The sequence below is a fragment of the Eumetopias jubatus genome, unplaced genomic scaffold (genome assembly GCF_037043125.1).
Source record: "Eumetopias jubatus isolate StellerSeaLion01/CBP00866 unplaced genomic scaffold, mEumJub1_p1.0 scaffold_6, whole genome shotgun sequence".
Taxonomy (NCBI): Eukaryota; Metazoa; Chordata; class Mammalia; order Carnivora; family Otariidae; genus Eumetopias; species Eumetopias jubatus.
In genome coordinates, this window is record NW_028274812.1 from 53,451,118 (window position 1) to 54,027,833 (window position 576,716).

Sequence of the window (576,716 nt, forward strand, 5' to 3'; positions counted from 1 at the left end):
GAGGCCAGGAAGGAAGATTTCAGTGCAGGGTGTGGGTCTGGGGGTGCTGGGGGTATGAAATAAAAAGGGTGCTGTTGCTTTATAAAACTCTTTCTACCTGTCGTTGTTTCCGTTGTTTTTATTTTGTGATAATCTTTCCCTTTTGTGTAAATAAACCTAGAAAGAAGGGGGAAAAAATCACCACATCGTCTAAAGGTTCTGGCTAAATATGCTTCACCCTCCCTTTCATTACCAGGGTCAAAGGGCAGGCCTTCAGAGCTCACTCACACACAGGTGCCTCTCTTTCTTTCTTTCTTTCTTCTTTCTTTCTTTCTTTTAAAGATTTTATTTATTTATTTGATAGAGCATGAGCGAGTGGGGTGAGGGGCAAAGGGAGAAGCAGGCTTCCCGCTGAGCAGGGAGCCCGATGCAGGGCTCGATCCCAGGACCCTGGGATCATTACCTGAGCCGAAGGCAGATGCTTAACAACTGAGCCACCCAGGCGCCCCTCTTTTTTTTTTCCAAGGTTTATTTATTTGAGAGAGAGTAGGGGCAGGGGCAGAGGGAGAGGGAGAGAGAATCTCAAGCAGACTCCCGGCTGAGCACAGAGCCCCACATGGGGCTCGATCTCACGACCCTGAGATCCCAACCTGAGCTGAAAGCAAGAGTCAGACAGTCAACGACTGCACCACCCAAGCGCCCCTCCCGTGAGCCTTTCCGGCACAAATCTTTTTTCAAGTGTTTCAAATATCAGAAATTATCTTCTATGGGACGTTTAAACGGAACGTGACGAGCTTGCGTGAGGAGTAGCAGAGGGGAAATGACTGAGGGCTTTCCTTGTTGTCCTCAGGACCAGGTGCCTTCCAGCTGAGACAGCATGCTCCTCTGCCCCAGCAGCCGCGGCCACACAGCTGGGGAGGTGGTGGCCCCTCACCTGCTGCTCAGACCTCAGGGCTTCCCAACAGCCTCACCTGCAGAAGCTCTGGAGGGAAGCCCAGAGCAGGAAATGGGAAAGGGGACACAGAGGGTGTGGAGGAGATCGCAGGGACTCAACTAATGCAGTTACCACAGTGGATGATGGAAGATCTACACAGCTAACCCTCAGTCCTTCCTCCCTGAGTGCTGAGTGCTGAGTGCTGGGTGCACCTAGGGGATGCAAAGATAAAGGAGCCCTGGTCCCTGCTCCCGGGCTGGTAGAGCAAAGCAGATGAGTGGGAGCAAAAGCAGTGGCGTGAATCCCCTTGAGCATGCCTATGTGTTGGATTAGGAGGCTGGCAGGGTTTGTAAACAAGAGTTATCATTTGGAACAGGAATCCACTGGAGGTTAGGTAAAGAAGATGTGGACAGTTGACTTTTTCTGTAACTCAAGAGATCGGAGCTACTTTTGGGCTCCTCTATGTCACTTCCAGGGTTGATCTCAAAGATGAGATGACATACGTGAAAGGGACTGGTGTAAAATCGGGCCACACATTCATCAATTAAATACTCTTTTATTCACGCATGCAGGCATCTATCCATCCACAAGAGGGAGGCTAACATGGGAGTGTGTGGGTTAAATGTGGGCTCTGGTATCAGACTGACCAAATGCACTTTCAGGCTTCGCCTTTACTTAGCCTCTGCGTGCGCCATTTCCTCATCTATAAAATGGGGATAATATCAGCATCCTTCTCACCGGGTTGTTGTGAGGCATAAATAAAATGATGCAACTAAATGGCATTTTGTACGCACTGGACACATGTCCATGAAAATTAGCGGTGGATTTCATTCCCTCTTGGAGGGGTTCGCTGTCTGCTGGTTTGGCCCAACCCTGCATGTGAGGAACGGGTGAGGAAAGAGCATGATATGTTCCCAGAGGTCTGGAAGCAGGCTGCAATGACATCACCAGGCATGTGTTCCGTTGGCCAATTCAGATTCAGACTGAGTTATGACCTGAGTTGACGCTGGTATTTCTGCAGCTGAGGTGTCATCAAAAGAGTATGCACGAGGGAGCAGAAGGTCCAGATGTGGGCTCTAGCACTCACTAGCTCAGTGACCCAAGCCCATCACTTCGTCTTCCTGGACGGTGCCTTCCTGACCCACAAATGGGGCTTACCCATAGAACATGCGGTTTTGTGACAGTTGCCTGAGATCGTCTGAGTGACTGCCCCTGTCATGGCATCTGGCATGGGAAGGCTGTCCGTGTTTCTGTCCATTTGTTCAGTTGGCTTAGTCAACCAGGGATCCAGTGGGCCAGCCCAGAAGTGACTGTGGGGCTTGGATTCAGCCCCCTACAGTCTGTGCGGAGTGACGCAGCCTCGTGTGGCCCCGGCAGCTCTGCCACTGCTCTGGTGAGACACCCCGTGGCCCATCTAAACAAGGAGCAGGGGAGAAAGCCCAGCTTGAGGCTCCAAGTATCAGCACCCTGGGGAATGGAAAACAGCCTCTGGCCCGGCGTCCCCTTTCTCCCTGCCCCAGGAATCTAACGCGGCTGCCCAAGTGCCATGTCCTCTCCCTCTCCCCCTCTCTGAGCTACTGGCACAGCCCCCATCTCCCTCAAACTTTACTACAGACACACTGACAGTTGTATTTTTGATGTTATTCAAAACCAGGTGTCAGGAAAAGTAGGAGGAGGTATTTTCCCCTCTCCTAACAGAAAGGTCAACGATGTCTCAATCTCGTGGTGTAGGCACCCAGCGACCTGGACTCTGCCCTCCGGGCAGCAGAGCCCTCGGGCGTCCTGGGCCCTGGTGAGGCGGCTGGACAGCGCAGTGGGTGCTGTGGACACCGGAGCCCGCAGCTGGGCCCTGCCTCTTACTGTGTGTAGCGCCTGGACAGGAAGCCTCCTCATCTTCATGCCTCAGTTTCCCCGGCTATGCAAGGGGAATGATGAGAACCGCAGTGCCGTCCTCACGAGGCTGTCGTAAGAATCAGACAAGTGAAGGCGTGGAAAGCCCGCCCCGGGCTGTGCCCAGAGGGACACCTGTCTCAGTGGCGGGCCCCTTTCACTAGAAGAATGACATAGACTGGTGGCAGCTGTTCATCCCAGCCACGGTCAGCATGATGGACCAGGAGGCCCTTCCTGGGCACTGTTGCCTAGCTTCTCATCCACTCTGGAGAGTGTCCAGAGGTCCACACTTAGAGGTTATGTCGCCTCCAAGGCTCTCTGGGGTAAAAAATGTGCTAGTTCCACGAACCTGGAATCCCTGCCCAGGAACCCCGGGGCCGTGGCGGAGTCGTATTCTCTTGTGTAGCTCCTTGCACTCAGAAGCAGCCAGAGGTGTGCTGCCCCACGGGCTGAAGCAGGGGGGGATGCCAGCGCCCCCCTCCCGTGAGCACCAGAAACAAAATGGGGCTCTGCAGGCTTCCTGAGTTCGCTGCGCAACAGCTCTGACCGTCAGGTTTGTCCTGCCCTCTTCCATCATCAGGCTGGACTCGTGCCCCAACTCAGCCCCCATTTTCTCTTCCAAGGGTGGACAATCGTTCTTCAACGATGCAGAGTTAGGAGGGCCATGGGGGCCTACGTGCGTGGAGCCCAGAGGACACGGGAAGAGCAGTATGAGCAATGGCCTCTTCCATTTAAACAAGAGCCCTGAGAGCCCAAGGGAGGAGCAGTGAATTGCGCCTCAGGGAGATCAGGCTGGCTTCACGGAGGGGTGGCATGTAAACTGAGCTTTGAGGGGGTGGTTTATTAATTGCAGTAATCATCATCATCATCATCATCATCATCATCAGGGTTTCCCCTGTGCTGGGCCTAGGAGATCCAAGGCAAGTAAGATAGGATCTGCACCCTCAAGGACGTTGCAGACCAGCAAAGGGTACAAACAGGCGAGCAGCTGGACAAGCAGAGTGTGAGGAGCACCAGGACGGAGTGGGGCGTGGAAGGGCTCTTGGCCCAGCAGGGCGGCGGCGGGGAGCCAGTGGTTCCTGCAGGCTCCCCAGACAGCATCACCCAAGCGGTTGGCTGAGTCCTGATGAGTTGTAGAAGTTGCCCAGGGCAGATGAGGGAAAGACATTTGAGGCAGAGGTACCCCGATGTGCAAAGACGGAGGACGGGCGAAGAGCAGCGGCATCTGGAAACAGTGCCTGCCACGCTGGCGGAGAGCAGGGCCCTGGCTAGGCCAGCAGGGGCCAAGCCCGAGGGCTCCGCTTGTCCTGCTAGGCCCTTGGCTTTGCTTCTGTAGGGAACCGCTAAGGACTTGTGAGCAGGGTGTGACATGTCCCAGGGTGAGGCCCTGTTGTAGCTGGTCAAGGAAGCTAGGACTTGGGCTCCTGGGGTGGAGGAGAAGCCAAGGAGGGGAGGAAGCAGTATCAGTCTGGAATGCCTTTGTACCCGGGCCTGGGCTCTGGCCTTCGGCCACGTCATGTAGGCAGCATGAGCACTTATCCAGGCCTGCTTATGGCTCAAGCCATCCTCCCATTGTCAAGGGAATGCCTACACGGCAAGGGGAGGGCAGCTTTGCAAAGCTGTGAATCTAGGCTCCAGATGTGCAACTGCATAGACCTTGGAAAATACCCAAGGGGATTCCTAGTGAGACCAAGAAGTGGTCCATCTTTTCCATGGCCCCATCTTCCCATTACCTGTAAGCTACGAGGGCAAGGGCTGTGAACTTCATTCTTCTTCCTGTCTCCCCTTAGCATCAGACATGGGGCCCCAGGTTGCGGGGGGGTTTGATAACCAACAAGGAAGACACTGCCTGACTCGTTTCTGAGAAAGCGGAGTGGCCTCAGCACTTGCCCACACTGGATAAGGTGTGGCGGGCAGGAACCACGAACACTCAACACTCTGGCTTAGTTTAAAATTGAGGGCCACCTTGGAACAAAACCGAATCACTGCCAAACTTACAGGAAGTCAAACTGACTCTTCATGACAATGTCATCCGGTTTTCAACAGATTGAACGTGCGGCCTGGGCTCTGGTCCCAAACCTCAGGGATTTGAATCCCATTCTGCAACTCACTGGCTGTGTGATCTTGGGCAATTATTAAACTCACAGAGCTTCTCATTCTTCTTTTATAATAAAGGGGAAATAGCAAGACCTTCCTCATAGGGTTACTCTGAGGATCAAATGAGGCCAATGTACATACACTCAATAGATGCTAGTATTGTTGACATTATGATTTCTATTTCTCTTTATAGATAGTTTTGATAGTACTTAGGGAACACCGAGATTGGGAGAAGGAAAGGAAGGGAAAAGGTGTGCTTATGTCTACTGAGATGCCACGAAGTCCTTTCATGTTGGAACAAAGGTATCTTTTGTTTCTAGAAGGGTCAAAATGTTTGCTCAACAATCATGGACTAGGACAAAAGCAAGATCAGCATCCTGGATGATTGTCTCTATGACCAAGTCCAGATGAATAATCCTACCTGGGACTCTGCACCAGACAACCACAGCTGGGTGTCCGGGCCCCGGGCACGTCCTCAGCGGGGCCTACGGAGCTCTGACAGAGTTGTTGTCATAAACATAACCCCACACCAGGAACCTGCGAGAGTCCCTGTTTCCACGAGAGAAAGAAACTCGGTCTTCAGAATCCACTCCCAGGAAGGTCTCTTAGAAGAAACTGCTGATAATGCCAACGTTTTTTTGATAAGTTAAACCACGCCCGTGTGGGACTCAGCAAATCAATTCACCTTTCTCGGCTTCAGCTTTTGTCACGGGCAGAACAAGAGGATGAGACGGGTCGACACCAGCTAGAACTAGGTACTAATGTACTATCCACCTTAGACATTTTCTGATGTCTAATTCAGGTACCAAGGAGAAACCAGATGGACCCACCCATTCACATAAAGTTAAAACGAAAACACCTCCCAGCCCAGGGAGTTGAGAGGGTGTCCTGGTGAGAATGAAACCCGCTGGGGAGGTTTTAACCACTGGATGGATCTCCTTGGAGCCAAAAAAAAACCCCCAACCCTGATCAGGACTGGGAGGGCAGTTGGGAGGGACACAGAGTCTACAGACCCAGGACCTCAATGCGCATGAACCTTCGTGTTGTCAGCAAAGGGCATGCAGGGGAAGCAGACTCTCGAACAGGCCAGTGGGCTCTTGTTTGTACACAAGCATGACATACCTCAGGTTGGCAAGGCCAACATCACCCCTATATCTCAGCATCCTTTAAAACGTACTAACTTTATTTTTAAAAGATTTTTTTCCCCCTGGGGGGAAAAATGAGCGCCTTCTGTAACAAGGAAAATAACAACAATAGTTATAATAATGAGAAAAGCAAAATAAGCACATGTAAGTGCATTTTTTTTCTTAGAGATTTATTTTTGTTTGATGATGCTGACACCAGTCAGGGAGAGAGGAGAATGTTGGGAGTCCCGCAGGGAAGTGAGCACCCAGAGGAGGGGCTGCTGCTTCCTGTGGGGGGAGGGGTGGGGTGTGGGAGTTGGGGGGGGTTTGGTGTTGGGGTTTGTTTAATTTGTTGCTGGAAGTTTTCCTTTTGTTCTCTTTTATAAATCTCTCCCTGGGCTTTCGAGCTTCCCCCCCTCCCACCTCCCTTCCCCTGCCCCCCAATTTCATTTTTAAAAAGCGAGCTCGCTCGCCAGGTGTGTCCCCCAAGCTCTCACAGCTCTAATAAATAAGGAGCACCTGTAAAACAGTAGCTTGACTTGTTAAGTGACTCTGTACAAAGGAGAATATAGAAATACAGTATGTACACGGCATCCACGGGCCCGTGGTGCTTCAAGGCCGGCGCAACACTGTCCCGGCCTCACCTGCCCACTGCCTCCCGCTCGGCGGCCCTGGGCGGGGGGCACCTGGACCCCTCAAGAGGGAACAATTGCTTTATCTGAGTTAGTAAACAGATACACTGAATCACAAGGTGATTTGATTTTTTTTTTTTTTTAGTTTTCTTCTTTTTTTGGATTTTTTTTCTTATTTTTTCTCTCTTTTTTTTTTTTTTTTTCTGTACTCATCAGAACGGGATACTCCACGACTGTCTCACCAACTCAGTGTCAGTACACATGCTCTAGAGGACTTCTGGACTCGCAGCTACAACTGTACAAGTGCACACAAGAAAATCTACCCTGTTATCCTCCACCCACTGATTGAGGATCGAATTGCACATTTCTCTTAACCATGACAGGAGAAAGCAAACAGTGAAACAGAATCATGGGCGATCTTTCTCACTTTCCCTCTTGTTTTCACTGGTTCGTCCATACCATTCTAATTATCATGAAAGGACTCTGCGTATAGAGAGATTGCTTCACTGACTTCCTGGATCACCGAAAACCATCAGGGTTGAAATTTCATCCAAGTCTTTCGTGACGCCCAGCAAATAGTCCCCCTCGGATTATTTTACACCTTGAGGGCATTTTGGTCTTCAGTTCAACACTCTTGCTCTGTTCCCAAATGGGGCGCTATTTAGGAGAATTTAAAGAGAAAGCTGAGAAGAATAAACATTTACCGAGTTCTCTTGGCATTCAGTCTCTGAAAAACCACAGTATAAACTATTCATGCTGCTTCTTACATCTGTCAAATCGAAAATTAAAAGCCATAAAAGTGTAACACTGAAAATATGGCATTAAAAAGGATAAAGGTGGCCTTTGTAAAAATAACAAGAAAAGTATATTAGCCAATAAAATATTCTAACTCTTCATTTAAAAGTGCATCCTGGGCAGGACAGAGATGACGCTGAAGTGTTGGGACTCCAGTATGATCCCTCTCCGCCTTCAAAACGTGAACAGTATAGGTCCAAAACCGTACAATGCAAATCACAATTCTTAGTGTAGCAGCAAAACCACAGCAGTTTTTAAAATGACTAAAAAAAGATTTTTTGTTTTCAAATTCGTATCATCTTCCAGCCTCACCCTCCGAGCCTTGAAGATGGAGCGGGGAGAATACCTACATTGGTCCTTGTGGCTTGTCAGGGTTTTGTTTTTCTAAAAACCAGGGGCGAAATCCCTACGTTCCTCTGGGGAGAAGCAGAGATGGTGGCCGCAAGAAGGCTGGGCCCGCTTGGTGGGTCCAAGACGCGCCGGCTTCTCTGGGCTGGAGGCCACCGAAGGAGGGCTGCTTCCTCCGAGATGCTTAATGACAGGAAGCGGCTTTATTTGTTTGAGTTTTAGCCAGAGGGGGTGGTGAGCTGACCAGCTGGTATCATTGGATGGCGTGACATGGTTTGCTCTGTGCCCTCTCTCCACGCAAGCTACCCTGTGAGTGAGCGTTCCTGGAAAAAGAGAAGAAGGGGCCCGTCAGAATCCACGGGATCACACCACACCCCTACCCCGAGTCGGGGGAACCCAGGCAGGAGTCAGAGGTGGCCGCTCTGGCCGGCAGGCCCGACCTACGACGGATCCCCAGAACGAGAGCAGCACAGCATGATTCTGACGTGTCTTTAATTCACGGTTCTGCTCAGGGTCGGCCCTGCCAGCTTTGTGTGAGGAAACGAAACACAGTATGCTTCTTGGCATACCAAAATGAGCACGGTGCACCACGCCCTCCCCCGAAGACCACAACAGCATCGCTTTGCCACCGGGCGACCTTTGCCCGCCACCGTACCGCACGCTTAACTGACAGCTCTTCTGAATTGCCCAAGGTCACCCCAAAGCAAGGCAAGGTCACCAGGGGGCCCTGGAGCTCCAGACCTCAGCCCTGTACTCCATGTCACAGCCCTGGTGTTCGCTGTAGAGGAGGAAAGCCGAGAGATGCACTTTTTAGCACATGAACGATTACTGCAGACACAGAGACCTCTCTTCAGGGGTTTCCTGCAGAGACAACTGAGCCGGGAGAAATACTCCTCTCCGTGGGTCTGGCCTGACAAAGGTGAGCCATTCCCATCTCTTGATATCCAAACCAAACAGTAGCATGAGACTGGAAGACAATAAACCAACAGGGCCTCGGGGTCCCAGGGCGGAGGCTCATGAATGGGATTGTTCACCAGGAAAGTCAATTTCTGGAGAATGCCCACCCCAGCTTTTGCCGCAGATGTTAGGCTCTGCCTCTCCATCCCTACTGGCTTATTTCATTGGCTACCAGTCCCTTGGTTTGAAATACAACCTCCTGAGGACACTCAGTGACTCCTAGTAAACAGCCACCTAGAAGTCTGCCAAGCAAACTGTAAAGTCCCTGAGGTTTGGGGCCGTGTCTGTTTGGCCCACATCTCCACACCCAGCCCGCAGTTCAGCTAGACACACGTATGTCAAGTGAATGAGGGTCAAGCAGCTCCCGTCCCTCATCCCCTCAAAACAATTCCTTTTCTTTCCTGCTGCTATGTGTGGATGTCAGAAATGTGAAAGGGTAAAATCTGACTAAACGTGAAGGTGGTGACAGAGGACTCGTAAACATCTTTACAGTGGTTGAGATTATTCCTAGAACAACGAACACATAATTTCAGAGAGGTGATAGAATTGGAAAACTTGAAGGGACCCCAGAGATAATATAATTTCGGCATTTTATAGATGAAGAAAAAGAGGCCACAAAGAGACGTGCAAACTTGCTCAGGGTGTCTGTAGCATGAATTTAGCGCAAGTATGAGGAGGTCAAAATGCCCGTTGGGAGGACTAAGTACAAGCTTGTGCTTTAAACCCTGCTCTCCAAGTCATGGTGTTAATGGTAACGATAATAATGATCAGCCAAAAACAAGGTCTGAAAATCTGAATGTGCATGACAGGAAATGCCTGAGTTCCCCAAATCACATTAAATCACCAGATCCGTGTGTATTTAATATGTATATTAAATAACCAAAGTGAAAATGCAAAACACCACAAATATGCAATGGGTGTGGAATTACAAGGCCATGGAAATCTTTTCATTTGGCATGGTCAGATTTGGAAATGTGGGTATTTATCTCTGAATAAAGAGCTCATTTTTATTTCTTCCTTGTCTCTCTCTCCTTTCCTTCCTTTTTTTTCTTTCTTTCTCTTTTCTTTTTTTGAGAATGAAACAATGGCAAGAAGGGTTACAGAAATAAAAATGCCAAGAGGCACTATCAAATGAGAGGCCATAAAGAATTGGAAAGGAGCTTCAGAAATCATGAATGGATCCAAAGACACAAGTGTAGCTTCTTCTGGGGCAGTTCTTTTCCATCTAGGGAGCAGAGCCTGGAGCTTGCTGTGGAGGGAGGAAAACCATCCCCACCTCTGGGCTTGGGGCCAAGAGTGACCAAATCTTCTAGTCAGAGGGGGCCTCTGAATCCTTTCTTTAAAAAGGAAAAGAAAGAAAGAAGAAAAAAAAGCATTTAACGCTTTCTTCCAGTCACTGGGAAACACCGCCATTTTGAATGACTTACTTGAGAACGCCTTAAGTGCTTTTTCAAGGATGTGGATTTTTTTCCCTGTAATGTAATCATGACCTCAAAAAGAGGAATATTTCTCAGATGAGTTTCTTTATATTCAAATCACCTTTGGACAAAGGCCAAACATGGACAGCATCAGCCTACTTGGAGAAAATTTCAAGGCTTTCATAAGGGACTGGGAAAACGGGATTATAATGAGAGCCATTCTGGAACCTTAACTACAGCGTTTGCCATCCCAAACACTATAATAATCATTATTATTCTCTGGTATCTATTATTGTCTGGTAAATAATATGTGTTTTCCCCCCAAGTTCTAAAGGGTGCAGCTGCTCCACACTCTATTTTTTGCAGCCCCATTCCTGCCGCTCTGAAAGCCTCCTCACACCGAGCTTATTTTAAGAGAATGGCGAAGTAGACAATTCGTGCTGTTTCCTTCCCTCTCGCCACATACTTGCCAGGTCTGGGACACCCACAGAGGCCAGATGGTGGCAGTACAAGTCCCTGTCTGCTGGTAACATTTGAGGAGGGGGTGGGACGGAGGTTATCCTCATTTGTTCCCATGACTCTGGCTGGTCAGAGCAGCCCCCTTATTGGGGACACCGGAATAGACTCTGGAATCAATGACAATGAAGAACCAAGCTTGGGCTTCACCTTCTCCAAGGGATTGGTGTGCAAAGTATGACACTCAAGAGTGGGAAGGAAACAAGCTTGCAGTTTTAGAAAGTGATCATGAGGAAGCTCCGGAGCCGAGCCACTTCCTACATTGCCCTTGCCCAGCAAAGGGGTCTTATGGAAAATCCACCCACTTTAAATTTCTTGATCTGAACGAAGGAGAAATTACTATGATAAGTGGAGAGAGACACAAGTTACAGTCCAGCGTGTCCCCTTCCTTAACCTCCCCAAGCCTTGATTCTTCTTCTGTGAAATGGGTGCCTCAGGGAGATTTTTCTATTATATCTTCCATCTCTCAAGTTCTGTGACTGTAGGATTTTTGGACCAAAACCAGTGTCAATTATGCAGGATTATAAACGTGAGCATAACATAAGGGAGGCTATAAATTTCTGAACTCCAAAGCCCAAAGTTCCAGAGACTTTTTCTATTAATCTCTCTCTCTCTCTCTCTCTCACACACACACACACACACACACACACACAGACACACACACACACACACACACACATCCCTCTCTGGCAGAGAATTTTGGAGTGTCCCTATAATGTAAGGAATTCTGGGAAAGTGGCTATACTTGTGCCTCACATTTGGGTTTTCCTGTGAGTCAGGGGTCCATCCCAAGGTAGGACAACCCAGGGTCCTATTACATGGAATATCACAAGTATACCACGCATGTACCGTATTGAAGACTGGCTCCACAATGCATGGTCTCCAGCAGGCTCGTATGGCCAGATGCCTTCAGGATTCCAGGCACCGTTGTCCCTTCAGGCCAGAAGAATGAAGTACCTTCCTTAGGGAATGCATAACCAAGTCCACTGAGAGAGCCTCCGCCTGCCTAGCACTTTTCTTTCTTTTTCTTTCTTTCTTTCTTTCTTTCTTTCTTTCTTTCTTTCTTTCTTTCTTTCTTTCTTTCTTTCTTTCTTTCTTTCTTTCTTTCTTTTTCTTTCTTTCTTTTCTTTCTTTGTTCCTTCCTTCCTTCCTTCCCTTTCTCTTTTTTAAGTAGGCTCCACGCTGAGTGTGGAGCCCAATGTAGGGCTTGACCTCACGACCCTGAGATCAAGACCTGAGCTGAGATCAAGAGTTGGATGCTTAACCAACTGAGACACCTAGGCGCCCCGCTTTTCCTTTTTTACATCAGGAAAGCATTGCTAAGAATGTGACTGAGTAACTCATCCTCCTTTACCACACAAGAATTTTCAGAGAACTACAGAGAACAAAAAAATGTGCCTGAGTACTAATAAATTTTTTCAATGTTGATACTGTCAAAATACCACCATTCTCACCTTCTCTTCTTTGGCCTTTACAGTCTAAGACTTATGCTGGTTGCATTCAAAAGGAAATTTTATAATTTCTACACAACAATTCCCAAAAGTAAATGTGTGCCCAGAGAAAAATGTCTGCCTTATCCTACATCCCAACATTTGCAAGCTGGTCCCTCTATGGTGCAAGAGTCCACCTCTGCCGGGAAGCCTGCCTCGATTTATCTAATCAATTTTCCAAACTTTTATTCTTCTTTCCTTCCTCAAATACCTTTGTCATTAGCATAATCGAACTCCTGGATGTCGGTCGTGTCCTACCTGTTTAGAAGGCAAGCTCCCCACGTCTGTCATATTTACTCCCGGAGTCTACAACCCTGTGGCATCAACTCTATGATGTGCTAGAGATGCCCACTGCTGAGCCACTGGCCTCTGTCCGTGTACCTGAGCCCTGCAGTGATGCGGCTCACCCAGGCACGTCAGCCCATCACTTACCACGGTTAAACACAGCCATTACGTGCTGGCTTCGGCCATGCTGTTGCTCTGGGACAATAATGAGCCCCTGAGGACTGAAATGCTCTCAGGTAACTGTAGCTATTCTGGGACACTCACAAGAGTAGAGCCCTGCGGTCAGTGAGCAGAGTCACCTGCGTTAGCTGAGAAACCCAAGTGTGACGCCAGATAGTGGTCTCCACGAAGAGCCCTTCCTAGAAAAGGCTGCAGCGTGGTGAGTTTTTGCCAAAAAACGGTTCCTTCTCTCCCCCATCAACCATTGTTTCGCGAAGTTTTGAAATGGCTTTTACCAAGACAGAAAGAGTTTTCATTTATGAAGTGGGTGGCACCTCTTTTCTTATGGCTCATTAGTTGGCGAAAGTCATTGAAAAACATCCCTTCTCCTTCCTAGTGTGATTGTTATGGGACGTAACGAGGGGTGGGAAGCCGAGGGTGAGCTTCAGTTAGCTCAGGGCTGAGCTCTGGTCTGAACTACAACCCCATTGCCACAGTGCTGCTCTCCCCACAGCTCTGATAAGCCAAGGCTCATGTATATTTAACAAAAAAAAAATTAAGCCAAGCATCAGGTCTTGCTTTTCTTTTTTATAAATAAGTTTCTCCCTTAGCAATATCTCCTATTTTACTCTTTAATCAATAAAAATCACAACCATATAAGACCACCTACTGGGATAACTCCATCTTTAATTCTTTGTTTGAAAAATTAAAATTTTGGTTTTCTTTGCCTGGCCGGTTCTATGAGTTAAGTGGGTAAGAGGCCTGTTTATTCTCCTAAGTGGTCACTGCTATTTCTTGCTGACCTCTAAAAGTTCCTAGGGGAATGAGCCCTCAGCCATGGAACCCCAACTTGTGCACTCATACAAGTTCTTTTCTTCATCCTGTACAACTGATCTTCTTTAAATACCTCAACTCCTTTCTGGAACCTGGGAGTTTGAGCAAAACAAACGACCCTGTCTGGCCCCTTCCTAAAAGCATGTGGGGATTCATGAGTACGTTTTCATCAACATACAGGAGCTTGTGGCTACATCCATTCACAAAAGAGAAAAATAAAAAAAGGAGAATTACATAATATAGCTAATGTTCTGCAGGAAATTTTGACGATGAGCCAAGAGCTCTATGCCCTGGCTTTTAGGACTGAGCACTTCCACGATGGTTTGGGAAAGCTGCATTTTTTTCTCAAATTTTAGTGAGCACTTACTTTATATTAAATACCGTACTAGGCACTTTTATATACTTATTTCACTTGAAAACAAGCCCATTGTATATACTTGTTTCACTTATACACTTCCTTCATTGAAACAACAATGTTACTTAAGTATTTATTATTGTCCCCATTTTGCAGATGAGGAAACTTTCCTAGGAAGGTTAAGGAGCTTACTTGGTCAAGGTCGCTAGCTAGAAAGGGGCAGAGTGGGTTGAGTCCAGCTCCTGTGACCCCAAGCTCCATGGTTCCATCCAATGAGTGCTTCCCCCAGTCTGGGGTTTCATCTCTCCCCTTCCTTCCTGACAAGTGGGGGTCATAGTCCAGGTCCTTTGCTTTACAAACAAGAACTCTGAGAAGTTATTTGATAAGAAGTTATAATTACATTTTCAATCAAGTTCCATCCAATACACAAACTAGCTAATGCTAGTTCATGTGCCTTCTAAAAATTCTGCCTTGGACAAAAAACAGTAGATGTTTATTGTGTTAAGACTGAGTTTGTTATTTCTCTATATATTATCTGGACATAGGCATTCTAGGTTTAAAAAAGAAAAAGAAAAAGATCCTAGAGCAAAAAGCAGCTTTCTGCAGCAAGTAGCTATGGTCTACGGAGCAACAGTAAATTTTAGGATTTCAGGCGGGATCTGGAAAGGTGGTCTTTCTGGCACTTTATCCCTTCTTTACAACCAGTCGTGAGTAGAGGAGGGTAGGAAGGAGAGCGGGAGATACTGGGAGACAGAGGGAGTAGCTTCATATTCATGGAAACTAACTTCCCTGTACAGAATGAGAGCAAGCATACTGACTCCCCACCACCCCAACCGCCCACCCCCACCCCCCCACAGCCAAGGAGATGGAGAATGTGGTTAATAATTGCTTCCCTGCAACCCTTCACCCTCCCAATCCCAGATGTTGAGGTACAGCTTATTTCCTCTCTGAGATCAGCTGTCCAACGTGAGGAAGCGATTCCATGGGTGGCAAAAATATGCCTCTGGTTCTTGGCATGGGGCGTGTAACTCAAGCAGCTTTGGTCGTATCTTGTGTCCCACTGAGAGGAAAGGCAGATGAGAACTCAGGTTCTAATCCTGGCTATGCCACTCTGACCTTGAGCATTTGCTCCGTTTGTCCCAGTCTCTACTTGTTTTTACAAGTTGAACCAGACATCTTAGAATTTCTGGAATGGTTTTCCTAACTTCCACGGTTGACAGCACGGAAGTGTTTCTTTACCTTCCATTACACATCCAAGGGAAGCAAGTTCTGGGCTACAGGGGCTACCATGACAATTCTTTTAGCAAGCACCTACTATATGCCAGGTATTACCTGGGCATTTTCACCCAGGTTATCTACACTGGAACCTGATGGCTCTATGAGCTAGGGGCTTTTATTTTCATTTTCCTCCTACGTGAGACGTGCTCAGTGATTTTGCATGGGGACTCTGGAGCCAGGCTGCTGGTCAGATCCCAGCACTGTCGCAGACTGACCAATGACCCTGGGTAGGAGACTTATCCCCTTTGTGCCTCAGTTATTTCATCCGTAAAATGGATTTACTAATGGTATCCCATAGCACTGTTGTGGGCATGTAACATTTGAACACTGCCTACATATAGAGTGTGCTTGATAAATATTAGCTGACACCATTATTTAATGAGAGTACAGGCACCAAGACACTGTAAAGTGTATCCAAACTCTCACAGCTGGTAAGAGATACAGCCAGTTTTCAAATCCAAGCAGGTCTCACTCCAGCCTTTCTACTAGGGACAGTAGCTGCCGGCTCTTGGGCACCTGTGATGTGCCCCACTGTCCGTGCTCTCTTACTGATCCCTCACAGCAACGGCATCGCTGCTCGTGACCGAGAGGAGACAAAGCGCTTCCTTCCTCACCTACGAAATGGCTCTGCCGGGATCGGGACCCAGGCTGGCTCAACTCCAAAGCAGAGGTCCTTTGCCACGAAACCACAGCACTGCCTACCTGCACCACCGGAAGCCCCCTGTCACCACGTGTCAGCGCTTCAGAAGAAGGTCTTTGGCATGGAAGGTTAAAAAAGATGAAGGACAACATCCCCAAAAGCTGTCCCCCTCCCCTGACAGTACCTGCAGGCCCCGGGGAGGGTGGGATTCAGCTGCTGTGGACATCTCAGAAGCTGTCTGAGGTAGAGCCCGCCACCCAAGCATGATGGCTGCTCCTTGGGCCAAGATCTGAGCGTCTGGGTGTCCCTGCGGCCACCGCCCGGGCTCTGTGCCCATCAGCGGGTAGGTCCTCTGCCAGGAGCACACGGCCTGCCCCCGTGTGCCCGAGAGCCACGGCCCCCAGCCCGCACCACGCCTGGCCAGCTGGCCGGGCACAAAGGCCGAGCCCTGCATCTGCAGCACCCTGGGGCCCGGCCAGCGCCCCCCGACTGCACGTGGACATGCTCTGTCAGTGGTGAGGTTCCTTCCCGCACGTGCTGGGAAGCCGCTCTAGGCCCATGCCAGACACAAAGTTCCTCCTCCCGCCGCACCGCCGCCGCGCTGTACACACTTACAGTACACATGGGGCAGCCTCCGCCCCTCGCACGGTAGCGATAACAGCCCGCAATGTTTAGCATCCACCCCTGGTAATTAGCCTGTCATCAGAATGCAGCGATCAGCTTTAGTGATGCCAGTCTTTCTCTTGCTTCCTTTCAGTCTGCGAACAGCTGCTAAAGTAATTTTCCCCCAACACAGATTTCATGCTGTCACTCCTCCGCTCGAGGTCGGGGTGACGTTGTCTAACGCATGGAGTACCCACCCCACAACCTCCCGCTCCCGCACTGACTGCCCTCCTCCAGCCTCCGGGGCCCCCCCTCCCTCCGCGTAGGGCTTTGCTCCAGCCGGGCAAGGGAGGGGGGCGGCTCATCCCTCACGGGGCTCACTCCTCTCTGCCGCTGTGCCTTTTCACATCCTATTGCACTCCTTAGCCTTACACTCCGACTGCCAGTCCGTGACGCTCCCCAGACTCAGGACCTAACTCGCAACTCGCATGCTTTACGTAACCCTCTCAGGTAACTCCATTCGCTGTTGCTCTCCCGGGACTCTTCTCCTTCATTTATTCAGCGAATACCTGCATGCCCACTCGGCCAGCCCTGCGCTAGAAACCCGGTTACGGCAGCGAGCGAACCGCGCCGGGCGGGCCTCGCCGAAGCACACTGTCCGTGGTACCATAGCGTCGGCAGCTCTGCGTGGCACTTGGAGAAGCTGCCTTGGCTATTTCTTGTCTCTCTCAGCAGCTTGTTAGCTCCTCAAAACAAGTCAAGGACACCTGCCACTCCCTCTCTCATTTTTTTTTCTTTTCCCTTCCTTCCTTCTCCTTCCCTCCCTCCCTCCTTCCTTCCCCCTTCCTTCCTCTTTCCCTCCCTCCCACCTACACTCCCTTCCTTCCCTCCTTCCTTCCTTCCTTCCTTCCTTCCTTCCTTCCTTCCTTCCTTCCTTCCCTGTATCTCTTGACAACAGTGTCCCTGCACAAAGTCTGTGTTAGATATCATGAGTTAAAAATGGATATGTCTTTTAAAAAAATAGATATGTTTTATTCTTTAGGGAAATACATGAAGACCATCTCCATCAATAAGTGAAAGGGGACTGCCTCTCTCTGTTTGGATATGATTGGGAATTTATTAAATTTGTGGACCGTAAAATATGAATTAAGTATAAATTAAGAACTCCAAATACAGAATTTTTTTAAAAGCTATTGTTCCTCTTCATAGGCCGCACACACGCACACACATACACAGCTGAGACAAAGAACAAGTTGATCAGATGATCAGACAGTGAGGAGTGCTGTCAAAATCAGAACTCTGAACCCGTGGCCCCTCATCTTCATTTGCAAAGCCACAATGTTTTTCCAACATTTTTCACAGTTTTTCAATTAACCTTTAGGATTCATGTTGCTCAAACCTTGGTGGATATGAAAATAGACATTAAGTCCCATGTTTATGATGCCATCATATTAAATGAGAGGAATGGAGGGTCCTGGATGTAATTTTGGTTTGGCAAATTGTAAAAATATTTTTTTCAAACATTTGGGGTTTGGCTAAAACCAAAACTTATTTTGCCAAGCACTTTGGCCTTAATTTTTAAACCCATGTGTATTTTAAAAGAAATTCAATCTATATGTTTCTGACTCATTTACACTTAACTCATGAGAATGCTGTTTGGTAGGAGCTATTAGATGTCCGAGCAAGTTTATGAGCCTTTTTAAGCCTCTTCTCCCTGTTCTTATCAGAAAGTTGTATTTTGCCAGCCATAAAAGAGTGTGAGCCCCAGAGGCCTGTGGTCAGTTTGAAATTTATAACCTCTGAAGCTTAAATGGATTCTGAGTGTGGAAAAAGTTTTTTTTTTTTCCTCTCCTCTTTTTAATATGAAGTGCACAGACAGACGACCTCTGATAAAGACGGGATCCTAGGTCTTAGTTTCCAAGACGGCTAAAGGCGAATAATAAAGAGTTCAATCTAACCACCAATAAATTGCCCCTAAAACACTTCAGAGGAATGATATGACACTTTAAACTCATGTGGCCACAGATCCAGATCCAATGCTCTCACGGAAAGTCTCACTAATTACTTCCAGGACAAGACAGAGCGGTGAGACACAACACGATTCAAGTTGAACATTTTACCTTCAGGACAACTGGGTAATTTTTTTTAAATCACAGACAACCAACCCTGTTTATGACTTTTTATACATTTTTTAAATAGGAGGAATCTACTAAAAATAGCATTTGAATTAAAACCAGAAAAGCAGGAAGAATGTGCATGCATGCTGCAGTGACTTCACCCCATATCTTCTCTATATAATGATGCTCGGACACCACTCAATTATAGTATTCCAAGGGGAGAGAGCTCTTGGATAAAGTACTTAAAAATGGCTTATAAATATTTAAAGTATAAGCATCTAACAAATCATAAGGACAAAGTTTTACATTTAACCACATGTGCTCCAAATATCTTGAAATTACTCTAAATATGGGTTTAAAATATCAAAAGAGCTTGTTGATGGGATGCAGAACTTTGCAGAGAAACTTAAACCTGATCGTTCTTGCTCCCACAACACCCAATCTGCACAATTTTTAAAGTGTGCATGTGTAGATTTCCTCAGAAAAAGATCATGTTACAGTCTGAATTTCCAAAACAAGAGTCGAAGGATGAAATATAGGGTTTCCCTTTCTCTCACCAAATGCAGTTTAGCCACTTTGCTTCTAGATAATTTGTTAGTGTAGGTTGGCTCAAATTTAAGACAGTAACATTTTAGAAACACTTCGAGAACTCAGCCAGCTGCGAGGAGGATATCATTACAAATTGAGACACATGTTGTATGGGAATACCATTCATTTTCAATACCAAAAACATGTCTGGGGAAATAGGCCATGCAAATGAGAGAGAGATATACTTTTTAATTGCATTTTTGGGATGTTAGGTCAATGGTTCATATCAAATGAGTCCATAAAGTGTGTCTCTCCCTCCTGTTCCGTAAATGCTATCGGTCACATTCTTACCTCCCTTTTCACCCGCAAGAAAGCACAGCTTGCTATCAAAAAGAGACAACACACCAAAGGTTCAAAGGGAGAAATGATGAGATATCCAGCAGCACAGCCAAAGAACTGGGTGGAATGAGGCTGGGAGCGCTGGGCAGCTTTGATTTGTCACAGTCTGGACCTCGAGGCTCTGTGGAAAGGCCCCTTCTCCCTATTCAGAGAAGGCACTGGGGAAACTTGGTAAAACTGCACACGCAAGCTGTTGCTTATGCGCATAGCTCAGGATGAGGAGTGAAGAGTTAAAAGATCTTGGGGGCAACTTGACTGGTTTCCAATCTAAGAATGTGTCGTGCACTCAGGAGCTATTCTAAAGCATGAGAGGCAGATTGCGAGTTTTGGTTGTTCTTGTCATTTGCTTTTGCTCCAGTCACTGTCACTAGAATCTTTTAAATGACCCCTGAAATAATCTGCATGTGTGTGTGTGTGTTCTCCCTCTTTGTGGATGGCCCCACGTTCTCAGTCCGGACCCCAAACCACTTGTTTGTCAGGCAGAATGCTGTGGAAATCCACAGATTTGGAGAAGAGCTCTACACGGTTAACATTTAGAGATGGCACTGGGGATGGCACTTACCCCTTTTCCGTGAGAATGGGACCCTTTAAATGATGCCAGCATTACATCATTTATCCTTTCAAGCTAATTTATTTGTTTCTCTGAAATGGATTCCTTTTATGCATTTGAGGCATTAAACACAAAAAAGTTTACACATGCAGCGTGCATGACCTTAACATGCATTCACGTATGAAGTGCCACCCGTTTAGATCGGCAACTGAAGAATACACAATAATTCTGTGCAGGACGGGGTGAAGGGAAATAGAACGGCCCCCTCTGTCCCTTTGGCACAATCTCTCCGACAAGAGAATCTGGAAAAGGCAGCATGCTGGGGGTGGAGGTGTTTCACTACATGAGGTAAGTGTCCCGTGCTGGAGTGTATTTTGGTCCTCAAACACCTCTGCCCCTCCTCAGTGCTTGTCTGCACGAAGGCAGGTGTAAATGATTGGACCATGATGCCCAGGCCGCCGCTCAGGCTGGCAAGGGAATGATTCGTTGGAAATGAGACAGGGAATTTATTTCCAGTGACTTTCTGAGCAATGGCTTGTTCACAGGTGATCGAATGCTTTCCTCTCTCCAAGCCCGCTCTCTCCAGCTGAAGAAGCATGCTAGGGAGCTAGGGAAAATGGGCAGTGCTTCCAGACACAGCTCCATCGATGCCTTGATATTTACTGAGCCATCCACTTCCCGGGCGCTAGCCATTCTGCTCCCTCGGCCTCAAAAGCAGGGCAGAAGCTTGTCCACTGAAGGACAGCATCTCCCTCTACAGTAGAAACTTCAGAAGTCTGGGGGCTGGGGAAGTATCTAGCTTGTTTCTTTTCTTGCTTACTTTTTCTTGCACTCTCAGGATATGAAGGGTCTACAGCCTTTTGCCTTTTATCACTAAGGCCATGTTCTGGAAGCAAGTGCTACGTTACATAGCAGCAACAGTGGTTCTGCAATATTAGGTCCACGGCGAAAACCGCTATGAATAATTCTGTTTTAAAGGAACCTTTACCATTAAATCAGCTTCCTCAGAGAGACAAGAAAAATTCCAGCTTAGATATGGCTTTGTGACAATATAAAATAATCCTTTAGAGACGTCAGGCATACTTCTTCAGAAGCCAAGATCTACAGACCTCTCCTCCCAGGAAAATGCCTTGGTGCACAGATATATAAAACTTGCCCTGGAATTCCAGGGGGAGCCGCTGAAGGCCATCCATGGACTAGTCCAGGGAGCAGGTCAGCAGCTTGAGGGAGCGACCACATCAGCCGGCAGGCCTGGAAGCCAGGCCAGGATTAGCACAGCATCTGCACACCCCTGAGACTGAGTTCTTTAAAGTTGGCGCACTAAGCACTCTCTCACCGCACCCAAGTCCCACCCCTGCTGAAGACGGAGGGTTACGGCTATATCTGAAAGAAGCAAATACCCGGTCACATACGTCATTTCCTATTCCACCATTATCTGATTGAAATAACATCCAAAAGCCAAATGCTTGCACATTAAAACCCTCCTTCCACCCTCTGTTGCAAGGGTTAAAATAGAGTCAGTGGCACTGACCGACATGTGGCTAAGGCCGATCTTGACCCTGTGCATTCCAGAAAAATCTCCTCTGCGCGTCTGAAATGATCACAGAAAGCTCCTCCCCGCTCGCACATGTCCATGATGCGGACCTGGTGGTTTCCCTCTGGCTCTGTGAATTACCCCTACCTAGAACTGGACAGCCCTCTGCATCCCGACAGACAGCCGAAACTTGAACATCAGGGATTATGTGGCTGGTTCATACATCCCATAACCAAATACCAGGACATTAAGGATCTCCAGTCTGGCAGAGGATCTGAGCACACCCCGTTGGGATCGATTTCCTCTCCTTGCTCTCAGGTTTTCTTCTTTTTCCTTGCTTCCTTAGGAGGCACTCAGAGTAGTATTTCCAATGTATGGACCTGACTTCCCAGGCAGCTGACTTTCTCAAACTTCTCAGCTGGAAAAACTAAACTGGCAAACAGTTACCTGTCAACCTCCACCCTTCGGCCTTTCCCAATGAGGTCAGCAACCCCCCCACCCCACCCCTGAGATCATCTTTCCTGGGACTGTGGCTCCATAACCAGACTAATAATGAAACTCCAAGAAGCCACAACTCCGGCTGCCTCCTCCAGCTCTCCTGGAGAAAACAAAAAGTGGGAGGCGCCCCTGCTGCTGAGGCTGAGGGAGCAGTGTGGAATTAGGGCCAGGGAAAAGAGTCCCAGATTTTCTTCCTGTTTTAGAAACATGTACGAAATCTGGAAGCCACAAAGGTGGGACGTTGTATGGACTTGTTGCTCCAGGGGGATAGAAAAAGTGAGGTTACTCATGGTACACAGTTTTTCCATTATTTTACTTAGAATATGTCATTTCCCTGGAAAATCGAGGAGGGGGGATATTTTCTTTTGAATAGCTTCAAACATTTGCAAATGGTTACTGTGAACTCCCCAATGTACCATAAACAAGTGTAAACTGTAGAAATTCAGAAAATGTACAAATACAAACAGTGATCCCCCAAGCTCCCAGGCAAAGACAAAGAAGGGAGTGTTCCATTTACAAATGGAATTCTTTGTGGATAGAATAGTTTGGAAAATGTTTATACATTGTTTTTCTTATTATTTGGGGGAATATTTTTTCCAGCCTACGGAAGCTGCAGAACTGGTATTTGGAGGCTTGAAAGTCGAAGATTAAAGGACGATTACAATCTTTCAAAATCTTCTACTAAAACTTAATTAGTTCTGCATCTAAGACAATATCTGCCCATTGAAATCATCTGTAATCATATCAACAAAGAAGAATGCATAAAGTCAGGTAACCAGGAACAGAATCACTTCAAAATGGAAACACCACCACCAAAAAAACAAAAAACAAAAAACACCAAACCTAGTATTTGCCAAGAACTAGCAAATACGATGGCTTCTTTGAAGAAAACTGTAGCCGCCTGGATTACTGATTTCAAGATACTGATTTCAGATTCTGCTTTGAATCTGTTTAAATGATAAACAAACAAACCAGTAATAGAGTATGAGAATGGCAGGCAGAGGGGAAAAGTATGAAGAACCCCGACAAGTTACCGACAGACTTTCCAAGAGAAATAACGTGTGAGTCACCAACAAGCACATGGAGAAATCACTCAGCTGTGCCTCATCCGCCACAACTCAGTCCAGTTTAATGCTTTCCACTTTGGCTTTAACTCGTCACCAACAGTGTTCCCTGTCAGGGCACAAAAGCCATGCCGACCTTTATTTAACGGATGCATTTCCAATTTCCACAACCATATGAATGGGCTGGGTTTCTGAAGGCACCGAAGAAAAACAGCACCACATGTGCACAGAGAATCAGGAAGGGTCAGAGAATGTGAGTGATTTACGGCGGGTTGAGACTGCACTTTGAGGTGACGTGCAACTCCAGAGGGCAAGAGGAAATGTGATTTAGTGAAGGGGAGGCAGTTCTCCCCCATCTTAAATCACTTGCCTTGTCACCCTGCTGGAGCTGGCCAAGACTGAGTGTCTCTGACTTTAGAGAAAAGCTGTAATTTCTTGGGGGACCCATCATAAAAAGAACTCTCCAATTTCAAGGGGCTATGGGCAATTTTATCACTGCATCTTCTGAAATTGGCTGAAGCCAGGTTAATATTTTTAGTAACGACTCTGGTCTGCATACAAGACCCTAGCCGGATTCTTTATTCAGCAACATATATCATCCAAATAGCCACCATATATTTCATGCTTTTATGTTCTTTGGGCCCCATGCTACTCATGGACCAGTGGCACTATTCTTGACCTGGTCACTTCTCACTCCAGTAATGGTAGTAAAATCGTTCACCCTCCCGTTCCTCCCGTAAGTAATGTCATCAGAATGAGTGATATTAGAATATATTTAAAATTCCAATTCCCAAGCTTTTTGGCTTTCTAGAGGTCAACGCTTCTTCATCCCATACCTTCCTGTTGCTCACCGCTTTATTAGCCAGATTAAATTACTCTGGTGGAGACCAGAGTAATTGAGGTGCCTACGAGAAGGCCAGTCCATCTGTCTCCGGAAAACAGAACTTGTAGATGTAAAACCAAGAAAGGATGGTGAGCTGATTTTTAGTATTCTGCTCCTACTGGCAAAGCCAGCAATGGAAAAGGAAACCTCATACTATGGTGACTGGGAAAGCCTTCTTGCACCACCCAACAAGCCCCCTAGTGCTGGCTCTCTGCTTCCCAAACAAACCTCCGGCTGTTAAGTAGGTAGGTTCCCCCATAAATATGCCAACTTAGAGACAATGGTCTGGACATGCCACATCAACTGTTCTGGCCCACATTTATATTTCCCACTGTGGAGTAATGGGCTGGTATTCTAGGTTTGTTGTTGCTGGAAAAACAAGAATTGAACATTGACCAAAAAAAAAAAAAAAAAAAAAATTGAATACTGTCTCAACACTTAGAGAAGTTGGTAGGTATGCTTGGTTTTTATCTAGAAACCTTGTCCAAGACAACTAAGGTGAATAAAAGAATTCCATCAAGTAGGGTAATAAAGGGACCATTTAGCCTATTCTCTTACAGTGGTTTAAAGAAAATGCAGCTCTGGGGTCAAACAGCCTGGATTTGAATCTTGACTGCTTACTAACTTGGTCTTTTTGGGCAAATTACTTCATTTCTATGTCTCAGTTTCCTCGTCAGTAGAATGAAGACAACAATAACTATCATATAGATCCAGATCCAAATAAATACTACTGAAAAACACTTAGAAGAGAGCCTGCACATACAAATGTGAGCAACTGTTCTTATACGGTCCACTTCTACCCAGGCTTCCTTCCTCTCTGGGTTTATATCCCTACCAGACTTTAAGTGTCTTGAGGGCAGGCACTGCATCATATCCACCTTAGTATCTCCCCAGCTCCTGGAAGGAGCTGTGCACAAGTTAGGTGCTCAGTAAGTGTTCATTTCTCTTCCTTTTCTCTCCACAAACCGCTGATAAGCCTCAACTGAACATTAGCCCCTTTGCTGTCCTCTGGGATAGTGGGCCTGGGTCTGGCAGGCCTGAGTTAAATACTGCTTCCCCCACTTGCTAGCTCTCATTTGGACACCTCCATGCCTTACCTTCCTCCTTGCTGAGGCAGAGATGATGCTGATCATGCCAGTTGGTGGGAGGATCAGAAGAGGCCACATCTGGCTCTGGTGGGCATGCTACACATGCTAATCCTTCTCCCCCTTACTGAAACTCTGGACTCATTACCAATAGCTCATTTGGCATGAAGCAGGATTCCCTTCCTGAGGTCAGACATATGTACTCTCAGCCACTTTGGCAGCGTGGCCCTTTGTCCTGTCAAATCTTCCCACTGTCTGCAGAGGTGAGCAACCCACCAGCTGAGCCACTGGGCCCCAAAAAGAAGAGAATGCAGAGCTGGTCAACAATGCCAGAGGCCTACCCTAGGGAATGCTTCATGACAACATGAAGGAAGAGACTCCCTCAACAGGAGCTATGGGCCACTTTTCCAAAACTCTTCCAGGGAAATGCGGCTTAGTGGCCCGGGGTTCAGTTGGCATAAGCACATAAGAAAGTTAGTTTTTATTCTCATCTTGCAAATGAGATGAGCAAATGAGTTGTTATGCGTCTGCCTTTGGCTCAGGTCATGATCCTAGCGTCCTGGGATGGAGCCCTGCATCGGGCTCCCTGCTTGGCAGGAAGCCTGCTTCTCCCTCTCCCGCTCCCCTTGCTTGTGTTCCCTCTCTCTCTCTGTCAAATAAATAAATAAAATCTTAAAAAAAAAAAGAATAGTAGGTAGTGTTTCAAGTCAGGTGCAAGACTGGGCTTCACCATTAAATAAGTCACCTTTGGCATGGCATCTACATGCTGTGACTCAGTTTCCTCAGCTGTAAAATGGGAATGATGTTGGATCAAAATGATGACAGCGTGGGACCACACTAGGTGAACTATAAAACATGTACGGTAAAATCATGATGATCAATATAACTCTCGCGCGCCTCTGCCTTGTAAGGAGTAGTAGGGAGAGGTGCACTGGCTCTTGCGGGGTAGCACCCCGGTGGACATACAAACCTTTTACTTATTCTGATTTCTAATTCGGAGGCACCTCCTTTTGAGCGGAGGCTCCAGGTCCTCCGGCCCGGCGCTGAGCATGGGCGAGGAGATGATGCACGGCGCCATGGCAGTCTTCTCCGCGGGTTTTGGCACAGGCTGGATCACGCAGCCCGTCTTGGGCAGCATTCGCAGAGCATACGCGTGGTCCTCGTCCGCGGGGTTATTAAGGTTCGGGTCTGACTTGTCGCCCCCCGCCAGGGCCTCCTCCCCCATCAGCTTTTTGGCCGCCTCCCCGTCCAGGTGACAGTTGGAAGCACAGTTGTTCTCCTTGACCGACTCCAGTTCGCTCACCGCCGGCTCCTCGGGCGACAGCAGCTTCTTGGGGGGCGCGGGCGGCGGCGGCGGCGGGGGCTGCTCCGGCGGCGGCTCCGCGCTCTTGGCGCCCTCGGCGGCGGCGGCGGCGCCGCGCGTGCCGTTCACGATGACGTTGCAGGCCGCGGCGGCCTCGGGGCCCGCGGGGGCGCCCGGGCCCGGATCGCCAGCGGCTGGCGGGCTGCAGTGGCCGTCCCTGCAGCCGCCGCAGGTCCTACGCTCCGCGGCTCCCGGCTCGCGCTCCGCCTTGACGTGCGCGTGCAGAGCGCGGTGGATCACGTTGTGCAGCCGGGCTCGGTGGCCCACCGTCAGGTCGATGACGCCGTCCTGCGGGCCCTGCAACACGCCGGGGAAGCCGAGCTGGCCGCCCGCGCCCGGGGGGCTGCCGGCGCGCCGCGTCAGGTCCACCACCTCGCTCCGGCCGTGGTCCGCGGGCGCGGGCGCTAGGCTCAGGGCTTGGCCGGAGCAGCCGGGCGGCGAGTCCGCAGACTTGGACGAGCCCTGCTTGGAGTCCCTGGGGGACAGGGAGTGTCCGCCTGGCTTGCCTCCAGCCGCTGAGGAGTCGCCAGGGGCGCTCGGAATGAAGTTCTCCCCGTTGCTGGAGAATCCGTTGGGGGGCTTGGAATCATTGACGTGAGGGATGGGAATAGGGATGGGGATGGGCACGGGCAGGGGCACGATCACGGGGTATGGCACGAGCAAGGTGGGGGGCGGCACCAGCGGGGCGAGCGACGGCAGCCCGAAATTCATCATCTGGGGCACGGGCATCGGGCCATTTGGCATCATGCTCACCGGCGGGAAGGGGAGACTGGGCAAGGGCGCGCCCGGGGGCGGTGGGGGCAGCAGGCCCGGGGGGTTCCCAGGCATGGTCGGGGTGCTGGGGGGATGGATGTGGGGCGACAGCATGGGCCGGTGCATGGGACTGGAAGTGGGGCCCAGGTTCCTGGGGCCGCCAGGCGGGGGCCCGATGCCGGGGAGCATGGGGTTGGACAGAGGGCTGTTGGGGTTGGAGGCGTGGTGCGGCGGCCCGCGAATAAAGGGCGGGCGGATCTGCTGCATGATCTGTTGTTCCATGAAGATGGGCAGCGGCACCGGGCCGCGGTTGGTCATCACCATGGGAGGGCTGCGAGGCGGGACACCGAGGGGAGGCCCGATGCTAGCAGGTGGCTGGACGGAGACAGGAGGGATGTTTGGAGTCTCGCTGATGGGCATGGACTTGGGCACTGGCGTGGGGATTTTAGTGACAGAGCAGTTGGCAGTGTCAGATGGAGAGACGGTGGTGGACGACGATGGGCCAGGGCCCTGGCTTTGGCCAGCTGCAGCCACCGGGGAGGGGGCCTTCCTCCGAGCATCTGTTAGAGGGATATTCCAAGAGTCTGGAGTGAGCAGCTGCACCCCGGTGCCTTCTGCTTTATTTTCCATGGGAGGGTGTAATGTGCTGCACAGCCCAGCTGGAAGATTGGCCTGTGTCTCTTTGTAGAAAATGTCCATTTTGTATTGATTGAGACATTTTGCACTGCAGAACTGAAGCCTTCTTTCCCCGTCCCCAAAATCCAGGTATTCTTTTGTGTGTCTTATGTGCTTACACCAGTCACATACCTACAACACAGTAATAAAAAGAAAACAAGATAAGCAATTTCCTCTGGTAGATCGTGTTTCATGTTTCACAGAGAGGTTCTTTCAAACTTTATCACAATTTTTCGAACAGGCTGAAGTGTTCCTTTCTGAAAGGTAAGATTCTTAAATGTTCATGAAATGATTTCTCCTTGGAAGTCAGACTTGCTTTTTAAATAGTAACTCTTTGGAATAGCAATTATCACCATCTTCCATTAAAAACAATTCAACAACAACCCAAAACCCTGTTGTGCCCGTTAAGCTCAATGTAAAGGTGGATCTGACAGAAAGGCGTACATCTACCTGCCCACATATTTTCACCTGTCAAAGAGGCTCGTTGTCAATGTAAATGTGAACAGTTGTGGAGAGGAGGATCCTCCAGGAAGGTCGGTGGCCTTTGAAATAGAGCCCCGTAAAATTCTCCTCACGCAAAGTACTTTACACTATTGACTGTGTTCAATAATGCAGTTGGAAAGGTTGTGCTGTGTTAACCAATAACACAAAGCGCGGAACATCATTATGTCTGGCTTCCAAAGGGAAACTTGGAATTAGTCATGAAGTCTGTGTGAGGTTTAGCTATTCGCAACCTGTGATGTTGCAGCAAGCTAGAATTATTTTTTGAGCTGTTTGCCCACTCTCTCTCAGTAGTCAGAATTTTTGGTGACATTTCTTGGCAGGCAGTCTTATTTAACAACTTTTCAAACACCAGAGAACGTTTTCCAAAAGTTGTTATGGCTTCTTCCCCCCTTCAAATCTACTCCTGGCAAAAGAAAGATATCACCAAATTTATTTTAAAGTTGGGCTGCAGAACTAATTAAAGGCTGAGAGCTTTTCCCAATTGGAAATCACTAGACATCAAAGTTCAAAAAATAGTCATTCTCGGCTTCAGAACCCATTACTTTGGAGAAATTATTGTGATTTCATTAACACATTAATTTTGCAACACCATCAGCTCTCACAGATGGTGAAGACATGATCTACAATTCAAATATGACTCTTGTTTGCACAAATGTCTTTCCTTCATATGGCATTTTAAACAAGAATTAATATGAGTAATCTTGCCATAGCTATAAACAGATAAACAGATGTCAAAATTTTCAGTAGTTCTTTCAGTGCCTTACTTTTTTGACTGAAAATTACACACATGATTTTTTTCTTTTTCTTTTTTCTTTCTCTCTCTCTTTTTTTTTCCGTCATTTTCTTAGCACTCAATCCATACAGCAGCAGAGGAAGAATTCTGAAATGCAGTGAAATGGTGAGTTCACTGAATTCAAGGCTCTCCTCCATAAAGCATTGGTTCCAATATTGCTCTAAATGGGACCTTGTTTTTGTTAAGGAGGGTGTGTGTTGTTCCGTTGTTGGTGCATGTTTTTTTTTTTTAACTATGGTAAACTGATAGCATTAAAAGATGATAACTTTTAATCATGATTGGTCACATCAACAATGCAAAAACAACATATGCTGGGCATTTGATTACTCATCTCATTTAATGCTCAGCTTTCCTTGACTGTAAACAGTGGTGGTATGCTAGTCTGTGACTGGGGGTGCATACACTTGTGGCAGATGTGGGTCTGTATGTGTAAATCCACTCTCTTCCTTCTCTTTTTTTTTTTCCCACTGATACTTGCAGGTAATACACCGCAAGGCATGAGACTGAACTACAGATACTTACTGGCAAACATTTGTTTTTTGTGTAGTCTCATATGAAATTACCCTTTCAAAAATCCTTGTTGCAAGAGGAATAATTTCAATGCTAATATACTTCTGGGTTTCGGTACAGTATTTTCAGGTTTCTTTAGAATTAACGGGATTTTTTTTTTTTTTGAATCATAGTTGAGATGTCTACAAGTTTACAAGTAAGTGCAGAATTGTCTCTGATGAAAAGAAACACAGAAAATCCATCAGGCCCTCAAAATTCTTATCTAGATAAAGGTTAATAAACTAATAGTTAAACCTTGAGGCAAGTAAGTTATTATTTTTAAAACCTGATCATTTTTATAAAGTTAATATGTAATGATGTGACATTTAAATCCCTGTATGAAACAAGGCCACCTGATTCTGTTTCAATATTAGGCATCCATAGAAAGCCTAAAATGTAAACTTATAAGCTTGAAGGAAAGGATCAAATATAGCTTCTTTAATCATGAACTAAAAAATATTATCAATGAATTAAACTAATTAAAATAATATGCCAAATTTTCTGGCATATTTCTTTTGGATCTTATTTTTTAACCATAAGGGGAAAGAGTTTTCTGAAATCCTTAGTTGGTTTTTAAATTGCCAGATTGAATTATTTGCCTCCAGAGGATTCCTCTGTTTCCTCAAGCTAAATAAATATTTTCAAGTGGAGTCACAAAAAATAATCTAAATATAACTGAAATGTTCTCCCTTCCTTTGCTTCCTTCACTTTTAATAATTCAGTGATGAATAAGGAATGCTCGTAGATCCATCCCAATGATCAAATGAGAATTCTCTACCACATTTTATCTATTTCCACATAAAAAGAAATTCAGACATCAAAGTTTTAAAGCAAAATTCTATCAAACTTTCCGGTTAAAGCAAAGGCCTCATGTTTACAACTTCATTTCCTACAACATCCTAAAGCATTTAGGTGATAGTGTGAAAATTTTATGACTGTCTCGTTTTGGGTAATGTGAGTGTGAATGTCTGTGTATCTTTGCCCTATTATATTTCAATTCAGAACACTGACCTAAAAATACAGAAAAGCAATGCTTCTGATGAAGCAAAAAATTATTAGAGGAAAAAAAAACCTGTCACTTAAGAAATAATGAATCAAGTCTGTCTTACAGGACACATCATTTAAGATGAGGTCAATGAATTTATGGCACAAATGGCTATATCATGTGAGGCAATAAAACAGTTCCATCATTCATTCCACATCTAACTAATGACACACTTCTGGTAATTAAAGATTTCATCATAGGAGCCTGAGCTGACTACTTAAGATGTGATAGATGAAAAATATACTATAGAGCTCTCTCTTTAATAAAATAACATTTGCATATCCCTGAAATACACAGCATGTGTCTCATAAACTATGGTTTTCTGAATTGCGTGTTATGGGGTATTCTTCCTTTCTTTTTCCACAGGCGGCTTTAATTTTTTTTTTTTTTAACTTTTTGAGGCATTAGTTTTTTTCCTATTATGCCAAGAAGTACCAGAATTCCTTCAGATATTTTCAAAGATAAAGATTAAGAAGTGCAGAGCTCGACTCACTGGGCTCTGGAATGATTTCCCCCTAATTCCACCCCAGCTTTGTTTCTGTTGGAATCTGGCCTCTTTGGTCCCACTTCTCTCCCTAACAGGTCCCAGATTGGACAGAGCTGAAGCCGTTTAACGATGGCAATCTGGGGACTGAACAATCAGCTAAGGCAAGGCCATTGAGCAAGACAGCTGAAATGCTTCGTATCACAAATACATAATGTATCACCAGAAAGACAAAAAAGATCACAAAGGAGATAAACACATGCGTATTCCATTCAACCCTATAACAGCAGTCCTCAAAAAGATTAAATTTACCTTCCTGGGATGTGTCCAATTCTAAACAACAGAATGAACATTTCCTTTAGTCCATTTAGAGTATTTATATTTTGGTGGCTGACTGCCAGGGTAGTACTTATAAGCTCAGTGGCCTGATGGATTCACTCCTTTCCTGTGAAATAAATAAATGTGTGGCAACCTACACGGCTAAACTACTCAAGAGACACTGCCTCAGCAGAAATATCACTTGTTCTTGATAGAAGAAAACTGGAAGGCAGGACTTCTGGTTCCTATAACTCTTTCCATCTTGTATTTCCCCTGGAAAGAAAGAAAGCTATTCATGTTGGCAACTGAGCCTTTATTTTTATATAAACGTCCAAAGTCAAAGCCAAAGTATGCCATGAGGTTACCCACATGGGCATAATATATACATTCTGCTGGGCTTAAGAGAAGATTCGGGTGACCGGGGAGGGGGTCAGGGTTCCTAATTAACACATTAATCAGCTGTTGACTGTGGGAGTGAAGTTCACCCTTTAATGGAACCCACAGCCGCCTTCTGAGTGGCAATCTGGCATGAGGCACTATTTAATTAAGAAATCCTTTTGCTGAAATCTTTCTTACCTGGGCAAAGATATTTGTCGCAACGGAACAATAAAAAGATATTAGCAATCCCCTGAATGCCATCAACATTTTGAAAAACAAAACAAAATCTTCATGTGCTCCTAACTTTCCACAAATACAGCACCAAGGTAATTGCTTAGAAGTTATAGCTCCTTAAGCGAAATTGTAGCTTGCCCTAAGAGGCCAGTTCTCTGGGTCTCGGCCTGTTAAATGTGGCACTGATCTTGCAGTCCACATTAGCTCAAAAGGAAAAAAAAGAAAATCATGAGCTCACCCAAGAGTGAAGCAAAGGAGGACAGATAGACAAGGGTGGGGGCGATCAGTGTTTTTAAAGAGTCTGTGGTCTGCCCGTCACCTCACCACATGAGTTGAGGGCCTCAAACTGACCCCACCTGACAACCTGCTTCCAGCCTCACCTGGCAGTCCCATGGCCCCAGCAACTGGTTTTTGGGGTTAGACACTGCCTGCATCAGGGCCCTAATTCAGTGCCCTGGGGCAGCAAAGGATGGAAATCCTTTGGAAAAGGAATCCTATGGAAATCACCCGGGATTTGGAATCAGAAGATGTGGGTTTGAGTCTAGGCTCTGTTGTTTACTAGCAGGGCAGTCTTTTCCTCTGTGAAGTGGGCCTAATAGTAGTAAGGAGTAATGCCTGTGTGCCAAGGCAGATCCCTCCGCTTGCTGCACAGTGCATTTTTTTTTCAGTCCCTAGCCCGCCTCCCTCATGGTTGTTGATGTCCCAGGAACATCCCATATGTTTAAGTTCATTTTAACTAATGGGAGGATGTTTCTATGGCAATGTGAGTAAGGAACGGGTAATTGTCATGCACAGCCTTCCTATGAGCCTGTGTGTCTTAGAGACAGAAGGGAGTGCATTTCTCTCTGGGCAAATGCCTGCAGCACCTCACAGACACCAACCCCCGACCCAGCTTCCTAGGAGACTGTCCCAGGGTAACAGAGGGGTTATCTGCAGGGAACCGAGCTGATGGTTCTATGCGCAGCCCAGCTGACCACCAGCCTGAGAAGACCCTAGTCAACTCCTCCTGCCAGAGCCCTTCTTTTCCAAGGCCAGTCATTCTCTAATTTAAGCAAAAGCTTGACAAAGCAGCATGGCTGCTTGGAAAAGAGTGTTCGAACCATTAAAAGGAATAATTCCTCTCCGGCTCAACTGCTGTTTGGATAGTGGAAGCCATAAACTGTACTATTCATGTTTTATTAAAAAACAGAGCTGATGAGAGATCTGCTTGACTCATTACATGGAAGGGCCAAAAGCCACAGTAGCACCGGCCTCGCAGACAGGATGACCCAGGCCCTGCATGGGAGAATGCATGTGAGGACGAGCCCCCATGGAGTGGGGAGGGGTGCACCAAAACCTGATTCGGGGACCAAGCTCACCATTCCAAGTTTCCTTGCAAAGCTGGATTAGAGAGTGAAGGACAGAAAAAGATGGCCTAGCCATAGATTTTTTGCAAAGTCATCCAGAAATCAGAAGAGGGATTTAGAACAAGCTATTTTTTTTTTAAAGCAAATTCATGGAGAAGTTCATTTTCAAAACAAACTTTCTGCAGGTTTGGGTTTCAACATGATGATGTTTGCTGCATAGTTCTTTTTATTTATGGATCTTATTTGTTTTTTTGTTTTGCTTTGTAGTTTGGTCTCTCTCTCTCCCCTCTCCTTTCTCATTTCTCTAATAGGATCTGGAACTCAAGGAGAGGCAACGAGCATCTTTGTTAGAATTTAAAAATCTCATTAGAAAACCGCCCTGTAGGAACCTTATACCATGACTCAAACTTTTCATATACATTTGAAGCTGGATTTCAGAAGTCTTGGCCCAGGTGACCAGGGCAAGACCCTTCTTTTGCACATGTACCATGAACTCTGTCTAGCAGAGAAGAGATGGGCTTGGTTTGAGGATCTCAATGAGCGTTGACAAATGGCTCATTACTGACCCAAGTCTGTTTCTACAGCCAAAGCAAGATATGGAATCCTGGCCTGTATTCAGTGACCACGGGTCCTCCTCACAGCCAAACACATGACTGAGAAGAAGGTCCCTTTGGTCTGACGTGTTAGCTTGCCTAAGAGTATTAGCATATCATCACAAAACTCTCGGCTTCATTTATGCTGAATAAATACAACTTACATCTTCCTAACACAAGTCATCCAGAAGGAAACTAAAAAATTCAAACATTGGAAAATCTGGTCTACCTGGTGCCAAATGTCTGCCTCTCTGTTTTCCAGTTATTGGCCCTGAGAGGACACAGAAATAGCCCAAGAGATCTCAGAGCAATGAAATTTAGCCCTGAAAAGAATCTTAGAGATCAGCAGGTCCACTCCTCCAGCCTCCAGCTCCTGGTGGGGTCAGGCTCCTAATCACTCTGAGCCTCAAGTGCTCAGCTGTGAGATGAGCTCATCAATAGTAACAGCGCTCCCTGAGAAACATGCCAGGAAGAAAGAACCAGCCCATTCTCTGGCTGCTTCTTGGAGGCTCGTAGCTGCTCCTGGTAAACTCTCATTCACTTACCAACTCTATACTGATTACTTGGAACCTGTCAGACACCCGGCTAAGAGCTTTACTTGCAGAGTCTCATTCAATCCTCTTTTAACAGTCTTGCGCACATTTCTTGGCTCCCTGGTTTACAAACTGAACCAGCTGCTACCTGTGGATGCTCAGGATTGTCCCCACTTAAGCCCCTGGTGTCCATCTCTGCCCAGTCCTCAAATCTCTCCAAGATACCCCATCAAAAATTGTGACTTTTATTATAGTGCCTGCTGGAAGCCCCGATTTGATGTAATAAGAATTTAATACTAACGATAGCTAGCATTATTTAAGCATTAGTAACCATGCTAACCCTGTTACATGGATTACCTCGTTTAATCTCCACAAGTCCCTTATCACCTGGATAACTGGGGTTTAGGTAGGTTAAATACCGTGCCCAAGATTATCTGTGCAGGTAATAGATGGCAGACCCAGATTCTAACTTAGATCTGTCTGACTTCAAAGGCCATATTGCCCCCCCCAACTATCTCAAGGATTTTTGCATTTCCTTTTAAAGTTACAGGATTAAGATGGTTGACTAATATTTGACAATAACCTCATTTTGAAATTCCAGAAGTTAGTCCTCTAAGGAACTTCACAGGTCAAGCTCAACCTGACTCCCCCAGCAAGCTTGGGTTCCCTTCTACACATACACAGACGGTCTTCCAGGTAGCACTCAGACTTCCTGTGACAGGGAGAACCATCCAGATACATCCACACAGCCAGGGATTCACATCATAGCGATCTGTCTCCTTTGCACTGATTTTTCTGGTGGCCTTTTAAAGACGACTGCGATACAATTGCAGAGCCCTATGCAGCTTAATTTAAGGCAGCCCGTTCTGTTGACGGACAGTTCTGATTATCAAAAAGCTTAACCACTTCATGTCCCTGTTACTTCCACCCACTGCTAGCAGTTCTGTTCACCAGGGTCTCCTAGCACAGGCCCACTCCTCTTCTCAATCTCAGCCTATCAAATACTTAAAAAGAGCCATCATAGTTTCCCCAGAATGTTATTTTTAAACATCCCCTGTTCCTGTGCCCGTTCTCCAGGAGGACAAATTCCTAGAGCCTCCTGTCCTGTCTGTTCTGCTGTGCCTCGTACCGGGGCATATACTTCACCTTGGTAATGCCCCTCTTAAAGGGTGGTGCCCAGAATGGAATGCAGCAGCCCGACTGGCAGAGAGTCCAGGGAACTCTCCTCTCCCTCTACTAATACCTCCACTAATAACCTCCACGAATATACCTCCACTAATACCACCCAAGAATGTATGTGCTTTTTTTTTTTTAGGAGTCATATCCCGCTATAAGGTCTTTGCTTTTTAAAAACAAACATGTATTGAGTAACTGTTATGTACCAAGCTTGAAGCTTTCACTTATCTCCTTTAATTCTGACAACAAACTTATAAAGAAGCTACTGCTTTTTCCATTTCACTTGAAAATGAGGAAACAAAGGTTCAAAGAGATGATGTGGTTTCCCGAAGCACTCACAGCCTACAAATGGTGGAGCCAGGATCCAGATCCAGAACTTGCACCCCATCCTCTTTCTCTCTGCCACACTGCTTGCTTCATTCTGAGCTTCTGGTCAACCAAAACCTTTTTCTCCTAAGTGCTCATCAATCATTTGTTTAATGATATATTCAAGGACTTTTGAGGGTAAGCCATCCAGCCTATTGGGTCTAGAGTTTCAGAAATGAGAAACTCTCTCCCAGTTTTGAAAATCTGGTCAACATTTGTCCTTTTTCTGTCCTTTTAAAGCCTCTCCCATCTAACATGATAGAGCAAAGATTATACAAAAGTAGATAGAAAATTATCTACAAGTTCCCTCATAGGGGCTCAGAGATCTAAATTTGCTTAGCATAGCAGGTGCTTTCTGCCTATCTCTTTGCCCACAATGTGGAATTCATAGCCTTTTTTATGGTATCTGTCCTACCCAGTCTCGAGAACATTCTCTTTATGGAGACAATGGAAAGAAACCAAAGAAGAGTTGCCCAGCCCTGCCTTCTCACCTGTTTTTGTTAAATATTAACCATTTGCTCTAAACATGGATCTATCCAACTCTCCTTCTGGTTCCTTTCATGAGCATAGCCCTAAGAGCTCCCTTTATTATCTTGGGCAGTTCCCCAAGGGTTTAGCCCCTCATGCATCCTAGCCTTTTTGACACATAATTCATTTTTGGAATTTCCCACCCCTCATGTTGCTCCTCCATCACTAAGACTATACTGAGTCTCCCTCTCCTTGGAACTTAAGCAAAATCTGCTTTTCTAAATTCTAGGGAATGTGGCTGGTCACATCCCAGCATTCTCTCCCTCTCCGCTGCACAGTCCAAGATAGTTGGGTTACTTCCTCTCTCCATCCACATACTAAGCAGCGCTCCTCCCTATTAACCAAATGGCAGTCAAAGTAAGATTCTCCTCACTGTTTCTCTGCCTTCTCAGAACTATCAACAAGGCATGGGAAGAGAGGTCAATTACTCCGTTTTTTAAGAGAATGACGTTCTTAGCAGATATTTAGGTAAGCTGTCCCATGTCTTGCTTCTTTGCTAAATAATCTATTTTTAATGTTTGTTTCAGATTTTGTACTCAATACCCCAAAATAATTCTTTTGGTGTTTCTTTTTTTTTTTTTTTTTTCCTAAAATTCCCATCTTACATTTCCTCTGAAGTGCATGGATTGCCATACAGGGATATATTTTCCTGAATTTTACCCACCTATTAGATACATGGGTGGGGGGGTGTTGTTTTATATTTTAGTTCTTCATGTTAGCTCTAGTCTAGGCACAAAAAAACCCAAAAAACAAAAAACCTCCAAATATCAGTGGTATCTCTGAGATTATTTTTATCTTTTCATGCCCCCAATCCGGGGTCCTTCCCACTCCCTGCCTTGGTAGAGAGATGTCAGAAGCCATTTGTATATTCCTGCTCATGACTTTGTTTACTTCTTCACTATCCCATCTCTTCCCGTCACACCTGCTGACTTCAGTGTGGCCAGTTTTACAGGTTTACTGAAGTTTTGCCTCTCTTCCCTACCTCATAATTTAAATTTTTCTTGATGAGAACCTTAAATCTCTAAATACATCCTTCCCAATCCTCATTCAATGCCCCAGGCTTTTACTCTTCACTTGGGAAGCAGCATGGTTTGGTGAGGAAAGTGGTGAGCTAAGAATCATAAGACCCATGTCCTGCCCACCCTGTAACTTTGGGTCATATTTCTGCACCCTTGGGCCCTCTATCTCCCTTCAAGTTCTGCTGTGAGGATCAAAACAAATAGTGCAAATGGAAGCATTCTGAAAAACATAAAGTGTCATATAAGTATAGATATTTTAATTTCATGATTATAGATATATAAGAACCACACTTAGATGTATAAAACAAATCACAGAGCCAACTGGTCTACCTACACTCTACGCTCATTTACCCGTATTTTTCTATTAAACCTCAGTTATAAAAACAAAGAGAAAATCCACCACTATGAATTTTCCTGTGATGTGTACTTCAAAGTAAAAAAGCACACCACAAAAATAAAGCCCAGAAACCGAAATCAACAAAACACTTGACCCCCAAATCCTCCACTCTTTCCAATGGCTTGTGGAGTGTTTGACAGAAACGTAATTGCAGTAATGAGGAGGTTTGCGGGCCAGGTTGTGGTCTTAGGCTCACTGCGGATGTTTTAGCCCTAGGCTCAGCTTCAGGCCAGCACCAGTCGCCTGGGCCAGAGTCACCGATGGAATCCCTTATGCTTAGTCACACACAAATGTGATATTTATGGCATCTGGTGCACAATGCTGCAAATTCAAAAGGCCTAGGACACTGGGCTTACAAACTTGGGGAAAAGAAATAATTTAGGTTGCCTATTGTCTTGTCTTTTTAGTTAATTAAAACCTGTGAGAACACCCACTTGGTGGCAGTTTCTTAAGTATCTAAGAGGCATGCGCTGAGCTGCTTCTGATTCTGGATCTACATGTTGGTTCCTTTGTCTCTAAAAAGCTTCCTGGATGTTTGTGGACGGTTGTTTTGCCTGGTTCTCTTCCATCTTTGTTCCATGAATTTAGCCATCCTGCCTCACCACCCACCTGGCTGAAAGCCAAAACTCCACCAAAGCCAGATTCTCCACTGACAATCCCTCGTATAACTCCGTTCTCATAAGCAAATCCTGGGTTAGGCCAACCCAATCCTCTCATCCAGGTTTAACACCTGAAGTGCTAAATGGTATGAAGCAGGACAGCCTGGGACAAAGATATGTGTTCCTATATGTTGAAACATACCTGTTATTCATATAAGTCCTTTCTCCCAGTAAATTCAACTGACTCAATAGACACTACCACAATATCATTCACTAGAAGTCTGCAAAGAGACAAGCAGCCAGGGGCGCCTGGGTGGTGCAGCTGGTTAAGCATCCAACTCTTGGTTTTGGCTCAGGTCCTCATGACAGGGTTGTGAGATCGAGCCTCGCATTGGGCTGTGCTCAGTGTGAATCTGCTGGGGACTCTCTCCCTGCCCCTCCCACTTGTGCTCTCTCTCGAATAAATAAATAAATCTTAAAGAAAAAAGAGAGAGAGACAAGTGGCCAGATAATATGTTTTATTTTAGAGATAAATTAAGACTAGCAACAATTATGTATCAATTGTCAGTGTTTCGATATCTCATAATGCCTGCATAACTAACTACATCATTCTTTGGTTTACTCTGACGAAGAAAATGAAATAGGGAGGAATACTTCCATTTTGAGCCGTTGTACAACTGGACTCTTGGCTCCTGGGTGAAGAGAAATGAGCATGACAGAGCTACCTAATTCAAACAGCCTGTGCAATGGGCCTCTGATCTGGTAAGATACAAAAGATAGGCATATTTGGGGGGTAATCTGAATGCATGAGGCCAGGCCTCTCTTCTAGTACTTAGTATGTCAGAGTGAAATAAAAGGCATTACTGAGTATATTCTGCCACATCAAGGCTTGCACGTGGTACCGACTAGCACGTGCAGAAATTGGGAAAAACAGGAAAGGAAAGAAGGAGGAGGAAGAAAAGAACTGTGTATTAACTAGCCTTGTATCAGAATGGAACCCACAAGATGCCAAGGGCCTGCTATGGCCATAGTCCTGCTGCTTCCTTGGCCACAACTCACTGGCCCCAAGGACACCTCAAGACCTTGGTCTGGCTCTGCCTAACAGGGACAGAGTAATCCAACAAACCAATTAGGTATTCCTTCCTCGGGAAGGCAGGAATTAAAATAACTCCAAGAGGCTAAGTAGTGGTGGGGAGAATGCTTATGCGAATAAAGCCAGAGGACTACCGAGGATGGGTAGTAAGCAGAAGCCAAGGAACAGGAGAGGTCACAAGGTGGAGTGGGGAAAAGAGGGCTGACGTGGCAGGAGAAGTCAAGTGTCCAGGAGTTGCAAGTCCTTAAAGGCCAAGTGCTAAAGCAGGAAGCAATGATGCTTGCACCCGGGGGGCAGTAAGGCAGCCCATCTGCCCACTTATTACTACTGTGGGGTGGTCTTTGCTTCCAGAACAACTGCCCAGGCTCCATGAGGATAAGCAGCAGTGGCTACCCCCGTCTCGCCTATTTCCTTGGGCTTCTTTATAGTGAGGCTCTATGACTTTAAGGAGACCAAGGATCTAGCGCAGCTTTATATACTTTCTCTGATTTAATCCTTACTACAACTCGGTCAAGTATCACTCTCTATGGAAGGATGAGGAAAACCTAGGAAGGGGTAGTGACTTCAGAGTCCTTGAATGATCCGCATGATACTTACCCCTGTGATGAAGAAGCTCTCTGCAGTACATTACCACTGGGTACCCTGCTGTGGGTGTGGGCTGCCCAGGGGCAGCCTCAGCCCACGGAAGCAGGAAGCTGACCCCAGGGCATGCCTCTTACATATGACTCTGGACACCAGCACTATATCAGAGGGTCACCACAGGAAGGAATTGTGACTGTCACATCAGGTCCTTGCTTGTTCCTAAGCCCACTGCAACTGCCCCCTTCTCACTGACCATTCCTACCCCAACTTTCTATTGCCTATAGGGTATTCTGGGAAACTCTAGTCCCATCCATGTCCTGCTCCTGAAAAAGGATTCTATGGCCAAGTGAGTTTGAGAAATGCTGCATACTCTGTGCTCCTTTTGGAGAGTCTTAATGCATATTGCCATATTTAAGCCTCCTCTGAGAAGTTCTGCAGAAAAGAAACATGTTTAACTTCATTAATCCAGAGTTTCCTCAACTTTGCAAAAATAGAACTCTTTTTTTTTCTAGTAGAATCCTATAGAAAAACACTTTGGAAAATGCTACTTTAATGAATTGGCCCCATATAAGACAGGCAGGAAACCTAGGCCTTACCACTGAAGTCTCTGTGGTGCTGGGTCTGAGTCTCATGGAACTTTCGTGCCCCCAGTGTACTGTCCTGCACATGGGGAGGGTTCCCACGCAACTGCTGGTTGTCAACCAAACCATACAAGGGAAAGGTGATTTCCCACGCCTGCGCCCTTCTGCCTGTCAGAAGGCTCCGTCCTGCCAGGAGTCAAAGTTATGCAGCCCCTTGTTGCACTTTTCTCAGGCCTCATCAGCTTCCTGTGCTCCCCCAGGCCTAGATGCTATTACATTTCAGCCTGTGGTTTCAGCTTCTGCAGTCACTACAAACTCAATTTCTGTCCTCTCAGTTCAGCTACCCCACAGAGCCCACAAGCCCGGCAGGATGTCATGAATACCGTTACCTGCCATGTGACCCTTCCAAACCCCGAGGCTCCACCCAAGAGCGATCTGGGTCACACCACTGCCTTTTCTGCATGACAGATGAACGCATGAGCATCTCATGGACAAGCCACCACAGTCGAGGTGGCCAACTCTTCAAGCACAACAACAAACAGCATGTCAGTATTTTCATACGTACACACAAAAGAGGGTCTTACCAGTCATGCTGAACACAAATATAAAACCAGGATATACTCCCCCCTCCACCAGCCTGGCTGGCACACTGATTTTGAAGTAAATGCGATTGGTCCATAAGCATTTATTCTACTCCAAGTCCTATCAGTCAGTTTATCTCTTCCTTGGGCCATTCTCTGCCACAGGCCTCCGGGCAAAGTCACCCTTACCATGAGTGAGTGACACAAGTGTCCCAAAGGGCCTTAAGAACCGCAGTCTCCAAGGGAAAAATGAGTGATTAACTATCCCTGGCCTAAGTAGATTCTTCTAATCAGACACCTGCCTCCTGTAACACATATTTCACAGCCTGATAAACCCAACGGCAGCATTGGATGGCCTGATACCATGGTTTCTAACAGGTAACCCAACTCTCTCAAGTTCCACCAGTTGGAAGCAAGGCGAATTCTTTTCTAAGTCCTCTTGACAGTATACAGTCATGTTAACCACCCATGTGACTAAAAAGGGTTGTGACAATTATCTAAGGAGAAAGCATGCCGCTACCTAAGCCTCCATATCCCTGTTGCTAGAGACTTTAAGAGAACACAGGCCTGGCCCTGTGATAGTCACAGTGAGCCGTGGAGTGAGCAGGCTAATTGAGCTTTTTGCTGAGCACCAGTGAGACGTGAGACATGAGTTTGGATTGGAATTCCATTATGAGTTTTTAATAATTAAACGCTACATGTTTGGAACCTCATTCTTCTGTATTACTTTTTAAATATTAATCTATTTACATCAGCTGGACTTCCTGCATCTTGACACGCAGTACCCGGGAATCACACTGAGACAGACAAGTGCATTCCTAGCTTAAACCACCTCTGCTGCTCAGTAACAGTAAATGTGGCACTGGCCCCATCCTCTACCATAATTATCCCACCTTTTAGAAGGTGGCTTCCTCCGTCTTTCAGCACACTCACAATTTCCTCAGCATTACAATGACTTTTTAAACTAGCAAGAATCCAAATTAATCTTCTTTGGAGAGTTTTAGAACACCCCCCCGCCCCGAGCTCTCCAGAAGGAGGGAGCCTGCCCTCCTCAGAATCAGGGTTAGGATATGGATGCGGAAGGTGTGTGAGCATTTCCTTGGATGTGACCCCACACTGTGATGAGACTCCAGCATAAAAATGCAAAAACAGGAGCACACATGAAAACCTCATTAAGGGCTAACCTTGCTTTACACAGTACCCTCAAGCCGACAAGGCTTCTCTCCAGGTGCCCGGCAGCCACTCTCCTTCTGGGCAAACACTCCCGGGGCTTTGGCTGTGTCCCCCTCTCCTCCCATTTCATCATCTCTGTCAGCAACTCCCAGGGGTGCCCCTCTCTCTGCTGCTGGGAGTCTCTGGCTCGGGTTTTGCTGCTCGTCCATCCTCTTCTAGCTCAAACCAGAACCTCCTGCACACAGAGATGGGGCCTTCTCAACTGCCTGATTGCAACGGTGGACGGCCTGAGGTCAGACTTCAGTGGAAGTGGGATTCTAAGCCAGGCAGGACAATTAAGGACCATCTACATCCAAGGATGGGAGAACTGACACAGCAAGTGTCCACTGCTCTGGAGATTACGGACCCCACTGTTTCTGCAGTCAAGGCGATCATTGTCTGTACTCGGCCCCTTGCAGTGCATGCCATAGAACAGTCTCCAATTTGGTTTCGATTTGAGAATTTTATTCCCTTTTAAGACAAAGCCAGCAGCACAGAGCAGCCATGGACTATTTTAAAGAGTAAAACACCATTTCGCTTAATACAAAAGGATGGAGGATTCAAAGCAGCAAATTACATGGGAGATACCTTAACTACAGAACGAGGGCCCTCCCAGCTGCCCAGCTCTATGACCACAAAGTGCCTTCATACAGACATTCCCAGGAGATTAAACATAAAAATCTCTACCAGATGTCAGTATATTGTTTTACCTGTCAGTACTACTGAACGGCTCATGCAAAATACCTAAATGCAAATGTCCCTAATTAGTCTCACAAGGAAGCCTGGGTCCTGTGCACCCTCCAGACAAGGCATGGTACCAGCACGGCTGGTCCAGGAAGGCTGCAAGACCTACACAGTGACTGGTGGGCCCCGGAAGCTGGGAGCACCTTGGGAGAGCTGTCCATCCTAGAATGTGGAGGACAAGTCGGTTCCCAGTGTGCAGGGGAAATGCTCCAGAGGAAAAGAAGCGCTCCAGGCTTATTGAGGGTTCTGCCATGGCTGAGGCTGCCATCCCCCTCAACCAGCAGTGTTCAATTCTCCCTGGGGCAGGAGGCTCCTTTTCACCCAGAGTTTCAAGATCCATTCCCACCAGTCCCAGGAACGGACCTCGCCTCCTCTTCCCTCTCGAGGCAGGGCTAAAAGTGAGTGGAGAAATGGGAGAAATTGGGCACCTTACCCAACCCCGCATTCTCTCCAGAGCTGTCCTCTGATTGTCGTGTGCGGATTTCTCCTTTGGGAACACACCATCCCCTGAATAACTCCTGGTTTTAGGGGAAGCAAGCGCTTGTTATAGGTGGACAGAAGGTGTTCAGAAGGGGATCGCCCACTGAGCTTTTTGTGTTGTAAGACCAGAGGAAAGCAAAGGAAGTGAAGCTCTCTCCATTTCCCTGATCCCCAGAGGCCATGGTGCCCTCTACATTCTCTCGGCCCCTTTCACTCTGATTCTCAAGTGACTTGGAAAACAAAGCATAGCATTCCCTAGAGAATATCTAAAAGCTTCATAAACCCATTAATATTCGGTCTAAATCTTTCTCTGCTTAATTTCATTCCATGAGTCCTACTGTAATTATACCCTTGTCTTGATTAATAAATGGATGCCTTCCTTCTTTGGTGCTGACATCCTTCAGATACCTGAAGACCACGATCGTGCCAACCACCCAAATCCTCAGACCTCACTAGTGTGAGCCAAATACAGTAGGAAGATTGATAACACAGTCCCTGTGTGTACCTCAGACTCCGGCTGAATCTTTCCTGCTTTGTTAGCTCCCAAATCCTTATCTGTGGAGCAGCACCATTTTGAGTTTCCGAATTATCAGCCAAAAGGGGAAATGCCACTAGGTCAGAGCAGTACACAGTTATTAGAAGATATTCAAACTAATGCTCCCACTGAATCTGTAAACAGGAGACAAAAAATCCCCAAAGAGTAATTAAGTCTAAATATGTCAAAATTTTGATCAATGATGCTGCGTGACTTTTTTCTTTTTTTTTTTTTTAAAAAGGAGAAGCATACTTTAAACAGTGAAAATGACAGATCACTATCAAATTCCCTTTAGATATTGGTTTTGTAATGCAGCGTTTAACAATTCAGCAACTTTTGGAAGTTCAAAGTCATGACACCTAGGAGTTGAACTGGCCCCAGAAAGTCATTTCATCGCACCTCCCAAGCAGTGCAGGGAGCCCTACTACAATATGCTCGGCTGGTCATCATCCGACTCAACGGTGACGAAGCTGACAATGGGGAGCTCACTACTTCACAAGGGTGCCCATCCTACTCTTGCTAGCAAACTGAGAAGAGGTCTGCCTTCCTGCAACTCCTCCCCATAGGTCTGGCCATCCCCCTCAGGTCCACTCAGCATGGCTGCATCCTGTCCACACAGCTGCCCTTCATATACCTGGCAATGGGGGTATGTGCTCCTTTGGCCTTTTCATCCCAGGAGGGACGTCCTCAGTCACTTCTATTGTCCTTAAGGCAACCTGACTTCCAGACCATCACAGCCCAGAGTGCCTTCATCTCATCTCCGTTTCATTCTCAATATATGACACCCAGGGGAAGCACGACACCCTCCAAGGCCACCCTCCACGGATGGGCAGAGCTGAGATTCCAGGAGACTACATGACGTCATTTTGTGGCTGCTGGAAAGATCTGCCTTCTTCTTCCTCAGCCATGACATTCTATCTTTAAAGATTTCTTTCGTTGGGTTTAAATATTCCATATCTAGGACTCCTCTGTTAAAAATCCAAATACCCCAGAAGGGGTAATATTTTATACCACCAGCAGCCAGTAGGAATTGATTTATTCAGCATCTTTGGACTGAGACCTGGATTCTAACCACGACTTTGTCATTTTCCAGCTGCAAAACCACAAGCAAGTCACATAAGCTCTCTGAATAGGGAGGAGTTAATCAGCTGAGAATAAGGTATCGGGGCCTGTAAATTCTTTTTTTTTTTTTTTTTTTTTAAGATTTTATTTACTCATTTGACAGAGAGAGCGAGGGAGCACAAGCAGGGGGAGCGGCAGACAGAGGGAGAAGGAGAAGCAGGCTCCCCACTGAGCAGGGAGCCCGATGCAGGGCTCAATCCCAGGACCCTGGGATCATGACCTGAGCTGAAGGCAGACACTTAACTGACTGAGCCACCCAGGCACCCGGGGCCCATACATTCTTAAGACAACAGTCATCAAACATTAGCCGAGTATCTGTGAACTTAGAGCAAACACATTCTTTCTTCTCTCTTTTCTTCCCACTTACTACCTCTACAACTGTCAGGAAAAGAGACCTGATTTCTGCAGACAGGAATAGAGTGGGTCCTTGTTATCGCTAATATCAAGGCAGTTAAGGAGTGGCATAAGATACCTGCGTGAAACTTCAATCAACAACAACCCAATGGTTATGCATTTTTAATAAATGTTTTTCTGCCATCCCTCTGAAATATTTTGAGGTATCACCCTTGAAGCAAAGTCAAAGAGAATCCATAACCTGGACAGGTATTTTTCACCTGGGGTCAGTCCTAGAAGGACCCTTGAGAAGCTCTAAATATTGATCTCTGCAGGAGAAACAGCATGAGATGGATGAAGCTTGTGGTAGGGCACCCCCCACCCCAAGTGTCCTGAGCTCCTGCATGCAGACAGCTCTGGGGCTCTCGGTCAGGGTTTCTCCAACTTGAGTATACATCAGAATCACCTGGAGGGCTTATTATAACACAGATTCCAGATATCCGTACACCAACGTTCACTGCAGCATTATTCACAACAGCCAAAGGGTAGAAACAACCCAGTGTCCATCAACAGATGAGTGGATAAATAAAACGTGGCATATACATACAATGAAAAATTATTCGGCCATAAAAAGGAATGAAGTACTGATATATGCTACAACATGAATGAACCCCGGAAATGTCATGCAGATTGAAAGATGCCAGACACAAAAGGCCACATATTGTATGATTTCTTTTGTATGAAATATCTAGAATGGGCAAATCCATAAAGACAGAAAGTAGGTAGGAGGCTATCAGGGGATGGTAGGAGAGGGGAGTCAGGGGTTATTGTTTAACGATGAAAAGTTTCTGTTTGGAGTGATGTAAAAGTTTTGGAAACAGATAGTGGTGACGGTTGTACGACACTGAGAGCGACACGGAATCATACACCTAAAATAGTTAAAATGGCAAATGTTATGTATATTTTACCACAATATAGAAAAAAAATTTAACCCCCCAAATTCCTGGGGGTGCACCCAGGTCTGGGATGGGGTCCGGGAATTGCATTTCCAACAAGTTCCCAGGGGATGCTGATGTTGCTGGCCTGGGGACCACATCTTGAAACCACTACTGCAAGCCCAGAGAAGCGACACCAACCCTTCAGACTCTCTTCTCATCCTGCTTTGCTTTGTGGATTATCTAGAGAAACTCGAACTTCTGTGCATGCACAGCAATGTCAACACAGGCTAGAAATCATAAAACCAGCAGCGTCCAGGGCGACTTGAGGCTGTCAGTTCTGCCCTGTGGTTTTCTCCCTCTGTTTCCTCTCACTCAGTTTTGAGCCACCACTGACCAGTAGGAATGCCAATAATTAACACCAACTTCAGCGGGGTAGATGCAAGTCAGAAGGGGCTAGTGGGTGAGTGAAGAAGTTTATCTTCTGGGCCTTGTCCTCGGGAACCTTGCCCCACCCTGCAATCCACACTCGCCAATTTAGCAGTCAAGTGTTTTCAGATAGGACTTAGAAAAGTGCTTGCTTCTTAAAGTTTCAAAAGAACTTGAGTGCCAGCCTCTGCGATATTGATCTGGGCAAGATATTCATATGGGGCTCGGAGGATGTAATGCATATGTCTCATTTGGGGTCGAGTAAATGGCTGAAGAGCTCACATTTCTGGGATTCTCTTTTTTGACATTCTTGGGTTCACCTTGAGTTCACTGGTTTTCCCGATGGTATTACTTAACTTCTCCAAATTTAATATATTTTTATTCCTGCTCATTTGAGTGTTGTATTTCCACACAGGCATGCTTAATTGAGCAAAGTGTGCTGGACATTTTCCCTACAGAGGTAACACGGCACGGCTTTTTCACCCGGAAAGAACAGCATCCCCATCACTACCGTGGAATGGCCTGCCATCAGTGGCGGACATGTGAATATCCACAGCGACACAGGTGAACCTCAGGCCTGGCTGGGCAAGACCACACATGGTGCGGGTCCTCCCACTGGGCTGAGCGAAGCCGACTGCTTTCACTCAGCAAGCCGATAGAATGTTGGTTCCTTTCAATTTGCAGGGCTGTCATGTTTAAATATGGAAACGTTGCTTATAGCCAAATGTTAGGGACAACGGCCCGTGGCGCCGATCACCTTTGCTCTCTTACTCCTGCTAAAAATAAGTCTGCTTTCTCTGGATTCCTTCAAACTCCACATCTGCAGGAAGTTTTTGTTGCTCTTGCTGGCCCTTCTCTTTCTTTCCCCGAAGATTACAGTTCTTTGGCCCCACCAGGGACCCCCCTTCTCTCCCCTTCCTGGGAGAACGGCATTCTGAACAATAATAAACACGCTGGGCTCAGACAATCCCACAAAGGCATCTCATCGGGTCTCAGTTGTTATCACAGGCCCCTGCCTCCTAAGTCTTTAGTGAAGAGAGAACTGGGGTAGCTACAAGGGGCAGAATCATTTGACCAGAAGTGAAAGACGAGCCCAATGGGATTAGCTGGGCAGGATGAAGACGCAAAACCCGAGGGCGAGCCTTCTGTGTTTGGGACACACTTGGCAGCCACATCTGCACCAGCCAAGCAGATAGCCTGCTCCCTCCCGGGCTGGAATAATTTTGTTTTCCAGGTATGAAATGCACACCTAGCACATGGTAACCACAGTGATGATGCATTCTGAGCACATGTTCAACTCCTCTTAAGGCAAGTATTCAATTGCCTTTATTATTCTCTCTTCCTTTGCCCATGGTGTGAGCGAGCAAGCGAGTGGGGGGCAGGGAGGCAGAGGGAGCAGAGAGGGAGATGGGGGAGGCGTTGAAACAAATGGCATAGGTGCTTTAGGTGTTCTCAGAATCAGCCGGAAGATCTTGTTTGGAACAGGACCTGAACGCCTGGAATCACTCAAGGAGCTTTCTTGCTAGCCCGACTCTCAGGGATGCTGATTCAGGTTATCTACAGCGAGCGGAGCCTCCCTGAGCACTGTGTGCAGCCGTGTGGCACCTGTCGGAGCCTCCTGAGCAAAGGCCACGGGTTGGCTCCCGGGTCTCCTGGCTGCTCAGGTAGGCTGTGTCCTTCTTCCCCAGTCCACTCTTCCTCACTCCCAGCTGCCTCTGCGGGCCAGTCACCTCTGATGCACCCTCCTCTTCAGGAGCTATCAAGGATTCTAGCTATGAAACGTCTGACAAGAGACAGTCTGGAGAAGTGTTATGGCTCCTTCTCCCCCAGAAAGGAAGATGGGCCAGCTCTGCAGTCCTGGCCCCGCTGTCATGCTCCAAAGGGCCCCAGGCAGCTTTCCCCCTTCTGTGGGAAGGGAAGCCTTTGTCTCATTCTCCTTCTGCCCCCAGCTTTGGCTAAGTGCCTGACACATGGTAGGTGCTTGATAGAGGTTTGCCAGAGTATCGAGTGCTTTCTCGGTTTTCCCCGGAGCTCACAGCCTATGTGGCAGGACAGGTGAACTCCATTTGGGAGAGGAAATGTGACTAAGAAGCGATGTCTGTCAATGAATTCCTATGAAGTGAGCCTCTGTGAGCCCCAGCTTGGCTTATGGAAACTGGAGATTTGTGTCTATGGCGGGGTCCTCATAGAACTGGAAACCCTTGGCCAGGAATGGCTCAAAGAGTGCCAGATGATCGAGACCTGGAACACTGGGCAGCATTTTAAGATCATGACCGCAGTGGCAAGTCCTGACTTAGTGTTTCCCTCCCAATTTAATCCTCTCTAGGAATGGTGATGATGTGCGGGGTTCAAGGCTTCCCCACCAGGCCTTCCCAGAATCCATGTCCTCCTCCTCTTTCTACCTGTGATTCTTAATGCCTAATGGAGCCAGGTGGCACCAGGGTTGCTGATGCCATGCACTACTCCAACCTGAAAACTCCTCAGGATCAAGGACAGAGGTCCCGGGGAATATATCATCTACCTTTGTGTTAAATACAGATTCCATACTAAAGTGGATCTATGACAAGGCATCTCCGCCTTGTGCTCCACAGTTGTTCCGTAATTTCTCTCTACCATCCATACACACTAATGTACTCATAATATTTGCTCAGGAAGAGGATGTGTAGCCTAACAGTCTACATCTTGGGGCTTTTCTTATCTATAAGAGCTATTACTATAAAATCCAGTTTCCTTTAACAGCCTAGGCACACAGCTCTAGAGTGGTGACCTTCAACGTGGAGTGGGGTACCCCAGCAGGTACAAACATGATCCACTGATATCATGGAAGAAAATCTTAGGACATCTATTGTTTTTTAATTTGGGGGTTTTTTTTTGTTTGTGTGTTTACTGGTAAGATGTGTAATCAATAACCTGCTGAAATCACAGGTCTAAGCGACACAGTCAGCCTTCACTTTTCATGAAACTGAATAGCTGGGGGAGGGGAGGGCAGGAAGGAGTGGGGTAAGGAACATGTTTGAGGATACTCCCTAGGTTTCTCTTTGGAAAAGGAGATGAAGACCAGATCAAAGGTGATGGATACCCCTTGTTTCTGTGTCTGCCTTGAGAGCTCTCTGACGTCAAATCTCAAAGACCCACCTGATTCCCTCTCCCGCGTCAGATGTGATCTGTTCTTCTCTGGGACCCCTCTTTGCCACTTCTTCCCTTGCTCAAAGCTCACTGTAATTTCCGATGTCACTTCAGTTTTTGTCCTGTCCGTTCCAGGCTCTCAGCTCTTTGAGGACAGCACTTATCTCTTAAGCTATCTCCCGAAGACCTTGCACCTTCGTACCTGATGGAGAACTCTTGGAAACATAATAAAGCTTTCATTTAAAAAAAGATGACCTTGTCTACAATGAGGTCACTGGGCACTAGTCAGTGTTTTCCTGGCTTTGAATTCTATAGTCAGTGAAAGCTCAAAAACAGATTTTAGGCTTGCCACCTTATGTCAGTCCCCTGAATTATTTCTGCCTAAAGACTTTTTAAAAATTACTATTTATTGTCACTGCCATTTCATTTATAAAAAAAGGAAAGAAAAAGGACATTTTAATACCACACAGCTAGAAATGATATAGTCTCAGCAAGAAAAGATCATCCTTCCCGAGAAAGGACTCTGGGACCTTATGCTGCCACATAAAATATTTTTATAACGTCCTTACTCATCATGCCCTAGTCCACAGTTCACCACTTAGGAACCTCTGAGGAGAAGGGAGGCAACAACGCAAAAACTCCAATCAAATCACTGACGGCATTTTGCTCCCCACCTGGGTGGTCAAGGGAGAGATAAGCCCCTTGTCTGAATGGAACCACGATGTGGAAGGTGTAAGATGTTTGCGCCACCTTGTCTTCATCCGTCTGTCTGCCCATTGGTTATATCTTTCAGGGCCCAGAGCCCCAGCAAACAAAACCCAAAACGTCAATCCAAGGCTTTTACCTTCGATAACAGCAAAACCCAAAGAAAATAACACCTAATGGAATTTCAAGTGAGCATGTGGCCTAACCTTTCTACTTGAGTAGCCCCTCAAGTCACAGCATATATAAGAGACACAGGGTCTCTTACACCTGGTCAGGGGGCAAAGCTCCCTATAGATCCCCATGAAATATTGATACGGTTAATTCTAACATTTGGACTAAAAACAATGTATACCCAGAAAATGACTATGTTGATGGTACTACATATAGGTAATCAAGAAAACCCCACCTCCAGCCACAGACTGCCCACATGCACACAAAGGGCTTGAACCACACATGATCAGCTCTTCCTAAGTTCTTCAGTATTTATTTGTTTTTGCCTATTGTTTCTTCACTTTGTCAGGTGTTAGCACATGCTGCCACAATAGGTACCAGACACCAAAGGCTTAAGAAAAATTAGGACGGAAACTCTGAAATGGAAAAAAATTATATTCATTAACTTAATGTTTTTCTGCAATAATGCCAGTATTTGACACGAACAGCAGAACATGAGGGTCCAGCTGGAGGTACATCAGTGTTCCTTGGGAGCATAATGATAACAGGCCAGAATAGTTTACATTGGGTCTGTCCCAGAAATTCCAGGTGGCCACAGACATGATCTTTTAAATGAACTGTCCATTTCCTATTGTGCAATAAATTGTCGCCAATTGCCTGAAAAATATCAGGACACTTGATCTGACCAATATTTATTCTGCCATGTGTAGGGAGTATAAGACAGACTGGGAAGTACAGCTGGAGCCCCAAGTCATCTTGATGATTTATAATGACAACTGGCAGAACATCTGAAGCCAGGTATCCTGCAGGATGTACAGTAGCCATATCAATAGCATCATCCAGAGCACATCCCTGGGGCCGGACTTAAGGTCAAATGCTCGCTCGCCCCAATCCCTTGCCATATACAGGGACTTCTCCCCAGTCCCCTTTCTTGGTGTAGACAATAGACTCTGTCCCCACACTGTGAGAAACCCAAGGCCTCCCCACCTGCCATGTGCTAAGCTCCCTCACTTGTTCAATGCACATGGTGGGAGGGGTGGGAGGAACGAGGGTAGTGATCAGCCCCAAGCTGGGCGCCACTGTAGGCAGCTGCTCTGAAGTCATGGCGCTGGGGTTGCCCTGGCCACCCTTCCCATCGTGCATGGTCATCTGCCTGAGCAAAGAGAGGCCAGCCAAGTCCAGCCTCTTCTGGTCCTGCAGGCAGAAAGCAAGGGGGGGTGGATCCTGGTGCAAAGGCCGGACCCCCATCCTTTACCCGACCCAGCCTGTGGACCCCACCCCACCCCGCCACCACCTCCGCCACCTCCGCCACCTCCCCTAAGGCAAGCTGTGAGGTAAGGACCCTCTCCTTTTGTTCTAGGGATTAATCAATGAAGCCCAAATTCCAAGCACCAGGAGGCAATTTGGGATTTAGTATCACTTCAGCTGCCTCACATTTTCTTTCTAAATTGGAGCTCTAATAAGACTCAGACTTCAAATACACAGAGGCGGTAAAGCAGCAGGCTGCACTTCCTGAGGAGCTTCGTTCGCTTGTGGCTGCGGCCCCCATGGTCTCCATGGCACACCCACCTTCACTGTCCCCAGCCTGCTCCTGCTGGATACTCCCAGCAACATTCTCTCTTAGCTGTGGGTAAGAATTCTACCTGTTGTAAACTTCTTGATGGCTGTGAGAGAGATTCTTGCGGCATGGGGGAGGAGCCTGGAGTGTGCATGTGCTGAGCATGTCACGGGCATGTGTCCTATAATGATGAGGAGCCTGCTGAAGCAGACACAAATTTACAGGATAAAAATCCAGCATCATACTCTAACCCAGAGCTTCTTCAATTTCAGTGTGCACATGAATCCCCTGGGGATCTTTTTAAAATGCAGGGTTTAATTCAGTATGGCTTCATTCCTACCAGGGGCCCAGGTGGGGTCCCCACTGATGGAGGGTGGGCCACATTTTAAGTAGTGACGGGCCATAGGCAAGTTGGGGTTGGAGGGTCAGCCCAAAGTCTAGGGGACCATATCTTCTGAACCCCAAGCCAGGGCACACGGCCTGAGGAAAGATTTGGGTTTGCTTCCTGGAACCAGGGGCAGTCTGGGAACCATACCAGGATGCTGAAGCTTTGCACTTCCAAGAATATTCTCAGGGATTGGGGCTAGTGGTTCATCTCCCGAGGACACACTGTCTATAAGCTGGACCCAATAAAGCTGCTATTGCAATCAGATCACTTTTGTTTTCTCCCAGACCACTGGAGAGAAATGTTAATGCACTGATTTTGCAAAGTTACGGTTTTGTCCTATATATTTTCCTCAGCTTTAATGAGAAGCCTTCGAGATTGAGCCATGGCGGGATAATCTCTGGTAGGAGAAAGGCAGCTAATGGAGCAAAGAGGCAGTGACTCCTGAGCTTCACCACCTCTGGGGTTCCCCTGCAGCCCACTGGCCCCACATGGCTCTGCAGCTGCCTAGTGTTTAACACTCCGGGACAAGCGTCAGCCCTCCTTTGACTTGCTGTATTCCCACTGGGACTTCAAAAAAGTTATTGTAGTATATAACATATGAGATCGAAAGGGAGATGTACCCAGAGAATACAGGGAGCCTAAAGCTTGCCTGGCGGATGGCTGGACTGTTCAGGAGAAAAAGTTGAGGGAAACTGAGCAGGTGGGCGTGAGCCAGCAGAGAGGTGAGAGAAGGAAGTGGGAAAAGGGGAGGATGGCTCTGAGCGGGCTGACAGACGACTAGAACCTGCATGGAAATTCGGCCAGAGAGAAATTCCTGGTGACCTAAGAACTTTTATGAACTGGAATGTCATTTTTAAGCTTTTCACAGTACTGTGATTTAAAAGCCCTTTACTAACTTGAACCTTCAGGAAAAGTTGCTGTATTCACCCATACATGCATGCAAGGAAACACACACACCCCCCCCCACACACACACACCCACCCACACCCACACACACACACACACACACACACACACTGGAGTCTGGCTCGAGAATCTAAAACATCAAACTGACGGGCCCCAAAATGTTGGCACAATCTGCAGGCCTGGATCCAGACACAGGACCCAACTTCAAGGCCAACTTGGAGGGAGTTATTAGACCACATATCGCTAGGTGTCGCCCTCCTAGGCACACTGTGGTGAAAGCAGAGAGAACAAGTCTATCCCCTGCCCACATCCTTCTGGATTCTGGAGGACAGGAGGTGAGGTGGGAAGGGGAGACAGGGGGCAACTGGGGCTTGGGTTTGAGTCGGGGTGGAGATGTGGGGTTGAGTTTAGAAATCTGAGATGCCACTCCCTTCATAAGCGGAGTGGCCAGGTCTCCAGAACAGGATGAACAGGGAAATAAACATATCATAAAACAATCACTGCAGCATGCATAAATAAGAATTACCCAAATTCAGTAGGAAAGGACTCAGTTCACAGGCCAAGGCTGCTGTATTTGCTAACAAGCACCCAAAAACAACAAAATCAGCAAGCAAACGGCAAAGGGCTTCTTATGGAAATCCAGAAACTGTCAATCCCGCTTAGACAGCTCGATTATTTGTGAACCTGTTTATGACTTTATATTTCATATGTGTATTTATAGATAGCAAAAACTACTCCCAGCTCATACAATGGGGATTAAATAGGTCAATAATTCGTGGTGTTTTAAAACGAGTGACACTATTTCCAAAAGCTGGGCACCTGAACCCATTTGTAGACCAGTGATTTATGAAAACTGACAAGTGTGAAATTGGGAAGATGGTGCAAATCCTGGGACATGTGGTCATCACTCTGATGGCTAAGGTGCCTATGTCTGCCTATGTGTATGATGCTCCTAACAAAGGACGTCCTCAAATACAGTCCTGAATCCCAGCCCAGCAAATAAGGAAACTTTCCTGTGGCAATTCAATTTGCTCAATCCAAAACTTATCTCCTTACCCTCCAGTTTTCAAGAAATTATTACAGGGGTGGGGGGGGGTTACTCTAGACCCCCAAAGCATGAGAGCCACAGGCCTCCTCTTCCTTCTGGCCCTGCTTTCCCAGAAACTCGCAATGAGACCACACGGCATCTCACAGCTCTGGGTGAAGGGGACCGGGGTGGACATACCAGCTTGGGACATCTCCCTGGGCACAGAGGTTTCCTTCATGCTCCCAAAGCACTTTTTTCAGGCTTCTATTACGTGGTACTCAAGTTGCTTTTGAGACAGTTTTCCACTGTGTTTTAAAAGCCAGCCCTGGCATGTCTATAAACATCAGTTCATATTCCTGGAATAAATCTTTTTTGTGTTCCGTCCTACTACCCACAGGGGTACAGATGGCATGTTTTATGTGGTGGCCACTATTTACAGTTCAACTCCATGGAGGCCCATGAGATGCCACAAATGGAGCCCACACAGGAAGACAGCCCTTTGGGCAGAGACATTTGTCCCGACAGGCCAGGAATGCCAGGAAGGGACACACCCTGAAAGTACACGGGGAGCCCCTGTCGCTAACATACATTCTCCATTCAGGGTCAGGGGCGGGGTCCGGGGCATCCCCGGGAGACACACAGAGACGCAGGCTTTGCCCAAGTGACTGCAGGGTGTGCTCGGCCAATGGCTGTAAGGGTGGTGGTGGGGGGGGAACAGCACACACAAAATGCCCAAAATTAGCCGTAGAGTTAAAAACATCAACAAAGCAAATCCTTCCCTACCAAGAAGGCTCGCCACGATCATTTGCATGTTCATGAGCATCTGCTAGCTGAGTATCAAAGTATCCTTCTTTCTATTCTGATGGACAGCCATTAATCACAGTAGATGTGACCTTGTCAGCACCTCAATGACTGAATAATAGAAGCAGGGTTTTTGCGTGGGGGAGGAGAGGGGGAAAGGGAGAGGAAGCACTTCACTCCGAAGAATCCTCTGAAGAAGCCACTGCTGTCTCTGTCTCAGACTAAGATAGCATTTGCCGAAAATGTCAACAGATTGCTTCTTGAGTTGGAGTTGTGCAGACATCAAAAGCTTATTTTAACAGGGCATTTTGCTTAAAATCACTTGGTTAGTTTAGGCATTTAGAATGCCTCTTAGTATATAATTTGGATCAAGAAGTTCTTGTTGAGTTTGACTGATTTAGCATAAATCAGAAGGACATACTGGAATAGACTCTTCACATAACCAGAGCCTTTAGGCCATTAATGTAGTAAAATTTGCTCTTTGTGGCGAATTTTTAATGGGGTCTTTCTTTTTCTTTCTTTCTTTCTTTCTTTTTTTTTTTTTTAACGCAGATTAGTTGTTATGCAGAGACTTAGTGCTCCTGCACGGGGATCAGTTCCAGACTTTGGTTTGATTTGAAACAAGCCTAGCAAATTTGCCTGAATGTAATTTCAAAAGGTTTTCCTATTTCTCTCATCAGGAGATTGAAGGAAGGTGAAAAGCAAGTCACTATTTGAGTTCAAATGATGCTGCTCTGATTTTTCACAAGTATTTGGAATGACTGAGTGGACGACCACTACCCCTCCAAAACGCTGCAATAGCTCGCGAGGACCGGGTCTCGGGGAGCTAATTTCAAAATGCAGATTACTTATACTTGCAGATAAAGTCTCTTTCTTCCATTTTTACTTTTCATTCAGTCTTTCTCTTTCACGTTCTCTCTCCATATCACGTTGAATAGATGTGACTCAAAAAGTTAATGGCAATTGTGCTCATCTTAATTTAGCAAAGAGAGAGAAAGAGCAAGAGAGAAATGAGTATAATTTGCAGATCTGAGCGCAGGTCATTACAGGTGTGTTATATTAGTGTATTCATGAGCCTCCCGGGACAGGCATGCTGAGATATCCAATAACTTTCTTAATGTGTAATTACACACCATCGGACTATAATTGATTAATTGAAAAGAGAATGTAGGCAGATGTGAGGGCAAGACTTCTGCTGCTCATTAAATGAATATGTCCTTGCTTCTCTTTAATAAGTGGAACTACTCAAAAGCAATTAAGTCAGTAGTGAAATTCATTAAATTTTAAGTAATTATTGGTATTACATTCTGTAATAAAATCCAAGACTTTGCATAGTTCTATTTCAAAAAGAAGTATGACAATTCTGTGGGACCAATGCAGCAGAATGAGGGTTCCAGAGAAAACTACACCTTGGACCCACTGACATTTTGTGTGAAAATCACCTGAGAGAAAAAGAGAAAGAAGTGGGGGTTGTGGGTGGGGAAAGGCATTCTGGAACCTCTGCTGACTCTCCTGGACTAGCCAGAATGAGTGTGTCCCTTAACCCTAGGAATGTAGTGGTGTTTCTGAAGTCATTCTTTCACTTAAAATCTTAATCTACAGAGTTCTAAGGGAATGGAAAAAAATACCTGTTTTTCACTCTAATGCCTTCAGTACTCCATTTGCTATCTTCTCTAGTAGTTAAATTCAAACATAAACATGAATTATAGGGAGTTAAATGTGATTTGGAGAAAATTCTTTCCAGGCTCTACTCTTTCATTTGCGAAACAAACCTGAGCTTTTGGGGTTGGAGGGAGAGGTTGAGGTATGCCATAGCTTAGGGAGTGGCCACAGATAGTCCTCAGAACCTGTAAGTGGCTTCCACACCTTCTGCCCCTGTTCATTCTGCCCAGGCAACTGGACAACTCAGAAATGTGTCAGACAGGAACTCAACTCAGCCAATGCACGGCATTCCAGACATTCCTGACAACTCCCCAGACACAGGGGAGAACTTGGCGTCTGGGCCGGCTGTGGAAAAGTGCCAAGTGGGAGCCACACTAGTACGGTTTGTTCATTCATTCCTACATTTAGTATTTCTTGAGCACCTAGTCAAAAAGATGACTTTATAGCAGTCTCTATCAGTATCGTATATACATAATATAAAGTAAACGTAGAAAGATCTTGTAAAGTGAGGGGTGGAATCCTGTAAAAATGTAGTCCATTTCGTACCCATGCAGTGATCTGGTGCCCTGCACATAGTAGGCACTCAACACAAGCTTGCTGACCGAACGATGGAAGAAATCCACGATGTGGGCCGTGAAGAAAGCATGCTAGTGTGTGGCACTTGCATACAATTCTCTATTTAATTTTTGGAAACAAAGACTATAATTTCAGGGATCATTTCTATAGTTCATTAATTTTTGGAAACAGTTCACATCAGGCATGTTAACGCTTAGCCAGGATAAGCCAAAGAGATGGTGATGATGGCTACTGAGAGTGAAGGAGAACTGATTCCAGAACCTTCATCTACTCCCAGGCTTCTGCTCTAACCATCAGCATCCTTAATAGTCCTGTCCAATTCTTTCTTGCAATAGAAAACTGAAAATGTAAACCTACGTATTGTGGTCATTTTTTTAGGAGAACTGATTCCAGAACCTTCATCTACTCCCAGGCTTCTGCTCTAACCATCAGCATCCTTAATAGTCCTGTCCAATTCTTTCTTGCAATAGAAAACTGAAAATGTAAACCTACGTATTGTGGTCATTTTTTTAAAAAACGGTAGATTCAACCACATTTTTTTAAAACTTGTACTTCCAAATCTAAATATAACTGTGTGTGGTTAGTTGCACAATTTAAAAAGATGGGACTGTACTTTTATTGTCTGCTGGGGCTGACACTTTGAGGATGTTGAGAACCAGTCTCCTACATACAAGGCTGCAAGGCTGCAAGGCTGCCGGTCCCCATCATGGACCCTGTGAGAATCATCTCCACAGCCGACTGACTAGACGCAGAGAGAGAGAGAGAGAGCAGGGAGATATGTGACTCACCATTCCCAGCGGGAGGGAGAAAAGCATTTTATGTATACCCTCATTTCTGTTGGAAGAAAAAAATTCCAATCCTCACACACACTGTAATTTTAGAAAGCAAAACTCAAACTAAAACTAAATGGGACTAACTAGGTATATTAGGCTCAGAAAGAAAAAAAAAACCAGGGGACAAGGAAAAACATTAGGTCTCATTTTCTGTTTGCATGTTTTTCTGTTGTAACGGGCAATTTATTGTCCCACAGCTCATTTTAATCTTGAACGTGACCTTGATAATCTGTGTAGGGGCAGCCCAACTATTTCAAAGAGAAGTTCTAGCCCAGGGAACATGCTCTCCAGCTTTCTTGTGTTCACGAAATGAGGTTTTCCTCACACTGTGTTGGAACTTCGTTTCTTTGTTTTCCATTTTTACAACTGTAACAGGTCCCAAATATATTCCAGACAGCTAAATCAGACCAAAGGAAAACTGATTTATCAAATCAATAATTATGTGCCTAATTTGATATATTCTGAAACTTACAAGCATATGAGCAAAGAAGATGGCCAAAGAAGCGGGTGATGGTGTTCATTTCCAAAAGAAAAGTGGAGTTTTAAATGGTCAGGTAATTAGAATAACTAGGAATGTAGGATTATAAAAATTTTAATTTGAGGGGTTAAATAGCATATCCTTTTTATATGAGACTGTCCCCCAAAGCCATTTGATATTCATTTCATGTTCTATCTTAGTAAACTCAATATATTTAATAAATTGTTTTTTATTTGATGAAGATATTTAAAATTTTTAGGGTCATTCCTGAATAAATACCAGTTCTCCTTCTAGAATCCTGAACATGCAAGGTATGAAGAATAAGCCAGGTCCATACAATCAAAAGCTATGTATAAGATTTTTGTCTTCATTAAAAAAAAAAGGATTCTACACTTGTGGTTGAGCATAGCATACTGCAGAGTTGTCCAACCACACTATGTTATAGACCTGAAACTCATGTAACATTGCGTCAACTATACTCAAATAAATAAATAAATAAAAGGATTCTGAAGAGTCATGTGGATTTTATTTATTGGCATTTCCTTCCTTCTCTTAAAAGTTGAGTACCAAAGAGGGATTTTATTCCCTTTATTAGTCACCTTTTATTGACTGCTTATTATATGCCAGGCATTTTATAAGTATTATCTCATTTAAATTTGACATCAACCCTAAACAGCTATTATTTCTGTTTTACAGATGCAGAAACTGACTTTCCCAAGACTACAAAGCTAGTAACCACATAGCCAGGAAGTGGACCAAGTCAATGTGAGTCCAGGGCACAGACACCACATTGCCTCTGTGCTGTTCTCTAAGGGAAGGGATTATTACATTCTTGTTAATGGAGGTTCTACCCTTCTTTAAATAATCCAAAATTAAGAACCTCCCATTTGTATTTTTACAGTTCCAATCACACTGATCCCTGAATCATCCTGGATCACAAATATTTGAATCACAATATTTGAAATGTCAGGGTCTTGCTTCTACTTTGATCTTGTTTTTGCCACTGACCACAACTAGCTACTTACTCAATTAAGACTGTTATCCAAAATCTAAATTTATAAGAAAATTGGCGTGAGATGAAATCTTTGCCCGTTATTTATATTAGCATGGTCATAAGAACTTGGTGACCAATATTTTTGGCCAGCCATTTGCAGTCTCTTGCCTTTCCAGCTGTGAGAAGCCTTTGTCCTCATCACCGTGTGCCTGGACCGTACTAACCACCTTCCAGAAGTCTCCCCATTCCCGTCCTCCAACCTATGAAAGCACTGCTTTCATAATAGTACTTCCTAGCTCAGGTACCTATGACAGACCCCCACATCCTAAAACACCAAATGTGAAATTAGCTGTTTCTCACTGTTTTTATTATCTGACCACAACCTAACAAGTTAACTCCTCTCACCCGGCATGTCCGGCAACCTCTCAACTGGCCCCCGCAAAGTTCTCGCTGCTCACCTCCTTCATCATCATTCCCCACACAGTCTTCTCTTCCTCTGGGATACCTTTATATTGCACACTCACCCTCCAAGGACCAGCCCAGGCCCCACCTCCTCTGAGCATCCACTCTTGATGATGCTTTCTTCCTACCATCTCTTCCCATTCCTTTACTTCCCTATTGCATACAGAATACTTTAATATGTATTTCTATTCTCTAATCAGCAAACCACCCATCTGGCACTTTGCTATTCACTGGAAGTTCATTGTTCATATAAGGACAGTTTGTTTATAAAGTTATGAAAAGGATCCACGTTTTATATGTAGTTTGCACTGCAACACATGACTTTTAAGCACAGCGCTGGAGAAACTGAAAGATAGCTGTCTTCAAAATCTTGGTCACACACACACATACCATAACCTCCTACTCTCATACTCATTCCCCTTTTTCAGATGCTTGTCCATGACACTAAATACCCAGATTTTTAAAAAAGGTTTTAAATCTTTATAGACATTGCACTACATTATTGACGTTGTCTTCATGCAGTGTATACAAAAGAAGAAATTAGAGATATAAGAAACTATTCAGACCAAAATAACCAGGAAGAATATATCCCTTGAGAAAAGGTCTTTTGGGTTTGAATTATCAGGACCGGCTGTCTCCACTGCTACAGCTCAATTTCCAACCTGGCTGATTGGACAACAGTCAGAACACTGTCTAAAAATCAAAATGCTAAGGAAAAATGAAAATAAATATTTCATTACAACTTTATTTTTCTATGTTATTTATTTTATGTATTCAAATGTACATCAAATTATTATAGAAAAAATACTACATAAATGAGATACATTAAATGCCACAGGCTGATAAGCACTTTTGTAATGCTCTAGTTTATTTTCATTTTCCCTTATACATGTATCCACATTTCCACATAGGACATAAAAATCTGCCTTCATATAGCATATTTTATACATATATATGCAACAATGTCACATATTTTCAAAATTCAAGATATCTGGCAAATATATAAATATTTCTTTAAGCCAAAAATTCCTCACACATTTATCAGACAATTTAGAAGTTAAAAGCACCACTGATTGAAATGGATATGTAATAGAGGCTCTCCAAGTATTTTACATATTTTAATAATCTGGACACTTTTCATGTAAAGCTAATTATCCTAGCACAGTGAATAATATTTAAATATTGCCGTCTTCCCACCTCAGGCTTTGACACTTAAAAATGTTTGTATGGGTTTCCCCTCTTTGTTCACACAAAGAAGTGTGTAACAGATCCTGCTGCCATATCAAAATCAGATTCAAAATTTCCATGAAAATGAAACCAAACCATAGTGAGATCTGACCACTATAAAACAGCAGAGTATTTCACATAATGAAGTTAAGGGTATAACGTTACCTATACAAGTTGATATCCTGGATGTGGATTATGAAACTTGAAGTGTAGGAAATGCACCCATGTGTACTTGTCTCTTCAGTAGGTTGGGAACTTCTCTAGGAGATGTTGGTGATGGTGACGATGATGGGTAAAGGCCTCCTGATTTATAAAAAACATACTTTATCCTAATGTAACCTACAGCATGTTTTATCAGGAAAAAGAAAGAAATCATCGCTCTTCTACCAATGTACCTTCATGAATTTTCAAGAGAAATATTGGTGGATGTGCAATCCATGGTAGAACATTAAGCAATTTTATGGATAATTAAGGGGAAAGTTGTGCTTATTATTTTAAACCTGGCTTATCTAGGGTCTGTCTTAACTGGTTCAACATTTTGCTTGAGAAAATGAACAAAGCCATCTGTCAGCTCCACTGAAGGGAAAGTATACAGCAGTAACGTGCTCAGCCACGACGACCACAAGCCAGCTCCCCACTTGAACTTGTCAGTGGCTGATGCACAATCCAGAGCCAACCATAAGCATTTTGCTTTTACCTGAACTAGAGCCAGGGGGATATGTTACTACATGCATTTATTAAACAAATAATCATCGAGCACCGACCTCCACAGTTCATGGAATCTACATCATCGTTGGTTGTTAAGATACCATTATTTTATACCACTCCTACCTAGGGAAAAACACCGCCAATTAAAAAAATGACAGGTCACCAACTATAATCTGCAATCCCATTTCTGAGATGTTAAACTGGTAGGGGGACAAAGTGCATTTTACAATCCATGAAATGTGCTGTGGGCAAGCACCTGCTCAGGGATACAGTGAGGGAAGAGAAAGGTCCTCCCCCACAGAGCTCTCAGCCAAAGGGAGCCTCACCTGGACTTAAATAGAGGCTCCTCTCCTGGTTGTATGTTGTCATGCAGTAGGAGAAGAGAGCCCTCCAGGAAGGCCTGACATCTCAGACCAGAAGACTGGGAAGTGTACAAAATACATGATTATGAAAGAGACTTCAAGCCAAATGCCGTGAGAAAATACTTTCTTTTAATGATTCTTGTTTGCCTGAATCTGTCCGTTTGCAGCTTAATAATGGGCTTTTATCTTCCTTCTTTCCTTTCAAAATTCCCTCTCACCAGTCCCCTACCACCCCCACATCACCATCTCCAATTTCTTGCCTCCCTTATTACTCACATATGTCAGTCTTCTCAACTCCAAATATTTTTCATACCCTTTCCCTTTTTCTCCCAAGAGAATTTGGTTAGCTTGTTCTTCTAGCCATAAACCAAACACATGGCTGAATATGATGAATTTTAGTTCTGGCTGGTTACTTGTGTGCTTTTATATTGATAATTGATATCCAATCTTATTTTCTGGATTTGCTTGATATATGACCTAGAGTTTCTGTGAAGCTACCAGAGGTGACTTTTCTTTGGTATTTTAGGTAATTGTTCAGTTCTAGGAATTAAAGCAATGAGGGAGGATATGACTGACATATCCTCTGACTCTGGGTAATGGTCAGAAATCTCAAAGGATATAGATCAGCTCACTCTGAGGAATACAACAGTACTAAATCAAAAGAGGTCAGCTCTTTTTTAAATGGCCTTACTGATCACAAAAAGAATCCAAATCTTCAAAAGAAGACATAGCACTTATCATACATAATCTATTGATGTCAGATTTTTGAAAAATAATATACTCAAATGCTTATATCATATTGAAAAATATATTTTCTACAGTCTACCAAACTAAAAAACATATACTTCGGTTTCTTTCCCACAATTTTTTATACAGTTGGGAATTCTCCAACATTACAGGCCTTTCTGAATAAATTCCCCTTCCTGACATTCTCACAGGTGTTCTTTCTGGCTTCAGAACTCTCCCAAAGAATTGTTACTATAAAGAAGCTAGAAAGAGTGATTCTGAATTAATTTCTTAATTCCTTCATTCCACCAATATAGATTGAATACACTCTCTAGCCCTGGAACGGAAGGGTGTATCACACCTGGTCCCTACCCTGAGAAGGCAGCAGTGACTCTTGGCGTGAGCACAGGTCAGAGAGATATGGGTCAAACCTTGACTCTGCACCTGCTCATTGGATCCCCTTTCCACCCCCAGTGCAAGGAACATAACACCTCTGAATTTTAACTTCCCTACCTGTAAAGTGGAAATAACAATTGCTGTTTAGCAAAGTTACGGAGAATGAAGGGTCTAAAGGAAAGTGTATGAAGACCGAGCACAGTGCTGGCATATAGGAGGCTCCCCACAAAGGATGATTTCTTGTCTCCTTTCCTTAACAGTCACAGCCATTTGCTACTGTAGATATTCCCAAGTGTAAATTAAATTTTTTCCTTTGCTTTGCACTTAATTTCTTAGTTGCATACTTCCAAGATTAACAATTTTACTACTAAATGGTAGGGCAAGATGAAGTGGTCTTGGATCATGTAGAGAGTCTTCCTGAGGGTTATATTTAAAAAAAAAAAAAAAAAGCTTAGCTCTAAGAATTATCTGCAAATATATCTTGTCCTCCTCATTGTTCACAAGGAAATGTTGTGGCTTTTGCATGCAAATGTGCACATCCAAGACTTTCAGATAATCTATTGCTAGAGAATGTGGCCAAGTATGGTATCCTATGATGTGTTTGAAAAGAAGCAGGCTTGAAAGAAATAATCATAATCATAATCACAACAACACTGATTGAGTACCAACTGTTTGCCAAATACTGTTCTAAGAACCTTATGGGTGTTCATTCATTTGGACCTCATACCAATCCCACTGGACAGATATTGTCCTCATTTTACAGACGAGGATATGGACATTCTGTGACTTGCCCAAGGTCACACAGCCAATGGGTGGAGTGGTGGAGATTCCTGAATCCGAACCAAACAGTCTAGCTCAAGAGTCCAAGCTCTTGAGTACAACACCATACTATATTTTGAAAGTTCTCTTTTCTTCAAAAAAGTATTCCAATATTGCAGTAACTCACAAAGTAGCAATATCTGCTATGCAGCCAACAGGCATCTCTAGTGTCTTCAGCATAAATAGGCAAGCGGGTAGGGCACCTGGGTGGCTCAGTCATTAAGCGTCTGCCTTCAGCTCAGGTCATGATCCCAGGGCCCTGGGATCGAGCCCCGCGTCAGGCTCCCTGCTCCACGGGAAGCCTGCTTCTCCCTCTCCCACTCCCCCTGCTTGTGTTCCTGCTCTCGCTATCTCTCTCTCTGTCAAATAAATAAATAAAATCTTAAAAAAAAAAATAGGCAAGTGGGTAGATGTTCAAGGGTTTCTCTGAAGCTAAAGTATTACATATGGGCTTCTATGCAAACCAACTGGGAAGAGACTCTAGTGAGAAAATAAGGGCAGGTACTCCCAGCATCTGCATTAAGATTTCGTTTAAACTAATGCCACCTTCTAGTTCCATTTTATTAGTCATAAGGCTAACATTTATTGAATTTTTACTGTAAGATGCACACTTTTATGGGATTATACATAATCCCATTTAATCCTCAAACCAACCCTATCAGGTACATACTGTGTTTATTCTCATTTTGTTGATAGCAACACTGAAGCTCAGGGCAGATAGGGGCTTGCCCCGGCTGCACAGCCGGGAGTGTGCAGAGCAGGCACTGGGACACCCACTCTTATCCACCACACCAACGCTGTCTCCCTTGGAGTACACAGGGCCCTCCGCACCTCTCTCTGGCTCTAAGAACCACTGTGATGTACTGTGTGGGAAGTCAGCATGAAAACCAAACCATCATGCCTCTGACCTTCCCGTGCAATGGCCCAGAAACCAGAAAGGCAAAGATCTCCATGGCTTGGGAAAGGGAGCTTGCCGAGGACCAAGGGTCTCCGATCAAATCGAGGGTCCCTGATCAAATCAAGGGTCCCTAACCCCAAGAAATGTCCTTATACGAGTGCAGAAGCTGGGGAACTCTAGCCCTTACCCAAGTGGCTTCTCCCCCAAATAAAGAAACTAAAAAGAGAGAGTTGAAATGGGTTTGCCTAGTTGGGGAGTGAAGGGAGATGGTCTACCGTGGTGCAGAGGGTCTTTGTACCGGAGAAGAAGAAGGCTCCGAACCATAAGTGTAAGGCAGCAAGGGAACCAAGAGGCTGGCGAGAAAGGGAAGCAGCAAACCAGAGCCTGTGAAACACTCGCACCTATGGAAACAGAGGGCTGTGTGGGTGGAACACGACAGCCCGAGCAGAACACACCCCTTCTGCCTCTGCCCAAGAAAAGAGGTCTTGCTGCAGGGCGTCACTGTGCCACCTCCTTTGGAACTGCCCTTTGCTTAGTCTAACGTTGGTCCTTCTCTTTCTAAAAAGTTCTATTTTTCTAAAACATATTTCAAAAATTGTAGGAGCCCAGTTTGGGGCAAAACAGCCCCAGACTAAAGGGATCTGGAGGGTGGGTGTGAAAATGGTGGGAGAGACCCACTCTCTCTAGACAGCAACTGGTCCCTGGGGTTTTCTGGGTCATTGATGTGTTTGGGGCTGTTACAATGACTATTTCGGGAAACTGGTACACAGCATACTACATACACAAATGTCATATGATATTTTATTTGATGTGACGGAAGTCCAAGTGTGTCACCACGAATTTACATTCTCAGTGCTTTGTGCTACTCAGCTGTAACATCAAAGCAACTGCGTAACTTCAAACTGAGCGGGGGCATGAATCTAGCTTTCTGTTAAACCAAGTGTTAAGCGGAGGGTCTTTGGTTAATTACACCTATTTTGAAGAGCCCATTAAATTTCAAGTGAAATGTGGCCGTTTCTATCACCTTTTCAGGGCGGAGGGGGGGTAGGTGGTTCTCATTAAGTCTTCATGATCTAGCAAGAAAGTTCTAGCAGTAACTAATATGTGACCACAGCCCCAGAATTACCCCTCGCTGATGTTGTGAGGCCAACATATACTCATGAGCTGGGCTGAGTTGCAAAGAGATCTGATTTTATTTTTAAACAAATACATTTAGAACCAGGGCCCTCACTGGCCAAGTCGCCAAGTCACTACTGACATTGTGGTGTGTGTTTTTTTTTTACCTTCAGGGCTTTTTAAACTAGATCTGATTGTCCAAGACTTGCAAGGTTGTACTGAGGAGGGAGGCAAGAGCACACTGCATAACCAAGAGTCATTTGTTTTATGCGTACTTAGTCCCATAGGTCCAATTCCCAATTTAACCAGTGTCAACAGATTCCTTCTACCCAGAAAAGTGGGGGAGCTAAAGTCTTTACCAAAAAAGAAGGAAAAAAGCTTCTTTGTTTAAATTCCTTCAGCATAACAGAAGGGGAGGGGGTGGGTACGGGACAAAGTGACAAATGAAGCAAGATTAATAGTTGATCATTGTTGAAGCTAGGTGATAGGTACCGGGGAGTCCATGACATCATCTCTCTACTCTTGTGCATGCTAGTGATTTTCCATAATAATTTTTTTAAATCCACAGAAGTACTAGGAATTTCCATGAAGTAGAGCTACTGAAGTCCAAACCTGATAGGGATGGCGTCCTGTGCAAATAAACCAGCTTGCCAGCTCAACCCCTTCTCCTTCAGGTACTCTATACTCCGGTCAACTTAGGTGCCACCTGCCGGTGGCTCACCTAGTCTATACTCTCCCACCTCCTTGCCTTTGCCACACTATTTCCCTCGGCTTAGAATGCCCCCTTTCCTTCCACCTCGGCTCCAACTATCAAAATCCAACCATGGAAGGCCTAGATCAAAGGTATCCTCCTCCTTGTTAAGTCTCTAATTACTACATTTGGAAATAATTTCTTCCTCCTTTGTACTCCAGAATTTTGCTGGTGCTCTCTTGGGCACAGCCAACTGTGTAACGATAACAATCATGGCAATAAGAAGAATCATAATAGCAGCTAATTCATACTGTGTATGAGGCATTTTAAATATGTCATCGCTTTCAAGCCTTACAATATCTTTTGAGGTTATTACCTTTTATTATCACACTCTACAGATGAAGATCTGAGGTTCAGAGAAGTCTAAGAGGATCCACTGTGATGTAATGCCAGATGTGTCACCATAAATTTTAAGCCTTTGTGCTTATGATCCTTAGTGATACCACCAGAGTAATATAGCTTAAGTTAAAGTCTGGCTGGGGCAAAATTCTAACTTTCAGGAAGACCTGAGAGCCCACATTCCTGATGACTACAATACTGTATATGCCTATTCCTCTTATTGAATTGTAAGCTCCTTCAGGGAAGGGACTGTGCCTCTTTCCATTTCGTGTCCCCCAAAAGCACTGTGTAGTACAATTCCATGTATACAGAAGATGCTCAATAATGTCTTGCTAATTGAACAATGTATTAATACAAAGCAGTTCTGCCTAAGGACCATGCCCGGCGCTTATAATCTAACTTTTGTCTACCTTCACATGGAAATGAGATGGACAGATCAGCCCATAGAAGATCTGCCTAAGTATCTCTCTTCCCCACCACCTCTGCTCACAGGCCACAAAACTAAAATGGTTTTCATCTTCTCCCTACACTGGCATTCTCAGTGACCAGAAAGAATTCGTCCCTCATGCTATTTTTTATGGAGCCGCCCAGCTGTGGACTCCTTCCCCCACCCTCTGTAAAACTCCCACCCCTGACAGCCCTAGGAAAAGCCAAAGGGAGTCAGACTTTGTCTCGGTGATGGCTCGGGAATCTGGAACTGAGGAAAAACAGGCTGATTTCCCCCTTGAGTTTCCTTCCTCTTATTGTTCCTTTCAGACTTCCTAACTCTACTTTCTTCCCAACCCGGTCACACAAGGCTGTTGTTGCTGCTCTTTGATTATATTTTTGACCTTCTTCCTGAATGCAGTGATGTTCTCTGGACTGGCCTTGAGAACACCTGGGGGGTAGGCTTGGGTGCCTTCAGTTCCTTCCCCCAAACCCTCTCAACACTCCTCTTCTTTTAGCTACAGGTCTTCTCCCTCCAAGGACCCAGCTTCTGCTGTATTTCTGCAAGGTCTTACTCCCGGCTGGCTTTTAAGACCTGAGAAGGTCCTGCATGATGAAGTGTGAGCTCATAATATGATAAAGGTCCGCCTTTCACTATAGCTCATATATCAATATGAGCATTGTAACTGAGGAAAAGAAGAGGAGAGAAGGCCTTCTAGTCCCCAAAGAATGAGGCAATAATGGTAAAGGGACCAGCAATGGAGGTGAAGTTGGGGGCAGAGGCTAGTCACCTGTGGCTGGCTCTAAATGTTCCCTCTTCTGGACTCCCACAAGCTGTGTTCCTGGAGTGTTAATGTGATGTGAATTTCTACAGCTTCTTTTATTGAAAGTTATTTGCCTTGGTCATAAATTTAGCTATGCCAGCAAAATACCCTGGGTGTGTGTGTGTGTGTGTGTGTGTGTGTGTGTGTGTGTGTGTGCGCGTGTGCGCGCATGTGTACCTATCTATGAAGAGGTAGATGGGGCTACACTGAATTGTGTTGTATCAAAACAGTACTCAAGCTTTATCTAATGTCACTCATCTTGACAGCCTTGCATTTTCAAAGTTAATAAAAAGCATAAGGAAGCTGCTGCACAATCACCAACCAAAGAATCTTGGCCACCAAGCTAAATATCTAGTCATCTGTGTTGTGCATTAAGTGTGAAGGCACATATCACAGTTTGGGATTTAAATGGAAAAATCAATACCCTACAGGAGTCTCCAGTTGCACAGCAGATTTTTCTATCAGCCAATGCTTTGTTTGTCAGTGCCTTCTGATTACACATCCTTGTGCATTCCAGGCATGGATTTTGCTTTGCTTCTGTTTAGGTTACTTAACTCTCTTCCAAGAAGCAGAGGCTGGGGGTGCGGGGGAGAGGGTGGAGACAATAAACAGTCACTAATAAAGTCTGAGGCAAGGTCCAAGCTACCTGGCCAGGGCACTTTCTGTCAGCCCCTGTGGTCCAGAGGGTTAGCTGTGTAGCCCTGTGTCCTGATTGCTGGGAGCCTAGAAGCAACCTGGGGCCCCAGTGTTTTCTCCCAAGGGCCATCGGCATCATCCCCCACGGGGCTCCTCCACTTTCTAAACGCACCACTGCTCTTGCTGCAGGGAATTATGCAAGATGGCTCTTAAGCTAAGAAAGCACTTTGGAGCGGGACTTGCAATCTTTTTTCATGAAGTCTTTAAAAATTTGATCTAAGCTGCACTAAGAAAACTCCAAGGACTTCCTATTTCTCTCTTAAGAATGTACAAGTCTCTCTCATATAGAAACATAACTTCTCGGGGCTTCATAACCAGCCAAACACCACTGCTTCAGCTGCAGTTGAAAAAATTAAATTTCTCCTTGGAGAAATAAGCTTACTTGTTTTTTCTCTTTATTCTCCTTTTTCCTTTATCACAGAAAAGTATGCTGATGAAAATAAAGCATTTCTAACAGTGACAAGAAGGACAAAGATTATACCAATCTCTCAAAACTGCTGCTAACACAATATTGTGTTTAAGCATAGCAATGATTAAACATACATTTTCTCTAAAGATAGCTGGAAAAGATGTTCACATGTATGTCTTACTTTCTCCTATATAAACTGACCACAACCAGGACTCAAGCATGTTCATTTTACCAATAAATATTTTTTAAAAAATCAAATATGGCATATTACTTTTAACAATTTCTCTAAGAAGAAACAAGATACTCCCCAATGCGTTTTGATGCCAAAACATAGTATAAATGGCCCATAGCCTAGGGTCTTCTGCTGGATAACCACAGTTATAGAGTGCAATATTAAAACAGAAATGAATGAAAAAAGTTTCCCCCAACATAGGTCATGCTAGCAGGCCTGGAAGTTTAAGAGTTGAATTTTCAGAAAAAAAAAAAAAAATTGCATTTATAAGCAGCAAACCGGCCTGCGGATTGGTGGGTCAAGGGGCAGGACACACAGAGTGAGTGGCGCTACTGTAACCATGCAGTTTGTGGAGCCGGGAAAGGCGTTTCTCCCTGGCAACATCTAGCTGCTGCGGCTAGGATGGGTAAGAATGGCATTTTTCTCTCTTCTCCTGCTCTTTGGACACCTTGTTTCTAATGAACAGTTGGTATCAGAGCTAAGTCCAAAGACTGTTACATGTGGGCTTTCCTAATGCGGAGACCTGGCAGAGCTGAACTGTGTTCGGCCAAAAAACGAAATATAAATGAGACTACCTCAGAATGTAACAACTGAGCACCCTCATTCTCTTTCAGTGTTTTCATTTAGTTGGAGCAAATGTTTTTGCTTTAATGCAACTGAAGAGAAAAGAACATTTAGGGACAACATAGCTAGATCCCTCATAAAGCTTTTCAAAAGCAGTGTTTAAGTCTCTAAATAAATGACAATTCATTCTCCGTTTACTTTAGGTAAACAGAAAATGCATTGCGGAGCACTCATTTTCAAAAGCTAATCAAGAACATTAGGTCCCAACAGATTCATTTAATAGAAATATAATAGGCATTCCTGCTTGCTTTTCATCTTGTCTTGCTGTAAATGCTAAAATGAACAGCAAATTAACCCTACATTGGAACAGAGTCCCTGTCACAGCTGATACCCTCTCTCTCACGACTTGTAAACATCCCCGCATCCTGTCGCTGCTTTGACTTCTCCTACATAGAAAAGCCGAAAGTGCCTGATTGAGTTTGGCAAGAGAGTGTAGGAATACTTGAATTCTAAAGGGAGTACTGCGTGTCAACTCTGCTATCTTTCCTAGCAGAACAAAATATTACCATGTTGTCTCCTAAAATAGTGTACAATTAGGAAGGAGGAGGAGGGGTGGAGGTGGGATTGTTTTTTTCCAAGCTACATATATCAACTGTCTTTCTCTGTATTTTTGACTTTAGTAGCCATTCTCCAAATGGCTGGTTATAAACTACGATACAAAACAAGCTAATAAAGACAGGGCCATCCAAGCTCTATAATCAGATATAAAAGATTTGCAAACAATTTGAGATCTTATAATTAATATTCAGTGATATCAGAATTAGCATTTAGAACTCTATACAGAAAAACTATAATACTTCATAAATTATGTAATAATGAACAAACCCTTTCAAAAACTGTTTTCACTGTGCTAAAGTAACATTCTAGACTTGTTGTAAGTATGTTATTCTTACAAGTAGTTCGCAGTTATTCTTGAAGGCAAGCCTTGGAGTTTCCTTAGCATAGTGCTGCTGGGGAAAATTTTCAGCATGTCCATCTTCATCTCTAGCCTGAAGGGAAATATAATGGCCTATTTAGGGACTTACAAATAATGGAAGAAAAAAAAGCTAAAAGCATAACAGCTCAGATCATTAAACAAACGGGAATCCAGAAATAACAACATTATTAAGAAGTTTGTTTAAATACGCAGTACGCCTTTTAGATATCAAAATTTGGGATTTATTTTTCTTTACATAGTTTGGTTTGAACATGCAAATTCATAGTGGTGTAATATTTTTAAATGATATGAAGCAAACCAAAATCAAGTAATTTTGTTGGAAATTACCACCACTTGGATCTTCCAGTGACTTTTCGTTGCACATTTAGGATCATATGACATACGTACGTGTTTAAACTTTTTGGCATGCTTAAGCAATCTCTAGATAATGCACTTTAAAAAAATTCTAATAGCAAGGCCATAAGAAAAGCAATTTGCATCGTTATATTTTGCATTGTAATACTATTAGAGATAAAAACTGATTCCCCTTGATTTTTAAATAAAGATCTGAAAGGAGCAATGATCTAGTAAGAACAATGATTCTTCAATTGAATGCAGTAAAAAAATAGATTTAATTAAGAAGCTGCATTAAAAGTTACTGGTTATTTTGATCTACACTGTTAATTAAGAAAGCTGAAGTTTAAATGGAGACATTAACAGAACCCATTAGCAATACCGCTTGCATACAGTCTTCTCTTCCTAATCTCCATCAGTCTCTGGTTTGGAGTTGGAGAGAGGGAGAGGTAGGTGAGAGGAGGCGTGTCTGCAACACACTCATTAAACCATTCATTTGGGTGACACTTGCACCCCGCTCTGCTCTCATCTCATCTTAGCCCTAACTGCTCTCCCTTTCCTGGCCTCCTGAAATTCACAGCTGAGCTGTCTCCCTCACATATGGCTTGCATATAATTATGCATATTCCATTTTGCACTGCATTAAAATGATGAGCTCCTGGCTCCCTGCCAGCTGATTTTAAAAAGCCCAAGTGAAGTAGGAAAAAGGAGAGAAACACAGGGAGAGCCGCACAGGAAGCAGCAGGTAGTTCTGTCTGCTGTCTCTTTAGATAAAATGTATGTCTGGCACCAAGGGAACAGCTGAGAACTACCTGTTGTGATGTATGGATGGAGGGGGGAGAAACAATGTGTCTACGTCTGTGGCACAGTGATGACAGCCCTTGTGTATTGTTTCTCCTTTCATGGAGTGAAATTTGCCCGCTGACAAGTATCACTCAGAGCTCCTCCGCTAGACTGGGGACTGTCATTTTAGAAATGGATCCAGATTTTGTCCATTTTAGGAGGTATAGCTTGTCTTTAATAAAGGCTTCTGCCACTTAATACAGGGAGGGAACTGGATGGAATTTGGAAATGGAATGTCATGGGCAGGGATATCTGGGTTATAAGAAGTCGGAGGGAGAAGTCTGTTTTGGTTTCATTTTTAAAATTTATGAACACCTCTGGGATTAGGTGCCTTTTCCTGACACCTTTTTTCCCCCCTGCCAAATCAGAGTAACTTAAAAAATGCCGTTACAGGATTGGACTACATGTGACAGAAAGTGTAAGCATCATTCGCGTCTGGTGGTTATGCAGGCACTGAAACCAATGATGTTCCTTCTCACAGTGTCAAGCTCTAGGCTGCAGCTACATCGGGGTCTAAGCCAATAGAGTCTTAAATGGGGCCCACTTTAAAGTGGAGTGTATATAAAACAGGCAGCTGGAGGAAAAACATTAAGATGTCAGTGGGTAGGAACAATGTTACATTCTTCGATTCTTTGTAAATGCATTTTAAGCCACTCTGCAAGGTCTCTTGAGGGCAGGGACCTCATCTACTTCATGTTTCTTAATTCTGCCATGCCCAGCGCCTTACTTTTAGTTAGTACTTAAACACTGAAGTAATGGGAAAAAAAATACATGGATAGTAACTAGACCCTACCATAAACAACTCTGCAGAAAATGCCACCTCAAAATATGCTAAACTTGGTGGTAGGTTTATTATATTCCTGATGCACTATGATACATATGCTTGGAAACACACTTAGCATATAGTTTACAAGGGCTACTATTTACATATATATGTCTATATTCAATATATATGTATCTTGTGTATAAATATTCATAAGGTGGAATATGTTTATTATGCATGTACTATGTGTACACATTCATACACACCAGATGCCTGGGGATATTTTCAACATTGGTGGCAAAAATACATCCATCCCACTTACATGTAAGGTGATCACAATCCTTTTTATGTTTTTAAGGGACAAAAAAAAAAAATCCCATTGTCTAAGATTTGAAAGTGCTTCCTCAAGGGAGCTAAAGACTTCATACAAAGCCTATTAATTTATGAGGTTGAATAAAGCAGCAGTGGAAGAGAAAGGAGAGGGAGTCTGGGAGAATTGGAAGTGAAGACAGAAAGCCAGAAATCTGCTTCTTTATTGAGCCGTATATTTGCCTCTGCCTCAAACTCCATGGCCCTTGGAACAGTCTGCCTCTCACAATCAACCTGATTCCAGAGTCTAAGACAGTTCATCCTACGTTTCTACCACATGCCACCGAGATGGAAAGCACACAACATGCACGGAGACCGAGCGCCACCCCCCTCACGTGTATGTGCAGACACAAGCACTCACCCACCTCTTGCCAAAGTAATTCCTTTTGTATTCTGAAGTTCTTTTTTAGAGTAAAATTTAAAATTACTCTTCCTAGACCAAGTGAAATCAAGTGCATTCATCGAAGGCAGTAGTTCTCTCCTCCAACCGCATGCCAGAGTCATCTGGTGTGGCTTTTTAACATTGGAGCATGTCCTCCCCCTTCCACCCGACTTTTCCAAGACTCGGATTTAATTGGGCCAGGGTGGGGCCTGGACATGGGTGTTTTTTTAAAAGGCTCTCAGGGGACTGTAATGTACAAGCAGGGCTGAGAACCACTGATCTAAGGAGCATACCCAGAGGAGGGGAATAGAGCGGAGGCCCTTGGCGGAGTGTTGGCAGAATGTTCTCTAACCATGTCCCAACCTCACTGGACTGAACCACTCTGCAACAACTAAGAGGATGTAGGATATGGCCCTTGAGATGGTTCTTACTCCAAAGATTTGAGAGAGGACATGACTAGCTGCTTGCAGGCAAAAAATTCCTTATTTTAGTCCCAGGCATGACAACTAATCTTGGAAGGACTACTAGACCAGTTCCTCAAAAGGTCTTTCTGAATCTCTCTAACCAAGTCAAAAATCCCCACCTGTCCTCTCTTAGACTGGACACAGGTGTACCTTTATGCCGATTGGTGTGATTTTTGTCCCCCCACCACCACCACCCAAGGACCGCACACTTCCTAAGGGCAGGGATGGTGCCTGGTTCCTCACCATTGGACCATCAGCCCCTGCCACTGCCCGGTGCACAGTAATTATTCTGTGGGAATGAGCTCTATTTTCATTTCCAGCAACTCGATGGTGATGTTAGACAAAATCCTAGGAGCTTCCTTACCCTACGTGTAGAATCATTTTAGAACGTTTTATAATCTGTTATATATTGAAACCAGTGCCTTCTTCTGCCTCTGCCCCATCTGGGATGGCCGACAATGGCGTAGTGAGGCAGGCAGGGAGGGGTGTGCAAACCCTGCAGATACTCAACATCTCCAGCCACAGTAATAACATGAAGCAGAATGACTTTTAGCTGGTTTTATTATTGTTCTTAAATTCTCCGCAGACAATGAGTTCTCTAACTGCCTGTCTTGGGGCAGACCACCCCACCACTGGCTCTTGGCATTTCCTGGGGCCAGGAGACCTGTGTTGATGTCTGACTTTGTTCTGGAGTGACCAGTTCTGACAGAAGGAATGCCAAGATACATGAAGAACTAACTCTCTCCATGTGTCTTATTCTCAACAGCTTTATTCTGACTAATATGCTGGCTATTTATGCCAACTATGGGGAAAAGCAAATGGGGAGCTATTTTTTTTCTTACATTTTACTATAAATGTGATTGTCAGACCAAAGGTACATTTTTTATCTATTATTCTAAGAAGGCTCCACTTCTTGCCATAAAATAGAAATAAAAATCCTTCATTTAAACTGCAAGGGGATTTCCCCATCTTGCTGATAGTCATGCATCCATTTTCATGTTCTGCCTACCATTTGAATAAATATTAGATTGTGCGAGAAATTTAGACTAATTGCCTCTCTACTTCTAAAATCTCTGGCTTAAACAAACTTTGGATTCATGTCTTTCCCTGTGGATCATCACTAATTCACTTTTTTATTTTGGTTCTTACATACAGCAATCTTTAGTTCTCTTTCAAAGAATTCACTTCTTCCTTTGGGCCAAAGCTGTGGTGTCATGTGCCTATGTAAGCAAGCTCAGCATTTTTTTTCTCCTCTGGAGGACTCCCTTAGAAAATGTGGAACATTCTAAAAACAGCTCCACAGGCCTACCCCAGAAAAGTGAGATATTTCTGACTCAACAAAAAGGTTAACACTGTTGCCATTTAAGTGGAAAGCTAACTAGGCTTCCCAGTTAATAACTCCCTGTGATGAATGGGAGTTTACACCTCTGTGTCACTGTGATTTCAAAATTTCTTCGGAAAACAAGAGAAGATTCTGCCTGGAGCCAGAGCTGGGGAGGGTGCAGCCGAGCCTCCAGGCTCAGCCTTCCAGGGCCCCAGCAGATGTAGAACCTGTCAGCTCGCACATGTGGTGTCGCTACCAGACTTGAGGATGTCAAAAATAGTGCATCTCAAACTTGTGGGAGTAAGTTTAGAGATGAATAGTTGCAGGGAAAAACTTTTGATATTTTAGAACTCATTTTGCAAACCAAAAGTAATAGAATTTATTTTCAAAAGTCAAGATAAAACCACAGGGACACCACTTCTGAAAACTCTTAGAATTTCATTTTCTAATGTCCTGTGTCTGGTCTCTCCCTCCTGAGTCAAATGACTATATGCGTTTCTCTTGAGGAAGCTCAGAGAGGAATAAACTGCAACCATCCCATGTGGCCTGCCTTTCAGTGTGCTGTGAATATCTTTGTGAACTTGACATAAAGGTCAGCCCGGTTTCTGGGCCCCTCGGTGAAGTTCAGCCCGTGCTGGCCCTGGGCTAGAATAATGCAGGGAGGCCCACGGAGTAGCTCTGGCTTCCACTGAGTTACGACCCAGTTATGCTCATCTCGGTGGCCCAGCTCCTCGTGACTGAATGCCCAGTTCCCCTCAACTGGATTCCTGTCTTTTACCTCCATTTCTGCTTGTAAAACTGGATTTCATCTGTCCTCCTGACTTCTCCTGGAAAATTCTGATACAGCATTCATTCAGACTGTAGCTCCTTTAGGAAGCCATTCCAGACCTCTTCCTCCTGGTCCCAACCTGGGCTCTGTACCCCTCTGTGCAGACGCGTGCAGGTGCGCACGCGTGTGTGGTGCATGTGTGTATCCATTCCACCCACTGCGCTGCATTATGACCATCTACGTGTTTGTCTTCCCCACTAATCTGTGAGGGCCTTGAGTGCAGAAACTGTGTTCTATTCAGCTGTAAATCTCGAGAGCCTCATCTACTGTCTGGCATATTATAAAGGCTCCATAAGAGGTGAGTGAATTAGTGAGTGTGTGAATGAACTCCAATCCTTCCAACATTCTGCCTTGCACTCCAGTCCCCAGAGATGGGTGTCCTGCCGCTGAACCCCAGAAGTCATCTCCTTACCTGAGTCTCAGCAGGCCTCTGCCAGAGCTCTCTGATCACTCCTGCCTCCCACCTGGACCTTCACTGGCTATTCCATGCACTTCTGCCCAACACCTGCCCCTCCCACCCGGTTAGACACTAGAGTCTTAGCCTCACTGCAGATCTTGTACTCAATTTGGACTTTGGCCAATAATCATTTTGTCCACATGTTTCTCTCCTCTGCCTCCCACTCTAACCTCTGGTCATTGTCTAACAAATTCTTATCCCCAAATTCCATTCCAGACTAACCCACCCGGTGCCTTGCTCCCTATTTCTGACACCTCACCTAGTCCTAGTGCCCCAAGTCAGTCTGGGACTCCTTGGTGTAATGCATCTTGGTTATGACTCATGTCTTATCTTCCCTACCAGACTGGAAACTGCTTAACGGAAAATGTATGAAGCCCCCCATGCTCAGCAGAGTACCTTGTACAACAAAGAAACATGTACGTATATGTTGGATGGATTCTTAAGCTAAGACCCAGAAATGTTGTTTTTCTCCACCCTGAATTACCTGCCTCTCTGAATGGATCCCCTTAAGTATGAGTTGTTTCTATGCAAATATGCAAGTCAGTGAACATCAGATTGCAGAGAATTGCACAGCTCGTGGAACAGGATTGTGTGTGCATGCAGCTTGGGTAGAGAGCTTTCTCTCGCACAGAGGACTCCCGCCTGGCATCAGGCTCCCTGCTCTGGAGACACCGCAGGCACCCAGAAACATCAATCTCTGGACCCAGGCATCTGCTCAATTCACGTTAGTACTAATTTTTGCATCAGGATCCTTTGCCCTCCCTTTCATTAGCTTGTCATCAAAGATTGACTATGGGATTCCTGCAGTGGTGCTGTTTTACTTTGTTCTTTTAACAAAATGTATTTAAATTCCCATTTAGCTAGTAGGCCAAGGGAGAAGCTGTTTCCCCAGTGAAGTTCCTCCTAATTCTCCAAGCTCCATACCTGCAGGCTCCTCTGACAGCTCCCACATCTCTGATGGATGAGATGGACTTATTTGCTGCAGCTCTGTTTTTCACTCCATGCAAACCTTTATATATATCATAAATTTTTAATATCCAATTTGGAGTCTTCAAAGAATAACGGTTACAAATATGCAACATGAAGATAATGGGAATCGAATCATGTTTATGGCCTCCATGAGCATCTCCTTAAACGATGTCAGGTCAGAGCCACTCAGAGCAGTGAGTGTGTGAGGCTAGCAGGCTGATCTCATGCCTGATTAATGGCTGCCCTTACTCAGGGGCCCTAATGGATTGCATGACAGTTACGGCAACAGATTCCACATCAGCCTGAAATACAGCTACCACCGAGCTAAAATATATCATGCTCGTCCCAGCACATTACAGCTGTGTCCGGAATAATCACAGCAGTTGCTAAGTGGTTCTGAAAATCCCTGTTTTTGCTTTTCATTTTTTTAAATCTATTTTTCCTCTATAGGACACAACTGCTGGATTTATCTTGCACTGCTTTTTGTCAGGTCACCTGAGAGTCTTTGGTAAGGATTGTTTTATCGAAGTGGTCCACAGGTAAGGCCCAGCAGCTGGGGCATGCAGCCCCCTTTTATATTCTCTGAGAAAGCCATGCCACCACATCCCAAGCAGCTTCTGATTATCTCAGGACCCTTGATCCATGGTGGATTATCCGGGCTCCTTGACGGCTCCCCAACCCCCCACCTCCTGCATCTGCCCACCAACTGCCTTTTGGCTTTTTCACTCACTATTCATCTGTATTTATTTCCCAGGGTTGTGCAAGGGGAAACAAAAGGCAGGCAATTCTACTTTGCTACCCACTGGCACCTATAAAATACTTAAATAATTGGCCTCATCTTGGCATTTCAGGTGGTCCTTTTATTCCTTTTCTCTGAAATCACTAGGCAGAAGGGGCCGGACTCTAGTCTTTATTTACAGACCTCAGGATGGACCTAAGAAATTAGAGGAAATGCGGAGCAGGCAAGGACCCCCATCTGTAAGACTAGGAAAGGATCCAGACGTAATGGAGGAGATTTACTACCCGCAGGAAGTCTCCCTCAAAATAACCTGGCCTCAGATGGGAATAGGAAACACACCAGAACCAGATGAAGATACCGCTCTGGATATTATCAAAGATTCATAGTAATGGCTCACATCCCCACAGCTGTTACGTATGCAGCAGACCCCATTCTGAGTGCCTTATGTGTATTAACCCATTTAACACACACGCCCATACATATACCAAAACCAAACAACAACTTATGAGTAGGCGCTATCCCTGTCTCCATCTTACATTACGGGAACCAAGAGCACAGAGAGATGATGGAGTGCACGCAAAGTCGCACAGCCAACAAGGGCTGGAACCTGGATTCGAACCCAGGCAATCTGCCTCCACAGCCCCTACTCTGTACTTGATAATCTGCTACCTCTCTGCTAGCGGTTTAAAAAAAAAATCAGTGTGAAATAACTTGAAAATACTGACGTCATGAAGCTAAAAATATTTATTATTAATTAAGGGAGGTTTTCGTAATTCTTTGGTTTTCTTGGGTTTTCAAGATTGAATACACCAAGGAACCTAGGAAAGGAGAGTGTTTAAGAACAAACATTACTGAAGGGGGTGGGGTGGTCTGCAAAGAGCCTAGGAAAAAAGCAACAGAGCAAACATGAGTCAGTAAGTCTCTGGCACAGCCTGAGGGAGATGCTACTTCAAAATTTATAAAACTAATCCCTAAAACAAACCAACGTCTTTGACCTGATTGTTATTAAATAACCTTTGGATCATTGATTATGACACCTAAGCCCATCAATTCCAGAAGGAGGTGTCCTACAGAGCTCACTCAACTATTCAGATCCTTTAGCAATTTCCTTTGTGAATTTCTAAAAGCATTATTAGTATTATCATATTACTCTTTATTAATCCCATAAATGGTGCTGTGCAGACTCTAAAGGACATTGTGCATCTTATCTCATTCAGTCCTGGCCCTCCAGCATATAAATGCAGACTGTGGCTTTGGTTAACATGAGTCAGCTCATCAAAGCAGTGGAGACTCTTGGATGAACTGGCGAAATTAAGTCACGGGACTTGCCTAGCTGAGAAACAGGCCTAGACTGTGTGTAATTCTTCAAGGGTGGGGTTGTGGGGAGCCAAAGGCCAGTTCACCAGCCTCTGTTCAATACCACAACACCCTCCACTACTGGGAAAAATTGAGACAGAGCAGCAGTAATGCAGCTCCTGTCAGGTTGGTGGCTAATTATCTCAGCAGGTGAGAAGATAATGCAAGAGGCTTAGAGTCACATCCTGGGAGAGTTAGCTTGCTCTCTGTTCCCGCCACAGAATGTACCCTTCATCGTGACCTGCCACATCACATGTATATGGGTCTTAGCAAAGGGGAGATGGACCTCGGGAAACATGAGAGAGCATGTGAATGAATCAGTGCATATCTCTCACTACTTTTAGAGGAAACAACTTAAAGGGCATACCCCAGTGATGGTGGTCATGGATAGCCATGAGTCACGAACTGAAACAACTACATCCTTGAATTAGTTTCCAATTCTGGGCCAAGGACTATAAATTCTAAATTAGCAATACTTGTCAAAGACCATGATGTCACAATTGTTATCTGTAATAAAGTTCAGTGCTCAAATCAACCTTTTTTTTTTCTCCTACCAGCAACCACAGAAATGCCAAAATGAGGGTCCAGATACAACAGGGATGCCTACATCTTCTCTGCATGGTTCACATGGGCCTCAGTCTACCCCATCCCCAGGGTGCCCACCAATCTGCAAAGTGGGCCTGTAGATGCCCCATAGTGTTCTGCACTCTCGTCACTGGTTCCCTACCAGCTCCAACTTCGAGGCCATTTCCATACCACTTTCTGTTCTCAACCCTCACCCTTGACTCTGCACCTGCCTTGGATGCTCTGACCTGTGCACTTGGCCTGGTTGGAGCTGTCTCCATAGACACTAGCCTTGAAATGGCCATTCTGGTCCTCCACTCTGGACAGCCACAGAAAAGTATCTCAACCTGGTCACTCCTCTGACCTGGGACAGTGTTATACTCAGCATCCTAAATGGAGCCCAAAATATAAGGTGTCCTAAAGATAAGAGTTCTTGGGGCACCTGGGTGGCTCAGTCATTAAGCGTCTGCCTTCAGCTCTGATCATGATCCCAGGGTCCGGGGATCGAGCCCCACATGGGGCTCCCTGCTCCCCAGGAAGCCTGCTTCTCCCTCTCCCACTCCCCCTGCTTGTGTTCCCTCTCTCGCTGTGTCTCTCTCTCTGTCAAATAAATAAATAAAATCTTTTTTAAAAAAAGATAAGATTTCTTTAGTAAGAAATAGAAGTGAGAATTATGCAATGGTCTTAAAGATCTAAAATTGGCCTGATATAAAGAAGAAAGACCAAGACTAGGAGAAAAATCCTGGCTCTTACTGCGCACTGTCCACACAAATGTTCTGACCAACATGAAGCGATGCGGTGGTTTGTGCCTGTGGAAGCAGGCAAGGGAGAAAGACAAGGTGACACATCTACTCAGTCTGCCCCCGGGTCTTGCAGGGTGTGAAGTCAGGATGTGATTCCGCACTGGATGGTCCTCCTGACAGCTTCAACTACCAGCCACATACCACTTGAACTTTAACAGAGGCACCATCAGGCTTAGAAGAACCAAGTCCAAATACCTTGTTTCCAAACACAGGGCTGAGGAGCGCCTGGGTGGCTCAACTGGTTAAGTGTCCAGCTCTTGGATTTGGCTCAGGTCATGATCCCCGGGTGGTGAAATCGAGCCCCACAATGGGCTCCATGCTGGGTGTGGAGCCTGCTTAAGATTCTCTCTCTCTCTCTCTCTGCCCCCCTCCACAGCACACGCTCTCTCTCTCTCTAATAATAATAACAACAATATCAATAATAATAATAACAAACCCAGGACTGATCAGCCTCTCTGAGGAGACAAATGTAAAGATGGCAACAAAGGAGCTTCTGCTCAAATGGCATTCTCTGGAGTGTTCATTTTAAAGCCTAGCCATTCTGCAGATAATGAATGGAAGTAATAAAAGGTGGGACTGTGACATGTTTAAATAGGGGACAATCTTTCCAGCAGAATTTGGCTTGTGTTGAGGGCAGGGCCTGTTGAAGCCAACAGCTGAGTATCAGGTTAAGGTCCATTTTTAGAAGATAACTTCAGTTAACACTTGTTCCCCTGTCACCCCTTTTTAAAGGTATTATTATTATTATTATTATTATTATTATTATTATTACATTTCCAAGAGTTATATTTTAGAATCAAAGCATAGGTGACAAAAGACAATAAGTGTCCTGGGTTTCCACATCCTCTCTCTTTATGGTATAATTGAGAACAAGAGAGGGTAGTTTTCCCCTGCACAGCGAGCAGCCTTGCCCCTCTCATTTGTTCCATTCCATCTCTCACCTAACCTTTCTGGTTACCAAAATTCCCAAACGATTCCAGTTCCTCTGTACCCTGGTATCTCAGTTGCCCAGTGTGGCTCTAGATATGAGATGACTGGAGGCCCCAACAGAAGAAGGCTCCCAGACTGCAGACTGGACCCCACTAGAGAGAACATCACAGCTTCTAGAAACTTCCAACTCAATGACTGCTTCACAGAACTGTCACCACAAAGGAAGAAAACTCAGTATAGAAGTCATTTTGACAGTAAAATTAAGATTAAAGTTTGTTCTGTGCCAGCCACCATGCTAAACAATTGCATACTTTGGCTCATTAAAGCTCCTCAAACCCTTGTAAGGTCTATATTACCAATCACCTCCATTTTGCCAGTAAGGAGTCTGAAATGTAGAGAAATTCAGTAACTTATCCAAAGCTAAAGAGCTGACAAAGGCCAAGCTGGGGTCCAAATGCAGATGTTGCCACACCATGTGCAGGCTCTTGACACCCACGCCACCCTGGCTCTCCCACAGCAGCTCAGTCAGCAGAGGATGTTGGCTGACAGTGAGCAACAGAAACTGTAGATATTACTAGAAGGCAGAGAAGTCATGGTTCAAATGTTCCCATGGATCCTTGCAGGAGAGAACTTTGCCCTCTGATCTCCCTTCTTTGTGGTGAAGCACCAATGCCCACTGCAGCTCAAATGGAGGTGTTCAAGGGAGCCAGCACCTCCCTGAGGGTCAAGGCCTGGGGGTCAGTCTACTTGGCCAAAGGCAACATAGGCAACAAGAACACAGCCAAAGTTTGAGCAGATCCAAACTCTAAGCCCACCAGGATGGAGGGCAATGGCCTTTTCAAGTATTCTGCACTTGAGGTATGGGGAAAAAAGAGGGAAGGATGGAAGGAACAGGGGTGAGGAGTACACATGGAAATGGGAGTTTGCCAGGGGAGTCCTATAGGTCAGCAGGAGAAACTCTGCATGGAGATGAGGGAGGACACACCCCTGAAGTTGACAGACTTCTCATAGGGGGCCTGCTTGTTTTGAAATCCCTCTTATATTTTATTTGCAAATCCTATAGATTTAAGATGATAGGGTTCCAAGGGAGGCTAAATCTTCTCTTGGGAATCAACATAGGCTGAGCTGTGTTTTCAAGGACAAAGGATTCTATATTCATAAAACTTTCCTTGTGGTTCTTACCTAATCACAGAACAGAAAACTGTTATGGTTTGATGTGGAAAATGGTAAAAGGGGAACAAGAATGACCATTTGATATAATTATTACTAACATTAGCCTTCCCTTATTACTAAAAATAAGCAGAGTTTACATGCAATCAATTATCCTTATGTGTAAAATAAAGAAATTTCATTCATACCTTTGCCTTAAGGAATGACAGACCTTTGCCTTTGAATGATAAAAATGATTTGTCTAATTCTATAAACAGAGGTTGTACTACTCTGTATTTATACCAAACCATTTTATGTGGCATTGTGATCCCATAGAAAGCAGACAGCAATGACAAGGGCACTTATATAACTTTTCCTTATGTCCCATTCATTCATTCATTCATTGAGCATCTACCACGTGTTTGGCAGTTGTAGACAACTGAATAACTAAGCATCTAAAATGAATGGTATTCAGCCCACATGTCCAACACATTTTAATTTTTTAAGTTCAATGATAACAATAAAACAAATGATCCTTCGCCAACGTCTAAGCATACACAATTTGGAGTGTCAAATATCACACATTTATAGCCTATTTAAAATTTAGATTTTTAAATAGTTATAATTTTAAAAAGTAAATAAAAGTAAACCACAAAAGGCAAGAAGTAGAAAATATTCTCGTAGGCAGACAAGAATTATGAGGAAATAAAAAGCAAGAAAAAATGAGAGCAAATTCTCCAAGGCCGAGCGCCCCATGTGCCATTTGGTTGAGGATGTTCATACAGAAAGGGGTGAGGAGGGCCATTTGGTGCCAATACTGAGCTGAGTTTCATTTCTTGCACCAGCAGTAAAACAGGGGACCTAACATCCAGCTCAGAAATTCAATGCAAAGATTAAACGAAACAATTCATCACATGTCCTACACAATGCCTGGAACACAGTAAGCGTTCAATATATGACAGTTACTTAAATTTCAAAGACCCACTTTCTTCTCTGGAGAGAAAAACTCGGCTGTCAGGAAGGCAATGGGACTCACTCTCTCTTCTTATCATTGAAGTCTTGATTAAAATTGTGTGCAACTGGGTGGCTCAGTTGGTTAAACGACTGCCTTCGGCTCAGGTCACGATCCTGGAGTCCCAGGATTAAGTCCCGCATTGGGCTCCCTGCTCAGCAGGGAGTCTGCTTCTCCCTCTGACCCTCCCCCCTCTCATGTGCTCTCTCTCTCTCATTCTCTCTCTTAAATAAATAAAATCTTTTTTAAAAAATTAAAAAAATAAAATAAAATTGTGTGCAACTATGGAGCATGCTCAATTCCTTAAATGATACAAACAAGCCAAAGACAAATGTCAATCAGAAGACACTGGTGAAGACTTGAGGACTGTTAGAAATGCATAAATACACCCACTAATCAGGATCCTAACCCTCTACACATCGATATTAATGACCACTTATCTCTCTTCTGCCATCTGACTACCCATTCCGCTCCCTGCAAGTAAAGCATTGTTTTGTTTTCTTTTTTATTTCTCCATCTCCTCTTACATTTCATGAGCGGTATCTCCATCAAGCAACTTTCTATGTAGGCTGAGCAGCTCGCATCCACGTGAGCTGCCGGGGATTCACTGTATGTTGAATTCCACGCCCATCACCACCCCTGTGGAAGAACTCAATCAAGGTTTTACTGTGGGTCCCTCCTAACCATCCATATCATCTCCCTTTATTCCATATTTTCCAGCTACTAACTTCACCCTGTATCAACTTTGTTTCTGACTCAGTGACAGGGGACAGCTGCACCATTTGCTGATTTAAAACCTAGCAGAGGTTGGGCACACATACACTGGAACCCACACACTCTTTCCAAGATGAATGGCCTCACTAAAGATAGAGAGGAGCAGACAAAATAGAGGGGAGAATTTCTAAACAATCCAATAGGTGGTTCAGCATTTGCAGAAAACGTGCAAACAAGAAGATAGAATTTTCTCATTCAAAAGGCTAGGGTTTTTTTTTTTTTTTCTTGAAATGCTTCATCATCTATTAGGTCCTTATTCATTTTAGAATTCAGCACAAAATTGTTGTCTTTGAGTTTTGTTGTTTATGTGTTTGTCCTCATCTTTCTGACACATCGTCTCTTCTTCACACCCGTTAGACAGGACCCTGAACCACCTGGCAATCTGTCCTCCACAAGTGAGAACCCCCTCTCCTAGCTACCTGTGCAGTCACAAACAGCTTTCTTTTATCTTACAGATTTACTTCATCTTGAAGTAAAATGTCCTCCTTGTATGAAACATTTTCATTTCCGTTTCTCCCCGCCTCCCGCCCTGCCACAGGAAGCTGCTACTCAGGTACCATACAATGTTTACGTTCATTTGTTTCTTTATATGACATCCTGCCCTCCTGTGCTCTATGATCGGATGTGTACCAAGATATAATCAAAATGAAATTGTATCAGTTTAGATCAGCATCTGTGGCAGCAATTCCTTAAATGATACAAACAAGGCAGTAGCTATAACGTCCGTCTTGTTTCAAGGTGAAAATGAAAAATGACATCTTTGATGGAGAAGACTCCACAGAGACCAGGGAGAACCGCAGCCTCTTCCCCTGCTCACCGACAGCTCTCTTTCCCATCATATGGCTGACAGGTGTGTAATCATGTTCCTGAGTCACAGTTTGTGTTAAAATAACCAATTACCAAATGAATGAGAATGGAGCTCCAGTGTGACTGGAGGCCCTGTTGTAAAGTGATGATGCGCATCCAAAGCACAGCTTTAAAGAGAGGCTCCTCCCTGGAAGAGACTCTCCAAGGCTAGAAGCCTCTCCCACTGTACAGTGAATTTGCTCAAATACAGGACGTTTTTCCTCTGGCCCTATCCCTAAGGAATGAAGAGTCCAACAGGGCCAGGTTGGATGATCAGGCCAATTTCCCTGGCACCTGAAGGTCCCTACCATTTCCTGTCTTTGATCTTTCCAGGACACATCACCGTCACCTCTCACGCTCACCCAGATTTCCACATGAACAGGGCAGTAACTACCATCAGCCTAGTCTTATCTCGGTGGTGTACATCACCTTCCACCAGGCCCCATAGGACAAAAGACAATGCTGAAGCCCAAGAGCCCTGACATTCCAGGTATATCTTCACCAGGCAAGGAATTCCCCAGATCTACTGCCCAAGAAAGGTCGAGTCCCAAGCAGGTAGCCTATGAAGCCACATGTTGTTCTATGTCATGGATATAGTCAAGAGAAGCAAATCCTTTAGCATTCATGAAAAATGTAAGCCCCAAAATCGCTTTCTATTGGCCCAAAGGTTATTAACATGTTGCGGGGAGTAAGTTTGCAAACGACTCAAATCAAGTCAATGTAGAATGTTGAGATAATGACTTACCTACAACAGATTGATTATAATAGTGTGGTTATTACATTCTAGGTGACCTTCACCAGGAACTCCTCCTGTCTGTCAGACATGCCCCATCGCTGTGCCCATGGGCGGAGGAGCCCTACTTCCCAGATCAGTGGCTGAAGAAGCTGAAGAAGAGGTGAAAGAAAGTTTCTGCCCTGTAGCTTCCCATCCGTGAAGCAGAGCTAGTGCTTCTTACCAACACTTGGTGGAATGAGAGAGTGGTTGTAACCACCATGCAACACCAACAGTGCAGCTCAAGAAAAGATTTTTGAGTTGCATGTCCACTGATACCTTTTGATGAGAAAGACTGTATGCTTTCAAACATGAAGTTTTCAGTGAAGCCAAAGGAGGTGCTGTTTCAAATTTTAGGCAGCAAGTATCAAAGTAAAAAAGTGAATCCCCAAAATCTCTGGGTGGGTCTATTTAGGCTAAAGGATACAAGGAGATTCAAGAGAGATTCAAGGAAGTGAGAGAAAAGTACCCTTCTTTAATATCTCTCAATCCTTTTTTTCTCTTATCACAAAAGATGTTCCACTGGAAGATTTACCTACAAAAACCAGACCAAAGTTACTTTCCTGTAAAAGGGCTTGGTAAGCTACGCTTTGCAGGATATGGAAAGTAATAAATATTTGAGAGGAAGAAGAAAAAAAAAAATCAGCTGGTTTTCCCCTTCTGTGTTCTTCTGTATCGGATGGGTTTTTAACCTCAGTCTTGTTATCCTCATTAGCATAAGTGCTAATTACCACCTCTCCTCTCCTACTGGAAGGGCAACCAGGACACCACACGGGCTTGAACAATGGTTGACATCCCAGGTCAAGGCTGCAGGTGAGGAATGAGAATAGGGCTGTGTAAAGGTAAGTGGAAACCGGTGTGACAGGTGCGCTAGACAAGGGACAAAAGGGCAGGGGGCTGCTGGAATCAAGGGTCTCCTTTCCAAGGAGGGGCGAGGCCCACTGCTGCATTGCGTCTGATGTTCTCTCCTCCACTTATGCATGTGCTCCTGGCAAGTTTGGCAGTGGCACCTTGAGTGAAAAGCACACTATTTTGCACATATGGTGGAAAGAGTCTTGTGCATCAGTTGAATGCATACTGTACTACGTACACATTCTGTTTTATCTCCGGGCCCAGCCGTGCTGCAAACGCTTGCAAATTGGGAAGCCTTCTGTGCAGTAAAAATACGGACAAGAGAAGCTAGACTGTGACTTGTAAGATGCGACACAAGCCAAAAAAGCCAAAGTAACTAAAAGTTAAGGCGTGTGCTTCACGCTCGTTGCAACAAAGGCAGTGGCTCTGCAAAGGGGCAGACTCCCCACCAGCACTGGTTTCATTCCCCTCCAAGGGGCAGACTCCCCACCAGCACTGGTTTCATTCCCCTCCTCCTGTGGTTCCAGGCCCAGCGCACGGGCTTCTCTTCCGCACACACAATGCCCTCTGGAAACCTCTGCCAGTAGCCATTGCTGTTTTCTTTTATGGAAAGTTTGAGATTTATGTGGGAAAAAAAAAATGTCAGTGAAATTTCTCATTTACTTTGGTGGGAGACCATGACGAAATTGCTATTTTTGTCCTGAGGTCTTCAGCCTACCATCCTGCAATGGGATGCCACTGCCCTTAGAGAGTCACCGGCATCATTTTCACTTCCTAAGTGTTTCTGAAAGCAAAATCCGATACTGCTCGGGATTCAGAACTCCCCGTATATTTGGGATATGAAAGGGGCAAAGTGCTGGGTTTTTCTGACCTTCCTTCTTCCCACTCTTCCTTTACCTGGTGCCCAAATAAAGTCATGATTTTTGTAAATAACTCCTTTAAAAGAGCTATGGAGATTGATATAAAAATCCTTTCTTGATTCAAATTACAGATCTTCCTTTCTTTTCTATTAGCCTTGTATAGGAAGAAGAAAACAGTGTGAGGGTGTAAAGATTTCTTTAACAAATGAAGACAATGTTTACAGGAGTCAATGCATTAAGACTTCTGTCACTCTTTCTCAGCCTGCTGAGCACGGTAAGTTCTTGTCTCAAAAATGAAGAAAGCAAGATGTAACCAGGTATCTGGGGCACCTGAGTGCTTCAGTCAGTTAAGCGTCTGCCTTCAGCTCAGGTCATGATCCCGGGGTCCTGGGATGGAGCCCCACATCGGACTCCCTGCTCAGTGGGAAGCCTGCTTCTCCCTCTGCTGCTCCCCCTGCTTGTGCTCTCTCGCTCTCTCTCAAATAAATAACTAAAATCTTAAAAAAAAAAAAAGACGTAAGGAGGTATCCAATAGAAGGCATAGAGGAATTACAATCAGGGGTTCTTGGCAAAATACTGACTGGTTCAAGTATACAAAAGGGAAAGAGCAGAGAGTACCCAGAGTGATGCCCCATGCTGCCCCCACTATCTGAGGCAAGCTCCTTCTTAATCCCAGGACACATCTCTCCCCTCCTAACCCTTCCGTCTGTGCAGCATCAGAGGTTGTAAAGCAGCAGCCAGCTCACTAATGCTGACGTGAGTGCCTTCCCTAATTCTGCGTGCAGAATTCATGATTTCGTTTCCATGTTATTTAGAATCACCCTCTCACAAATGTTAGGAGTGACGGGAGTTAACCCCAAACGGGTGGGAAGCTTTCAGTTGCCTGAGGCATGCTTTGGCTCACTGCAGTCAGTTGTTCATTTTCAATATGCTTTTAGTTTGTTGAGCTGCTAGAAACAATAAAATACATATTTAAAAGATTGTGTTTTAGAAGGACTCCTCCACAGGCAACTTTATACTGCACTTTCCACTATTCAGCACTTTGTCCAGCTTTCTTTTTCTTTGTCAGGTTTTTGCGGCCGTTTTTTAAAATAAGTTGAAATATACAGAAAACATAATAAAGTCAATAATTGGAAATAGCTCCCATCATTTGATTCTATTAATAATAGTTATTATGGATATACCCGAAGTTCTCAATGGAGATTTCTGAGTATAGATAGGGGAAGAGAAAGAAATATTACATACTCCAATAAAGCCCAGGTTCTTAAAAATGGACGTTCTAACAAAGTTATAAGAGAACCAGCCAGTTGTGTTTAAATACTGTTCATCCTTCCACATAGCCACTCTAGAGCTGGAAAAGTCAGAGCTGGGGGAGATTCTCTGGGCTACTTTCAGAGTCTCTTTACTAGTTTTCTCTTTGAAAAAATAAAAAAAGGATTTATTTGCAACACATCCCAGTCCCCATCACTTCAGTACAACACAGGAGTAGAAAAGAGTTGTACTGCAGGCATCACTTCGTCCAAGGCACAGCTCTGTGCCCCCCAAGGCAGCAAGCCCATCTCCCCCAGAGACCCATGCCCAGAGCCAAACTGAACACACAAACAGACCAGCCAAGAATGGAGTTGGCCCTAAGCCCCAGCACATCCCGCCCTCCCTACAGCCCTTCAAGCTCCCTGACGGCAGTCACGGGCACCCCCAACCAGGCCAACTCCTAGCCTCTTATCTAGCAGGATACATATTTAAACAAGAATTGGCCACTTTTTTTCTCCCTTTCATGGGCATATGTCCAATCTTCTAAGCCAAGCAGAAAACTCCTTGAGAGAAGGGACCAGATCTTATGTGTCTCTTTCCCATAATCCCCAGAGTTGACGTTCTGTGAGATGAAGTAAAAGGAGTCCAGAACACTGGAAGTTCCTCTAGGAAGAGCCTTGGTTAATGATTGAATACACTCTGTATTAAAATGCAATCCAATCTCAGAACTGGACTAGTAAAATACGTAGGTATTTTGATGATATAAAATCAAGTATCAGTACTTGAAATGCCCAAGAATACAGACTTTGAGGAGGTAATTTCTTGACTTTACTCAGTCAAGAACACGGTGTAGAAAGTGACTTCTCATTCCAGGAGGAGCTGATGCTGAACGCGTCTTTGTCCGGGGATGCCTGGCTCACAAGGGAGGCTTGAGAGACATTGTCTTGGGCTGGGGTGATCAGGCGGGGAGGGGATTTTAGGTGAGCAATACCAGGTAGGTTTTCAACAGGAGTCTTAGTTATTTTCCAGGCCCTGTCTGACTTTCAATTTCACACTCAAGGAACAAGGCTGAGGAGGAAGAAAGTGTATTCTGGATTTTGGGGTCAGAACCACAAGTCTGGTTATGTATAATTAAGCCCTAAACTTCTACCATTGGTCCCATATACTCCCTGCTATTGCTTACCTACTTCTAGTTTGGTCATTGTTTCCTTTCCCCCTTCCTACATATGTAGGAAATGAATGAAAGACTCCTGATACCCTGGATGCCTAGCACAGTGCTTGACACAAGTGAATGCTCAGTAAATGTGGGGCTGTGGACCTGGGAGAGAAATCAAGTTGTCCACCCACCACATCTCCTTCCAAGGGACTGTGCACCATGTTTTGTGCCATGTGACCAGCCTCGGCTGACTGGACCAAGGATATGCACGTGACCCAAGAGCAGTCACTAGATGAGGTGTCCAGCAGCCCATGACATGGCCTGTTGCAAAAAGATGAGCTCATTCAATCAGATTTCCTGTCTCAGGGACGAGAACAAGCACATACCAAGAGGCTGCAACACATAGTGACAGGCGCTGAACTGAAAGGTCATAATAGTGAGAGGAGCCGGAGAGGCCGTGAGGGTGTCAGACCTGCTGAACGGTGAGGACCAGATACTATGCGGAAGATAGAAAGAAAAACATGGAGTAGACAGCCAAGGAAAATCAGAGATACCATGACAGAGGAGATGGAGAGAAGCCAAGCCCAAAGCTGCCTCAGTTCTCACTGCTTTCTGCTTCCAAATCCTGCCCCCTTTCCTGAAGAGCCGGGCTAAAATAGACAGTAACATCTTCTGTCTTCAATTTAACTCCACTCTCTTCCTTTTCGAAAGTCCAGATGCTTGTTTTTCTTTCTCTCCCACGGTGGAGAGGGGAAGCAGCTACTGCACATGAAAGGAGGCTCGAAGGGTGAACAAACACGAGGATTTCAAAACCACCAAGCATCTCATCACAAACCTCTACCGCCCGCTGAGTCTGATGGACTGGGCACTGCATTAAATCTTAGAAAGGGAAGGCATGAGTGAGAACGGTCCTGTTTTGTTTTGCAGGAGAAGACAGCAGTGCTAACAAGCAGAACCAGGGGTGCAATTTCCTTCATCACTGAAAATCACCACTAAAGGTGTGGATTCGACAATGCTTTCTGTTTGGTGAATCCTGGAGTCTGAGTGGATTCTATTTTTTATGGCAAATCAACCACGGCCTTTTACCCTTCAGGGCATTTGTCATTTCTAATTTCTGAGAGTGGCAGATGTCAGCTCCCTTAGCAAGGAACAATTTTTTAAAATCTGTTTGTACACATCAGCTGACACAAACTGAGCTGAAACCCACTGGGGGAGAGTACAAGATTATGCTTGAAGCAACTAGAAAACAAGGCTTCCACTGCCTTCTCTGCACAGTGGGGGTGGGATGGGCCAGAGTATATTCTCACCCCCATTTCCTTTATTTCCATTCTGCATATAGTTCTGGAAGGTGCAGAGGCTGGTCAATTAATCTGAATACTCAGATCAAGTTCACTTTTAGGTTCACTTTAATTTTCTATGCTCTGGCTTAGAGATTAGGTGTATGTTATACAATTTAACAGAATCTCGTTTTTATTTTGTTTTTGTTTTTTTCAGTTAATATTATTTACTCACTCTACTTCTCTCCAGATACCCCCGGTTACAGTCAAAGTCCAAGAAAGTGCCAAGGATTGGGGAGTTATTCCCTTAACTCTGCCTCTGCTCCTTGGGCTCCACTCATCCTATCCCATGCCCATCTAGTTCCACTGTCAGCCCAGGAGCCCTGGGAACCTGGACTAGGCCCAAGTCATCTCCTACCCAGATGACCATATGCAAATTGAGTTAGCTTTAGGCCCCTCCTTGCCTCCCCCCGCACTCCCCCCACAACACACACACACTCATATAGTCTGAGTCAGACACTTTGCACCTGTCCGTACTGGATTCAGAGAACCCAGCATGAGAAGAATGTATAGGTGGTTCAGGGGGAGGCAGAACTTTCCACTATGGTAGAGACTGAGACAAGCTGGCCCCAATCAGACTGAACCTACAAGGGCAGCCTTGTATAGTCTACAGCAGATTGAGACAGAGAGGAGCTCCACGGGACCTCACAGAGACTCCGGAACCCATAGACAGCTGGGTCCTATTTCTGATGGTCTATGTCACTTCCTTTGCTTCATTAAATATCACTGAGCCCTGAGGAAAAGACTTCTTAGGGTCTCTTGACCCTTCAAATGATGAGGGGACTTCATTTCAGCAAGAGTTGAAATACCACAGATTAATCTGTCATATAATCCAAACCAAAGAAAACACCTGGACAATCCCAAAATCCGTGTTGCAGTCACCCCATCTCTCCGTTCTCTCTTGCCCTCTTTATTTTGATCTGCTGCCCTTTCAGGCAGTGATCCTGTTTTCTTTAGCAGACCAAAGGCAGTTTGTTTCTGAGTTAAATGTCACTTCAATATTTCCCCAAGTGAGATGTTTGAACCAGTTTGTGAGTTTCCTAAGCAACAGAGAAATGCTGGAAAAATATTTGGTATCTCAGGTCTGAAAGTTGCCTTAAACTTTGGCTCCTCGAGACAAATGAAACAGATAGATGGAATACTCCAGCCTCACTAACGTTTCAAGCTGAAAACTAACGTATTGGCCTGAAAGCATAGAGCTCTAAAAGTCAGCCTCCCAAAGCCAGGCCACTCAGGATGGTGCCCCCAAAGAATTTTAATGCTGAAATATTGTAGTGACGGTAAGAGAAACAATCACGGCACAAATCCAGGATCATGGAGCCATGGTCAACAACTAATGTGTGAGGAGGGAAGTAAGCTTCCCTAGCCAAACACAGAATTCTGCAGGAAAATTCCTGTGGGAACCCAGATTATGCCCTGAAGGCTGAGATTTGATTAACCTTCTTGTAGCATGTGTAACGACAAATGTTATTGGTCATAAAATTATCCAGCCCTTATTAAAACACAGCTGCAGCTCTGGGCTCAGTGACCTCCTGGGGGAGAGATTTCCATAAGATAGTGATAGACTTTATGGAAGGAGAGCGCCTTCCTAGCGTTGAAACTACAGGAGAGTGTTTTCCACTTTAATGAGGAGTTCCTGAGAGAGACCAGGCTCCTTAGTATTAAAAGCTTTAAGAAATGGAAGGACCAGATCACATTCAGTCTGCTACTTGGTGGGCAGCCAGCCTACAGCTCACAATACGGATCCATCTTCCTTTACAGAGAACATGCAGAGTCAACATTCTCACAGACATACCTATCTTGCATCCAACTATTATTGCTGAGGATGTTTCCATTTCTCTTTGTCTTACATAATCATAGAATCCCAGAATTTGAAGGAAATTTAGAGACCCTCTGGTCCAACAACCCATCCAATTCTCCCACTAAGTAGAACTGTATGAAAATGAGAACCTATCTTTGAACGTGTTCCAGAGGGGCTATGCAACTCTAGGGCATATTATCAAGGGCTACCACAGGCAATGGAATGTACTCTTCCCAAGAGCTAGTGCTAGTCAGCTCTCCACCTCAAATCGTGGGGGCCTCCCTTGCTTTCCTGAGCCTCCACATTCATGGGGAGGGCAGCTATGAGGCTCCATCCCCTACAAGCCAAACACCATTGTGAGAAGAGGATCCTCTACTTTTCTGGCATACTGGCGAATCTTTGAGCAATGCCCTTTTGTCTATTACAAGTTTTTAAATAGCTAAAGGCAAAATAAGAACAATGAAAATGCTTATTCTTTTCTGTAGTCTGTTCCTCACTATTTATATCCTACTTTCTTTTCCTTCACATGAGCCACTAAACTGATTTTTATTAATAGTGCTTCCTTTGTGGGATTTAAATCTGCTCCTAGGAATCCTTCCCCAAAATACAGAGTATTTCCCCTGTTTAATTTCTCCTAACTTGATCATTTATCTCTTGAAAAAAATCAACACTTGAAGGATTGCAGAGTTGTGTCTCATTAATTTTTTTCTCAATGATAAAAATTTCCCAGTGATATAATTCTTCCTCAAATGATGTGAAAGATTTCCTTTGGAATTATTTTGAGCTATCAAATTCCTACAACCCATGGTTCTTATTTTTCTCTCTCTTATATATCATGTATCCAATTAACATTTTATCACTTTTTAAATTTTTATTATGGATTTTAAAAACATACACAAAAATAAAGATAATAGAATGGTGAATCTCCAAATTCCTACCACTCAGCTTCAATAACTATCAAATTTTACCCCCCTTCTTCATCCATCCCTTTTTATGCCTTCTTTGCAGGAGTATTTAAAGTAATCCTGAGTCATGTCATCCTTACATACATCACTATTCATTTCATTCTACGAGTTTTTACATAATGTTGATATTATTTTATTTCCCTCTTTGAGACTTTCCATATTTGGCCCTCGGGTAAACCATCTCAGAATGTTGCAGGGGGTCTCAGCATCTCAACACGTTGCATTCACTGTCCCTACTTTGTAGAGGGGGAAGTGGGGAAAAGGTTTCCCTCACAAATAAGAACATGCTATCACGAAATACAAAATTGTGGCCATGAATTTAAAGTCTCTTTTATTATGCCAAATTGGCATATAAAAACTATTTGGGAAAGACAAGTGAATGTGCATAACTGTATAACTCAGTAACCAGAAGATAAAATACACTGCTGCCTGTATTCTCATCAAGATATCATGGTACCATGTACCAAATGACCTACCAATGTCTAAAGACAATCTTTCTTTAAAAAATTTCTTTTATTAATCTCTAAAAAGCTTCTTTTTAATATACCATCATTAAGTGAAATTCAGTATTTAAGAACCAGGGAGCCATTAAGAAGCAAGCGTGTGATGATTTAGTAATATTTTAGTTCAAAGAATACATGATTTTAATGATCTCTTTTGAACACCACAGAATCCCAGACGCTAGGAAGAAACAGAAACGTATGACACACCATTCAAGGGATCTATTTCTCTCTGTTGTTCTTACTTCTTTTTAACTATCAAGCTGTAATAATTATTCAGTCTAAGCAGCCCCCGGTAAATGAAACAGCCCTTAGACAGCTGTCAAGGCTCAGTCTTCCGGAAGCTTTGATTTTAATGAAACTCATTAAGGAAAGAAATTAACAGAAAATATCATAATTTGTCTTGTTTCAGAAAACTAAACAGAAACAAAGGCCTTCTTAACCTGACAAGGAATCTGACCAGCCAAGCTCCTTTATTATATTCAGAGCTCCACACCAGGCAGCTCTGCACATGCATCGCACTAGGTTAGAAAAAGAATCTCTTCCCAGAGGAATGGCCCAGCCCAGAGACTTGTCTCAACCCCATGGACAAGCCTCCTCAGCCAGGGCAGGCATTTTTAGAGCCATAGTATGCAAGCACAGAATATTCAAAGAAAAGAAAGGCTATGAACAATGTAATTCTCATTAAAGGGCTACGACTAGAGAAACTATCCACACATTTGGCTGCGTTAAGTCCAACTTCTCTCCAGACAATGATGACATTTCCTTCTTTCCTTCCTTCCCTCCTTCCTTCCTTCCTTCCTAACTTAAAGAAACCCCATGAAGTATATGCTCCTTAGTTTCCTTTCCATAATGTCTGCCAGCTTAAATTAGGCTGGAATGTTTCAAAGACAGGAAGAAACATTCACCTAAATTTCTATCTACTAGCTAGGACACTCTCAAGGAAGACGTTGATGATGCCCACAGACTTTACACCCATAGGTTCAGCACAGGCCTGATTGGGATACATTTAGATTGCATGTAGATCTAATTGGCATCTTACCCTGATAGGTCAGGTAACGCTAGAGACAGACCTTTCCAGATAGAAGGCCTCAATGAAACTGAGAGCAAGTATACGATTGACAGTGGTCTCACTGCTGTAAGCACACATTTTTTAGTCCCTCAGAAAAAAAGCCTGCAAAGGTGGTTGGACTTTTCCAGGGATTTAGGCTGTGTCAGTAGGAGGCAAGATAAGGAACAGGCCAGAGCAGAGAGCGTGTACATGGCACGGCTGTACCCCTGTCCGTGCACACCCACTTTCAGCCTGATGCAGGGACAGTCCAAAGTACAGTCTGGTGGGGAAAGAGACTGGAGTCCGTTCCCAGCCTGGTCACTTGTGGGTTGTCTGACCTGGGTAAGTTATTTAACTCCTCTGAGTCTCAGTTTACCTCCCATGTAAGATGGGGTCAAAATACCTTTTTTATCACGTTGCTGTGAGGATTAAACAACACAAAGTGCTCAGCCCCCAAAGTCTGATACAGTGAGAACTTTAAGAATAGGAGGAACTGTGTGTATCCACGAGTGTATGGAAATGGTGCTAACGTGATAACCCTTGGGGGTCAGGAAGGCTCTGGGGAAAGGGAGAGGATCCTGGGAGCCAAGTCCTAGAAGGAGAGGAGCCAGGGAGGAGCCAGGGTGTGGGTAGAGGGGAGACCCTGGAGGGGAAGCAGGAAGAGTTCCTGCACTTGGCTGAGTTTTCCTCCTGGTGTTGCACTGTCTTGTCCAGGAAAACTCTCAAATCCTTGCCGGGCGAGTCCTATCCTTACCATCTCCATCTATACAAGAGACCCAGGAGAGGGCTACATAAAGCTTATCTGAGGGCGCCTGGGTGGCTCAGTCGTTAAGCGTCCGCCTTAGGCTCAGGTCATGATCCCAGGGTCCTGGGATCGAGCCCCGCATCGGGCTCCCTGCTCAGCAGGAAGCCTGCTTCTCCCTCTCCCACTCCTTCTGCTAGTGTTCCCTCTCTCGCTGTGTCTCTCTCTATCAAATAAATAAATAAAATCTTTAAAAAAATTTAAAAAATTTAAAAAAAAGCTTATCTGAGCATTCCTTGGAATGGGGAAGGTTAGGTAAGACTACTGAAATCCTCTTTTAAAAAAGATGGTTGGTAAGATGAAGGCAGGAAGCTGCTAAGAAAGTAAGAGCCACCAGACAGACAAGAGGGGATAAAAGAAAGGTTCTTCTATGGCACACAGCATTATTTCAACTGTTGAAAAAGTAATTTTGAACTAGTTATTTTCTACCTTTTTCTGGCCTCCATTTGATACACAGAGGGGTATCAGACTACCCCACTAATTGCTGTCCCCCTCACTAAGGTAATAAATCAGTTCAATGCAATACATTGAACACTGTTCTTTTTCAAAGAAGAAAGAAATTGACATGTATATTGCAAACCAGTAAGTGACCATGACTGAGATTTCTACATTAGATTAGGAGTCGGTGGTTGCATGCAAGGTACACACTACATGTGGATAGTAATAAGGGAAAATAAGCAGACCTATGTGTCACCGAAACTTCATACAAACCCACACTCTCTCACACAATACAAAATAAGTTTCATATGGAGATACCACAGAATGGGAGAGAATAAGATAATTATTCCTACTACTACAAACCTGAGAAGACAGATTAGTTAATCTGCAAAGATTTTATATAGCCCAACGACTTGGGAACAAAGCCATCTGGTTGGGTGATCAGGAGATTAAGGACCCCCTAACTCGGGGTCCATTTACCCCAGACAGGATTACACATACATTGTGGCTCTCAGTCTTTTTACAGTATCTCCTCTTGTTCTTGTTTCATGCCTGTTTTTATTGTTTTCTTAGTTAACATAAATGTCATCTGAATGTTTTTATCTCTAATCCATTTGGATTCTTTGTGCTAAAGGATTTGCATATCGAAAGAAGAAAAAAATCTGGTTATCAACTAGTGTAATTTGTGTAGCCTCCACCTCCTCTGTAACAGTTCCCAGTTTAAAAAAATGCACCCAAAGCTTGAGGGTAAAAATGAGGTTATCTACTAGCCTACAAACTAGCTCTTTGAACATCTAATTAATCTAATTTGGTAAACAAATTAACGTTCTTTTCAATGTTCCTTATTTCAAAAAGTCAGGCTTAGTTTATTGAGTCCATCATTTAGTACAAACCCAGTTCATTCAATCGTTTGATGAATATTTGAGAATTTTTAACATAGCTGACATGGTTTTCAACATTGGGGCTATGCCAGTAAGCAAGATAGACATTATCGTGATCTTCATGGGGTTTTATTATAATGGGAAGTACAGACAATACACAAATAAATATCTATAAAAAATGTATGATATCCAGGAGTATTACATGCTATGAAAAGAATAGCAGTTGTAAGAAGTTAAAGAATGATGGGGCTGCTGATCTACGTAGATATTTGTTGAATAAAATAAAGTGCTCAATTTGTAATACCAGTAGGGCAACTTACATTTTTTTTTCTAATCTCCTGAGTGTGATATGAATTAGCATGTTGGAACAAACACATAGCTATGGTTTCTGCAGTTTTATGTATTAATTCAGTTTTATTTATTAATTTGTACTCTGCCTCATTCCTGAAAGGATTTATGATAGAGCTACTCTACAGTTGCACAAACTGCCCTGCCCCTTTGCTATTAAAGAACTAGATCTTTATGAAAATAGAGACACAAAGTCATTTCCAAAGTATTTCATTTTCTCTCAATCTCAAGTTGATTTCCTTGACAATTTAAGTGTGTCAGTAAGTACTCAGAACCAAGATCTTCCAGGAAGGTCAGACGAAAAGGCTGAAAAATCAATACAGGCAGCAACTACTTCTTATAATCACAATTCTCATAGAAACTTAACTTTGTAATTTTTTTTCACAATGTGTCAGTCTCCAAGCTTATGAGGATTGATCTTGTCTGTAGCCAGCATCCTAACTCTAAAATGTTCAAATTTTGCATTCTAGTTGACATACAATAAATGTCAACATGACATGTGAAGGTGGAGGCAGAATGAAGGGGGAAATTATTCATAAATCATGCAGCCATCTTTTGCTGATCCTCCTTGGTAGAATGGAGGTGGTCTAAATGACACAAAACAAAGAATAACCTAAAAATGCAATGGAAAGCACGCAACCAGTCCCCTACTGATAACCAATCCCAGCCCCTCAAAGTTCCCAGCAGCCAGAATTTAGAATGATGATGACAGGCAACCCTCTGCATTGCTATTAAAACTCAATTCATGAATAATTAAGTGTAGTCTACACAAAATGTGAGCAAATAAAGTGAAATCGCTGTTGCAAATCCACTACTTGGCACTCAGTGTCCATCTGTTGAAACATTTTATAGTAACTTTCCAAAAGTTTGACTTATTTTGACCAAGCCTGACATACAACTAAAGGATATGAGATACGCTTTGATTTATAGTTCCTTTTGTCATTCCCAAAAGAGTAGCCATTCTGTTTTTAGATGGCTATATTTCTAGAATTTTTAATAGTTTGAGAAAAATTTTATATGGATATAGCAAAAACAGAATTCTGCTTCTGAAACCAAGCCTATAGTTCACAAAAGCAGAAATATTTATTTAATAATTTTTTAAAATTTTTATTCAATAATTTAAAAGTTGAAAATATATATTTTACTTTTCAAATCTACCAAAGTTATCCATTAGTCACTTATGCCAAGACAGTTTATGTTTTCATTTTTCTGTTGATTTCAAAGGAAAAAAAACCTCTAAAATGTGAAATATACTTTCCATACCTTAATTTTAGCTCTGCTTTGCATTTATTCTGTTTATCTTTTTTTTAAGAGAGGAAGAGAGGGTGGGGGAGGGGCAGAGGGAGAGGAGAAAGAGAATATTAAGGAGGCTCCATGCCATGACACAGGGCTCCATCTCACAACCCTGAAATCATGACCTGAGCAGAAATCAAGAGTTGGACGCTCAACCGACTGAGCCACCCAGGCGCTCCTATTCTTTGTTTATCTTATCACAAAACAATCCTTGTATCAATAACAAAATGAGAGTACCAAGTACACACAAGATCTATGTACATTTAATAAAAGTATTAGTAAAGTCAGAGACTAAGTCAAAGCCTGGAGGTATGTGAATACTTTATAAATCATAAAATGTGATATAAATGTATATTCTTCTTACTAGTATTGCTACTTATGACATCATATCAGTTCATTTCCTTTCATTATATAATACCTTAGGCCACAACTTTTTAAATTATCACATGGCTCTCTTTTATCAGGCACCTGATTTTCAGAATTGCCAGATAGACAGACACATGCGTCCTGAGGTCTGACTAGATTCTGATTCACCCAAAAAGAAAGAAGATTCAGACTAGCCCAGTGCCTACAACGGCTGAAAGATCCGTCCCAGCTGATTATTTACATGCTACCTCTTCTTCCTGTGGAACTATGACTCGTGTCCTCACAGTCAAGGTTTGTACATGAGATTGTGCCACTTGCTTTGTCAGGCACACATTAATGCAGTCGAACTGTATAATTAATTCATGCCCTTTTGTCAAGCCAAGTTACAAAGAAAGAACATTGGGAAACCACACCATTACCTCCTTTGATATCTCTACACTGTGTTCGGGCATTTGCTCTCAGGTGCAATGGATCCAAATGGTCTCCAGAAAATGTCTGAAGTAATGGAGTTATGCCGCTGTGAGCACCATGAGATTTCAGGGAAGCTGATTTGTGTGTGTGTGTGTGTGTGTGTGTGTGTGTGTGTGTGTGTGTGTGTGTGTGTGTGTGTGTGTGTTTTCCTAGAAGCATGGCACTGGTGTAATAGAAAACTTTTGACTACATGGAGATTTTGGGAAGGCCATTATGAGGTCATTCAGCATATCAAGGACAAAGCACTGATTTACTGAGTTAGCTTCAGAGTGTGCATTTGGGCCTTTTACAAATGACAAGCCAGTGATGGGGATCATTAGACGCCACCCTTGACTCAGGACCATCTCAGAACACCGGCTGCCTGTGCCCCACTATAACATCTCTATTATTTTAACAAGCAAAACCAAGGTCTGGTTTCCGCGACTTGCCACAAAATTCTCAGGTCAAGTGTAAATGCATATTACAGAGCACCCTCTGGCATGCGTTGTTAGAGTCCTCATTAAAAAACCTCCAAAAGTCTTCAACTGTGCAATTGGAAATGTTTCCAAATCCTCTTATCCCCAACATAACAAATCCCATTGTTTATTAAATCTGATGTTTTGTAAATTGGATACGGCCTGGCTTATGGGGAAGGAATATCTTCCAAAACAACCCAAGAGAGTTCTTAGGGAAAGACAAGCAAATCAGGAGAGCCCCCTTCCATGGTAAGAAGACAATTCTAGGACTAGGAGACACAACAGCACTGCTAACCAATTATGGTTCTGTCTGGGTCATGCGCTATCTGTAGCAAAAAGAGGCAAGATGGCAGATGCCCTGGGTTATTTTAATTAATTTAATCATGTGACTAATTGGTCTCTGCTGGGTTTCTGTGGTAACTGCTTCCTAAGTGCTGATGGGCAATTGTGTTAAATGTAGCTTGGAATCCGCACGTAGGGCGCAGTGCCTTTGGTGAGCTCGGGAGCCGAGCCCTGCAGCTGCGCTCGCTCAGAAGGTGCCCTGCTGGGTCTCTGATTGTCTGACGGCGGAGCGCTTCCAGCTGCAGCATCCTCTGGAAACAGGCACTGCCTCCCTTTCCTCAAAGCCACTGCTCACCTACCTACGTGGGCGCCAACTCACTGTGGACGCAGGAAAACGAACTGTGATCAAAAAATACCCAGGTTCGGCAAGGGTTTGGGAATTAGACGGAGAAAGGTATCTGTAATAAAGGGACACTGGAATAGGGAAGAGGAGGGAGGGGAAATTAAGGCTACTCTTCTGTGAATAATATGCAGCCCCAGAAGCTATCATGTGTTATTCATAGCTGTCCAAATGATACTAATAAGCCATCCTTTTTAAATGCCTTGCGGGGTTTATCTTTTTTTTTCCCCTCATTCTCTTACAATGCCATCTCCTTGTCACGGAGAAGGTGCGTGGGAGAATGGGTGGGTGGATGGCCAGTTTTAGAGCGCAGTCTACTTCAGACAGATGGGAGGAAAATGACTTCCAAATTTTCTCATGAAGTGGGATATGTTTGTATTTGCGCAATGCATTCTAGCACCTGTGCAGAGAAAAAAATGTAATCACAGATTTCCCTCAGAAGGGGATTTAAAAAAAAAAAAGTAAAACCATTAACTGCAGCACAAAGATGCTGCTCTTCTTGATCAAGCCCTTCCATCTGCAGTCCCAGGCAAGACTCTGAGAACAATAGTTTCTTCCCACCCCACCTGCACCCTGAAGAACAGGTCAATGTCTGGACTATTCTAGAAACTCAAGAGAAACTGCTTTCTGAGATCATTCTTGTGTCTATTGGAATGGCGGTGTGAGTGATATTTTTTTCCCAGAGCAGGAGTGGGAAGGCAGTAGCAAGGTGACGTTGCTTTTCCTTAACAAATGTCACAGTGACCCAAAGACACTATTCTGTGTCCTGTGTGTTCCAGACTTCTGCAAAGGGGCAGCTCCAATGGACTCCAGCCCTTCCTCTTCCCCCCTCCCCCTCACTTGCAGACATGAAGCAACATCTCAGTAAATTAAGCTAAATTGGCTTCATCTAAAAATTTCACATTAGAGATGAACCTTAAATGGGCTGACAGTCTAAATTCCTTTAAGAGGTGGCGAGGAGTTCTGTTAAGTATTACAATGCATCTGACAGGACATCCAGGCAGCAAGCATTATTTAATCCAACATCTTGCTAAGACCGGTAGCTTCCCCACATCTGTTATGTCTCTGTAATGCAAATGGCAGAATCTGTTCATAACATCACCAGTTTTGTGACTTTAAGGACATCCATTTTGAGAAGTACCTGTCTGTTCTAAGTATTGAACAAATTACTGAAAAAATTGTGTCGTTTGATTCTCAAGGTCTATATCCTGGAATAAGCATCATTTCTGGCACTGAGGCAGAACTGCCCTCTCTCCTAATACTGTAAAGTTGATTATTGCGTGCTTATTCTAAAAACCGGCCTGGGATGCTGAGCAGCACCAGTCAATCCCCAGTCTTCTTGTGCTGTCCTTACACTGACAGATTTACAACACACCTCTCCCTGTCCCACACCTCCATTCCAGGTGCACACGTCAGAATGCCATCCATCCTGTATGTCTGGCTTAAGGAAAGAACTCTAGTTTTCAGAACAGCAGATGAGAAGCTGAGTTTTCCCACAACCAATCACTCTTAGTTAGGATTCTAAATCTGAATTCAAGAGGTCAATGAATGAATTTCAGAAAGCCCATGAACCCATGAAACAATCTGTAAAATTCTGTGTGTCTGTTTATTTCCTAGAGAAACAGTCCACTCTGAACTTACAAGAGGTTAAGAACCCCCTGCTCCAGTTCCCCAGGTTTTTCTGCTGGTTTCTGCCCCATTCTCCTCCTACCCTGTCTCTAAGCTAGCTGACCGAATTATTGAAATGGGAAAGCCTTAGCTATCATTTCTTTATCAGCCTACTTTAAAACAGATTCAACCATCTATCGCTAGATGAATGGATAAAGAAGATACGGTCTATATATACAATGGAATATTACTCAGCCATAAAAAATGCAATCTTGCCATTTGCAACAACATGGATGGAGCTAGAGGGTATAATGCTAAGTGAAATATGAGAAAATAAATATATGATTTCACTCCCATGGGATTTAAGAAATTAAATAAACTGAGAAAAAAAGACAAAAAAAACAGACTCTTAAATACAGAGAACAAACTGGTGGCTGCCAGAGGAAAGGTGGGTGGAGGGATGGATGAAATAGGCATCGAGGATTAAGAGCACACTTATCATGATGAGCACTGAGTAATGTATAGAATCTTTGAGCCACTATACTGTACAGCTGAAACTAATAAAACAATGTACATTAAATACACAGAAATTAAAAATAAAATAAAAATAAAAATAAATAAATTCAACCATTCTTTTCCCTTGATAGTCAACCTGTCCCCCCAGACAAGTCCCCTGACATGGGCCAGTCCTTGTAAAGGATAAGCCTCGTGCCATGAATAGCAACACAGTCCTACAGGACAGGCCTGAGCATCATCTCCTTGTGCCATGGACACCAGACCAAACATGGCAACAGTCTATGTCTCCATTTAACTCATCACCTTTGGCCCAAGGCTGAGAACTATCATGGAAAGCTGCGTGGGAAGCTGCTTCTCCTCCTTCACTTCACTCCTTAGGCCCGTCCTCTGTGTCTGGTCTTCTTACCATGGCTCCTTCCCCACCAAGTCACCTCTGCCTTCCTTTCCTTCATTTTCACCTGATACAAGAGCTTGACAGAGCACATTTTAAATGTTGAGCATTCCCTTTTACTGTCTGATCAAGATCCTCATCACCCCCAGTTCTCCATCAAGACAAATGCATACTTAAAAGCAAATTATAAATGGGGCAGCCATTGGCCATTTTTAAGAGATAAATAAGACTCCATTAACAGAGTCCACAATTAAAGTTTAGAAAAACTAACAGAAATACCTCCATTTAACTTGGTGAAATTGCAGTCAAAATCAAGGAGAATCCAATGGTAAGACCTTGAAGGCCCCCCATCCTGCCATAATAATTACATTTAATACATATCTATCTATTCATCCAGTATTTTCGAGCTGGGTTCTCAGTCCATTAATGAGTCCCAACCAGCAACTTCTTAATGAAATAGAACAGAACAAAACAGAAAATACCAGAGCACATCACATAAAAAAAAAAATAAGTATTATTTCAGGAAACCTTTGGTTCAGTTATTTCTTTGTTTTTTAGAGAGAGAGTAAGAGTGTGAGCACCAATTCGGGGGAGGGGTAGAGGAAGAGGGAGAGAGAGAATCTCAAGCAGACTCCCTGCTTGGGCGCAGAGCCTGTCATGGGGCTTAATTTCACGACCCTGAGATCATGACCTGAGCCAAAATCAAGAGTCAGAAGCTCAACCAATTGAGCCACCCAGGCACCTCACTTTTGGTTCAGTTTTAAATGAATATACCCTCTTTTGCATATTCTAAAGCCTAAGCATTTTTCATATTTTAATACTTCTGAAATCAAGATGCATTTTATAATTGTTGTCATCCCGGTTGCAGATGTGATATAACTGCATGAAAATCTTTTGTTGACACTTCCTGGCAGAATCAAGAAAATGCCAGCCTCAAAGTGACTCAGGTAATATGAAGTAGGGTAGGAGTCGGGGGTGTGTGTGTGTGTGTGTGTGTGTGTGTGTGTGTGTGTGTGTGTGTGTGTGTGTGTGTGTGTGTGTGTATGCATGTGTATGAAATTACAAAGCAAGATGCATTTCTTACTACAAGTTCACAGTAAATAAAACTTTGAAAACTAGCATACTAAGCCCTTTTATAAAGGGTATATGCACACTTACTAAATACTGATATTCTAATGAAAAAGAAGAGCAGTTTCTATTACTCTTCAGGCAACTGCCTTTACAATTCTCCTCTTGCTGATTTCAGAGAACTCACGCTGATCATAGCACCGATCGTATCCACCCCTCACTAGCTGTGTGGCCCCAGCAAGTCACTTTTCTTCTCAGGGCCACACTTTTCTCATCTGTAAAAGGAGGATGTTGGAGAAACTTTCTCCCATTGCTTTCAGCTTGAACAGTCTGGGAAGTGTGCAGATATGCATTCAACTCTTTATATATCTGTCATGAACCCTGCCTATATTATCTCCTTCTCTGCCTCCTTTATTTTTTTTTAAGATTTTATTTATTTATTTGACAGAGAGAGAGAGCGAGAGGGGGAACACAAGCAGGGGGAGTGGGAGAGGGAGAAGCAGGCTTCCCGCCGAGCAGGGAGCCGGATGCAGGGCTCAATCCCAGGACCCTGGGATCATGACCTGAGCCGAAGGCAGATGCTTAACGAGTGAGCCACCCAGGCGCCCCCCTCTGCCTCCTTTAATCTCCTGTAAACGTTTTCCTAAATACAACCTGAAGACAAAAGGATGTCCAAAATCAATTTTTTAAGTCATAGGATATGGTTTTCAGCATCCCTAGAAAGTCTGTGATATTTTAAAATGTTAAAACATACTCTGGGAACTACAATAAGGCCTATACATTTGTTTTTTAACGTGTGACAAGTAGAGCTGCCATTGCTGACTCAGATCCTTTAAACTGCCCTGCCTCCCTTTGCTTTTCTCCTATCTGTCCCATTTTCTGTCCCAATCTGCATTTCAGTCTGCATCCTGGCATATGCTCACTCATGCAGAGAGCCTGGCCCATGAGCTGGGGAAGTCACTCTTCGGTCCCCAGTTCTCCTCACCCACATCCGTTCCAGCACACCTCATACTGTATCATTTGTTTACTTGTCTGTCTTCCCCATTCCACTGTGAGAGCCTCCTTAGAGGCAGAGACGTCGCCTTTATTTATCTTGGTCTCCCCAGCCACAGAATAATGCCCAGCATGCTGTGGAGGCTGAAGAAATGGGTAAGTGAATAAATGTGTGGCATGAAATTTCCATACAAGTACAGGAAAACTCACACACTCAGGCAGACATTCCTCTCAGCAGAAACCACATCTCCGATTTCTGTGCTCCATGGCACCCAGCCCTGAGACAGGTCTCAGCCTCCGAGGACCTATCAGAGTTGCCGGTTCATTCGCTGGATGAGCAGGACACAGATCTCTGCCCAAATATGCATTTCTGTGCTTCTCTCCTGCCTTTCACTTCCTCAGTCTATTCCAGTGTCCTGACCCAAGCCAAAAGTGATGGGTGCAAATGTCCCTGATCTGCTAGCAGTAACTCCTGAAAGGGAGCTGAGTGACAGAAGGGGTTATTTCAGCGTCAGGACCCAAGAGCAAGATGGACACAGCCAACTTCCTTCCCATCTTCCCTAAGAGCAAGCTGGGCATTCCAGGTGGGTGCCGGGCTGCCCAGGAGTGAGTGAGGCCTATCTCTCCACGTCTCCTCCCATGCACAGCTGGTTTAGAGTAACACAGTGATGGCTACCTCTTGCTGGGCCCCTGTACGGCCCTGGAGAATACAGATGACAAGGGCTAACTGTAATAACCACTTTGATGTAGGTTTTATTCAATATGTCATCCACGTCCCTATATATATATATACGGAGAAAGAAATTGAGGTACAAATCATCATTACCAACCCCTGACCACATATTGAGCCAAATATCTAGGCCCCAGGGACATCTTGCTGAATTACATGGTCATAAAGAATTACATTTAACTGATATTTATTAAGTGCTAAATGGTTGCATCAGCAATGTAAAGGAAGTGAACAAAGGGGAATGAAGGAGAAAGGGAGGTCTGCTGGTTGGGGATCGGAAGTGCTAACTGAAGCTCACTTCTTAAGTTTACTTTTGTGCACTTTAATTTTCCTCTCTCATCACATTCACTATGACACACTGTGTAAGACATCTAAACTTTTCATCCAACTCTTCCTGAATTTCTAGTTAATTCCAGTTGTCTTGATTTAGGCTTCAATAAATATAGATAATTTCTCTGAGCTCCATCCCTGGTATAGGGCTTGGGACTATACATCTTCATAATTAATTCTCTGGGGTTTATCTGCTTTTAATTCAGTGTTTAAGTCAAGCTCAATGCTCTGGAATTTGGGAAGCCAACATTCGTTTCTACTTATTAAGCAATTCAGGATACAGGAAAAAGAAAAAGATATCCCCGGCACAGGCTTTCTCTGGTGCCAACGGGCCATAAGATGGGGGATTTTTTCTTTCTTTTTCAATCAGTATTGACTTGAATATCAGGTTTGAAGTTCTATGAGGTTTACAGTGGTGGGGTCTGCTGCCTTCCTATTTGATTCACAAAGTCCTCGTACTATATGATGTCCTCTCCACGGTGCCACTTTAACCAGAAGTAGGAAGTCGTCAAACTAAATCATGGACCTGGGATGTGAGTCTACATTCTCTCTCTTGCCTTTACCTGATGTAGCCTGCATCACCCCTTCCCGGGAGCATGCCTCATCAGCTGTGCAGTGCACTACAGAGGGGGAAATGCCTTCCCAGCCCAGAAACTCATCAACTTGAACCCTGAAGCATGACATCTGAATTCCTTCCTGCAAGAGTGGGAGCAGCTCACAACTGCTGTACACGATCATTAACAACCTGCTTGCATTTCCAGGGCTGCCTCTGTGGATTAATATATGCACTATGTATTGAACCATCTGCCACGGAGTCTGACCCGGTCTTTCTCCATGGTGGCCAACTGCAAAGGTTACCCCTGAGTGTTAAGAGGCAGGGTACACTTTCATTATACTTATCTTTCCCAATTCTTTAGTTTTATTATTGGTTCTTTTGTCCCCCTCAGTATACCTTTTCAGGCTCTTGTATCCCATCTTTCTATAGCCTGGAGCCTAATGAAAATATACTTAATCCTCTATGTCAACTCTTTCAAAGTTCAGCATTAGCCTTTTATAAAAATCAGGTTAAAGAAGGATGAACTACACATTTCCTGTGAAGGTGGGACAAAGCTTATTGTTTGACATACTTTTGTCTACTTTAAAAAACTCTCTTTAAAGCAAACATCTAAACGCTATTTTTTTTTTTTTTTAGTCTAGGCAAGGAACACAATTGAGGCCCCTTCACACCAAACCAAGTTCCCCTCTCTGAGGATGCTGAGAGGCAGCCTGTATCAGGGTGTATGAGGATTGAAAGTTTTTGTCCCCTTGTGCTAGCTGACAGCTCAGTGAATGGAATTGCATCTGATGTCAGGTTACCTCATTATATTCATATATTTGTAGAGCAGGGTTTGGTGTTTTGAGGGGGAGGGGGGCAGCTGGGAGTAGGTAATCCCCTGCGGTTTTTCAAATGAAAGCAACTTAGAAAAAGTAGCAAACTTCCCTTCCTTCCTGTCATCTACTTCCAAATAAGCAATCAGTATATTAAGTGACACTACTCCTAATATAAACCCCTGGGACAGTATGCTATTAATTTATGTGTACTCTGAGGAATATCATCCACTCCTTACCCAGGTTCTTAATCCAAGACAAGGCTTTATTCCTTGCCTTCAGTTATTTATCTTCCTCAAGGGTCTCCTTGGAGGGAGTCAGCCAAACTCTAAGTGAATTATTTGGATTTTTGAAAATCCAAACAACCTACCTTACTTTTTGCAAGGCTATATTTGGTCATTTTTTTAAGGTTTATATTGAATGCTAACTCAAGACACAAGTACTGTTTTGTTTTGTTTTGTTTTCTCCTCAGAGGAAGGTTCTCAAACGGCGACACTGCAAACTGTTCACTGTTGTGTTATTTTTCGGAATCTGAGTTTTCTCCCAGTTATGATACTGGAAGCTCAGCAATCTAAAATCTGGAGACTTTTCTATGTAAGTGTACATGTGTGCCCTTGCACGCGTACAGGAACACACGTGAAGTTGTGCACCGGAAGCACTGAGGGCTACCCTCAGAAGAGGCTGGAGGCCCTCCCACCACAATGATTTCCCACTTTCAGGGATGCTTGCAATTATTTAGTAATACCGGCAGCAACATCATACTGGACTTCCTTCACGTGCTTCGCGCCTTCTGGTTGAGGGCACTTAAGCTTCTCAGATTTGCTCCAGCTCCTTTTCCTTAGAGACTCAACTCACAATTTAAGTTGCCTCAAATCCCTATAAACGCTGCTGTACCTCAGGACAGGGAAGGCACAGGGACAGGACAGGGAAGCCACACCCACCCCTCCACATATCCCCATCTTTGTCTTCCACGGCTTTCTAATCTCCTTAGAGCACAGAACCTGAAACCCAACGTACAGAAGCACACTGTGTGTTTTCCCTCTCTCTGGTTGCTTTTCGAGATGTCATCTGTGCGTCCTCTCCATTTCCCATTGGTCTTTAACATGTCTTCCGAGTTGCCAAAGACAGATTTTTCACTTTTCTAAAGGATGCCTTTTTCGTACTAATAAAACTTTCATACTTGTCTGCTTAATCACGCCAGCTTTACTGTCCCCTTTTTACTTTTTTGTTTTTGGCTCAGAGGTATATGAACCATCTGTGCCTCTAAAACAGTTTGCTTAAATAGCCTCCAGGCAGATTTTATGGTTTTTAAGTTTTTTACTTTAACCTTCAGCCTGCTGTTAGCCATTTTCATCACAGTTTTAAAATCAGCCTCTTTTGGAAACGACTGTCACTATATGTGGTCTTCAGAAGTTACTGGAACTGGAGAGGGGACCACTGACCCCAGCTGAATTGCACTGTGGTTCCCATCCCCAGTCTGAGGCAGGTGCAGGTACAGTTAGCCTCGGGAAGGGTCATCTCCTCTATCTGGCATCCTGAAGAGTGATGCAGAGACCTTTCGTTCTGAATATCCGTGTCCACATCATCTAGTTAAGACCCAGAAAGATAAAATCTGAACTGCTTACCGCCTATTTAGTCATCACCACATTTCTACAGGGTTGTCATTGTCATCCCAGGCACTAAATGAGATACCAGGCTGAAACAAAGAATACAAAGAAAGGGAGGAGCATTCCTTCCTTCCCGCCACACCATTGTGCCAGTGGACCTGCTGTTCTGTTCCCATGTGATCACAGTTGTCTAGTCTGGGGACCTGCGAGTCAATAAGCATTTCTCTATCCTGAGATTTATCACCCAAACTTCCTGTCTACCCCCGAATTAATGTTAACATAGGTCTATAGTTCTCTCTACATACAATAAAACCACATCTCTTCCCACACCCAGAGGGAGGTAGGGGGAAGGATCTGCCCTTTCTCTGGCTCTTTCTATCAAAAAAATGACTTACCCCACTTATTTTCAGTCATCCAACCATATTTGTCAGACACTAATTATTCTCCTCTCTCAAATCAGTGCATTTTCACCCAACCTTTTCTCTGCTATTATTGTTGTTTTTCTGATAAATTTGATAATAAAAACATTTAGGGTCTTAGAGTTATTCTTCTTATTCTTATTATTTATTTACAAAATGCTGCTACCTTCAGGAGCTACAAGCTGTCAACATACTCCCTGAAATAAATTAGTGATATTGTGCTCACTCCACCATCCATGAAGCAGAGTGAAAAGTCAGGGAAGGCAGAAGCCAGTAGGCAAGCAACCAATCCCCAAGGATTGGTAGAAATGAATGAATGAATGAATGAACAAATACACAAACAAATGGATTAATGGGATTATTGTTCCAGAGAATATCTGTTTGTTTTCTTGTTTATAGGTAACGTTCCATTCCCTCACAAAGAACTTGAAATTAGCAAAGAAGTAGCAGATCGGGGCTGGGATTCCAGATCATGGTGCTGTATCCTCATCGCAATAAGCTCTTCCTTCCCTCTTTGCCCCTCCTTCACATTTCTTCATCTTTCAGATTTCAATGCAAGCCCTACTTCCTCAGGGAAGCTTCCGGGTCTCCTGACTAATCACACCTCCCTGTTAGGGGCTCTCACAGCACTGTGCCCACACTATCACAGCACCTGACACAGTGACAAGTTCACGTTTGTGCTATTATGTAAATAAACATCTGTCTTCCACTGGCCTATACATTTCACGAGGGCAGGAGCCATTCTCATTGTCTGCTGGAATGCCAATGACTAGCGCAGTGCCTGGCACATAGGAGCTGCTCAAGAGGTATTGTTTAATAGATAAATTAATAACTTGAAAGTTGCAGCCTTCAAGGTCTCTCCTCCTTCAGCTACCTGAACTTGATGCATTCAGCCTCAGACTAAATCCCAATTTGTGTGAACACTCTCCACTCCCTTCTGCTCAGCAGGCACAGTTTCCATCCACAGAGAAAGCCTATATATATGGGGGGCAGGCTCACTCTTGATGAGTAACAGTCACCTTATCCAGTACCAGATATCTGTCTCCCCGTATCCAGGATGATCCTTGGCCAGCAATTCCCAGGCCACTCACACTGATGAAACTATTTATTGTGCTATCTGCTATTCTAACTGCACCTTTGCTCCTCTTCATAAATAAGCATATCTAACAGCTAACCACAATCCCTTCATCTTAGTTCCATGCAATCACATCTTCTATGGAGTCCAAAAAGAAGAGAACAAGTCTGCACTTTGGTCCTGGTACTAAAGGGCAACATTCCAATAATCAGGTTTTCAAATTAGCTGGTCCTAGATAGAAGTAGTTCATCTAAGTGTCCTATGATGAATGTTAACCATATTTTTATCTCTCAACCCATATTTGGATTTCAGATCCCTCCTTCCATATGACAAGAGGAGATGGGCATGCCATATGCATCATGTAAAGAATTCAACCTCATGAGATAACCTCATGAGGTCCCTCCTCCTTCTCTCTAGTGGATCTTTGTTGGCACCTACCATCAGCCATCATTCTGACCCTTTCCCTCTTTTAAGAGTTTACAAATTTTCATTCTGGTAGCTGCCCTTCCACATGCAGCCTAACTCTAACATCTGAGGGAAGCCCTGACTGGCTCAAGCTAATCAGAATATCCAGTGCTCTGGTCATAGTCCCAGTTCAGGCATGTGCAACTGACCTAAGCATAAACAATGAATATGAATTTCAAGACTCTTGCTTGGAATGCTAGGACACAGACACTCTGTCTTTTATTGGATATCAACAAGGAAGCATATAGGCCTGATTGCTGCTAGCAGCCTTCCCATGACCTCTGGGGAACTTGCCTTGGAAAACAGCCAACACTCCATATACAAAAGTACAAAGATGGGAAGAAATGAAATCACTGCACTACAGGATCAACCTTTCTGAAGCATACCCTACCCTAGGACTTGAATTCCACCAGATAAAAGATGTCCTTTATTGTCTAAACCAGTTTGAGTTGGGTCTTCTGTTACTTGCATTAAAAATCCTGATACATCCTATAACTATCACCAGATTAAGTCTACTCTTAGAATAAAATAAACATCCAAACACTTCCTTTACCCAAAGATGGTCCCTTCAAGGTTACTATCTCCTTTTCCTCACACCACTTCTAGGGGAGGTGTGGATGCATGTGGATTCCATAGGTCTGTCTCCCAGGCCAAGGTTTGGTTTCTGTGTTGAGCTTACCTTCTGAGGTCTTAACCTCCCCCACTAGACTGGGGGCAAGCCCCACCTGCCATATAGAAAGAAAAATCGCTGTGTCAGAACATTTAACCAACAATATCCATCCTTGGTTCATTTCTTCCCACACTTAAAAAAAAAAAAAAAAGAAAAGAAAAAAAAAAAACCTAAACTAGTTCAACATACTTTTGCTACTGGGAAATGTTTCATAACTACTAGTGAATAATTCAGTGAATATGACACTTTTCATTTTCTATTGCCAGACACACCCAACTTCATGGGAATGCTATTGCCTTTCCTACTCTCTAAATCCTCTCTGCATCCAGGATCTTAAATGTATTACTTCCTTAACAGAGATCCAATCAACAGGGAAGATTAGATCATGTCGCACAACCTGCTCAACACCTCGCAAAAGTTGCCATCAAAGTTACAAGAAAATCCAAACCAGTACCTCTGCGCCCTACGTGAGCTGGTCCCCTAACCACCTTGACCATTCAACTCCAGGCCTCCTGCTGTTCAAAATGCCAAGCTTGTGCTTCTGCCATTCACTTCCTCCCCCTCCCCATGTAAACTCTCTGCTCCTAGTTCTTCCTGTGACGGCTCCATCATCCATTCTGTCCCTACCCACACATCACCTCCTCAAGGATGACTTCTGTAACCACCAGATATGAAACAGCACCCCATCGCTATCCATCCCCTCACCCCCCTTTTTCTTCAGAGCACTTGTCACTCCCTGAAATTGTGTCACATATATACGTACTTTTACTGGTATATTATCTATCTCCCTTCGAGAAAGAATGTAAGGTCCTTTAAGGCAGGGAGTTTTCTCTTGTTTAATAATGTATCCACCAAACCCAAAACAGTGCCTAGCATATTATAGGGACTCAGTTTATCTTTTATTTTATTTGTTTAAATAAATGGATGAATAAATAACAATTTTTCTAATCTTGACTAAAAACAAACAAAAAAGCAGCACAGAGACTTGTCTCCTACTAGGCAAATCCCTCTTATCTTTAAGTATTTGCCTTGCTTTTTCCCCCCCTTTTTTCTTTTTTTAATAGAAGTATAGTTGGCACACAATATTATATTTCAGGTGTGCAACATAGTGATTCAACATTTATATACACTATGAAATGATCACCATAAGTCTAGTTACCACCTGTCACCATACAAAGTTATTACAATATTATTGATATATTCTCTATGCTGTAATTTATGACCCTGTGACTTATTTATTTTATAACTGGAAGTTTGTACTTCTTAATCTCCTTCACCAATTTCGCCCATCCCCCCCCACCCCTCTCCCCTCTGGCAACCACCAGTTTGTTCTCTGTATTTATGAGTCTGTCTCTGCTTTTTGTTTGTGTTTATTTATTCATTTGTTTTTTAGATTCCACAGATAAGTGAAATCATATGGTATCTGTCTTTCTCTGCTGACTTATTTAACTCATGGTAATACCCTCTAGGTCCATCCATGTTGCCACAAATGTCTATTTGCCTGGCTTTATCTCACCTACCCCTTGGTCTCTGTATCCCTAAATCCTTTGACACCAACAGTTTAAATTGCTCCAACTTATAAAACATTTAATCCTACATGTGATCCCAGAAAGTATCAGGGCCGTCAAAGATTGGTCTTTTAACAAAGAGTTGGATGTGCAGTCTTAGAACTGCTCACCCTATTTAAGATAATATGAATTTATTCTATCAAAACAGATCACAAGATAATATATCATTTATTTGGATCCATATAGAAATCACCACTTTACCCTAGAATGTCTGGCAATCGGCCTATGAAGCAGACTAGCAATTGTCATACCTCAAAATTTCTATTACCCACTGAATCCCCAAAATACACTTATTAGGGTAGGACCCAGCTTTCGTAATGCTAATTAGCTAATCAAGAAAGGGAAACACTAAGAAAGCTCAAGTTTGTGTGACAAAAATCGGAGGCAAAGTCTTTGACTTATAAATTCTACTATCTCTGTGGAAAAAAAATAATCATTTCAAAGTCAAAGCAGTTGTTTTTCCACAATCAAAAGTAGTTAAATACTTTTAAATTCATTTGAACGTATTTATGAAGGATTTCTCCTATATGCCTCCAAAGCTCTCTTATAAATCAGTATAATGTTTCCAAGGCACATTTAGAAGTAAAAAATTCCTATCTACTAACTGTATTTTCTTCTATCAGAAGATGAATTAAGCAGAAAATACATTAATGTCTGAATTTATAATAGGAGTGGTTAACCCTTAGCCATAGCAAACTAATGAGGAATATTTTACCATGCAAGGATTAATCAGGGCTCTCCAACACTATGTAATTTGACATTCTGAGGACTTAATCATGAATGGATTTTATTCCCCTATTTACTTTCCATCATGGGGATGCCTTACAAAGACACTACATGTTAGAATAATATAATTCTGGAGCTTAATCTTATTACTTTAAAGAAATGTCATTTAAATAATATTCCATAGCTTTTAAAAAGAGTCCTTACAGGAGCAGCACTCGACGATTATGTTGTCTCTGGGTTAAATGCAGCTCAAACATTGGGGAAAGTATTAATATAGAAGTACTGAGCCTCAGAGCCTGGATCTGTGGAACCCTCTGTTAGCAATGAGACAGCAACACAAATTCTGGGAGGTTGTGATTATCGGACATTGGCTTCCATCCCCGGCCATTGATTATCTCTTTCTTTGTTAAAGACTACAGGAGTTTCATTTAACTAGAGTGCTCAGTAAATTGCAGCAGAGTTCAAGCATCTTTTATGGATTCATTAAACCATTGATCTGCCTTCTTGTGCTTGTAGTAGCGCCCAGCTCTGGCCCACAGCCTGTGTTTACAGAGAATGCAACAGATTGGCGTTTGTAACCTCCAAAGGCAGTCTGTCAGTAGACATTAGATTCCACCGTGTGCACGGCCGCTCTAAGAGTGGATTGTAACGTAAGGAATTTCTCATTCTCCAACTCAACTGCTGTGGCAGGAATTACGCGGCCTTCTACAACAAGCTTCTTTTTATTCCATCCTAATCTGTGATAATATGAACAAAGAGCAAAGAGCCCAAGGAACAAATAAGTGCACATGGCTTGCCCAGTTCACATGTTCACTTCTGTGTGCAGAAGCCAGCCGGCGGTACTGAGACGGGGGAGGACTAAAGACCACAGGTGTGCCTATAGCTTGCATCTCCTGTGTATGGCCACCTTGAGTGTACTAGCTTTTGTGACCAGACATTGCAAAAGTATATGAGAAAAATTCTGGATTCAAACTACTACCTTAAAATATCTCAAGGCAAGCCACCTGGCCTGTCTTGGATACTTCACTTTTTTTTTTTTTTTCAAGATTTTATTTATTTGACAGAGAGAGAGAGACACAGCGAGAGAGGGAACACAAGCAGAGGGAGTGGGAGAGGGAGAAGCAGGCTCCCCACTGAGCAGGGAGCCCAATGCGGGACTTGATCCTAGGACCCCGAGATCATGACCTGAGCCAAAGGCAGACACTTAACAACTGAGCCACCCAGGCGCCCCAAGATACTTCACATTTTTAACAAAGCATTTGAATTAACAGCCTACCTACGGTCCTAGGAAAACGCACAATCCTTCTCTCTTGGTTTCTCTGGACAGGGCATTAAGTACTCTTAGAAACTTCTCCCTCCTGTGGTCTTTATTAATAAGGTCTCATGACACCTTCCCTTCCAAGTTTGGCACAAAGAGGACTGAATGTAGCTCAGGATGGGAGAAGCACATCAGAACGACCCATTAGATAATTCTTTAAATGCCTGTTCTTCTGATAAACCAAGAATACCGCTAGCAGCAAGGTGAGAAAGTTGGCAATGCAAATGACTGGATCAATAAGGAGAAAGCATGTCCCAAATAACTAGAACCGTTCCTGATCATTTGTTTCCTGAACTGCCCACTGCCCCACCAGACAGCCAGACTATGAACTTGAGGCCCACGCATTCATCACTCTGCAGCCACATTCACCAGAACACAATGTAGCTGATGCAATCTGACACTGTGGTTAATGTTAAAAGAGAGCGTGCCTTCGAGATGGATTGGATAATTACCGGCAGTTCAAATGAGAGAAACTTGATTTAAGTGTATAGCATTAGCTATCACTAGAAGGATGTCCAGACACTGACTGTATCTGAAAATCAACATTCGAGAATATATCAATAGCCCTGCACATTGACCCACCCCAGGTGATCAGATTCAGATCTATGAAAAATCCCCCCCCCCACTTCTGTGCACTGAAAAGAAATGTTGAACAAACTGGGGCTTGAAGCTATTTAGAGTTTTAATCATCTCTTCATATTTAGTCTAAAATATCTAATATTATTCAGAAGTTGACATCCATTCTGGATAACAGATTAGAATTATTTCTCTGTTTTCCCCACAACCTCCAAAATGTAGCCCACTAAGAACTAAATGGGGGTGCTATTCCTTTCTTGCAGTAGAAACGCACTTGCCCCATTCTGTTTGTGTTCCAGGTATCCCTTAAACCAGTGCTTCTTAAGTGGTGTTCAAGTGTTCTGATATACATGATCACATGCTTCTCCCCCCAACCCCCCCGAGCTTCGGATGGCTTCCAGGGGCACTGGGTCCTACCCAGCCAGCAGAAGCTCTGCCCTGGAACCGTTTCTGGCTTTCTTCAAGAGCCCAGGCATCACTTTAACCTGACCTATGTCTTACTTCGCTGCTCGGAACTTTCCCGCTGGAACCCCACCCCAAATGTGTTTCAAAGGGCTAACACCTTCCCCTGCCTCTGCTCTTGCTTTTTTCATAGGTTCTCATTTGCAGCTGCTCATCAATATTCTATTCCATATTTCAAAATACCACAGAACAAGAAAACAGTTGGGTTTGTTGTTCTTTCCCTAGAGCTTTCTGAGGACGCCCCTGTTTGCTGTGACTGAGAGGGAACTCAGCCACTGGCCTACAGACTGAAGCCCTATGGGGGGCAGGGGGGCCACTGTCCATGCACCCAGTGGACAGGCTTGCAGCACAGATCCAGCAGACACTGCAGACACGGAGCGATCACACTACAGGCCAGGGGAGGTAGACAGACCCAAAAGGCTCATTGATGCCCCATAAAAACCAGGTGAACCTGCAGGAAGAACTCTGGTGCTTCCCTTGCCACATTTATTTGTCCATCGAGAATATTTGCAAGCACCTGGCAAAAGCAAGTCTGTGACCTGAGATTCAGGCAGTCAGAGAACATTAATTACAAATAATTTCTTAATGTCCTTCCCCAAACTTTCATGAATGATAACTATTTTGCAAATTAAATCTTGCAGGTGTTTCAAGGGAACAAAGAAGAGAGGTTAATCACTAGATTAGCAGGGCAACTGTCACACATTTCTTCTGCGCTACTAGGTTTGATAATGAAGTCTGAAACTGAGAACCTTTTCCAAAATATCTTCACATTTAATAAAAAGACCAATACAGTAGTCCCCCTTATCCATGGTTCACTTTCCACGGTTTCAGTTATTTGTGGTACACTGTGGTCTGGAAGCAGATATCCTCCTGATTTATCATCACGAGGTCAAGAGTAGTCTAACACTACATCACAATGTCTATGTCTCACAGTTTCACAAGAAGAAGGGTCAGTACAGTCAAGGTATTTTGAGGGAGACTCCACATTCATGTAAGTTTTATGATAGTACATTGTTATAACTGTTCTATTTTATTATTAGTTCTTATTGTTAATCTCTGTATTGTGTTTAATTTATGAATTAAACTTTACCATAGGTGTGTATGTATAGGTAAAAATATAGTATCAATAGGGTTTGGTACCATCCGTGGTTTCAAGCATGCACTGGAGGTTTTAGACGGTATCCCCCAGGAATAAGGGAGGACTACTATAGCCTAAATAAAATGTGTCTTCAAATAATACGATACATGCCAATTAGTTATGGGTCTTCCAAAAGAGATCTCTTCTAAAAAGAAATCACTGTGAATGCACAGAAATCATTTGAAAGTGAAATAAATGCTTTATTATACAATATTCCCCTCTTTAAATATTTATTAATATCATGATGGTTAGCGATTTAATGACATGATTTGCAAATGTCCTTTCTGTCTATATAACCTTTTAATCTTTAATCCATCCTTATTGTTATCTCTTATCTACATAGCTTACTTCCCACTATGGTCTGGTGGGGAACAGCAACATGGTATTGAAGAAGTATTTCTCTTTTTCTTGTTTCAAATTACAGAAAAATTAGAACAAGGAAGCAAAACTTTGGTGTTTTTAGGAAATTGTGTCTGTTACTAAAATATCAATGCCACGAACCCATAAAGAACACTAAAATTTAAGATCTTAACAAAGAAAAAAAAACAATCATTCACACTGCCTACATTGACCATTTGTCTTGAGTTTTTATTTCCTCCTTGATTTATGGACATTAATTTAGATAACAAGGTATTTTCCCAAGCAGAAGGAAAAAGACCAAACATGTGATATTTGGAAATGACTCCTACTGTGGTCTTGTTTGTTACTCTTGTTTTTAAAGGGATAATGGTTACAAGGCATACTCCCTTAGGAAAGAATATTTTTAAGTGTTATTGTGCAAAGTAAAACTGGTATTTGTTACACAAAACACTTTAGCATCTCTTGCAAAACCACTAAGGCATCTCTGCAACTTTCCAACTCCTAGGCGAATCAGTAGGCTAGAAATGTTCTCAAGTCCTTCTCTACTTGTGGCCTCAAAAAGGGGCTGGGAAAAGAGCAAGCTCTTGGTTCCCTGTAAAGTCTCCAGTGCATCGAATAATGAGACTGACATACCATTGTTCGGCCAATGCCCATAGATTACAAAAGTATTTTTCTTACCCACTGTTTCAAAAAACTTTTGAGCCAGCAATTGAGCCTGTTGGGGATAAGGATTCTACAAAATATAATTATGAATTAACACTATCACTTCTTAGAGCCAACATCCTGAAATGTATAAGCTAGTAGTTAGGTTCCTTAAGTGAATACAGCTGTGACTCACAGTCCTTTCCTAACAGAAACATCTTGAAAAAAGCCTACATACGTGTAGCGATCCAAACAACTCTTCAAATAAAATTTTAAATTCGGTTTAAAAATATAAACTACATGCCATAAAGGGTTAACTTGGCTTCAGTCTACCCCACCTTACTTTATAGGGCCAGGGTTTGTGAGAGACGGATATGACATTTTTAACCTACTCCATCAAACAGACACAGAGACCCAGAGAAAGGAAGGGCGGAGAAGCAAATGAAATTTAAAAAGCCAATTTTCAGTGGGCCTTCATTTTCAGAGTTAGGCTATTTTTGTCCTTGTTTTTAGCAGCAAATCAATTCCTGCCTCCATACCCAAGCATTTGTGAAGAGGATAGCACAGCTGTCCAATTTACATTCATAAATGCAGGTGTTGCTCAGACACAAAACAGAGGTCAGCTGAATACGGCTCCTAATTAGCTACCTTTTCTACTAGGATTTTTCTTTGTAAAGTTATGCATGCAATTTGGGTTCAACTTAGAGACCATTTTTAGATCCCAGCATGCTATCCACCAAGAAGCGGGCTGTCATTATAAAGCATAATTTACAGCATAGTTAACTTTACATGTTTTTTAAAATCTACATTATACCTAGGGCAAATTTCTCTTCTACACACACATTATTCACTGTTTTCCATCCCCTTCTGAATATCTAAAATTTAGTGCAGAATTTAGCCAGAAAATCTTTTATGACAGAATGGGAAGATTTTTGCCCTTTTCCTAAGATTAAAAAAGTCCACAATTTTAATAATGAGGACTAAAGACTTGGTTAAATGACACAAGAAAAGTAGCTATTTGCAACTGTCTTCAGTGGGGAACACCCTGGGGCTTATTACAGCAGTTCTTAGAAATGGCAGGATGGAGACTGGTATCGAATACAATCCATTAGGAAACCCAAGCCCTAAATGAAATGACCACAAAATCCTATCAGTTAACAGAAATGCAGCAGCTGTACATGTTTATTGTAATACAATAGGATATTGTTGCAGAGATAACACTCTTAAAATTAAAAAAAAAAAAAAAAGAATCCAGCAAGCGATGTGACCAGTTTATTCCCCTATTTGAAAAATGAGAAGGTATAGTGTGGCAGAGCTTTGGAATACATAAATAAGCATGAAGATCACAGAGAAGACAGGTATTGTATGTACACTAATGGGCTGCTGGGATCAGCTGTCAAAGACACTGGCTAAACTTCAAGCCACTGTGACTCCCAGCTTTTGCAGGATGTTCAAAGACCTATCCCAATAACTCCCTGCAGGAAGTGAAAGGTAATGGTCCTCCCCCCACCCCTCCCCGCTGATTTTACTGCCATAAGTACTCCAAATACTAATTCTTATCTTGGCTCCATTTATCCATCTTTTAAAACTGCATGCTATGGATGTTTAAATTCAGTTTGACCTTAAACTTTATAATGATGTAATATTACATGTTATTTATAATGATATAAATTTTTATATATGATATTATATATATAAATATGGTATTCTGGGCTGTTTCAGAGGATTACTCAAGTAAAATCATTTTGCAAAAGATGACATGTATCACCAGGATTCTGACAAATTCATCTTGCTTGATTTTCCTCACTACAGGCCATCCATCAAGATTCAGACCCATAATCCTTCAGAACCATAAAAAGACAAAAACCCCTGTTCTCTGGCCATCTTCTGGGATGGAATGCAAAATATTTTGTTGTGGTAAGTAGGGCTTTGAAGATGAAAGCACTGGGTCCACTCCTGTGATTGTTACCCCAGTGCTCAGCGTTCAAAATGGGAGCCCCAGGGTCTTAGAGATCATTTTAATCCTCCTATATTAAAACAAAACGTGTCTCCCATGCATTGCTCTAACCGCCCTCCTCTGGAGTCTCACTGGCCCCTCCTGAGGGAAAATGAACCCGACTGTTGACTGTCCCAAAAGAATTCCAAACAATTTCCTTACTTGCCTCCCTGTTCAGTGAAGATTATGAGCCTAATTCTTAGAGACTGCTACTAAAATTCCACCCCGCTGAATCCTGCAGCCTAATTCTTTCAGCATTATGTTTTTTGGCAGAATGATGTGACCCAAATTTGCAGGAGATAATTTGCTGCAACAGTGCTTCTTGCAATGCAGTGAACCCGAGATTAGCATTTCAGGATTGCAAATATCAGACTTAAAAAAATAATAATAAAATTGTTTGCTTCAAGAAAAGACAAATTTCGATCTTGTATTAGGAAATGGAAATGCTTAGCAAAATGTGGACAATTTTATGAATTAAGGAAGCTTTACAGATCAATGGAAAATAATCAAGAACTAGCAATTTACTTCAGTAATTGGTGGCAAAATGCTACAGCGGTTCTTTAAAGATTAAGGAACTAGCTGTGCGTGTATGTGTGTGTGTGATGTTAAAAACATCATGCATTCCATTTCTCATCAATGGTGGCTAATACTATTCTAAAAGGACATTTCAGATCTGAGGTGTCTTAAAACAAAACAAAACAAAACAAAAACTGATTAACTATGGCTGTTCCTGTGTTCACCCACCATGCTGCTCACCAACGCCTGGCTGTGTGAGCAATGTTGGTTCAGGTATTCATTATTTCACCTTTTCTCAATATCAGTCAACTTGCACATAAGGCGTCAAGAGAGACTTGACCTTCTTGATTAGAATTTGTGGTTCTTGATTAGAATTTGTGGATCAGGTTGTAAAGAGCCAGAGCAATATTCCCGTTGGGAACAAATATTAAATTGTGTGGACTAAAGCTTTCTGGCCACACTTCCGTGGCTCGCTCCTCGGCCTCTTTAAGAAATCTCTACCACTTATCTTCCGTGGACTCTAGTCTATACACTCTACTGCTGGAGAGACACTGTCACTTTGGATGTCACTCAGCTGTAATCACCGTGTCCCTCCTTATCCGGTTCTCATTCACCCTCTCAGAATTCAAACATCAAGACAGAGAAACGGAAGAACAGGTTACACTTAGAAGGGGATTCCTCATTCCGAAAGGTTAAGTATGACAGAGAAGGAGAACAGACAAAACAGAAAAAATAAAAGTAAAATGTGCACAGTGTTTTCAGCTAGAAGCTAGGAGGCACATGCGCACATGGTCTAGGGAGGCCTGCACAGCCGCCTCTCTCTACGTGCTCTTACCTTATTTCTCTTGAAGTAGGCTCGTCGGCAGGCCGCAAAGCACTTCTCGCTGCAGAAGCTTTTCACCTCACTTCCCATACTCAGGGAATAGCGCTTGATTCCCACTTTCTGGCACCAGGCACACATTATTTGTACATTTGACACATCATCTTCTATAATAAAAGTATAAGAAAAATGTTCATATCAGAAGCAAACATCCCTTCAAACTTAGACACACCCTGAGCCTGACAGAGCTACTTGAGGTCCAATTTTAATTTCTGCACCTCACCACTTTCTGACCTCTGTAGGACAGCCAGCTCCTGAAAGGAAGACTCAATGCTTTCTTTTTTTTTTTTTTCCTTGGTTGGCTCTTAAGTCTCCAAAAAACATCATTTACTTAAAATCCAGAGCATGAATGCACACCCAGGAGGGGTCCCAGGGCTCCTTAGCCTGGTAAAAATGTATATTCTACCTAGTTAAACCAGGCTCGGTACTCATGAAGCTTGTAAAATGACCCATTTCTTCAAAGGTACTACTGAAAGCTTGTGAGATCCACACTAAGTGGGATACCCAAGTGCTAACCCACAAATGTGATGCCCCAATGCCGAAATGGAGGGATGGTAATGGAGGGTTCAGCAGTGAGACCTGAGGTCACACAGCAATAAAGATCATTCTTGGCTAGACTGGTAGTCCTAGCAGCTCCTGTAGGACCCGCTACCCATGTCATGGAGATGTACAGAATGATGTTAAGTGGTATGCAAATAATTTCAATAATTAAAATACTGCATTTCTTTTCCTTTGCAAGAGAAGAAAACAAATTTAACTGGCAAAACAAGCCCATGATATCACAAATATTACTGCTCAAAGCAAAGAGAGGTTTTTAAAGTGAGTCAGTTTATAATAAAATATATTGAGTAAATCATAATGCAGATGATAACAAGTTATGACAAAAATGTGACAGTGATATTCAAACGACTGAAGTCTGGGAAATACTGGTCCATGTAGGGGTGGGGGCAATAAAAGGAGAATTTAATTAGAAATCTACAAAATATTTTCTTGCTGCCTCCTAGGGACTTCTGCTATATCTTGAGTTTTCTGGTCCTCCCAATTGACAATGTGTGTACATCTGACTGATTGCCACTATTAGCCACATTTCTCCTTCCTTTATGGATTTTTTTTTTTTAACTATCCCAGATTCATGCTCCAGACATGAATGGTAATCACAAAATCCCCAATAAGTTCTGGTATAGTGTTGTCTGATTTCTGAATAAAATCCCCCAAAGACTAATTGCTAAGCAAGGCCTGGTCCATGAGTTGTTGACATATTCATGGTTCATAGAGTCTGTCATGCAATCATTCCATTTCCAGGGAAAAGATTTGGTTTGAGGCAGTGCGGTCATCAGCCTGCAAAATTAGAAGCAAACTAATTTGTAGTGCAGTGATACGGCTCTTTTTCCCCTGAGTATCATCACTCAGAACTATGTGCAGCATTTTATTTACCTTAATGGAATAAATATCGTCATTTTAATGACCACTTTTTTCCACAAATTACATAATGTGATCTATTGTTAATTACCAAACGAGACAGTGTAAAAATGACCGTTGATATTAATCAAACATTTTTGGTAACATAACTTTCTTTAAATGGAGTCATAACATGAATTCAAATGTCATACAATTACTGTATTTTATAATTTGTTCTAGTCAAAGAAAGCTTTATTTATATTTTATATGGTTTGTAATATGGCATCTGTCTACATATAGACATTTTACATGAAATGCCTATAGACATGAAATGTTATAGACATGCAAATTGAACCAAACTACAATTACCTCAGAGTATAAAGGAGTTTTTTTTTCTTAATTAGATTAGAAATAGTATATTTTAAAAATAATCATCTGTCATTCCTAAGCTAATTTGAACTATGAGTTTCAATTCTTCCCAATTGATTAGCTGCTTTAAAATCTTAAAGTCCTAAAAAAGAAGATGATACAGCAGAACTCTCCCAAATGATCCGGTGGCAATATGTTCTGGTGAAATCTGTAAGGAAAAGAAATTTTTATGGGGGAAATTATTTGGCCTGAGAGTTCAAAAAGGAGACCCCCCCCTTCCTAAGGAGCCACTTTAGAACAACCATTAGGTTCCCCTTGTTCCTTCCCTTAAATTGTCTCATTTGGGAAACAAAACCTAAAATTTTTCTTTCTAGATCTTTAATGGATATAAATAAGATAAAATAAAATAATCCACTATAATGGGCTAAAATTGAGATGAAAAGGGGTAGAGAACAAAGCACTAAGGAGGCGGGCACATGGCCTGGCAGGAAAGAAGGAGGCTGGGTAGAGGCCCCTCACAATCTCCCTCACGCTCCCCTCCATCAGCATAGGCTGACTGGCTGGTCAGTTTTTTAAGAGGAGGCAAGGATACTTTCTTACAATAGACTTAACAGAGAAACAAAAAGTAGAATTCTAAGGGAGATTATTTTTATAAATCATTTATACTATAAAGTAACAATGTGGGAAGATGAGACAAAAGAAATTGTGCACTTTTGTTTTGTATGTGGCAGTTGGAAAACTCTTAGAATGGTGGTTAGCATCTGTCTTGTTAAATAATTCAGTATTTCCATCCGTTTCTCATAAAATTCTGTTTCATAAAGGCAAACACTTTGGAAAAATTCCATCGGATTTCTCCTTTTCTGTCATCGAACTGTTACAAATAGCTAGTGCTCCAAAGATGAGAAAACATTTTCAGATATCTCAGGTACTCCAGTCTTATAAAAGCCATTTTTATTCACATTATATTTAAGAAACTAAGAACTATAATTATCTAAGTTAATTTTTCAGCTAAAACATAGCTCAAAATTCTGGTCCTAGACATGAGATGGTGCCCCATCTTAAATGTGTATGACTGCACCCCTAGCAAAGTGAGTTTTTCTTAAGTGCTTAAAACCAAAGGGATAGGTTCATTTCAACAACCACATTTTTTTTTTATATGAAACCCGGTGATTATGTGCATGCTTTACATTGGCAAAATAGAAGGCCCCAGCATTTTAGCTTTTCTAACTTGATCTGTTGTAAAAAATATATATTTATTTATTTAAAAAAATATTTCTTTGAACTAGGGAGAACCTGATTTCCTATCTTATATTTAGACTAAAGCCTGTGCCATTAGAGACTTGAGATTACCTCAAAGAAGACTGGCATAACAGATTTTTTCCTTACAGCCATTAGCCTGCGTATTTTTCATAATGAACAATGCAACAACAAATGCAAAATATTTACAGCATTAAGTCACATTCCCAAGGTGAATGGTTTGTATAACATGATAAAATTTTCACATGAGAATATCATATAAATATGCATCAGTCAAAATATGCATGTTTCTATTAATCATGAAAAGTTTGTACCACCTCTTTAGGATTTAATTAAGCAAAATGTTTAGGGCATTTTCTTTCCAATCTAATGTTCAAAGAGCTCTAGAACATTACTCCATTTTACATCCCAGAAGGAGAAGTTCAGATTAATTACTCTGAGATGAAATCAAAATTGTATTTATTTATCATCATGCAGAGAAGTATGAGATCAAGCATTTCTGGAATGCCTTGCTGAAGTTGTTTGAGAATTGCCTTATCTGGTGACTTGTCCAAAAATAAGGATGGCCATTGGTCGGTGGCATTCTAGGGGCACTTGAATTGACTGTGAACATGCATACTAGCTTACCTGACCAGAGCACAAAGAAAATCAGCAGGGTCTTAATGGACCCCAAGGGTTTAAACTGTAGATTTACCACCCCTTTGTAAATTTCATAGGAGTCCAAGACTGAGGATAAAATCTGAAAGTATTTGCTGGTGATGTTTCTCTCCTCCAACAGTTGCTGGAATGCACACATCTAGATAATCATTTCAAGATTTGAATTATATTTGAGACAAGTTGCAAGGCAGTCTGAAGTGATTCCTGGGTGTTCTCCACACCATGAAAGGAAAGTGCAGCACGGGTAGCACTCTGTCAATCTATTTGTCAGAGTAGCTATATTTAAGAACACAGATAAAGACATGGCCTGGAAGGCAGGCAAGAAACTAGGGCTAAAGTTTGCTTTCTTTGCAGCCCTTCTTGGAATAATTCAACTCCAAAACTTTTGAGGCAATCCAGTTCAAAAGCCTCTACAGAGTCCTATAGAAGCTTCTGTATAATTCTGTATGTTCTAGAACTAAACATACAAGGAGACCCAGAGGAAATTTGGAACACTGAGCCAAAAGGAAAATAATCATAGCTAGCCATTATTCAGTATTTAATGGTGGCAGGCACAGTGCAAAGTTCTTCAAATCCATCATTTCATCTTAATCACAACCACTGCCCCCCAGGCAAATACTAACTGATCCCCACTGTACAGGTGGGGAAAGTGAAGTTTAGAAGGTAAGCAATTTACTCCAAATCACAGAGCCAGTACACACAAAGCCTAGACTCCAGAGCCCAAGCTCTTGGCTATCACATCTCAGAGACCAGAGCCTTTCTAAAAGCATGAGATTATGTGCCATCCACACAGACTTCCCTCTGCAAAAAGGACTAAAAGCTCTCACAAGATTCTGCTACTTACACAGCTCCATGACATGCTAATAGACAAAGAAAATGAAATCAAAAAGGTCAAAATGTCTTTGAGGAGACAGCTGAAGTGTTATTCAATCAATATTTGTTGACTGATTTTCAAAAAAATTTAAAGGCTCACAATGCAAGCCTTTATTTCTTTATGACTATGAGACTTGGATTTGCTGCAAACATTCTGTCTGAACTTTCACCAGCAAGTGCCACTTAAACATTAAACAGGGAGCCAGAGACAATAATACCTGGATCTCAGGAAACAGTCATTCTACCCACAGGCAAGCAATACTTTTCCCAGTTTTCTCTTAATAAGGAGAGGGATCACAGCAAGACATGGATAAGATTGATTTTCCATGTGGGTGAAGCAGGGAACCACTTACATTTGTAATTCCACAGATGCCACCAAAAATATCCTACCTTCAAAAATTATGCCACAACTCCTCACTAAAATTAAATTCTACCATTAGAGAGTAATTTGTTTGGCCATAATTTTTTTATATCCCATTAAAACACAAATTCCCTAAAAGTGGAAAATTCATATTTGTCAATTATGACTTATGCTTTAAAATGAGTGGTTTTCACAGAGTGGGGAGAAGGGCTAAGGACAAGGTTCCAATGCGAGAGGTGGAGGGCATTTATGGGAGAGGCTATGGTATGGAGAAGCCTCTGGTCACTCACTGCTTTGCTGAAGTCTAGCCCTGGGCAGACAGGTAGAGCAAGCTGAGGGCAGCCAAGCAAAGAGTGGACAGGAAAAAATACTGTCTGAGCATACTGAAGCAACTCTATCTTCAGAGTGCCTTTTAGATGCAAACAGAAAACAGTGGAAGTTGAAGGAGGCGGGGGAATAGCATATAGCCAGGGACCTCTGAAAATGCAAAGCAACGGGCAGATCCATTTATTACCGTCTCAAGGGGGTGACTTTTTTTTTTTTTTGAATGAATGAGGTAACAGATAAATGCTGCTTTGCAAAACTAAGTCGCTATTATTTGAAAGACAACGGGCTGGAGTGCCAGGAAACAGAGGCAGAGGACATCGGTGAAAGTACTAATACTGCCCCTTCTAGTTGTATGGCACTCTGCTTGAGGGACAGTAATGCCCACCCTCACCATAGCTGTGGTGAGGATCAAATGCTAGAAAGCAGCCACATCCTACATGTGAATGAACCTGCCTTAGGATTACCAGCAGTTAGAGCCGCAAGAAAAGGGAGGGGTCAGCTGTAGGCACTCTGGAGAGGCCCGGATGACCAGGCTCCAGTTTCCTGAATCACATCCTCTCCCGTGGATGACATCTGCAGAACCACTATCATTGAACACAAAGAGCAACCCAGTTAATTGGTTAAATTTCACTAACTCAAGACTATTTAAGGGTAAAGCCATTACATTTAATAAAAGCTTCACTTACAGTTATTCTTTTTAAAAATTACTTAACTTGAATTAATAGTTGACAAGGTGTTGCCAAATATATCACTGTACTGCCAGATATTCTGTAATTAATAGATGGGAATTCTTGGTAATTATTACATCAACTAGCTACACATGGGTGGATCTTCCTAAATGCCTGAGAAGTTTGCTCTTTTAAAAAGTATCATAGTGGGGCACCTGGGTGGCTCAGTCGTTAAGTGTCTGCCTTCGGCTCAGGTCATGATCCCAGGGTCCTGGGATCAAGTCCCATGTCAGGCTCCCTGCTCAGGGGGAGGTCTGCTCCTCCCTCTCCCTCTGCCCTTCCCCCAGCTTGTGCTCTCTCTCTCTCACTCACTCTCTCTCAAGTAAATAAATAAAATCTTTAAAATAAAATAAAGTTTAAAAAAAATCAAAATCTCTCTACAAAAACTAAAATTTGGTTCCAGTAATTAAAAGGAATGAGCACATATTACATAAAATGACAGCAAAATTATAGAATTTAAGTAATTTTTAATTCTAATGGAACTTTTCTAGCCAATTTTTAATTTTGTATATATGTGTGATACATATATCTGTGAGCATATGTGTGTGTATATATGTAAAACACGTGACTCCAGGATGAATTAAACATCTGCATGCAGGTCTCTGCACTAGGCAACTGGTCAAGAATGCTCAGTTAAATAAGACATAACCCTGCTCCCAAGAACAGAAAGAAAACTGTGTGCCTCATTATATGACAGGAAGAATGTGGTAAGAGAGGTTCAAAACCTGTTAGAGGCCCAGAAAGCACAGTTTTTGAGTAGGGTCCTGAAGGATTTGGAGGGGGAGCAAGTTCGAGAGGAGGAGGGAAAGGACAGAAGGAAAGCAGGAGCCAGGGTGTGGGGCTCAGTGGTGACAAGGGGTCCTGAGGTTGCCCCATTAACCAAGACTGCAAGAAGAGAAGAGCAGATCAGACGGGGGCCCAGTGGGGCCTGAACAAGGAATCCCTTGAAGGATGTTTGGCAAGGGGATGGAAGGGGCTCACCCTTATTCCACAGGTAATGGGGAGCTCCTGAATGTTTCTTAGTAGAAGATAACAGGATCAGAGACGTGCTAAACAATGTTACTCCAGCAGGATGGATCAGAATTCAGAAAGACTGGAATCTCGTCCTGCATCTAGGAGCCGCAATAAGAAACAGGGGAGCAGGCTCCATGCCTCTTTCGCCTTTGTGTGTTCAGCGCCTAGCACACAGCAGTGCTTAAACTATGTTGAATAAATAAATGGACAGATGGATGGATGGACAGATGGATGGATACAGAGGGAAGGAAATGAAGTTCAGAACCTACGGAGCAACAATAGAAATGAAAAGAAGACTTAACCAATTGCCTTCATCCGTTCATCTCCCTGTGTTTCTAGTCAAAGACAACCAGGGAAAAGTCCAAAGAGTTCTTTGAGAAAATGGACTGTGTAGTCAAAGTCAAACAGTGAATTTGCTTTATTTTCAGGGTCCCTTCCTCATTTATTTTCCCAACATTCAAACAAAGAAGGAAAATGAAACAAGATCCCAAAAAGTCTCAAGATAGTAATTCTCTCTTGAATTCCATACTGAACTTGGATTCTTTAACAAGACACTACTAAGCACACATGTCTACAGTTCCTTGCCATTAACTTGAATTTCTCCCCATAATTTCCCTGATTTGCCAGTGAAGGGACCCCTTCTAAGTCTCCTGGGCAATCTCACCTCCATGTCTCAGTACTCACTGTGGAGAATCTGTCTTTCCTACATACTTACCCTAAGAAAATGGAATAAGAAGGAAGATGGTAGAACTTAAGAGTCAAGAAAACCTCCATGCGACATTTCCCAAAGCACATTCCACAGAATACTAATCCCAGGAGATACTTAAGTGGGTGTTATTTTTAAAAGGACTTCCATGGTCAAATATGTACGAAAACACTGGGCTAAACAAAGTTCAATAATAGACCCTTCCACCAATGTAGAACTAGGAATCCTAAAAGAGGGAGATAGAATGTGCTGTATTTCACCAATTTTTTTTAAAGATTTTATTTATTTATTTGTCAGAGAGAGCGAGAGAGCACAAACGGGGGAGTGGCAGGCAGAGGGAGAAGCAGGCTCCCTGCTGAGTGGGGAGCCCGATGCGGGACTCGATCCCAGGACCCTGGGATCATGACCTGAGCTGAAGGCAGCTGTTTAACCAACTGAGCCACACAGTCATCCCTATATTTCACCAATTTGACCACAGACAGAATCCACAGGAAGTCTCTCCGGGATGTGCTGCTCTACTACCCCATATTAGCACTGACGCATGAGCACTTCCACTGGGTTATTAATTATCAGGCAAATTTCTCTTTTGCCCAGAATCAGGTCCTCCATTGCCAGGAGCTTTGTCTACACTGGGCAGAAAGACAAGGCCTGCAGCCATGTGCCCCCAGGGCTAGGTGTGCTGACCAACACCTACTGATCCTCAATAAACACCACCAGACTGAACAAAGACATCCATGGTCCACAAAGTCCTGTGGTGTCTGCTCCATGCATCCAGTACAGAGAAGGCAACCCTTTTCCTGCAAAGTCCTACAGAAAAAAAATAGCAGAAATGAATAAAAAGGCAATGGGAGAGCAATATTGCTCTTAACACACTGAATAATTCATGTTTACCAAGTGGTTGACACAGACAAGGAGCTCAAGTAAAATCCTGTCCCCCATTCCTGAGCCCTGGATCTGACCCTGTGATCAATCCAGATGCCTTGGGACAATGATACAAAATCATGGGTTTGCTCTCCATTGGACCTTTCTCCTACATGGCTGAAGTCCACTCCCTGAGCCCTAGCACCTAGCCAAAAGATGCACGTGATTAGGGAGCAAGGTCAAACATGTGCGCCAGCAAATCCATCACTGCTGGAAAAGAAATTCCAAGCCCCTGCCCCGCATAGAGGGGCATGATCTCCAAAGAAATACAAATGGCAGCATTGTAGGACTAAAGGGTCAAGCTGCTTTACATAGGAAGCCAGAGCAAGAAAAGCATTCCCATCACCTATTTATCTGAAAGGCTCATTTCCCCTTCTGAAGTCTGGCTATTCCATTAATTACACTTAATGGGCCCCAGAGTGGTTAACAAATCTCCCCAGAGGGGAAATTTTAATTGTAGACAAAGGATTCATTTATTTACTCAACTTTGTGCCAGGCCCTACACTAGAAGCTGGAAATACACCAGCAAACAAGAAAGATAAGATCCCAGTCCTCAAGGAGCTTCCTACGGATGTCCCCAGTGTAAAATGTCAAGGTGCAATAGAAAAGGATCATGGAAAAGCCAGGCCTGCTCCCACAGCTCTATCACCACCCAGAGGCCACAGGAGCCAGGTATTCTTGATGACCACAGAGAGGAATAGAAACAGTGCCACTGAAAAGGAGCATAAGTAGCCCCATCGTGACTGACTAGCCAGCCAAGTCCCACCTCTTGGCATTTGGGGCAGTCCAGACAAGCAGCATACCGTGCCGGGACTGCCATCCTAGGGGAGGTGAATTAACAGGTTAGAGACTGGGAGTCAAAGGGGCACCTGAGTGCAGTAGGTTGAAGAGTAGGTTGAAGTTCAAGTTCAGTAGGTTGAAGAGTAGGAAGAACTTCACTCAAATAAACCTGTTAAGAGAACCAAGATGAACCTGCTGGAATACCGCCAACAGTAATTTACTTCCCACTTCACCTTCCCAACTTGAACTACTCATTGAGATTTCTTGAATGAGAGCAACGAATGGTTGAGGGATTCTCTGAAAGGGTCCCATGATGATCCTCACTCGGAAATGTTTTGGCATGAGAGACATCACATGCCAAAAGTGCCCAGCTATAGGAAAGGTGGAAGAGGGCCACACCAACTGGAAATCTTTCAGAGTCTTCTCTCTACACATTCCCTTTGGTCCATTTCAGCTATGTACTCCTGTGACTCCAGTTACCAACCATAAGGCGAAGGTTTCCAAATCAACATAGCTACCTCTCCTGAGATATTATTTCCAACTGCCTCCCAGCATCTAAACCCATCATGCCCCAAACTGCATACACACCCCTCCCCATAACCTGCCCTTTCCTGTGTTTCCCCTCTCAGTTTCTGCCCCTACCATCCATGCAGCTACCTGCTAGCAGAAATCTAGCATCTTTCCTGCTTCTTCCCTCCTTCCCACCTCCCACATTCTGATTATTCACCAGGTTCTCCCAAATCTTTTTATAATATACCTACATTCATTCAATTCATTCATGCATGCATGCATTCAGTCATTCAATAAATAAATATTTACCAAGTCTAATTATGTACCAGGAACTGTTCTAAGTGCCCATCTTTATGGAGTTTACTGCTGTCCATTCCAATGAAGCCACCAACACCTCTTGCCCAGTCTCCAGGAGGCCTTCTGTCTCATTCCTGTCCAGTTCATTCCCTCCACTCTGGATGTGAGAAAGTCCTCTGAAACACAAGTCTGATCACAGCTCTCACCTGCACAAAACCCTTCAGTGGCATCCGCTGCCCTCAAGAAGTTGGAACTCCTCAGCATGACCTCAATGGCCAGACCAGCCTCTCAGTTTGTCCACTCTCTGGGCTCTGGTTTGTTTTACTTTCCTTGAGGTTCTCTCTCTACTCTGAGCCTTCCCATGTGCTGCATCCTCACCCACAACCTCAAAATCCTTGACTGATTCAGTCCTACTGCCCCTTCATTATCTTACCTTAAACCTCATCCTAGGGAGGACTTTCTTGCCCCCAAACCTGGTCAGATCACACGACACTCTGGACTTGATCATCACCAGACTGGACTGAGATTTCTTTTTAATGTCTGTCTCCTCCAGCAGACTGAGAGCCAGTTAAGGTAGAGACCATGTCTGGTTCACTAGAATGAAATGTCTGACTTTGGACCTCAGCATAAGGAACAGAAAAAGCAGAATCCTTACCAGGTGCACCTTGGGTGGTTGGATGCCCAAGGTGGGGGGGGGGGGGGCGCCTAGGGGAGGAAGCCAAGGATACCATCTTGGGTAATCACTCAGAACAAAGTTGCTTTAGTGGGAAACACCAGTGAAAAGCCCCAGAACAGAATGTGATCGTTATTTCCACTCGCCTTGGCCAAGTCCATGAACTAAGTCTTCTCAATTTAACAGAAACTTTGAGAAGTCAGCATTGGGAATGTCCCTAGAATAACAAGAATTGCCCAACTTCACCATCACTTCTCTCTTAACCAAACTTTATTTATACCTTCAAATAATTAATAGCAAACAGTTCAGTCAGGTCTAGGCTAATCCCAGAAACACAGCCACCCTCTACAAGCAAGGGAAAATACAGGGGACATTTCCTCTTATTTCCTGTTAGCATCTTAGCTCCTTGTTGACCTAGGGACAGGGTTTTCTGGAATCCTAACTAGGTCATACCCCTAGTTCCAGGCTGTGTCACGGATCAAGGGTATGTGACTTAGAATCCATGTTTAGATGGTGTCCCCAGTTCAGAAGTGAGTTCTGGCCCTGGCTCTGCCATTAATGCAACTCGGTGACCTTGAGAAGGTTGTTTAGCTTCTCCAGCCTTATTTCCTCATCTGTAAAAGAAGAAAATTTAACTCTCTGAGGTCCCTTCTAACTAAAATTCTAGGATTCTAAATCTGTCAAAATAACAAGATTCATTTAAAGGAGGGCAGCCAGAGGATATTCTTTTTCCTTTCCTTTTTTTCTTAAAGTCCTGACTTAATTTCTTCCCTTTTTATCCTTCTGTATGGCCACCACTGTTGTCCCTTGCCATTACCACAAGAGGTTTAGAAAATTCTTTGACTGATGGGACAATTTTAGAAATGGCCCTTTCTGAGCTCTCCAATATGTGCACCACCATGAATCTGGTACCCTCTTCTTACTCTTTATTATATATTTATGCTTCACTTTAAAGGGACAAACATGAATGTCCATAAAGTTTTCCATTAATGCCTTATCTTTCACTGCGGACCTCCATATACATGATATTTATCATGAGTTTCCCAGAAAACAGACTCTGAGACAAAGATATGCATGCAGGTGGTTTACTGGGTATGTGATTCCAGCAAGAAGGACTGAAGGGCACAGGAAAAGAACCTGGGGAGGAAGAAGAGCCAATATAATGATGTGTTTCTAAGGGAAAGTGGTGTTCGATCATAAAAAAAAAATTCTTTGGAGTTTATGAAATACATATTCTAGCTATTCACCCAGGGGACAAAAGAAGGAAGAGTTTATTCATCAACTTTCATGCTCCACTGACCCAGTGTGTCAATTCCTCTACACTTCCGGTTTGCACAGGTGTAAGTGCCAAAAGGATTTACATGATGCATATACTGCCACATCAAAGAAGCCTACAGCAAGGAGCTACAGACACATGCCATAAGTGTGAGGCAAGGCCCTTTCAGAATGCACATGCCCAAGCTGTCAAAGGACCACAGCAATCACTGGATTAAGAGGTGTGACCAAAAGGATCCAGAGAGATGGACAAGAGGTGTCCCACACACAGAGCTGTCATCACCGTAGAGCCTGCTTTCTCAACCATGGCACTACTGACATTTTCAGCCAGATAATTCCTTGTTGTGGGGCTGTCCCATGCATTGTAGGATGTTTAGCAGCATGGTTGGCCTCTACTCCCTATATGCCGGTAACTTGCTCTCTCCCAGTTGCAGCAACCAAAATATCTCCAGATATTCTGAATTGTCCCCTGGGAGGCAAAGCAACCACTGTGGTAAAATATTGAATATCCTACTTTTGTCACTCACCTGGTACCACTTCATTTCTCTCTACTTACATCATATCAAAAGCTGCTCTCAAGCAGACCACTCTGGGAGATGTTTATGTCTTATACTGTAACTCAACTTTCAGGTCTCACTGTGATATATTTCATGTAAATAGATGATAATGCCTTAATAATAAAGAATGATGAGATTTTAAATAGTTGATTTAAGTAGTTGATTTTGAATAGTCTATAAACAGACTAGATATGGGGGGATAATGTTAAAATTGTATTTTAGGGTTTAGTTACCTATATCAGGAAGAGTTAAAATTAAAGAAAATTTTTCAAAATCTAGGTCTCCAAGTCAAGGACTCAATATTTTTTGAGACAAGGATCTTTTTCCTCAATAATGCACATGAGGGTAGGGTCCTTATATAATGGGACTAGTGTCCCTCTGGGAAGAGACAGCAGAGAGTTGCTATCTCTCTCCGCCACATGAGAACCCAGAGAAGGTAACCATCAGTAACCCACAGAGAGTTTTTACCAGATACCAAGCCTAATGATGTTGATCTTGGACTTGCATTCTCCAGAATTGTGAGAAAATAAATTTTGGTTGTTCGAGCCACCTAGGCCATGGTGTTTGGTTATGGTAACCCAAGCTGATGAATATATTTGTCATAAATCCAGAATCTGTTTATATTTGTTTCTGAACTCCACTGCAATGATTTATATGCACATCCTTTTATCATTATTTCATTGTCTTTTTTTAATACAACAGAAATCATTTATTATTGCTCATGGGTTCCATGAGTTAGATATTTGGGAGTACTTTAGAGCAATTCTGGCTCAGAGTTGCTCATGAGGTTACAGTCAAATGTCTCTTGGGGCTGAAGTCATCTGAAAGCTTGAGCTGGGCTGGGGGACCCACTTCTAAGGTGGCTCAACCACAAGGCTGGCTGTTGATGGGAGGCCCTGTTCCTGTCCACATGAGGCCCTTCACAGGGCTGCTTGAGTTTCCTCATGCTCCCTCAAAAATGAACAATCCAAGAGAATTGGCAAAAACTGCAATAACCTTTTATGACAGCCTCAGAAGTCAGTCACACAAACCATCCTGATTCGATGTAGAAAGAAACTCCCAGGAGATCAGGATCATTAGGGCCATTTTGGAAGGTGGCTTCTATAATTTCATTTATCTGAAGTCCAAAAATAGGCAATAATAAACTATATTGCCAGTGGGGAGCATCCTGAGGTGTTAAAACTGTAGAAGAAAATAAGGCAATGATTACCATAAAAATGGTTACCTCTTGAATGGAAGTTGTGAGTGGACAAGGATCATTATTTGTGAAAAAATACATGTATATTTCATACACGTTTCCAAAAGGCAATATGTTTCATAACTGCAAGAAGAGGTTCTATAAAAAAAATTAAGCCAAAAGAGAATTGACATGAGAAACACAAAGTGTTCTTTTCTCTCTTATGCCTCAAACATAGATTAGGCTTAAAGTATGTTCAAAAAAAGAATAATAACAACAGTACAATTAACACTGATAATAACATAAAATTATTTAATTATTAATGAATTATTCTAGTCTTACAATGACTGTTGGAGATCTGGTAGTATAAGTCTTCCCCTTTTTTTTTCCTTCAAGATTGTCACGGCTATTCTTTTAGATTTTTTTTTTTTAAGATTTTATTTATTTCTTTGAAAGAGAGAGAGAATGAGAGAGAGCACATGAGAAGGGGGAGGGTCAGAAGGAGAAGCAGACTCCCTGCTGAGCAGGGAGCCCGATGCGGGACTCGATCCCGGGACTCCAGGATCATGACCTGAGTCGGAGGCAGTTGCTTAACCAACTGAGCCACCCAGGCGCCCCCTTTTAGATTTTTTAATTTTTATTTATTTGACAGAGAGAGAGAGACACAGCGAGTGAGGGAACACAAGCAGGGGGAGAGGGAGAGGGAGAAGCAGGCTTCCCACTGAGCAGGGAACCCAATGCGGGGCTCAATCCCAGGACCCTGTGATCATGACCTAAGCCGAAGGCAGACACTTAACCGACTGAGCCACCTAGGCGTCCTGTCACGGCTATTCTTAACCCTTTGCATCTCCATGTAAATTTAAGATGCAGCTTTTTAATTTCCACAAAACTTTATGCTGGGATTTTTATCAGAATTGAATATATAGATCAATTTAGGAAGAATCTGCCTTTTTAGAATATTATTCTTCAGTCCATAAGCATGGTGTGTCCCTCCATTGATTTAGGTCTTCTTTCATTTCTCTCAGAAATATTTATAGTTTCCTATATAACAATCTTGCATATATTTTGTTAGATTTTTTTCCCTGGGTATTTGATGGCTTAATGCTATTTTAATTGGTATTTTTAAATTTTGTTTTTTAATATATTTGTGGCTGGTATATAGGGATATGATGGATTTGGGGGTACTGCCTAGGTTTAGAGACCTTGATAAATGTATTCATTAATTATAATAGTTCACCTGTACATTGATGGAGAAGGGGTGGTTATAAACAAAACACCATTTCTACATTTCAAAACTTATATTTTTTTGTTTCTTTTTCTTGCCTTATTACATTATCTATGAATTCTAGTACAAAATTAAATATAAGTGGTGATAGTGATCATCTTTACCTCATTCTTGATCTCAAGAAAAGCTTTCAGTATTTCACAATTAAGTACGATATTTGCTGTAGGTTTTTGTGGGTATTTTTTGTCATATTATGGACTCTCCATTCTATTCTTACTTTGCCAAGAGTTTTTATTATTGTGTTAAATTTTTATCAAATTATGTTTCTGCATCTATTGAAAATATTGTATGAGGTTTTATTTTATTCTGTTAATGTGGTTAAACATATTGACTGATTTCTTAAACTTAAATCAACCTTGCATTCCTAGAAAAAAACCCAAATTAGTCATGATGTATTATTCTTTTGTCTACATCACTGGATTTTGTTTGCTATGATTTTTTGAGGGTTTTTGAATAAGTTCCATGATGAACAGACGTATTCCATTTTAATGTAATTCAATTACATTAAATTATCATTTTCCTTACTTCTAATGTCCTTGTCATGTCATGGGATCAAAGTCATGCTGGAATCCTGAAATGGAGTGAAAGTGTTTCTTTCTTTTTTTTTTTTTTTCCTATTTTCTAGGAGAGTCTCTCTATGTTTGGTTTCATTTTTTTCCTTAAATTTTTGGTAGAATCTACCACTGAAGCTATCTATGTCCAGAATATTCTTTGTAGAAAGGATCTATTTAATTTCTTTTTTTAAGATTTTACTTATTTAGAGAGAGCACATGAGCAGGGTGGGTAGAGGGAGAGAGGGAGAATCTCAAGCAGACTCCACAGTGAGCATGGAGCCTAACACAGGGCTTGATCTTGGGACCCTGAGATCATGACCTGAACCATAATCAAGAGTCAGATGCTTAACCAACTGAGCCACCCAGGCACCGGTTTAATTTCTTTAATAGATGCAGGACTACTCAAGTTTTCTATTCCTTCTTGTGCCTGTTTTGATAAGTTAAATTGGACATAACATGACTTCTCTTTTGCAGAAATTCTGGGAATTACTTTCAGTAATCATTACTTACGTGTAACATCAAAATTATTAGTTCTAATGACATATGGGTGATATAGTCTTTTCATTTACTCACATTTCATATTTTTTTCTAGCTGTTTTTCTAAAACTTAAATCTATTATTTCAAGTCACTCTTCCAGAGTAAAAAAATTAACAATCACTGATAGTTGTCTAAGAGGCATACATTTTCCATCAGACTTTTGGCTGCCATAATTACACATATAGGTGAGTTTTCTTTAAATATGTTCAATCAACTAACAAATAGATATTACAGCATATTAAAACAGACTCAAATCACAAAATCAGGTGGTAAATTCACTATACAAGTCACAAAATCAGGATTTTATAAATGTAATCACAGACTACCTAAGCTAAATACATCATTATTAAGATAAGGAAACTGAGGCACAGAGACACAAAGTGACTTATCTTTAAAAAAAAAAAAAGATTTTTTATCTATTTATTTGACAGAGACAGACACAGCGAGAGAGGGAACACAAGCAGGAGGCGTGGGAGAGGGAGAAGTAGGCTTCCCGCCAAGCAGGGAGCCCGATGAGGGGCTTGATCCCAGGACCCTGGGATCATGACCCAAACTGAAGGCAGATGCCTAACGAATGAGCCACCCAGGTGCCCCGCAAAGTGACTTGTCTTATTTACACAGCCAGTAAATAGCAGAGCTGGCATTAACAATCCAGGTCTCCTGATTTTTCCTCTGGTAGTCTTTCCACAACATCATGCTACCATTCAAACCACACATTTGAGGGGTGCCTTGGTGGCTCAGTCGATTAAGTGTCTGACTCTTGATTTCAGCTTAGGTCATGATATCATGGTCACAAGATCAAGCCATGTGTCAGGCTCTGTGCTCAGCAGGGAATCTGCTTGAGATTCTTTCTCTCCCTCTCCCTCTGCCCCTTACCGCCCACTCACTCTCTCTCTCTAAAATAAATAAATTTTTAAAAAAACACACTTGAACATACACAATGGAATATTACTCAGCCATAAAAAAGAATGAAACCTTGCCATTCACGACAACATGAGGGTACCATGCTAAGTGAAATAACTCAGACAGAAAAAGATAAATAACAAATGATTTCACTTGTATAAGGAATCTTTAAAAAATGAACAAACAAACAACAACAAAAGAAACAGACTCATGTAGAGAACAGGGGCGCCTGGGTGGCTCAGTTGTTAAGCATCTGCCTTCGGCTCAGGTCATGATCCCAGGGTCCTGGGATCAAGCCCCGCATTGGGCTCCCTGCTCAGTGGGAAGCCTGCTTCTCCCTCTCCCACTCCCCCTGCTTGTGTTTCCTCTCTCGCTGTCTCTCTCTCTGTCAAATAAATAAAATCTTAAAAACCATATATATATAGAGAGAGAGAGAGAGAAAGAGAGAACAAACTAGTGGTTGCCAGAGGGCAGGGGAGTAGGGGATGGGCAAAATAGGTGAAGGGGATTAATAGGTACAAACTTCCAATTATAAAATAAATCAGGGGGTGCCTGGGTGGCTCAGTCGGTTAAGCGTCTGGCTTAGGCTCAGGTCATGATCCCAGGGTCCTGGGATCGAGCCCCAAGTCGGGCTCCCTGCTCAGCAGGGAGTCTGCTTCTCTCTCTGCCCCTGCCCCTGCTCATGCTCTCTCTCTCACAAATAAATAAGTAAAATCTTTAAAGAAAAATTAAAATAAAATAAAATAAATCAATGTGGGGATGAGAACTACAGCACTGGGAATATAGTCAATAATACTGTAATAATTTTGTATGGAGATAGATGGTTACTACAAAAAAAAAAGAATGATTGAACATACTGAAATTTGATTTCCACCTTTTCAAGAACACTCAATTTTATAAAAAAAAAAAAAAAAGATAAAACAGGGCCCATATCATACCAGGTAACATTTTTAGACTTCATTTTGTGTCTTTTGTTAATCACCTTGAATTCTGAATGACTATCTTCTGGCCTACATTATGTTTATTTCTCCTCAACTGTGTAGATATAATAACAGTTCCTGATTATCTCCCTATAGACCTTCTGCTACTCCATTTTACCCTTCTACTGCCACCATGCACCCTCCAAATGCTGCTAAAATTCCTTCCAAAGTCAAACTGGAATGACGTTTTGATTATACCAAGTACACTGTAAATTCCTGGTGGTCAGGGATGATGACATATACATTTGTATTATCTAGCATAATGTGAAGCACATTCAGTAAACACATAATTGACTGACATAGGTTTTTGGATAATCCAGTGGCTACATATATGGGTTAAGGAGACATCACGCCTAAATTCAAATGTCACTTCTACCACTTATTACCTGTGTGACCTCAGGCAAGTTGCTCTGGGTCTCAGTTTCCTCATCTGTAAAACAAGGTTAATAATAGCATCCACACAGAGTTGTTCTGAAAATTAAATGAGATAATAATCTATTAGCACAATGTCTGGCCCATAATAAGTGCTCAAAAAATATTAGCTAGGATGAGACTATATCATTACTATTATTAACTATTCCTATTCCTGCCATTCACCATAATCCCTCCTGTCCTTTTTCTAAGTGAATTGGAAAATTCTCCAAATCTGAGGGTTCAGTGAACATCTTTTTTTAAAGAAATGTATCTGCTACATGAATAGTAAATCATACAAATCCCATTAACTCTAGGTAATTTTATTTAATAATCATATTTTAAAAGTTGGACAAATAAATAAATGGCAGAGCAATTTTGATTAAATCCTGTTTTCTCAATGGCTATTTGGAATATATCATTCATATGCAAGCCCCAAGAATATTGAATAACAGATAAAATAAATAATGATCATAATGCAAACCACATTCTGATTCCCACTTCCCTGCAAGTACAACTCCATGTAAGAGTTTTAGGAGCCAAAAAGTAACATGCTTATTAACTGTGGACTGCTCAGCTATATACATAGGGCTTAGCAGATCACGTGATTGTTTCCATATTCTCAGTTAAGCTAATGGTTCCTTAGAGCCCAGTTCTTATAACCCCTTAAGAATTCTAAGATTTGCCTGAAAAAATATATCATATTTCCATGACTATGACTGAATACAAATGTGGAAAGCTCACTGAGAGCAAACCATCCTGGAAGACAGGAAATGGTCATTGTTTTCAAAGAAAGTCAAGATGCTCCTGCACATAGGGAATCAAGCTCTTAGAAGCTTGATCTCATTTCCCTCCACATAAACCTGTATGTGCTGTGGGGATAGACCCTATCTTTCACTTCTCATATGGGTAGCAGGGAAAAAGAATAAGGTCACTTACCGTTTGAGGTAAAAATTGAAAAAAATATTTTATTCAAAACTGCCATATAAATGCATCCAGAGAAATATATTCCCTCCTTTTTGTACATTTAATTTCATTTTAAAGTATTCAGGGACTTAGAGGGATTCTGGACTTGTAATAGGTGAGTTGTAAGCCTTTGGGAAAGCCTGTCAAAAGACTCAGGTTTAAAATGTCATTTCCTAGATACACGGTGTTTTCTGCCACAGAACTTAGTGCGACTTCCACTAGGAAAAGTTGCTGCATTTCATCTTTTCATCATGAACAAAAATAATTACACCAATAGTTTCATTGATTTTTTTTTTTTTTTTAATTCTTGGGAGTAAAATGTCATGGAGCAAGTCTGAGACTAGGAGATAAAAATTCTGGTTCAAGTCCCAACTGGCTGCTTTAACCAGAAGTAGACAGGGTAGGGAGCACCAAGACTGCCCAACCACTGCAGAGGACTAATATCTGTCAGTGGAGCTCTACATTTGGAAAGCAGTGAACACCAATATAAAGTCTTTGTAAAAAAAAAAAATCTGTATATAAAATCCATTTTGAATGGCTTGACTTCAGTAGTCAAACCAGCGGCGGAGCAGGGTCGGCCTAAGTATTTGGATGGAGACTCACTACAGCACAGCCTTTACAATCCATGCTCAAAGTCCTTTTCTGGCACAACCGTCTTAGAATGAAGTCCTGAAGGGTTGGAGCCTATATTAAAATCTCTAATATGAGAAGAATTAGAGCAAGGTTACAATATAATTAACCTGAGTTATCTTTCAAAACTCTTGCTGATATATATTCTGCCACTTCAGACTAGGCTCATGCTGTGATTTTTAAAATTAGCAGAGAAGGAGGCTTTCATATTCATTCAAACTAAAAGGATAAAGGAACGTTTGCATAAAAAGAAAAAGGTGGTCAGTGCTTTCTATTATTTTCTTATTCTTTTAACAGTTGTTTTGTTTTTTTGTTTTTGTTTTTGTTTTAATGGCGGCTCTATATGGCAAAGCCTTATTCTGTCCACTTCCTAGTCTGCAGAAAAGTCTGTTAGTCTTATTTAAGGGTCATGGTGATTCCCTTCACTGCTTGGAGGGAAAAAAAAAAGCAAAATCGGGGCTATTACCCTGTGTTTATAACAAGTCTATTACCATAGTAACGACTGTGATGTCACAAACCCTACACCAAGGGCCAACTTCCGTTCCTGATGGGGGAAGGGCAGCTTAGCCTTGGAAATCAGACAAAACTGTATATAAACATGTGTGACCAAAGCAGGGACAATGCTTGTGGTAATCACCAAAGCACAGGGAGCTCCCCTTCTCTTCTCTGAAGAGAAGTGGGGGCAGGAACAGAAAAGCAATTCCCCGGGCCCAGAAATAAGCTACACCCACACTTCTGTATGCAGCTGTGCAAAAGGAGAGTAGAAATCCAAGCAAGTGTGGTGTCACCATGTTCCCAATCACAAGTATTCCACTGGGCCCACTGGCTGCCAAACATGGATGGGATCCAGTGCTGAGCCCGCCCAAGCACATGAAACACACTCTGGAACCAGTGCCCAACCAGATGGAGCCCTCTGGTACCTCAGAGGAGCAGCAACTTGCCTCATGATGGTGAGCATTTTAAAACCAGGCTGGGGTTTTACTCCTACTAGGTCATCCCAGTTCACAGAGTCACAGATTCTCAGGTTCAGAGAACTCATCAAGTCTCCCAAAAGATGTGGACTTTAAAAAATAACTGTTTACAGGAACACAGTGTATCCCCTGTCACTGGGGAATCTGAAGTAGCAGACTAACAAGTATTCTTATTCTGATGCAGTCTAAGGAAGTGTTGCACAAATATGCTGAAAAAGCAACTTTATATTAAAAAGGATATTGAGTCAGGAGTCAGAAGACATTGGTACTAGTCTTGGCTCAAGTACTTAGAAGTCACCTGACCTTGAGAAAGCCATTTAACCTATTTGACCTTCAGTTTTTTTATTTAACTATATCTAGCATACTATTTCCCAGGGTCATTGTGAAGATCAAATCAAATCAAATAATAATGTGAATGTATTTCATGAACTATAAAGGATTTAATACAAACATAAGGTATTATTATTGTCACATGACCAGTTTATGGTAGAACAGGAATAATTTAAATGCTAACAGTTATTTTCTTTCTAGGAATCCAAAACATACATATGATCCCTGTCTTCCCCACCCAAGAGGTGGACAGTTGCATGATATAGTCAGTTCTAAATTATTCAGGGGCTGATTAACGAGGGGCCTTTTACTTCTAGCTATTGTACCATTTATTAGTTTCCCTTGGGAATGCCTTGTTAACCTATGTACAGCTATAAAATTGACAGGGAATGTGCCTCAACTCAGTTACCCTGAATAATAACCCTGGTAAAGTTTTAACAAAAGGAGGAATTGAAATGATTAATTAGATGAAAGTTTTTGGGTAATCTGTGGGCCTTACTTATCCATGGATAATTATTCACATCACTGTCATAAAGCTATAGTCAAACTCTGACAGGTTGGGACTAAGCCAGCCAAGATACTAGCATTTTCTCATTGAACAACAGAGTGGCCCGTACCATCTTATGTATGTGCAGTAGGAATTTGAATATCAGCCATTTGTTCAGTTTTCAACAAACATTATTGGAACACCTTCTATGTGCCAAAACTCACACATACCCTGAAAACCCCACCATTTTCCTATCCATGTTGCTGTCCCTTATGATATTACATAGAGCACCATGGCAAAGCTCACGGCCTGACTCTCAGAAACTCTATTCAACTTCTTACTATCGTGAAACTTTTGCCAATCTTACCCTAGTGCAAAAATCAGCAACCTATGCTCTTGGGGCCAAACCTCCCCCTGCTGCCTTTTTTGTAAATGATTTTTTTATTAGAACACAGCCACACCCATTTGTTTATGTACTACCTACAACAGCAGAATTCAGTAGTTCTGATAGACACAGCACAGCCCAGAGCCTAAAACACTATCTGGCCCTTTATAGGAAAAGTCTGCAGACCCCTGCACTAGATAATATGACTAAATCAAAATTCATCTCTCCTGTAAGTGTTTCTGTTTAGGGATTAATGGAAAAAACTCCTTGAAAGTGGAGATCCTTTCTGTATCTTTGTCTTGTCATATAGAACCTTGGAGAAGCACAGAGTCAAGGTTTAGAGCAGATACAGAAAATTAAACACATCCTTCCCTACATTTTGTTTTCAACAGATGAGTGCTTTGGAGTTGCATGAAGACAGCATAAAACCACTGGTGTTCAGTTACTCTGGCTTCTAATTCCTCTGAGTTCCTATGTCTAAGACTTCCAAGGCTCAATTTTTGGCCTGTATCCCTTTGCATATTTATTTCCTGATCTGATGTGGAATTAGAGTTAAATGGGCGCTGTGTGCTTGAATTCCACGTGGCTGGCTCAGCAGGAAACTCCAGGGCAGGTTTTTTGGCATGCCAAAGTCATGTTAGCCTCAGCTATGCTAATTTCTAAAGCTGTTTGCTTTGCTCAAATAAATCTTAGAAGGGAATTTGCATTTGGATGCACACCTTTTTATGCACAAATTATGTGCATGATAATTCTAGGGCAGACTAAAGACTGAAAAAAAAAAGAGGCATGGTGTTTACTGAATGGCTTTAGTGTGGCAAGCACTATGCTAGGTGCTTTACATATATTTTCTGATCTCATGGCCACAATCCTATGAGATGAAACTGTGGTCCCCATTTTACAGATGGAGAAACTGAGAAGAAGAGAGCTTATATAACATGTCCATGTTCACAGAGCTGATAAGTGACAAAGCCTAGATTTGAGCCCAATCTGTCTAAATCTGTCTAAATCTGAGGCCAGTGTTCTTTCCACTTAGACACACTGCCTTACTGATCCCATTTATCATCACCACTCACCCAAGCCACTGGACACACACTGGAATATGAACCCTACATTTACAAAATTAGTCACCCCTCCCCTTCCCAGTGGCCTAGGCAAAGTATGTCTTTGGTCCTTGGGAGATACATCTGGGTCCCTCTGCATCAGAAAACAATCAATCAAAGGAGAATAGGGGCATTAAAAAGGCAAACTTTACGTGGTACACAAATTATATTAGTAATTAGATAAACACAATTTCAAGTGATTTTGACAAGTAAATGAATTTTAACATGTCTGAGGACCTCAATACGAAAGGAAACTTTTACTACTAAAATGTAGTAGGCTAAGCAAGAGAATGTATCCATACTATGAAGAAAAATGTTAGTAACACTTAGAATATGGTGTAAATATATCTATAACATAAGCCCAGGAATTTATATCTATAAATATCTTCACTGTTTATGGAAACATAACCACACACCTATTTCCCCCCACCCCAAAAAATACAAACATTCCCTTCAGTAGTTATAGTAAGTACTGCCATCAAAACTCACTATTTATCATTGTTCAACTCAATATACAGAAAAATAACCAGTGTAGTAATTAAGCATTCTAGCATAATTCTAACATTTCACAGCAAGCCAGATACAATATTATTGAACTTCTTTCTCTGTATGGAACACAGCTGTAACCTAGCTTCTATCACATAATGCTCAGCTTCATACACTGCCATCTGATTTTCTGAAAATATTAAAGAACTGATTACATTTGCATACAAGTGAAATTCAGACATCCATTTTTCTTTAAAGCTCTCAAAGAGAGTTTTCCAGGAATTAGAAAGAACTCTGTGGCAAGATGGATAAAGGCTGTTTCTAAGAAGGGCAGCCCACTCAGGAGACCTGGCCCTCACAACACCACCACATGGTTCAGTCAGTCAGTATATAAAATTATTTCACTCTTTTTTTTTTATTTTTAACAGATGATTTCAGAGAAGGAAAAAGTACTTTTCTGTAGCCAGTGGTAGGAAAAATTCATTCAGTTGAAAGTAGATTGGGGACTTTGCCTGAGTTTGCCTAACAGAGTAATGCTATTTCAAATAACACATGCGCTAACATCTCTTGTCTACAAAGTTCCTAAAACAGTCTTTTCCAAAGGTACTTTGGGCATTCAATAATTACTTATAAGATAATGACAACTTTCTATGAATCGTTCTCATTGGAAACCCCAGTAGTGACTTACCTGCTGGTGGCTTTATGAAAGGTGGAGGAATTAAAGGTACAATAATGGGCACATTGCCATGATCCTTGGACCCTGCAGGTGAGTCACTGAGTCCATTTCCTGTGGCAAGCCCTGAATAGCTTGTGCTTATATTGTATGGTGAAATAACACTGTCCTCAGGTAATTTTGGTTTTGGCAAAGAATTTTCTGTAAAAGAAAAAAAAATCACATTCAATATTATAAAAGGACTTGCTTTCCTTCTGACCACATTTTCTCAAGTAAAATGGCTATGTAACAAAACAAACTTTTCCTTGCAGATCTTTACCAGAACTCCACAGACCATCCTGGACCTTTTTAGTCTTGTCACCATAAATTTCCAGGGGGCTCCTTTACAATTTGCTCTACTATGATAGCTAATATCTCAATTGTATCATGGTGATGAATTTTAGCACTGTGAAAGCCCACAGAAACTTGAGAGGCAATTAACCTCTTCCATGTACAAAGTGATATATAGCAGGCATCACCCTCTGGCTAACAGGGGGGCAAGCTAAAAGCATGCCCCTCCAGTTTTATCACTAGGTCCCACTGTATTAAAAAGTTTGGTCATAATATAATCAAAAGAACCAATGAGAAAGAAGCAGATTATTAGAAAGAAAACTTGTTTCATAGGGTAAACTCTTTAAATCAACCCACTAATATCCATTAAATATTAACAAAAATGAAAATAAAGAAAACTTACAATGATATGAACTTTGTGAATTTTATCCTTGCATGTGAATCATTTAAAAAAAAAATTCAACCATGGAAAACAACTTTTTCCCTCTAGTAGCATATCCTGGCACTCTCTCCATGTTCCCCAGAGGCAAAGATTATTACCTAGACCAAGTATTATACGAGCTATTAGTTTATAGAATATAAACTCATGACTTGCATTTTTCATTTACAGTGAAATTGATGATACTATCTCTGTAACATGATGTGTACAATTTCATAGCAGGCTTAACATGAAATTTGTCACGTACATTTAATTCCACATGCCTGCAGGACAGCTCATTTACATTTTGTTGCTTGGCATATAAGAAGGAAAAGCGCTATCTTAGAGACTGGAAATAAAATGCATGAGCAGGTAGTTTATGCCAACAGATTTTGACTGCAGAGCAAATACTGATCAAATTGCCAATGATGATGCACAATGAATTTTACCCACATTTTATTGAAGTTCACCATACGGATCGCTTCTTTACATCCTCCTTTTCTTTGACAAACAAACTCTCACTCCAAATTTAGGTTCATAAATTCAGCATCCATATCAACACCCACCAATGGTTCTAGGCTTCCCTCATGAGATATCTGACACTGCTATTCGCTGATAGAATCAGTGTTAATTCAACTTGGCCAAGGGTCTAATTTCCACTGTTTAGCTAGGCTTTGATGAAAACTCTTATAAAATAATGTAGGATCCAATCATGCACTACTCTCTTACTCCTCCTACTCTATCCAAGGCTGGGGGCAGGAGGTATTTCAAACACAAAACAGAAATAGGGCTTTCCTTTAGAATTCCCACCCAAAAAAGGAGGAAGAGGGGATTACCAAACTAACCACAATTTTCTCTTAAGGTCTAAAAATCCAAACCCAGTATTTCACTTAATAGAAAGTACCAGTCCCCAACAACTAATATACCAAAGACTCGGGAAATTAGAAGGAGAACTTAGCAAACACTGTCTCTTTCTATAAATCTGTGGGCAGGGCCATAGCCCTTAAAGTCCCTAGCCCTCACTAGCTGGCTCTCCCATCGCTTAGAGATTAAGTTGTGCCTATTTTTGTTTTATGTTGTCCTCTTGTATTCTGTGGAATTCTGCTTATGGGAAAGCACTACTGGGGATGTACATTTAAATCAACCATTGGCATAATCAACAAAATGAGTCCCAAAGCAACTCAGTTCTGGCAGGTTGAGATAGTTAATCCTTCTTTGCATGAACAAAGGGACATTAAATGTCATTACCTTTGAGAACAGAAATGTGCTGCCGGCTCTCTCCATCTGTAGAGTAGCTCCTGAATTCAATATCCTCACCATCTTTCAATTCAACCTTATCATAGCCATACCAGCCGAGGAGTTCATTCATAGTGTTTTCTGCAAAGTTCTGAAAGAGAAGCATAGGCTTCTTTTTTATATAATCAATAACTATTTTGAAAAGAATGCATAAATCGAGTTCTGTTTGCACTACCCATTAACTACCAGACCTGCCCCACCTCCCCTAGAGTCCTGTTCATTTTTCAAATCACGTTCAAAAACTGTAATGCATTTAAATCTCAGGATGATGCATCCAATTATGACAGGCCTTCAGACCTTTGCAATTTAAAGATAATAAGAAGAAAAGGTATTTGTCAGTTTTGCTTACAAATAGGAAGTCATATTTTAGAATATTCTGCAAAGTCTATATCCCACACAAGCACAAAAATATTGAAAGGTAAAGCACAAAAACAGCTAAGAAAATATTTTGAAAAGGAAAACAATTAATTGGCCTTTTTGTGGTTCAGATTGATTTAAATTAGAATTGCTTTCCGATTCAGGTATTATTTTTTAACATAACTCTTATCTCAGATAAAGCAAAATCTCAGCCAAGAAATAATTTCGCAGTTGTCAAGGCTACAAGGGTCTCCCTTTTAATTTTCCATTTTTCAAGTGTATACTTTAAAAATCAATGCACAGGGCGCCTGGGTGGCTCAGTTGGTTAAGTGACTGCCTTCGGCTCAGGTCATGATCCTGGCGTCCCAGGATCGAGTCCCGCATCGGGCTCCCTGCTCGGCAGGGAGTCTGCTTCTCCCTCTGACCCTCTCCCCTCTCATGCTCTCTCTCTCTCTCATTCTCTCTCTCAAATAAAATAAAAAAATAAATAAAATCTTTAAAAAAATAAAAATCAATGCACAATTTGCTTTACAAATTTCACTAGTGACAGATTCTTTCTCCATAAAATGAAAGGTCACTATGATTGTCTTCTGACAAGTAACATAAAAGTACCAAATAACCTTAAGGTTAATAGTCAGCCCAGATTTTAGAGAACACCTGAAAACACTTTATGAACTATAAATCAATATATAAATGTAAGATACTATTATTGTTGTTATTATAGATACCAAACTGTGAAAATAATGGGTATAGTTGGACAGCTTTAAAGCTTTAATATCAGGTGACTATTTTTTTGTGACCTTATCAACTGCTAGATCTGGAAACAAGATGTGAGACTGTATTAATGATCTTAATGCTTGCATGTGCCTTAAAACATCTCTGAGAAATAGAGTAGAGTGGTAGTAACCAGGAGTTTGGGGGGGGTGAGGGAAATGGGGAGATATTGGTCCAAGGGTACAAATTTCCAGTTATTAGATTAACAAGTTTGGAGATAAAATGTACAACATGATGATAGCTAATACTGTATCATATACTCAGATGTTACTAAGAGAGTACATCTTAAATGTTCTCACCACAAAAAAGAAATGGTAACTATGTGACAGGATGGAGGTGGTAGCTAAGGCTACATGGTAATCATTTTGCAATATATAAATACATCAAACCAGCCCATTGTATACCTTAAACTTACACAATGTTATGTGTCAATTATATCTCAATGAAGCTGAGGAAAATTTTTTAAAATAAAAAGAAGGGCTCTACACTGCAGAATAAGGGCTTCATAAATATTCAATGAATTTATTTTTTTTAAAAATCTCTATCTGGCAAGGCATCCTGAGCTTCCCAGACTTGCTAGAAAAACTATATATTCTAACCTTCTCCGTGGCTCAAAGAACCTTTTCTCGTTCTCCCTAGAAGCTGTCATTTCCGAATTACACTGGGATGTATAATTTATATACCTGAAACAAAGCACCCAGGCTAAACCAAGAGTGTGCACAGCCTCGACGTGTGAGTTCCTGTTCTCTTGAATTTCATGACTTTAGATTTCAGCAGGGGTTGCATAAAAAAGAAAAGATATTACACTACTGACTCCACAAAAACAAACTTGGCATTTCAAACCACCCACAGAATGCTAGGTTCTTTGCTTTAGTGCCCACTTAAGCTCAGAGCTCCAACTGGGTCTACGTGACAGAATAGTGCACCGGCAATTTAAAAAAATCTAGCCAGATTGATTCAGTGCTACCATCCACAAGGCCAACAGTCAGCCATATCAAGCTTTAGTGAGGCATTTATTCTCTCTGATGGCTGGTCATGTCCACTTTAAATAGACATTCTTTTCATGAATGCACAAAGATGATACGATCGATATGTATAATAAGCTCTGCAACTTCTGGAATACCACTGAGGAGGACTCAGCTAAATGCTGCTCTACTCAATCAAAAGAGATCCCTTTAATGAGGCGTCAGTCTCCCCTAACACCCAATTCTTTTCACTAAGCTAAGCGCCTGGACCAGAGAATGACAGTCGCTAAGCACACAAATCGAGGCCCTCCATCAGTGGTCTGGCAGCAGAAAGCTCCAAGGATAAGGATTACACCTTACATCAAAACGCCAATTCCCAACAGCATTAAAAGCCAAGTTCAAGCCATCCTATTGGTCTGTGTGCTATTTACCCGAATCTCCAAGAGAACTGTGCCAATGAGAGAGAAAATCTTTTGCATAGTAACTCTCAGCCACCATATCCAATTTTATAGACCATTTGTATCTGGGTGCCTCTCTCTCCGGTTCTGTCTAACCTCTGAAGTGACACAAAGGCTACAGATGCATAATTCATGGAACAACCTCCCAGCCAAGGATATAGATTTGTTTGTTTTAGTCCAGCTGCAAATCCATTCAGCTTTTCAGAACCAATCCCAGGGATGGAATCCAGAAGTTTCAGACATTAGGGTAAAAACTGAAACCTCAACTGGATTATTAACACCAAATTCATATTATTGGGGCATCTTAACTGCATCACTTAGTTTATGGTTTGTGCTGAAAACTCAGAGGCTTCATGGAACAATCAATATGAACTTGATCTATTCCATGATTTTCAAGTTACTATAAATGTCAATGAAAATACACTCTACAACATTTCCTTTCTTGTCAGTGAAAATAAAAATAAACACCTTAATGCTTTGATACATGCCTGCAAAAGCAGAAAACAAAAGGTTTATAAACCTTCAAGCTATAAAACTCAAATCTTTCATGAAAGGAGAAGAAAGATGAAAGAAAGAAAAAAACGAACGCCAAAGTTTCTTGCAGCGTATGAAATAAGACTATTACTTCTGTCTTATACACTACTGTATTAAGAAATCAAAGAACCCCAAGGAATAGATAATTTAAGATTTTTAATTGCTAGGTAGCATTTGATGCTAGATATCATATGGGCTCATTATGGTACTAAACCAAAGGAAATGAAATAGATTTTTGCAGTTATCATCCAAGAAACATAACATACTCTAGAAGAAGTAAATTCAATGTTTATGGCCCATAAGGGCTTTCAAATCCTTCTGGTAGAAAATTCCAGCAGTTGTTTTTTCCACATTTTTTTTGTATTATTACCCTTAAAAAAGGAGTTTTTTATTTAAAAAAATATTCCTTTCCTACAAAAGTTTCTCATGCATGTTATTTTTTTTTAAAAAGGTGATAAACTACAGAGATTTTTGTGGTAAAGATGTTCAATAATAAGACAGGTTACTGTACCAAGGGAGGTACTGAAATTTGTTCCCCCCAAATCTTCACCCAGCAAATGTCCTAGAAACAGAATGGGAAACTGAAGTCCCTCAAGTTCTCTCCCAGCAGTAAGATTCTGCAAAATCAAAGAACTTTTACTTACACAAGAAATTAAGTACCTTTTGCAAAGAAATATCATAATTATCATGATCACACATCATAAACTTTACTGAAGAGTTACTATTTCAAATATTTTATCATTGCTCCCATAAACCATGAAAATTGTGCCAGAAATTTCAATATTCTGGCATCTGAATCGCATTTTGCAGACTGCCTCTCACCCTTGGAAGTGGCACAAAAATCCTCTCTCATACCATGTGGTCCAATTTGGGTTTGGAAAATAGGTCACTATAATTATAATGATAATGTCTAACACTCTTACAGCCCTTTACAGTGTTTCCACATCCTTTAACTCTCTTGTTCCTTTCAATAACCCTGTAAGTTGGGTATTTGATTTCCACAATAAACTTCTGATGAACCTGTATGATACCCTCATTTTACAACAGAAAATTAAGAGCACCCAGAAAGTAAATGACAGGCATGAGACATCACCCAATAAAGTCAAAACAAAAATACAGATCTTCTGATTCTTATACCAGGCCTCTTTCTACGATCAATTCCGTATAGTCCAATGTGTCAGCAATTCCAAAGAAACTACCTCCTTGGACCAATCAAAGAGTTGCAAAGAAATCATACTACAGGATGTCAACATCGCGTATAAAGAGCTTTCCAACTGGGGCGTCTATCTACCTATGTTGAAACTTCACTTAACTTGCTTTCGGAATTGATCATTGGCCTCTATTCTCTTTAATTATTTGTATTGTTGGGGGGGGTGTTCAAAAGTCACTGTTGAAATTTAATCTTCTCATTTTATAATTTTGGGGCATTGGATCTGATTCTAATTGCTTTGTACTTTTTTAAAAAGATTTTATTTATTTATTTATTTATTTAGAGAGCACATGAGCAGGGGGAGGAGCAGAGGGAGAGAGAAAGAGAGAGAGGGACAGAAGAAGACTCCCCACCGAGCAGGGAACTAACACGGGCCTCCAGCTCACAATCCTGAGATCATGACCTGAGCTGAAATCAAGAGTCAGACGCTTAATGGACTGAGTCGACTACTCAGGCACCCCTAATTGCTTTGTACTTTTAATATTTACCCCCCATATTTCTTCCTTACCCTCTCCAATTCCCCTCTCTCAATTCCAGGGGTCCTAAGGAAAAAAGACATTCCTAACATTTAGTCTGAAAGCATGAATTTAAAAAAAATAGGTCACAGAAAGATGATGGAAAGGCTGGAAATTTTACTATTTCCCCATTCCTTCTGAGTTCTTTTGATACTGGCAAAATATATTTTTGTTGAAACTTAATTCCCAGGACATTCATTAGATTCTCTCCTTATTTACCCGGAGGTACTATACAAAAGTCAAAGTTCAGTCTAAATGATTTTTCATTGAACATTTTACCGGTAAATAAAAAGAGTTAACTTCAAGACACTTTGAAAATTGCAGTAATTACAAATTCTCACAATACTTCTGAAATGCAAGTCCTTCAAGGTCTTTGAAAAGGACTAAGGATTTTATTCTGAAAACACCAAAGAGATTTTAAAATATAGGTAGGTACCGGGGCACCTGGGTGGCGCGGTCAGTTAAGCATCCCACTCTTGGTCTTTGCTGGGGTGGTGATCCTGGGGGGGGGTGTGAGATTGAGCCCCCAGGATCCCAGTTGCGCTCAGTGAGGAGTCAGCTTAGGATTCTCTCTCCCTCTCCCTCTGCCCCTCCCACCAAGCACTCATGTGTGCTGTCTCTCTTTCTCTCAAATTAATAAATAAATCTTTAAAATATAGGTACGTATCACTGATTTCTTTCTTACCAGTTCTCATAAAATTGAATGCTGACATGCTTTCAACTTTGTATCCTAACCAAGAGAGCAGAAAGTTTTCAGAGAGCTCCCAATCATTCATTCAAATTAGGGAAAAGCCATGTCCTCTCTCTCCCCACAAACATAATCCCAATTTTCACTCCAAGTCCCAGTTTTGGTAAAATATGTCACCTATCCCAAATACACTGTAAGTTACCCAAAGGGCAGAAACCCTTTATTTCCCCCATGCCTCACCTAGGACAATGCCTAGCATTTAGAATATACTCAAGTCAATGTGCTAGTACATTTGAATACATTCACAAATATTTTCTTAAGTGTATAAATACAGAGAAATGATCAAATAAATTTCAGGGAAACTGATTCTAAAAATAAGTATGTGCAAGTTAAAAGAATTGTAATATCCAGTGTTAATGAGCAGTCTCCTAGTATTGAAAATTTAAGTTGATACAACTTTTAGAAAGGGTTATTTGACCGTATGCAGTAAAAGCCTTTAAAAATGTACATACCCTTTCATTCAGCAATTTTATTTCTCAGCACTGTAGGAACTATTCTAAGGAAATGAGCGCAAAAGTATGCATGTTCAGGAATGTTTATCTCGGTGTTTTTTTCTTAGAAACAAACTATATGCCAAACAATAGGAATCTGGTTAAATAAATTACAGCTTAGTCATGGAATGACTAAAATGGAATACTATTTTGCCAATAAAATATACACTGTAGATAAATTTTTACTGCCTTGAAAAGCTATTAACAATATATTGTTTTTAAAGGAAGGATAGTACACTATAAGACCATTTTTGTTTTAAAAAATACTATATATCACACATAGAAAAGGGCATTAAAAGACATATATCAAATGTTGATAGTTATTGTGTCTGCGTGGGAAAATTACAGGCTTTGTTTTTCTTTTAGCTTATTTGTATTGCTTATTCTACCACTTCTATCATGTCCATGTATTTTTATAAAAATATATCATTTTAATTAAAAACTAATTAACACAGTCTTCTCATAGACAACCATGTCAGTCGCATGCACAGTCCTAATGACAATAAAAAGGATCTGTCAGTTACATGACTTAACTTCAAAACATTCTGACACACATTGTCCATGAAAGTGAAGCCTATGAGAAATACTTTCAAAGGAAAAGGAAACCCCCGATCCTAAACAATGTATAAGGTAGGCGGAAAAAATGCTAGTATCTCTGCTGGTTGAGATTATGAATGATAGAATGATGGTTATTTTTGGAAAATATTTTACCTCCCTTTTCATCTCCATGTGTTCTGAGGTAGATTTCTATTAAGCGTCATTGAACTCATTAATTGAGATTTTAAAGGGGGGTGAGAGAGCAATCTGCAGAAGAGAGCTGATTTCTTTTGCAGACGTAAGAACTGAACTTGATTACAAGTCAGTTTTGAGTTCTATCCCCACATTGGGCCTAAGGTTGGGTCCAAGTCATCTGTCTTAACACAGGCCAACATGTCACCTATCCCAAATAGGTGAATCAGTTTTATTTTAGAGTTCTGCAAGAAAGTCGGAAGGTAAAATTTAAATAATGCAGAAGAAATACTCTAAGAGCCCTTTACAGATTACAAAATACTTCCACATTCATGATCACACCAGATCAGATGGTGTCCTAAGGATGAGCCACTTCCCACAGATGACCCATTAGTGGGCTATCCACATGCATGGAATCATAAGAGCGGTTGGATTTACACAAGAGTACCCATTGAGCCTTGATGGTTTCACCTGAACTACAGCCTTTCATCTTGAGATCCTGTAAAGATGGTCACTGCACTCCATTTGGATCATTTTGTAGCATTGTTCTCGGCCACAACACAACGATTACAATGCAGTTCTAAGGGCAGAAGACCCATCATAACACTAAAATCCAACTCCGGCCTGGAGCAGCCCCATGGAGAAAGTCTCGTTCTCTTATTGATAGATTCTAAATGGGATATCCATATAATTGGAATATGAAACCAAAATTGTGTGTTTCCACATATAAAACCTATATTGCTCTATTGTCTTGTTGTGACATGGAGCGGACAATTATGTCCCCACATTTTAATCTGTGGCCAGGACATCCAATGTCCTCAAAAAGGTCAAGCAAATGCTGTGAAATTGTGGATTCCAGCCCTGAGGCTAACATTGTGGCAAGCAAGGCAGGTGTGCGGCTCTGTGCAGCTGTGTCCAATCACAGCTGCAGAACTGCCCTAAAAATCACCAGGACTTGTTACATTGTCTTTCTGTCCCTGCCAAAGCCACTTGCCTTCAGACAGGACAGAGTTCCACAGCCCTTTGGTTATATAAGAGATATTAACACCCATCAGTCTACAGATCCTAAAATATACATTCAGAAAATCTTACCATATTCTTTCATGTCTATTTACATATTTCAATTGGCACCATCAAAAACAAAGTGCCCTATTTTTTTTCTCATTCTACCTAGTAATATCCCTTCTCTTTTAGGAAAATATTCAATAATCTTATTAGCTTGCGAGTGTAAGGGTGGCTGACTTCCCATTCCACAAGAGGAAGTTTGAGACTTCAGAGCTTTTTAAATATTCTGCCTTCTACTACTTCTAATAATTTTTTTTAAAGAAAGAGAAGTATAAAGACTCTTAATGACAAGGACACTTGCCTAGAAGATAAAAAAAAGTACAGTCACCTTAACAAGACACTCTCTCTCCCTGCAACTCCCCTTTTTTCAGTCACTTGTGCTCACTGATATTTGCCCTTTTCGAGGCCCTGTTTTGGACTTTCCTTTAAAAACTGTTACCTCTTGGTTTCTATGAGTCTGCCTTTCACACAAGGAGAGCAGGGCTTGGCTTCTCAGAGCAGTGCTTGGCAAGCATGGAGGCAGGAAACGGAGAAGGGAATGAGTCTGTCAGACTCATTTTCTTCTAGTTCAAATGTTTATTTCAGATTCGGGAGGAAGTGGAGTGGTTCCTTTCCATTTCCTCGTCTCTGGAACCTGCGAGTTGTATAAGGCTTAGAGAATCTTGCGCTATCACACTCACAGGTTCACAGACAGAGAAAGAGACACTTTTCAGAAAACCCTGGTTTGAACAGAGGAGAATTCATAGCACTCTATGCCCTCCCACAACTATCTTACTGGATTTTGACTGGAGCCTTGAGCAGGACAACGGAGAGCAATGTGGAGGAAAAAGCTGGTGGGCTCAGGAACATCCTTTTCCAGCTTCCAAGCAGTAAGGACCATGTCCCAGCTAACATTAGTCCCCAGCCCTGCCACGTGGCACACCTGAGGCCACTACTACTCAGCAGCGAGGTCTCACATAATTTGTGAATGCCAAGGTGAGATCTGTCCTGAGCCCACTTTCTAGGTTCCTGAGACTGTGTCTGACATTAGGGTGGAGTTTCAGCAGCAAAACTTAAAATATACCTGTTTTAGTAATGAGCTGATTTCAACCCTGAACATGCTGACTTTTCCACATTGTGATTTCTCTCTCTCTTTTTTTTAAATGGAAACCAATTTATCTCACTGCACTCACCAACTTGGCTCTGCAACTTGGTTTATTGTCTATGCTGTTGACACAGGTCATTTTTTAATGCCAAATGTAGACCATCAGAAACCAAATTAGCAAATCTTGTGGTGAGTTTACTACTAAACTCTAACAGATGTGCCTGACTCTAACTGTAGGCATCAGGACTGAAGCATAATTTTAAGTACAAATTACTTACAGGGAATATTTATAGACAAAAAAAATTCTTCAGTAAAGGAGACCCTAAGACATGTAATTCAGAGTATCCTGTAGTTTAACAATTGATAGAGAAATAACATTGTAAATGCATTAATTATGGTTTGTTTAGGAAAGTTTCCAGGGCAGAGTGCTTGATCTAATCACATTGGTTTTGTCAAAGCACTTTAAAAGATAAAAATCTGACTCATTACCTCTACTCATAGTGTGGTTTTTTTGAGTTGCATCGCTGTTCGGTAGCCACTAATCATGTTCATTAAGATCTATGTATGCAAAATGCATACCCTTAAGTACAACTACATTTACACTTAACACGTGTATTTACATTCACACATCCAGTAGTACAAACTACTTTTTATATTATATCTACCATGCTCCAGATGAACTCCTAAAATGAATTAGCCCTTCTATATGTTGGGATTCCCTCCTAAGATCCATTTATTATGATACATATGAGCTAACAGTATATTGAAGACATATATCTTCATTAGATACAAACACAATACTTACTTTAGAAACCAAAAATAGTCAAAATGTAAATTGCATCGCCATCTAATTTTTTAAAATCATCTCTACTGGTCACTAATTAAATTAGGCATACTGATTATAAATACAGTAAAGTAACAAGTCTCTTTAATCAAGAAAAACCAGGATGAAGCGAGGAAGAAGAAAAGGAAAGATAAGGAAACATTGTAAAGGTCATAACAAGGCAAGCATTTCTACTGGAAGATATTTTCACTACACTATAAGCAAGCTATGCCAAGTCATGTACTTTTCACACACAAAATTATATTGTATCAAATTTAAATTTGTTACAACTGCCATGCACATTAAACCAGTGATAACGAAAATGTAACGCAATATCTGATCTAGTGAAACAGCGACCAACATTAGCTCCCAGCCACATGAAGACAATCTCCAATGCCATTACTGGTGTCAGCTAAACCTCAGCCAGTCTGTCTTCTCCGGCCATTTTTAAATAAATATGTAACTATCTCAATTAGGAGATCTTGAAGAAAGCCTCCTGATGAGGTGATTCTGTTGCTCATTCTCAGTGTCCTGCATTTGCTGTACTTAAAATAGACACTTGTACCAATGTCCTTTCTATTACCCGAAGGGGGAAAAAAAAAATCACATACACACCAGTCTTTTTTCTTTCAGCTCACAGAGAAGCAACTTGATCCAACCAGTGTCGAAACCTGAGTAGGTCACTGTACACCATGATAAAATTCCCTAATCCCTGAGCCAAATCTCCCTAAGGGGGGCCTTCTCCTGATCCTCTACTTCCCAGGCTGACTTTTCCATTCGCTCTCTCCTCTTTCCCCCTTTCATTTCCCCTACCTTCAAGCCTTGATATGTGATCCTCGGTGGGGGCTCAGGTTTCCGTTTTTACAGCTTAGGCCGCGCTGGCTGTATACATTCCTTTCTTTCTGCCGGGCAGTGATTACTTACCAGGGTTTAGTTTACACTGGTCCAGATGAAAGCCGTTCAGATGAAGGCAAACACAGCCAGGCCGCTCCAGCAGCGCCGATATGAAGCTGCACAAGGCCACATTGTGTTCTCGGTGACATTTTGTTGCACATATTTTTATACAGGGCAACCAACTTGTTATGTTACTCTACACTGTAGGTTTGCGGACAAGGAGGAGTAATAATATGATGAGGCTAAAGGAGGGGTTTTATTCATGTGGTTATTAATATTAAAAGCAGAAAACATAGTAATGAGTTCAAAATAACCTTTTCACTGTTTGACTCTGAGAAATTACTTTTCAGATGAGGACTTTGGGTGCTCTTCTATTAGAGGAATACCTACAAAACAATTCCACTAGAAACGGGAATTCATGCCTATTGGCATGGTGTGCACTGACATGACTGAAGATTTCCGCCGGGATCTCTCATACATGGGTCCAAACCAGACAGAAAATACCAGTGCTCCAGGCGACTGAATTATTTGCTGCGTAAAACTTCTTATTTAATGCTACTCTGCACAGAAATGAGGAGGACTAAAACTTCAAATAGTAGGTGGTGATTTGGAAGAAAAATAACATTTTAAAAAGAGGAAATTCTGCGCACGAAGGTTAATACCATACTTAGTCCTGAAGCATTGGCTAAAAATTGTGTAATTTTTCCCCTTCACACAATGTTGTTTTTGTTTCTTCCTCACCAGTTCAGACAAACATCTGTTATACTGTAGAAGGACAACTATCTCCCAAACCACGGAGTGCGCCCGCAGCCAAAGTCAACAACTCGAGCCCCAAGCATTGAGCACAGTCAGCCTTTATATCCAGCCGGGATAACATTTCACATGTTTTGATTAAAATTAGCTAATTTGTAATTCTAGAACCTATGAAACTTAAAAGCTGCCATCCATATAGATCACATTAGGCCGTGTTTTAAAGGGCCAGTGCACACTGTGATTTCCTAGTGGCTTCCCTTCTCTCCTCTTCCTCCACCCCCCAATTTAAAATGAAATGGAAAAGTAATCTGGAAATGCAAGACAGGAGGAAAGGGTAAGCGAGAAAGAATGGTTATTGTAGACTGTTTGAATTCCACCCCCATTGTAAGACAACAACTCCTACTGGTCTCTCTTTTTAAAAACTATCATTGAATTCAACGGTGGTTTCCATCGGAAGGAATGGCATTGATTTCCAAGGCAAATCTTCCTTAACTCTCCTTGTACTGATTGATGCTGCCCCTCATGCTTTCAGGCACAAAGTTCCTCACCCAGAAATAAAAACTCTAATCTCCAAATCGAGATTGCTACAGACATTTTCCGGTGGAAAGGAAAGCTAAACACATGCACCTAGGTACTCATATAACAAGTCTTATCCATGTGCTCCTTTCTGAACGGGGGCTTCCCAGAAGGCACCCTCATAGAATATGCTTGTTCTAAGCAAGAAAGCATCAAAAGCGATAAATTTTATTTAGTTGCATGCCATTTTCATCCAGTCTGTCTTTTAAACACAAACTTCCCCAACCTGACCAAGTCAGATGGCAGTGTTTCGAATTCTATGCAGAAGATGGGGAACACCAGGACGGCTGCAGAATGAAAACTAAAGTCCCCCTGAAAACTGCTACTTGTTTGTAATTCACAGAAAGAAAAAAAAATATATTTTTTGAAATCCAGAAAGACTCGTGAAATCAACACAGAATAAAACCCTCGCCAGGCAAAAGCTTCAACTTCATGGAAAAACTCCGATTTGATGGGGGGGGTGGGGGGGGTCCGGAGCTGAGCGGTACTCTTGTGCAATCGCTCCAACGCGAACAGCTGGAGCGCCAGGCTGCTGCGCTCACCACCTCTGGAGCACCGCTGGCCTGGCGGGGAGCCCAGCCTCGCCGAAAGGACTCCGGGCTGGCCTTTCCGAACAATGGGCAGGCGCTCTGGAAGGCCGCCCCTCAGACAGTTATCTCTCAGCCGGGCTAGCCCGGGTCTGCTCAACTGTGAAGTGGAGCACGCCAAGGCGAGAGGGAGGCGGAGGCAGCCGAGGGAGAGGAGCGGACAGGGGCGGGCAGGGCGAGCCGGCGGTCAAAACGGTACCCAGCCCCATACCGCTGGGGCCGCACTTGCCGGGACACTGACAGCCTCTTCACACCATCGCAGCTGGCTAGTTGGGGGGAAGCGGGATCGAGGAGCGGGGAGATGAACTGGAGGGAAGGGTGGAATCGAGCGCTCCCGGGGTTCCGCGGCCCGGCAGCTCCTTAACTTTGGAGGCATCCGAGGAATGGTTCCCGAAGAGAGGGGGAAAAACTACACCGCCGACTAGCAAAGCCTCCTCACCATGTCCACCCGCCACTTGGGCCCCCGGTCCCCTCCCACTGAAACGCGCCTGTGCCAACCTGGGGTTTATAAGGTTAAATAGTATGTGGTTTCCCGGCCGTCCCCCCCCCGCCCCCATCAAATCGGAGGTAGGCAAATCTCGGGGATGCAGCCCGCGAGTTGGCCTCGGTTTTGCACCTGGAGGAGGAGCTGAGGCTTTCTGGGCATCCTACAGAAACTGACAAGCGCTCCCCGTGCCCCCCAAATCCTTACAACGGCCCAAAGGGAGCGGGAGGAAGAAAGAGCTCAGTCTCTCCAGCCCCGAAGTCCAAAAATACCTTCATTTCCTCATTGATCTCTCTTTTCACTGGGTGAGCCGGTTTCCTGCTCCTTTTATTTTCCGGAGGTCTCCCTTCTTTCTCCATTTCTGCCATGTTTTTGTGTCTGGTTTCTGTGGAGATGAAATGGCTGCTGCCGCCGCCGGCAGTGGTGGTGGTGGTGGTGGTGGTGGTGGTGGTGGCGGTGGTGGCGGTGGAGGTGGTGCTGATGGTGGCAATGCTGGCGGAGGTAGCGGTGCTGGCGGGGCTGGGGCTGGGGCTGGGAGGGGGGAGGGCAGGCGGGCGCCGGAGAAGCGGGGTCTCTTCTAGCGGCGGAGAACGTCAGTGGCTGTCAGAGGGAAAGGTAGCTCGAGGAGTCTCGGGGATGCCGCCGCCGCCGCCGCTCCTGCTCCCGCTGCCGCTGCCGCCGCCGCAGCCAACGCCGCCGCCGCCGCCGCTGCCCCTGCCGCCGCCGCTGCTTCTGCCGCTCCCGCCGCCGCCGCCGCCGCCGGGCTGCATCCTCGGTGCCCCGTGGAGTCGTCAGCCATCTTCCGTCGCTCTGTCCGTCTGCATGGGCGAGGGGAACGAGGGCCGGGCGCGGAGAGAGCTGCTCTGGGCGTGCGTGCGTGGATGTGTGTGTGCGCCCGGGAGAGCGCGCCAGCCCCGGCGCCCAGCGCCTCCCGCGAGCCGAGCCGGGGGCGGGCCGGGGGACGGCGCGGGGAGGAGGGGGCGGGGGAGAGCTAGGGCAGGGAGGGGGCGGGAGGGAGGGGGAAAGGTGGGGGGGGCTAGGACGGCCCCCGGCTCCGGAGCGGGCGTGGCTTCCACCGTCACTGAATACGCGGATGCTGCGCGGCTTCGGGGGCTGCTCGCGGCCGCTTGCTCATCCGCGGCGGGCACCGGCGGGACACGGCGCCCCTCGCGGCTGCCACCTCGGCGAGACGGCCCCCCGGGGCCGCCCCGACCCCAGCTGTTCTCCTTAGCTCAGTGATGTGGGCTCGCGTGGGTCTGGAGTTGGCTTTTGAGCCCGTCCTAGAAGCTGCTGAGAGAAAAAAATGAATGGGGGTGAAGGGAGGAGGTTGGGCGGTGGGAGGGCACGGGGACCCGAGGTCGAGTTGCAAGAGGGTCGATTTCCTCCCCAGCCCCCCACCCCCGCCCCGGGGAAAGCAGACTGCGCTCGACGCCTGCGGATCCGAGCTCTGGGGTCTTGCGGGAAGGAAACCACAGCCCTGACCTCCCCCCCCGCCACAGTTGCCAGGACAGTGTTCCCCTCCGGGGGCCACCTAAGGGCGCGTGGAGGCGGGAGGCCCCCTGGAGAGGTCCCTGCGTCCGCTCTGCGGGTCCCCAACGCGGCGAGGGCTACGACTGCGCTGGCAAGACCGCTTTGCCTCTCAATGAACCACTTAGAAGTAGGACATCTCGGCCCTCAGCCCCCTGTTCTTTCTTCTTTCTTTTCCCTCCAGTTCTCTCTCTCTCTCCCTCTCTCTCTCTCTCTCTTTCACACACACACATACACACACAGTGTCTCACTACAAAGTAACAGCTTTACCCTGTGACCCCGTGCGCGCCCTTGTTCCAGTGCCCTGGGCTTAACCTCAAAAGCACTGGGTGCTGCTGGGAGCGCAGGGTCCCGCGTAGGGTTCCATCCTCCGGGAGCTGGCTGCCCTCGCCCCGCCCGACGGGACCCTCCCTACACCGCCCGGCGACACTTCACCGCGACTTCCCTGCGCCAGGCTGCTCTCCCCCAGCCGTGATCGCTCCCCCTGAGCTCTCGCGCCTACGCTTGGGCCCTCTCGGTCCACGCCTGGGGCCAGCCAAGCGCGGATTGCGTTCGTCGCTCTCTGGGTTGGGAGGCACTGGCGTTAGCGGTTTGATGAAGCTTCCGTAAGATACGCAGCCCTGGATGCACGTAAGCGCTGCAGGGGACACATTGACGTTCCCCTCTTCGCTTTCCCGCGCCGCGACACTTCGTAATTACCTGACACAATGCGATATGGGGGTGTCCATTGTTCCACTGCTTGATATTATGGAGTGTTCATTATAACAGTGGTGGAACTTAAAATTACACAATTTTTTTAAGTACTTAAAGATTGAATGAATCGGTTTGGGGAATATGAGTCAGCTTTCCATTAAAATCTGTTTGGCCTGTCAAATGAGGCTCATTCTGGGTATCACATTGCCTAATTTGAATTTTAGCCTTGTTTTGTTTCTTGAACGTCGAATTAGAGATATTTGGGGACGTACTCGGGAGGACTAGGCACCTCCAAGGTGGCTATTTTGCATCTTAGCATTATTTTGTTTCGTAAATGCCAAATTACAAATACTTGGGAGTGTGTCCAAGAAAGCTGAACACCTCCCCTCGCCTCTTTTCTTCCCTGTGTGGAGGGACGGGGAAGGGGGGGAGCCGCACCCTACTCTGCCTGGCTCGCTGGATCCCAGGCGAGCCAGGAGGCCAGAGTGAACGAGGCAGAATCAGACTCTGCTCCTGCAAGAGGTCCAAGCAAAACATTTGCCCGGAAAAAATGTTCAAGATCCTGGGGCGGTTATCTGGGGCAGAAAAAGTCAAGAGAGGAGGATTGCTGAGTTTTTAGGGAGCGCTCTGTGGTACAGGCGTCCCTTTATTCAAGATTTTTCCGGCAACCTCTGGGAATGTACCCAGGTATACACAGGTGTGAACCCAAGTCCTCTGGGAAGTCTTGAAGCCAGTAGTAGCCCACAAATGACCAACAATGACCCTGGCAGCAAGAATGAGGAGAGGAGCCCAGTCCTGTTTGCACTAACACGCTTCCCCCCCTTTCCTAGAACAATAACACAAGATCCCCCAAAGTGTGAAAGTGGGTGTATTTCTCAGTGAAGAATAGCATCCTAATGCTGTTGTCAGTAGGAAGAGATGAAGAGTGGGTCTTTTGGTTTTTCATTCTGAATTTCATCCAAAACATCTGATAATATGTGGGTTGGAGGCAGTTTGTTTTCTGTTTTGTCCTCTTGGTCTTTAATGAGTAGTCAGAAACTTTTTTTTTTTTTACTTTTGAATATTCTAAACCGGTGGAAACATATGTTGTAAAGTATACACAAAGGGAAGCTTTTTGTCTTCTGAAAACATATTTAAGTCCCCTCTGTTTCCTTTGGTGCCAGAAATATTACAGTCGATTCACTGTTGTTCACTGGATATCAAATAACAGGTTATATACCCGAAGTCCTAAGATACAGTTTCACAAGTTAAGAATAAACAGAAAAGGTGAACTGTAGCCCAGAGTTATATTTAGAGGCAGCTATACTTCCTTTAAAGAAAATTTCTTCTTCTGCACTGGCTCGTTTAATAAAAATAGTGATATTAATCAGCCACCTGTCCTTTCACAGTCATATGTCCTCCAGAAAAACTGAGGTGAGAATGTTGTCCTAGAATCCATGATGCATATCTTCAGTGACAGAATGAAAGCCCATATAATATGTGTGAGGGAACTTTTAGTCCAGAATGAACTTCAGAACTAATGATTGTTATACCTTGTTAATGGCAAGTTTTAGGTTTCTTCAAATATGTTATATATGAAGACAATTATAACAAGAGTTGCTGCTTTATGAATTTGGACATATCATGAGTCTAATAATGTTCTGTTGATAATTTTATTTTTTTTCTGTTGATAATTTTATAGTCTGTTGGACTATAACCCTATGTAGGTAGGAACAATCTCCTATATCTCAAAAAAGCCACTCTTTCCTACTATGACTTACCATTATGTTCCAGCCACCAGTTCACACACACATACACACACACACACACACACACACACACACACACACCACCAGTCAAGGCCCTAGACATAGAAATAGTCTTCAATATTCCCTTTACTACCTCTGACAGTCACCAAGAAAAGTATAGGAATGACCTTTTTCATACATTTCTCAGGTGTATTTTTGTGACTTTTACTCTTCAAGGCTTCTCTTGATATTCATTCAAACCAAATTCACCTGGAAAATACAACAGAGAGAAGATAGGAAAACCCCAGGATGGTGTGCTTTGGGCTCTTAACCTCTAGATCTGCTTCTTTGTTGTCTCTAAGAACACCTAACTCAGAGGCCCAGTCTTCATGCCTGGTAAGGAATGAATAAATATTTGCTGATTGATTTGTATGACATAATAACAAACTTACAAAGAGACTTTACTGTATATTGTTTGAAATTAATGCTCATCTTGAATAAGCTCTGTGGTCTAACCAAATATGGGACTAAAATATGTGGGGTAGTTACTATGCTGAACACATTGTAAAAACTACCTCATTTAATATTTACAAAATCTTATGAGGCACCTTTTACTGTTATCCCTATTTCACAAATGAGGAAACTAAGGCTTACACAAGCTAAGTTATTAAGTCACAAGCTACTAAGTATCAGGATTTGAGTCTGTAACTTTCTGTCCAACTCTAGTTACGGAGTTCTTGATACTACGATAACCTGACTTAATGAGCCCCTTTTAATAATCTGAATTTGATCTAATCTAAGCCCCATGGATTTTTTTTACATTTTCACACCTCTGAGATTGTAATATGTCTTACAATGATTTCTTACAATTATGAATGACAGCTTTTTCCACCCCTCAATACTCCATAAAATAATAGCACATTCTCCAATCAGTGGTGTAGTTGGTTATGTTAGGTTATGCTGCAATGGCAAATCAGAAAATCTCAGGACTTAAAGCAACAAACATTTCTACTCCTTGCTCACAAAAGTCTCCTGAAGGTCTGTGTGACTCTCCAGAGCAACTGTCCTCCGTGTGAGGTCTTGGCATCGCACCTCCATGCCACCATGTGTTTCCACAGCCATTGCTCTAGAAGAAGATGGAACCCTGCAGGATCTCTCACCAGCAGTTAAATGCTCCAGCCTGGCAGGGTCATATGTCACTTCTGCCTCCAATCCACTGACTAGAGTTAATCATATGATTCTGCCCAGCCGCTAGGGAAGCTGGGAAATTTAATTCTCCCATGTTCCCCACAGGAAAGGAGAACTGGATATGGGGGAGCATTTAACATATACCACAAGACATCTTCATTGAATGAAATATGGTCATTAGGATCAATTAATGTAAATATCAGGGATCTTTTTTATTCAAAATCAATGAGCAGCAATGGGCCTGTGATTTGTTATATGCCACCTAAAACATGCTTTCAAAGTTCATGCTCATGTTTAATTTCAGAGAATGGAAATTCAAAATCAATTTCAAAAAGAACATTATGAAACAGCTTAACTATAATGCAGGAGCTTTAACCAGGGGTCTACAGGTGAGCTTCCAGAGCTTTGGAAACTCCTAAAATCATATATAAAACATTCAGTTGATTTTTTTCTAGGGAATAGGCACATATGTGTCATCATATTCTCTCTTAGGATTCATGACTTATTCATTCATTTATTCAACAACTATGTATATTGAGGCCCTGCATATTCCAGGCACTGTTCTGGGTGCTTGGGATCTAGCGGCAAACACAACAGGTAATTTTTCAAATTTCAGAAAGCTTATAGCCTGGGGAGGGGACAATAAGCAAGCAAACAAGCAATAGAGAAGGTAATTTTGGATACAGAGAGATGACAAAAGAACAATGTGATAGAGAAACTGGAGTAGGCTACAAGGGTCTGAGGTCTGCTACATCAAGGGTATTGTGAAGGACATCATGCACGACCCGGGCCGCGGTGCACCCCTTACCAAGGTCGTCTTCCAGGATCTGTACAGGTTTAAGACGCAGACGGAGCTGTTCATTACCGCCGAGGGCATCCACACCTGCCAGCTCAACATAGGCAATGTGCTCCGGGTGGGCACTATGCCCGAGGGCACTATTGTGTGCTGTCTGGAAGAGAAGCCTGGTGACTGGGGCAAGCTGGCTTGAGCCTCTGGAAACTATGCCACGGTCATCTCCCACAACCCAGAGACCAAGAAGACCCGAGTGAAGCTGCCCTCAGGCTCAAAGAAGGTCATTTCTTCAGCCAACAGAGCTGTGGTCGGTGTGGTGGCTGGAGGTGGCCACATTGACAAGCCCATTCTGAAGACTGGCCGTGCCTACCACAAGCATAAGGCAAAGAGGAATTGCTGGCCACGTGTGCGGGGTGTGGCCGTGAACTCTGTGGAGCATCCTTTTGGAGGTGGCAACCGCCAGCGCATCGGCAAACCTTCTGTTATCCATGGAGATGCCCCTGCTGGCCACAAAGTGGGTTTTATTGCTGCCGGCCGGACCAGGCGTCTCCGGGGAGCCAAGACTGTGTGGGAGAAAGAGAACTAGGGGCTGAAGGGCTCAATAAAATCTGTCCTGTCACACACACAAAAAAAACAATGTGGACAGATGCACAGGGTCAAGAAACCTTCCTTTGCGTGGGAAGGCCTGAGTTTCTTCCTGGCTCCGTTATTTGTATATAGGGGTCATCTGGCCATCAGTAGCTCTGCCATTAAACACCAGGTTAACACAGCCAGGCACACCCCTGAGTGGGGATCCCCTTCCTCCTTGCTGTTCCAAAAACATTCTTGTCCTCTTTGCCATGGTGTCAAAGGGAAGACCATGACTTTCCCAGAAGAATGAGGGTCTTTTTTCGGTCGCAGGTATATAAGAAGTTCCTCAGCTAGTAGCTTCAAACAGACTCAAGGTTCTTTGCAGGACAATAAGGGGCTTCATTTCTTTAGTGAGGGCTTGAGCAAGTGATTTTACCTTAGTCTTCATTTCCTCATACGTGAAATGAGAATAGTAAGTTACATTTTGAAGTACTGTTGTTGTAACTACATATTATCTATTAAAGTGAACTAAAAATAAAACTGCACAAGTTTCTCTGGACAAATATGTATTATCTGCTCTTTTGAGAATCATTATTGTTTTACAATAGCCTTAGGTTTATATGTACAGACGAACAGAGTTATGTGACAATTTAAGGAAACCTGACACATGAGGAATAATCACCTACATAATAGCAGTGTTCTTCATTTTCAGTATGATGTACACCCGTGTCCATTTTTTTTAAGATTTAATTATTTATTTATTTGACAGACAGAGACACAGCGAGAGAGGGAACACAAGCAGGGGGAGTAGGAGAGGGAGAAGCATGCTTCCCGCCGAGCAGGGAGCCCGATGCGGGGCTCGATCCCAGGACACTGGGATCATGACCTGAGCTGAAGGCAGATGCTTAACCAACTGAGCCACCCAGGCGCCCCTCACCCATGTCCCTTTTAATAGTAATTTGCTAGAATGTTACAATTTTAACTTATAAAAATCAGATTTTTATATACACTTTCAAGAACATTTCAACAGTACCCATTGAGGCAAGCATACCACTACCTATCAATTCAAGGAAAAGATTAATTTGAGTTATAATTTTTAATTTGTATCCACTGAATTAAAATGACATCAAAGCCCCGTATTTATTTACTCCAAGCATCGCTATGCTCAAAAAGAAATGTTAAGCTCCACTATCAATGTGTATGTCTGAATATAACAGCTTTATGTGTAGTAAAGCCGTGGAAATAAATGAAGATCACCCAAAGGAAAACAAGCAAAGCCTGTTTATCTAGGGCCAGAAGTCAGCCACCATCACCTGCATTTGGCAGAGACTCAAAGGCAGGTATGTGGGTGGGAGTGCTTTATAGTGGAAAATAAAAGGCTTCAGGTATATTCTGATTGAAGACTTTTGGCATGGAGAAACTGAGGGCTAACCAGAAGGTGGGGACCAACTGGAAGCAGGACATCCTATGTGATTAATTTGGGGAGCATATTGGGCTTTCTCTAGTTGGTCCCAAGTTGGAAAGGGGAAGTACGGTAAGGAATTGGAGAGCTGGGGGTCATTGTCCAAATCCCAACCATTTTGGGCCGATGGTGGCAGAGGCGATTTGGCTTCTCTGGTTTGTTGCTTCCAGTGTGATGGGTCAGAGTTCTATTGCCATGTGGCCTTCGCCATTGTATATTTGTACAGTCAGTCTCTCAAATTTAAGCCTGGCAACTAAGAAGAAACTAGCTCAAGGTTTAAGGCAGCTTCCATTTGTGGTGAGATAATATTTTGATGTATTAAGAAATGCTTTCTTTTGTTTATACTTGCTACTTCCTTTCTATCCCATGCACTTATTCATTCATTTGGCATCCATTGCTTCAGAGTAAGGATGCTATGAGATAAAGTCACAGAAAAATATGAGTTAGTTATCCATGACTTTTGAGACTTAAAATGGAATTGTGAAATTCAAAGCAGAAAAGAGAGTTTGAGAGAAAACTTTTTCCGAGTTTCAAAAGTCTAGATTTTGAGTGTCAAGACCCAATGACCTGAAGGATTTAGATTAAAAGTTTATGCCATAAAAAGTAGCTTTAGAAAAAAAAAATTGACAAGCCAAGGGAAGTTTTTCCAAATCAGAAAGAGACCACAATTCTGTGTGGTTGGGATAAAGAAGGAGCAAAGACGCTTAGATGATGGAAGGAACCTTACTGTAGATTCCCAACCAGGTCCCAGTGCCCTGGGGAATGGGAGAAACTGGAACACTTGCTAGGTTTGGGGGAATATGAAGGCAGAGGGCTGAAAGCAGAGATGACTCATGTCTCCCTCCCTTCAAGGCAGAGCCTAAAACAGCAGCAAGCCTTATAGAACAAATCAGCCCAACACAGAGCAGGTAAGTGCAGTGAGGATAGGCACAGTGGAATGAAGAAGCCTGAGCAGAAGGTCCTGGGGTAGCCATAAATACTCTCCACTCGCCATAATGTGTGTTTCACGTGAGGCTAAGAATGGAGCAGGTGTGACTCTGAGAGACTGCAGAATCGGAGTAGTCCTGCACCCAAAATGTTGGATGAGAGATTCCATGAAGACTTCCTTCTCAGAGGATGCCAGCTGGAGAAGTGACTATGTCCGAGGAGTAAATGCCACCCACTCCACCCCCACCTGCCATGCAGATGCTAGCCCAGTGAGAAAAGTCCAGGGGGTGGGCACAAGAGAAGACCAAATCAACTTAGATTATCTGGAGGTTTTCTGCCTTCTAGCACAGTAGTTGTATGAAACAGAGACTGAGTTCAATTACACGGAAGTAAAGAAAGTAAAGAAACAAGTAGCAAATACCTTGGGTTTTTACATTGATACTTAAAATTCACATAGATATTTATTCTGTAACTCAAATTTGCTTTTAAGCAATTTCTACAAATGGAGTTTTCTGACTCCTGGAGTAAATTTGGGGCATTATCTGCCCAATTATTTAACATCTAAATAGTATTGTCCAAACAATAATAGTTTCTTTGGGGTTATAGCCTTAATATCATAATAAGACCAACTTAAAAAATTTAAGAACATGTTTTTAAAGATTTATTTATTTATTTATTTATTTATTTATTTGAGAGAAAGAGAGCGAGCACAGAGGGAGAGGGAGAAGCTGACTCCCCTGCTGAGCAGAGAGCCTGATGCAGGACTCGATCCCAGGACCCTGAGATCATGACCTGAGCTGAAGGCAGGCACTTAACCAACTGAGCCCCCCAGGTGCCCCAAAACTTAAGAACATTTTCAATAGTCAAAATTTAGTCAAAATTCTGGTACATATAAAACCTAACTTAGCATCTGAGTTATCTTCAATTGTCATTGCCTTCCTCAATGATATCCACGGATGAAATCAGAACTCTTTATTTGAATTATATAGATAATAACATACACTTATAATACTATATTTCCTTTAGACAAATAATCAAATGCCCTTAAACTTATTAGACCTCTGACAGTCCTGTTGAGTGATATCATCCACTATTGTGTGGTGGATTCCTGCTACGAGCCAAGTATTTTGCAAACAATATGTCATTTATCTCTCCCAACCATGGTTGAGAGTATAATTGTCCCCATTTCACATCTTAGGAGAGTGAGGGTGAGCACAGAGTCACACTAGGAAGTGGCCAATCAAGGATAAATGTCCACGATCCACCGATGCCAGGTCAAGTGAGGTATGCTTTCACCTACACTGCACTCTGCTCCTCTCTGCTCAGCCCTTTTACCCCCTTTTCTTGGGAAAATAGAGCGTGCAGCTAGGTAAATTTTAATTTCATCTTTATTTTAATGTATACATGGCTGTCATAAAAATTAAAACAGCTATACCAAAACACTCAACCTTTCAGAAATAGCATACTACATTTTAATATTCTCAAACCAAATATGGTATTCAGTAAATGGTTACACAGGATTGATATCTGTGTTTTGACCCAACTCCTTTGAGAAACATTACATGTAGTAAAAAACATTTTTCTTTCACAGAAAATTTGTCTGCAATGTGCTGTTTGGCCATAAGTCATCTCTTTATTACATCCCAGAGGGAGGAAGTTGAATGGGAAAGATTCCTCAGTTTAACTATGAGAGGACATTATACATTTCAGTGGAAGAAAAAAAAATTCATCAAAAGCGAAGTCCATAAATTAAGGATTCCATAGTAGGTCTTGGGATGTAGGCTGTGTGTGTGTGTGTGTGTGTGTGTGTGTGTGTGTGTTTTTAAGTAAGTCTGTTAAAGCTACTAAATTTGTATGCCACATGCTAAGAAGGACTGTGTCTTTGACGCCATTTTGCCCTTCCCCATGTAAAGTCGGTGGGTCTTTCGTGCAGCTGGTCTCCTTTTGAAAGCATCGAAGTGAGGACGAGCTGGCAGGGACAGACAGAAGAGAGAAGATCCAGGTACTCCCCAAGAAAGTCCCAGGATGTGCAAGCTGGGCAGGCCCTGAAGTCCTAAACTGGAAAACAAAGCAAAACAAAACAAAAACCCAGCATGGGAAAAAATGAAGTGCATTACTGAACACAGAGTGCACGCTGGGGTGTTCTTTTTATGTGGTGAGCAGTAGAGTTTTGTGGCCTGGACACATGGACAATTGCTAAGAATTTAGTAATACAAGAGCTACTATTTATTGAATGCTTCTTTATTCACTAGGGACTGTGCAAAATACTTTACAGAGATTATTGTGTTCAGTCCTCACACAGTTGACACAATATTTGGGTTGGGTCCTGTTTTACAGATGAGGAAATGGAGGGCCAATGGGCCTGAGTAGGCCAGCAGTCTGACTCCAGAGTCTAGAACTCTCTCTGCCTTGAAACGCCAATGGTACTGGCGAGGATTCTTGCTTTCAAGGAATGAAAATGAACTCTGTCTAAGGAAAAAAAGAATATTGGGGAAAAGGGCATTCATAGAGCCCAAGTGGCTGGGAGAACAAGCTGGGAAAAGCGGCAGGAGCCCAGGGCCTTAGGAGGCCAGGTCATAGGAAGACTATTTAAGACCCCACCATCTCTGCCTCTGCCAGGAGCTGCCCCGGAGGCTCTTCCTTCACCTTGGGGTGCACAGGCCTGGGTGTGAGGGTCTACTGCCAGGTATTGAGGTGCCTGCTTCATATTCCAGGGTGTGGGGAGACTGAGATTCAAACTCTTTGGCTTCCACAGGAAGATAAGGTCCTATATCCCAACATGACATTCTGTGAATTTCCTCAAACCTAAGGCGGATGGATTTTGACAGCCAAAGGAATGTTACAGTGTCCTTCCAGACTACCCACTGTAGCCACTTTGTAGCAAATCATTCTATTAGGAAAATAAATGTAGGTCTGTTAAAATAATTTTGAAAGGTCAGGCATAGGTGAAATTGTGCAAACATTAAATATTGCAAATCAAAACCTGACTGACCTAGAAATTCATTCTAATAGATTTATTTGCAATCTCTAAATGCAAACTTTGAAAAGACAAATTTGGTAACCCATATGCTAAACGTCAATTAATTAGAATGTTTAGGGAATGGAATGTTCTTGTTCATTTCAATTTCTAACTAAATGTGATTAAGCCTCTAAAAAGTCCCACAAACTTTTATATTTCAGACCTTGTCACTGGAATTCTTAATAAAATATTTGGATTGTGAAGATTTTGCAATGCCTTGGAATTATTAATGCAACCAGGTGTGGTTGTAAAGTGCAATGGGTATAGACTGTGCTAAATGTGTACAGATCACAGGGTTGATGTTCCATGTACATTTCATCAACCAAACTTCTGATGCCAGTTTGCCTTTTGTTGTCTCCATTGCATAAGTTGGGTAAAGGGGAGGAAATAAATTCCATCCATGTAAACATTTTCTTTGGAGCCCACTAAGGGCACACACACTACTAGGCACTGTGAGCATAAACATAAATGATAAAGGGGTTTTTTTGTGGGTTTTTGTTGTTGTTGTTAAAGATTTTATCTACTTATTTGACAGAGAGAGACAGCAAGAGAGGGAACAAAAGCAGGGGGAGTAAGAGAGGGAGAAGCAGGCTCCCCACCGAACAGGGAGCCCGATGAGGCGCTTGATCCCAGGACCCTGGGATCATGACCTGAGCCAAAGGCAGACACTTAATGACTGAGCCACCCAGGCGCCCTGATAAAGGGGTTTTAAAAGTGAGACAGAAATTAAGAAAAAGGGACCACGAATTCTGGGTGAGAGAGACAGAGATGGCAACCATCTGAGTTGGGCCTTGAATGATGACCAGCAGGATGTTGTCAGGTGAGGATGGGAGCAAGAGCAGCATGCTAGACAGAAAGAACAATATGAAGCAAGTTGTCAAGACGTGAAAATGAAAGGAGAGGTCAGGGAAGAGTGTATAATTTGGTGTGCCTAGGATGAGTGTGTTAAAGGTAGCTATGAGGTCAATCCAAAGGGAGGATAGGACCAGACTGTCAGTGGTCTCAAATACCATCCTAAAGGAGTGTGGACTTCTTTCTGAGAATCTTAGGAAGCCACTGAGTCTTTTTTAATATGGAGGTGCTAAGATCATAAGTGTAGGGTAGGAAGGCCATCTGGATAACAGGTGAAAGGCAGAAGGAGAGACCAGAGGTAAGAGATTACATAGGATGTATTTTCAGGAGTTCAAGATGAAATAAATGATTTTTGAGGTTGGTGCAGTAGTGGTTGGGAGAAATTCTTTCAAAGAGTTACCTTAGAAACAAGGTGCCTGGGTGGCTCAGTCGTTAAGCGTCTGCCTTTGGCTCAGGTTCCTGGGATCAAGCCCCACATGGAGCTCCCCTTGCTCTTCAGGGAGTCTGCTTCTCCCTCTGCCTCTGTCTGCTGCTCCCCCTGCTTGGGCTCTCTCTCTCTCTCTCTCTCTGTCAAATAAATAAAGAAAATGTAAAGAAAAAAAAGAATTACCTTAGAAACAGAGTCCATAAGAATTAGTACCTGATGAAACAGGAGGAAGGTGTGTATGTGTGAAGAAATGAGTATTTGGATAATAGAGCCCATGGCATAATAACTATCTTTTCAGCAAAACAACAACAAAAATAATAATTACACTTCTAATTAGCTCATTGAGTAAGTGGAACAGTAGATTCCAGTTTTGATTGATCATCTCCCCATCCTAGACCTGTTGAAGTAGGTGGTCGAGAGGTGAAGACCAGTAATTCATATTTTTAAAGCACTTTAGGGATTCAGATGATCAGTCAGTTTGGGAAAGCGCCGTGGTTGAGGATGTGAAGGGGAAGTGACACCCAATAACATTAGATCCGACAATATCTTATCACATCCTATCCGCTCAACCTCTGAAACATATCCTGAATCTCACCACCGCTCTCCAATTCAACTGCACCCATCCTAATCTCGGGCCCGTTTATCAGTTGCCAAAACCAAGTAATTGCCACCTACTTGAGCTCCCTGCTTCCACTCTTGTCCCCGTGTAATCCATTCTCCTCACGACAACCAGACCAACTCTTTAAAAATGTAAAACAGACTTTGCTTAAAAAGTTCCAGTGATTTCCTATCATACTGTGATGGTTTTAAATATGTCCATAAATTCTTTGATGCTTCTCCCTTGAAAAATAAAGCCAGATTCTCCTTCCCTTGATTATGTGCTATACTTAGTGACTTGTTTCTAAGAAATAGAATGTGGCAAAGGGATGGTGTATGATGTCCAAGATTAGAACATAAAAGGCATTGTGGTTTCCTTCTTGCTCTCTTTTCTTGGATCACTTGCTTGGGGGAAGCCAACTACTATGTCATGATGACATTCAAGCAATCCTGTGGAGAGGTCCATATGGAAAAGAACGGAAGCCCCCTGCCAACAGCCAGCAAGGAACTGGGGCTTTCTGCCAGTGGCCATGTAAATGAGCCATGGTGGGAGCAGATCCTCCAGCCTCAGTCAAGCCTTCAGGTTACTGTAGCCCTAGTCAATGTCCTGACTCCAATTACCTGAAAGACAATGAGCCGGAACCACCCAGTTATGTGGCATCCAAATTCCTAACTCACAGAAGCTATGAGATAATAAATGTTGGTTTGAAACTTCTACATTTTGGGAAAAATCTGTAAAGCAACAATAGATATCTAATACACGTATTTATAATATAATCCAAATTCTTTGCTATGGCCGTCAAGCCCCTACATACTCAGGATTCTGCCTATATTACTAACTTTATCTACCATTCACTTTGTAGAAAAGACTATTAGTGGTCCCTTAACAACTATTTGTCTCTCTCTCTCTCTCTCTTTTTTTTTTTTGAAATAAAGTCACCAGGGGCACCTGGGTGGTACAGTCACCTGTACCAACTGACTCTCAGTTTTGGCTCAGGTCATGATCTCAGGGTCATGAGATGGATCCCCGTGTCAGGCCCCATGCTCAGCGGAGAGTCTGCTTGAGATTCTCTCTCTCCCTCTCCCTCTGCCCCTCCCGCTCATGCTCTCTCTCCATCTCTCTCTAAAATAAATAAATTAATTAAAAAAAAAGAAATAGAGTCACCACAGTTTATTCAGTTACATGAATTCAAGCTAACAACCACATCTCCTAGCCTCCCTTAAGCTAGATATGGTCACATGGCAAATCCTGGCCTGGGATGTAAGCAGATTTGGTGTGTGGAACTTTCTGCTGACTGGACATTAGTATGCTGGTAAAAGGGTAGAATCTGGACTAGCCATCTCAAACCCAAGATGGAATCATATGGTGAGCATGGCAAAGCAACAATACAAAAAGGACCTAGACCCCCAAAACTATCAAGCCAGAGCTGTCTGTCTGATCTTTTACACGAACAAGATATAGGCTGTATCTTGTATTTAAGTGATTGTATTTTTCGCTCTTTATTACAACAGTCTAACCTATATCCTAACTGAAACTCAGCTCCTGGGATGCCTGGGTGGCTCAGTCGGTTAAGTGTCTGCCTTCAGCTCAGGTCATGATCTCAGGATCCTGGAATCAAGTCCCGCATCAGGCTCCTTGCTCAGTGAGAAGCCTGCTTCTCCCTCTGCCTGCCACTCCCCCCTGCTGTGCGTGCTCTCTCTCTCTCTCTCTCTCTCTCTGACAAATGAATAAAATCTTTAAAACAAAACAAAAACCTTTAAAAAAAAAATGAAACTCAGCTCCTTGTTCACCACCTTCTAGCTACATTGATCCTCTATCTTCTTTTCTGCTACTCTGAGGTCTTTTATTCTTGCTACTCCTTTTGCTTGGAATGCTTTTCCACCAAGAGTACCCATAGCTGCCTCCTTGCTATTGGGTTGCAATGTTTCATCTAAAATAGCCTCCTCTCACTTATTCTCTATTACATAATCATGAATCCTGTTCTTCATGGCACTCACCCACACCTGAAATTTCCTCATCTCTCTGTTTATTGTCTGTCGCTCTCCACTGGAATACCAACTCCGTAAGATTAAGAACCTTGTCTGCCTTATTCCCTTTTGAATCTCCAGTGCCAAGAAAGTGCCTGCACATAGTAGGTGCCCTATAAATATCTTTTGTGTGACAAATAAACAAATGAATTAATAGTAAATGATGACAAGAACCTAGTCCTTGGGTCAATTTTTTTTTTACAATTTAGCCTCACCTACTGCTGAAATTAGGATAAATCAGGTAACAATAATGGCAAGCCAAGATTAGCAAAAGAATGTCAACAAGTCTCTTCACCTTCATTATCAAGTGTTATGATTTAATGAGGAAAAAGAAAGATAGAAACAGTAAATGAATCTCTGCTTTTGGCCTTTAAAACCCAACCAAAAAAATAAAAAGAAGCTCATAAAAGTATTATCCCTAAAGAACAGATTCTCCTAAATCCTAATATAGGTGATTATATTACATTAACCTTAAGATGCCAGCAATTGTGAGACACACCATTGTTTTATGCACCATGAGAAAAGGAAAAAATCTGCTGTGATAGACTGTGTTATTGCTCTCAATTTTTGTCCCCACTGCTCCTTCCCAGACTCTTGGTGGATGGAATACACTTTCCCTACTCTGTTGTCAGGATTGGCCAGGTGACTTGCTTTGGCCAATTAAATGTGAGTAGACATGACAAAGGCCGTATCCAGGCAGTTTTAATTGTGCTTGTGAAATTAGATTCCACTTTTGCTCCCTCCTCAACCATAACATAGTGGTAGAATAGTCCCAGGTAGTGGCTAGTCCTTCCACCTGAATTCTAGAACAACATGTGTAGCTGTGCAGAACTAAGGCCAGTGGAGCCAAAGCCATCCCTACCTAATATGAACAAGAAATAGATATCCTTGTGAGCCACTGAGATGTTGATAATCATGACAAAAGCTTAGACAATTAAATTGCTACATGCCACCAATTGTAAGCTGCATCTTGATTTCAGAGATGTTAAAATGTGAACAAATGCATGTCTTAGAAGTAATACAATATGGTATGTATTATACATATTATCACATATCAGCACAAGATACACAGCCGGTGCCCAATAAATATTTGTTGACTTGTTATGTACATGATGATGTGGACTTCATATTTTTAGTGAGAATTTTCTTGATAAACATACTTTCTCTTTAGTATAGTGTAGGTAACAGAATAACCTCAGGCATTAACTGTAATGGAAACTAAAATTTATATAGTAAGCAAAGTTGAAAGCTAGGAAAAAGGTAAGTTGTGGCTTTTCATTACCCCTTACCTGTCTCGACTGCCCTGCTACCTCATATAAATTTTTGACTAATATCCCGAAAGACTTTCTCCTCTATCAGTCCTTCTCCATAGACCATACAGCTAGATATTAGTCTTCTATTATTTGGGGGGTAACCAGAGAAATAAGGTAGCAAAAATGGAGTTCAGTAACCACTAGCATAAACATAAAACAAAATATCTAGATGTGGGGCACCTGGGAGGCTCAGTCGTCAAACATCTGCCTTCGGCTCAGGTCATGATCCCAGGGTCCTGGGATCGAGCCCCGCGTCGGGCTCCCTGCTCCTCAGGAAGCCTGCTTCTCCCTCTCCCACCGCCCCCCCGCCTGTATTCCTTCTCTTGCTGTCTCTCTCTCTGTCAAATAAATAAAATCTTTTTAAAGAAATATTTGGATGCATGTTTGTGAAATAAGTTTCTCACAGATGCCCCTAAACTAGATAAGAGGCGGAATAAGCTAAAGGAGGGAAGAGGAAGAAACACATGAGCCACAAGCAGAGTTAGAGAGATGTCAGCGTCTTCCAGATAAAGCACCATCTATAGTTAATACCAGGAGCTGTGCCGAAGCCAACTCAGAGCATTGCTCATTGTATATGGTCTGATACTGTGTTATAAATTAATCACAATATATAACTTGGATATTTTTACCCAGAAAAAAGCAAAATAATAATAATTATGACAATTGTTATAATAATAACAGTAAATATGGAGCACAGCACTGACTATATGCCTAACACCAAGCTAAATGACTTACATAAAGTATCTCATTTGTTCCTCATAATATATGTATTAGTCAGCTATTGCTGCAATAATGCCTTGTAACAGACCATCCCCAAACCCAGTAACTTATAGCAACAGGCATTTATCATCTTTCTCATCAGTCTGCAGTGGTTTGTGTGATCCAGACTGAGCTCTGTTGCATAGCTCCGCTTCAGGCTATGGACTGGGGAGACTTGGCTCCAAGGCATGTGTTAGGTTCAGATTTGCTCCCTATGCCTCTTGTCATTCTGGAAAGAAAGCTAGCTGAGGCATGTTCTTCTCACAGCGATGGGAGGAGTACAAGACAGGAAGTGAAAACACACGATGCCAGGTTTGGAACTGGCACATTGTCACTCTTGCCCATACTTCATGACCAAGACCAACAGTCATAGGGAGGAAAAAATACTCTACCCCAGGAGAGATGGGAGTAAACGTTTCCGAATTATAATCAAATACATTATATAATTAGGTAGGTATACAGGTAGTTTATACCCATTTACAGATGAATAAACCAAACCACAGAAAGGTTAAGTGATTTACCCAAAGCCATACTTAGGAAATGATGAAGCCAAGATTTGAATCCAGCCTGTCTAATTCCAGAGCCTAGAATCTTAACTATCACTCTGTATGGTTTTAACAAACCAGGCTTCAGGAGGTATTACAAAGGGAAATATAGAAGCAGTGGTAATTTTACAATAATAAATGGGACCTGAGGAAAAGAAGCGTGTAAGATCAAAGACTGACTATTTTGAGACCTAATCAATAAAGATGATTTTCTTATTAGCTTTCATAACTGCAGGAGGTTACATCATAGAAATCCACAGAAGGATGTGAGTTCATTTATTTTTAGATCCACCCACCATATAAATATGTTAAAATTGTTAAATACTAAACATTTATCACATTTATTACAAAATACTAGTATTTAACATAAGATATGTTAAATACTAATACCTTTGTCACTTATTTGTTATCCATCTACTTTGAAAGGGAAATCTCATTTATTCTGATAATTCTGAGTAACTATCTATAAAATAGTGATAAAGTGTATCCTTGTAAAAACACTTAGGGATGTCAGTGGCAGTCATATTAAATCAGTATTTTTAAAAAATTAAGTCTAATAAAAACATTAGAGTCAAGCCTTAAGACGTTCAAATATCCTTCATAGAAAGAAAAAAAACTGAGGCATGATTATAAAATATGAGAATTGAGGTACAACTAGCACAAACAAATTCCTTGGAAAAATTTATTAGAAGAGAAGAGAGAGTCTGGGCTAGATGAGAAGCAAGAGGGAGTTCTATACCCAGGGAACTTCAAAGATTGAGATGTCAACCAGTTCATGCAGCTTTAGCGTCTTGCAATGCCCACAGACGGTTTTTGGACTTCACATGCTTCCTATAAAACAAGTACTTTAAAATGATCATTTTTCTTTTTTCTATAGTAGCAAAAGAATCTACTGTCATGAAATAGGACCTAGGTCAGTATTAGAAGTAAACCCCACACCTAGTGTGAGGGCCCCATTTCTCACTCTAGCTTTCTCTATTCTGTTATGATGATTTCACTTTAAATTGCCGCTGTGGTCATTCATTTCCTTTTAGAATAAGTATAAAGCTGAAACATCTTCCAAAATATAAAACCAAACAGGTACAACTTAAACAATGCATTTCACCTTGTTTGGATTTAAGCAAACCAACTGTATAAAAACATTTCTGAGATAATTTGAATATTAAGAATTTTGGAAATTTTCTTAGGTGCAATTGCATTATGGTTACTTTTTTTTAAAAGGAAATTTTTATTTCTTATAAATTTTACAATATTTACAGGCAAAAATATTATGATATCTGAGATTTGCTTCAAAAAAACTTTAGCATTGTTGGGAAGGGGAGTCAAAATGTTGACAATTTCCCAAACTGGATAATATGTACATAGGAGGTCATTATCCTATTTTTTCTATTTTTGTGTTAAGTTTAAACACTATAATAAAAAACAAAAAGAAAATAAAATGTCCATTTAAAAACACCACAAAAAGACCACCAAAAGAAAAGTCTAACTCAGAAGATGTCTTCAACAGTGAATAGGTTTCTAAGATAAAATGATAAGTTCTAAGCCATATAACTTGGAACATCCTTACAACAGCATCGCCACAGTATACACAAGCAATTTAGCATTTCAGTGGTCTTTTGTGTGTATATACATGCTTACCCTAAGTAGGCAAATTGTATAATTTGGTCTGGAATTAAAAACAGTTGTTCTCCTAGAAGTATAAGGAGCAAAAGCACTTTGTATCTGTATTTTTTTTATTGATTTGAAGTTATGAGGACCTACATTTGCATAGTGGAGAATGATGGGAGTTCCCATTGTAAGCTTACTACGAGCCAGACACGGATCTAAGTACTTTACGTTTATGAACTCATTCTAATATTTAAAATTACCCATTGATCCAGGTATTATTGTTCTTCCCATTTTACACATAAGAAAGCCACAGTACTGAGACTAAATTACATAATTTGCCCAGTGTTGCCCTATTGGTTAATAACAAAGCTGGGATACAAATACACGGCATCTGGCTCCTGTGTCTGATCCCGTAATCATCAAGTTTTGTCACTCTCCATGGAAAAAGTGTCTTGTAGAGTTGTTCTTTGTTTAGACTTTGGGGACTGAGACTCTTTAATTCTAAGAAATAACAGGGATTCTTACTCCTTTTGACATCAGCATGTCCCTTTTGTTTTGTCATGCACTTCAAACCTATTACTCCCAATGTAGTCATACCAGCCCTATAATATCCAAACATATTTATTACAGATGCTAGTGGCATAATTTCAAAGAACAGAAAACATCACAACAAGCTCTTCTGATTGATTTAAGCCAGGATAATTTTGAGAAACCACTTTGAGGGAGAAACCACCAACTGTAGTAGTTGACAATGACATCTCTCTTATTTGGGAGTCAGCTTTTGGGAAATGACCTTACAAAATTTTTCCTAATTACCTGATCTTCTCAGATGGTCTTTTGCAAATTCTTTTCAGCCCAGCAAGTTGATATCTCTGCTTCCATATTGCCAAGGTTAATAATGGAATCCTCTCTCTCTTTCTCCCTCAATCTGTCTCTTTCTGTTCAGATCCATTGTCTTTATTTGGCAAAAAAAAAAAAAAAAATAGTTTATAAAAGTTGATTTATCTATGGGCCACATCATAATAGGCTTTCAATACAGTAACTTTAATTTGGGGGACTTTTAATAGTTATTTCTAGAAAGAAATTAGTGTGAGTCTACCTAGGGCTTTAAATTGACTTATTTAGGGGCGCCTGGGTGGCTCAGTCGTTAAGCGTCTGCCTTTGGCTCAGGTCATGATCCCAGGGTCCTGGGATTGAGCCCTACATTGGGCTCCCTGCTCAGCGGGAAGCCTGCTTCTCCCTCTCCCACTCCCCCTGCTTGTGTTCCCTCTCTTGCTGTCTCTCTCTCTCTCTGTCAAATAAATAAATAAAATCTTTAAAAAAAATAAATTGACTTATTTAACTGATTTGGTCATTGAAGTTATGAGAAGAATGGCTTGACAGAGTTTTTATCAGTAAATTTGTGAAAAGTGATTTCTTCGAATTAATACCATGCTGATTTGATTGTTTACCCTTAGATACATCCATCCCTGAATGAAATATTTTCCAATTTCAGGGAAAAAACTGTATTTGGGACAGAGGAAATATTTCCAGGTAGTTTAGGGGTTGTATTTATTACTATAGGGCAGCAGTTACTGACAAAGTGCTTTGCCAGTTCTATAGTCTGAGGTTGTCAATCTTTATATATATAATAAATGCAGTATGTCCTGACTCCCTTTTACCTGATGTTAGCTGTATATGCATTATATGCAACAAAATGAGGGTTTTTCTGCACATACAAGTCTATCAAAATTTCTCTAACTCTGGGGAATGAAGTCTGACCTATAAATTTCTTCTCAAAGAAAGAAAGGAGGAAGGAAGGAAGGAAAGAAAGAAAGAAAAAGAAAGAAAGAAAGAAAGAAAGAAAGAAAGAAAGAAAGGAAGAAAGAAAAAGAAAGAAAAAAGAAAAGAAAGGAAGGAAGGAAGGAAGAAAGAAAGAAAGAAAGAAAGAAAGAAAGAAAGAAAGAAAGAAAGAAAGAAAAAGAAAGAGAAAGAGAGAAAGAGAAAGAAAGAAAGAAAGAAAGAAAGAAAGAAAGAAAGAAAGAAAGAAAAAGAAAGAAAGAGAAAGAGAGAAAGAGAAAGAAAGACAGAAAGAAAGAAAGAAAGAAAGAAAGAAAGAAAGAAAGAAAGAAAGAAAGAAAGAAAGAAAGAAAGAAAAGAAAGAAAGAAAGAAAGGAAGGAAGGAAGGAAGAAAGAAAGGAAGAAAGGGAAGGGAAGAAAGGAAGGGGAGTAAAAGAGACAGAACCAACACAAAATAACAGAAAGACCAGGTTACAATTTTTCTAGAGTAGAAATTCTCAACCCTGGCTGCATATTAGGATCCCCCAAGGAATATTTGAAAAATACTGATACCTCTTCCTCAAGCCCAGAGATTTTGATTGGTTGTGGTGATTTTTGGTCATCATGAGAAATGTTTAAATAGCAATGGACAGCTAGCTGACCTTGTAGTGATGGAGATATTCTTTAGCCTGGGCTTCTTGATCTTCTGACAAACCAAATACAATTCAAATAACTTCTGAATTTGAGTGTGATGGTCAAGTGAACATGGGAATAAAAAGTAAAGACTTAGCACATTCCTTCATTATTCATTCAACTGACCAACAAATGTTTATGTGGTGTCTATTCTTCAGCAGACACTGTATTAAGAATGGGGATGCAATGGCAAACAAAACAATTAAAGAAGAACAATAGGGCCCTCTCTGAAATCTTCCTTGTGGACCTCAAGTTTCAATCTATGTCAAAGCCAAGATCAATCAGGTTGGTTGGATAAAAGAGACAGAGAGAGAGAGAGGATGAAATGACCATAAAATCAGATTAGTCTATTAGTTAATTTTATTCATGGAATAAAAAGATTTTGATACTTAACTGAACACAAAAGATCATCTACTTTTGTTTACAGATGAGTAATTTTAACTTCATATGGGTTAATGACTAGCCTATGCTCATACAGTTATTCAGGACAGAGCTGGAGAATCCAGATTGTTGACCTTTTATAATGTCATCTATGTTCAAGTAAAAACCTTCTCGGCTGATTTTTTTTTTTTTTTTTTTTTTTTTTTTTTTTTTTTTTTTGTCATTCCAAGTTCCTAAAAGAAAACAGTCTCCTGGAAAGAGCCTTTGTAAAAGAAAAAGACCAAGTTCTTCCCCTGTTGGGCTAATCCTAGTGTGAAATTAACTAGCAGCACATTGCTAGTCAATTCCACACTGCTGCCCTGTGGGGAGAGAAACTAGGAAAAAAGGAGAGTAGGTCTTGGTCTATTTCCTCCCTAACTGCAGTTGTTCTAAGGTCAAACACTCAGAAAATCAGAAGGAAACAGCAAGAAAGGACTATTATGTACCTAGGGAGTGAGGATCTAAGAAGGGAAGAAGTAAAAAATTAAACCCAAAAGAAAAATTACAATGAAGAATTACAGTCGTATATACTTTCCCACATCATCTTTGAAGGCTCATCTGTAAGATGGAAAGGGCATTTAGCAATCTTCCTAGTGATGAGGGAAATGCAGATCCATCCTGTAATGAGATTCTCTTTTGTACCTGTTTGTTGGAAATTTTAAGAAGCCTGACAACATCAGGTGTTGAGAGAGTGTGATGAACGGGATCTCTCATAAACAGCTGGTAGAAATGTGAATTGATAAAGCCACTTTAGAAAGCATTATCTATGAAATTCCCATACCCTACAACCCAGTAATTCCAATGCTACATATAAACTCTCAACATATGAACCTGGAGGCATTTGTAAACCTCTTCATGACAACACTGTTGTAATAGAAAAAAATCTGGAGGCAATCCAAATGTCTACTGACAGGAGAATGGATAAAGTGTGTATATATTCACTCAGTGGATATTATACAGCAGTCAAAACAAATAAACTGCCACTATACACACCGATATGGGTGAATCTCAATAAAATAATGTTGAGTAAAGAAAAGAGGTCACAGGAAATTACATTTAGCATGGAATCTCTTTTCAAGATAAAAATAACTAACACACACACACAAATAAAAATAACTAACACATATAAATAATATACTTTTTTAGAAATGCATATATTATTAACTTATGTTTTTTAAATATCATGATAGAGATAACAGATAATAGATAAATAGAGATAATAGAGAAAACGATAAATACAAGATTCCAGATAAAGTTAACTTTGGGTTGTGGAAGGAGCCTGGGATGGAGAAGTCCCACCAGTCTATTGTCAATATTCTAGTTCCTGTATTGGTGGTGGGTTCACAGCTTGTATTGCATTGCACAAAGATCGGCAGATCATTGTATTAGTTATTTATTGCAATATAACAAATTATCCCATAATTTAACACTTAAAACAATAAAGGGTGCCTGGGTGGCTCAGTCATTTAAACGTTTGCCTTCAGTTCAGGTCATGATCCTGGAGTTCAGGGATGGAGCTCCCTGCTCAGTGGGGAGCCTGCTTCTCCCTCTGTCTCTCCCCTTGTTTGTGCTCGCTCTCTCTCTCTCTCTCTGTCAAATAAATAAATAAGATCTTAAAAAAAAACCACAAATAAACATTTGTTATTTCACAAAGTTTTGAGGGTCAGGAATCTGTACACATCCCAGTCTGGTAGTTTTGTCTCAGGGTTTCCCATGAGGTGATAGTCAAGCTATGAGTCAGGGCTGCAGTCTCTGAAGGAGCTGGAGGATCCACTTCCAAGATGGCTCATTCATATGGATGTTGGCATGAGGCTCAGTTCCTTACCACACGGGCCTCTCCATAGAACTACTAATGACATGGCTTCTTTCAGAGCAAGTAATGTGGGGTGGGGGGGAGAGATAGAGAAGGAGCGAGGGAGAGAGCATGAGCAGGAGAGAGCCCAAGAAGGAAGCTGCAATGTCTTTTATAAAACTAATATCAAAAGTGACACACACCGTCACTTCTGCCAGATACTGCTGAGGACACGGGTCAACCATAAGACAATGTGGAAGAGGAAAACACGAGGTGAGACTACCAGGAGGCAGGGATCACTGGGCACCATCCGGAGGCTGTTTACCACCACAGTAAAATAAAAAAGCACAACGCATGGACCAATGATAAAAGTGTGTCAAGAAGTAACTATGTGCACTTGAGGTTGGAAAATAAATGAATCAATAAATAAGCACATTCAGGTCTGAAGACAAGAGGACACGGGGGAAGGAGTGAGATGGGTTTGAGCTTTAATTCTTACCTCTACCACTTTCCAGCTTTATGACTTTGGGCAAGTCATTTGACTTGCTTCCAATTTTAAAAAAGAATGAGAATGTTTACTTGCCTCTTTGAAAATATTTTATTAGGAAAATATTCAAACATATATAAAATAGAATAGTGTAATGAATGCCATATACTCATTATCCAGAATCAGCAACTTTGTAGATTTTAGTGTGCTTGCTTTATCTATTTTTTCTCTCCAGAAGTGTCTTAAAGGAAATTCCTGACACTGTATTGTTTTATCCCTACATATTTTAGTATGCATTACTTAAAAATATGGAAATTTTGGGGGCGCCTGGGTGGCTCAGTCGTTAAGCGTCTGCCTTTGGTTCAGGTCATGATCCCAGGGTCCTGGGATTGAGTCCCGCCTCGGGCTCCCTGCTCCGCGGGGAGCCTGCTTCTCCCTCTCCCACTCCCCCGGCTTGGGTTCCCTCTCTCGCTGTCTCTCTCCATCAAATAAATAAATAAAATCTTTTAAAAAAATATGGAAATTTTCTAATAGACACACACAAAAGGTTAATAATTCCTTTGTAATATCTAATGTACCAAAACTATAATTCAAATTTCTTTAATCGCCTCCTGATTTACTTTTTACAGTTGGTTTGTTAGAATCAACCCAAATAAGGTCCACTCATTACCCTTGCGATGCCTCTCAAAAATCTCCATCTACAGGAGTCCTTTCCACAGCCCGTCTTAGCCCCTTGTCTTGTTGAAGAAACCCAGGCAGCTAGCTGTAGGACATCCGACATGCTGGATTGGTCTGTTTCCTTGGGAAGCTCATCCATTTCTTCCACTTCCTCCTAGTTGGACCTACCAGCTTGATGAGATTTAGATTTAACTATTTTGGCAAAAATAGTTCCTAGACAGCGCCATATACTTCATAATGCACCACATCAGGAGGCACAGCTGTGTGGAAGCCCCGTGCCTAGTGATGCTGACATCAGTTAGTGGTGCATGTTGTGTCTCCATGGCTCTTCCGCTCTTTCCCAGCTACCTCTCATCTTTTTTTTTTTAAAGATTTTTATTTATTTGACAGAGAGAGACACAGTGAGAGAGGGAACACAAGCAGGAGGAGTGGGAGAGGGAGAAGCAGGCTTCCTGCGGAGCAGGGAGCCCGATGCAGGGTTTGATCCCAGGACCCTGGGATCATGACCTGAGCCGAAGGCAGACACTTAACAACTGAGCCACCCAGGGGCCCCTATCTCTCATCTTTTGATGATTGTTGCCTGAATCGATGATTTCATAAGGAATCAAATTTTGGTGATTTCTCAATTCTATCCTTTCTTCCTCTTTTAGTCGATGGAATTATGTTATGAAGAAGAACTTTCCCTCATCAGCCTGGACTGTCGATGAGAAGTGGCTTGTTCTCTGTTTCACATCCTCTCAGCCTGCCTCTCCCCACAGCTATTGCTGATGGTACTTGCTTCCTGCAGGAGTAACCTGACAGCACATCTGCACTGCGTACACATCACATTCTGCCCCCGAGGTCCTCTGACTCCATGACGGTGGGATATCTGCCTGGCACTCACGTGACAGCTTAGAAGTGTGAGGGGGCCAATGCCCCAAGGGGAAAAGTTGGATCACTGGGGGCTGGTTGCTGGTCAAGAACTGCTCCTCTCTTGCATCAAGAAGAGGACGACTATGAAGTATGTTCTACATGGCAACTCAGACTCCCAGCAGGCTCAAGGCCTCATTGCCCACAGTGATAACTAACTCGGAGACACCCTTGTATTAGACCCCTTGTGATTCACTCTCCCTAGTCATCCGCTGCTGCTTCCTGAGATGGCTATCCAAAATAAACTACCTAAAAGTAAGCCCTTGTCTCAGGTTCAGCTTTCAAGGGGGTGAGCCAGACTAAGACACCACTAAATATAATTCCTATGGGAAGGCAGGATAAATGTCCAATTCTTTTTTTTTTTTTTTTAAGATTTTATTTCTTTATTCGACGGAGAGAGAGACGCAGCGAGAGAGGGAACACAAGCAGGGGGAGTGGGAGAGGGAGAAGCAGGCTTCCCGCGGAACAGGGAGCCCGAGGCGGGGCTCGATCCCAGGACCCTGGGATCATGACCTGAGGCGAAGGCAGCCAATTAATGACTGAGCCACCCAGGCGCCCCTAAATGTCCAATTCTTTCATTTCATATTCAGAGTATTGCCCTAGTTATACCTAATAACGAACACACGGATTTATATGTCATCCATGTATCTCGATCAGTTGGAGTTCTTACTCTGTTTTGTTGCTCAGGTTGTCCCCTTTACTGCTAGTGGGAGCTCCTTTATGCTGACCCCTTTACGGCTAGTAGGAGCTCCTTTATGCTGACCCCTTTACAGCTAGTGGGAGCTCCTTTATGCTGACCCCTTTGTCCCTTTGACCTGAAACATTAGACTTTAGACTATAATAGATTTCCTGATTTCTGGCACAACAGGGTGTTCCAGGCTCATCATACACATTTGCTGCCCCAGACCTGAAATCTGCCATTCTTCTAAAGGACTCGCCCCTTTTAACAAGGAATGATGTATTGAAAGTATGAACATGAATACTAAAGGTGCTCATTGCTATAAGATTATCATTATTTCCAGAACTTTTCAAGGGACAAAACAAGTAAATGCTCCTCCACCCCCCAAATGTAAAACTTTTCTTATTGGGACATAAGAAACATTTTTGAAAAGGAAAAATTGTAAATTCATACTATTTCCAATTTAACTTTAATTTTACATGGATTCTACTTCCTCTGTTGTTCCTAACAATTCTAACATTTGTTTTTACCTATAATGTATAAGAATAGTTTGAAGATAATATTTTTATTATTAATAAAATTAATATATTTATTATTATTTTTATTATTATTATTATATTTCTACCAGCAATAAGGCTGCAGACTGAAGTTTAAGATTTCTTTGCAGGTTTATTTATCCTGAGAACATATTCCACTATAAATGGCCTGTAAAAACGCTATTTTCTAAACTCATTTAATTATTTACTTGCCATAGTTATGCCACCCACTTAATATACATTTAGATCATTTGTTTCAACTTGTTTTCAAATTTTAGCAATTACATTTTTCTTTAGAATTTAAAATTATTTTGGATATGTAAAACAGATATGACTTTATTTATTTTTTAAATTTAGATAGCATTTATATAGCAATAACAAAAAATGAAAAACAGAACAACAAAAGAACCAAAAAATAATGAAGTTAAATAACAAATGAGAAATTGGGATATGTAATGGAAACATCTAGGAAAATTGCTTTTTACAAATTGTGTAATAAAAGACTCGAGACTGTGGTCTTTATCAGTTGACCAATACCATAATGCATATACATGACTTCACATTCAAAACTATATAGTCAAGGTATATTCAGGGTAGGCTGTTCCATGCCTGTCCCCTCCAGCTGTTTCTTCCCAACCCAAATATATAGGCTAGTGTATATTTGTAGTTCACCTATCTTACCACAAACACACTGTACTATTCCGTGTCTTGGGGTGTTTTTGGTTGCTGTTGTTGTTCTAAAGTTAACCATATTCTGGAACTCACATTACATCAGTGTAGAGATGGCCCTCATTCTTTTTCAGAGTCACACAGTGTATTTCATTATATGGATCTACTCCCGTTTATTCAACCACTCCCCTACTTGTGGTTGTTTGGTTGGTTTCTAATCTTTTGCAATTACAAATAATATTGCAATAAATAACTGTGTGCATAAGTTATTTTGTATTTTGGAAAGGGTTCCTAGAATTGGGATTTCTGGGTCAAAGTATAAATGCATAGGTAGTTTTTCTAGGGATTATCAAATTCCGTTCCATAGATGCTGTGAACTATTTTACAATCTCCCTGGCGATATGTGTTGTTCCTGATCTCTACAGCCAGCAGCCCAGTAGACGGTCAAACTTTTGGGTTGTTGCTAATCTGATTACTTGCCTCCTTTTATAATTCTGCCCCAAGATATACCACAATGGTTCTCAACTGCTTTTGGAGGAACTCTCTTAGCATAAACAATAGGTGATTGTGTTGAGGGTGGTAGAAGGAGGGTGGCTGCCGTGTCCCTATCTATGTCCACTCACCTAATCATGGAAATCTCAAAGCCCAAAGCATACACCATCCTTGTAAAGACCTTGCACTTCCAAAGGCTGGCTTATGTTTCCAGTCCAAGAAAAGGACATTAAATATAACTTCACTTGTTTCTAAGGTCAGCAGAATGCGGAGAGAACAGTAAGTGAAATCCACCAGTACTGTACCAACTTCAGGATTCTGAGAAAGGTGGAGGAAGAGCCATGACCATCTTTTGTCAGCTTGCTATCTCCCAAACAACCCCAAATCCCAGGAGATGGAGAATTCCCTGTGTATAGCTGGAAGTTTCCACAGATTGTGGAGTGGCCATTTTAACCCACAGGGCTACTCACACACAGGACCTCTTCTTTTGCTGCTTTGTGGGAGTCAGTGTCATCAATGGTCCTTGTTTGTTTGTTTGTTTTCAGCATCTCCCATTTCCCTAGATTCCCATGGATGATTTTGCCCGCAGGGGACATTTGGCAATGTCCTGAGGCATATTGGGTTGTCACAGCCTTGGAGGGGGTTACTGCTGACTTACAGTGAGTAGAAACCAGGGATGATGCTAAACATCCTAGCATGCACAGGACAGCCCTCTGCCATAACAAAGAATTCCATGCCCTCAAACGTCAGTAGTACCAAGGATGAGAAACTGCTGCATTCTTTCTTTTTGCACATATTCACAGACACCTGCAAAATGAGTATTACCAGTGGCAGAGGAATGGCGGAATCACAGATACTTCCTCTCCCTGCCCTTCCAAAAGTCACTATCAATTCAGAAATCTCTTTAGTCAGAAAGGCTCAAAGGAGTTATATATTTATCTGGAAGATTAAAGAATAAATACCATTTTAACCTTCTAAAAATGGATTATCATTAGGTATAATGCAACCTTTTAACTGTAAGTATAAAAGAAAGTGCTGATTATTTAAAGTAAATGGGACCAAAAGTCCCATGAATAATCAAAAACTTGGTTAATAGAGTATGACCAGAGAATAATGCATTTGGCTTCTGTGGAGAAATTAAAGTACATGCTGTGAATTGGTATTAAGGAAATTGCATGAAAAGTTGGTCTTAAGGTTCCATGATTCTGAAGAAACAGCCTCAGGTGCACAATCTATCACAATCAGTCTTTTTATCTCTCTTCATTTTTTCATGACTTCTTTCACCTTGGATAACCCAGAAGCTCAGGCCTTGGAACTTTTTGAAATGGTAAGGTATCTCACTCTCCACGTTTATTTTCATCTAGAACAGAGCTGAATTTTATTGCCAGGAGTTTGTTATCTCTTCCACAGGAATTATTTTGAGCTTCAGCTTGCCTTACTTATTTTGTGGGCAAAGACTGTATTTAACACTTACAAGCTTAATTCATTTCATCTAAAATGTACCCCTGAAAAGTTAAACTTGAAGTGAAAATAAAATCGGATTTTTAAATCACAAGGGAACTTTGCTATTCAAAGGGAGTCTGAGGCTAAACATTTGTAGAGAAAAGCATCTTTCTGCAAAGTGAATAATTACTCTTTAATTCGCCCTTTTTTAAGTCTGGATTTTTATATGTAGCCCGAATCTAGAGGTCCAGTATTGTGCATGATACTAATTTAAAAAAAAATCAATCAGAAATTTGAAAGCATCTTTAAAGTTGAAGAGAGTTTTACAAGCTATTTTTAAAAAAGTGTAAAATTGGGCAATATACCTTTCATTATTAACAAGGGTTTGTTTATTTATTTGAGAGAGAAAGAGCGTGCGCGCAAGCAAGGGAGCAAGGGGGGGGGGGCAGAGGGAGAGGGAGAAGCTCCATGCTCAGCGGGAGCCCAAGGCAGGGCTGGATTCTAGGACTCAGGGATCACGACCTGACCCACTGAGCTACCCAGGCACCCCTAACGAGGGTTTTGTTTTTTTTTTTAACACTTGTTTTGGGTGATGCGAAAGGGGGCAGGATATTAGATGTACCCGAAAAAAGAAAAGGCAACATTGCTTGGATAACCACATTGACTGCTTCCCTTCAGCAATGAAGAGTATAGTGGTTGGTAGGCTGTTACTTAGCGTAATGCTGTGGTTAAGAGCATGGATTCAGAAACCTGATTGCCTGCCATAACATCCCTGTCTAGTGCGGCCTTTGACAATTTACACAACCTGGATGTGCCTCAGTTTTCTCAAACGAAACATGAATACTAACACCATCTACTTAATGGAGTTGTTTTGAGGATAAAATGAGCTAATATGAGCTGTGAGTGAAAAGCACTGCGGTTGCTGATACAGTTTTGAATCCTGGTGAACTGAGCGTCCTTCCGAAGAAAAAGACAAGAAAGGGTGGGCACGGGCCTCTCTGCACCCCCGTGGAGGCACAGCTGCTTCTGCCTGGGCTGTACACGGGGGGAAAAATCGAGGCTCAGCAGGGAGGCTGGTGATTAGACAAGGATCAAGGGCATTCCTTGGGAAAAAGAACCCTTTCCGCGGGGCCACGCCACCTTTCGTCTGGCTGGGAACTGAGGGCAAAGAGGGCTCAGTCCCACGCCTAGACTTTGCGTCCCACTGCTGAGTAGCGGCCTGTAACTCCCTAAGGTCAGCTGCCCTAAGGGCCGCCCTCGCGCCGGTCCACTACCCCTGCCAAAGACTGGTGGACAGCTGTGAGAGGCTTCCCAGAGGTACCGGCACCTCGCCCTGGCGCCCTTCCTTCCGGGCGAGCTGGGAGCTGCGAAGAGACTTGGTAGACACCGACCCTCGTCCAGAACACAAATATTTCTGTCCGGCACTCTGTACTGGGCGTTGGGCATGCCCTGATGAATCAGACTGGGCCCAAGCTCCGGGGTCGAGAGCACCACTCGACAGCCCCTACACCCCACCCCAATCCCGGGAAACCCAGGTCTTCCCAACCTTCGGTGGGAAGGGGGCGTGGGAGGAGCTTAAACTTTCGCCCTACCCCTCGCCTTCCGGGGCTCACCTCCAAAGCCCCGCCCCTTCGGGGGAGTTCACGACTGCGCCGTAAAGGAGGGAATAGTCTTTGCTCCTGAACGGTCCGCCTCTGTCTTTACGACAGACCGTATTCCATCTCGCCAATATGGCGTCCCCCATTTAGGAGGCGGCCGTGGTTTCCACCCAGATGGTCGGGGGCAGTGCTGAGCTCCGGCCGTTGTTTGCGTAACCCGAAGCTCTGAAAGCTGCAGTTAAAGTGCGTTTCTGGTCACGGTTTCAGGAACTTCCCCTTCTCTGAGGGTCGGGAGTTGCCGCTTTCTTCTAGGTCCTGCAAGTTCCTCCTCTGCCCCTGGTTTTTTCCCCGCGCCACCTCCGGACATCCCCAAGTCCCTGACACTCCCAGACTCAAACTATGAGCCTTCGGCAGCTGCTGTTGCGCTTGCCCCGTTATCTCGGGGTGTCGGGTTCCCCGCGTCGCTTGTGGTGGTCCTCGTCCCTCGATACCATCTCCTCGGTGGGCTCCTGGCGTGGTCAGTCCTCCAGGTCCCCGGCCCACTGGAACCAAGTGGTGTCAGAGGCGGAGAAGATCGTGGGCTATCCCACGTCCTTCATGAGCCTCCGCTGCCTGCTGAGCGACGAGCTCAGCAACATCGCTATGCAGGTGCGGAAGCTGGTGGGGACTCAGCACCCTCTGCTTACCACGGCCAGGTGAGCTACTCCTGACACACTCGCACCCACTCGAGTCCTTTTTTCCTGGCCGACACTCCCTTCCTGCTTCGCTCATGCTGGCTCCAGGCTTATTTCTTTTTACGCATTCCTTTTCTTAGCTTTCCTGGACATTTGATGTCTCTTCTCTAGTCCACTTACCTTAACTTTTCTTTCTCCATTTGCTCAGCTGAGCGGATAAGTGGTTTTCTTTTGAGAAACACCTGTACTCTTTTCGCGTTTTTGCTTCTAAATTGTTCAGGGCGAAATCGAGTAGGGATGAAGTTTGAGTCACTTTCTAGAAATGGTCTTTTAAAAATTGGGATAGATTGATTTCGGTTCCGCACTGTTCCAGTGGTCGCCTCCAGAAAAAAAATGGAGAGGGGGAGATAATGCTGAAGGTAGACCGTTCTTTCCAACGAATATCGCAGGCTTAAAGTAGGAATCTATCCAGTCAGTAGTCACTATCCTCTTGGGATTTTTATCACTTATTCTGGACTACTACTGTTGAAACTTGTCGTTAGGATTTTAAGACCACAACTTATGCTTCCAGTAAAAAAAATCAAAAACCTTTATTTGTAAATAATTTCAAGCATACTGAAAAGTTGCAAGAACAAAAATAGTACAAAGAGAACACCTGCATGCCTTTTAATCAGATTCACCTATTGTACACATATATACATACTATTTACATGTATATGTAAAATACACACATTTTTAATGAATCATTTAAGAGTAGATTGCATACGTCATGGTCCTTTATGCCTAAATACTTCATCGTGTATTTCCTAAGCGTAGGAATATTCTTTATACTAATCAGTTAAACACATTTACTATTGATACAATACTCTTATTAATCCACCATTGATATTCCAGTTTTGTTAATTGACCCAGAAATGTCCTTTATAGTATTCTTTCCTCTCTAGTACAGGATCCAGCCTAGGATCACATATTACAGTTAGTTGTCATGTCTCTTTCATCTCCTTCAACTGGGAACATTTCCACAGCTCTTCTTTGCTTTTGTTGAGTAGAGCTGTAGTTCTCAGATGGGGCAGTTTCCCCCCCTAGAGAACATTTGGTACTATATGGAGATGTCATACCTGGGGCATGCTCGAGAGAGGGGATGCTGTTAAACACCCTATAATGCCCAGCACAGCCCCTACAGTGAAGAATTACGGGCCTCCCAATGTCAATAGTACCAAGGTGGAGAAACCCTAGGCAAAAATTATCTTTTTTTCACGTTTTCCTTTAAAAAAAAGATTTTATTTTTTTATTAGCACGAGCAGAGGGAGGGGCAGAATCCCCGCTGAGCAGGAAGCCCGATGTGGGGCTCCATCCCAGGACCCTGGGATCATGACCTGAGCCAAAGGCAGATGCTTAACCCACTGAGCCACCCAGGCGCCCCCTGTTTTCCTTTTTTTAATTAAACTTTTATTTTGAGGTAATTATAGATTCACATGCTGTTGGAAGAAATAATACAGAAGATCCAGTGTACCCTTTACCCAATTTCTCCCAATGGTAACATCTTGCATACCTATAGTACAGTATCACAAGTAGATTACTGACATTGATATAGTCAAGATGCAGAACATTGCTATCACTACAAGGATCCCGTATGTTGTCCTTTTATATAGCCACCCCCACTTCCCTTGCTCTCCCCCTTGCTATAATTTGTTGAGACACCTGTCGTTTTTTATTACTACAGAAGTGACCAAATAGCAATAATAAAGTGATTTTACTTGTTGGCATTGTTTCCAGTATCAGGCATGCCATCTTATGAGTGGGCTAAACTTCTCCTGTAGCTGGAATGTTCTTTTTTGATTTTAGATGATACACGCTCAAAACACGCATGTACTTATATGTTTTAAAGCTTAGTAATGAAACTAAAGAGCTTACCATCCAACTTAAAAACTATAACTACCAATCCTTTTGAAACTCTCTGTACTCCCAAGTCCATGTCCCTGAACCCCAATGTGCTGGATTTTGTGTTTATTTTTCCTTTTTAAAAGTTATGTTGGTGTTTCTCTAAATAATGTGTTAAATTTTGCTCACTTTTGAAATTTATAAATATGGTAGCTTATTGCTTGTAGTCTGCTATGCTTACTTTTTTATCCACAGTTGTTCCTAAGACTCGTCCATGTCGTGTTTAATTGTACTTCATTAGTTTTTCACTGGTGTATGAAATCGTATTGTGCGAATATGCCATAGCCTTCTTTCAATCAGCATTTGGGTGGTTTGCATTTTTGTGTTATGAAAAATGCTGTTGTGAATGTGCTTGCACATGTCTCCAGGTGTACTTGTCTTGAGAGAATAGATGGAGGAGTGTATGCACGTGTTCAGTTTTAGTAAATAATAGCAAATTGTTTTCCAAAGTGATTGTACCGGCTGACACTCTCATGAGCAATGTCTGAGTTCAGATTATTCCATGTTCTCATAGCACTAGAACCTTGAAGTTTCTTAATTTTTGCTAATCAAATAGTGTGTTTCACTGCCTGTGGTGGGGGTTGTAGTAATATGTTGCATTGTGCCTATTATAGTCTTTGTAATAAAACTTTGAAATGAAAAGGGCAGAGCTGGAAAAGGCCTTATTAATGGTATATTCTGAGAATTGTAATTCATCTACTTAGTTCCCAGAGCATCAGATGGGGTGTTGGAGAAGATCACAGTACATGAAAGCTTGTAAGACTAATGGCTCTAAAAATTTCCTGGTTGTAGCCTGCCTTGCCTGCTGCAGTACCATACTACAGTGAAGGAAGTGGAGAGGAGGAAAATAATTAAGTTGCAGCAAAGGTGTTGTGGTAACATATATGAATTGTTTTATTTTGTGAGAAAAGAAAGAGCTAATGTGCATGTAGTTTTATTATACTTTGATGGTGTATCACAAATTATTTACACAGTCTGAACTCGCAGGCAGAACAAAAATCTTTTGGGGAGAAGGTCCTATATTTATCTGTTTTAGCAGTGGAGCAGGCGTTTGATCCAAAGGGTAGTCAGACTGTGATTATTGTCAGTTAAAGCTAAAAGCATGGATTAAGCAACTATATTTTTTGACTGATGTACATCTTACTTTGTTGAAATCTCACCAGCGAAACGTTGATAATTAAGAGGAAGATGCTGTCAGTATGTCAGCCAAGAACAGAAAGACCCCTTGTAGTTGATTTAGTTGGATGTAGGAAACTGGACTTAGTAAATTTTTCTACAGTTTTATTTTATATTTTGGGTTTCTACTATTTACTTAAATCAATATCCTAACCCCTTGGGTCATTTTACTTTTTGTTTAAATCTACATGGTATGTTAGAGATGAATCATGTCTAATGCCCTAAAATTTAGCTGAAGGGTGGCATTTTTGGCAAACAGCAGGAGAAAAAAGAAATCACCATAATTTATTATACACTACCTTCTCTTTCTTTACCTAAGGCATCTTATCAAGAAAAGGAAAAAGAGCCCATTGTACTCTTAACAGATTCAGAAGTGAGATTAAATTTAAAATCTTGTGGCACCTGGGTGGCATAGTTGGTTAAGCACCAGACTCTTGATTTTGGCTTAGGTCAGGATCTCAGGTTCGTGAGATTGAGCCATGTGTGGGCTCCGTGCTCAATGGGGACTCTACTCCATCTCCCTCTCCCTCTGTGCTTTCTCTCTCTCTCTCTCTCTCAAATAAATAAATAAAATCTTAAAAAAAATTACATAGGTAATATTTTAGGGTGGTGGTAGTATATAACATATTGTTTCCTTTGTGATTCTTTTTTTTCCTTTCTTCCCTAGGCTGTCATTCTTCTACTGGGTATAGGGAGGACCTGAAAAGCAAGTGCAGTAAAGTAAAATGAGCAGCAAGAAAGGAACTAAAATAGCTAAAACAAGGTTAGAAAAAAAAAAAGAAAGAAAATAGGAGGAATCATTCTACCTAATGTTAAGTCCTAGGTATAATTTCATTGATCAAGACAGTGTGGTATTGGCAGAGGAATAGACAGATCGATGGAACAGAATAGAGAACCCAGAAATAGATCAACATAAATATGTCCAATTGATTTTTGACAAAGGTGCAAAAGCAATTCAATGGAGGGAGAATAGTCTTTTCAACAAGGTGCTGGAATGATTGGACATCACCGGCAAAAAAATGAACCCTGACCTAAGCCTCACACCTTAAAAAAAAAAAAAAAGGAAAATGGATACCTGTGAGATCAATGTAAAATGAATTTGAATGTGAAATGTAAAACTATGTAACTTTTAGAAGAAAACATAGGAAAACATCTCCAGGATCTGGGGCTAGGTAAACAGTTACTAGACATAACACCAAAACCCCATTTCATAAGAGAAAAAAATCAGGAATTCGACTTCATCAAAATTTGTCTTTGCTCTGTAAAAGACCATCTTAATAGAATGGAAAGATTAGCCAGAGGTTAGGAGAAAATATTTGCAAATCAAATATCTGAAGGACTTATATCCAGAATATGTAAAGAACTCTCTAAACTCAGTGGTAAGAAAGTAAACAATACAATTAGAAAATGAGCAAAAAGAGCCTGTAAAGATGACAAATAAGTATATGAAAAGGTGGCAGGTAAGCATATGTAACATTAGCCATTAGAAAAATGTAAATTAAAACCATGATGAGATAACCGCTACTTACCTACTGGACAGGCTAAAATGTAAAGTACCGACAATCTGAAGTCCTTGTGAAGATGCAGAGAAACAAAACTAGATTTCTTTTAACATTGCTGATGGGAATGTAAAAATGGTACAGCCACACTGAGAAACAGCTTGGCAGTTTCTTATAAAATTAAACATACACTTCCCATACAGCCCAGCAATCGCACTCCAGAGAATTTACTCCCAAGAAGTAAAAACTTATGTCAAAACCTATACACAAATGTTTATAGCAACTGTATGTGTGATAGCCCCAAACTGGAAATAACCCAAATGTCATTTAATGATGAATTGTTGAACAAATGGTGTTGCAGCCATGCAATGAAACCCTGCTCAACAATGAAAATAAGTGAACTATTTATTCGTACAACAATTTGAATGAATCTGGAAAGAATTATGGTGAACGGAATAAGTCAATCCACACTACTGGTGGGAATGTAAAAAGCCACTACAGAATACAGTATGGTGGTTCCTCAGAAAAAATTAAAGAAAAAATTACCTTGTGATCCAACAATTTCACTTTTGGGTATTTAGCCCAAAAAATTGAAAACAGAGTCTGAAAGAGTTATCTGCTCACCCATGTTCATGGCAGCATAATTTGCAGTAGCCTAGAGGTAGAAGCAACTCAGATGTCCATCAGTAGGTGAATGGATAAACAAAATATTGTGTACATATAATGGAATATTATTCAGCCTTAAAAAGGAAATTCTGGGACATTATGTTAAGTCAAATGAGGCAGTCACAAGAAGACAGATATTATATGATTCCATTGATATGAGGTATCTAGAATAGTCACAATCAGAGAAAGTAAAATGGTGGTTGCTAGGGGCTGAAAGGCGGGGGAAATGGGAAGTTGTCATTTAAAGGGTATAGATTTTCAGTTTTGTAAGATGAAAAAGTTGGGGAGATTGGTTGCACAACATTGTGACTATACTGAACTGTACACTTAAAAATGGTTAAGGTGGTAAATTTTATGTGTGTTTTACCGCAAAGAAAAAGTCTCAGAAGTTTATATATTGTTGGAAAGGAAGAATTTCCTTTGCCCTTCAAGGTCCTTCTAGCTGGACTAAGAATCAAAATGACATGAGGCAGATTAACAGGAGAAGATCAAATTTAATAGCATATGGGGTGCCTGGGTGGCTCAGATGGTTAAGCGTCTGCCTTCAGCTCAGGTCATGATCCCAGGGTCCTGGGATCGAGTCCCACATCGGGCTCCCTGCTCCTTGGGAGCCTGCTTCTCCCTCTGCTTCTCTCTCTTTCTCTGTCTCTCATGAATAAATAAATAAAATCTTTTAAAAAAAATTTAATAGCATATGTATGGGGAATCCACATAGACGTGAAATTCCAAAGAATTGAAGCAAGGAGATGGGTATATGAGTAAGGAGAGGGGTAGGCGTCTGGATATTACAAAGGAGGAGAAAGATAATGATTAGCACTAAGGTGAAAGGAGATGTTTAGAAAACAAATGTTACCCTATTATTCAGATAAGTTTCTTAGGTAAAGAGTTCTCTTCCTGGTATGAGCATGCAGTTGAGGGGGAGGTAAAGAGTTTTCCCTTGATCTGCTGGGTTTCATTGCTTTTAACTCAAAATAATGGTCATGCCAAAGTAGCCAATCTTGGGACAGCCTGCCCTTGGCCCCTACAGTACCATATGATTCCATTTATACAACATTCTCAAAGTGACAAAACTATGGAGATGAAGAACAGATTAATGCTTGCTAGAGTCAGGGACACTGTGGGGAGCCGGGAGGGTGTAAATACAAAGAGGTATTTTGTGGTGATGGAACATTTCAGTATCTTGATTTTGATAGCGGTTACATGAATCTATACATAAGATAAAAGTGCTTAGAACTATGTACACCTATACATACAAATGAATACAGGTTAAGAAAAATGCTGAAAATAGAATAAGGCTGTAGTTTGTTTTTTTTTTTTAAGATTTATTTATTTATTTGAGAGAGAGAGAGCCGGGGGGATGGGGCAGAGGGAGAGAATCCAAGCAGACTCCATGCTGAGCGCAGAGCCCGACGTGGGGCTCGATCTCACAATCTATGAGATCATGACCTGAGCCAAAACCAAGAGTCATTCACTTAACCGAGCCACCCAGGCTCCCTCCCAGTCTGTAGTTTTGTTAACACTAATGTACCAGTGTTAATTTTTGGTTTTCATACTGTATTACAGCTGAATACTGAGGAAAGCCAGATGAAGGATACGTAGACTCTATACTATTTTTGAACTTTCTGTGAGTCTGTAATTATTTCATTATTTAAAAAAGTTGAAAAGAGTCACTTTGAATTGAGAGAGAGAATGAATAAGTGAATGAACCAACAGACAGTAGGCCTGGGAGAGAGGAGACCTGCATGTTCTAGTTTTATCTCTGTCAGTAGGTAACATTATGACCCTAGGCAAGTTATTCCATGTTTTCTGGGCTTAGTTTCTTAAGCAATGAAGTAAGGAGTTTGAGTAAATGATTTCCAAAGGTGCTGCCATTTCTAGACTAGTATAGAAATTAGTGTTGTAATTGAATATGGCAGGTAAGGGAGCTAATGTCATTTCTCAAACAGGGAGTGAGCAGATTGGATGCAATGTGGTAAAACAAATCTATAGTCCTTTTCCTACTATTTAAAAATCCTAAAGGCTCAGAAAACAGAATGTTTTTTCAGGCTTATAAATCTGACCTGAGCTGTTGTGAGATTATTTATAGTCTTTCTTTATTCCACTTAATGTGAATATTCATGCATTTTGCTGCAGAAATATTCATGTGTTTGATTACAGGGTGCTGCCCCAGATCCTGCTGGAGTGCTGGGTAAATGCACTTTCCTAAAATTAGAAAAATTTTGAATTGGTTTCAGGGACTTTGGATGAGGGATTGTGGACCTGTCCAAGCTGGACAGTGGGCTGTAGGATGTAGTAGAAGCCCAGGTATGCGATGTAGATTGGTAATGTGGTGGAGGTGGAAAGTAGCAACAGTGCATCAACCCTCACTTCTTCACAACTTGTACCCTATGGTTCATTATTATCTTGCTGATTAAATGTGATTATCCACTTGTGCAAAATATATATTTTTTATTTTTAATCATTTAAATTTCTATATGAATCATTACAGATCTCCCCTACTATCTGAAAGTAGAGCATTCCTATGAAACCTTCCATAAGCCAAAATGGCATCAAGCAAAAGAAGCAATTACCATTAATTTATATGGAAAATTTTTTGAGTATTCCCAGACCCAAATAATCTCCCTTAGGCTTTTTTTGATATCTTATGACACATCTTGCTAACAAATGCACAAAATAAATCGAGATAAAGCACAGATGCTCACAGACACAGTTCAAGGCCATGGCAGCTTGATGCTGAGATGGTGAGTGTAGTTCCAGGGAAGGAGCTTGGCGGTGCCACTCTCACTACTCGGGGTGCACACTGCCTCCATAACGGCTCAATGCCAAACAAACATTGAACACTATTTTTGCTTTTTGCCTTTTTTCGTAAAAGTGAAAATCCTCTTTGTATGTCTTTTGGCTAGTGAAAATGTACTCACATATGTCTTTTGTAAAGCAAAGTGCCTTTAACATGAACTTTTGAAAGGCAGGGGATACCTGTATTATTTTGTTTGAAGTACTTTTAGTTTTCTGTATACCTACTGTCAAGAACTTAAATGCTTTTAATAATCAAATGGAGGATGCTTTATTGTTTCTAAGGTTATGACATACTTTTTTCATATAGAATTAAATTTTTGTTGTTTATACATAGTTGATTTCATTGAGCAATATGGCCTTATTTGTTTTCATTGATTACTGTTGACACATTTGGCTTTTAGGATTAAATTTTTGTTTAAATACTCTCTTGTTACTTTTGTCTTGATCTCTCTTGCACATTTAGATAGATAGGATTAATTTAGTATGCATTTAGTGGAGACAAATTATGACATTTCATCTCTCTCTAAGGGGATGTTGATTCCTTAGCAGAGACTTTTTGTTCCTGACTGAGTTCACTACAGTTACTTGGCTACCTATAAAACCTTACTAGTCTTTTCTGCATGTTAAAATTCTTCAGAGGTCTTTGAATTTATTAGAAATTTAATTTTAGTCTCTTCCATGTTTATAAAAGACCCTTTCTAGATTCAGTTCTGTAATTACTGACTGAAAACTTGCATTACTTATGAAGGACTTTTTTTTTTTGGATAACTAGGAGAAAACTAAAAATTTTAATTCATTCCACAAATATTTGAGGTGCTCTTGGCATGGAATGTACAAACAAGAATAAGACATAGTTGCTTCCCTTCAGGAATTCATCAGAGACGGTATAGTGAGCATGAGCTCTAGAATCAGACTGTTTAGATTTATATCCTGTCTTTACCACTACCAAGCTATGTGATCTCAGGCAATTTCCTTTACTTCTTTGTGTTTTAGTTTCCTCATTTGTAAAATGAGGATAATAATAGTACCTATATCTTAGGGTTTTATGAAGATTAAATGGGTAAAAACAGGTAAAGTGCTTAGAACAGTATCTGGCACATAGAAAGTATCCACATGTTAGCAGTTTTCATTATTGAAATTCATTTTAGTGGGGAGATGTGCTAATATTGAGAGTACCTTGGGACAAATGCTATAGTATGTGTGAACAATATGCTGTAGAGAGAGAGGGATAAAGAAAATCCCTACAGAAAATTGAAGACTTTCACAAAGATGAAATGACCTAAGAGTTGGGTCATGTTGGATGAAAAGGAAATGACCAAGGCAGGAAAATAAATTAAAGCAGAAGAAATTGCTTAGCCAGGGGTAGGGAAGTTGTAGTTTGGTGTGGGCTGACCGTGTGATGGGATGAGACAAAAAGGATAGGTTGAACATATATGTCTGCTTCTGCCAAGACAGAGTAACCAATGCTAAACTTTACCTTCCACTGTAAACAAATAGAAAACTGGACAAAAAATGTGAAACAATTTATTCTTGGAGTACAAGGCAGTACAGGATTGTGATTTCTATGAAAGGGAAAACCAATGAGGTGAAAACTTTAACTCTGGCTTTGTGCTGGGAGGAATTTTCTAAAAAGCAACACAGAAGGGAACTCAAGCAGAAGATGGTGATCTCGATGAGTTTGAGACAGATCAGATTTTGGGGAAGCGAATGCAGCTGGAAATTGTAGGGCAGAATACAGAAGAGGAGGGAGTATATAGAGAAAGGTTCCAGAAATCTGAGGTGCCCACTTGAGTCTATTGTTGAAGTATAAACAGCACACGCATAGGATGAAAATCCATGAGGCTGGGGAGCTATAAGCTGTACAGTCCTCAGAGTTCTCACAGAACTGGGAGGCATTTGAGTTCTAACTGGACATTATGGAAAGACTTTGTTGAACAGCTGGGCACTCAGTGGAGACCCCAGAAAATTATGCCTTAGTAATAGGGATAAACCAATTTTAGAGTGCAGCCTGCTCTAGAACCTCCCTAACAAAGCTAAACAGCAAGTCTCAAAAAGATCAAGCTGTCCCAAAAGTAATTGAACTGCCAGCCAAATCACACCAAAACTCTTAAAAGGAAGACTATAAAATCCAGACACTCAACAGCACAATGTAACAATATCCAATATCCAATTAAAAATTACAGGACATTTGAAGAAGCAGGAAAATATGACATACCAGGAGAAAAATCAGTCACTAGAAACAGATCCATAAGACACAGATGATGGAATCAGCAAAGACTTATTATAAATATGCTCAAGTTTTTATTTTTATTTGTTTTAACTTTAAAAACATCTTTTAATTTAAATTCAATTAACATATAATGTATTATTGGTTTCAGAGGTAGAGGTCTGTGATTCATCAGTCTTATATAATACCCAGTGCTTATTACATCACATGCCCTCTTTAATGTAGATCACCCAGTTACCCCATCCCACCACCCGCCTCCCCTCCAGCAACCCTCAGTTTGTTTCCTGTGATTAAGAATCTCTTATGGTTTCTCTCCATCTCTGGTTTTATCTTGTTTTATTTTTTCCTCTCTTCCCCTATGACCCTCTGTTTTGTTTCTTGAATGCCACATATCAGTGAGATCGTATGATAATTGTCTTTCTCTGGATTGACTTATTTCACTTAGCATAATACCCTCTAGTTCCACCCGCGTCATTGCAGGTGGCAAGATTTCTTTTTTTATGGCTGTGTTAATATTTCATTGTATATATATAACCACATCTTCTTTATCCATCTGTCAATGAACATCTGGGCTCTTTCCATAGTTTGGCAATTGTGGACATTGCTGCTATAAACACTGGGGTGCAGGTGCCTCTTTGAATCACTACATTTGTATCTTTGGGGTAAATACCTATAGTGGAATTGCTGGGTCATAGGGTAGCTCTATTTTCAACTTTTTGAGGAACCTCCATACTGTTTTCCAGAGTGGCTACACCAGCTTGCATTCCCACCAACAGGGTAGGAGGGTTCCTATGCTCAAGTTTTTAAAAGAAAACATGAATAATGTGATAAAAGTGATAGAAAAAATATATACCAAGAGTAATATCTGTAACTGAAAGTTCAATATGTAAAAGGAAAAAAATTATCTGGATTGGCTGAACAGCTGATTAGACCCTGAAGAAGAAAAGATAAGTGAACTGAAGCCATAGCAATAGGTCCCCTTTTCAGTCTGATATAGAGGGGCGCCTTGGTGGCTCAGTCGTTAAGCGTCTGCCTTCGGCTCAGGTCATGATCCCAGGGTGCTGGGATCGAGCCCTGCATCAGACTCCCCGCTCCACGGGAAGCCTGCTTCTCCCTCTCCCACTCCCCCTGCTTGCATTCCCTCTCTGTCAAATAAATAAATAAAATCTTTTAAAAAAATTCTTTAAAAAAATCTGATATAGAGGGTCCATGAAAAATAATACCTAATATTCTTAATAGTGAAAGACTGAATGTTTTCTAGGACAGGACTCAAAGATATTCTCCTTATCGCTTCTGTTTAAAATTTTACCAGAAGTTCTAGCCAGTCAAGAAAAACAATTTAAAGCCATATTGGATTAGAAAAGAAAAGCAAGTCTTAACTACTAAATTACATCACATGCTAGGAAATCCCTAAGAATTTACAAAAAAGCTACTAGAATTGATAAGTGAGTATAGCAAGCATAAAGCACATAATGTCAAAATATACAAACCAATTGTGTTTGCTTCTGTCGGCAATGAACGGTTGGAAAACGGATTTGCAAAATGTTTGCAATAGTATCAAAAACGTGAAATGCTGAGGGATAAATTTTAACAAAATACATACAAAGTCTGTACATTGAGAGCTATAAAACACTGATGAGGAAATCAAAGATGACCTAAATATACCCTCTTCATGGATTGGAAGAATTAATACTATTAAAATGTCAGTTCTTCCCAAATTCATCTGTAGATTTAGGATAATCCCAATCAAAATTTCTACAGATGATTTTTTTGTCAAAATTGATAAGCTGATCCTAAAATTAATCTGTGATTGCAAAGACCCACAATAGCTAAAACAACTTTGAAAAATAACCCTGTAATGCTAGCATTACATGATTTTAAAACTTCCTAGATAGCTATAATAAGCAAGAGTGTGAGGGATTGGTGTACAGACAGACGTATACATCACTATAACTGAATATAGTTCTGAAACGGACCCACACGTATATATGGTAATCCATATTTTGAACATAGCAAGGCAGTTCAGTGGGCAAAGGATAGTATTTCAACAAATGGTGCTGGGGCAAAAACCTCATGCCATAAAGAACAGTGACCCTGAAATGGATCCTATACCTAAACGTGAAAACTAAAATTTGAAAATTCTAAAAGAAAATACAGGAAAAAAATTGTGACTTTGAAGTAAGCAGAGAATTTTTAGAAAGCATGAAGTGTAAAAGAAAAAATTATAAAAGAAAAAAAACACTAGACTTCATCGAAATTTAAAACTGCACTTTTAATAATGCTGTTAAGAAAATAAAATGCCGGGGCGCCTGGGTGGCTCAGTCGTTAGGTGTCTGCCTTCGGCTCAGGTCGTGGTCCCAGGGTCCTGGGATCAAGCCACAACAACGTACAGCTCCCTGCTCCGCGGGAAGCCTGCTTCTCCCTCTCCCACTCCCCCTGCTTGTGTTCCCTCTCCCGCTGTGTCTCTCTCTCTCAAATAAATAAATAAATAAATCTTAAAAAAAAAAAAAGAAAATGCCAGTGGGGCACCTGGGTGGCTTAGTCGGTTGAGCATCCAACTCTTGATTTAGGCTCAAGTCATGATCTCATGGGTTGTGGGCTCGAGCCCCTCATTGGGCTCCATGCTCAGTGGGAAGTCTGCTTGAAGACACTCTCCCTCTGCCCCTCCTCTTGCTCTTGCATGTGCATGCTCTCTCCCTCTCTAATAATAGATAGATAGGTAGGTAGGTAGGTAGGTAGGTAGATAGATAGATAGGTAGGTAGGTAGGTAGGTAGGTAGGTAGATAGATAGATAGATAGATAGATAGATAGAAAAGAAAAGAAAACAGCAAGCCACAGAGTGGGAGAAAATATACACATGTCTGACAAAGGGCTGGAACATACAAAGAAATCTTACAACTCAAGAGGACAACCAGTTCAAAAACTGGAAAAGATTTGGACATTTTACAAAAGAAGTTACCTAGCCAATTAATATGTGAAAACATGCTTAACATCATTAGTCACCTGAAAATGCAAAGTAAAACCAGAATGAGATGTCACTGCATACAAACAAGAACGGCTAACTTTAGGAAGTCTGAGCATAATAAATGGTGAGAATGTGGAACAGCTGGAACTGTCCTGTACTGCTAACGCGACTGTAAAATGGTACAACCACTGTGAAGAACTATTTGGTCTTTTTTTTTAAAAAGTTAAGCATACCCTTGTACCTTATAATTCAGCAATCCCACTCCTGGGTATTGAAATGATAGAGAATGGAAACAAATGTGCAGTCAGAGATTTTAACACAATTATTCAGAACAATTTTATTTACTATAGCCGTAAACCAGAAACAATCTAAATGTCTAAGGTGAATGGAATGTCCTTCAGAAAGAAAAATGAATTGATTAATGATTCACTCAGTAACATGGATGGATCTCAAGAACACTATGCTGAGTGAAAGAAGCCAGGTACAAAGGAGTGCATACTGTATGATTTCATTTCCATGGAAAATCTAGAATAGGTAAAATTACAGTGACAGAAAGCATCTACTTTGGTTGTTTGCTTGGGGCCATAAAGGGGAACAAAGGGAATTTTAGGATGCTAGAAATGTATCATATCTTTATTGTGGTGGTTACGTAGGTGTATACATTTGGCAAAACATTTTACTGTACGCTTAAAATGGATACGTTTTATTGTTAGTGAGTTATCAAATGTGTCATTTTTATTGCTAAAGGGTGTTCCTTTGCATGGATATAAGCAATTTGTTTATCTGTTCACCTTAAATGAACATTTTGATTGTTTCTGGCTTTTGGCTGCTGTGAATAAAGCTGCTGTGAAATAAAGCTGTTTTAAAAATAAAAGAAAGGAAAAGTTGTAGCTAGATTTTGAGGAGCTTCTTTATGTAGTGGTAAGATCTAATGTTATTTTGAGGTCATCGGAGACCACTAAGGTTAAGTAGTAGAGAGACTTGAATAGATGTCTTTTGAAAGCTGGCTTTTGCAGCTGTGAAGGTTGTGGGTTGCAGAAAAGAAAAACTGGAGGCAGGAAGACCTGGGAGAAGGTTGCTATAATCTATTCATTTCTCCCCCTGCCCAGCTTTATTGAGGTGAATGGTCAAGTAAAATTATATATATTGAAAGTGTATGGCATGATTATTTGATATATGTATACATTGTGGAATGATTACCTCACACAGTCACCTTTGTGTGTGCGCCAATGTGTGTGGTGAGAATGCTGAAGATCTGCTCTCATAGATTTCAAGTATACAGCAAAGTGTTATGAACTAGAGTCACCATGCTGTACATTAGATCCTCAGTCCTTATTTCCTTATAACTGAAAGCTTATACCCTTTGCCCAGCATCTCCCCATTTTTCCTACCCCCCAGTACCTGGTAATCATCATTCTGCTGTCTTTTTATGTGGGTTGAGTTTGACCCCCCCCTTTTTTTTCAGATTCCACATCTCATAAGTGAGATCATACAGTATTTGTCTTTCTCTGTCTGGCTTATTTTATTTAGCATAATGTCCTCTGGGTTCATCCATGTTTTTGCAAATGGCAGGATTTCCTTCTTTCTCATGATTGAATAATATTACACTGTGTGTGTGTGTGTGTGTGTGTGTGTATTTGTATATCACATATTCGTTATCATTTATCAGTCGATGAATTGTTGTTCCCATATCTTGGCTTAAGTTGTTCCCCTATCTTGGCTATCATGAATAATGCTGAACATGGGAGTGTAAATATCACTTCAAGACAGTGTTTTCATTTCCTTCAGACAGATACCTAGAAGTGGGATTTCTGGATCTTGTGATAGTTCTATTTTTAATTTTTTCAGGACCCTCCATATTGTTTTCCATAATGGCTATACCAATTTACATTCCCATCAATAAGTGCACAAGAGTTTCCTTTTCTCCTCATTCTCGCCAACACTTATTACCTCTTGTCTTTCAGGAAAAGTCATCCTAACAGGTGTGAAGTGATATCTCATTGTAGTTTTGACTTACATTTCCCTAATGATTAGTGTTGAACACCTTTTCATGTACTTGATTGCCATCTCTGTTTTCTTTGGAAAAATTTCTTTTCAGGTCCTTTGCCCATATTTTGATTGCATTATTATTGTTATTATAATTTTGCTATTGAGATGTATGTTTTGCAAATATTTTCTCCCGTTCTGTAGTTACCTTTTCATTGTGTTGATTGTTTCCTTTGCTGTACAGAAGCTTTCAGTTTGATGTAGTATTACTTGTTTATTTTTTGTTTTGTTGCCTTTGTTTTTAGTGTCATATTCAACAAATCATTCCTAAGACCAGTGTCAAGGAGTTTTTCTTTATTTCCTTTCGGAGTTTTACCGTTTCAGGTGTTACATATAAGTCTTTAATGTGCTTCAAGTTCATTTTTGTGAATGGGGTAAGATAGGGGTCCAGTTTCATTCTTCCATTCATTTCTTCTTTCAGCAGCTGGTCAAGTGTGTCCCCTAGTGGCCAGGTACTGTTCTTATTACCAGGGGATTCAAAGAACACAAGGCACTGAACCGCATCTCCCCTCCCCCTCAACAAAATTTATATTCAAATAAGGGAAATAGATGCATAAAACAATAAGTGTAATAAAATGTTACACATGTTGGACTAAAAGTGTTTTCAAATAAAATGAAGACACAAAGAATAGAGGGGTCCACTAGGCAGGGGGCTAATGAATCAAGAATGTTCAATGAAATGACTTGAATTAAATATTGAAAATTGAGAAGATGTTCTTGGTGATAAAGGAATGATGAGGGTAGGGTATAAACTTGGGCAGTGGTGGTGGAGGTGAATTATAAAAAATGGATTTAAGGTACATTTGCAAAGTGGAGTTGACAGGACTTGGTAAGTTTGAGAGTAAGAGAACAGAGTTGAAGTAAGCTGAATAATTGAGTATGTTGAGATACCATTAATTGGTACCTCCTGGCACCTCCTGGCACACAGAAGGAGAAACATGTTTGGGTACAGAGTATAGGGGGAAATTTTGTAGATTTATTGAACTTGAAGTGTTTGTGGCACGCGGAGATGTCCAAAATGCTTTTAGAATGGATCCAGTGCTCCTAATGGAAGTAGACACGAGCTAGAGTTGGAGGGTAAGGTTTGAAGCCATAGGGATTTATGATCTTTTAGGAAGGGGTATAGAATAATGTTAGTGTTGTTCAGTTGCAAAGAAAGAAATTGATTTTGGATTACTTAAGCAAATATAAGAAATTTATTGGAAGGACACTAGATGGATCACAGTTTCAAAGGGGGAGTTAAAAAAATCAGGACTTAGGAAGAATGGAAACTGGGGGAGCTCTTAAGAGTTATCAGAAGCATGAATTTAGGTACAATTTCTCTGCCCTGTTGCACTGTTCTCTGCATTGACAGCACTGTGGTCAGGAAGTTTTGGCTCTGGCTGCCTTTTATCCTCATATGGCTCCTCAAAGCTCAAATTCCTGTGAGGGAGGATTAATTTGGCCTTTCTTTCATCTTAGAACTATTGTAGATCAGTTCCTTTACTGGCAAACTGTGTACTGTTAGTAGCCCTGCCTGGGTCATTGGCCTCTCCTTTAGTTAGTTAGGGGCTGATTACTGTATTTCAGACCAGCTCAGACCTCATAGAATAAGGGAAAGGAATTTCCTTAAAGGAAAGTGAAGTGTTATGAGACAAAGGGAGAATAGGTTCTGGGCAGGACACCCCCCCTTAATCCTGAGCTTAGTGGCCACATGAAGCCATAGGTGCAGCTTGAGGGGTAGGTGGCATGTAGCAGGGTACAGTTCACTCTTAGGGAGTATAAATGACCTGATAGGCAATGTAATTGTGCCTTCAGATCCCATTTGGGCCTGCACCTGTTTTTCTTTTCTTTTCTAAGATTTTATTTATTTATTTGACAGAGAGAGAGAGAGCGAGAGAGGGAACACAAGCAGGGGGAGTGGGAGAGGGAGAAGCAGGCTTCCCACTGAGCAGGGAGCCTGATGCGGGACTCGATCCCAGGACCCTGGGATCATAACCCGAGCCGAAGGCAGACGCCCAACGACCGAGCCACCCAGGCGCCCTGCACCTGTTTTTCTTGATCATGGCCTGCTGGAATTTAGAATTAAATGCATCCAATAACGATTAATGATGAGATACTAGATTACATGGTCATATTATGTTGTTCTATTCAGTTTTCACCAGTCTACTAGGAAAAAGCCAGGAGCTTTTTCTCAAAAGGAAATAGTTACTTCATTTGCTTGCTTAAAGGGCCATGGCCTTGTTCCAAAACTGTGGGGGGCTGTGGTGTAATAATTGGGGCTTTTTTATTGGTTCAACACAGTGTTATTGTAGGTAGAGGCATCTTTTGACTTGTCTATACAGTCATAAAGTGTTGGGGGTGGAGGGTGGTATGTACACTTGTTATTCAAGCAAGGGGTTCCCCACCCAGAATCTGTTACCCTTTTGTCTTTGTCTCCTATCAACATCTCACCTTTCCTTTAGAAATTTTAGAAATTTCCCCTAGAAATGCAGTGCTTTTGACAAGGAAATCGAATCCATTCAGCTTCTACTTTGTACTTTTTACTGTAATATTCCTTCCTCCTGAGCCAGGGAGCCACTGTGGGAGTCTGTCAGTTTGTGGGAATATCTGAAAAGTAGGATGTGTTTGGGTCTCACAATGACTACTCTGAGAAGAGGCTGAGTTAGACCTCCATCTCTCTGTGTGACTCATAAATCGCCAGTCTGACCCGTGGACCAGTGGTATTGTTAATTCCTAAGAATTAATGTTAGCTCAGAGCTAGTAGGTAATCATCCTCAAGGGCATTGGGTATTTCCCTTTCACCAGCTCATGATTACCTGGGTAAATGGCTAGAGATCCATTTGGGAAAAAAATCTTCCATAAGAGAATTGGCCTCCAATTCATTCAACAACTGTGGGTCTTGGATTTGGGCCAGAGGTCATGACTCTCAAGTGTCTTACATGGGTCTCTGTTCAGTAGCTATAGAGTTGTTTGCTTGTTTGTTTAAATCAAAACAGATCTTAGTGGGATGGCCCTTAATTTGAATTCTTGGGTCTGACTAACGAAATACAGACAGGGATTTCTGCCTATCACAACAGAGCCTGAGATTACCTAATATTACCCTGCCGCCTGTTAGGATCACCATGTCCACTGTGCTTCTGGCAGTTACCAGCTACCAGTCGGACCCACCCAACCTTCCCTGAGCTGCTCCCATCACTTTCTGAGTTTAGGGAGTCCATGTCAGCTGTAGTTCTTCCACCCAAATCCTTAGCCCTAGCAAGAGCCATTCGAGTGGTCAGTAATGATTGTAGTGGGCTCCTCACCAATCCTTTTCTGGTGTCAAGAGTGAAGGGAGAATCTTCCGGGCCCCATTCAGAGACACAGTAAGAGCAGTATGTTATATGAATAAAAGTTCATAGTTTGAATAGAGAAAAGTGGTGAGAGAATAACGTCTTTACACCATGGGCTTTTTCCAAAGAACCTACCAGGACCATCAAGGACCGTTTTCATATTGGGAATTGCAGCTTAGTTTTGGTCAAGAACCATCATCTGTCATAGTAAATTAATGACAGTTTGACTAAGTTTTGTACTCAATTTGTAATTTTATTTATTTTAGTTATATAAGAACTATAACCATACAGTGTTTATAATTTTTATATTTACACATCTATAAATAATATTTTAATACAGATCACTTAAGGCAATAACGGATGAGTGAATTTTTATCCTTTAAAAATGTTCCATGTATTACCAAGGATTGGGCCCAGTTAGTAAGGATGAATTGATCATAGGTTTTGAAGTGCTGTAATACTTAACTCTTTGTGCTTAGATTCTAATGAATTGAGATTCAGATACCCACATCTCTCTCTTCTCATATTGCTCATTACCACTGTATTGCCAACTGCTTTCCATCAATACTGTTGTATTCTATAATTATCCTTTCACAGGAGTCAGAATTTTCGTGTGTGTGTGTTTAACACCTTAGAAGTCCTTTAGTTACCCAAAAATATTCATCTGTGCTTGTGGTTTGAAGAGTTTAGTGAATGTTTTTCTAAAAATAGCTGCCTTGGAGTAGGTTTTTAAAATGGGCACTAGATGTTAACCATTCAGATAGTTGTTTCTGATTTAATACTTATTTGAAGTTCTAGATACAAATCTTTAGTTTATAGAGTGCAGCTGCATTTGCTTTCCTTCCTATGACTCACCAAAGCTTACTCAAAACCTTTCATTTTTTTCTATTTTTGTATACTGAAACTTCATTTTAACAAATATTTAAAAATAGTTTTAAAAATTACCATTCTTTTGGAATCTCCTTGGAAGTTTTTTTCATTTGCTCCAAAGATTTTTTTTTTTTTAAAGATTTTATTTATTTATTTGACAGAGAGAGACACAGCGAGAGCAGGAACACAAGCAGGGGGAGTGGGAGAGGGAGAAGCAGGTCTCCTGCTGAGCAGGGAGCCTGATGTGGGACTTGATCCCAGGACCCTGGGATCATGACCTGAGCCGAAGGCAGACGCTTAACGACTGAGCCACCCAGGCGCCCAGATTTTTTTTTTTTTTTTAAGCAAACTGAATTGGTTTTATTTCCAGAGTTGTGAGGCTGGAGATAGGTCTAGTAAGTATTATACCATACTCTAAAAACTTAACAGTAGTGTTTTGAATTTTTCAAACATTGATAATTTGCATGAACATATTCTGTATAATATTTAATAATTACAGGGGCTTTGTTACAGATGCTTTCTATATCTTAAATTGTTAAATATCAACAAGTAAATGATTTATTTTATACTTAAAAAATAGAAATGGCTTCACAAATCTGCACCATTTCTCTCTAACTTGAGGTTATTTCTTTTTTGTTGCTATATACTTAAAAGTATTGTCATTTATTTTCACAGGACTAATATATACAAAGCTTTTATTAAAAGCATTTTTATGTAGTACTATTATTTTTAAGTATTATATATTTTTCTCACATACTTTTTGTTCTGTAGTACCCATGATTAAACACAAGAGTGACAATAGAGTGTGTAGGATACAATTTTGTGAGTACATAGAAAGGAGCCCCAGAAACGAACACCTAAGAAATTGGTAGTCCCGGCCTTAGAATTTTATATAAAATTATATAAAGCTATTTTATTTTATTTAAAGATTTATTTATTTATTTTAGAGAGAAAGCGTGAGCGGGAAGGGCAGAGGGAGGGAGGGGGAGAGAGAATCTCAAGCAGACGCCATGCTGAGTGCAGAGCCCCACATGGGGCTTGATCCCAGGACCCTGAGCCGAGATCATGACCTCAGCCTCAGTTGGATGCTTAACTGACTGTGCCACCCTGACCTTAGAATTTTAATCTAAATTTAAAAGTACTCCTGCATTTACCTGGTCAACTTAGGAAAAAACTGGGGTGGAGTTTGAAAAAGATGCTGCACCTTAAAAATAAATATAAGGTAGAAGTGGAGTCCTAGGACTGTTATCATGAGAAATAGTAGCAGGTGAAGCTGCGTGGTGTAGTGGAAAAAACAGTTTTGGAAGATGACTGAACTGGATTCAGCCCTGGCTTATGTCATTTACTAGCTGCTGTTTGGGCATGTTAACTACTCAGACCTTCTGTTTTCTCATCAGCAAAATTGGGAAAAATAATAGCTATCTTGTTGTGAGTCTTGAATGAAAGACTTAGGTGACAACATAGTTTTATTTCTCCCTCCTAACTGGAGAATAGGAAATATCCTTGGCAAAAATAAACATCCTTTCTGAAGCAAAATATAGATTAATTTTGCATTGAGTTTATTATATTTCATTAATGAATTGCCAGTAAAATAGGATTGACTAATGGGTTAGGAGTATGAAGGAAATAGTGGTTGCTGATTAACATGTGGCTCTGAATTAGATTTTAGAATTCTTGAAGTTGGTTTAGTATACAGGAGTTCAGAATATGAATATAATTGGCCGCTGTGGATGGGTTACAAACCCAGGCAAAGTAGAAAATAGGGAGCCCAGGGTCTCTTAGATGAGTGAGAATAATATCTGGCAAGAGGTTTTGTAATCTCTAAGTCATCTTAACAATGAATAAGGTACTTTCACTTTTTTTTAAAGATTTTATTTATTTGATAGAGAGAGATAGCAAGAGAGGGAACACAAGTAGGGCAGAGGGAGAAGCAGGCTTCCCTCCGAGCAGGGAGCCCGATGCGGGGCTCGATCCCAGCACCCTGGGATCATGACCTGAGCCAAAGGCAGACATTTAACGACTGAGCCACCCAGGTGTTCTGGTGCTTTCACCCTTTTACTCTTGGCCAAGATTAAAGGAGAAACATCTGGGGGTGGTAGATCTCCCCAAATTCTCTGGTATACTCCTTTCCATGGGTAAATTGGCTGCTGTTTGTTTAAGGAGTCATTGCTGCTACTGGAACCGTGGGAGCACTTAGATGTCCCAGTAGTTAGGGGGCCTAAGACAAATGTTTAGATATGGTGATGCCCAGTCTAGTTTTATGGATTATAAGCAAGGTGCCTGGCTCTTTATATGCCTGTCAGATCTCGAAATCTCACTGAATGGCAGGTTGTTAAGTTTCCTGCAGTTAGATAAATTCTAACCATCCGTGATAATGGAGTCACAGACTCCTTAGTGGCTTCCCATGTTCTGTAGGATACAGTGTGGCCTGTGTGTGGCAAAACACCCCGTCCTTCCTTTCTAGTCACTTTGGCCACTCTCTCCACTTTCCACCCTAAGCTGTAGCCATAGGAAGTAAACCAACCACGTTCATATCTGGTAAACATTGCTTAACTCAGGACTTTACTCAAGTATTAGCCTTTTTGATAAGTATTCTGTGATTTCTCCAGTTTAAATTGCCCATTCCTCCAGCTTCCTGTCTCTTCTAAAAATCAGAAGATATGACATCATTGAGCTTTCATTCTCCATGGTCTTGATCAGCTGGTGTCAAGTGGTGGCTGCTTCCTTTAGACTGGGCATATGTTGTACACTTTAAGTATATATATTAAGTATATATATAAATATCTATAAGTATATTAAGTATATATACAAAAATATATTTAAGTCAATTATTCCTCAGTAAAGCTGGGAGAAAAAAGATTGGGCATATGTTCTTCAGTTTGCCTTTTGAGATGCATCAGTTACAGCTGACAGCTTCCTAGATTAATTGACCTATTTGGATCCCTTATTTGGGCCTCTGATTTCCATATAAGTGTTTCTAAGACTATGATCTTTTTGAAAGAGATGACTTTGTCTTTATATTCCTGTTGCCCAGCATATACTTGACACATAGAAAGCCTTCAATAAGTACTCACAGAATTTAATTGAATGGAGTAAAACCTTTCCCGACCAGAGGACTTTGCCTTTTCCCTCACCTTTGCTTGAGTCATTACTTAAATGCACTTAAATTGTAGCAGGATTGATTAAGATTAGGTGGGGCAAGTTTTCCTAGCTATAACATTTGTTAGTGATGGATTCGAGAGATGCTGTTGAGTCTTTTTATTTTGAAATCTTCACAGGACTGTCCTACACCTTCTTGAAGACACCAAGAAGAATAGTATAAAGTTCCTTATGAGGCTGTGCAATGCACTACTGAGTGATCGGAATGCTTCAGAAGATTTTGACTATATGTGATATATAGTATGAAAATATATTAGCTTTCAGAACTGCCCAGAAACGGAATTCTCGCTCTTTTCCATTCTTGCTTTTTGCCACTTGCCGTGCCAGCTGTGTGCCCCCTGCGCCCCTCGAGGCCATGCCTCACAGAATTGAAGAAATCAAGGACTTTATGGTCAGAGCCAGGTGAACAGAATCTGTCAAGATCAAGAAAAATAAGGATAACATGAAGTTTAAAGTTTGATGCAGCAGATAGCTTTATACCTTGGTCATCACAAAGAGAAGGCAGAGAAACTGAAGCAGTCCCTGCCCCCAGGTTTGGCAGTGAAGGAGCATCAATGAAACTGGCACACTGATTTGAACTGTATTAAAATTTTAAAAATTCTAATATATATGTATATATATTAGCTTTCAGATAGTATAGATTTAGGATTTGAAAACAAATTCTAATCGGCAGGTGTACAACTTCTGCAAAAAATGAAGAATTTGTTATTCCATAATTTGCTCCTCTATCAAAAACAGCTGTCTACAAATAGTGCTTCATACTGTTGGCAAGTTCATTACAAATGCAGGAAGCAATTCCTGTTTCATATGATTGTGCTTTGTAAAAATAATTTAGGTGTAAGCTATCTGCAAACCTTTTTTTTTTTTTAGTAACAATCCTATCTAAATCCTCATATTTTGGCATTACACACGAGTGTCGTAAGTTTAAATTCTGGAACATCAGGCAGAAATATAAGAAAGGACTCATTTAGGATGGAATGGCAAATGTTCTAATTGGGAGGGTCCTCATTTTGATTTCTGCCCTCCTGCCCCACCTCTTAACCAAAAACCAGAGCAAAACATCTGGAGTTATTTAGGCAGTATAAATATTCTTAAAAGAATGGACCCCTAATCATAAAGCCTTTCTGGCACTGAAGGATGTTTTTGGATAGAATTCACATGATTGGTAAAAATATCTTTGAATTTGTAAGGGCTCACGCAAGTCGTGAGTGCAGAGTTTGGGAGTATGGCGGGCTGAGGCTGATGGAATTCATCATAGGCTTTTATCGGAAAGCAATCTGTTAGCGCACAGGGGTTACTCTCAACTTTTCCCTTAGAATAGTCTCCAAGAAAGGTAGCTTATTTCCTGTTAAAATGATGGTTGTTTCACTTTGAAAGAAATGTGCCATAGGTATAAATTTAGTTTTATTCTCTTTTAACATGTTTAAACAAGTTTTGCTGCAGGGAGACAAAGAGAAAACGATTCCCTTTAAAGCCCCTATCTTCAGCCTCTGCTTTGTAGTTCTGTCCATAAGACAGAAAGTAGGCAGGAGGAATAATAGCTAAGCATTGAAAAAACCACACACACATTAGTGTCAATTAAGGAGGGGAATTGAAAGGTATAGTTGTGTTGCAGTTAGTCAACCAATATTTATTGACCATCAACTGTGTATTAAAACACAATGACAGATTTGTTGAGATAAAAAGGGTTTCTATACTCCAAGGACATAGAGTATTCTTGAGGAACCTAGTTGTAAATCTGTGAAGTTCAAGTGATAATGTAAGATAAAAATAATTGCATCATAATTGTTAGTAATGGCCAAATGGAAGATTTAGTTAGGTGTTACAGGAGTTCAGGTCAGGGATAGACCACTGTGGGCTGACTAAACCGAAGGGTTCTGTGGAAGAATTTGAGCAGCTGCTTGAAGAATGGGTAGAATTTGGATTGATGGAAAATAGGAGGAAGATAATTTTGCCCTTCCCTTTCCCTGGAATACCATGTGTGGAATTCAGGAAGAGTAGAGTTAGTATCATGTTAATTTGGGGTAAAAATCAGCAGTTAACCATGTGGGAGAACGTTAATGAACCTGAGAAAACCTCTTGATGATTTCAGCATATTATGTTTCCTTAATTCAGGCCTATAAAACAAAAACAAAACATTTTTAAGACATTGAAAGGCATAGAGAAAGTGATGCCATCCAGAATATTCACTGTGAAAGCATCAGTATTTATATTATTAGACTTGGACATTTCAAGCAGTTTCACTGAGGGAAAGAACACACACAAAGGAGCCATGTGTCTCCACTTGAGAAACCTTGACTTTGAACTGCACAGAAAGCTCTGGTAACTCCAAAGCATCAAATAAGCTTTCACAGATTCTGATCTCCATACAAATTACCAATATAAAGAGGAAACTATTTTCTGTATGTCTTCTTTCTTATCCTCAGAACTAAAGTGATTATATTTTTCTCAAGATCAAGTTAAGGAAGATATTCTTTTCCTTCTATTTTCTTTTTCCTGTCCATTTTTCCTTTACTATATATTTATTGTAGAGTACACTTGTGAGTGCATTTTGATAAATTATCTATTTAAAAATATCTAAATCTGTACTCATTGCTATTTACAGCTAGATATAATGTAGAGGTTATCAAATTTATGGTGAATGGGCATATACAGCCCTTAGGTTGCATGGATTTTTTTTTTCAAAGATTTTATTTATTTATTTGACAGAGACACAGTGAGAGAGGAAACACAAGCAGGGGGAGTGGGAGAGGGAGAAGCGGGCACGGGGCTCTATCCCAGGACCCTGGGATCATGACCTGAGCCGAAGGCAGACGCCTAACGACTGAGCCACCCAGGTGCCTCTGCATGGATTTTTTTTTTTAATCTAAAGATTTTTATTTATTTGACAGAGAGAGACACAGCGAGAGAGGGAACACAAGCAGGGGGAGTGGGAGAGGGAGAAACAGGCTTCCTGCTGAGCAGGGAACCCGACGCGGGGCTCGATCCCAGGACCCCAGGATCGTGACCCGAGCCGAAGGCAGACGCTAACGACTGAGCCACCCAGGCGCCCCTGCATGGATTTTTTTTTTTTTAAAGGAAATCTGGTCAAGTTTTGTTTGTTTTTAGGCTGGAAATGAATGGTGTCTCTTCAGGAACCTGGAGAAATCATAAAGAAAAAGCAAATGTTTCTGTATCAGAGAGGATAGTTTTGTTTTATTTTTTTCTGGGAGACTAAAACAAGTAGGTTTTTAACATTATTGTGTATAAAAATCTCTAGTTGAAAAGAGCCTTCTTTATTCTTTAGTATGTGTTACTTGATTTTAAAAATTTAATCTCATTTTATATAAAACATGTCACTGTTAGCATAGAAATTTATTTAAAAAGTACCCAGAATCTTACCATCTAGAGATAGCTAGATAGCCTGCAAGACTATAAAAATGAGTCTGTCCATGTGTGTATTTTGTTTATATAGCAGTATATAGAGGATTGCTTTCAATGTTCGATGAACATAATTTTTAACAACCACCTTGTATTCCTTGTATATATATATACCTTGTATATATATATATATATATATATATATATATATATATACACCATGATATAATTCACTATCCTGTTTTGTTGGATATTTTTCCTCCTAAATTTGATATAATGTCTTTTCCTAGCCCTAGGTCCCAAAGATGTTCACCTATATATTTTCTTCTAAAAGTTTTAGTGTACATGTTAAATACGTGCAGTTTATTGTGTGCCAATTACACCTCAGTAAAGCTGCTTAAATTAAAAACAAAATTTAAAAATAAAAGTTTTATAGTTTCATGCTTTACATTTAAATCCATGATCATTTTGCATTCATTTTTGTGTATAGCATGAATTCTAAGTCAAAGTTCTTTTTTTCCCCCATCTGTGAATGTCCAGTTATTTCAGCACAATTTGTTGAAAAGACTACCCTAGCTCCACTGAACTGCTATTGCACCTCTGTCAAAATCAGTTGGTGTATTTGTATTGATCCATTTCTGGGTTCTCTGTTTCATTGATCTTTGCTTCTATTCTTCCACCAGTATGACACTGTTTTGATTTTGATGGCTATGTGGTAAGACTTAAAATCAGATAAAGTGATTCCTCCTACTTTAGTCTTCTTTTGCATAATTATTTTAGAATAAACCTATTTATATCTGTCATAGTTGTTGTGATGGTGGCAGGAAAGCCTGGCACCTCTCCATACTGCCTGTGTGTGGGACTAGCTATGGCTGAGGCCAGTAGAAGGTGACAGTACGTGGTTGCGGTGAGCTTCTGAACCCCAACGGAGCACACGGTGGGAGGAAGAATTTTTTAGGGAATAGGAAATTCCTATTCCCTAATTTAACATTAGGCTCCTAATGTTAAACAGACATGACATCATTTAACGTTATTTTTGTAGAAAATATTCCTTTCATGGTATCAATAAGACTATTGTATAGCATTTAAAATGGCATTATCTTGCTTGAAAGCAAAGGAGTAGATGGCTATGGCTAAGTACTCAAGGACCCTTCTGTTGTTGTTCTCATTTTATCCACTGTTGTCAGGGACTTAGGTTTAGGTTTCTACAGCAACCACAGTCTGGACGACATAATACCAACACTTTGTGTGCATGTGGTGGTAACGCCGATGCCTTATACACTACATGTGGCAGAGTTGCAGTTGCTATGGAGATCAATCTTTGGACACACTTGGTTGATAACGATGTCTCTCATTTGTGGATTTTCCTGCTGAAAGAATATGAAGTGGTGCTATGAGTTGACCGAGAGATGCATAAGACTTGATCAGTAATTCCTCTATAGCTGAGAATCTCACATTTGAAAGCCTTAAGTTACACATTTGCTCACAAATATACTAGGGTGTCTGTGTGTGTGTTTATAATAATATATGGTTTGATACCTGGAAAGTGGAGTGAAAATATGGCTTCAAAGAACACATTATCAGAGGAACTTGACTCCTCTTTGCTAGTCAACACCCTTTAAAGAATATACTATAAAAAATTCAAAGACAAGATATCTTATGTTGTTTTAGTAATCATAATAAAGTCAATTGTCAGTAGAAAAGGGAAGGACGCACAATTCTTGTGAACTACTCTAATTTGAATATGGGGCCTTGGGTAGCAGCTAAGAACCTTTTTCTTGGAGCATCGTATCTCTGAAGAGTCCTTTGAACTCCAGAAATGAGAAACACTGAAGAAGTAGAAGAAATGATTTTATTTTTTCTTTTCCTTTGACAGTGCCAGTTAAACAAGGGTTCTGTCCTAGACCTAAATTTAAGCTAAGGCAAACTGTTGTTGAGTGTCCTCAGAATTCTTGAAAGAGATGTAGTTTTGGGTTGATAAACATTTTTGCTTTGGTGCGCCTGGGTGGCTCAGTCGTTAAGCGTCTGCCTTCAGCTCAGGTCATGATCCCAGAATCCTGGGATCGAGCCCCATGTCGGGCTTCCTGCTCTGCGGGAAGCCTGCTTCTCCCTCTCTCGCTCCCCCTGCTTATGTTCCCTCTCTCTCTGTGTCCCTCTCTGTCAAATAAATAAATAAATAAAATCTTTAAAAAATTTTTTTTTTCCTTTGGCTTAGAGAAACTTGTCAGTCATGAGTTGTTATGCCAGAGTAGTGGTTCTCAACCCTGGCTGCACATTAGCATGTGGGGCTTTAAGAGAGTACTGATGTTTGAGCCTAACAAAAACTAAATCAGAATTTTTGGGAATGAAGAGAAACTATGGCATTGGTATTCTTTTCTCTTTTTTTTTTTCTTGAAAGGTGAATACTTGATACTCAAATGCAACCAGGATTGAGAGAGCCACTGCAGCAGAGGCAGTTTTCATCTAGAATCTTAAATTTTAGCTAAATTTATATATTGGAATGCTCAATAAAAGTAATATGAACATTGCAGAAAGTTTAGAAAGGGCAGTCTTACCATCTATGTTAGTTTCCTATCGCTGTTGTAACAAATTACCACAGTTTTATTGGCTTAAAATAACACAAGCTAATTGCCTTACTTTTCTGGAGATCAGAAGTCCTAAATGGGTCTTATGGGGCGAAAATCAAGGTGTCAGCAGAGCTGAGTTCCTTCTGGACATTCAAGGGAGAATCCATTCCTTGCCTTTTGTGACTTCTAGAGGCTGCTCACCTTCCTTGACTTGTGGCCACATCACTCCAACCTCTGCCTCTGTCATCACATCTCCTTTTCTGACTCTGACCCTCCCGACTTCCTCTTATGAGGATCCTTGTGTTTATATTGAGCCCATCTAGGTAATCCAGGATAATCTCCTCATCTCAAGATCTTTAACTTAATCACATCAGTAAAGTCCCTTTGCCAAGTAAAGTAACATTCACAGTTTCCAGGGATTAGGACCTGGACATCTTTTGGCGAAGGAGGGCATTTATTCAGCCTACTATACCAGATTAACACAAAGGTTGTCACTTTGGCATTTTCCTTCCTAGTCTTCTTTAATATGCATATTTTTATTAGAATATAATCATCTTGCCATTACAGTTTTTTATCCTTTTCTGCTTAGTCTTCATAACCATCATTTTGAATAGCTACATAATAGTCTGTCCATGATTATACCATATTTAACATTGTCATTACCCTGTAGTTGGATTTTTATGTTATTTCAGATTCCTATTATTGATAGATCAAGCTGTGAAAAGTATTTTTATCTATTAGATAGATCCTGGGATATGAGAGTACTGAGCTAAATATATTTTTTTAAAGATTTATGTTTTTATTTTAGAGGGAGAGAGAGAGAGAGAGCATGTGCGAGCACGAGTGAGGGGAGGGGCAGAGGGAGGGAATCTTTAAGCAGACTCCCCACTGAGCATGGAGCCAGATCCTAGGACCCATGAGATCATGACTTGAGCTGAAACCAAGAGTTGTCTGCTTAACAGACTGAGCCACCTGGGCACCCCCTGAGCTAAATATTATAAACCTTTTTGTAATTTTTAATTCAAACTCTCAAATTATATTTTTGGGAAAAGTTCTAATTGATTTCCAACACTATCAGCAATGTATGAGAATACCAGTGTCATTATATCTTTGCTAATATTGGTCATTATCATTAAAAAAAAAGACTTTTACTAATTAGGTGAAAGAATGTTATCCTGATTTAAATTTAATCTACTTGAAAATTTTTCCCATGTTTCTGTTTATTTCTCTTTGTGTGTTTTGTTTGTTTCTCCTAGAATGATTTATTTATTCTTTAAAACATCTTTATATGGTGAAATTATTGCCTTATATGCTATAAATTTTTATACACACATTTATAAATTTTAAATTGTTCTCACCTGTTTTTTTCCTTTGTGATTCTTCTTTTTTCTATGCTTAAGATTTTTTCACCTAACAAAAGCTTGTGGTAAATATTCAATTCTATTTTCTTTTACATCTTTCATGATTTAGTCACTGCCCTTAGCAAATTGCTAACAAGCTAAGAAGTTCAGGGACTTAACGAGTCCAGACTTACTGTATGACTTACTGTACCAAGCAAGTACCAAATTAATTTGTTTCTGTTTATAGAATTTATCAAAATTAGAAACAAATTTTTAAAAGGACTAGAGAAGAAATCTAGCAATTTTAGTACAGTCCTAAGATGTTTATTGCCCTTTGCTAGAAGGTTTATTCACGATGCTGTCATGTTGTGTGTTCATGCAGATAATTGAGAATTATAGTAAGCTGTCTTAGTCTATGATAAAGAGACAGAATGCACTTTAATTACTTTCTGATTTATTATCTGGTAAAAGTACCTTGCTAACAAATCAACCCAGATATGACTTATTGGATAGCCTTTGCACTTAGAGGAATAATCAGTCTGTAATCATAAACAACATGAACCGTTCATCTTGTAGATTGCTATTATATTTATTACGCTTAAATGCCTGCATTGGGTTTCTTTCCTGTTTGCTTCCCATTTCATGACTTAGATGCACCTACCGTGCCTGCTGTAAGTTGGTGATATCCTGGGCTTACAAATTCATTCTCTCCGGGATGCCTGGGTGGCTCAGTCAGTTAAGCGTCTGCCTTGGGCTCAGGTTGTGATCTCGGGGTCCTGGGATGAACACCGTATTGGGCTTCCTGCTCAGCAGGGAAGTCTGCTTCTCCCTCACCCTCTGCCCCTCCCCCTTCTCGTTCTCTCTCTCTCTCTTTGGCTCTCTCTCTCTGTCAAATAAATAAATTAAAAAAAAATTCATTCTCTTGCAATATGAGTTAGGCACATGCGTAGGAACAGAGTTCTCTGTTACTTTACCATATGAGTAAAATGCATTTCTCCCCAGTTACAGTAAATAGAATTAACTGTCACCATAATGTATTAATACGTGATTTATTCCTTGCTGCCCCCTGATAAGAATTAGCACAATTCTAATTCTATAAAGAAAAAATTTGCCCCCCAGAATAGCCACCACATCCTTTAATATCCTGTGTTACTTCGCCTGGTCCCAAAAAGGAGGTATGCAAGTTAAGCTGAAAGAAGAGCCAGCCCGTTTGTTTCCTTTGAGACAACCTTGTACAGAGAATTGGTATCGGGGAGTGGGTTTCACGGAGCAAATACAGTTCTCTGGTGCAGTACCTTCTTTAATTCTACCACTTAAGAATGAACAACCTCTGGTACTAGTTCCACAGAATAATGTAGAAGTTTGTAGCATTACATTATCTCAGTTGACCCAGATTTTTTTGAATACCACTATGTTCGGTGGGCTTTGGAGTGGGGCTAAAGTTTGGAAGGTACAAAACAGTGTAGAACCACCTAAAGAAATGTGTAATACACCTCAATGGAGTTACAATCAGGAGTTGTTATTGCAGATACCCTTTTTTCCCCTCTACCTTAATGATTTTAATGGAATCTGCTGATCCAGTATCTTTAGCAAAGAAAGATGATAATCTTTATCTTTTTTTTAAGATTTTATTTATTTATTTCACAGAGAGAGACAGAGCGAGAGAGGGAACACAAGCAGGGGGAGTTGGAGAGGGAGAGGCAGGCTTCCTGCAGAGCAGGGAGCCCAATGCGGAGCTCCATCCCAGGACCCTGGGATCATGACCCGAGCCGAAGGCAGACACTTAACGACTGAGCCACCCGGGCGCCCCTAATAATCCTTATCTGAGAGTAGTATCCTCTTTTTATGAACAAGGATCTTACACCTGGAAGAGACCTCACTAGTGCTTTTGTTCTAGCACTGTGACAACAAATGTGCCTATAATTATACAGCTGATGACCTCGGACTTCTGCATTTCAGTGCTAGGATTTTTTTGTTTCCATTCTTGGTCCAAATTTGTATTAAAAAGGAAGATAAAAAGATATTGGTCTATTTCACTTAGCCTCTTTTTCCATGTTGGAAGTTTGTTTTGGCACACAAATCAGTTTAGGTGGACTTGGAAGTTCTTTCCGTTCTGAAGATTTCTGCAGGAACTATAAATTTTTTATTTTTTACCTAGGAACTGCTCAGTTAATCACTTCCATTTGAGAATCCTAGTTTTATCTGGCTTGAATCTGGTAAAATGGTGGTGTAAAATCACCTTTCTTCTTTCCTTTTTGTTTAAGCATTCTCTCAGAGCCAGGTCACGTCTAAGGTCTTCTGTTAAGATTTTGTGATTATGTCCCTTGAATGCCTTGCCTTAGTCCCTGTATGTTCTTCATCCTCACAGTTCCAGGTTTCTGGAATTTCCCACGGGATATTCCCTTAAGGCCTGTTCAGTCCCACTTTGGATCTGACTGAGGCATTGCTACTATTTTATTGACTCCTCTGCTCCTGGAACCGTTTTGCTATCTCCTCGAAGCTGGATTCTGTGTGCTATCCTGTCTGAATATTAGGAGAGAATTAGTAATAATTTTTACCCTTACTTTTCTACCAAGGAAGCCTTAGATGGATGCTTCTGTTGGAACTAACCCAGAAGAGACCATATTTAGTATTCTGAGATCAGATTGAAGGGAGGGGGGAGAGAGTGAGAGAGAGAGAGTGGTATCTTGACAAGACGCAGAAGGATGTAGTTCTGAGCAGCCAGGGGCTTGTTTTGTGCATCCTATTTAGGCAGCTGCCTATTTCATGTGGCTCTCCGGCTGTGCTTGAGAATGTTCGCGGAGCTAACTCCAAGCAAAATCCTTCTCTGAAGCTATAGCCTCGTTTGCTTTGGAAAAAATTTACTTCGTGTTTGCCATCCTCTTCACTCTATAGCTGTTAACTATATGAATTATTCAAGAACCCCCTTCCATGACTATGTTTGATCTCCAATTGAGGAATAATAACTATGCAGTTATATTCCGAATTTAGTGGCATGTTGACTTTCAGGAAGACCCTTTTAGGATCAAATCAGAGCAAAATAGTTATATTTCACCATACTGCAATGTAAGTCCCCCTTTGGCTTCCAGTCTATAAATTACAGAATACTCCCCAAAATAGATCTTACCAGGATCACTAATGACCTCCATATCACTAAATCTAATGGATTTCTTTTAGTCTTTGTTCTAATTGTATTATTGACAGTTTCTTTTCTCTTGAAAAACACTTTTTACTTGATTTTCTTCTTTCTATTTTTTTTAAAGATTTTATTTATTTATTTGAGAGAGAGAATGAGAGACAGAGAGCACGAGAGGGAAGAGGGTCAGAGGGAGAGGCAGACTCCCTGCCGAGCAGGGAGCTGGATGCGGGACTCAGTCCCGGGACTCCAGGATCATGACCTGAGCCGAAGGCAATCGCTTAACCAACTGAGCCACCCAGGCGCCCTTCTTCTGACTTTCTAGCCATTCCTTCCCTGCCTCTGTGGCACAGGTTTCGCCAGGTGATTAAATGTTGCTCTGCCCTCTTATCACTCTATTCTATCTCTAGTTTATCCCTCTGGATCCTTCAGTTACCAGAAATGGTCTGCATTCGTCTAACTTCACCCACCTGGCCTCCTTCTAGTCTACCTCCTCCATTCCTAAAGAATATAAAAGTGGATGTGAACAGGGACGCCTGGGTGGCTCAGTCAGTTAAGCATCTGCCTTCGGCTCAGGTCATGATCCCGGGGTCCTGGGATCGAGCTCCAAGCTCTGCATCGGGCTCCTTGCTCAGCGGGGAGCCTGCCTCTCCCTCTGCTGCTCCCCCTGCTTGTGCTCTCTCTCTCTCTCTCTGATAAATAAATGAATGAATGAATAAATAAATAAATAAATAAATAAATAAATCTTTATAAAGTTTTGTGTTTTTTTGGTTTTGTTTTTTAAAGATTTTATTTATTTATTTGAGAGAGAGAGAGAGAGAGAGAGAGGATGAGAGGGGGGAGGGTCAGAGGGAGAAGCAGACTCCACCCTGAGCAGGGAGCCCAATGTGGGACTCGATCCCGGGACTCCAGGATCATAACCTGAGCCGAAGGCAGTCGCTTAACCAACTGAGCCACCCAGGCGCCCAATAAAATCTTTTTTTAAAAAGTGGATGTGAATATACTGAATTTCTGAATTTTCAATTCTGCTGTATTAGTCTGTCAATTCATGCACCAGTATGACATTGCTTTAATTGAAGATTTATGGTATATTTTAATATCTGGAAGAGCTAGTCCCCCCTCTTTGCCCTTCTATTTCAAGGTTTTTCAGGGTCCAATATGTACTTTATAATTAGTTTCTCTAGTATTTTCATTTAGATCACTTTAGTTAATAAACTAAGTATGGGAGAATCAGCACTTTATGATGCTGAGACTTCCTATTCGAGAACATGGCATGTTTTTTCAGTATGTTCACATCTACTTTTATATTCTTCAGGAACATATGACAATATAGACATACCAAATTGTTATGTTGTGTTTTATATTTAAAATGAATAGAATGTATTGTATGTTAAAAAAAGAAGATAGCAGGAAGGGAAAAATGAAGGGGGGGAAATTGGAGGGGGAGACGAACCATGAGAGACTATGGACTCTGAGAAACAAACTGAGGGTTCTAGAGGGGAGGGGGGTGGGGAGATGAGTCAGCCTGGTGATGGGTATTAAAGAGGACACGTCCTGAATGGAGCACTGGGTGTTATACACATTGAATCATGGAACACTACATCAAAAATTAATGATGTAATTTATGGTGATTAACATAACATGATAAAAAAATAAAATGAATACAATGTTATATGTTAATTATCTCAAAAACTTTTTTTAATTTAAAAAAGAGAAATACAAGTTGAAAAAATTTTGCCACTAATATTACAGACAAATAGATATATTAAGAGAGTTCATAGAAACACAGTAGAAAAATGGGCTAAGGACATGAACAGATAGTATAGATGGCTCTTAAGCATATGAAAGAATGCTCAATCTTACCTTAAAAGGAGAAATGCAAATTAAAATTTCAGTAAAATACAGTTTTCTTACCTATCACATTGGTAAAAATCCAGAAGTTTGGTAAATCAATCAGTTGTCCAGACATTTTCACACATTGTTGATAGGAGTGTACAACTTAGCAGTGTTTGTCAGAATTATAAATGCATTTATCCTATATTCCAGCAATCCTACTTACAAGATTGTCTGTAATAGCATAATCCAATAGTAGTTGGGCTTTTGCTTCTCATCCCCAAGGGACTGGTTAGATAAACCATGGTACATCCTAACAATGGAATGCTATGAGTTGCAAAAAAAAAAGAATGGATATTATTAAGTGAAAAAAACAAGGTATAGAACAATATGTATAGCATACTACCTTTTGTGTAAGAAAGGAGGGAAGAGTGTGTGTGTGTCCTCATATCAGGATAGACGCACTATGTAAGAAAGACTAAGACTGATTACCTACAGGGGTGGAGAAAATCTAGTAAATAGTGACAGGCTGGGAGTGTGACAGTATACCTTTTTATTTTATATTCTTTTGATTTAAAAATACCCATAAATCTGATCATCTTCTCTCCCCCTTCTCCTAACTTTAGCAGTCTCTGTTGCTCCGAGGATTGAAACTCCTAATGTGAATAGCACAGCCGAAGATAGCTTGTTTCTTCAGCCTTAACACACAGCATGCTTCCCCTTGTTCTCTCTGCTTTGGCCACATTGGCCTTTTTTCTCTACCTCAAATTCATTGTGTTTCCTTCCATCACAGGGCCTTTACTCACACTGTTCCTCTAGCCTGGAGACTTCACCTAGTTAGAATGTGCTTATCCGTTGATCTTGACAGTATGTTACTTCTGCAAAGACGGCTCCTTAGATAAGGTCGAGTTTTCTATGCATTAGTAGCACCTTGTTCATCTCCTTTCTAACTCTGGTTTTAAATGCAGTTGTACATTCTTTGTTAGGATTGTTTAATGTCTGTCTCTCCAGTAGAAAGTAGGCCTCTTGAGAGCAGGGACCATGTCCACTTTGTTCAGAGATAAAAGTACCTATTTCATATGGTAGTGAGCATTAAATGAGGTGACACCTACTATGTGCATAGCATGATGTCTAGCACATAAACACAATGCTAGCTAGATCTCACTATATATTGTTTTGTTTTTAGTAGAAGGAAATGATACTGTTTGTGAATAAATTAGCTGGATCAAATTTAAGGAAGAATTTTGACTCTCCTTGGCAAGAGAAAGGGTTACCTTTGGAAAGGAGTAACTAGTTTGTGATAAGAGAAAGAGTAAATAGCTTTTATTCCTCTACTATTCTTGGTTACTGTATCTAAGTCAAACTCAAGAAAACAGCTTTTTTGCCAAAATTTTTTTTCTCTTTCCAGTTGTATTTCTTTTTTTTTTAAATGAAATAGCAAACAGTTTAAAAAAATAGACAAAACAGAAATTTTCAATTGGAATCTGGGAATTAATATATACAATTGAAGATCTATATTTGTTATATTAACCAAAGTTGTAAAAGTCTGGTAGAATTCAAGACAGTGAGATCCAAGATGATACAACAGACATTTCACATTATGGCATAGGGAAGAGGTTTATTGTGGATCACTAGGGTCATATTCCCTATCATGTCATTTGTAGGGTGTCTTTGAAGAGTTTTAAAAATTATAGCTGCTTAATAATTATAATTAACAGCTGCCACATCTCAGATCTTCACATTTTGAAAGCTGGGAGATTATTTTAACATATACTTTAAGTGCCAGATTTTTACTTTTCGTATATTAAGTAGGTATTAAGAAAATTGCCTTTTTGAAATACAAATTAAAACCACAAGGAGATATCACCTTACACTGTCAGAATGACTAGAATCAAATAGATAAGAAACAACAAATGTTGGTGAGATTGTGAAGAAAAAAGAACCTTCATGCGTTTGTTGGTGGGAATGTAAATTGGTGCAGCCACTATGGAAAACAGTATGGAGGTTCCTCAAAAAGTTACAAATAGAAATACCATATGATCCAGTAATTTCACTACTGGCCATCTTTTGAAAACACTAATTTGAAAAGATAAATGCACCCCTGTGTTGACTGCAGCATTATTTACAATAGCCAAGATACGGAAGCAACCCAAGTGTCCATAGATGATAGATGAGAGATGAATGGATAAAGAAGATTTGGTATATATTTACAATAGAATATTACTCAGCCATAAAACAGAATGAGATCTTGTGATTTACAACAACATGGTTGAGTCAGACAGAGAAAGACAAATACCACATGATTTCATTGAAATGTGAAATTTAAGAAACAAGACAAAAAAAGAGACGAAAAAAAACACCAGACTCTTAAATACAGAGAACAACTGGTGATTGCCGGAGGGGAGGTAGGTGGGAAGATGGGTGAAATAGAGGGTATTAAGAAGTATAAACTCCCAGTTCTAAAGAAGTAAGTCACAGAGATGAAAAGTACCATCAGTAAGATGGTAGTGTTTGGTGAGAGATGGTGACTCCATTTTTTGTGGTGAGCACTGACTAATGTATAGAAGTGTTGAATTTTTATATTGTACACCTGAAACTAATATAATACTGTATGTTAATTTTACTTCAATTAGAAAAATAAATGAAAGTTATTGAAATATAATTTACATACAATAAAATTAAACCCATTTCAAGTAAAAAAAAAAGATAAATCAAGCAGTTGATGCTCTTGTAAAAACAATTGCCTTTTTTACTCTTTTGGTTTCTTTATACTTCTTGAACGTTGTCTGCTCCCTTGCTCTTAGGGAATTGTAGTCCTTAGATCCAAACTGAGATTTGCATAACTCGGAAGTCTTGTTTTCCTTCATAACTTGGTGAAGGATGCACATGGAGCGCAAAACACAAATGGATGTCTGTAGGCTCCTTGGGGTTCTCAGATCTGTTTTGTGCTCAGCTTGTAGGGTAAGTTGAAAAATCAATTTCCAGCCTTTTTTGAAAATTCAGAAGGCACAGCAATAGTGGACTAGCATTACCATGTGGCAGCAATTGGTAGCAGTTGGTCGGTGTGGCAGATGCACTTCAGGCTGCCGTAGCTTTCTGTCTTCCGCCGTCCTTCAAGATTCATCCCTGTTACTGCATTAATTTATATTCCTTGCCTGGCTTCTGGCTTCTTCAGGCAGTTGAGATTGTGACCTCAGGTATGGAGGAGAACACTGTTAGGTTAAGGGTAACAAAGGCTAAAATCAGTGATCTGCTGAGCTAATTCAGTTATACAGTCTCAGAGGTCTTCTGTCCCTATGGCATCCTGATCAAGGGAGTCTTTGGTCTCCTGTCCTGGCAAATGAGATTTTTAAAATGGCAGTGGATGTCTTAATCAGTACCAGACAGTTAAATAACCATTTAATAAGAACTACAGTACTACTCATACAGGGCTGGTTTTACTGTTTTCTGGAGCTTCCTATAATTCCTCTAAGTTTGTTGAAATATGTTACCTGTTGATGGAAGTGTTTGAATTTTTTTTTCAAGAAAAGTTTTTAAGGGAAGATAACCTGTAACTAACAAGTTGACAAGTTGATTAATGGCACAGAAAACCAGAAATTCCTCACACCTCCAAAACTCTAAATTTTTTCCATGTTTTTTATTGTGGTAAAATATACAGAATATAAAACTCAGCACTGTAACAATTTTTGTGTGTACGATTCACTGACATTAAGTATATTACAGTACTGTGCAACCATCACCACTATCCATTTCCAGAACTTTTTCATCATCTCAGATAGAAACTGTGTAATCATTAAACAGTAACTCCTCTTCCCCCCTCCCCAGACCTGGTAAGGTCTGTTCTGCTTTCTGTCTCTATGAATTTACCTATTCTAGATACCTCAGATAAGTGGAATTGTACAATGTTCATCCTTTTGGCTTACTTAGCATAATGTTTTCAAGGTTCATCCACGTTGTAGCGTGTATCAGAACTTCATTCTATTTTATGACTGAATAATACTCCATAGTATGGATATACCATATTTTGTTGATTCATTTATCTGTTGATGGCCCAAAACTCTAATCTTTTGGCTGCACTGTACTTTCCTATTAGTGACTAAATAGGAAGATAGATTCTTTTTGGTTCATCATCCACACTGTCTCTAATCTCCCCTGGAGCCTTGCACATCAGCATGACTTTCAGTCCTTGTGGAGCCAAAGCAACCCTGCTTCACCAGTGAAGCTGTTTATGTGTATGCCTGCCTTATCCTACCCCATTTCTCTGCTTTACTCTAGGAGTATAGTGATTTCCATCTTGGTTCTATCTGACTTTTGGTTTTTCTTCATGAAACTCCATAGATATCTGGAAGGCTTAGATTTCTGGTCTCAGCTGTGTCATTTACTAGCTATGTGACTTTAAGCTATACTTTTCTTAATGATGAAATGAGGAGTTTGGAGTAGTTATTTCAGATTTGTTCTAACTTTTGTATTCTGTCGTTCAAAACATGCTACTTGCTCTCTACATGGGGACAAAAGTAAAATTGTTGGAAATCCATGTAGGAGTTTATAAATCAAATAAGATTATATATCAGAAAATGTTTGGTCAAGGTGGTTTTACCGTGATTAAGACCACAAAAAGATTTCTGTACAAAGCTGTTGGGAATAGAGTAACTTCATTGCTCACTACATACGTAAGTGGACTTGTATAGTGAGAAGGGAGTGAGTTTAGGGACAGTTAACTGGGTCTAAAAGCAATCAAAGTATCTTTTTTTGAGCATGTTGAATAATCTCTATGCCCACCATGGGGCTCAAACTCACAACCCTGAGATCAAGAGTTACATGCTCTTCGGACTGAGCCAGCCAGGTACCCCCTGAGATTTTGAAAAGCCAACTTGTTAAAACTTTGAAACAATTTCAGTACATTTTATAACTTTTTGATATAGTCACAAAAGTTACTAACTTTTATTACTTTTGTTTGGGCCTATCTGGGCAGGATACCTGACTAGTTATATCTTGTTATATTAGAGAAGAGGTGGGAGAGTCAGAGGTGGATCCTGATAAATTGATGAAGCTCGTATATTTCTTGGTTCAGTAAATTTTCAAAATGAATCAACCAGATAACTTTGGGAATCATTATAGTGTTGTCACCTTTTTAGTTTACCAAGAAAGACATTTTAAAAAACTTATTATCTATTATCACTATTTCATAAAAGGAAAAACATTCTAACAGTAAAATGTAGGAATTATATCAGAATTAAGGATGGGTTTTAAATAGACCAGCACATTATATTACTGTTTTTCTGGGCACTGTTGTAAACTTGGCTATGAATCAGTGTTTGCGGATTACTGGCATAGATATAAATGTTTTTGAAATAGAGAGGAAAGGAAAATCATACTTTACTAGATTGGCCAAAGGTGGAAAGGATGGAGGAAGAACCGGTGCCCGTGAAGGGACAAGTTTGGGAAAGGAAGTTTTCAGGGAGTGAAGAAGATGCATTGGTTTTAGATGTGATGAATATTCAGCTTGAGGTTCAGCAAGCAGTTCAGCAGGTTAGACCTAGAGATAAAAATTTAGACATCTTCTGCCTTGAGATGATAATAGTAATCATGAAAATGGGCTGTTTCCTGGGGGAAAAATATGTGGTTGATAAGGCAAAAAGTAACTTTTTAGAGGTTACAGGCATGGACTTTAAAACCAAACTGCCTGAATTTGAATCCTGGCTTCACTAGTTATGAGCTGTGTGATTTTAGTGAGGATGTCTTTTTTTTTTTTTTTTTTAAAGATTTCATTTATTTATTTGGCAGAGAGACAGCGAGAGAGGGAACACAAGCAAGGGGAGTGGGAGAGGGAGAAGCAGGCTTCCCGCGGAGCAGGGAGCCCGATGCGGGGCTCGATCCCAGGACCCTGGGATCATGACCTGAGCCGAAGGCAGACGCTTAACGACTGAGCCACCCAGGTGCCCCAGTGAGGATGTCTTCTTAATGTTGTCTTGAGAATTAAATGAGTTCTAAGCATTCTTAAAATGCTTAGACTATTGCTTGGCAAATAGTAAATGATATGCAAGTGTTAGCTATTGTTATTTGGTAGTGGATTAAAAGATGTCTGGGTAGTATGTAGTAAGTAGTGGCAGGACATAACTCCTTTGTACAAAATGGATAAATTCCAAAAATCTTATTTTGAAAGTTCTGAGAGCTGTGGAAGCAAAGAGGAAGGAGATAAACTCAAATTTTAGAGAGGGAAGAGCCCTTCTCATATGAACTGAGATGGCCAGCTTTTTTTTTTTTTCCTGAGAGCATTTGCCAAGTATGGGCATGTTCCTAGGATTAGGTTTGGTCCAGGCAGAGGGAGTCCACAGGGGAAAAGAGAAATCAGAAGCGCTTTTAACTGGTGTGTGGGCAGGTTTGACAGATGGAAATCTAGGCAAGGCCAAAATGTACAGACTTTTGTTCCCCCACAAGACACTTGCTAAGTATTGGGGCAGTGTAGGAGGCAGGGGGCTAGCTTAGAAAAACTGAGTAAAACCTCTTACAGTCTCATGGTGCTTAGACTTGCTAGGTTCTCAAACTCTTGGTTTTAGGAACCCTTTTCAGTCTTAAAAGTTATTGTGGGGTGCCTGGTGTTAAGCGTCTGCCTTCTCCTCGGGTCATGATCCCAGGGTCCTGGGATCAAGCCCCGCAATTGGACTCCCTGCTCAGTGGGAAGCCTGGTTCTCTCTCTCCCACTCCCCCTGCCTGTGTTCCCTCTCTCACTGTCTCTCTCTCTCAAATTAAAAAAAAAAAATCTTTAGAAGTTATTGGGGGCTACTCGCTGGCTCAGCTGGGGGAGTGTATGACTCGATCTCAGGGTCGTGAGTTCAAGCCCCACAATGGGTATAGAGATTACTTTTTAAAAAAAAAAGTTATTGAAAAAAAAGTTATTTAATACCCCAAGGAGATTTTGTTTCCATGGGTTATATCTGTTGATGTTTACTATATCAGAAATTTGGAAATTAAAGGTAAGAAGTTTTTGAAATATTTATTAATTTTAAAATAATAATAAACTCATTACCTGTTAACATTAATAAGCAATTTTTGGAAAAATAATTACATTTTTCCAAAACAAGAATATATTATTGGGAAGAGTGAATTATTTTATGTTTTTTCAATCTCTGGCTTAATAGCAGACAGTTGAATTTTCGTATCTGCTTCTGCCTTCCATTATTGCAAAGTGTTGGTTTGGTTGAAGTAAAAGAAGAAAATCCGGCCTTACACAGATAAGTAGTTGGAAAAGGGAGGAGTAATTCAATAGCTTTTTTGGATAATTGTGAATATTCTTCTTTGATCCGATGTCAAAACTTGACAGGTGGTAGTTTCTTAAAGGTTAGTTGCAGTGTGGAATCTGAAACCATATCAATGAACTTTTTATACTTATTACATTAAAATCCATTGTTCCATCTTATATTTTGAATGGATCTTTTACCCACACATAGTTGTGTATCACGCATAGGTCATTTGGAAATACTGGTTCACTGAGGTATGCAAATCTTTCAAATATTGACATGTTTCATTATAAAATATGTTAAAAATTCACATCATATTTGTTTAATATCACCACTGATCTCATTAGAAAAGTCATAAGTATTGGAAAGTTGTCAAAGTTGTGGTAGCTGATAAAGTTTTCTGCAATTCTAATTTTTGCCTAGAAGTTCAAATTCTGTTGTTGGCAACAAGTACTGTTATTTTTATACTTTGAAGTAGCAGGCTCACTGCATTCATTTTTGAGAAAAAACACCTACTGAATAGCTAAGTCAAAAGACCATAATTTGTCTATTGGTTGTTCTTTCAAGGAAAATGGTATTTGTGGAAAAAAAACAAACAGCTAACTCAGTTTATGACTCAAAGAATCACGAGTGCTTTTTTTTGAGACAACTACCATACTTTGGTATGCAACAGGATGCTTTATGCTTACTTTCCAATTTGTAACTTGGATTATAAAAAAGATGTATACTCAGGGATAAAGATTTAATAATATTAGCTACTACTGTTTCATCAGGGATTTTTTTTTAAGATTTATTTATTTATTTTAGAGAGAGCGAGAGAACAGGGGGAGGAGGGGCAGAGGGAGAGAGAATCCTGAAGTGGAATCCCCACTGAGCAGGGAGCCCGACATGGGGCTCAATCCCAGGACTCTGAGATCATGACCTGAGGTGAAATCGAGTCAGTCACATAACTGACTGAGCGACCCAGACGCCCCTCATCAAGGGTGTTTTAGTAAACCTGGTATTTCTCTTATTGTGAGTGCATGGTCTGAAGAATATAATTACGTGGTTGCTGTCTGTTGCCTTGATTTGTGCTAAGACTGCAGCAGTTTTACCCACTATTGCTTTTGTACCATCAGTGTCAATGTCAACATAGTGAGAAAGGCAAATAGTATCTTATTCACATAACTAACCTCCCCGCCCCAGAAAAAAACCTCTCAGTGACCTCTGGAGGTCCACAGTGTATACTCTGAGAACCATTAATCTAGAGGAAGGGGCCTGTACCAAATACCTGACAGTTTTCCCTTGAGCCATTTGAAAATAGAGGTGAGTGAGGTCTATCTAAAGCTACATTCCAGTACCTACCAGTTCAGTCCTTTTTGCGTAACAGAGGAAAGGGCAAAACCTCTGTGGAAAATAATACTAACTATAGTCTCTACAGTTATATATAGTCATCAAATATGATGAGAAAGGACTTTTGCTTGTCACCAGGAGAGAATAACAGAATCTGGAATTGCCTTGTCTCTATAAACAATTAGAAAACTAGACAAGATACTTGAAACAACTTTCTTCACATGTTGGGTAACAGGCAACACAGTACAGTCTGTGTTGTTCGGAGGTCAACTGTATTTTGAATGAAAATGAAAGACAGCATGTCAGTTTGTGGGATGCAGCGAAAGCAATGCTTAGCGGGAATTTATCATTTTAAAACAGTGGTCTAATCTATTAGAAAAGAAGAGCAAAGTAAATCCAAAGTAAGTAAAAGAAATGCAATTTAAGAGCTGAAATCAGTGAAATAGAAAATGGACAAACAATAGAAAAAATTTAATTAAACCAAGTGCTGATTTTTGAAAAGATTAACAGCCCTACCAATATCCAAAATGATACTGAGAAGAAACTTAGGTAGAGACATGGACCCAGTGTCCCTTCCTGCCCCTCCCCACTTCAGGTATTAAAACAGTGTATTAGGTATGGGGCAGCAAGAAAGGAGTCAAAACAGAGGCTAAACTCCATGTAGGGGAGTGCCAAGTTTGAGGTCTTGGTGGAATTGTTCTGGGATCAATCCTGGGTGGGCCTGTACTTCTGACATTGGGGCGGGATGGAGAGAAAGTGAAGGGAGGCCAGGATGGAAGTCTGGAGACCCATCTATTGATATTGACATAACTGAGAATGAAAAGGAAGAAGGGGGAAGAGAGTAATGTTTGCTTTTCCCTTGTGGAAAATTCTTTGACTCTATTTCTGCACTAAAAATTCAGATCTGTGAAAGCCTTAAATGTTGTCATTTTTCACATTCACATTTAAGCTAATGAATCACGCTCGTTACTTTAAAATTGTATTTAGTAAGAAAATGCCTGAAAATTTTTCTTTTGAGAATTTTCAAGATGAACATGGAACTGAAAATCAAGAGAAATAGGAAACTCTTGTGTTTCCTCTCTCCCCCTTATAAGGTGATTTTCAACAGTTTTTTTTACTGTTTTGTTTTGTTTAGATTTTATTTATTTATTTGAGAGAGAGTGAGAGAGAGAGAGAACGCACCTGAGCATGAGCAGGGGGAGGGGAAGAGGGAGAGGGAGAAGCAGACTCCACCCTGAGCAGGGATCCTGATATGGGGCTCAATCCCAGGACGCTGGAATCATGACCTGAGCTGAAGGCAGACGCTTAACCTACTGAGCCACCTGGGTGCCCTATTTACTGTTCCTTTTTTTTTTTTTTTTTTAACTGTTCCTTTTTACTGCTGTAGACCATTTTATATACTACAGGCTATGTAGAAATAGGCAGAGAAAAATTCTATTAGGTGTATTTTAGGTGAAGGAAAATCATTAGATTGAATTCTCAGATTATTTTTAATAAGAGGATAGGATTAGTATTGGTATAAAATTCAAACTTCATAGTTGGTTATTACATTTTTTAAGAAGTTTTTCTTATTTGAAAAGTGGCTAAAGTGTTTTATGTAAATATTAATGTGCCTGGCAAAGAGAGATTTTTAGATTCTTTTTCACCAAATGTTAAATTCTGTATGGTAGGTTGTAGGGTGATTCCTCCCCCCGCCCCATCATTTTTGTACGTGTTTGAATTGCTTGAATTTTAAAATAACGAGCATGTATTTTTTTTCAAAACCTATAGAGCTATTCAAAAAAATGCCTAACATAGAAGAAACATGAAGTAAATATTTATTGGATATATAAATGAATAAAATGGAATTTGTGGGGGAAAATAAGGGTAATATGTATTATATTACTGTTAGGTTTAGTTATAATATGCATTGTTACACTGGACATTCTAGAAAATCACTTTGTCCGTATTTCTAGTTTGCTACGCCTCCCTCCCCCAGTGAAATATGTGACTTTATGCCATTTTAGTAGACTAGAAATACCTTTAACTCCCTAAAACACCTACCCCCCTCATACAGCTCCTGAAGGGGGAAAAGCATCAAGAAAAATATTTGCTTCCAAATGATTTCTGTACCCTCTCTGTAATTTCTCCCTCCCTGCCTCCCTGCTTGGAATAGGAACAATTTCTGGCAGTAGGAACTCTCTAAAGAGAATGTTAGCCCTTATTACAGCAGACAGAGTTGTCCAAAGAGTTAATTTAAAAACGTAGTCCATTTGCCACCAGCCAGGATAGCAGACGGTTAGTCAGTTTTTCGTATCTTCCTTTACTCCCTCTTATCCTTATAAGTGGTCTTTTCTTTTTTAACTCTACCAATTTGTTTTTCTTTCCTATCTCTCCTGAGCTGTAGGTAGTTGTGGGCCTCCCAGTTCATCACTGATCTTATGAGTAATGGGATTTCCTTTCCAATAGCCATGTTGTTGTTATCTCTTCCACAAGAGTAAAATATTTAAGCCTTAAATGTAAAACTTGAAGGGTTAGGAAGTTCTACGTTAAAAGCCTTTTTATCATAAATTATCATTTCTTCTGCATTCCCCCCCTCCTTATCAGTTCAAGGAGTCTTGTTTGAAGCATTATTTTGTATTTCGTGCTGCTAGAAATTACAAAAGAAAGTTTTAACAAATTACACTTTTTTTTAGGAGTGATGGAATCCAATTAGATTTTCCATTGATCACTGAATAGCACAAACTCCATTGTTATTCTCTAGATTTTTGGGAAAGAATATTAAGTGTGAAGGTAGCCTTGGATTATACATCAGATGAAAGTAATGTCCTGTGTTTTCCAGGACAGTTCTGGTTTATATCTGTTTTCCTGGCATAATTTTTAAATACACGTTTTATTTTGGAGTAATTTTAGATTTACAAATAAGTTGCAATGCTATTACAGAGTTCCTGTACACTCCTCAGCCAGTTTTCCTCTGTTGTTAATATCTTACATAACCAGGGTACATTTGTCAAAACTAAGAAATCAACAGAAATACATTACTATACTAAACTCCAGATTTTATACAGATTGTGCTAGCTTTTCTACTAATGTTATTTTTCTGTTCTGTGATTCAATCTTAAGAATACTACATTGCATTCAGATGTCATGTCGCCTTAGTCTCCTCTGTTCTGTGACAGTTTATCAGTCTTTAGTTATCTTTCATGACTTTAATGGTTTTGAGGATCACTGGGCAACTGTTTTGTGGAGTGTTCTTCAGTTTGGGTTTGCCTGATGTTTTTCTAAGATAGACTGAGCCTTTTTTTTTTTTTTAGGAATGATACCACAGAGATGAGTTCCCCTTATAATCCCATAATATTAGGGGTATGTTCTGTCAGTATGACTTATCATTTTTGATGTTAACCTTAATCATCTGACCGAGGTAATATTTGCCAGATTTCTCACTGTAAAATTACATGTAGCCCCCATTTTTTGCAAGTCACTAAGTCCAGCCCACTCTCAAAAGGAGCTAACAACATAAATTCTTTGTAATTGTTCTGTAAGAAAGATATCTCCTTTCTCCCTTATTTATTTCTTCAGTTATTTATTTTTATCAGCATGGACTCGTGTATTTATTTTATACTTTTAATTACCTATTACTGTGTTATTTTGTTGCTCAGATGGTTCTAGCTTTGGTCATTGGGAGTTCTCTTTAGGTTGGCTCCTATGTCCCTTTGACACACCCTCATCCTTTTGTATATGTGTATTTTTACACAAAAGAATCCCCTGGTTAGATCACATAAAAAGAGACATAACAAATGTTACAAATTTAAGAAGACTAAAATCATACCAAGTTTATTTTCCAGCCACAGTGGTACCAAAGTAAAGATCAACAATAAAACAAAGCTGGAAAATCTACAATGTAAATATTAAATATTTAATATGTAAATATTGAACAACACTCTATAAGCAATGGGCCAAAGAAGAAATCAAACAGCAAATCAAAATATGTCTCAAAACAGAAGAAAAACATGATAATTCCAAAACTGGGATGCAGCAAAAGCAGATGTTAGAGTGAAATTTATGCTATAAATGCGTGTATTAAGGAAAAATGTTCAAATAAACAATATCACACCACAAGGAACTAGAAAAAGAAGAAACTTAGCTGAAATTTAGTAGAGGAAGGAAATAACAAAGAAAAATCTGAAGTAAATAAAATAGAGACCAGAATAAACAATAACATAATATTGAAAGTAATGACCAGTTTTCAAAAAAAATAAAATAAATAAAATTGGCAGTGCTTTACATAACTAAGAAAAAAGAGAGAAGACTCAAAAACCAAAATGAGAAATGGAAGAGCAAACAATCCACAGAAATACATAGTGTGATAACAGATTGCTATGAACAATTATATACTAACAAATCTAATAACTTAGAAAAAAGAAAAACCAGATAATTCCTAAAAACGTACAAGTTACCAAGATTGAATCATGAATCTTGAATCCAAGAAATGGGAAATCTTCTTAGACCAGTAACAAGAATGAAAAGTTGAATTAGGAATCAAAAATCTCCCAGCACAGAAAAACCCGAGACCACATGTCTACCAAACATTCTACCAAACATTAAAAAAAAATTAATGAGTTTTTTTTTTATTAAAGATTTTATGTATTTGACAGAGACACAGCGAGAGAGGGAACGCAAGCAAGGGGAGTGGGAGAGGGAGAGGGAGAAGCAGGCTTCCCGCCGAGCAGGGAGCCCGATGAGGGGCTCGATCCCAGGACCCTGGGATCATGACCCGAGCTGAAGGCAGACGCTTAACGACTGAGCCACCCAGGCGCCCCTAATGATAGTCTTTATCAAAATCTTATAAGTAATGTAATAGAGGGAACACATTCAAAATTATTCCATGAGGCTGTACTACCTTGATACCAAAGCAGGATAAAAACAATACAAGAACAAAAATGTCTAGTTTGTCCAATATATGTATTGCTACCCCAGTTTCCTTTTGAAGTTCACATCCATTTGCATGATAAATGTTTCTCCACCCCCTCACTTTCAATCTGCAGGTGTCTTAAGGTCTAAAATGAGTCTCTTGTAGGCAGCATGTAGATGGGTCTTGCTTTTTTAATTCATTCTGATACTTTCTGTCTTTTGATTGGAGCGTTTAGTCCATTTACATTCAGAGTTAACTATTGACAGATAGGTATTTATTGCTGTTTTATTACTTGTTTTGTCATTATTTCTGGAGATTTTTTTTCTGATCCTTTTATATTTGTCATTGTCTTTGTCTTTGTCATTTTTGGTCTCTCCTTTGCACTTAAAGGGTCCCCTTTAATATTTCTTGCAGAGCTGGTTTAGTGGTCACTAAATCCTTTAGTTTTTGTTTGGGAACTTTTTTTTTTTTTGAGCACTTCCTTACTTTGTGGTACTACAAAATGCTTTGGGCTCATCTTGTATTTTCTCTAGTCTAGTCCTAGAAGCAGCCATTTTCCCAAGGAGCTCTGGTTCTTTTTATTGGATAATGGCATTTAGAAACCAGTATCTGGGCAGTGAGTGTGCTCATTGCTACAAGAGTGTTCCTGTTTCTAGAACCTTTCAACAGACAGAAAAAGGAAATATATGTATCTCTACTAATCCATATATATACACTTATCTGTCATTATTTCTGTATCTTTCCCCATCTGTGTCTATTTAAACATGAGTTTATACTGATGATGCTGATTCTAACCCGGTACCATAGGATTCTTTCTAGCTTCCCACTTCGTTTATCTGTAACTTCCCTCTCCAACTGTGCATAACCTGGCTTCCACAACCGTCATTCATTGATTTATTTGTTCAACTATCGTATATGTGTAAAGCAGTTTTAGAATTGTTAACTCTAGGGCGCCTGGGTGGCTCCGTCAGTTGAGCTGGTCAGACTCATGATTTCAGCTCAGGTCGTAATCTGAGGGTTGTGGAATGGAGCCCCACGTTGGGCTCCACACTCAATGGAGAGTCTGCTCAAGTTCTCTGTCCCTCCCCCACCGTGTGCTCGTGTGCTGTCTCTCTCCCTCTCTCTCTCAAATAAATAAATATAAATAAATAAATCTTTGAAAAAAAAAAAACTCCTTCTGTGAGAGAGAACTTAACCAACGAGAAAACAGGGTTTATATATAGTTCCTTTTGTCTCTAGCCTTACTGTTTCAAATCTAAACATAATTTTCCAAAATTATTTAGGGCAGCTCCTTTTTTTCCTGCACCCCCTTCAGTGAAATTATGTCATACATTTTATCATACAGGTAGATGCCTTTGCATTCCATCCTGGGACCCCCAGTCTCTCAGTTGATTTTTTTTAAATGTGCATACATTAAAGTTCACTTTTTGTGTTATAAAGTTCTTTAGGTTTTGCCAAATACATAGTGTAATGTATCCACCATCTCAGTACCATACAGAATTATTCCAACACCCTAAAAATCCCCGTGTGTCTCCTTTATAGTAAACCACTCTCCACTGTTCTAACCCCTGGGTAACTGTTTTCTGTCCCTTTAGTTTCACCCTTTCCATAATATCATATGAAAGGAATCATATGTAATCTTTCAGATATGATGTTTTTCACTCAGCAAAATGTTTTTAAGATTCTTTCACCTTGGGTGAATCAGTAACTTGTTCCTTTTTATCACTGAGTAGTATTACATTGTATGAACGTGTCTGTTGATTCATTTCCCTGTTGAACAGTATCTTTGTTGCTTCCAGTTTTTAGTGATTATGAATAAAGCTGCTATAAAAATTCACATATAGGTTTTTGCATAAACATATGTTTTTATTTTTTATAGATTTTATTTATTTCAGAGAGAGAAACAGACAGAGACAAGCAGGGGGAGTGGCAGGCAGAGGGAGAGGGAGAAGCAGGCTTCCCACGGAGCAGGGAGCCCGACACGGGGCTCGATCCCAGGACCCCAAGATCATGACCTGCACTGAAGGCAGATGCTTAACCAACTGAGCCACCCAGGTGCCCCATAAACATATGTTTTTAGTTCATTTGGGTAAATGCCTAGGAGCATTACTGGTAGGTTGTATGGTGAATCTGTGTCTGACTTTGCAAGAAATCATCAAACTGTCTTCTGAAGTGGCTGTTAACATTTTTGTATTTCCATCTGCAATGAATGAGAGTTCTGTTGCTCTGCATCTGTGCCTATTATAATTTTCAGTAGTGCCTCCTTTCACTTTCAGTAGTGTCCGGGTTTGGATGATAAACTGTGCTATTTTGAAGTAAACATTGACATATTCTGTCATCTCTTCTTATGTTTTGTGACTGTTGGTGAGGAAATTGAGTCCAGAATTTTTCTAAGAGGTAAGACTTTCCTCATTAGGAATGTAATTTTAGATCATTTAATTTCAATAATGGTGATTAAGGAAATAAATAGGTAAAGGAAATCAGAGTAAAGTAATTCGATTGATTAAATTGGATTGACATCTTGTAATGAGTGCCAGTCTCTGTGAGTTTACTCATTTTGATACCACTCTTCTAGTTGTCTATCCACTTCCTTCAGTTGCACCACAAGTAATTTTGCACATTTTTTAAACATTTAGTCTCAAACTGTAACTTGGACCTTTCTTAATATATCAGGAGTTGGAGAAAATGAAATCATTGCAGCTTCTAAGGTAGTTCTCTGTTGGACTCACAGTTAAGCCTCTAGGGATGGTCAGTAGGACCAGAAAGCAATATTTATCTCTGGGACTCCTGCAAAATAATTGGGGGTGCTTGTTAGCCTTCAGATCTTTATGCCTCAGTGTTATCTTAATTTTCATATTTATTCTTTGGATTCTAGGGTTTGGTATTTCAGTTATACTAACTTTGGCATGTTTCATATTAGCCTTGGGCAAGTGCCCTTTTACCTTATCTTGAAGCCAAACAGAGCAAATAATGCTTTTATTTCTTAAAAAATTTTCTTCCTTCCTATCTCTGTAATCACTCTTCCTTATTTATATAAAATTAGAGGTGTTGGCAAAAATGAGAGTTAAAGATTTACTGAGAAAAATTTTAAGCAGCTCTTTCATATTAATCTACCTCAGGTTTCTAGAGACGGTTCATTTAAGTGAAAATTGCTAATATTTCTAGAAATGCAGGCTGCTGCTTCACTTAGTCATGCAAGTGAGAATTGTGCTTGCAGGTCAGAGGCCACGGGTGCATCTACAAGCCTGTCATCTCAGCTTCAGGAACAGCCAACCAGCCTTTCTGGTCTTTTTTCACAGGTGGTGGAGAAAAGTGGGTAAAAATGCAGTTTCCAGATGTTAGGGTCTGAGTAGGTCAAGTCAGACCATTTGGGGGAATGTCGAGTCCACAATGGTCAGAATATAGAAGCAGAGTGCAGTGGTTGGCAGAAAATTCACAAACCTGTCAGACTTATTTGAGGGGGCAGTGGCTTGTGAATTAAATTGCTCCACTAGTGATTTTCCTTTTCTTAGATCAAACTCAGATGTAAGATGCTTGCAGGGAGAACCCTACCTTTGCGCTTTCCTGGTTTCTTTTTACATTTTTCATTGCTTTAGATCTTCGGGAAATACTATGAAGATTTGCTTTATTACTGAAAGTGATTGCTGGTTGTTCTTCATGTTCTCTTTCCAACTCAGAGGATCACTTTACCATGAAGGAACAAAACTGATTACACCTTTGAAAGATATTTCTTCCTGGTTGAATGTGATTCAGTTCGCTTTAATGTTAAAATATTATAACTGTGCTGTGCCTTAATCTTGAGATTACCAGGCATTTTGGATGAGTCAGTTAGCTTCCGTTGGCCCTGGTTGGTTCTTTTGTAAAATGAGATTTGGACTGGTGAGCTCTTGGATACCTTCCAGCTTTTGATTTTTTAAAAATCTATATCCCTAATACAATACTCTTTACAATTATAACCTTCCTGCATGTATCCAGTATACCTTTTAATAATAACAATTTAATAAGTCTGAAATTTAAAATCTATTCCTTGGTGTACAAATATCTTTTATAAATTGTTTTGATTCCTGAATATGAGAACCCAGAAAGGTGGATCACTGCGTTCAGTGCCAGTTTCTTTTTCCTATGAATACACATAACTATTTTTTCAATAATTAATACAACTTTAACTTTTTAAAATGTGTTGATTTTTGAGGAGAAAAACTTACAGCTTACTTTTCAGGCTAGAAAATGAAGATGATGGGGAAAAGGGAAGTTAACCTTATTTTCATTTAACATGAAGTTCCAAGGTGGATATTCTATCTAACTAATTTAAGGTGTGAGATCTTTAAATCTTACATATGATTTTCTGTACTTTTCAGGGAATGGTATCCCTTGTTCCACTAAGCAATCCTGTTACATATTTTGGGCTGTGTATTTTTGCTGATGTACAGTAGTGCTTTTTAAAGGTAGAATTAGCAGCACCTGGAAACTTACAGATCTGATGAAAGTTCCAGGCCACATAAAATTGCTGCTCTGTACCTTACCCCTAAAGGAGCATTATTCCTCTGCATCCATGTGTGTTCAGCCTAGTGTAGTTGTCTGCTTCTTGGAATGGACACAGAGAAAGCCATTGAAAGATGCAAAGAGATAAATAGACTTTTCTCTTTTTATGTCTTCCTCAAAACAGCATTTGCAGAGTTCCTTCTGTTCCTCCTCTTTTTCCATCCCACCAAGAATCAAACATTTCATATTTGAAGGGCTGTATGAAACTTCCTTCTTGACCCCTCCCCTCTGTAAGGATCCCCAAATGGTAACATTCCTCTTATTTAAGCTTTTATTCAGCTTTTTCTTTGTTTCCTTTCATGATTTAGTGGTAAATTGCCCATCATTTTCTTTCTTTTATTATTTTTTTAAAGATGTTTCAGCTTGCAGGCTTGAGCTATCAATTTTCTTGGTTTCACTGTCCTGTAATAAAAGTTGGTCTAGCTGGCATTCTTTCAACTGAAACTTCCTTGCTGAATACACATTGCCAACAACACCCCAACGTGGAGAATAATGATAGCTGGTCAAAGCAGTGACCCTAAGGCAGTGCAGGATACCCAAATGTTTTCTCATTTACTCAAGAAAGATAAGACTATGATCACTATTTGTTGTGTATTTTCTTCCATTTCATTTGACAAGTACTAACCTGTATACAGTAAGTTGGTATTAACCAGAATCCCCAGTCCCTCATCCAGCACGGGGTGTTTCTTGTGTTTTGCTTCAACTCTGCTATAGAGCTGTTCTATATGAAGGATGTTTTTAATTAAAACATTCAAGAAGGTAATGATAGTACCCCTTATTAGGGTCATGTGCTGAAGATTTCTTAAATCTCTCCTCCTAAAGAAACTGGCTGATGATTAAATAGGTGAAATTCAGGGGCACCTGGGTGGCTCAGTCACTTAAGCGTCTGCCTTCAGCTCAGGTCATGATCCTGGGGTCCTGGGATCGAGCCCTATGCCTGGCTCCCTGCTCAGAATCTTTAAAAAGAAAATAAAAGAGGTGAAATTCAGAAATTATTGTTCATCTGGAAAGCCTCATTATAGCAGTACTGCTTTGTAATCATTCTGGTTCCCTAGTGTCTTATTTGAAGATTTATTTGAGCAAACATTTATTGAGCACTTACTATGTGTAAGATACTATGATAAGAGATAAATAACAGGGTCAGGAATGAAAAGAATTAGAACTGTGATATTGACTTTTGTGGCCTTCAAGGACTTCACATTCTAACTGTTCCTTACATTAACTTTCAGGCCTATATTTATAAAACTGGAGGTGTTTTGGCATATTTTTGTTTGTGGAGATTGAGCATTAGTCAACTGGAAAGCACAGGGGTGGGGGGGGGATGGGATAATCTATTAAAGTCCACAAGTAATGTGTCTGTGTTTTTGGTAACAGGTTTATTGACATATAATTTCTATATCATAATACCCCTTTAAAGTGTACAATTCAGGGGCACCTGGTTGGCTTAAGTTAAGTGTCCCACTCTTGATTTTGGCTCAGGTCATGATCTCAGGGATGTGAGATCGAGCCCCGTGTAGGGCTCCAGGCTGGGCTTGGAGCCTGCTTAAGATTCTCTCTCCCTCTCCCTCTGCCCCTCCCCCCCACTTGTGCTCTCTCTCTCTCTCTCTCACCCCCTCTAAAAAATATATAAATAAAAATAAAGTGTATAATTCAGTGGGTTTTAGTATATCCCCAGAGTTGTGCAGTGATCACCACTATCTAATTTTAGAACATTTTCATCACCCCAAAAAGAATTATACTTATTAGTGGTCTACCCCTCTCCCCTGCACCTCATCCCCTAGCCCTAGGTAACCACTAATAAGGTTTTGTCTTTATGAATTTCTATATTCTGGACATTTCATATAAATAGAATTATGGAATATTTGTTATTTTGTGTCCATATTCTTTCACTTTGCATGTTTTCAAGGTTCATCTATGTTGTAGCATGTATCAGTACTGCATTTCTATTTATGGCTGAATAATGTTCTATTGTGTCGATTTACCACATTTTGTTTATCTGTTGATCAGTTGATGGGTATTTGAATTGTTTCTACTTTTTGGCTGTTACGAATAATACTGCTGTGTACATTTGTATATAAGTTTTTGTATAGATACATCTATACAAAATTTTTTGTATTTATTTCTCTTGGATATATATCTAGGAGTAGAATTGATGAGTCATATGGTAACTTTGTTTAACCTTTTAAAATTGGTTTTCCAGAGTTGGCTGTATTTTACAATTCTACCATCAGTGAATGAAAGTACCAGTTTCTCCATATCCTTATCAACACTTGCCTGTCTTTTTTATTTTAGCCATCCTAGTGTGTGTGAAGTGGTATGTTATGGTGGCTTCAAGTTGCATTTATCTATTGGCTAATAATATTGAGCATCTTTTCACGTGCTTTTTGGCCATTTTTATATCTTCTTTGGAGAAGTATCTTTTTGAATCCTTTGCCCATTTTAAAATTGCATTATTTGTCTTTTTATTGTTGTAAGAGTTCTTTATATAATCAAGACACAGATCTCTTATCAGCTCTATGATTTGCAAATATCCTCTCCCATTTTGTGGGGTTTTTTTCCTTCACTTTTCTTGATAGTGCCCTTTGAAGCACAAAAGTTTTAATTTTGATTATGTCCATTTTATCGATTTTTTTCTTTTGTTGCTCATATCTAAGAAACCATTGTCTAATCTAAAGTTATACAGATGTGCTCCTATGTTTTCCTCAAAGAATTTATAGTTTTAGTTCTTACATTTCGGTCTGTAATCCATTTTGAGTTAACTTTTGTATATAGTGTAAGGTAAGGGTCCAGCTTCAGTTTTTTGTATATAGCTACCCAGTTGTCTCTGCACATTGATACTATTCTCTACCCCATTGAATGAACTTGGCACCCTTGTTAAAAATCAGTGGATCATATGGGATGCCTGGGTGGCTCAGTCAGTTAAGCGTCTGCCTTCATCTCAGGTCACGTCCTGGGATCAAGTCCCGCATCAGGCTCCTTGCTCTATGGGGAGCCTGCACCTGCTTCTCCCTCTGTCTACCTCTCCCCCTGCTTGTGCTCTCTCTCTCTCTCTCTGACAAATAAAATCTTTTTTAAAAAGTCAACTGACCATAAATATAAGAGTTTATTTCTGGACTCTAGTCTATTCCATTGAGTAAGTTTCTATCTTTATACCGTTACTACACTGTCTTTATAATGGTAGCTTTGTGATTAAGTTTTTAAATTTCATAAATGATTTTTTACTTTTTGCTTTTCTTCATTGTCTAAATGTTTCTGGACACCAGTTTTTAAGTCTCACTTTTTAATATTTCTCAAACTGGTATTTGTGCTCCCCCCAACAATTCATTGGTTTAAGATCTTCACTATTTGTTGTTGCCCAGCTCTACTCCTTTCCCACCACCTCCCCGCCCCCCACCAGAAAAAAAAAGGCATTAGCTTCTTAACTGATTCTTTACATTAATTCATTTAGTCATGTTTGTTTACCTACTGCACCCACGTTATATAGTATTGGGGATATAACAATGAATAAGTCAGGGGCACCTGGGTGATTCAGTTGGTTAAGTGTCTGCCTTCAGCTCAGGTCATGATCGTAGGGTCCTGTAATCAAGCCCAGCATCTGGCTCCCTGCTCAGTGGGGAGTCTTCTTGTCCCACTCTCTCTGCCCCTCTTCCCCACTTGTGATCTCTCTCTCTGTCTCAAATAAGTAAATAATATCTTTAAAAAAAACAATGAATAAATCACATATGACCTGCAGTGTTGTGGGACCTTATATTCCAGTTATGGAAACACAATAAATAAGGAAAAAAAATTAGATGGTGCAATGAAAAGGAATTAAACAAAATAATCTTTATTAAACATAAGTATAATCTGCCTACATTTCTGATTAAAATTCTTCATTAACTCTCCATTACTTTCAGGATGAAATTCAAGTTCCTAATCTAATTATGTTTGAACTTTTTTCAACATTACTTTTTAGTAAGTTCTCTGCTGTCTTCCTTTGTGAATACTACAGATAAACTGTGTAGCTACTATTAAACCTCAAAAATTCATCTGTAACTGTAAAAAATTTGCAGTAGACTCTTTTTATCTTAACATATTGGCTGTATATTGCCAATGTTGGCTTGTATATTGGAATATACTTTAAATGCTGTAATTTTAATGAAATATTTATAAGTAGAATGAGGTATATTAAAAGACTATATTGACATCCTAATATGGAAGTCATGAAGTACAGCTGCAAAAGTTATTTCATAGTAAAAGCATTCTAGTTGCCTTGCATGAAACTAGATCACAGCATATCTAACTAGAATAGTCTAATTGTGGTCTTTAATGTGTCAAATGTTCTAAAATATTAAATTATGCCTTTAACCAGACTGCTGGGCTTGTTTAAACAACACCTAATGAATTTTAATACTTCAATTTTTTGGATACAGTGAGTAAACATAAGCAGCATCATAAGAAAATGGAACATAACCATGAATGAGGTAAACAAAAAAATCTTATTTCCAAAATGACCAAGAGGGTGAGTCAGTTTTTGTTTTTTGGTTTTTTTTTGCCTGTTGTTACTGAGTATTTGATAGTATTTTACATATGCTTAAAAGCTCTTTGCTTTAAAACTGTCTTCTGTCTCGATTGGCGATGAACACAAAAACATGGAAGATAAGGGCTTCAGAGTTAAGAAAAGCACCTTATCTCTTGGTTCATTAATCTAACACATATTTTTTAAATGTCTACTCTGCTTTATACTGTTTTATTCACTGGATATGCTAAGTTAGGCCAAGGGCAGACAAGGCTTCTACTGTCAGGTAGCTTACAAGTTAGGAGTTGAGAAGGTAGACTGAAAGAGAAATGAGGGGGTGGCATATAATACAGTCATGTATTGGGTACTGCTTTTCCCACACAGAAACTGAGAGCTGCAAGACACAGACCATATTTAAGAAGGAGTTTCTAAGGAAACCTAAAGATAACAAGGGAGACCAAAAAAAAAAAAAAAAAAGGACACTGGAGGAAATTAAAGACTGACACCTACAGCTGCAGCAAAAATTAAACACAGCCTAACTCCTAGCCAGTTAGATATCAGACCTGACACTAAAGGTCTCTTTATATAAAGCGCAACAATCATAGAATAGGAAAGATCTTTCTTAAGTATAAAAGAAATTTAACAATTAAAAAAACAAAACAGATACAAAGAAAATATAGTAGATATAAACATAGTACACTTAATAATCATAAAAAATATGGTGCAGTTAAGACCAAACATACGAATTATATTAATAAGTGTGAATAGCCTCAGCTTACCTCGTAACAAAAAAGTATTTTCACTTTGGCCAAAGACCTGACTATATGCTATATACAAAGGACACACCTAGAACAACATGAATCAGAAAAGCTAAAAATAAAGGGATGAGTAAAGGAATACCAGACAAATGGGAAAATGATTAAAAAGCAGGGGCTATAATCCCAATATCAAAGTATAAGTTGGCAAAAAAAAAAAAGCATTAAAAATAACACATTTCAATACAAAAAGTCCCAATTCAAAATGAAGACACAACAGTTACAAGGATCTATACAACAAGTAACACAGTAACCACATTTATAAAGCAAAAAATACAGGGCATACTAGGAGACATAAGCATGCTCTTTATAATGGGAGAGTTGAGCAAACCATTTCTAATATAAGTCAGAAGTAAATATAGGGAAGACCTAAACAACATAACCAAATAAACAACGTGCGTAGGTAAGTATGTGTATATATATCAAACTTTAAGCTCCAGTAATGGAAAATAAATCTTTTTCTCAAGCACACATGGAATATTCACAAAACTTGATCATATTTAGGTCACAAGAGTAAACATCAGATAAGTGTTAAAATAGGGAAATATTACAAGCTATATGCTGTAATCTAAATGCAACGAACCCAGAAATTATTTTGTAAATTTAAAAACCCAAAGTATAAAACACCAATGAAAGAAATTGAAGATGACACAAACAAATGGGAAGATATTCCATGTTCATGGATTGGAAGAACACATATTAAAATGTCCAAACTACCCAAAGCAGTCTACAGATTTAATGCAATTCCTGTCAAAATACCAATAGCATATTTCACAGAACTAGAACAAATAATCCTAAAATTTGTATGGAACCACAAAAGACCCCAAATAGCCAAAGCAATCTTGGAAAAGAAAAACAAAGCTGGAGGTGTACAATTCCAGATTTCAAGGTATACTACAAAGCTGTGGTCATAAAAACAGTATGGTACCAGCACAAAAATAGACACGTAGATCAATGGAACAGAATAGAAAGCCCAGAAATAAACCCACAATTATATGACCAATTAATCTTGACAAAAGAGGCAAGAATATGCAATGAGAAAAAGAGTCATCAGCAATGTTGGGAAAACTGGACCACTTTCTTACAACATACACAAAAATAAACTTAAGGACCTAAATGCGAGACCTGAAACCGTAAAACTCCTAGAAGAAAACAGGCAGTAATTTCTTTGACTTCAGCCCTAGCAACATTTTTCTGTCTATGTCTCCTCAGGCAAGAGAAACAAAAGCCAAAATAAACTGTTGAGACTACACCAAAATAACAAAATCTTTTGCACAGTGAAGGAAACCAGCAACAAGATGAAAAGGCAACCTACTGAATGGGAAAAGATATTTGGAAATGATATAACCAATAAGGGATTAATATCCAAAATATATAAAGAACTAATACAACTTAACACCAAAAAAAAAAAAATCTGACTTAAAAAATGGGCAGAGGACCTGAATAGTTATTTTCCTAAGGAGACATACAGTGGCCAAGAGACACGTGAAAAGATGCTCAACATCACTAATCATCGGGAATGCAAATCAAAACCACAAAGAGATATCACCTTAAACCTGTGAGGATGGCTAAAATAAAAAAGACAAGAAATAATGAGCATTGGTGAGGATGTGGAGAAAAAGATACCCTCACACCCTGTTAGCTGAAATGTAAATTGGTGTAGTCACTGTGGAAAACAGTATGAAAGTTCCTCAAAAAATTAAAAATAAAAATACCCTATGACCTAGTAATTCCACTACTATGTACCCAGAGAAAGTGAAAACACTAATTTGAAAGGATATATGCACCCCTATGTTCATTGTAGCATTATTTCCAATAGCCAAGATATGGAAGCAACCCGTGTCCATTGATAGATGAATAAAGAAGGTGTGGTATATATGTACACACACCATGGAATATTATTCAGCCATAAAAAAGAATGGGATCTTGCCATTTGCGACAACATGGATGGACCTTGAGGTATTATGCAGAGTGAAAGAAGTCAGTCAGAGAAAGACAAATACCTTATGATTTCACTCATGTGGAATCTAAAAAACAAATGCATAAACAAAAAATAGAGGTAGACCCGTAAATACAGAAAATAAACTAATAGTTGCCTGGGGGTGGGGCGGATATGGACAAAATGGGTGAAGAGTAGTAGGGGTACAGGCTTTCAGTTATGGAATGAATAAGTCATGGGGATAGAAGTGCAGCATAGGGAATGTAGTCAGTAGTATTGTAATAGTGTTGGATGGTAACATGGTAGCTACACTTGTGCATAGAGAAGTGGAATCACTATGTTGTACACACGAAACTAATATAACATTGTGTGTCAACTGTACTTCAATTAAATAAGACTAAAGAATTGTTCCACAATAAAGGAGACTAAAGAGATGTGACAACTGAACATGGTGTGTGATTTGGAATTTTCTTTTGCTGTTGACACATTATTGGGACAATTGGTGAAGCCAAATGAGGTCTGTTGATTAGATAATAGTGTATCTGTTAATTTCCTGATATTTATTTTTATACTGTAGTTATATAAGAGAATGTCCTTGTTTTTAGGAAATACACAGTGAAGTATTTAGGGGTAAAAGGGTATCATGTCAGCAACTTGCTCTCAATCGGTTTAGGAAAAAATGAGTATTTTATAGAGAGAAAATAATAGAGCAAATTGGTAAGCTGTTAACATTTGAGGAATCGGGATGAGGAGTATATAGAGATTCTTTGTACTAGTTCTACAACTTTTCTGGAAGCCTAGAATTATGTCAAAATAAAAAACTGAAAAAAAATTATTCAACGAAAGAGGAGTTTTACTCTAAGGCATTTGAAAAATTTTTAATATCTGTCTTCCCTGGGGGACTTTATAAATTTATTTTTTCTTTCTTAGTCTTATTGGAGAAGGAAAGGACAGGCTTTAAAAATAAAAAGTGACACCCTGGATCATCATCTGACAAGGACACAGGGCCATTCAACTGGTCTATTCTATTTCTGACCTGAACAATTTTTTTTCTTCTTGGGCATTTGGTGCTCCTTTTGTTCTCCGGAAAAATGAGGTTTAAATGCCTTTCTTCGTGCACGTGTTGGAATGATACAGCTTCAGTAAAGATGTCTTTCTAACAAAAAATGGAATGTCTTCAAAGACCTGAGACATACGGTTGCCATAGCTGTAGTTTAGATACCTGTATTCAGAGGCTTAAGTTCATTCTCCTGGATTGCTATGCTAGTATGGCCTAAATTCATTCCCCTGGGTTGTTAGGATTAGCTCATACTAGCCACCACACTTGGACTCCTGATGCTATTAATGTCAACTGGATAGTGTTGGGCATGCAGTTTCCTAGAAAAAGAATGGAATCCACAGTGGAATTAGGGTCCTTCCATTTTCCACAATTCCCCTTTGGCAAGGATATCTAACTGCACACCTGTCATCTATGTCAGGATAGTAACCATGTGTCTGAAATTGAATTCTTTGTATGAAACCCATTTCTCCTACATTCCCATTGATCTCTATCCATTTGGTTGTTCAGACTACAAATCTGGAAGATAGCCTAGATTTTTTTTTCTTCCTGATTCTCCAATTCCTATTCATTGTAACTTTTTACATTTCTAATCTCTACACGCTTCTCAGTCATTGCTATTATTTCCATAGTTCAGATCTTCATCTTTGGTCTTTGTTTGTTTGCCCAGAAGATACCCATATGATCTTTCTATTGGCAGACCTCCCCACCACTTCCCCAACCCAATCCATTATCTGTATAATTTGCTGAATGATAGCTTAATACTCTTTGGTAGCTCCCCATTTCCTATAGGAAAGATTCAAGCTCCTTAGCTTATATTACAAAGTGCTTATAATCTAGCAACTGTCTTCTTCTCCATCTTATTTCTTGCCACTCATCACCTCGTATCACCTTTACCCTGTAACAACAGCAGATTTCTAAGAATTCCAGGATATACCGAGTTGTTGTTCAACTCTGAGTCTTTGCAGATGCTATTTCCTCTACATAGAATGTTTTCCTTGTCCCTGCTTGGCTGAGGAACTTGCTGTTCTAGTAACATGGTAGAATAAGATAATATGTAACCCCTATTGCTACAAGTACCCAACAGACCAAATAGTATATAACAATCAACAACACAGTTTAAATATGTAGCTCAGCTCACAAGAAAAAGGGGGACATCTCAAGATTCCAGAAAGGAAAATACATCTCAAAGTCATAGCAGTAAGCATATTATAAGCTAGTGTTGTGATGACCTTTGAGGGAAATAGACCAGAAATAGACCCTCTTGAATAGGGGCTTGAATATTAATGTCCATTTGGGGACAGGAAATGAACGCTTTGGGGATGTGTGCTTTGGGGATATGGAGAGTTGCATATTCCTGCATAAAACCAAAACCTTTGAAAGACTACAGTCACAGAGAAAGGTGATCGAGAGAAACTTTCTGCTCATCTAGGAAGACTATAAGAAATGGTGTATTCTTGAAGAAAACAAAGCCACAGTTTCAGAATTTAAAATAAGACAATTTCAATTGTAAGGACTATATTGCAGGAAGGAGGGAAGACGGAGATTCCTGACCAGAGTCTGGGGACCGCCATACTCTGGTTCCTTCATACATCAAAACAATAGACTTTTTGTCATACACAAATATAATTGAAGACACTCTCCCCACACCCTAAGAATTGTCTTGTGATCAGCAGGGGGGGTAGTGAACCTATGATACTCAGGTGGAGGACATGAGACTTTGCCACATATATGAGGAAAGGGGTAGCCGAAGTTTGTATTCATAAGTTAGCAGTTTCCAAAAGGTAATTTAGCAACGGTGCTGATACCATGCATTTGAAGGAGGTTATATTGTTTGTCCAGTAAAACTTTTCCATTATTTATTGGCATGCCAGTATTGTTTTATTACAGAGGGATATTTTCCCAACAATATCTGCTTGAGACTCAGGGTGAAAAAATTCTCCTATGAAAAGGTAAGATTTTTTTTTTAAGATTTTATTTATTTGAGAGAGATAAAGCATGAGGAGGGGGAAGGGCAGCAGGAGAGGGAGAAACAGACTCCCCACTGAGCAGGGAACAGACACGGGGTTTGATCCCAGGACCCTGGGATCATGACCTGAGCCACCTAAGCACCCCTGAAAAGGTAAGATTTTGTTCCGCTTACCTATCGTGGCATAATAAACCACTCTAAAACTTTGTGATTTAAAATAGCAGTCATTTATTTTGCTCACAAAACTACCAATTTGGCAGGACTCAACAGAGGCAGCACATCTCTGCCCCAGATGGTGTTGGGTTGCTTGAGTGAGGCAGGAAGATTCACTTTTAAGATGGCTCACTCACATGGCTGGCATGTTGCTGCTGGCTGTCAGTGAAGAGCTTGACCAGGCCTCAGTTCCTTTCCACGTGAGCCTCTCCATGGGCTGATTAGGCTTCCCCACAGCATTTGGCTACATTTTAAGAATGAGCATCTTATAGGAGTAAGGAGGACATGTTTGGTATTTTTATGAGCTAGACTTTGGAGTCACAGAGTCACTTCTACCATATTCTCTTTGTTGAGACAATCACAAGGGCCCATCTAGTTCCAAGAGGGAGAGCACATAGATGCTACCACTTCATGGGCAGAATGTCAGGGTCTTACATGAAGAATATTTGAAATGGGAGGTAAATTTGCAGCCAAATTTGAAAAATACAGTCTGCTACCATCCCCAAACTTGGGTCTTACTGTGAGTTTCAAGTCTGATTTTATCCTCCCTGTGTGGTGTGGGATATTCAAGCCCAGAATCAGGAGTGGGGGTTCCATGATAACCATATCACAATTTGGCCTGCTGGGACTGCAGTGTTAACAAATGCAAAACTAGTTTTGTAGTATCACTTTCAGAATCTAGGCCATTTAAGATTACCTCAAAGAGGGGCACTTGGGTGAATCAGCCTTCGGCTCAGGTCATGATCCTAGGGTGCTGGGATTGAGCCCTGTGTCAGACCCCCTGTTCAGCTGGGAGCTGCTTCTCTTTCCTCCCTCTGTCCCTCCCCCAACTCGTGCTCGCTCTCTTTCTTGCTCTCTCTCAAATAAATAAAATCTAAAAAAAAAGAGGGGCACCTGGGTGGCTCAGTTGGTTAAGCATCTGACTCTTGGTTTCAGTCCAGGTCATGATCTTAGGGTAGTGAGCTCATGCCCCATGTTGAGTCAGCTTGAGATTCTTTTCCCCTCCCACTCCCTCAGCCCCTCCCCCTGCTTGTGTGCTCTCTCTCTCAAATAAGTAATTAAATCTTTAAGAAAAAAGATTACCTCAAAGAAAATAAAACTTAGTGGAGAATTCATAACAGAAATGATAAATTTGTGGACATTACCTACCATAAGTAAAAGGAAGCAGGAGGGTTAGCATCTCAAGAATTTGAGACAGAGAAAAATATGAAAGGGGCTATATGTGTTGAAGATGATTGCAGAGAGAAAATAAGGAAATTAAAAAATACGGCGGGGGCAACTGGGTGGCATAGTCGGTTAAGCATCTAATTCTTGATTTCAGCTCAGGTCGTGATCTCATGGTCGTGGGATTAAGCCTCATGTCTGGCTCCAAGCTCAGCGTGGAGTTTGCTTGAGATTCTCTCTCTCTCCCTCTGTCTCTCCTCCTGCTCATGTTCTCTCTCTCTCTCTCTCTCTCTCTCTCTTAAAAAAAAAAAACTATGAAGAAAGCTCAAGTCCAAGCATCATCTGTAGCAGGTATTTCCTGTACTCTGTGATAAGCTGTGCAAATTACTACTGTAGCATTTAACATACTTTGTTAACGTTTTACACACTAGCTGGCTCCCTGCCACCAATCTGAGTCTTGAGCATATGTTTTTTGGTAGCAGCTGGACTTTATTCTTTTAGTTCCAAAGCTTAGCACAGTGCCTGGCACAGAGTAGGTTCTCAGTAATTTTTCAACTAAAGACTGCATAATTCTATGTCACATTATAAAAATCAAAATTAGATCAGTTCAGTTGATCAATTTGGGTAAGGAGAACAAGTTTTTATACCTAACATTCAGCATTAACATTGACAACAGTACTTAAGAGTATTAGATGTCTTAGTTGTTTTAATTGGTGATAATTTATAAGGTGTTCACAGGATCCTCCTTTTTCATTGGTTTTAGAGAGGGAGGGGGGCAGAGGGAGAGAGAGAGAATCTTAAGCAGGTTCCACACCCAGCATGGAGCCAACACAGGACTGATCTCAGGACCCTGAGATCATGACCTGAGCCAAAAGTCAAGAGTTGGCAGCTTAACCGACCGAGCCACTCAGGCGCCCCAGGATCCTCCTTTTTGAAGAGAAACTCTTACTCATTTGCTTAAGGGAAAAGAGGTTTCTCTCTCGTCCTAAGTAGTAATCCAGATATGGAAATGGGGCAGAGAGCCATGTTTAAAACTTCTACTTTAGGGGCACCTGAGTGGCTCTGTCATTTAAGCTGCCAACTCTTGATTTTGGCTCAGGTCATGAAATTGAGCCCCGTGTTGGCTCCGTGCTGTGTGGAGCCTACTTAAGATTCTCTCTCCCTTTCTCTACCCCTCCCCACCAAAACAAAAACCTACTTTATCCATCAACCAGGGTGAGAAAAAGCAGTAGACTTGATCCTTAGAACCAGAATTTCTGTGCTTTAACAAACTATGGTCTCTGGCAGGGAGAAAGTAGGGGATATTCTTTTTAGTTCCTTGTAGAGAGACATTAGATTAGAAGAAGGATTGCTTCTTTCTCCTTTTGTTGGTGGCACTTTTGAAGAAAAAATAGGTAAGCCCAGCTTGAGAATTCCAGGTTGATCATGTGAAAATACAAGGAACACTGGAGAACAAAACAAGACTATAAGCTATCTCTAGATTCAGAATAAGCCCTAAAATATAAATTTAACACGTTGCTTTTTGTTTGTTAATCATAATATTATATAAATATGATAATAATCATAATAGTGTAAAATTATTACAACAAAAAGGTAAAATTATTTCTTTGAGTTAAACTCATTTTCTTGATTTCTAGTTCTTTAAACGTTTTAAGGCCTATTATTTTCACTCGGTCTCATAGACTAAGGGATTACTCAATATACTTGTAAAATGGATTATTGGATTTATTAAGAAAAAAATAGTCAAGTGCATAGGTTTAGCTTTGGAGCTCTTATATATTGGGAGACATGAAAAATTGAGGCATAGAATTTGAAAGTGGTCATTTAAATTCTGCTTTAAGTTTATTACTTATTTGACTGGAACCTAATAATTCAAATTTTTTCACTTGCTAATATAGAAGAATAATGGTTTGGCATGACTTATATGATATTGAAGAAATGCACTTTTATCCAAGAAGAGATTTGTTTGCCCCTTTCACCCCTCGCCTTGTGACAAAATCCAGTTGTTATGAATTTTCCCTAAAAGCAGGCTACCTAGGGGCGCTCGGGTGGCTCAGTCGTTACGCGTCTGTCTTTGACTCAGGTCATGATCCCAGGGTCCTGAGATCGAGCCCCGCATCAGCCTCCCTGCGCAGCGGGAAGCCTGGTTCTCCCTCTCCCACTTCACCTGCTTGTGTTCCCTCTCTTGCTATGTCTCTCTCTGTCAAATAAATAAAATCTTAAAAAAAAAAAAACAGTCTACCTAAGACATTCTTTAGACTAGCTATCCTACCAAGCTTTGTGATTCATTTATTTTTATTGAATATTAAACCATGAGTTTACAAGGAGAGAGAAACCAAGAGCCAGGTTGTAAAAAGGAAAGTACCTGCTGTAACTTTTGCTTGGGTGCCTTGCCTCCAGCTTGTTGATCACCTTCCTGACTGTCCAGTAGAATGTAGGGCGTCTGTAACATCAGGAAATGGTAAATGGCTATTACTTTCTTCTTAATTGGATCTTTTAAAAGAATAGAATCTCTAATATTTTAAATGGGTTGTGGTAAGATGCAAAAGAAAAACTTAGAGCATAGGTCCTTGGTTTGAATTTTGCCTTAGTCCCACTGTAAGCAAGTTACTTAATTCTTCTGAGTATCAGATTGCTTATCTGTAAGTCAAGGGGGAAAAAATGCATGTCGGGGTTGTTATGAAGATTGTGTGAGATAATGTGTATTTCTAGCATGTGCCTGCATCAGAATAGGAACTCAACAGATATTAGGTCCCTTTCCTTCTTGTTAGAGCCTTTAGCAAATCTTTTAATTTGAAAATAGTTCTTTTATAGAATTGGCATCTAAAGTATCCTGGACCCTAAGATGCTTTAAGACCCAGCTGAATTTTTTGGTTCTGGAGTTTCTGTCCTCCTTCATTCTTACTAATTCTTAGTAATGTATAGTTACCAGTTTTACAACCCATGGGAGTATTTTCACTTTAAAATGACCTAAATCAACATGCCAGGCAGCATTTTACATTTACTTTGAAAAAAGAGCTAGAATAATTATTTAGTAGATTACAAGGGTAACTGTCAGTTGAAATAAATGAAAATATGGGAATATGTAAACTGCACATTTTCTTTGCCACTTCAGACTGTCTTTGAGTCTTTCTATATTCAGTTTAATCTCAGCCTTTTTCTTCCCCTTAATAGGGGAGTTAGAAAGAAAATCTAAAATATCCTAAAGCCTTTTCCATTATACTTGAATTTTGGGTACCCTAATCCTATGGTAAAAAGAAGTTGGTCCATTTATTCCAAGTTGAATAACTGTGGTAACTTATAAATAGACCTTCCTTAATTATGTTTTATAGGGGAATCTCGTATTTGCTGTGCTTTTCTTTGGCTTCTGATAGTTGACATTTTCTTAAAGCATTCACTACATCTATATTTAAAGAGGTAAAAAGGAGGATTGCTCTGTTTATGAACTGGAAACTGGAGGCTCAGAGGTACTCAGATTTTCTTAGCATCATAAAGAACTATCTTGCTTTCTGCCACTTGAGAGGAGGCAATAAAATACATTATTCCGGAGTTGTTATCTGTAGGTCTAGAATTGATGTTTGCTAAATCGGGAAAGAACAAAATTGATACTTGGATACCCTGCATTGTAACCAGAAAGGGAGAAATTAAAATTTCATTATTCTTTAATATGTACTCCCTTATCATTGAATACATTCCAGTTTTGCTTAGATGGCAGACTTAAAATTTTCAACATTGTAAACCACACCATGCTATCTTTGGAGATTCTTTAATTTTGCAGATGTTATTGAACGCAAAACTCCCAATGGAAATTGCAGATCAAGAAGCTTTGTTTTACTCATTAATTTCTTTGTGGAAATCAGTCTGGTAGTGATGGTTGTGTTTGCATGGTCATGTTTTCTTCAGATTGGGACCGCTTTTGAAGGTGATTTTGTGTAAATGATCCAATGAAGAGTTGCTGATGCTTTCATTGAAACACATCCCACTGTGATGAATATTCTCTGAATTACCCAAGACCTTGCTAGTCGTCTGTACTGAAAATATCTGGACCTCAGATGATGATTCTGTAAAGTTTTAGCAAACCTGCCACAACGCTTGAGCACAGTCCAGAGCCAACTAACTATGGGATGTTAGATTAGGTGATGTTCTCCAAGGTCTCTTGTTCCTTCCTCTGTCACTTCTTTAGCAGTTCCACAACTCAGTCAGAAGTTCAAAGCTGTGGTTTATTTTTCAGAGTTGAGAAAACAATTTCTCACTGTTGAATGTTTGGGAATGGGTCTGGATTTTAAAAGTACGTATTAAGAACACTGAGTTCTTTAAAATCACTTAATTTTGTAGAAACATGTGTTGTCTCCTTTCTAATAGTTTCTTTTGCTTAGTTAGAAATACTTCCAGAGAAAGATAGGTGCCATATGATTTTACTCATATGTGTCATTTAAGAAACAAAACAGATGAACACAGGGGAAGGAGGAATAAAATGAGATAAAAACAGTGCAATGAGGGGCGCCTGGGTGGCTCAGTTGGTTAAGCCGCTGCCTTCAGCTCAGGCCATGATCCCAGGGTCCTGGGATCGAGCCCCATGTCGGGCCCCCTGCTCATGCAGGAAGCCTGCTTCTCCCTCTGCCTGCCGCTCCCCCTGCTCGTGCTCTCTCCCTCTCTCTCTCTCTCTCTGGATCTCGCTCTCTCTGTGTGTCAAATAAATAAATAAAGTCTTTAAAAAAAAAAACAAACAGTGCAATGAAAAATTAAAGATATCCAGATTAGAAAGGAAGAAGTAAAACTGTTTTATATATATATGGCTATTTAGTTATCCCAGCACCATGAGTTGAAAAGAATCTTTCCCCCATTGAATTATCTTGGCACTTTTGTCAGAAGTAATTAACCATAAATAACAGGATTTAGTTTTTACTCTCAGCTCTGTTCCATTGATCCATGTGCCTGTCCTTAGGGTAATACACATTGCCTCAATCATTGTTGTTCTATAGTTAAGTGCCGGTAGTAAAGTCTCCAACTTTCTTCTTTGTTTTCAGAGTCATTTTGGCTATTCTAAGCACTTCACATTTCCATATAAATTTTAGAATCATCTTACCAAAAAGTTTGCTGGAAATCTGATGGGGATTGTGTTGAATCTATATATCAATTTGGGGAGAATTAACATCTTAACAATTGAGGTTCCCGATTTGTAAAAACAGAATGAGTCTCAATTTATCTAGGTCTTTAATTTTTCTCAGTAAAATTTTATAGTTTCCAGTGTCAAATACTACACTTCTTTTGTTTATTCCTTAGTATTCTTTTTAATGTTACTGTGAATACAATTGTTTTTTAATTTTTATTTCTATATTTTTTGGTAGTATATAAAAATACAACTGATTTTTGTATATTGATAATATACCCTGAGATCTTGTATTTTAATAATAGATTTCCTTAGGATTTTCTACATAGATAATCATCCTTGTATAAAAACATTTTTCTTTTTTCCTTTCAGTCTGAATTTAATTTTTTATTTTAATTTTTAATTGCCCTGACTTGAAACTTCTGTGCAGTGTTGAAAAGAAGTAGCAAAAACTGCCATTCTTACCTTATTCTTCTTAGGTGGGAAGCATTCAGTCTTTAATCATTTTATGATGTTAGCTGTAGGTTTTTCATAGATGCCTTTTATTAGGTGGAGGGTGTTCTCTTATGTTCTTCATGTATTGAAAGTTTTTATCATGAATGGGTTTTGGATTTTGTTAAATGCTTTTTCTGTGTCTATTGAAATGGTTATGGGTTTTTTGTCCTTTATTAATATGTTATATTACATTACTTGATTTTTGGATGTTAAATTTGCATCCCTGGGATAAATCCTACTTGATCATCATGTATGAGCTTTTTTATTTATTTCTGCATTCTGCTTGCTAATATTTTGTTGAGGATTTTTATGTCTGTATTCATTAGTGATATTAATCTGTAGTTTTCTTGTGTTGTCTTTGTCTGGTGCTAGCCTCATAGAATGAATTGTGAAGTTTCTCTCCTCTGTGTTTTGAGGAAGTTTGTGAAGGATTGATCTTTCTTTTTTAATATTTGATATATTTTTCCAGCAAAGCCAGCAGGGCCTAGGGCTTTCCTTGTCAGAAGGTTTTAAATTAATAATTCAATTTATTTACTTGGAGGTCTATTTGTATTTTCTATCTTCTTGATTCAGTTTTGGCAATTTTTTTTCTAGGAATTTGTCCATTTTTTTTCTAAGTTGTCTGATTTTTTCGTATAAAGTTGTTCATAATATTCCCCAATAGTCCTAATGCTTGAAGGGTCAGTAGTGAGGTCTCTTCTTTCATTCCTGTTTTAGGCAATTTGTGTCTTCTCTTTATTAGTTTCGCTAATGGTTTGGCAATTTTATTGATCTTTTAAAATAGCCACTTTTTGGTTTCATTGATTTTTTTTTCCTTTGTTTTTTTTGTTTTATTTCATTGATATTCACTCTGAACTTTATTATTTTCTCTTTTTTTCCTCTTTAGCTTGCCTTTCGTTGTCTAGTTTCTTAAGGTAGAAGCTTATTAGATTATGAATTTGAGACTTTTCTGATTACAAGCTATAAATATCCCTCTAAGATATCTTTAATTATATTCTGTAAATTTTGATACATTGTTTTCATTATCATTCATTTCAAAATATTTAAAAAATTTTTTCTTTATGATTTCATCTTTGACCCTGTGCTGTTTAGAAATATATTGTTTAATTTCTGAATATATTGGTTTTCCCAGATATCTTTCGAGATCTTTGACTTAACTTTGTTGTGGTCATAGAACACATTTTTAATGATTTCAACCTTCTTAAATTTACTGAGACTTATTTTGTGGTCCAACATATGGAGAAATGCCTATGTGTGCTTTGAGAAGAAGGTGAATTCTGCACTCACTGCATTGAGTACTCTATAAATCTCAATTATATCATGTTTGTTGGTAGTGTTGTTAAGATCTTTTACATCCTTGTGGTTTTTCTGTGTAGTTCTATCAATTATTGAAAGTGGAATATTGAAATCTCCAACTATTATTAGTGAATTGCATATTTCCCCTTTCAGTTCACAGTTTTTCCTTCCTTTTATGTCTCTATTGTTATGTCTCTGTACACTTACAATTATTACATCTTCGTGATGTACTGTTGCTTTTGTGATTATGAAATGTCCTTCATTGTCTCCAGTAACATTTCTTGTCTTAAAGTCTGTTTTGTCTGATACTAATATCAGAGAGCAGTTCCAGCTCTCTTATAGTCACTATTTGTATGGCCTATCATTTTCTGTTCTATTACTTGTAACCTGTTTATGTCTTCCTATTTAAAGTGTGTCTTTTAAATGCAGCATACAATTGGCTCTTGCTTTTTAATCTAGTCTGACTATCCCTACATTTTGAGTAGGTTATTTAGTCCACTCATATCTGATCTAATTATTGATATGGTTGGTTTTAAGTCGCTCATTTTTCTATTTGTTTTGTATTTGTCTCATCATTTTTGCCCCTCTGTTCCTCCTTGACTCCTTTCTTTTATGTTAAATAAGCATATTTTAGTACCCTTTTGATTGCTCTTTTGTGTTTTTAACTATATGATTTTGAGTTCTTTTCTTTTTTTAAAGATTTTATTTATCTGACAGAGAGAGACACAGTGAGAGAGGGAACACAAGCAGGGGGAGTGGGAGAGGGAGAAGCAGGCTTCCTCCTGAGCAGGGAGCCCAATGCGGGGCTCGATTCCAGGACCCTGAGACCATGACCTGAGCTGAAGGCAGACACTTAAAAACTGAGCTGCAGAGGTACCCCTGATTTTGAGTTATGTTCTTGGTGGTTGTTCTAGGAATTATAATATGCATATTAATTTATCATAGTCTGTTTTGGAAAAATTGCTAACTTTAATTCCAGTGAAATATAGAAACTTGCTCCGCTATGTCTCCTTTTTCCCCTTTGCTTGTGTGGTCATGTATGTTTTATATCTGTATGTTGTAAATCCATCAATACGGTCTTGTAATTTGTAATTTTTGCTGTATATACTCTTACATCTTTTACAAAATTTAAGAGAAGAAACGAGAAAAAATACTTTATGGAATTTTTTTCATTTATCTATTCACCATTTCTAGTGCTCTTTGTTTCTTAATGTAGATTTGGATTACTATCTGATACCACTTCCATTCAGCATGAAGGACTTCCTTTGGTGTTTTTTTAAGGCAAGTCTGATAACAAATTTTCTCTTTTGTTTATCACAGAATGTCTTTATTTCACTTTATTTTTAAAAGATGATTTTACAGGATACAGAATTCTTAGTTGCAAGCTTTTTTACTTCCAGCACTGTACATACATCATTCCACTGCCTTCTGGCCTCTGTTGTTTCTGGTGAGAAATCAGCCATTAATTTTATTGTAGTTCTTTTGTACATGAGTCATTTTTCTCTTTCTGTTTCCAGTATTATTATTTGCCTTTCAATAGTTTATCTATGTTGTGTCTAGGTATTTTGCATTTGTCCTGCATTGGGTTTCATTCAGGAGCTTGGCTCTATAAGCTAATGTTTTTCTTCAAATTTAGGAAGTTTTTGGTCAATATATCTTCAAGTATTTTTTTTTTCTGCCCTATTGCTTTTCCTCACTTTCGGGACTCTTATACATATATTAGTACACATATATTGTCTCATAGGTCTCTGAAGCTCTGTTTATTTTTCTTTAGTCTTTTACTATGTTCATCAGATTGTATAATTTTTACTGATCTATTTTCAAATTCATGGATTCCTTTTTTGCTATCTCAGATCTGCTGTTGAGGCTCTCTAGTGAGATTTTCATTTTAGTTATTGTACTTTTCATCTCCAGAAAAGTTCAACATTTACTAAGAATCTGTAGTCAGAGTTATTTAATTCTTTAAACATGGCTTCGTCTAGTTCTCTGAGCATGTTTATTATAAAAGCTGGTTTGAAATCTTTGCTAAATACAAGTTCTAGAGACACTTGGAGACGTCTTCTATTGACTGCTTTTTTATGGATCACATTTTCTTGTTTCTTGCATGACTCATAACATTCTGTTGAGTACTGGACATTTTAGATAATATATTGTAGCAACTCTAGTTTGTAGTTTTCCCTCCTCCATTGGAGATACTGGTTGGTTGGTTGATAACTTCCCTGGACTAAACCTTTGAAGTATGTATTCCCCACAGTGTGTAGCTGCTGCTCTCTCTACTCACAATTTTTTCCTTGTTTTTATTTGTCAGCCTGGCTTCTGAGGGATTGCCCTGTGTCCGCATAGCATAGTGATCAGTCAAAGATGAATCAGAAGTCATAATAAAACTCCTTGAGCCAGTAAGGCTTCTAATCTGTCTTGACGGATCTGTGTGTGAGCTGGGAAGCACTTGCACGCTTCAGCCTGCCCTGGCTTTTACTTCCTGTTGGGCCTTCCTATGTCTCACCTGCATATGCCTGCAGCCTCCATTAGCAGGGATACAGGGGTCCTCTCTGTCTCTGCAGCAATGCACATAGCCTCTGGCCAGTCCCAAAAATGTGGGGTCAAGTCTCCTCTGGCTGTCTTACCTGCTGGAACTCCCTGCTAAATCCTGGGCTAGTCCACTAGCTTGCTGCTTGCCCCACACGCCACGGCCATTGCTCATCAGGGGATCCTCTGTGGCAGACGTGACAAAGCTTCTTGGTTTCTCAGCCTGCCCTGCGCTGCCCTGAGTGAACTACTGCATGGACAAAGCCAGAGGTGGAGGTGGGAGCAGCCCCCTGGCAAAGACATCATAGCCTCTCACTGTTTGTCCCTGAAGTTTCATAGATCTCACTAAGTACATGCCTTTGAATTGCAGAGTGCTAAAATTGTGCTTTTGACTGTTTTGTTCAGCTTTATAATTGCCTTTTGAGGGAGGATTTGTCAATCACTTCACTCCATCATAATAAAGTCAGAAGTCTCTATATACATTTTAAAGCACCAGTGATTTTGGTTATGTTACATGTACCATCTTGTATTTTATGTTTGTATTATGTATAAATAATGCCTCATCGGGGGGGGCATTTTCATTAACATTGTGTAGAAATATAGATGATTTGTTACTCAAGTGAAGTAATACTTTAGAGAAAAGACGTTGGTAAGGTCAAGTAGAAAAAAATCAACCCTAAAAGTTTTCCTTGAAACACAAATTGAAAAATGAAATGAATCAGAGATCATCAGTTATTCCAGAGCCCTTTCCTCTTCAGCTGTGGCAGCATGTTGCCTGGTATAATTCGAGAATTGTTGGTTAAATTAATTCTGTACCTGTGTGAAATATCCACAATATTGACTTAAAATGCAGGGTGCTAGTTTATTTATTTTATAGATTGAGAAATTTATTCTCATGTAGTGTTTATCTTCAGTATTTAGGATTATTCAAAGAATATCAAAGGAATCTGAATTTATTAGTAAAAAGGTTTAATATCATTTGTCAGATTGTGTTTATTATTATTTTTTTTTAATGAGAACATTCCTTACAATGTGAAGCATCATTTTGTTAAAATCTAATTTTTTCGGGGCACCTGGGTAGCGCAGTTGGTTAAGCATTAAGACTCTTGGTCTCAGCTCAGGTCGTGATCTCAGGTTTGTAAGATCAAGTCCCACCTCGGGCTCAATGCTTAGTGCAGAGTCTGCTTAAGACCCTTCCTCCCTCTGCCCCCCCCAACCCCCGTGCATACTAGCATGTGCTCTTTCTTTCTCTCTCTCTCTCAAATAAATAAATCTTTTTAAAAAATTCTCTAATTTTTTCATAATGAAGTTTTTTTCATATAGGATTTGGGTATTTATCATGTATCATGAATATTGTAATATATTTAAATCAGCATTAAATGCAAAATACTTTGGCATTGCAGTTTTTTTGCAACTAAAAATAAGTTGTCTTCTATCTAAATCAATTTCTCCTTATCTCTAACATTTGAAATTAAATGTTCGTGTACCATAAAATGCTGTTCCAATTAGACTTTGTTAAAGGAAATACTGCCCAGTATGTAAATTTAGATTTAGCAGATTATGTCCAATTTTATAATGTTGGAGATATCACTGTACATAGAGTCAAAACAAAACAGTATTAACAGAACTTTTCAGCCTGTAGGCATCCCTTTGTGAAAACACAGACCACTCTCTCTTTCACAATGTTGAAGAAATAAAAGTGTGTTGAGTATGAGAAATGGAGACCATTTGGTAACTTTGTAAGTGAAGACAAAACCAAAATGAGCAACACTCTCCTCTTGATGATTATGATTCCTAAATTCATCAGTTGTCCAGATGACTTTTTGTTTGTTTTCAGTACAGAGCCTCTCCCGTAGCAGAGGGGCACCAAAGGCAGGCCTGTCTCATGGACTATCCCTCCAGTGGCCCAAATTCTTCGCAAAATTGATTCTGAGCCAGCTCATGCTTGGTCACTGATTGTCACACATTCCTTTCCATCTTTTTCTCTTGGTGGTCTTCTTGTACTTTCATTGCCCTATGCCCCAGATTTTTAATGAGGTGCTACCCTTACCACACAGTTTTTGAGAGTTTCATACTTAGTAGATGTGAATGCTAGAGCAGAGAGCGAGAGAAGATGCATGAGGCAGAGGAGGTTAGTTCTTCCCCTTCATATACAGGTGACTCTTGAACAGCATGGGTTTGAACTGCTCAGATCTATTTATATGTGGACTTTTTTCAATGAATACAGTACTGTAAATGTATTTTCCCTTCCTTATGATTTTCCAGGCAACAGTAGGCTCTGAAGTTTTAGGGGAGTCAGAAGTTCTACTTAGGTTTTTTGTTTTATACATAGATATTTGATGATGCGGGGGTCAGCATGTATAATCCCTTGTCATTCAAGGGTCAGCTGTGTTAAATCTGACATTTGCTTGCCACCTCAATTATTTGGTTCTTAAACTAACATTTTAGAAATCTGCAATGTGATAAACCTTCAGTATTTTTTATATCTTTGGAAAGTGTGATATTTGGGATTGGTTTCATAACTATTTTTCCCACAGAATTCATATACAGAAAACAAAAGCACATGGTTTTAATGCTCCAAGGCCATTGGATGGGTTACACATGAGCTGGATGGCTTGCTCCTGAACACCAGCCTATCTCTCATTAGGAACATGAACCTATTCGTATTTCTTTGGACTTTTTGACAATTAGTGGCAGAAAACCAAAGAATCAAAACCTAAGCCACATTTTGATACGAAATTTGTGGTTTCATTCTTCTACTCAGTACCCTAATGCTTGGTGCCATAGAGCCAAAACTATCTTTAAAAGAATACTAAAGCTCCAGATTTGCTTTGCGTTTCTCTAGGTGATAGTATGTAGCCTTAACTTGAAAGCAACATAAGGTATATTAGTCTCTCTTATCCAGTGTTTCTCAACCAGGCATGGTTTTGCACCCCTGGGCACATTTGGCAATGACTGGAGACGTTTCTGGTTATTACAATTGGAGGATGCTACTGGCATCTCTTGGGTAGAGGTTAGGGTTGCTCCTAAACAGCCTGCAGGGCACAAACCCTTACAAAATAGAATTCTCCTCCTTAAAGTGCCAAGATTGAGAAACCCTGGTCTTACCAAATTATTTCCATTTAAAATATCACCATATTTTTAAGCAACATGATTCTATCTTTGACTTCCTCATCAATCTCTCAAATTCTTTACCAATCTCTCAATTCTTTATTTCTACAGTGGCTTTTACTAGGTACTTACGGATGTAGATTGTGCTATACCACCTGTATTCTCCATACAGTATGGCACAAAAAGCATAGAGTAATCACTTACTACTTATGGGATAAGTGGAAATAACGTCACTATCAGAAAACATACGAGTGAATAAACCAAAATTTTTTTTTTAAACTAGATGCAGGTAAATGTGACAGTTTGAAATAACATCAACAACAATTACCACATTGAATTTTCACATCATCTTTGGAAGATAGATACTCTTACACTGATTTTACAGTATAATAGTATTTTGACAATTTATGTGGTTGAAATATTGCTATTATGTTTACCTTAGGCAAATTAGCCTTACTGAACCTTATTTTCTTATTCTGTAAAGTAGTATATTGAACTAGGTTGTCCATGCTGCAGTTTCAACTCTAACATTCTAAATACTTTTTAGTTAAGATGTACAGATGATTCCTCTTAAAAGTTCAGATGTTCAGTTTATTAATCAGTATTTATGGATGAGACAGGAAAGTTATCAGAGGATGACCATTGCCACTCATATTTTTCAAAATAAATAATGTAAAATGCACTGAATTTAGAGCCAGGAGTGTGTGTGATTCCCTTCCCCAGTTTTAAAAAGATGGATGTGTGTTTGTTTCATTATTTGTTCAAGTTTAAATAAAAATTTAGTTCCTTGGGGTGCCTGGATGGCTCAGTCGGTTAAGCATCTGCCTTTGGCTCAGGTCTTGATCCCAGAGTCCTGGGATCAAACCCCACATCGGACTCTCTGCTCATCGGGGAGCCTGCTTCTCCTTCTCCCTCTGCCTCTGCTGCTCTTCCTGTTTGTGTGTTCTCTCTCTCCCTCTCTGACAAATAAATAAATAAAATCTCTTTAAAAAAATTTAGTTCCTAGTAAACAAAGCTTATTTGGTCTTGTCAGGTCAAGACAAAAGGCTACTTGCCAATTTTTCACATTCAAATCAGTTTTAATATGAACGTTTTTGTTTTGGGACTTGGGAAATGTTGTATATGGACTTCAGTATCCTCTGTGATCAGGATGATAGAAAAATACCTTTGTATTAAATTAAACTCTGGAAAGCTAGGCATTGCTTTCACATGCTAATAGATGGAATTTAAATTTGTATTTATTTTTAATCAGTTGCCTAGTACTAAAATAAATTTGGATACCAGCAGCTCATAATAGTTAATAGCCTGTATAAATGGGTCCCAAGACACCTGTTCCTTTATTGTTAATGAAGCTCTATTTTATGTGCAGGAAGACTAGAGTTCCTGTTGATTCTCTGTCCTAGCATATCTCTCTGTCTCCTGTGTGCATATTTAAATAACATTAAGAAATGTTGTTTCCTCTTGTTTTCTGTCATCTCTAGAATTCTGCCAGACACAATTATTCTCTTTAATAGGTTGTTTCTTCCCAAATGCATTAGAGTGATATTTTTTCCTGTTTTGTGTGTTTTGAATTTTTTTGGAATTAAACCTCAATCATGTAATGTTATGAGGATTTGATGTAAAATTATGATGAGTTAATAGCACCAGACACACAAATAGCCAAATAAAGTTTCTCAAGAAAAGAATAAATGACTTGTGGAAATTTTAATAGCCTGTGGAAATGTAAGAAAACAAACAAAGAGGTAGAAATCAGTTCCCAGGCCCTAGTATCATCATAGTTTATCCTCTGAGATTATTTAACTGTATATTCTTCTGCCTATTGTCTTTTGCCGACAATTGGGAGACTTTGTAATTATTTTATTTCTACTTGCTGTTTCATATCAAGCAAGAGGTCATTGGTCTTCTTGCAAATAATTTGAAAGGGGAAAACCATATATACAAAGAACTGTTATCACAATCTACCAGACATTTGTGAGTTCCTACGTGGTAGAATTTGCTATGAATAGGTGGCTCAAAATAACTTTTGTGATTTTATGGCATTCATTTCTACTCTCTTGGGGACAGTATATTAACAGGTTTTGAAGAATTGTTTTTATATGTGTGCTCCAGAGAAAGGTAAAAAGCATCCTTACCTCTGCAGCTTTTTCCTTCTCCAAACACCTGAATTTTCACTACTGTTGGTGATAGTTTAAAGGTCATTCTTGAAAAAGAGAATATCATATCATATCATATCATATCTTAGAAAAAAAGAATATCATATCATAAGTGAGAATTACACTGCTGCATTTATTTTGTGACTGCTGAGGGTAGAAAATACGTTGTAACCAGCTCAAACACAGAGTACATCCTAAAAGAAGTGAAAATTCGCTATTCACAAGTCTTGCTGATAATGTTAATCTTTGTAAGAGGTAAACCTTACTATCCAGAATAATTCATAGGGAAATGTGTTTCACACCTCAGTCTTGTATTTTGTTGAATTTCTTTATAGTAAAATTTACTATACCAAATAATTCAGTACAACAATGTCTCTGCTTCAGTTTTGTGCCACTCTGAAATGGAAAAGAAATCTAACACTGAATTGTGTATCCTGAAAAGATAACAGTGGTGATTGGCGATCTCTTTCTCATTAAGGGTGAAGAGAAAAATGAATCACAGTCTCTCTGGTGCACGTTTAGAATCACACCTGAGGAGTATGTTTTATTTAAAATTTTTTTTTAATTGAAGTATAGTTGACATATTTTTTTAAAGAATTAACATTTCTTTTTTTTTAAGATTTTATTTATTTATTTGAGAGAGAGAGAGCACGAGAGGGAAGAGGGTCAGAGGGAGAAGCAGACTCCCCACTGAGCAGGGAGCCCGATGTGGGACTCGATCCAGGGACTCCAGGATCATGACCTGAGCCGAAGGCAGTCACTCAACCAACTGAGCCACCCAGGCGCCCTAGTTGACATATTGAAGAGTATGTGATTTTTGCCTAAATTGGCATATGCCTAGGATGTTCGTATCATTATATTTAAAGCTCTTAGTTGATTCCGTTTTATTGCCAGGGTTGAGAACAACTCTTAGAAGAAAATAAGCAAAGCTGGGAGCTATTGGTTGCTAGGTAGTTTCAGACACATTGAAAACGCTCTGAAAAGGGCTTCTGGTTACATGAGCTCTTAGGTAGTGATCACTCACTGTAGGTAGGCATGTAGGTTTTTTGGGTGGATGAGTTTGGTACCTTATTGGAGACTCTCCAGCCTCATATGAGAAAGGAGGCTCTTTCCTAGTTTCCCCAGGTTTAAATAATTCCCCCAAATTGTATTATGGCAGCAGTTTTAGTAGACTGTGGAGTTCACTGTAGCTCATCCAAGATACATAATTAAAAATTTTTTTCCCAGTGAGTCAAATATAAATCTAGAACAGTCTCTTCTACTTTAAAATGTTTGAAATGAAATTTGTTGTTGTTGTTCTCAGTTAAACCATGATATACTTTACATCATCCAGATCCACTCCTTTCATAAATATGCATACCCTTTTTCTGTATTCTCATCATGGCTTGTTCTGCGGAATGAAATACCTCACTTCCAATGAACTTGCTTTGATGTGAGAAGCAAAGAATTTATAAACGATGGAAGTCAGCAAATTTAGGGATAGATGCATGAGAGGGAGAATACAGGACAGTTACCATTTACTGAATGTTGCTTTATGTAAGTGTAATCAGATAGCTGTTTATATAATTAAAAATAGTAAATATTATCCCAAGTTTTTTAAATTTTTTTATTAGCATTCCTCCCCTCGCTTGGAAAATATGTCAGTGCCTCTAGGATGGGCCTGTTAAGAAAGGTTGCCAATGCTCCTGTGGAGCCCCAGGCTCAGGTCCAGCCCCCTCTGCCTGCCTTCCAGATACAGGGTTACTGCTGCAAATGTGTTGATAATGCATGCACGAATTGGCTGTTCAAACTTTTACTGCCAGACTAATCACATTTCTAGTTTCTTGGTTTATTTAACTTTTTTTAGCAAATAGTACCTAGCAAGTTACCGCAGTTAAACCTGTGGAATTCAGAGCACCTGCATCTCTGAAAGCCACTGCTATGTACCTGGAATGGAATCTGATTTTTAAATAATGATTTTGCCACTTGTTTTTACAACCTGTTGTTTATGGTAAAGAAATTCTCTGTGCTTCTTACTTTCTCATTTGTTCCCGAAGAAAAGATGGCCCAGGAATACATTTACAGACATGGTTCCCCTTTCATTATTTCAATCCATTATTTTCTCCTCTTGAGATTCATATTTGTGGTGATAGGCCCTGCATGGCAAGTGCTGAGAAAACATTTGTGCAGAGTCTTGCCAAGGAAGACTGTTGACTCTGTGGAGTATAGTATAGTGACTTCACTGTTCAAGATCCTCATGTGTTTATTAAAAAGAAAAAAACCTCAGATACTAGTTAATTCTATTTGTCTAAATTACTAGATCTTGTGGTTAGTGTATTAAATTTATTAAATAGTTCAAGTGTATTCAATACAGTATTACAGCAGTTTTATTGATATACTGGCAGAGAAACAAACATGACCACTCTTTACCATCTGTTTATGCTATATAAAGAAGACCATGTTGGTTGCCATGGAAACTACATTTCCAAAACCACTGAGTGTTTGCTTAAAATCTCCAACCTTTTAAAATCATAAGCTTTATTCCTGAGAAAAAAGAATAGAAAAGTACATTTTAAAATTTCCAGTGATTTTCTAAAAGTCATTTTTCTGTAAAATTCATTTATTATTTCTAGGCTGATATTTTACCTCAAGATTCATAAATTAAATTGAGGGACTCTTAATTTGAGAATTTTTGGCATTTTCAAGAACTGGGGAGAAAATGTTAATGCTATCCTATGGTGGGGTGCTACCTATTTTTTATAAGTAAAGGGTTTGCTTCTTCAGAAAAACTTTATTGATGTAACAGTTAAAAGGAGTCTGAAGAGGTAACAAATGTAATAACATGGTATCTGGGGAGGAAAGGCAGTTGTAATGTAATTACTATGGCTAACCATGTTTAGTTACTGCTGTCCTATTAGCTAATATGAGAAAAATTATAGCAGGGAAGTTCTGGCTTTAAACAGAATGGTTCTGACTTTAAAAAGTGTGGGTATTAAAAATTACTCTGTAATAATAAGTGTAAATAGAAGAACTATTTTGCAGTAAAATGAAACAAATGGAGTAATTAAGTTGTACTAAAATTACATATTCATAAAAGATAATTTTTAATAATAGAATTTTAGAATCTTCTAAAGTATCCAAAATGTAATATGTAAAATGTATAATTGAGTTTTACATTTAAAAATGGGAGGACATCCTTATTTCAATGTATGCAGCTATAAATGCCAAACTAAGGTTATTCTGTTTGGTTTTCATATTATTGACTTATTTAGGAATATAATGGTAGAGTTAAGTTTGTGTGACTCTTTTCTGTGATATTGAAAAATTAAGGTAATCATGGCCCATCCTTACAAAGTTTAAGAATCTTTTAAAGATAAACTCATAATAGCAATACTAGCTTAAAAGATTAATTTTCTGCTCTTTTTCAAACACATGACTGTTTTTGCTGCATTTTCTTACATAGGTTTGCTTTAAAACAAAATACATTTCTTAGTAACATTTTTTTAAATTTTACTTATTTTTAAGTTTTTTCTCAAGCCCCGTGTAGAGCCCAACGTGGGGCTTGAACTCATGACCCTGAGATTAAGACCTGAGATCAAGAGTGGGACGCCTTACTGACTGAGCCACCCAGGTGCCTCCTTAGTAACATTTTAAAATTGTGATATGCAAAATCGGACTGAGTAGGCTTCCGAATTGATAAATTTAATCATGTTTCTGTGATTTGGAAAGTTTCTTTACCAAAAAGTCTTAGCTTATTAGCCCATTCTGTTAAAATCTCATAAAAATATGAAAATGTTTTTCTATCACCTGAAAGATTATTTCGGAAATGTATATCAGTAGAAGGCTCTGTTAATGCTGTTTGGGAGGAAAGTACTGGATCCCACTGTAGCTAACTAAAGAACATTCTGGAAGAATGCAGACATAGAGAATAACTGTGTTTCTGAAAAGAATGAAAATATTAGACCTTTTAGTTGAGCTTAAATAATTTTGCTTAAAAACTATAATTTTCACCAATTTTTATGCAGGCAATAGCTTGGAAAGTATTTATATCACATTTGGAGACCAGATTGTATGGGGACCAGAGTATAGTGTGAAGACTGTCAGTGCTTATATAGTATAGATCACTTTCCAGCTCTTGAATACTATGCAACAGTTAGAACCATTCAGTAAGCACAGATCAAAGTACAGAATGTCTGAAGGTGAGGAACACATTCCAAACGGTCAAGCATTTTGATAGGCCTCACTAATCTATTGATATTGATAAGTTTCTAGTTTCAACCTGTGTGTGAATAATAAAACAAAATGGTCCTGAAATATATTGGCCACAGGGTTCACCTGATCCTTAAACCTAGTATTAGTCTGGCTACTTTTGAGGGAAGGGGGAACCTCTTGATATCAGATGATACAAATAATACCATTCTTGTTAACCACACTAGAACTTTATACCAAGGGAAATCAATGCTTACACTCGAGGACCAAATTCATTAGGTTTTTGACACGTGTTGAGAGGCAAGGATTTTATACTTTTATCATTGTCCTCAAATTCATAAGGTTTGGAGCATTATTGACAATGTGGAGAGAGTAATTACTTTTGTCCCATTACTTTTTTCAATTTTATTTTATATTTTACTTTTAATATGGTAAAAAAAATTTTTTTCTCTCTTTAAATTTTTATGTCCTCCCTAGTTTCTCCCTCTCTCCTAAATTTGAGATCATATTTATTTTGCAATATCTTTTTAAAAGCCATTATGTAAAACAAACTCTCTATTTGTGACCTTTTCCTTTACCTTTTACATTATCATTATTACTAAATGTGAAATATTTTTTTTCAGAGACAGGATAATGACTGTGCATCTCAAATATTGAAACTTTCACTGTTCAGTCATTTGCTTATCAATTAAACCTCATAAATTTTCTTTTTTTATTCATTTAAGAAAATTTGTCTGCAGCAATACATTTTTATCTTCCCAATTCTTTTTTTTTTTTAAGATTTATTTATTTATTTGAGAGAGGGAGAGACAGAGTATTAAGCAGGGGGAGAGGCAGAGGGAGAGGAAGAAGCAGACTCCCCACTGAGCCGGGAGCCCGCCGTGGAGATCATGACCTGAGCCAAAGGCAGATGCTTAATCATCTGAGCCAACAAGACGCCCCCTCTCCTTTTTTTTTTTTTTTTTTTTTTTACTTTATTGAGCTAATGACACATATTTGCTCAGGAGAAGCAATGAATATAAGTGTTCACCAATGTCTGGCATGGTCTGATACGTGAGGAATGGGATATTTATATAGTTTCTAAGTACCTCCCCACAAAACTTATTAATTATAAAGAGGAAAAGTGTGTCTTTACTGTGGAAAAGTATGGTCAAAGTGAAAATCTCCTATGAGGAAACAAACTGAAATTGAGGTGGGAAGAACACAAAATCATTTCTGTGATATTCCTGCCAAAGATGCACAACCTGAATCTAATCATGACGAGACGTCTGGCAAGCCCACATTGAGGGAGCTTCTACAAAATAACTGGCATGTAATCTTCAAAATCATCAAGGCCATGAAAGTCAAGGAAAAACTAAGAAACTGTTCTAGATTAAAGGAAACCAGAAACATGGCAACTAAGTACAATGTTAATTCTGAACGGGCTCCTTCTGCTCTAACGAATATGATTGGGATAATTGGCAAAACTTACATGGTGTCTGAGAGTTAGATGGTAGTGATGTATTACTGACTTCTAAATGGTTCAGGAAAAGAAAATTCTTTGTTCTGTACTTAGAACTGTGCTGTGAGTTTGAGATTGGTTTTTAAGAAGGGGCAGGGAGGGTGAGGAAAGATGTAGGCTCTGGAATCCTAATGCCTGGGTTAGAATCATGACCCTACCACTTAATAATTACTTTCCTTGTGTCTCAGTTTGTCATCTGTAAAATTAGAATAAAAAATGGTACTCGACAGCCTTGCGTGAGGTTTAAGTGAGTAAATGCATATAAAGTGCCAAGAGTAGTACATGCAGTAGATATTAGCTATTACTTGGGTTTATTTCTGGGATAGGTGGACACGAATGGGTGTATCAGTGAGCAGTGTTTAGGATCTTGGATTATTTATTGTTTGTGGTGCTAAAGTGACCTTGATACTGATGGAAACATTTCAGCTTAGAAATATGAAGTACACAGTGTGCTACAAGTCTGTACATTGAAATGTAGATACTAATTTTTTTATTTGAGTAATTATAGAGTTTAAAAACCAACAATAGCTCTTTTATTTTAGTATGATATTCCAGTGACTGTTCAAAGGCTCTTCAGCCTTGTACCAACAGGAAACAAAACCTAGCTTGTTTGTTTTACTCCTAAGTTCCATCCGTCCTTTCACTTTGGAGTCCTGTTCTTGCCTCCACATTATTGGTCCCTGGAAACCAAAGAACTTCAACACAGAAGCAGTAATTATGGGAGTATCTTTGGAGTCAAATAGTCCCAATTTTGAATTCTGACTCTCCACTTACTTTTGACCTTGGACAAGAAACTAACCTATCTCCAAGCCTCCGCTTTCTCACCCTGTAAACTGGAGATAACTGTAGTACCTCCTTCACGACGTTGTTGATGGCACGTAAAGTGCGTCACCCACAGTATGTGCTGTAGAACTGGTAGCTTGCTCCCTGTCCCCCACTCCCATTGCTATGCGCTTGCTCCCAGAAAGTCAGTCAAAAGGATGGGCAGATGGACGTCCATAAGTTCCACCATCTTATTTGTGGGGAGGGGAGAATCTATGACTTATCTCATTAGTTTTTTCTCATTTCTAGTGAAATAAGGGCTGTCATTTTCAGCTCATGCCCCATATCTTACAGAAGGAAAACTGGGGGAGGGGGGGAGAGAAATGGCATCCTAATGAGGCAAAGCCTAATCACGACCACAGCAATTTTGACATTTCCCAGTACTTTATAGCTATCATGCTATCCTTCACTCTCTTTTACCTTTTAAAAATGAATTATTTTAGTATTAATTAGAACAAAATACAGCTATTAGGATGGGAACAAAAAGTCTCTAAATATAAATTTCCTGTCTTATTTTAATATATTCCTAGAGTTAAAAACAGAATGTATACAAATTATTCAAGTAATGGTTTTCATGGAGAAATTCACATTCTGTCCAATTTCAAGGAAAAAATCCAAGGTGTTTGGTAAAAAATGGTGAAAAATGTCATCTCTTCCTTCCCTAAAAGTTATAATTTTGTGGACTATTTTAGAGGATCGAGTGTCACAGGCCACCAAAAGGGCACAAGGCCATAAGCCACAAGCTGGGCCCATGCAGATCCTCATTTCAGTGTAAGACTCCTTGGCTGTGGTGTAGACCCTGGCTACTCACTGCAGTCTGTGAGGGTTTTTGTTGTTGTTTAGTTGTGGTTTCTAACCTGGACAGCACTTTCACTGCAGTTTAAACTTTACTCAGCCTCTGTGTGAATGGGCACTATTCAAGGCTTCCCATGGCCTTGTATTTAATGGACCACAAATCCTCTGGCTCGGTGCTGCCTGTGAGTCTTGTGGAACTTGACTATAAGGAGAAGGCTGCACCCAGCTACTTGTCCAGCTCTCAGGGCACCAGACCTGTAATCAAGAGAAATTTTAAAGAGGTGCTTAGGAGAAGTTAACTTTAAAAAAATTTTTCACACCTCTTACCTATAAGGTACTTTCTAAGCCCTGATTCTAAGCCACCATTCATTTTTATTACTGTCTGTATTTTAATGCTGCTGTGATCATCATTTCTCATTGGGTGAATATGGGTTTTGGAGGCAGACACCTGAATTGAGTCCCAGGTCTCTCACATATTGGTTATATAATCTTGGGCAGGTTACCTTATTAATTCATTCAGTAGGTATTTATTGAATGTCTGTGTGTGCCAGGCCTAGGGATATACCAGGGTGGATGAGACAGTGAGTCTACCCAAAGGAAGCTTGGTGGCAATCTAGTAAATTGAGAGGTTTCTTCCCAGAGCCTTGTGACCTCGTAGAGTACAGCAAGTGTTACTGTTATCTGAGGATTAAATTGCCTAGAATGATCTGTGTGTAATTTATCCCAAGCATCCCTCTCTTCATTCAGTAGGTGCTATCCTACCAATTAATATCATGTGAATAAAACTATAAAAAAATTGAATTATGTTTTCCTATTGACACACATAATTTGGGAGATGCCACTATCCTAGTAATCTTTCCCCTCTACTACCTTTGTTAGTGGCTTGCTTATTTATTTATTTATTTATTTATTTATTTATTTATTTATTTTTTAAGTAATCTCTACCCCCAACATGGGCTACAAGTCACTACCAAGAATCTCACACTCCACTGACTGAGCCTGCCAGGCACCTCAGTGATTATTTTAAATATTTGGATGGCAGTATTTGTGATTATGAGAACTAATAGGTTTGAACTTAGGCAGCCAATCATGAGATCTATTCTCTTGTGGAAATCCTGTGAAAGATGAACACAGGCAGTCTGTGTCCCACCACCTGTCACTTCTGATTCTCCCATGGTTTGGTTTCCTGTACCTTGACTTCAGTGTTGATTTTGGAAAAATAAAAGAGATGTTCCTAAAAATTTTGCACTTGATTTCTGAACCATCACGTTGCAACAATATGGTTTTAGATTTTGATTGTTTTTCTCTTCATTTTTTAAAAAACTCATTTCTCCTGCCAAAATCCATGCTGCATTTCACTTTGCTACACCCCAGCCCCCACCCCAATTTGCCCTTAAGGTAGTCTCTGTTTCTCTATAAAGTGTTTTGTCATTTTTTTCCAACTTGCTTATTTTTACTGGCTTCTCCCATCTGCTATCGAATCTTTACTTTTGGCTCACCTCTTAATGTTATGTAAAAGCCAGCTGAATGACCTTTTATCTTTTTATCTTTTCCAACTTATTCTCAGGCAAATATTCTGAATTTTGCACCCATTGGACCACCTTCATTAGCTAATAGGACTTTGATATGCCAAGTACTAAACAAATTGGGTATTTTTTTTTTCCTAAAGAGATTCTTTTTCAATAAAAAATATGCTTATATACTAGCTGAGTAAAACCATAGAAAATTATGGAAGATTAATCTGAGAACAGTTCTTTTTGAGTGGCAAAGTCTATTAAAATCAGGACTGCAAGTTGAGAAAAGCACTGAGCATTAAGGGAACACTCATTCATGTTTGGTTGATTTATTCCCTGCGCAGACTGATGGTGGTAGTAGGAGGTGTAATTCACAGCGCTAACTCTTAGCCAGTGGCACCGCTTGAGTGGTGGTGTGAGTCTCGTGTGTCTGTGGAGTGTAATGATGCCTGTATTCCAGCACTCAATTTTTCTACCCCTTTGCTTCAACATTAAATTGCTTTTTTAAAATGTGAACAAAAGAGGTCTGTGTATAAAAAGTATTGTATGAGATAATTTTAACAGTTTTCAGTGTGATAAAAATATTTTTTTAAATGGCCCTAATTTTCTACATTCATATTTTTAAATCTTCAGTTATCATTTGAGTGCAGAAGTCTTTGTGGGTGTTGTTTTTTTTTTTTCCTGGTGGTATGGTTTAATTCTAAGGTGGCCAGTTTACATCTTGCTGCAGACTTGATCAATTATGGCATTATTTTATACTTCTTTTTTATTTCAATTACATATCATCAAACTACTGGTGTTAGTAATCATTTCTGAAAAGCTCCTGCCGTGATTTTCTCCCCCTCCCCAACAACCCCTATGCCCTACCCCCATTCTACTTTTCTCTTCTCTCTTACTTTCTTTTCTTTTCCCAGCACCTGTCTCCTGCCACATGCCCATCAAACCTAATTGCAGCTTTGGGAGGGCTTTGGTAAGGCAGTTCCTTGGCCCTGATGTCCCTCAGGGATTTAATTTGGGTGGGATGTGCGTGTGGCCTCGAGCCATGTCAGTGACTGCTACAGCTCCCAGATTCTAAGGGCTGGTCACCCCAGGCCCTAAAGTTGTTTCAAGTCTGGGGAAGTTTAGTCTCAGGGTAGATATGGCAGGAATAATACAATTTGGGTCATTTTGTCAATGGAAATTAACCTCCAGTTCTTCTGCTAATTTTATATAAAAATCTGTGACATGTAGACTATTTTTAGTCTCCCTCAAATTATAGTGCTTTAAAACAATTTTCAGGAGTGTTAATTTTTTTCTTTTACAACTGAGTAATATTACTGTCATTGAATTACTAATTATATATATTTTTTAACAGCACTTCTTTGATACCATTTAAACATTGGCCTTGTGTCTAAATCTTAGAGAAATGAAAGGTGAAATATGAGAACCCACAAGGCACCCAACATAGGACTCTGGGGTTCATTAAATGTGGGTTAAATTTTTTTCTTGAAATGAGAAACACAACTATAATGTAGTAAGTCATCTGCCTTCTTAAAATTCTGTTATTCTTAAAATACAGTACTTTTTTTCTCCAGACTTAAAAAGAGATCTGTGCTCTTACGCATTTTAGGAAATAAATCACCCTTAATCTAAAAATCTGTTGATTAACGCTTATTATCATTTAGGGGTATTTGCTTCCTATCTTGTTTCTTTTCATTTTTTAAAATATTTTAAACATACAGAAAAACACAAGGACACTTTGTATATGGAACACCTATATAATGATACCCAGATTTAAAACGTTAATGTTTGCCATATTTTTTCTAGTTTTTGTCCTTGGCCTTGTTTATATGCATATGTATGTGCATATATTGAAACATAATTGAGATATTATGTATACAGTTTTATATTCTATCTTCACTTAACATTTTAAGTATTTTTCCATGTCATTAAAAAAGTTTTAATGCTTTCTTGCAACACTAAATTCGTTCTAGTATATGGACAGATTTTTTATTTTTAAATGGTGATAATTCTATTCCTACTTAATTAATTTTACATTATGCTTCCAGTTCTTTTGACTTTATATATCACATACTTTATGTGACTTAAAACACTATTTTTCAAAAAAACTGCAGGTTGCAGCTCATTAGTGCAAAATCAATTTATCGGGTTGTAGTCAGCATTCAAAAAAATTAGAAAAGATCAGAGTATTTCTAGTGGTTCTTTGGCAAAAACTGTGCACATTGTAGGCAGTCCTTATGTTTCACTTATCTGTATATAAACTTTAAAAAATTGTGTCTAGGAGTTGCAGTCACTGTCCTAAAGTGTTATTAGGAATCTTATCAATCAACCCACCTCTTGTATGTTAGATTTGACATTTATCTTTGATGCTTACATTTTTTTGGATTGATTTATTGGAATTGGATATATTTAAAGTGGGATAATAAAATAGTAAAGCTCTATCCCACTAGGTGTTAGCATCGGAGGGACTTCTTCTCGTGGGGGTCTGAGCAGTACTGATTCTTTCGCATTCAGTTTTATTTCGAGGTGCTTTGAGCGGACTCAAGGGTGATGGTCCCTTCTTTGTTGGTGGTAAAGTCTTTCCTTAATATTTGACTATAAATGTACCAGAAGATTGTGATTTGGCTCATGGCATAAGTTAGAATTCTGAACTCTTGAGCATACATCTCAAAAGTTTTCTCTCGTGCCCCAGTTCTGCCATCCTACCTCAACTCTCCATCTGGAACTAATCCCTACCTTCTGTTCAGAGTGAGGACAGCCTTCTCTCACGGGCACTGATGCAGCAGTGAATTCATTCACTTCTCCTAAATGAGGACACAAAACACATAAAACACTCCAGTATATTGAGTTCTCTCTATTTAAAACTTAAGGAGTAGATCCTTTAATGTGCTATAATTCTCATATACGGTAACTTTCCAGGGTAGCATTAAAATCTGAGCATGTTTTTTAGAGTATGTTGGGGCTTTTCTCCTGTGTGGCTGTCACTTTTAAAGAATATACTCTGATTTAGGAAGAGGGACTCAAGACGCAGAGCTGACTGGCTGAATGTAGCAAATGGAGAACAGAAGAGATGAGGAAAGTCGGGAATAGTAGTGGGGCTCTTTGGGTGGGAAGTGTGAGATGGAGAATCTGCTGTTCTACTTCTTGAAGCTATTTATTCTCTCATCTTGCATTTTTTTTGGAGACCTGTTCTATGTCAGTTACTCTGGGAGGTGCAGGGCATCCAAAGATGACAAGCCTGAGTACCTTCAAGGTTTTCACAGGCTTATGAGGTGTAGTACCTGCAAGCCAGTAATTAAATAGCAAGGCCATAAAGCATGGGCGAGCCTAGATTTGGGGTCCAAATTACGTCTGGATCTTGGCACTTCCATTACTAGTTGACGAGTGTGACTAGTAATTATTTAACTTTTCTCAGCCTTTTTGCTAATTTTCCTCATCTGTAAAGAGATATTACCAATTACCTTGCATGGGTCTTGTGAGATTTCGAGCATATGCGTGGAAGGCATTGCATGTCTGGCATTATATCATGTTGTAGTTGTCATTTTTGTCGTTGCTATCATTTTTATTATTCATTGTTTTAAGTGTGAAACTAGAGGTTTATAGTGAGTACCATAAAAGCCCATGGAAGGATCAGCTACTGGCCTTAGTTTCTGTACACTGCCCTGTTGTAGTTCTCTGCCTCCGTTGTGCATGCATGTTCACGTTTCTTTCTGGGTATCTGCAGAGACCCCTTTTATTTGTTGGTGGACCCACTGTGTTCCTTCCTGTTGGTTACTCATCCTTACTCCGTCCCCTAAGTAAAGGGATTCTCCAAGATTCCTTTTCTCATCCCTGCCCTTCCCTCTCTTCTCTTTTTTTTTTCTTTCCTCAAAAACTCATCCATCAATTCCTACTAATTCAGCCATCACCTCTTTGAAGATGCTTCCCAAATCTGTAGCCACAGCATTTCCAGCTACCTGCTGGGCATCTCCATCTGGAAGTCTTTCTTGCATTCAAAGTTAACATGTCCAAAACTGAGCTCATTAATTCCCCATTAACTCTCTTTTTTCTTCCAGTCCCCATGAATGCTAGCATCATCACCTCCAGGAAGCAGGTTTGAACCTCACATTCAGCCCTTATCTTTCCTTCGCTGCATGAGGGTCTCCCATCATGCAGTCAGCTGGCCAGACTAGCCTGTTCCGCCTCCGTGCTGTGGCCATCATTCAGCTCTTCTTTGTCATCACTGCTGCCACTGCCCTAATTTAGGCCCTCATTATCTCCCACCTGGACTATTGGAAGAAGCTACTCCTAACTAATCTTCCCTGTCCTTTCCTTCGAACCCAATATGCTACTGCCAGAGTAACAATATTAGGCCCAGAGTAACAGTTTTAGTCTTTAGCTCTAATCACATTACTCCCTTGCTGACAAACCATCCCTGCCTTCAGATTGCCTGCAGAATAAAGGCCCACCTCTGAACCTGACTCTCAAGGCCCTTCATTCTTTAAGTTGTCTTTTTTCTGGGCTTGTTCACCTTCACATATTGCCCAGTGGGTAGCTCCCACAGCTCCTGAGCCTGCTCCTCATTCTTGCACCTTGTTATCCTGCATAACCTGTCTCTTTCTCCTCGCATGCCCCTCTTTCCATTCCATTAACCCCATTCCGGGCCTACCTCCATCCTCTGCTCAGGGAAGTCTGACCACCTCTCAGGCTCAGTCTGAATGCTACCTTTACTGTCAGGAGCACCTCTGGCAAGAAGCAGTTTTCTTTCTTTCTCTTTGTACTGATAGCTTTTTGTTACTCTACTACCTTTGGTATGATTCTAATACCAAAGGTATTATATACCAAATATTATTATTTTTGGTATTACCTTTGCTTGTATTATTCAGTTTAAACATATTTGAACCTATTCTTGTAACTCTTTTATTATGTCACTTATTTATTCGTATACCTCTCATGTTTGGTACATATGTGTTAAAGAAATGGAATTTGAGAGGCTATATGGAAAGATGCCAGGGGTACTTGGGTGGCTCAGTGTGTTAAGTGTCTGACTCTTGACTTTGGCTCAGGTCATGATCTCTGGGTCGTGGGATCAAGCCCCACGTCAGGCTCTGTGCTGGGCATGGAGGCTGCTTAAGATTGTCTCTCCCCTCTCCTTCTGCCCCTCTCCCCCTCAAAAAAAAAAACAACAAACCACGGGGGGGTGCATAGCTGTGATTTGAGGATTTGAAATACAGGATTAGAAGGAAGGTAGCAGCTGTGGAAAGATAGGATGATGCCGTGAGAAATGCAGTTAGCCATAAAACCATAATGTGAGAAGGACATAGAGCTGGGTTGCACAAAGTTTCACCTATGCAATCCTTATGTCCATCATGAAATTAGGTAGCTATTAGAATTTTACTGTGTGTTTGCTGTTTCCATCTCTTGTAGATCTTGAGCAGAATTTTGGAAGGGTCCAAGTTCTACCCTGCCCCAAAATTCGACTACAGACTTTTCAGGATGATACTATTTAAAATTAGTGCTATATCCAGATTAGCTAATTTTCCAGGACTATGTAGTATCCACCATCTATTTAAATTGAATTGCAGTATTACTTTAGATTTGGTACCTCTCTAGCTTGTGCACCACGCTACCCCCATATTTCTCATGACTACTGCAAGAGCCTCCTAACACTTCTCCTCATACCCACTTTGTTTTCCTCCTTCCCCTCCATTCAAGTCGTTTTTCCACTGATGACAGGATTTTTTTGTTTTTTGGGTTTTTTGCAACTGTCTGATTATGTCACCAGCTGCTTAATAAAAACTGCAGTAGCTTCACGTTGCTCTTTGGGTAAAGAGCAGAAGTCTTCACATGGCCCGTTCAACCTTTGTGGTCTAGTCCTGTCTGTCTCCAACCTCACTTCGAACAGCGCCCTCAGCCTTAACATTTCTTTGTGATGCTTTCATTATTTCCAGTCTCTTCCACTAGCCTGCAAACTCCACAAGCTCCATGCCTGGTTTTGCTCGCCATTGCATCTGTGCGTGGCACAGTGCCTAATTTATGGAAGGTGTTCAGTCTGAATTCGTTGCATGAAGGAATGATGAAATTTTAGTTGACACGAGCTAAAAGGAACACAATTTCTGTAGAACTTCAGTGAGAAAGATTTCAAGGTACTAATATTACTTTCATTCATGACACTATAATTTTGATGACAATAAAGGCTTCTTCCAATTTTTGGACCTATTAGACATACTGTAGAGCACTAGGTAATTAAATAAGTGAGGCGAGATCCTAAAGAATCACAGAGTAAGAAAAATACTTCAGATGTCAAACAGTCCAGGCTTCTCTGTAATGTGTATGCAGAGGCTATGCAGCTTCCCGAACATCTCTGTTAACAGGGGACTCAGCATCACCAGAGGCTACTTTGTTTTTTAATTTCTTCATGTTAGTCAAAATTGGCATGCTCTATTTTCATACTTTCTATCCAGTTGTGTCAGTTTCTGCAGCAATGCTGTCTCCTACCCAGACGGAGCCCTTCCAGACGAATAGACCGCTCTCGTGCATTCCTCTAGCTTTCGTTCTCCCAACTCTTCCCCTCACACGCAGTGCTCCTGCCATGTTGGTTCTCAAAGTAGCTGTGCCCTCCTCTCTTTCCTCCAAACCTTCACCCATATTGTTTCTTCTTTGGAACACCTCATTTTTCCCTTTACTTCCCCTCCCAGCTTTAGCTCCCCTGGCTACTTCCTCCTCATCCTTAAGGTCTCAGGGAGGTCTCTTTCACCCCTCTTTGCCCCCAGTTATGTTAGTGGCCCCTACTCTGTGCTCCCACAGCCCTTGTTCGTCCCCTAAAGTAGCTCATGCCACATTTTATTAGGATTTTTAATCCAGACTGTATTATCCACAAGAAGGGAGACCACAGCTCACCAGTGCTCATCACCATGTCGTCCACTGTTGTTTACACCATGCCCAATGTGCAGTAAGCATTCACTGCATCTTTGCCTGGATAAATATGAGAACACCAACTGAACTATTCTCAAAGCTAGCATCCAGAGCTTTTTCTACAGGCATGCATGTGACAGTAGAGGATTTCACCAACTTCTAGACATGCTCTGGCTCACCAGTGTCCCTCCTGAAGAGAGGCACTGAGAAGAACTCATGCTGTTTTAGGCAAAGTACGGCCTGGACTAGACGAAACATAATGTCTCTGTAATACAGAATCCTAGGGACTTTTTTACGCTCAGAAGCAAAATATTTTATTCTCTTTTGGTTGTGAGCTAATTTTTGAGCTGTGGACATTATCAGTTTATCTTGGTACTGGGTTTTTTTTTTTTAAGCATGTTAATGAAGTAAATTTGAAGAAGTGATATTTGGAAGCAGTTTTTTAATTTACTTAAGCTGTAAATCTCTTCTCTGTGTTGTAACCACTTTCAGAATTTGGGCTTTTCTGACTGTTCTCTTGGTTTCTGTCAGCTAGTCCACTACGGTTTCTCTTCCTGACCTTTTCAGAATGCGTTCTCAAAGTGGCAAGTGTTTCAGGGATGGATGATGATGTTTGCAGGGAGTGGGAGTGTGTGGGAAGAATTCCTCAACTTTTGTTGTTTTGGGAGGTAGAAAAGGAACTTTATCTCCTTTATAAAGGAGATTATGTATGCTGATACAGTGGGCTAGACTTTGAGAGATAGGAGGAGAAATGGACTAGAAGAAAGAAAACAATATGAGTTGAGAAAAAAGATAGCTGGCAAAAAAGTAATAAGGACAGAGAATGTAATTTTCTGATTATGTGATCACCTACCACGTGCTTCCACAATGTTATATACTTTCCTCTTGTTACGTCTTCCATAAAATGACTATGGAAAGTAGATGTTGTTAACCTCATTTTGTAGCGGAGGTAACAGTCTCCCAAGTCATACAGCTAGTGAATGGGAGAAGGATTTTTTTTAAACCTGTTTCTAAAACTGCACTCTTCTAATTTGACTTATTAGCAAATAGTTTTGTACATAACATGAAGCAGATTGGATAGTCACTATAGCATGATGGTTAAGACTTTTTATAGATTCTAGAGCCAGTTGGCCTGGGTTCAAATCTTGGCTTCGTCAAGGCTCTGCTGCCTACCAGCTGTGAGCAAGTTGCTTAACTTCTCTGTCTGTGTGCCTCGTTCTCTTCATTCGTCTGCATAATCAGGGTAATTGTGGTACCTTCTCTTAGAGTTGTTGTGAATTGATTTAGTTAATATATAGTAAATCCTTAGAACAGTTCCTGGCATATATGAAACACTATATAAGTATTTGTTGCTGTTCTTCTCCTTCTCAGTTTGTGTGTGTGTCTCCTGTGAAAGGTCTCATCTCTGAGAACTTTGAGGAAGGTGTCAAAACTGTTGCCAGAGCTGTTTCATCAGCATGATGTAGTCAGACTTTTCTCGAGTTTCTCTCCCCCTTGGGGTTCTTACTGTGTCATCATATCCTTCATCCCTAGCTGGTCTCAACCCCCCAAAAACAAGCACACGTGCGCACACACACAGCCTCACCTTCCTCTTCATCCTTTCGCAAGTTAAGAGCCAATTCAGACCTTCTCCTTAATATTATTATCTCAAAAGGGAAGAATAAAGATTCACCTTAGGTCATACATTAATAAGGATCTAGCAGCATAAGTTAAAATTTGTAATTCAAAACAGAAAACTTAGAAAGTGCTTCTGCTCCCACTTTACATTTACTTGTTATAAAATAGGGTGCTTCCCAGCCTTCCAGCCATTCAGGTCTACTGGATTTAAGTAGAAAGCTCCATGACAATGATGAGCTTTGGCTATTTCTTTCTTTCTTTCTTTCTTTCTTTCTTTTTTTTTTTAAAGATTTATTTATTTATTTGAGAGAGCAAGAATGAGAGAGAGTACATGAGAGGGGGTTGGGTCAGAGGGAGAAGCAGGCTCCTTGCTGAGCAGGGAGCCTGATGTGGGACTCGATCCCGGAACTCCGGGATCATGACCTGAGCCGAAGGCAGTCGCTTAACCAACTGAGCCACCCAGGCGCCCTAGCTTTGGCTATTTCTGATGATTGTTTGTTTCTGTTGTGATATAACTTAATTACTATAAATTAGCTTCTTTTTCCTAGGAAATTAGAACTTCTTTTTAAAAATACTAACCCCTCAAACTTGCTGACGATCACTTACTGGATTAAGGGGAAAATATAATTAGAGAAAGAGCTATATCTGTTTCTTTGCAGAGAGCCTGAAGATCTGTCTTATTTTGAAACCAGTAAGGGTACAAAGGGGCCCTTTTGAAAATTTCTGTTTGGAGGGATGAGGGGCAAAGATTTTTCTTAAGTAATGAACTAACTCATTAATTTTGGCTGTGTTAACTTAGTTAATTTAAATTAATTCTTTGTTCAAAATTTACCAAGGAGGACTTAATACTTTAATGAAGTATACAATTTTAACACTTTTTTTCACTACATTCAAGAACTATATTTGTGTGTTATTTATGTGTGCATAATGTCTATTTGATTAGTGCTCATGAGCATTGTTCTAATATTTATTATAATATATTGCCCATAGTTTTCTTTCCTCCTTTCTTTCATTCGTTCGTTCATTTGTTCGTCTGTCTGTCCTTCCTCTCTCTCTTTCTTTCTTATGATGCCATTTAGTTCTTATATGACAACCATTTGCAATACTCTGAGGAAAAGAAAAACAATGTATTCCTGGCCTTAGTTATAGTAGAAATTATGAAAATTCAATACTCATCGCAAAAATAAAATGACATGCTAAGTTACAGCCATATTGTTGTCTAGAATGATAATGCTTTCCATAAATAATAGGAAATGGCAAGACTTGCTGATGGCATACATTTCCATTTTACTTATCAAATAAATTTTTAAGTCCTTTGGATTTGTCACTTTAATTCTCTGAGCATCTTCTCTACCTGTGAAGGTAGAAATCATTTTTTACCACTCTCCCTTACCACCATCTTCACCAAATAATATCACTTTATCCAAGCCATACAATCTGTATTTCAGTTGCTGTTAGCGACCACAGAGCAATTTGAAACTGTGGGTTGAGCAAACGGTTGAGAGTGCAAGGTGTAGGGTCGAGGAAAATCCAGAAAGAAGAGGAAGCCAAATCATTAGGCCTCACAATTGGAGACTGTCAACTTTTAAAACCAGCCGTGGGTTTCTCTAGTTGTTTCCAGAACTCATTGCTTTTTCCTGTTAGCTCCTTCTAACCCCCACTTCTGTTTCTTTCCCCAAGTCCCATTCTCTGATTTTGGAAGTCTGGGTGAATAGTAACTTGATGTGGCTGATTCTGGGTGAGCATATTAATCCTTTTCTTTCTTTGTTGGCAGGGGGCTTGTACATGATAGCCGGCATAACCTCCAGTTGAGGGGCTTGGTGGTGCTACTTATTTCTAAAGCAGCTGGGCCCAGCAGCATGAATACTTCATGTCAGAACTATGACATGGTCAGTGGGATCTATTCATGGTAAGAAGAACTTAGTCTTTTGACATCGCTTTCTAAATTGTGTTTCCTTTTACTGAACAATGGTCAGTGGAGATCACTATTTAGTTCTTTGTCATTCTCAGATTCACGGATAGATTAACAAATTTTGTAAGGTTAAAAATGTATTTTTACTGTTTGTTTTTTTTTTAAGTTTACTTATTTATTATTTAGCAATCTCTACACCCAGTGTGGGGCTTGAACTCATGACCCCAAGACCAAGAGTCACACACTCTTCCTACTGAGCCAGCCAGGCACCACCCCCCCCCTTTTATAAATGTATTTTTATTGTTCTTAACAAGTCTAAGACTGAGCAGCTCCATGCATAACTGGTAAATTTCCCTATACATTTGAAAACTTTCATTTCTATTCTGGCCGTTTAAAATTTTCTATTCATGACTACCCCTCCTTCGCCTAGGATTTATGATTTTTAAACCTACTCAGAATGATACCTAACTATAAAATAATGTTGCAACTATCATTTTAGGAGAAGTAGTGCTTCTCCTAAAGTGCTGTATCATTTCATTATGCTTATTTTTATGGTGAAGAAGTTTTTACTAAACTTACGAGAATAAGAAATTTTTTCTCCTACACACTTAGACTAAAAAACAAATGTGTGAGTGTGAGTCATTTTTGCTTCGTATAAAACAAACTTAAAATTTTCAGTTTTTTATTTTTTAAAAAATCACTGCATAAAAAATCACTGCATATTTTTTAGTAATAGTGTATCAGTAACTTTATTTAACTTAGTATTGATTGTACTGGACATTGTGTTAAAAGCCTCTCTAGAGCCTCTGTATAGCCTCTGCAGGTGGACTTTGGCATGTGAAATTAAAACCACTCTAAAAACGTGGGTGATGGGGAAATTTTCCTCACAAAAGGAAACATTTCTAGGAAGTTTGACTGATGGCTACTGTATCTTATGGATTTACTTTAAAAATCAATCCATACCTTAGTTTTTTTTATTCCTACTAGTCTTATCCCTACATTTTTTCTTACATAATATTTAGAGGTGACTGCTGCTTACCAGCTACGAAGTCTAATGATCCTTCCTCATTCACAAGCAAGCAAAATTATTAGTGTAATGGCTACAAATGACCCCTCCTCCAGATTTTTTTCAAGGTGGCACAACTGGCAAATGAGACAAGTTGAGGGTCCAACTACAGTTTTTTTCCTTCCAAATTTCATATGTTTTTTTCTTGATTCCATTCTGCTTTTCTAGTCTGATTCAAGGAATTTATTTCACATAGGTTAGACTATCCATTAAATTAGTATTGCCAAAAAGGGTCTTCTTCTTGGAAGCATGTCTTTGAAAAACTTCTGAGTGGAAAGTAAGTTGGCAAGTCTTTTATACATCTACATCCTTCCCCCAACCGGTTTGAATTAGAGCTCAAAACTGTACCTTATGGTTTTGTAGAGAGCCCTTGATTGAGTTTAGTTGCGTTAACTAGAGAAAATACATAAAGATCTGTAATGAATACCAATAACCTTGTTAATCCCTGGAAAGCAAATGGACCCCATAGCACCTTATATCCGATGTATCTTTGTTTCCTTTAGGAACTCTGTTGATTTTCAGTCTGCTGACTTCGACCCTATTTGATTGGACAGGCCTCTGCTCTTGCAATTGGGTGACCATACATACCTCTAATGAATACCAGCTATGTTTTATTATCTCTCATCCTAAAGTAAAAATAACCCTTGGGAAGTACTATTTGATGCATGGGTGTTCCATAAATATTTGCATAAATGAATTATCCCTATTTTGCAGAAAAAGAAGATAATACTGAGATTAAGAATTGTCTAAAATCTTCTAGATGGAAAGTGATAGAGTAGGTATTTAAATCCCGCTTTTACTTTTTTTTTTTAAAGATTTTATTTATTTATTTGCCAGAGAGAGAGATAGCAAGAGCAGGAATGCAAGCAGGGGGAGTGGGAGAGGGAGAAGCAGTCTTCCCGCCAGCAGGGAGCCCGATGTGGAGCTCAGTCCCGGGACCCTGGGATCATGACCTGAGCCGAAGGGAGACGCTTAATGACTGAGCCACCCAGGCGCCCCATAAATCCCGCTTTTACTTTAAAGTGTTTCCCCTTTCTACTAGGCAGGTGGTGATATCTGTATGTGCACAATGCACTGTGATGTGATCTTGTGTTTTGAATTTCTTATCTGGCCACTAAAAAACATTTGCATCACCTTCTAATCCTTTACAGGACTATAACACATTTGACAGATGATTATTGTAACATGAACAATTGTAAAAGAACTTTACAAAAGAGTAGGTGGTACATTGTGAATATAAAAACTTTATAAATAATATAAATGGGTTTCATACCCAAGTGTATAGAATCCATAATTATGTTTAGCAAATAATCCTGGTGTGTTATGAGAGACGATGGACTCTGAAAAACAAACTGAGGGTTCCAGAGGGGAGGGGGGTGGGGGGGTTGGGTGAGCCTGGTGATGGGTATTAAAGAGGGCACGTTCTGCGTGGAGCACTGGGTGTTATGCACAAACAATGAATCATGGAACACTACATCAAAAACTAATGATGTAATGTATGGTGATTAACATAACAATAAAAAATTTAAAGAAAAAAAATCCTGGTATGTTGTTCCAGGCTATTTTCTATAATCAAACTTAATCTAGTAAGTCATTGGTGATGCTTGGGTGTTTTACACACTTGTTAATGTGAAAATGTAATTTGGCACAGTACTATGAGAAATCATTAATTTCTTTCTCTACCCCTGAAGTCATTTGTTTGGTTCTTGCTTCCTTAATTGTTCAAGTGTAACTTTTGCTAGAGGCTTGTATCTATAATGCCACAGTGAATTATTTAACATTTGAGGGAAGTACTGACTTGGGAGATTTTTAATTCACGTCCAAACTGCTGGGATTTACATTGTTTGTGTTTTTCTCCCATAAACTTGACTTTGAGATCAGATAATGGGACCTGAGTAAATTACCTAAGGGACCAAAAGTGAGTTAGATGACCTCTATTTGTTTGGCCTAAGGATATAACTGATGGATATAACCTGTGGATATGTTTAGGAAACTTACCATTTAATGGCCAAGAGAGGCAGAAGTGAGGCTAAAATGTAATAACTACATTTTGAAAAACAGGAAAGAGAGCTACATTTATAAATTCACTATAAACATCTACCGTAGCCTTTTGCCAACAAGGCTGTGGACTTTAGTTTTATTCCACCAATCCTCACTTTTAAAAAATTGGTTGCAAAAGTGATCAATCAAACAAGTATTACTATAATGTTGTATGGTAACAGATGGTGACTCTACTTATCGTGGTGTGCACTGAGTAATGTATGGAATTGTCACATCACTGTTGTACACCTGAAACTAATATAACATATGTCAACTATACTTCCATAATAAAAAATTAATTTTTAAAACTCTTACTAAATTACCAGGTATCCCTAGCCACTCCTGAGAACATAAATTTATAACTTCCTGTTATCTTAATGATAGAATATTTTTATTTTATGTACCAAAAAATCATTACAATATATAAAACATGACATTACAAAGTACAGACTTCTCTAATGTAACATAATTATTTTTTTTTAAAGATTTTATGTATTTGACAGAGAGAGCACAAGCAGAGGGAGAGAGAGGGAGACGCAGGCTCCCTGCTGAGCAAGGAGCCCGATGTGGCACTTGATCCCAGGACTCTGGGATCATGGCCCCGGGCCAAAGGCAGCTGCTTAACCAACTGAGCCACCCAGGCGTCCCTAATGTAACATAATTACTAAGTTTAAAGAAATTTAGGTGAATTTTCTTTACTAATGCTTCAGCTTTCTCGGTTGTTTTAGCAAGAATTGATCCAATAACTTCTCGTCTACCTGTTACAAACAGACCACATGTTTTCATTCTACCTTCATTGCCTGAAATTTCCCAACATCTTTTGTTAACTCTGGTGGAAGAGATTGAAACAAGTTTGTCAAACACATTTTCTTTTCCCCCTACCTATTCAGCTAGACTACCTTGCTGAGCTTTGTATGTATTTATAGCACACTAGTGCCTTGGACAGAGTATTCTTTTAAATCTTTGCATGACTGAACTTCCATAGAACATAAATGTAGTAGACCAAAATAAATATTAGAATCATACATTTTACAGTATGTGACTTTTAGAGTAGTTTAACATGGACTGTATCCCACAGTGACTGTACCTTATTATGTCCTTTGCAACTTCTAATTCAGGACGTGAGCTGTAAAGCAGACTCTAAAGTATTCTTCATGGAACATGAAAAAGTTTCAAATTTTTAAGTTAGTTATCATGTAAAATAAGATGTAAAGTGACATTTCAAAGAAAAAAAGTATTAATGGAACATCATTTAAAAATACAAAAAATAACACACATAGTGCTGCAGAATACTAATTTTTTCATTTTTTATTTTATCTTATTCTTAGTTTTATTTATTTGAGAGAGAGAGAGAGTGGGGGAGGGGCAGAGGGAGAAGGAGAGAATCCTCAAACAGACTCCCTGCTGAGCGCAGAGCCCGACATGGACCCTCAGCCAGGACTCTGAGATCGTGACCTCAGCCAGAATCATTAGAGCCAGCTGCCTAACTGACTGAGCCACCCAGGCACCCCTAAAATTTTTTAAATCCCATCAAAAGTTTTTTTTTTAAAGATTTTATTTATTTATTAGACAGAGAGAGACACAGAGAGAGAGGGAACACAAGCAGGGGGAGTGGGAGAGGGAGAAGCAGGCTTCCCGCAGAGCTGGAAGCCCGATGTAGGGCTCGATCCCAGGACCCTGGGATCATGACCTGAGCCGAAGGCAGACGCTTAACGACTGAGCCACCCAGGCGCCCCATCATCAAAAGTTTATTTTGTTTTCCCTTCATATTTTGACCTATTCCTTCTTTCACTGCATTTTATTGACTCATCTCTGTTACCCACAGTTTCCATTCTGGCGTCTATATGGCTTGAAGTTTTACTGATAGGTTTTTAGACTCTTCTGAGTTTATGCCTTCAACTCCATTTCCAGAGGGAAGAGAATGAGCTGCTCCTGGGGAACCAGTGTAGTGACGGTATTCCTTCTGGGTGAAGGTGAGCTGATGAATAAGAATAAAATTATGGACTGATCATTTTCTATATTTATTTGTAGTACTGATAACAGAAGACTGTGTACTTTGCTATGAAACATAGTTCAGATGATCTATTTTCTCCATATTACCCCAGCATTCAGTGTATTCCCAACACATAGATGGCAGTCAATGACTCTATGATCATGGCTGATTAATAATAATTTTAAATTATCATTTTTTTAATTTTTATTATTATTTAATCTTCAAGCAAGGAAGACCTTCCTAAAAGGTTCCAAAACTCTGAAACTATAAACAAAAAACACATTTGACTGCAGAAAAGATAATTCTTCAGTGGGAAAAAATTCCATAAAGTCAAAAGAAAATGCCAGAGTTACAAAAATATTTGCAACATACAAGCCAAAGGGCCAATTTTTAATAAACAAATTAGTTGAAGATCTTATAAATCCAGAAGATGATAAAACAACACAAACATGGACTAAAGAAATGAACAGGCTGTTCAGTGAAGAAGAATCATAGATGGTTAGTAAACAGGGGAAAATGCTGGAATTCATCATAATGGACAAATTAAAACAAAATCATTGTTCTCCCCTGTCAGATTGGCAAAGATTAAAAAGTTTGATACCTGGTGTTTGTGAGTGTGTAAGGAAGTAAGCACTTGAATGTTTTGTTAGTAGGGACATTAATTGATATAGTTACTTAGAAAATAATTTGGTACTAGCAGTTATAAACAGACCACATATTTTCATTCTAGCTTTGTTGCCTGAAATTTCCCAACACCTCTTATTTAAATGATAAAATAGATTGGACAAGTTTGCCAACCACATTTTCTTTTCTTCCTGACTATTCAGCTAGACTACATTGCCCAGCTTTGGGGTAGCTATAGCATTTTTAGTTATAAATTTTATTTTAAACCAGCCACCCTTTGATTTAGCAAAATTGCTGATGCGTTAACATAAATGCTCAAAGATGTATGTATAAGAATGCTTTTTGTAGCATAGTTTGAAAGAACAACAGCAACCCCAAAAAAGGGAAACAATCAAAGCATCCACCAATAGAGCCCATGTTGTTACTGATGCAAGGGAGTATCAAATCAATGTTTAAAAGGATTAAGGAGGTCTGTTTGTCTGATCTGGAAAGATCTCAAAAAATCAAGAAAAAAAGCAAGATGCAGAAACATATTACAGTTTGATCCCATTGGGGCTTGAGTGAGTGGACAGTGGATTTTTCTATGCATGGAAAATGCTTTAAAAGAGACACAAAGAGTTAATTGTGGTCACCTCTGGGGAGGGGCAACTGGTGGGGGGACATGGGATGAGAGACTTCATTCATTGTATGTCCTCTTCAGTGGTCTGAATTATTTTTAACTGTATGTATGTTTTACTTACACACTTCATAAAAACTGGTAAAAGCTGGTAGTTAGCTTAGTCCTGCTATTAGAATGAGGACCCTAGAGTCCCTGGGCTGACCTGAACTTTTATCTTTTGCCCTTTTTGACAAGATCAAGTAGCCTATGAAAATGCATAAAGTATAGATTTTTTTTTTTTAATAAAGAAAGCAGGAGTGAAGCAAAATGATTTACTTTCTTAGGTTTACCATCCATGTTAAAATGGACACCTTCGAGGTGCCTAGGTGGCTCAGTTGGTTAAGCATCTGACTCTTGGTTTTGGCTCAGGTCATGTTTTCACGGTCGTGGGATTGAGCTCCGCATTGGGCTCTGCACTCAGCATGGAGTCTGCTTCAGATTCTCTCTCCCTCTTCCTTCCGCTCACTCTCTCTCTCCCTCTGTCTCCCTCTCAAATAAATAAAATCTTAAAATGGACACCATCAATTTCTTGGTACCTATGCTAATTCTTTTTTTAACTCTGTATTATTCAGTTGATTAAGGTTAAATTAATGATTATATCCTAAGGTCATTGTTGGGCTTTAAGAACTAATCACCAAAAAAAGCATTATAAACATAACTATAAGTTAAATCTAGAAAACATTTTGATAAAATGACATATGTTAACAGTGCTTTCTCTAAGAGAAAATTTGTCAGGCTTGGGATGCTGTTACAGAAGAAGTGGTAGCAGAATATTTGGAGGTCTAAATGAGATCTTAATTTAAGGAGAAAGGTGGAAAATTTTTAAATGGTAAAAGAAGTGAGTTTTGTTGTTTATAAATCTTTAAATTTAGGGAATTAATCTTCGTCTCAGCTGAAAATATTGTAGTTCATAATTTATCATTTTAATGTGGTACGAATTAATTTCTGATGACTTCTAAGTCATGGTAACAATAGACTATCAGTCTTCACCTTCTGGCACATTAGAATCTGCCTAGTACTGGCACATTAGAATCTGCCTAGTACTTAAAAGTGCCTAACAAAATTAAGAAACCATGGGCGCCTGGGTGGCTCAGTTGGTTAAGCGACTGCCTTCAGCTCAGGTCATGATCCTGGAGTCCCGGGATTGAGTCCTGCATCGGGCTCCCTGCTCAGCGGGGAGTCTGCTTCTCCCTCTGACCCTACCCCCTCTCATGTTCTCTCTCTCTATCTCATTCTCTCTCTCAAATAAATAAATAAATAAATCTTAAAAAAAAAAAAAAAGAAACCATATTTACCTTGGAGATTGACCAAATCAGAAAATACCTTAAGAAATGAGGCTTGGAGCACCTGGGTAGCTCAGTTGGTTAAGCATCCAATTTGTGATTTCAGCTCAGGTCATGATCTCACGGGTCCTGAGATCGAGCTCCACCTCCGGCTCCTCTCCGGAGGAGTCTGCTTGAGATTCTCTCCCTCTGGCTCTTCCTTCACTCATGCTCGCTCTTTCCTTCTCTCTCTCAAATAAATAAACAAATCTTTAAAAAAAAGAAATGAAAACAAATGATGTAATATATGGTGATTAACATAACAATAAAAAATTTAAAAAAAAAAGAAATGAGGCCTAAGTAGAAACATGTTGATGATATTTCTTTAGGGCTCAATTATATTAATGTAAAATAATTAATATTGAAATATATAGCAGTAAATATAGTTTTTTTTTTAAGATGACGTATATAAATGCTAGAAAAGAGTCTGCAAGAAACCTCACCCTCCTGATGATGACGGTGGTTGGAAGAAGTAGGGAGGGAGTAAGGGAAATCGTCAAAGGGTACTTTATTTGTAACATTTAATTTTTTTTATAAAGAGAATCTATTCATATTGTATGATTAAAATTAACTAGAAAATTAAAAGAAAGTTGTATTTCACACTTATAAAGCAATAAAAACCTATTTAAAATGTATCTTTTTGGAAACAAATAATGCAATATATGTTAAGAAAAAAAAGAAGAAGAAGATAGCAGGAGGGGAAGAATGAAGGGGGGGATATCGGAGGGGGAGACGAACCATGAGAGACGATGGACTCCGAAAAACAAACTGAGGGTTCTAGAGGGGAGGGGGTTGGGGCGATGGGTTAGCCTGGTGATGGGTATTAAAGAGGGCACGTTCTGCATAGAGCACTGGGTGTTATGCACAAACAATGAATCATGGAACACTACATCAAAAACTAATGTATGGTGATTAACTTAACAATAAAAAATTAAAAAAAAATAAAATGTATCTTTGTACTACAAGAACCTTGAAAATGAGAAGTGCTTATTGATAGTGATTTAAGGTGATTATGCCAAATAATTGAATTTAGAGTATGCTTTTGAAGATAATTTCCTAAAGATATCTCAGCTCCCTTTCAGAGAGATTTCAAGAGATGAAAGTATGTGCACTTTGATTACATATTCCTATTGATTGTATTCTACTTACAACAATAAAAATAAGCTCTAGATACAAATCTAGCAATATTACTAATTCATTACAACCAGTACTTATTTTCTTCATTAACTTTTTATTGTTATTTTCAACTTACACAGCATGCACAAATGCAGCAATTATATGTTGAACAAGAAAGGGGAAGGCTCTTTATGTTCAGCATACTGTACATCACAAGTCATTACTTCACCAGAGCTGTTAGAAAAACACAAAATAAGAACAGCCTCTTACAAAACAAGTATAATTAACCACAAAAAGTAGGTGGGCTCAGCTACTAATCTACTCAGCTGAGAGTTCGTTTATTGTATATAAATATCTTGCTATAGATTAGCCTGCCTGACTACATCACAGCAAAAAACACACTGCATAAATTGTTTTGATATTGGTGAAAAAGTTTAAATCTCTTCCTTAAAGAAGGGCTGTGTTGACTAGCAAGAAGCCATAGTCGAAGGCAATGTCCAGTGTCTAATTCTGCAGTTTATTTTTTATTTTTTTTAATATTTTATTTATTTGAGAGAGACACACAGAGAGAGTGCTACTGGGGGGGGAAGGGGGTGCAGAGGGAGAGTTCTGGAGAAGCAGACTCCCCACTGAGTAGGGAGCCCGACTTGGGATTCGATCTCAGGTCCCTGAGATCATGACCTGAGCCAAAGGCAGACACTTAACTGACTGAGCCACGCAGGCTCCCCTAATTCTGCATTTCAAACAGGGCTTAATTCTTGACGTTTGTCATAACAAAATGTTAGCTTTTACATAGAAGACTTGCAGTCACTTAAATTGACAGCGTTTGCTTAATAGCTTCATCCTTCCTGTTGATCCTTTGAACCCAGATTCAGGGCACCCCCACCAGTGGACAGTGTGGTGTAATAGAGACATGGGTCTAAGGGCTAGAGATCTGGGTTCTTGTCACAAATGTATAACTGATTGGCTGTTTCACCTAAGCAAGTCCCTAATCACGCTGTGTGATTACTTATCTATAAGATGGTGATAATAATGGGCTTCAGGTCCAGGAGCTCAACTAGCAGGACACATATTCAGCTAGGTTCAAGTGGCGTGTGGTACAATATAGCACATCCTGACTACCTCCTCTCTGCAAGGCACAGAGCTGAGTATGCGAATATTAATAAGAAATAGTCTCTGGCCTCTAGTGACAAGGTAAAAAAACAATTTATGCATCTAGTAGCCTTTTGACACTGTTGATGCAATTTCATTTCTAGAACTCTGTTTCTGGAACTTAACTTTTAGAGCTATAACCATATTCACTATTGGGTCCACAATCCTTCCATATTTAATTAAATTAAATTTGTTTAATTAAACACCTCTCGCATAAGCTGCTACTAGAGAACGGGCCTGAGGAACTTCCTTCTCCACTATGCTCTTATACTTTTCTCAGTCTTGGATTGTGTAGCTGGGTGATGGTGATAAGAGAGGAAAAGAGAGCAGATCCTCAAGTTGGTTCTCTCTAATCCTGGCATCCTTCCTCCCTGTAGTTACTGGTATCTTGGGTCTTCATTTTCTTGTATTAAGATTTCCCCATTCCCTCCTCCTTTCCTCGAGTTTTTAAGTTTGTAAGTGGAGTAAAATATCCTTAATTCTTTAATGGTGTCTCATTCCCTGAAGGATTAAATACAAATTTCTTACAACAATTCCTAGCAACCCTAGAGTAGAAGTAGAGAAGGTAAAAGCATGATCATGGTTTTTCTTTGTCCACCAAGAAAAGGGCATATGCAAAGTAATGCTTGACCTAATAAACTATTTAGGTGTGGGACTCCTGGCTGGCTCAGTTGGAGGAGCATGTGACTCTTGGTCTCAGGGTTGTGAGTTCAAGCCCTACGGGGATAGAGATTACTCAATAAATAAATAAACTTAAAAAATAAATTATTTAGGTTTGATGAGAAAGTGAGGCTGAGGGAATCCAAAATTAGGGAGAAAATAGTGATCACGGTCTGGAGGTCTTGATGATTCATATTCTGGATTGGAGTAGTAATGCAGTGAGAGAGCTCAGAGGTTAGAGGGTTGCAGATAGAAAGTAAGACATTCGAACTGAACATTTTTGAAGTAGAACAGTTCTGAATGTTAAGTTTCAGTTGTGCCTGAGAGTTAGCTTGATGGAATATAGTGGAGATTGAATTGAGTAGATTGAGAAACTACAGGACAGGCAGTTCATGTGATTGAAGTCAACCAGGAGAACAACAGAACTGAACGAGATGCCAAAGACCCCGATGAAAGCAGCGTAACAGAGGAGAGGAGCGGTGGTGGAAAGTAGTTCAAAGGATCAGTGGGTTTCTCAAGATGATGAAGAAATAATGAGAGCACTAGTCCCACCTCTCAACTCCTCAGCCTGTGGCTTACAGGTAGTGAAGTATATCCACTCACAAAGATACAGGGCTTTCAGTACTCCAGGAAAAGCCATGACTCTATTAAAGTCAGAACCCAGAGGAAATGTTCTGTGAGTTTTTAGAACACTTAACACACTGTTTTGTAATGACTAATTTATGTATATGTTTCCCCCCGGACAGTACCTTCTAGAAGTAATGGCCTATGTTTTAGTCATCTTCCAACCCAGCATGTCTCCCACCACTGAGCCTCCTGTTATATTTTGTATCTTTGAGACACTTCTTGTATGTCTTGCAGTAATTTGTGTACCTATCTTATCCCTCTACTAGATTTGTTCATTCACTCATTGAGTAATTCATTTATTTAACAAGCATTTGTTGAGCACCTGCTATGTGCAGAGTGTGATAAATACAGAAAAATAGTAATTATTACTATAGCTAACACCTATTATGTTTTTTATATGTCTGGTACCAGTTCCATGTGCTTTATATATTAATTTATTTAATCCTTACAACATTAGTTAAGAAAAAATTGCTTTTCTTGGGAAACAGGCTTATAGAAATTTAATAACTTGATCAAGTTTATAATGTAAGTGGATGGCAGAATTAGGATTGAAACCCCGTTTGACCATAGAACCCATGCTCTTTCCATTACTGTACGTGGCCTCTGGATTAGAGTGTCCTAAATATACTTTCTTACCCATCTTGACATCCTCAGCACTAAAAGCAGATTTTTATGTTCTATGTTTGGTGGTACTGAATTGTGTAGTTAGATAGAAACCAGGTTTTCTTTGGCCACCAAAGCCCTAGCATTATGGTAGGCACTCAAATGCTCCAAGAATTAGTGTTGATTTACTGAGACAAAATTTCTTTTTGTTTTAAGGTTTCATGTGGATCATGATAGGGCTCTCTACAATTTAAAAATAAAAACATTTACATTTGCAAGCCATATCTCTTTAACTGTGCATTTCCTTTCAAAATTTATTCTTTATCTATTGGGAAAAACAGATAACTGTGTGTTTTCTTTGATACACGAAACACTTTCTGAAATAGACTTGTGCTCTAAGAAGATGGTCTGTCTAATGAGCTTTTCCTATAGACCAGGAACAAACTCTATTTCATTGGTCATTAATCCTGAAACACTCAGTGCTACAAATTTTGGTATTGCAAACTACTATATTCATACTCATTGGAGGCACTGTTTCAAGGAATACTTGGATAATTATGCACCTACTAGATTTGTTGCTGTCCATGGGTAATTTACATCCTGCAGAAATATAGAGCTTCTATTACTCTACTGTAATTATTTACATATTCATTGCAAATAATGATGTAACGGATTTTTAGAGGCTGTGCATAAGAGAACCAACAAACTGAGACGCAAAACAGGTTTCCACCCCTTCTTTCCAAAGCTATAGTTAATCACTTGAACACTATCCAATATAGCAGAAAGCTGGCAGACTTTTCTTTGAAGCAGGCTATGTAAAAATGTTTATAATTTACAGCTTATTATGCCATGCAAACGACTGTGTTCTCAGTGAAGGAGAGTGAGAAAATACGGCTGTGAAATTAGTGAACTCCCCTTTGTTAGTTGTTTACTGGCAACAGTGGAAGGATTCTTTGCACTTAAAATGAATTTCTGTATTTAATTTTATATCATTCAGTTCAGGATTTTTTTTAAATGGGAATTTACTTTTATCTCTCTTTGTAGATAGACCAGAGCAGTTTTAATGTAACAAAAACAATAAGCTGAAAAATCAGATTTGTCAGGGAATTTCAGTGGAATAGTAATAAATTATTAGGGTTTAGTTCAGTTTATGGTTTAAATTGTGCAAAACCCATTCTTTTTGACACACCTGCAGTGTTTCATAGTCAACTTGTTATTTTCAAAGGTACCTGATGCAAAGTTTGTTTGGCTGGAAGTTCATCTCCTTCAGGAACAATTAGAGGGATAGGGAAGGTAACCTGGACCTCTTTGTAATCCATTGAACATATCCACCCATTTTTAGGTCTTCCTTAGCATTTTCTCATTCTACCGAATCCCCTCTTAGATTCATAAAGCCCTTAAAGTCAGGTACCACATAGTCTTTTGTGGTTTACATTCTCTGTGTGTCTGGTATGCTATTGCAAACTTATCCTCAATGAATATGCCCGAGACCCTGACCTCCATTTTGGTGGAAAGGTAGCTCTTCTGTGAAGGACTAGCTAAGACTCACTTTTAGATGCTACCTACACCTTATAGGGGGACCTTTAGTAAGGGAGTTCCTAAGAGAGACAAGTGAAAACATAGGAACTTATTTAAAAGTCCACAGTCTTTTTCCTTCCAATTCTTCAACTCTAAATGCACGTAGAGCTTTCTATTTAGTTTACACTTCCCTGAAGGTAAAAAGAGAAGAAAAATTTATATTTAAATATTTAAAATGTTCAAAACAGCATGTTTCATTTTCCTGTTCTCCTGTTTGTTTTAGAATCAGTTTAGAAGCTGGGGATTTTCTAGTTCCCATTAATCACATAATCTTTTTTTTTTTCCCATAACACAAATAATCAGATATTGAGTATATTTAAATGGGTTATGTATCTGCAACTCATATGTTTTTGAGAAATAATGGATTATTATCTCAGAGAAAATAGGATTGTTATGCCAGTATCAAGGCATTATCATTTTTATTGTCATTGTCCTCTTCAACTTTTTAGTATAAAAACTTATGTTTTACAACCACACAGAAGAATTTGTTTTCTACTTCTAACTTTTTTTTTTTGAGTTAAACATTACAGCAGCCTTCACGTCATCTGTGATTGTGGCAAAGTAAAAAATTGAGTATAATGATGAATTCTGTTTTCTTAGCTTCTTTTTTGGGAGTTAGAGACCTGAAGTGTGCTGGAGGCCAGCCCTGTGGGTGGGAGGATGGGGTGCCTAACACTACTCTCCACTGACCTCTTCTGGCCTCCTGTTAAATGTGTTGTTGGAGTGGACAGCAGCTCTCTTAGACTGCCTTGGTGAGAGAAAAGGATGGCCAAGGCAAAGTAGAGGGAAATCAGCCAGTGTAGATAGACTTTGTGCTGATAAGCTCCTAACGTCTTTCCTATCCTTTTGCTCTTCTCCTGTAAAAAAGAGTGCTTACCAAACACACTTCATAGGTGAAATAATTATTCAGTTTTTCATTTTATTAGATACCCTTATAACTGACAATCTGAACGTCTGATGACCATAAGATAACTACTACTATCACATCTTATCAATGCGTACAAAGCTAAGGAAAATAGAAATGTTTATTAACAGATGTGCCTTTATCCCAAGGTGAATGAATGACTCCTTAGACATTTTGGAAAGGGGAAAATAACACCTCTGTGAAGAATTCTTTACCTACTATGAAGAATCCTTAAAGATTTAGGAATTTGGGCACCTGGGTGGCTCAGTCGGTTGAGCATCTGCCTTTGGCTCAGGTCATGATCTTGGGGTCCTGGGATCGAGCCCCATGTTGGGCTCCCTGCTCAGCAGGGAGTCTATCTCTCTCTCCCTCTGCCTCTCCCCACAACTCATACTCTCTCTCTTTCTCTCTCAAATAAATAAATAAAATCTTGAAGAAGAAAAAAAAAGATCAAGGAATTCCAGGGGCACCTGGGTGGTGTAGTCCATTAAGAGTCTGACTCTCAGTTTCAGCTCAGGTTTTGATGATCTCAGGGTCCTGGGATTGAGCCCCTGTGCCAGGCTCTGCACCCAGCATGGAGTCTGCTTGGGATTCCCTCTCTCCTCTCCCTCTGCCCCTCCCCCACCTTCTAAAATAAATTAAAAAAAAAAAAAAAGGATCTAGGATCTCCAGACAGGGAGCCGCTGACCTAGATAGTCTCATCAAGCAAAATGTGCTCAGATAGTTTTGCTTCTAGAAACAATGACCATTACTGATTTAGTGCCATTTTCTAACAATAAAAGCTGACCCCCTCTGTTATTGTTATAAATGATGTTTATTGTATCAGAAACTTTTCTTTTTACACATAGACTAAGGAGGTGGAGATGTAACCCAAAGACCTGGTGGTTTCTAACACAGAGTTCCCCTTCTTTCTAAAACTGGGAGGTCAGGCAAAGTTTTAATCTGTGTACTATCTTTGGAGAACGCATGGTCATCAAACCTAATACTCAGACATCTTTACATTTAATATAAAATAGGTCCATCACATGGGGTGCCTGGGTGGCTCAGTCAGTTAAGCGTCTGCCTTTGGCTTAGGTCATGATCCCAGGGTCCTGGGATCGAGCCTGCCATCGGGCTCCCTGCTCAGCAGGGAGTCTGCTTCTCCCTCTCCCTCTCCCTTTGTGCACTCTCTCTCTCTCTCTCTTCCTCAGATAAATAAATCTTTGGAAAAAATGCTTTTGTAGGTATCTGATTACACTGAACTGTACTGGGTACCGTACCAAAAGAATTAAACAGTCTACTCTCTGTCCTTTAAGCGTTTATTATCTCTAACATGTACTTTGAAAATATACATACAGTATATCATAGACACATATATTAGACATATAACACATCATGGTTCATACTTTCATCAGTTTAGGTCAAAAAAGACAAGGATACTTCCCTCATTTGTGGGGGTAAAGATCAATTAGAATAGCCAGTGAAAATCAGATTTTGATCAAGTTATTCAGTCAGACTTACATGTTACATTCGATTAACATTAACATTTATCCACTCTGAAATTTGATTTACCACACATGGACCTGACCAGGCCATGTATTCCCTAAGATACTATTTTTCAAAATTTAAAATATGGTTATCCAGACTGTTCTAGAACATGTTTGCTGACTTTATTTCATAAAGTCCATAATTCCAACTTCAGGATATTTCTTCTAATCTGGACAAGTGTTTTAAGGAGATTCCTTAACGTGATATAGTCAGATGATCTGAGGTAGACAGTCCCACTTCAGCCCGTCATTCTCAGCTTCTCATTCCCAGTGTATCCCTCCCCAGCTGTTCCCTACCGGGTAGAATTACCCTCTAGGTCCGACTTAAGGAGCTGCTTGCTTTGGAACTCCTCTTATTCCATCAAGATTTGGGTGAGGTCCCCTTCCTCTGGGCTGCCTTGGAACTCTGTTAGCAGTTATTGCCCAGGATTAAAATCATTTGGTTTGCTCTCTAAACCCTTCCCTGATCTGGCCATCAGCTTCTTGAGAACTGAGCTATGGTTTTATTCTTTTTTTTGATGACTTCTCAGAGCCTATCACAGAGTTTGACATGTGGCAGGCACTCCATAAATGTCCATTAAAGAGAAGCAAGGGATCCTTGAATATTGACTACAATTGCAGGCTGTTAATAATAACTCATGGAGAAACTGTATTTAAAATATTATCCTTCTAATTGTACTGAATTTTAACAGGTCATTAACAACCAGTCAGGACTTTAGAAATATCTTCAAAAGATCTTTTTGCTACAACTGTTTACCTCAATTCAGATGCTGTTAATCTGATGATTTGACAAAATCTATTAAGTAGCTATTATTTAGCGGTATCTATTTTAATTTTTGTAACTTATTCCAAGGTCTCCCCTCTTGACCACACCTTTCTAGTTGTAATATAGCCAAAATCCCAATTTATTAGATATCAATAAATGTGGGTTTGCTACAAAGATGAGAAACTCGGTTATCTTTTTAAGAAAATAAGTATTTATAGCAATAAGTGAATTTATAACCAAGTTGAGCACAAAAGCAGAGTAAAAAATGTTTAAAAATAAGTTGATGTAAATGAGGCATTTGGAAAATATAGGTTGGTGCTTCATCATTAACTTTAATTTTGTGACTTTTGTCAGTTGATGTCACAACCTTAGTGTTATTTTTAAAACAGTTTTTTTTTTTTTAGGGGTATTTAATTAAGTAATGTGGTGTTTGCTTATTTCAAACAGTCTGTCTTTGTTCCTGTCAAAGCCGTACTGGCAGGGCATTGCTTTTCTTTTCCCTTTTGTTAATATTCTGTGTTAGATAATGGTTTCGCAAATAATAGATTCCAGGGACCTTTGATCCACCATTACTGTAAAATAAAATACAACTTAATTTTTTTCTGGGCATAATGGTTTTAACCTTGTGTACTAATTTGACTGTGCTTGTGGGGGCAGATCCTTAAATGAGACGCAAATGAAGGAAAAATTGCTAATGCTGCCACTGTATATCTAATGAGCACTGTGTAATAAACCATAACCTCTTCGACATTTCTCTGGAAAGCAGCGTGATTATTTTGGATGGCTAGCCCTTTGTGGATGGCTCATTACCGTCTGGCATAATATGTATTGATAGAGACTGTAATTGTCAGCTCCTATTTGACATGCTGCCTCTAATAAATAAGGCTTGCATCACTGGGACCTACTAATGGTTATATGGGAAACTGTAATTAAAGAAAAAAATTATATATATTTTAGGTTTAAAAAATAGTGTATATGTATATAAGATGTCTCTACAGGGGATTGTCTGCTCACCACCCTCCAACCCCCCACCTTTGCAGCTTCTTGTATTAGAGTATTTGAAGCTTCCCCTGAGGACTGGAACTTTTTCATCAGTATAGGGTCAGCATGTGACAAGACCTGTGTGTGTGTGTGTGTGTGTGTGTGTGTGTGTGTGTGTGTGTGTGTGAGAGAGAGAGACAGACAGACAGACAGACAGAGACAGAGGGAAGAGATTTTCCTCCACACTTAAGGAAAGCATTCCCATTGACAAAGAAGTGACAATTTGAAAAGTCCGCTTGTGTATGTAAAAGATCCATAGGACTATAGTTTATACTTCTGGGTTCAACTCATGAAGTTAATGCTTTATATATAGCCAGATAGTCTCATATTATTCACCTTTTCCATGGTTTTCTTTATTTTTTTCTAACTTTATTCTCATTTTGTTACAAGAAATTTATGTTCTTTGGTAGGAAAAAAAATAAGAAGCCAAATTAATATGGACTATGAATCACAAGTATAATAAAGACCCACAGAATACCTTACATAATATTTAGGCTTGAAAAAATGTAAATCAGAGATTAGAGTTGGACCTACCTCATGTTATAGAACAAATGTAGGCCTAGTCATTTTGTATCTGAAAATGTAGAATTGGAATTCTAGAAAATAATATTTTTTTAAAGAATTATTTATTTGAGAGAGAGAGAGACAGACAGAGAGAGCACAAGCAGGGGGGAGAGGCAGAGAGAGAAGCAGATTCCCCAACGCGGGGCTTGATGCCAGGATGCTAAGATCATCACCTTAGCCAAAGGCAGACGCTTAACTGACTGAGCCACCTAGGCGCCCTGAGAATAATACTTTTGTTACATATTGTGTAATTGTAATATACTCTAAACTTCTAGACAAGGTTCTCTTGCTTTATATATGTAGCTCATGATTTTTATGAAATGGAATCTTCAGCATAGCACATTAAATCAGAACATGAACAAATGTTTATATTTACTGGAGTAGGTCTAGAAAACTATATAAAAACATAGGCAACTCAGGTTTCTTCTCAGCAATGTGAAGTTTGATATCATAATTTTCATTCTAAAGAAATGGAGTCCTGGGGCGCCTGGGTGGCTCAGTTGGTTGGGCGACTGCCTTCGGCTTGGGTCGTGGTCCCGGGGCCCTGGGTTCGAGCCCCTCATCGGGCTCCCTGCTCAGCGGGAGGCCTGCTTCTCCCTCTCCCACTTCCTCTGCTTGTGTTCCCTCTCACGCTGTGTCTCTCTCTCTGTCAAATAAATAAATAAATAAAATCTTTAAAAAAAAAAATGGAGTCCTATTTTTACCATTCTGGTGAAGAGAAGTAGGTGTTGGGAAAGCATGGCTGTATTCATCCACCCATGGTTTTAAATCATGGTCCTGTTGGTTTGTTTAGGCAAATTTCTTGACCTTTCTGAGCCCCCATATACTCATGTGTAAAAATAGGGACAATACCACCTACCTACCACAGCTGTTAGAATCATTTGGAAGAACAGGGGCTTCTGGGTGACTCAGTCAGTTGGGCGTCCGACTTTTGATTTCAGCTCAGGTCATGATCTCGGGGTCATGAGATGGAGCCCTGCTTTGGGCTCCATGCTCAGTGGGGAGTCTGCTTGGGATTCTTTCTCTCCCTCCCCCCCCAAGATAAATAAATAAATCTTTAAAAGAATCATTTGAAAGAACATATGAAGCACTTAATGCAGTACTTTTGGTATCAAATAGGTATTCAGTAGACATTATACTTCCTTTTTTGCCCTTTTATTCTTGCTTCTTCCTCCTGCCCCCCACAGATGACCACATTTCTAATCTGGTATATTTCTACTTTCTCCAGGGTGTCCTGTCCATGAAACACAGAGTTTTAATTTTGTTAGGTCATAATTAATAGCTAATACTTAGCACCGAGACCCTGTTCTAATTGTCTTACATGCATTAACTCACTGAATCCTCACAGCACCCTTAGAGATTATCATCCCCATTTCACAGATGGAAAAAACTGTAGCATATGGAGGTGAAGCATCTTGCCCAAAGCGACACAGTGATGAAGCCAGGATTTGAATCCAGGCAGTCTAACTCCAGAGCCTCAACTCTTAGCCACCAGCTACACGGTCTCTGCAGCTCACCTCTTCTCATAGCACTAAGAAAAAGGGAAAGAGCAGGTAGGGTGGTAGAGAGGCCTGGTCTGCCTTCCTTTGTAGGGCTAAATTATAATTAAAAGGACAAAGCCAACATAGCAGTTTCTGGGGAGGATAGATGATAAACCCTGTGGAGGAAGAAGCACCTATGCTGTGGATGCCAAGGAAAGGGGGAACTGAGTCATGACTATTCTTGCACTCAGCGTGCCAGCAAATACCAAGTATTTCCTCAGCGTGGAACAGCAAGTCTATCGCTCTTCGTCTCACTAACTGTTTCCTGTTCCTTAAGACACAGCTGAACCCTCATCATCTCCAGGAAACCTTCCCTGACCCCCAGGCTGAGCTAAGTTGCCCTTTTCTGGGCTCCCATACACACTGCACATAAGTCTACACAAACATCAACAGTCGTAGCAGTAAAAGCTGCCTAGTACTGAGCACAGACCATGTGCCAGGCGCCACACATGTTATCTCATTTGTGTCCCATGACAGTATTCAAGGGTCAGTAGAGATAGCCTCTTTATATAGATGAAGACTATAAAGCTCGGAGATGTTAAATTATTTAGCCAAGATCACATGGCCAGTAAGTGGCAGCTCTGGGATTTAAACCAGGTCTTTCTTATTCCAAACATATTCTTAATAACTGCAGTATATTTACCATACATTGTTGACATTACTGCTTTTGTCTTTCTCCTAATCAGACTATAAACCCTTCAGGGACTGCACTGTGTCTTATTTATTTTTTACCTCAGATTCTGTCAAAATTGTGCTTTAGAGAAAAAGAAACAGACTATTAAAACATGCTTATTTTTGCTAAATGTACTTAATTTTAAATGTGTTTTTAATGAGCAAAGTTTAATGTCATTTTCCTTTCACTTAATATATTATCAAACGGTACAAAACATATATAAATAGCGCTGGGTAGATCTTCTTGCTTTAGGGTTTAAATCAAATATTATATGAAGAAATGTTTGTAATTAATAAATCTCCAACAAAGAGTAATGCCATATAATAATTCAATATATATAATAATATAATTAGAATAATTATAAGTTCTTTGTAGAAATACCAAGAAATCAAACTGCTGGTGTTATCAGGGATTTCAGAATGACATCCTTTAGCTCCCCAAGGAACAACCCAGCATCCTTCCCTTTCTCGAGTGCTAGCACTAAGGCTTCAATCCGTCCTCTCAGGATTCCCGGCTCAGTCCTTTCCTGTGGAGAAGGGCTTATGGTAGGGCAAGACCTTTACAGTGGAAAGCAGTTCAATTATGAACTGTTTAAATTATTACCTAAACTTAAGACCCAGGAAGGCTGAACTGTGGGTACATTTTTATCTTTTAACAGGGCTTGCTAAAAGGACAAGCCAGAGTATCTCTGTATCACCTCCTCTGATAAAATCTTCACTGTATTCTTTTCTTTAGAATGAGAATGAAGACAAAGAGCTAAGTTAGCTTATTCATTTCTCTGCTCTCTTCAAACTGAGCTAATTCTGTCACACCACTCTGATTAATATGTAGGTCTCTGTTTCGGACCACAGCAGGGCACTTGTGTCCAGATGAAAGTATGCTGGTGAAATTAGGTAGTGCAATGATTTGACATTCTGATAATTAACTGGCAGTGAATATTTGACTTAGGTACCTAAGACCCAACTGTTAACTCACATTTCTTCATGTAGGTAACCTAAGTTAAGCAAAATATAAATAGAAGTATGTTAGTTTTCTTTTGTTTCTGTGTGAAAATGACTCTTTGGCAAATAGTAGCAATTCAGTCATTTTGGTCTCCTTAATTTATCCAAGTCATTTGGGGCTGTAGCCAGAAGATGAAGGGTGTTCCTGGACTTCTTTCTTGTATTGTTCTCATTTCTTTTCCTCTCGGTCCTGTCTGAGAGGAGACACCCACGCCTTTGTCCTAAACCTACGCTCCGCCCATATTCCTGTTTCTGTCTGCTGGCTGAAGTCTCTCTCCAGCCATTCCAGGGCTGTCGACTCTGTTCATTGTCTGGCAGGGGCAGTGAGCCCTGTTGGGACCAGTGGCAGCAGCAGCAGCGAGCTAACTGGGGACCCCCCCGCCTCACCCTAGCACTGCTGAGCCAGCCCCGTGGCGCAGCAGTGAGGGCGAGCAGCTGCATCCCTGCCTTCATTGAGCTCGGTGTCCCTCTTCCAAATAAAGCCCAGCTCTCCAGTCACCTCTTCCATGGAGGCTTCCCATTTCTCCCCCAAATATATTCCTAGGGTCTGGCATACAAAAATAATAACACATTAATAATTTTATGGATGTTAATGATAATCAGATAATCCAGGTTGACCATTCTCTCTGTTTTCATTTGTTCTGAATTTTAAGTCACAATCAAAACATTTCATTTGTAAAGATTTTTTCCCATAAATTAACTCAGTGGGTTATTTCACAGTCATGAAATTTTTATATTAAGATGAACATATTTTAGCTTGTGATAGGGCTATATGTAATCTGAATTGAGTGTTTATTAAATGACTCTTTTTTCATCTTTCTTTCTGCTGGTCTTTGACTTCCAATTTGGCTGGTGAACCATTTGGGTAGGCTGAGCAGGGAGCCCAATGCGGGACTCGATCCCAGGACCGTGGGATCATGACCTGAGCTGAAGGCAGATGCTTAACCGACTGAACCACCGAGACGCCCCAGGTATCACAAAGGTTTTTAATGATGGAAGTTGGTGTCTCATACTCAGATATTTTAGGTTTATCTTATCCCTTGCAGCCTACCTAATTTTAAGCTTACTTACAGATAAATTCATTTGCAAAGAAAGGAGTCATCGATATTTTTTAAATAATTACCGTAGGCCTAGAATACTCTTTAAGTGATTGGACTTGATTGGAAGAACGTCTAAGAATGCAGAAGGGTAAAAGGAAGCTGATTTCCTTTAAAGAAACCATAGTGTGGACATAAAAATGAACTAGACCAGTGCATAAGGAAGACAATAATGGTAGCAGAGGGCCAAGATGATTAAATGTGGAAATGTATAAAGGCACGAATGGCAATATAAAACCCACAAGAAGTGGACAAAGATCAGCTTACTTGGGAAATTAGAGGGCCATTGCTCAGTTCATGATCCCAGAGTCCTGGGATCGAGTCCCACATTGGGTTCCTTGCTGAGCAGGAAGCCTGCTTCTCCTTCTGCCCCTCCCCTTGCTCATGCTCTCTCTCTCTCTCTCTCTCCCCCCCCGTCAAATAAATTAATTAAAAAAATAAAATAAACAGTTCTGTTATCAGAAACCTCTGGTTTTAAATTCTGTCGTTATTACGTATGAGCTGCAGAACCTTACAAGTGACTTCATCCCCTCCCACGCCTTAGTCTTGTTTTCCTCTCATTTGCAGCGGGGATAAACAACACTGAGATTACTTGAAATAGGTAGCAAGTGGTTTGGTGTTTTGTTTTGTTTTGTTTTTGAAAAGTTAAGGTGTCAATATGAAAAAAAAGTATTTTCTTTGCTCATAAAATGAATATATTGACTGTAGAAGAAAAAGCCCTGGATGGGAATTAGGGCATCTGGATTTTAGTTCTTCTGTCTACAACCTATGGGTACCAATCTATGGAACCTTACAGAATTCGGTAGACCTTTCTGATCTGCTCTTTCTTCATCTGTTACATAGATGTGTTCATCTAGATCAGTAGAAGATTTATAGAAGAATTTCAAGGGCTGGTCATGGGTAGGGTGGGGGGATGGAACTAGAGGAACAGGAAGAGGATTGCCCATCACTAAGGGAGGCATCTAGAAGTCCAGGGGACTGGGGTCTGTGCCAAGCCTGGGACACCGTCCTAAGAATGCCTTCGGTGGTGTAGTGGGTGACTTTCTGCCACCATGGGTTATTGTCTTGCTGTCCTGTAGGCAGTTCACTCCTGACCTCTGCCAACCAGGTAGTCGGGATGTCAAGTTTCCTCTAGAGATTTATTTAAATAGAAAGGTGAATTGATTTAAAAGCAGTAATAGTTAATATTTATGGAGCACTTACTCTGTAAAGATATCATTCTAAGAACAGCATATACAGTCGTTTACGCCCAGGACACAGACACGTGTGCTGTTGTTACCTCCATTTTACAGATGAAAGCCCTGGTCACTGAGAGTGGTCGAGCAAATTGTTGAAGCTCACACTGCTACTAAGTGGCAGAGCTGGGACGTGGATCCAGGCAGGATGGCTCCAGAATCTGCATTCATTAGCTCTTTGCTGTATGGTGGCTCTAGACAAAATCCTAAAAGAGGATGTAAAGATAAAATTTAAAGAAAAAACAAGTTCATAAGAATACCCATGGTATACGTAGAAATGGCAAAAGTGACACACAGATAACTAAAGTTGATAAATGCTGCTTCGGAGCATTGCCTTTAGCAACTCCCTGATAACCCTGAGTTTCAGATTCCCCAGAGAAAGAAGCTGAGTGCCCCTGAATGGGCCAGGTGCTCAGTGCTGGGTCACTCAGCCAGGGGAGGAGAAACTGAGGGCCACATAGAACAGACGTGAGAGCTGCGACCCGCCATATGATCTCAGGGCGGGGATGGAGAGGCAGCATTTCCAGAGAAAATGGAATCATTATCAGGGCAATCACCCCGGAGGTACCCACCACAATAAGCAGTTGGCTAAGTCTGGGCTGACTTCAGGACATAAGTTAAAATGGTTTGTCTTCACCGAATCCCTGACATGAAGCTTGTATCCTTGTCATTTCAGAGACTGATGGAGAAATGATAGACTGTCACAAACCAGATCATTTATCTTTTTGTTTTAAAAAATAGAATAGCCCAGGGGCGCATGGGTGGCTCAGTCGTTAAGTGTCTGACCCTTGGTTTCAGCTCAGGTCATGATCTCATGTGTTGTGACATTGAGCCCTGCCTTGGGCTCCGTGCTCAGCGGGGAGTCTGCTTGAGATTCTCTCTCTCTTTAAAAAATAAATAAACAAATCTTAAAAAAAATAAAAATAGAATAGCCCATTTAGAAATATATAACACAATTTTAAGTGATATACTCTTTGACCCTGTAATTTCACTTCTAGGGGTATATCCCACAAAAATACTCCCACATAAATACATGTATGAGGATGTTCACTGCAGCATTGTTTATAATAATAGGAAATAGGAAATGACCTAAATATTTATTAATGGGGTCTGGAGAACATTATGGTACATCTATACTATAAATAAATATCCATCATTAAAAAGATTTAGGCAGTCAAAAAAAAAAAGATTCAGGTGGTCCTATATATAGTGACAAAATTCTTCCAACTATCTGAAGTGAATAAAGCAAGTTACAGTACAGTATGTGTAATATGAACTCATTTTTATTGGAAAATGCATAGCATTTGCTCTGTTTGTAAATGCACTTGCTATATGTTTATAAACATATGTTAAAAACATATAGCAAAAGTCTGAAAGAAAATATGCTAAGCTATAAGAAAGATAACTTCTAAGGAAGGAAGCAGGATGGAGGGATAGTGAACCTGGTGGAGCCCCATAGAAATATAATTTTATTTATTTATTTATTTTTGTTTTTAAAGATTTTATCGATTTATTTGACAGAGAGAGAGATAGCAAGATCAGGAATACAAGCAGGGGGAGCGGGAGAGGGAGAAGCAGGCTTCCCACCGAGCAGGAAGCCCGATGCGGTGCTCGATCCCAGGACACTGGGATCATGACCTGAGCCGAAGGCAGACGCTTAATAACTGAGCCACCCAGGCGCCCCTTAAATTTGCTAGTAGCCACACCAAAAATATAAAAAGAAACAAGTGAGTGAAATTAATATTAATAATATATTCTATTTAAATTAATATATCTAAAATATTATTTCAACACGTCATCAATGTAAAGCACTTATTCCTGGGAATTTTTTTTTTTTAATTTTTGGTACAAAGTCTTTAATGGTTGTAGAAATCTCGATTCGGACCAGCAATGTATCAAGTGCTTAATAGCTACATGTGGTTAGTGTCCACCATATCGAACAGCTTAGCTCTATAGACTTTTATATTGTTTTGATTTTTTTTACAGTAAGGGTATGCTTTCATCTGACTTGTATGCTATATTTTTCTAAGTAGACCATTTCATAGTTGTGATGTTTTAAAAAGGTGAGTTTTAGGGGTACCTGGGTGGCTCAGTCGGTTAAGCGACTGCCTTCGGCTCAGGTCATAATCTCAGGGTCCTGGGATCGAGTCCCGCATCGGGCTCCCTTGCTCAGTGGGGAGCCTGCTTCTCCCTCTCCTTCTGCTTCTCCCCTGCTTGTGCTCTCTCACTTTCTCAAATAAATAAATAAAATCTTAAAAAAAAAAAGGTGAGTTTTAATCTTCCTGTATCACTTTTCTGTGAAACAGAAATTTGGATGGCACACTTATTTCACTTGAAATCAATAGTTGTGGATTTCCATCCCAGTGAACACACATTAAGTCCATATTGGAATTAAATAAAGTGTTATAATTTGAAAGAATGAATAGAGATACTTTTTAATAACATCTAAATTGTAACTCACAGACTTCTTTCTTAAGCTTTTTTATTCATCTGAGAGAGAGCACGAGCGAGAGCACGAGCAGGGGGTAGGCTCAAAGGGACAGGGAGAAGCAGACTCCCCGCTGAGCAGGGTGCCTGACATGGGGTTTGATCCTTGCACCCCGGGCTAAAATGTGAAATTTTGGCTCATGACCTGAGCCAAAGGCAGACATTTAACCGAGTCACCCAGACACCCCAACTCCAGACTTTTTTATTACTTAGTATGTATGTATTACTCCTTCCCTTGCAAGGCTGTGGCAGCCTTTGGAACATTTTCTGTTGTTTCTGTGGTTGTAAACAAAACACACTAAAGAAGATATGTGAAGCTTAAGGGTTGCCTGAGGCATGAGGTATAAATATAAATGGTATACATTTGCCTTTCAAATTAATCTGCTTGACAGTTATATGTGGATACCATTTTCTGCACTGATCCCTTGAAATACCTTATAGTCAGTTTCTTAAAAACAAGCATTACTGGGGCACCTGGCTGTCTCAGTTGGTTAAGCGTCTGCCTCTTGGTTTCAGCTCAGGTCATGATCTCAGGGTTTTGAGATCGAGCTCCATGTTGGCTCTCTACTCCGCTGCGTGTCCCTCTCCCTCTCCCTTCCCCTCTGCTCCTCTCCTTGCTCTCTCTCTCTCAAATAAATAAAATCTTTTAAAAAACAAAATAAGCATTACTTTCAGGCACCTAATGGATCTGTCATTTATTTGGCTTTGAAGAATATATATGTCATGTGCACATTATATATTTACCACAGATTGTAATATTCTTTTCAGTAAAAGTATGTTGACATTTCCATTTTATGTTGTTGTTCTTTATAATTAATTTCTTTAAAAATTCCAAATACTCAAAAAATTAAAATGAAAATCAAGACAACTAGCCTAAATAAAGAATGGCTCTAAATGAGCATAAGGTTTATTTTTTTATGGTGATGGAAAAGTTTAAAATTATACTGTAGTGATGTTTGCACAATTTTGTAATATGAAAATGAATTGAATTGTACTCTTAAAACAGGTGAATTTTATGATATGTAAATTATATTTCAATAAAGCTGTTTGGGGGGAAAAAGGTAAAATAACCTTTAGTGACCCTATTAAGAATTTTTATAGCCATATCTGTAGTTTGAAAATAGTTTTATGCATGGTAACAGAGTATTTTGTAGGATCTAATCATTTAAAGAGATTTTTGGAAATATCATTTGAATTTAAATATTCTTTCCATTTAACATTCAGATTGTATGTCTTTGCCTCTCCTGGATAATTATTTTTGGTAGAGACTCGCTGACATTTCTTTCCCCTGTGGAAATCCATTTCCTCATCTATAAAATTGGGTTAATAACTAAACTTGGTGAAGATTAAGTGAGATGCTATATAAAAATTATAATACCTGGGATGTAGTAGGGTATGAACTGTGCATTATCTGCTCGCCTAGTACCTGCCATGGCTTTCTTCTATTGTGTAGAGTATAAACATACTGGGGAGCCACTCTACTTTTATTTATTTATTTAATTTTTTAAAAAGATTTTTATTTATTTATTTGAGAGAGAGAGAGAGAGAATGAGAGAGAGAGAGAGCATGAGAGAGGGGAAGGTCAGAGGGAGAAGCAAATTCCCCGAGGAGCAGGAAGGCCGATGTTGGGACTCGATCCCGGGACTCCAGGATCGTGACCTGAGCCGAAGGCAGTCGCTTAGCCAACTGAGCCACCCAGGTGCCCCACCACTCTACTTTTATACATGAAAAGACCTGGTAAAATATTTTGGGGAACATTTAGGATTTGTTCTTAAGACTCTTGATACCTGGGTCGGTCAGACAGCAGTGTAAGCAATCTAATTTAACATGTATCAGTGGGGCACCCAGGTGGCTCAGTCGGTTAAGCATCTGCCTTCGGCGAAGGTGATGATCCCAGGGTTCTGGGATCGAGCCCCACATCAGGCTTCTTGCTCAGCAGGAGCCTGCTTCTCCTGCTCCCCCCGCTTGTGCTGTCTCTCTGTGTGTCAAATAAATAATAAAATCTTTAAAAAATAATAAATTTTTAAAAATAAAGCATCAGTGTACAGCCTAGGCCTTGACATGGTTGTGTTTTTTTTTTTTTAAAGATTTTATTTATTTATTTGACAGAGACACAGCGAGAGTGGGAACACAAGCAGGGAGAGTGGGAGAGGGAGAAGCAGGCTTCCTGCTGAGCAGGGAGCCCGATGTAGGGCTTGATCCCAGGGCCTTGGGAGTATGACCTGAGCCGAAGGCAGATGCTCAACCGGCTGAGCCACCCAGGCGCCCGACATGATTTTTCAGAGGAAACAGATCTTTGCCCCTTAATACTCACCTCTCCTTCACATTTTCCAGCCTCAGACACATTTGGTGGTCTAAGGGAAGCCAACCAAGGCTCCCTTTCCAGTCCATCACTGCCTTCTGTTACTTAGTTGGAAAGGTCTTTGCAGGATGACATTTCCCTCCTGCAGTGCTTCCTGTGCCCCATTTAACATGCAGCCTTCCCATTTCTCCTAGCCCCTACTTGCTCTCTAAAGAAGAGAAAATTCCAACTTTAGCCTCTCATGAAGCAGTTCAGAGCTCAGAGCTCTGGCAGTAGGCTAAGTAATGATTCAGATTCCCCTTATTTGTAAGCAAGCACCATGATTCACAGGTGAAAACCTGCTTGTCATCTCCTGCCATCATGTATCCTTCCTTTTATCCCTCCCAAAAGTATGTATGCCAACTCCAGTTCACCAAATATTGTTAGTTTTCTCCTATTCTAATTTAGCTCTGAAGCATTTTCTTGTGTACTCTCTGGGTTGTCACTGGACTGTCACTTGGCCTGGTTGGGTTGTGCCTGAAAGCAGTTTTCATAGCTCCATGATGAACCTTGGATGAAAGAGGTTTGTAAGAAAATGGAAATACCAGCATGCTCTTTGTAATCAGTTCTTTAATCCTCCACCTGCCATCACGTGGAGACAGTTGATAATTATCGGAGCAGAGAACTGAAGCCCTGGACTGCAGCAGGAAGAATGAGTGCTGTGGGCGGGCAAGTGACAGAATCCACACTCCCGTTGGGAGGGAGACACATATTTTGGAAAACTTTGACACGGAATCAGATGTATTTGTATAACCTTTTCATGTAGAACTGTGCTGCAGTCAGAGAGGGGGTTTGGGTTTTCTTCATTAAAAACTTATTAAATGAAGAAATAGGACAGTTGCTTTGCTTCAGTAGATGGGGGTCAGGGAGGCGGGTCTGATCTCCTCGGGATATTAATGTCTGCCTTCAGCCAGGGGAAATGAGCCGTCACTTGAGTTAGAGGCAGCTTTATGTGCTCATCACTAGGGATTCCCATATGTCCAGGGAGCTGCAACAGTAAAAAATGGCAGAGCTGTGGTAGAGTGCAGAGGGCTCTCATTGGAATTCCTGTCAGGAAGCTGAGCTCGGTCTGCCCAGGGCAAGTCTGTTTAATGTTGATCAGCTGTCCATCGGATAAACCGAATTGATACGGGCATTCCCTCCAAGGGCTGCCCTAACAGTGACAGCCGCAGCACCCAGATGTCTTGTTAGGCTTTCTTGGTAGTCTCAAGTATTTTTAACCCCTTTTCTGATACCCAAACCAAAAAGTACTTTTCGAGACCTAGATAAGGATGCCTAGCTACTTTCCCTTTGCTTCTCTGGCAGAAAACAACCCAGCTTAAACTATTTTCAGAGACCAGATACTATTTGCTAGCTACCCTTCTCCCACCTCATAATAAACACCTTGTTGACCTGCAGAATAATTATGTGTTGACAGTCAGCTTTGTGTCTAGTTTTTCAAAATGATGTTTTGTTTTGGTTTTTTAAATGTTCTTAAATATAGTAAGTTACCTGGCTTGGTTATGCTTTACTAGTTTATAGGTGTGTTAGTTGATCACTAAGTAGAACCTTATTCTGTTGGTGCATAAAGAAAAAATGTATTACAGATTTTGTTTTGGTTGGCTAATTTCTAGTAATTACTGTGGTGACTCCTTACTGAATCTCAACATCCTCTGCTTTCTCAAGTATGACTGCCACCTCTGAAGGCAGCTCACTTCTTTGTAGATTGGTTGACAGGTATGGAAGGAACTAATTACAGAACACATCAATACTGAGCTTTCTTTTAAAAAAAAGGAAAAACGTAACTGTGAGGAGATGGATATGTTAATTAGCTTGACCCTAGTAATTATTTCAGTGTGTGTATGTTTATCAAAACATTGTGTTGTACACCTTAAATATATACAATTTTTACTTAAAAATCTAAAATATACTAAGCTTTCTTTTTTAGAAGTAAATCAAGAGACAGAATTCTTTGTGTTAAGCTGGGATTATTTTAAAATTAGATTTCTGCAGAACTACCGGTAATTCAGAATTACATATGGGAGAACTTTGTTTTATTTTTATTTTTTAAGTAAGACCCCCACCTAGCATGGAGCCCAACACAGGGCTTGAACTCACGACCCCAAGATCAAGACCTGAGCTAAGATCAAGAGTCAGATGTTCAACTGACTGAGCCACCCAGACATCCTGGGAGAACTTTGTTTTAAAGGTTTCTATTGAGGACACCTGGGTGGCTCCGTCAGTTAAGCGTCTACCTTCGGCTGGGGTCATGATCCCAGAGTCCTGGGATCCGGTCCCGCATCGGGCTCCCTGCTCAGCGGAGAGCCTGCTTTTCCCTCTGCCTGCTGCTCTGCCTACTTGTACTCTATCTCTTTGTCCAATAAATAAATAGAAATCACTTAAAAAAATAAATAAGTAAAGGTTTCTGTTGAAATACTACTTATGGATTTTTGTCTCCCCCCCCCCCCCAACTTCTACACCTTGTATTTTCATGGTATGGCAAGATTTTAACATAAATTCAGATATCGAATCTCCTTGAATGAGACAGGCCTCTTTTCTATGTACTCTAACTTACAGTGTGGGGTAAGCTTTCCTAAAAGAGACACAGAACTGTCAGTACTTTCATTGATTGCTTAGTGTGTGTGGTCAGAGCTGGAAATAAGACCTGGTTATTCTTTACAGCCATTGAACCTCTGATTCAATCTTTGGAGGTCATTGTTACTAGGGCCTACAGCTTTGGCATTTTGCTTTCAGTGGTTGAGATTTCTGGTTTCAGTAGCCTGTTTTTAATCAGATTTCTCATTTCCAAATGTAGGAATGAAACATTTGTTTTGAATGCTGTGATCATGGCAAATTGAAAATTCAAAGTTCCATCTTCACTTAGGTTATCAACATGAATAAATGGCAGACTAAGAAAATCATGTTTTTGTAATTATTGCAGTGAATTGAATGAATTTCCTGGACCTTTGGGTCTGGCCCACTTATCAAAAATCAATATTTGACAGTTATGATTAAAGGTTATCACCAAGATTCTTTTACCTGATATTAAAAGCATATACTTTTCCTTTCTATTATAGTTCATATGCCTTGATATTTTTGATATTTTGGTATTTTTAAAGTATTTTTTAAATATTTATTTATTTTAGAGAGGAAGTGAATGAGCACGAGCAGGAGGGGCAGAGGGAGAGGGAGAGAGAATCTCAAGCAGACTCTGTGCTAAGCACAGAGCCTGATGCAGGGCTCAATCTCACAACCGCGAGACCATGACCTGAGTTGAAACCCAAGAGTTAGATGCTTAACCAACTGCACCACCCAGGCACCCCTAAAGTATATTTTAAGAACTCTTTTGCTCTTACCTGCTTTTCTCCACCAACCCCCATTTGCCCTTATGGGGGCTGTGAAGAGGGAAACAAAACACAGACAAAACAGCATGTCAGAGGATAATAAGTGCAATGGAGAAAAAAAAAGCAGGAAGTAGAGATAGGGACCTCTGGTGGGCATGGGAGGTCTCTTTTATAAGTGGAGTGGTCAGAGAAGGCATTCTTTTTTTTTTTTTTAAGATTTTATTTATTTATTTGACAGAGAGAGAGACAGTGAGAGAGTGAACACAAGCAGGGGGAGTGGGAGAGGGAGAAGCAGGCTTCCCGCCGAGCAGGGAGCCTGATGCGCGGGGCTCAATCCCAGGACCCTGAGATCATGACCTGAGCCGAAGGCAGACGCTTAACGACTGAGCCACCCAGGCGCCCCTCTTTTTTTTTTTTTAAGATTTTATTTATTTATTTGAAAGAGAGAATGAGACAGAGAGAGAGAAAGAGAGAGAGCACACACGTGAGAGGGGGAAGGGTCAGTGGGAGAAGCAGACTCCCTGCTGAGCAGGAAGCCTGATGCGGGACACAATCCCGGGACTCCAGGATCTTGACCTGAGCCGAAAGCAGTCACTTAACCAACTGAGCCACGCAGGCGCCCCAGAGAAGGCATTCTGAGCAGGTATACTTTGCGGGGACCTGAAGGAAGCAAGTGACTAAGTTTTGTTAGACACATGAGGGAAGACTGGTACAGACAGAGTAAAGGGCAAAGGCACTGTGCCAAGAACAGACTTGGCATGTTCAAGGAAAGGCAAGGAGATGTATCCTAGCTGGCGAAGAGTGGGCAAGGAGGAAAGAGGGTAACAGTTGAATTCAGAGAGGGAAGGGGGTAGAGGAACTGGGACAGATTGTTGTGTTGGACCTTGGGAGTCCATTGTAGGGACTTCGGCATCTACCCTGAGTGAGATGGGGAGGCCACTGGCAGGTTTTAAGCAGAGGACCAAAGTGATGGACTACATTTGTCTTCATCTTCCTGCTTGCTCGTTTCTGATCTTTTCTATTTTTGCAAAGCTAATGGACTAAAAATATTATCTCATTTTTATAATACTCCTTTTCCAAATTATTAGCAAGGTTGAGCATCATTTTATATGTTTTCTTTGCCATTTGTATTTCTCCTGAAATTACCTCTTCATATCCTTTCCTATTTTGCACTTGAGCTGTTTATCTGTTTCTTATTAATTTCTTGTCCAGTAAACTCCACACATATTTTGAGTCCAATCTTTTGTCTGCTGTATGTGTTGCAAATACTTCATTTCAAGTCGATATTTGCCCGAGTCTTTTTTTTATGTTTTATTTCACTAATAAACATTTTTGTACATTTTAACTCCTCAGATTTAGCCATTATTTTTCTTTTTTTTATTTCATACTTTTTTCTAAAAGATTTTATTTATTTATTTGAGAGAGAGAGAATGAGAGAGAGCACATGAGAGGGGTTACGGTCAGAGGGAGAAGCAGACTCCCTGCCGAGCAGGGAGCCCGATGCGGGACTTGATCCCAGGACTCCAGATCATGACCTGAGCCAAAAGCAGTCGCTTAACCAACTGAGCCACCCAGGCACCCTAGCCATTATTTTTCTTATGGCTTCCTGACTTCCCATTTTATTTTACAGGACTTTCTCCCCCCAAGACCATAAGAATATTTTCCTAAATTCCTAGTTTTTCACATTTAGATCTTTATCTAGATATATTTTTATTTATGGTACAAAGTAGGGATCTAACTTTACTATTTTTTCCCTGAACTGACAGCCATGTGCCCTAACATCTTCTGTAGGAATAATCCATCTTTTCCCTAACAATTTGAAATGTTACCTTTACCATAAATAATTAGTTTTCTGAATATATTTGGATCTCTTTCTGGATTCCATTCCACTAATCTATTAGTTTTTTCTCATGATATTACTGTGCTTTTTGAAGTTGCAATAACTTAATTATGTTTTAAAATCTAGAATGGCAGGCCTTTTCCAAAAGTTTCTTTGAAATTTTCAAATTTATTCTCACATCATAAAAGTTAATTTTCCAATTAAAAAAAAACTTATGATTTTAAATAAATAACTCTTGCCTACCAGTTTAATACTTTTAGAAAACCCCCAATTTTGTATATTTTGTATTTGGGATTTTTCTTAGTTTTCCACTGATATTCAGAGAGCCTGGGCTTTAGGATCAGAGAGCCCCAGGCTTGTGGCTCTGTAGTTCACTAGCTATATGAACTTGAGCAAGTCAGTTAGCCTGCCAGCCCAACTCCCTTCTGTATGGTAGAGATAATAATGCTTACCTCAGAAGCTGTTGTGAGTTTGACATTATTTTATTTATTAATCTGTTAATTGAATTATTGTTATGCTTGCAAAATTATTTTACATGAAGTACTTAGCATACAGTAATTAATTGGCTCAAAGTAATTAATCATTTAGTAATTAATTTCTGATCTTTTTCACTTTTAGTAATAAATAATTTAGTAAGTGGGAACAATAATCGCTCTTAGGCATTTAAAAAAACAGGATATTTGAAGTATTTTCAGATGAAATGACATGATATCTGGCATTTACCTCAAAATAGTCTGCAAGAAGAGTGAAAAGTACAGCTGAAACAAGATTAGGGGCCACAGAAGTTCGTTATGCCAGATTTTACACTTTGGTATATTTGAGAATTCCCAGAATAAAAAGGTTTTTTAAAAAATGCATCTTTAAAAACTGTTAAAAATGACAAAGTGTAAGCCTTTGTTATTTCTAAATGGAATATTATGTATTTGTTATATTACTTTCTGTACTTTTCTGTGCTATTTTTAAACCGCTCAAAAAGAAGGAAAGCAAGGAGGGAAGGAGGGAAAAAAAATAAAGAAGACTCCATTGTCTTTTATCTGCCTTGCCTGTGTAGTGAAACACAATTGACCCTTCTACTGTTTTAACGCCAACTTAAACATGTAAAACATTTGAAGAGATTTCAAGTTAATATAAAGAACAATTTCTAATAATTAAAACTATTTATCAGCAGACCTGGCTCCTGTGAGGTAGTTATCACTCATCCCTGGATGGGGCTAATTGAGGTTAATTGACCTCTGGGGTCAAGAACTCTGATTCTATGAACCTGACTTTGTAGTCTATATCATCCTTCCCTTTTGAAACTAAGAATCGTAATAATCCCCTATACCTTTATAAAATTGACTGCTAATAAGAGTTATTCATTTAACAAACATTTGTAGGCAGCCTAGAGAAACAGGATAGTATAATTTACAGTGTAGTGAGGGAGAGGGGTAGCAGGTAGACAGATGGCTAAAGAAATAATTACAGGGGGCGCCTGGGTGGCTCAGTTGTTAAGCGCCTGCCTTCGGCTCAGGTCATGATCCCAGGGTCCTGGGATCGAGCCCCGCATTGGGCTCCCTGCTCAGCGGGAAGCCTGCTTCTCCCTCTCCCACTCGCCCTGCTTGTGTTCCCTCTCTTTACTGTGTCTCTCTCTGTCAAATAAATAAATAAAATCTTAAAAAAAAATAATTACAGGATAGTAAGATAAATAACAGCTCTGTTCAAAGACTTTTGAGCACAGAATGGGTTAACTCTAGGAAAGTATGGGACTGAGTTCTAAAAATTCTTTATCACTCACCCTGTAGCAGCAAAAGTTGTATGAAAAAAAAGTTGTATGGTACATCCATACAGTGGACCTCTGTAGAAATGTTAAGTAGAACAGGGAGATTCTGTTTGCAAATGATGTAGAACTATCTCCAAGAGATAATATTTTTTTAAGTTTTTTAAATTTCTTTTTTAAGTAATCTTTACACCCAGTGTGGGGCTCGAACTCATGACCCCAAGATCAAGAGTCACACGTTCCACCAACCAAGCCAGCCAGGTGCCCTCTAAGAAATAATATTAAGTGAATAAAACCAGAGTGCAGAAATATGAACATAAAATATCTTTGCCATCTTTTGTGGTGTAATTTTTATTAACCGTGTCTTTCAGGAAGTTATTTTTGGCTGCATATAATAGGACTCTAACAACAGTAGCTTAAAAGAGTACAGTGTTTATCTCAGCTAAAAAGAAGTCTAGAGGTGGGCACATCAGAACTGGTATATCCCTCAAAGAAGTAAGTCTTTAGGGACCCGAGCTTCTCTGTTCTTCCTGCTCTACCATCCTTAGGTTGGGGGTCCCCTTTAGGATCCTTAAGTCTCTTCTGGGCCATCTTCTAGGCAGAAAAGTAGGTGGGCCATCTTCCAGACAGGAAGAAGGGGTAAGCCCAAATTGCCAAAGGTACACACCAACTGAATCTGTCCCCTAACATCAGAACTCAGGAGATTTCTCAGAAGCTCCACCTGGTAGATTTCTGCTTACATTCTTTGGCCAGACTGTGCTACATGATCACTACTAACCTCAGGGGATCTTGGAGAGGTATTTTTAAGTGAGTACATTATCACTTCATATATAATCAAAGATATATTGGTAGTGAGGAACATAAGAATGGATAGGTATCTAGCAATGTCTGCCATCCTTACGTCTAAAACCTAGGATGCTAAAAAAATTTGGAGAAATGTTGGGAAAAAAATGGATCCGAACAGATGAAGTTGTTTAATGTAACTGAAAGAAAGTGATTTGCTGGAAATTTTTGTAGAAACATTGATTAATCCTCAGTTTCATTCAATGTGGTAATTACTTCCCTACTCTGATTATTTAACATAAGTGGTATTCATTTGTGACTCTTTTCCAATCAAGATTTAGCATGAAAAATACCCAAGAGTACTAAAATATATGTACATAAAATGGCATGAAGACTTTTATTTAAGATAATTTTTAAAATCCAGTATGTTGAAAGTTTACTAGATTGCTTTGGTTGGCTAAAACAGGAATAAGATAATGAGAAGAAAAATTTCCCAGATTCTTTCATACTGTCACTACTTCTCTGCTATACACTAAATTATACTCTTGCATAATGTATCTGGAGTTGTTTATCTGATGATAAAATCTTAGAAATTGAGAGCGCAGTACCAGATAGTGGAATTGCAGGACAGATTTCAAAGATGACAAATCATTTCATTTCTATTTTCTATAGAAAAGTAGTGTTAATGGCAATATTTTTGTCTCTTTGTAACTGTTAACTGCCAGTCTAGGTAATTTTTTTTTTTTTAAATCCCTGAATCTGGAGTGCCTGGGTGGCTCAGTCGGTTAAGCGACTGCCTTCAGCTCAGGTTGTGGTCCCAGGGTCCTGGGATCGAGCCCCCGCATCGGGCTCCTTGCTCAGTAGGGAGCCTGCTTCTCCCTCTCCCTCTGCTGCTCCCCTGCTTGTTCTCTCTCTCTCTCTTTCTGTCAAATAAATAAATAAAATCTTAAAAAAGAAAATTCTCTTCTCTCATGCTTAGAACTAGGGATGAAAATTGGACAAGTTTTGGTGGGCATATACCAGTGTTTTTTACATTGGTGACTTTGGCCTTTTTTCCCTCCTCATCTACTCTTCATTATATAAATAAATATTTTAAATTATCATTGGTCATTATGACAAGGTGGCTCTGAGTTCCAGGTTTGTCCTTTACAAACTGAAAGTTCTTGATCAAGTATTTAACCTCCCCAGATCTGCTGTAATTAGAATCACAAGTAGATAATATAAATGAAAGTTCTTTGTAAATGGTGGGTACTGTACAAATTATGGCTTTTCACTTTTAGTATTACAATTGTTTTTGTTGATTCTGACTGTGTGGCATTTAAAGATTGCTATTTACTTAATGAATGCTGTTTTATGATTATAGATGTCTTTCTTAAAAGCTCACAATTATTTAGTTTCGGCCTTGGAGTAATTCAAAACACCTACAACTTCTTGCATGCCTGGTTATTATGTTCTTTCATAAGCTGACTGAATGAAACATCTGTCCAGTGCTTAACCCTTCCTGAGTTATACATTTGCTGACAATCCCATTGTGTGATTTTTGTGAAATGTGACTTTTTTATGGATTTTTACAGTGATTGGTATTATGGAGAACAGAATACTAATAAAATATGTTTTTATTCCTTTCTTTTAGTTACTTTTTTAAAGGATAATTTTAAATGTTAGCTCCTTTTGTTAGTTTTTAAATATTTTCTCTTAACTTCTCAGTAGTCTTCTAAGGCTCTATCGTTGGTGATTTTCTTTGGGATGTAGTAAGGTTTTCATCTAAATAATGAATTTACTCTTTAACTAAAGAGCTGTTTAACTCACTGGTTCATGTTCTCCTACTCCCCCAATTTGTAATCAAGTACTGTATGTCCACTGGGTCATTTTTACATATTCTTTTACTTGTTTTTAACAAAGGAAATTAAAAATGTGATCTTTCTTTTATAGATGCCAAGTTGTTTGGCTCCTTAATCTTATATAATTGTACCTTTATGTAATTATTGTGTCATAGTTGTTTAAACTAGTACTAAATTTTTCTTGAGAGACAAATTCTTATTCTTTTAGTTACTTTTTTAAAGGATAATTTTAAATGTTAGCTCCTTTTTGTTTTTAAATGTTTTCTGTTAACATCTCAGTAGTCTTTAGGATTAAAAAGTCTCATATTTATTATTTGATTATTTTATATTTATTTGTCTCCGTGTCTAAGGTTGTCCTGGGTCAAATGCTTAAATTTGACCTTTAAGTCAAGCCCTATTGTTACATTTCCCTTGGGCCTTTGTAATAGCTTCTTCCCTCACTGATCTCTCTATTCACCATCTACTTTTTCAGATTTTTCTACATATCACCTTCAGAATATTTTTCCTAAATCATTTTGGGGCGCCTGGGTGGCTCAGTTGTTAAGCGTCTGCCTTTGGCTCAGGTCATGATCCCAGGGTTCTGGGATCGAGCCCCACATCGGGCTCCCTGCTCAGCAGGAAGCCTGCTTCTCCCTCTCCCTCTCCCCCTGCGTGTGTTCCCTCTCTCGCTATGTCTCTCTCTGTTGAATAAATAAATAAAATCTTTAAATATATATATATATATATATATATTTATCATCCCTCCTTCTCAAAAACACTGCCTATGTAACAAAACACAGACCCTTTAACCTGCTATAATCTAGCTCCAGATTCCTACTTCTCACTTACCCACACAGACCCTATACTCTGACCAAACTGACCTCCTCACCCTCTGGTCACGTTTTCTCCTCTCGCTTCACCCAGGCTTGATTCCTGTTCTTCGTTATTCTGGGGTTCCTAATCCCTACTCTTCTGCTATTGTGTGTGCCCCTTCTCTCCAGCTGTAGAAATCATACCTGTCATTCAAGGCCCAGCACAAATTTACCTTCCTCAGAGAAAATTTTAAAATAACTGCAACTGGTGATCTAAGAAGCAGCCTACTACAGTGGAAATAGGTTGGATTTTGAAGTCTCTAACCAGTAATCTGTTGTGTAACAAAACTGCCCCCAAACTTGGTGGCTTTTAAAACAGTAAACATTTTACTTTTCATAGTTCTGTGGATTGGCTGGACTGATCCTCTGCTAGTTTCTCCTGGGTTTATTTATGTGGCTGCATTTACCTGGTAGGTCGGCTAGAGGGTGAGCATGTTTAGGAAAGCTGGGCTTTCTCCTCTCCATGTTGTCTTTCATCTCAAGGAGGCTAGATTGGGTTTCTTCACATGTAGTCTCAGGGCAGCATTCCAAGAGGGTAAGCCCCAGTGCAAAAACACTTACCAAGCTTGTTTGTCCCACATTTGCTGATATCCCACTGGCCAAGCAAGTCATATAATCAACTCAGAGTTAATCAAGGAGGAGACGTGACGTAGATGTCAGGAGGTATGATTGATTCATTGGTGGCCGTTGGTATAACCGTCTGCCACAGTCTACTCTCAGGTCCCCATGATTCACATTCCTTCCTTATGCAAAATATACTTACCACCTCCCAAGACCCCAAAGTCTCATATATTTCATGGTGTCAAGCTCAAGGTCCATGAGCTCATAATTTTTGTTAGGTCCGGTTGTGGATGTGGCTCCAGAGGTGCAGCTCCTCTTAATCCAGGGAACTAAAAGGATGAGTTATTTACCCCTACCACCACTACACACCTAGCATAGAATGGTGAGTTGGGAACAAGATAACCACAGTAGTCACTTCCATTAAAAGAAGGGAGGATTTGGAAGCACATAATAATCAATGGTCCATAGTAATTCTGAAATCCAGCTGGGCACACAGTATCAGAACCTCCTACTCTAGAAGCAAAGAATATTTCTTGACTAGGGCCCAGTCTTTTTCCTGGGAGAGGTTCCCTATTCCACTGTCCTCCAGAATCCTTTGCCCTTGGAACTATTTTCCCTGAACATTTTCAGTAAGAAACGATTCAGAGATAGCTACACTTGTGGTCAGCATAGCATAACACAGACTTATCAAATCCCTGTGTTATACACCTGAAATTAACATAACGCTGTGTATCAACTATAATAAAAAAAAAAGAAGAAGAAGAGGAAGAGATGATTCATACTTATAGCTGAGTAGCTGTCTCAGCCTGATTTCTTGTCCATGGAAAGTTGGTTTAGAAGCTCCTTTTTTTCCTTTGAACTGTCTCTTGTCACTTTTAGTTGAAGCTCATACAACTTCCTTAAAAGCTTTTTGGGATTTCTGTGAATGTCATAAATGTTCATTCCATGCCCTTTTAGGGGACATCCATAGTTCTTTTTTGGGATGAACATCTCTACTTTGAGTGTAAGGCTGCTGTGGGACAGTACCCTTAGAGTTCTTAGAAGATCTTTTGTCTAGCCCAAGGGGTCTGTTGAGCATCACCTTAAATTTTTTAGGTCTTTAGAAAAGTTCTTATAGCCACAGTTTTGATATTATCTTTTTCCTAATACCATTTCTTTCTTTTCTTTTCTTTTTTTTTTAAAGATTTTATTTATTTATTTGACAGAGAGCAAGAGCAGGAACACGAGCAGGGGGAGTGGGAGAGGGAGAAGCAGGCTTCCCGCCGAGCAGGGAGCCCGACACGGGGCTCGATCCCAGGACCCTGGGACCGTGACCCGAGCCGAAGGCAGACGCTTAACGACTGAGCCACCCAGGCATCCCCATTTCTTTCTTTGACAGGCTTTTTTCTGGAGAGACTGGAGATGTGGAAGTTTTATTTTCAACCTAGCAAGTCTTTTCTCCTTTATTGTTCCTCTAAATTGTGCTTCAAAACAACAGGTCTCTCTGTAGCTCATTTCTCTTGTACCTTGTCATACGCAGCTACAGTAATCCAGATGGAATTTCATCATTCTGCCTGAGAATCAGTCCCCTTATCCAGATACATAATTTCATTATATATATTTTCTATCTTTCAAGTTACCATAGGCAACAGTTTTGCCAATTGTTTCACTACCTTCTAACACAGTATGTCCCTTCTCAATCTCCAGTAACAATTGCTTCACTGCCTTTCCAGCTGCCACTAAGAATTTGCCGTTTCTTCAACTTTCCCATTTAGCCCCCATCATTCAGACTCAAAGCCATTGACATATATTTTAGGTTTTTGTTGAGCAGCACACCATACCCAGATATACCAGTTTCTGTATCAGATATCTATTGCTACATAGCAAACTACCCTATATTTAGTAACCTGAAACAGTCATTTTATTTCTTATCATTCTGTGGATTGACCAGGTGGTTCTTCTTGCCTGGGGTCACTCATGTGACTGCTTTGGACAAGTCTTAATACATAACCATTTTTCAGGCTTTGCTTATGTCACATTTTCGAAGGTCCTTTTGGCCAAAGTCAGTCACATGGCTAAGCCCAGAGTTGGTGTGGAGGGGACAACACAGGAGCACAGAAACCAAGTGGTATGATTCACATACAGTCATTTGTAACAGATTCCAACAGATTAACAGCTCTACGTTACTGTATGCCTTTGGGAAAGTCATTTATTGGTGTGGAACAATTTTCTCACCTATAAAAAGGAGTTAATACCTATCATAGGATGGTTATGAAATTTAAATATGCTAGTAATTGTTTGGGTTATTATGATTGTAAAATAATGCTTTTGTCAATAGAAAATGTACAAAGTATAGAAAAGTATAAGAAAAGAAACATTTCAGGCACCTGGGTGGCTCAGTTGGTTAAGCATCTGCCTTCGGCTCAGGTCCTGGGATCCAGGGGTCCTGAGATCAAGCCCCATGTCAGGCTCCCTGCTCAGCTGAGAGTGTACTTCTCCCTCTCCCTCTCCCTCTGCCCCTCCCCCCACCTCCCGCTTGTGGTCTCTCTCTCCTATCTCTCAAATAAGTATATAAAATCTTTAAAAAAAAAATGGAGGGCCCTCTAGGTGGCTCAATCGGTTAAGCGTCTGCCTTCAGCTCGGGTCATGATCTCAGGGTCCTGGGATCAAGTCCCCAAGTTGGGCTCCCTGTTCGGCAGGAGCCTGCTTCTCCCTCTCCCTCTCCCTCTGATGTTCCCCCTGCTTGTGCTCTCTCTCTGTGTCAAATAAATAAATAAAATCTTTAAAAAAATTTTTTAAAAAAAGGAAAGGAAAGAAAAGAAACATTACTTGACATCCCATCTGATACAGTACTATACTATAAACTTCTCCAGGGCTTTCTCTGTTTTATTTACTACTGTAGGTATATATCTTGGTTTTTATTCTGAAATGTAAGGTCTTTGAAGAAAGAGACCGCATTTTATTCATCTCTGTAAATCCCATAGCTTTGCATTGGGATTAAAAAAGATAGCATATTAAAGTGTTTAACTTAATGCTTGACATGGGTTATGGTCCTCCTTAAATTGGAATTTCATTAGGTACTAGTAAGGAATTTCAGAAATCCTAAAATTACAGAGGTGGGAAAGGTATACTGATAACAGAGTATCTAAATGGAACTGTAGAGGGTGGCCCCACTGGCAGCTTCTCTTTGGGGAATCCTGGTTATTCATGGGAGGGAGGGTGAGGAATATTCTAGGGAAGGAACATGTCAAGATCTGCTTATAGATCCCAAACTGCTCATTAGAGAGTCCTCTATTAAAAACGTCACTAAAAAGGAATAGTTTTAAAAAGAGAGAGCGAGAGAGACTAGTAACTGAAATATTTTACTGTTGAAAACTGAAGTCTGACATTACTGATGTGGTGGTATTCTTAACACTCAGACAAGTCTTACCTTCATGTTTCAGTCAAAGAAGTTTGGCAGAGATCACAGAACTTATCCATACTGCTCTCCTCGTACATCGTGGGATAGTAAATTTAAATGAATTGCAATCTTCTGATGGACTATTGAAAGACATGCAATTTGGAAATAAAATAGCTATCCTGAGTGGAGACTTTCTTCTAGCAAATGCCTGCAACGGACTAGCACTGCTACAGAACACCAAGGTAATACCGGGCAGGTTACTCATGTCTGGATGACTTTTAGGGGGCTCTGCTGGAGCTGTGGAGGTCTGTGCACCCTGCTGCCCCAGCTCCCCACATGTAGATGCTCAGTAAAATTGTGATGAAGATGGTGGCAGTGTCAACACCAGTAAAGCTGGTGAATGCTAACAAAGAGTTTTGAAATCAGTTTTTTCTGGTTATAATTATTTGTTAATTATAGAATACTGTTAAATATTTAGCACAGAGAAGATCTGTAAACAGATATTACCTATATTACCTCACCATCCAGAGATAATCACTGTTAGTTAATATTGTGATGGGTTTCCTTTCAAGCTTTTTGTTTGCTTGCTCCTACCTTTATATATGTGAGTTTTTTGTAACATAGGTGAGAACTTACATGTATAAGGTTTTTTTTAGTCCTGCCTATTTTTTCCTACTTCATATTATGATGTGGGTGTTTTCCCATGTTATTAACATTTTTCACAAACTTGTTAATGGTTGCATAATATTCAGTTATTTAGATGTAATATCATTTATTTAACAAATGTCTCATTTTGGGAACTTAAGTTGCTTCTGGTTTTTTATTGTCATAAATAGATCTGCAGTAAACATCTTTACACAGCAGTATCCCTCATTCCAGATTATTTTGTTCAGATAAATACCTAAAAGTGGCTCAAAGGGTTTAAACATTTTTAGCATTCTTTTTTTTTTAATATTTATTTTATTTGAGAGAGAGAGAGAGAGAGAGAGCACATGAGAGGGGGGAGGGTCAGAGGGAGAAGCAGACTCCCCGCCGAGCAGGGAGCCCGATGCAGGACTCGATCCAGGGACTCCAGGATCATGACCTGAGCCGGAGGCAGTCGCTCAACCAACTGAGCCACCCAGGTGCCCCCATTTTTAGCATTCTTGATACATATTGCCAAGCTGCTTTCTAGAAAGATTGTAGAGATATTCCTTATATATGAGTTTGAATTAGGTTTAGTTATAAAATAACAGTGGCCAAAACAAGATAGGATTTATTCTTTTTCATGTAAAAACATCCAGGACTAGGCAGGCTAGTCTAGGATTGATTCTACAAAGTCGGGAGCCAAAGGCATTTTCTGTCATCCTGCTCTGCCATCCTTACCTTACTACTGTATTTCTGGCCCCAAACAGCTGCCATCATGTTCTCACTCCAGTCAATAGGAAAGGAGGAGGAGGAAGACAGAGAAAGGCAGATCTCCTTCACCTGAAGGTCAAGTGAGGGTACATCCTGGTTTGCTAAGGATAGTCTCAGTGTAAGTCCACTGTCCCAGAATCCCATCTGTCTTAACATTTGTCCTGGATTTTTTAACAGAGAATGATTACTAATAATTCCATTAGGATGAGCCAGGATGGGTTTCATAGATGTCTACTTTATACTTCCAACCTCTGACTGAGTTTTTGTCTAGTGTAGGCTGATAGAATATGAGACCCATGTACAGTGGAGAGTGTTCTCATGTTAAGGTGATATTAAATCTGGAGGACAACCAGCAATAACTTACCTCTTTTCCCAACCCTTTCAGACACCTCCCAGTCAAGGACAGAACGCAGGGCAATTGCTGATAAAACAAAGTGCACTGACAGTCTAGGTTAATCGTTAACTTTTTCCTGTATCAGGTGTAGAAGTATTTGACATTGCTGCCATTTGATGTATCACCCAATTGTACTGTGGCCTGTGCATGGCCTTCAAGAGTTACCAAGCCACCAGGTACCAGTCCCAAAGCTCAGTGGGAAACATAGTAAGGTGGAAGTGGGGCATTGGTGAGTATATGTGGGAAATCAAGGCTGATCAGAGAGGGTAGAGAGTAGACTGAGCACACTTGCTTGTGTAATGTAAACCTTTAACTATTTTATTGTTTGGCAACAGTTTGTTTTTGCAATAAAACTTTTTGGCAGCAATAAGCTAAAAACTATATATTTCATTTTTTAAAGTACTGAGAAAGTTGATAAGGAACGTGTAATTTGCACAAAATGTTGACATTTACATCCACTGGGGAGGCCATACTGGTATCACTGACCACATGAAAACTAATCTGCTGAAAAAGTGAAGCCTAACTTTTAGACAGATGTCTGTTTTTCTAAATTAATTTCACTCATTTTTCGACTACAGGTTTTTTATGTGCGCATAGGAAAAAGTAAGCAGTAACTTTATATTTGTTGGCTCCATTGGCAGAAGAACTTTACAGTTAAGTAGTTCCAGTTTTAGTTGAGTGTCAGCTGGTACTTTAATTAAATCATTTTAGTTAATTCAGAAAAAGGTTTTGTTTTTTCCATCCGTTCATAGGATCAAGGTAAAGCTTTTGGAAGTATATTCTATCAAAGGTAAAGCCATTATGAGTGAGTTTGGAAATTCAGTTTAAAGTACAACATGGAAGGGGCACCTGGCTGGCTCAGTCAGTAGAGCATCCGACTCTTGATCTTGGGGTCGTGAGTTCAAGCCTCATGCAGGATGTAGAGATCACTTAAATAAAGTGCAACATGGGAGATAAAATTATTAGTTTACAATAATAATACAAGTACACATTTTGGTGAGGCACACATAGTGTTGTGGTAAAAACAGTGTTCTTACTACATTGTGAAACCTATGGAGTAGTTGGAATTCATTGTGGCATACCCATAATTCATAATCGTATCCAAACAAGTGTTAACATTCTCTAAGTTGAAATAGAAGGTATTGTTATAAAAATTTCAAGTATCTTTAATGTTTAAGTCTTTAAACTATAAGATTTTGAGAATTTTGGTGTTATACTCTGAGTACAAAAATACAGTTCAGCACTGCAGTATGTACCTTCTGTCTTTGTTGCTTATCATTAATCAGATTCTCAAAATCTTTATACCCAACAATGGTATTGAATTTTATATAAATGAGGCATAAAATTTTGGTGAACATCTTGCTCAAAATCCACTCAAAATCTTAAATCAAATGTTCAACAAATAGAACACCAAATGAAGCTTTTAGGAAATTACAATGAAAGCAATTAATGAAAATTCCATTGGAATTTTTCCTTACAAAAGCAAGGGAGGAACAGAACAAAATAAATGGTAAGATCTCAAATGCTACCCAAGATTAAAATTTACAGTTCTATAATTGTGATTTGGAATATCTCACCTTGCAAGAAGAATCTTTTGGTAGTGCTGCTATTTTGAATAAATTATACACACACGAATAAAATGAAATTTAGAAGGCCTAGATTTTGCAGCATCTAATTTTAGTAAAACATTCAAAAGAATCATAGAGGCAATTTATTTGACAAGCTTTGTCTTATAAAAATATTTGTCAAAGAAAGGTACTTTGAAGGAAGCAAAAAGACAGTACCTTGAAAATATTTGGGCTGGAATAGTTATACTTTATAATATTTAAAAAATTAGAATTGAGTTTCTCTTCCATTTAGCAGATTTGCTCACAGCTTATCAGGTAACTCAGAATCTGTAGAGTGAGCATTTCCTCAATTAAAAATATTATGGTCTACCAATAAGAATCAATTGAAGGTATCAATAATTTCAAATTAGTCATAAAATGCAACTACGAAGAATATTGCTGGCAGTTTAGTTCTTAAATGCTGTAATATATATATTATATATATAATTCTTAAATGCCATATATATGGATGTGTGTGTGTGTGTGTATATATATATATTTTTTAAGATTTTATCCATTCATTTGAGAGAGAGAGAGAGCGCAAGTGGGGAGGAGAGGGAGAAACAGGCTCCCCACAAGCAGGGAGCCCGACACGGGGCTCGATCCCGGGACCCCGATATCATGACCTGAGCCGAAGACAGATGCTCAACCAACCGAGCCACGTAGGCGCCCCAAAATGCCATATTTTTAAAAGCACATTCTTCAGGGGCGCCTGGCTGGCTCAGTTGGTAGTGTGTGTGACTCTTGATCTCTGGATTGTAGGTTGAAGCCCCATGTTGGGTGTAGAGATTACTTAAAATCTTTTTAAAAAATAAAATAAAAGCACATTCTTTAGAAAAATGCCAGTTACACAATATTAGGGACAGATATGCTAAGAAATGAGTTAAAGTATGTAAATATATACCAAGAATAATTATTCTACTGGCTATCTTTTTAATATTCAGATAATCAATACAAAATTCCTTTTTAGTTTTAATGTACATGGATATATGTTATTTTTCTTTCTTCTTAAATTGCAGTTTTGAAAATAGTTTTTGAGTAGAACTTGTTAACAAGCCCACCAACATAATAAAGTCATTTGCTAATAAATACATGTTTCAAAAATTATAAAAATTTCATTTTCTTAGTATTCCCTTTTACTCTCAAGTGTCCCAGTTTGGATGATAAATATAGTATCAGCACTTTAAAGACATTTCTCAGAAGTTACTCAGATGGTTCTGCTTACCTACTGGCCAGAATTGAATTATATGGCCACACCTACTTATAAGGGAGACTAGGAAATGTAAACTTTCTTGTGGGTAGCCATGTGTCCATCCAAAAATATGGAAGATACAGATAACAGATATTGTGAGACAAATAGCATTCTGCCCTATCTCCCCATCACACTTTTGGCTAGCACATATTTCATGAGACGGACCTGCTGATTTTTAGGGGAAAAATGGAATGGTACCTTTAATGTATAGTTTATATTCACATGGAAAGGAAGCCAGAGTAAGAAATGAATTGGTTATATAAAATGGAATAATAGAGAATCTCAAATCTCCCTCCAAAGATTTATTACCATTTGAGCATTCTTTTTATTTACCCTCAAATTGTTCTATTTTCTATGTATGTAGTCTACTTTGATGCATCTCACTAAATTCTCTCCTTTACTGGAATTCATATGTTAGTGCAAGGATGACTGATCCATTGCCTTTGAGAGCTACTCTATGACTGCATCATCCATCTTTCCTCTTGACCATACCTGCTATAGTCTGTGATGAGCTTTGGGTCTTGGAGAAGGAGGAGGCCTCAGAAAGTACAGGCTGCTGTAGTTCCTTGGGTGCCTGGCACTGCACATGACTAGCTCTAGTCACACACACTGGCCACTCATAGATTAGACCCCCACATACCTAGGAAGAGATAGTCAGGATTTGGTAACTAGATCCACATTTCAGTAACTAGCCCTCAGCCTGGCCCCTACCTTAAAACAAGACTTACTGCCTTTAGACAAATTTCTGTTTTCTGTAATCATTAGTTTTAACTTACTTTAAGCTATTCTGATGAAATCTTACATAAGGTTAAGAAGATGGTATTTCATACAAATATAATCATATTGTAATGACGTAAACAAGTATTCGCTTGCTTTCACCACTCACTTTATGGAAATGATGTTTAATGTGTTCCTTTTTCTTAGCTAGCTTGTATCATTCACACATCTTTCAATGCAGTTCAAGTTCAGAGAAAGTGGAAGCTTTACTCCCGTCAAAATCAATTCAGATTCATCGTTTGTGAAATCCACTCTTGGTGTTTTGCATTCAGAAGCATCACTATAAATGTTCCAGAGTCTAAGACCTCCACCATCTGCTCCATTAGGCACTGGATTTCAGTGGCAGTATTTGATTCAAAAAAACAAAACATAAAAAACCACACACACAAAACAAAAACAGCATATCCAAGCAACAGCTCAGCCTGAAGCTTCTCCGTGAAATAAGAATGATCAGGCATTTCTTTCCTCTTCAGTGAGCCCTAATACCTTCATGGTCTCTGCACCAGTTTGCACTTTAAAATTTTCATTTTATTGACCCTTTTTGGTGAGGAATTTCTTTTTCCTTTTTAGTCTATGGTATATTGTTTTTTAAATTTGATAATTGTGTGTGGAACTGAAGCTTTTATTCTGTTGCAACCATTCTGTTCATGCAAAAAAAAAAAAGGATCCTTTTGTCCCTTGTTCTTCAAAATTTGAAGGCTCTGTGAAAGTCAATTTCAAAAGATACTTCGCTGGATCAGTTCTTGTGAAAGGCCTTGAGTACCATGTCCAGGGGTCTATACTTGATCTTCTACAAATCTAGGCTTCTGGTAGTTCTCTTTTAATCATACTAGATGGTTTCCAAACCATGTGAACAGCAGTTTAAACTGAAGAGATTATAAGTTCTTGGAAGTCAAGAGTTCTCTTTGATAAAGCAAATCTTCCATACTCATAACCAATTCCTTTCATTTAAGTACTTGGCAGTTTATTTTTTTAAGGAAAGTAAAGTTATATCTCAGAAGAAGACTAATTTTATTAAATGAGTTCCCAGAAGCTTAAGTTGATTAAGGATAATGGTAATCATTAATAAGCATTTTTTAGTTGGAGGAGGAGATAGTGATAAATATTTCTTTGGGGCAGTATTAAATTTCTTTAAAGTTCTATACATCTGGTTAATATCTTAGTAAAGTTAGATTTCTGTTTAAAGATGTTTTAATTTTCTCTTACAAGAAAAAAACATTGTTGATAGATGAATGGATAAGGAAGATGTGGTATATATACCATATGCTATATATATGGGTGTATGTGTATGTGTGTGAATATTACTCAGCCATAAAAAAGAATAAAATCTTGCCATTTGTGACAACATAGATGGACCTGGAGGGTATTATGCCAAGTGAAATAAGTCAGACTCAGAAAGGCAAATGTCATATAATCTCACTTATATGTGGAACCTAAAAAACAAACAAATGAACAACAGAATAGAAACATTCATAGATACAGGAAAGAAACTGTTGGTTTCCAAAGGGGGAGGGGTTGGGGTGGACAAAATAGGTAAAGGGGATTAAGAGGAACAAACTTCCAGTTATAAAATAAGTTAAGTCATGAGGATGTAATGTACAGCATAAGGATCATAGTCAATAATATTGTAATAACTTTGTGTGGTGATGGATAGTAACTAGACTTATTGTAGGGACCATTCTGCAATGCATCAAAATACTGCATCACTGGGGCGCCTGGGTGGCGCAGTCAGTTTAGTGTCAGACTCTTGGTTTCAGCTCGGGTCATGATCTCAAGGTTTTGAGATCGAGCCCTGTGTCTGGCTCTGCACTCAGCACAGAGTCTGCTTAAAGATTCTCTCCCTCTCCCTCTGCCTTCCGCTCCCCCTGCTTGTGCTCACTTGCTTGCTCTCTCTCTCTCTCTCTCTGGCAAATAAATAAATAAAATCTTAAAAAAGGGGCGCCTGGGTGGCTCAGTTGGTTAAGCAACTGCCTTCAGCTCAGGTCATGATCCTGGAGTCCCGCATCGGGCTCCCTGCTCGGCAGGGAGTCTGCTTCTCCCTCTGACCCTCTTCCCTCTCATTCTCTCTCTCTCAAATAAATAAATAAAATCTTTAAAAAAAAATCTTAAAAGATCCTCTCCCTCTCCCTCTGCCCCTCCCCCACTCTCTCTCTTTCTCTCTCTAAAATAAATCTTTTTAAAGAAATAATTGCATCACTATAATGTATACTTAAAACTAATAGGATATTGTATGTCAATTATACTTTACTTAAAAAAAGAAAAGAAAAATTTGTCAGCAATAGCAGTGAAAAGAGAGGGGTGCCTGGGTGGCTCAGTCTGTTAAGCGTCTGCCTTCGGCTCAGGTCGTGATCCCAGGGTCCTGGGATCCAGCTCTGCATCAGGCTCCCTGCTCGGGAGCCTGCTTCTCCCTCTCCCTCTGCTGCTCCCCCCTTGCTTGTGCTCTCTCACTCTTGCTTTCTCTCAAATAAATAAATAAATAGAATCTTTAAAAAAAAAAAAAAGCAATGAAAAGAGAGACCACAGTAGTGAGGGAGCAGACAACTTAATACAGAATTTCTGTATATAGTATGTCAGTCTTTTCACAGTGACAGCTTTTTTTTGAAGGTGTGTATTTAACTTGGTAATTAAAGTTAGCGTATTTGTAGCAACTTTAATTTTTTATGACTTATTCATTCTACCAGTTTTCCATTTTTTTTGTGCTACTGAATTCTTGTCTGAATTTCTGTATTATGTGTTTATCTCTGTACTTCTCCTGGGGCAGACCATTAGATGAAGGGCTCTGCAGTCATAAGAAATTCAGAGCTGTTTTATAATTGCCAAGGGTAAAATCAGCAAAGTCAATTATTCTCCCTTTGGCTTTTCCCTGAAGATATTAGGGGTCTTCAAGGTAATTGCCTTAGGTAACACTTAGATTTTTAAATATCTCTAAGTATAGAAATTGATATATTAATCCTCTGGTAATTGTCTTCTTACTATTACAGCTGTTGTCACATAAATGTGAATTAACAAGATTTTGAATTCAAGAGTGAGTTTAAAAATTAGTGTTTTGAGTTTTCATTCATTTTCAATTATGGAAGCTAAGGTCAACTTTTTGTTTTAGTACTTCACTGTCCACAGACCCTAGACTTAGAGACCTTAGCCATAAGGTCTTTTTTAAGCCATAAATTCCTTGACTCCACTGAAATAAGTTGCTCTCTATTGTGTTCATGTAGAATATCACTGAATCCTGGAATGATGGGGTCATACCAGAATCTGAAATTTTAGTGTCTGAGCATCAAGCTATCGGTGAGACATGCTGAATAATTGGGGAAGAAACATGAAATGGAAAAGCACTATAATTTAGAAATCTGGCTGACCATTAGAGGCTTTTTTTGGGTTCCTGTTTATTTTGTAGACTGGATCTGTCGTTTAGGATTAAGCCATAGTACAAATAAGGCTGTGTGGATTACTACTTGTCATCTTTTTTAAGTCTTTTATTTTTCATGTGTAGTGATAATCCTAGTATTTAAAAAATTGAATTCACCATGCTTTTTTTTTCTATTTTTAAAGTAATTTTCATTTAATGGACCTATCACTATACGTCAGTTGGGAGACTGTGAGTTAGCCTGGGTCTTGTTTGAGCATCCCAGAACATTATCATGATGTCATTCCTGGGGACTGTTCTATTAACCATTAGTGATTTATATTTCTAAATAACCAGTGGCACAGATGTACTCCTTACGTAGCTGATGTATTTCCTTATGTTAACTTTGTTTTCCTAAAGGCATAAATATGTTGTTTACAAGGAAGAATTTTGTTTGTATAAATAATGCTCAATTTATGCATATAAATCTCCTCCTTTTACACGTCTATATATCTTAATAAAGAGACTGCTATTGGTTACTTGATATTTGTATTATTTGTTATATTAATTCTGCTTTCAAATTCATGTTAAAAAGTGAAACCTGGAGCACCTGGGTAGCTCAGTTGGTTAAGCTCTTGATTTGGTTCAAGTCATGATCTTAGGGTCGTGATATTGAGCCCCGCATTGGGCTCCATGCTGGGTGTGGAGCCTGATAAAGATGCTCTCTCTCCCCCCTCCCTCTCCCTCTGCCCCACCCCCCCCATGCACATGCACTCTCTCTCTTAAAAAAAAGTAAAACCCAGGAGTGCCTGGCTGGCTCAGTCAGTAGAGCATGCCACTCTTGTTCTTGTGGTCATGAGTTCAAGCCCCACTTTGGGTGTAGAACTTACCTTAAAAAAAAAAAGGGAAACCTAGAAACATGCTGTAGCATATGAAATTTGAGATTTTCTCTATCATACTCATTTATTTTTTTTCTAAGAATTTATTTATTTGTTTGACAGAGAGAGAGAGAGAGAGAGAGGGAACACAAGCAGGGGGAGTGGGAGAGGGAGAAGCAGGCTTCCCGCAGAGCAGGGAGCCCAACTCAGGGCTCGATCCCAGGACCCTGGGATCATGACCTGAGCCAAAGGCAGACGCTTTAACAACTAAGCCACCCAGGCGCCCCTCATACTCATTTAAAATAGACATTATGACCTTGTGTGCACTATTTTATTTGTGGAAATTTTTTTTTTTTTAAAGATTTTATTTGTCAGCGAGAGAGAGCACGTGCACAAGCAGGGGGAGCGGCAGGCAGAGGGAGAACCAGCCTCCTCGCTGAGCAGGGAGCCCAATATGGAATGCGATCCTAGGACCTTGGGATCATGACCTGAGCTGAAGGCAGATGCCTAACCGACTGAGCCACCCAGGCTTCCCTGTGGAAATTATTGATTAATATCTTTTAGCCTCTTTAGTCTCACACTCAAGATTAATGTTCTTTTTCTACATATAACCCACTCAAGTATAGGTTTTCATGACTAGAGTAAATGTGTGCAGAATGTAATTTACTCATGACTGAGTAAATGTGGTGCATTTGTAAATATATATACAACATATAACAACAACATATTGTTATATGTTGTAACAATAAAGGCATCTGCCTATCAATTAAAGAAGCCAAAATGCTATCTTAAAATTACAATTGCAAAATCCCCCAATTTTTACAGTTTATCATTTACTAATATAGCTACCTATTAAACAAACACTATATCCATTCTGAGCCACTTCCTTGATCTTTAAGGCAAAAGTGATAAATGATCAGAGTTTGAGAAGTGTACTAGAAACAAGACAATATTATGTTCTTTTAAAATTTACGATCTCATTAAAAACTTGAACTTTGCCCTTTTGGTGCCGTAGAACAATGGAATGAAGTGTCTTTTTGCCGTAAAAAGGTCAAATGCCATCATGCAAAATGGACACTTCTCTGAGTGTCTGTCAGCTAGAAAGTTGATGACGTGGAAGGGAATTTCTTCTATCTGCCTGGCATTCAAAGAAGCCCATTAAAAGGGTGCCTGGGTGGCTCAGTTAGTTGGGCGGCTGCCTTCGGCTCAGGTCATGATCCTGGAGTCCCAGGATCGAGTCCCACATCGCGCTCCCTGCTCAGCGGGGAGTCTCCTTCTCCCTCTGACCCTCTTCCCTCTCGTGCTCTCTATCTCTCATTCTCTCTCTCTCAAATAAATAAATAAAATCTTTAAAAAAAAAAAAGCCCATTAAAAAAAGGCTGTGTTCTACAAAAATATATTCTCTAAAATGGGTAGAGTTGAACCCCACACCATGGCCATGAGAGGTAGATATATATTGATTATGGCAATTTTATAGTATACTTTGTCACCTCAATTTTGTAAATCCCTTCCAGAAAGAAAATTAATCAAGCCAGCTTTTTTTTCCTCTCCATTTTCACTGGCGTAAATTGCTATTTCTCTAAAGCCAGAGGGAGAAAAAAAAAAATCTTAAAAAAAAATCAGCTCCAGTTCTTCAGTAATCTTCCTTTTGCCTTTCTAATGATTTTACTAAAGGAACTTCCTGAGTCAGTTAACAAAAGTACTGGGTAGATGAGCCACTGATTCCTTCCTCTGCATTGTCAGCTGCCTGACCTCACATCTCTTCACTCATCCTTTCTTTATCCCGGAGATTTGTCCTCAGTGCCTCTTTCTTTGTTTCTTATTGTTCACAAATCAGTTAATTTCATCTCAGGCAATCCCCAGAGTGTATACACATCCTCTTCAAACCTTTTCTTCCCATTTTTCATTCTTTATCTTTTTACCTGTTATTTCAGAAAAATGGTTATCGGTCTTTGTGCCTTCTCTGTGTTCTTTTCAAAGGAAAACTTTACTTAGGAGTTGACAAACAGCGTAAAGCTTGGAATGGTCTTTTGTTAAGAATAAGGAAAATTATATAATTAGAAATGAAATAGGTATGAGAAAGAACCAGTGTCTCTACCCTCATTTTCTTATTAAACCAAATTTCCCTATAACTGTCAATGTTTAAAGTCCATTTAAAAAATATTTCCTATTTCGTTTTGTTTTCCTGTTTTGTTTAATTGCAAGTGTTATAAGATTGTGGTTTTCTATTTGATTTTCAATTATAAGTATATAGCATTTCTAATGTTATGGGTTGTCCTGGGAACCTACCCACCATTTACAATCTCGGATGTTAGGAAAATGAGTTATGAGCTCCAAACAACTGACTTACAGATAAAATTCCAAAATGTGGTGCATTTGTAAACTGGTGTCTGGTTTTATAAGATTGATACCAGATTTAAAGCCCATAAGCAAAAGAACAGGTAAGAGCATTCAAAAGGATCCATGTGACTGCTTATCATTAGTAGCCACATATAGCTCAGTTGTGTTGATATTATTTTGGTTTTAGCATTTCCATCATTTTCCTGATTCCTCAGAGTTGTGAATACTCATGGAAAAAATTCACTCTAAGCCGGGCGCCTGGGTGGCTCAGTTGGTTGAGCGACTGCCTTCGGCTCGGGTCATGGTCCTGGAGTCCCAGGATCGAGTCCCACATCGGGCTCCCTGCTCGGCGGGGAGTCTGCTTCTCCCTCTGACCCTCCTCCCTCTCATGCTCTCTGTCTCTCATTCTCTCTCTCGCAAAAACAAACAAACAAGCAAAAACAAAACAAAACAACACGAAACAAAATCTTAAAAAAAAAAAAATTCACTCTAAGCCAAAGTTGGCTTATGGGGCCTTAACCCAGGAGCAAATTTTATTTATTTAGCAATAGTGATTGGGGAAGAGCCCTTTCCTGGCAGCTAATGACCTACTGGAGGACTTGAGTGCCCAAGGCAAAACTGAAGGCCATTAGCCCAACAGGCCATTAACTGACAAATGCCTGACCCTGAGGTCATTTCTGATATTGTAAACTATGAAAACATTAAAGTGGGTTTGTTGGAAAGTATGGCTGTGCCAAGGAAGTTTCTTTTTAAACATTTTGGAAAATGCATTGTTTGTTGTTATTCATGTGGCTTAATTGTCTTTGTTCTGGGGTCATTTTCACTGTGCATATCAAGTCAGTCAGTCATCAGTAAACACCAAAACTATACTGTATGGCCAATCTTTGATTTTTAAAGGACAGTTTTCCTGTTTAGAATATCAGATTCACTGTGTTATTCCTAAACAGCTGCAACTTTCACCTCTGTGTGGATCACTTATGTTTTCATGATGTGTTGAGCTATATGTATAGTGCTTATCTATTTTATACTTCTCAGAGATGACCTATAAAGCCACGTAAGTGGAAGGAACTCCGAAGTAGAAGTCTATGGACCTAGTTTCTATCTCTGCCTTTTTTTTTTTAAATTGGCCATTTAACATTGGATGGTTCATTTTGTCTCAGAATTCTAGTTGAGAGCATTCTTTTTCTCCACACTGTTTATCTAATGTCTTTTTTTTTTTAATTTTAAGTGAGCTCCATGCCTAACGTGGGGCTTGAACTCATGACCCCAAGATCAAGAGTCACATGCTCTACTGACTGAGCCAGCCAGGCATGCCCCTCTAATGTCTTAATATTCCATTTTACAAGTGAAATTAGAAACTTCATGATGTAGAATATTTATTAAAATTAGTACAAAACATTTAAAAAATAATATTAACAACTTATATTTTTGAGTGCCTATGTAGTGGACACCATTGTAAGTGCTTTGTGTGTATTAACTAAATCTCTCCTGAGGCATGGGAGAGGGTTAAGTAATTAATTTCCTAGAGGAAATGGTGGAGCTGCTGTCTAAATCTAAATAGAGGCAATCTGGCTCCAAAATCCTCATGCTTAACTAAAGTAGAAAATGAACAAACCAACTAAGAACTATGATACTTTTTTTTGCCAGCGATTTTGCAGTTACCAGTATTGGAATTTATAATATCTTAAACAATTAGTAGTTTTAAAATATTGGAATAAATATTTCAGTACAAACATCAATAGGAGCTTTATGAAACATTTTAGAGAAATAACTAGTAAGCAGAGACAACTTGTTTTCTTAGTTTCCTCATCTGTAAAATAAAGGCATTATTTCCATCTCCTATATCCTTGGTAATGACAATATTCTACAATTCTGAGTGTTGTAGGAAAGAGTCTAAACATATAATATCTATATCCAGATCCTGACAATGTCATGGAATAAGAAGAAAAACAAAGGAATCAAGAAAAACTTGTTTATAAACTCAGAGATGTGATAGAGAATTGAAAATCTTTTATAAATGTCTAAGATCTAGAGGTATATATGCGTATTTCAGCTATCTAAAACAATACCCCAAATTAGTGAACTCACCTTTAAGGCCAATTTGTGATGAGAAACTGATATGACTTAAATTGGTCAAGTTTAAACTTTAAAAGCCATAGGGTGATATGCAAATGTAAATTTCTAGAAATAGTGATTAAATAAAGTGATAATTGTGCAAATTTATTTTGAAACAGTTATGATTTATACAGTTAATTCACATATTAGAAAAAGTGTTGGTAATGCAATAAAATTTTTTGTGTTCATTGTGTTAAGCCTTGGAAATACCAGTTTAAAAGCCAATTGTATCGCCTATTTTCAGTCTTCATGTAAATTATATCAACAACAACAACAACAAAAAGCCAATTGTATCTCTATAGATTGGAGAATTTCTAACCCAAGGGTGTCCATTGTTTGATTCAAGGATACAATACAGCCAGTCTCAAGTTTCTACTACATGATTTTTTTGAAGGAGGGGAAGAAAAAGGATTACCTAATTTTCTAGAACGCAGTACCAGTAGAGCCAGTTATTTTTAGAGTTCCATTGATTCACAGATTTTGAAGAGCTGCAAAGGTATTTGGAAGAAATACAATTACAGTTTTAGATGAGACGCGTGGATTTTAATGCATATGAGTCATGCTTTTATTTCTGTGGCTGCCTTTGAAGTGCAAACCTTGGGATGTCTCTAAATTACAAACATCTGTCTTTTAGTGGAGCCCAGTTTGAAGAGGAAATAATTGAACTAAAAATTGAACTATGTTATCTGAAAGACATGGGATCCCTGGAATTTGCAAGATGTATGTATGAATCTTAGAAAAGTCCTGAGATTTTTAACTCTAGCCAAATGTGGTCTACTTTTTTTCATGAATCTAGTAAGATCAAAGCTCAGAGTCAATATTAGTGATATACATAAACCAAGATGGAAATGCATCCTAACACTCTACCCCATAGTACCCAAGAACGATTCTGTTTTAACCTGCCTTCTGCCTGTTTCAATTCCATTTTTAAGTGTTTTTGAAATAAAGTGATAAAGAAATCAACACCTTTATATATATTAATTATATTTCAGAATAACAGTGTGTAAACTGCCTGTCAAAAATTTGGTGACCTTGTGTGCAGTTAAGATGGCTAGCCAAGGGGCACCTGGGTGGCTCAGTTGGTTAAGCGACTGCCTTTGGCTCAGGTCATGATCCTGGAGTCCCAAGATCGAGTCCCACATCAGGCTCCCTGCTCAGCAGGGAGTCTGCTTCTCCCTTTAACCCTCCTCCCTCTCATGCTTTCTCTCTATCATTCTCTCTCAATAAATAAATAAAAATCTTAAACAAAAAACGATGGCTAACCAAGGTATGAGCTATACATGGCATATATCAGCATAATATAAGGTAATATTTCAAAGTACAGATCACATGCTGTTTGTTGGTGGGTAGTGAAATCACTTTAGCAAATCACTATCAACACCTTTTTTTAATGGAACACAATAGAAAATAGAGGGATAATGAAATTTTTGTTTTATGAAAATGTTCACTCATTTTTATACATATGCATGTGTTCATGTACAGTGTCATAATGTAAACTGTAGTTCTTACTGTGGTTGCAACTTTAAAATCTCGAAAGTTTATAGTATTAGTCCATGTTCTAGCCAGCAGCATCCTTTCAGCTGAACGAAATAATGTACCATGATTCTGGTGTTCTGAATTTTTCACATCATGAACTTGTGTTTCTCAGAGGTGGGATTAACTGTTAAGTAAAATCACACTTGGAAAATATCACTTAACATCACTGAGAGTGCCATCAAAGGAAGAAGCAGTGAAAGCAAATTGGAGGTTATCAGCCACATAGGAGAAAAGTGAGCACATCACTGAAATGGCAGACATAATTCTCTCTGAGAACTTGTCAAACAGTATAAGATATAACGGTGCCGCTAAGTGTGGAACATCCTAAGTACAACAGACTTCATGTACAGGAATTCCTGTGTTGGAGAAAGTGAAAAATAAAGCAATTAACTGCTGTACAATAATGTGACAATTACTTTCTTTCATGACTAAGCATTCAGCTCCCAGTAGCTATTTACAGTTTTTATAGTAATGCAAGATATTTAACACAACCAACTCTTTTTTAACCTGTTGGAAAGCATCTCTTTTTCCTTTATTTCTTATGAAAAGTTTCATTTTGGTGTCAGCATTTTAAATTAAAAAACTTTTCAAGGAACCTAGTCATTGTTTAAATCAATAAAAGATGATCGTTACTCAGTGGTGAACGGTTTGGATCACTTCTTCGTTGCTACTGAAAGAAATCCAGGGCGCTTGGGTGCTCAGTCAGTTCAGCTGCTGCCTTCGGCTCAGGTCGTGATGTCAGAGTCCCGGTATCGAGATCCGCCATTGGGCTCCCTGCTCAGTGGGGAGTCTGCTTCTCCCTCTCCTTCTGCCCCTCCCCCTACTTATGTGCTTCTCTCACGCTCTGTCTCTCAAATAAATAAAAGCTTAAAAAAAAGAAAGAAATCCATATTTTGGCATCATCCTTACAATTGTTATGAATAAAAAATGTATACAGCTACACATTTAGGTATTTCTGGTCATGGGGCTTATTGTTGATACTTCTTACCTAGATAGATAAACTGAGGTGATATGGCTGGCCCAAGGTCATGCAGCTCACCTATGTATTAACCTTCTAAGTGGTCAGTGACAAAGTAATGTCGTTTATCTTTATAAAGGGGGTCATAACTAGCTTCATTAGTACAGTGCTGGGAACATAGTGGGCTATCAGCAAATGTTTATGGAATGAATTAGCCAATATAGTATTAAATTTCAACACTTCATATTCATGCCATTTTCTTGAACTTGTGGCCTGTTTCTTTTAAGTTTTATCAGTTGTGATTTTTAAACATCTCCTTAGTTCACTGAATTTTCAGAGCCCTTTTGACAAATGTTACCAGTAGTTAGAGGCGATAAACCAATGTATCAGCTGTTCTAAATTAAAAATTAAGATTATCAATTTGCTTAGTTTTTGCTGCACCTGTCCTACTGGTTGTGCCATTTCTCTCTCTGCTCTTCCCCCTTAGCCAGGAAGAACTTCCAGCTCACTAGAACAGATTGCTATCCCTCCCACAAATAAGCACGGTCTTACACATTTGGCAGCATTGAAAAGGCTCGTTTCAAAAAGCCTAGTTAGAAGCTTCCTCCAGAACTCCTGTGAGTTAGTGGTGTGTTTATTACAACAGACCTTTCATCATTGTCTTCATTAAACCTGGTCCTTGTCTCATAGGAAGGAGTGGAGAGAACCATTCTTGCTTAGACTTCATCAATGGCTTTATTAAAGCTACTCATTTATATTAATCAGCATGCAGATGAGGGCTCATCTGGGTTGTTTGTGCCCAGGTGGTGGGTGAGTAGATTTACCCCTTATTTGGCCACTGCGCTGCTCCCTGTGTTCTTCAGAGGTCGCTTCTCCACCGAGGCTGCCAGCCTGAAAGCGCTGGCTGAGCACTGGGGACTGAATCCACCTGGAACAAAGTCGTTTGCTTAAACCCAGTTTGTAAATGATAAAGTGCTTTACAAATGTTAGATGTTATTATTGGTCTCTGTGGGAGAGCGCTACTCCTTCACCAGTTCCTCTACTTCACCTTGGTGATGTAAGTAAATCTTTACATCTTTAAATGCATTTCTCGAATGTTTCATTGGTATGAAGAGGAACTAAAGAAAGAGTGAAGCTCACTGCCCTGGTTACTATTAGCAGGCTCTTCGGCATCCTTTCTCTATAGAAGTGCTTCTCTGTAAGACATTTTTATTGGCAATATAGTTTTTGTGGCTTAAAAAAAAATCTTGACTATATCCCTTCAAATACCGAAGCTCTTTGGAAAGGACATATTTATGCTAAATCTCTTTTCTTCCTCCCAAGATGTATATGAGAATTAATTTTTCCCCAAGGGCGGTTTACCTCTGCTACTGCTTCATGCATTGCTGTTTCTTCCTGGAGGTGGGGGAGGGGGTGCAATAAATTTGTGTGTAATTAATGCCATCAGCACTGCAGATGCGTGCACACACATGACTGCTTCCTTTGCTAGCAGCTGTTAAGAGTAGTAAAGGCTGAGGGGCTGTGTGTTCATTTGCCTCCTAAATAGAGTGATGGATCACACGTTGTCTTGTCATTCCACGGTGTAGTAAAAACTGTCATTAAGATAACCTTTTCGGCGCAAGTTTTTGAAAGATGATTATAAATCTGTAATAGCCTCCACAGTTTCTGTATACCAACAAGTTAAGTACATAGCAACCTTTTTAAAGTGAGTTAAAATACAACTATACTACCTTACTACGTCAACTCAGGTTATGCTGGCTTGAGCTTTTAATGAGCCACATTAGTTGATAGTTAACATTTTTCTAAAGATATAGCTGTATTTTACTTATAATTTGGGATAGGCGATCCTTTGCTCCAATCAAGTGGTCTGGATTACTAGTTAACCATCTACAACTCAGTTGAGACTCTTCGTTTGTGAAATGCTAACTGACAGTACTTCTCGATCACATTCATTGAGAGAGGCACAACTTGTCTACACAGAACGCTTATCACCACTTACTGATCTTATTTTTGCTAATCCGAGAACTATTGATTGATCAATATATCCCAGAAATCAGTTTGTGGACACAGCTTAGGAAGGCTCTCCGAGACAAAAAGCAGAGCATGTTCCTAACTCCCCACCCCAGCCCATGGAAATAGGTTTATTGTTTTACCCGATCATAAAAGCAGTACAATAAAAGGCAGAAAATGTGGTACATTGTAAATTTAAGCCATTATTAAGTTTAGTAATTATAAATTTAAGCAGTTTGGAAAAGTTGAAAGAGAACATTTTTTATTTTATTTTTTTTAAGATTTATTTATTTGACAGAGATAGAGAACATAAGTAAGCAGAGCAGCAGGCAGAGGGAGAGGGAGAGGGAGAAGCAGGCTCTCCACTGAGCAGGGAGCCCGATGTGGGGCTCAATCCCAGGACCCTGGGATCATGACCTGAGCTGAAGGCAGATGCTTAACTGACTGAACCACCCAGGTGCCCCGAAAAAGAACATTTTTTTATTAAAAATCATCCAGGAGCTTACCACTAACACATTATCATTCTTATTAATGTTTTGTTTTCCTTTCAGACTTTTTTCTTGGCATATATAAACACATAGATTGACCTCATTTTGTTTTAAAAATTCCTATCGTGCTATTCTGTTTTGTAGCCAGCTTTTTTCTTTTCCTTAAGACATTACAGATATCCTTGTATAGCAGTGTGAGGATGTTATTTGGTTATTGTTCTCTTACAGTCCCTACTTCTCCCAATTCCTATTTTTTATGATAAGAATTTTAGTCAGCTCAGGGCATAATCACCACAACACCTCTTGTGAGTGCATATGTATCGCTTTTGCTTTTCAGTTAAGAAAAATCTTTGAATTGTAGTTACCCTTGCCAAAAGATAAAGAATGAAGCAATTACATATTCCCCTGAGACTGATGAAATTTGTCCTCTAAATTAACCGTTTAAGAAATTCATTCCATCAATTACACCTCAATAAAATAATAATAATAAATTTATTGCATACAAGGTGGCCCAAGAAGCCAGCTCATACCATTGACAGTCTGAACAGTTACCACTTCTGGCTCACTGAAATCTAGGGTGTTACTCAGAAGATGGGGGGAAGAGTATACAACATTGCTGTACAGTCAGATTTCAACAGAACAAATTGGAGAGAAAAGCATTTTTGTACTACACGTGCAGGTAAGCAATTCTGCCATTCTTGCACCCTCCGGAAATGCAGAAAATAAAAAAACTTACCTCCTATTTGATTACTCTCTAGACAGCTAAAGTAAACTTTACAACATGAATGGTGACAGATTCTCTTCAACGTGTTCTATGTATTTACTCAGTAGAGAGGAAGCAATGCAGCCAACTAGAGCCATTATTTGTTTGACTCACCTTTGCACTTAAACCTGATATCATTCTGAATCTGATAGTATAAATTCTTCCCAAGCATTAGAGCCAGTCAAGACCCAGAACTCAGCAATGTTGACCTTTAATTGACCCGTGGAGGACGTTTTTGTAAGCTGGGGGGGGTGGGCTACCAGTTGTAATGGTTTAAAAAATGGAAATGGTTCAGAAAATGGAAATTGTTTCCATTATATATCATTATGATTCTAGGTACTGAAACCAAGGGGGACTGGGTGCAAACACTTTCACAAAGTAATCAGAATTCAGATACAAAGGTCCATGTAAAGAGAACAGATAAAAGTAATAATCTGGGGGCGCCTGGGTGGCTCAGTCGTTAAGCGTCTGCCTTCGGCTCAGGTCATGGTCCCAGGGTCCTGGGATCGAGCCCCACATCGGGCTCCCTGCTCAGCGGGAAGCCTGCTTCTCCCTCTCCCCTCCCCCTGCTTGTGTTCCCTCTCTCGCTGTGTCTCTCTGTCAAATAAATAAATAAAATCTTTTTTTTAAAAGATTTTATTTATTTGAGACATAGAGAATGAGAGAGAGAGAAAGCACATGGGGGGGTGAGGGTCAGAGGGAGAAGCAGACTCCCCGCCGAGCAGGGAGCCCGATGCGGGACTCGATCCCGGGACTCCATCCCGGGACTCCGGGATCATGACCTGAGCCGAAGGCAGTCGCTTCACCAACTGAGCCACCCAGGCACCCAAATAAATAAAATCTTTAAAAATAATAATAAAAATCGGAGCAGAAATGACTCTTCAAAGTTTACAAAAAAGCAGTTTTCAAGTTTACATGCCAAGTTATAAATACTAAAATTTGCATTTCTAGAAGCTCTGAATCAGAATCGGAAGGGACCTTAAAGAGTTATGTTTTGCAACTTCCCTCATTTTATATTTGAGAAAACCCCAAACTCAGAGAAATTAATCGGTTTGCACCAGATCTCACAATGGGATTAGTAGTAAGCCTTGAAGTGGAATCTAGATCCCCTGGCTCCTAATGCTCTGCTCTGTTTCATTACAGTCCTCTAATTTGTTGGGCTCCCAAGAGTGGCTAACACTGACGCTCTTTTAGTCTATCTTCTTTTTTGTAGTAGAAAGTATTTGTGAGGCGCCTGGGTGGCTCAGATAGTTAAACGTCTGCCTTCGGCTCAGGTCATGATCTCTGGGTCCTGGGATTGAACCCCACGTCAGGCTCCCAGCTCAGCGGGGAATCTGCTTCTCCCTCTGCCTCCCCCCCTGCTCGTGCTCTCTCTTCTCTCTCTATCGCAAATGAATAAATAAAATCTAAAAGAAAGAAAGAAAGAAAGAAAAAGAATTTGCTTGTCCCCCCTAGGCCTGAGAAACAGAAGTCCTTGAATCTTATCTAGAGCACCAAGAAGTGGGGGGCTTGGCCCCTTAGTCCCAGGAGATCTGGCAATTAGGCTTCTGGATTCTCTGGCTGCCACTATCCTTGCTACCATTTGGTTGCTGGAACAAATCACTCCACAAGAATCTGAAGGAGAAAAGTATCATTAAGCAGGTGTTTTCTGGGGCGCCTGGGTGTCTCAGTCAGTTAAGTGTCTGCCTTCGGCTCAGGTCATGATCCCAGGGTCTTGGGATCAAGCCCTGCATCAGACTCTCTGCTCACTGGGGAGCCTGCTTCTCCCTCTCCCTCTGCCTACCGCTCTGCCTACTTTGCTCTCTGTCAAATAAATAAATAAAAATCTTAAAAAAAAACACAGGTGCTTTATTATATTTAAGTACATCATGTGTCAAAACAGGTGAATGCCTATGTTAGTAAGCCATATATTGAAAAAGGTTCAGATCACTAAGTGGTCTTGTTAAAGTATGTGTAGCTGGTAGTCCTGTGGTCTTTCTAGAAATATTACAATTTTACAGGAGGATGATAAACAAATCTCTCTTTTGGATAATTTTAAAAGTAAAGTCAACATTTCAGGCAATGGAAAGAGATTTACATGTACACCGAGTAAGTCACCCATGCCTGGGAAACATTCAGCTCCCCTAGGCTATTCCTGCTTTTCATAATTTCTTACCTTCCTCGACTTGTTAACCCAAGGAACTCCAAAGCTTTTTCCTCAGTGGTCGTCATTGGCTTTGGAGGTGTATCCTGCTCAAGTAAGTAAGGCTTATTTGGAAGTATGGGTCATTTATAAATGATGAACTTGTAAGTGTAGGTCTGTCTATATTTGCTAATTACATTAAAGAGAAAAAGAGTGAGAGAATAAAATGTTTCTGTTGCTTCTGCCTGGTCTGGAATTTCAAGGAAGTAAAGGCATAGTCTAGTTATCCAGAGCCATTGTTAAAAGTTCATGCCATCATTTTGACACTGAGTGTTGGACTTTCTCTTTATAAATCCCTCTGTACTTTACCAGAGCTGGTCTCAGAGCTCAAACTGTTTCAAAACCATAACATTTCTTAGTGAGTGATTGATCTGTATTACATGTCCAGCCATCAGGGGGATCTTGGGATGTTGCTTGTATAAACTGTAATCCAATCTGGTGCTGTGCATTTAGTTACAATCTTTCATAGACCTATTGGCGATACTCTATCCTCCTGGATTTGGGAATAGGGCTTATCTGATACCTTCGGGGGAAAAAAATCCATTCATTTTCTTTCTTCCCCACTTAAATAACTCAACACATCTGGTAACACTGTAGGATCATTGTCCTTCTAGTTCCTCTACAGCTCATATTGCTACAATATTTCTTAAGTATTTGGTTACCTAAAGGGCAATGTGATTAAAAAAAAAAAAGACTTTGTATAGGTCTTACAAATTAACCCATCTGCAGAGCTAGGAAAAAAAAAAAGCCTTTAATCAGCAAAATTTCCATATCAGCAACCTTGTCTGTGTTATACAGTATGAATGGAAATATAAATTTGGAGATAAATGACCATGTGTTAAAATTTTAAAGCAAGTCTTCCCACAAATTAATATAATTTGCCTCTAAGAAAATGTTTATTAAGTCTAGGGTACCTGAGATTAAAGTATCTTGTTGTTTGGGTCTGTATCCTTTGGCTTAATAATGTCTTCAATTACAAGAATGATAAAAGCTGAAACAGAATCCTTTAATTCAATCAGAACTGAGCTAAATTTTAGGAAGCAGAGAGTGGGAATCAGATACGGGAACTGCATAATATCGGAAGCTAAACATACAAGATATTAAGACATAAGAAGCGGTTGGGGCTGCTTTAGGAATTCCTGTTTGAAACGACTGCATTGAACATTAAAGCAAATACCACTATTCTATTCTCCCGAATTAAGGTGGTTTATGCAAACAACTCTAAATTGTACAGTAGTTCCAAAGAGACTGTTTTCTGCCTGTTTTTTTTTAAGATTTTATTTATTTATTTGAGAGAGAGAGAGAATGAGAGATAGAAAGCACAAGAGGGAAGAGGGTCAGAGGGAGAAGCAGACTCCCTGCTGAGCAGGGAGCCCGATGTGGGACTCGATCCCGGGACTCCAGGATCATGACCTGAGCCGAAGGCAGTCGCTTAACCAACTGAGCCACCCAGGCGCCCTATTTTCTGCTTGTTTTACATTCTGGAACAAGATCAAAGCTTTTGATTTTGCTTGATTTTTTTTTTTAATAGCCTGAGCCTTGGAAATAATACATATTTGATGAATATGATTTCACTATTGCAGTTCTGTAAAAATTTTCAGTGTTTATGGTACCTTTGACCCAGGGGCCCTACACCAAATATATCCACAGTGCATTTTAAGTACAACAGAATGAACACATTTGAAAGGTTAACCATTCTTTTGCTTTTGCTTTTCTTTCTGTATTAAGTATGAAAATTAGCATTATAATGACTCCCAGAATGTAGATATTGAAAAAGTATCCACCTGACAGAAATAAACATACAGAAAATAAATCGAATTAAGATTTCATTAGGTATCTGAAATTTAAGCTTATGTTCAAAATGGCTATTACTGGATTTTCATGTATATTAAGTTCAATGCTATGCTTGTAAGGTTTTTTTTTTCTTGAATTATGCCTGAAAAAAAATTGGATCACAGCTCTAATATCCAGGTGGGCAGAGCCATTTGCCAGGATCTTTGTATATAACCCCATTTTTTCCATCAAGCACAAAATATTGCCTTGCTACTAAGCCTTCTGAGGCATTCTGAGGTAGAAATGAGGGCAAAAATTGTATAATTGTTTCTCTTAATGTTTTTTATTGTTTTTTAGGTTGTGGAACTTTTAGCAAGTGCTCTTATGGACTTGGTACAAGGAGTATACCATGAAAATTCTGCTTTAGCAAAGGTAAGGATTTGGTATTCATTCTAAAATGTTAAGTTAAAAACCCTTGTGGTGAAACTAGAAATGATGAGCGAAAATGTCCTTCTTGTTTTATGTTTAAATTGTACATGACATTTTTTTTTAGATTAGTGTATTGGCTACAAATTCATGGCCATACGCTTAGTACATAGCAGATTTGGCCAATTAAAACAACCTCTTATCCTCTGGCTGGATTCACAGCCCAGTAGACTCCAGGATGCTGCTGGCTGGCTGGTAGCACTGTCACCAGGCAGGCAGGGCAGCCTGCCTCAGCCTTGCCCCCAGGGGAAGGGGCCTCCCATGTCCCCGCAGAGTGGACATGGTCTGAAGAAGACGACTTTTGAGGGGCATGAGGCAGGAAGGTCTTTTATATCCAAGATCCAGAATTTACTGCATTATGAAATTCTCTGTGATAAGAAGTAGGATGGTTGTGCAATCGGATCATTTTCATTAATTATATAGATCTAGAATTAAGGGTTTTTGACTCATTTAACAGGACATCTTACGGGTTAGGTTTTATTTCTTTAAAATGCAATTATTTCATTCAGTAGGATACTGAATGTGAAGCAATTGCCTCATTGACCACCACCATCATTTAACATGGTATATACTGTTATACGGGATTCCTATCTTAGTGTTTCATTATTCTAACTTCTTTAGCATCTGTATTAGCAAGATTTCACTCACTGCAAATTAGAGAAAATATGCACGTATGCACATCTTAGGCTTTTTGACATTTCCATTTGAAAAAAGAGAGAGATTTTACTGGAAATGAAACATAGGGCATGAGCAACTTGGATAAGAAATTTAGAAGTATAACCCAGGGACTCTGGGTGGTTCAGAGAATGGATAGTAATATATGAAGAATTGTACCTTGAACGTCTGCTAACATTTGGTTCAAGGAACCACAGTTCCCAGTAGGCATATCTAGCTTCACCTAAGCAGCATAGTGCTATGTGGGGGTCTATCAGGATATACGACCACAGTGGGTCCCCCTTTGTTGCATTTTTCAAAAACCTAGCAAACTTCACTACCATAGCTAAGGGTTAATAACAGACTGTAAAATGGAGGATTCCTGGTCTAGTTCCACTTGTAAAAAGTTGCCTCATATATAGTATAATGAAGATGATAGCTGAGCACATAACACCATGGTAAGTGATTCATCTGTGTTTCTTCATTTCATCTTCACAGAAATCCTGCTAGCAGATACTACTGCTTCCCCATTTCCCCATTTTACGTATGTGAAAACTGAGGTTTAGAAAAGATTAAATATTTGCCCACAGTCATACCATTTGTTAGCTGATATTCAAATATCAGAAATAAAGGAATTCAGCTCAGACTCTTCACCTCTCATTTTTTGCCTCTGTACATTAATGAAACCCGATTTGTTAGCCTCCCTGTGCCATACCTGAGATCCCACCATGTGTGATGATTATAGTGACCTCTTCTGGTGGTTGAAGCATTGCTCTCCCCTGGGATAGTTCCAAGGTGTTCAGTTTAGGTCCATGTAAGGTATTAATAGTTTACAGTTAAGTAACATAATTTTTAAGTAAAAGTGTTATTACTGGTTTTAGGGTTCTTGATTTATTATTTATTCGCTCTTATTCTTTATCCACTATAATTAGCCTAATTTGTTAATAATTTTGTGAACATTTGTTACGTACTTTCTATGTCAGGCAGACCTCACAGCAACAACAATAATAAATGCTTAGATAGCACTTTATAGTGTGCTTATACTCTCTTTCTATCCAATCACCCATGAAAAGGGTGACATGTGTTGGTATGCCCATATTAGAGAGGAAAAGCCTGAAATTCAGGGATGATAAATGGCAGGAAAGCAGAGTGTCTGGAAACTATTTGTTGATGCATGTTTCACAGTGACATGATCTGAACCCAGGTTTTTTGACTCCCAAGTCCCACATAATCTGTTTCTTCCTGGGAGAGAGAAAAGAGGAAGCAACAAAAGTCTTTGAAGGACTGTTGATCATACGTGTACTGCCACTTAGCAAGCTCTGATTGCTGACTTTGATTAGCTAATTTCACTCAAAAGAATCCGTAATAATGCTTTGTTCATCTGCCGTCTTTCCCTACCAGCCCCTCAAACGCAGCCCTTTCAAGCTCTAGAGACCTTCTTTAAGCAATTACGTTTCTGAATATAGCCAAACCATTTAAAGAGCTGTTTTGGTTTTGTGTTTTTTCTACTTAGTTTTGTTTTGTTTTATAACGGAAGCAGAATGCATAGTTGAACCAAAGCTGTGGGAGAGCTTCTCGATGCCTCCGTTTGTGCCCCAGGTCCAATTTAGGTTAACCACATTTCCCTTCCTAACCAGAAAAATTCTGGCTTTTTTCCCCGGCCTCTTAAGTGTGCTGGCCATTGCGATGGCAGTTCAGAATTTGGGTTTTCGGACTTGGCCCAGAACTCACTTCTGAGGCAGAGAGAGCACTGCCCCACATGGAGAGCCTTCAAGGTTTTCCTGTTCTGGCTCGATTGGGAAGCAGCCGCAAGTGGAGGTCATGTGGGAAGTAAGTGGCACAACCTCCGTAGCCGTGGGCCAATTCGGCACACAAAAGAATTGCTTTGTGATTTAAAATCAGCTGCAAACCATTTCATCTCCCTAGGGAGAAGAGAACACAATAGCAGTCTGTTTTCTATATGGCTACTTAATGCAGTGATGGAGAACCCGGGTAGTACAAAAATAGCTCTGTGGAGTCATAGCTCTGTGACCAGGGTAGATGCTTTAAAAGCAAATGGAGGGGAATTATAACTGAACATGTTCAAAACCACCTTCTCCGGGAGTTTGTAGAGTAATTACCTAATCCTCCTTTAAACTATGAAAATTGAGGTGACTTCTGTCAGGAATACTTGACAGATCATAGGTAAATTGTGATAATGTAAACATTCGAAGTAATTTTGGAAATTCATCCTTTGTTCTAGCCATTGAAAAATAACATGTTTGGGGTGGCTGGGTGGCTCAGTTGTTAAGCGTCTGCCTTAGACTCAGGTCATGTTCCCAGGGTCCTGGGATGGAGCCCCACATCCAGCTCCCTGCTCGGCAGGGGGCCTGCTTCTCCCTCTCCCACTCCCTCTGCTTGTGTTCCCTTTCTCTCTGTGTCTCTCTCTGTTGGGTAAATAAATAAAATCTTTAAAAAAAAAGGAAAAGAAAAGTAACATTTTTATTTTTGTGTTTGCTAGTGTGTGAGCCATTTTTTCCTTGTGCTTTCTTTAGTGTTTGTAATTTTTCCCCTCCCTCTACCTGTTTTTGTTGTTAGCTAATTGAAAAACAGATTAAATAGAAAAATTGCCTTTTAAATGCAGTGGTTGTTTACCATTCTAAGAATTCCCCAGTCAAGTTCTGCCTTGTACATTGTATTCATGTTGCTCACTGTATGCACTATTTTGCACAGACCTTTATATCTAAAATCTTTTTAACGTAATCATCTTATACCTTGTTTCTAATTAGAAAAGTAACTGCATGTTCATTAAATAAAAATTGAAAGCATAGTAAAAGGTCGAGAGGAAAATAAAAATTATTTTACATAAGCCATCCCCCAGAAATGAATCATGATTATACTTCAGTGTATTTCCTTCTAGATTTCATTCTGTATTTCTACCATTTTAGAGTTATTATTCTATAAAAGTTTTTGTTCTGATTTATTCCCCAGGATTTGTTATTAAAAGTCTTCAAAATTGTTATTAAAAGTCTTCAAAATTGTCAGTTAAGCATCTGCCTTCAGCTCAGGTCATGATCCCAGGGTCCTGGGTTGGAGTCCTGCATCGGGCTCCCTGCTCAGCGGGAAGCCTGCTTCTCCCTCTCCCTCTGCCTGCCTCTTCCCCTGCTTGTTGCTCTCTCTCTGACAAATAAATAAAATCTTTAAAAAGTAAAATAAAAGTCTTCAAAATTTAATTTTAATGGCTGTTTAATATTTCTCCCTACTACTATACTATAATTTACTGAACCATTCCACAATTTTTGGATACTCTGTTTTCTTTTTTTTCATGACTTTATTTTTTTTTTAAGATTTTATTTATTTATTTGACAGAGAGAGAGAGAGAGGGAACACAAGAAAGGGGAGAGGGAGTGGGAGAGGGAGAAGCAGGCTTCCCGCTGAGCAGGGAGCCTGATGCAGGCGGGGCTGGGTCTGGGACCATGACGTGAGCCAAAGGCAGACTCTTAACGACTGAGCCACCCAGGTGCCCCTTTTTTCATGAATTTAAACAATACTGTGATGAACTTAGTGTATGTAACTCTGCTGTATTTCACACTATTTGCTAAAAAAATCTGAAAGTGAGATTTTTTTAATCAAAAATAATAATATTTTCAGTATATTCCTATGCAGAAAAAGTTTGCTATCCTTAGAAAAGCATGCTTATGTGGCTCAGTCAGTTAAGCATCCAACTTGATTTTGGCTCAGGTCACGGTCTCACAGTCGTGGGTTGGAACCCCGAGTTGGGCTTGTGCTCAGAGGTGGAGCCTGCTTGAGATTCTCTCCCTCCCTCTCCCTTTGCCCCTCCCCCCTAAAATAAATAAATTCTTTTTTTTTTTTTTAAGAAAAGGAAAGCCTGCTTATAAGCTTGGCCCTTGGCTGGCATCTGGGAACTTGGATTTTAGGAGTGTCTGTACCATCATCTAACTGATAAGTGAGGCTCACTGTGCCCAAACTGTTTCTGCAAACAATGTGGTTTACTTTGAATACCTGCTTTCCTTCTGGAAGTCTGGAATTTTGGTATATGCTAGACAGGGGGTGACCAACCCCTACGAAAAAAGTGAGCACTGAGTCTCCAATGAATTTCCCCGGTAGACAGCATTTCATATATGTTATCACATGTGCTAATTCTTGGAGGAATCACTCATATCCTGTGTGACTCCACTGGTAGAGGATTCTTGGAAACTTGTGCCCAGCTTCCTGTGGACTTCATCTCATGTACCTTTTTCCCTTTCCTGGTTTTGCTTTGTATCCTTTTGCTGTAATAAACCGTGAGTTTGACTATATGTTGAGTCCTATGAGTCCTCCTAATAAGGCATCAAACCTTGGAGTGGTCTTAGAGACCCCTACACACACTTTTTCTGATTCTGTATTTATTTCCCACCTGCTCCTATTCCTTCTTTGAGAATCCAGTCAAGGTCCTCTACAACACTCATGTTGGTGTTGAAATGGGGAATAGCACACCTGTTTCCTGTCTTCATAGATTCTGCTCATGTTGGCTTGGCTCCAGTCTCAAGAAAGTGAGAAGGTTTTAAAGAGGATCCAGTTCTCTTGGAAAAGAACTGGTTTTTAAGAGTCATTAAAATTACAAAGATCCCTTCTATTTTTTTCCAAGCATATATTATACTTTCAGTAGATGATTCTCTTAAGAGAAGTAGGAAAGGGGCACCTGGGTGGCATGGTTGGCTGAGCATCTGACTCTTGGTTTTGGCTCAGGTCATGGTCTCAAGGTTGTGAAATTGAGGCCCCCACTGGGCTCCACACTCAGCATGGAGTCTGCTTGGGATTCTCTCTTTCCCTCTCCCTCTGCCCCTCCAGCTTGTGTTCTCTCTCTCTTTCTCAAATAAATAAATCTAAAAAAAAAAAGAGAGAGAGAGAGAGAAGTAGGAAAGATAACTTCTCTCCATTTATTGGGGTTTTTTTAATGCTTATTTTCCTTTAGTCCCTTAGCAGCTTTCAAGTAAAATATAAAAATAAGATAATTCAGTCCACCAGGAATGTATGTATTAGCTCCTACCTGCAAAGCCCAATACCACCTTCTAAAATACAATAAAAAGATGAGCAAGATGAGTTTTGTCCATTGAAAAACATAACAGGAGGAAAATTTGAACAAAAAGTCACATCTGGTTGGGGAAATCAGAAAAGACATCAAGAAGAATGTGATATATGCAGTGGACATTTAAGGATGGGAAGGATGTCTATTGATGGAGAAGGATGGCTTTCCAGGCAGAGGAAACAGCATGATCAAAAGTCAGGAGGCATATTTAAGATCAGGGCTTCATCCATGTTAGAATAAAGGAATCATAAGAATACTGGAAAGGTAGCTTTTGCCACATGCGTGAAGACTTGCAATGCCAGATATAAAGCTAAAACCAGATTTTAGTACTTGAGATAAGAGAGGGATTGAAGATTTTTAAACAAAGGAATTACATGATCAAATAAAGCTAATTCATCAGTGGTCATTACGATGATTTACGGGAGATTAGAGGTATATGAAAAGAATTGGAAAGCTAATATAATAAGGGCTAGGGGTATTCTTCCTCCACTTTAACATAGTTAGCCCCTTCTTGATATTTATACCTACATCAGTATCACCTTTTCAGAGATGAGCCTCCCACCCAATCCAAAGGAGCCACCCTACTTAATTCCCTTTATCTTATTAATCACAGTTGTAACCATTTGATATTTTTCTTACGGTTTCTCCAACAAGCATATAAGCCCTATGGGAGGTGGGATTTTGTTGACTATTGTATTCCCAATACCAGAACAGTGCCTAACACATTAGTAGTAGCCCAAAAATGGTTGTTAAATAAATGATATAGCTTTATTGATGTACAATAAACTACAAATATTTAAATCGCACAATCTGTTTTGATATATGTGTGCACCAGTGAAAATATCATCACAATCAATAAATAAACATATCCATTACTCCAAAAACCAGGCTTGCTTACTGCTTGCTACAAAAGCAGGAATCCCCAAAATTCAGTGGCTTTTTTTAGCTGTAACACAAATCCACTGAAGCATAGCTTCCATCTGAGCCCACATCGTTGCCCCTGCAGGACTTGGGACCAAGGGTAGCCAACACAAATATGCTGATGCACATGCTTCTTGTTGTGCCATGAATAATAAAGGCCGTTGTCTCTGATCCAGGAGTCTTGTGTCTTCTGTTAGCATCCCTAAAACAGTCACAGGCTAACTCATTAGTTTGTATGTAAGGTAAAGCAAAATCTCAGATCCAACAGTTGGAACTCCCAACACAGTGCTGAAGTACTGAGAATGGACATTCTTGCCCTGCTCCTGATGCTAGGAGGAAGACATTCAGTATTTCACCATTAAGTTTGATGTTAGCTGTGGGTTTTTGTTTTTGTTTATAGAGGCTCTTGATTAGTGAAGAAGTTCCCTTGTATTCCTAATTTCCTGAGAGTTTTTATCAGGAATTGATGTTGATTTTGACAATTTTTTTTCTACACCTATTGAGGTGATCATATTTGTTTTTGTTTTTGTTTTCTCTTTTAGGTTTTCCTCTTTTAGTCTATTAATATGGTGAATTAGTTGATTGATTACCAAGTGTTAAACCAGCCTTGCATTCCTGGAATAAACCTCATGTGATCTTGATGCAGTCTCCTTTTCTTATATTGTCGAATATGATGTGCTAAAATTTAGTTAATCTTTGCATCGATATTATTACTAAATAAATTGGGAAATACTTCCTCCTTTGCACTTGTTGGGGAGGAGCCATGGGAGAGGGATAAGCAGACTCCATGCTGAGCATAGAGCCGAACACAGGGCTCAGTGCCACAGCTGAGATCATGACCTGAGCCGCAACCAGCAGTCAGACTCCCAACTGACTGAGCCACCCAGGCACCCCTCCTTTTTTATTTTTTTGAAAAAAAATTTTTTTTTTTGTAGAATTAGTGTTATTTCTTCCTTAATTGTTTGATAGAATTCATTAGTGAAGCCATCAGACCTTTCTTTGTGGGAAAGTTGGTTTTTTTTTTTTTTTATTACAAATTTAATGCTTTAAAAATGATTGGACTCTTTAGGGTTATGTGTTTGTTTTTGAGTGAACTTTGGTAGTTTATGTCCTATAAAGAAACTGTTTATTTTGTGTAAGTTGTCAGATTTATTAATGTAAAGTTCTTTTTTTTTTTTTTAAAGATTTTATTTATTTATTTGACAGAGAGAGACACAGCGAGAGAGGGAACACAAGCAGGGGGAGCGGGAGAGGGAGAAGCAGGCTTCCCGCTGAGCAGGGAGCCTGATGTGGGGCTCGATCCCAGGACCCTGGGACCATGACCTGAGCCGAAAGCAGACGCTTAACGACTGAGCCACCCAGGCGCCCCTAATGTAAAGTTCTTAATAATATCCCCACATTATCCTTTTAATATGTGTAGAATTTGTAGTGATGTCACTCCTCTCATTTCTGATGCTGGTAATCGCCCCCCCCCCCCAAGAGGCTTAACAATATTATTGATTTCAAAGGACCAGCTTTTGGTTTCACTGACTTTCTGTTTTTTTCACTTTTCTATATTCTTTCTTCTGATTACTTTGGTTTTATTTCCTCTTTTTTTAAGTTTTTTAAGCTGAAATCATTTATTTAAGACCTGCTTTCTTTTTTCTTTTTTCTTTTTTTTAGATTTTTTATTTATTTATTTGACACAGAGAGAGAGAGAGAGAGGGAACACAAGCAGGGGGAGTGGGAGAGGGAGAAGCAGGCTCCCTGCTGAGCAGAGAGCCTAACATAAGGCTTGATCCCAGGACCCTGTGATCATGACCCAAGCTGAAGGCAGAGGCCTAACCAACTGAACCACCTAGGTGCCCCAAGATGTGTTTTCTTTTCTAATATGACATTTAGTGCAATGACTTTCTCTCTGAGTGCTACTTTAGTAACATCCCACAAATTTCATTGTTTTTAAATTTTCATTCAATTCAAACTACTTACTAATTTCTCTTTTGATTTTTTTTTTGACTCATAGATTATTTAAAACCCTTGTTATTTAGTTTCTGAGTGTTTTCAGACTTTTCCAGGTTTTTTCTGTTATTGATTTATATTATATAAATATACTTATATTGATTTATAATACCATTGTGGTTAGAGAACATATTTTATATGGTTTGAATTATTTTAAACGTATTGTTTTATGACCCAGATATGATCTATCTTGGTAAATGTTCACGCTGTTGTTTATGCAGTGTTATGTAAATATCAGTTAAGTCAGATTGGTTGATAGTGTCATTAAAGTCTTCTATATCTGTAATGGTTTTCATTCAGCTCATTCTCTCAGATACTAAGAGAAGGGTGTTAAAGTCTCTCAGTATAATTGTGGATTTTTTTTTTTATTTCTCCCCATAATTCTATCAGTTTTTCCATCATGTATTTCAAAGCCCTGCTTTAGGCACATTAACCTTTAGGATCCTTATATTATTTTGATGATTTGATTGTTTTATCATTATCTTTTTTTTAATGACCTTTTTTTTAGTCCTAGTAATATTCTTTATGTTGCTTTTTCTTTTTTCTTTTTTTTCCTGATCTCTACCTTATCTGATACTAATATAACCACTCCAGCTTTCTTTTGATTAAAATTATGGTATATCTTTTCCATCCTTGTACTGTTTTTATATTTAAAATGGGCTTCTTATATGCAGCATTTATTTGGATCTTACTCTTTTATTCAGTCTGACAATCTCTACCTTTTAATTAGTGTGTTTAGATCATTTACATTTGATGTGTTTATTGATATGGTTGAATTTAAGTCTTCTGTCTTGTTATTTGTTTGCCATTTATCCCATTTGTTCTTTCTTCCCTTTTCTTCTTTTTCTGCCTTCTCTTACATTATTTTTTACAATGTCGTTTTGCCTCCTTTTTTACTTGTTAACTACAACTCTTTGCTACATTTTTAGTGGTTACTCTTGAGTTTATAATATGTATCTTTAACTTATCACAGTCTGGTTTCAAGTGATAGTATACTGTTACTTACAGGGTAGGAAGCTTACAAAAGGTTATTTCTACTCCTTCCCTCTCAGGCTTTGTGTTATTCTCATGTATTTCACTTCCATATATATTATAAATTTCACAATACCATGTTACCATGTTTGCTTTAAACATTCAATTATATTTTAAAAGGGACTTAAATTTTTTTAAGTCTTTTATATTTATTCCATAGTTAATATCTTCAGTGCTTTTCATTTCTTTCTGTCAATCATCCAGATTTCCATATGGTGTTATTTTCCTCCTTCCTAAAAGATTTCTTTCCACATTGCTTATAGTACAGGTCTGCTGGTGATTAATTCTTCCAGCTTTTGTGTCTGAAAACATCTTTATTTTGACCTTGTTTTTAAGATATGTTCACTGGATATAAAATTCAAGATTGACAATTTTTTTTCTTTCAGTGTTTTAAAGATGTTGCTTCCTTGTCTTCTCACATTGTTTCCAACAAGAAAGTTGCTGCCATCCTTATTTTTGTTCCTCTGTACATAATGTGTCTAAATTTTCTCACGCTGTTTCTGATTTTCTCTTAGCCATCGGTTTGAGCATTTGAATTATGATGTGCCTTGGTGTCATATTTTTTGTTTCTTGTGCCTGGGGTTGGTTCATTAAGCCTCTTAGATCTGTGAGTTTGTTTTTGTCAAACTTGGGGAAATTTTGGTCATTATTTCTTCAAATATTTTTTCTGTCCTCCTCTCTCCTTCTCACAGGGACTGAAATTACTTGTGTAATAGCTTGTTTAATGTTATTCCAGAGCCTACTGATGCTGTATTCTTTTTTTTTTTCCAGTGTTTTTTTCTTTGCATTTCATTTTAGATAATTTCTATTGGTGTTCATTCAAGTTCACCAATTTATATCTTCCACATTTCTATTTAACATGCTTAGTGTTTCTTCTAGCTCCTAGACCATATGGACCACAGTTATGAAAACTGTTTTAATATCCCTGTCTACTAATTCTATCATCTGTGTCATTTCTGAGTTGATTTCAATTGACTGATTTTTCTCATTATGCATTGTGTTTCCCTACCCCCTCTTTTTTTTTTTTTTTGCATGCTTGGTTTTTGTTGTTGCTGTTGTTGTTTTTTTAAGATTTTATTTATTTATTTGACAGAGAGTGAGAGCACAAGCAGGCGGAGCAGCAGGCAGAAGGAGAGGGAGAAACAGACTCCCCGCTGATCAGGGAGCCTAATGCGGGGCTCGATCCCAGGACCCTGGGATCATGACCTGAGCCAAAGGCAGACACTCAACCACCTGAGCCACCCAGGCGCCCCTACATGCTTGGTTAATTTTGATTGGACGCCAGGCACTGTGAATTTTATTTTGTTGGGTTCCAGATATTTTTGCATCTCTATAAATATTCTTGAGTGTTCTTCTAGAATTCAGTTAAGTTACTGGAAAAAGTTTGATCTTTTCAGGTCTTTTAAATTTTGTTAGGCAGGACCAGAATAGCATTTAATGTGGGACTAATTTTCCCCACCTCTAAGGCAAAACCCTTCTGAGTACTCTACTGATACCCTGTGAATTATGAGGTTTTCCACTCTGACTGGTGGGAACAGCAACTATTCCCAGCCCTGTGTGAGCTCTAGGGATTGTTCTCTCTATACCTTCTGTGTGATTCTTGCTTAGACTTTGACCGTGTTGTTGCACCCATGCTGAAGATTTCAGGGAAGCCCCCGTACGTCTCCAGAGCTCTCTGTGCAGCTCTCTTATCTTGAGTAACCTGCCCTGTGCACCCTGACCCCTAGTTCAAACCCCTTTCGTCTCTCTAGACACACTGAACCATCTCCTCAGCTCAAGGAGACTGACCGTTAGACTCTCCTGTGACCTGGCATTCTCCCCAGCAATCAGCTGGATCAGTTAGAAGACTCATTTACTTCCCATCTCTCAGAGATCATGGTCATTTGTTGCCTGATTTCCAGTGTATTAAAGCTCTTGTTTCATATATTTTGTCTAATGTTTTAGTAGTTTCAGGTGGCGGAGTAAATCCAGTCTGCTACTCCATCATGGTGAAAGGGCCAGTCCTCATGACTTTATTTTTTGATTTGTGTTGTAATGACTTTTTAAAAAAATAAATATAAAATTTTCCCCCATGACTTTTATGGTGCCTTTGTGTTGCTGGTACCCTACATGCTTATTTTAGTGTGTCTATTGCCATGTGTACTTCAGTCATGAAACTAAGAAATTGAAAATAGCTCCAATGTTTTGCACCTGGTTTACCGGGGGGGGAGGAATGATGACATTTGGGCGCCTGGGTGGCTCAGTTGGTTAAGCGACTGCCTTCGGCTCAGGTCATGATCCTGGAGTCCCGGGATCAAGTCCCGCATCGGGCTCCCTGCTCAGCAGGGGGTCTGCTTCTCCCTCTGACCCTCCCCCGTCTCATGTGCTCTCTCTCTCTCTCTCATTCTCTCTCTCTTTCAAATAAATAAATAAACCTTTAAAAAAAAATGATGACATTTGACATAACAGAGGCTTGGTTGTAGAGAGAAGTAGATGCATTTAGATGAATCAGATTAATGAGCTGTTGGCAGATGCTCCAGATGGAAGAGTCAAGAGCTCCAGAGAGGTAATAATGGGAATTCCTCTTTGTAGACTTACAGGTAAATGAGTTTGGTTAGGCAAAGAAACAAAAAGTTTAGGAAAATAAAAATAGAATGGAGAATATGGAACGGAAGTTGAAATTGTAGTTAGCACTACCACGATATGCTGTAAGTGGACTTTGAGTTTGACACTGTTTCTTCCCAACTAAGACTGAAAGAGAAATATGTTGGGTTCTGAACTTGTCATTATTTGATGATGAATTCCACAGATAATTTTTGTATAGATATTTTTTCCTGAAATTAAACAAATAAGGATATATGTGATAGGCCCATTGATGAATATGGTTAATAATAGCTTCATCATAGGGGTGCCTGGGTGGCTCAGTTGCTTAGACAGCTGCCTTCAGCTCAGGTCATGATGCCAGGCCTGGTTCTCCTTCTCTCCCATTTGTGCACTCTAGCTCTCGCTCTCTCTCTGTCTCTCAAATAAATATATAAAATCTTTAAAAAAAATAAAACAAAACAGCTTCATCATAAAATTACAAACAGCCAGGGTGCCTGGGTGGCCCAGTCGGTTAAGTGTCTTACTCCGTTTTGGCTCAGATCATGATCTCAGGGTCATGTGATTGAGCCCTATGTCAGGCTCCACACTCAGCAGGGAGTCTCCATGAGATTCTCTCTCCCTCCGCCCATCCCCTCACTCGCTCGTGCTCTCTCGCGTGCTCTCTCTCTCAAATAAATAAATAAATCTTTTTTATAAAAAAATTGCAAACAGCCAGTTCCCCCAACATCTACTCAGAAATCAGAGGATGTATAGTAATTTATATCTCAGTGAAGATATTTCTTTTTGATGGAAACTGAAAGAGTAAAATTCTGTCTCCTGATATTTCAACATAATAAAGAGATTGAATTTGGGAAATCTAGATAAAGTGTTTCACATTGGATTCTGGTTGAATTGTTTGTTATCATGAATCCTACATTAGCCATCGAGCTAGATTAGGCAGTTTTGATAAAGTGCTTATTAGTAAACTTGTATTGAATTGCTGCTATGTGCACAACGGCACACTGAGTGCTACTGGATTATTCAAAACCAAGCTACAACCAAAAACACAGGCCTGCCTTCAAGGACCTGATGTTACATATAGCTTAGAGGAAAAACATGCACAGAAAACCACTGGAAAGCAATTTACCCATAAGACCACATAGAAAATGTTATACAGGATAAATATGGAGGAGAAAGTGCAGCATTAAGTTAACAGTTACTGTTTTAGGGGAGCTTCTTAGAGGAGGTAATTTTCTTTTTAGTTGAGTCTTAGAAGTTAGGGTAGAAAGGAACTCGAAGTTGTTGGGGTTTGTTGGGATGGGGAAGTTGGCTGTGAGCATTGGCATTGTGTATTCATCCATTTAACATACCTTTTGAGCATCTGCTTTGGCAGACACTAGCAATACAAGTGCTCAGTGAATAAGACATCTTTGCCTTCAGGGAGCTTACATTTTAGTGGAGAGGCCAGTTCTAAACAATCATATACATAAGTGACCAAGAGAAGTAACTGAGAGTTATAATTATACAGCAAAGAACTAAATAAGGAGAAGTGATAGTAAGGGATTGAGGGAGTTACTCTAGACTGGATGTTCATAGAAGTCCTCTCTTTGAGGAAATAACTTTCAAGCTGAGATCTGAATGACAAAAAGCAGCTGTGTGAAAAAAGAACAGAGGGAAAAGCATTCCAGGAAGAGGGAGCAACTCAGGCAAAGGCCTGAAGGAGGAGGAATCAGCATAATGTATCCACAGAACGGAAGGAAAGCCTACCCAGCTGGTGCCCAGTGGACGAATAGTAGAGCAGTGGGAGGTAAGTGCCACGAGACAGACCAGTAGTATGAAAATACGTATGACACCAGCATGCGGGTGCCTTGGACGCTTGCTCAACTAAAACCAGGAAACTTATCATTTTGTTTTAGGGTTACCCAGTTATTATTCTAGGCCTGCTCATTCCACAAATGTTATTGAGGAACTATTACATGCTAGCAGCTGTGCTGGACAAATCAGGTACTTATGTGTTGAGAACTAAGGTGGAGACAGTGGTAGTTGGAGCTACAGCAAAGGGGCCTTGCTAGGAAAGGTGATCCTTTAAAAAGGGATCCATGAGTCAAAGGGTAGATCTTGAACATTTGAATTGGGAAATTTGGATTTAAAATAGTAAGAGGAATGCACCATAGGATCTTATACAATGAGAAGATCTATGATAAAGATTATTGTAGAAGCTGTGAATAGGATCAAGTGGAAGCCAAAGAAATGAGAAGTAGAGAGGCCCCTGGAAGAGTGTTGAAATAACATGGGTCTGAAGCGACAGACAAGATTATTGGCAGTGGAAACACATGTAGGGTAAGGGCCCAGGAGTTCAGCAGGTATTCTCTCTCTCAGCTTATTAAGTGATTGACAGTTTATGTCTCCTGCTTTCTTACTGTCTCACTGTGTATTTTGTGGAATTGAGTCAACGTTCATCATGTTTTAACCTGTTCTTTATGTAACTCAGCCTTTTGTTTTAATGCCTAGTACCCTCTAAATAGCATTTTCCCATAAAATGTACTGCATTGCATGTTTTAAATGCATTTAAATTTTAAAATTAAAATTTAAAAACATAAAAAAAAATATGTTTTAAAAAGTGATCAGTAATTAGAAATATAAGGTATTTATAAAGGTTGGTTTCAGTCTCTTTGTCTGCAGATGATAGTATTTCTAGTCTTTCATGAGAGGCCCCAAGTTGAAACCACCCAGCTGAGCCATTCCTGAATTCTGAACCAAAGAAACTGTGAAACGTAATACATGTTTCCATGTCCTTTGCCATTTAACTGCAATCTTCTCTCACTGTGGGCAGGGTGTACTTGCATGCCCTTGAACTCTGCACCCAGCCATTTGACTTGCTTTGGCCAATTAGGAGGCTCTCTTAGGCTTCTGCGGTCACTATGAGAAAACCTGTTCTGGCTAGACTTCTCGAACAAGAAGGAGAAACACTTGGAACAGAGCCTGTCCGGCCAACCCAGAAACACGCAGTGAGAAGCAGAGCCACCAGTCTAGATTAGCTGAATCCAGCTGATCCACAGACACATACACAAATGATGAGTGTTTTGAAGCCACTGAGTTTAGGGTAGCTTTACCAATAGTGAATTGGAGTCAGAAAGAGCCAGACAGTCTCTGGGGACCTGGAGGTCTAGACCAAACCTGTCATGAGGGTTCTGATTGGAGCAGTTGACTGGAGGCTTCTAGCCTGAGGACCCAAGCCCTGCCTTCCAGGGCTAGGAACTAAGTAACTGGATTGTCAACCCTCCTCAGGCTGAAGAGAGCAGAGAATTGGTACTTGGAATTTCAGGCAAGCTATGGCAGGGTTGTTCGTGAAACATCTACAGTGGGGTGGGGTTTTTTGTGCTTTTCTTAAAGTTTTTAGAGCTTATTAATCCTCATGAAAAATCTGCACAATCACTGTTACTTTCACTGTTTTCTTGAGGTCTTTTCTTTTGCAAACAGGCCACATCATGCTAGTCTGTATTTGGGTTCATGAATCATAAGTCATGCTAAAGCCAGTTGTCTTGCCGCCACCAAAATGAGCTTTGAATCCAAATACAAAGGTGACATCCAGTGTGGTCTTGTACCTTTTAGCAAGTTTTCCCTAAATTTCTGTCGTGGTTACTGTTGCCTTCCTAGGATGAAGGACAATCAAGGACCATTTGTTTCCACTGAAGGAGTTAGTTCAGAATGAACTAACTTCGTTGTGATAGTTAAAACTATGTTGCTCATGATGACAGTCATCCTCAGGTGGCCAGAGAGGAATACAGTATTTCTTACAGAGACATCACTGTCCAGTGTGCAAACAGAAGCACAAAATAATCTGGGAAACCCAGGGTTTTGCAGACTCTTCCCATAAAAATGGATGAAGGTGGGCAAGGGAGGTTAACTAAAGAATCAGTGAGTTTGAGTTCCAAGAAACTAATTAACCTTTACAAAGTGGAAGGGAGTTCATATTGGAAGTTTTCTTTTGTAGATTAGAAATAGGAAAACCTTATTTTCCTTTTTTTGGAGTTAAAAATATCCTGTGTGTGTGTGTGTGTGTGTGTGTGTGTGTGTGTGTGTGTGTGTGTGTAAAAACTATCTTTAAAAGAAAACATATATTTTAAGAGATTTAGAAGTGAAACAGTGAGTGCTGTATAAAAGCATTAAGATACTCTGGGGTATATTTCATTGGTACATTTACTCACAGCCTGTCCCTCACATTGCACCCAAGGCACGTATTAACGAGCTAATAAAACATGCCATGTCATGTTTTATTGTTTGCTGGGCATCTGTTCAAGCTTATATCACTCACATATCCAAGACTTTGAACATGCTAGTGGTGGTGATAATAAATACCTATAATTTTACTAACATCCTTTTTTTCATAAAGTAGACACAGTCCTAAATCATTCATTGCAAATAAAAATGTTGAGTTTGTTCAGATTTAAAGGCTACTGAGAGTGGTTTAAAATGTTTTTTATTATGAAATGTACCACTCATACAAAAGAGTATGTATAAGGTACATATAGTTTAAAGAATAATAATAAAGGTACCCACCACATTTAAGCAATAGTCCTGTATCTGTTTTTTAATCCACAAAATGTTTTTATTTAAAGGAAATAGCAGCAAATGTATTGCAAAGTAAACATACTAGAATCAAATGCAGGAGTATTAGGTTAGATATATAGAGGTGAAAAGTGAAGGTTGACACAGATACTGAGAAGGCAGAAAAGCCGTTGGTGACTGAGACAGCTTAGTACCTATAATGGTCCTTTCAATTACGTAGACCCTCAAGTTTAGAGTGGGTCTGGTTGGTGAGTGTTTTTATTTGTTCAGTGTTTAAATTGAATTTGTACGCCATTTAGAGGTACTCTAGGTCACTCACTGATAGCTATCTCAGCAAAACACCTTAAGAGGCAGTTTATTTGCCTGAGAGATAAAGCATGACTATTAAGCACGTAAATTGTTTAATAGAATACCATTCTGATCACAGGACAAGAATAGACCTCTCAGAAAATGAAGCCCAAGCCTTCAATTACCAGCTGTCTATATGCCAGTGAGTCTCAATTTATATCTCCATCCCAGACCACTTCCGAGCTCTGTAGCTAAATATTTTGCTGCTTATTCAATATTTCTTCTTGGAGCTCTTACAGGCACGTCTGACTCAGTACATATAAGACCAGATAGATGATCTTTCGCTCCAGACCCACTCCATTCTTCTCTGTCTTCACAAAGAGCACCACTGTTTATCCAGATTCTCAGGTCAAAAGCATAGCTGTCACCCTTAATACTTGTGCCCCTCACCAGGTTTACCCCCAGGACTGCCTTACTCCATCTTCCGTATCATCACCTTAGCTAGCCCCATAACTGGAAGGGAGCAGAGAAATCAGTTGCTCTCCTGAGCATTCTTCAAAAGTAGAGTGTGGTGGGGCACCTGAGTGGCTCAGTCAGTTAAGCGACTGCCTTCAGCTTGGGTTATGATCCTGGAGTCCCGGGATCGAGTCCCACATTGGGCTCCCTGTTTGGTGGGGAGTCTGCTTCTCCCTCTGACCCTCCCCCCTCTCATGCTCTCTCTCTCTCTCTCTCTCATTCTCTCTCTCAAATAAATAAAATCTTAAAAAAAAAAAAGTCACAATTTTTTTTACTTTCCTCCCATGGTATCCTATCAAGTAGTGAGGATCTCTGTCCTTTTCATTGAATCTCAATGGGCTTGTGAGAGCCTCAGCCAATAAAGTACTATAGAAGTGACGCTATACGATTTGCCAGGCTCGGCCATAAAAAGGTCTCTTAGAACGCTTGCTGTCTTGAAACACTCCCTCTGCTCTCTCTCAGAACTCAAGCAACTCAACCACCTTGCTGGGAGAAGTCATGTGACTAGCCCACAGGGAGGTGCTCTAGTCCTCAGTCCCAGATAGGGCCTCACGGATGTGGGTAAGTAAGCTATCTTGTTGGGAGTGGATCTCTGGTAACCCGCTGCCCCAGCCCCTAGCCAGTAGATCATCCCCAGCTTTTCGAGTCTTCCTTAACTGAGGCCCCAGGAATCCCGTAGCAGAGACCAGCTATCTTCTCTGTTTCCCTTTCTGAATTCCTGACCCACAGGATCTGTGAGCACTAAAGGTGTAGGGTGGTTTGTTATGCAGAAATAGAAAATCTGAACATAGAATTTTTCAACATATTTTAAGGCAGTATGTTAACATGATGGTTGTGAAGAATATCCTGAAAGATACTGGGAGGAACAGTATAAATATTCTTTCAGAACATCACTGATTGAGAGGCGCCTGGGTGGTTCAGTCGTTAAGCATCTGCCTTTGGCTCAGGTCATGATCCCCGGGTCCTGGGATCGAGCCCCGCATCGGGCTCCCTGCTCTGCGGGAAGCCTGCTTCTCCCTCTCCCACTCCCCCTGCTCTTCTTGCTATCTCTCTCTGTCAAAAATCTTTAAAAAGAAAAAAAGAGGAAAATAAATAAATAAATAAAATTAAAAAAAGAACATCACTGATCGAATCCTAACATTTACGCAAAAGGTGCTTGTGTTAGTGAGCTTGGATTGCCACAATAGAAGAGCACGGACTGGATGGCTTAAACAAAAATTTATTTTTTCATGGTTCTAGAGGCTAGAAGTCCAACATGCAGGTTGTGGGCAGTTTGGGGCATTGGCAACAATTAACATGACAACTCCATGATATCAAGGTTTTCTGTCTCTGCTCTGCTTCCTGGCATCCTATTTATTATCATGCTGGTGGCAGTTTGGCTACAGTAGTCCTGGGTGTGTCTCACCGAGACAGAGCAACATCCAGAAGAAACAGTTGCTGGGTCCCCCTGGGTCTCTTTCTAGGAGCCTCCTGGTAGACTTCCCTCCTGTCTCATTAGCTAGAATTAGACCACATGCCCATTCCTAAAGTAATCATTGGCAAGTAGTCCATGAAATGAGGGTATACGCAAAACGACCTCCAAAGGCCGAAGGAGCTTTAAGACCGAAGAAAAAGGCAGACAAGTTCAGTTTGATCAAAAACGGCTTACCAAGGGGACTTAGGGGCAGAAGCATGTCTTCGGCAGCAGCAAGGCTGCAACCCCGCCTCCCTTAGGGTCTATTTCTGTAGCCTAGCGGCTGGGAGCACATAGTAGGGAACCACCAAGAGGATAATGTTTAAGAATAGGTGTGTGTTCTAGTCCTGTCTCCTGGGCAGATGAAGGGCAACATGCCCTGAGGGTGTACGTAAGGGTGTGGGTTACATAAAAGGAAAGAATGTGGGAGGGGAAGGGGGCTGTGCTCAAGGAGGTTCACGGCCCAGAACCATCATCACGGCAGATTTGTCCAAGATGGTATTAGTCAGGTTTACGTATCAGAGCAGCGAGTACCTGAACAAAATTAGGTCTTGGTAGTAAGGAGGGAAAGGGGAGTGGATCCGGGGTGGGCAGCATCTTGTCCACAGTAGGGAGCTCTCTTGTTTCACTTTCTGAGCAGCTCATCTTGTTCTTGCCTCTTGGTCTCCATTAGCTACCACTTTACCACATCTGCTCACTTAGAATATAACACTTTACCCCTTAATGGGCCTTCCCGTTGTTGCCCCTCCCAACTAAACTGCCTCTGGAGCAACCCATCTAAATTGCACATGTAATCATATCATTTCTTGGCTGAAAACAGTTTCCTAGCACCTAAATGATAAGATCCAAACCCCCGGACCTCTTACCTACCTGACTGGTCTCTTTCACCTGCCCCTCCCACTGTATGCTTCAACAGTATGGAACTAATATGATACCCCAAAGTCATCCTCTGCCTTACCTTCCAGGCTAATTCCAGTTTATTACTGAGAACGAAACAGGTCCAACAGTCCCCTACTGAAGCCTTCTTTAACTCTTCCTTAACAGTATTCACTCCCTTCTCTGTACTATAAGCACTGCTCGCTTTTCACATACCATGCTACTTTATTTACCGCGTTTCTCCCCTGCTGAACTCGTAACCGTCAAGAAGTAATGCCTAATTTTTAAATCCACAATGCTTGGCATATAGTAAGCACCCAGAAAAATCAGTTCCCAGCATCTACTGCACATACACATGGTCTGCCAAGCAGCAGCCTATTGCTGTGCATTTCAGAGCAGGCCACATTTGCTCTTAGTGCTGTCCAGTCTGTTCCTCTCAAAGAATTATTCAGTATTCCCTACTGCCCCTACTGTGCAACCCATCCAAAGACTATCTGCTGCCCTCTGGCTGTTCAGAGCTTCCCCCTTCCCAAGGATACCACCTGCTGAAGGATTTGTGCTGTAAGAGTCTTCCCTTCTCCATCCTGACCCCTTTCCAGGGTGGTCATTCCTATACATCTCAGCAAGAACTGACTAGTGCGGAGGGCAGAGACGGACTGGCTCGCTCAAAACCAAGAAGTCCCTGGTAACCCTTCTCTCTAATTTGTGAGTGAAGTTTTAATAGCTTTATTGTGTAGAAGTTTTTTTAAGATTTTTTATTTATTTGAGGGAGAGAGAGATAGCAAGAGAGAGAGAGAGAGAGCACGAGCAGCGGGGAGAGGGAGAAGCAGGCTCCCCACTGAGCAGGGAGCCCAACATGGGCCTCAATCCCAGGATGCCAGTATCACGCCCTGAGCCAAAGGCAGATGCTTAACCGACTGAGCCACCCAGGTCCCCCTATATAGGCATTTTTTAAAAATCAGTATTTAGTTAGGGATGCCTGAGTGGCTCAGTCAGCTAAGTGTCCACTCCGGTTCAGGTCATGATCCCAGGGTCCTGGGATCGAGTCCCGCATCAGGCTCCTTGGTCGGCGGGGAGCCTGCTTCTCCCTCTGCCTGCCGCTGCCCCTGCTTGGGCTCTCACACTCTCTTGCTCACTCTCTCTCTGGCAAAATAAATAAAACCTTTAAAAACAACAAAACAGTATTTAGTTATATACACTTGAATCAGATCTTACCAATTTCTCTCCCATGATTTACAGAGATATAAAGCTTCCAGATTACCTACTTTATTGTCTCCTATATGCTTAGATTATAAGTCAGAGCAAATTATTTTACCCTATTAGATGATTCTGTTAAAATATTATGCTTTTTTTCCTCCCTAGGGATTCCTAAAAAAATACTTGTGATGTCTACTATTCCTTATGTCATTACTCATATTATGCTCTAGACTCTTGGATTTGTTCAATAGATATTATTAAAGGACTTAATTTACAGGTTGAAAATGGTTTTTTGATACATAGATAAAACATGTCATTCATTCTTAAATACAACCTACTTTTCCAACTACAAAAGATTTTGCATATATTTCTATTATGTATTAAGCAAAATAGAATCCAGTTGCTATATGTCTGAGACCCATCTCTGCCACATACTAGTGTCTGATTTTGGTCAAAAATACAGTCTTCAAACCTCCTTAACTTTTATTTTATTTATTTATTTATTTATTTATTTTATTTGCAGAGATAGAGAGAGCAGGAACACAAGCAGGGGGAGTGGGAGAGGGAGAAGCAGGCTTCCCGCTGAGCAGGGAGCCCAATGCAGGGCTCGATCCCAGGACCCTGGGGTCATGACCTGAGCCCAAGGCAGACACTTAACGACTGGGCCACCCAGGCGCCCCCCCCCCTTAACTTTTAAATGGGAATGATGATAATTAAGATTTTTGAGAGCTAATTTAATAATGAATGTGAAAGTGCCATCACATAGCTAGTTCCCAGGAAGTACTAGATTTCATTCTCCCCCTTGTTTCCTTCTTATCCCTAAATTTAGAGAATCTTTATTGAAAATTTCCTGAACTTAATTTTTTTTTTTAAATAAGGCTAGTAAACTGTTTTGGATCTTGTTGAACTTCTCAAAATAGCTGAAAATGGCAACTCAAAGCAAACATTTAAACTGGTGAAATGTGGCATTAGAGAGATCAGGTCTCTCACCAAAGCCAAATTTATGCTGCATTTATAAAGATAGTGGCTCCGAGGAGGTATCAGAAGTAGGAAACATGAAAACAGGGTATTTGCATCGTTTCTTTAAAGTGCTTTTAACTGAACAGATAGCCAGTTCCTTAATCACCCAAACTCTTTTTTTCCTGATAGTGTAAAAGGTAGAAGTTTGACTTGGCAAGTTCTAGATGGGGCTTTGTCATCTTCCTGTGTCAGTTAATTTTCCTTTGGTCTGTGGCAGTGGACCAGGCCTTGAATCCCAACAAGCCACTTTATAAACACACTTCGGTCTCCTGTGAATACTTACATACAAATGTATTACTTTCATGAGGAAGGCAACTCAAAGTGCGTGTCCCCCAGACAATTCAGTTAGCAGAACAGCATATTATATCTGAGCAAAACCACCAGGGCCACTAGCTCAGGCCAACATCACCTTGTAGCTTCAGAGAGAGAGAGAGAGAGAGTGTGTGTGTATGTGTGTGTTATTTGAACCAGCCTTAGTTGAGCAAAAAGGTCATGTGACAGTGAATGAGAGACCTGTGTTTTTTAAATTAATGTACTTCTGTCTGACAGTCATTCCATAGGCATATCGGTATATATTACCTTTATGGAAAAAAAGGAAATCCCATCAAAAGGAAATATTCATTCACTGTGTCTTCCTTTTATAGATAACAAATCTTCAGTAAAAACTACACATATGTAAGTCAATGCTATAAGAATATCTAAATCTCATTTACTCTGACTACATTCATTCATTTCACACCATTTCCTTATCTCTGATGTGTGAAGATACTGATTTGAATGTGGTTATCAAACCAGTTTCTTGGTATTTCATAATTGTACATTAATTTTTCCTTTGTAGTGCAGCATGCTCTCGTAATATACACATGGCAAGCTGATTGAAATGAATGGAGGGACTTTGTTTCATTTGTAACCAAGTTCACAATATGCAATAATTTAATGTTCAGGGAATAAATGTTCTGATTAACTTAGAAACAGAATTATTAACTTACACCCTTATTAACTTATAGTAGTAGATTTCTGGGGACTATAAATTAATTGTTTTCTTGGTTATCTGAATTTTCTAATTTTTTTTCCAGTGATCATGTATCACTTGTGCAATTTAAAATGTAGAAGTAATGAATAATAAAACGGCTTAATCACAATAAGGAAAATATAATGAACCAAACTGAATCTTTTTTTTGGAAATCCTGCAAAAATTATTCTGAAACAGAATTATATTGCTTTAACTATATTTTTATATCCATATGTAGATATATTTATACATGCTGTCCTTGAACTGTGAACTTCTTGAGGACAGACTACTTATTAATCTTCGTATCTATATTGTCTGTCAGAGAACCTGACCCATCATAGAACCTAAGTAAAGCTTGTTGTATGAATAAATGAGGATGGTGTATACAAACCACAAAAAAGTTAATTGAGAGTCATAGAAAGCCTTTAAATGACAATTTAAGCATTTGAGACCAAGAAATGTAAAATATTACTCATTTATTTTTTTCTTTTTTAACAACTTTATTGAGCTATATTTTACATATCATAAAGTCAACCCATTTCAAGCATAAAATTCAATGATTTTTAGAAACTGTATCCAGTTGTACAACCATCACCATAAATCAGTTTTAGAACATTTTCACACACACCCTCATAAGGTCCCTCATGCCATTTGTAGTTTCCACTCCCCAGCCTAGGGAACCACTAATCTACATTTCATATAAATGAAGTACAATATGTGGCCTTTTGTGCCTGCCTTTTTCACTTAGCTTAACGTTTTTGAGATTCATCCATTGCAGAGCATGTGTCCCTAGTTCCTTCTCTTTTGTTGCCAAATAGCATTCGTTGTATGAATAGATCTACTCATTAGCTTTAAAAAAAAATTTTTAAAGAACGTATAACATACTTAATAAATGCAACAGATAAACATGATTCTATTCATTTAGCAAACATTTGTTGGAGAGTAAATATGGCCTAAGTGATTAAAAATATATAAAGATGCCTAGGACAAGGTCCAGCCTAGTCAAGAAAAGACAAATAAAGCAATCATACAATTCAGAAAGAATTAAATGCTATGTTGTAATATAAGTAAGGTAACATTAGTCTAAAGAGGAAAGTATTTGTGGGAGTATTTGAGAATGCTTCTCAAAGAAGTGGTATTTGAACTGGATATATTCAATGTAATAGGCAGGGGATGGGAGGAGATGATATTCTTTTTGAAGGGAATAATATTTTTAAATTCACACAAGTGTGAAAGTACATATTTTATTCAAGAAACAGCAAATTGTGCTGTGTTGCTGGAATGCAGGCCTCAAAGGACTATTTTGGGTAGGAGATGGGGCTAGAAGTATTGCTTGGTACCAAAAAAAGAGTGCCTTAAATGGTAGGCTAAAGTTTTTCTTGATTCTATGAGCCTTAGGAAGGTGTTCCAGGAGAATTATTTCAATTCTTTATTATTTCCAGGTTAGGAAGGACAGAAGAAGGTAGAAACGAGAGAAAGAGAAAGATATTGGAAGAAGGATAAAGGTTCAGCAAATATTTATTGCACACTTAATGTACTATATTGAATGCTGATGATTCAGCAGAGGGCAAAACACACAAAGTCCTTGCTTTTGTACAGCCAACATTCTAGCGAAGGGGACAGGCAATAAACCATAAAGCAGTAACCATGAGGAGTCTCGTAATATCACGGAAAAGAGGTTTAAAGCAGAGTAAAGAGATAGGAAATGATAAGGGAGGAAGGGAGGCTATTAAAGATGAGTTGAAATTTGAGCAGAGACCCCAAAGTAACGAGGAACTGAGCCCTGCAAACATCTGGGGAGAGTGCTTGATGGAGAATAGCAAGTTCAGAGGCCTCAGAAGAGCATGCCTGGAGTGTTAGAGAAACAACACAAAGGCCAATTGGTCTGTTGGGCTTAAGTTGTAAAAGGATCACCCTTGCAGCTGGGTGAACAATAGACTGTAAACTTGTATATATTTCATTTCACATGTGCGTGGCCTTATATGTAGGATTAATTCCTGGAAGTGGGATTGCTGGGTCACAGGGCAAATACATTTGTGATTTTCATGGCTGCATTGTGAAATTGCCATCCAGTCTCCCCTTCCACAAGCTGTGCTTGAGAGGCCTGTTTCTCTACAGCCTCACCAACACTTAATAAAAGCTTTGAAGAGGTAGTTTTTCCTAATGGTCGGAAGCCCCCAAATCAAGATGTCAACAAGGTGGCTTTACTTCTGGAGGCCCTAGGAGAGATCCATCTCCTTGCTTTTTCTAATTTCTGCCTTCATTCCTCTGCTCGTGGCCCCAGCCTCCATCTTCCGATTCAGCAGCATGGCATCTTCCAGTCTCTCACTCTCCTTCTGTCATCACATCACCTGTCTGATTCTTTCTGCTTTCCACTTCCTAGGATCCTTGTGATTACCTTATGCCCACCCACTTAATCTGGGATAATCCCTCCATCTCAACATCCTGAATTCAATCACTTTTGCAAAGTACCTTTTGCCATGTTAAAGGTAACATTTGGGGAGAGGCGGGTGCAGGGGGCACAGGCGAATTATTAGCCTACCTCAGGGAGATTTCCCATTTGTCTGTGATAGAAAATGCAAACACTTTTCCTCATTGTTCTTTGTCTTCTAACGTTGCCTATGGTTTTGAGGTTGGTTGCTTTGCTTTTATTTTTGCCATTTGGAGTTTATCCTGATAAATGGTATAAATGCAAATCAGTCTGTATTTTTTTCTAGATAGATATTCTGTTGTACTAGCACCATTTACTGAAAAGTCCAACTTTTCCCTAAAATTTAATAAATTGTTGTATACAGTTTGATTTCTGGACTATTTTGTCCAATTGTCTTTCTGTCTAAAAAGTACACATTTTTTTTTAATTACTAGTAAGGCTTTATGGTATAAAATATGATATCTTTATAGTTGTAATGTCTAGTAGGGCTAGACATCTCTCACTGTCCCTATTCACCCCTTCTCTCCCTCCCCCAACCCTACACACACTGCTCTTCTTGTTCATGGTTTTCCTGCCTACTTTTATTACATTTGTTCGTTCCATGTGAACTTTAGAATCAGCTTGCCTGGTTTCAGGACAGAAAAACAAGGTCTTTTGAGTTTAATTGGACTTTATGAGGTTGGACTGTACTGTCTTTTTTTTAAGATTTTATGTATTTATTTGACACATAGAGATAGTGAGAGAGAGCACAAGCAGGGGGAGCTGCAGGCAGAGGGAGAGTGAGAAGCAGACTCCCAGGGAGCCCGATGTGGGACTCAGTCCCAGGACTCCGGGATCATGACCAGAGCTGAAGGCAGACGCTTAACCACCTGAGCCACCCAGGTGTCCTTGGACTGTACTGTCTTTAACCATGATATGTTTTTATATTCTTTCAAGTTACTTGTGTTCCCTCACTAGTATTTTAACATTTTCTTCGTATCAGTTTTTCACCTTTCTAAGTTTATTCCCAGCTTTTTAATCTTTCTTTTCATAGATATAATGGAGGAAAAGACCCTACTTAGAGTGCTTTCTGATTATTTTTATGCATGAAAACTATGGTTAATACATTTGTCATATTACTAATACATTATATTCATTTTATATGCTGCTACTTTATTGAATTATCTTGTTTATTGTAGTTTTTAGTTGAGTCTCCTGGTTTTTCCCAATATACAGTCATATTGTGTTCAAATAGTAAGAGTTAAAATCTTCCTTTCTAACACATCTGTCCTTTTCTTGCCTCTTCCATTACACTGTTAAACAATAGTGGTGTTGTGTATCTCTCTTATTCCCGATTTTAGTAAGACTCATGTTTCTTTATAAAGTATTTTCTGACTTTGGAGCTAACACACAGACGTGCGCACGAACACACACACACACACACACACACACGTCATATTGAAGAAATACGCATCTGTTCCTATTTTATTTAGGTTTTCTTTCCCCCCTCAGGAATAGGAGTTGAATTTTGTCAAATGCCATTTAGTATATATGGAGAGATAATATGGTTTCTATCTTTGATTTATTAATATGGTATATTAGCTTTGCTCACTTAAAAATACATTCTCAAATACTTAAAATTAAATATGTTATTATTCATGCCTAATGTTTTATGAAATACTTTATGCACTGCTTCTCCCTTGGGTGGCCTTTTTTATTATTACACAATGTTATGTTGCATACTTGTAACTATTGCCATAAGTCGAACTTTCTTTTTGTTTAAAGGCATGATAAATAAAATGAAGCTGAGAATTTGATCTGACCAGTGGGCTGAAGGTGCCCTTCAGCATGGTGAAAGAAGTAGGGCTAGATCTGAACTGACCTTCTCATGGTCCTGTTTTCTTCTTATTTTTTTTTTTTCCTCAAAGAATAATGGAAGGAAAAGGATTATGGTATGGGTAGCAGGAAGAAAGTGTTTGGGTTCACGTTCTGCATGGAGCACTGGGTGTTATGAACAAATAATGAATCATGGAACACTGCACCAAAAACTAATGATGTAATATATGGTGATTAACATAACAATAAAAAATTAAAAAAAAAAAGAAAGTGTTTGGGTTAGTTAATCCTTCTGGATGCATTCCAGTTTGCTTGAAGTTTCAAAGAAATCCATAAAATGAACATTGTTTTATATACTTTGTTCATCATTCTTTTCCTCAGGGAGCCACCTGCCTAGAGCAGACTGGTCTGGTAGGTCAGTCTCTAACTCCTTGTACCTACTGAGCACTTGAAATGTGGCTAGTGATGCGCTCTTAAGTGTAAAATACTCACTGATTTTGAAAACAGTATAAAAAAATAAAAATATCTCAATAATTTTATATTGATTATATGTTGAAATAATATTTTAGATATATTGGGATAGATAAAATATGTCATTAAGATTAATTTCACCTGTTCCTTTTCACTTTTTTTAATGTAACTACTAGCATATGTGGCTTACATTATATTTTTATTGGACATCACTGGTCTAGAGGTGGTAGGTATGTATATACTTATAGATACTACAATGATTTTCATAATTTAAGAAGATAAAAAATTAAATAAACTACACTTATATACTTCCTTATGTACTTGTTTCTTCTTATGGGAATAAATTTGGATGGATAATGGATCCAATCATACTCCATTTAATGGGTTACCTCCTCTGTGATTTTTTATTTAACTGTTTCTAAGAGAATGCAGTTTCTTCATTATGCCCTTGACATTTCCACATAAGTTAAAGGCAATAAGCTTCTGGTGTCTTGGAATACCAGCACTCAAGAACTTACGTGAATATAGAAAAGAGTGAGTTTGTAGGTGCAAATTTCTAATTTTGCCTTATCCTACAAATAAATTTTAATAGAAGTGTCCTAGTTCAAACTAAAATTTACTTCAGCATTTCTTTCATTTTTCCCGCCATCACCCTAGAACAGCAGTTCCCACCTCCTTAGCTCTCTTTAGGTAGCACTGGGGTTTAGCGTCTTTTAGTTCTGTCTTATTGCAATACCTGAGTGTTTTAAAATAGTTCATTTCTTAACTCTTCTATTCTTCACAAGCCAAAACAATTAAATTACTCCTAAAGCATTTTTGTAAAATCCTGGCTTTGTTGCATTTTTTTTTTTTTTTTTTTTTAGGAAAATCATATCACAGAAGATATTGGAATATCGACTTGGAAGAAGCAGACTTTTCTCTCCCATGGAGCCTTATTAGCAAAGAGCTGCCAAGCTGCCATGGAATTAGCAAAGCATGATGCTGACGTTCAGGATATGGCATTTCAGTATGGGAAGCACATGGCCATGAGTCATAAGGTATTTGCACATTTTCTCTTTTTCCAGTACTTAAATAGCTAAAATGATGCATAAGAAACTTCTTGCCATTTAATAAGCTGCTTTTATATCTCAAAAAAAAATGTTTATTGTTCACTTAAAATCTATCAGCCATCGATGGTGATTGTCGCATAATACAAACAGTATGATTGGTAAGTACTGTGTAACTCTGACAGAAAGCGACAACTTACACCGTAATTATGATGCTTGTCTTTTCTTACTACCTGAAAGGGTTCTTAAGAGAACTCTTACAAATTATTAAATAACATGTAATGTTGCCATTTACAGAATGAAAGAATATTTGCATTTTTGTTACAGTTCCCTCATGTACAGTTTCTTAGGTAAAACAAATTATGGAAGGTTATGAAATTTAGAAATACACTGAGTAAAATTGAAAGCTTTAATTCTAATAATTGACTCTTTTGAATGGGCATTATGAAATATAAAAAGTTTCAAGTTAGCTGTTATATTGCTGTCTCTGTATATATGTAACTTAAAAATTCTATTTGATACATATATTTTTTTAAAGATTTTTATTTATTTATTTAACTGAGATAGAGAGCATAAGAGGCAGAGCGGCAGACAGAGGGAGAGGGAGAAGCAGGCTCTCCACCGAGCAGGGAGCCTGATGCAGGGCTCGATCCCAGGACCCTGGCATCATGACCTGAGCCGAAGGCAGACACTCAACCGTCTGAGCCACCCAGGCGCCCCAGATACATATTTCTTAAATGTTACTTAAATAGCTCTTGAGAGAGGAGAAAATATATACATATGTTATGTATACGTAAAATATCTCCAGATGAGTTTTGATATATTTTATTAAATCTTAAATTTAATATTTAATTTAATATTTAATATTAAGCAGTTACATTTACTAAAACTTTATTTAAATTATTGCTTTAACTTAAAAAGTAAAACAAAGTCTGCTGCCAAATAGAAGAGGAAATGTGTCAGGGAAAAATTATCTTAAAGAATTTTAAAGGTTATTGTTAATCATATGCACTGTTCTTTTGCTTATTAGAGTTCATCTAAAAGCTGTATTCCTTTAGCTTCATTTTTCAGTGCATTAACTTGTGCTTTCTGAAATGACTAAAACGTACTAGTATGTATGCATTTTACTAATTTAACTCTTTTGATTACTCCTCCTAGATAAATTCTGATCTCCAGCCTTTTATTAAAGAAAAGACCAGTGACTCCATGGCTTTTAATCTAAACTCAGCTCCTGTAGTCTTACATCAGGAGTTTCTTGGAAGAGATTTGTGGATTAAGCAGATCGGAGAGGTAAAACAAAATTATTCCTATCTTAGGTATCAGTAGAGTAGTATTTAGTTGATTTTAGAACATAATTGATATTTCATGATGAGCTAAGCCATATAAGAGCATTTTCATATAACAGGTAACATTCTTACTTTATAATCTGCATTTTTAAGAGGCAAATGTTAGTTAAAAGTTAGTGTTTGAAATACTGTTTTCTTATTATCTGAGTTCTTAGAATACTGCAACACAAAACCAGTGCCTGTGGTGGATGCTAATTAACTCAGAGGATTTTTTTTTTTCCTAAAGGCTTTCAAAAATTGGGCTATGGTAATAGCACCACCCTTTAACTGACGGCAATTTCCCATCTGTAGACTCTAGCACAAGCTGCAGAATTCCAGAAGCTCCGTCTGTCAGCTCATTGGGTTATTTTAAAACAAACTTGGACCCTGAATATTCCAATTCTGAGGTATTATCAAAGAAAAAAAGTATGGTAAAGTCAGAGGGGAAAGGGGCTTAAATTGGGTGAATTTCCTACTTTTTTGCAGGAGAGAAGGAATTTTTTTTTTTTAATTTTCTTTTAATCCAGGAATTCTAGAATGATAAAGTATTGCCCTTTTACCTAAAACTTCATGGAGTTTATTTAGCTTTGTGGTTCTAATTGATTGGGTTAATGTGAGACCTGACTTGGGGAACTGTGTGCCTACACAGCTGAGGGTGGGGATGGCAGCCATACTTAAAGCAAAGAGAGCCTACATGATATCCGCTTTTCGAACGATAAGATTTTCCCTCTCCTAAACCTCTTCCCTTGTTGGCTTTCAAAATGCCATCAGCCAGCTTAAAATCCCTCATATTCACCTGGTAGAAAATGAGAGGATTCATTTCTGGGGAAACTGTCAAGCCCAGGAGAAAAGACCTATGGACCTGGGTGCTTGGGGCTCCCTTGTGCCATATCCCTGACCAGGCCTCCTACAGGGAGGCCCACCAGTTGACAAGCCTCGGAGTATCCAAGTGCACAGAATATCCAGCTGAAATAGAGTAGGGAATAAAGGACCCCTGGAAGTTGAGAAAATCCTGTGCCATGAGGGAATGAGTCAAAAGCAAACTGATGAAAACAGAACTTGGAGGAAACAGACCATGCAAAGAAAGAAAGACATTCCAAAAGCACTGTAATCAATCTACTCAATGAGAAGACATTAAATTCATGAAATAAGAACATGTGATACATAAAAAGGGACAATCCAAGAATAAGAAATCAGAATCATAAAATATAAAAATATGAAAGCAGAGTTTTTTTAAATCAGAAGACTAGAAGATACAAATGAGAAAATTTCCAAGAAAGTTGAACAAAAAGTCAACAGAAAAGATAAGAAAATTAGAGAACCAATTCAATAGATCCTATATTTATTAGAAGTCCCAGAGAGAGAAAACCGAAAATGGAGGTGAGAAAATTAACAACAACAAAAAATTAGAAAGAAAAGTCCTGAGAACTGAAGGACCTAAGTTTCCAAATTGAAATAGTGCCCTAAATAATTAATTTTAAAAGACTAACAGCAAGTGTTATCATTATCACATTTTGAAACATATGGGGATGAAAAGAGAACCTAATACTTCCAGGAAGAAAAAGAAAAACCTACCCTACAAAGGGTGGAGAATCGGAACAGCCTCTCGGTAGTGACACTGAAAGCTTCAAGACAATGGACTAATAGCTTCAACATTCAAAGAGAAAACTGTTTCCAACTTAGACTTTTATGACTGTCACATTATCAAGTGTGGTGTTCAATAAAGACAGTTCAAAACAGATACCCAAGATCTCGAAAACCTTTACCTCCCAAGCGTCTTTTTCCAAGAGATGTATTTTGGGTGATGTGTTTTATTAAGACAAGGAAGTAACCGAAGAAAGAGAAAGACATGGAATCCAGGGTCTGGGGGATCCGGACATAGGCTGGAGGCAGTGAGAATTCCCAGGGCAGCACGAGAGGAGGGATAACAAACGGCAATGATGCCAGCAATACGAGCACTTACTGTGTGCCAAGCACTCTACTAATAAGGAGCCTGAGGCATGAGAAATTAACTTGCACACAGTCACATGGCTAGCGAGTAGTGGAGCGGGGATCCAAACCCAGGCAGCCTTGCCACAGGGCTCACACCCTTCAGTAACGAGGGACATGCCACGCCGGCTCTCATCCGAGCACGTCCCAGGCTGATGGGTGTGCCTCCAGTCCGGATTGGAACAAGACGACAGAGACCTCCAGGAGAAACTTCTCTAAGGAAAACAATGGAACTAACGTCCTTGACCATACTGAGGATTTTTTTTTTTTTTTTAAGATTTTGTTTATTGGGGCGCCTGGGTGGCTCAATCGGTTGAGCGTCTGCCTCTGGCTCGGGTCATGATCCCGGGGTCCTGGGATCGAGCCCCATGTCAGGCTCCCTGCTCCACGGGGAGCCTGCTTCTCCCTCTCCCTCTGCCCCTGCTTGTGTTCCTGCTCTCACTATCTCTCTCTCTGTCAAATAAATCAATAAAATCTTTAAAAAAAAAAAAGGATTTTATTTATTTGAGAGAGAGAGCATGAATGGGGGAAGGGGCAGAAGGAGAAGGAGAAGCAGACTCCTAACTGAGCAGAGAGCCAAACGCAGAGCTCGATCTCAGGACCCCGAGATCATGACCTGAGCTGAAGGCAGACACTTAACCGACTGAGCCACCCAGGCGCCCTGACCGTGTTGAGAATTAAAGACAAATTAACAATAGATACATGGAAAACTAAGTGATGCTGTTTAAAATAACCATGTAATTATGTTCTTGAATTTTGAGTCAGGAGTTTGGACAGCACACAGAGATGATGACTCTCTAATGTCTCGGGCCTCAGCTGGAATGACCCACAGGCCGAAGGTGACTCAGCAGGGCTGGGCACTGGAATCATCTGGAGACTCAGCTCACACTGGCACCTGGGCTGGGATGTCAAGACCATGTTGCTGACCAACCAGAGTGCTCACACGTGGTTCCTCCATTTAGCTTGACTTCCTTGCAGAATGGCAGCCTTAGAATAGTCAGATTTCTTACTTGCCAGCTCAGAACTCCAAACACAAGTGTTCCAGCAAACAAGGTGGAAACTGAATCTTCTTCTATGACCAGCCTCAGAAGTCACACAGAGTCATTTCCATTGACTCTTACCAAACACTCACAAGCCCACCCACAATCAAGAACAGTTTGTAGACTCACCTAGCAATGGGAAAAAGGTCAAAGAATTTCGGGCCAGGTTTTAAAACAGCCACACTAAACATATGGATTAAGATAAGCAGTTATTAGCTGTTGTGAAAAAATTTTAAATGTATAAGAAAGGAAATACAACATAATACTCTTCATGGCTTAGAGAATGATATTTATACAGCATAAAAATATAAATACAGAATATTGATTTAAGCCAAAGAGCATAATCAATGGGAGGAGGGGAGAGAAAAAGAGTATGTTTCATCATTTAAGAAATGTAATTATTCCTTTCCTGGTAGACTCAAGAAATAATGTCTAAAATTTAAAATCAAAGAAAAGCACTGTTTGAAGGTAAACAGTAGAACAAACAGCTAAACAGAGGGACACAGAACAGATAGGGTCTGGGGAGTGCTAGGTTGTTTTGTTAGGAGTCTTAAAGTTAACTTTTTTTTTTTTTTTAAAGATTTTGTATATTTATTTGAGAGAGAGCAAGCATGAGCAGGGGAAGGGCAGAGGGAGAAGCAGACTCCTTGCTGAGCAGGGAGCCCGATGTGGGGCTCGATCCCAGGACCCCGGGATCATGACCTAAGCCGAAGGCAGACGCTTAACTGACTGAGCTACCCAGGTGTCCCTTAAAGTTGGCTTTTTAAATACATGTGTCTGCAGCGCCTGGGTGGCTCGGTTGGTTAAGCAACTGCCTTCGGCTCAGGTCATGATCCTGGAGTCCCGGGATCGAGTCCCACATTGGGCTCCTTGCTCAGCAGGGAGTCTACTTCTCCCTCTGACCCTCTCCCCTCTTGTGCTATCTCTCATTCTCTCTCTCTCAAATAAAATCTTTTAATAAATAAATAAATAAATAAATAAATACATGTGTTTGCTTTTATTTAAAAACATATGATTTAAAATTGCTTATTGTTTGCTGTAGTAATTCCACTTCTAATAATCTATCCTCCAAAAAAGATCAGATGTAAACAAAGACTTACCTATTAAAATATGCACTAAAATAGTAACTCTAAAAGGAAAAAAGGAAAAATTGGTTCATTTAAAAATAGAAAGAAGGGGGCGCCTGGATGGTTCAGTCGGTTAAGCGGTCTGCCTTCGGCTCAGGTGGTGATCCTGGAGTCCCGGGATCGAGCCACGGCATCAGGCTTCCTGCTCAGCGGGGAGCCTGCTTCTTCCTCTCCCTCTGCCACTATCCCATTCCTTCTCTCTCTCTCTCTCTCTCAAATAAATAAATAAATAAAATCTTTAAAAAAAAATAGGAAGGGGCGCCTGGGTGGCTCAGTCATTAAGCGTCTGCCTTCAGCTCAGGTCATGATCCCAGGGTCCTGGGATTGAGCCCTGCATCGGGCTCTCTGCTCAGCGGGAAGCTTGCTTCTCCCTCTCCAGTCCCCCTGCTTGTGTTCTCTCTCTCACTGTGTCTCTCTGTCAAATAAATAAATAAAATCTTAAAAAAAAAAATAGGAAAAAGGTTAAATGAAGTATAGTACAATGAAATATCATACAACTATTGAATATTGTATTACTGGGGTGTATTTGTGTGTTTTTTGACAGCTGAACCAAAAATATATATACAGATGGTGTTAGTAGCTCTAATTGGGTTACATTAGAATACATTGCAGATTTACATTTTGGTTGAAAAGATCCAGCTAAATATGTTGAATGGAAGCTACCAACTCTCCCTTGGCTATTTACATATATTCATATATATATGTATCAGAGATGTGAATTTTAAAGAAGCTTCACAGAAAAGGGACATATTTAATTTTTAGTTTCTTTGCAAGCATACAAAGTCGTAAATGCAGACAACATGAGAATCCAGGATTTCCTAAACAACTGGTGAAATATTCCCAAATCACTATCTCCAACTTGATTTTAACTTTTCAGAGGGATATCTATTCCAAATAGCCAATGCCTTATGCAGTAACTCAAATCAAATAGATCTTGTCCAGAGGTCAGTAAACCCAGCCGAGATGATGTCTGTGAGCAGATGATGTCCTGCCCACCAACCTAGGTTCCCTGTGATACTATCTAGATCCTCATCCTTCAGGAAAGACTGGCAGTTTATTGCCCATCTCACAGCCCCGCCAGGCCGCTGTGGTTTTCTGCAGTAGCTTCAGGCCCTTCCTATATCACCGTCTGAGTCATGAACAGGATCACCAGTGAAGAGAAGATTCATCCACCTGCAACAAATAAGAACTAGGAAGTTGGTTTTTGTCATGCAAGGGAAAATATTCCTCAGGTTAAAGTCTCCTTACTTGAGTTTATTTTAATCTTCTAAATTATAATTTAATGTTTATATAAAGCTCTAGATGATGATAACGTTGTTCTGTGAATGCATCCTAGTCAGAGTTAGGGGACACAATTAGCATAATACTCGAGAGGGCCATTCTATCCTAAATCTCAAGGAGGTTGCTTGTAAATCCTGAAATTAGTTCTAGTACTCTCTTTCCTGTTTTTCCTGATATTTACCTCCACTGCATTTTTGTGACCCTTTCCTCCCCAGGTGTTGAATTTTATTTCAGGATCTTTAAGGATAACAGTGAATTCACCTTTGAATTACCTATGGCACCTGGCATAGTGACTTACTTGGAATAGTCATCCAGTTAATATTTGTCAGAAAAGTATGTGTGCTTTGGTTTTCACAGAGGTAGGCTATTGGATGGCAGCTCTCTCTTTGTTAAATAGAAAGTCAAGTTGGTATAGCAGAAACGGCCCATAGAGGACCAGGTTTTGGAAGACCTGGATTCTAGTTTGGACTCGGCTAGCATCTGTAGAACTTTAATCACAGTCTTTCATGTCCTTGTTATTATTTTCTTTAAAATGATGCTGTTGAACTAGATCATTCTGAGGTCCCTTTCAGCTCTCAAATAAGTCTAAGCAATAGGTCTCTTAGGTAAGAAATGCATTATAAGAAAAATATTAATCTCTATTAGAAGCTTAATACTAGTTTTGACACTGAGAAATGGAAAAGTCTTGCTCCCAATGTGGAAGTCACCTATGATTTCTTATTATCACATGTAAAATTACTTCCCTGCTCTACTCAGACAGGTTTGTGTCCCATCTACCGTTTCGATTTCCTGCTTGGAGAGAGTGAGAATTAATGACTAGACAGGGAAGGAAAGGGGAGATCACATACCCTTAATGTCCATTCAACATCCCTGTGAAGCCAGGAAGAAGAAACTTTCGGAATTTTTTATATCAGGCCCTGCTACCTCCTCTTCAACTCCCGAAGTCTTAAGATTAGATAGCTTAGGTAGTAGCTGTCTTCCATCACACCCATAAGCAGGCAGGTGCACTGTGTGCTCGTGCACACATGCACACACACACACACACACACACACACACACACACACACACACACACACACCCCTTTTGTAAGAGGCAGTTAAGAGCACCAAGCCAGAACTGAAACAGCTGAAAAATATTTGTTGAACAATGTTTCCATACTAAATTCTACCTTAATTTTAAATTTAAATTTGTAGCCGCTGAAAAATAATGATCAGGTAAAATACTGAGTGAATGGGTGATTCACCCTAGGGAGGTGAAGTCATTACTCAGTTATCATTTTGATTGCTAGTAAAAGAAAGTAGAATCCTTCAGAGAACCACAGAGCTCTGACTCTCTCAGGGAGTTCAGAGGCTATTGCAGGTCAGCAAGCTTTATTTTTAATGATCTTCTAGTTTTCTGCTGCCATTATAAGTCACTGAAGAGATAGGAATTATGATTATATTTTCCTGGCTGTTTCTGAAAGTACTGAAATGTCACTTAGGCTTGTGACATTCTGACACTGTTGTAACCAGCCATAAACTACCTTAAGAGAACTACATTTTTTTAAAATAACTTTTTATCGTTATGTTAATCACCATACATTACATCATTAGTTTTTGATGTAGTGTGCCATGATTCATTGTTTGTGCATAACACCCAGTGCTCCACGCAGAATGTGCCCTCTTTAATACCCATCACCAGGCTAACCCATTCCCCCCACCCCCCTCCCCTCTAGAACCCTCAGTTTGTTTTTCAGAGTCCATCGTCTCTCATGGTTTGTCTCCCCCTCAGACTTACTCCCCTTCATTCTTCCCCTCCTGCTATCTTCTTCTTTTTTTTTTCTTAACATATATTGCATTATTTGTTTCAGAAGTACAGATCTGTGATTCATCAGTCTTGTACAATTCACAGTGCTCACCATAGCACATACCCTCCCCAATGAGAACTACATTTTACCAATGCTAAGCTACAACTCACTCCTGCTATTACTTCTTATTCAAAACGTGAAGCAGAGATTGCTAGTCAAGGCTGGTGTACATAAACATAACACGTGTATTCTTAACCAAAAGAGAAAATGTACAAAGAGTCTTCATTAATGCTACCTGATATTCTTCTAATTATTTATTTTGAGTTGTTTCAAAAGGAATAATATTGACATCCTCTATCACAGAGGGTGGACAGTGTGGGCATTTGAAGGGACTGTATATGAGACCACAAAGACTGAAATGGCTCTAGATATCTCCCAAATTAAAATATTTCTTAAAGTTTTCTGTTATATTTAAGGAAATAAAGTGCTTGACTACAGGAGATAGAGGCGTAAATTGCCTGTAGGGAGGTTGTCTATGGCCTCTTAAAGAGGGAATAAAAGAAACACACAAACACAAGGAATATTGTAATGATGTCATTTAGAGAGCACAGAGGAAAGTCAAGAAATGATTTGAGAAATTGGTGATATCTGAGAGGGTCCTTGAAGAAGCAGATCTCGATGGCAAAGATGGGAATGGGAGGCTTCCTAGGGAACAGAAGTCATGAAAAAGGAATGCAGATGGGCAAGTGCACTGTATTCAAAGAAACACAAGTATTATCGTTTGGATCAAATGTGAAAAATATAGGGCAGTATAGGGACAGGCAAAGAATTGCTCTGAAATAGTACGTAATGCCTATGTTTAAAGACTTTGGTTCAAACAAAAACATGTACATGAAAGTTTAGAAGAGCAATGTTTACAAGAGCCAAGAAGTGGAAACAACCCAACGTCCATCAAATGATGAATGGATAAACAAAATATAGTATGTCCATACAATGGAATATTATCCAGATGTAAAAGGAATGAAGTATTGATATGTGCTACAGTATGACAAAAATGTTCTGGAACTAGATAGTGGTGATGGTTGCCCAACATTCTGAATGTACTCAGTGCCCCTGAATTATACTCTTTAAAATAGTAAGACTCTGGATGTTTGCTTGCAGAAAACGAACTTGAGGGAGCAGGTCAGGGAGCAGACACTGAAAGTCTTTGAACCAGGTAATGCCAAGGTCTGAAATGTGTTTTAGAGAGCTATGTCTGGCTACATCCTAAAGGACAAAGGAACAAGGAAATAGTAGAAAGAAGGAGATTGGTTAGGAAGTTTGGGGAACCTGTTGATACATTCGGGAGAGAAGTATCGATCAGAGTGTTGGTGACAAGAAGGAGGTTAGGTGTAAAACTCACTTCAGAGAGGGGCGCTTGGCTGGCTCAGTTGGCAGAGCGTGCGACTCTTGATCTTGGGGTCATGAGTTCAAGCCCTACCTTGGGTGTAGAGATTACTTAAAATCTTTGGGGGCAAAAAAAAAAATGCTTTTCAGGGAGAAAATGTACAGGGCCTGAAAATTGGTATGATAGGGAGAAGCTGGTAGGTGTGTACTGGGGAAGGGCAGGCAGAGGCCAAAACCAGGATTTTGAATTTGGATTACGGGAACAATCATGCCATTAATAGAAATAGAAAAGTTAAGTGGAAAAACTGGTATAAGTTTGGTTTTTGACATCATGAGCTTGAGGTGCACCATCAAGGTTGGTGGCCATCACATTGATAGTTGGCCGCTGGAGGAAACAACTCAGTTCCATATTCAGCCTGATTTCCTTGCTCATGGCCTTTCTGCAATCTGGGTAGATTTTGTCTGTGTTTGAAATTTTAAATTTCATGTCTCTTCCAGATTCCAAGAAAGCATAGCAAGAAAAAAAGGTTTGCAAAATGTTGACAAGACTTCTGAATAAACAAAAATGTATTATGTAGACAACACAAGCCCTTCCTCTTTTTTTATTTTTTTATTTTGTAAAGGTTTTATTTGTTTATTTTGAGAAAGTGTGTGAGCAAGGAGAGGGGCAGAGAGAGAGAGAGAGGGAGAGAGAGACTCTCAAGCAGATTCCACACTGAGCACGAAGCTCAGCTTGGGGCTCAGTCCCATAACTGTGAGACCATGACGTGAGCCGAAATCAAGAGTCAGATGCTTACCCTCTGAGCCACCCAGTCGCTCCTATCCTCCTCTTTTTTTTAATTGGACACCATGACCTTCTGTGCGCCTGTCTGTTGCTTCCTCTTTTCCCAGTTAGCCAGAGGAAGAGAATACAAAAAAGCTAATCCTTGAACATTCACATTTCCCTCCAAAGATTAGCTTTCCCAGGTGAAAGAGAAAGTCACATCAGGTTCCCGAGAAGTCCAGTTCTAAATGGTGTTGACTTCCTTGCAGATGCCTCTATACTATCTTATTAGTAGGCGGGAATGATCAGGATCACAAAGAAGCCTGCCCTGTTCCTTTCTATTCTGACACCTTCCCCGCTTTGTAACTGGAAAGCTGGATTGGTACAAGGCCTGCTTCTCCTACCAAACCAAAATTCAACTGCTTAAACTTTGGGGCTAGCAGATCTAATAGATTCTGATTTGTAAGCTTTTTTTTTTTTTTTTTTAATTTTTTTAAAAGATTTATTTGAGAGAGAGAGAACACAAGTAGGGAAAGGGTCAGAGGAAGAGGGAGAAACAGATTCCCTGCTGAGCAGGGAGTCCAACACAGGGCTCCATCCCAGGACTCTGGGATCATGACCTGAGCTGAAGGCAGACACTTAACCAACTGAGCCACCCAGGTGCCCCTGATTTGTAAGTTTTCTAAATCCTCATACACTACCCAAACCATTCTAGGATGAGGATGGAGGTCCTACCCTTCCTCCCTTCCTCTGTTACCCTATAAACCTTTTCATTCATGTATAAACTAAACTCTACCTCTTCATACCAATACAAATGCACAGAGAATTTATTTTCAGTAACACCCATCTTCTCTAAAGGAGCCAGTGATAGTCTTGCAAAAGACCTTTTTTTAAAATTTTATTTTATTTTATTTTTTTATTATTATGTTATATTAATCACCATACATTACATCATTAGTTCTTGATGTCGTGTTCCATGATTCATTGTTTGCGTATAACACCCAGTGCTCCATGCAGTATGTGCCCTCCTTAATACCCATCACCAGGCAAACCCATCCCCCTACCCCCTCCCCTCTAGAACCCTCAGTTTGTTTCTCAGAGTCCATAGTCTCTCATGGTTTGTCTCCCCATCTAATTTCCCCCCCTTCATTCTTCCCTTCCTGCTATCTTCTTCTTTTTTTTTTTAACATATAATGTATTGACCTTTAAAGTGTCATTGTTTTTGTAGCCACCAAAGTAATCTTTTACTCAAACAAGGATTACTAATGGATGATGGGTTAAGACAATTGGATGAATGGTTAGAAGGGAACCAAATATTCACATGGACTCAAAGCATCCCACAGATTACTTATTAAATACAAAGGGAAGTGGTGAACAAACTTAGTTTCACCAATAACGAGACAAACATATTGTATGACTCCTGATGTAATGGGGAAGTATACAGCATCATGTTTGTAGTTATCTTGCCAAAAAAAAAGTTTTCGTTTAATCTAATCATGAGAAAACAATCAGACAAATCCAGGATAAGGGACATTCTCCAAGGCAGTTGACCTGAACTCTTAAAAAATGCTAGTATTATGAAAGACAGAAAAGATATGGTGTAGGGACTCTTGTAGATTAGAAGAGATTTAAAAGCCATGACATCCAAAGAGAATGTATGATTTCTAATTTGATCTTGGACCGGGATAAAAACAGCTCTGAACGACACTACTGATTGAACTGGAAACATTTGAGTACAGACTTCTTAGACATTATAGGAAGCGTTAAACTTGTTGGATGTGATAATGGGTTTGTGGTTATGCAGGAGAACATCATTGTTCTTAGGAGATAAATGCTGAAGTATTCAGGGATGAGACATGATGTCTACAGCTTCCTCTCAGATAGGCAGCAAATGATCATCTAAAGAGAAAGCAAAGATGACAAAATATTAGCAATTGGTTCATGTGGGTGGAGGGCAAATGGGTGTTCATGATGTTCTCTCCTCAAACTAAAAAGTTTGAGGAGGAAAAAAGAATAAAAGTTTGAGGAGAAAGGTAGTTTTCCTTAAAATTTTAAAAAGAGAATCTCTCTTTAAAAATGACTGTTATTGGGCGCCTGGGTGGCTCAGATGGTTAAGCGTCTGCCTTCGGCTCAGGTCATGATCCCAGGGTCCTGGGATCGAGTCCCGCATCGGGCTCCTTGCTCAGCGGGGAGTCTGTTTCTCCCTCTCCCTCTGCCTCTCCCCCTGCTTGTTCTCTGTCTCTCTTGCAAATGAATAAAATCTTCAAAAAAAAAATAATAAAATTAAAAAAAACAAAAACGACTGTTATTCCCATATATAGCTGCTAGCATTTGGGAAGAATAACATGATAAGTAGAGATGATCAGTCTCTAGCAATTTCTGGACTCCCTGCTGTGGAATATTAGTTTTCTACTTTTAGAAAAAAGTTTCTCCATATCCAGCCTTCAAGTCCAGATACTAGTAGTTGAAAATTGGAAACAGTTCATTTATGTCATCCAATCCTTCTTTGTTACCTGACTTATAAGAAAGCATTTGTTTCTTAAAAGACCATATTGTACATCCATTACTTACCAACAGGGAATCTGTCTGCCTTTGGTCCACTGAGACTGCTATATAAACCTTTGGAATTAATCCCTCTGTGCATCCTCTCACTCAGAATGCTGGATTTTTTTTTTTTTTTTTTTTTTTGCTTTTGTACAGAATATTGTTTTACAGTGCTCACTATAGTTGTCTGAGGAGGCCTCTGGTGTCATGAGCACTGGCACACTATCTTGTCTATTTTCACATTTTTTTTTTTTAAGATAAAACAAGGTACAAACCACACATTCTCTGTGAACTGCTAAAGACTGGGAAAAATTACTTTCTTTTCTCCTGACCTGGATTGACAAGAAGCACACCTACAGGAGGCAAAAAGATGAGTGAATCCCTTTTAAAGACCCTAGTAATGAAGCCCGCAGGGAATTGTCATGTATGGGAGAATTTACAGTGGCTTCTGGAGATGAACAGTGTGTCAGGAAGAGGTTCAGGACTGCTGGCTGTTGAAATACAGTCTGGATTTATTTTATATCAGCCTATTTTGGGCCCCAGTGAGAAAGTTATTTTAATAATATCTTGCTGTGCTAGAAATATACATAAGTGGCAGATGTCAGAAAAAAGGGGAAAGTTATAGCACTCCATTCTCCTTGAGACTTAAGGAAGATCACTAGACCAGTGATCTTCAAATGAGTCAGAAACTCAGGGTAAGGGTACTTACTGCATTTTTAACAAACTATCTAGGTGATTCCGATAGCCAGTCCAGCATTTGTGAGAGCCCAACATTTGGGAACATAGGGTCTAGTAAATACTCTTATTTTACAGATAAGAAAATGAAGATGCACAGAAAAATTTTAAAATCCTTGGAGGTATTAATGTATTATGGGCTAGAAACCATATTTTCTGACACCCAGCATATCACATCTTCCCAGGAGGTCACAGTGCTTTTTGGAGTGGTCACCATCAAGATATTAGCCACTTGCTTTCCTCCATAGACAAGGTGTCCTTAGCACCCTAAGCTTTGAGGTGTGGCTCTTGAAATGTCCTGAGGTGTCTGTTCCGGGCTCTTTCTACTTCAACACACTGCTTTCAAGGTTGAGGCACTTAATTAAACTAAACTGCTGTGTCTGGGAGAAGGCTACTAGATCACTCTTCTCTGTTCTTTCTGTTGTTTGATTTTCATGAACTCTTTGAATTTATATTCCGTAGATTTCCCTCCTTAGCCTACTTAACTACTACAGCAGTTGGGCAGTAAAGTGAACATATGGTATTGTTCAATACAGGTAAAAATGATTTGTCAAACATCAGCTAATGGTTCACATTAACTACATCCTGACACTCTGAATCTAAACACCAAACTTTCCTAGAACTAGGAGTGAGTATGATGAACTTTGCTTCATAAGTTTCCTGAATAGACAGGACATAACCAACATATATAAAGAAAAAGCACTTATCCATCTATGCGTTCATTCCCCAGATATTATTGGCCATGTGCTCTATACTAATCCTGATCTAGACATGGGATACAGTTGTGAGCAGGAGAGAAAGTTGGTCTATTCCCATAGAGCCTAAGTCCTAGAGGGAGATTGTATGTGAAGCCCATTTAAACAAGGCTGTGCAACCCCTAGAATATAAGCTTCATGAGAGCAGAGATTTTTATCTGTTCTGTTCATGGCTCCTTCTCCAGTGCCTAAGCAGTACCTGATGCGTAGGAGGTGCCTGATGAATTTAGTGAATGAGCAATCATCTGGTCAAAGAGAAACTATGGCCCCTCCCAAATTAACTGTTTCACAAAAAGAAATAGAATAGGTAATGTTTAATGAGAAATATTATTTATAGAGGGGATTAAATCGTCATTTCTGTCAGTTTCTACTGTGCTATATTTTTAAAACCTATAAAAGCCTTTTGTGAAAAAAATTTTGTATCCGAATGTGTGTACTCTTAGGTGTGTAGATGACCTATGTAGATATTAACACACATGGCTGGAAATACATACATATTATATACCTATAAAGATTTAAATAGTCATTTGTTTTATAAAATAACTCATACTTTTAGGTACAAGCTAAAGCAGTCACGGATGAAATGGTTTCACAGAACTAGAATGTTTGTTGTGATAAAATAAAAAGGACATTTAGGAGAGCTGCATTATCAACAGCTGACGTCTGTTCAGGTTGTAATGGCTGCAGTGATCGTCATTTTATGGAGGCTTCTAATCTCTCAGCTTTCAAAACATTGAAGAGCTGTTATTGAACAGATGTGGATTCCATACATGGTGTTTCTCTGCCACTGTCTCCAACAAAGTCTATCTCTATTGGCTGAAAGGGTGGTAACCAAGCTAGCAATACAAAATAAAGTGAGAGAGTTTGAAAATTGCTTGTGATTAATAAAGCACAAGTACCTCAAAATAATAGAATTCTCTAAGATAATTAGTTTATAATCCAAGTAGGGAAAATTGGTTTTATAAAAATTTCTGATAGGACCACTCTAATGTTCTTATCTATGAACAACGTTACATTCCTTCTTCCTACCTGAAGAAACAGCTGTTGGGATTTTGTTTTTATTTTTATGAGACAAACTGGAAACTGACCTAATACCTCCAAAAGGAAAAGTCCACCCTAAGTCATTGTAAATTATATCATTTCTCCCTCTCTCCTTACCTTGCAATCTCAAGATACAAAACCTCCTCAACTTCCTAGCCTTCAACAAATACCACTTTCAACACTTTTAACATACCCTTTGTGTTAAACACTGAAAGGTAAGAATGTTGAAAGATGCTGAATGTTGAGCTGGTTAGAACAGGAACAGAATTGAAAGTAGTGAGGAAATGGCAAATTTGTTGTGGGAATGAGTTGTTTGACAGGAACAATTCTGTAGAGCTCCCAGTTTGTGCATCATTTGAAAAGTGCTGTGCTGGAGCAATCCGTACTAATCAGTAAGAGACAAGAGAAAGGATGAACAATTGAAAAGGTGGGAAGCTTGTGACCACAGGATCAACCTCAATGTTAGCTATCTCTTAACCTAAAATGAATTTAAGAGACAGCTGGGAGTTTGAGAACTCAAAGACTAAGCAAATTGTGAAATGCTATTGCTAAAATTTTCGTCACAAGCCGTGGATTATTACTTGGATCAAAGCCAGTTCCTATTTGTGCACTAACAAAGTTTAGTAGCTTGGTCATGAGTACACCTATACAGACATGTTCAAGGGCTCCCTATGAACTGCAGATATTATAGTGGAGAAAGAGGGGTTTTCAGTGTAGACAAAACTATTTTGGGGGGAGATGTCCACAGACACACAAGTCAATATAAAATATCTGAGCAGAGAGAAGAATAAGCCTAGTTTTTACATTTCTGCAAGAACTGACTCCTATTCGACGAACCATGAGAGATGATGACTCTGAGAAACAAACTGAGGGTTCTAGAGGGGAGGGGTTGGGGGATGGGTTAGCCTGATGGTGGGCATTAAAGAGGGCACGTTCTGCATGGAGCACTGGGTGTTATACACAAACAATGAATCGTGGAACACTACATCAAAAACTAATGATGTAATATATGGTGGTTAACATAAAAAATTTTAAAGAAAAAAAAAGAACTGACTCCTATTCCTTGTGGCATAATGCATCTCGGGATTAAATTCAAACTCTTCATAGTTCACTGAAAATCTAGATCCCTAAAACATTTGAAGAGCAGATTGAAAACTCCAAATTCTTTGTTATATTACATTGGTTGCAGAAGCCTTTTGTGTCATAGAATAACATTCAAGTCACAATTTTAACTTAGAGTGGTTTGTGATGGTACCAATGGCTAATACCTGAGCAGTTATTATGAAAATAAGAAAAACAAAATGCAGGCATCTTTGTATAAAATTTTTAAAGGATTATAAAGAAGCAAGAAGAGTCAGGACCAATGTTATATAAACATCTTTTCTCTCAAGTAGTAATTTGACTTAGGAACAAAATGGTCTCAAGACCTAACTTATTTGCAAATTGGATAGTTCTTACTCTGCGCACAGGTAGCAGGAGTTTTATTCTGAAGTCTACAAAAATGAGCTGATATATAAACAAAGATTAATACATTGATTGTCTCTATCATGTTAGGATATTATATATAATACATTTGAGTATATGTGTTAATTTTAAATTTTTAATAACTAAAATATTTTTTTAAAGATTTTATTTATTTGAGAAGAGAGAGCTCGAGCCAGGGGAGGGGCAAGCAGATACCCTGCTCAGTGGGGAGCCCGATCCCAGGACCCTAAGATCATGACCTGGGCCTAAGGCACTGAGCCACCCAGGCACCCCCTAGCCACACTTTACATACTTGCTTGTCAAGGGACATTTCTATCACTGCAGGAAGTTCTGACAGTGCTGTGCATGATCTGACAGGTGGGGAATTCCGTACTTTGCACATCAGAAACACAACAGTAGTAGAGCCGAGAGGTCTCACATTTATTACTGAACCAACCTACGGGTGCAGAGGCATAGTCAGAAAAATCATTTCCATGATAAGACAAGTCTATGGCCAGGTAGGAAGGATGTTTACAGAATAATAGAACACATGATCTTCACGCAGCTTAATTAAATATGTATGCCAGTTAGGTGTGTCATCTCATGACGTGTGACGCCTTACAGACCCAGCTTGGTTCTTCTCCAGTGCCTCCTTTTGGAGTTGTACCTGATCTTATTACCAGTTTTCATCCTAATCCACTGGGGAATGGGACGATTCTGCTTTTGTTTCTTGGCCAGGAATCGCTTGATTCTGAAAGTCTTGTGAGAAGACATGGCGAGAAGCAGCCAGCCACGCAGAGCAGGATGGCGGCGAAAAAGAGCTAATAACTAAAATATTTTAAATAAAGTCTGACCCCATATAGAATGTCTTCTTTTTTTAAGATTTATTTTATTTTAGAGAGAGAGAAAGTGCCAGGGGCAGGGGCAGAAGGAGAGAGAGAATCCCAAACACACTCCATGCTGAGCGTGGAGCCCTGTGTGGGGCTCACTTGATCTCACAGCCCCGAAATCATGACCTGAGCTGAAATCAGAGTCAGATTAGATTAACTAACTGAGCCACCCAGGCACCCCTAGTATGCCGTTTTCAATTCCACCTTTCTATCATCCCTGGTGGGGTGGGGAGTGGAGGTGGGGGTCTTTCAACAATACAACATAATAAAAATTATGCCAAAGGAAGTGGAAGAGACCATGGCCCCACAGATTACTTACTGTTTATACAGGAGGAAACATGTCACTCCCGTGGAACCATCTGATAGTCACCACCTTAACCAAGTGATCAAATTTATAGCACTACTAAGAGCGATGACAGCCTGACATTTTGTGCCTCCTGAATTGATACAGTATTAAGTATGTAATATTTTGTATAAAGTACTCATGGCAGAAACGTTTAAGCAAGCTTTTTCAGACCCAACTTTCAGCTTGCAAGCAAAACAGGGACAAGTTAAATGACACAGTGGAAAAATAATATGACAAATCAAAAAAGTTAATGATTTTCAGAGTGCCTGGCTGGCTCAGCCAGTCAAGCATGCAGCTCATAATCTCGGGGTTGTAGGTCTGAGCCCCACATTGGGTGTAGACATTACTTAAAAATAAAATCTAAAAAAAAAAAGTCAGTGATTTTCATGAAAAAGTTAATGGTTTTTATTTTTACTTCTTGAAAAATGGGGAGGATCTAGTCTAGATTTAAGACTAACCAGAGATACATCAAGAACTAATGATGTAATGTACGGTGATTAACATAACAATAAAAAATTAAAGATTTAAAAAAAAAAAAGACTAACCAGAGATACAAAAACCGTGTGCAATGTGTAAATCTTGATTAATTCTGGTTGGGGGGGGAAGCTAATAAAGATAATTTAGGGACAATAGGAGAAATTTGAATATAGATTATATGTTAGATAATATGGAATTATTGTTAGTTTGCAACATTCGATAGCAGTCATGTGGTTATGTATGAGACATTCTGTGCTTATAAAACGTGCTGAAGCTTGGCGGGGTGAAGAGTCATGATGTATGCCATTGTCATGTCTAGATAGAATGTATACGTGTGCTCACTATCCTGTTCTTTCAACTCTTCATTGTATTTAAAAGTGTTATATGTATATAGTTGTATAGAGATACAACTATGTAGATGTATAAAGAGATACATAGTAGGGGACCAAGGGAGAGAGTGTTGACCTTTATTCTTGGAGAAGTACAAGTTATAGAAGCACTAAATAATTTTTGAAGAACTAACAAATTAATTTCCTCCTCTTTCTATTTTAGGCTCAAGAGAAAGGAAGATTAGACTATGCTAAGGTAAGTAGATTTTATATCTACTATACAGTTTTATACATTTCAGTTTGGTGTGTGGTTTTTGTTTATATTTGAAAGGTCAAAAGGGAATCATCCCTTTCAAAGTTGGGGGACATTCCCTGTTAAGTAATAGGCATTAGCAGGTAAGTGTACTTACTGAGTGCCTACTTCATCCCAAACACTGTTAGGTGTTGAGACTACAACAGAAATCCAGATGAAGTGTTTTCTTTTGGGACATTTACAGTCCAGTGTGGGAGATAGATAACTAATAAACAACTAAATGGATACATCATATAAAGTCATGTGGTGGTAAGAGCCATGAGGAAAAATAAACTGGATAAGATCACTCACCATTGCTAGAAAGATGCCTTTGGCATCTTCGGCTTTTAGCACCATTAGATAATACGTGAGAAGCACCACACAGAGCCGACTTAGACTCCTAAAGGTAGTAGTTTTCACATCATATGTGGAGCTTTTGAAAACACACATGCCTAGGTGCAGCATCACACCCTCTTTCACCAAGATCAAAATCCCCTGGTGGGGAGAGCAGGGCAGGGGCAGGAAGGAAGTATTTGAAAAAAGGCTCCACAGATCATTCCAACACACAGCCTTGTTTAAAAACCGCTGTGAGAGTTCAGATTGCAGTGCACCAGTGCAAGCCCCCGAACACACTTCGGTCACATTCTGTGTTCCCCCTGGGGACAAATGGAGCATTGTAGCAGGTGCGTGGGCTGCATATAGCTGCTTGGCTAAAAGAACGTGCTAACCATCTGGTTTATGCAGCAATCAGGACTATCTCGGGTATGAGCACACCTGCACTCCAAAGACAAGGAGGAAGAAATACAAGCTGTAAGGGCTCTGCTCACAGTGGGACAACTGAAACCCACGATGATCTCTCAGGGCTGATCTGGAACTTCGTGCTCTCCTGACAGCCCCTGGGGGATACACCCATGGCTCCATGCATTTGCTCTCTTTTCCTTGACTGAGATGCAGTTCTTCCTTCTCTCTGTCTCACAAACTTTTGCTTCCTTTCAGAAAATCTAGATAAGAGCACCTCTAAACTGAGGGCCCCCATATGTATCACTCTTCTTAGATGTCTACTTGACCCTTACGTACCCAAACTCAGGCTGTGGGCTATCCTCCTGGGTCTCCCACAGGCATCTTAAACTGAACTCACCATCTTGTCTTGTCTGACATCTCTGGTCTTTTTTTTTTTTTTTTTTAAGCTTTATTTATTTAAGTAGCCTCTACACCGAATGTGGGGTTCAAACTTATGACCTCAAGATCAAAAGTTGCATGCTTTTGTAACTGAGCCAGTCAGGCACCCCTAAATAGACCTTATTTTTTAGAGAAGTTTTAGGTTCACAGGAAAATTGGGCAAAAAGTATCAAGAGTTACCATATCCCCTGACCCTACACACACGCAGCCTCCCCTACTATCTATTCTGCAGGAGAGTGATATATTTGTTACAGTCAGAGAAACTACATGGACATATCATCAGTACCCAAAGTCCATGGTTTACATCAGTGTCCACTCATGTTGTATTTCTTGTCCTTTTAACTTATTCTCTCTCCTGATGTTGGCCCTGTCATCCCCCTAGTCAACCCTGTGAGAATCTTAAAAGTCACCCTTGACGGCTCCTACTCCCTCTCCCCTTTACCTAAAAGGTAAAGAACCTTTTACCAAGTCATGCCATTTTGGTATCCTACGTTTTCTTAAATCCAGCCCCTCCTCTTGATCTGTCTTCCATTACTTACATTGAATTTCTTCACCTGACTACTGGAAAGTCTACTGACTGGTCTTCCTGACTTTGTCACCACAAGTCCATTACCAACTGCAGTGTCTATCTAAATCATAAACCCAACAGTTTCAGACTCCAGCTTAAAACCCGCCATTGGCTCATGTCATTTATAAGGCAAATTCAAAGCTTGCTAGATGATTTCACCCCCTAGAGGGACTCTCCCGCGTCATCTCTTCCTACCCTGTGTTCCGGCAACACCACATCACACAAAACATACAGTTTCTGTTTTCCAGGCCTTGGCTCATGCTGTTCCCTCTGCTTGAAATGCCCTTCCCCCTTTATCAGCTACCCCTGTTCTTTCTGTAAGGCTCCAGTTAGGATCATCTCCTACAGGTGGTCCTCCCTGGTTCCCCAGGCTGGATTAAGTGCTTTCCTTCATTCTTTAATACTTTGTGCATCTCTCAGTGATTGTACTTACTCTGTAATGTAACGCCCCATTTATGGGACAGACCATATACTATGAGCTCTTTAAGGGCAGGGACAGTGTCTTATTTGTCTTTGTATACTCAGTGGTTAACACAGTGTTTGGCACATGGTAAAGGTGAGTGACTGAATGAGGGAGGAAGGCGGGGAGGGAGTGGATGAATGTAGAAAATAGAAGAGTAAGAAATGAGTAAGAAAAGAGAAGACACATGAAGTTAGTTTCAGGAAAAAATCCGGTATAGGGTTTTTTTTATCTCAATCAGAGAGGAAAGATGCTTTTGATACACATTGCAGATATCAACAGAGTTAAAAAGATTGTTTGGGAAGGCTGTAATATACTAGCTTGTAGATAAAGGCTGGGATTTCACTGTGTGATAGTAAAGGAAAACTAACAAAAAGAAGTCAGGGAAAAGTCAACACAATTTGGCAAGGGAGTGACTATTGATCATTGATGTTTATTCATGACTCAGAGAACTCCTTTAGGGTTTTTTATCGCAGAGGCACATGACAATTGAAGAGGTTAAGAGAAAGGATAAAACATGATGCACAGATAGAACGCCCCTGGGCAAAGCAGTGGTTTAGCCACTAACTCACTGCAAAATCTAGTATCACTTAACCTCTCTGGTCTTCCTTCGGTTTGCTTCATATACAGCGAGCAGTTTAGAAGAGTGTTAGTCAGTTCTTTGGGCCCATTCCGAATTTGAGAGAAGACATTCTTTTTGAGGGGTGGGGGGCATTCTTATCTTGTATACCCGAGGTCCAGATTCATCCCTTCATCCACTTTATCCACCCAGCCACTGTGCATTGAACAGTTAATATGTGCAAGTGCTGCCTGTCACTGTGAGCAAGACTGATGTAGGCCTTGCCATCACATGCTTCCTTGACTCAGACCTCCCTGTCTAAAGTAGCCACTCCCCGGGGCGCCTGGGTGGCTCAGTCAGTTAAGCATCTTCCTTCAGCTCAGATCATGATCCCAGGGTCCTGGGATCGAGCCCCACATCGGGCTCCCTGCTCAGTGGGAAGCCTGCTTCTCCCTCTCCCTCTGCCTCTCCCCCCAACTCGTGTTCTCACTCACTCTCTGTGCTCTCTCTCTCTCTCTCTTTCTCTCTCCCTCAAATAAATAATCTTTAAAAAAAAAATAATAAAGTAGCTACCCCCCCTTTGCTCTATATTTGTTAACATTTATAGTAATGTAAAATTATCATTTTCATTGAGTTGCTTGTTCCTGCTTTTTCTCTTTCACTGAAACATAAGAGCTCCAAAGGCAGGGCCTCGTACATGGTCACATCATCTGTACCCAGCACGGGCCTCTATGTAGGAGGGCTTGGTGAATGCATGCATGTGAGTTGCATTAGTGTTATTCTAGAAGTGTGGGAGGTTCTGCGTGGTCTGGAATGGAGTATTGTAGACCTCAATGAACCATTTTAAGAATATGTTGACTAAATAACACAATCCATCTCAATGGTTAATAGCCCTATGGTTGCCTTCCCAAGTGCCTCATGACAATATTTCTCATGCCAGTAAACAGAACCCACCCCTCTGGAATATGTGGCACAGTTCTGACACCTAAGAGCCGTCTCTTGATCTAGGCAATTAATCTAAACTGATCATCCTTACACAGACCTAAAGCCAAGTAACATGGGGGAAAAAAGATTGTATCCATCTCTTCTAGGTATGGGGGAGATGTCTGCAGGGTCCAGTTAATGATACTGTCTCCCGTGCAGTGTACCATGGGCCCATAGTAATACCTGTCATGACCGCAGGTCTGTTCCTCTCTGTTTGGCATGATCATGGTGCTCATGCTGACTGATGCAGGCCCATGCTTAGTAGCTCAGGGCTGCCCTTGTGGGATTATCTGTAAAAGGACATTTTAAAAACTTCGCAGCCATTTCTGGAGATCATCATGAAATGTATTCATGGCTGGAAATTTTGTTACTTCCAAGTGATTGCGTATTTACCCAAAAGCCAAATTTTATCTGAAAATTCCGATTCTGAGGACCATAGGAAATTATTTTGGCCATGTGCTCTGTGGCCTCACCTGCCATCTCTCAAATTCTGTTGGTCTCAGCAGGGCGAGGAAGTCAAGAAAGAGGGGGAAGAGGTGGTAACTTCAAAATCAGTCTTGGCTGGATCTTGAGACTGTCACTTTCTGCAAAACAGTGGTCTGTACTCAAACACTCAGATAAGACATGGAATTACTTTTTAATTGAGTTCCTCTTGTGATCGAGTCTGGATATGAATGCTTTGCACCGCCACAGTGCCTTTCATCTTAAGATATCAAAGCACTCAACAGCTATTAATTCATTATGTCTCTCCCGCCTCTGTCAGGTGGTTAACACACTCATGGGAGCACTCTACCTATCTCGGAAACTCATCCACCTGGAGTCTGGGCAGGGACAGGGGCTGTGTCACTGTAAGGCGATTCCACCCAGTAGCTTTTAAAATGGAAAAACGAGGAAGGTCTTACTTACCTAGTTAAAACTGCAGAAGTCTTAGTAGACACAATACAGTTACCAGAAGTGAATTGTGACCCGGAAAGCTGGTGCTAACACTTTGGCTCATATGCACAATACGATGGGGGATCTTAATTACAGTGATTGGTCTGCAGCCCCAGGTGTGTATCTCTCAGACTCTAGTCCATGTTCCCCGGGCTTCTGGCCCCACGGTTTAGCACGGCTGATTCAGGGTGGTGCTAGAAGGAAGAGTGCCACCTATTGAATTACAGGAATTCATGGGTACTTGTTGGGACTGGTGGAGAAGTTTCTCAGACCACACTCATGCTTGGTTTGCTATGGTAACATATATATGTCTGAAAGAAAACGAATATGTTGACTACTCTCGCTTAGAAAAACACGTACAAACGTCTGTGTATTTTCCCCAGCTGGAGCTGAGCGTATGCCTGCAGTTAGCCCTACTGTCTCTGCTGCTCAAAGACTGAGGCAGATGGTATTTTTACCACTTCAGGCAAAACATGGCACCTATGGTTTGGCTTTCTACGATTTTAATTTTTTAACACTTCCAAAATGGCTTGCCCAAATAGCTCCAGCATAGAGATGCAGGCTTCTTCCCCAATTTCTTTTTAATAATTGCTTCAGATACCCAGATATGAATAAAGAGCACTTGGTCAAAACCACACTCCGTCAAGCGCTCATTCCTGCTCATTCTTTCACAAGTACTCTGGACCTGGCCTTAACGGGGCTTCTTTGACCTTCGTGCTAATTTTGACACAAAGACTCTAAATGGTTTACAAGGGCTTTCTTTACAGTCCTCTCTAGTCTTTCCTGTGCAGTTCATAATAATCTTCCCCATGACTCAGTACAGAAGAGAGAGTTGCTTTTTTAATGTCTTCCTCCTGAGGTTCTCTCTAAGCACAGAGTTGCTCAAGGTTAAGCACTGGGCAAAGAAAGATCTTGCAGGTGTTAATTCATTAGGCATTCAGTTCTCGGTTGAACGTAAGAGAGATTTTTTTTAAAAGGAGTAGGTTTTGACGTGCCCTCTCTGCTGGAATCTGTTCAGGGTTGCGTCCCACCACGCTCAGGCTCAGTGTCTAGAGCTGCTCTTCTCCTCCCTCCCCGCCCTCAGAAGGCCTCGCACATTCTGTTTGATTATAAAACGCATTTGCATAGGGTACACATTAAAATTCTCTTCCCACCAGCAAACAGTGCTGTCCGCAGACATTTGCATTTGCATGCTCACATATCATCACTTCCCTTCAAGAAGAAAAAAGAGGCTTTCCTCCCATGTCATGGTTCTCCTTTCCAAGGTTTGCCCTTTTAGTCTTTTTTTCTCTTTTATCATCCATAAATTGCTTCCGCCATTTTGCTGCAGACTGAGTCCAAAATTCTACTTTTTTGAAGCTTGAGTATAGAAAATTTTCTGTAAATATTATTGTTCTTTCTTTACTGACAATGCCAGACTCTTTTTTTTTTTTTTTTTGGCAGACAGTTTTTGCCTGTTCGTTCTCTCTCATAACCCTAGCTAACTGGCTCTGAGAATTTTTCACATTGGCACATTTAGAGACCAGATGTTACTGTGTTTTCTCTTCCGTGTACCCCTTTCTTGGGCAGATGCTGCTTCTCCTACCCTGGGACTTCACATTAGCTCCTTTGGTAAAGTGTTCCATACGGCATCACTGGATGCACTCAATCTCTCGTTTCCTCTAACCTCCTGAAGTTGTCTTTACATTTAAGATTTCTGTTTTCATGGTAACGACAGGGACTATGTAGAAGCATGGTCATTCCCTTCTCCCATCTTTTCCCGTAAAGGACTTGTGGTCCAATTAAATGAGGTGTCTATAATAGAATTTAACGAAGAAAATCCAAATACCATAACGATATGGGTGCAACTATGTAAAATTTTGATAAAGACTGGAAGAAAGCATTAAAAATATAAATACGGGCATTAAGGTGATAACATTTCAGCATGTTTTAAAATAAATACATTGTTTTTTTTAAGATTTCTGGTTTTGAAATGTGGACTCACATTTGATTTAGAATTTTTTCAGATATGACCTGAGCTCCTGGGAATTGAAAAATAACTTGCCTGAAATCATGTGTTTAGTGACATAATCAAAATTTAATTTTAGGCTCGTAAAAACTTGCGTGCCTGCTTCTATGGCAATAGGCAGAAATGCATGGTTGGAAAATGTCATTTCTGTACACTGCAAGTTTTTGGGCTGGGCCTCCAGTAGTGGTTGAAGTGATGGAAGACAGTTGAGGAGAAAGGAAAAACCTAGCACGCTGAGCAAAGCACAGCACAGGGATAGGTGCTGGAAGGGACTGCCGAGACTGCCATCTGAAAGTTTTAAATACCCCACCCCTTATTTCCTTAAAAATCAGATTTAAAAAGTTATTTTACTTTTGACAATCACATTTCACGCAAGTGTTTTTCCTTGCAGCAGTAATGGATAGATTTTATTTAATCTGTTTTTTAAAACAATTAATTTACTAAAGTCAGTTTTTGCCACTACTCTTTGATTCCAGATCTCCTTTAAAATATAATTATTTAGGATGGAAAAATAGTCATTGGTCAATTTCTGTCCATAGTAAAGTATGGCTTTTGTACCATGTGAAACTTTTAATCAAAAATAGATTCTAGGAGCACCTGGGTGGCTCAGTCAGTTAGGCAAGTCCCACTCTTGATCTCAGTTCAGGTCTTGAACTCAGGGTCATGAGTTCAAGTCCGGCATTGGGCCCCACATACAATAGTTAGTATCTTGAACCAGAGTTGTACCTTATTTTTGCAAATATATGAGCCCTCAAGTCTTTTTGCAAAACAGTTGCTCTTTGGACATTCTTTCATTCATCCCTAATCATCAAGCTAGTCTTTTCCTGTTTAAGTCTCTGAGTATATAATTTGGCATTTGTCCCCAGTGACTATCATCTTGCTTTGATGATCTCTTCCTCTTTCTTAATGTTATTTTAAAATTAGATTCTTGTTCTCTGAGGTGTTAACAATCCCACACACCTCAATGGCATCAACAGATTTGATGATCATAATCTTTATTCCCCTGTGGATCGTGAATAATATTATTAAATGCTATCAATAATAAGCCTCTTTATGACGTCATAAAATATACCATTCTCTCAGTTGTTAACCCAAATACTATTGATATTATTTGAATTCAATTCTCTACGTAGTTGCAAATCTTTTTTATTTTTCTTCAAATCATATATTCCTAGCTTGTTGATCTTGGGTTTCTAATTTTATATGTAAACTGCGAAATTAGTTCACAATAATATTTAGTGGGACAATCTTATTCTTAAAATTACCATTTTGAATTACTGATGTCTAAAAAATTGCATATCTACATAATATCTATCATTCATCAGGAAGCTAAGGCAGACTTAGATTGTTAGTGAAGACCAGTTCTTAGTTGTAAGCCTGGAATCATGTCTGGTTTTACTCACCACTGTACTCTGAGGGCCTAACACAGTGCCTGGCACATACTAGGTACCAAATAAATATTTGCTGAATTAGAATAGAATAGAATGAGTGAATAACCCAAGATAAACCAAATGTTTGTGCCTAGATTCTGTTCTTTTCATTCATAAGGCATATTTGGCTCTGCCTTTGTTCTTCTTATTTCATCCCAAGTATATTTTTAATCGAATGGTTACATCCTCAATGCTTCGCACTCCCTGGATTGAAACAAAGATTCACTTGGGGCAACCTTTTGAATCTTAGTCTAGAAAGCTAACTAAAATGCCCTCCAGGCTGGTTCTGTGGGTGAATGCTCTGCACTGTGGGGTAGCTGGATTCAATTATTGCTCCCAGTTAGTGGTATCAGGAGCCACCTGTGCACAGGACTGCCTATATGCCTTTTTGTAGAGGATAGAGCCTTCTGTCCCCTAGAGGAGCCTGTTTAGTCCATTGAAACTGTTTTAAGTAGATCTAAGGAAATACCAATCTCTTCCCTTGTCATAAAAACAGTGGCGAGGCACGGGCTTTCCAAAATTATGTTCTTTAAGAGAAAGAAAAGGGAGGTTTTCATGATTTCAACATGATCGGTCTATCAGAAAGCTGTCATCTGTTTAGTTGGCACATCTGAAGCCATTTCCCCGTGTTTCCTAACCAGTGTCTGAAAACACTGCTCGGCTTCCCCACTTGCCACATCAGGCACAGTACTGATCCTGGAGGTGCTGAATTACCTTTTCTGAAATAGCAAGGTAGGTGTGCCCTCTCCATTTTCAAACAGAATTACTGAGATAACAGTAGAGATCACAAGAACTGCGACATTGGTTAGTGATGGGTAAGATGCTACTAAAGATTTTGGGTGAGCGGATCCTGTCCTTTCCCCCAAGTCTTTGACTTGCTGGCTTGATGAAAGATCTTATCTATTCACCAGATCATAACAAAGCCAGAGTTATACCTCTGAAGATGGATTTCTGCATAGTGCAATGGTGCCCCCTGTAGAAGGTCTCCCTGTCCTAGAGCTAAGGAAATTACACTAACCTGTATCTTTGATTCATTGCTAAAAAGATTTGTGTGCACCTCTTAAAAAAGGTTGTAGGCCTTTCCACGTGCTATGATCTCTGTAAGATGCCTACCCTAGTACACATGTTTCTCATTGTACACTCTACTCAAGACACACAAAACACTTTAATCAGATGGTTCTATCAAATTCTATCTTTGAATCCCTTCATTTTATGGGGAAGAGATCAGATGACCTAACAGTGTCCACATCGTTACTATCTCACAGAGTCATGATTCTGTCCAGGTTTGCTGACTCCACAGTGTATTCCTTACCACCATACTGCTTCTCAAGGTGCTTAGCCCTACTACAAAACAAGTAAGGGAGAATGTGTATGTAGGCTCTGGTTTTACAAACATCCAAAAACGGTATGCCTCACTCTATAATCCAACATCGTTCTTGTCTCAGAAATAGTGATTGTCTAGTAAATGACTGTCTTACGATTTATGTTTGCTGAACCAGTGCAATAATTATTGTCATTTTTTTAAACTGGCAAGAATTCTTCACTCTTCTAAGAAAGGTTTATGGATATAACCATTTAAAATGACTTCGCATTACCATTCTCTTAAGGGAGGCAAGGATCTATGTTAACAAATACACCTTCCATAACTCCATAATGTAGAGATCTACATCTGGAAGAGGTGTTAATTCTGCAGGGTATGATTATATTTATATGGCACAGAGAGTAACTTAACTTCTTCACCCTATACATTGTTTCCTGTGTTTGCCTCCAGTCTGATGTAACCTGCCCAGAAGATATGTCATTGTCATAACTCTAAGTAGAGAGTTTTCCTGTTATTTGACATGCACACTAGTGATGGAAGTCATAAATGTGTCTTAAGCTCATGTTGTATCAGGATACATGTTAGGATGTTAGAAATCTAGGGTCATGTAGACAGCAGAGGTAGTGATAGTAGTTTTGAGGCAAGTGATCCCCAGGTATCAGCATCCAAATACTAAAGCAGATGGAAAATTGAGACATGAGGATTTAAGAAATGTATAAGTAAGATATGGACTCATGTAGTTTATGTATTCCTCAAATAACCCCTAGTACTATTGGATACCTACATGATGTGAATCCTCTCATCCCACAATATTCTTTTTAATTAAATAACCAGCATAATATTCGTCATGAGATTACAGAGTTTACTATTGACTCACTCCTAAAAAAGCTATGGGCAAAGAATGGCTCGTTGCTGCAGTCTGCAACCTATGATATGTTTTGCTTTTTGAATTTCAATATTGTATAGAATTAAGTTCCTCTTTGGAATATGATACTAAAATTAAAAATTATTTTTGAATCAGAATATGGATAAATCTGAGATTATAAATAGTTAAATTTTCCTTCAGAAGACCTGACTGCTTTTCTTTAAAAAAAAAAAAATTTATTTATTTATTTATTTATTTATTTAATTGAGAGCGTGAGCAGAAGTACAAGCCGGGGGGCGGGGGAGGGACTGGAGGGGAGAGGGAGCAAAATACCTCTAAATACATACATACACATATATGTGTATGTAGGGGTACTGAATGTACAGTTTTGGGTTATTTGTACATATAATAGGGATGTATGTATTCAGACATGATAATTTATATGAAATGAGTTGTTTGGTTATGAAGCTATTTGTAGATAGTAGCCCACAACACAGACTCATAAATGTACTTCACTAAGACGTGAGTCTTGAAATCAGTTCTGAAACAAATCTCACTGTCCCACCCAAGTATACTCTCTAGTTCCGACCCTACTTGGCTTCTGAGATTGGGTGCAGCCAGGGCACATTCAGGGTGGTATGGCCAGACTGAAGTCTCATTCTCAACAGTAGGCCACACACCACCCAGACTGAGCCTAATAAAAATGTGTGGAGAAGGCAAGAAAAATGAGATGAAACCTGTGTTTATCATTTTTTTCTTCTGTTAGGTGGAATAGATCCAATTTTAAATGGTCAAGATGATTTGGAAATTCATTTTTCAAAAACAAGCATATTTCCAATTCACTAATAATCCAGAGATTTTTTTCCTGTTAGGTGGAATAGATCCAATTTTAAATAGTCAAGATGATTTAGAAATTCATTTTTCAAAAATAAGCATATTTCCAATTCACTAATAATCCAGAGATTTAAAATATTTAAAACAACTCATGAATGAATCTATGCAAAATAGTCTATGAATGTTTGTGATTAAAGCCAGGTGCATTATGTAAATATTACATCTAACTTCTGTAACAAACTCCATGTTCTTTTCCTCTTCAGGTCTTGCATTTGAATAGCATTTTATTGATGTCAGAGTAATTTGTCATACATCATCTTTTTTGTTCTTCATAATAACTTCATGTAGTATAAATATGATCTTTCTAATTTTACAGGTGAGGGCTTAGAGAAGTCGCCTTGCCAAGATCAAATGTGTCCAGAGTTTCCCTACTAACATTTGCTCATTGCCTCTCTACAATTGTTTTTCATATTATTATGAAACAGCAGAAATGGATTAACCAGTCTTAGGAGGAGAACACCTCATCCCATTATTGTATTAAAAAAGGTTCCTGTGTGGCTTCATCTGGGGGTTTCTGCTCCGGGTTCTTGAAAGACTGCCCTATGTGGAAATAGTGCCATTTTGTCCCTCCTAGAGCTCACCTCTTCTCTAACCTCCCATCTCCATGGGCTTCAGGTCCCAGGACTCAGCAAGGGGAAAGGAGAGCAGTGTAACAAATGTCCTTTGTGTCACACATGCTCATACAATTATACAGAATGATCTTATATAGGTAAATAGAACTTATTAAAAAAGTATTTTAAAGCTTAATACATATTACAGGAATTTTCCAGGCTATTTTACAAAAGAAAAAATACTCTGATGTTTTATAAGAGAACAGAAAAATGTTAAAGCATGGGCTAAATTATATTTGTCAATTTAAACTCTTTAATCCTTTATCCAATGACTTTTTTTTTAAAGATTTATTTATTTATTTATTTAGGAGAGAGAGAGTATGAGCAGGGGGAGGGGAAGAGGGAGAGAGAGAATCCCCAAGCAGACACCCTGCTGAGTGCAGAGCCCCACCCAGAGACCGATCCGATGACCCCAAGATCATGACCCCAGTGAAATCAAGAGTTGGCTGCCCAACCAACTGAGCCACCCAGGCACCCCATCCAGTGACTAAAATGTAGTATGATGAACCCTGAGATTGCTTTTATTTATTTATATATTGGGGGTGGGGCAGAAGGAGAGGGAGAGAGAAAATCCCAAGCAGGCTCCATGCCAGCACAGAGCCCAACACAGGGCTCAATCTCACCACCCTGAGATCATGACCTGAGCCAATATCAAGAGTCGGACACAACCAGCTGAGCCACCTAGGTGGCCCCTGAGATTGGTTTTTAAAAATAGTGAAAATGACATGAGGTAATGATGTCCTGTGATTGTGTGAAAGCCCAGGTACCATTACTATAGTCAGAATCTTTGGTTGAGATTTTTGTTAAAAATAAGTTTTTGTATCAAGGATTTAAGTAAAAATATGTTAGTTTTGTGACTCAATAGTGGGTGTGATGATATCTGAGCCTTATTCGGGGCCTATTTGTTTTTTTTATTTTTATTTTTTTTAAGATTTTTTTATTTTATTATTTATTTGACTGAGAGAGACACAGTGAGAGAGGGAACACAAGCAGGGGTAGAGGGAGTGGGAGAAGCAGGCTTCTCGCTGAGCAGGGAGCCCGATGCGGGGCTCAAAACTAGGACCCTGGGACCATGACCTGAGCCAAAGGCAGACATTTAATGACTGAGCCACCCAGGCACCCCACTATTTGTTGTTGGTTTTTTTTCAAAGTATGACCTGAAGAATATACCTAATCAGTTAAAATATTCATGGCCTTTTTCTTAGCAGAAATGTGGAAATTTTCCACTTCCAATTCTTACTGACCTTTGTACTGCAGCCATATGGCATTTTTAGTTATGGCTTTAAAAAATGTATATATTGCGGGGCGCCTGGGTGGCTCAGTCGTTAAGCGTCTGCCTTCGGCTCAGGTCATGGTCCCAGGGTACTGGGATCGAGCCCCGCATCGGGCTCCCTGCTCCGCGGGAGGCCTGCTTCTGCCTCTCCCACTCCCCCTGCTTGTGTTCCCTCTCTTGCTGTCTCTCTCTCTCTCTCTCTGTCAATTAAATAAATAAATAAAATCTTTAAAAAAAAAAAAGAAAAGAAAAAAAAATGTATATATTGCAATAGAGGTACATGATTAATATAACAATGGCTTCAATTTTCTGTCATCTCTGTAAATATAGTTTTATCCAAAGTTATTTGACTTAATGTATTTTCTAAAATCTATAATATTGTATAGTGAAAAAATTTGCCCTTGTGCACAGGCTTGCAAAGGACATTGTTGACAAAGACAGGTATTCTCTTCCCAAATGAAATTGAAATGCTTCCCAGTTCAGAGCATAAGAGTGAAAGGAAAAGCATTATACCGTGCCGCATTAAAGCAAGAACTATTTGTATCTTGACTCCACTTATCTTCCATGTTACCTTGAGCAACTTATTCTTGTCTAAGTTTGTTCATCTGTAAAGTAAGAATAATATTAGTAACTACCTCATAGGGCTCTTGTAAGGACTGAAGATATATATGTCTTAGTGCTGGGCACATATAAGTACTATGAGGTTTTCTTTGTTGTTATTGTTAGCATTGTTATGATTATGGCCATTTTAATATTGGGAATCGCACCATTCTTGTGCTTTTGCACATGAATTCATTTGCTTGAGGAAGTAACTAAAAATTCTCTTATTTCCGGGTGCCTGGGTGGCTCAGTTGGTTAGGCGACTGCCTTCGGCTCAGGTCATGATCCTGGAGTCCCGGGATCGAGTCCCACATCGGGCTCCCTGCTCTGCGGGGAGTCTGCTTCTCCCTCTGACCCTCTTCCCTCTCGTGCTCTCTATCTCTCATTCTCTCTCTCTCAAATAAATAATAAAATAAAATCTTTTAAAAAAAAATTCTCTTATTTCCATCCCCTTTCCTTTTGCTGAAATAAGATATTTAATTAAATCAGTAGATTTTCTTTCTCTAGACTCTTGCAAATAATCTCTTTTTCTGAGTAAAAAGGAATGCTTTTTATGTGGTTTGCAATTTGTTTGTTTATCATAATATGTTTATCATATTAGAGAAGGTTTTAATTGTAGCTTTTCCTTTTGTACCAAGGCTTGCCACTCAGAAGTTGGGAAGACCTTTCACTTGAAGCACTGTCAACTAGAATCTTGGGAGTTGGATGGGACTTTGGAGGCTGCCTTGTTCCACATCCCACATCTGCTAAGAATTTTATTCATAGGGGCGCCTGCGTGGCTCAATCAATTAAGTGTCTGCCTTTGGCTCGGGTCATGATCCCGGGGTCCTGGGAGCCAGTCCTGCATCAGGCTCTTTGCTCAGCAGGGAGCCTGTTCTCCCTCTGCCTGCTCCTCCTGCTTGTGCTCTCTCTCTCTCTCTCGACAAATAAATAAAATCTAAAAAAAAAAGAAGAATTTTATTCATACTTTCTCTGATGTGGTCAATCCAGTTTCTGAGGACTTCCAAAAACAGGGGTGTCAAAAATAATTATTCTGTTGTTAGACAACTCTAGTTATTTGAAAGCTCTCTCTTATTTGTCATTGAAATCTGCTTCCCAGAAATTTCATCCTGTTGCTCTTTGTTCTGTCTCCTGAAGCATATAGAACAGGACTGCTCCATCTTCCATTTAATTGCTTTAGATATTGGAAGATGACTTTCATCTCCTCCTTTAATTCTTTCCTCCAGGTTAAATATTCCGTAGAAGACATGTTTTCAAATACTTCTTCATCCTAATACCAGACCCAGTGTACTCTGAATACCCGCCTTGACACATGATTATGGCACCCAGGACGGAACATAGTTTTGTTTTGTTTTAAGATTTTATTTATTTATTTGACACAGAGAGAGAGAGAGAGAGTACAAGCAGGGAGAGCAGCAGACAGAGGAAGAGGGAGAAGCAGACTCCCTCCGAGCAGGGAGCCTGATGTGGGGCTCGATCCCAGTACCCTGGGATCATGACCTGAGCCAAAAGCAGACGCTTAACCATCTGAGACACCCAGGCGCCCCAGAACATAGCTTTCTAACCATGAATACCATCAAACAGTAGAGCCTGACCATTCCTGCCTTTGTTCTGGACATGTACATCTGTTGATGCTGCCAAAGTTTGTGTTTGGGCTTTTTTTTTTAAATCTATATCAGTCTTGGCTTATGTAAAAAATGTGGTTATCAAAGATTCTCAGCACTTATTTATGAGTCACTGCCAAACTGAGGCTCACACTTTTACAATGAATTTTTAAAACCTAAATGTACAACTATACAATTACCCCTGTTACATTTCATCTCAGGAGTATTAGTCTTTTTTCAACATGTCAAAACCATTAAGATTTTGATGCTATCCATGTGTTAGCTTTCTCTCTTGGGTATATGACATCTGCAAGTTAAAAATTTAGTCTGTATTTCTTCTCCATCTTCATTCAGGTAATCCATAGAACTGTGATAAAGGAAAGAAACCAAATCAGGGTTTTTTCTGTTTTTCTTTTTTTATTGAAATATAATTGACACACAACGTTACATTATTTTTGATGTACAACACAGTGATTTGACAAGTCTATATGTTATGCTATACTCACCACAACCTTAGCTACTATCTGGCATCATACAACACCATCATGATGCCATTGACCATATTCCCTATGTTGTATCTTTTATCTCCATGACCTATCACACATTCCATAACTGGAAACCTGTATCTCCCACTCCCCTTCAACCATTTTTCCCATCCCCCAATCCTCCTCCCTTAAGGCAGCCATCCGTTTGTTCTCTGAATTTATAGGTCCATTCCTGGTGTTTGTTTGCTTATTTGTTTCATTTTTTAGATTCTATATTAAGTGCAATCGTATGGTATTTGTCTTTCTCTGTCTGACTTATTTCACTTTAGCATAATACCCTGTAGGTCCATCTGTGTTGTCACAAATGGCAAGATCTCATTCTTTTTTTATGGCTGAATAATATTCCTGTGTGAATATTTGTATGTGTGTGCATGTGTATGTATATACACACCACACCTTCTTTATCCAGTCATCTATCAATGAACACTTGGGTTGCTTTTGTATCTTGGCTATTGTAAATAATGCTGCAATAAACACAGGGGTGCATGTTTCTTTTCAAATTTATGTTTTTAAAAGATACCCAGTAGTGGAATTATTGGATCATTTGGTATTTCTATCATTAATTTTTTGAGGAACCTCCATACTGTTTTCCACAGTGGTTGCACCAATTGACATTTCTACCAACAGTGCGGGAGGCTTCCTTTTCCTCCACATCCCCGCCAACACTTGTTATTTCTTGTTGTTTTTTTTTTATAGTAGCCATTCTGACTGGTGTAAGATGATATCTCATTGTGGTTTTGATTTGCATTTCCGTAATGATGAGTGATGTTGACCATCTTTTCATGTCTGTTGGCCATCTGGATGTCTTCTTTGGAAAATGTTTATTCAGGTCCTCTGCCTTTTAGTTTTAGTCAGATTATTTAGTTTTTTTGGGGTGTTGATCTGTATAAGTTCTTTATATATTTTGGATATTGAATCCTTATTGGATACATTATTTGCAAATATCTTTTCCCATTCAGTAGGCTGCCTTTTTGTTTTATTGATGGTTTTCTTCACAGTGCAAAAGCTTTTTATTTTGGCATAGTCCCGGTAGTTTATTTTTGCTTTAGTTTCCCGTGTCTGAGGAGACATAGCTAGAAAAATGTTACTGAGGCCAATGTGAAAGAAATTACTGCCTGTGTTTTCTTCTAGGAGTTTTATAATTTTATGTCTCACATTTAGGTCTTTAATCCATTTTGAGTTTATTTTTATGTATGGTATAAGAAAGTGGTCCAGTTTCATTCCTTTGCATATAGCTTTCCATTTTTTTCAGAACCATTTATTAAAAAGACAAAACCAAATATTGAGTCCTAGAGATCACTTTTCTGCTCAAAATAAATCCACTACCAAACATTTTCTAGGAGTAGTTTTACATATTTGAATCCACATTACCATACTCTAATCCAGAGTCCCATTTCTCTGTCTTACCACAAAGGACGAAATTTCTTTTTTTTCTTTTTGAAGATTTTATGATGTATTTATTTGTCAGAGAGAGAGAGAGCACAAGCAGAAGGAATGGGAGAGGGAGAAGCAGGCTCCCTGCCGAGCAGGGAGCCCGATGTGGGGCTCGATCCAGGACCCTGAGATCAGGACCTGAGCTGAAGGCAGATGCCTAACCGACTGAGCCACCCAGGCACCCAGGACTAAGTTTCTAACACCCAAATATACTCTATCTTTACTGTTTCAAAAGCTAACAATGAGTGGGCATATCAAAAGAAAAATGAGAATATTTTGTAATGGTTTGCTCATTGGGACCCACCCATCCTGGAGCTGCAATACCACTGCCTTTTTTCTAGAGCTCACAAACCATCTATTTGATAACTCTTTTTGGAATTTTGCCATCATTGTCCATAAATTCACTGATCTTTGTTCCAGATGCCCCTCTGTCCTCATCTTTTTCTTTTGTCCTGTGTTTGAAGACATTCGTCAGTTGAATCTCTTATCTCTGAGATGTCTTACGTCTTTCAGTAGCTGGGAAGGACATTTATGTGCACTGTAAGTAAAGAGGACAGGGGTGAGTGGATGCCTCTGTGAAGGTGCTCTAGACTGGAAACTAGGTCTCCAGAATGAGGAGGAAGACAGAGAAGGGAAGTGCCAGCAGAAACATCAGACAAAATGAGTGAGAAAGCTACTGGGGGGGAGGAGGCTCAGTGGGGGTGCCACACAGTAATTTGTCCGTGAGGATAATATTATGTTCGGAATGGGAGTGGTGGTGGTCTTAAAACGCAAAGGAAACCAGAAGCCAGACCTAAGAGGCAGTTTGGTAGCTGACTCCAAGGCCTCCGTGACAACCTGTAATGGGCTCTTTGAATGCATGTTTCATCCTTAAAGGCCCCTCTTCATGGGATTTATTTTAATCTTTTTTCTTTTAAGATTTTATTTATTTATTTGACAGTAAGAGAGGGACTATAAACAGAGGGAGTGGGAGAGGGAGAAGCAGGCTTCCCGCTGAGCAGGGAGCCCAATCCGGGGCTCGATCCCAGGACTCTGGGATCATGACCTGAGCCAAGGGAAGACGCTTAACGACTGAGCCACCCAGGCACCCCAGGATTTATTTTCACCTTTACAGTTTTTAACTCATTCTTTATTTGTTTCCTTTGTCTTCTCTTAATAATACATCATCTTTTGCAACTATTTGAGCATACTTGTTCTTATTTGACATGCAGCCTTTACATTTTGATGCCTCTTATTTTTCTCGTCTCCTTCCCCTGTGCACCCCCATCAGTCTTTAGCAGATTCTGAGGAGGTTGTTTCTGAACCTTTTTCTGTGAGGAATGGCACTTTAAAAACATGTGTGACAAGTGTCCTGGTGATAATACAGACTTATGGGTGGATTCCCACACAATTTTTACAGCTTTCTACCTCTCCTTTGTTAGCTCCTTCAGATCAGCGATAGCATCCGATCTCCACAGTGGAGCTTTGTGCAGAGCAGGTGCTCAGTTGGGGCTCAGCAGTGGGGGAGATGAAATGCTGCTCCTTTTACACCTGGGCTTTTCAAATCTGGGCCCCCAAGAGAACTTATTCTGTAGCCATTTATTTTGGTCTCTTTCATAATTAATTATGACCGTTGAAATTTAGTATTTCAGAGGCTCTCATCACCCTTGAACTATTTCTGTTAATAATCTCTTGGAATCATGGCGATCTTTTCACTAATTTTTAAATGTGCTTTCCTAATTTATGGTCTGGGTGTCCCAAACCATACCTGCTGGTCCTTTCTTTCACTGAGTCCAATACCAGGATGGCATGACTGTGTGTGTGTGTGTGTGTGTGTGCACATGCTCCAGATTCCTATCACCTTTATATCCAACCATGTTGACATACTGAAGCAAAAAGTACTTCTTCTATCTTCTGATACCTAAGATTATCAGTCAGGCACATCAAGAATTTATCAACTATTAGGATGTGAGTTTTAGTAAATGTTGAAAAGTTAGAATCCCTTATCATTACTGCATCTTACATTTCTGCCAGTTTCATAATCCCTGTTAGGAAAGCCTGGTCCCCTTCTCCCACTCGGTTAGGAGATGCGTGGTCTCTTTCCATAACAGCATGGCCGCCATTTGTTTCCTTTCATTCTTATCCAAATGTTTTCAACCATGAAAAAAAAAAAACTTTAATGTATTCCTTATACTCCCTTACTCTCTATTATACAGTTTCTACAGAACAAGGTACACCCTAATTTCCAGATGAGTTTCAGCATCCCCATTCTCTGTAGCACTCTCCCTGTTTGGGTAAAAGAAAATTTGGGGTTACCACCAATTCTGTTCCAGTGGTATAGAGGGGAAGAGCTCTGGATGTGCAGAAATGAAACCCAGGCCATTTCTCAGATTTGCTGTTGGCCCTTACCACTCAGCCAGTCTCATCCCAATATCTTCTCCTGCAAAATGAGGTGAGAAGATATGATTGCACTTGGGTTTCTTCTAGGTCTTAAAGTCTTTCTTCGGTTTCATTGGAGAGAAGCAGCTGCCACGTCCACCTCTGCTAAAGCTGCTTAGATCTCATGGCAGGGGCTTGTCTTTACTATTTAAGAGAATTTTTTAACCAAATAGTTTTCACAGGCATATGATGATTTCTCAAAAGGGTCTCATAAAAGCAACACTTATCAATGAAAAGGTGTTTAATAACACCTCTTAATAAATGTTAAATAATAATGCACTTAACTTTAAGTACTTTGCATCTTTTTTCTCTCTGTGTTAATATCTTTAATTGGATCCTCTAGCAAGGGATTTGGACTTAATTTATTGCAGGTGATGCTGCACTTACACAATTATTCAGTTGACTTAATTAGAGATTTAATTATATTAGTGCCCTAAAGTGCTATTTCAGAGAAGTAAAACGCAGACTGGTAATTCACCTTTTTGTATTTTTTTGTGTCACTTATCCTATAGCTAAAATGTTTTTCAAGCCATAAAGACCAGAAGGCATACTAGCACTTCTAGCCATATCCTAATATGGAAAGTTTTGTCTGTGCATTAGTTTGGGCTTTGCCCAGTCAAAATGTAGGTGAAGGCAAAACTGGAAAGAATTTTTCGAATCGTGATCTAATCTCTTGGATCTATTAGAACCAAAGTTGTAGGTCCAGTTCTTCAGTATTCCTTTCATCCCGCTCCAGCTCTAGAGCAGCCCTAGGGCAACCCCCTAACAGGTGGTCCTGGGAGGCAGCAACTGTGTTTGTCTCTGTATCTCCCACCACTACTACACACCTAGACCGTATAGGTGCCCGGTACATGGTGGCTAAATTGAATTTGATCATTGCAAAGACTACTAGTTGGAAGTGTGGTCAAAACAGTATAAACCCAATCCAACTATTTTTTTTCTTTTTTTTTTTTAAGATTTTATTTATTTATTTGAGAGAGAGAGATCTCGAGCAGGGAGGAAGGATAGAGGGAGAGCAGACTCCCCACTGAGCAGGGAGCCCGATGTGGAACTCGAACCCAGGACCCTGGGATCATGACCTGAGCCGAAGGCAAACGTTTAACCAACTGAGCCACCCAGCCACCCCCAACCAACTATTTTAAAATATAGTAACTCAAAATACGTACCTCAGCAGGCAAGGTACTCCCAAATCTGGCTAATCATCGGAATGACCAAAGAAGCAGTTTTAAGCCTTACTGAATCCATCTCTAGGATTGGGGCCTAGACATCTGCATTTTAAAGTTCCCCAAGTGAATCCTAGGGCACCTGGCTGGCTCAGTTGGTGGAGTGTGAGACTCTTGATCTAGGGGTTGTAAGTTCGAGCCCCACGTTGGGTGTAGAGATTAGTTAAAATCTTTAGTGCTTGCTTCAGCAGCACATATACTAAAATTGGAACGATACAGAGAAGATTAGTGTGGCCCCTGCTCAAGGATGACATGCAAATTCATGATGCGTTCCATATTTTTGTAATGTATGGTGATTAACAACATAATAAAATAAATAAAATAAAATCTTTAAAAATAAATAAATACATAAAGTTCCCAGGTGAATCTTATAGTCAGCCAAGTTTAGGAATTCCAGCTTAATGTGTCTTTTGTCACATTTATTTACAAAGGATGAGATTGTTTTGTCAGGATAGACCCACTGCCTGTTCTGATTTATAGTAAAAATGAGTCTCACTTATGGCCTATTAATTACATCTAAAGGATTTCTTTTGAGCCAATAGTTTAGGTTTAGTTGGTTGAAGTGTATACAGATGTCTGTGAGGAATAATACCTTCCACGAAGAATTAAATTACTGCTGAATCATGAAATGGGCATTTTCTGCATGGAAGCTGTCAGGTCCCTTGGTATGCAAAGCCCAACTCTGTAGAAAGAAGATTTAGGTGTTAATTGAAAGTACAGTAATCATTGGTGAGAGAAATTAACTCTTTTAGGGCTTGCGTAATATTCAGTGATATCCTCCCAGGTACTATTTTTCCCTAATTTGAACTACCCTTCATTGTAAGAATTAAGTACCTTACAAGTTGCTATCAAGTATTCAGTTGGGCCTAGCTGAATAAGGTTTATAAAGTAACAAAGTAAATGAAGCAGTCAGAGAAATGCAGAATGTAGACGCCTGGGTGGCTCAGTCAGTTAAGCGTCTGCCTTCGGCTCGGGTCATGATCCCGGGGTCCTGGGATCAATCTCCGAGCGGGCTCCCTGCTCAGCCAGGAGCCTGCTTCTCCCTCTCCCTCTGCTGCTCCCCCTGCTTGTGCTCTCTAATAAATAAATAAAATCTTTTAAAAGAGAGAGAGAGAGAGAAATGCAGAATGCAAAACAGTGCACAACACAGTCTGGTCCTTTCGAAATGGCATGGGGAGAAAATATTAAAGTGTCATAACGAATGAATGCAATGTGTGAACCAGGATTCATCATGATTCAGGAAAAAAATAAAAGACTAAAAAAGACATTTTAGAGCCAACTGGGGAAATTTGTCCATGTACTAGATATTACATAATGGTGGAGAATTATTAACTTTCCTAGTTGTGATAATAATATTCTGGTTATGTAGGAGAATGTTCTTAGGAGCTGCATTTCAAAACAAAGGTGAAACATCCTGCAGCCCAACATGTGTTCAAGCCAAGTCCTACCAGCTCAGAGCCTATTGTTAAATATTTCAGAATTTTGTGATTCCACAGCCTTTGGGAGCTTGAAATCAGCCATGATGGGAGTTTTTATACCACAAAAATCTGCAAATGCTACCCTGGAGAGGTAATTTACCAGCATACCACTGCCCACAGCTTATCTGAAAATGGTTGAGAAAACACATACATACAAGTAGATAAAACAAAAATAGCAGAATATTGACAATTGTTGACTGTCGGTAGAGGATATGTGGTCATGCATTGCGCTAGTCGCGGAGTCAGCAGCCTTTCTGAGAAGGCTAATGTGTAAGTATTTTAGGCTCTGCCGGCGAGTACAGCCTCTGGCAGCTACTCACCTCTGCAGCTCAGCCACTAGAGCCCAAAGCCGCCATACAGGGTGCTTAACCGAATGGGCATGGATATGTGCCAACAAAACTTTATTTATAAAAACAGCAGGGGCAGATTGGGCCTGGGGCCATAGCTTGCCAACTCCTGTGCTAGTTTTTGAACTTTTCTGTACTTTTTATTTTTATTTATTTACTTATTTTTTTATTTTTTTAAAGATTCCATTCATTTATTCATGACAGAGAGAGAGAGAGAGAGGGAAGCAGAGGGAGAAGCAGGCTCCCAAGGAGCAGGGAGCCCGATGCGGGACTCGATCCCAGGACCCTGGGATCATGACCTGAGCCAAAGGCAGACGCTTAACCATCTGAGCCACCCGGGTGCCCTATTTATTTATTTTTAAAGATTTTATTTATGTATTTGACAGAGACACAGCGAGAGAGGGAACACAAGCAGGGGGAGTGGCAGAGGGAGAAGCAGGCTTCCTGCTGAGCAGGAGCCCGATGCAGGGCTCGATCCCAGGACCCTGGGATCATGACCTGAGCCGAAGGCAGACGCTCGACGACTGAGCCACCCAGGCACCCCTCTGTACTTTTTAAATAGTTGATAATAAAAAAATATATTTTTTTAATTCAGATTTCTTAGCCTAGTTTTCAGAGCCCTCCTGGATCCCCTGATAACCTACTCCTGTAAGGTTTGTCACACCAATCTCTCTATTCCTTGGACACTGTACTCTGGTCTCCTCTGTGCCTTTGCTCAAGCTTTTCTCTTTTGATATAACTCCCTTGCTTCCCTCAACCCCATAACTGCTTATCAACATTCCCAAAACATGCCTCAGATCTCACCTACTGTTTGGTCTTCTTGAATCTCTTCTAATTACAGTTGATCTCTCATTTCTTTGATCATTTATAGTCCTATATTTGTACCTTGGTTTTGCTGCTTTTTACAGTATACCCTTAATTAGTTCCTGATCCACGAAGCAGAGAAGGATCATTGTACCCCTTTCACATAATAAGTGTCCAGTTATATTTGCAAATTGAAATCCAGTCTTGCACCTATTATGCACATGCCTGCAGGTACCAACCTAAAAGTCTAGAATACAGAACGTTGGCCTAATTTAGGTTTGGGGTAATTAAAGGTAATAAAAATATCATGTTCTCTTTTCCTCCCCCCCCCTTTTTCTCCCTCCCCTCTCCCTCTTCCTCCCTCCCTCCCTCCCACCCTCCCTCCTTTCCTCCTTTCCTTCCTTCCTTCCTTCCTTCCTTCCTTCCTTCCTTCCTTCCTTCCTTCCTTCCTTTCTTTCCTTCCCTCCTTATCCAACTCCAACTACCTTTGAGGTCGTTGGGCATGAAGCTACAGTAGACTTCATCTTGTGGATGGGTTGGCTTTCTAAGGGCCTGAGGAGGAAGAAGAATTAAGTCATTCTGAATATTTATACTGTTTTAGACACTGTCAAGCACTCTGTGCTGTTTCAGGTAGTTCCCTCCAACAGTCCTACAAGGGACTGATATTATCCCAAGCAGTTAAATCGCTCCTCTAAGATGATAAAGCTACAGTGGGAGTTTGGATCCGTCTGCCTCTGATACCCAGCCCATTTTAGTGCCTTCATGCATTCAGTAACTGACAAGAAACCAGGGAATCCTAGGCTGAAATGGTCCTGAAGTTCATATGCAGTGTGTGGAAATACCAGTGGGGCGGTGAGATTCTGGCAGAGTATATTCAGTACTGCTGGACTGGGTATTGCAAACCGTGGCTTCTGACCACAACTCTGCTACTATCCCCCTGTGATCTTGGGTGAGCCGCTGAGCTTCTCTGGCCCTCTGTTTTCTTCTCTGTATAATGAGAGGAATAAAGTGGGTTGTTTCTTTTATTCCTTTATGTTACATGCAGTATGCGGTACCTGAAAGTCTAAGGAAGAGGTAGATACGGGAATGGAAAATTGAAGTACAACACTGTGTAATAATGCTGTACCCCAGATGTGCACAGCTTACTTGGGGAGCCCCAAGGAAGTGGGGCACCCAGCGCCTTAGGGCTCTCGTCCTAGCTGAGTGTATTCCACTCAAGTGGAATTTGGGAAGTTTGAAGGAAGTGGGAAGATACGGGAACAGTCTCGGGAGATGATTGCTGCAAGCAATTTCCCTGAATAATGATGAAGGGGGAACAGCGGGGAAAACAGGCTGGGCAAGAGCTAGATCAGTAAAGGACTTCCGTGCCTCATGAGAGAGCGTGGACTCTTTTTTTCTGAAGGCTATTGGAAAGTAGTGAAGGGTTTTAAACAAGATCACATTTGCATTTTATAAAGATCTCCTTGGCAGCATGACAGATGGAGTCCAGGGCAAAGAAGTGGTGGTGGGAAGACTCTTTAGGAGGTGGTTGCATAAAACAACCCAGGCAAGGGATGATGATAGCCTGAACTTAGGTAGTGGCAGTGAGAATGAAGAGCCGAGGATACATTTGAGAGCTCTAGAAGAGAGAGAATGGCTAGGACTTACCGACTCTGTCAGTCAAGATGGAGACAGACAACCTCACAATCTCTGTGGCCTCAGATAACAAAGATGTGTTCCTTGCCCAGGCTCCATGTCCCATGCAGGTCAGAGAGGCACTGTGGTGCTCAGTGTGGTCACTCAGGAATCCAGCATGAGGAGCTTTTCTGATATGGCTGGGCCATACGCCAGGGGGAAAGCTCTGGAGGGACTCCTGTGGATGGTTTAAATGCTGCCGTCCAGAAGTGACTTGCATCATTCACAACTCATGGACTAGAACTTGTCCCTCGGCCCCACCCAATCTCTGGGGGCCAGAAAGTTCAGTCAGGGATGAGAAGCACTGGTACAGCCATGGCGCCTGTCTGGAAATGAAGCATGAAGGAGGACCCCCAGGTTTCTGATTTAGGGAGTTAGGCAGAGGTATTCACTGAGAAAGAGAAGATGCAGTTGGGGGAAGGGGAAGTGGACTGACCAAATCATTATCAATCTCTTCGAGCTCTGAAGTGTGACCCTATAACTGGTCCTTCCCTGTAATGAAAAAGAAGGATTAGAAATAAACTCCAGCTGTTGGCAAGAGTTTACTTTTTAAATTTTTTTTTAAGATTTTATTTATTTATTTGACAGAGAGACACAATGAGAGAGGGGGAACACAAGCAGGGGGAGTGGGAGAGGGAGAAGGAGGCTTCCCGCTGAGTGGGGAGCCTGACGCGGGGCTCGATCCCAGGACCCTGGGATCATGACCTGAGCCGGAGGCAGACGCTTAACGACCGAGCCACCTCGGCGCCCCTACTTTATTCTTTACCAAGGTGTGTTCAGGGGCACCTGGGTGGCTCAGATGGTTAGGCGTCTCTTCACTTTGGGTCGTGATTCCGGGGTCCTGGGATCGAGCCCCACATCGGGCTCCTGGCTCAGCGGGGAGCCTGCTTCCCCCTCTCCCTCTGCCTCTCCTCCTGCTCATGCTCTCTCTCTCTGTCTCAAATGAGTAAGTAAAATCTTAAAAAAAAAAAAAAAGTAGCATTCAGAGATCTCAACAAGGTGTCTTTCTTGAATTTTCATACGGACTATTGTGTCAGCATACAGCATTAAAAAAAAAAAAAGTTACTAAGTAGGATGTTAATGAAGCCTTCCTCACGCAAGAATATCAGGCTGCTGAATTCAAAATGCCAGAGATGTAAATGCCCTCTGCCTTCATTAGCGCCATCCCCCAGCAGGGCACATTTCAGGCTATCACGGGGTGGGAGTGGGGAGGAGGTGTAATTAGGCTGATTGGAGCCTATTGTGCTGCTCGGGAGCACAGACTCCTAGCAGCCCTTGGGAACAGTAGTGCCTCAAAATCATTGGGGACCGGTGTCCTCTTTACCTCAAAAGAACAGAGCAGAAACAATGAATCCATACTGTGTCTCCCCTCCTTTGTTTTCCACCTCCCCTCCCCTGTTTAATTGTGGTACCTGAAAAACTGACTTTTATTGTGCATTTGTTTCTCAACAGTTGCGAGAAACAATCAAAGCTGGCAAAGGTGTGACTTCAGCTATTGACCTGTGTCGTTACCATGGAAACAAGGCGCTGGAGGCCCTGGAGAGCTTTCCTCCCTCGGAGGCCAGATCTGCTTTAGAAAACATTGTGTTTGCTGTGACCAGATTTTCATGACACCAAATTAAAAAGACACTATTGTTCGTTAACTGGAAAAAAAACAAAAACTGGGGAATGAGGTGATCGGGAGGGCTTTCATGATGGACTATCTCAATGTGTTAATGACTTTAAAAACATAATCCATTCTTTCCTTCCTTTTATCACGTTGCTAAATGAACCCTGCCTTCTTTTTGGAACTGCTGCAAACAAAATTAGAAGAAAAAAAGGTCAAGCAGTTTTCACTTGTCACGCCAGCAGCACACTTGAGGCTGCGGTAGCAGAAATAATTAATGAGATTCACTCCTGTGACCTCAGCAAATGGACAGGAAATAAGTCCTTATTGATTGGACCGAGCCAGGGATGGCGCCAGGGCGGTGGCCTGTGGTTTTCCTTCCAGAGAGGGCAGAGCAAGCTGGAAGCGGCAGGTGTCAAGAGAAACACGACCGGTGCCAGCCAGCGAGGACTGTCAAATCAAAAACTAGTGACCAGTTGTCATAACGGATGGTAGTTTTGATGATGAAGGGGAAAAAAATGTGCTTTGTCTCCTTGCAATTATGTCTCTGTATCTATAGGTACAGTCTGAATATACTTCGCGCTTCATCATTTTTGTAAGATCTTTTTTTTTTAGGAAAAACTGCCGAAAAAAATAATGCTAAATATTTGAAGTAGGAGATTAAAATGTTATCAGATGTTAACTTGGTTGTGGTAGGAATGGCTTGTTTTTCTTTCTAGAAGACCAAATATTTTTTCAAACACATTTCAAAGAACCAAACTCTTTTTTTTTTTAAGCCAAACAGGATGCTTTTTTTCGAGGAGAATGTATTCATTTGTCATATTTTGGTGTAGAGAATACCTTTAACTTTTACGAGTGTCACATACATAACTGTTCTGGGGACTAACCTGGTGATTTTTTTTTTTAAATTCAGAATGTCAAATTTTGGTCTTGAACCACAGACATCCGATTACAGAAAGAATACAAGCAGTCTCCCAGGCCTGCAATCAGGCACTGTCTCTGTGTGGCTCATACGAGATGATTTTTGTGGTTTGCATGCATGCAATATGAGAACACCGCTGACAAGAAGGCTGAGTTTACATAAATGATCTAGATTGAGACTCAGCTACCTTTCTTCCTTCTGTGGTGTAATTACAGCCCTATCTGGAGACAGTGAACACAGCAAACAGATTTTATTACCTCGTTCACTCAAACACTAAGTGAAGTTATTTTAGTTAAATTCCTTCCCCCAAAAGTTACGAAACCATTTTATCGGGACCCAGCATGTGGCATGTGATGAAGAGCAAATGTGAGCTGCAGAGGTTAAGGTATTGTATTCTGAAATGTTTTTTAATATACTTAAAATATTATAATTGTACGGTTTATGTTACTATAATTTGAAGGCCTGTAGATTTAGCTTAAGAGAACACTTTTCTGTTTGAAATGGTCTCTTCTCAAAGAAATTGGCTTAATTAGTAACTCTGGTTAGATGCTTTAGATCGGACTAGGTTTTAATCATTAACTTCCACAAAGGAGGAGTTGTGCTTTTTGTTCTCTAGATGTGCAGGAACTTACCCCGAGCTGTAGGTTTTCGGAAGCAGATGGTCAGGTGCTACCAGGCAGGATCCCCGGGCTCTTCAAATTCTGCTTTAGCAGCTGGTTTGCTCTGTGACCTTGAGCAAGTCACTTCCCTCTGAGCCTCGAATTCCTCGTCTGTTAAATAAATGAGAGAATGTATGAAGTCCCTTCCAGCTTTGTTTTATTTTCTAGAAGACTGTCCTTTCTGACCCTGGATAACAAAGATGCTCTGTGAGGTTCAGGGAGGAGGGAAGGTGAGACCCGGAGAGAGGCTACGAAGGAGTGCATAAACTTAATGGCGGATTTCCTCCTACACTGCCTCGTAGCTTAGGGCCTACAAGATTCCAAGCTCTCTTTTGTATGGCATGTAATCCTGGACTCTTCTGTTTCGGCCCCTGCCTTTCTGCTTTCTCCGGGACCTTTCCTCCCCTGGCTCAGGTGTCCTGCCCTCAGTGTTGAACGAGCTCTGCCTCTGTCTTCCCAGCCTCCCGGCAGGCTTTACTTAAACCTAACACTGTTGGCCAGTTCACTCCCCAGTTTTAAATGGTGAGAGTCTTTCTTCACGTCCCTTCTTTAGGGATATTTGTTTGTTAACTCTTACGTCCTTATGATTTCAGATAATTTAGGGAGAAATTTGGGGCACCAAGACATGCCTAATCACACCTCTTGGCGTACCACCTGGGTGTGGACAGGGACATCTCTGTTGACTAGGTAAGACTCTGGCCTCAGAATGTCCCCTCCATCCCCTCTCCGTCGCCCCCCATCCCCAGTTCCTTGCTAGAATTCCTTCATTAGCCATCGTGCTGCTCCCTTCCACCTGGTGCCCCCAACTTGCAACTTGGCCCCTCCAAACCTCGTTCACTTCAGGCTCCCAAAACCAGCCACACTCTCCTCCCTGTCAGTCTTGTCTTGGTCAAGTGTGTGAAGGCTGTGATAGTGAGGGCCCTGAGTGCACACTGAGTGCATGCTCTCTTGTTCCAGCCCCGCAGCCACGCTCTGGGGGTAAGCATCCTTCCCTTTACCGATGCAGAAGCAGGCCTACGGGACCTCCCTGACCGCCTGGCCTGCCCTCCTTCCTCACCTCCCCACCAGAGTCTTTCCAGGTAGCACCTTGTTCTCTCCTCCTCTGCTTCTCTTTCCTGCTTTTGAAGATCTCAAAGATCTCGAGCCCATAGCCTCCCTATCTCCATTCTGCCCCCATTCCTGAGTCTTCAGTGTCTCCTCTGCTGCCTGTATGTGTTCAATCCTCCCGATCCCCAAAATGAACTTCCTCCCTTCATGCTGTATATTCTTCTACCTCCACTTTTTTTCTTCTCAGCTTCACCAGCACATCTTCTTACAGTCTGCTGCCTCTTTAACCCTTGCAACTGGTCACTCACTACCAGTCCCCACCACCTAGACCAGCGCCGGTGCTTTAGACACTCCAAGAATCCTTGTGGAACAGATCTATCCTGTCTCTCGCCGCACACCACTGAGATGGCCTTCTGACAGATGGTGGCCTTTCTGTGAAGTTGGCAAGCTCTGTCCCTGCACGCAGACCTCCCCACAGCATTCCAGGTCGCTAACACAGCCGCCCCTCTCCCCTGGCATCCATGACCCACCTCTGTGCAGGTCCTTCCCCACTTCTCTGACCGTCCTCCTTCACTCCTGACACATCTCTTTAGTCGCACCCTTGGAGACATTCTTTTCAAAACATTTACATTCTATTTCCCCAGAAACTAAAAAGCAGTTTTCTGCCCCACTAAGTTTTCTCCTTTTAAATTCCCCAACTTAGAACACCTGTTTCCTGGCATAAAAAGACAGTGTCAATGAGATATGGATTAGATAGTGAGCTGATTGCCATTCACAATTCCTTTGAAAGAAGATCCGGTTTATGACTATCATTAGACTTTGTTTTAAGTTTTACTTGGTCACACTAAATCCTCTTCATGTTTTCTTGCTCACATAATGTGGTTATGTAGGCACACCGAAAAATAAATTATCAGTGTCATTGTTTGCCTGGTCCAGGTCTCATTCTAGGTTTGAGACTCTGTCTTACCCATGACAGTATTATTGCTATGGCCCAGGATGTGGGTGACACCAAGTTGGGATAAAAGACATATACATTAGTACAAATTGCTCCAAAAAGAGACCTTTTTTTAGGCCCAGTATCTACAACACATTGAACTCCAATGACCGGGAGGTAGTTGGAATAATCCATGATGATCATTTTTCAAAGCCTGAGAAGGTGCTGTAACATGGCCCTCTTTGGGCAAGCATGTTTGGGGGAATTATGTGTAATCAACAAAATTACAGCTAAAGGATACTTCTTTTTTTTTTTTTAAGACTCTAGCTAATCAGCAAGTTCATCACTGATAAAGAGAACCTTGCTCTCAAGCTCCTTCCTAGAGTTCTTAATTTCAGGAAGATCCTTTCCTGCCACTTCATTTATCTTCCCACTTTGAAATCCTATTGTTAAGATCACCTTTCCAACCAATAGAAACTCCAGAATTTATCTTTATAATCTGTAATGACTGCCTCTCATGGTAGAGAAGACATGCCACACCTTTGTTCAAGCACAAAAGGGCAGAAATGAATTGGACTGGTTCTTTAATTCATTTAACTGTGAGGTCATAATTGTCATGCCATTATTATTAGTAGTCTCCATTATTATTAATCGTGTTTTAGTAATAATAAAGCTATTGGCACTTTATTTTAAAAGCATAAAGCAATCTAACAAAAGAATCATTTGCCTCTTTCTCTTCCCTACCTGATCTCAAATGAACTGTTTTATTCTTTCGGAATGGGTCCTGCCTTTCCATTAAGGAGATAACATGCTTCTAGTGCCACCTGGGGAGAGTCCAGAGGCGCCAGAACTGATGGTGGGATCCACCTCTTTCTCTAGCTCACCCCACCTGCCCTTGGGGCTCTGACGTGCTAAGTTTTCCACCTCCGCTGGTGGAGGAGTGTTCATATTTCTTTCTTTTCTGTAGAAAGAGAAAGTTTCTTAGGCTTTTATTTTTCGTTCTTTTTAGAGATGCTGACCGTCTTCCTAGAAAAGCTACAGCAGCTTTCTCTCAACTTGATCTGCTCATTTCCAGGACTGACAGTGTACCCATCACTGCGCATCCTATGAGCAAACAAGTGGGCTCACCCCTGCCTTGACTGTTGGGGTAGCTTAAATTTCACTTTTTGAACATATTAAAAAAAATTTTTTTTAAGTGGGGCGCCTGGGCGGCTCAGTTGGTTAAGCGTCTGCCTTCGGCTCAGGTTATGATCCCAGGGTCCTGGGGTCAAGCCCTGCATCTGGCTCCCTGCTCAGCGGGAGGCCTGCTTCTCCCTCTCCCACTCCCCCTGCTTGTGTTCCCTCTCTTGCTGTGTCTCTCTCTGTCAAATTAATGAATAAAATCTTTTAAAAAATAAAATAAATAAAAATTTTTTGGAAAAAAAATCATTCACAATCTCACCTTGCTAACATAATCATCTCACCATTTCATTTCTATTTCTTTCAGCCTTTTCTATCATGCATATCTTTTTTTTTTGCATGGTTCTAATTATAGTATAAATTCAACTTTGGGTCCTGCTGTTTTCACATATCATAAACATTTTTCCATAATGTTGCTGTTTTCATAACCATTATTAATAAGTAGCTTAAATTCTTTTTTTTTTTAAGATTTTTATTTATTTGAGAGAGAGAGAATGAGAGATAGCACGAGAGGGAAGAGGGTCAGAGGGAGAAGCAGACTCCCTGCTGAGCAGGAAGCCCGATGTGGGACTCGATCCTGGGACTCCAGGATCATGACCTGAGCTGAAGGCAGTCGTTTAACCAACTGAGCCACCCAGGCGCCCAGTAGCTTAAATTCTAAAGGCAGCTGAATTTCTATTCCTGGTTGGTTTCTCCAGTATAAATAGGTATATGGTAAATACTCCATAAGAAAACCTCCTAACTTGGGGCACCTGGGTGGCTCAGTTGGTTGGGCGTCTGCGTTCGGCTCAGGCCCTGATCCCGGGGTCCTGGGATCGAGTCCCACATCAGCAGGGAGCCTGCTTCTCCCTCTCTCTCCCTCTGCTTGTGCGCTCTCTGTCAAATAAATAAAATCTTAAAAACAAACAAACAAACAAAGTGTGGAACCAAAACAAAACAAAACAAAAAACTGTGGAACAAATTCCTTTAAAATTCTGCAACTTGAACGATTAATTTTTTTCAGTTGGTGTTTCCCATTATTGCAAAATGATGACTTCTTCCTTCCCACTGAAGTTCACAATCTAGGGAAGGAAAGGGCCTCAGTCAATAGTCATACCTTCTGCTCTTGGCAAAGACCACGGAGAAATGATCTTGTAGGAGATGAGAAGCCATCTTTGCTTCTTCAAAGTGAAGGGGAATAAAATAGGCCACTCAAAAATGTGCCACTTTGGCATATTGGTTATTTTGAATTAAAGGTACTCGAGGGGCACCTGGCTGGCTCAGTCAGAAAAGCATGCAACTCTTGATCTTGGAGTTGTGAGTTCAAGCCCCATGTTGAGTATAGAGATTACTTAAAAATAAAATCTTAAAAAAAAAAAAGGTACTTGAGAAACAGCCAGTACAAGAAGGACCCTCTGACCCTCCTTTGTCCTGTCATAAATCTCCCATGTAAAAGGTACCCTTCCTATACCAGGAGGAAGAAAAACATCCTCATCATAAGAGATAGGAATTTAGGGCTGAGAAGTCTATATAAACAAATTTTGTTACTTCTTCACTAACTACCCCCAAGCCCAAAACCTCTTTGTCTTGTCAGTTCTTCACAAATTTATTGTTTCTTTGTCTAAAAGGTATAAAAGCTGCTTGCTTTGGTCATTATTTGAGTTTCATATTTTTATGGGCTCCTGTACATATGAAATTCAATTTGCTTTTCTCCTATTAAACTGTCTTATGCCAATTTAATGATTAGACCAGCCAGAGAACCTAGAAGAGAATAAGGAAAAAAATTTCCTTCCCCTACAGAAGACTTGGGAGAAGGAAACTTTTGGGTTTGTTCAAAGGGAAACAAAATAATCTTTATCTGACTCAGATCATTCATGCTGTAACAGTATGAGCTTGTTGTGTTTTGTTATTATCTTGTTTCATTTGGGTCTTTTTTTTTTTTTTTAAGCCTAAAAACATCATTCTCAAAGAATTAAGCTATACTTGCAAACTTTCCTTCCTTAAATTAATTGTTGTAATTTTACTATTTGCATTATTTCTCACTTTCTAGGCATTTTGATGATTTCCCCACCATAATTTTATCATGAATTGCATAGTAACCTAAACTTGTGTACATAGAATATGATCAATTTATTGTGAACTTTCTAATTGCTGCCTGTTTATGCTTTTCTTTCCTTTTATCCTTTCCTTCCTTTTTTTGAAGATCAGAACTGCTTTAATTGCATTCTTTTTTTTTTTAAGATTCTATTTATTTATTTGACAGAGATAGAGAGAACAAGTAGGTAGAGAGGCAGGCAGAGGGAGAGGGAGAAGCAGGCCCCCCGCGGAGCAGGGAGCCCGACGTGGGGCTCTATCCCAGGACCCTGGGATCACGACCCGAGCCGAAGGCAGTGGCTTAACTGACTGAGCCACCCAGGCGCCCCTAATTGCATTCTTTTTTAAAAGCAGCTTAATTGAAGTATAATTTACATACCATAAAATCCACCTAGCTTGATTATACAATTAAATGATTTTTAGTAAATATACAAAGTTGTGAACGCATCACCACATTTCAGTGTTAAAGATCCCTTGTGCCCATTTGAAATCCAACCCTTAGGCAGCCACTAATCTATTCTCTGTCTATAGATTTGCCTTCTCTGGACATTTTATGTAAATGGAATTATACTTTTTTACATCTGGTTTCCATCATTTTAGCATAATGTTTTTGAGGTTTATTCATGTTGTAGCATTAATCATTATTCCTTTTTATTGCTAAATAGTGTTCCATTGTTGGGATATGCCACATTTGTTTATCTGTTTACCAGTTGAATGGCATTTGGGTTGTTTCTACATTTTACCTATTATGAATAACGCTGCTATGAATATTCAGGAACAAGTCTTTGTGTGGACATGTTTTCATTTCTCTTAGATTCCCAAGAGTAAAATTTATGGTAAATTTATGTTTAACATTTTAGAAATTGCCAAGCTATTTCCCAAGTAGTATCATTTACATTTCTACCAGCAGCACATGTAGATTTCAGTTTCTTCACATCTTTACCAACCCTTGGTAGTTTCATTTTTATTATAGCTATTCTGGTAGGAATGAGATAGTATCTCATTGTGATTTTTATTTGCATTTCCCTAATGATTATTGATGTTAAGCATCCTCTCATGAGCATATTAGCTGTTTAGATTTCTTCTTTGGTGAAATGTCTGTTCAAACATTTTGCCCATTTCTTAATTGGGTTATTGTCTTGTTTTTGAATTATAAGCATTTTTTTTAGTATTTATGTATTTATTTTAGAGAGAATGAGCAAGCATGTGCAAACAGGCGGAGGGGTAGAGGGAGAGGATCTTCAAGCAGACTCCCCACTGAGCACAGAGCCCAATGTGGGGCTCAATCCCACAACCCCAAGATCATGACCTGAGCCAAAATGAAGAGTCAGACACTCAAACGACTGAGCCACCCAGGTGGCCCAAGCTGTAAACATTCTTGATATATTCTGGATACAAGTTCTTTATCAAATATATCATGTGCAAATATTTACTCCCAGTCTATGACTTGATTTCATGTTCATAATGGTGTTTTGTTTTTTTTTTTTAATTTTACTTATTTCAGGAGCAAGCATGAATGGGGGAATGGGGAGAAGGAGAAGCAGACTCCCTACTGAGCAGAAAACCCGATGCAGGGCTCGGTCCCAGGAGCCTGGGATCATGACCTGAGCCGAAGGCAGATGCATAACTGATTGAGCCACCCAGGTGCCCCCATAATGTTGTCTTTTGAAGCACAAAAGTCTTTAATTTTGATAAGTCCAATTTACCAACTTTTTTTTATAGATCATGCTTTTGGTGTTATATTTAAGGAATCATTGCCTAATCCAAAATCACAAAGATTGTTTCCAGTGTTCTTTTCTAAAAGTTTTATAGTTTTTGCTCTTAAGTGTAGGTCTATGATTAATTTTCAGTTAATTTTTATGTATGGTGTTTTTATCAGGGTTTCTCATCCTCAGCACTGTTGACACATTGGTCTGGATCATTTGTTGTGGGTGTCTGCCCTGTGCCTTGTTGGATATTTAGCTGCATCTCTGGCTTCTACCCAGTAAATGTCAAAAACCCCTCATCCCCTGTTGTGATGACCAAAATTGTCTCCAGGCATTCCCAAATGTACTCTCCCTTTGGGAAGCCCGAATTAAAAACCACTGAATTAAATTAAATTTTTTTGTATGTGGATATCCATTTGTTCTAGAGAAACCTATTGTTGAAAAGACTATTCTTTCCCCCATTGAATTGCCTTAGCAACTTTGTAGAAAATCAATTGATCATAAATATAAGGGTTTGTTTCTGGACTCTCAGTTCTGTTCCATTGATCTCTATGTCTTTCCTTAAGGCAGTATCACACTGTCTTGGTTAGTATAGCTTTATATTAAGTTTTTAAATTGGGAAGTGTTGGGGTGCCTGGGTGGCTCAGTCGGTTAAGTATCTGCCTTCAGCTCAGGTTATGATCTCTGTGTCCTGGGATCGAGCCCTGCATCAGGCTCCCTGCTCAGTGGGGAGCCTGCTTCTCCCTCTCGCTCTGCCACTCCCCTGCTTGTGCTTGCTCTCTCTCTTTCTGTCAAATAAATAAATAAATAAATCTTTTTAAAAATAAAATAAAATTACGGGTGCCTGGGTGGCTCAGTCATTAAGCATCTGCCTTTGGCTCAGGTCATGATCCCAGGGTCCTGGGATTGAACCCCACGTGGGGCTGGCTCCCCGCTCCACGGGAAGCCTGCTTCTCCTCTCCCACTCACCCTGCTTGTGTTCCTTCTCTGGCTGTGTCTGTCAAATAAATAAATAAAATCTTTAAATAAATAAATAAGTTGGGATGTGTAAGTCCTCCAACTTTTTTTTTCATTAAACTTTTTTTTAAAGGATTTTATTTATTTAGAGAGAGAGCATGCAAGTGGGGTAAGGGGCAGAGGGAGAGAGAGAGAATCTGAAGCAGACTCCTTGCTGAGCACAGAGCCCGACATGGGATTTATCTCATGACCCTGAGATAGAGTTGCCACCTAACACATTGAGCCACGCAGGCGTCCCTCATTAAACTTTTTAATTTAAAATAATTGTAGATTCACAAGAAGTTATAAGAAATAACACAGAGTCCATGTACCCTTTATAGTTTCCCCCAGTGTTAACATCTTATAAAACCATAATACGGTACCACAACTAAGATAATAACATTGTTACAGCCCATCAATCTTACTCAGATTTCCCCATTTACACTTGTAATTCTTTTTCAAAGTTGTTTTGACCACTCTGGCATTTCCATAAAAAATTTTAGGAGGAGCTTGTCAATTTCTACAAAAGAGCCTGCTGGGATTTTGATGTATTTTATTTGACAGAGAGAGACACAGGGAGAGAGAGAGCAAAGCAGGGGGAGTGGGAAAGGAAGAAGCAGGCTTCCTGCCGAGCAGGGAGCCTGATGCGGGACTCAACCCCAGGACCCTGGGATCGTGACCTGAGCCGAAGGCAGACGCTTAACGGACTGAGCCACCCAGGCGCCCCTCTTTTTTAAAGCAATAGTGAAATTGCCAACTTATTAGTTACTGTATGCTCTTCTGTGGCCTCCAAAGTCTTTTTTTTTTTTCCCCAGATCAGTAATTTAGTACCAAACGCTGAATCCCAGGGAATCCTGGTACTTATCTTTGGAGGAAGATAAATAGAATCTTTGTTAAGAAATTGGCCTTTAGAGTCTTCAGATCCCAGCTCTGCCATTGACAGGCAGGTTTCTTACCTTCTCTGAAGCTTACATTATCATGCACAAATTTGAACATTTCTATTTCTCTCAATCTTCTAGGTGTGGGCTTCACTAAATGGGGTGCAGAGACTCTCAAGGATACTTGGCAGCCTGCAGGTGCTGTGGGAAGCCACAGAATGAACATGCACATTATCTAAGAACATATTTTTTCCCCACAAAGTTAAAGTTAGGTAATTTAACTACAAATGATTTTTTAAAGTTTTATGGCATATCATATATATATATATATATATATATATATATATATAATGGAATTAAATGTAAGCTTTGCATTTATTTTAATATAAAATGTAAGACTTAAGGGGTGCCTGGCCAGCTCAGTTGGTAGAACATACAACTCTTGATCTCAGGGTCATGAGTTCAAGCCCCAAGTTGGGCACAGAGCTTACTTTAAACACATAAATAAATAAAATGTAAGACTTAAAATAAATGTAGAGTTTGTATTGGGTGTTTTGGGCTCACCCTACTTCCCTTCCACACCCCACATTCCACTTAGTGAGTCTTTTACCCTCTAGTCTCCCTCCCACCCTGAAAGGTACTCATTATTCACAGCCCTTTTTCCTACAGAACCTCAGGATCCTTAACACAGCACAGCAGGCAACCACACTTAAAATATCAGACCAGCACACAAGCTGAAGTCTATTTGCCATCTCCATTCAACTACCTAACAACTATTTGCTTCATATTTTACCATTTGGGAGTATTTGAAATAAAATCTATTGCCCCAAAAATCAAGGTGATTTTATTTACTCTTGGCTTTCCATGTGTTACGTTCTTTCTTTCAGATGATTTTATTTTCTCTGCTTTACCTGTACACTCTCATGATAGAGACAATGAAAGGCATCATGTGGTATGTTGACTTTAAAAATGGCAGTATCAGGGCACCTGGTTGGCTCAGTCAGTTAAGTATCTGCCTTCAGCTCAGGTCATGATCCTGGGCCCAGATCAAGCCCCGCATTGGGCTCCCTGCCCAATGAAGAGTCTGCTTCTCCCTCTCTCTCTCTCTGCCCCTCGCCTGGCTCGAGTCTGCTTCTCCCTCTGCTCCTTACTCCGCTTGTGCTCTCTCTCAAATAAAGAAAATATTATTTAAAAATGAAAAATAAACAAAAAAAGAAATAAATAAAAATGACAGTTATCTATTGGGTCATCCAAGTCTTCTGGCCCCCAGGTATTTATATTTTATGTAGCTTTGTCCTCCTAATAGTCATCAACAGAAAGAAATTGGATGTCTATTAGTATGAAAAATCCTTTTGAAATGTCTTTGCAAAACACTTTACATACACTATTGTGGTCATTAGTTCCTATTTAAGAAAGGATGAAATGTGTTCTTTTGTTCCCTATTTAAGAAGGGTTTAGGGGGCAGCTGGGTGGCTTAGTTGGTTGAGCGTCTGACTTCAGCTCACATCATGATCCCAGGGTCCTGGGATTGAGTTGAACCCCAGGGCTCCCTGCTCAGTGGGAAACCTGCTTGTCCATCTCCCTCAGCTGCTCCTTACGCTTGTGCTCTCTCGTGTTCTCCCTCTCTCTGTAAAATGAACAAATAAATTTTTTTTTTTTTTTAAGAGGGGTCACCTGAGTGGCTCAGTTGGTTAAGCATCTGCCTTAGGCTCAGGTCATAATCCCAGGGTCCTGGGATCAAGCCCCACATCGGACTCCCTGATCAGCAGGGAGTCTGCCTCTCCCTCTCCCTCTGTGCTACTGATCTCTTGCTCTCTCAAGTAAATAAATAATCTTTAGAAAAATAAAACTTGAGAGAGAAAGAAAGAGGGACTGTGACTCCTCTATTTAAGAAAAAAAAGGAAGGTTTAAATTTTGCCTTATCAGTTGTAACACTGGGGTTTGTATGGGATTTTTTTTTTAAGATTCTCATCTCTTTATATATATAATGAAGAAATAGACAAGAACGTGTAGTAGAGAGAACAAATCTCTTTTTGACTGAACTGTTAAACACCTAAACATTTATATTTTTCTTCCCAGTACTCTACCTACCAACTTTTTATGATCAGAAGCTGGCATGAGAGACTAATTTGTATCTAGCTGTTGCTAAGCTATCACCATGGTATCAAGGCACTAAGGCAAATACAGATGCCTAAAAACAAATGTGTGGGAAGAAAATTTTGTCCCTAGCCCCCTCACCTTGCCTGTCATCTGGTTGAGTAGTTAACATCAAAATTCTGTGTCATAGTTGCTTTACAGCCATAACAAAACAAAACTTTTGAAAAACCAAATTATTACAGTCCATAAAAATATAATGTCTGCAAATGTTAGATTCGTCATTTACAAAAGTCATCACTAGTCTTCCCACTTACACCTTGTGAGGATTGAAACAGCCCTCAGAGTTAACTGTTGAGTTTTTGTCCTTAAGGCACATAAAACATCAGCAAAAATACTGTCCTATTAATTTAGTTTTTATGGTCAGTCAAAATGAATGGCATCTTTTTGTTCTGTCTCAATAGTTAAAGCTTTTCAAATAGTTTTTAGAATTTCAAATTCTAGTAGATGATTTCAGCAAAATGCCCTGTTGTGAGCTTTATCTTCAAGAGTGGTATAAATGCACTCTCCAATCCTGTATCTCAGGCCTATTACTTCCTTTGCCTCTCCATATGTACACACTAAGAGATTACTTAATCCAAAGGGAACAGCTCAATTTTCTTAAAAGTGCCCATCAACGCTATTAAAATATGTTTATAGACTGGATGTATCACTTGTTTACCCAAATAGTAGCATAAATATCTGGTTTTAGAAAGCTTTACCATAAATCTTTCTATATGATTGGATCCTTAAGCAAGGCTATGATTAGGAAATAAACCATTTTCCCCCTTGGCTAGTTCTAATGAAAGCTTTCCAACTTAAACATTGTGTTTGAACACTTCTTCCATTCATAGCATGTGCCCATCAAAAAGCGCTCTCTGTTTGCAGTGTATCAGCTGTACTATTTATAACCTAGTTAACAATGCCAACTAGAGGCAGTAAAAGGTGTGTATTTCATATGCAAATTCCTAGCAGTAATTTCTACAATTACATATAGTTGCTTGCTCTATTATGTTTAACATCAGCTTATAAAACTGAGTACAGGAAGTAGAAAATGATCTAATATTACGTTTTTACATTTTTGTATTGCTTAGAAGTTGTATTGAATTAATCAGAAAAATGAAAATTAAAGAGTGCAAAATGAAAGTACCCCTAGCTTGTAATGGACATTTTAACATAATTGGACCCATCACTTTGATGACCTGCAACAGTCGCTGTTCAGACCAAGAAACTGACTGTGTGACCTAGGCTCTTCTTTCTGTTTTGTCTCCAAATTTGTGTTTTCCCAAACAATCTTCTTTTCCAGGGGTGTATCTTCCCCTTCCCCCAGGGGTGTGTCTTTAAAAAGCAATACTTAAAGTACAAAGATAAGCATAAAGCTTATCATTTGGGAAGTTATGAGGCTAGATGGTAACAATATTCCCACAATGTGGTATGTGAACCACCTGCATCAAAATTAGGGGCTTGTGTTAGTATCAGGGCTTTCCCTGGATGTACTGAGCCAGAATCTCTGAAGGTGAGGTGCAGGAATAGCATTTCTCAAAAGCTTCCAAGTAATTCTCACATACATTCCAGTTTTGGATCCAGTGGGGGTAGATGACAAATTTCAAAGGTTCCATTGATATTCTAATTCTTGCTGTGGTGCAACAAAGAGAACACGAGCTTTGAAGTAAGACAGATTCTGGGCAGATTGAAATGCTCAACATTTAAGCCAGAAAAATAAAAATCTATGGAGAAAAACAAATACTCCATGACCTCTCTCATGTGTGGAATCTTAAAAACAAACAAACAAAAAACCTGAACTCTTAGATACAGGAAATAGATTGCTGTTTGCTGGGGGGAGGGTGGGGGGTGGTGGGGGGGGCAGGTGGAAGATGGGTGAAGAGGGTCAAAATGTATAAACCTCCAGTTATAAAACAAGTCATAGGGATGTAATGTATGGCATGGTAACTATGGTGAATAATATTGTATTGCATATTTGGAAATTGCTAAAAGAGTAAAGCTTAGAAGTTCTCATCACAAGAAAAAAAACCTCTGTAGCTATGTGTGGTAATGGATGTTAACTAAACTTACTGTGGTGATCATCTCGTAATATAGTTGTCCCTTGAACAATGCAGCTTTGAACTGTGTGGGTTCACTTATATGCAGATGTTTCCCAAAAATACAGTCCTGGTAATGTATTTTCATTATGATTTTCTTTTCTCTAGCTTACTTTATTGTGAGAATACAGTATATAGGGGCGCCTGGGTGGCTCAATCGTTAAGCTCTGCCTTCGCTCAGGTCATGATCCCAGGGTCCTGGGATCAGCCCCGCATCTGGCTCCCTGCTCTGTGGGAAGCTTACTTCTCCCTCTCCCACTCCCCCTGCTTGTGTTCCCTCTCTCGCTGTGTCTCTCTCTGTCAAATAAATAAAATCTTAAAAAAAAAAGTACAGTATATAATACATACAAAAGATGTGTTACTCAATTGTTTATGTTCTTCAGTGAGGCTTCCAGTCAACAGTAGGCTATTAATAGTTAAGTTTTGGGGAGTCAAAAGTTATACGTGGATTTTCAACTGTGGTGGGTAGTGCTCCTAACCCCAACATTGTTCAAGGATCAACTGTATATACAAATATTTAATCACAGGGCGCCCAGCTGGCTCAGTTGGAAGAGCATGCAACTCTTTTTTCTTTTTTTTTTTTAAGATTTTATTTATTTATTTGACAGAGAGAAACACAGCGAGAGAGGGAACACAAGCAGTGGGGAGTGGGAGAGGGAGAAGCAGACTCGCCACTGAGCAAGGAGCCCGATGCAGGGCTCGATCCCAGGACCCCGGGATCATGACCTGAGCCGAAGGCAGACACTTAACTAGTGAGCCACCCAGGTGCCCCGAGCATGCAACTCCTGACCTCAGGGTTGTGAGTTCAAGCCCCACATTGAATGTAGAGGTTACTTAAAATTAAAATCTTTAAAAAGAAAACTCTAATCATTATGTTATACACCTGAAACTAATAATATTGAAGTTATTTATACCTTGATTTTAAAAAAATACAGAAGGGGGATGCCTGGGTGGCTCAGTCGGTTAAGCATCCAACCCTTAATTTCAGCTCAGGTCATGATCTCAGGGTTGTGAGATCAAGCCCCATATTGGACTCTGTGCTGGGCATGGAGGCTGCTTAAGATTTTTCTCTCTCTCCCCCTCCCTCTGCCTCTCCCCCCCATCTAAAAAAAAAAAAATACAGAAAGGGGAAAAGAAGTATAAGATGTGTAGTAAATGAAAAATGTGGAATAAAATGGCAGAAATAAGTACTTATATTGGAATGAATTATAATAAATATACATTAATTAAGTTGACCAAACACTGTATGTTAACTATGCTAGAATTAAAAATTTTTAAAATATTAGATTGACTAATTAAAAACCAGACTCTGGGGGTACCTGGGTGGCTCAGTCAGTTAGGCCTGTAGCTCTTGATTTTGGCTCAGGCTGTGATCTCAGGGTCCTGGGATTGAGCCCCATGTCAGGCTCTACACTCAGCAGGGAGTCTGCTTGGGGATTCTTTCTCCCTCTCCCTTGGCCCTTTTCTCCTCCCCCACTTGTGCTTGCATGCTCTCTCTTTCTCCTTCTCTCTCAAATAAAAAAATAAATCTTAAAAAAAAAACCCACTCTAATTGGGTTAAAAAGTAAGATCCAATAATAAGTTGTCTAAAAGAGAAACTTTATTAAAAGACACAAAAACTTTAAAAATAAAAGATGGAAAAAAATTATGAACCAAAAGAAAAAAGGAAGAATCTTAATAGCTGACAATATAGAATATAGAGCAAAAAAATATAAGGGACAAAGAAGGACATTATATGCTGATTAAAGGAATAGAGCAAGAAGCTCTAACCATCAAAAACATGTATGCACCTAACAATACAACATCAAAACATACAAAGAAACATCTTTAAAAAATTTCTGAGAGAAATGGATAAATCAAGTTATAGTTAAAAGATTTTTAGCCACATCTTTCAGAAATTGATAGATCAAGCACATAAAATAAATATATCAAAATTTTTGAATAATTCAGTTAATAAGCTAAAGCTATGAGGTAGATATAGAACCCAGCACCCAAGGAATCGTTCAATAATAGCTATCAGATTAAACTATGTGAAGATGTCCATAGTTGACAATTTTTGGCCCATAGAAGTGCTAGTTCCATCTTATTCATCCTAAACCACATAGGTTGCTGAAGGAACTAAATCAGCTAATGTGCATAAAACAATCAGCACAATGTCTAATTTAGTCTCCTTTGGTCTGTAGTCCACTGAGAGTACTTGCCTTGATTATTGGTTATCATAAATTAATTCAGTAAAACCCTACTGTAATTGGGTGAGAGCCAAAGAATTCAGTAATGTGAAATGTAAGGTCACAGTTTTTTGTAAGGTAAACAACAAAACAACCAGTGTGGAGCTAGCTGGTGAGGAATTCTGGGAGTCCAACTGCCATATCTAAATTCGGCCAGACAAAGCTGTAATTTGGTGCCACCTGGTGGTGGTGGTTGGCTTCAATTTAAATATTGTTGGGACAATTCTGAGTCCAGAGTCAGCAGGAAAGCATCAGTGATTCCAGAAATGTCCCAGTTAGTTGGCCAGATTCAGAGATTTACCTTGGAGAATACGGAGACCAGAGATTTCACTCTTCACCTATCTCTTTTTCTGAAACAAGTTTACATGCCTTTCCTTCACCTTCATGACCTTGGTCTCCACCCCAAGATCTCTATCCCCACCCCTAGCATAGAACTTTAGCCCCTACCCCTGACTCTGACCCTGTACTGTTCTCAGATAGGGGCTAGGCCCAGAATGGAAGCCAGTTGCCAATTCTGCATTATATCTAAAATTATATTTTTGATGAGTGCATTATTATGGGGTTTTACTGTGCTTACAAAGGATCCCCTGAATGCACACAACATAGTAGCACTATATTTTTTTATTTTAAAGCCTTTGATTACTGCAAGTGTTTCTGGTTGGCTATAAAAAGTTAGTTGAGACTAATTGAAATTCAAGCAGGAAAATAAAAGGAAGATGGGTGCCTGGGTGGCTCAGTCATTAAGCGTCTGCCTTCGGCTCAGGTCATGATTCCAGAGTCCTGGAATCGAGCCCCATGTCGGGCTCCTGCTTGGCAGGAAGCCTGCTTCTCCCTCTCCCAGTCCCCCTGCTTGTGTTTCCTCTCTCGCTGTGTCTCTCTCTGTCAAATAAATAAATAAAATCTTTAAAAAAAAAAAAGAAAAAAGGAAGACATGCAAAGGGGGAAATTTTCATCTGGAGAATATTAACCCTATTATATGGATACTATGAAAACTTTTGTGGATGATCTTTTGTTACCCAACAGACTCAGAACTTCTTAGTTTGGTTATTTCTTTGTTGAATTTCTCGGTTTGGGGGGGTAGCTTTTCCTTCCTCATATAAACACGTGGCCCTACTCCATTCTTACAGGCGTGCCCCCTGAACACACAAACTGGGCTTCTCAGCATCTGCATGGAGGGGCAAGCCTGTAAAGGGGGTAGTGGTGAGTTATTGGTTACATTTCTGTTTCTGTCCTCATCACTCTTCCTGGCACCCCTCCACTTGTGAGTTACGGCTGGGTCACTAAACCGAGTCCGAGATAGGTCGTCTGAGAGCCCGGCATCGTTGAGAGCAGCAGAGCTCGCTGTTTGAGATCAGGCTCGTCTCAGCTTGTGGCTGCCAGAGGTCACATCTGTCTTCAATTAAATTGTCGAGCACCAAGGAAGATTTGTGGCACACACCAGCACAGGCCTTCATCTGCCTACTACCTATTGTTCTGACCTTACCTGTTACTTCTGCCTGGCCTCTTAACTTCACTGGCTCTCTGGTTTTTACTCAAAAGGGCTATTTATAGTTTTCCAAATATGGCCTGCAGTTTCCTACTCAGCTGCTGCCCACGGTATTCTCTGCTCAGAACGCCCTTCACCCAGCCTGTGTGGGTCAGAATCCCGCTCAGCCTTCCTGTAGCCTCTCAGGACAGCCTTGTCCTTCATGGAACCTTCCTGAGCCAGCTCCTCACTCATCCTTATGCTGGGTCTCCCTCTGGTGCCGCCTTCTGCTTTATATTACAATATTACAGTTCTCAGGGGTAGCGGTTGATTCTTTGGGTAGACTGAAATCTCTGTGAGGACAGGGGCTTGACGTATCCATTTTCTAATTCCCGAAAGGGCTCAAAGCTTTGCAGTAGTAGGTGTGCAATAAATATTTGTTTAATTTGAAAGTTTTTGTCACATTAAAACCAGTCAGGCCGTCTTCCAGAGAGTTCTCGCCCTCTCCTGCCAACTGCATGGGTGCACAACCCTAATTTAGGTACTAAATGGCCTCCCCCACCTCTCTCTACACGTGAAATCAGCCCAATTCTGTCCCTGCAAAAATTCTCTGGGAAGGTAGCCACTGGGAAAACACATTTACTTACTCTAGCCTAGACTAGAAATCCCTTTGGCACTGAAATAATTTACTTACCCAATGTCAAAGCTGAATAAATGCAGTCTCCCCCAAGTACAAAGTTTACTCACTCAGAGCTGGGATTGCTCGCCTGGGTGGCTCAGTTGTTAAGCGTCTGCCTTCGGCTAAGGTCGCGATCCCAGGGTCCTGGGATCGAGCCCCGCATTGGGCTCCCTGCTCGGCGGGAAGCCTGCTTCTCCCTCTCCCACTCCCCCTGCTTGTGTTCCCTCTCTTGCTCTCTCTGTCAAATAAATAAATAAAATATTTAAAAAAAAAAGCTGGGATTGCAACAAGTATCTTATAAAGAATTTGCATGGGTACAGAAGCTGTTACTTTTCTGTGTCTTCATTTTTTAACATTTAAATGTTATTAAATCATTAGATAGCAACTTGGACGTAACATATTTTATTATAGATACCATTCAAAAACTTCAGTAGCTCCAGAAAGAGAGTTCAGGAAATACCAAATGTGTGAGTCTTAGAGAATCATAACGTAAGTGCCCTGTCTGTCCACAAACTGGTTATGAGTTTCTCCCTTGCACTGTACATAGGTCATTTATTTCTACTGATGCTAATACTTTCCTTTTAAAAAACTGTTTTTAATTTTATTGAAGAAAAGTAACCTCAAACCGCTCTAATTTCTAATGTAAGATATTCCGAGGGAAGCGGGTAATGTAGATTATTGGACTCCTCTGGTCCCTTTTCCCTCAAATTCACACATGTGAATTCCAAAGGGCAATTACTACTCTTTGCTCCATGCTGATTGTATAGGTCAGGACGGTAATAAGGTCATTTATTTGAAGGATTTTCATCTGGTGTATTTCTAATATTCTTGCCCCACTCCTGACCACTCAAATCAGTATCACAGTGAGACCAGCCTCTCTCTCCCACCACCAAAGAAAATGATGAAACAAAGGTGATTTGAGTCTGAACTTTCTGCTCCCAAATTTATCATCTTCCCGGAGCACAAGGGTTGTATTGCTTTAGTCTTTTAAACCAGTAATGGCTCAGTAATAATGTTAGTCCTTTAAACCAGTGATGGCTCCGTAATAACTAGTATCATGTGTTTACTATTAACTCGATGGCTAAACCTTCAAGTTATTACATATTTTTCAAAAACCTTATTATTGAATTCAGAAATTGCCTCTGGCAGAGTCAGGAAAACAAGGTACTATACTAATAAAAGTAAACATTACATTATAATAAATTATTAAGAAGACACTGTGTTAGATACTTATATTTTACTGTGAAAACTGGAATCTGATAATTGCCTGAATGGGGATTTCCTTCCTAAAAGATTTTCCTAGTGCTTCTTTAGAAGCCACAGAGAAATTCTGAAACTGCCTTATAGATAACCTCAACCCAAATATGTTCAGCAAGATAATATTTTTGAGATTAATCTATATTTTTATTCTCCTGTCATTTCTCCCTTTCTCCTCCCTGCCTCCAAGCAGAAATTCCCATCTGGGTTTATTGTCTTGGTGAAGGCATGAGATGGAACAGAAAGCTGAAATCGCCCTCAAGCTTTTGTTTCTGAAAGCGTAAAGCCCCAGCAAGGAGACGATTTGAGTCATAGGCAAAATGTCTTGGGCAGAAGCAGCAGGATCCCGGACAGGGTGGTGGGAAGGAGCAGAGCTGGCACGGGAGCTTTCCGGCAAGCTGGCTGGGAGGCAGACCTGCCTTTTGAGAAGACAAGGATGTGAGCCATGGCCACAAACTAGAGGCTGTGGGCTAGATTTTCCTTTGTTTGGCCGTGTGAATTTCAGTCACTCATATTGAAAATCTGGGCAATTTCACATAAAATTCCAGGTTCGGGTTTCTCTAAAGTAATTGGCGGATTTGGCCATACTGGATTCAGTCTATACTGGCACCACATGGCTGCCTGCCTTGGATAAGGAATGAGCCCTCTAGTTCGCCAGAGTCCTCGCCTGTCCCTGCCTTTTCCCTGCACTGACACCAAGAGTTATGCATCCTAACACTTGCACTGCTGTTTTCCAGACAATAGAGGATGCTCCTCTTTACCCAAGATTTTTTCCATAAATGGAGAAACAAAAGATAGACTAAAGATGGCTCACATTGAAAGAAAACAGGGGAGCTAGTGCATTTTTTTGTAGAAGTGAAGATGTTCTTATGTGTTGAGTAGGCAATCCACCAGCTTCCCCCATGAATTCTCCTTGCTGCTTCCTGTAGGCATTTGCATCAAGTATCCCTGTTCCAGGCAGCCTTGCAAAGAGATGATCATGTCCCCAGTCAGGCTTGGCAGAGCCGCTGCCTGCAGGGCATAGTGAGCAGAATGATGGATGGCTTAGCCAGAACGATGTGGGCAAATGCCTGGAGGTCAGAGGCCCTTGGAAGCCCGCTGAGGGTGGGGAAGACTCCAAAACGATGGGGCTTAAAATAGAAAGTAAATTATAAACATAGTTATTTCATACACACAAATGTATGAACTCAGATCTCATGCAATACCTTTATTATCTCACTGGCTTGGTTGTTTAGCTCAGAGCTCTAGTGACACCAGTATGCTCACATGATAGAGGCTTCCAGAACCTGTCCTGGAGAGAGACAGCAGGACGCAGTGTTCTTTTCCTTGTGGATGGTGGAAAGAGAATCAACATTAGAATTGTGGTTTGGGAACCATCACCTGTTTTAGAATTATACGGTGGCATCTCTCCCTTTCTGCATGGAGTTTTGACTTAAAATGGGGTTCTGGGGGGGGGCGCCTGGGTGGCTCAGTCGGTTAAGCATTTGCGTCCAGCTCAGGTCATGATGCTAGGGTCCTGGGATCAAGCCCCACATCGGGCTCCCTGCTGAGCGGGGAGCCTGCTTCTCCCTCTCCCTCTGCTGCTCCTCCTCTTGTGCTCTCTCTCTCTCTGTGTCAAGTAAACAAATAAAATCTTTAAAAAATAATAAAATAAAATAATAAAATAAAATGGGGTTCTATGGGTGTCTTCCAGACTGCATTCAGGTTGGGCATATGACCCTTTGTGTTTTTGCTGCTAAACTAGAAATGTGTTTTTCAAAACCCCAACTGTTATGTGCCTGGATTAGTTATCTCAACAGTTCACTTACCTCATTTATGACCAATAAAAATAACAGCTCTCCTTTATTGAACTAACTTTCTGCCAACCACTAGAGCAGGGCTAAACCTAACCGCCTTGTTTATAACCACCTGTAGGGTGGGGTTCCCCCATGCTGTAAATAGGGAAATGGAAGCTAAAAAGTTTGAGCAAGCTTCTAAAATCTCACACTTGGCACACGTTGGAGTCGGGATTCAAATCCAGGTCTGTCTGACTGTATAAGCTCAGCACTCTACAACTAGCAAGCACCACAGTATTTATTACCACTTGCTATTTGCCAGACAACAATTGGGCTGAGGGATGGAAGTATGAATGCAATGGCCAAGTCTTCAAGGAGCAGCAAAATTAAATTAGGCACATTCTTTTTTTTTTTTTTAAGATTATTTATTTATTTATTTGACAGAGAGAGACCCAGCGAGAGAGGGAACACAAGCAGGGGGAGCGGGAGAGGGAGAAGCAGGCTTCCTGCTGAGCAGGGAGCCCGATGCGGGGCTTGATCCCAGGACCCTGGGATCATGACCTGAGCTGAAGGCAGACGCTTAACGACTGAGCCACCCAGGTGCCCCTAAATTAGGCACATTCTTTAGAAATAGAAGGGAAAGCAGGTTCCTGCAGTCACAGGTTTTGCAGGAATCCTTGGATTTGCGCTGGTAGGCGGAGGAAGTCACCTTGTCAGCAGAACATTCACGCTGGGACCCTGTGCTTCTGGTATGCTAGGACTGGGTCCAGATGAGCATACTACTCTTTTCCCCAACTTTTATGAGTTGAAGTGTATCCCCAAAAAGACACTGAAATCCTTACCCTCAGTATCTGTGAATAGGACATTATTTGGAAATAGGGTCTTTGCAGATGATCAAGTTGAGGTGAGGTCATTAGGATGGCTCCAATCCACTATGACTGGCATTCTTATAAAAAGAGATTTGGGGGCACCTGGGTGGTTCAGTCAGTTGAGTGTCCGATTCTTGGTTTTGGCTCAGGTCATGATCTTATGGGTCATTGGATCTGGCCCAGCATCAAGCTCTGTGCTCTGTGGGGAGTCTGCTTGAAGATTCTCTCCCTCTGCCCTTCCCCCCATGCATGCCTGCATGCTCTCTCTCAAATAAATCTTTCATAAACTAAACTAAATTAACATAAAATAAAAAGGAGAAATTTGGACACAGAGACAGGCACGTACAGAGGGAAGACTATGTGAAGACATAGGGAGAATGCCATCGACAAGCCAAGGAACAGCTGAGGCTACCAGAAACTAAGAGAAAGGCCTGGAACAGATGCTCGTTCACGGCCCTCAGAAAGAACCAACCTGGCCAACACGTTGATTTTGGTCTTCTTGACTCCAAAATTGTGAGATAATAAATTTCTGATGTTCTAAGCTACTCAGTTTGTGGCACTTTGTGATGGCAGCCCTAGGAAAGAAAAACACCATCCAACCTGTATACTTTTAATTGTTTTATTATTATTTTTTATTTTTTTTATTTTTATTTTATTTTATTTTTTTTCACACGCAAGTGTACTTTATTGAATTCAGCTGTAGGCAGGCAAGTGTGTTAATGTAAAGGGCTGGACGCTAAGGGACAGGGCCAGCAGCACACGGTGGAGGACTTGGGTCTCCTGCCATGAGCACCTAGTGGTACCCATTGTTCTCCTGCATAGACTTTAAAAATACACTGTAGACTGTAGCGTAGACAAACACCAGAAGAACAATGGATCCAGTGGTCAGAAGGAGGCCCAGGACCAGGGCCCAGATGTTGAGGCACTTGGCGGTGGAGGCATAAGTCTGGGCCCCAGTCATGTCACCCACCATCTTCCGGTCCCTGGACTTCACGGAGTAGGCGAAGGCCACGAAGCCCAGGCAGCACCAGTTCATGAAGATGGTGTTGAACAGGGACCAGACGATGTGGTCGGGCACGGCTGTCTCACTACGGATGTTGATCACAGTGGTCGTCACGGGAGCCGAACTCTGGGGCGCCCCGAATACAGCTACCTCGTGCTCCTCCTTGAGCATCTCATAGGTCGGGGGGACGCCGTTGTGCGCGCCCGGGAAGAAGTGCTGGGAGTTGTGGTTCATGGTGGGAGATGGAGCACCGGTGGTGTGGATGTGGGCGCCGGACCTTGCTCTGGGCCCTTCCTTCTGTTTTATTATTATTTTTTAAAGATTTTATTTATTTTAGGGGTGTCTGGGTGGCTCAGTTGGTTAAGTGGCTGCCTTTGGCTCAGGTCATGATCCCAGGGTCCTGGGATCAAGTCCTGTGTTGGGCTCCTTGCTTGGTGGGGAGTCTGCTTCTCCCTCTGCCATTCCCCCTGCTTGTGCTGTTCACTCTCACTTTCTCTCTCTGACAAATAAATAAATAAAATCTTTAAAAAAAATTAAAAAAAAAAGATTTTCTTTATTTTAGAGAGAGAGAGAGCGTGCACCAGCAGGGAGAGAAGCAGAGGGAGAAGGAGAGGGAGATAACCTCCAGCAGACTGTGCTGAGCCAGAGACCAATATAGGGCTCGATCCCAGGACCCTGAGATCATGACCCGAACCTAAACCAAGAGTCAGACGCTGAACCGACTGAGCCAACCAGGCACCCCCGTATACTTTTTTAAAAGAGAAGATTCAGTTGTGTGGCTTTGTCATCATCCACTTCAGAGTCCTCCTCCTGAGTGGGCCTGGGAGCCCCAGAAAAGTCTGGCATCGTCCACATGCAGCCTTGAACCCATATTTCGAGGCTTAGCCCCCAGTCCAGTCAGCTGGAGTATCTAGAGCCTGTGTCTGAGTCACAGCAGGGAAGAGCCACTTGAGATCCTTACTGCAGAAGGTGGCAGAAGGTATGACACACATTCTGAAGCATCGCGGAGTCCAGTCCAAAAGTATCATGGACGATGTGAATCACAGTACCATCAGTAAGACCAGTGAGGCTGAGATGAGGGCTGTCTGCAAAAAAGGTCTAAGCAGGAGCACAGACCTGGGTGCTACTACCTCTGGTGGGGAAGGGGTTGGTGAAAACACCACAGAGGAGGTTTTGAAGGAAGACCAGGCATTGACAAGGGGCCTCTAAAAGCCTCAAAGGCTCAGGCAGAAGAGGCGGAAGTGCCCAGTGTGAGCAGGAAAGGAGTGCTCCAGCACTCCTATGTGTCTTAGTGTAGAATGGGATTTTCTTTTTCTTTTTTTTTAAGATTTTATTTATTTATTTGAGAGAGAGAGAATGAGAGATAGAGAGCACGAGAGGGAAGAGGGTCAGAGGGAGAAGCAGACTCCCTGCTGAGCAGGAAGCCCGATGTGGGACTCGATCTCGGGACTCCAGGATCGTGACCTGAGCCGAAGGCAGTCGCTTAACCAACTGAGCCACCCAGGTGCCCTAGAATGGGATTTTCTGAAAGGAAAAGATTATATTCTATTCTAGTCAGCACTATTTCTGTTTTGAACAATTAAATTGGGAAATAACTAGACTTAACTGGAAAATAGCAGAAGAACTAGTACTTAGGCTATAAGGCAGATCAAGCCAAGTGTCAGTTACACATCAAGAGCCTGGCACATACTAGGTCTGCAGTAACTATTTGTTACATGAAAGAATGAGTTACAAACCGTGTAATCTCTCTGGACATTATTTTTTTTTCATCTGTTCAAAAATGGGATAAATTGATATGGGGAAGTGATACACCTGTTCCATCTCTCTCAGATCCGTGATCAAAGGCAAACAGGGTGACAAAATGTGAAAACACTATTGTTACGAACTGAATGTTTATGTTCCTCCCAAATCCCTATGTTGAAGCCCTAACCCCCAGTGTAATAGTATTTGAAGCTGGGGGCTTTGGGAGGTAATGAGGCTTAGATGAGGTCATAAGAGTGGGGCCCTCATGATAGGATCAGTGCTTTTTTTTTTTTTTAAGATTTATTTATTTGAGGGGTGGGGGAAAGCACACAAGAGTAGGGGGCAATGGCAAAGGGGGAAAGAGAATCCCAAGCAGACTCCCCTCCGAGTGTGGAGTCCAACATGGGGCTCAGTCTCACGACCCTGAGGTCATGACCTGAGCCAAAACCAAGAGTTCAGACATTCAACCCACTGAGCCACCCAGGCACCCCAGGATCAGTGCTCTTATAAGAAGAAATACACAGGGAGTTTGCTCTTTTCCTATCAACCATATGAGGACACAGCAGGAAGGTAGCTATCTGCAAACCAGGAAGCCAGCTTTCACCAGAACCCACCCGTGCTGGCACTCTGGTCTCAGACTTCCAGCCTCCAGAAATGTGAGAAGATAAATTTCTGTTATTTAAGCCCCCGAGTGCAGGGTATTTTGTTATGGCGGCCAGAGCAGACTAAGACAACAATGGGAAGACCTTTATGACTGAACTTTATGGAGCTCTGTATTGGGGAGGCGGGCACGGTTCTGGCATGTGGTGCAGATTCTACCATGAATTGGCTACTTGCCTTTGGGCTCTTCCCTTGTAACAGCATAGCGGGTACAGGGACATTTCCAGGCACCATTCATCAGACTAGGATCCATCCCGTTCTAATGTTTGACCTTTTGTTTCTTCATCTATAAAAAAAAAAAAAAAAGAATGAGGAATGGAACATGGTATCCAACAGCAATTCATTTATTCTTTCAGCAGATATTTGTTGAAAATTGACTGTGTCTGAGGCACAGAGCCAGGTACTCGGAGATAGAGTGTTGGAACAGGGTCTTGCCCTCCAAGAGTTTACAGAAAGGCACTTCCAGCTTCCTGTGAGCAGAGGCTCTGTATTAGTCAGCTAATTTGCTGTAACAAAACATCACAGACTCAGGAGCTTAAACCACAGACCTTTATTTCTCATAATTCTGGATGCCGGAGGTCAGGGGACGAGCACATTGGTTTCCCCTGAGGCCCCTTCTCCCTGGCTTGCAGACGGCCACCTTCTCTTCATGTCCCCTGATGGCCTTTTCTCTGTGTACATTGCTGGTGACTCTCCCTCTGCTTTTAAGAATACAGGAGAGATTCTTAAGTATAGGGAACAAACTGAGGGTCGCTGGAGGGGAAAGGGGTGGGGGGATGGAGTAACTGGTCGATGGGCATTAAGGAGGACACTGATATAAGAGCACTGGGTGTTATATAAGACTGATGAATCACTGACATCTGCCTCTGAAACCAATAATACATTATATGTTAATTAATTGAATTTAAATTAAAAAGAAGAATACCAGTCATTGGGCTGCGGCACACCCATATGACCTCATTTAACATTAATTACCTCTTTAGAGATTCTATCTCTAAATACAGTCGCTTGGGGCACTTGGGTGGCTCAGTCAGGTAAGCATCGTGGGATCGAGGGTCCCGGGATCCAGTTCCGCATCAGGCTCCCTGCTCAGTGGGGCATCTGCCTCTCTCTCTGCCCTCCCCCAACCTGTGTGCGCGCGCGCTCTCTCTCTCAAAAATAAGTAAATAAAATTTTTAAAAAGTTACTAAAAAAATAAATACAGTCAATTTCCCAGGCATATTGGGGGTTAGGACTTCAACACATGGCTCCCATTTAGGGGGAGGTCAGAGTTGAGTTCCTAACAGCCTCTATGACCAGGAAAAGAAAAGGCACCGTGGAAGTACAAAGCAGGGGCATCTCGCCCAGACTTAGACTACCCGAGGCCTCTCCAGGAAGAGATCTAAGCGGCTAACTGAAGGATGGGGCTGGTGGCAGGGGCTGCTATTCTGAATAAATATACTCTGTAAAGCACAAACCTTGTATATTTCACTTTTTTGTGGCCTCTCACTTTTTTTTTTTTAATCTGTTTGGCCTTTGGTAGGAATAATAAAGAGGAATCCAAAAACATTCCAGAAGCCAATGTGCCTTGGGCAAGCCACCTTTCCTTTTTGCCTCAGCTTCCTTCTTGGTATAATCAAGGACTCCACGTTTATTATTTCCCAGACCTTAATGTGCCATGATTCTAGGGAAATCCTTAGGTATATTCACAGTTACTTCTCTAAAATACTGCGTTGACAATTCAGAAGCTTGGGGAAAGGGAGACATGGATTCTGTAGCCAAATGCCGTATTTACTTTTGGAGCATTATTAAGATCTCTTTCTCTCTGTTTTCTAATAAGAACATGTAGATAAAGGGGAGCCTGGTGACAGGAGTAAATCCAGACTCTCACACCAGCTCCACATGACTTACCTACTCCAGGTTTTTTGCTCTGTAGGCCCTGGTGACATCTGTGGGAAGGGGGTACAGGGCTACAAAAGCAATGGATGCCCATTGTGGGAAAAAATAAAACCCAACATGACACAAAGGTATTATGTGAAAAAGTACATCCCTTTTCTCCCTCCCATCCGATACCTCAGGGGAAACCACACCTCCCCGTTTTCCACATCTTCTAACTTACGCTGAAATATGTTTTGTTTGTCTTTTTTTTTTTTTACAAAAACAGGATTACACTACGTATGTTGCCTGGCACACAGGGGTGTGACAGCACCTGGCTCCAGGGGTCCCAAACAGGGCAGGCTCAGCCAGCCGCCACTGACAAAATTCAAAGGCAGAGAAACAAGTGGTGGAAGAAGAAAGGAATTTATTTATTTATTTATTTATTTGACAGAGAGAGACACAGCGAGAGAGGAAACACAAGCAGGGGGAGTGGGAGAGGGAGAAGCAGGCTTCCCGTGGAGCAGGGAGCCCAATGCGGGGCTCGATCCCAGGACCCTGGGATCATGACCTGGGCCGAAGGCAGATGCTTAATGACTGAGCCACCCAGGCGCCCCAAGATAGGAGTGTGCTGTTTTATTTTGTCCATTTAAAAAACAAAATGCAACAACAAGGCAGATGCTTAACAACTGAGCCACCCGGGCACCCCAAGAAAGGAATTTAAAATTTTTTTTTTTTTTTTTTTTAAATAATCTCTATACTCAGACCTGGGGCACAAACTCATGACCCAAAATCAAGAGTTGCATGCTCTTCCGACCGAGCCAGCCAGGCACTGTGCGCAAGAATGGAATTTATTTAAATGAGGCCAACAGTGGGAAGAATACAGAGTAGCCTCTAGAAGTCTATCTCCAAAAGGCTGAAATTACTTCCAGGTTTATATAAGGAAAATGTGGGGCAAAGGTTTTGGGCGGATACCTGCAGGTAGTCAGTGAAGGTCAAAAGGATCAGTGTCCTGGAGTCAATCCTGGGAGGGGTCTTGTAGGCTCAGGGCAGTCCTTACTGGTCGGGGGATAGTTTTGGCTCCCATTAGCGGATGCTCTGCCCTCAGGGTCTTCCGCCTGAACCAAGAGACAAACTGGAAAGAACCCAACTAGAAAGTTTGAGGTCAAAACGGAGACAGCCCAAGTCCTCTTTCAAATAGATCTCTCATTGTCTTTTACTCAATAATGTGGCATTGACATTCTTCTGTCCCCATAAAAAAAGAGTACTTCTCTTTCTAAAGCCTGTCGTATGCTAGCATGTGTCATTTATTGAACAATTTTTCAAAACCCCTCCCATTTTTCTGCTAACATGAACGGTCCTGCAATGAACATGCCTGTAGATGTAGCATTGGTTGAGTCCTGCCCCTCGAAGGGTTCCTAGAAGTAGAATCACTGGATCAGGAGTTCATTTTTATAAGGTGTTTCATTGTACAGAAAAAATTTTAGGTCAAATAAGACCCCCCAAAAATGTGTGTATCTAGGTATGTATACCATTTCATTTAAAGAGTCTTGACCCCCAGCATGAAATAATTTCTTTAAAAAGTGGCCGGTTACTAGACTAGTATGTCTTCTTTTTCTTCTTTTTTTAATGGGCACTGATGGGCTGGGAAACCAGCCTCCCCTTACTCCCTGCTTCCTGACAGTCGCAGCTGTGTGATCAGCGTGGGGACTCCTGACTGCAGGCCCGTGGGCGCCCTTCTGGGCGTGGGGGCCCTGGGGGGTGCAACGCCTCCAGCCAGCACTCTGGACTCAGAATGAGCTATAGTTCAGATTGGCATTTGTTTTCTCAAGGGCTTGAAATTGAGAGTGGGATTGCAGCAATTTTCACTCTTCCTAACATTTCTTTTTGCAGAATCCTATTGTGCAAGCCAGATATCCAACTAAAATCAGATCTTAATGGCTGTGTTGGGTACTTAAAATCTCAAGCTGCTATAAATTATTAAATAGGCCTTCGACACAGAAGAAGAACTGCCGAGCACAAATTCTCTGCGGCTTTTTCATTCAAAACTTAATCTTTTCCCCCATATTGGGTCGTTTACCGGCTCTGGATTCCGGTAAATGTAGGTCTCCCCGCCCCCACCCCCCAGCACACAAGGGGTTAAACTTAACTCCCGGAGCTTAATTTCCCAAACAAAAGCCAGTTTTGCAAGTTATTTTTCAAGGTGTGCCTTTCCATAAGTTCTATTTAATAAAGTTAATACATGTTCCCACTTTCCTTCTTTTTTTCCCTTCTTACTTTTCTGTTGTCAGTATTCATGGAATCTGGATCTGTCAGCTACTTATGTTTGAAGTGGAAGAATTGGCAAAATTATACATCCAGCAGGCAAGAAATAAAGTGGAAATGTCTCACAAGTAACACTGAAATCTGTTGCGTTGTTTTAAGACTTAACTACTGAGAAAAAAAAAGCCCTACTAAATATTGTCTTGGCAACTATAAATATATTTTAGCGATGACAAAAACCTTTAGAATAGCAGCTACAAGATATCTGAAACCTAATGCCTATCTGTCTGCCACTCTCAATTATATATATTTACATTATATATATCCCATTCTTCATTAAATGCTGTGCAATTTTCCTTTTGAGTTGCTGTAGTGTTTTATGTGAATCCTTTGTATGGCCAAGGAGCCAATTTCCGCCCTGCTGCATTTTACTCAGGTAAGATTGGAAATGAGCTCATTAGATCAATTGCTGCAACTCTAATTTGAAAACTTGAAAAATGCATTTCTAACTAAGAAATTTCCAATCATGCAGATATCTAAAACTCAGGGGTTTTTTTTTTTTTTTTTTTGGTTTTGTTTTTCAGGTCTTTCCACACATCCCCATGAACCGGGAGCCGTCACTCCTACTGACTTCTTAGGGTTGTGTTGGGCAGGAATTGTGTTTATTATACCTCATTCCTCTCCCCATCTTACTCCATGTTTATTCATCTTTTTTCAGAAGGCATTACTTTTATCCACTTGCACTTTCAGACCTATTTTTTTTTTCAGAGCTATTATTTTTTAAAGCCTCCAAAATACAAGTTAGATACAACTATTCCAGTGCAGCTTTGGATGTTGTTTTCACCTTCATATACTATTTTCCCTTATGAAACAAAACAAAAAACATACAAAACCATTTGAGGGTAGGTCATTTCCTAGATAGCAATGATTTCCATTTCTGTTAATAAGTTATTTGGAATGAACAGCTTACTTTGTTAAGTAGATTGATCCAGTTATGCAAATTAAGATGCGTAACTTACAGTAATACTCAAGGTCACTTTGGTTAGGTTATTTTCTAAGAGAGATGTTTTAAAAAGTCAGCCGTCAGGTAAGCACGCTGCTCCCCTTAGATGCTACTTATTAATAAAATTATTGTATTTGGTTTCAAATATGAACAAAGAAATGTTTGTTTCTATTATTTTTATTTCTATTGTTTTACTATTTAATTTCTCCTTAAATACCTCAGTTGTTACTGTGAAGGGCTGAAGATATAGATCTTCACAACACATATCTCATCTAATCCCCTTTGTAAAAATGTAACAAGGTCATTTTACATTTTTAAACCACTTCTGCAAAGTGGTTTAAAAATGCAAAGTGAGCTTAAATGCTACTCTTAACTCTTCCTAACTCTTCTACTGGGAAATCCTAGAAAACTGAACTAATGAAATGCAACTTATACTCTTTAAATTCTAATTATAACTGTCACGTTAAATTGAAGGTGAGACCAAAACTGCTGTATCTGTTAAATGAGTCAAGCGATGTACTGGATCATACGTGTTATTTAATGTGCAAGTGTAAAAGTCAAGTTCCCGGCAGAAATCGAAGTGCCTCCATTCTGTCTTCTGGGAATGTATAAATTAACCATTCTCCCCCAAGCGGTCCTCCTCCCTTCCTCCCTCCGCCCTATTTTAAATGTAGATAGGGCGTCTCAAGTCTTTTGAATTTGAAGGGCTGCTATCTCGGCCCCATTCTTTTCATCATCCTGTTTTGAATGACACTGAGCACGTATAGATTCTTTTATAAAAGCACCCCCTGGATGCAGAGCTCGGTTCTCCCGGAGGCTTGCTAATTTTGCATAGCAATTAGTACTGACTTCTCAAAATGGGCTATCCAAATGCAGCCTCCAGAATGTTCCACGTAGTTCCTCAAAGGTCTTAGATAACCGTGCGCCTTTTGATTTCAAACCCGAAGGGAAAGAACTTGCATAATTACTAAATTCCCAATTGGAGTGGCCCGGAGGAGGACACGGTAATCCAAAACTCTACGTTAGTTCAAACCCTCCCCGCAACTGGGCAGCAAGGAGCCAGCATATGCCTTCTTTTAAAATCTATTCTACCTATTCACTGACCGCGCAGGGCCGGGCCACATGGCTCTCTCTTGCAGCCAGTCAGCTGTGAGCAGCAGATGGGATCATTTGCATTTTTCTTTTTATATTTACTCCGACCGGCAAATTAAAGGATTTATAAAAAAATCTACATTCTCATTGTTTGCCTAAAATACAAACGTGGTTTAACTGTTGGATTGGGCTTCCCTGACCTTCACACGCCACACCCCTTCAAGTCCCTGAGACTTAAGAAAATACCCGAGGGGTAGGTTTCGTATTTATCAACTTGCAATCTACAGTCCGCGATTTAGGAGTAGAAAGAATCAGCCTTTATTGAATTGGTGACTCGTGTTTTTCTATTTTCGGCGCTCGGCGCAGATATCCCGTGGGTTTGTCTGTGGCATGTGGGTCTGCGAGCGCGCGCACTTCTGAATCTCTTGCTCTGTAGCCTCAAACCTCAAAACTTCGCGTTACAAGTAGAAGGCTGATTTTCAGCTCAGGCTTACAACAGAGGGCGGCCACCCTGGCGGGGGAGTGGCCAGAGCCAGCGTTTCCCAGCGCCGGGGTCGCTCTCCCGCGCCCCGCCAGACTCCATGCCGTCTTCGCGGGGCCCCGGGGGCCCACTCGGGTCCCCGCGCCCCAAGGTCTTTGTGCGGATCGCGGCGCGGGACAACCCGCCCGGGGGGCCAGGGCCACGACCGGGATGCCAAAAACTGGGGAGAGACGCGGGCGCGAGGGGAGGAGACGACCCGCAACAGTCGCCGTCCCGCCGAGGAAAAAAAAAAAAAAGTAGAAAAAGAGGCTTTTCAGGTCAAACTCCTTGGGTCTGAGCAACCACGTTTTACAGCAATGACTCGCGGGGGGAGAACACACGGTGTGCAGGGGACTTTGTTAGGCAGCGCTGCCCGGGCGCGCCGTGGGTTTCGCGGCCGCCGGCGCGGGCCCACGTGGAGCGGCACGGCGCTGGACGAAAGCGCAGGGCCGCCCGGGCCCCCGGAGTGCGCGCCCCAGCTCCCCGCCGCGGCCGTTCACGCCCGAGCGCCGCCGCCGGTCCCGCGTGTGCCCCGCTGAGGGGGAGGGGCGGGCCAGGGGTGGGGGCGGAGGGGTTGTGGTTCCACTGCAGCGGGGGCTCCTGTGTCCTTGTGCGGAAATGACACACGGAGTCCCGTCACGTCACGCGAGAGCGCAGCGCACGGACACACACAAAGAGAGGGGAAAATACACGGCGCCCTCCCGCCGCCCCCAGCAACTCCCCGGGCCGCCCCGGCCAGGCCCTCCGCGCGCGGCCCCCACTCCCCGGCCCCGCGCTCCCCCCACCTCCCCACGTGGCGCCCAAACTCGGCGCGGGCCCGCTCTGCAAAGTACAGAACTCGCGTCCCAGGTAAGTGCGGGGCGGATCAAGCCGGCCGCGCGGTGGCGGCTCCGGGGCAGACGGACGGGCGAGTGGCTGCAACATCCATGCCGGGGTGGGGGCGGGAGCAGGGGAGGGGACGCGAAGGGGGGCTGCCCTGAGCGCGCCCGCCGGGAGGAGCGCCCACCCCCGCGCAGGGCCGAGCCGCCGGAGCTGGCGCCCTGCGCCCACGGGCTCGCCGCGCCCATTGTGCCGCGCGCCCCTTTGTGCCGGCTCGGAACGCGGCGACTCCATGGCGTTCCGGGGAGCACGCGCGCCGCGCGGGGGCGGGGGGGGACGCGGAGTGGAACGGTCCGCGCCGCCGCCGTCGCCCGCCCCACTCGCGCCGTGCGCGGGCCCCGCACCCCCGCCTGGCGCTGCGATGGAGCGGCCGGGGCCGCCGGAAGGCTCGGCGGAGCCCGCGGTGGGCTCGGCGCTCGCGCTCGGCCCGGCTGCGGCGGGGCAAGGCTCGGCGTGTAGAAGGGGGTGTCAGAGCAGGAGCAGGGGGCGGGGATTGGAGGGAGATGCCGAGTGGGGAGCTGGAGGCCGGAGGAGCCCCCGTTCGGAGGGACGCTGCCTCCGGAGTCTGCAAATGGAGCTAGGCAGGCCGGCGGCGGCGGCGGCGGCCACCGGGAGCGGACTGGGACGGGCCCCGCCGCCAGGGGGCGCAGCGCTCCCTCCCCGGCTGTCCACGGCGCGGCTCGCGGTTCCCGCTGCCCGGGAGCTGGAGGCGGGCCCGGCGCCCTGGGTGTGCACCCGGCCTGGCGCGAGGCCTTCCCGGCCAGGCGCGGAGCTGGAGCCCAGGGCTCTTGCCGCGCCTCGTGACCGCCCGCCCCCTTTCCCTCTTTATTGTAAACGTGAATTCCCACGCAGACTTTGCCCTCGCCTTATCGGTGAGCGTGCTGCAACGCTTGTGAGGGCCTTGTGTGCCGCGGTGGAGTTTTTTACAAGGTGTTTTTACAGGGGTGAGAGTTTGATTGCTCAGGTGGTCCGGCTGGGAGAGTTGTACACGCAAAGGCTAACCCGACTAGGGAGCACGGGATAGGGCTAATAAGCACCTCAGAGTTGGTAATGTTCAACTTATTAAAGTGACTTTTGAATGTTTACCGTGCCAGAAAGCTGTGGCTGCAGGAAACTGAGGCAAGGAAGTGAGCTCTCTGGCTTGCTGGGTGTATGATAGAGATGGAAAAGATTCTTTTGTTAAACCGCACTCCCAGCCCCGTCGGCTTTTGTTCTGTTTCATCATCCGTCCCTAGTTCATGGTTTCCTATCACCGTACAGGACCCTGTCAGCTTCTCTCACCCTCACTGCGGACATTTGTGCATTTCTTGTATCTTCACAGTTTTAGATCTCCAGCCACTAACCTAGTGTCTGATAACTTAGTAGGTGCTCAATAAATATTGGCTAAATGAATGGAGGGCCTCTTGGATTTCAGAAGAAAGGTGGGGTTAGTGCAGCCTGTTCCTACTACTAGTGGGCTCGCCGGTGTATGCGTGGCCCTTGAAATGAAATTCACGGTTAAAACCCAGGGCTTTTAATAGCTCTCACATAAAAGCTCCGCCACTGAATATGGGTTTTACTGGAGACACCCATCCCTTTGATGAAGTAATTTAACAGAAAAGTTTTATGTCCTTCCCTTCCCCCCCCACACACATAGCAGTAGTTCCAGCGGAGAGAGACCGGTTAGAACCTAGTAGACAAGGTAATCATCCCAGTAGCCTCTTAAAGGGTACCACATTGCCACATTTATTAATACTATCCCTTTTGGTCACTTCTAGGTTCCTAAACATCCTTTACATGAGCAGAGGAATTGCAGAATGTATAATAATTAGGAAGAGAAAAATTAGAATCAACCCTGACAGATTTGCTTAGGTGAAAATTTAATCTCCTGCAGAATGTCCCACCTGCCACTTTTTAGAGCTGACTAAAAAGCCCCTGAAGCAGTGAGGAAGGAAACAAGAAGCTTTTATGAATTGAATTGACACCATGATGAAAAATCTGGGGATGTGTCTTTTAAATACCTCAAAATTGTATAATGTAGAAACGCATGAAGGTTGCTAGCCAACCAGCAAAAATAACTTGGTGTTAGTGTATGGGAGGTTGGGGTGTAGCATTTTTTTCCTGGCACCTACTCGTGATGATAGGTGGTGAAGTATGGTTGCTACCGTTATTATTCATTGTGCCCCTTATTGGCTAAAGTACGTTTGGGGGAATTATTTGTAGAATTAATCTTCTGGTAGATGGAACTTTTCTGCATCCTCCCCCTTGATGGTGGTTACAGGGATGTATAAATGTGTTATCTTTCATGGAACTGTGCACCCCTCCCCCCAGAGAGTAAATCAGTTAATTTTTTTTTAAATAAAATTTAAAGTCACAACAAACATGGCCCCCAAATGGGGTATTTTATGTGCTTTGTGAGCATCGCTTTGCTCTTGCTGTTTCTTATCCCCCCCAGATTGGACAGTTGTTCTTGTCCCCCTTCTGATGCTCCAGTACTTCTTGCAACATTATTTCAGCTTCCAGCTCTTGTGGTTCTGAAACTAGCTGCTACACCTGACCCCAACATGCCATGCTAAGAGTGCTCGGTGCTGGTGTCAGGACTTCCGTGTGTCAAACGGGAGAGGTGCTATTTCACTGGGAGTGGTAGTTAATGCGTGGCATGTTAGTCACTGAATGATCAGACCTTTTACAAACGACTGTTTTATTTATTTATTTTTAAAGATTTTATTTATTTGACAGAGTGAGACACAGCAAGAGAGAGAACACAAGCAGGGGGAGTGGGAGAGGGAGAAGCAGGCTTCCCGCTGAGCAGGGAGCCCGATGCGGGGCTCGATCCCAGGACCCTGGAATCATGACCCGAGGGGCACCTGGGTGGCTCAGTTGGTTGGGCGACTGCCTTTGGCTCCAGTCACCCGGGCGCCCCATAGACGACTGTTTTAGAGCCGACTGTTCTCAGCAGCTCACCTGGTAACATGCCCACCCCTCATATTGAATCCAACTTGAAACACATGTATTTAAAATCAACCCTTTCAGTTTTTTGTTCTCTACCAATGGCCCGCTCTCTTCTCTCATTTTCAGTTATTAGTGGCCAGTGAAACACAGTTGCATCAGTACCTGTAAGGGCATTGCTTGCTCAATTTGAATAAATTACCTATTGGGTTTTTTTTTAAGATTTTATTTATTTATTTGTGAGAGAGAGAGAGACAGAGGCAGGCAGAGGGAAAAGCAGGCTCCCTGCTGAGCAAGGATCCCGATGCAGGACTCAATCCCAGGACCCTGGGATCATGACCTGAGCCAAAGGCAGATGCTTAACCAACTGAGCCACCCAGGCGTCCTGGGCTTCTATTTTTTTTTTAATTTTTATTTATAAAAGTAATCTCCATACCCAGTGTGGGGCTCAAGCTCACAACCCCCCCGAGATCGAGAGTCGCATGCTCTTCCAACTGAGCCAGCCAGGAGCCCCTGGTCTTTCTTGTGTGCTGGGGGTTATTGGTTTGAGCATGGAGCTAGTGAATGGAAGGACGGAGGCTTGGGGGTGGGGGCTATGTACACCAGACTATGCCCCAACTCAAATTAGCTCATGTGGTCACAAGACAACGCACTCCGAAAAAGTGAGAAGTACAGAGGAAACTCAGCTTGTACCTCCTAGGAAAATTAGTCACCACTGTACAGTCAGTCACATGGCTGAGTGCTGGGGTGTGCTAGCCCTGTTTTCCTGCTTGAGCCCCAGCTTCTGGGTGCCAAGGTTAAAGTTACAAGTCTGGCTCCTCTCACTATTGATGTCTTTGGAAGGTAGCCCCTCTTGGCCTCATGGAGGCTTTGAGAGTAATGGCTTAGCCGAGGAGGACATCACAGTCACATTCGGACAAGACAGTGTCTGAGGGTAAGACACCAGCTCGCAGGCAGGCAGGGTGGAGGTCGGACTTCTCGGCCCGCTGGAAGATGTGGCTGTACTTGAGTAAGGAAAGCAGCAACAATTAAAGCTTTAGAAAACTGGGGGGAAAATTGCCCTGGTTTTTGTGAGGACTGCTATTTTTCAAACTGCATTTGCAGATGTGTCTAAAAATAAAAACAAATTGCAAACATGTCCTGCAAGTCCCAGGGGCAGGATGCCACTGCCAAGAGGGCCGGGTTCCGAGAGCCCCAGGACTCCCAGCTGGTCTTGTAAACGCAGAGCCCCGAGCCCCGCAAGAGCAGATGGCATGGGAACATTCTTTCTGTCCTTAGGGAGAGCATTTTATTGGATTTCACCCCCTTCCAGTTTGTTTCGTCGTTTTCATTTAAAAAAAAGTTATTAAACTTTTAAAAGCTTTAAGTCATATTATTTAATTTTGCAGTTTTAAGAAATATCTATTATTAAGATGACTTTGAAAATCTTTTTTTTAAAAAAACTTTATAATGGATAACACTTACTTTTTTTTTCCCCCCCAAAGATCCCACTTATCTATTTGACAGAGAGTGTACATGAGCAGGGGGAGTGGGAGAGGGAGAAGCAGACTCCTGGCCGAGCAAGGAGCCCGTTGCAGGGCTTGATCCCAGGACTCTGGGATCATGACCGGAGCCGAAGGCAGATGCTTAACCAACTGAGCCAACCAGGTGTGCCTGGATAACATTTACTAGGTGCTTTGTGCAGTCACTTTCTCCTTTGTAATGTTCGCAGAAATTCTTGAGGTAGGCTAGTATGTTCAGTTCCGTTTTACAGAGGAACCAAGGGTAGGGAAACCACTTGCCTTGTGTTAATAAGCTGAACAGTAGGCAGGGCCACGGTTTTAACCCGATTTTTTTTTAAAGGTTTTATTTATTTATTTGTCAGAGAGAGACAGAGAGTAAGCACAAGCAGGGGGAGCGGCAGGCAGAGGGAGAAGCAGGCTCCCCAATGAGCAAGGAGCCCGACGCGGGATTCGATCCTAGGACCCTGGGATCATGACCTGAGCCGAAGGCAGCCGCTTAACTGGCTGAGCCATCCAGGCATCCCTTAACCCGGTTTTTTCTTACCCTCAAGTTCAGTAGAGAATTCCATTTTCTTGGAGATCAGAGATCAGCTGCACTCGTCCCTACTCTGGTGGTCTGAGGGCCCCATCACCAGGTGACTTGCTCTGCATCAGAGCCCAGCCTACAAATGGGCGCTCAGTGGGAAGGGAGAAAGCAGAGCGTGGGGTGGTCATGCCCCATTCATTGGGCTCTTGGAAGGCTGGAATGAGGCCCCAGAGTCCACCTGGGTCCCTTTCGCTCTTTTTGCTCTCTGTAAGACCCCCCACCCCAAGGGAGGCACAGACTGCTGCCCTCCCTGGTTCTCTGCCTGCCAAGTAAGAGGGCTCTTGCGAGGACCGCGTGGGTTAACATGTAGAACAGACGGCGAGCCGGGCCTCCGGAATGTGAGCTGGTATCCTCCTTTTCTATGCTTAATGTTTAAAATCGATATGACAGAGCGGTATCACAAAGTCAGATCAGTCATGACAGTTGTGAAAAGGCTGGGGTGAGTTTTTGTTAGGTCTTTAACTTTTGAAATCCTGAGTATGTTTTATTAATAACACCTTTAAAACGGTCCGAGTGTATTTTCCCTGCTTTACCCTTTGCATGTGGCAGCTCACACAGCCACCAGCTCCCTGGTCTCAGGTTTCAAACACAGTGCTTTTCTGGGGCTCCGGTTCCCCAGCAGCTCTTCCTGTGCTGAGAGTTTGCCTCACTTTGCATCTGCAAACGTGACTTGGGAGGTGGAGAGGATCTGCCCCCACCCTCCGCCCAGTGGCCTGAGGTCAGGGCTGCTGGGCCCCATCTTCCTGGACTGCACCTCAGCCCAGTGGCTGGTGCTAAGTTCAGTGGACATTTCCGATTTAGTGGGCCAGAATCCTGAGTCAGCCAGCTGGGATTTGAACCTCGAGGTTTCAGGAAGCCCAAGTACTTCCCATTTCTGGGCCTGCTGCTGGGCCTCTGTGAGTCCTGGCCAGCCACAAGCCCCTGGCACCTTGGATTAGCTTCACACTGCTCTCACCAAGAGGCCTGGTCTAGCTGCTCTCATGAGTGCAGGTTCTCTGGAAAGAACTTGATGGAGAGGACCCCTGGCCACTCCTAGCCCTCTCTGGCAGCACTGGAGAACGTTGTGCCTTGGACACCTGTGGGACACTTAGGGAAGTGACCCAAGACCCTGCGAAGGCGGTGGGCTTTGGCAAGGAGTCACCACACCTAGGTGACCCCTGCTCTCCTTACTGTGGTCTTGTGTTCAGCTCTCAACAAGAATTCTCCACATCAGGTTCTATGTGACTCCTTATTACCCACTCAAACCAGTCACCTCACCACACCTTCCTTTTTCTGTAGTTCAGGCACTCCTCAGTTCTGCAGACCTCCTGACCTTCCCTCTCCCCAATACCTCCTGCTGCTTAAACCAGGAGCCAGGTCTCTCAGAGCAGGCCTCTGCTTGCCCAGTTTGGGCCAGTTTTGAGAAGTCAGGGAAGGAGGGCCCCAGAGGCAGGTCAGAACGTCTCCTAGACACTGTAAGAGAACCCTGAAGAAAGGACCACATTTAACAGTGGTCATACAGGGTACAGAGACCCGGAAAGCGAGGCCTCTGCCCTGGTGAGTTGCTAAGCTTCCGGCCAGCCGCAAGCCTTCCGGTGACCTGGCCTTCCAACCCTGATCCAGAAGACTTGCTCTCATTTTCTGGTTTTGTTTTGTTTTTTTCCTCCCATGAAATTTACCTTATTTTGAAAATCCTTCAAGTATCAGGCAAATGCACTGATAGAGCCTATAATGTACCCACCAGGAAATGACATTTCCTTATGGTTCAAAACCAATCTCTTCACCTTCTTAGTCATACCCAGGTTGATGAGCTGAGACTTTTTCCTGATCTCTCCCCCCACACTGAGGAGCATTTTCCACCTTCAGAGGCAATAATTCAGAGATAGTTAGGAAATGAAAGGCCTTTCCTAGTTTGTCAGTTGTTATATTGTTTCTTAGATTATCGATATTTTAAATATTTAAAAGTTGAATGATTTGATTTTACGTAATTAGCATGTTGCTGTTTGTGGGCCTGAGTGAGAATATGGCCTGGCTCTATTCTATATTCATATTGTAATACTTTTTATTTTTCATTTTTAAAAATTTCTTTTTCATTTTCAAATAATTGTATGCCCACTGTAGAGTATTTGGAAAGTAGAAGGAAATATTAAGAAAAAAAAATCCATAATCTCCTAATTGGATGTAATTAACATTTTGGCATATTTCCTTCTAGCTGTGTTATGGCATTTTTTAATTATGCAGTTGACATATCCCCAGCGAACTTTGAAGTAGGTTATTATTGACTGGGTAGCCCTGTAATGAACAATTGATTTTGAATCTTTACACATAATTTAATGCTCGGCTCTTTCTGTCAATAGAGGTTTTCGTATTCATGTGTTGAGAAAATGTGTCGAAGTTGACTTCCTAACTGTATAATGGAAATAACGATAGTGATCAAGGTGGATCTCAATGCAGGTCACATGTAGTTTGTTGTGTCTCCTACTTCCTCCACAGATTTTTGTGGAATTGATCAATAAGTAATAACAGCGAACGGCTATGGAGGGCTTCTGCACCAGGATTTCCGCCCTCGGTCCAATACTCAATTCCTGCCTGTGCTTAGCCTGAGAACCTCTGCCCTCTGCCCAATGTGATACTGCATATCATAACTTTCAAGTGTGTGAGGCTCCGTAAGTGACAGAAAGATTTGGTTATAGGTCCTTATAAGCTGAAAATGATGAGGAAGATCAAGATTTGCCCATCTGAACATTGACAGTTATGTTCAAATTAGATTTTCCCCCCCCAGAATTTGCTTTAGTGTTATTTCTCCCCCCCAAAGAAAAAAGTCTGATAAGTATATGCTAGAGCTTAAAATTATTTGTATCCAGGTCACAAAATTGTAAGCATTGGTGGTCTTCTGCACAGCTGTGGCAGGCCGCCCGTGTTTACTAGATTTGAGTTATGGTTGTTATAGAAACCCTAATGTAATATCTCCTAACCTTGGGGTTCTGAGTGCTCTTTCCTTCCTGTTACTTTTATCTTATGCTGTTTACCCGTCCTCCCCCCTGACAGAGGTTCCCAGAGTTCCATCTTCTCCATTCTCCAGGCCCTCCATCTCTGCTCGTATTGGTTGTGATCAATCCTTGTAAATCAGCTGTCCGGGTAGTCACCCCCTGCACAGAGGATGGTCCCCACACTGGCACCAACAACTCCCCGTGCACAGTCGGGGATGTGGTCACCAAAGCACTGGGCAGGGAGGCTTCAGCATGTTCCCAGCCTTTCCGAGCCTTGGATCCCATACCTATAAAATGAGATCATCTCTGAGGTCCCTTTTGTCTCTAAAACTGTGCCTCAGTTTCCTAATGTATGAAAGGAGACGTTGTAACAAGAGTCTCTACCTCATAGGATTGTTAGGGAAGTTAGTTTACTGTGAAACTCCTTCTACATAGTATAAGCTATTGTTTCTGTTGATTCTCCACTGAGGGTGCAAAGCATGGGGCAGTGAGGTGAGGAGTCAGAAGGGAATGGCACAGCAGCGTTTCTGCCCTCCATGACCTTCCCTCCAGGGCTGGGTCGGCCTGTTGGACTCCTCGGCTGGCGCCCTCAGCACCGCCTGTAGACAGGGGACTCCTTCCCCGACGGAGGCGCGTTACCATGACCCTGACTGTCTCCTCCCACAGAAACTACTCACTCTGGAGCCTTGTCTCCCAATCTGCTTGGGTCGGGGGGCGGGGAATGCAAACTAAAAAAAGAAGTGAGAGAGAAGTTTCCATGATCTATTAAGTGAATAAACAAGGAACAGGATCTTAAACCTTCCAGTATCAGCATCTCTTTGTATGCTTAAAAATTAACAAAGATCCCAAAGAGTCTTTGCTTATATGGTTATATCTGTCAATATTTACTGTGTTAGAAATTAAAATGGAGGGGCACCTGGGTGGCTCAGTTGGTTGAGCGTCCGGGTCATGGTTTCAGCTCAGGTCATGATCTCAGGGTTGTGGAATTGAGCCCCACGTCGGGCTCCATGCTTAGTGGGGAGGCTGCTTAGGATTCTCTCTCCCCCTGTGTCTCCCCTCTGCTTGCATGCTTTCTCTCTCTAAATAAATGAATAAAAATCTTTAAAAAAATTTTTAAAGAGAAATTAAAATGGAAAAGTGTTTAAATATTTTTTAATTTATTCAAAAACAACCATAATAAATCAATTACAAGGTAATGTCAGTAATATTTTAATGAACGGTAACTATTCTCCCACCCCAAAAAAATCTTAGTGAAAAGATTGATATTGTTCACATTCTTTTTTTTTTTTAAGATTTTATTTTTAAGTAATCTCTACACCCAGTGTGGGGCTCGAACTCATGACCCTGAGCTCAGGAGTCGCAGGCTCTGCCAACTAAGCCAGCCAGGTGCCCCCATGTTGTTTACATTCTCGCATCTTTCTTTAATATCTGACTTAATAGAAGGCGGCCGAATTTTCTTATCTGCCTCTGTAGTCAATCTTTTGCAAAATAACACCTCATGTAGCCTCTGGAAAGCTCTCCTACACGTATCTGTGAGAGAAAAGGGGCAATGCTTCTCCCTCACCCTCTGCTTGCCTCTCTGCCTACTTGTGCTCTCCCTCTCTCTGTCAAATAAATGAATAAAATCTTTAAACAAACAAACAAAAAAGGGCCAATAATATCTCGGTGTTATAAAAATAGTTTTCATCTCATGGAACCCTTGAAAGGTCTTGAACATACTCGTAAATTGGCTCCCTAAAAAGAAAAGGGAAAAAAAAAAACTGTTTTTAAAAATGTCCATTTCCGTGGTGTAAATACCCCCGCTGTGGCCAGTTGCGAGCTGCCAACTGGACTCCTCTGAAGTGGGGCTGGGGAGAGGCACAGTCTGTGCCCGCCGGCCCAAGCCGGCTCTGGCGACCACGGCACACAGGTCACACTCTGTGAGCCGCTGACCCCGAACATCTGTGGAAGCATGTCCCAGGAAACTGACCTTGTTGCCTCTCAGAGAGGGACTGGGGATGGGGGGACGGTGGACTTTTTTTAGTGAGACACAGCGAGAGAGGGAACACAAGCAGGGGGAGTGGCAGAGGGAGAAGCAGGCTCCCCGCAGAGCAGGGAGCCCGATGCGGGGCTCGATCCCAGGACCCTGAGATCATGACCTGAGCCGAAGGCAGATGCTTAACGACTGAGCCACCCTGGCGGCCAACAGTGGACTTTTGAACCAAATATCCTTTTATACTTTTTGAATTTTGTTTCTTGTGCTTGTATTATCTAGTCAAAAAAGGAAAAAAAAAAAAGACTAAGCATCTTCCCTTCTTAAAATGAACTCCAAAAATAGACACCTATAATTTGTAAATCTTTTCAACGTTTCCATTTCTTTGTGGCATCTCTGAGAATTGATTCTCAGCCCCCATGAATGGTTCTCACTTGTCTGCCTCCCCGTTGCCCCTCCTCACAGACCTTCCCGCCATAGGCGGGAGCTTGCTGCTACTCAGGCATCAAATTCAGCGCATTTCGACAGGAGGCGCGGACCTAGCCCTGCCAGTTACTGTATTTATGTAGCCAATTTAAGCAACTTAGCCTTTGTAATTTGATATTTGAGTGGCTGAAGCATCTTGTTATTTCTAAACGTTTGGGATTACCCTCCCTTTTGTGCTTTTTTGTAAATGGAAGGTTTTTCTGATGACATTTTAATCTTCCCCCACCCATGTGCCCTGCATGGAAAATTGAACACTGTCCATCTTGCTCCGTGCAGAAGGATAGAGACTATTAGGCATTTTAATAAAATTATGTGTACTCTTAGGAGCTCTGCAACATTTAAACCTTTCTGTACCAATGACAGTCACTTAGCCTGAGGCTTCCTAGGCTGTTTGGCTGGGAGAAAAAAAAAAACAAAAACCTGAGCCTTTTCAGTTATTAAATTAACCCCTGGAAATTGGTCCAGTTTGAGAATTCCCCTCCAAGAGGTCATGGATGTCTTAGAACTTGGTATTTTCGTTAGAGGCAGCAGCAGGCTACATGGGTCTCGTTGACACTTGCCCCCTTCATTTGTTTATTTTTTTTATTTGTTTATTTTTTAAGATTTTATTTATTTATTCATGAGAGACAGAGAAGCAGAGGGAGAAGCAGGCTCTCCACTGAGCAGGGAGCCCGATGCGGGACCCGATCCCAGGACCCTGGGATCATGACCTGAGCCGAAGGCAGATGCTCAACCATCTGAGCCACCCAGGCGCCCCCCCTTCATTTGTTTATTAAGTTCCTTTGGGCTTGGCCAGGGGTTTCTGGGGGACATGGAACAGTCACCCCCTGGGGAGAGAGCTGATTCTCAGGGACATGTGGATGCATAGTGAGACTGTCTCACAATTTGCGAGACACGGTGAGAGAAAGAAGAGGATTTTGAGAAGGAGAGAATGTTAAGATGAGAACGTCCGGCAGGCAGAGGAGCTTGTAATCCTAGCAAGCCCTGGGGGCGGGAGCTGCGGTGGTTGGTAACTCCTGCATAACCTGTAGTTACGTGAGAAACGGAATTTCTGCGGCATGCTCGGCATCCGGGCGCTCGGTGTCCACCCAGGATGAGCAGCCTTGTGACTGTCCTCTGGGCAGATGGCCAGGAAGTGGAGGTAGCAACGTGATGCCCCTCTCCTTTCTACTGCTGTGCGGGCACCATGTCAGCGTGGGGGATGCTGGGAAGTGACCCACACATCCCTCCTGTAGAATCTCTTCTGTACGGCGGAGTGGAGTCTGGAAGCATGGAATAGACTGATTTTCCAGGTAGCTACATGCAAACGGAGGGAGATTGGATGTTCCAGCTGCTGTTGGACAGAGGGACCCAAGGTTGGAAACTGGCCCCTGTGTTCATAAGGATTCTGTCACTTCTGCTCCAGGTGGCTGACTGGAGATACACATAGACTTGTTTTGAATCCTAGTTCTGCCACTTAGCAGCTTGGTGACCCTGTGCAAGTTACCTGCCCTGTGTTCCCTTCCCAGCCCCCGCCCCTTTTCCATATTTAAATATTGTGTTTCCAGAATCAAAATGATATAAAAATAATTTTTTCTGTCTTCATTGGGGTATTGTTGACAAATAAGAATTGCCTAAGGTGTCTGCCCTTGGTTTCTTTATTGGTAAAATTGGGATTAAAATAGCTTGGGGCAAGGTGGAAGCGTTCGTGAGGAGGCTCACGGTTTGTGGGCTGCTGGTGTTACTGAGGACCTTCCCTCCTGTCCCCACCGCACAATCAGGTGCCGTTGTGGGTTCTTCAGGCTTTGCCAATGGGAAATTCCCCAGCTTCCCAAGGAGCGGGACTGCTTTGCTGGCTGGGAGGGAAGGGGCCTGCTGTGCTGTGGTCTGGGTCACTTCTGTGCTAATCGAGCGTCTGTCACTGGTCGAAGGTGACGCTGGTTCCAAAGCAGATGCCCTCTGGGTGTCTCGAATGCCCAGGAAGCGGGCCCCTGGGATCCTTCCCAGCTCCCCTTCTGGCTTTCTGCCCACCCACAGGAGGCTCAGGTGTGTGCTCTTCCTACGCCATTTTCTGACAGGATGATCAGAATCCAGGCGCTTGCGTTGCCTGCTCTAGCATCAACATGGTGTGGATTGGAAAATACCCTTCCTGCCTCTCAAGCCCCGGTCCCGGCAAGCATACGCCCAGCACTGGGCCGTGGGCCCCACCAGTCAGCCCCAGTCCCAGCCCATCTGAGTGCCGCCTCCTCAGCTCCATGCTGCTCGTTGGGAAAATACAGTTGGGCAGATAAAATATTAGATAACCGTGCTGGCCTTGCTCAGCACTGTGGTTCTGTCTGCTGTGTTTTTTCACCCACACCTGTTTTCTTCCAGGATTTGCTTGTCTTTTTTTTTTTAATTTTTTTTATTTTTTAAAGATTTTATTCATGAGAGACAGAGAGAGAGAGAGAGAGAGAGAGGCAGAGGGAGAAGCAGGCTCCCAAGGAGCAGGGAGCCCGATGTGGGACTTGATCCCAGGACCCTGGGATCATGACCTGAGCTGAAGGCAGATGCTCAACCATCTGAGCCACCCAGGCGCCCTTGTCTTTGTAATGCTCTCTTCTTAGCCAAGCCTTTGTGGTTTTTCTTTCACCTTGACCCTTTCTTTCCCTGAATAAGCCATCCACCTTCTTCCTCTCCACCACTTCTCCCCAGAGTCATTCGTTTTGTACGCTGAACCCTCTCTGACGAGCCTCAGTCCGTCCTGCCCGCCTGTTTGCTGCTTCTCACCTCTGCTCTTGATTTCAGGGAGTGGTGTCTGTGGCCGTGGGGCAGGTTTCCCAGGGCCTTGGCAGGCAGGCGAGGCCTGTAGTGCATTTTCTCATGAAGCCCCCTGCCTGGGCTTGAACTTCTCCCTGGCAGTGGCCACCCTGCTGTCTGCAGACTACTGTTCGCCTACCTGCCCGAGCTCCCCCATCGCTACCCTCAGCCCCTCGGGGGATGATGTCAAAAGTGGGGTTGTTTCCTTGGAAAACAATGGAAATTGTATTTTCTAAAAAATCACTGTTGGTAAAATAGCTCTTGGGCCCTTGAATTTGACTTATTATCTTCCCTCAGTACCATCTTGTGTGTTATGTTTTTCAGGTAGCAGATAGTTTGGTAAGTAGGAATTGTTTTCAATGTAATTGCAATTTCAAATAAATCTTAAATTTTCTCTGAAAATTAGTAATACAGAGATGGAAAGAACTGTGCCTGTCATAAAGTTACTGTGGCATTCTGAGGATAGCACATCACATCATAAGCACTATATATGTGTTGCTATTATTAGTGAATTTTGAAGTTGTTATTGTGTGCATAGATTACCTAGACTTACTCCCTCTTTCTTGCACCCCCTCTCCCCCGAAATTCATCCATCTAAGACAGAGAACCACACACCGTTCTGTGGCTATTTGGTGAATAGTTTATTGGACTTTGTAGATAGCATCGCTCTTCCTCCTAGAAATTTCTTAAAAGATACTTCTTGGTCTTGCTCTCCTCAGATGCTTAACCAGAATGGGAACTCAGTATTTGTAGGCAGCCTAATCAGTTGTGGGAACCACAACTCAATATCAACAGTACATGCTGTCAGTGTCTTCTTTTCCAGTGTTACTACCTCTTTTACACCTTACGCTATTTATGAATGCTGTTATGTAATTTGGGGAATCTCAAAGATTTAATGCTACTTTTATTTTTTATTTTTATTTTTTTTAAAGATTTTGTTTATTTATTTGACAGAGAGAGACACAGCGAGAGAGGGAACACAAGCGGGGGGAGTGGGAGAGGGAGAAGCAGCCTTCCCGCCGAGCATGGAGCCCGATGCGGGGCTCGATCCCAGGATCCTGGAATCGTGACCTGAGCGGAAGGCAGACGCTTAACGACTGAGCCACCCAGAAGCCCCTTAATGCTACTTTTAATCATGGTGTCTGTTCCATTCTGGTTGGGGCAGTGGGAGTCAGGGGCTAGCTCCTCACCAGACCCTGAAGCCCAAATAGTGCCCCTTACTCTCTTGTGGCCCCCACCTCATTCCCTCATCAGTAAAAAGAAGGGTTTGGACCAGATTCTCTGGAGCTCGAGAACTTTAAAAACCCACATTGTCTCTTCTTGTTGCCTTGGAAGGAAGGGCTAGACCAGCACCATCCAATAAAAATAGAATGTAAGCCACTTAATGTAATTTTAAATTTTTTAGTAGCTACATTAAAAGAAAAGGTGAAATTAATTTTAATAAAGTTTTATTTAGCCCAATGAATCTGACATTATTGTGTCAACATGTAATCAACATAAAAATGATTAGATATTTTACTTTTTTTTTTTTGCTCTGCTACATCTTTGAAATCCAGTGTGTCCTTACACTTACAGCACATCTTCATTTGGACTAGCCACATTTCCAGTCCTCGGTAGCCATGGGACTAATGGCTGCCATCAGGGGCAGTGTGGGGCTTTCTGGAGCACCTGGAGTCAGTCCTATGACCCGTTCGTGTCCAGAGGAGCCACGGCCTACATCCTCAGTCAGCCTTTTCACTCTGTGGCTGGAATTTAGAAAGCAGGGACTAACAGGAGATCATCTGAACTTGGGTCTTTCGTAAGCCTTGATTTTTCTCAAATAACATTCCCCCCTTGGTCTGAAAGTGACTCAGTTGATGCTTTAAGACGCCTGCCCACGTGGAGTTTTGGAGAAGTGCTCCCAGAGGGTATGCAGAAGGCCTGGCTGCTTCTAGCAACTGCAGACAAAGAAAGGATGCAGTTTTCCATGATGTTAGGGAACAGTATCAGCTTAACCTTCCATTACCCAGAGCCAGGGTTGGGAGGGTAAGGGAATTTCTCATGGGTATGGAAAATTAAGAAATAAATCAAGCAATAAATCAAGACTTTGTCTTTGTCTTTTCATTTAGTGGAATAGAAGATGAACTCAACTGAATTCAGTGAAGATGTAGAAGAAGGTAAAAAAAAAAAGCTTTTTAAAAAATATTTTTAATTTAGTATTTTTTATTAGGTCATACACTACATGGTTCAAAAATAAAAAGTTAACATAATTAAAAATGAATGCAAAGTCCCCTCCCACCCCTGGTCCCCAGCCCCCTCTGCCCACACACCTGCCAGAGGTGTCTTATGTATCTTCCCAGAGTTACTTTTTTAAAAGTATCATTTCAAAGATAGTATTTGTTTCTTTCTCTCTGTTTCCTGTCTTTCCCCCCAAGAAGGAATTTAAAACCAGTTTTGAGCAAAAAGTTCTTGGAACATGGTTTTATTGTATAGCATTAACGTGGTAAGATAAAAATCGCTAGGTTTGGCAAGTGCGGTTTTATTGTGACTAGACTTTATGTTATCTGAGTGATAGTGTCAGAGGGCAGCCCGCACACACCCCGTTGCTCAGGGAACCCTGCTAACCTCCGAGTGGCCCAGTGGTCTTTCCCGCTGAGCCCTGTTTCTTCTCTGCCACAGTTCTAAAAAATAACACTGTGAAAGTGGAGACAGAGGCCGAAGATGCTGCCCTGGACTGCTCGGTGAGCTCCAGGTCTTCCGAGAAGCACCCTCTGGACAGCGTCTTCACTGCCCTCCAGGATTCCAGCAAGCGAAAGCAGCCGGGCGGCGATGGCCAGCCTGACTCTGTCCCCAGCGTGAAGAGGCGGCGGCTGATTCCCGAGGTGAGGGCCCAGCCCCTTCCGCTGTTTGCTTGGGCTCTGACCCTCTGATTAGATGCTCTGTCTCTCTGCTTGTGGGCATCCAGGCAACTGCTGGGCCCTTGGGCATGAGAAGGCTTTCATTGTAGCTCTCCCATCTCTGGCTTAAATTTCTAGAAGGTGTCCTCTCTGACTAGAATTCTTATATATGTCTGGATTCATTACGGGGCTAGGGGAGTCTTCACAATGCAACCACTTTTGAGTTCTTTGTTTTGCTTTGCTCCACTCGAGAGCAAGGGCTGTTAAGAAAAGCCTACCGCATTTTATGTAGTACACGCTGTACACAGATTGCTGGAAAAGTTGAGGGCTGGGAGGTCTTTTCCTAAATCAAGCCCATCTTTTATATTAGGAGAACTTGCTCAGTGAATCTTTCTGTAAAGAGAATTCTTTTGTAACATACCTGTTTCCTCCCCGCAACCTAGAAATTTTATGAATTTGCTTTATTTTTTTCGTCACCTGCTGGTTAGATTGAACTTGACTAAATTTTTTTTTTTTTAAGATTTATTTATTTATTTGAGAGAGAGAGCATGAGCAGAGGGGCAGAGGGAGAGGGAGAGAGAGAAAGAATCCCAAGCGGACTCCACGCTGAGCACGGAGCCTGACGGAGGGCCCGATTTCATGACCCTGAGATCACAACCTGAGCTGAAACCAGGAGTTGGATGCTTAACTGACTGTACCACCCAGGCGCCCCTGAACTTGGCTAAACTCTTAAGAGAGAGAGACAACAGAACTGGACATGGTGGCCCTCTCTAGCAGCCTGCAGTCCAGGTGGGAGACAAGACATGTACACAGAATGGTTAAGACCAAGGAGAGAGCGGCAGCTTTAGGACATTGGGTCTAGCCTGGGATGCTTAACCTCCAAACCTTCCCATGAGCCAGCAGACTACACCTTAAATTGTTAGAAGGTTATTTTCCCAAGCTCTCCAACATAGACAGACAGACACACAAGCTCTTTAGGGGAGCCAGATAGGAATTCAACTTCTGCATGTCTGTCCAAAAGGGCCTACATTTTCAGAGCTCATTATCATTAGCCAGAATACCATGGAGCATCAGCCTGGGACTCTTTGGGTTGTTACTGTTTTTTTTTTGTTTTTTGTTTTTAAGATTTTATTTATTTATTTGACAGAGAGAGACACAGTGAGAGAGGGAACACGAGCAGGGGGAGTGGCAGAGGGAGAAGCAGGCTTCCCGCCGAGCAGGGAGCCTGATGCGGAACTCGATCCCAGGACCCTGGGATCATGACCTGAGCCGAAGGCAGCCGCTTAATGACTGAGCCACCCAGGCGCCCTGTGTGGCCTTTTATATCTGGCTTCTTTCACTTAGCATAATGTTTTCAAGGTTCATCCATGCTATAGCATGGATGAGGTCTTCACACTCCTTTTTTATGGCCAAATAATATTCCATTGTAAACATACCACATTTTGTTTATCCATTCATCAGTTGATAGACATTTGGGTTGTTTCCACTTGTTGACCATCATGAGTAATATTCCAACAATACATTTTAAAAAATCGATAATGCCCACCTAGGAAAAAAGTTGAAATTTTTTATAACTATGTGAGCATTTTTTTTTAAAGATTTTATTTATTTATCTGACAGAGACAGTGAGAGAGGGAACACAAGCAGGGGGAGCGGGAGAGGGAGCAGCAGGCTTCCCGCTGAGCAGGGAGCCCGATGTGGGGCCCAATCCCAGGACCCTGAGATCATGACCTGAGCCGAAGGCAGCCGCTTAACCGACTGAGCCACCCTGGCGCCCGCATTTTTTTTTTTTTTTTTTTTTTTTGAGAGAAAGAGGACATGAGCGGGGTGAGTGGCAAGAAGCAGACTCCCCGCTGAGCAAGGAGCCCGATGCGGGGCTCAATCCCAGGACCCCGAGATCATGACCTGAGCTGAAGGCAGACGCTTAACGACTGAGCCACCCAGGCACCCTATATGAGCATTTTAAATAAAGGGTTAATTACAGATATCCCGCCCCTGGCTCTGGGTGCTCTGGCTGCCCACCCTGGCCACTTGCTGCATGCCTTGTGATCCTGGGGAGAGTTTCATGTGTGGCTAGCAGGCTCCAGTGCAGTGAGAAATGATTGCAGACGAAATCTCAGCCTTCCTCACTGCTGAGTGAGATCCATGCTGGGCAAATACAAGCTCTAAAGGTGGTTAGTCGAAGAGCTTGTTTGAAAATCATGTAACCATTTTTTTCTTATGTTTTATTTTACACCATAATTTATTATCCTTTCCCCTAATGATTGCTAGATAGATGTTTTCCAGTAACATGTTTAGTGCTGCAGGGACCATCCATGTACGTAAACCTAGTGCCCTCTGTGAGTGTTCCTGTGGGTTAGATACCTAAAGGTCACCCCACAAGCGTTGAGAAGCTTTGAGAAGCACTGTCAAGTTCCTAACAGAACTCCTGAAAACGTTTTCTTCTGTGTGTCACATTACATTTCTGCCTTGGATCTGTTCTGTAGACTCTTTCAAGCGTGCAAGTAAAGCCAGAGTTCCAGAAATGGGACACAAAGTCCAGTGTATTGGTTCACTTTTGCTGTGGGACAAACCGTCCCGGATCTTAGCAGCTTAAAATGGCCACCATTATATTTGTTTGCCATTCTGTGGGTCAGCTAGTAGTTCCTGATGTGGCTGGGTGGTCTGGAATGGCCTCCCTCCTGTTTCTGGGGGCTCAGGTGCAGCTTCCCGTTCTGCGGGTTCTCACCCCCGGGAGGCTAGTCCAGGTCTATTCACGTAACACGGAAGCATTCTAAGAGCAAGAGAGGCCAAGCTCTGGGGCACAGACGCTTTTCACACCTCTGCTTGCATCACCTTGTTAGCTGGCGTCCCTCTGGTCAAAGCAGGTGACACGGGCCAGCCTGCTCGTGGGCTGGCTGTAAGAACAGGCTCACCCCTGATGGTAGGAGCAACAAACTCACATTGCAGAGAGGTTTTCACACAAGGATGGGGAGCTCTTGTGGCGGTTTTTTATAAAGAGTTCACCACAGTAAGGAACAACAAGCCCATCAGGAAGGAACTCTGACCACGTCTGCCTGGGTTGTGGCCTTTGTGGACAGTCTGAGGTGGTCCCATTGTCTCCTTATGCAAATGGAGTCACTTTATCCTTTCATTCCATACAATTTTGTTGGAATGGCATCCCAGAGAAGGGAGTGTCTTCGCATTCTTTGGGGCAGAGAGGGAAGGAGAAGGTTCTTATGATTTGTGTTTTTGTTGAATCCTTCGGTATATGAAGCAAGTCAGAAAAAAACCTGGCCTTGGGCTGGAACTCCGTTGAGGTTCGCTGTAGAGGGATTTCCCTGAGCATCCCATGAACCATGTGTGAAGATTTTGGATGCCTCCCAGTTTGGTGAGGCAGCAAGCTTCACCTGGGACCTCAGGCATCATCCTGGAATTCTGACACATTTGGAGAATACTGACACCAAAATGTATTTGAATTTTTTTTTTTTTAAGATTTTATTTATTTATTTGACAGAGAGAGAGACACAGCGAGAGTGGGAACACAAGCAGGGGGAGTGGGAGAGGGAGAAGCAGGCTTCCTGCCGAGCAGGGAGCCCCATGCGGGGCTTGACCCCAGGATTATGACCTGAGCCGAAGGCAGATGCTTAACGACTAAGCCACCCAGGTGCCCCTGTTTGAATATTTCTAACATCACTTGTCCAACTTATATATTCTAACTGGGCAGGTATGTTTACTTTTCAATAGAGTGGAGACAGCAGGCAGTTCTAACCTGTTAGATTTTAGACTGGAAAAGACAGGTTAAGTCCTGGATTTTGTTTTCGGTGTTTTACTAGTTTTGTTTATTCTCCTTACTGTATATAAAATGCGGTTGATATCCATGCACCTCTCCCTGTTCTGTAAAAAGAATATATGGAAGTATGAACCTTTTGAAATTCTTGCTCCTTATAGAAAGGTGTCATGTGAATTCAAGGCAGTATTTCCTTTTAAAAGTATCTGTTAAGTTGATGTGTCAGTAAATCAATAGCCTCAGTACCCTTGGGATTTTAGAACAATCCATCAGTTTTATGAAATTACAGTATATGTTGATTTTTCAAAATGGCACTAGTCCTAATTCACAGTGAATAGTCCTTTATCCTTCTCCCCCTGAATTTTCTCTGATCCTTCTTACAGATAAGGCGGCAGCGGTGGGGGTTGGGCGGGGGGGCATATGCAGCTTTTTTGCCAGAGTGAGACAAGAGGATCCAGGAGGCCGAAACAAGTGATCATCCAAAAAAGTGGAAAGGAAGTTCATGAGCAGTGACTGAGTGCCTACTTGACACCATTCCTTATATAATCCAAATGACAAACCAGTGATGAGAGAATTAATAGCTCTACCAGACAGATGAGTCAATTCCGGCATGGAGTTGGAGCACCAGGATGCCAGTGGGCAGCCTTGTTCCTGGTGCAAAGTATCAGGAGTGGACTGGGATCACTCACTCCCTGCATCTGGGGAGGCGAGCCCCACCTTCTCTGATCCAGCCCAGAGGAATAGTAAATAGTTAACCTGGGAGTCAGATGGGGAGAGTTCACCCTGGGGCCTTTGGCCAATTATCTGACCTCCCAGACTCTCAAGATCCCCCGTGGTGATGAGAATTCTGCTCATCTCATTGGTTTCTTGTGTGTGAGGGAGCCCAGCACAGGGCCTGCCCTGTGTCAGCCCTTAGAACTGCCTTGCAACCCCCATCTCCAGTTCCCACCTCTTGTGGTCGGCATTCACGTGCTTCCCTCCACATTCATCACAACGAAAATGGCCTGGAATTGCCAAGGGAGACCATCTGGCACCCTTTAGGATACCCCAGGCTGAGTGCCCTTGATTCTGAACACCATCCAAGTCAGAACATAGACCACCTTGCATCTTCTCCCCCAAGCCCAAGGAATGGGGAGGAGGTTGAAGGGTTGGGGGGTAGGATTCGAGCAGTAGCCCTGATGTCAAAGGTACGTCATATTCCAACTCTTCTCAGTGCTGACGACTTGTTCATAGTGACCTTTAGTACAATATTTAGAAGACACATAAAACCTCCCTCAAAAAGCCTAACAAAAGGCTGTATAAAGACTTATTTGGCACCTCCACTGGAAAAGGCTTCATAGCCAAATACAGCAGATGTGGGAGGTGAGTAGCCAACATTTTTATTGGTAATCATCTTTTTGTTCACGGAAGTGGGGGCAATATTCAAGAGCTGTATGCCAGGCAGGAGTTAGCTTTGTTCTCCTGGGGTTTTTCGTGTCTTTGTTTGTTTTTAATTCTAAAGTGTCACCGTGTTTTGTTTTTCCAATTGGAGAATGGAAATGTCATCTCACTCAGTGCAAACATGGTGAATACCTCCTCGGTGTCAGTGGCTCTGGTACCAGCTGGAGAGTCACAATAATTTCCGTGACAACCATAGCACAATAGGTCCTGTGCCATTCCCATTTTAACGAGGCTCAGAGAAGTTAGTGCTCCCGAGCCTGCTCAGTTTGAGACTGTGCAGTTAAACACCGTGCTGGTGGTCCTGAGGGCTGCAGGGGGCGTTTGTAAGAGGTGGAGAGAAGTCTTCGAAGCTGTCCTGCCCTGACAGTTCTCCATCTCTTCTGGCTTCTCTCTTCTCCACTGTAATGGCTTTATTACCCAGATTCTTACTTCTCCAGGCATCACCACAATTTCTTCATCCATTAACAGTGTAAGGATGACCCAAAGGGTGAAAGCCATGAGGTCAGAGACTGTCTAGCTCCTTCCCTGGGTCCCCAGAGCCTTGCACAGAGCCTGCCAGATGTGAGGCATTCCGTACAGTTTGTTCATGGGCTCTGTTTGGTAGAGAGCCCTTCCAGACCTTATTGCTAACGGTTATCTGGTCATTTGATGATGGTGATGATGGAGAGAAACATTCTGTTGAGAATGAAGAAGGTAAGCACCGTGTCTGCCTTGATTACTGATGAGGGAGCAGGAGGCAGAGGCATGCCAGCCCCCCCGGAGCCGACTCACAGCGTCTGCCCTTGATGCCACATTAATTCTCCACCGTCTACTCTCTGGAAGGCGTGCTGCTTTCTTGGTGTTCCAGTTTGCTGCCTCTCTGGGCACCATTTAGCCACTCATCATTTGTCGAACTGCATTCAGTGACTGCTGGGATTTGGAGTCGCGAGGAGGATGTTTAATGCTTGAAGCATTCCCCATGGTGACCCAGTCCGTGGGATGTAGCTGGGCACGGACCTGTGGAATCTCCTCTAAGTGGTCTCCTTACCCTGACTGGTAGCCCCACAGCAACCTCTTTGTGTCCACATTCCCCAGCGAGAGAGGCGGGCATTCCCTCTTGAGTCTGAGGATGCTAGCCGGAGAAGGAAATGCCTGGCCGAACCCAGGAAGGAGGCTGGCAGTGCTGGCCTGAGCTCTGCAGCAGCGTTCCCATGTGGCTGGAAGATGAGCCTCGGAGAACTGGCAGTAGTGTCAGCCAGACACCCAGTGCCAAGGAGCACAGATTTAAAGATTTCATGATACTCCTAGACAGCTGAGCAGAGATTTTATCAGCAGCAGCAAATGCAACCAGCCGGTTGTCACCTTGCCAGAGTTGGTGCAGTTAATTGGGGCGCCAAGTTGACAGGACACCAGTGTGGGGCTATCTAAGAACCTGCTCTTTGGTGCACGTGTTGTGTTGTTTGTTGAATTGTGTATCTAAGACCTCTGGGAGTGAGGAATGTTGCCCTCTACTGGGACGCTAACTTAATTTTTTATTCGAGCAAGTTAGCCAAAAATGTTTCTATTTGGTGGCAGTGTTTCTAACATGCTTAGTAGAAATTGAAATATTTTTATTAATGATCCTGAACAGTGAGAGTTATAGAGGGGATTTCCAATTCTCATATACCTTGGCCTTCTGCCTGCTGTAGGAACGTGGGGGAGTGCAATGACTTCTCTGTTACTGGTATTCAGACAATTCACCCAGAACATGTTCCCTGGACTTATTCTCTATACTGGGTATTAATTAGGGCAGACCCCTCTCTAGAACGCAGTACTTTTTGCTGCATTGCATGTGAGTTTCTGGTTACCTCTGCACAGAATCTTATTTTATGATGTGGAATCACTTGTAAAGCAAAGACCCTTGTTCTAAAAAGACTCCTAATGTATTTATGATCTTTTTTTTAATGATTGCCGTTAGAAACTCAAATTCCTCTATATTGGTAAAACCTCATGGTAATCTCATGATCCACAGGACTTGCAAAATTATTTTGGTGTAATTGAACTTAATGGTGAATGAGTTGCTAAAATTTAATTTACAGCCTACAGGAATTAGCAAATAAGGCACTTTGAATTTATTAGGGCAGTGCTTTTCTTTTTTTCTTTTTAAAAAGATTTTATTTATTTATTTGACAGAGTGAGAGAGAGCAAGCATGAGTTGGGGGAGGGCAGAGGGAGAGGGAGAAGCAGACTCCCCACTGAGCAGGGAGCCCGAGCAGGGAGCCCGATATGGGGCTCGATCCCAGGATACTGGGATCATGACCAGAGCCAAAAGCAGAAGCTTAACCGACTGAACCACCCAGGCGCCCCTAGGGCAGTGCTTTGCAGCAGTGACCCACAGTTATAAATCCACCTGATGGTGAACTACAGCTCACATATATGGATTTGCATGCAGACAAAGAGAAACAAAACAAAACTTTCCCAAATTTACTTACCACATGCAGTGCACCCTGATATTTTATATTCTCTCGTTTTCCCTCCTCCCTGCCTTTTTTCCTTCTTCTGCCTTTCCTTCTTTCTTTCTTCTTATGCTGCTTAGGACCCACCAAATCAACTTCATTTACTAATGGGTCACGATCCATAGCTCCAAACATACCATGTTGGGGTAAAGATTTTCATCTCCATCCCTTCTTTTCTCTAAGTTTCTGATGTGTGTGTGTGTGTTGTCCTCCCTGCCTCCCTCCCTTCATAATCCTCTGCTTTCTGCCAGATAGCAGAACAAAAGAACTGTAAAGATCTTAAAACCCCACCTTCGGCTCAGTTGTCCAGTACTCCTCCCCTGCCCCCAGCCTTCAGGGCAAACAGACCTCTAAGAAGTGCCTTCTATGAGTGACTTACCCTGATGCATTGCAGGGAAGTCCTCCTCTTGTTTACTGGCTGAAAGTAATCTTTACAACTAGTTTAATAAAAGGCCCCCTTGTATTACCTCTGCTCTTGGCTTGGAAATAGCATTGCTTAATAATTATATTCTAACTGAATATTTATTAAGCACTTACTATGATTCAGACAGGGCTCAGTGCTTTCTGCACATTATCTCATTAAGTCTTCATAACTACCCTGTGAGACCTACCATTATTTATCCGTGAGTTTCTAGAAGCCGAGGCATGAAAAATCATTTGATTTTGGCCAAGGTCACAGAAGACAGCCTGAGCTGAGATCTTATCCACGCTTTTATACCTCTCTACAGACATGTTATTCATAAAGCTAGTGGCCTTTCCGAACGGCTCCTTTTTCTGAAGCATAGATTTGAGAATGGCAGAACACCTTGCCCTGCTTTAACCATCCATGCGTCTGGCTGACACACATTCATTGAGCAATTCTGTGTCCCAGGCACTGTGCAAGGTACTGGGTGGGGGTAGACTCAGGAATGACCTGCTCCCATCATGGGAACAGTCATACAGTGTGATGAGGATGCGACGAGGCTCCAGGCAGCTGGGTGAGGAGACCCCAGGAGAGAGAGGGTCAGGTGGCAGGCCATTCGTGGTAGGCTTCTCCCACGCCAGCGGGGCCCTGGTCCTCTGTCCTTGAGAAGCATGGGGTGCGTAGGAGGAGGGCCAGGTGCCTCTGAATCGTCATCAGCTTATACAAACAAACCCTGAAGAAAGTATTGGCCAGCTCCATGGGATCATTAAAGCACTTCTAAGAATTCCTCTATCTTCAGGTTCTTACAGAATAAAGTAGCTTTTCTTTAGCGTGGTTGTTATCAACAGGGAGGCAGGAGAAAAATTAACCTCTATGTGAGTCAGATTATTCCATTATCTAAAAGAGAGGGTCCAGGAAGTAATTCATTAATTTAAAATATGAAATGAAGTATAACATGTGGGTGGTTGAGAAAGATCAAAGTCTTATATGTTTGTGTGGCCTCATGCTCTGTTTTCACCTAGACGTACATATTACTCACCTGCCATTAAAAATCTAGCTTCTTGAGCTTGTCTTTTCTCCCTACCCTTTTTAGGCTACAAGAGAAAACACGTCGTACTGTTTTGTGCTGGCATTAGTTATCTGAAGACTTACAAGTGACATTGAACCTGCCTTCAGACATTGAACTGAGAGCAGACACAGTCTTCCAGGCATTGGCCACTGAGAGAGGACCCATAGCACCTGGGAGCTTGTTAGAAAGGCAGGCCCAGGGGCACCAGGCTGGCTCAGTCAGAAGAGCCTGCAACTCTTGATCTCAGGGTCATGAGTTTGAACCCCACATTGGTTGTTGAGATTACTAAAAAAAAAATAAACTTAAAAAAAGAAAGAAAAGAAATGCAGGTGCAGGGACCAGAATCTGCATTCTAACAAGATCCCAGGTGATTCATATGTATATTAGAGTTTCAGAAGTACTGTCCTTGGCCACCTTACACCAACCATATTTTCCCCAGGTGTGGAAGCATCCAAAGGATGCACTTTGTTCTTACCAATTCTGCAGTTGCCCAGGGCACACACCTGTCAGTAAAAGCAAATACTTTGTGCTTCAGCCCTGTGTGTTCATTCCCCTGACACCCACCAGTGCTCACCAGTTAGCTCTTCTGCTTAATTAAACCCTCAAAAATATATTCCAATAAGTTCTTGGGTCAAGTTTAACATTTGTCAAAACCAGCTTTAGGAAGTTGGGACTGAAATACAATGAATGGCACAGTATTTAAAGTGTACCATTTCATAAATTCTGACATCTGTGTATATCAGTGAGGCCATCACCACGATCAAGATAATAAACATGGGGCGCTTGGGTGGTTCAGTCGATAAGCGCCTGCCTTCGGCTCAGGTCATGATCCCAGGGTCCTGGGATGGAGCCCCGCATCAGGCTCCCTGCTTGGCCTGAAGCCTGCTTCTCCTTTTCCTACTCCCCCTGCTTGTGTTCCCTCTCTCGCTGTCTCTCTGTCAAATAAATAAATAAATAAAATCTTTAAAAAAAAATAATAAACATGAGTCACCAAGTACCGTAAAGTTTCCATGTGCCCCTTTGTGTCCTTCCTCCACCACCAGGTAACCCCACTATTGATAAGTTTGTATTTTCTAGAATTTTATATGAATGGAATCCTACAGTATGGCCTCTTTTTTGTTTGTCTGGCTTCTTTTAGCATAATTATTTTTAGACTCCTCATGAGTACTGTGTGTATCAGTTCTATTGCTGAGTAGTATTCCATTATATGCATATAAGACAGTTTGTATACTTGCTGATAACATTTTGGGTTGTTTCCACCTTTGGCTAAAGTTGGGGGCTACCATGAGCATTTGTGTATAAGTCTTTGTATGATCATGTTCTTTCAATTTGCTTGGTAAGCAAATATCTAAGAATGGAATACCAGGATTATATGGTCTGTGTATATTTGGCTTTTTAAGAAACTACCAGCTGTGGGATGCCTGGGTGGCTCAGTCGGGTTAAGCATCTGCCTTCGGCTCAGGTCATGATCCCAGGGTCCTGGGATCGAGTCCTGCATCGGACTCCTTGCTCAGCAGGGGGCCTGCTTCTCCCTTCGCTGCTCTTCCTGCTTGTGCTCTCTCTCACTATGTCAAATAAATAAATAAAATCTTAAAAAAAAAAAAAAAGAAACTAGCAGCTGTTTTCCAAAGTAGTTACACCATTTTATATCCCCACCAGCAGTGTGTGAGAGTGTCGATGGCCTTCACATCTTCAACACTGGGTATTGTCTTTTTGTTTGTACCCATTCTGGTAGGGATGATGAGGTATCTCTCAGTGGGCTTTAATTTGCAGGTTACTAATAAGCATCTTATATATATATAATTTATTTATTTTGACAGAGAGGGAGAGAGAGAGAGAGAGAGAGCGAGCGAGCGAGCACAAGCAGGGGGAGCAGCTGGCAGAGGGAGGAGAAGCAGACTTCCCGCTGAGCAGGGAGCCCGATGTGGGACTCGATCCCAGGATCCTGGGATCATGACCTGAGCTGAAGGCGGACGCTTAACCGACTAAGCCACCCCGGTGCCCCTATCTATTTTTTTCTCATGGATTATGCTTGTGGTGTCATATCTAAGAAATATTTGCCTAAACCAAGGTCATAAGGGATTTCTCTTATGTTTTCTTCTAGAAGTGTTAGAATTTTAAGTTAGGTTTTATATTTATGTGCACAATCCATTGAGTTAATTTCTTTATATGGTACACATAGGATGGAAATTTTTGTTGTTTGGTTTTGCACATGTATATCCAGTTTTTCCAGCATCATTTGTGGAAAAGATGATCTTTTCTCCATTGAATTGCCTTTGAGGCTGTGTTGAAAATCACTTGTCCATATGTACATAAATAAGCCTCTTGAAATGCTCAGGGCCTGGCAACAGGGGAAACCACTGGTGAAAGCAGTGGTTCTCAGATGGCCAAGGTTGATTGCTATCTGATGGTGGAGCTGGGACTCAAGCTTCGGGGTCTTTAAAGGGGATCTTGAGCTTGCCGTGGGAGTCCAGCAGAGTGGACTTGCAGAGTGTGTGTGCCATCCTTGGGTGAGCTGAGGAGATAGTCCCTGAAATGAGTTTGGTAGAGTTCAATTCCCTCCCTGTCCTTTGTTGGGCAAGGCTGAGAGTGCATGGCAAGTACCCTTGTAGATGCAAAGGAGAGGTATGAATAACATTACATCCAGTGGCTGCCTTCAGACACTGGGGCGTAATTGTCTCCTGCAGCTCTTTGAGAAACCTGGGGCCCCCCATACCTCATGCAGTCTACAGTTGCATGGGCTCTGGGATGTTCTGGGCCAGCCTTTTTCCAGTCTGAGATAAGTCACTCCGGGCAGTGGTAGGGGTGCAGCAGACTCCTGTTCTGTGCTCACCACTGTGCGCCTCAGGAGCTGCCTGGTCTCCTCGAGGCTGCAGACTGGCAGACACACTGCTGTCTTCCAGAGCTGCTGTGGGCAGGACTCCCGATCCCCGTCTGAGATCAGCCAGAGGCCCAGGTCAGTGAGGTGCCGTGCCCGGGGCAGGGCCACTGCAGGGGCTTCTCCCGCTGTGTGGTCTCTCTGGCGTCTCCAGCCGGGTGGTTGTCCTGCAAGAAGGGGGAGCCTTCTCGAAGGTCGGGCCGAGCCTCGCTCAGGGAGGAGGAGGAGGGAGCTGTTGTGGCGCCGGCATGTAGGTTTGGGTCAGCTGTCCGTTCATGGTGGGGCAGAGTGACTCCGGGGAGAGGGAAGCGGCTCCTCACACACCTCCGAGGTGGACCGTGGCACCACCGTGTGATTCAGACCCATGTGTAGTGTAGTGAATCCGAGGAGCCTAACACACTGTTTATTTTCCAGGCCCTCCTAGCAGGCATGCGGAACCGGGAGAACAGCTCGCCCTGCCAGGGCAATGGGGAGCAGGCCAGCAGGGGCAAGAGCCTGGGCTCGGCGTGGCCCGGCGAGGAGGAGCCCTGCAACGACGTGAGCACGCCGTCCTACAAGAAGCCTCTGTATGGCATCTCGCACAAGATCATGGAGAAGAAGAACCCTCCCGCCGGCGACGTGCTCAGCACGTACGAGCTCTTCGACAAGGCCAACTCCAGCAACAGCCCATCGCCGCTGCGGCTCCTGAACGAGCCACAGAAGCGGGACTGCGGCAATGCCGCAGCGGCCACCGACGCTGACCCCAACATCTACTTTCTGATCCAGAAGATGTTCTACATGCTCAACACGCTCTCTTCCAACATGTCGCAGCTGCACAGCAAGGTGGACCTGCTCTCCCTGGAGGTGAGCCGCATCAAGAAGCAGGTGAGCCCCACCGAGATGGTGGCCAAATTCCAGCCACCCCCCGAGTACCAGCTCACGGCGGCAGAGCTCAAGCAGATCGTGGACCAGAGCCTGTCGGGCGGCGACCTGGCCTGCCGCCTGCTGGTGCAGCTCTTCCCCGAGCTCTTCAGTGACGTGGACTTCTCGCGCGGCTGCAGTGCGTGCGGCTTCGCGGCCAAGCGGAAGCTGGAGTCGCTGCACCTGCAGCTCATCCGCAACTACGTGGAGGTCTACTACCCCTCAGTGAAGGACACGGCCGTGTGGCAGGCCGAGTGTCTGCCCCAGCTGAATGACTTCTTCAGCCGCTTCTGGGCCCAGCGGGAGATGGAGGACAGCCAGCCCGGCGGCCAGGTGGCCGGCTTCTTCGAGGCCGAGCAGGTAGACGCCAGCCACTTCCTGGACAGCAAGGACCAGGAGGAGGCCCTGTCCCTGGACCGGAGCAGCACCATCGCCTCAGACCACGTGGTGGACACGCAGGACCTCACTGAGTTCCTGGACGAAGCGTCGTCCCCCGGCGAGTTCGCCGTCTTCCTCCTGCACCGGCTCTTCCCCGAGCTCTTCGACCACCGGAAGCTGGGCGAGCAGTACAGCTGCTACGGGGATGGCGGGAAGCAGGGGCTGGACCCGCAGCGGCTGCAGATCATCCGCAACTACACAGAGATCTACTTCCCCGACATGCAGGAGGAGGAGGCCTGGCTGCAGCAGTGCGCCCAGCGCCTCAACGACGAGCTCGAGGGCCTGGCGCTGGACGGCGGCAGCGAGGGCGAGGCCGCGCGCGACGACTGCTACGACTCCTCCAGCCTGCCCGACGACGTCTCCGTGGTCAAGGTGGAAGACAGCTTTGAGGGCGAGCGGCCGGGCCGGCGCTCCAAGAAGATCTGGCTGGTGCCCATCGACTTCGACAAGCTGGAGATCCCGCAGCCTGACTTCGAGGTGCCGGGCGCCGACTGCCTGCTGAGCAAGGAGCAGCTGCGCAGCATCTACGAGAGCAGCCTGTCCATCGGCAACTTCGCCTCGCGCCTGCTGGTGCACCTCTTCCCCGAGCTCTTCACGCCCGAGAACCTGCGCAAGCAGTACAACTGCAGCGGCTCCCTGGGCAAGAAGCAGCTGGACCCGTCCCGCATCAGGCTCATCCGCCACTACGTGCAGCTGCTCTACCCGCGCGCCAAGAACGACCGCGTCTGGACGCTGGAGTTTGTGGGCAAGCTGGACGAGCGCTGCCGGCGCCGGGACACGGAGCAGCGGCGCTCCTACCAGCAGCAGCGCAAGGTCCACGTGCCGGGCCCCGAGTGCCGGGACCTGACGAGCTATGCAGTCAACCCCGAGAGGTTCCGAGAGGAATTCGAGGGGCCCCCGCTGCCCCCCGAAAGAAGCAGCAAGGACTTCTGCAAGATCCCCCTGGACGAGCTGGTGGTTCCCTCGCCCGACTTCCCGGTGCCTTCGCCGTACCTGCTGTCGGACAAGGAGGTGCGCGAGATCGTGCAGCAGAGCCTCTCGGTGGGCAACTTCGCTGCCCGGCTCCTGGTCAGGCTCTTCCCAGAACTCTTCACCGCCGAGAACCTCCGGCTGCAGTACAACCACTCGGGCGCCTGCAACAAGAAGCAGCTGGACCCCACGCGGCTGAGGCTCATCCGGCATTACGTGGAGGCCGTGTACCCGGTGGAGAAGATGGAGGAGGTGTGGCACTACGAGTGTATCCCGAGCATCGACGAGCGGTGCCGCCGCCCCAACAGGAAAAAATGCGACATCCTGAAGAAGGCCAAGAAGGTGGAGAAGTGATGGGCGCGCCGGGGACAGCGTTCTGGTGGAGCGCGCCAGCGGGATCCACAGACACGCACCTTATGTCGGTGGGGAGTGGCTCACTGCATTTGCACACGTCGACACCACCCAGCCACAGGAGAGAAGCCTTGCGTTTGGTCTCTCCCACTCACGACTTTCAGTCCCGTGTCCAAGGGGTGCAGCCAGAGTCCGGGAGAGCGCAGCCGTGAGAGCAGAGAGTCCTCAGGAGTAGGGCATTCTGTCCTTAGCTGTGTCCTCTCCCCCCCCCCCCCCGCAATTTCAGATGCATATTCAGCAGCTCTCTTGTTCCTCTTCCCACATTTTACATCTTCCATTTTTATCCATTTGTTTTTAATTAAAAAGAAACCCTTTTTTTTAAAAGAAAATCATTGGGCTCTTTGGGGGCCATTTTACTTAGAAAAACTATCTTTTAAATATTTGAGATGAAGTACTGTAAGATGACTTCAGTTGCTGGGATTTTTTTCTTTTTTAAGATGGTTTCAGATTTATGAAATTTTTAGAAATGCCATGTTCTTGCATGATGGCTAATAATAGCTTCAGGTGACATAGAGACCAGTTTTACTTACCTTGTCTTTTACATCTGACTTTGGAAGAGTCAAGATGCCCCTTGGATGGCAGCAGAGGGGATGGAGTAGTGGGACCTCCTTCCCACATGGTTGCATCCTCCCGTCCGCTGTGGTGCCGAGGAAGGGGCCTACCCACGACCTGGCCTGTTCGTAGTTGCCATGTCAGTAGAATGCTGTGCTCACTCTCTGTAGACGAGAACACTGGATGATGATGATGATGATGATGATGATGATGATGATGATATGAATGTAGATAGACGTGGAAACACGTATACAATGTCATTTTGAGCTGTGTCCTTCCACTGCCCCCGTCCCTCTCTACACAAGGATGCTGTTTGGAGGGGCAGACACATTTCCTTGGAAAATAGTGTGTGTGAATATTTGGCTTCTTGTTTGATTTAAGGATGGGCCCCTCTGAGCTCACCAAAGCTGTTTACTTTCCATGTGTGTATTTGTGCAAAAACCCCAGTTCTGGGAGCTGTCTGATGGCTTCACCACACCTCAGTGTGAGCCCCTCCCGTCAGTAGCACATCCTTGTTCCTCAGGGCAAGCCCAGGCCTCGGGCCCTCTTGGGGATACCTGGCATTGGAAGGTCACAGGTCATTCATTGCGGCTCCCCCGTCCCTTCCCAGAGTCCACTCAGCTGTCCCCTCAGACCCCCTTGAAGCTTTGCTGCCCTACATCTGGCCAGTCCTTGGCCTCGGAGTAAGACATCTCTTCTTCCCTCACTGGTTGGGAAGGTCAAACTGCTCCAGGCCAGTGGCATACTCTCCAGGACATCCAGTCAGGAAATTCCCCAGCAGGTAAAGTCCTGAAAAACAATACTTTTACCTACCTGACTTTGGGGTCGAAAGCCCTAAGAGGGAAAGGAAATGGTATAACCCAAACGGAGTATATCATACCAGAAACTTGGAAAATGAACTGAATCACACAGGGTGGTCCTAAAACCCTTGTGGAATGTTGCAGAGTTAATAACCTGGTGGCTTAATGTTTGCTACCTTAAAATGCAGAAATAATAGAAACAATCTGTGAATTTTCTTTATACAACTGATAAAAAGACTGCAGTTCTGGTGGCTATATGACATAATTTTGCCTGCACCCCAGAGGGCTTTTTATTTTTTTCTTTTTAATGACTGGATTTTGAGCAATGTAAAGTTGCCAATCTAACTTTAGTAAATTTGCTTTTACATGTCATTTACAGATTATTTCTGTTGAAGCTGCAGACCTAAATTATTGAAATTTAGAATTGCACAGGGACTTAATGACTCTCTCACATACACCCACAGCCACCCACGTGTGCACACACATTTCTTACTGAAAAACTTCAGTGGGATGAAGGGGACCTACATGAATAATGAGCTCAACCTCTTTGTGCCTAGGAAAGAAGGGACTAGAGCAGCCAGGAAACTCACTTTCTCCCCCTCACGTGGGCCTTTCTCTACGCCTTAGTCTCTCCAGCACAGAAGCGCATGCGCACGCCCTACCCAAAGATGGCAGCGGCACTATCGCCCGCCAGCCCTGTGGGTTGGAGAGCGCCATGGAATTTGTTCTGGGCTCTAGCATGTGTCCAAGAGGATTCCAAGCCATGTGAAAGTTGCCCTGCTTTCTAGAGGGTGGACTACGACCCTACAACTTCAGAAGCACAATCATTTATTAATAATAAGTCCTGTCTCCCCCACGTTAGAGAAATCAACAAGTTCTAAGGATGAAATGTGTTTCTTCACGACCTAGAGCATGTTCAGTTCTTGGAAACTGCATTTTGGTGGTTTTCTTAATACCTTTCCTGTGTAGGGCCTCGCCCCCCCCCACCCCCCGCCTGGCCCCAAATCTTAAGAGTCCCTTTTAGTGACGAGAGGTGGACACGCTCTGGGAGTTGGTGACTGTCCCTCCGGACCGTCTCATCAGGAAAACCCTGCAGGTCCTGCGTCTGTCTGTATGGCGTCCTCAGCTCTCCAGCCATACAGGTGGGCTCCAGGGCAGTTTTTTACATGAAGCAATAGAAGTACAAAATCCTTTTTTCAAAACTTAGTATTTTCCATCAAATGTGTTGGTAAACCCCTTCCTCCTCCCCATCCAGATTCTTTGGTTTTTACTTGTTTGGTTTTGGGTTCTTTTTTTTCCCTTGTATCTGGAGGACTAAAGAATTAGCACAGACACATTCTGATGTTAAGGAAAATAGCAAGTCACAATAGGTGGTAGTGCCCCTCGTTTTCTCTTGTTAGTAAGTTTTAAAAGAATGTATGAAGGTAGTCATGAATGTACTAAGTGTTCTAAACCTGCTTCAGTTCACTTTGGCTGTGTCTACATGACAACAAATGTTTGACAGGGAATAAAGTTGTGTCTAGTGTCATGGGCGATAGTGTGCCCCTCCCCCTTCGGTGTTGGCCCCAAATCTTCCTTTCTTCTTAAGTTTGGGTGGAGGGGTTACCACATCAGCAGCAATCATCAACCAACCAATGGGATCTACTTAGTGGTGAAAGGATTCGCTGTTTAAATGGTAAGAGTCACTGGCCTGACCACACTGCAGCATGGCCATTTGGGTTCCTACAGAGATGGCCTCGGTTTCTACCTTCCCCCCCAAATGTTTGCTTCTTGTCCGATTGCAGTGGGGTCTTAAGACCCCTAATTGGAGGTCATTGAGATCTCTCACCCTGCCTGGCTGTGTGGATAGGAGTATGAAGTAGAGGTGGGGGCCAACGGGCTGTTAATGCCATTTGGAAATACTTGCCTCGTGTAGATCCAGCCTTAACGTTTTTCTGACATCCTAGTGAAAGCAGACCCTGCACAAAGTGGATATCAGAGTTAATACTGTGAGGAGACAAAATAACGAGAATAGTTTTACCAAAGATAATGAAATATTGCATAATGTCTGCATTTTACCATTGATTTGAGTGCATTCTTAGAAAACTGAATGTAACAAAAACCCAGGACATTTTTGGAAATTGTATGCTCTCTAGCAAACTTTGTGTGAATTTTTATACAAGCACTGTTTTATGAGTTATATAAAATGTTATAAAAATAGAAAAAAAATATGGTCTTTGTAACCTCTTGTTTTCTTAGGGCCCAGGTCTCTCAGAACCTGTGTTGGTCTACTTGTCTCCATGTGGCCTCCTCAGCCCCTCCCACGGTAGACAGGAACGGGGGGGGGGGGGGGGGGCGGGGGGTGTGAAGGTGTCTCCTGTCTCAGCCTCTCGGGCTTCCAGGCCGGGGTGTCCAGGGCACAGCTCACAGGATTTCACTTGGCTACAGCTGAATGACCGAGAAGTCACCAAATAAACCCTAGCCCTCTTCCACACAAACCACTTCCTGGCCACATGGCGGGAGGTGCATTTGCCTTTTCATACCTTTCCTGGTCAGGCGCCAGCCCGGCCCTGCTACCAAGCCAACAGAGCCTCATTTCACTCTTTTTTTTTTTTTTTTTTCCCCTCACTTTGGATCAAATGTTCCTCCAAGTTCCTCCAAGCTAACATATTATTAAGTGATGATAAAAGGATACGTGTTTTTTCTTACCTCTTTGGCTAAGCATAAATTCTTTCATATTCATAGTAAAAATATTATCTCAAGCTGTTGGAGGAACATTGTTTTTGGCCAAGGGTCACAAAGATAAAAACTTGTGGCTTGGGATTGGAACACTTTCCCCAGTGACCCTTTGCTTCATTGTGATTCCTGACACTTCTGTGTGTAAGCCTTGTCAGCAGGTTAGGGCTGGTCAGGGGCTGGAGTAACAAGTTTAAGCAAGACTTGAAGACGAAATTCTTTAATTCTGGCTATAGGTATGTTTGTTTCCTACCCCAAAAGAAAAGTCACAAAATTTCAATATATGGGAGCTTACTTACAAAATCCAGTTCTCGGAGGTAAGAACTACACACTAAATTATCACGATCACGGGAATGGTGAAGTGCAATGAACTCTGAGGGAACTTCTAAATAAATGTACCCCCCCCCCGCCACGGCCACTAGTGGGGAAGGAATGAACACTCATTGCCTACTCGCTGTAATGTCACCTCACATCCACTGAGTACACAGCATGTGCTGGCCACGCTGCTGAGAACTCAACCAGTGAGGTAAGTTCCATAATTACGCCTATTAAGAAAGGTATGGTATGGCCCTGAGTGGTGTATATACTATCTCATTTAATTCTCATAAAAACTTAAGTGTCTTGGGAACTATTATTATTTGTTTAGTGGTGAGGAAGCAGAGAGAAGTATGTTTCTTGCCCAAGTTTGTACAACTGGCAAATCGTGGCGTCAGGGTTTAAACCTGTTTATTTCTGCAACACCACACCATCTCGGGTGGTGAACATCCTCTGAGCCACAACACACAAAGATACAGATCCGAAAACAAGTGCAAGTCACTGGTGTCCCTTTATCACCCACATCCTCTAAGCCCCAATTCGTCTAATCTTAGATATGGGTGTGCTGGTATTTAGAATTGCTGTGTGTGAAATCACTGGCGATTGTGGATAGCCATGTCCTGGGAATAGTGAGCAAATTTGGGAAGAGTTTGTGAAAGTAACTGCCATGGATGGGATTCCCTAGGGGCGGAGCCTGAGACATTACCGAGAGAATGGTTGTGGGCTTGTCCTCGGGAGAAGGGGTAGGAGGGACACAGCAGCGGCCAGGGAAGGCCAGGATCTAGGGCGCGGGTCTCCTGCAGTCCAGTTTCATTCCCATACTGGAAAGCCCTAGAATATAGATTGTTTGGCAGAATCAGTCCCAGGTGAGGCAGAGGGGCGGGTTGGTCCTTGTCAGAGGCCTTCCCCAGGGAAAAGGGAAGCTCTCCTGGCAAGATGGCCAAGGGCTGAGCTCCAGAAGGGCTGCTGTGAGCAGTTAGCTGGCGCTCAGCAGCGAGGGAATGGATCCTCTGGGAAAGGGGATCTGGGTAAGCCTCCATCAGCATCTGCTAGGATCAGAACCACCAGAGGGCATGTTAGCCAGACCAGTGGGCCCTAGCCCCAGAGTCGGCTTCAGTAGGTCTGGATGGGGCGTAAGAATTTGCATTTCTAGTAAGTTCCCAGGTGATGCTGGTCCTGCTGGTCCTTGGCCACACTCTGAGAACCACTGCACCAGTGACTTCACAAAATAGGCTGTGTGTTTTCTATGAAGGCTTAGCACTTTTCCGAGTATTAGAAATAGATCTCAGCTGAAAGAAATGGTTTCCCGTTGTGTTCAAATAAAACTGACTGCTTCTTAACCAGCAATAAACTAAAGCTTAGCTTTTTAGGTCAGTGGGAAGAGGCAGGTTTGCAAATGCTTATGCAGCAAGGCTTAGGAGCACTGGCCAAACGTGGCTTTTGCCAGAGCATTTCTGCAGGGGGAAGCCTGTTCACTGATTTTAAGGAGTAAGAATTCATTTGTTCTTCTAAATGGGAGTTTGTAGTCCAGATGGCGAACTGTGTCCTTGACAGAGGTTAAAAGCATGTGATGCCACAGCTCATCCTTCCAGAAGCTCCTACAGTGTGACAGCTGTGTAGTTGGAAGTGACAATGGGTCCTTGAATTACAGGGAGTTCAGGTTTTTGTGAGCCCTCCCTTTTTCTGAGCCCAGTAATGGCTTAGGAATGTGCTAGGGACTTGACATACGTTATTTCATTTAATCCTCCCAGAAACCCTGTTTCTATCCCCCATTTTACAGATGGGGGTGCTTCTAGACATTGAGTCACTTGGTCAAGGCCATACAGCGGGCAGAGCAGGGGGCTGTTAATGACCGGGCTGACTCCGAAGTCCGTGCTCTTGATTTCAGGGCCGCCACTTACGTGGCTGTGTGCAGTAAACTTCTCCGTCTTTCTGCCCAGTGGTCTCCTGCCGTTTACCTTGGGGTTTTGCTGACTGTTCAGTCTGAGCTTCTGGATCTGCTTGAGTGAGGGTTTGACTTGAGAAACCTTTCAGTGCAGGAAACACAACAAGGAATACAGTAAGAATCATCTCTGCCTCTAAAGGAGGTTCGTTCATCCTGCAAAAATATCTGTAATGCCTGTTATCTCCCTGGGCACTGTTCCATGACTCTACCAAGTCCCCAACTCATTAGTTGGTAGTCAAGAGGCCTTGAGAGAAGGCTCGGATGGTGAAGAACACAAAACCTAACAGCTCTTGCCTGAAACCGAATTTCAAGACGCACGTGGGTAATAAGCAGACTGCGAAGCTGGACTCCTCGGCTCCATGCAGACAGCTGAGGCCACTGCAGATGGGACAGGGCTGGGCTCGTGCCTGAGGGAGGCAGCCGCAGGCCCATAGCTTCCCGACACTCCTGCTTCTCACAGACTAAAACGCTGCTTCTAAGATGCTGTGAGTGCTGGCTGCGAGCTCCATAGCCTTGGTCTTCCTGGTGTTCGGTTCCTGCTATTCCTGACACCAGGTATTAAACCTAAGTCTCCTCCTTGGTGTGGACACGCAGAAACCTCAGCTCCAGCGCAGTGCAGGCATGAGGGGGGGCTGTGCTTCCGCCTAGGGAAGATCCCTGGTGACAGACGCCTTCTCTTCAGTTGCTTGAAAGCAGAGCTGGCTGATAAACTTTTAGCCTCACCTTTTGTATCTCTGTCTCAGAGTCAAGATGTAAGGGTCTCCCCTACAATCCGAAAGAAAATTCTATGCTTTGCATGGGGAAGTATCTAATAGTAACCCCTCTGAGGGGGGCTCTAGACATGGGTATTACCCAGTCCAGACCTCTTAAACAGAAATTGCCCATTGTAGACACTTGCTGTTCTACCCTGACTGCGGTTTTGGGGGCTTCACTTACCTGCCTTGGGGAAGGTCTCACCAGCTTTAAGAATACCGTCCCAGGAGGGGCGCCTGGGTGGTTTAGTGGGTTAAGCGTTCGACTCTTTGATTTTGGCTCAGGTCATGATCCCAGGGTCGTGAGATCGAGCCCCGCGCCAGGCTCCGTGCTGGGCGTGGAGTCTGCTTAAGGTTCTTTCTCTCCCCCTCTCCCTCTGTCCGCCCCTCACCCCCACACACTCTCTCTGAAAAAATAAAGTCTCAGGATAGAAGGCCCATTGGGTACAGTTGACATCTTTACAGAATCAAGAATTGCATCTTGAGTGATCCATGTCCTCAAGACCTGTCATAATCATACTTTGACCAGCCTGCTTCTGATCTGCCTGGTCTGTTAACCAATAATGAACAAAGAAACCCTTAAGCCCACAAGGAGGTCTTTGAGAGGAACAGGAAAGCGGCAGTCTCAGAAAGCTGCCTCCAATTTCAGAGCCTTCAGAGAAATTCCAAGGGACAGATTAGGGAGCAAGCAGCTACCAAAGGCAGAAGCAGCAGGTCGTGAGGCCTTTGCTGTGCAGGAAAAGAGAATTTATGAAGACTGCCTGGTAAAAGTAGCTGTATCTCCTTACACCTGTATTAGAGAAGCTGGCTCACGCTGGGGCTGGCTGAGGCTATGGCCACAGGCGCTTTCCGGCGCAGCCCCGCTCAGCCATCCCGGTGATGAAGCAGCGCTGTTCCTTGTGCGGTGACGGGAGCTCGGTGGAGCTGGGCGCATGCGCAGGCCAAATGGGGTAGACACACTTCGGTATAACGCAGCAGGGAGAAGCAAGGGATTAGAGGTGCCGTGGATCCAGGGATGGATCTTAACAACCATCGGGTGAAAAGAGTAAGATACAAAATGAAACCTATAGTAATGCCATTTAAGAAATTTAAAATAGGTGTGCAGAATAGCAGAACACATTTTAGAAGAATGCATACAAACAAAAAGAACCATTTTAAACGCATTAGCATGGTTGCTCAAGGATAGGAGGACGATGCAGAAATACAGAACAAGAGAGGAGTGAGAAATGTGAAAGAATAACTTCGGGGTGGGTACTGGTGCTCAGGAATTTGCCGGTGGAAAACTTACGGGTGCATATCCCCAATCCCACCCAAGGATGTGCTGGTAAAGGTTTAAGAAATGACTCTCCATGGGAAAAATACTGATTTTTGGTGATTGCAATTTCCAAGGTGAAAATATTACCATGAGTGATTTCAAGCTTCCTACATGACGTTCTGAAAGCAGTTTGGGAGATGCACTCCCCCTGCTCTCAGTCCGCTCCATGGAGTTTCTAATTTCCTACACTACTCTCTGGAGATTGTCAGTACGCTGATAATCTGACAGTACCTTTTTGAAAGCCAAAACATATGTGACCAAGATAAGGCAGAACTTTAGTAATGTGTCATTTTACTTGCCGGATATACACTGCACCTCTTAGAAGGTTCATGGAACATACACCACCACCCCAACCGAAATCTTTCTTTTTAGCTTCTTAGAAAATGCTAGTTATGTTTGTCTCCCCCAGTCATCATTGACCAAATAAACTATGACTTAAGAAATATCCCCTGAATGTCTACTTTTCTCTACAAAATGTTAAAAAGATATAAAACGCTTGCCTAGCCATCGATATAATTTTCCAAGAAAGATAGTAAATGCTATTTGGCAGAGAAATGCAATTAGCATCGTTATTTCCTAGAGGAGAGCTATTTCTTTGAAAGAATTAACCATCATTACTGGTAAAAGGTCTAGATCAGCCTCTACCCAAAAGTCATAACTTAAAAAAAGAAATCTTGTCATCCCAATAGAGCAGGATGTCTCAACCCCATCCCTACTGGCATTTGGGGTCCGGTAACTTTGTTGTGGGGCCTCCTATACACTGTAGGAGGTTTAGAGGCATCACTGATCCGTATCCACTCAATGCCCCTAACCCCCGCTTCAAGTTGTGATAACCAAGATGTCTCTAGACTTTGCCAAATGTGAAATCACCCCCGGTTGAGAACCACTGCGTTAGAAACATACACATCTTTAATCTTTTCCAGTTTTAATTTTCACTGAGGAGGTCTCGCCGCAGTGGCATTATAAAGCAACTGTTATTTGGGTCAAGTAATGAGTGAGTTGCAAGAGTTCTGTAAATCTTTTATGAATTGCTTTTGTTTCTGCTATTTCATAACTATGTTCCAAGTCCCTGGCACTGTAGCCAACTATGAGATCAGTTTTTGCCACGTGCTGTCACCAAACCAACATTCTCCAGATGTTTTTTTCTTAGCTTGATTTTTTTAAAAACAGGTCTGGTGGGCGCCTGGGTGGCTCAGATGGTTAAGCGTCTGCCTTCGGCTCAGGTCATGATCCCAGGGTCCTGGGATCGAGTCCTGCATCGGGCTCCCTGCTCCTTGGGAGCCTGCTTCTCCCTCTGCCTCTCTCTCGCTCTCTCTCTCTGTGTCTCTCATGAATAAATAAATAAAATCTTTAAAAAAATAAAATAAAAACAGGTCTGGTGTGAGCCACCAAACACTGCAAAGCAGCTAGGTGAGGTACTGATTGCCAACAGAGCTTCAAAAAGCCTTTCAAGTGGCTTTTCCTGCTTCCTAGCTAGCAACAACTCCTCTTACCTCATACAACACATTTTGATTTTCTCTTTCCTTTGAACACATGACAAGGTAAGGCAATTAGTATCCTGGTCCCCATTTGCCCAATGAGGAAGCTGAAGCTCAGAGAGAGTGGGGTCAAACTAACCAAGGTAACCCAACTTACTAATGGCAAGACTGAGCATAAAAATAAGGACCCCTGACACATCCCAAGGTCATGCTGCCACTCACCACACAAGGCTTCTTAGGCTTTCTATAACTTTCCAAAGAGAAGTCAAGAGAAGACCAGAGGGAGGAAGAGAGAGGGAGAGCAAGACAGAGGCAGAGGTAAAGGAAATGAGAAAAAGTAGACATTAGTCTCCTAAATTATAATTCGTAACTAACTCCTACTGAAATTAAACACATTGTTTTTACTGATAACTCAGTGGTAAAATAGAAACATTCCCTCTGTTGTTCTGCACATTATGTAGTATTTCTTCCTGAGAGCTTAAGCTTTCAAATAAAAATCGATTTTTTAGAGTCTTCTGAAATCCACGGTGTTAAAAGGCTTCCAGACTCATGGGCCCAGACATCCCCCTGCTTTGGGCCACAGAAGTCTCCCTTCACTGTCAGTTAACCTGAATTCTCAAGAATTCCTGGAGGGCAAATAGAAGGACCCAGACACAGCCAGTCATTTTTCCATGACACCATCTAATAGGTCTCTATTTGAGCTGACCCTTCTGTGCTAGGAAACTGTTCCTGGAGTCTACAAACGAGTTTATTTCTCCAGATGTCCTTTTCTTAGATGATGTATATTATGTATGTGTCCTTTTTGAGAGCGAGCGAGTGAGCGAGAGAGCACGAACGGGAGGTGGGGGGGGGGAGGAGCAGACGAAGAGTTCGGAGAAGCAGGCTTCCCGTAGAGCAGGGAGCCCGATGCAGGGCTTGATCTCAGGACCCTGGGATCATGACCTGAGCCACTCAGGTGCCCCTGTATGTGTCAGTCCCTTCTAATACTATATATTTTTTTAAGGCTTTGTCCTTTTTGTAACACTTTCTTGAGAATTAGAATAATTGGTCTCTGCCTCTTTATTCTTTTCATTGATAAACTCTGTGTTTCCCCTAAAACCTACTACTAAAATCTACTTTCACCTGAAAATTAAACTCTCAGCTTATTACCCTAAGCTGCGGCAGAGGTCATCACATTTTTTTCTGTAGAAGGTCAGACAGTAAATATTTTAGGTTTTGTGGGCTACCTAAGGCCTCTGTCATATATTCCTTCCTTCTTTTAACAATGCTTTAAAAATGTAAAAACCATTCTTGAACGCCATACGAAAGGCCTCTGGCCGCCTCAGTTTATCAACTCCTCCCCTAAACCATTCATTTTAATGGGCCCTAACTAACCCATTTGGAATGAGATGGAGCAACTTCACTTACCCATACTTCAGAAGACAAACTGAAGGGAACTAAAGCTCACAAATCGGTAATCCAGAAGGGCTGGTGGAGAAAGGGGTCTCCCAATGGATATGAAGGGTGACCTTGACTTTACTTGGTTTTGCCATGAGAAACCTGAACCCAGAGAAGCTGGTTAACAGGGATAAAATTGAAATGAAAGCACAAACAAGGCCAGTGTATTTTACACAGACTCCCGAGGTAGTTAATGTGGGGAACAGCAGGCTCGGCATTAAAACCCTCTCTGGGCTTGGTTCATTCAGCACACATCTCATTCATGCTCACAGGCCAAAATGAGGTGAAAACGAACACAAATCAAGCCCTGGAGAGGAATCCAGGCCTCGGGCAGTGTCTCCAAGTTATGGACCCCAATTTCCGTAAAACAGCTCAGCAGGTTCCACTAAACGTAAGATAACTTTATTTTAATAAAAATGTCCTCTTTTGAAGCTGGCCCTTCCCCCCATCACTAGAAAGCAGTTTTTATCAATAAAAAGCAATCCATTTATTTAGACATACTCTTTTTAGGCAACTTTAACTTTTTCCACCGGCGTAACACCACTCTGTACTTTTCACTTTCCGTTTTCTCCTCCAACACTTTTTTCAGAAGAACCCTCATCACTGTCTCTGTTTCTGCTTCTTTATCCTCTCCAATTAGAAGATCCAATGTATCTCCCACTTTCACCTGAAAATTAAAAGAAAACTCAGCCTTCATTGCATTTTGGGAAGCGCAGGCCGATGCAAATGTCTTTTTTTTTTTTTTTAGTAATCTTTACACCCAAAGTGGGGCTTGAACTGAGATCAAGAGTTGCATGCTGCACTGACTGAGCCAGCCAGGTGCCCCGCAAATGTCCTTGCTGTGAATTTTTATGAGGGGACCATCATCACCCAGAGGGGCATGTGAGAAAAGGTAGTGATTCCTCTGAAGCCGTCCCTTATCCCTAGTGCCTCCAGGGCAAAGGGCCTCACGCAGAGGAAGCCTCCAACACACGTGCCCAACACGATCCGCGTCCTTCCATCAGACCTAGCCAGCAGGCTGCTTATGGGCAGCTCCTGTGTGCCGTGGCTCAAATACTCACCTCTACCAGGTGATTGAAGGAAACACATGGAGGGATTTGTTTTGGTAACAGTGACAAGAGGCAAAGAAAGTGGGGCACAATCGTAGAGAGTCTGTGCATAGTAATTATTGCCAGCACTGAGAAAACGATTTCCAGTGTAACTTTTCACTGATTTCTACCCAGATGAGCTACGTAATTGGGGATGTGGCAGTCTGTTGAAAAATTAGTCACTGTGGAGTAACATTCAGCTGTATTCCTTAGAGGAATGGGAAACTTCTTTCCGAGCACCGATTAGCCCCAGTGATGCCCCATCATCAAGAAGATGGGATTCAATTCACAAAGACGGAATGTCACAAAAAGGATCAGGTTGGATGCTGACTCAATGGGTTCAAAGGGCTGAGGTCAAACCCATTCTTGCCCAGGTGGGACCCTTGGGCTGAGCAGTCCGGGGCATGTCACAGCAGTGTTGCCAGGGACAGCCCATGGTGGGCACCTGGTGCTGACAGGTCGGGATTCCAGGGGCATCCGCCCAGTGACTCAGGATGGAGCTAAATGGACGCAGGTGCCATAGACTGCTTCTACTAGAACACAAGCCAGGAGTGACTGGGGCCACCTCAGACCGCTCACCATTGCTTCCAAGGAGGTGGGCAGCAAGCCCCTGTGTCGGCCACAGACTCTAAGTGGGCACACGTGGCCATTTAAAAAGCCTACGGGAGGGTTTCTGTTTAAGAAGTATGGTGCCACTTTTAGCTTGTTTTCTGATTAATACTCTCTGAAGGCAGTCCTAAATTCATGCTGTCCAGAACATCTGTGCCTTAGCCAGGCAAGCTCCTATTTGTTTTCCCACCCATTCAAGGGCCCAATATTCAGTCCACAACATGGGACTACACATGTCTGCCACCAGGCCATATTGGCTAAGCCGGGCAGCCTAGAACGGCTGCCTGCGAAACACACAGCAGCAGATGAGAAACCGTTAACCTTCTCCCCTCTGGGCTGAGAAGCAAAAAGGCTCACACCACAAGGAGGCATGAAGACTGCTTCTCCCCCGGAACCTGGAGGACGGGCTGACCCAGGCATCATCTAGGCGGGGCTGTCCTCCCGTAGTTCTCATGAGTTCAATTAAAAAAAAAAGACCATTTGGCCTGTGTGGACATTTAAAATCAATGTCCAGAAATACAAGGTTTCAGAACATTTTGAATGCCTTTGCATCTTTCAGCATGACTTTATTTCATTAAAATTCACTTTTTATTAAGTAACATATGCATATGATACAAAATATAAAAGGCATGAGAGGGTACACAGAGAAAAAAGCCACATCCGGTGTACCCCTTCACAGACCTACTGTGTGCGGCCGAGCAGCGGATCCCTTCGGTAGCTTACTTCTAAGGCAGAGACTAGAGAAGGAACGTCTCCTTTAGCCAGCCAAACCCAGGGAGCGGGGAGTTTAGGAAGCTTCAGTCCCACACTCGGGCTCTACGCAGCCTCTGTGTAAGTCAGCAGGGACCCGGCCCCGCCAACACCTGGTTTGCAGCTTATGGAGAAGCTCTGCTGCGCCACAGGCGGCCAGGGTTGCCACCGAAGCCCCACGAACCCGTCCGACCCTTCAGGGCCGGCAGCCAGCCACAGCCCCATGCAGCAGGCCACGGAAGCGGAGGTGTCCTTTATTCGCTGCAAGGGCCTGTCCATTCTCATGTGGGAGAAGGCACAGCACACACGAAGCAAAACTGGCTGGGATTACGGGCTGTCCCAAATATCTACATTTCAAATCTCCCCTCAGCTGCCGTTACTATGGCTACAGGCCTCCTAGTAACAAGCCAGTCGAGTGTTAACGCTGGCCCCTTCCTTTGCTGACCCTCAGGAGAAATCTGGAAGGCAGCGGAGACAAGAGAACACCCAAGGCAGAATGAAGCAGCAGCAATTAGACTGTAGTTAACAGTATCTCAAAGCAGAGGGGGGAGAATACACTTGTGTTTGTAAATGAGGCCCAGGCACAGAGGCGTGGTGCGCCCAGAGCAGGTCTTGTCTTAGGAACACTGCGGCCGAGGAGAGGGGGCAGGGCCACAAGCAGGAAAAAGCAATTATGGGATAAGAAGAGCCCGATCTCCAGATGCATGTCTGGAGCGCCTGATTTCCTGCAGCTCACAGAGCCACGACTGACACCCCGAACCTGCTGGGTCAGGTGCCATCACAGACCGTGGACCTTGGGACTCGCAGCTGAGAGCAGCACTGGGGAGTGCCCCCCTCCACCCGTCTGTTTAGCCATGAGAACCTGTAGGATCCCAGGGAGCAAGGTCTCTGAAGAAAGCCTCAGTGTTTACCTGGATCCATGGCCAACAGCTCACACCCTCCCTTGTCCCAGAGCAAAAGGATGTGGCTCAAGCCCTCCAACCCCAGGGGTGTTGTGAAATATGAAACAAGCTTCAAAGCCACCTACAAATGTGTGTCTAACTTCCCTGGACACTCAAAAAGAGTGTCCTCACAGAGTGAGATTATGTCTGCCAAAGCCTCATATGTCTGTGTCTTCCAAGCTTTTTTTTTTTTTAAGATTTTATTTACTCATTTGAGACAGACAGGGCGGGCAGCTGAGGAAGGGGGAGGGGCAGAGGGAGAAGCCGACTCCCTGCTGAGCCGGGGGGAGGGGGGGGGCTCGATCCCAGGACCCTAGGATCATGACCTGAGCCAAAGGCACATGCTTGACCATCTGAGCCACCCAGGCACCCCTCTTCCAAACTTTTTAAGAGTCTCTGTCATACACTTTTTTATTGTGCTTTGTTAACTTATACTATTCTTACTGTTTTTCCAATTATGAAAGTGATCTATACTTATAAAAAATTCAGAAAAAAGAATGAAGAAAATATAACCAATAATGCCCCAAAGATAAATACTAGTAATATTAGTATTTTAATTCTAGATGTAGGTATATATGCAACTTATTTCTACAAAAATACACAATTTTAACTATATATATATAATTTATTGTAACAACACTGGACACTGGAAATACATTTTCTTATACCCGATTTCTGTCACTTAACAATAGTATTGCTATGGGCCTGTTAGGAAACAGGGAGTCTCTTTTTTGATAGCTGTTCTGTGCACAGAGCAGGGCACGCAGCAAGTGCGGGGGCGTAACTGCTGAACTGAACAGAATCACACATCTGCTCAGGTAACAGTAGTCCAATGTAACCTCTACACGGATCAACTCTTTCTTCTTAGTCTCATTATTAGCTTTTCATGGGACTAATGACTTGGTTAACAGATTTTTGCCAAGTGATGGTGGCCTGTTTTAAAATTTTGAAGAAAAAGGAGGCTGCAAAAGAGCAAGTGGTTCGTGTGACTAAGTTGGCTGGTGATTCTCACTAGCTTGAGCAGGCCCATGGGGAATTGCAGAGAGGGCAACACCAACACACACAAGGAGTCACTGATGACCCCTGAGGGGAAGCTGGGGTGGCACTGAGTACTGGCAGAGAAACAAAAATATCTGCTGTCAGGGGCGCCTGGGTGGCTCAGTTGTTAAGTATCTGCCTTCGCCTCGGGTCATGGTCCCAGGGTCCTGGGATCGAGCCCCGCATTGGGCTCCCTGCTTGGCGGGGAGCCTGCTTCTCCCTCTGCCTGATGCTCCCCCTGCTTGTGCTCTCTCTATCAAATAAATAAGTTAAAAAAAAAATCTGCTGTCAGAATAGCTCACCGTTCTGCTTTTCTTCCATAATTTTTCCCCATTCAGCCTGAGTTCACCTTTGTAGAATGCATCTTCTACTTTGCTTTAAAAAAAAAAAAAGTCAAATGCTTTGAAACAGAAATATATTCAAAACAATTATACAGGTCTGAGAAAAACACCTGCCATTTATGCGTGTTCTGACAGTGACCAGCCTCTCTACAAAACCACCATTCTGAGTGCGGGGAAAGTGGGAGTCAACTGTTCCTCCCATCTGTGTCTGAAACAGCGAGATCAAGGGGCACTTCTGAACGATGCCGGACTGGGCATCGAGCAGACTGGACTCAACCGGGCAGGTAAGCTTTGGGAGGGCCTGGGGCACCCCACCTGACTCCTGCAGCAGCCGCCTACAAAGCGGGATTCATGACCACCAAAGGGCTCCGGGGTCCGAGAGAAAAACCAGGCACCACACGTATGGTGAGGCCATTAAAAAATCCTCTGCGAGTCCGCACTGAGGTTGGGGAAACTCCAATCCAGCAGCTGGTGATCTCTCCATTCAAATCACTGGGCAACTAGACCAGAAGAGGGTGCTGACAACAACAGTCAGTGCGCTTTTCTCTCGCTGCTCTGACTCCAGGTGATTAACATCTGGGGTTCTGCTTATAAGAGCAGCAGCTATTTCTCTGGGGAAGAGAGAGCCCCCCCCCCCCCCTTTACAAGTCTGCCAGATTTTAGAGAACATTCAGTAAATTCCCACGAGGATGCCTATGGGTTTAGTCATCTTTATGAGTCCTTAAGCTTCATGGATTAAAAAATTAAACTATGCCATTAAATTATGTCATACAGGTATAAATTATATATGGAAATCCGAAAATATTATCCATACCATGATTCTTACCTTGCATGCAGTATGCACACAATGACTGCTAAAGGAACGAACAAACAATGAGGGTCACTATTCTTAATATAATTTGTCTAGCAGAGAGAAGAAGAATACTAAAGAAATCTTCAAAGTTCCACTTAACATCTCTATGCACTATGTATGAATACACAGTATTTTCTTCATAATAGCTAACATACAAATGAGTACCTGCTATGTGTCAGGCACTGTTAAAATGCTTTATTATTTTTAAATTTAAATTCAATTTAATTAACAGAGAGTGTATTCTTAGTTTCAGAGGTAGAGTTCAGTGATTCATCAGTTGCATAACGCCCTCCTTCATGCCCACTGCCCAGTTACCCCACCCCCCACCTCCCCTTCAGCAACTCTCAGTTTCCTAGAGTTAAGAGTCTCTCATGGTTTGTCTCCCTCTCTGTTTTGTCTTCTCTTTCCTTCCCTTCCCCCATGTTCATCTGTTTCGTTTCTTAAATTCCACATACGAGTGAAATCATATGGTATTTGTCTTTCTCTGATTAACTTACTTCGCTTAGCATAATACCCTCTAGCTCCATCCACTAAGATGCCGTAGACAGAGGAGCACCAACTTCTAAAGTAGGTGCTATTTTACATTTTACAGATGAGAACACTGAAGCTTAGGGAATTCAAGGAACTTGCCCAGGCTCACAGAGCACGAAGGGTCTCACTGTAGAGCCTGCATTCTTTACCACCACATTACACTGCTTCTGTTGCTTCTAAAAGGTACCTTCTTACCCTGTGGCATTTGTGAAACCCAGGCACGATTTCCTCTTGCTGTATACCTCTAACATGGTCATTACTCTCAAGAAGCTGGTATTAAATCCGCGGCTCATCTTAAGAGTTGACTGTGTCTCAGAATCAGGGAAATCTGGCACATGGGATGTACAGGCAGTCACCTGACTTGCTGGGGAGTCAGTGTTCTCATCTGCAGAAGGAAATACCTGAAAAGGGTGACCGGGCAGGTCCTCTCCTATCTGGGGCTGCCCCTCACCACAAGATGGGCTGAGTGATGGGAACTACTACATTAAAATGACACAAAGGATCTTGTAATAAAATGCACATTGTACTTACTTTCTCCCGACATCTAGGCCCGTCTTTAGGATAACATCATACCGAAAAGACTGCACTACTTTCTCCAGGTCTTTATAGTCTTTGACCACACTGGGGTCACCCTCGAGCTCCTCTTCCTGCTCACTCGTCTCACAGTCACTCTCGTCATCAGAGTCCTCTTCATCCTCGGCTTTTTGCAGAGTCTTCTTAGGGGATTTTTTAGAGCTTATATTACTTTTAAGTCTTATGGAGAGTGGGAAAATATATTCTGGAGATATTAAAAGCCCTGGGAGTCTCAGTGAGAAAATGTTATGGAAAAATGTTTTACAATTTGATGTGTTTAACTGGGTACTAGAAAAATGTAAGTATCGATTCCAGGAAGCACAGAGTTTATACGAAGGTGTCCCTTGTAGCGCTCCCCAGAGTCCAATCCAGACATCTGGCTTTCTCCGAACACTGGCAGGCAATCTGACACCAGTCATAGCCATGGCGCATATAACCTGAAACAGACAGTAATTCCGTTTTATTTCACAAGTGCAGTATCCTGGCATTCTTACAACACAAACCATTCATACCACGAACACTCTAGATCAGTGCTGTACTTACTCTCCCCTACAAAAGACCATATTGGTCTGCACGTATTCAGGGCCATGCACTTTTCTATAGTGAGTCTTCTAGCTGTGCTTCCCTCATAGGGTGGTCAGGAGGGGGACTAGATACTAAGATGTGTGAACACACCGGTTCTCCTCTTCTCCATCCCACAAATTCACCTGGACACTGATTGCGACCGAAGAATATTAACAGTAGTTCTCAAAGGTTTAAAAAAAAAGATCTCATGGAGAAAAAGACTATTTGTTGACATACGTCACATCCTTACAATACTGACTTTGCCAAGGAAGGACACCAAGTCATGACTTTATAAAACCCAGAGTGAATCTCTAGACTTTATTTCAACCCCCAGCCCCAGCAAATCGGAGCTAGCAATGAGCAGACTGGACAAAGCTGCATTTTACCTTCTTTTCCATCTTTCTCCTACTGTTTGAGGCATTAGCTAGCAGAGAAGGAAGGGGCCAGGAGACCCACAAACTAGGTAATTGTTTCCTGAGGCACTGAGGTGCTGACATGCCAGAGAGTAGTCAATTCCTAGGTTACCTCAAAAGCAGCAGAAACCATCTTATTATGATGGTAGCAAACTTTCCCAAGTACATCAAGATGGCTTTAGAGACCACGATTTAGTAATCTGAGAAGGGTTACCATATGGTCCATGTCCTCATACCTTAAGTCTGCAAATGACTTTCCACGATGCCAAGGCTATACTTTCAGACAGATTTCTTTGATGAGGGTTTCAATGATTTTTCCTGCCTACTTTCCATTCACCACAAAGCTGACAATGGTAATTACCTGTAAGCCCACTCAAAAGCACATAGCTAGCTACTTCCAAATTATATTTGTTAACATTTTGCCTCTTATTTTTGTTGGCATGAACAAGGTAGACAACACAAGCTCAACTCTGTATCTCATTGCTCTTGGGACCCCAATCTGAGTCTTAACTAAGAAATAAAGCAGGCATAATTTAAGGGCTGTTTTTCAACCCAAGTATAATTTGAAATAATTTTTAAATGCTATAAAAACCACAGAGTGCTCTAAAATACTGACTGGAAACTATTTGAAGCACCTTAAAGAGAAATATTGAGAGAAATCATTTTTATACATATTCTACCTAATTTAATAGAGAATGAATAATAACCAGGCATAGAAAAAAAACTTAACTTTTATAGAAGTAGGGATAAAGAAAGAAAATAGTATATTTCAGTTCCTAGACTTTGTATTTCATGGATCACTACAATAAAAAATTAAGGTGTGCCTGGCTGGCTCAGCTGGTGGAGCATGTGACTCAACTTCGGGTTATGGGTTCGAGCCCCACACTTGAGTGTAGAGCTTACTTAAAAAATAAAATCTTTAAAAAAAAAAAACCCCAAAAATAAAAAACCGCGCACACAAGAAAAGGTACCTAATGGTGGACTTCTTGCCAAGTAAAGATTTTTTTTTTTAAGCAGTAACTGCTGCTCTTGTTACCATAATTTAAGAGAAAGAAGATCTCAATGATTATATGTGAAACATATTTTCGCGGTAGAAAATTTGAAAAGAATATAAAGAAAATTCAAACCACCCATATCCACTCTATGACAACCACTGTTAACATTTTAACATATATTCTTCATGGTGTAAAACTTGAAAAAAGTAATTCTTTCATAAGCAGAGCCTTTCATACCTTCCCACCCACCCAGAACACACAGGAAGATTAACCGTAAGCGGCCAGAGCTCTCTACAATCAGCCTCAGAAATTCTGTGTCAGTCCTAAGTTCTAGACGAAGTAGCATTTATCCAGGTGATGTCCAAGTTATGGGCCAAGACAGCCCTGGCTGAAATCACCACTTACTGTTGGGCCTAGACCAGACTGGTTAATAAGATGCTCTTGTAATACAGAAGATAAAGATTGGCATTAATGATGATAATCTGCCTATCTTTAGGTGTTTTTCAAATTGTAGGTCATGAGCCATTATAAAATTTGTACTTTTTAAGAACTAAAACTGGGGGTCCCTGGGTGGCTCAGTCGGTGAAGCGTCTGCCTTAGAGTCTTCACAGGTCATGATTTCGGGGTCTTGGAATCGCTCCACCCCCCACCCCGTGTCATGTTCCCTGCTCAGTGGGGAGCCTGCTTCTCCCTCTCCCTCTGCTGCTCCCCCTGCTTGTACTACCTCGTGCTTTGTCTCTTGCTGTCAAACAAATAAAAAAATATTTTTAAAAAAACTAAAACTGAAGAGTATAGATAGAAGATATTACAATACGTCACATACAGTAAGAGTAAATACTGCTTTATGAAACTTTCATTACAATACACATATGTAAGTATACATACACATACACTGGGTCACCATGGAAAATGTATTTACTAAAGATAACAGTAAAAAAAAAAGTTAGAAAACACTGGCCTAAGTGACTTCAGCAAAGTTTGTTTTGCTATCAGGTATAATGCCAAAGGCTGTGTATGTATGCCTGCGAGCTGAGAACCTGGCTACACATTCCCCCCAATTAACAATACTCCCAGAGCCGTATGTGTGTGCAGAGATGAAAAGGGCAGCCTCTCAGGGATAACTTTATACAGGGCCCTCATTTTACAGATGAGCACAAATGAGACTTGGAGCAATTTAACAATCTGCTAGGTCGTACAGCGAGTAAACAACACAGCCAGAATTCCAATGACAAGTCTTCTTAACGCTCATTGTTTACTATGGGTCAGGCCCCACTCTACCTATTAATTCATTTATTCCTTTCAACCAGCCCATCTCAGTGACACGGTCACATAAATACTAAGTGGATTCAAACCTAGGTTCCCTGGCTAAGTCAAGGCTCTTTACCACCATGCTGAACTGTCCATCAGTCTTCTGACTCCGAGTCCACTGTTCTTTCTACTACCCCATGAAATTTATGTCTCATTTTCTCTTGAACAAAAACCAACTTTCACCAACTGCAATACCAGAGAGAATGGATAGTTTCAGGAGCAGAGGAGTGGGAAGAACTGTTGGCCTGACTTAGAAGAAATCCTAAGAGGAGACATCCTGGGGGAGGGAAGTCCTGTCTGTCAGGTCTCTGGACTCCCACGTTCCCCCCGACCCCGAATTCCTGCCATTATAGCACACTGTTACCTTTTATGAGGAATGCCTGGATATGATGGTGCTCTCTGTATATATCATGAATACATTACATTTACCTACACTAGGAAACTTTTATTAGCACAGAATAACTATTAAAATAATACTCACATAGAAAAACAAATAACATAGCCAAAATGTCAAGCCAAGCATTACCTTTGTGTTTATTAGCTACTCCCTCTTTGTGATCTGCTTCATTCTCTAGCAAATGCTGGTACATGCTGAAGTTTAGATAAAATTTATGAACATAAAATTGAGAAAACACGTTAACCTAATTTTTGCTGGCGAGGATGACCATTTGTAGCAGTGGGCACCAGGGCCAAGGGGTAGAGTCTGAGAAACCAACTTCTACCACAGAGCTTTCAAACTGGTGGGATGAGGAGTTTTGGAGGAGAGGGCTAACCAGGCCCCAACCCCTCTTCGATTAGAACAGCAGTGCTGGAAAATACTGGGGTTCCTTATATTCCACTTGAAGAAAGGATTCTACCACTGGAAAGGAAAGTGTCTGTCCTTTTAGCATGGCTTCTCCATCTTCCAGGCTCCACACAAGACACATTCTTCCTCTCTGCCCTCCCCTTGCCCTTTCCCAAACTCATGTTGCACCAATACTGTTTATTTCGTACTATTCTTATCTCCCAAACTCTAAGGGTAGTGACAGGGCAGGAACTGTGCCTCATCCCTCATTCCCATCCCCAATCAGCTTGGCACACACAAAAAACCAGTGAATACTTGCAGATTCATTTTCCAGAAATGAAGGGAGCATCCTACCCTTTACCACATCCACCCCTCATGCACTCATTTGCCTGCATATGCCAAACAGCCAGACAGACTAGGCCTGCTTATAAAGCAAACAGTTCTTGTCCTCAAGAAACTGCTATTCAAGTGGAACGTGGATGGGTAAACTGGCTGTCAGAGAACTTGAGTGAAAGCCCAGGTCCAAACAAGGCTGGACCCTGCACAGACTAAAGCTCGGAGCAGGGATACCGGAGAAGAGTTCTAATGGCAAAGGTGGTCTGACACAGAACTTTGGGGGAAACAGCAAGTTACAACTATAATTTTTCACTTTCTAATGGACCACTCTCATTAGCATGCTGTTATTTCTCTCACTGAATAACCAACCAACCTTCTCTTAATCCCACTGACCCCCAGCTACAAGTTCTCTTCTTCTTTACAACAAAACTCCTCAAAAAGGGTCGTCTACACTCTCCTTAATGCCTCTCATTTTCTAAACCCAAAAGATCATTTTTTAGTCCTCAACTCGTTTGACCTCTCAGCAGCATCTGAGACAACTGATCACTCCCCTCTTCTTCACTTGGCTTCCAGGACACCTTCCTCTTGGTTTTTCTCCCACCTTACCTGCTGTTTAAGACCCAGACGTCTTAATGTTGGAGGGCCCCAGGGCTCAATTTTTGGCCTGCTTCTCTTCTACATTCACTTTATCCAGCTCAGCTCTATCGGTCAGCTTTGACAAATGCGTATCAAGACGCCAAACACTTCCATGGCTTTAAATACTGCCTATATGCCAACTACTCCCCAAGCTATATCCCCATTCCAGACCTTTCTCCCAAATTCCAGACATGTAGATCTGTGCAGAAGAGTTAATATAGCAGGCTTGAGTCTATCCTTAGAAAGGCCTGCTTGCAAGGTGGACCTTTGGCTGGCATCTGGAAACTTGGATTTCAGGATTCTCACCATTCTCAGAATTGACAGGAGTCGCTCACTGGGTCTAAACTATACAATTCCTTATGCTGAGTACCTGCTTTCCTTCTGGGAGTCTTGAATTTTGGTACATGCTAGGCAGACAGTGCCCATGTGACTACAGCCAATCAACACCCTGGGCAGAGGTTCTAATGAGCATCCCTGATAGACAAAATTTCACATATGTTGTCACAATTTGTTGCTGGGGACTTAAGCATGTCCTATGTGAGTCCACTGGGAGAGGACTCATGGAAGACCACCTGGTTTCCTATACACTTTGTCCTATGGGTCTTCTCCCTTTGCTTACTGTACTTTGTATCTTTTTGCTATGATAAATCATAGCCATGAGCCAGAGCCAAGGCCTGTTGAATCTTCCTAGGCAATCAGTGCACCTAGGGGCGGTCCTGGCGACCCCTGACACAATATCCAAATGCCTGATATCTCCACTTAGGTGTGTAACAGGTACTTCAAGCTTTACTGGTCCCAAAACAAACTCCTGACATGTCCCCAACCCTAAATCTGTTCCACTTGTAGCCTTCCCCATCTCAGGGAATGATAACTCCACCGCTGTAAGTGCTGAGAACAAAAGTTTCCAGTCATTCTTGACTCCCCCTCGTACCCATATCCAATATCAGGAAATTATGTTGGCTGTATCTTCAAAACATGTCCAGTATCCCATCACTTCTCACCACTTCCATTGCTACCACAGATTTAAACCATCATGACAGATGACAGCAATACTACAAAGGCTCCATTAGAGTCTATTTTCCACATAGCAGTGATTCTTTCAAAAAGTAATTTATACTCTCTCACTCCTACAAAAGCACTGAGAAAAGGTTAGAGGCTGTATGTGATCTGGTCCCCCCATTCCCCCCATCTCTTGCGATTCTCAACCTCTGCTCTCAGGTCCAGCCACACTGGCTTTCCTGATGCTCCTCACTCCTCACATACAACAGGAACATTTCTGGGTAAGGTCTTTGTTCCAGCTGCACCTAGAAATCTCTCCTCCCAGGTAACTGCACAGGTAACTCATTTTCTTCAACTCTGAACTCAAATGTCACCTCAATGCTGTCCACTCATCCCAATTTTATTTAATAAGCATCTTGCCCTCCCAATCTCCCCTTACTCTGCTCTACTTTTTTCCTCCATAGCACTTCTACCAATTTACCGGTTTTTTCTTTTTTTGGATTGTCTCCCCTAACAGAATATAAACTCCACAAGGGTAGAAATCTTCACCTGAATTTGTTTCCCTCTGCTGAATCCCAACTGCCCAAAACAGTGCCTGGCACGCGATGAGTGCTTAATAAGCCACTGTGGAATGAAAGTAGATCAAGAGAAATGGAGCATCAGAATGAATCCAGAAAAGATCCCACAAAGTTTGGAGCTGGATCGAAGGGGCAAAAGGCCAGATCTCCAAAGGCCTTGCCTATCAAAGTCTGGACTTGAGCCAGAGAGCATGTGAATCATAGAAAGATCTTAAGCAGGGAAGTAACCCGATAGAAATGCATTTTAAAAGAGCTCTTTGCCAACGGAGTGGACGTGAGCAAGTGTAGATGAAAACTGCAGGAAGCCCGGAGGTTTGTTGTGAGATCTTCAGGATAGATAAGGTACGTGGACGAGCCCAAGCCTGTAAGCAAAGCAACGTCTGGAACAGAGGCAACGCTGCCCTTGACCTGCGGGACACTGGGAATTGCTCCACGTTCGTGAACTTCCTCACTGCTCGGTTAGGGAGAACCTGGTCTAACTGCTTTGCCGTCTACTGCAACTGAAAATCGTCCCTTCTGGAGACCTCTCAGGTTGACCGCGGAAACAGGGTCGGCTTCCCCGACATACTTCCCACCCCCGCGAGCGGCGCACCTTCCCGGGTCTTCAAGGTCAACGGAAACTGGACACCTGCGTCCTCGAGCTCCGGGTCTGCGCTTGGAGCCAGCAGTAGCGGCCCGGCCCAAGGGCGACTGCCACGGCGCACCGGATCCCCACGGCCCCTGCAGCCCCCGGGTCCACAGGGCGTCCAGAGGCTAGCCGGGCCGAGGCAAGACGCGGGAGATTCACGCCGAGTCCTGGCAGGAGCGCAGGCAGGGCAAAGGCGCTCGTCGCGCCCCTACTTCACGAATGCGCGCCGGAAAGCAACAGGGTGGGCTCCGGCCGTGGACACAACACGCCCGACAGGGGCGCAGTTACTTGCACTTCAGGGCCGCTCCTCCCTCCCTCGATCCCTCCCGGCGGCCCTGCGGCCCCAGGCCTCCATGCCCCGCCCCTCCTTGCCCCGCCCCTTCCGTCAGCGCCGCCGCGGCGAGAGCGGGCCGGGCGGGGCTCACGGGCGCGGCGGCGGCGGCGCAGCGACCCCTGCTGGAGATGGCGCTTCGGAGGACTGCTTAGAGGACGGACCCCAGCCGATTCGAGCCCGGAAGCCGGCGCCGCCTGTTTCCACGTGGCTGAATAGAGCTCACCTTCCTGCGGTGTCCTTGGATTTTCTGGGGTCACAAACCCTTTTGAACATCTTTGAGAGTTATAACGTTGCTTCCATAAAAATGTACATACCTGCCAGAACTTACTAATAAACTAAGGTAAGTTCACAACATCTTTTCAAGAATAAAGTGATTAAAAGGTAACTGGGTCATAACTCTCATGCAGTAGCTGATTAGATGGCCAAATAAAAAAGTCTGAAAAGACTGCTTAGCCATGGACCTTGTGGAAACAAACACTTTTGCGACGTAAAAAGATAAACCAGGAACCAAAGAAAGAACTTCCAAGGGACAACTTGTTTTATACATATTCACATTAATGCTTATGGGGATACATGCTCTGTTAAATCAAAAATAGCGATTTCTCCCCCTGTTATCAGAGCATCCTCCCTTCTCTTTCCCGTCCTCACCATCTCTAAGTTTCCTACACATTATTTTCCACTGCTTCCTCATTGCTTCACACAGTGGCTATTTGGTTGCATTCAAACAATAAGAAAGAGGGGTTACAAATTGTTTCAAATGTTGAAATGATAAACTTGTGCAACTGTCAACTCAGTTTATACTGTTGACATTTTGGGTGATATACAGTTGCATTTACTAGTTTAAGTCATTTGTAGAAGATTACAGATAAATTGTTAAATCTGCCAGTAATAGGGGTTTATCAGTATTATTATAAACTTACAAAATTACTCTATAATTGTGCATGATTACAGGAGGAGATAAAAGAATACAATGATAATGGGTTACACAGACCCAACCTGGTCACTGGCCTTTAAAAAAAGAGACATTTCATTAGATGAATCAAGTTAGTTTTTAATGTAAAATGCTAATTAATGTTAAAAACTGCTGTGAGATTAACAAGTAGTATGTGGGGGGTTGGGGGTACATATATTTGTGATTTGTAATTTTTTTCTTGGGTGCCTGGCTGGCTCAGTTGGTAGGGCATGTGACTCTGGATCTCAGGGTCACGTGTTCAAGTCCCATGTTGTGTGTGGAGCCTACTTACAAAAGAAAAAAAGAAAGAAAGAAACATCCCGTTCTTTTTTCCCCTAGGCAGGTGCTCCTGCTGTAGTGCATTTTGGGAGTTGTAGTTTTCACAAATTCAGACCATCTAGTGGACCAAATTCCCATTTCAGTCAACAGGGCTACGCTACTTCAGATCACAAGATGAGAATTTTAATTTAGCTCAAGTAATTAATCTTACATAAAGAGTTGAGTAAATCGGATGGTGCCTTTGGTTGGGGCCAGTAGATAAAGTTATGTTTTTAGTGCAGGAGGAGCAGCTTCACTGTCCGTAGTCTCAACATTGTTACAGGCTAGATTTTATTTTCTTATATTTCCTCTTACAACTTATTTACTGCTTCTTTTTTTTATTAAAATATTTTATTTATTTACTTGAAAGACAGAAAGGTCAAGAGCACAGAGGGAGAGGGAGAAGCAGACTCCCTGCCGAGCAGGGAGCCCAACGTGGGGCTCGATCCCAGGACCCTAAGATCATGACCTGAGCCAAAGGCAGACGCTTAACCGACTGAGCCACCCAGGTGCCCCTGCTTGTTTATTTCTTTGTTTAAGCGGAGAAAAATTACCTGGAGAAGAAAGTTCCTTTCCACTGCCTCACCTTGATTATCCCAAACCTCAAGGTTGGCTAATCAAAAATATTTTAAGAACAATCCATTACAAAGCCCCATCCCTCCACTCTGCACCCCATCTCCTCTCACCTTCTCAAGGAGCTTATTCTTTTGGTTCTGCTCTTTCCTGAATCAATCTTTCACACTCTTCCGGATCATTCCTGCCCACATACAAACAATACAAGCAAGTAACAAGTTCTAGTTATCTCACATAAATGAGATATATGAGAGATTATTTAATTTTAAAAAAATGAATAGATATAATGTGATACTTTCTTCACTTTATTTTTGAGATTCATTCCATCTTTTTTTAAGGATTTTATTTATTTATTTGACAGAGAGAGAGAGACAGCGAGAGAGGGAACACAAGCAGGGGGAGTGGGAGAGGGAGAAGCAGGTTTTCCACTGAGCAGGGAGCCTGATGCGGGGCTTGATCCCAGGACCCTGGGATCATGACCTGAGCCGAAGGCAGATGCTTAACCGACTGAGCCACCCAGGCGCCCCAAGATTCATTCCATTTCATTCATTCCATAAACATTCCATGTTTATACATACCTTTGGGGGGCACCTGGGTGGCTTAGTTGGTTAAGCATCTGCCTCCTGCTTGGCAGGGAGTCAGCTTCTCCCTCTGACCCTCCCCCTTCTCATGTGCTCTCTCTCTCTCTCTCTCTCTCTCATTCTCTCTCTCACATAAATAAATAAAATCTTTAAAAAAAATAAATAAAAAATATACATACCTTTGGGCTTCTTCATGCAATTCATATGTAAATTATTCCCAGTTTATTTGTTTCCTTCCTAAAGAACAATTAGGTTTTGTCAAACATTGCGGTGGTGGGCACTTATGGGGATACCACTGTGTGTGAAAGTGTCTCCAGGGTGCTTACTTAGAATAGGAATCTCTGGGACCCAGCATGTTTTTCTTCAATCTTAACTAAAAATGGCCCAATTTACACTTATATTATTAATTTACATTTGTACAAGCTCAGGAAAGCCATATTTTCCCCCATTCTCAATAGTTCTCAATAGATTTTTATTTTTATTTTTAAAGAATTTATTTATTTAAGAGAGAGTGAGAGAGAGAGCACAAGCAGGAGGAGCAGCAGAGGGAGAGGGAGAAGCAGACTCCCCGCTGAGCAGGGAGCCTGATGGGGGACTTGATCCGAAGACCCCAGGATCATGACCTGAGCCGAAGGCAGACGCTTAACCGACTGAGCCATTCAGGCGCCCTGTCATCAGATTTTTAAATAGTGTCAGTTGTATGGACGGAAAATGGCACCTTGTTTTAACTTGTAAATTTTCCCTGATTGGTATAAAGATTGAGTATCTTTTTGTATAGTTGTTGGTCATTCAGATTTTCTCTTTGATTTGCCAGTTTATACCCTTGCCCACTTTTCTGTGTAGTTTCCTTTTCCATTCACCTGCCTTCCTGGTGAAGGTAAACACAAGCACCACCAGAACTCTAGGAGCTCACTGCATGCATCATGCACATGACCTGCAACAGAAATGGATCCCATGGAGTTCAGCTGTGTAGTGATCCTGGTAACTGTGCTCCTGGTTTGGGTTTATGAGGCCCTTGTTTAGTTGCTTGCTTGCTTTCTTTTTTTGGAATGGACTATTTTTTAAAAATGTATTTATTTATTTATTTGAGAGAGAGAGAGGGAGAGTGGGGAGAGGGGCAGAAGGAGAAGCAGACTACCTGCTGAGCAGGGAGCCCGATGTGGGGCTTGATCCCAGGACCCTGGAATCATGACCTGAGCCGAAGGCAGACGCTTAACCGACTGAGCCACCCAGGTGCCCCTGCCAGTATTTTTTTTTTTTTAAAGATTTTATTTATCTGAGAGAGAAAATGGGAGAGAGAGAGAGCATGAGAAGGGGGAGGGTCAGCAGGAGAAGCAGACTCCCCGCTGAGTGGGGACCCTGATGCAGGACTCCATCCCGGAACTCCAGAATCATGACCTGAGCCAAAGGCAGTTGCTTAACCAACTGAGCCACCCAGGCGGCCAGTATTTTTTTTTTTAACTAAAGTACAGTTGATACACGTGCTACCCTAATTTCAGGTATATAATATAGTGATTCAACTTCTCTATACCTTATGCTCTGCTCCCCACAAATGTAGCTACCATCTGTCACCATACAGTACTGTCACAATACCATTGACTATATGCTGTGTGCTCTACCTTCCATCTCCTTGACTTATTCATTCCGTAACTGGAAGCCTGTACCTCCCACTCCCTTTCACCCCTTTACCATAATTTATTTTTATTCTTCTGTTGATGGACTATGGCTACTTTTCTGATTTTTTGTTTTTGTTTTTACTATATTAGCAGATGTATCCATGAACCATCTTTCCGATTTATTTAAGCCAAAATTTTCAGAGGGCATCGATTTAGGAGTAAAATTACTGGAATTTTGAGTGTGCATATGTGTTCAGCCTTATAAAGTAAGCCAAACTATTTACCAAAATGATTATTATCTGACCAGGCAGTATGTGAGACTTTCCAATTTGGTTCATATTCTTTCTAGTAAGTGCAGCTTTACACTATCATGCTTTTCAATTTTTACTAATCTAGTGGGAGTGTAATGGTATCTCATTGTGCTATTAATTTGCATTTCTCTGGTTACTCATAAAGTTGAGCATCTTTTCATTTGCTTGTTGGCAATTTTTGTTTCTTCAGCTGTTTTGTCCAATTTTGTTTAATGATTTTATTTTATTTATTTTTAAAGATGTATTTAAGAGAGAGAGAGAGCATGTGCGAGCAGGTGGAGGGGCAGAGGGAGAGGGAGAGAAGCAGACTGTGCTGAGTGCATAGCCTGAGAAGGGGCTCAATCTCACAACCCTGAGATCATGATCTGAGCCAAAATCAAGGGTCCGATGCTCAAACGACGGAGCCACCCAGGTGCCCCTAAAGATTTTATTTTTAAATAATCTGTACACCCATCGTGGGGCTCAAATTTACAATCCCAAGATCAGGAATCACAGGCTTCTCCCAACTGAGCCAGTCAGGCACCCCAGTGGCTTCTTCTTTTTTTTTTTTAGATAGTTTTTTTTTTTTTAAAGATTTTATTTATTTATTCATGAGAGACAGAGAGAGAGAGGCAGAGGGAGAAGCAGGCTCCCAAGGAGCAGGGAGCCCATGTGGGACTCGATCCCAGGACCCCGGGATCATGACCTGAGCTGAAGGCAGATGCTTAACCATCTGAGCCACCCAGGCACCCAATGGCTTCTTATTTTTAATGTAATTATAGGGGAGGTGAAAAACCTCTTTCCTTTATCCTCATGTTCAGTAACTGGGATCTTTCAAATTAAACTGACAAAAGACAGATTAACAGGAGAAAAAAAAAACCCAGAGTTTGTTTATGTGTGCAAAGTACATACACACAGGAGAATTCAGTGATGAGCAGCTCAAAGGGGTGGTTAGAATTAGGGGATTTAATACTATCTTAACAAAGGGCAATAAGTTGTGGAGAAGTGGCAAGACAAAGGAAAATAGTTTAGGCTTCTAGGGGTAGTAAATTGCAGGAAGATAAATGGGGGGGGAACTAATGGAAGAGAAGGGCTATTTTAGTAACATTTGTTATGCAAACTCAATCTCATGCAGTCTTGGGGTGATAAGAGTGTCTATGGCAGTTCTTTTCTTCCGGGTTGGGAGAAGTAAGGGGAGCGCCTTCATAAAGGAAAATTTATACACCCTGCTTTTAGGTAGAAAGCAGGAGGGTGGAAAGCTTTGCCTTTGTCTGCTGTTTTTCAGTTGCCTTCAGCCCCAAATAACGCTTATGCCACAGTGGCACATTTTGGGGTAGTATACTCTGATGGCCTTCATAATTGAATCGATCAGTCTTGTTTTCAGTGACTAACGCATTGTAGTTTTTGTTTAAGAAATCTTTTCTGGGGCGCCTGGCTGGCTCAGTCAGTGGAGTGTGTGACTCTCAATCTCGGGGTCATGAGTTCAAGCCCCATGTTGGACATAGAGCTTACCAAAAAAAAAAAAAAATAGAAAATAAAAAAAATTTTCTAAAAAAAAAAAAGGAAATTTTTCCCAACCTTGAAAGTCATGAAGGTATCTTCTCATTTCTTTCAACAGTTCTAGAGTTTTATCTTTCATATTTAAGTCTATTCCATTTTGAACTGTTTTTTATGTGTGGTGTGAGGGAAGAATTCAATTTCATCTTTTTTTTCCCCCCATAAGGATCACAGTTCTCTAGGTGTTCTTTCATTAGGGACCTGAATGACACCTCTGTCATATGTCAAGTATCTGTGTGTGTGTGTGTTGCTAAGTTCTCTGTTTTATTCCACTGGTCCCTCTACCAATACTACACATCTTTTTTTTTTTATAGTCTTAATAAAACAGCTGTGTGATAAGTTTTGATATTTGGCAGACCATTCCCCCCTGTACTCCCATCGCTTACTGTTAATTAAATGAAGAGGCCATTAGACTGATGTGGGTCTAATGCCATGGTGGCCTACATGAGCAAATCTAAGTCTGTAAATGCCTGAAGGTTATGAGATCAAATACTAAGGATGACCAATCAAAAACAGCCAAGTAGGCTTTAAGCTATAACCAGTCAATTATTTCCTTACTTTGCTTCTGCCTTTCCTCTGTAGGTCTTTCCCTGAGCTCCTGTCAGTGGGGTGCTCATAACCACTTCCATTTTGGTGCTGTCTGATTCAAATCTGATTTTTGCTCAAATAAACTCTTAAAATTTTTAATATGACTCAATTTATCTTTTTTATTTAAAAAAATTTTTTTAAGATTTTACTTATTTATTTGACAGAGAGAGACACAGTGAGAGAGAGAACACAAGGAGGGGGAGTGGGAGAGGGAGAAGCAGGCTTCCCCCTGAGCAGGGAGCCCGATGTGGGACTCGATTCCAGAACCCTGGGATCATGACCCGAGCCGAAGGCAGACGCTTAACCAACTGAGCCACCCAGGCGCCCCTCAAAAAAATTATTAAAGATTTATTTATTTTAGAGAGAGAGAGAGATTGCACACACGTGCATGGGGGGAGGGGCAGAGGGAGAGAATCTCAAGCAGATTCCCCACTGAGTGCAGAGCCCAACGTGGGGCTCAATCTCAGGACCCATGAGATCATGACCCATGAGATCACGACTTGAGCCTAAACCAAGAATCAGATGCTCAACCGACTGAGCCACCCAGGCACCCCTGCCTCAGTTTATCTTTCAACACTCCCTTATCTGACTTCTTCAATTTGCATTAGTTTAGAACTAATCAATATTTTTTATAATCTTGAGTTTTCCAATAAAATGAACATGACCTATAGCTCCTTTTGTTTAGAGCTTCTTTAATATTTTTCAATAATTTATCTTTTTTTTTAAGATTTTTTTTTTTAGTAATCTCTACACCCAGTGTGCGGCTCTAATTTACAATCCCAAGATCAAGAGTCACATGCTCTACCAACTGAACCAGCCAGGTACCCCTCAACAATTTATCTTTTTGGGCGCCTGGGTGGCTCAGATGGTTGAGTGTCTGCCTTCGGCTCAGGTCATGATCCCAGGGTCCTGGGATCGAGCCCCGCATCGGGCTCCCTGCTCCGCAGAAGCCTGCTTCTCCCTCTCCCACTCCCCCTGCTTGTGTTCCCTCTCTCGCTGTGTCTGTCAAATAAATAAAATCTTTAAAAAAAAAAAATTATCTTTTTTTTTAAGATTTACTTATTTATTATTTTAGAGAGAGAGAGTGCAGGGGGAGGGGCGGGGGGAGAGGGAGAGAGAGAATCTCAAGCAGATTCCCTGATGAGTGGGGAGCCTGATGCGGGGCTCGATCTCACAACCCTGAGATCATGACCTGAGCTGACATCAAGAGTCAAACACTTAACCGACTAAGCCACACAGGTGTCCCTAATTTATGATTTTTTTTAAAGATTTATTTATTTACCTGAAAGAGCAAGAATGAGAGAGAGAGAGAGTACATGAGGGGGGGAGGGTCAGAGGGAGAAGCAGGCTCCTCGCTGAGCAGGGAGCCCGATGCGGGACTCGATCCCGGGACTCCGGGATCATGACCCGAGCCGAAGGCAGTCACTTAACCAACTGAGCCACCCAGGCGCCCCCTAATCTATGATTTTAAATATAAAAGTTTTGTAGAGCTTTTGTTAGATTTACAGTAATATCCCCTTCTCCATGGGGGATACATTCCAAGATCTCCAGTGGATCCCTGAAACTGCAAATGGTAATGAACCCTATATATACTATGTTTTTGCCTATACATACAATACCTTTAATAAAGTTTAATTTATAAATTAGGTACAGTAAGAGGTTAATGACAGTAACTAATAATATAATAGAATAATTATAATATACTGCAATAAAAGTTATGTGAATGTGGTCTCTTTCCCTCAAAATATTTTATACTATACGCATCCTTCTTCTTGTGTTGATGTGAGATGATACAATGCCTATGTGATGAGAGGAAGTGAGGTGTGTGATGTAGGCATTGTGATGTAGCATTAAGATACTACTGACCTGATGATTTGTCAGAAGGAGGATCATCTGCTTCCAGATCATGGTTAACCACAGGTGATTGAAACTGTGTAATGTGGGGCACCTGGGTGGCTCAGCTTGTTGGGTGACTGCCTTCGGCTCAGGTCATGATCCTGGAGTCCCGGGATTGAGTCCCGCATCGGGCTTCCTGCTCAGCGGGGAGTCTGCTTCTCCCTCTGACCCTCCCCCCTCTCATGTGCTCTCTCTCTCATTCTCGCTCTCTCAAATAAATAAAATCTTTAAAAAAAAAAAAGAAACTGTGTAATGTGAAACACCGTGACTTAGGGGGAGACTATGTATTCCTGGGTACCATATATTTTTCTTGTCATTTCAAATTGTATCATTTAGTTACATTTTGAAAACTTTTTTATTGATGTAAAACTTATATAGTAAAGTGCACAAATCTTAAGTATAAGCTCAGTGACCTTGTGCATATGTATCATTCCTGTAATTACCATACAGAAAAAGATATAGAGCACTTCCAACACACCAGAAGGCTCTATCATGCTTCCTTCCAGTGAACAATGCCAAAGAGAATCACTATTCTGACCTCTATTACTACACGTTAGCTTTGTCTGTCTGTACACAGTTATATTTTTTCTTTCTTTCTTTTTTTTTTTTTTAGAGATTTTATTTATTCATTTGTCAGAGAGAAAGAGAGAGAGCACAAGCAGGGGGAGCAGCAGGCAGAGGGAGAGAAGCAGGCTCCCTGCTGAGCAGGAAACCTAATGCACGGCTTGATCCCAGGACCCTGGGATCATGACCTGAGCCGAAGGCAGACATCCAACAAACCAAGTGACCCAGGTCCCCGCCTCCCCCCAGTTATATTTTCTAACCACTTCTTGTTAGTGTATAGCAATACAACTGAGTTTGGTAAGTTGAACTCTTATTCAGCCACCTTACTATGCTCTCATTAATTATACATGAATGGTTTTTGTATTTCCGTAGAGTGTTTGGGACTTTTTATGTGGACAATCATATCTGTGTATGATAATAGTTTTGTTTCTATTTTTTTAGCGTTTTTTTTTAATATAGTTGGCACAGAATTTTACATTAGTTTCAGGTGTACCACACAGTGATTCAACTTCTCTATATGTTATGCCATGCTCACCACGAGTGTAACTACCGTCTGTCCCCACACAACACTGTTACAGTACCATTGACTATATTCCCTACGCTGTGCCTTTTATTTCCGTGACTTACTCATTCCCTAACTGGAAGCCTGTGTCTTCCAATCCCTTTCATCCATTTTGCCCATCCTGTCACCCCTCTCCCCTCTGGCAGCGATCAGTTTGTTCTCTATATTTATAGGTCTTATTCTGCCTTTTGTTTATTTATTCATTTGTTTTTTTATTTTTTACTTATTTTTTTTAAAGATTTATTTATTTGAGAGAGACAATGTGAGAGAGAGCACAAGCAGGGGGAGGAGGGGCAGAGGGAGAGGGAGAGGCAGACTCCCTGCTGAGCAGGGAGCCTGACGCGGGGCTCAATCCCAGGACCCTGGGATCATGACCTGAGCCAAAGGCAGCCACTTAACTGACTGAGCCACCCAGGTGCCCCTCATTTGTTTTCTTAGATTCCACATATGAGTGAAATCATATGGTATTTGTCTTTCCATTTTTGACTTATTTCACTTAGTATGATACCCTCTAGGTCTATCCATATTGTTGCAAATGGCATGATCTCTTCTTTTTTTCTGGCTGTGTAATATTCCACTGTGTGTGTGTGTGTGTGTGTGTGTGTGTGTGTGTGTGTGTGTGCGCGCGCGCGTGCATGCATATATGTATACACACACGCGCATACACATACACGCACTACATCTTTCTTATCCATTTGTCTATCAATGGACACTTGGGTTGCTTCCATATCTTGGCTATTGTAAATAATGCCACAATAGACAGGCATGTATATATGATTTTGTATTAGTGTTTTCATGTTCTTTGGTAAATATCCAGTGATGGAATTATGGATCATATGGTATTACTTTTTTAATTTGTGAAGAACCACCATATTGTTTTCCATAGTGGCTGCACCAATTTACATTCTTGCCAACAGTACACAAGGGTTCTTTTTTCTTCACATCCTCACCAACACTTGTGATTTCTTGGCTTTTTTATTTTAGTCATTCTAAAATGGGTGTAAGGTGATAACCTCATTGTGGTTTTCATTAGCATTTTCATGATGATTAGTGATACTGAGGATGTTTTCATGTGTCTAATAGCTTTTCTTTCTAATCTTTGTACTTCCTAAATCTTCTTATCTCACTGTTGGTTCTGTGTTCTGGTATAATGTTGAACAAAAGCAGTGGTAGGGTCATTTAGATTCTACAAGGAATGCTTTTTTTTTCTATTAAAAGTGATATTTGCATGAGGTGCCTGGGTGGTTCAGTCAGTTAAGCATCCGACTCCTGATTTTGACTCAGGTCACAATCTCAGGATGGTGAGATCAAGTCATGTGTTGGGCTCAGCACTGGGTATGGAGCCTGCTTGAGATTTTCTCTCTTCCTCTCCTTGTGTCCTTCCCCAACCCACCACCCCCCATCCCCGCCCTGCTCTCTCTCTCTCTTTCTCTCTCTCAAAAAAAGTGATATTTGCTAAAGGTTTTGGCATACCTTTTTTTCCCCAGATTGAGAAGCACCCTTTTATACTTCTTTTGCTATAGAATATTTTATAGATTTTTAAAAAGATTTATTCATTCGAGAAAGAGAGCCTGCTTGAGTGGGGGAGGAGGGCAGAGGGAGACGGAGAGAGAGAATCCTCAAGCGGACTCCCTGCCAAATGGGGAGCCTGACACAGGGCTTGATCCCAGGACCCCAAGATCATGACCGATCTGAGCCAAAATCAAGTTGGATGCCCAACTGACTGAACCACCCAGGTGCCCCTAGAATCTTACAGATTTTAATCATGAATGAATTTTGAGGGTTTTTTTTAGATGAACTAATTTATTTGAAACATTAAATTAGGCAAAGAAAAATATATGCAACTGCATAAAAAGAATCACATTCTCATACTACTTAAACATACAGCAGTGGTAAAAAATAATGAATTGTGGAATGGATCCCAGGATTTAATGCAAAAAACACCCTGTACAGAAAAACTTCAGGCTTCTAACTTCACTGAATCCAATACTAAACGTGCTTCCTTATATTCCTCCGTTTCTTCCAAGTCTTTTTCACTCTCTAATAACTGCAGAAGATTGGTTTATGCTGCTTCCAACCTGCGCTGGCAATCTGGGATCATCATCTGGGACTCTTACAGGATCTCTGCCTGCTTTTTAATGGCGTAATTTTCACCATCTTCAGCTTTCATTTTTTCGATCTTTTCTTCTTCTTGTTTTGCTTCTTTCTCATACATCATTTTTTCTTTGACCAATCGCTTCACCACACCAGTTTTGATCTTGATCTGTCTCACGTGAGGATCGGCCATGATCCCTCGAGTGCCGCAGGAAAGACTGAATTTTGAGTTTTATCAAATACCGTTTCTTTTTTTTTTTTTAAGATTTTATTTTTTAAAGTAATCTCTACACCCAACATGGGGCTCAAATTCACAACCCTGAGATTGAGTCCAAAACTCCACCAACTGAGCCAGCCAGGTGTCCCTCAAACACCATTTCTGCATGTATTTGAGAAGATCACATGGTTTTTCTCCTTTAAAATATGTTGTGATTAAGTGTGTTCATGGATTTTTAAAAAAAATATTTTATTTATTTATTTGAGAGAGAGCATGCATGAGGAGAGGGGCAGAGGGGAAGGGGCAGAGAGGGAGGGAGAAAAAGGGAAAGAATCTCAAGAAGACTCCCTGCTGGGGCACCTGGGTGGCTCAGTCAGTTAAGCGGCTGCCTTCGGCTCAGGTCATGATCCCAGGGTCCTGGGATGGAGTCCGACATCAGGCTCCCTGCTCAGCGGGGAGCCTGCTTCTCCCTCTGCCTACTAGTGCTTCTATCTCTCTGTCAAATAAAAAAAAAAGAAGACTCCCTGCTTAGCGTGGAGCCAATGTCGCGGTCATGGGATTGACCCCAAGATCATGACCTGAATCAAAATCAAGGGTCAGTCAACTGACTGAGCCACCCAGGCACCCCTGGATTTTCTAATATTAAACGCTTCTTGTATAAACCCAGCTTGGCCATTAAAAAAATTCTCTTATGAAATTTATAATTAAAGTAGGTTTCTTGGAGTGCCTGGCTGGCTCAGTCAGTGGAGTGTGTGTGACTCTTGATCTTGGGGTTGTGAGTTCAAACCCATGTTGGGTGTGGAAATTACCTAAAAATAAAATCTAAAAATAAATAAATAAATAAAGTGAGGTTTTGTTTTGTTTGTTTTTAGATTTTATTTATTTGAGAGAGTGTGCGAATGTGCACAAGTGGGGGGAGGGACAAGCAGACTGCACTGAGCATGTAATGAAGGATAGTTGGAAGAAAGGCAAACTACCCTTAAAAGGATTTTACACCATCCTTGGAGGAGCCCTGCAAGGGCTTTAATCAGATTAAAAATCCCTAGACTTAGGGGTGCCTGGGTGGCTCAGTTGGTTAAGCGACTGCCTTCGGCTCAGGTCATGATCCTGGAGTCCCGGGATCGAGTCCCACATTGGGCTCCCTGCTCAGCAGGGAGTCTGCTTCTCCCTCTGACCCTCTTCCCTCTCGTGCTCTCTATCTCTCATTCTCTCTCTCTCAAATAAATAAATAAAATCTTAAAAAATAAATAAATAAATAAAAATCCCTAGACTTAGAAACAACAGTGGCAACCCTCTCGGGTCCCATCCCTCTTTGGGAGCTTTGTATTCTATCACTCAATAAACTTTACTATTGCTCAATAAACTTTGCTTTGCTGCCCACCACTCTGTCTGGTCTACCTCTTCATTCTTCAAAGTGGCATGACCAAGAACAGTGAGCACTTAAAGGAGAAGAAGTCCTATAAAACATGGAGCCCAATGTGGGGCTTGATCCCAGGACCCTGAGATAGTGACCCGAGCGGAAACCAAGAGTCGGACACTAAACTGATTGAGCCACCTAGGCGCCCATAAATTATTATCTTTTTAAAATAGGACTACCCAAACTTTCTATTTCTTTTTGAATTAGTTTTAAGTTAAATTTTCCATGAATTATTTCATTATGTTTCCCAATTAAATAGCATAAAATTGTTTATAATATTTTATGTTTTAAAATATTAGTGTATTTGTTTCCATCTTATTTTTTTCTTTGCCTTAATTAATTTTCTTTCCAGAAGTTGTCAGTTTTAATAGTGTTTTTAGATACCCAACTTATGGCTTTTAAAAAATCCCTTTGATGATATACATGTTTTCTAGTTAATGGATTTATTTTTTTCTTTATCACTTCCTTCCTTCCTTTTACTTTCTTTCAGTTTATTTTGTTGTATTTTTTCTAATTTCTTTAGATGCTTAGCTCAACAAATTTTAGCCTCTCTTATTTTCTCATGCAAGCATTTAAAGGTATTACGTTTTCCTCTAAGGACTAGTTTAACTGTATCCCACAGTATTTTCAGAAATAACATTCTTTGGACCACAGTTGGGATTACTGGTCTAGATTGATTTATGGCAAATAAACTAAGTTTGTTGAACGCTAACTAAATATCTAAATATAGATTCCTATGGTAATCACCTTAGGATACAAAAAACCTGTAGCAGATGCTGCTGGCTTCTTTCCTTCTACGCATAACAAAGTAAATCTATTGCATAGTCATGACTCGTTCCCTCAAAGTTGCACAAACCTAATAATGTTCCCTGTTAAAAGGATCTTAGGGTCCCTAGGGATGTCAATGCCAATAACATGCAAGGAAGCAAGTGATCCAAAACATGAAACAATGAGGAATACTCTCAGCAACCCCCCCTGCAAATATATTTAAGTACCAACAATTATACTGGGGGACATGACAGTTTTTAAAAATAAATGTGCTTTTTATTTGTTCAGTACACTAGCCTGAAGGACAAACCAAAAATTATAGCTTACTAGTAAAATGAAAAGGAAAAGTTCTTTGGCCAGGAATATCCTCAGTACTTTGAACCATATGTTTTGGAATAACCTCAGCGGCAGCTTTTCATGTTTTGTGTAATTATCTTCAAGCTCTGAATCTATAATTTGTTCTAATTTTCCATGAATGCTCCCTTGCCACCATTTATTCTCTGCTATCTCACAATTTACTAAGATCTATATTGTGTGCATATTGTATAGGTAACTAGGAACCTTTAGAGAATCTTTTGTTTTTATTGTTAAAATGACCAGGAGGAATGAAGGAGGACTATATTTATTTATATATCATGTGTATTTTTTTAATCTTCTAAAATATCATGTGTATTTTTAAATTTTTATTTTTTTTTAAGATTTTATTTATTTATTTGACAGAGAGAGGGAGAGAGCACAGCAGGGGGAGCCACAAGGAGAGGGAGAGGGAGAAGCAGGCCCCCCGCCTGAGCAGAGAGCCCGACATGGTGCTTGATCCCAGGACCCTGGGATCATGACCTGAGCTGAAGGCAGCCGCTTAACCGACTGAGCCACCCAGGCACCCGGACAATGTTATTTTTAAATAAAAATTGTATTTAAAGTGTACAACACAATAATGTAATATACATATACATAGTGAAATGATTGCTACAGTCAAGCTAATTAACATATCATCTCCTCACATGGTTACTATTTCTGTGTGTGTGATGATAGCACCTGAAATCTACTCTTGCACTGAATTTTCATTATTTGGTATAGTATTATTAACTATAGTCATCATGCTGTACATTAGCTTTTTAGACTTATTCATTGTATACAACTGCAACTTTGTTCCCAGTATCGCCCTATTTCCCCACCTTCCTGCTCCTGGTCACTACTGTTAGACTCTCTGCTTCTGTGGATTTGACTTTTTTAGATTCCAAATATAAGTGAGATCATGCATGTTTTTTTTCCTTCGGTGTCTGGTTTATTTCATTTAGTATAATGCTCTCCAGGTTCATCCATGTTGTTGCAAATGGCAGATATCATCTGTGTATTTATATTAGGTGAACCATGTGAGATTGCTGATATCTGATCATTTTTTACCTACAAAGATAGCAATTTCATATGGCTCAATCCTATATAATTAGAGCTTGAATTGAAGCAGATCTTACGGCCTGGTCATAAAAACTCATTTTTCTGCTAAGGGGGAAAAAATTGGAAAAAATAAAAGCCACTATAAGTAGTTGTGTCATATGTTAGTAACCTTAAAATTCACTGCTACTAACTAAATGTTGAACTTTTGATAAGCCATTCACGTTTGATGGGGGCAGGGCAGGGGACGCCTTTGCTTTGAGTCTAGAGTCAAGGATCAGTGGTGTTTCCAATGCTTTGGCACACTATTAGATGGGCTTTGTTTTCATTTTAACATCTGAGGGAAAATGACTGATAAGGGGAGTCAGAGGCAGAGCTGAAAGGATCAATATCACAAAGAACCAAGCTAAATTCACTTCCTCACTGTCGGGTAGCTTTAATTGTCGTACAAAGAAACAAGGCTGTTGCTGTTTGAAGAATTTCAAACTCGGGTGTTCCAGAATGTGAGCTTGTAATGCTGTTAAGGCCATCTGTCCCCTAGAACAGATTTCTTGTTGATTTGTAGGGCTCTCTCCTCCTCTGGCATCACGTGGTTCCAGAATCTGGTCTTCATTCCCTTGTGTGTTTCAATAAAGCCACACGACCTCCTTAGAAATTATGGATCTGGGTGCACCTGGGTGGTTCAGTTGGTTGAGCGTCTGACCTCAGCTCAGGTCATGATCTCGGACTCCACGCTCAGTGGGGAGTCTGCTTGTCCCTCTCCCTCTGCTTCTTCTGCCCCCCGCCCCCCGCTTGCGCTCTCTCTCAAATAAATAAAATCTAAAAGAAATAAAAAAGAAATTTTGGATCTGATTTTTTTCCATAATGAAGAAATGCTATCCCTATCTTCCGTTTACATAACACATGAATCTCTTTTTTTTAACTCTGAAAAGCAGGACCCAGAGCTTTGCTTGTTGGTCAGTGAATGAGGTATATTCTGATAATTTGAGAACAGGTCAGAAAATGGGATCCAATGAAACAGATGATTGTAGTTATCAACATAACATGCACAAAATTGGCCATTGGTAGAAACAAAGTGGCCTAAGAACTTGGTTTCTAAGTATATGTTAAGAGATGTGTAAGTTTGGAGAATTACCTAACCTGACTGTGTCTCAGTTTCTGGATATGTAAAAGATAGATAATAATAGTGCCTACCTCAAACAATTATCATGAGGATTAAAGATAATCTGTACAAGTCTGTAAGATTTAGCAAATAAAAATACAGAAAACCCAATTAAGTTACAATTTCAGATGAATGACCAAAACTTTTTTAGTATAAGTATGTCCAAATATTGCATGGGATATATGCATTCAGATTCACTGTGGGGCATCTGGGTGGCTCAGTCAGTTGACTGTCCAACTCTTGGTTTCAGCTTAGGTCATGATCTCAGGGTTGTGAGATAGAGGCCCACATTGGGCTCCTTGCTCAGCGAGGAGTCTCCTTGTCCCTCTCCCTCCCCCTCTGTGCCTCCCCTGCCCCCCGCCGCCCCTCTCCCCTCTCCCCGCTCATGCTCACATACACACTCTCACAAATAAATAAATCTAAGGATTTATTTATTAGAGAGAGAGACAGACAGACAGAGCACAAGCAGGGGAAGGGGCACAGGGAGAGGGAAAGAATGTCAAGCAGACTCCCCACTGAGCACAGAGCCCTATGCAGGGCTTGATCTCACCATCCTGAGATCATAACCTGAGCTGAAATCAAGAGTCGGACGCTTAACTGACTGAGCCACCCAGGTGCCCCATAAATAAATAAAATCTTTAAAAAAAGTTGGTGTAGGGCACCTGGGTAGCTCAGTTGGTTAAGTGACTGCCTTTGGCTCAGGTCATGATCCCGGAGTTCTAGGATCAAGTCCCACATCAGGCTCCCCACTCAGTGGGAGTCTGCTTCTCCCTCTGACCCTCCCCCACCCTTGTGTGCTTTCTCTCACTCTCTCAAATAAATAAATAAAATCTAAAAAAAATGGTGTATATTAAAAAAATTTTTTTTAACTGTGCAATGTACTCATTAGGTTACCTGACACAAATAAATAGCTATTTTCCATGTCTCCATCAAGGCTATGGTGAAAGTGGGAAGGCACTCACAAATCTCATCTAGCAGACTAAATTGTCACAATATAAGATAAATAATGGTATGCTAGCTGGCTGTTTACCTTTCTACCCCCTCCCAGATGTGAACCCCAAGAGGGTGATAACCATATTTTGTTTCTCTTTTCCTACCTTTACCATCTAATATCTAGCATAGTGTTTTGCACATAGCAGGGGCAGGATAAATGCTTATTAGAAAGAAATTCAGGTAAGAACCTGGTTAAAAAGTTGGCCATGTCTTCAGCACTGGCTGGCTGGTCAACACAAATCTTCCCGTCCAGTGAGAGGAGCCGGGGGCATGAAGTTGGTTGTCAGGATCCATTGAAATCTTCCAGTTCCAGTTCACTTTACCTTGATTCCACTTTTACCCAGCAACAGATATCTTGAGGCTGTTTCTCAACTAGTTTTTCCTCTTGGGAATTGTGTATTCTGGCCACACAAGTATTCCATTCTTGTCAATAATCTTCCTCAAGACAAATGAATAAATGGATGAACAGAAAACAACAGAGTTCTCTAGAATGGATTCTAGATTCTTGGATTCAAATCTTGGTTCTACTACTTATTAGCAGTGTGACTTTGGTCCTATCATTTGACCTCACACCTCAGTTTCCTTAACTGTCAAGTAGGAATAAAAGTATAGCTATCTTAAAGGGTGCTGAAAATTAAGAGTTAATGTATGTGAAGTCTTTAGGACAGTGCATGGCATGTGGTAAGTAACATATAAATGTTAGCAAAAAGAAAGGAAAGAAAGAAAGAAAAAGAAAAGATGAGCTCCAGATTTTGCTCACACACAAAGTGTCTAACACCCTTCAGTGAACTGGACAGTTTTGTCATCCTTCCTTATGGCTTTTCTGTGGAAGTGTGAACTTCCTCTTGTGCATGGCCAAGGCAGACCTTTGTCAAAAGCCCTTACACATTTATGAATTTTATTCTTTCTTTGACAGACGTCCTGCTGGGGGGCTGTGACCCTTTGAGGAGAAGGCAGTCCTTCTGTGCATAGGAGGGCTCTTGGCCACCATGCTTTCCAGCCAAGGGTGCTGCCCATGGGACTGAATCGATGGAAAGACCTTCCAGCGATTCATACCCGCCGGATGCCACCCACATGGCATTGCTGCGCCTGGATCTGGGCACAAGGCGGGGGGCGGACAATGGGGAAACATAAAACTAAGCCCCCTGTCTGTCAGCGTGCACACACACTTAAACATCTTTTCATTTTGAGGAACTGACTCCAACCCTGTGAGGAACTGCACGAAAAGCAGCTGGAGGCTAAAGCAGTGACTTGGAGCTGTATTTCTCAAAGTGTGATAGCAGGATCGTTATCTGCATTAGCATCACTGAGGGACTTAGAAATGCACAATCTAGACTCCTGCCCCAGACCTAGTAAATTAGAAACTCTGGAGTAGAGCCCAATCATCTTTTAACAAGCCTTCCAGGGTGGTCGTGATACTTAGTCAAGTTTGAGAAGCTCAGGCCTAGAACTACAGCAGCTGTCCCCCTCCCCCCCGCAATTTCTCTCCATCCCATGTTGTCTGTCCTCAGGGGGTTGGTGTTGTGGTAGTTGTTCCCCTGGCCCACCACCACCACTCTGTCCCTTGTAAGAAAAAGTTGTTTAGGTCTTTCCAAGCTATTGTAGTCACGTGAGCCCTGTTGTCTCAGAGAACCTGGGGAGGGGATTTGGCGTTTCCTCTCCTTGGAGATGAGCGATTGCAAAATGCTTTCTTTCTGCAGGTGAAAATTAGATAATCAGGTTTAGTAAACCTGATTACAAGCACAGCAGGATTTACAAAGCTTCACTCTCTACAGGCACAAAAAAAGCCTAAGGGAAAGAAGCTGAGTGGCTTATCCCTGATGAAGGAAGTGACCCCAGACCACTCCGAATGAAGAATTGAAACGGCTTGAAGATGACTTGCTGTGCACCAGTGAGACCTTTTTCCATTCTTCTGTAAGATTTAGTATCTAGGATTTCCCCCAGAGGCGTTAGGTGTTTTCTGTATGATCCTCTGACTCATAGATTGGAGTGAACCTATCATCTATAACTCTCTGGAGGAAACCCCTGCACCCACATGGATGGGCGCATAAGCATTTGTCTGCCCTCCCACTTTGGGAAGGGGTGAGGTGGGGGGGGTGCTCCCTTCAGCTGCCCCTCCAGACGGCTTGGGGTGGCAGAAAGAGAACTGAGCCCAGAGGTGTACATTCATGGAGCTTTGAGCTGTCCATCTTCTATCCTCTAGTTCCTCTTGTTGGGTTTACAGGTAAATAAAATGAGACACAGAAAGGTTAATCAGTTTGTCAGTGGCTGATTTTTGTTTTTATACAGAAAAATGATAATGAGGTAGAACTTCCCTACTATCTTGTGGGTTAATGATTGCCTAAAGCTATGGTGTCCAATACAGTAGCTACCAGCCACATGTAGTTATCTTAAATCAATTAAAATATAAAATTCAGTTCCTCATTTGCACTTACCACTTTTCAAGGGCTCAATAGCTGTATGTGGCTAGTGGCTACCATATCAGAAAGTGCAAAATCAGAATTTTTCCATCACGCTCTATTGGATGCACTGGTCTAAAGTGATTGTTGTCATATCATAAGATGACACATGTCATACATAAGACATTTGAATCATCCACTTGTTTCCTTTAGTCTCAAAGATATTGCCAGGAAAAAGAGCGTAATGCTCAGACCTCCAGCAGGCTAAACTAAAAGGTAAGATACACTCAGGTGTAAGAAAGATACACACTAGTTGTTTACCCCTGTGTTGTTTACAGATCATTGTTTGGTATATAGTACCTGTGTATATTTGTTCACTCAATTATTCTCTCAGTCAGTATGCCTCTATTACATCCCTACTGTGTTGTAGACATAGTATAGGTGCTTGGATATTGCCCTGCCCACAAGAAGCTACTGTCCAGAGGAGAGAGACAAAAGAACAGATCGTTGTAATGCAACATGGTATGTTTTAATATGTATAATGATATGAAGGGCTTTAAGGAAGCAGAAAGAGGAAATAAACATGCTGGGCCCAGCAGAATTTGCTAAGACTTCTCAGAGAGGGTGATATTTGAGCTGAGGCTTGAAGGATGGGTAGGAGTTTGCTAGTGGGCTTAAGGCACCCAGCCATGGGAAAGCATATGCAAAAGCACAGAGGCATGAAATGGCTGCTGCATGGGGCCGGGTGGGCACAGGTGGGGCCTGCTTCCTCACAAGTTGGAGCTTTGCCCTGTAGGCATTAGCAGGTATTTCAGGCAGTGTCCTTTGTACAGCCTTACTGTAGTAAATCCTAGTAAGGCTGATGGGTGCGGGCGCGTGCCCGGCTCAGCCGGCGGAGCATGTGACTCTTGATCTCGGGATCGTGAGCTCAAGCCCCACATTGGGCACAGAGTTTACTTAAAAAAAAAAAAAAGCCTGGTGGGTCATGTAGCTGAAAGTATCAAGGTCCGTTATGTGTTTTGCACTGGGCCTACACATGGTGAGTGCCCAACACTTCTTGATTCCTGTTCTTTCCCTTGCATGTTTGCTCCCATTTTCTATTAATAAGTTCTTACCTGCCTTTCCACGGTGTTTCTAAGTCTCTAGAAGTGACTGATTTTTCATTTCTCTGCTTTTTTTTTTTTAATTTATTTGAGAGAGAGAGAGAAACAGCATAAGAGGGGAGAGGGTCAGAGGGAGAAGCAGGCTCCCGGCCGAGCCGGGAGCCCGATGCAGGACTCGATCCCAGGACCCCGGGATCACGACCTGAGCCGAAGGCAGTCACTCAACCAACTGAGCCACCCAGGCACCCCCCCCTTTTTTTTAAGAGAGGGAAAGAGAGAGAGAGAGAATCTTAAACAGGCTCCACCCATCATGGAGCCTGACATGGGGCTAGATCTTACGACCCTGAGATCATGACCTGAGCCGAAATCAAGCATCGGGCCCTTAACCAACTGAGCCACCCAGGTGCCCCCCTTTTTTTTAAGAGAGGGAAAGAGAGAGAGAGAGAGAATCTTAAGCAGGCTCCACCCATCATGGAGCCTGACATGGGGCTAGATTTTATGACCCTGAGATCATGACCTGAGCCGAAATCAAGCGTCGGGCCCTTAACCAACTGAGCCACCCAGGTGCCCCACATTTCCCTGGCTGTTAAGTCTAACAAAATCTTACCCTTCTATCTATTATGGGCTCATTGATATGGTCCTTTCAACAACAGTTAAAATGTCTACTTCAATTTATCTGCTTTCTTTCTCTTGCTAAGTTTTTCTCTTTCCTTATGATATATGAACTTCCTGTATATAACTTTACAAAGGATGTCTCTGGTATATCTATTACTGTCCATGACATTCTGTCATAAGACAGCATTATAAATGGAGAATTTTCAGGAATTACTTCATTTTTAAAAGGGCATCTGTTATATCTGAATGACTGCAGGGATTTCCATTTGAGTAAATGTGCCAGGCATATACTGCTCTTAATTCTGATGAATTAATAATAGGTACCTAATTCATCCTAGGTCACTAACATAAAGGGCCAGCATACAAATGGAGGTACATTCCAAGTGTCTAAGTATTTAAAAACTACAAATCAAGCTAACAACTAAAATAAAATTTGCTTTATCTTTCTACATTGATAAATCCTCATAATGACAAAACATACTTAAGGCAATAGCTTTTATATGCAGAAAGTTGGTGAAATATGACTAAATCTAATGATATTGCACATGTCTGAATGTCCTTTTGATGGGCTACTGATTTTTGGGAAAACCAAAAAAGACACATAATTTATAAATGTTTCTGTTAATCTGTTTTTCTTACTTTTACTTTAGCAAAATCATATGTTTTTTTTTAAAGATTTTATTTATTTATTTGTGAGAGAGAGAATGAGAGACAGAGAGCATGAGAGGGAAGAGGGTCAGAGGGAGAGGCAGACCCCCTGCTGAGCAGGGAGCCCGATGTGGGACTCGATCCCAGGACTCCAGGATCATGACCTGAGCCGAAGGCAGTCGCTTAACCAACTGAGCCACCCAGGCGCCCCGCAAAATCATATGTTATCAAGATTTTTGGCAGTGATCTGAAGGATTAAAAAAGAAATATAGTTGTGTTCAAATACTGTTTGAATAGGTTTACATTCAAGTATATATTAAAATATAAAACAAAAATTAACTTTTGGAATACATATATTAAATAATATTTTCTTCTAAAATATTCAAAATTACTAAGAAGTAAAGAACAAATTATTAACCAATATAAACATTTTAATAAAAATAAATCTGACATTTTATGTATGTATGTATGTATTTATTTATTAAAGATTTTATTTATTTATTTGACAGAGAGAGACACAGTGAGAGAGGGAACACAAGCAGGGGGAGTGGGAGAGGGAGAAGCAGGCTTCCCGCGGAGCAGGGAGCCCGATGCGGGGCTCAATCCCAGGACCCTGGGACCATGACCTGAGCCGAAGGCAGACGCTTAATGACCGAGCCACCCAGGTGCCCCTTTATTTATTTTTTTAAGATTTTATTTATTTTATCTTGAGAGAGAGAGTGCACCTGTGCCCACCAGTGGGGGAAGGGCAGAGGGATAGTGAGAGGGACAAACAGATTACACTGAGCCCTACGTGGGCTCAAAATCACGACCCTGAGATCACCACCAGAGCCAAAACCAAGAGTCAGAGGCTCAACCGACTGAGCCACCCACATGCCCCATAAATCTGACATTTTAGATATATTTTTTGAAAATTTAGTTAAATGCTATTGAATAGTAAAAACAAAGCACTTTAAACTCTTGTGTTTGGTGTCCAGTATAAGAAATTGGTATCATGCTTCATGCCTGTTACAGCAAATTTATGAGTATGCAAACTTATATTTAATATTGCAAGATGTTCCTTAGTAGTTATGGGCAATTGTGTTGAATATCACCCTAAGTCATAAGAACCTCCAGAACCACAAATTAGAACATGAAGAGAAGCAAGAAAATGGACCTTCAGCCTCCTGGGAAATTACAGTCTGTCATGCAAGAACCTACTGCACTCACAGTATCTCAGAGGAAGGATTGGTAAGTTAATTTGTTTTGTTTTTCTCTTACCTAAGTGTTTGTGCCATTCACGTGCTTCCCACAATCCACTAACTGTCCTGGCATTTGTACTCAGGTGGCTTTTGTCTCGAGTACAAAGGGTGAGAGATGTTGGAGAAGCATTTTCCGGGGGCTTGACCAGTGTTGGTCACAGAGGAGATGCATCCTGGTAGCCCAGGTGGTAAGGCACAGGCCAGGAACCCCCCTAATATGGGTCTAAGGGCAGGCCTAGATATGTCTACACCTTGTGTCTTGGTCCGTTTGGGTTGTGAGAATATGATAGACTAAGTGGCTTATAAAAAACAAATTTATTTTTCACACTTTTGTAGGCAGGGAAGTTTAGGATCAAGGCGACAGCAGATTCAGGTGTCTAGCGAGGACTGCTTCCTAATATATAGACAGCCCTCTCACTGAGCCCTCACATGGTAGAGGGGTGAGAGAGCTCTGTGGAATCTCTCTTATAAGGAAACTAATCCCTCATCTCCTGATTACCTCCCAAAGACCCTGCCTCCAAATACCATCAAATTGGGGATTAGGTTTCAGTTTATGGAAGAATGACAGAACATTCCACCCCAAAATATGCCTCTTGGGCATAAGGATTATTTTGAGGTGATTATTTTAAGAAACAGCAGACGTAGGAGAAGCTCAGAAAATGGAGTAGAAATTAGACTTTTGTAAGGGAAATTTACATTTATATGGGAAATCCCAATGGTAAGGATATCTCCCTCTGCACCAGGAAGAGAAGGTTGTCTCGAAATCACAAGAGACTGTGACCAATGGAGAAGGTGCCTACCTGTAACTGGCCTCCCCAACACCCTTTCTTTTTTCTTTCTTCTTCTTCTCCTCATTTTTTAAAAAGTTTATTTATTTATTTATTTGAGAGTGAGAGAGAGCGAGAGAGTGAGCATGAGCAGGGTGAGAGGCAGAGGGAGAAGCAGACTCTCGCTGAGCAGGGAGCCCGATGCGGGGCTCGACCCTAGGACCCTGAGATCATGACCTGAGCTGAAGGCAGACACCTAACCAACTGAGCCACCCAGGCACCCCATCCTCCTTTTTTTTTTTTAAGTTTAGCTGATGATGGTATTTAAGCCTGAATTCTAAGCCACCTCAAGAGTTAGATTTTTCCCTGGGTGTCTCCCATGTGTACACGGAGTATACATGTTAAAAAAAACACTTCTTTTTGTTTTTGTCTTGTTAATCTGTCTTTTGTTACAAGGGCCCTAGGCAAGAACTTAGGTATTTTTCCTCTCCTACAATATGAATTTTGAGGGAGACACATTCAGTCTGTAACCACCTGGGCTGGAATTTTATTTATTACAAATATATTACCTCAGATCTAGGTGATAAATGAAACCTTAGCCTCTTAGAATTGTTTGTAAAAAATGAGTGAGTGGGGGAAAATGGTGTCATATCATGATACTCTGTATCACACGATTTTTAAAATGATGTTACTCTTTCTACTACAGGAATTTAATGAAGGAGGACATTTTTGTGAGTACACTGTCCTTCCCACTATGACACATAAAATCAAATTAGGCACTATCACTTCTCCACCCTGGTTCCAATATATATTTTATGAATCTTATATTTCATCTGACTGTGAGTCACAGATGAAGATTTAGGACATGATTTTCGTACTACCAGTCATTGTCGCTGGGGGAACCATGACTTGGGAGCCTCTTTGTTCCACTTCAGCAGGACTGGGGATGTCCCTAGAGTCTTGCTGTGAAATGGCGGGGGTGGGGGTGGGGTGTACCTCAGGTCACCTGAGGCACTAATGGAAGTACCTCCCTTCCCAGAGTCAAGATAAATTTTTTTGGATCTAGAAGGGGAAAATAACTCTGCTTAATTCATGTCTACATATATGATTATGCACACTGAGATTAAACCACCTCTTTCAAATTCACAGGGTCTACTTATTATGTGGGAACAACTCTGACTTGGGCATTTCTTGCCTTTGATGTCCCTGGCTTTTGCTCTAGGGAATTACTCAGTCCTTGGTGAGGCTGACTAGCCCATGGCCCAGCACTTAACATTTAACATTTGCTATTAACAGGATGAATTGAAGCTAAAGGAGTAATATTCAGAGAGAAACTTTGAGGAGGCAGTTGGGGAGATGGGATGGGAAATTTCAGCAAAAAGTCAGGATGAGTTTGGGGCTGCCTTTAAGTGACAAGGGGAAGGCACAAGAACAGATGCATGAATGTATCATGTGAACAACTGAAGCAAGTGCACATTTGCATATATGATTTATGTTTGAACTGAGTGCTGTGTAGCACAGAAAGAGCAGGGAGGAGTTGGAGTGAGCCCATTGGCTTGCAAATGGGATACTCAGGCTTTAGTAAAGAAACAGTCCATCTGCAGACTCCTCTTTGAACTGCCAGCTCACGCTCAGGGTAGTTACAAGATCAGTTGAGGCACATTAAAATTTGAAGCATTTATTTAAGCAAACATCCATTCCAGTTGGGCAACACCAGACCAGAAGTGATTAGGAGAACTCCACTGATAGGAGCTAGGGGCAAGACTTTTCATAGTACAGATGTGGAAGCAAAGCAAGGAAGTTATTTGATTGGCTACAGCTCAAGCAGTTGCCTTATTTGGGAAAAGCTTGTTGGCTATTTGTGATTGGTTGTCTTTAGATTTCAATTTCATAACCTTGAAGCATTTATAGGCTTAGGTTTGGTTTTGGTTTGCTCATGTAGGCCGCCAAGATATTAGTGCTACCTCACTTTAATGACCTCCTTGTTTAATTAATTTAACAGGGAACAGATCCTCTTCACACAATGGTTGAGTGAGAAACTGGAGAATTTCTCGGAAAATACTCCCATCTTCCACTCTCCTTTGAGCCTCCTGCTCTGGTAAAATGTCATGCAAGGAAAGGTCTGAGTCTTTGTGTTGACTAGCTAAGGTGGTCTCCTGCTAGAAACTGAGGGGAAAAGTGTACGATTACTTACCAAGATATCTTCCTGGGAGCCCTCTGGTATTATGTCCACCTAACCTTTCTGTAAATTGCCTTTCATTCTTTCTTTCAGGGCAAGTATGAAGTATAAAGTTGTAAAAACAAATGCAAAACTTATTTTCTAGCTTCTACTTGCTTTGAGGATCCAGATTTAAATGATAGTAATAAACTCTTTACCTATTAAAAATAACAAAATAGGGGTGCCTGGGTGGCTCAGTTGGTTACGCAACTGCCTTTGGCTTGGGTCATGATCCCAGAGTCCTGGGATCGAGTCCCGCATTGGGCTCCCTGCTCAACAGGGAGCCTGCTTCTCCCTCTCTCTGCTGCTCCCCCTGCTTGTGCTCTCTCTGTCAAATAAATAAATAAATAAATCTTAAACAACAACAAAATATTTTAAATTTTCTGTATCTTTATGCTTCCAATTATTTATTTTATTTTATTTATTTTTTATTTTTAAAAATATTTTATTTATTTGACAGAGACACAGCAAGAGAGCTCCCCAAAATCCTTGCTTCACAGCTGTGTGGAATCTCCTCCCCTCTGAATGTGGGTGGGACCTGTGATTTGCTTCTAGCAGAATATGGGAAAAGTGATAGGATGTCACTGCTACAGTTATGTTACATAGACTGTAACTTCCATCTTGCTAGCAGACTCTTTCTGTTGACTCCTTTGCTGGCTTTGATGAAGTAGCACAGCCTATGGAGAGACCCATTTGGCAGGGAACTAAGGGAAGCCTCAAGCTGGTAGCCAGCAGCAAGATGAGCCCTTTAGTCTGGTAGCTCACACAGAACTGAATCCTGCCAGTAACTATGTGAGCTTCCCCATTTGAGCCTCAGATGAGACCCCAGCCCTGGCTCGCACCTGGATTGCAGCTTCGTGAGAGACCTTGAAGCAGAGGACCCACTAAGTTATGCCCAGATTCCTGACCCACAGAAACTATGAGATAATGTGTTCTTGTAAGCTGCTAAGTTTGTAGTAATTTATAATGCTACAATAGATAACTAATACAGAACCAAAAAAGAATGTCCACTATCTCATTAATAATAAAATAAGTTTATTTTATTTATTTATTTTTTAGAGAAAGAGAAAGGATGACTGGGGCAGGAAGGGGTAGGGGGAGAGGGAGAGACAATCTTAAGCAGGTTCCATGCCTGGTGCACAGAGCCTGACATAGGGCTCAGTCTTGTGACCCTGAGATCATGACCTGAGCCGAAATCAAGAGTCATATGCTTAACCAGCCCAGGCACCCCAATAATTGTTTAATATTGATTACATTTGAAATGATAGTATTTTGGATAGTATTTTGGATAGTAGTTTAAATAGAATATTTTACCAAAATTAATTTTACCTTTTTTAAAAAACTTTTTTAATGTGGCTACTAGAAAATTGAAAATTTAAAATATGTGGCTTGCATTATATTTATGTTGGACATCACTGGCATAGAACTCCAAGGACACAAGAATTTCATGTAGTTTATGCAGCCCAGCATGCCGGAGAGAATGGGTTATTATATCCGAGCATCACCCTGTCACTTACTGGGGCATGCTATTGAAACAGAAAATAGTCTATCACTTCTGGAAAAGAATGATCCACCCCTTTTGAAGAGGGGGGAAACTGTTGTATAATTTTTGCCCAGAGGTAAAATCCGCTTAGTCTTCTTACTTTTGGATCCTGCCTTCAGGGTTTAATTTGTTTCAAATTAAGAGCAGGTGGCAGAGGCAATTAAAGGAAAAAAACAATTGCAAATTAAGTACGATTTTTAAAACTTATTTGCAATGCAGCTACACATTCAGGGAATAAATGCTAATTATTTTGAATTATTTGTTTACTCATTGTGTCATATGTGTGCCATTTACTGATTAATGCTTTACAACTTATGCTACATCCTTTATTGCTAATTAATAAAGCTAAAATGTAGGGTGCCTGGTTGGCTCAGTCAGTAGACCGTGCGATTCTTTATCTCAGGCTTATGAGTTCAAGCCCCACGTTGGATATAGAGCCTACTTAAAAAAAAAAAAAAGCTAAAATGCTGTGGCTGGTGATTCTGAGTTCCAGGAGACTCTTCAAACCATACCCCCTCTGAAAGATCTGATTTCCCCCAGGTGTGTGCGCGCGCCCATGTGACTCCCCAGGGAATTGCTGCTGCTATGAATGTAGGTTGTTATAACCCTCCAGTGTGCCGGAATGGAAAAAAGTAGGTTGTTGAGAATAGCTAAAAGGTAACCAAGACGTTTGAGTACCGTGGGTAGAGTAACTCATTGTTATGCCTTTAAACATATTAGCTTAAAATATTTGTACCTTCCTGTAGAGGAGAGTTTGAGAAATTTAGGGAAGAATAAGGAATTCTCTGTGGCAGCATCATCCTACATGTCCTCTATTATCTCAAGCAAATTAACCAGCAAAACAAAACAAACAACAAAACAGGTTAACAGTTTTGATATTATTTCATTCAAGTACTTCCCCAAGTATCTATCAAATATTTCTTCAAACCACATACAGAATTCGCCAGAGCAGAGCGTTTTATTTTTATTTATTTATTTATTTTAAAGATTTTATTTATTTATTTGACAGAGAGATAGAGAGCACAAGTAGGCAGAGAGGTAGGCAGAGGGAGAGGGAGAAGCAGGGAGCCTGATGTGGGACTTGATCCCAGGACCCCGGGATCATGACCTGAGCCGAAGGCAGACGCTTAGCCGACTGAGCCACCCAGGTGCCCCAAGCAGAGGGTTTTAAATAAAACATTTCTGGGGCACCTGGGTGGCTCAGTCGGTTAAGCGTCCCACTGTTGATTTTGGCTCAGGTCATGATCTCAGGGTTGTGAGATCGAGCCTTGCATCAGGCTCCATGCTGGGTGCGGAGCCTGCTAAAGATTCTCTCTCCCACTGCCCCTCCCCCACCCCGGCTCTCTATCTCTCTCTCTCTAAAATAAATAAACCTAAAAAAAAAAAGAATTCCAAATGGTTAATAAAGAGTTAAAAAAAGTTTAATCTCACTGAGAGTGAAAATGCAAATAAAAATGACATCTTTTTTCCAACAAAATTAAAAAATATCTTTTACGCTATAATTCTCACATTTAGCAAAGGTTTGCGAATTAGGGACTCTCACTAGTGTTGTGAGTATAAATTTCTAGAGGACAATTTGGCAGTTTATTTTCAAGACCCAAATTTCCACTTTTGGGAATATATCATAAGAAAATAACTGTAAATGAAAACAGAACACATGCATAAGGATGTTTATAATGTTATGTATAATAGAAATAAATGTCCAATTAGAATATTGTACAGACATTATGAATAATGTTTTGAAGAATATATAATGACAAAAATTTGGTAAAACCTGCCAAAAACATGTTCTGAGATAACACAAATTCAGGTACAAAGTGATTGCATCTCATCCTCCTCAGTTCCCTTTCTCTGCTGGGGTACGCTAGAATCCTTATCTTTTAGGGTGTGGGGAATGTAGGAGGACAACGCTGGTCTGGGAAACAAGAGACATCCCTTCTTGGGAAGCAGGGAAGTGGAGTTTTGCTCCAGTGTTTTTGTAGCTCCAAAAGATTCTAGAAATTGCCATTGCTATCCTGGAAGTCCTGTCAACCCCTGAACCCAGAATTGTCCCCATCAATATTTGAAGCAGACAGATGCCACCAGGTGCACCAAACTGAAGCCAGCACTTGGGTGGGTTTAGATTTGACTGGCCACCTGCAAAGGTCATTCCAATCATTTCATTAACTTTATAGTGATGTGACTTCAAATTTTGTGGTTAAATTTTTTACTGTTTTCTACTGAGTGAAAAAAGCAAGAGAGAAAATTTTATGCACATTTGCTCCTAATTCAGCAAAACAAAGAAACTCTAAATATACAGATAGAAAAAGCAAAAATGGTTACTTCTGATTAGTGAGCTATGGGTAATTTTAATATTCTTTCTTTTAAATTCAAGTGTAATTAACACAGTGTTATATTAGTTTCAGGTGTACGATATAATGGTATTCTTTTTTTTTCTAAAGATTTTATTTTTTTGTCAGAGAGAGCACAAGCAGGGGGAGTGGCAGACAGAGCAGGTAGAGGGAGAAGCAGACTCTCTGCCAAGCAAGGAGCCCGTTGTGGGACTCGATCCCAGGACCCTGGGATCATGACATGAGGCAAAGGCAGATGCTTAACCGACTGAGCCACCCAGGCATCCCCAATATAATGGTATTCTTTATTATACTTTTCTGCATTTTCCAAATTTTTCTACATTGGACACATTACTTTTAAAATCTGAAGAAATACTTATAAAAGAATATTGAGAGGAGGGCACCTGACTAGCTTAGTCAGTAGAGCACGTCACTGCTGATCTCTGGGTTGTAAGTTCGAGCCTCTCACTGGGTGTAGAGATTACTTAATAATAAAATCTTAAAAAAAAAATCTTAAAGTCTTAAAAAAATTTGAAAGGAACTTTTTTTTTTTAAAGATTTTATTGATTCATCTGAGACGCAGAGATACAGAGAGAGAGAGAGAGAGAGAGCATGAGCCGGGAGAGAGGCAGAGGGAGAGGGAGAAGCAGGCTCCTTGCTGAGCCAGGAGCCCGATGTGGGGCTCGATTCCAGAACCCTGGGATCATGACCTGAGCCGAAGGCAGACGCTTTAACCATCTGAGCCACCCAGGCGCCCCAAAAGGATCTTTTTTTTAAACTCAAAGATCTATATACAAATATATGGCTCTCAATAGACAAATCGCTCTTCAATCTAGCTAATTAAATTCATCTGGTTTTATTTTAACGGCTGACTATTACAGAATGCTGCTTCCTTGGAGTGTCATCTTAAGACTATTGGATAAGACGTAAGCAGCATCTGCTTTAGATATTGTTGAGTGGAATCTTGAACGACTGCGTTAACAGATTCAGAAAGGATTTCACAAAGTCTGAAAATGTGGTCCCTGTTTCAGGCTTAGTGTAACATTTCATTAAACTACCATTGTATTATATGTTACAACATTCTTTTGGTTAATAAAAATCTTTAATCCAATCATCCTGGCCACTTAAAACTTTAGTCATCTCTTGGCGCATAAGGGACCCTCTTGCTTTAAACCTAACAGAAAGTGAAAAACCTGGAAAAACAAAGAGACGTGGAAATAAGACTGAAAGTCATCTGGGTATGAAAAATGCACATAACTTTCCCACTCTTTCAATTGCATTATTTCCATGCAAAGGACCATTTCGGGTCCACATTCAAATGGCAAATAATGTATAGCACTTTTGTGGGCTGGAGATTCTTTTCTGTGAAGCAGAAATGAGATTTCAATTATTTACACGAGAATTTAATGACCTTATTAGGCCTTGACTCCACCTCCTGCCCAGGTGTGGGAAGGGGGATCTTAAAAAGATCCCTCAAAGGGAATGAGCCCACCCAGCTCAGGCCTTCCTCGGGGTGGAAAAGTGAGGCCCAACCCCAAGCTTTTCTTCCTCCCCAACTGGATGCTCCAACTGGATGCCTGCAGGGAGAATAAAATGAGGAAGCTGAAGCTTTGCCAGGGGACTTTTTCATTATTTTTTTCTACAGCTCAGTTCTTAATTTTTCTTCGTTTTTCCTGGGAACTTTTTTGCCTGTGTCATCTGGACCTGAGAGAACTGGTCTCACTTGTCATAGGATGGATGAAACGAGGTAATACTATAATTTCTGTTAAAGAGCCTGTGAATGATGGAAGGAGGGATCCTGAGGAGGGGGAGGGGCATCCCGAGGCCTCTGGGGCTGGAGAAGGTGGGCTTTCTACTCCCTTGTTTTGCGGGAGTCCAGGAGGGAAGGCCCCAGAATGTGCTGGGTTATTAATTTATTTAAATGCCTTTATCTATTTATGAATGAATGATACAAAATTCAAAAAGTGCAAACCAGTATGCAACGAAAAATGGGTCTTACTTTTCTGCCCTGGCCAGCCAGTTCCCCTCCTTTGTGGCAAGCACTGGTATCAATTTCTTGTGTACTCAGTTGGTTAAGCGACTGCCTTCGGCTCAGGTCATGATCCCAGAGTCCTGGGATTGAGTCCCGCATCGGGCTCCCTGCTCAGCGGGGAGTCTGCTTCTCCCTCTGACCCTCTTCCGTCTTGTGCTCTCTATCTCTCATTCTCTCTCTCTCAAATAAATAAATAAAATCTTTAAAAAAAATTTATTGTGTATCTCTATGGAAATATTCTTTTTCTGTCTAGTTTTGTTTTGTTTTTAAACACAGATAATATACTGTACATACTATTCTGTACTTTTTTTTCACTTAAGAATTTATCTTGGAGATTTTTGTAGTACATGTAATGCTCTTTTTCTCTTTTAAATGACTTATAATATTTCATAATAAGGATATGCTATCATTTCTACAGCTGGGCCTTGGCCTTTGGGTAATTAGTTGATTTCCAATCCTTTGTGGTTATAAACAGTGCTGCAACAGATCTTTGAACACATATCCTTTTGCATTTCTACAAGTATATGTGTAGGCTAAATTCCTAAAATTAGAATTGTTAGGTCTGAGGGGACATGTATTTTTAATACTTATAGATGTCAAATTCCTTTCCATAATTCCATCAGCATTGATGATAGGGCCTGATTTCTCACATCCTTGCCAACACAATGGAGACACTGAATTTAAATTCTGGCCAAAGAGATTAAGAGTTGCTTCCTTTTTTTTTTTTTTTCCATTTCCTTAAGAAAAAAATCCCCGGATGCTAGAGGTAGGCATCCTACTACCCAATTTGCAACTGAAAATGCACAGATGCAATTCTGTGCAAACAATTCTTTCACTTTACATTTGTTTTCTTATTTGGATGGAGCTTAAGACCTGAGAGAATTTCTTTGAGACACTCTAGAGGGAAAAAAGAACTAAAAGTTAAAGAAGTTCATTGTGGTTTATTAGCTTTATAGGGCTTCAAAAATTCAGGGCTTTTAAAATCAGCACAAGGGAGTTTTTATTGTTAGACAGTTAGAGCTGAGGGGGTCCTTATGGCCAGCAGGGGGCAGCATGTCCCCACAGAGTCAGGCTCAGCCGCCATCAGCCTATTGAGCGAGCTCCACCACGGGACTTAGAACCCATTCAGTCAGAAGCACTAATTCACTTTGTTACCTTCACTGTCAACTCACGCTTGAAAACAGGCTGGAGTTCCTGAGTACAAAACAGGGCTTAGCTAAAAAATCAGGATAAATTAAAATGTTAAATGCCAGCCAAATCTAGGGTGGCATGAAATAAGGGGGAAGAATACTGCGAACATAAATAAGAATAGCACCATATTGTAAAATAGAATTTAAATGAAGTATTTGATTATCCCAGCTACCATTTCTGGTATAAAGCACAGAAGGACTATCCTTTATTGGATTAATATATTTCATATCCATTTTTCTGAGAAGTGCTGAAAATGTCAAATAATATCTTGTTTCCCTAGAAATAGGATTTATTAGTTCACCTTAAAAAGCAAATTAACCTGCTCCCTTAATATGAGTCCATTCAACCAGCAAATACTGATTGAATGCTAGGTGCAGAGGATATGAGGTAGAGAAGACATGGTCTCCGCTCTTGGTGGCAAAGCAAACGCCTGGGACCTGGGTCAGGAAGCTGTGGTTGGTTCCAGCTTTAGGTGAGGCACCATAACTGGCTATGTGGCCTTAGGCAAGTTACTTAACTTCTCTGTGCCTCAGAAATGTAAATGAAACTAATGCCCTGACCTCAATAACCTCATAGGTGCGTGTATAAAATGCCACACGCAAAGATGTTTGGAAAAAAGAGCAAGGGCTATACAAAAGAAATATTTATAAACCCACAAGATAATGAATATGCCCTATAGCAATTGAAGCGGCAGCTTAGTGAGTCCTTATTGTGTGCTGGGCACTCTGCTAAACATACACATTATCTCAGTTAAGCTCATACTCCTGTGAGGTGGGTATCATTTGCCAGGTCAGGAATTCATGGTGTAGGGAGGTTGGGAAGCTCGCCCGAAGTCAGACTGGTCAAGAGTGGTGAGGCAGGATTCAAATCCAGGTCTGACTCCGGAGTCTACTGTAAGGCATGGCTGTCTGGTTCTTTACCATTCCTCACAGTTCTGCTCTTAGAAATTGTAGGTATTGCTCCCTTAATTATACTCATAAGAGAACTAGCATCAAAAAGTTAGGTCACATGCCATCTCATGAAAAAAATATTAAAATATAAAGTTATGACTTTCCACAAATAGCTCAATTTATTGAATCAATTGGTTTCAAGATCATTCCATGAAATAATTTCTCTGTAAAAATGGAAATTGGAGGGGCGCCTGGCTGGCTCAATCTGTAGAGCACGCGACTCTTGATCCCGGGTGGTGAGTTCAAGCTCCGCATTGGGTGTGGTGCCTCCTTTAAAAAAAAAAAAAAAAAAAGGAAATTGGACGTGTGTCTTAGGAAAAATTCTAGGAGAAGTGATGAGATTCACAATTTAGTAGCATGAGCTAGGGAAAAGCAGACAAATAACTACAGGAAACCAGGAACAGAATAAATATGAAGAAAAAAATCAACAAAAAGAATCCCAGAGGAAAGGTTCAGGCAGATTTCTTGAGTTTCCTGCCATATAGGAAATCAGGTGTGGTGGGGATTTGTAAAGAGGACTTTACAGAAGGGCTAAGCCTCCGGGGTACAGAACTGCCAAAGCCCTGGGCCACACCCCCTGTAGGATGCCCAGGGGAACTGCTAGGCAGATGTGAAAGGCCTTGCTTTGTGAATTATGCAGTCTCATTAGCTGGTGATGAAGTGGCTCACAAAGCAGAGATCCCACTGCCTGACCAATTTGGGGTACTATTTGATGCTTGTTATTTCTTTCACAAATCACACAGCTGCAAAGAAGATATGTACTTTTCCGTTCCTGGGACCTTCCGTGCAAAAGCAAATAGCACCTGAGAGCTCCCAGGTTAAGACAGGCACTGGTCTAACACTTCATCCACAATAACTCTTTAATAACTAACTAATAATGGTTCTATTATCTCCATTTTACGGATGAAGAAACTGACGCTTTCCCTGGCACAACCAGGATTTGAACCCAGGCACTCTGACTCTATAGAGTCTGTATTCTTAATCATTCCATTAGTCCATCTCCTTAAATTAATAACAAAGAGGAGGGAAAAGGCAGAGGAGGAGGAGGAATAGGAAAAAAAAAAAAGATGAAGGACACCACAAATGGATCCTATGAATACCACCATTTAGTTCAATAAGCAGCTTCTGGAGAACCTGCTTTGAGCCCTGCCTTGGAACTAGGCACTCCTAAGCCACAGTCCCTTCACACCCTGCAAGAGGAATGGAGAAGCTGAACAGGTTATTTCTATACAATGTGATAACACTGTTTAACGGGAAAGTCCACTGGTGCACGACAGAAATTCCTGTTCCCAAGCACATACCGAACGTGGAAAGTTACTGAGTTAAAGGTACAGACTGATTCAAAGACCCACTATTGTGGAATCTATTGTCACTCTGCTTCTATAAAACTAAGCTTGTTTTTACAAGACTGTTCTGGAAAAGTGAAATTTAAACAAATTCACAACCCTACTAGGTTTGGTCTCTGTTGTTTCCTTTAAAGACCGCAAAACACTCAGGCAAACTTTAAATACAAGGATTAAATCCTGTAATAAAAAAATTATACCGAAAATATTTCCCTGGTAAAATTGTTTCTACTTTTGTTGTATGCTTTAAAGTTTTTGCAATAGAATGGTTGGAAAATATTTTCCACTAAAATCTGCAGAATGATGACTAATCTATTTGCGCCAGTTCGTTAAACTGCCTAATGGCAGCTACGTAAAAGTAAATGTCCCAAATGCTTTTGCTTTAAACCAATGACGAGCAAGTGCTCTACAGACCAAAGAAGACTGTCCCCAGGAATTCCAGAGGGGCAGTGAATTCTAATGCGACCGCCTGAGAGGTTCCTGGTCCCTGCGTAGGGCCTGGGACCAAAGCCGCGTGGGGGAAGGCCAGCGGGCTTTTAGGGCTGGAGGGGGTGGGTCACCCCTCGGGGTGGGCTGTCGCCTGCTCGCCCCCGTCCGCCCGCCGCGGCAGAGAGGAGCGCCAGGACCGAAACCCAGTCGTTCGCGGCGTCCGGCCAGCGAGTCACCGCCCAGCGGGCGGCTCCCCAACTCTCTGGAGGATGCGGACCCGGGATGCGCCCCGGAGCTCACACAGCGTGGCCGACTCAGGAGCTCAAAAAACAAAGCGAGTGGCTGGGCGGGCGCGGTGGGCACGAGGCCGAGCACACGCCTCCGAGTCCGGGCGCCGCCGGCGAGCCCGGCCGGCCAGCCTGGGTACCCAGAACGCCCCCACAGTCCCCCTTCCTCTGGTGCGGGGATTTGAGAAACCCCAAGCCGAGGGAGCCCCCCGCCCCTGGCGCCGGGACTAAAGGCTGTTCGCCGCGCGGGAGCCTCAGACTTTTCTTTCGGGGGTGTGTGTGTGTGGAGGGGGGGCTAAGATGGCAGGTCCGGGGAAACAAAGGAAACTTGGGCTCGGCCCCGGGAGCGGCGTGTGTGGTTCGCGAGTTCGCCCCGGGTCCTGTGTGGGAGTCGCCGGGCGCCTGTGCCAGCCTGCACGCAGTCGGCTCGGGGAAACACAAAGCAGCACGCCAGCAGCCGGCGGCGCCCTGCCGCCCACCTGCCGCGGCCCGGCCGCCCCGGGGTCTCCCGGGCGTCGGCGGAGGGAGGGGGCGCCCGGGAGCCCGCCGGGGGAGGGGGCGGGGGGGGCGGGGAGGCGGCCGGCGGGCGCGCGCGGGGGGCGGTGGCGGCGGAGGAGGGGAGCGCGGGTGGGCGGGCGGCGTCACGTCACGGCTATTGTGGCTGTCCCGGTATATAAGGTCCCGCCGGCCGGCCGCGCTCCCCACCTTGCCTGCGCCCGCCCGGAGCCACCGGTTCTCCACTCACCCCACATCAGTGAGACGCGCCGCGCACCGACGCCGACGGAGCGGACATGGGCAGAGCGATGGTGGCCAGGCTCGGACTGGGGCTGCTGCTTCTGGCGCTGCTCCTACCCACGCAGGTGAGGCCCTGGCGCCCGCGGGGCTCGGGGGCCGCGCCTGAAGGGGGGCGGAGCCGCCCCCAGCGGACCGTCCTGCGCCCCCAGCGCGGGCCGCGGACTGGGGCGCGGAGAGAGAATCCCGCATAATCCGGCCTGGGGGAGGGCAACGTGGAGCCCACTTTCCGCTCCCTGGGGGGCTGCCCCCACCCTCCCGCGGCCCCGGGAACAATGCACCTTCGCGCGTGGGCCGGGAGGGCCCTGCCCTACCCCAAGTCCCACGCAGCTGCTTCCCAGGCCGACTGGCGCCCACCACCCGCTTTCTCCCAGAGGTCCGAGGCACTGGCGGGGAAGAGAATGTGTCTTTCCTACCTCTGGAGCGCCCAGAGACCTCGGGCTGTTCCGGGAGGGCATCCCACTTCCCTCCAGGAGTGTCTTCGCGCCCCCTGCGCACCACACAAAGAGGGGACGATCCCCTTCGGGGGCGCCGCTCTCACCCATCCTCCCCTCAGCTGGTTCGGGGATCCCGGGGAAGCCCTGCTTTTCAGGCCCTGTTAACCCACCCCAGTCCCGCGTGGTTCCCGGCTGAAGCCAGGGCGGGGACCCACTCCTGACCCTGCGCTCTCCCGGGTAAGACTTCACATTACACGTCCATTTCTTGTCACCTCGGAACCCCGTGGTAGCTCGCAGCGGCTACCTCTGGGCAGCGGCGGGTGGGACGTTGCCGTCCCGAGTCCCCGCCAGGCTTTGTCCCGGTCGCCGCCGCCCCCTCCCTAGATTCTCTATCCCGGGAACCGACCTCGCGTGAGCACGGTTAGCGAGCACTGCGCGGCCCCGCAGGTGGGTGTGCGGCGTCCTCGATGGAGGCTGGGGGCTGAGCCTGGGAGACCTGAGCGGCGTGGGGGGCGCTGGGGGCGAGAAGGGTCAATTTTCTCTAGCAACTCGCTCTCGGAGGGCAGGGTTGGGAACGTGGGGCTCCCCGCCTCTTTCAACTGGGGCTTTATGAGGGGTGTCTCCTGAGCTTTTCCTCCGAGAAGTTGGGTGCCACGGGTCTTTGGTCCCCAGACAGCCGCCGTGCTCACCCGGGAGCGCAGGCCGAGAGAGGAGCGCTCCTCCGCTTCCCCTCCGCGGGCCGGGTAACTGTACCCTATTGTTGTCTTGCGGGTCGGCTGCGCTCCCGAGCCTTTCACAATTCCTCCGTGGGGGAGGGGCGCGGCCGCAGGAAACGTACTGATCTCCCCCACCCGCACCCCGTTTCCTTTCCGACCAGATTTTTCCCCCCAGAAATTTCAAGAGGGAGGTTTTAGTTAAGCAAATGTAGTTTGGTAGGGATTTTGTTTAATGTCAATTTCATATATTAACATTAGTTTCTTTTGTTGATGTAGAGGACCTTTAGATTCTCCTATTGGTGCACTAGACTCTGACAAAGGTCACCTGCCGCACTCACTATAAGGTCTTTGTATACCTGAGAACAGATAACCCTTAAGGCATCCCAAACCAGGTATTGTCCCAGAGCTCTGGTTTAAATAATTTCCCATATTATTAATGCTTTCCTTTTAGTGGGAGTGCTATTTCTCGATAGGACAAGCTGAATGTGGCACACAGTAGGTGCCCAGTAAACATCTTTGACTTGATCAAGATTTTTCTTTATTTTATGTAGGATTTATACATTTTAAGTCCATATTTGCTTAATGATGGGGTTTACAACAAAGGGAGCTGATGTTGATATAGAACGGATTTATCTTTGGATCATCGGCAGAGAAATGTGTATGTGGCCCAGACCTGCTTGGTGCCACGTCCACGTCCTCCCTCCTTCCTGCCTGTAATCAGAAGCCCTCATAAACCCTCCCTCTCAGTGAGAGCTGAAATCTCCCATCTGCCTTTGTTCTGTGACAAAGGAGAGATTATCACGTGCCCCGCTGGACTGTGCATTTTGTGACTTGGAAAATCAGTGTGGTGAATGATGCCACTCAGGCATCGGGACACTAGGGGAACCTTGGTTCTTGGCCACAGCATTGGACTTAATGACCAGGCAGGGAGGCTGCTGCTGGTGAAAACTTACCAAACCCTCTTGGTGTCTTTTGTGAAGTCATTCTGACTACGTGACGTTTGGGGGAGAAGTCATTTTGCTTCAAGGAAAGGGCTCATATTTTTCAATTGAAAACAAATATTGTGGCCACTTTTGAGAAGATATATATCTGTATAATTTCAAGATTTCAAGGGAGCAGATAGATATCCCATGTCCCCTTAAGTTAAATCCAAGGCTGTGTTAAATGGGTATGGGAAAGTTAACTAGCAAATCCAAGATAGACTGTTTTACAAATTTACAAATTTTACAATATTTTAGAATCCAAGTTATTCATGCAACTTTCAAATCTTCCCCTTCCTGGGAGAATAGAGTAAATCTTTTTGCAATGCTGGTAAGTCATTATAGTCACAAAAACTACATTAGTTAACTTGGTCCTTTATTTCTTCAAAAAGAATTAAAAATAAAATCACACTCTTGGAAGTTAATAATTATTGAGGAATGTTTTTGGTTGGTACTACTTGCAGTCATTTAGGCATCTGTAGGTAGTTTGTGTTGAAACGAAAAGAATGATCTTAGTGGGACTAAGCAAGAATTCAGAATTAAATGACGGGTGAGGAAATAATGGGAGAAGAGCAATCTAAGAATATATCCTTTATCTAATTGCATATTAAGTGTACATAGAGGCAGCTGTGGCATGTGGAAATTTACCAGTATAACTTTTTATATATTTTAGATTTATTCAAATCAAACAGCTGTTGTAACACTTTCAAGTAACTCCTCCTCCCAGAGTACCTCAACTGCCCCAAATCCAGCTAATACCACCACCACACCATCTGGCGGAGCTCTGCAGTCATCAGCCAGTCTCTTCGTGATCTCGTTCTCCCTTCTACATCTCTACTGTTAAAAGACTCAGGCCAAGAAACATCTATACTTCCCCATCTTCTAAACCCAATCCAAATGGCGTCAGATATCCAGTGTGACAAGGAAAAAACAGGTCTTCATTGAATCTGCTAATTCCACACCTTATTTTATTGACACAGAAAATGTTGAGGATCCCAAATTTGATTGGTTTGAAGAACATGTGAAGGGTTTGACTAGATGATGAATGTCTATTAAATCTACTGGAGTTTCATGTACAAGATGAAGAGACAGCATCCAAGATTAGTTTTAAGAGATAACTTCTTTAAATGTGGCCTAGGAAGTATGGACATGTAAAATCCTACCTTGAAAATGAGAATAGATTTTATCTTACCTAGATGTGAAAGATGGGATGTGAACAGATTCAGTTTTCATTTGGTTCATTAAATCTTTAAGGCCATAAAACAGTTAATACAAAAAGCTTCCATGATTCTATTTATATGTACATTAGAAGGAACTTCCAGGTGTTACTGTAAATCCTCAATGCATTGTTTCAGCAGTACTAACTTAATGCCTGTGTACTCTAGATAAAAGTTTTACCTTGTTAAGCTATCACTGTTTCTTGGGAACTGAACTTTCCTCTGAGGCTTTGGATTTGACATTGCATTTGATTTTTTTTAATATAGTAATTGACATGTGCCAGGGCAATGATGGATTGGAATCTACCCCCAATTGAAGCATAATGAATAAATTTTGCTTATATACTGATTACTTACTCCTATTCAATAAGAGTGCCAGATTCATTTAGCTAAACTGATTCCAAAGAGTAGAAGATCATTGACCTCTGCTAATTTCAAAATGCTTTTTATTTCTGCATATGTTGAATACTTTTTATAATTTAAAAGATCTGTTTTGAAGGTAAAATTGACAAATCTTGAAATTAAAAAGGCAAAATATGTGCAGGAGCCAAAACTGTAAATCAAGTATTTGGGAAGTGAAGACTGGAAGCTTACATTAAATTCGGAAAAACTTTTATACTCTTTCTGTAAATACTTTTTTTTTTTTAACTCTGAACCAGAATAGCCACATTTGGAACACTTTCTGTTAGTCAATATTTTTAGATAGTTAGAACCTGGTCCTAAGCCTAAAGTGGGCTTGATTCTGGAAAGTAAATCTTTTTACAACTGCCTCGATGCACAGAAAGCTTTTTAAAAGTAGACACTCTAAGGTCTTTTGTTCGCATGGTCACACACTGATGCTTAGATGTTCCAGTATCTAATATGGCCACAGTAGTCTTGATAACCAAAGTCATTTTTTCCCATCTTTAGGAACCTACACCAGAACAACCATACCCAAAAGATCTCAAGCTACTGTGTGTGTGAATGAACATTCCATTTTGTTCTATATCTGAATGCTGTACATCTATTTTGGATTGTATATTGTGTTTGTGTATTTATGCTTTGATTCATAGTAACTTCTCATGTTATGGAATTGATTTGCATTGAACACAAACTGTAAATAAAAGAAATGGCTGAAAGAGCAATCTATTGAATTTTAAGTTTTTTTTTTTTTTTTTTTTAGAGGAGGGGAGGGGCAGAGGGGGAGAGAGAATCTTAAGCAGGCTCCACATCCACCCTAGAGCCGGGTGGGGGCTCCATCTCATGACCCTGAGATCATGACCTGAGCTGAAACCAAGAGTTGAACGCTTAACCAACTGAGCCACCCAGGCGCCCCTATTGAATTTTAAGTTTTTCTGATGCAGCAAATACTTTGTGGATTATCATGGTTGTAGGAGTCTATTTAAGGTATTAAGAATATATCAGTATTTTCCTATTAACCAGAACATTATATTTGAGCTGTTTTGCATTGCTAACTAGCAGGAGGTTTTGACTAAAGAATTAATCTGAAAGTGGTCATCTTAAAGCTCCTAAGGAAGGTTGTATACTCCCCTAGTTATTCAACAACTACTGGGTACCAGCTATATTCCAGGGTACTGAAGATGGAATGCTGAACTTGCTGGGCAAGTTACTTTGTTTGGGAAAGAGTCTGTATATGATGACAGATAAGCAGTATGTTGTCACTTAGTGCTGTGAGGCCAGGGTGGTAAGTCATGGGCTCTGGGCTGCGTCATTATGGGTGGTCTTGGGCACTTGAGCTGAGATCTGGAGGGCCATTTCTGATGGAGGGAACATGTGCTAAGTCCCTAAGTCTGTTTAATTACTGGCACTGTTTTCATATCTGCACTGAGGTCCACAAGTCACTTTGGTTTCCTAAGCTGTCACTTCTACCTGCTCCTTTCATACTCTAGAGTTCTTTGATCCTTCTAGTGTATTCCTGGACTCGTACCTCTACCATCTTTATTGCTGGTCAGGGACTGCCCCAAGACAGGATGGAATTTGGGAATAAGTGGGAGCTAGTCCAGAGGTAGCAGTTTCTTCAAGGAATCAGTTCTGTTAAGGCCTTTCAGCTGATGGAATCAGGCCCACCCAGAGTAGGAGAGTCTAAAGTCAACTATCAGACATTAAAAACATTTACAAAATACTTCATAGCAACACCTTGATTAGTGTTTGGCTGAGCCACGGGACTACCCAAGTTGACACATGAACCAGTCATTATACAGTCCACCTCTTGTCAACCTGGCATTCACACTCCACTCTGAACCATACTTAACTGATGAGGACAATAACAAGATCATACATCTAATGTGATAGAACTATCCTGCATACAACCCCAGACAACCCTTTCCCTAGAAGATGCAAACTCTGGGTCATGCTCACTTGTCTTGATAACCCACATAAATGCTGCGATATTAAGTTTACTGTTATTAGTACATAATGTTAGATGACGAGGTAAGAAAACAAATTTGCTGTGTATGTGTGTGTATACCAACATAAGGAAGAAATATAATTTACAGTCCTCATTTCAGCAACTGGTCACATGGCTATAGTGGTATTTATGGCTGCCTTCCATCATCCATTCCATATTTCCTTTGCCCTCAGCAAGCACTTCAGCTGGTCATGGTTCTTTTTTTTTTTTTTAAAAGATTTATTTATTTATTTTGAGAGACTGAGAATGAGAGAGAGAGAGAGAGCGAGCGAGCACATGAGAGGGGGGAGGGTCAGAGGGAGAAGCAGACTCCCCACCAAGCAGGGAGCCCGATGCGGGATTCGATCCCGGGACTCCAGGATCATGACCTGAGCCGAAGGCAGTCGCTCAACCGACTGAGCCACCCAGGCGCCCCTGGTCATGGTTCTTAAGCTGGAGAGGTGACTTAAACTTTTGTCTGAATTTGGTTGTAGTTTTCTACTCACTTCAATCATAGAACATGGTAGTACTAAGAGAAGCCCCAACAGATCTGTTATTCCAGACACCCTCTTCCCTAGGCTTCATTGTGTAGTAGCAACCCAAATTTTCCTTGGTAGTCAAGATCAGTCACTCCAACCAGTACAGTAACTCCCTTCTTTGTTGATTCAGAGGCTTGTGGAGCTCAGAGTGGTTGGGTGGCAGTCTCAACTCTGGTTCAATGGAATCACTGCTGTGTCTTCTGGTGGAGACATTCCTTTAGAACTAAGATCTCTAGGCCCACAGAGCATAAGGTCTCCAGGACTGGAAGTATACATTTTGCTAGTGAATCACATATTAGAGATCATAGTGAGTGCTGCCACTCCCATCTTCACCCCTTGATTCCTGGATTGCAAACTGTGGCTATGGGAGAAACAGCACCATGCTTAGAGCATATAAAGCCTCCTGGAACTCAAAGTCCTAGCTCTGAAGATATTGCCACCTAGCTGGAGCTGTAACTTGAGTTTTCAAAAGGCCATTCTATCAATCCATTGCTCCAGGATGGCAGGGAAAATGGTAAGACCAGTGAATTACACAGGCATGGGCCCATTGCCACACATCATTGGCCAAGTTCCTTGATCGGACACAATATTATGTGGATTACCATGATGGTGGATAAGGTATTCTGTAAATTCACAGATGTTTTTGCAAAAATCTATGCAGAGAAGGCAAATCTGTATCCAAAATAATTGTCTATTCAGTAAGAACAAAATGCTGCTTTTTGTTCCACCATGATGGAAGTGGTCCAGTGTACTCAACATTCCACCTGGCTGATCACTCCAAGCAATGGTGCCATGTGGGGAACTCACTGTTGGTCTCGGCTACAGCAGTTTGGGCACTCAGCAGTGGCTGTAGCCAGGTCAGCCTCAGTACAAGTCCATGTTGCTGGGCCCGTGCATATCCTCCATCCCTGCCACCATGACCACTTTGTTCATGAACCCATTGGGTGATGAGAGAGATGGCCAGGGAATGAAGCTGACCGGTATATGTAGAATGGGCCATCTCATCCACTTGTTTTTTAAAACATTCCTCTGCGGGCGCCTGGGTGGCTCAGTTGGTTAAGCAACTGCCTTCGGCTCAGGTCATGATCCTAGAGTCCCGGGATCGAGTCCCACATCGGGCTCCCTGCTCAGCAGGGAGTCTGCTTCTCCCTCTGACCCTCTTCCCTCTCATGCTCTCTATCTCTCATTCTCTCTCTCTCTCAAATAAATAAATAAAATCTTTAAAAAAAAATAAAACACACCTCTGCTGAGGTCATCTTTTGGTGAATATTCATATGGGATACAAATATCTTTTTTTTAAAAGATTTATTTATTTTAGGGAGAGAGAGAGAGAGAGAGCACGAGCAGGAGGGGCAGAGGGAGGGAGAGAGAGAAACACCCACTGCAGAGCTCGATCTCACGACCCTGAGATCATGACCTGAGCCGAAACCAAGAGTCTGGTACCTAACCAACGGCACTATCCAGGCACCCCAGGACAAAAATATCTTAACACTCTTTTCCCATTCAGAGATGTCTCCCTATATACCTCTTTCCCAGCCTTCCTTGTCACCAGTTTTCCAATCACGTTCCTTCCAAGTGCATCCAACCAAACTGTTGGCCACAACCCATAAACTGGTATAGTCCCACCCCTTGGAAAGGCCATTTCTCTTTCCAAGCAAAGTGAACAACCAGGTGCAGTGCTTGTGATTCCGCCCACTGGAGTATTCTGCACTCCCCCCCTTTTTTTAAGATTTTATTTATTTATTTGACACAGAGAGAGCACAAGGAGTAGGGGAGCAGCGGACAGAGGGAGAGGGAGAAGCAGGCTCCCCGCTGAGCAGGGAGCCTGACTGGGGGCTCAATCTCACCCCTCTGGGACCATGACCTGAGCCAAAAGCAGATGCTTCACTGACTGAGCCACCCAGGCGCCCCTTTATCACTGTCCTTTGGGGATGTCCCAGAAGGGAGTTGTAGAGCTGTAGCTGTCTGCTTTGGGGTGGTGCCTGCATATTGTGCAGACCCTGTAAAGCAGAACTAAGTTTTCTCTTCCTCAATCCACTGGTCATAGGGAACTCCCCAGGAAGCCACAGGTGCAGGCTGGGAGAGAGAAGGTGATGTCACAGGAATAGAGGCCATGGGCATTTGGGCCACTGCTTCATGTAACTTGTATCTTCAGGGCCTCCTCAAGCCCGATGTCATATATACCATTTTCATTTGACAGTGGATGCTGCTATGCACACCCAACTTTATGGTTCGGTGGGTTACACCATACCCAGTTCATGAAGGGCAGCTCAGTGTGTATGGTGATCTGTGGTTAAGCATTCAGTTTTTACTAAAGCCCAGTGATGAGTCAAAGCTTGTTTCTCAAGGAAGGTTTCCTGTCTGCAGAGAAGGGCAGGACTTTGCTCTGAAACCCTAAAAGTGACCATCATACCCAACCCTTGAACATTAGATTATAGAAGTTTATAGAAAAGCAACCCAAAATTTGGGGATATCTTTTAAAAAGTAATTATCAGTGCTTATGGAGGAGGAAATAGAATAACTTCTTCAACTATTCTTTGAAAATGATTCCAAACTAGTCTGGCCTGTTACATTTATCAGAGAATTACTCTAAATTGTATTTGGGGGTTATACTTTAAATATTCACATGTGAATACTAGTCATAATTTATGGCTAAATTGTCTAATGAATATTCATTGTATGGGTGTCTCTTGAGCTACGTAGTAGATAAAAGCAAACAATTTAGAGACAAGCAGATAGTTGAAGAACTATGCTATAAAATTAGGATGAGAAAAATCTATTTAGAACTAAGCATTCTAAACACACACACCCAGGGCCACCACTGTCCTTAAAACAGATCTCAAACATTTAGGTAGCTGAAAAGTGTTTTTCATTTCTCATAAACCTCATTTGGGGTTGGCTTGATTATTTTTGATTCCTTCCATAAGTATAAAGAGAATACATATATTTTTTTCTAATTTTGGTAGGATGGCACTTTTTGAAACAATGAAGTCCCTGCCATGGTTTGCTTTTCAGCGTCTCTTCAAATTACATCTAAATTTGAAAATCAGTGCATTTCCAAGAACCTTGAGGAAGTTTCCATATTTATGATTTTGCAAAGAAACACCTCTGTGAGCCCAGAGGGTCTGACGTGGTTTTGCTGTCATGCATCTCAGCAACCGGCAGGTTCTAAGGTGTGCAGAAACCAAACATGTCCAAAGCTGAACTCATTACCTACCCCTCCACAGGCCGCTGCTTTTCTATTCAGAGCACCTGCCTGCCAAGTCTCTCTCATTACAGGCCTAGGAACTGCCTCTCCTCTCCCCATCTCCAATTAGCCACAGAATCTTGTCACTACTAAGTCAGAAATGTCTAGGTGACCTGCCTCTCTTCTCCCTCCCCCTGACTTCCTCTGCTTTGCATCATCTGTTGAAGCTCTGCCTCTCTGTCCTTCCCTCTCATGCCTCATCTCTAAAATGTGGATCTGATCGTTGTGTTCCTCACTTTAAAAGTTTGACTGGCTACCCTTTGCCTATAGAAGGTAAAATAGAAACCCCCATTCATGGTCCATAGGCTTTTCACAGTCTGGCCCCGGTCTAACTCTTCAGTCACACTAGATTGCTCCCCATTCTCTGAATTAACAATGTCAATGTCTTTTTCATGTCTCCATGGCTTTGTATGCATCCACTCATCCAACTCAGTGTGACAGTTAAAGGTGTGGATGCTTAAGCCAGGCTGCCTCAGTTTGCCTCCAAGCCTCACTATGACTAGCTAAAGAGCTTAGGTAATTACATGCATTCTCTGTGGCCTGGGAGTCTTGTCTGTAAATGGGCTTGTGAGTAATGGTACCTATCTCATAAGGTTGTTGGGAGAATTAAGTGAGTTAACACGCAGAGCTTTAGAACTGAGTCTGGTATGTTGCTAGTACATATTTGATAAACATTGGCCAGTATTCTTTTCCATTAATATGAACATTGTGTTGGGCGCCTGGGTGGCTCAGTTGGTTAAGCGACCGCCTTCGG

General features: G+C 41.4%; 7 protein-coding genes, 1 long non-coding RNA gene, 1 other non-coding gene and 3 pseudogenes across 14 annotated transcripts; 6 read left to right on the plus strand and 6 right to left on the minus strand.

Annotated features, from left to right (window-relative positions):
* Positions 1-25,965: 25,965 nt before the first annotated feature.
* Positions 25,966-165,095, minus strand: SOBP (sine oculis binding protein homolog). The gene is made up of 6 exons (XM_028104245.2): positions 165,000-165,095; positions 151,633-151,771; positions 149,652-149,837; positions 125,013-125,164; positions 72,406-72,501; positions 25,966-27,915 (listed from the first exon to the last, which is right to left on the minus strand). The coding sequence occupies exons 1-6, from the start codon at positions 165,093-165,095 to the stop codon at positions 25,966-25,968; spliced, it is 2,619 nt and encodes an 872-aa protein (XP_027960046.1).
* A 30-nt stretch (positions 165,096-165,125) lies between these two features.
* On the plus strand, positions 165,126-165,958 carry LOC148164073 (uncharacterized; annotated as a pseudogene).
* A 31,092-nt stretch (positions 165,959-197,050) lies between these two features.
* Positions 197,051-447,895, plus strand: PDSS2 (decaprenyl diphosphate synthase subunit 2). 5 transcript variants are annotated; one of them, XM_088023905.1, is made up of 10 exons: positions 197,051-197,611; positions 295,937-296,071; positions 339,067-339,265; positions 363,195-363,269; positions 392,070-392,243; positions 393,411-393,542; positions 411,755-411,787; positions 438,488-439,948; positions 440,816-440,909; positions 446,960-447,895. In XM_088023905.1, exons 1-8 carry the CDS (start codon positions 197,316-197,318, stop codon positions 438,644-438,646), a joined length of 1,203 nt encoding a protein of 400 aa, XP_087880031.1. In that variant the 5' UTR covers positions 197,051-197,315; the 3' UTR covers positions 438,647-439,948; positions 440,816-440,909; positions 446,960-447,895. The 5 variants fall into 5 exon arrangements, with proteins under 5 accessions (XP_087880031.1, XP_087880030.1, XP_087880032.1 ...); XM_088023904.1 differs by lacking the exon at positions 446,960-447,895 and having other exon boundaries at positions 440,816-442,922; XM_088023906.1 differs by lacking the exons at positions 438,488-439,948; positions 440,816-440,909 and having other exon boundaries at positions 446,960-447,893.
* On the plus strand, positions 220,602-220,804 carry LOC114209986 (large ribosomal subunit protein eL38 pseudogene; annotated as a pseudogene).
* LOC114209987 (large ribosomal subunit protein eL39) lies at positions 410,078-410,304 on the minus strand. The gene has a single exon (XM_028104221.1). It carries the CDS (start codon positions 410,261-410,263, stop codon positions 410,108-410,110), a length of 156 nt encoding a protein of 51 aa, XP_027960022.1. The 5' UTR covers positions 410,264-410,304; the 3' UTR covers positions 410,078-410,107.
* Positions 432,908-433,014, plus strand: LOC114210041 (U6 spliceosomal RNA). The gene has a single exon (XR_003609465.1). It is a non-coding gene; the product is annotated as a U6 spliceosomal RNA (small nuclear RNA).
* Positions 447,896-462,201: 14,306 nt separating the features above from the next.
* On the minus strand, positions 462,202-462,729 carry LOC114209966 (interferon-induced transmembrane protein 1-like). Its single transcript, XM_028104192.2, has one exon. The coding sequence runs from the start codon at positions 462,712-462,714 to the stop codon at positions 462,334-462,336; it is 381 nt and encodes a 126-aa protein (XP_027959993.2). The 5' UTR covers positions 462,715-462,729; the 3' UTR covers positions 462,202-462,333.
* Positions 462,730-472,462: 9,733 nt separating this feature from the next.
* Positions 472,463-503,546, plus strand: BEND3 (BEN domain containing 3). Its single transcript, XM_028104203.2, has 4 exons — positions 472,463-472,526; positions 487,886-487,933; positions 488,436-488,638; positions 501,101-503,546. The coding sequence occupies exons 2-4, from the start codon at positions 487,897-487,899 to the stop codon at positions 503,345-503,347; spliced, it is 2,487 nt and encodes an 828-aa protein (XP_027960004.1). The 5' UTR covers positions 472,463-472,526; positions 487,886-487,896; the 3' UTR covers positions 503,348-503,546.
* An 11,547-nt stretch (positions 503,547-515,093) lies between these two features.
* Positions 515,094-528,998, minus strand: MTRES1 (mitochondrial transcription rescue factor 1). The gene is made up of 4 exons (XM_028104240.1): positions 528,643-528,998; positions 521,396-521,874; positions 519,442-519,514; positions 515,094-515,380 (listed from the first exon to the last, which is right to left on the minus strand). The coding sequence occupies exons 2-4, from the start codon at positions 521,860-521,862 to the stop codon at positions 515,201-515,203; spliced, it is 720 nt and encodes a 239-aa protein (XP_027960041.1). The 5' UTR covers positions 521,863-521,874; positions 528,643-528,998; the 3' UTR covers positions 515,094-515,200.
* Positions 528,999-540,461: 11,463 nt separating this feature from the next.
* LOC114210010 (tubulin-specific chaperone A pseudogene) lies at positions 540,462-540,796 on the minus strand (annotated as a pseudogene).
* A 22,886-nt stretch (positions 540,797-563,682) lies between these two features.
* LOC148164074 (uncharacterized) lies at positions 563,683-567,650 on the minus strand. The gene is made up of 2 exons (XR_015768324.1): positions 567,284-567,650; positions 563,683-563,859 (listed from the first exon to the last, which is right to left on the minus strand). It is a non-coding gene; the product is annotated as an uncharacterized LOC148164074 (long non-coding RNA).
* CD24 (CD24 molecule) lies at positions 565,571-570,914 on the plus strand. 2 transcript variants are annotated; one of them, XM_088023907.1, is made up of 3 exons: positions 565,571-565,921; positions 566,327-566,508; positions 567,870-569,239. In XM_088023907.1, exons 1-3 carry the CDS (start codon positions 565,644-565,646, stop codon positions 567,878-567,880), a joined length of 471 nt encoding a protein of 156 aa, XP_087880033.1. In that variant the 5' UTR covers positions 565,571-565,643; the 3' UTR covers positions 567,881-569,239. The 2 variants fall into 2 exon arrangements, with proteins under 2 accessions (XP_087880033.1, XP_027960008.2); XM_028104207.2 differs by lacking the exons at positions 565,571-565,921; positions 567,870-569,239 and adding an exon at positions 569,247-570,914 and having other exon boundaries at positions 566,336-566,508.
* Positions 570,915-576,716: the final 5,802 nt, after the last annotated feature.

Excerpts from the sequence above, each read along its gene's own strand:
- PDSS2 (XM_028104217.2), top strand. The coding sequence starts at position 197,316 with ATGAGCCTTCGGCAGCTGCTGTTGCGCTTGCCCCGTTATCTCGGGGTG. Across the intron at positions 339,266-363,194 it reads CACTGCTACAGAACACCAAG|GTTGTGGAACTTTTAGCAAG; the intron begins GTAATACCGGGC and ends ATTGTTTTTTAG. Across the intron at positions 411,788-426,146 it reads GAAGATTAGACTATGCTAAG|GCTTGCCACTCAGAAGTTGG; the intron begins GTAAGTAGATTT and ends TTTTGTACCAAG.
- MTRES1 (XM_028104240.1), bottom strand. The coding sequence starts at position 521,862 with ATGGCTATGACTGGTGTCAGATTGCCTGCCAGTGTTCGGAGAAAGCCA. Across the intron at positions 519,515-521,395 it reads GGCCTAGATGTCGGGAGAAA|CAAAGTAGAAGATGCATTCT; the intron begins GTAAGTACAATG and ends TTTTTTTTAAAG. Across the intron at positions 515,381-519,441 it reads TATGGAAGAAAAGCAGAACG|GTGAAAGTGGGAGATACATT; the intron begins GTGAGCTATTCT and ends TTTAATTTTCAG.
- CD24 (XM_088023907.1), top strand. The coding sequence starts at position 565,644 with ATGCGCCCCGGAGCTCACACAGCGTGGCCGACTCAGGAGCTCAAAAAA. Across the intron at positions 565,922-566,326 it reads CTCAGACTTTTCTTTCGGGG|GTCCCGCCGGCCGGCCGCGC; the intron begins GTGTGTGTGTGT and ends CCGGTATATAAG.
- LOC114209966 (XM_028104192.2), bottom strand. The coding sequence starts at position 462,714 with ATGCTCAAGGAGGAGCACGAGGTAGCTGTATTCGGGGCGCCCCAGAGT.
- BEND3 (XM_028104203.2), top strand. The coding sequence starts at position 487,897 with ATGAACTCAACTGAATTCAGTGAAGATGTAGAAGAAG. Across the intron at positions 487,934-488,435 it reads CAGTGAAGATGTAGAAGAAG|TTCTAAAAAATAACACTGTG; the intron begins GTAAAAAAAAAA and ends TCTCTGCCACAG. Across the intron at positions 488,639-501,100 it reads GGCGGCGGCTGATTCCCGAG|GCCCTCCTAGCAGGCATGCG; the intron begins GTGAGGGCCCAG and ends TTTATTTTCCAG.
- LOC114209987 (XM_028104221.1), bottom strand. The coding sequence starts at position 410,263 with ATGTCTTCTCACAAGACTTTCAGAATCAAGCGATTCCTGGCCAAGAAA.
- SOBP (XM_028104245.2), bottom strand. The coding sequence starts at position 165,095 with ATGGCAGAAATGGAGAAAGAAGGGAGACCTCCGGAAAATAAAAGGAGC. Across the intron at positions 125,165-149,651 it reads TTTCATAAAGCCACCAGCAG|AAGATGATGTGTCAAATGTA; the intron begins GTAAGTCACTAC and ends CTTTTATTATAG. Across the intron at positions 27,916-72,405 it reads AGAATAACTGCGAACTACTT|GTATGTGACTGGTGTAAGCA; the intron begins GTAAGAATAACA and ends ACTGTGTTGTAG.